Source organism: Sus scrofa, chromosome 6 (genome assembly GCF_054392235.1).
Source record: "Sus scrofa isolate SSC_HxYL_T2T_F1_AM1 chromosome 6, Sscrofa_HxYL_maternal_Yorkshire_Landrace_v2.0, whole genome shotgun sequence".
Lineage (NCBI taxonomy): Eukaryota > Metazoa > Chordata > Mammalia > Artiodactyla > Suidae > Sus > Sus scrofa.
In genome coordinates this window covers 151,703,537-152,139,519 of record NC_139388.1, presented here as the reverse complement: position 1 = coordinate 152,139,519, position 435,983 = coordinate 151,703,537, and the positions used below count along the sequence as shown (strand labels likewise).

Sequence of the window (435,983 nt, the reverse complement as noted above, 5' to 3'; positions counted from 1 at the left end):
TAAGCAACCTGCCTTTATGTCTTCATGTGTAAAGTGAGGAAAATAAAACCTACCCAATTGAATTGTTGTAAAGAGTAGTTTAAACAGGAGTTCCTCTCATGGCTCAGTGGTTAAGGAACTAGTATCCATGAGGACGCAGGTTTGATCCCTGGCCCCGGTCAATGAGATAAGGATCTGATGCTGCCCTGAGCTGTGGTATAGGTCACAGACGCAGCTCAGATCCACTGTTGCTGTGGCTGTGGCGTAGGCCGGCAGCTACAGCTCCAATTCCACCCCTAGCCTGGGAACCTCCAGATGCCCCTGCACTCCCCCATGAGGCCCTAAAAAAACAAACAAACAAAAAAAGAAAAATAAAAAACTAAAAAAGAGTAGATAAAACATATGTAAAGTACTTAGAAGTCCGTGGGGGCACAAGATAAGTACTGAATACATAGTATTTTTTCTGTTTTTACTTTTTGGTTACATTTACTGAAAATATTTCCCCCAAGGAAGTAACTGTAAACAGGCTTTTGTCGGGGTGGGGTGGGGGAGAGGATTTGCATGCTACATGCTTCAGATGCACGTTTCTCTTTGCTGTTAGTCTTTTGGGCTGATGCCTGTCAACAAAGGCTCCCCAGTTGTTTGATCTGATGACATCACTTTTACTTAGTTCCACAATGCAACTCTCCCTCTAAACTTCAATTAAAATAATGTTCCAAGTAGCGTTTTCTCCAGCCCTCTGCTGCAGCTCCTCTGCCATTTCAGCCTTTGTTTCAGCATCGCTTTTTATGTAGCACATGCAACCATCCAGGTTTACATTTTAAGAAATTGGGCAGGTCAAGGGCACAGACTTTCTTGTAGACACAGCTAGGAAAATACTTTGCGACCAGGTTTCCCCAATCATATAAAACTGCCTCTGAAACAACTCTCTTTGAACTGCCCCCATAAAACCTCAGATTTTATTTTTTATTGCAAACTGAAACTTCTTTGCCAGACGTGCCCATCTTGAGCACAGTCCGGAGCCAGCAGTGCGCCTCCCTGGGTTTGGGGGGGGGTCTGAATTCGAGTCTGCAGCCTCGGAGCCATCCCAGCGCGGGAGTTTTGAGGGGAGCCCAGGGACAGCTGCGGTATCATGTGGCACCGCTGGGGCTGGCGTCCAGCTCACCCCCTGCCCCGGGGGTGGGGGGAAGCCCGTGCCAAAGGGCTGCAACCCCAGAGCCCAAACCTGCGCGTTCACTAGGGCCTTGCAGGGAAGGGAGCTCGCCCGCCCGCGCGGGCACAGGTGTCCGGGTGGCGGCGCCGCGGCCCCTGCGGGCGGGAGAGGAGGACGCGCCGGTGCGCGGGGGCCGGGGGCCCGGGGGGAGGTTCCCGCGAGGTGGTTCTGGGCTCCTCCTCGGCGCTCAGGTTTCCTCTTCCCGCCCGCCGGCTGCTGGCTCCGGCGCCGCCTCCTTCTCCCTCCCTCCCCACTGCTGGGGCCGCTCTGCGCCCTCGGCCCGCCTCGCCCCCGCCCGGGCCTCCTCCCGCTCGCTCTCTCCCTTCCCCTCGAGCCTCCGAGGAGCCCGCAGCCGCGGGGCACCCGGGAAGATGGCGGCGGCGGGAGGCGGCGGCGGCGGCGGCGAGGGGGGCGCCGGCCTGGGCGGCGCGGCGGGGCCCCAGCCGGGGTCTGGGCGGCCCGGGCCCGGCCCGTCCGCCGAGGCGCGCGACGACGTCCGGGGCCCCGCGCCCGCCCCGCTGCAGCCGGAGGAGGTCGCGGCGCGGCTGCAGCGGATGCGCCGGGAGCTGAGCAACCGCAGGAAAATCCTGGTGAAAAACCTGCCCCAGGACAGCAACTGCCAGGTACGGGAAGGGGCTGCGAGGCGCAGCGTCCTGGGGCTACGGGGCAGGAGCTTCGGAGAGAAGCGGCCCCCGAGGTGTCCAGGTTGGTGCCCGGCGCTTGGGAGCGGTCCTGGGGAGGCGGGGGTCGTACAGAGTTAGGAGAATGGTCGGTCGGGTTTGCAGAGCCCCTGGGTTTCTGCGCCCGCCGTCACCCCGCGAGGGTGGCACCTTAGGAAACAGGCTTGAAAAGGCGAAGTGGCTTCTCCAAGGTCACGGGAATCGCGGCGCTGTCTCTAAGTCCGGCCGGCTCCTTCCTTCTCCTCTAGTCCAGGGGCGTGTATGGGGGGAAGGGGCCCGAGGAGGAGTCGGGGAGGAAGTAGGTGAAGGAGAGTGGAGGTGAGCTGCGGGGCTCAGCTTTGCGGGGCAGGTTCGGGAACACCTGGAGATGGGCGCAGGGTCCCGCCGGGGTCGTTGGAACTCGGGTGTGCCGTGGGGGGCGGGGTCACGGGGCAGCTGGTAGTGAGTTTTGCTGTTGCAGGAGCACTTGACCGAGTTTGTCTGAGGCAACTCTGTCCCCTCAGTTTGCTAAGGCCCTGGAATGGAGAGGTTATCACTGCGCTTTGGGGAGCCTTGCAGAGGTGTCTGCCTTGCCAAGTACTGGAGTATTTGTTACTCAGTGACTCCAGGGAGGCTGAAAGATAGGCCACTCTGTGCCTTTGATCCAGATTAACTGTTGCTTTAAGATGAAAAGCTCTGCAGCTATTTGACTTTTTTTTTCTCAGTTGCCCAAGTTAGATGCTTCTTTGTAGGAAAGCTGGAAAATACAAAGGGCAAAGGAGGGAAATAGAAATCACCTGCATGTCTGATACTTAAAGATAACCATTGTTAATGTGGGATATTATCTTTTTCTGTGCGCATGTATACATACATTTTTTTAAAACAGGGTTTCTTAATTGTTTAGATGCTCACGTATTTTCCACATAGAACTGGAATTTGTATATTTTGCGGAGATGCGGAGGGTGGTCTTTCCTAATGGTTGCAGATTTGGGGAAATTCGTGAATTTCCTCCTGTAGCAGGATACATGGAATTACAGGAGGGCTGCCTCTTGATAATTGCAGGTCTTCCATAAAATCCACAAAATGAGACCCGTGCCTCATTACCATATAATTAAACCTTACATAGTCACTCACAATGTGAGCATGTAACCTTATAACCCATATGCATGAGGGGCCGTTTTTCTTCTAAAAGCAATGTAAAAATGTCTCTGTCAGTATTTATACATCTCAAACCTCTTTCAACTCTTTCCATCATGGTCCACTTCCCATGAGGCGTGTAATGTTTCATGGTGATACCTAGAAGGACACCTGCAATGGGCTGATTTCATAGAAGCAACCTTCCGGTACCCACACAAATAATAAGCTCATCAAGTGAGCTCAGAGAGAGGGAGGCTTGGATAAGGCAGATGGCAGGGTTTTGTTTTGTTTTTTGTTTTTTAATTGAAGAAATAGCAGCTCTGTGTGTAGTCTAAAAGAGAGATGGAGAAGTGTCTTGATTTTCCTTTGTAGAATGTCAGCTCTATTTGTTATCACATTTCTTTGCATTAATTCTAAAAATATTTGGGCCAAGAATTTTAGACAGTTCTATCTCTGCTTGCTTTGCTGTTGGTATTTCTCTTCTCCCTTCTCAAGAGACTTGAAAAAATATATCAAAGTCTAATAAAAGGAACAGTTTTAATTACCTTTTGTCAGTGGTGGAGGGAGATTTTTTGAGAATTACTGACTTGTATGTTTAAGACATTCTTTCTCTATTCTGAATTTATGTTTAGCCTAAATTTTAGGATTTTCTGTAAGGTAGCAAGCATAAACTATCAAATGCAATTGAAATAAGATCTGTATGTCTAGATGATTGTCTTTTACTGTCAAGTATCTTAAATTTTTCTGTGACGTTAAATTCTCATGCCATGTTTTTGAGAGCTGAAGAGTTTCATCTATAAGCAAAAAATAATAAATAAATAAAGTTAGGATCTAGAAACTAGTTTCCAGACTTGTCTTAGCCTTTATTTTTTTCTATGATGATTTACACAATAATTTTTTTTTTTCTTTTCTTTTTAGGACTCCACCTGTGGCATATGGAAGTTCCCAGGCTAGGAGTCCAGTCAGAGCTGCAGCCACACCTGATCTGAGCTGCGTCTGTGACCTGCACCACAGCTCACAGCAACTCTGGATCCTTACCCACTGAGTGAAGCCAGGGATTGAACCCACATCCTCATAGATATTAACTGGATTCGTAGCCCGCAGGGCCACAACTCCATACCATAAATTATTTTAAATATTTCTGATAATGTAGCTTTAAAATCTAAACAAATCAATGTTTGATCACAAATAACTTTTGAGTAGTGTAGGTTTTTTTTTTTTTTCCTATTGTCTCTAATACTTAGACCTTTCCTAAATTTTCTGATCACAGTCCTACTATAACTATCAGTGGTCTATGTTGCATAAATAAATAGAATAGGCCAAAGTATGCTAATGTCCAAAGCACTTAAAAGACAGTCTTTTCTTTGGATTATTTAACTTGAGAATTGCTATTTTCCAATAAAATTAGCATTTACTTGATCTTCTCAAGTTGTAATATTTTCATGAATATGTTCTGCAAGGTAGTTTTTTTTTTTTTTGTATTGTGTCTTTTATTTCCCTCAGCAATTCTAAATCTGTTTTTTGCTAGTGACTGCATTATACTGTCATCTTCCTAGTGAAGGATTAACTTTAATTTTATTTTGTTTCTTTTAGTCAGCACCACTTGGATAAACTACATATTTACTCCTTATTAGATGACTCACATGGTATAAATAAAAGGTTACTACTTTTTGTTCAGTTTCTAAGTAATCATTTATTTTTTTAGTTTTTTATTACTTGAATGAATTTATCACATCTGTAGTTGTATAATGATCATAACAATCCAATATCAGATATTTTAAATACCCAAATTCTCTTCTTTTCTAGAAGAGGCTACATGTATTCATTCATTTATTCTGGAATATCACATTATGGATCAAAATCATTCCTAACTCTCATTCTCAAACTGCATAGTTATATTTCTAGAAAAGCTATGTGAGTAATTGATCAATAGGAGCCCAATAATTTTTTCTTTTTTTCTTTTTTTTTTTTTTTTTGTCTTTTGTTGCTGTTGTTGTTGTTGCTATTTCTTGGGCCGCTCCCGCGGCATATGGAGGTTCCCAGGCTAGGGGTCTGATCGGAGCTGTAGCCACCGGCCTACGCCAGAGCCACAGCAACGCAGGATCCGAGCCGCGTCTGCAACCTACACCACAGCTCACCGCAACGCCGGATCGTCGACCCACTGAGCAAGGGCAGGGATCGAACCCGCAACCTCATGGTTCCTAGTTGGATTCGTTAACCACTGCGCCACGATGGGAACTCCAATTTTTTCTTAACATTTTGAAAACATCTGTATTTTCTTCATTAACCATAGTTTTCCTAAGTCTTACTCATATTTTATTTAATTGTTGGTATAGCAGATTTAACAAGAGCATCCCACAACTTTATACTTGCTATGATTAGAAGGCACACTGAAAGTATCATTTTTGTGTGTGTGTGTCTTTTTGCCATTTCTAGGGTCGATACCGTGGCATATGGAGGTTCCCAGGCTAGTGGTCTGATTGGAGCTGTAGCCACTGGCCTACGCCAGAGCCACAGCAACGTGGGATCTAAGCCACGTCTGCAAGCTACACCACAGCTCACAGCAACGCCGGATCCTTAATCCACTGAGCAAGGCCAGATATCGAACCTGCAACCTCCTGGTTCCTAGTTGGATTCACTAACCATTGAGCCACGACAGGAACTCCTATGAAAGTATCTTTTTTTTTTTGTCTTTTGCCATTTTCTTGGGCCGCTCCCGTGGCATATGGAGGTTCCCAGGCTAGGGGTCTGATCGGAGCCGTAGCCACCGGCCTACGCCAGAGCCACAGCAACACAGGATCCAAGCCGAGTCTGCGACCTACAGCACAGCTCACGGCAACTCTGGATCCTTAACCCACTGAGCAAGGCCAGGGATCAAACCCGAAACCTCATGGTTTCTAGTCAGATTCGTTAACCACTGAGCCATGACGGGAACTCCTGAAAATATCATTTTTAAGTGGGAGTTTTTTTAAAAATTTTTTTTGGAGGTCGGTTGGGGACAGTGTGCAGTGCTTGATGTGGAATCTCAGTTCCCAGACCAGAGACTGAACCTGGGAAGCAGCAAAAGTGCCAAATCCTAACCACTAGACCACCAGGGAACTCCCTGGGTTTTTTTGTTTGTTTGTTTGTTTTTTTGGAGTGGGATCTTTTAAAGATACAAATAATCAAATACCTTAGAGTAGTAGAAATCCTAGCTCTGAAAAAATGAACGTCTCTACAATAGTAAGTTCTCATTGCTGTGTAGTCAGTCATGTGCTGTCTGGTGGGCTTCCTATGCTTTCCTGAATCCTCCCAGCCCTGTGTTCTCATAGCTTTAACTCTGGTTCATATCCCTTTCAACTCTTTTTTTTTTTTTTTTTTTTTGTCTTTTGCCCTTTTAGCGCTGCACCCGTGGCTTATGGTGGTTCCTAGGCTGGGGTCTGATCGGAGCTGTTGCTGCCGGCCTGCTCCAGAGCCACAGCAACACCAGATCCGAGCCTCGTCTGCAACCTACAGCACAGCTCAGGGCAACGTGGATCCTGGAGGGCAACGCCAGATCAACTGGAGGCCAGGGATCGAACCTGAAACCTCATGATTCCTAGCTGGATCCATTAACCACTGAGCCACGATGGGAACTGCCCCTTTCAACTCTTGCACAGATTATTACAACCTTTCTCTTTGTCACCTGTCCTTGGCTTTATTTGCTGCCTCTTATGTTTTAGCCTATCCTGTTTACTGCTTCCCTGGGAGAGCATCCCAAAGCACACATCTGATCATGTCGCCCTTCTGTTCCAGACAAGACAAAACAAACCAACAAGAAATCTTTGGCTCTATAGTTCTAGCAGTGCTTCTCAGACTTTTCCTCAAATCCCCCCTCCTTTGTCTCTTTTCCTCAAATTGTTAAGGAAGAATGAACCTGAATTAGCCTATTGCAAGAGTGAAATCTCTTTGAAGCTTCATGTTTTGTCTGAAAAATTCATATTAATTTTATGTCCTAGGGAAATTGGATTTAATAGAAAACCAGTGGCTTAAACTTGCTTAACCTCCCTCCAAATTTTTATGATAAACCTGACACTTACGGAAGCTGCATCACATTTATCCTGTGATTTACCACACTCCTCTGTTACCGGGGAGCACTCAGACCTCACTCTGAGAAGCATAACATAATAGGACAGAAATTTGAGACCAGGCTTTCAGTGACTTGACCTCTGCCTGCATTTCCAGTCTCATTTCTTCTTAGTTGTGCATTGGATTCTACTCTGATTTTTTAGAGCTGCCTAGATCTGAGTACTCCGTGCCACTATGATTTGGTATTTCTAGTTATGCCTTTGAATGTTAGTGTTTGGGAATGTAATTACAGTATTTAAAATAATTATTATAATTATTTATAGTGAACAATAATGATGCCGTGAACACTGACTGGTTCTTTTTCAGAATTGCCATTGTGTATATGTGTGTCTACATGTGTAAATAGTCTTTTCAGCTCTGAATTTAGCATTTTGATAAGGTAATGCCCTAATAGGTGTTTCTTATTGTATTTCTATACATTGTTTGTCTTTTATGGTCACCCTGATTTTGTTTCAGTAGCATTGTTACTGGGGTTTCAAAATGGAGAAAGTGTGACATTCACTTCCTATATCATTTGAGTTCACTCAGTTTTTTTCTTACATATTATATGTATGTGCGTGTAGTTTGCTTTTGTTACGTTTATTTTAAAATCTGAAAGAGATTTTAAGTATTTAAAAGGAAATGTGAAGTGCTTAGGGCTAACAGCCAGGACCAGTAAATAGAAGAAACAGTCTATTGTCTCACTTTGGGTGTTAGTAACTTTCATTTCAAAGTACTCTGTAATGGTAGTTAATTAAGAAGCTTGGTGGTTAATTCATAGAGGCCCATTTGAAAGCATAGTGTTATCAACTAGGCACTTTTTAGAATAACACATGACCAAATGCAGGAAACTATGGTTGATTTTCTTTTTAAAAGCTATTTATTTCCATTTTTCTTTTATGTCAGTCAAAAATTAATCGAATTTTCTCACATGCTTGGTGGTCTTTAACTGGGATTGAAAAATATGTATTTGTTTTCTCTAAAAATATATCAAGTAATTACTCGTTTTAAACTGGGGCTATTATTCACCACTTTTTCCTGACAGTACTGGGATGTGCTTGCATCATGAAATAACTCTTTTCTCATTGAGAGTGTTATTTTGCTTACTTCCAAGAGTTACTTTTCTCAGTGTAGTTTTTACTACCAAAAAGTTATCTCTCATGTGTTTTTACTGCAGCTAATCAGAATTGAATTACGGGTTCTGCCTCTTTTCTCTGTACTTTATTATCCTATTCCCAATATAACAGGGACACTGACAGCTGCTAAAGGAATGTAATATACTTCCACATTTCTGGGACACCCCTGGCTCAGTAAATTTCTAGTCTTGGCAGAAATTCTTGACAAGTGTTTCAGCAATGCTTGTTTTTGCTCTGAAAACACGTTTGAGAAGAGGAGTGCTTTATGGTTAGTGTCACAACACTGAGTGTTAAAAACCCACCCAAAGAAGTCTCAGATGATTTATAGACTATTTCCTAATTAATTAAGGGGTTTTTCTTACAACGTGTTTTTGGACTTGCAACGGTGTTTTCCCAGAGAAAGTATATGGTAGATGGTCATTTGTTTTGCCGATTAGCATCTTAACATTGATTTAAGCTATGCTACTTCTAAAATATAAGGTTCATCCAGGAGTTCCTTGGTGACACAGGAGGTTAAGGATCTGACGTTGCCACTGCTGTGATGTGGGTAGGATCCCTGGCCCAGGAACTTCTGCATGGCATGGGCGTGGCCAAAAACAATTACTCTACATGTGCAATAACATCTGATTAGCTTTGTGTAGGAGCAGAGACTCCCAGCTTCAAATCATTGATGGGTGTACCTGTGTCTTACCGTCCCACGCCCAAGAAGGAGCTCTATTTAAGGGAATTGCTCTTTAAATAAACAAGATGTAAGAGATTAGGGAAGCATTCAATGAGATCAACTCCGAAGTAAGGCTGTTGCCGCAAAAGGGGTCCCTAACACTAACCCCTTGAGTTTTGTCTCTCGATTCTTCTCTTTGTATTTATCTTCCTTATCTTAAAACCAGTGACCTTTAGAGGTTTCACGGGTTTTCCTGTCTTATCTATGGGCAGAAAGCGTTATGCTTAGCTCTTGTTTGCCCAGCTGAAACAGACAAATGAAAGAATGTTAAAACATAAATAACGACAACAAAGTCATCATAAATTTAAAGATGTATAATCGCTGACTAGACACCTGGCTCAGTTTTTATTTTGTTTGCCTAAGAGGCAGTTGCCTCACTCCAAGGGGATGGTGTGTACTGAGGGATAGTAAGTGAGACGTGGGAAGCTCAGACCACCTGGAACACTTGTCCGTCTTTATTTATTTTGGCTCATGATTATCTGCAGAGGATCGTCCTCGGTTATTGAACCTGATTGTCTTCTGTTTGTCCCTCTAGACCTGCCTCTGTTCTTCTCATCGGTTGTGTGTCCTTGGAGGCTGACTGCACTGTGGCTTGCACTAACAAGGCTCCCCCATTCTCTGGTTTCTGATTGTGTTTGGCCAGAGCCACTAGTGGGAGGTCAAAGGGCAGAGGAGAGAGAAATTGGAGCATTTATTCACCCAGGTCCTTACTGTGGCTCGGCTGTTTCCTCCTTCAAAGGTCACAGTTTCTTTCCAGTGGATCCCTCCATGCAATGACGATGTCTGGGTTGTTTAATGGTTCCCCTGGCATAATTAGGCTTAGCGATTGTAGGGGACTGTTGCTACCTATGGGCTTTCTTTAAGCCTTTGTAGATGGTCTCTTTAAAAACTTCTCTCCAATTACTTAGTTTTTAGTGTGCCATCTGTTTCTTGCTGAGGCCCTGATGCTGTTGCCTATTTAGTTTTTGTTCTTCCTCTTGTCTTTCCTAATAGCACCCAGATTTTCCTTTGGGTACCTGCCCCTCCATTATTTAGCAACTCTATGGTTTGAATGGTTTTGATCTGGGTCCCCATCTGTAGAAGTGATATAAACGAACAGAGTTCTTCCCTTTTGCCATTGGAATCAGTTAAAGATGGGCAGCAAGCTGGACCTAAGCCAGTCAGCACATGGTAGTCCTTGGCCATAGTGATAATAAAGAAGCTTACGACTTTTGGTTGTTAAGGTAACTCTTTCTTCCTAGAGGATATAAATGTAAAGACATATTTCTCTGATTCTGAGGACAGAGCAGACATCCAAAGGAGGATCCGGAAGGAAAGGAAAGAAGAAAAGAGACAAAAAAGTAGAGAAGTTGAGCTAGAGCCTTGATCAAACTATATCTGAAACTTGACCTACCTCTGTATTTCTTAGTTATCCAAGACACTAAATTCCCTTCATTTTTCATTTATTTCAAGTTGGGTCTTATGTTATTACCAACCAGTAGTATCCTAAATAACACAGAATTTTAATTAAAAAATAAAGTCTTAGTATTGGAAAGAATGGGAGAAGACATTTTATCCAACCCTTTGTGTATTTGTGTATTGGATAAAGACATTGTATCCAATACACAAATCCAATTTGCAGAGTCCTAAACATACGGTTTCTAGCACATTTTTAACATCTTTAGTTTCAAAGAAATCACTTCTTTGTAAGGTATCCTCCTTTATCCTCAGAGAGCTTTTGTTACAAAATGTCTTATTTATATTAAAGATATACAATTTATTTCCCTGGATTTTTGATTTCTTTTTTTTTTTTTTTTTTTTTTTTTGTCTTTTTGCCATTCCTTGGGCCGCTCCCGCAGCATATGGAGGTTCCCAGGCTAGGGGTCGAATCGGAGCTGTAACTGCCAGCCTACGCCAGAGCCACAGCAACGCGGGGTCTGAGCCGCGTCTGCAACCTACACCACAGCTCATGGCAACGCTGGATCGTTAACCCACTGAGCAAGGGCAGGGACTGAACCCGCAACCTCATGGTTCCTAGTCGGATTCGTTAACCACTGCGCCACGACGGGAAGTCCGGATTTTTGATTTCTTGATCCAACTTCTCCTCTCTAGCAATATAGAGAATTTACGGTATTCTCTTCTTAAACTTGTAACTTCACTTCCTTTAGACCACTAGTTTTAGGACATGAGTCTGAGTGTCCTCACCAGCTTATTTTTTTCTCTGAGGGCACGCCGCTATCACTTTGTCATTGCATCTCTTAAAATGTGGCACCCCAAATTGAGTCTGTGAGTCTAGTTGAGATCTTCCTGCAATCCCATAGCCAAAGTAGATTTCTCTTTCCTCTGGATTTCTATAATAACAGTAATAATCTTTGTTTATTGGATGCCTACTGTTGTGGGGTACCGTACATTATGCTTCATTTATAGTACATGTAATCCTTTTTTCAAGGCTGGAAGATCAGAATTTTTTATTCTCATTTTATTGGTAGGGAAATAGATGGAAAATTAATGTCAAGCAATTTGGCCAAAGCCATTCAGTTTATTGATGGTTAAGTGGAGAAAAACTGATGTCTCGTTGATTCCAAAGTTCATATTCTTATCCCACCCTGTATTATGATTGTAATTCCCCTTCACACACACTATATTTCAAAGGACAGGGATTGTATAATATTTACCTTTGTGTCACCAATGTTTAACCTAGAGCCTGACGAATTGTTCCGAGGGAAGTTTGAAACGGAAGGGTGCTACCCACCTATTTGTTCTAAAATGCTGTGCTTCTGTTAATGTGTCTGACACATGGCAGGCTTTCAGGATTAGTATGTTGTAAGATGAACAACTTTTGCATTGTTAAGACTATGTTAGCTTCTTTTGGCAGTGAACTCACTTGCTTTGCATATAATTATTCAATCAGTCAACAGTTAATGGTTTAGGAGTAAGTTGGAAGCTATAAACCCTCACTCCAAAAAAGTATTGATATTCATAGGCACACAGAAATTTGCGTGTAATTTCAAGGGGTAATGGGTCTCTTGTAGCTTAGCCCTTATCTCACCCTCGGGGATTTCAGACCTCAACTGAGAAGCACCTTTCCAGGCTAGTGTAATTTTGATCATGTGTTTGGGACTTCACCTGAGTATGGACCCCTTGAGCAGATACAAAGCTGTCTTTTTGTTTGTTTGTCTTTTTAGGGCCCATGAAAGGCACATACATGGAAGTTCCCAGGCTAGGGGTCGAATTGGAGCTGTAGCTGACGGCCCACACCACAGCTGACAGCAACACCAGATCCTCAACCCACTGAGCGAGGCCAGGGATTGAACTCAAGTCCTCATGGATATTAGTCGGGTACATTAACCACTGAACTCCCCAAAGCTGTTTCTTGAGAAGAGTTTTCATCAGAAACTTCTGTGGGCCATGTTTATGCCTTGGTGGGATGATTCCCCATCTGGACAAGAATGTCCCAAGTCAGGCTCCTTAGTTTTCTGTCTACAAATGTCACCCGTGTCACTTTAAGTTGGATGTAAGAGCCCATTGTTCTCTGATCACCTAGGAATTCTAACACTTAACATGTCGTGCCTGGTTCAGAGTGAATGTTCAGAATTTTTTTCCCCTGGAGTCCAAGATATTACAGTGTAATATTTCCCACCTAACATGTGTTGAAAGTCAAAGGTTGATCTAATGTATCTCTTTGAAACATATATATCAACACTTTCACAATAAGTATTGCTAAGAAAGATTTTGCTCTTTTTTGTTGTTGTTAGATTTGTCAGTCTCTACCTTGTGAGTCTCTAACTTATTTTGAGTCTCTGAACTTGTTTTCTAGGTCTTTGGTGCTTAATTTTGTGCTTATGTAATATCATTATCCTTTTTTTTTTTTTTTTTTCCTTTTAAGGGCTGCACCTGCAGCATCTATGGAGTTTCCCACGCTAGGGGTCGAATCAGAACTGTAGCCGCCAGCCTATGCCACAGCCACAGCAATGGGGGATCCGAGCTGCATCTGCCACCTACACCACAGTTCACGGCAGCGCTGGATCCTTAACCCACTGACCGAGGCCAGAGATCGAATCTGCATTCTCATGGACGCTAGCCGGATTCGTTTCCACTGAGCCAGGACGGGAACCCTGTCATTATCCTTATTTTTAAATTTTTTTTTTTTGACTGTGCCCACAGCATGCGGAAGTTCCCAGGCCAGGGATGAAACCTGAGCCGCAGCAGTGACAAAGCTGGATCCTAACCCACGGAGCCACCAGGGAACTCCTACTGTCATTATCTTTAGATTTCCTTCATCCCTATGCTTACACATTTTCTTCCTTTGTTTGAAGCTTTCTGTTAAACATTTATTACCACCTAAATGCCAAAGTAGCATTAGAATTCATCCACTTGTTTGAGCCCATATTCGTATGCATATCCTTTGCCTCTTTTCCTGCCATCCCCTTTCCCGCAGCCTCACCCTACCCCACCCTACCCCTTTTGCCCCAATGAATCAGTTTTTATATCTTTCCTCAACCCACTACAGTGGTTATCTGCTTCTAGTTCCCAGCTTGCCTTTATTTCCTGGACTTTGGATCTTCTGCTACCATCAAATTCAGCTGCATGCTTTAAGGTTCAGATTCGTCTCCATCTCTCTGGCTTTATAACTTGTGGATGTTTTGCATCCTGGTCTAGAGTAGAAGTGATGGCAATAAACAAGAATATGTGAATCTGGAAAATTTTACATTTTGAAATAATTGCAAACCTACAGAAAAGTTTTAAGTTCGGTGCAAAGAACTTTTTTTTTTTTCCCTGAATGGTTTGAGAGTGAGTTCTGAACTAGTGTCTCCTAACCTGAGACCTTTATTGGGTATTTCCTAGAGACATGGACTTTCTTCAGCACATGCACATCATTATCATCAAACTCAAAATACTGCCATCTGATCTTTCGATTGCGTTTAAGTTTTTTGAGTTGTCGCATTAATATTTTTTACAGTGAAAGAATCCAATTCAGAATCATGTATTGCACTTAATTGTGTCTCTTTAGTCTTCAGCCTAGAATAACTTGTCTTTTATAACCTTGACCCCTTTTGAAGATTACAAGCCAGTTACTTTACAGTGTTCTTCAGTTTAGACATTTTATATAATTAGATTAGTTTGGCATAATTAGATTCGAGCTATGTATGCTTGGCAGGATTATCAAGGGTGGTGTAAGTTTTACTTTTCTCTAAAAAAATTTTTAACTCAAATGAATTTTATTATATTTATCACTGTACAGCGATCATCACAACCCAGTTTTATAGCATTTCCATTCCAAACCCCCAGACCATCCTCCAGCCCCAACCTGTCTCCTTTGGAAACCATAAGTTTTTCAAAGTCTGTGAGTCAGTATCTGTTCTGCAAAGAAGTTGTATTCTTTTTTTAGATTCCACGTGTAAGTGATAGAATATGACGTTGGTGTCTCACTGTCTGACTAAACTTCACTTAGCATGATAATTTCTAGGTCTATCCATGTTGCTGCAAATGCCATTATTTCTTTCCTTTTAATGGCTTAGTAATATTCCATTGTGTGTATGTACCACATCTTGATCCACTCCTCTGTCGATGGACATTTAGGTTCTTTCCGTATCTTGGCTATTATATTTAGTGCTGCAATGAACATTGGCGTACATATATCTTTTTGAGTCATGGTTTTCTCTGGATAGATGCCCAGGAATAGGATTGCTGGATCAAATGGTAATTCTATTTTTAGTTTTCTGAGGGATTTCCATACTGTTTTCAATAGTGGTTGCACCAATTTACATTCCCACCAACAGTGTAATAGGGTTCCCTTTTCTCCACACCCTCTCCAGCATTTATTATTGTTTGTAGACTTTTTGATGACGGCCATTCTGGTGGGTGTAAAGTGGTAACTCATTGTAGTTTTGATTTGCATTTCTCTAATAATGAGTGATGTTGAACATCTTTTTATGTGGTTTTTTTTGCCATCTGTATGTCTTTGGAGAATTGTCTGTTTAGATCTTTTGCCCATTTTTTGATGGGTTTGCTTGTTTTTTTGGTATTGAGCTGCAGGAGGTGTTTATAAATTTTGGAGATGAATCCTTTGTGAGTTGCTTCATTTACAAATATTTTCTCCCATTCTGTGGGCTGTCTTTTCGTTTTGTTTAGGGTTCCCTTTGCTGTGCAGAAACTTTTAAGTCCTATTTGTTTATTTTTGTTTTTTATGGCCATTGCTGTCATTTGCTGTCATTTATTGTCCATTATTCTAGGAGGTAGATCTGAGAAGATATTTCTGAGGCTTATGTCAGAGAGTATTCAGCCTATGTTTTCCTCTAAGAGTTTTACAGTATCTGGTCTTATATTTAGGTGTTAATCCATGTTGAGTTTATTTTTGTGTGTGGTGTTAGGAAGTGTTCTAATTTCATTCTTATACATGTGGCTGTCCAGTTTTCCCAGCACCACTTATTGAAGGGACTGACTTTTCTGCATTGTATATTCTTGCCTCCTTTGTCATAGATTAGTTGATTGTAGGTGGCATGGGTTTAATTCTGGGCTCTCTGTCCTGTTCCACTGATCTGCATTTCTGTTTTTGTGCCAGTACCATACAGTTTTGATGACTGTAGCATAGTACAAGTTTTAGATTTGTCCCATATTGATAAAGGTATCATTCTGATTGACTTTTATTAAAGTGCTAGGTATCTGCTAGGCTTCTACATTTAAAGTTTTCCCCTTTGTAATTTATAAGGATTTTGAGAGAAGATGCTTTAATTAAGACCATGTCAATATTCTGCAGGCATACCTCATTTTATTTTGCTTTGATTTATTTGCGAAATTCATTTTTCCAACAGCATTTTCTCACTTCATGTCTCTGTATCACATTTCGGTAATTCTTATAATATTTCAAACTTGTTCATTTTTGCTATATTTTGGTGATCTGTGATTAGTAATCTTTGATGTTACTATTGCAAAAAAAAAGTATGATGTGCTGAAGGCTCAGATGATAACAGTTTTTTTTTTAGCAATAAAGTATTTTTAAATTAAGGTATGTACTTTATTATCTTTAGGGCCACACCTAGGGCATTTGGAGTTTCCCAGGCTAGGGGTCGAATTGGAGCTGTAGCCGCCAGCCTACACCACAGCCACAGCAATGCTAGATCCGAGCCATACTTGTGACCTACACCACAGCTCACGGCACTGCTGGATCCTTAACCCACTGAGTAAGGCCTGGGATCAAACCTGCATCCTCGTGGATGCTAGTCAGATTTGTTTCCATTGAGCCATGATGGGAGCTCCCATTTTTTAGGCATAATGCTATTGCATGCTTTATTTGGTATAAACATTACTTTTTTAGGAATGTGTTTATTCCAAAAAATAGTGTGTGACTCACTTTATTTAAATACTTGCTTTTAGGAGTGGTCTGGAACCAAACCCACTGTATCTTTGAGATACACTAGTATTGCCTTTCAGATATTCAATTTATCCATTTATTACTTTATAACAAAAATAAACTCTTGGTTAACTATGTCATTCAATGGATTATACTCCACTACCATCATTACTTACTTTGGTCCTTTCATTGTTTTACATTTGCGCAGTGGGAGCTTTTTCAAGCTGGCTCCTGTGTCCTCTTTTTAAATAAAAGTTTTTATTTTGGAATACTTCTTTTTTCTTTATTGGCTGCCCTGTGTCATATGCTGCTCTCAGGGATCAGATCCGAGTCGCACTTTTGACCTACTCTGCAGCTGTAGCAATGCTGAATCCTTTAAACCACTGTGCCAGGGCAGGGATTGAACCTGCATCCCAGCGCTCCATGGATACCACTGATACCATTACACCACAGCAGGAGCTCCAATTTTGGAATAATTTTAGATTTACTCCCAAAATACAAAGATAATGCATGGAGTTTACATAAACTCTTTACCCGTCTCCCCTAATGTTACATCTTACATAGCCAAAGGTACATCAGTCAAGACTAAGAAATTAACATTAGCACATTATTATTAACTGCACACTCCGGATTTATTTGTTTTTTTCACTTATGTCCTTTTTCCTGTTCCAGGGTCCAGTCCAGGGCACCACACTTCATTTAGTCATCAAGTCTCCTTAGTTTCTCTTCTGCACCAGTTTCTCAGTCTTTTCCTTGTCTTTCATGACCTTGACGGTTTTGTCAGAAATCTTTTAGAATGCCCCTCCATTTGGGTTTGTATGATGTTTTTCTCTTGAGAGATGAGGGTTATGGAATTGGGGGAGGTGTTCCATAGAAGTGAAACCTGCTGCTGATGACTTCATTTCAGGGGGTCCATGACATCATCACGACTTAGCACTGGTGATGCTAGCCTTGATCCTTTGCCTGAGATGCTGTCTACCCCATCACTCGGTAAAGATGCTATTTTTACCAGTCACTGTTCTTTAAAAACAAGTCACTAATTCTAGCAAACTCGTAAGGGAAGGGATGTATTTCCTTTTTTTTTTTTTTCAGTTAAAATACAGGTGATTTACAATTTTGTTAGTTTCAGGCACACAACCTAGTGATTCAGTATTTTTATAGATTGTACTCCATTTAAAGTTATGAAATATTGACAATATTCCTTGGGTTATATATTACGTCCTTGCATCTTATTTATTTTATAGCAGTTTATTTTATAGTGATTTGTACCTCTTAATCTCCTACTTCTGTTGTGCCCCTCCACACCTCCCTCTCCCCACTGGTAACCACTGGTTTTCTCTACATCTGTGAATCTGTTTCTTTTTTTGTGACATTCATTTGTTTGCTTTATTTTTTATATTCTGTGTGTAAGTGGTATATACAGTATTTGTCTTCCTCTGACTTAACTTCACTAAGAATGATACCCTTCAGGTCCAACCAGCTTTTTCTAAATGGCAATTTTTCATTATTTTTATGACTCATATTCCATTGTATATACATACCACATCTTCTTTAACCATTCATCTTTTGATGGACACTGAAGTTGCTTCTTTATCTTGGCTATCGGTCCCGTATTCTTTTGACATGTCCTCATCATTCACGGAGAACTTCCTCTGCTTTTGACATAATACGATGTCGCACTTTATTTTGTACTTTCTGTGCTTCAGCTCTTGAATCACCCATTTGATGAAGCCATCTGCTATGGACTGAACATTTGCGTTCTTCCAAATTCGTATATTGAAGCACCAGCCCCCAGTGTGGATGTATTTGGAGACTGAAGCTCTGTAGAAGTACTTCAATTTAAAGGAGGTCAGAAAACGGGACCAGGATCTGATAGGATTAATGTCATTAGGAAAAAAAAAGAAAAAACAGCAGAGAGCTCTCTTTCTCCTCTGCCCTTCACCCTCAGCCCTACCCCAGCATGTGCAAGCACCAAGGAAAAGCCGCATCAGGACCTAGTGAGGAGGTGGCCATCTGCTAGCCAGGAAAAGAGATCTCAGCAGAAACCAAATCAACAGAACCCTGATCTCAGAATTCTAGCTTCTAGAACTGTGAGGAAGTTAAGTGTCTGTTGTCTATGATGTTCTGTCATGGCAGCCCTAGATGCCTATTATAGAGCCTAGTTTCTTTTAGGGGAAAATACTATTAAGAGGCCAAGATCTGGAAGCTCGATGGACTCATTGGCATTGAGTTCCTCTTAGGGAGCAGAGCCAGAGAATATATGAGTGTATGGTATGGGTGTGTGTACACACATATATTCACACCTATATCTATCGGAAGTAATGGATTCACATGGATACATCAAATTGCAGGCTAATACCGTAGCGTTCTTTTTGGTTTTCTCCCATATTTGTTACTTCTTTTTCTGAAGGTGAGAAGCCTGGTGTTCATTGTCCTTAACATATCTGAACAATCCTCCTGTAAGTGACCATCTCCCGTCGCCACTGTAGGTGTCTTCTCTGTGCAGACAGCCACCTGACCCAGCATAGGCTCCTTCCTCCTGTACTGGGATGCTCCACTGGCCAGAAGGCCTCCTCACCTTGCCTGAGCTCTGAAACCTGCCATATCAGATAACATATTTTGGGTAAAGTATATGTAAGGATGCAGTAAGTGATAGTGATTACTAGTGGTAGCTGCCCTAGGTGGAATTTAGAAGCGCCCCTCCCCCTCAGATTTCTCATCCGTGGAATGGGTATCACATGTGTGATTGCTACAGGACCAAAGGGGATGTTTGCAGATATAATTAAGGTTACTACTCAACTGGCATTATCAAAAGGGAGATTACCCAGGTGAGCCATATCTAATCACACTAGCCCTTTAAAAGCAAAGAGCTTTCTCCAGCTAGTAGCAGAGGGAGAGATGGAAGGATTTGAAGCACAGCAGGGATTTGATGCACTGTTGCTGGGTTTGAAGATGAAGGGAACCCCGCACAAGGATTTTAAAGCAGTCCCCAGGAGTTGAGTGCTCTCTGGGGCCCTTGAGGAATGAGAACTTCAGTTTCTACAACCGAAGGAAACTAAATTTGCTAACTGCCTTAATGAGTAGAAGAGCGTTCTTCCTCAGAGTCTCCAGGTAAGAGCCCAGCCTGCCTTGTCTTATTTTGGCCTCGAGAGACCCCTAAGCAGGAAAGTCATTTGAGCCTTCCTGAGCTTTTGGCCGCCAGAACTGAGTGGTAATAAATGGATGTTGTTTTATGTTGTTTTAAGTAGTTTAATTTGTAATAATTTGTTGCACAGCAGGGGCAAATGAATACAGCAATACATTCAGGTGATATTTAAAAGAGAAAACATTTGTGTCAGAGAAGAGATTGTGATTTAGGTACTGTGATTCTTTGGGAGAGATGGATATCTAAATGTCTCTCCTGGGATAATGTGAGAAAAAGAATATATATTTATGTGTGTGTGTATGTATATGTAAAACTGGATCACTTTGCTATACAGCAAAAATTGCCAGAACATTGTAAATTGACTATAATAAAAAATTAAAACAAAAATAAATGTATCTCCTAGGGATATCTGCAAGGAAAAACTGCTCAAGGAGACCCTCTTGTTGCTAGAGGTATAATATTAATTGTTCTTTAAAGAGGAAGTGAGTTAGGTTAGTATAAGGAAGGTATTTTCAAATTTTTTTTTTCTTTTTGAGCACTTTAAACATATTGGTTTATGTTCAGATCGTAAAATAATCTCAGGGGAAAAATGCAGTATTGGAGTTGAAGAAGGTAATCTGTAGAAACAAATATTTGTGCCCTTAACAAATATTCAAAGTCTGCTTTTTGCTAGATGTTGGAGTCTTTTTTATGAGCAAGGCAGATACATGGTATTTGCTATTGCTAAGCCTACAGTCTCCTGAAGATATAGGTCTATAAGCAGTTAGAGTACGGATGATAGGTGCCGTAAGTGTTGTGATGGAGAAAGTAAAAAAGGCTATGGGAGGACAAAAGATAGATACCTGCTCCACACTTGAGAGATTCAGAAAGGCCTCTTAGAGAAACTCATTTAATCTGATATGGGAGCGGGGGTGGGGGGATGGGGGGAATTAACTAGGGGAAGGGAGAGAGTGAGAGAGGAGGCATATTCATAGCAGTAGTGACAAGATACACAAAGTCTTAAAGAAAAGGCATGGCCAAGAATTAGTGTGTTGTGGCTGAGACATAGAGTTTGAGCGAGCTAGTGGTTCAGTATAAGGCAAGCACACTAAGTAGAACCAGATGATTCGTCATCATTTAAGGGAGTTTGGATTTTATTTTTTTTTTATTTTTTATTTTTTTGGTCTTGTTTTTGCCATTTCTAGGGCCGCTCCTGCGGCATATGGAGGTTCCCAGGCTAGGGGTCTAATTGGAGCTGTAGCCACCGGCCTACACCAGAGCCACAGCAACTTGGGATCCGAGCCACGTCTGCAACCTACACCACAGCTCACAGCAACGCCGGATCCCCAACCCACTGAGCAAGGGCAGGGAACGAACCCACAACCTCATGGTTCCTAGTCGGATTCGTTAACCACTGCGCCACGATGGGAACGCCCTTGGATTTTATTTTAAGGGAAATGAGGATCCATTATACAAGGGAGTGCTGCATTCAGATATCTGGCTGTCAGAAAGTAAAATTAGGAGTTCCCGTCGTGGCTCAGTGGTTAACGAATCTGACTAGGAACCATGAGGTTGCCGGTTCGATCCCTGGCTTTGCTCAGTGGGTTAAGGATTCGGCATTGCCTTGAGCTGTGGTGTAGGTCGAAGACACGGCTCAGATCCCGTGATGCTGTGCCTCTGATGTAGGCCAGTGGCTACAGCTCTGAGTATACCCCTAGCCTGGGAATCTCCATATGCCGCAGGAGCGGCCCTAGAAAAGGCAAAAAGACAAAAAAAAAAAAAAAAGAAAAGAAAGAAAGTAAAATTATATGTATATATATATTTATATCTCTCAAATTTTGTTCTTACCTTGATCTCTGTCCTCAGGAGGACAATAAGGCAGTAAATGTTAGGAATATGATGGGAATGAGTAGCTTATAGTTTTTATTTTTGTATTGGTGATCCTTAGGATACAATATAGTATAGCAGTTCATTGTGTTCGCTCTAGAATCTATCAACCCGGGTTTGAATCCCAGATTCATGACATACTGTCCATAGAAGTCCCTTCAGTAGGTTTCAATATCCTCAGCTTTAAAATCTGGATAATAACATTCGACTTTAAAATCCAGAACATGGATTTGTTAGGGTTAAACAAGATTATTTTAATAAAGTGCCTGGGGTAAAGTAAGCATTTGGTAAATTATTATTATTATCCTGCTAATAAAAAAGCTGAAGTTTTATTAAGTTTGTTAGGCCAAGTCAAAATGTTCCCCTGGCAATAAGTTGGTATTCAAATGAACTTAAGAACAGCTGCATTGAAAGCTGTTAAAAATTTAGCCAAGTTAAAATTGACACTGCATTTACTCAGCCAATATCATGAAAGGTATCATATGATAGGCCTTGTGTTGAGCCAAAAAAAGTATTGTCTAACATTCAAACGCAGCGTTAAGCAAGCAATAGCATATGTAGGTGAGGAGCCTGGAAGAGAAATTTGAGATAGAAATAAAAATTGGGAGATCACTGGCATGAAGATGGGACTTAAGTTATCCTAATAGATACAGAAAAAGCATTTGATAACATTAAAACCTCTTCATAAGAAAAACTCAGCAAACAGGAACAGAGGTTCCTCAACCTTAAAGATAATCTAGAAAACCCAAAAGCCATCATATTCAATGGTGAACTATTGAAAAATTTCCCCTTAAGATTGGGAGCAATACCAGAGTCACTTCTGTTCAAAGTTGTACTGGAAATTATGGCTGGAATAAGATGGCTGACTCCAGCTGACTAAAAACTGACAAATGAAAGAAAAAAAAAAAAAAAATTAGGAGTTCCCGTCATGGCTCAGTGGTTGACAAATCCGACTAGGAACCACAAGGTTTCAGGTTTGATCCCTGGCCTTGCTCAGTGGGTTAAGGATCCAGAGTTGCCGTGAGCTGTGGTGGAGGTCACAGACGCAGCTTGGATCCCCAGTTGCTGTGGCTGTGGTGTAGGCCAACAGCTATAGCTCTGATTACACCCCTAGCCTGGGAACCTCCATATGCCGCGGGAGTGGCCCTAGAAAAGGCAAAAAGACAAGAAAAAAAGAAAAGAAAAAAAGGAAAAAAATTAAAAACTTGGGGAAGACAAAATATCTTTTTAAAAAATTATTTTATTGATGTATAGTTGATTTACAATACTGTGCTGATTTCTACTATACAGTGAAATGATTGTTATACATGTATACACACACACACACGCATGCTTATGTATATATACACACATTCTTTTTCATGTTCTTTCCATTATGGCTTATCACAGGATGTTGAATATAGTTCTTTGTGCCAGCCAGTAGGACCTTGTTGTTTAACCATTTTATATAAAATAGTTTGCATCTGCTAATCCCAAACTCCCAATCCATCCCTCCCCCTTAGCAGCCGTAAGTCTGTTCTCCATGTCTGTGAGTCTTTGTTTGCGTTATATTTTAGATTCCATGTGTAAGTGGCATGGTATTTATAGTTCTCTTTCTGACTTCATTTAGTATGATCATCTCTAGGCCCATCCATGTTGCTGCAAATGGCGTGATTTCATTCTTCTTTAGGGCTGAGTCATATTCCATCGTATATGTGAACCACATCTTTGTCCATTCATCTGGCGATGACCATTTAGGTTGCTTCCATGGCTTGGCTATTGTAAATAGTGCTGCTGTGTATCCTTTCAAATTGCAGTTTTCTCCAGATATATGCTCAGGAGTGGGATCACATGGTCAATCTATTTTCAGTCTTTTGAGGAACCTCCATACTGTTTTCCATAGTGGCCACACCATTTTACGCTCCCACCAACAGTGTAGGAGGGTTTCCTTTCCTCTGCACTCTTTCCAGCATTTGTTATTTGTAGATTTTTTGATGAAGGACATTCTGACCAGTGTGGGGTGAAACTTCATTATGGTTTTGACTTGCATTTCTCTAATATTCAGTGATGTTGAGCATCCTTTCATGTGCCTGTTGGCCATCTGGCTGTCTTCTTTGGAGAAATGTCTATTTGGGTCTTCTGCCCATTTTTCAGTTGAGTTGCTGTTTTTTTATCATTGAGTTGTATGTGCTGTTTGTATATTTTGAAAATGAATTCCTTCTTTGTTGCCTCATTTACAAATATTTTCTCCCAGTCCAAATGTTGTCTTTTCATTTTGTTTATGGTTTCCTTTCCAAAAGCTTCTAAGTTTGATTAGGTCCCACTGGTTTATTTTTATTTTTATTTCTGTTGCCTTGGGAGACTGACCTAAGAAAACATGGGTACAATTTATGTTAGAGAATGTCTTATCTATGTTTAGGACAAAATACGTTTATGACCTTGGTCAGAAAAGGATTTCTTAAGGCACAAAAAACATAAATTGTAAAGGAAAAAATTGGATAAACTTGGCTTCATTAAATGAAAAACTTCACTTTACCAACAATACCCACAAATAAACAAAATGACCGACCACTTAGTAGGGGAATACATATATGCTTCCCAACAAAGGATTTGTATCCAGAATATTAAAAAAATAATTACTATATGTCAATAAAAGAAAAGACAAACACAATAGAAAAATAAGTGATTGAGACAAGTAAATGTTTATCAGAAGAGGAAATAAATAAAAGGTAAAGAAATATGAAAAGTTATCTGTATCAAAGTTCTGAGAAACAGATTTATGTAATACTTAAGTTAATATGTATTTATATTATGTACATATGTATAGGGAGAAATTGCTTGATTGTGGGGGCTGGCTAGGCTAAAATCTGTAAGGTATACCAGCAAGCTAGAAACTCAGGCAGGTGGTGATGCAGGAGTTCTTCTTTTCTGGAATACCGCTGCTTTTTTCTCTTCAGGTCTTCAACTGATTATATGAAGACCACCCACATTATCTAAGAGGATCTCTTTCACTTAAACTGATTGTAGATCTTAATTCTATCTATACGATGTCTTTATAGCAACACTTAGATTAGTGTGTAAGTAAATAACTGGATTCTGTAGCCAGGTTCACACAAAACTAATCATCACAATGCCTTGCCTTAGGGGATACAAGCCAAAAGTGCAATGAGGTATGGTTTTATATCCACTAAATTGACACAATTTCAGTCTCTGATAGAACGAAGCTTTGTAAGGATTCTCCTCTGCTGTTGCTGGGAGTGTAAACTGTTACAATTATTCTGGTAAAAAAAAAAAAAAAGGCTCTTTCTGGTAAAGATGATCATTTGCATGTGTATAACCCAGGAATTTCACTGTATCCGAAATGTTTGCATATGAAGGCCAGGAAATACATACAGTTTTTAAGAAGAGGGTAGTTCGTTTTAAAAATGTATATAAATAGCAACAACCTGGGAACCAATCGTATATTCACTGATAGAAACGTATGTAAATAATACTAAAATCATAGAATGGAATATTAAACAGTAGTGAAAAAAATGAGCCGTAGCCTTGTGGATCCTGAGTGAATTTTAGAAACATAAGACTGAGTACAAAAAGCAAGGCACAGAAGAATAAAACTAGCATAATACCATTTTTTATCAAGCTCAGGTTCGTTTGGGGAGAGAAACCCCAGTGAGAACTCTAGCTATGGGGAATCTAGTGAAGGAAAGCAGAGTTCCATGGACGGATGTTGCCAGGGTTACAGGCTTTAAGTTTTATGTTGAGTCCCTGGGTGCTTATATTATTGGTATGCCTCAGAATATACATTACAGATAATCCTTTTGGATTATCAAATCACTTACAATGTTAAATAAAAATATTTGTTCCATTGCCAATAGAAGTAGAATTTAAAAGAAGAGTACTTGAATCTCTGAAAGAAGAGCTTAGAAGACACTGTGATTCAAGTTTAAACCTATGACTGGGTTTCATTCAGGAAGGAGGCCACATCAGCTAGAACAATGATTATGTAATTTTTAGGAGGGTTGTTGACGCACTGCTTTGAGTTGGAAGCTATTGAACCTCTCCTCAGAAAACATTTCATACGTGGAGAAGTTTTTGTTTAATTCCAGGGACTCATGGGGGAATCTGGTCTGGAAGTAGGTTACTAAAGCTATCTAATAATTAGCAATTTTGATGAATGCATTTTACCATAAGAAACTTGTCATTGATTATTACCAGTCAGAGGACAGAGTGTTTTCATCAAAGGTGCTGCTTCATTCCATAAACTAGCTTGTAAGTTAATGGAACTATTAGAAAGCTAGATTAGTACAGGGAGACATAATTGTAGTCCTTTCGGTTTTGTGTGGTGGAGCATAGTAGAATTTTGGCAAATGGTTGCTAGGACTCTCTTTCAGGTTTTAAGTTTTTAATTTGGCCAACTTGCTGAGGCTCAGATTGAGGGGTGACCCACTTTTGCATGGGTCGAAACAACCAGGGCATGGAAAAAACATTGTTTTTTTTTTCCTTTGCAGGAAACTTTGCAAAGTTTCCCAGTGCACAAAATCTGTATTCCACATCTGATACATAGAGAAGCTACGATTAGAAACATGGGTGTTTTAAAAACAAAATTTCCAACTTGCGAAATTTTTTTTGAAAACTCTGTCTCAGGTGGTTCCTTCAGCTAAGTGAGCTACATAGCATGTCATTTGTTTACGGATACTTAATAAAGCGAAGAGCAGTATCCTGTTTTCTTTATCTGGCATTTGACAGCTGTTAACTAGTGAAATGAGAGATTAGAGACTGTGCAACTAAAAGCATACAGCAGTAGATCCCTTCAAACAAAACCGTGTCACCTTCTATACAAAGTATTAAGTTAACCCTCTGGCAAGATGTGTATGGTGTGCAGCTGAGAGAGTTGTGTTTTCCTAACGAGTGTTCTCCAAGGAAACATTGACCTTTACAAGATAAAAAAAAATTGCTCTAGCGATAGGGATGGAGTAGGCACAGGTCGTTGTAGAAGTCCCAGTAGAGGATCATAGATAGGGAAATCTCTGTAAGTTGGGACATCACTGTAAGTTAATAAAGGGCTCAAAAAAGCCATCGGAACAAGGCAGGCTTGCTTGACGAGTGGAAGTGCGAGAATTGCCTCAAGTTGGGTGAGGGGGTGGAATGAAGCCTGCATTCAGGTTCAGACCAAGGGCTGGAGTTTGGGGACTGCCCTTCTGCTGATTTCAATGCCCGCCTTACCAGCTACCAAGGAGAAGCTGCTACGCCCAGAAAGGAAGAGGCGGTCTTTTCCAACCACCACTCTCCTTGGATGATAAACCTGTAGCCCACGGATCTTCCGGGACAGAGCCTCCTTGCCTGCCCGCTTGCATCTCTCACAAGCGTCCTATCCTAATAAATCTATTTCTTGCCTATCACCTTGTCTCTCGCTGAATTCCTTCTGTGTGGAGACATGAAGAACCTGAACCTCAGTGAGTGCAGACACAGGGTGAGTGATTCTAATTTAAAACCTTGCGTTTAGTAGTTCCCGTCATGGCGCAGTGGTTAACGAATCAGACTAGGAACCATGAGGTTGCAGGTTCAGTCCCCGGCCTCACTCAGTGGGTTAAGGATCTGGCGTTGCTCTGAGCTGTGGTGTAGGTCACAGACACAGCTCGGATCCCGCATTGCCTTGGCTATAGCATAGGCTGGCAGTTACAGCTCTGATTAGACCCCTAGCCTGGGAACCTCCATATGCCATGGGTGTGGCCCTAAAAAGACAAAAAGAAAGAAAAAAACAAACAAAAAACAAACAAAAATAAAACCTTGGGTTCAAGTCCCAATCTGTGTTCTGGCTAGGTTCAGGCTGTTGACACTGTCAGTTTCAATAGTAATATATAAACAAGTCCATGTCCAATATATATATTGTCTTTTATCTTTTTAGGACCTCATCTGCAGCATATGGAGGTTCCCAGGCTAGGGGTTGAATTGGAGCTGCAGCTGCAAGCCTACGCCACAGCAACTTGGGATCTGAGTTGCAGCTGTGACCTACACCACAGCTCATGGCAATGCCAGATCCTTAACCCACTGAGTGAGGCCAGGGGTTGAACCCACTTCCTCGTGGATGCTAGTCGTATTTGTTAACCACTGAGTCATGACAGGAACTCCCCAGTATGTGTATATATATTTTTAAACATTTCTAATATTGAGTTAACTAGGAAAGAATACTAAATTATCAAATTTACCTTTCTTTCTTATGTCAAAGATGACTGTCTTTTTTTCACCCAGCACCGTTTTTATATTTTGCCTTTTATATCCGTCCTTCCCCCACCTTGCACTGGGTTGAAAGGGAAAATATTTCTCAACTTGTAATTGCCCTCTTATTTATTCTCCATTTCTGTATGATCATGTATTGTGGCACTAGCGGTGTTTTTTTGGTAACTGTTAGTGATAGTGTACTGTTTTCAGTTAATCCTGGAAGGAACAAGACAGTAAAGCATACAAGTTAAGAGTGTGGTCCCTGGAACCACACCAATTGGTGAATCTACACTCAACAAACTACTAAGTGTAAGATTGGCAAGTTCCTTGAATTTGCACTGCTCTTGTTTCCTGGTTTTTAATAAGCAGGCTGAGGTCAGTGCTCTGGTAGCCAGTAAAAGTTCAATGAATGTTAACTATAAAAATGTCATTGAATTAATTTAGATTGCAAACTGAACATACTAGCACTTAATGTCAGTTTAGCTGATTCATTGGCAATTAGAACAGGTTGCCTGTTCCTCTCTAATCTGAGGTCCACATGTCCACTTATGTGATAGTCCAATTCCTTTAAAAAATAATAGCTACATCTGTCGTATATTATGAGTAAAATTTTCAAGGCTAATGTCAAGTCAATGACAAAATAAAGTATATTCACTTTAATGAGTATTTGAGTGCTTAGCATATTCAAAGCAATATAAGTAATATAAAAAAATATAGTTTCTCTACATAGGTATTATCAATGTAACAGAAAGGATTAGGGCAAAATAGAGGAAATATACTTTATTTTTCCAGGTGGATGGACGTTATGATAGCAGAATTTAAAAGTTCAGACTGGGTTAGTAATAGAAGCTGAACAAACAAAGTCAGTTTAAACATCTTAGAGAGCCAAGAGGAAATAAACTGGACCATATACCACATCTTGGTGGTTATTACTTGTTTTCATACCCAGGGATCTATAAATTAGGTTTACAATTTATATTCATTTTTTCTACATGCTGGTAGTACAGCTATCTACAGGTGTAATACTTGTTAAAAACCTAGTATATAGTATACAAATAGAAATGTTTAGTATTATTTCTGTAAGAGAGGCTTAAAGTATGACCATTGCTAGCATAGAGGTGGGAGAGGTGACGTTCTATGGAAAAGAACTGGAAAGAGCCTCATGGTGAAAGAACATTTGAGCTAGGCTTTCAAAGGATGCATGTGATTTCAGGTAACGATTGGGAGCTGTAGGGGTGTGTCGGGCCCATGCGAGGTCAGGGTGTCAGTATAAATTCAGAGTGAAGAATGTGCATAGTCATCTCCTGAGATAATAAGTGTTCATCTGAGCAGGAACATGGGCTGTAGAGGGATATTTTGGGAGGTGTGTTTGAGGAGGTAGGTTAGTACCAATATCTGCTGCTTGAATGTCTTTCATTTAAATAAGTGATGGAGGGGGAGAGGGAGGGAGTGGGATGGACTGGGAGTTTAGTGTTAGTAGACGCAAACTATTACATTTAGAATGGATAAAGCAATGACATCCTACTGTACAGCACAGGGAACTATATCCAGTCTCTTGGGATAGACCATGATGGAAGATAATATAAGAAGGGGAATATGAATATATATATATATATATATATATATATGACTGAGTAACTTTGCTGTACAGAATAATTTGGCACAACTTTGTGGATCAGCTATACTCTAATAAGAAATTAAAAATAAATAAGTCAGTCAGTAAGTGATGGAGACCCATGGAAGATTTTTTACATGGAGGGGTGGTGGTGGCAGTGATGATGATAGGCAAATACAGCTGGATTACCCACTAAATGTCATTCGTGTGTTTATTAGGTTCCTGTTTTGTCTCTTTCAGGAAGTTCACGATTTATTACAAGACTATGAGTTAAAGTATTGTTATGTAGACAGAAATAAGCGAACAGGTAAGATTTCCATTCTAAGCATCTGAATTTATTTTAATTCTGCCTGTTGTCATTATCGATCAAAAAAGCTTAGTGTCTTTTTATTCTTAAGCTAATCTATGAAATTCTTAAGCATTAAGCAATATAAATGTCACATCCTTTATTTTCTGAAGATAATATTATTATTCTAAATTTTAATCACATAAATTCATATGGTATTGGTGACAGCCGTTGGGGAGCTCCTTTTACCAATGGACACTGGTGCTGGCAAGCAGCATTTTGAAATACTTCTTCTAGCTTATTAGTGCCTGACCTGACCCTGCCCACCAGCCATTCTGGGATGCATCAGGCCACACAACTAACAGGGTAGGGACACAGCTTCCTCACCAACAGGCAGGCTGCCTTACAACCTCTTGAGCCCACAGCCACCCTAGCACCTGGCTCTGTCTACCAGAGGGGCGAGGACCAGCCCACATATCAGTCCGTAAGTAGGAGCCAGGACCCCCAGGGCCCTGTAGCCAGAGACCACAGGATCCAACCTGAACCACCAGGGGGCAGGCACCAGCCCCAAGACCCTGTGGCCCTGCCCACCAGGGAGCTGGCTCTAGCTTCTCAACCAGACTCACACTCAAGTGGCAGACACAAGCCCCAGGATATCACGAGTATCAGCCATACACACCATTAGGCAGGCACCAGCCCCAAGACTACCACAACCTTGAAGCTCGCTATGGCAGGAGCCAGCCCACTTACCAGCAGGCCTGCACCAGCTCTAAAACACTTTGAGCCTCTCAGACCAGCTGCCCCAGGAACCAGCACCACCTGCCTGGAGGCAAACACCAGCTTTAGGACACTCAGGACTCCGCAGCCACCAGATTCAGGAACCAGCCCCATGCACCAATGGGCAAAAACCAGCTCAAGGATATCCAGAGTCCTGCAGCCAGAGATCCTGGGACCTGGCTCCACCCATCAGTGAGCCAGCAGGAGTCTTGATGGCCCCTGGCCCTCAGCTTCACCCACCAGTGGTCTGACACCAGCTCTGGGATCCCTGGTCCCTGACGTCAGAGGCCCCAGGACCCAATTCTGCCTGCCAGTGGGGTGGCACAGGCCCCAGACCCTGATTTTACCCACCAGTGGGCAGGCACCAGTCTCCTGGACCCCAACCCGACACACCAGTGGGTAGACACAGCTTCAGGACTACCATAGCACCACAGTGTGCCCTGCAGGATCTAGCCAACACAACAGCAGGATGAAACCAGCCCTGGGCCCCCCAGGCCCTGGCCCTGCCCACCAGCAGGCCAATACCATATCTAAGGCATCTTAGACCCTGTAGTCCATGGTACCTGGGATCCAGCACCACTTACTCATGGAGAGACACCAGCTTTGTGAACCCCAGGGCCCTGTAATTAGAAAACCTGGGGCCTGTCTTTGCCTACCAGTGAGCTGGCACTAGCCCTGGGACACCCTGGGCCCCAACCCTGCGCACCAGCAGGCCAACACCAGCTCCAAGATTCTTTGGGCTTCTTAGCCAGCTGACCCAGAATCCAGCCAGTGGGATAGCAGTAGCTTTAGGACACCAGAACTTGCAGCCAGACATATCAGGAAGCAGCCTCATCCAGCAGCAGGCTGAAACTAGATTAGGAACCTTAGCCCTGCAACCACCCTACCCCCTAGAATGCATCTCTGCCAACGAGAGAGGCAGAACTAGTTCCTGAATCTCCTGGGGCTCTTCAGCTTGAGACACGGTCCCACCAACCAACCACTGGCAGCCGCCTTAGAAGGCAGGGCCTGGCAACCAACCAGAGCAGGTAGCCACACCTACCACACTTCCCACAATAGTCAACCCCCAACAATAGAAGGACTCATGCAGCCCACATAGAGGGTACCCCCCCCCAGAGCCTGGAACTCTAATGACCGGAAAGGCATGTGCTGTTGGCATACATAGGACGTCTTCAAAATACCATTTCTTCAAGGTTGGGACGTGTAACCAACCTACCAGGTACACAGAGGAAGAAACAGCAAGTTAGGAAAAGTGAGGTGACAAAGGAACATGTTCCAAATGAAAGAATAAGATAAAACTCCAGAAGCACTAAAGGAAGTGGAAATAGGCAATATACCTGCGAAATAGTTAAAGGTAGTGATTGTTAGGATGATCAGAGAACTTTGGAGAAGAAAGGAGGAACAGGGTGAGACGTTAATGTTTTTAACAAGGAGTTCGAAGATATAAGGAACCAGAGATGAAAAATACAATATCTGAAATGAAAAATACACTAGACGGCATCAAGAGTAGATTAAATGGTACAGAGCATCAAGTCAGTGAGCTGGAAGACAGTAGTAGAAATTATCGAAGCTGAACAGAAGAAAAAATGAAAAGAAATGACAATTTAAGAGACTTTAGAAACAACATCAGGCATACTACTATTCGCAACTATATGCCAATAAAATGGATGACCTAGAAGAAATGGATGAACTGCTAGAAATGTATAACCACCCAGATTGGAACCAGGAAAAAATAGAAAATGTGAAGAGACCAGTTACCTGAGCATTTAAATTGAATGAGTAACAAAAACTCACAACAAACAGAAGTCTAGCACCAGATGGGTTCACAGGTGAATTCAACTAAATATTTAAAGTATAGTTAGCACTTGTCCTCAAACTATTTGAAAAAAATTGCAGAGGAAGAAATACTTCTGAACTCACTTTACAAGGCCAGCATCACCCTGATACCGAAACCAAAGACACCACAAAAAGAAAAGCACAGGACAGTATCACTGATGAACATAGATGTAAAAATCCTGAACAAATTATTAGCAACCTGAAATCAACAATACATTGAAAGCGTCATATACTATGGTAGAGCAGGCTTTATCCCAGTGATGCAAGGATAGTTCAGTATCTACAAATCAATCAGTATGATACACCATATTAAACTGAAGCATAAAAATCATGACCATCTCAATAGATGCAGAAGACGCTTTTGACAAAATTCAACATCTGTTTATGATTGAAACTTTCAACAAAGGCCGTATGATAAGCACATAGCTAATATCATACTCAATGGTGAGAAGCTGAAAACATTTCCTCTAAGATTAGCACCAAGACAAGGATGCCCACTCTTGCCACTTTTATTCTTCATAGTTTTGGAAGTCCTAGCCACAGCGTACAGATAATAAAAAGAAAAAGAATCCAGATTGGAAAGGGAGAAGTAAAACTGTCGCTGTATGCAGATGACACAACACTATACATAGAAAATTCTAAAGATGCCACCAAAAATTCATCAATGAATTCAATGCAATTGCAGAGTACAACATTAATACGCAGAAATCTGTTGCATTTCTATGCACTAATAATGCACTACCAAAAATTAAGAAAGGCAGTTCCATTCACCATCACATAAAAAAAGCAGAAACCAAACCTAGGAATAAATCTAAGGTGGTAATAGATCTGTACTCAGAAAACTGTAAGACTCTGATGAAAGAAATTGAAGATGCTATAAACAGATGGAAAGATATACTGTTTTTCACAGAGTGAATGGATGAAGTGATATTGCTAAAACAACCATACTACCCAAGGCAATCTACATATCCAGTACCATTTGGATAGCATTAGTCACAGAAGTAGAACAAATATATGTATGGAAACTCAGAAGACCCCAAATAGCCAAAGCAATCTTGAAAAAGAACAGAGCTGGATGTATCATGTGCCCTGTCTTCAGACTATACACAAAAGCTACAGTGATCAAAACAGTATGATACTGGTATAAAACCAGATGAATAGATCAATGGAACAGAATAGAAAGGCTAGAAATAAACCCAGACACTTATGATCAATTATTCTAAGACAAGGAAGGTAAGAACATGCAATGGGGAAAAGACAGTCTCTCAAGAAATGGTGCTGAGAAAATTGGACAGCTCTTGTAAATGAATGCAATTGGAACATTTTCTCATACCATATACAAAATTAAATTCACTGGATTAAAGACCTAAATATAAGGCTGAAAATCATAAAAATCCAAGAAGAAAACAATGGCAGAACACTCTTTGACATAAATCATACCATTTTTTTATATCCTTCCTAAGGCAAAGGAAACAAATGCAAAAATTAATGGGTCCTAATTAAATGAAAAAGCTTTTGCCCAATGGAGAAATCTGTTGACAAAATGAAAAAACCTACTGAATGGGGGAAATATTTGTAAATGACATGACCGATAAGTGGTTGATATCTAAAATAGATCATTACATTGAGCTCATTACAACTCAAGATCAAAAAACCAAACAACCTGATTAAAAAATGGGCAGAAGACCTGAATTTTTCCCAAAGAAAACAGGCACAGGAAAAGATGTTCAGCATCACTAGTCATCAGAGAACTATAAATCACAACCACAGGAGTGTCACTTCACACCTGTCACTATGACTGTTACCAAAAAGAGCACAAGTCACAAATGTTGTGAAGAATGCAGAGAAAGGGGACTGTTGATGGGAATGTAAATTGTGTAGCCCCTGGGGAAAACAGTACTGAGCTTCCTCACAACTAAAAATAGAACTACCGTGGGATCAGTAACTCCACTCCTGGGTAAATATCTGAAGAAAGTGAAAACACTAATTCAGAAAGACACTTGTGGAATTCCCGTCGTGGCTCAGTGGTTAACGAATCTGACTGGGAACCATGAAGTTGCAGGTTCAATCCCTGGCCTTGCTCAGTGGGTTAAGGATCTGGCGTTGCCATGAGCTGTGGTGTAGGTCGCAGATGAGGCTCGGATGCCGCGTTGCTGTGGCTGCGGTGTAGGCCGGCGGCTACATCTCCGATTAGACCCCTAGCCTGGGAACCTCCATATGCCGCGGGAGCAGCCCTAGAAAATACAAAAAAAAAAAAAAAAGGATACTTGTACCCCAGTGTTCATAGCAGCATTATTTATAGTTGCCAAGATATGGGAGTAATCTGAGTGTCTATCAACAGATGAATAAAGAAGAGTTTATGTGTATACACACACACACACACTCACACAGAGAATGGAATACCATTCAGCCATAAAAAAAAAAATGAAATTTTTGCCTTTTGCAACAGTATGAATAGACCTGGAGAGTCTTTTGCTTAATGAAGTAAGTCAGACAGAGAAAGACAAATACTGTATTTTATCACTTATATATGGAATCTGAAAAATAAAACGAATGAAACAGAAACATTCACAGATCCAGACAACAAAGTAGTGGCTATCTGTGGGAGAGGAAGCAGGTAATGGCAAGATAAGGGTAGGGGACTAAGAGGTACAAATTATTATGTATAAAATAAGCTACAAGAACATATTGTACAGTGCAGGGAATGTAACCAATATTTTGTAAAAATTTAAATGGAGTATAACCCATAAGCATTTGGAATCACTAGGTTGTACACACAAAACTAATGTAATATTATAAATCAATTAAAAATAGGCAAAAAATGGAGTTCCCGTCATGGCGCAGTGGTTAACGAATCCGACTAGGAACCATGAGGTTGCGGGTTCGGTCCCTGCCCTTGCTCAGTGGGTTAACGATCCGGCGTTGCCGTGAGCTGTGGTGTAGGTCGCAGATGCAGCTCGGATCCCGCGTTGCTGTGGCTCTGGCGTAGGCCAGTGGCTACAGCTCCGATTCAACCCCTAGCCTGGGAATCTCCATATGCCTCGGGAGCGGCCCAAGAAATAGCAGCAACAACAACAACAACAACAACAACAAAAAAAAAAGACAAAAAAAAAAAATAAATAGGCAAAAAGGAGTTCCCGTCATGATGCAGTGGAAATGAATCTGACTGGGAACCATGAGGTTGAGGTTTCAATGCCTGGTCTCACTCAGTGGGTTAAGGATCCGGCATTGCCATGAGATTTGGTGTAGGTCGCAGATGCAGCTCAGATCTGGCATTGCTGTGGCTGTGGTGTAGGCCAGCAGCTGTAGCTCGCAGCTGTAGCTCCAATTGGACCGCTAGTCTGGGAACCTCCCAATAGCCTGGGAACCTCCATATGCCACAAGTGCGGCCCTAAAAAAGCAAAAAAAAAAAAAAAAAGGCAAAAGATTGAATTTGCATTGGTTTTAAAGATATAAATTATATAATATTGCTAGAGCTTTATGAATTTTTATAATGAACATTCTAATGTTATATAACAATGAATTTTCTTGATATGCATAGTATCCTTCAGTTTTAGTAATATATTATTGAACTTAGTGAATAGATTATGATTTGACTGTTATACAAATTGGGAAAAACGTTTAATAGTTCTGTGTATTTGTTCTATATCTGAGATTAAAGTCTAAACTAGATTTATTTTCTTTGTGTACATAAGGTATATAAATGTTTAAAAACATCTCTCTGAGATGAAAAAAATAAGTGAAAGGATGATATAACCATTATGTCATTATGTATATACCAACTCCCAAATTAGCAAATATTTTATTGAAATATTTTGTGTTTTTAAAATGTTTTTTGTAAGGGTTTGATGAAATGGGCAAAGAGTGCCAGAAGGTACAAACTGCCAGTTATAAAATAAGTACTGAGAGTGTAATGTACAGGAATGATTATTATAGTTAATAATACTGTGTTTCACTTTTGATAGTTGCTAAGAGAGTAGATCCCAAAAGTTCTTATCCCAAGAAAAAATCGTAACTATGTATGGTAATAGATGTTAACTAGACTAACTGTAGTGATTATTTCACAGTACATACAGATATCAAGTCATTATGTTGTATACTTGAAACTGTAATGTTATATGTTGATTATACCTCAATAAAAAGTCTTTTTTTAAGTTTCGTTTTTTTGGCTGCACCAGCAGCCTGTGGAATTCCCCAGGCCAGGGATCGAACCCATGCCCACAGCAGTGACCCAAGCTGCTGCAGTGATGATGGTGGATCCTTAATGCACTGCACCACAAGAGAACTTTTTAAAAGTATTTTTTGTCCTTAAAAATATCATACAGATGATAGAGCCCTAATGGAGATCTAGAATAAATACCTCTAATACTATGGTCAGGAATTCTGCATTTTTTTTAAACTTATAAAGACAATTATTAAAAAAATGAATATTACAGTTAAAGATGAAATCCAATTCCTGTCCCTCTCTGATTCCATTCCCTCCCTCACTCCTTACAAAAGGGCAAGAATTTATGAATTTGACGCATGTTTTCCAGTCTGTGCCATTCTATTGTGATAGTCCTTAAAGCTGTTCACAGATTCTTTTTCTTTTTTATCTGGGCATGAGATAAGATAGTGCTGCTCTCTCCCTCTTTGAAGTTACCAGTGGACATGTGATTTGCTTTTTTCGATGAATGAAGTGCAGTATGAATGAGATATATTCCCTCTAGGTGGAAGATTATGGAGCTAGTAGGATCCATTGCTCACCCTTCCACTTGCTAAAGTGATTGAGGAAGGTTGTAGAACCTTTTTAAACACAGGTTCCAGAGTGACTGTAATGGGCGAAGCTTTCACCTTCCCTCCCTTCCGTCCTTACAGCATGGGATGTGCAGCATGAAAAACAAGAGGAAAAAACACCTTTGTTTTGTGAAGCTATTGAAATTGTGGAGCTGTTTCTTGTCAAAGCATCCCAACTAAAATTTTACTGTATAGTGTTTTTAAAACCTTAACCTCAATAGTATTCTAATGTATTTTTCATTTGGAAACTTGTTTCTTTTTTCTTTTTTTACCTCTGCCTTGTATTTTGGATCTTTTCACACTGATACATGTAGCTCTAGTTCATTGATTTAAACTCCCACATATTAGTCTGTCCTGTGAACTTATCATCATTGATAAATCTATTCTTTTTTTTTTTTTTTGCTTTTTAGGGCTGCACTAGTGGCATGTGCAGGTTCCCAGGCTATAGGCTGAATTGGAGCTACAGCTTCTGGCCTACATCACAGTCACAGCAATGTGGGATCCGAGCCATGTCTGCGACCTACACCACAGCTCACAGCAACACCCGATCCTTAACCCACTGAGAAAGGCCAGGGATTGAACCCACAACCTCATAGTTCCTAGTTGAATTCATTTCCACTGTGCCATGATGGTAACTCCAATCTATTCATTATTGATAGGCCTTTAGGAAACTTTAACTTTTCCAGTATTTCAAGTAATACTGCCATGAATATACTTTTACTTGTGTTCTAGTATACATCGCAGCTCTTTCACCACAAGCGGATTACTGGTTTGTAGGTTATGTACAATTTCAATGTTATGAATATTGACAAAGGCACTGCAGCTCATGCAGGGCCAGGAATGGTGCTATTCCTACCAACTAGGATGATAGACACCATAATTCATGATTGATCAGGAATTTGGGTTTTTTTCTTAAGAGTGGAGAAAATTAAGCCTAGACTAATGATGCTAGAAATTTAAAAGCAAGACCAGAAAGGATCTAGTTCATTCCTGATATCTTTACCACAACCTAAAACGAAATTTAAGAATATATAAATACAAAAACACTCAATACCCAGTAAGGTAAAAATTTACAGTGTCTGGTATCCAGTTTAAAATTACCAGACATGGGATGGGATTAAGATGGCAGAATAGAAGGACTAGGGCTCACCTTCTCTGATAAAAACAACAAAATTAGGAGTTCCCGTCGTGGCGCAGTGGTTAACGAATCCGACTAGGAACCATGAGGTTGCAGGTTCCATCCCTGCCCTTGCTCAGTTGATTAAGAACCCAGCATTGCCGTGAGCTGTGGTGTAGGTCGCAGACGGGGCTCGGGTCCAGCGTTGTTGTGGCTCTGGCATAGGCCAGTGGCTACAGCTCCCATTAGACCCCTATCCTGGGAACCTCCATATGCCGTAGGAGCGGCCCAAGAAGTGGCAAAAAGACAAAACAAAAAACAAAAAAACAAAATTACAACCAAGTGGTATGGGCCTGCAGCTGCAGCTCTGATTTGACCCCTGGCTCTGGAACTTCCATATGCCACAGGTGCAGCTCTAAACAGGGAAATAAAAAAGGAGTATCTTAAAAACAGCCCCTAAAAAAGGACATATTATGTTTAAATGGAAAAAGACAAAGATGACTGTGTATTTCTTGGAAACAGTTCAGGTGAGAAGACTGTGGGGCAGAATCTTTTCTTTCTTTGCTGAAAAGGAGGAAAAAATTCACCATAGAATTATTAAGACACTAATTAAGGCAACTGAAGACACAAATAAATGGAAGATATTCCAGCTCATGAACTGAAAGAATATTGTTAAAATGTCCACACCACGGAAAGCAATCTACAGATTCAGTGCAATCACTATCAAAATTCCATTGACATTTTTCACAAAAATAGAATATTCTTAAAATTGGTATGCAAAATACCCTGAATCCCCCAGGCAGTCTTGAGAAAGAAGAACAAAGCTGGAAGCCTCAGACTTTCTGATTTCAGACTATATTATTACAAAGCTATAGTGATTAAAACAGTATTGACATTAAAAACAGAAACGTTTATCAATGGAGCAGAATACAGAGCCTAGAAATAAGCCCCTGCTTTTATGGTCAATTAATTTAGGACAAATGAGCCAAGAACACACAATGGGGAAAGGACAGTCTCTTCAATAAATGGTGTTGGGAGGAGTTCCCATCATGGCTCACTGGCTAACAAATCCAACTAGGAACCATGAGGTTGTAGGTTCGATCCCTGGCCTTGCTCAATGGGTTAAGGATCCGGCGCTGCTGTGCGCTGTGGTGTAGTTGCAGACTCGGCTCAGATCCCATGTTGCTGTGGCTGTGGTGTAGGCTGGTGGCTGCAGCTCTGATTCGACCCCTAGCCTGGGAATCTCCATATGCCACAGGAGCGGCCCTAGAAAAGGCAAAAAGACAAAAAAAAAAAAGGTGTTGGGAAAACTGGACAACCATAGGCAAAATAATGAGTTTGGACCACTATCTTATGCCTTATACAAAAATTAACTCAGAATGGATTAAAGACTTCAACTTTAAAATCTGAAATCTTAAAACTCCTAGAAGAAGACATATGCAGTATGTTTCTTCATACTAGTTTTGGCAATGATTTTTTGGATTTGACACTAAAACAAAGGCAACAGTAGTAAAAATATACAAGTGAGACTACATCAAACTAAAAGTCTTCTGCACAGCAAAGGAAACCATTAAAATGAAAAAGCAACCTACTTAGTGGGAGAAAATATTTCAAATCATATATCTGATAGGGGGCTAATATCCATAATATATAAAGAACTCATACTACTCAGCAGAAGAATAAATGATTTGATTAAAAACTTGACACAGGATCTGAATAGACATTTTTCCAAAGTAGGCATACAGGAGGTGGCCAACAGATTAATGGTAAGGTACTCAATATCACTAATCATCAGTGAAATGCAAATCAAAACCGCAATGATACATCACCTCCTACTGTTAGATTAGCTATTATCAAAACAAGGCATAAGGGTTGGAGAGGATGTGAAGAAAAAGGAACCCTTGTGCATTATTGGTGGGAATGGAAGGTGGTATAACCATTGTGGGAAACAGGATGGAGTTTCCTTAAAAATTAAAAAATGAGAGTTCCCTTCATGGCACAGTGGAAACGACTCTGACTTGGAACCATGAGGTTGCAGGTTCTATCCCTGGCCTCGCTTGGTGGGTTAAGGATCAGGTGTTACCATGAGCTGTGGTGTAGGTTGCAGATGCAGCTCAGATCCCCCAGTGCTGTGACTTTGGTATAGGCCGGCAGCTGTAGCTCCGATTAGACCCCTATGCCACAGGTGCAGCCCTAAAAAGACAAAAGACCAAAAAAAAAAAAAAAAAAAAGAAATGGAACTACCATGTTGTGTGGTAATTCCACTTCAAGGTATTAATCTGAAGAAAACAAAAACAAAAAAAAATGCACCCCCATGTTCATTGCAGTGTTATTTACCATAGTCAAGACATGGAAAGAACCTAGGTGGTTACCAATGGCTGAATGGATAAAGATGTGATACATGTAAACAATGGGCTATTAGCCTAAAAAAAGAATGAAATCTGGAGTTCCTGTCCAGGCTCAGTGATTAACAAGTCTGACTACAACCATGAGGTTTCAGGTTCGCTCCCTGGCCTTGCTCAGTGGGTTAAGGATCCAGCGGTGCTGTGAGCTGTGGTGCAAGTCGCAGACGTGGCTCAGATCCTGAGTTGCTGTGGCTGTGATGTAGGCCGGAGGCTACAGCTCCGATTAGACCCCTAGCCTGGGAACCTCCAATTGCCTCGGGTGCTGCCCTAGAAAAGGCAAAAAGATTAAAAAAAAAAAAAAAATCTTGCCATTTGTGACAAGATGGTTGGGCCTTGAGAGCATTATTCTAAGGAATAAGTCAGATAGAGAAAGACAAATACTGTATGATCTCACTTATAGGTGAAATCTTAAAACAAACAAACAAAACATGAACTCATAGATACAGAGAACATACTGGTGTTGCCAGGGGTACAGATAGCAGGAAAATGGGTGAAGGGAGTCCTAAGGTAAAAACTTCCATATAAAATAATTGTCATGGCATGTAATGTATACATGGCTACTGTAGTTAATAGTACTGTAGCGCCTTTTTTTTTTTTTTTTTGTCTTTTTACCTTTTCTAGGGCTGCTCCTGCGGCACATGGAGGTTCCCAGGCCAGGGGTTGAATCGCAGCTGTAGCCACCGGCCTACACCAGAGCCTCAGCAACGCTGGATCCGAGCCTTGTCCGCGACCTACACCACAGCTCATGGCAACACCGGATCCTTAACCCACTGAGCAAGGCCAGGGATCGAACCCTCAACCTCATGGTTCCTAGTCTGATGCATTAGTCCAATTCATTAACCACTGAGGGACGGGAACTCAAGTACTGTAATGCTTTTGAAAGTTGTTAAGAAAGTAGATCTTAGAAGTTCTCATCTCCACCCCTCCCTAAATTTTTGTAACTATGTATGATGATGAATGTTAACTAGACTTATTAGGACAGTTATTTCACCGTGTGTGTATATATATATTGAATTGTTACTTGTGAACTGAAACTAATGTAATGTTATGTGTCTTTTTTTTTTTTTTTTTTTGTCTTTTTAGGGTCGCTCCTGCGGCATATGGAAGTTCCCAGTCTGGGGGTCTAATCGGAGCTGTTGCCGCTGGCCCACACCACAGCCACAGCAATGCCAGATTCAAGCTACGTCTGCGACCTACACCACAGCTCACAGCACCGCTGGATCCTTAACCCACTGAGCAAGGCCAGAGGTTGAACCCGCAATCTCATGGTTCCTAGTCGGGTTCGTTTCCGCTGCGCCTCGTCGGAAATTCCTTGTGTGTCATTTTAACACAAAAAATCCCACAGAATTATTTACTCACCAAAAATATCTTTTAAAAGTGAGGGTGAAGAAAGATGTTTTTTATTTATATAAAAGCTGAAAGAATTCATTACCATCAAATTTGCATTATAAGAAGTATTTAAAATGTACCCCCAAGTTCCCCTGGTAGTGCAGCAGGTTGAGGATCCAGCATTGTCACTGCCGAGGCTTTGGGTCAGTAGCTGGCCTAGGAAACTCTACATTCTGTGGGTGCAGCCAAAAAATAAAATGTACCCCAAGTTCATAGCACTATTCACAATAATCAAGACATGGCGTTCCTGTTGTGGCTCAGTGGTAACGAACCCCACTAGTATCCATGAGGATTGCAGGTTCTATCCCTGGCCTCGAAAAGTGGGTTAAGGATCTGGCATTGCCATGAGCTGTGGTGTAGGTCACCGACGCGTCTCGGGTCCCATGTTGCTGTGACTGTGGTGTAGGCTGGCAGCTGTAGCTCTGATTCGACCTCTCGCCTGGGAACCTCCATATGCCACGGGAACAGCCCTAAAAAGCAAAATAAATAACTAAAGGAATCTAGTGGCTTCACAAAGTCTGGAGAGTAAACGGTAAGAAGCACACTGTAGCTGTGCCAGAAAGAACTGCTGTCCAGATGTCACATGGGCTGCTCTCAGGGGTATTGATCTGTACCTTGATCTGTAGAGATGGGAAGGTAGACGGGGAAACAGTATCCCACTGCTTGAATAGGGATACTGTTCAAGTATCCTATTGAACAGGATACTGGTGTTACTGTATGTGACTCTGCCAGGAAGCAGCCTTAAGTGTTACCACCTTACAGGGGTGAGTGGAGCAGAAAAATATAGCAAAGGAAATGGGGAAGGAGTGCTTGGGCAGGTGTGAAAGAAAATCAGGAAGAACTTTATCAAGGAAGTGAAGGCATGGTTAAAAGTTTCCAATATCCTGAGAATTCAAATCAAATATGAACTGATGAGCTTATGGGCTGATACAGGAATATAACTAGTCCTACAAATTGTTGTTGGCTTGTCTGCTAGTTTTAGCAGAATATCATTAAGTGGCATTCTGTGTCAGCATAAGGAGAGAAAAGCACAGAATCAAAATAACTCAGGTTCTTGAGTAACGGATGTTGGAAACCTAGGGATAGTCTCTCAATAAGTGCAGCAAACCTATTTTACCCCTAGTGTTGGAAGAGTTAGCTGTCCCTTTGTAAGTCGTTCCCTTGTATGTGGTGGTCCCGTTAAATGAAAACCGTATTTCTTTAAATGTTAGCATCACGCTCAGGGTGGTGAGATGCTCACAGTCTGAGAACCGCATGGGCTCTGAGACCAACTGAGGGAAGAGCAGATTGAGTGAAAGGACAGGCAGGATTGTCCACACTATTTAAAGCTTTCTTTCTCCCTCGCTATGGATAGATTTGCCATGTTGTTATCACTGAATTTTAGTAAGTTAGATGCTCAGATGGAGCAACTCCACCGAATATTCCAGAGAGGCAGGAACGTTGAGGGAGCAGTGTCTTGTAATTTACAGTTTGCCCTGTGTTGTTTCTTTTAATTAGCGTTTTAAACTTTTCTTATATTGCCAGAAACCTTTTTTTTTTTTTTTTTTTTTTTTAAAGCTGCACCCACAGCATGCAGAAGTTTCCAGGCCAGGAACTGAACCTGAACCACAGCAATGACCCAAGCTGCTGCAGTGACAATGCCAAATCCTTAACCTGTTGTGCCACAGGAAACTCCTTAAAATCTTTATATTCTTTGTTTTTATGACAATAGATAAACAGTTTGATAAGACTACTTTTTTTTTTTTTTTTTTTTTTTTTGTCTTTTGGTCTGTTGTTGTTGTTGCTGTTGTTGCTATTTCTTGGGCCGCTCCCGCGGCATATGGAGGTTCCCAGGCTAGGGGTTGAATCGGAGCTGTAGCCACCGGCCTACGCCAGAGCCACAGCAACGCGGGATCCGAGCCGCGTCTGCGACCTACACCACAGCTCACGGCAACGCCGGATCGTTAACCCACTGAGCAAGGGCAGGGACTGAACCCGCAACCTCATGGTTCCTAGTCGGATTCGTTAACCACTGCGCCACGACGGGAACTCCTAAGACTACATTTTAATTTTACTAGATGTGTGCATGATATTTCATTGATTTCGAACTTCATATTTGTATCATGTTTTAGATTTTATAAATTGCCATGTGTATTTATTGCTTGATGCCGGAACAACTTAATTAGGTAGACAGGATTTTTTGTTTGTTTGTTTCACAAATTTCAAAGTTAATCTACTTGTCTAATATCATAATCCTGTGATCTTTTCATACCATCTTGTTCATCCAAAGAGCATACCAGATTGTGTGTGTGTGTACTTTGTTTCAGTATGTTTGATTTTAAGGACACATATATGTAAATTGGAGAAAGAATTGGCTTCTTCTGGGCATTTTGCTATCTTTTTGCTATGCTTTTGGTTTTTTAAGTTGTTGTTATCACACAGGGTCTTTTAGAACTTGCTGAGAAGAAAGGTTTGTAAATTTTTACAGCATGTGATATTGGAGGAAAAATATCAAATTTGTATGTAGTTTGAAAAGATTACCCCCCAATTCCCATAGAATATAGTGGAGCTCCTAATATACTTTCTATACTTTACTGGTTTTGAAATTAGTTAAGTGGAGATGTCAGCATTTAAAAATAGTGAAAAAAGGAGTTCCCGTTGTGGCTCAGTGGTTAACAAATCCGACTAGGAACCATGAGGTTGAGGGTTCGATCCCTGGCCTTGCTCAGTGGGTTAAGGATCCAGCGTTGCTGTGAGCTGTGGTGTAGGTCGCAGACGTGGCTTGGATCCCGCATTGCTATGGCTCTGGCGTAGGCTGGCAGCTACAGCCCTGATTCAACCCCTAGCCTGGGAACCTCCATATGCCAGCAGCAGCCCAAGAAATGGAAAAAAGATAAATAAATAAATAAATAAAAATAGTGAAATAGAATAGAAAATATCAGCGTGCATCACACATGGAATGGTGTTCCAGAAATTTCAATCTGTATTGTACTGAGGCACAGGTATAAACCATGTATTTCTTACCATGGATCATGGTCCAAAATGTTTGAAAACACTGGCTCAGAAAACTCTCATACATTCTTCTTCCAGCTTTTGTTACCTTATTGAATGGTGAACAAGCCCAGAAAGCAATTCAGACGTTTCATCAATATTCTTTTCGAGGAAAAGACTTAATAGTCCAGCTCCAGCCAACAGATGCTTTGCTGTGTATTACCAACTTACCCACTTCTTTTACATTAGAAGAGTTTGAAGAACTCGTTCGTGCTTATGGAAATATCGAGAGATGTTTTCTGGTCTACAGTGAAGTCACTGGCTGTTCCAAAGGCTATGGATTTGTGGAATACATGAAGAAGGACTTTGCTGCAAAGGCTCGGTTAGAGCTATTGGGTAAACAGTTGGGAGCATCAGCTCTCTTTGCACAGTGGATGGATGTTAATCTATTGGCTGCAGAGCTCATTCATTCTAAGTGCCTTTGTGTAGATAAACTCCCTAGTGACTACAGGGATTCAGAGGAGCTGTTGCAATTTTTTTCCAGTATCCATAAACCTGTGTTTTGCCAGGTATGTATTTTTAAAGTATCATTTGAAATATTTTAAAATATCTGTATATGTACCTATACTACATGCACTCACAAATTTATTATACCTATGTGACTATCATGATAGATGATCTAATTCTCCTTTAGTCTGTAGGGAACCCTTTAATGTCATGGTAAATTTTACATCAGTTCCTATTGTCGACGGGCCAAAGTATATTGTTCTTGTATAATTAAGTATATCTTAGAAAATCCATCGCTTACTCATCTTCTTCTCATTGCATCCATTCTTTTTTTTTTTTTTTTTTATCTTTTTAGGGCCACACCCATGGCATATGGAAGTTCCCAGGCTAGGGGTTGAATTGGAGTTGTAGCCGCCGGCCTATGCCACAGCCACACCAGACCCAAGCTGTGTCTGCAACCTACACCACAGCTCATGGCAACACCAGATCCTTAACCCACTGAGCAAGGGCCAGGGATCGAACCTGCGTCTTCATGGATGCTAGTCAGATTCGTTTGCACTGAGCCACGATGGGACCTCCCCATTCTTTTTTTTTTTTTTTTTTTTTTTGTCTTTTTAGGGCCGCACTGGCAGCATATGGAAGTTCTCAGGCTAGGGGTTGAATCAGCCACAGCTGCCAGCCTATACTGCGACCACAGCAATGCCAGATCTGAGCCATCTGCGACCTACACCACAGCTCACAGCAACACCAGATCCTTTAACCCACCGAGCAAGGCCAGGGATCGAACCCACATCTTCATGGGTACTAGTCAGGCTCATTATCACTGAGTTACCATGGGAACCACCCCCTCTTTTTTTTTTAGGGCCACATATGGAAGTTCCCAGGAAGCTAGGGGTCCAGTCAGAGCTGAGACTGCCAGCCACAAACAACCACAGCAACACTGGATCTGAGCCACATCTGCAACCTCCAACACAGCTTGTGGCAATGCCAGATCCTTAATCCACTGAATGAGGCCAGGATGGAACCTGCACCCTCATGGATACTAGTCTGTTTCTTAACCTGCTGAGTCACAACAGGAACTGCTGATGTTATCCATTCTGGAACATTCGTGCATTGATCCATTCATCCATCCACATTTTATTGATCACCTTCTTTGTGCCAGACACTATATTGCTAAAGTGTCAGAAATACAGAGAATAGAAAGCTATTTTCTCAATACCTCACAGTTTTGTGTAAGAGACTGACATGTAAGCAAATAATTGTAAATCCTGTATGGAGAATGATACAATGGATAATAGAGGTGTAAAAATGCATTATTTTGTCTTAATGGCGTCATAGTAAGTGACATGTTTAGAGAAGATCCTGAAAACTGACCACACTGGCAAGAATTTTCTTTTTTTTTTTTTTGTCTTTTTGCCTTTTCTTGGGCTGCTCCCATGGCATATGGAGGTTCCCAGGCTAGGGGTCTAATCGGAGCTGTAGCTGCCGACCTATACCAGAGCCACAGCAACTCGGGATCCGAGCCGCATCTGTGACCTACACCACAGCTCATGGCAACGCTGGATCCTTAACCTGCTGAGCAAGGCCAGGGATCGAACCCTCAACCTCATGGCTCCTAGTCAGATTCGTTAACCACTGTGCCACAACGGGAACTCCGCAAGAATTTTTAAGCACTTTCTTAGAGTAAAATGAAATACATTCTACTAAATAGACAAAAATATATACTATGTATAGCTCCTTTCCCTACACGTTTTTTTGCCCATGCCCACTACATGTGGACATTCCCAGGCCAGGGGGTCAAATTCATGCCACAGTAACAACCTGAGCCACTGGAGTGACAACATCAGATCCTTAACCCACTGGGACACAAGGGAACACCCCCTTACAGATATTTTATAGCACCTGCTGAACTCTTTCTCTTTTGCTTTCCTTTGCTTCTTCCTTCTCTCTCTTTTCTCCTGCTATCCTCTTTCTTCTCTTACCTCCCATCTTTCCTTCCCTGCCACCCTTTTTTTCTGTAATCAAACATTCATTGAATTTCTACTGTGGCAGTAGAAATTCTGGAATTTGTGTATAATTTGTTTATATCTAATTAATTAAAATTAATGCTACCGTCTTACTTTTTCTTATATTCCCACTCCTCCAATCCCAACATACTAAACATCAAAGAACTCATGCAAGAAACTTCAAAAAATGAGAGTATTTCGAAACATCTTTGTCAAGTTATTGAAAGTTGATTATCTTATTAATATGCTGTCTTGGATACTAAGAATTATATAGTGATATCCTGTGGCCGAGAATTATTCTTTGTGACTTTAGTTGAGGCCTTCGAAGCAAACATGAGGGGAGAAACTACTTATAACAACTTGTAATTGAATTACAAATCTGAGTTGGAAGGAACCTGAGAGGTTATCTAGTCTAGTCACCCATATGGTTAAAAAAAAAAAAAATTGTTACAGTATTTCTGAGTCATCATTTAGCTTTTGTTAAAATATGTCAAAATAATGGAAAATGAACCAGATCCCATGTCACCCAGGTACACGTTTGACTGGCTCTCATATGGAATGGGATGCTCCTCTTTAAAACTGCTGATGCTGCGGAATTAAAATGATTCTGTCTTTTGAAAGACTTAAAATGGTAGTATAACTCGTTCGGCATGAAGGTTATAATGACTCAGGAATAATAAAAATGTTTTAGAAGTTCTCAAAAGATTAGTAAAACCACTTTATGATGCTTTTATCACCAGATCTGTTAAACTTAGGCTTTCTCGCTTGGTAGGTTGCCATAGACCACATTGAAGACACGGTCTTCTTTGTGGTCAGAAGAGACCAAAGGAACTAATGGCTTTAAATGTTTGCTTTTGAGATTGGGTTTGGCTTAGACAAGGGATGGGATTGTAGGAGAAATGTTTGGAAGAGGTAGATATTTTCCCTTCTTCGTGAATGGAAAGAACTTTTATGGAGGAACAGACATCTGAAGACAGTTTTAAAAAAGGAAGGAAGAGGAATTCCCTTTGTGGCTCATCAGGTAACAAACCTGACTAGGATCCATGAGGGTGCCGTGGTGTAGGTTGGCAGCTGTAGCTCTGACTCAACCGCTAGCCTGGGAACCTCCATGTACCATTTGTGGGGCCCTAAAATGACAGACAGACAGACATGCATACAGAAAGAGAGAGAGAGAGAGAGAGGGAGGAAGGAAGGGAGGGAGAGAGAGAGAGAAAGAAAGAAAGGAAAAGAAGAAAGGAAAGAAGGAAGGAAAAATGTGAAGAAGAAATAGAAATTTGGTCTACTACACAAGAAAGTAGAAAAAAGTTCCTGTGTGGTGTTGAAGGCTAAAGATCTGCTGTTTCTGCAGCTGTGGTAGGTTGTTGCATTTGTGCCCTCAATTTGATCCTTGGCCCGGGAGTTTCCATATGCCACAGGCACAGCCAAAAAATAACTAAGAGAAAAGAAACTAAAAAGGACTAAGAAATGAGCTAATTGTAGTATCAATTTGTGAAAAGCCAGGTCCAACTAGAAGTGTTGAAGCTGCACCTTCTCAGAGATACACCCAGATGAATTTCATCACATGCACCGCTTTGTAGCATGAATGCATGCAACACTTAGACACTTTTTAGTGTCTTATTTTGTTCTATCTTTTGCTCTTTGTACCAGTCTTTACAGATCCAAGACTTTAGTGTCTTTTTTTTTTTTTAAACAATCTTACAGGTAGGTAACTGAAGATGAATTGAGTTCTACGTTGCACGAGTTTATTTAGGGCACATTCAGAAAATGTTTGTGTCTCGCATATAGTATTTTAAACAAACCTAGGGCACAATTTTCCTAAGTAAGGTTTGCTTTGGTGTACTTGACCAAATTCCTGGGACCTGCCTAAAATATTGAAATACAAATTGAATAGGATTCCTCCTACCTTTCTTTTTTTGCTAATGCAAACTTTACATAGATGTGATCCAATAATTGTTTAGCATGTTTCATTGTCTTTGAATTAATTTTAATTTAACATAGTTTAATTGAATTTTTTCTTTTGTTTTTTAGGGCCGAATGTGTGGCATATGGAAGTTCCCAGGCTAGTGGTTGAATCAGAGCTGTATCTTCTGTCCTACACCACAACCACAGCAATGTAGGATCTGAGCCGCATCTGTGACCTACACCACGGCAACACCGGATCCTTAACCCACTGAGCAAGGCCAGGGATTGAACCTGCATCCTCATGGATACTAGTTGAGTTCATTTCTCCTGAGCCATGATGGGAACCCCTGAATTTATTTTAAAGTTTTCATTATTGTGTCCGCATATTTTTCTGTAAATTATCAGTCATATACATGTTATTATTTGAACATTGGCTTTTAAAATAAATTGGAGATTCAAAGAAATAAAAAGGAAATTTGACAGAATCTTTCTTACCTTCTGGAAGGACTGCATCTACCTAACTAGTAAACTTTTATTTTCAGAAAGGAAGAATAGGGAGTTCCCGTCATGGCTCAGTGGTTAACAAACCGGACTAGTATCCATGAGGACACGGGTTCGACCCCTGGCCTCACTCAGTGGGTTAAGGATCTGGCGTTGCCATGAGCTGTGGTGTAGGATGCAGACATGGCTCGGATCCCACATTGCTGTGGCTGTGGTGTAGGCCAGCAGCTATAGCTCCTATTCAATCCCTAGCCTCAGAACCTACACAGGGCTCGGGTGCAGTCTTAAAAAGACAAAAAAAAAAAAAAAAAACCCAAAAAGGGAAGAATACATTACTTTCTCCAGGCTCATGCTCTGAGACATTGTCCTTGAATTCATAGATGATATACTTTTAAATAAATTTTTCTAAGTCAATACTGGAGTTCCCCTTCTCATAAGTATATTCCATCAGCTTGCACAGGATGAAGGTAGTTATGTTGGTGGCTTTGCGGTGGTTGAATATAGCACTGCGGAGCACGCCGAAGAGGTTCAACAAGCAGCTGATGGTCTGACCATCAAGGGAAGCAAAGTTCAAGTTTCCTTCTGTGCCCCAGGAGCGCCCGGGCGAAGTACATTAGCAGCACTAATAGCAGCTCAGCGTGTGGTAAGTTGTTCTTACTTTTAGGATATGGAAAAGTTCAAGTGGTGTTTTCAGCTGTCCAGACTAGTGGAGTATTGATGGGACCTTCATTATATTTTCATTACATAAAGATGTCCTTTTTAAAAAAAAAAAAAAATTGCCTAAGTGGTACCTCTGCCAAATCAAGCCAGGAGTCAATACAAAAGAAGAAATTGTGTTTTGTAAAATATATTCACCTCAAGAAAAAATTTTGAGGAAATTTCATTTATTCAGTAAATGTTTGAGTTCTTGTTCTGTAAGTTTCGAGTGCAGCATGCCCCCCTTTGCAAAGAGTGTTCGTAAGCATCCATAGTAGAAGTCGAGGAAGGTGTGGGCCTCACTTTTGCACACACAGCACGCTGGCTGGTCGGCTTACTCCTCTCTCTTCTTCTCTGGTTTAGAAGTTCCTTGCAGATAGAGACTATTCTTCTTTCACAGTTTTTACTCCTTACACTTAGCATAGAAAATACCTATTGATCAAATGAAGGAAGGAATACACTCCTGCGAGATCCAGGAAAGATTTCATGACAAAGGTGACATTTGAATGTGACGTTAAAGCATGATTTCAAAATGTGTTGATGCAGGTGGAGGATAGGATTGCCAATAAATGCAGATTTTGCATGAGATGCCCTTACATTAAAATTATTCATTGTTTATCTGAAACCCACATACATAACTAGGCACCCTGCATTTTTACTTGCTAAACCGAGCAGCTCTAAGGAGGGAGAGTGAGTGGTCAGACTCTGGCTGCGATAAAACCTTTTAAGCAGTAATTCAAGGTGAATTTTCATGCTCCAAGAGTGGTAGGGGTCTAGTAGGCTGAGTGTATAGGAATGTGTGGTGAGAGGGTAGGTGGATCCCAGCAGAGGGAGGGCTGTTGAGCCCTCATAGTTTAGATTGCATTTGGTAAGCAAGTTCAAGTTGATAAATTCCATAGAGAACTTTTAAAGCATGTAAGCAAGGTATTGAAAGAATTAGAGTGAAGATATCAAGATCACCTCATCTGGAAATGGTGTGTAGATAAACTAGAGAGAGAGCCAAACCAGGGAGGATTGTCAGTAGTCTCCTGCTCACATTTCATTCGTCCCTTCCTCTTCTTTGACCTCACCCCTGGTCTGGGGTGTCTTTTCCTCTCTTTCTCCATTTGCCCTTCCCTTCTTAGTTCTTCTGTCATTCTCATTTCCTTGCTTGGATACGTCATGACTTTAGCCATTCTTTCTCCTTTACTTGCATTGACCCTAGTTAATTTTTCTCTTTGTTGGACTGGATTTGCTGAGTTTCCAATTCTGAATCCATCCACTTCTGCAGGCAGTGCACTCTGTCCTGTTGGAAAAAAACCAAACAAGTAGGGGTCTTGGTGCCCCTATACATGTCTGACATTTGTTTCTAGCTGGTCCCCCAGCAAAACTTTAGCTCATCTCTCATTGACCACTCTTTTCTATTTCCTACAGGAGCTCTCTCAAACCATTCTTTTCCTACCTTGTCCTTCTTTCATTTCTATCAGATGGCCATGGCTCCTACTTTATAGAAATATAAAGGCCATGCGCTGGATTCATTCAACTTTCCTCATATTCTCCCAGCAAAAGTGCCCCCATTTTTAACCTATTTTCCTCCTTAATAGCATTCATTCCATAAATACTTATTGGGTGCATTATATGTAGGTGTGTTGGAGATGTTTAGGATTCTTTAGTGAACAAAACAGACAAAGACCCCTGCTGTTTGGAAGGCAAGGCTGTGCTTCCTCCCACCAAAGCAGGGACTCATGACCATGCCCCCCATCCTCAACGAGCTTGAGCCTCACCTTTGGACTTATTTTCACGTATTGCTCACTAGTTCCATCTGTCTGCTTATAAACATGCTCAATTTTTTTTCCTTTAAAAATCCTCTCTAGGGAAGAGTTCCCGTCGTGGCGCAGTGGTTAACGACTCTGGCTAGGAACCATGAGGTTGCAGGTTCGGTCCCTGGCCTTGCTCAGTGGGTTAAGGATCTGGCATTGCCGTGAGCTGTGGTGTAGGTTGCAGATGTGGCTTGGACCCCACGTTGCTGTGGCTCTGGCGTAGGCCAGTGGCTACAGCTCCAATTGGACCCCTAGCCTGGGAACCTCCATATGCTGTGGGAGCGGCCCTAGAAAAGGCAAAAAAAAAAAAAAAATCCTCTCTAGGAGTTCCCATCATGGCTCAGTGGTTAACGAATCCGACTAGGAACCATGAGATTGCAGATTTGATCCCTGGCCTTGCTCAGTGGGTTAGGGATCCGGCTTTGCCGTGAGCTGTGGCGTAGGTTGCAGACAAGGCTCAGATCTGGCGTTGCTGTGGCTCTGGCATAGGCCGGTGGCTACAGCTCTGATTCAACCCCTAGCCTGGGAACCTCCATATGCTGCAGGAGTGGCCCAAGAAATTGCAAAAAGAAAAAAAAAATAAAAAATAAAAAATAAAATAAAAATCCTCTGTAGGAGTTCCCATTGTGGTGCAGTGGAAACAAATCTGACTAGGAACCATGACGTTGTAGGTTCAATCCCTGGCCTTGCTGCATAGAACAAGGATCTGGCGTTGCCGTGAGCTTCGGTGTAGGTCACAGACATGGCTCGGATCCTGCGTTGCTGTGGAATAGGCCAATGGCTGTAGCTCTGATTTGACTCCTAGCCTGGGAATCTCAATATGCTGTGGGTATGACCCTAAAAAGCAAAAAAAAAAAAAAAAAAAAAAAAAAAAAATCCTCTCTAGTCAGTTGCATCATTTGCAAATATTTTCTCTCATTCTGTGGTCATCTTTTTGTTTTGTTTATGGTTTTCTTTGCTGTGCAAAGGCTTTTGAATTTAATTATTTTTGTTTTTATTTTCATTACTCTAGGAGGTGGATCAAAAAGATATTGCTGTGGTTTATGCCAGAGAGTTTTGTGCCTATGTTTTCCTCTGAGAGTTTTATAGTATCTGGTCTTACATTTAGGACTTTAATCCATTTTGAGTTTATTTTTCTGTATGATGTTAGAGAATGTTCTAATTTCATTCTTTCCATATAGCTTCCAGTTTTCTCAGCACTGCTTATTGAAGAGACGGTCTTTTCTCCATTGTATATTCTTGCCTCCCTTGTCATAGATTAGTTGATCATAGGTCATGGGTTTATTTCTGGGCTTTCTATCCTATTTCGTTGATCTGTATGTCTTTTTTTGGTGCCAATACCATACTGTTTTTATGACGGTAGTTGTGTAGTATAGTCTGAAGACAGGGAGCCTGATTCCTCCAGATCTGTTTTTCTTTCACAGGATTGCTTTGGCTATTTGGGGTCTTTGTGTCTCCATAGAAATTTTAAACTTTTTTATGCTAGTTCTGTGAAAAGTGTCATTTGTAATTTGATAGGGGTTGTGTTAACTCTATAGATTGCCTGGGGAAGTATAGCCATTTTGATAATATTGATTCCTCCAGTCCAAGAACATGGTATATCTTACCATTTGTTTGAGTCATCTCTGATTTCTTTCATCAGCATCTTATAGTTTTCAGAGTACAGGTTTTTTGCCTCCTTAGGCAAACAGTAAATGCTAGAGAGGGTGTGGAGGAAAGGGAATGTATATTGATATGATCACTATGGAGAACAGTATGTAGGTTCCCTAAAAAACTTAATATAGAACTACCATATGATCCAGCAATCCTACTTCTGGGCATATTTCCAGAGAAAGCCATAATTTGAAATGATACATGCACCCTAATGTTCATTGCAGCACTGTTTGCAATAGCCAAGGTGAAGGCAAACCTAACTGTCCAATGACAGAGGAATGGATGAAGAAGCTATGGTACAATGGAATATTACTCAGCAATAAAAAAGAATGAAATAATGTCATTTGCAGCAACATGGGTGAACTTAGAGAATATCATACTAAGTGAAGTAAGTCAGAAAGACAAATATCATATGATATCACTGTGGAATCTAATAAAAAAATGGTATAGATGAACTTATTTACAAAACAGGAACAGTCTCATAGGTCTCAAAATCCAACATGTGGTTACCAAAGGAAAAATGTAGGGGGAAGGGATAAATTAGGAGTTTGGCATTAACATATATACATCACTACATATAAAATAGACACTCTCTAATGACCTTCTGTATAGCACAGGGAACTCTACTTGATATTATATAATAACATATATGGGAAAAGAATCTGAAAAAGAATGGATATTTATCTACCTATATACATAGAAAAAGTTGATTCACTTTGCTATACACCTGAAACTAACACAACAGTGTAAATAAACTATACCCCAATAAATTTTAATGAATAAATAATTATCCTCTCTACATACGGGCCTTTCTCATACTTTCACAATGGGAGCTTCCTGAACTGTTAGGCCCCACTAGCCATCTTTCCTTCATTTCCCATTTCCCTCTCAGCCAAGTGCAATGTAGTTTCTGTTCCATACTATTCCATTGTATCTGTTCTTTTTAAGATTAACAGAATTTCTTAGTATTCAAGTTGAATAGGTGCTTTTCAGTCTTTCATTGTCAGATTTCTTTGCAACATTTAAAACCACCTACTTGAATTCTGCCACACCATTCTTTTCCTACCTAACTCTTCCTTCCCTTTCTTCTTTCCCCCTAAGCAGTGCTATCAGTAGACCTCTGTCTGTATTTGGCCTCTCACTTTCTTCTTCAGCCCTCCAGTGGCTTAAGTTATTGCCTATCAGTGATTATTTCCAAGCATATATTTTTGGACCAAATGACCAAGCATTAAATCTATATTTCCAAATGATTATTAGATATTAGATATCTCATCTTCATGTTATATAAATCATTCAGTTTCAGCATTTCCAAAAGAAAACTTTTTCTTTGGGACTTGGTACCAGTGTTCTTTAATATCTATGTATGGCATTAGTTCATTCAAACTAAAACTGTCTGAACCAAAAACTCAGTTAATCATGAATGGTCTTCTTCACCTACTCCCCAAATCAGGATGTCAGGAATTTTAGCAGTTTCCCAGTGGCCCAGTGGGTCAAGGATCCAGCTTTGTCACTACTGTGGGTTCATTCCTTGGCCTGAGAACTTGTGCATGCTGCAGTGTGGGCCCCCCAAAGTATATATAAGTTAGCAGATCCTTTCAGTTCCACCTCCCGATATCTATTAAATCCTTGAAACGTGTCAGCATCTTTGTTACTTTACTCAGGACACCATAGTTTCTCACCTTGATCATTAGAGTAACCTGCTATGTGCTTACCATGTCATGAGTCTTTTCCTCCTAATCCATCTTCCACAAGGGCATCTTAGTCATCCTCCATCAGATGATGTCATTCTCTTGCTTAATATTCTTTAGTGTGTGCAGAAATTCCTTAGCATGGCATACAGGGCCCTTCATGATTGGATATTAGTAATTGGGAGAAATTTTAGATTTTTCTCAGTCTTAAAAGTAATGTGCTGGAGTTCCTGTTGTGGCTCAGCGGTTAATGAACCCAACTAGGATCAATGAGGATGAGGGTTCGATCCCTGGCCTCGCTCAGTAGGTTAAGAATCCAGTGTGGCCATGAGCTGTGGTGTATGTAGGTCGCAGACGTGCCTTGGATATGGCATTGCTGCGGCTGTGACATAGGCTGGCAGCCCTAGCTCTGGTTGGACTCCTAGCCTGTGAACCTTCATATACCATGGGTGCGGCCCTAAAAAGAAAAAAAAAAGTAATGTGCTGCACTGATCTTTTTTTTTTTCTATGGCTTCCTGGTACATATCCTTTATCAAGTTTTCTAACAGTTAAAAAAAAATCATAAGTAGCCATTGAATTTTATCAGAATATTTATTTCTACAACTGTTGCTTTATGTGATTTTTTTTTCCCGAAGTTCATTAACTTGCTGAATCACATTGTAGTTTTTTCTAGTGTTTCGCTTTGTGTTGTAAATCCTAATTGATAGTGGGTTTTGTTGTTTTTTTTTTCCTATTCCTTGTTTGACTTTACAGGATAATGTTTATGTGCAAATGTCCTCATAAGTGAAAATGTTTAAATTTGGGTTATCATATTTACTTAATTTGTAAATGTACTCATAAGTGAAAATGCTCACATTTTTGAGTACTATTTTTACTTAATTTTGGAATCAAGAGAACACTGATCTCATTATGTATTTTTTTCTCTCCCCTCCTCTTTTCTTTCTGTTTCATAGATCAACTCATATAAAATAGAGATTGTTTTTGAAAGTTTGAGAGATTTCATCTATGAAACCGTGTAGACATACCTCTTAAGCCTCTTGCAGAGGGAAATCATTGGTTACTACTTAAATTTCTCCTATGGATATTAAATACACTAGTAGTATTTTTCTTTGTATGCCATGTGTAGCATTTGATTATATTCTACACATTTATACACTTTGTCTAAGTTTGTAAATTTCTAGGCACATAGCTATTTATTTATTTATTTATTTTTTGTCTTTTCAGGGCCCTTCCTGCAGCGTATGGAGGTTCCCAGGCTAAGGGTCTAATTGGAGCTGTAGCCACCGGCCTACGCCAGAGCCACAGCAACACTGAATCCAAGCTGCATCTGCGACCTACACCACAGCTCACGGCAATGCCAGATCCTTAACCCATTGAGCAAGGCCAACTTGGGGATACTAGTCAGGTTCTTAACCCACTGAGACACAATGGGAACTCCTGTAGATTGTTTTCTGCTGAATGTATTTAAAGTAAGTTTACTTCCATAACTAGTTCTATATATCTGTGTATCATAAATTTTACATTATGAGTGTTTCAATTTTTGTTATGATTTCCTTTTAGCTGAATTTTTTCAGTTTATAACCACTTAGGATTTTTTTTTTTTTTTTTTTTTTTTGTCTTTTTGTATTTTGTTGTTGTTGTTGCTATTTCTTGGGCCGCTCCCGCGGCATATGGAGGTTCCCAGGCTAGGGATTGAATCAGAGCTGTAGCCACCGGCCTACACCAGAGCCACAGCAACTCGGGATCCGAGCCGCGTCTGCAACCTACACCACAGCTCACGGCAACGGCAACGCCGGATCGTTAACCCACTGAGCAAGGGCAGGGACCAAACCCGCAACCTCATGGTTCCTAGTCGGATTCGTTAGCCACTGCGCCATGACGGGAACTCCTCATGTTTCCTTTTAACTGTACTTTTCCCCTTTATTTTCATTTCCCATCTACTGTTGAATAAATTAGATTTTTCTCCTTCCGCTTTGAGAGTGGTGTGCTCGTTTTACTCTATTGGTGACTGTGCCTAACTGATTTAGGAGGATCAGGGTCTCATTCTTCCCACGTAACTCATTCCAAACTCCATCCTGCTTCCTCCTTCTACCTCATCTACCACCATATTGGAGTCTATATTTTTTCTTTAAGAGTGCCTTAAATATTTTTGTTTTTATGGTCCTGGCTTATGTACACAAGATTAAAATTAACTATGATATAACAGACCTTAATTTCCATGTATCAGGTAATATCATCATGCATTTATTTCCCTTTCTTATTTTCAGAAAGGGTATTCATGTAGTAAAGACTTTTGAGACTGTGTGTGGCTGGGAATATTTATTTCTTTTCCACATTTAAGTAATAGCTAGCTGTAAAATCTAGATTCAAAGTTTTTTGGCTGCAGCACTTTGAAAATAGTGATTTATTGTCTTCTTAAATCCAGTGTTGTTGCTTTGAGGGTGAGGATAGCATTAATCTACTTCTTGTTTGTGTTTTTTTGTTTGTTTGTTCTTTTAGGGTTTGTTTATTATTATTATTATTATTTTTGGGGGGATATGTTCTTCCTCACTGGATGCTTTTAGTATCTCTCTCTCTCTCTTTTTTTTTTTTTTTGGCTTTCATGTTCTTAAATTTCACATCAAAAAATTGTGACTAGGTGTGTTTCTTTTTTTTTTTTTTTGGAAGTTCCTGGGCCAGGCATTGAATCTGAGCCACAGCTGCTTCAGCTGTGACAATGTCAGATCCTTAACCCATTGCACCACAGCAGGAACTCCAGATGTGTTTTTTTTTTTTTTTTTCCTCTACATCATATTTGTGGTCCTCAGTTTTTCTTTAATGCCGGGAAATTCTCATCCATTATTACTTAAAGAGTCCCTTCTCCTTTTCGAATCCTTCAGAGGTAACTGGCCTTCTCTTTCTGTCTTTTCCTTGCCTTAGCCTTTCTCTTTTGTTTGCATCTTTCGTTTCCATGTTTTGTTTGCATTCCCCATTTCTTTATCCTTTGCTCATGTATTCTGGGATCTTTCTTTGGCCTGACCTTGCAGATCACTGTTTTGTTTCTCAGTCATGTATATTCTGCTATTTAACCTAGAGGTTAAGAATTATGCTTTATGGGTTTCTTCAGTTTCCTCATCTGTAGAATGGGGTCATGATACCATCCGCTGTAGAGTTGTTTTGGAACAGGAAGTGATCTAATCCATGTAACATGCTTAGAACTCTGTCAAGTATGTAGTAAGTGATGGCTGCTATTTTTCTCAAGCAGTTGTATTTTTCATGCTTCGTATTTCGAATTGGTGTTCTTTATGACCGCTTGTCCTTGCTTCACGTTACCAATAAAAATCTTATGTTTTTTTACGATGTCTATTATGCTGATCTAATATCGTTATTATTTCCTGTCCTTTAATTCTGCAAAGGTGCTTCACTTTGGTGCCTTTAGTTTTTGTGGCTACATTCTCCAGATATCTAGTTTTTTTGTCCTGTGAATACCTGTTTCCTTTCGTAAAGGCTTCCTTGTATGTGAGTGTTTAGTGGTTAAACGGGTGGCGGGTGGACAAGGAGAGCCAAAGCCTGGCCTCAGCTAGCATGTAGGGAAGGCAGGCAAGGACCTGGGGCCAAGGACCTCTGCCTTGATCATCAGGCCTTGACCATAGCCCTTTTCCCACCCCAGCCAGGCTACCCTGCCCCTTAGAGAGCCTATCGCAGTCTCTGCCCCCAACTCTGCTCTTTTCCACATTCTGCCTACCTCAGTTTCCTTCCTCTTCTACCCTGCCTAGTGGGAGGAAGGAACTGGGGATGCTTCAAGGATGTGTTACTTGGTCCTCATTGTCTCTGAGTTTGCCTGCCACCCTCCTGTTAATTCACTGGTCCTGGGCAGTTACTGGACTGGGGCTGCTCTTTCCTTGCCCTGTTGTGCTGGTCAGGAGAGCCACGATCCCTAGGGAGTGATGTGAGGAGGAAACAGAGTTACACAATTAAAAGGCCCTTCTCCAGACTGTACTGTCTGAGGACCCAGGCTTTCTCACCCTCTCGTTGCACTACCTGCTGTCTGCCCAAGGGTTTCTTACAGGCTTGGGGTCAGGTTCTCAGATCCATCACCCTCAATGTCCCAGTCAGAGTTGAGAGAGAGAGTCCAGTTGTCTTTGTCAGTTCTCCATTTTCTTTTGGCTGGAAGTTTATAGTTTTCCTTTTAAATCATTGCATAAATATTCTCATCCATCAGGCTATTTATTTATTTATTTGTTTTGTTTTTTTGTTTTTGTCTTTTTTCTTCTAGGGCCACACTCATGGCACATGGAGATTCCCAGGCTAGGGGTCTAATCAGAGCTGTAGCCACCGGCCTACGCCAGAGCCACAGCAACGCGGGATCTGAGCCGCGTCTGTGACCTACGCCACAGCTCACGGCAACGCCGGATCCTTAACCCACTGAGCGAGGCCAGGGCTCGAACCCCCAACCTCATGGTTCCTAGTCGGATTTGTTAACCACTGAGCCACAACAGGAACTCCCAAGTTTTTTAAAACTTAAAACAATTGTGTATTTTCAGGAAGCTATCCAATTACATGTACGTAAGGCCAGTTCGTCTTTGTCTCACATTAGAGGATTAAGTTAATGAAATAAAGACATTATAAGAAAATGCTGATTTGTAAGACATTCCATATTACTAAACTTTAGATTGACGTATAGTAAAGTTCTTCTGTAATATCAAAGTATTCATTACTTTGTCAGCAAGTTACCTCCCTGTTAATAAATTCAGATTCCCTTGGTGTCTTTGTACTTGTGTGAAGAGGTTTATCTTACTAAATTGCTAGTCCTCTGAAAGCCAATTTCTATTTAACTGACACATTCTATGAGGATTTCCGTTTGTGTCATATGGTAGAATATCTTATTATAATTAGGAATTGTGGTAGAGTGTATATGCAACAAGTATATGATATAAAGCAAGTTGTGTTTATCATAATGATAATTTATCAGATGAATGAGAATTTCTAAAAAAAAAAAATAAAGGCCTTTGCAGTCATCTTTGTGCTTATCCTCGTTCTCATGTTTTCTATTTCTTTATTCATCGAAGATGCACAGTAACCAAAAGGGCTTACTTCCAGAGCCAAATCCAGTGCAAATTATGAAAAGTTTAAACAACCCAGCCATGTTACAAGTTCTCCTACAGCCCCAGCTCTGCGGACGAACTGTTAAACCAGGTAAACATCATGTGTGCTGGTTAAAATGGAATGTTGGCATGAAGTTGATTTTGCTGGTGCAGAACATTTAAATTAGTCAAGAATGTTTGTTTTTTTCTAGAATTTGATCAATGAATTTTAATTAATGATCTGAAGCGATAATAGATTTTGGCTATTTTTGATACGTTCAAACTGCTTGTGGATTTCTTGATTTTTTTTAGATATTCTTTTTTATATCTAAATATCTATGGAGTATTAGATATAAAACCTTCAGAGCTCCCATTGTGGCTTAGTGGGTTAAGAACTCAACATAGTGTCCATGAGGATGCGGGTTCAATCCCTGGCTTCGCTCAGTGGATTAAGGATCTGGCATTGCTGTAAGCCACAGATGCAGCTCGGATCTGGTGTTGCCATGGCTGTGGCATAGGCTGGGAACTTCCATATGTCCCAGATGTGGCCTTAAAAAGAAAAAAAAAAATTAAAACTTCAGTTTAATTACTGGTTGACATGCATTTGTAGACCAGGTTACACATAGCTTAAGCAGGTAATAATTAATATGCTGCATTGTTATGGCCTGTATTAACAAAGAATATGATACTTTTCCATGTACTGTTTTTAGCAGAATTACTTTGTTGGAAAGTGCTAAAGGTCTGGTTCCTCTCTGCTCTTTTCTTTTTTCATTGCTTTACTTTATAGAAAATGTCAAAAATATTATTTTCTAAGTACTATGGAAATATTTGCAGTATTGGCATACATTAAATATATATTTAGTATTCTTTCTCTGGGAAGAATTTATTTACCTTCCGAAGTGCACAGCTGTACATACACAAAATGTGTATTTTATCATTATGAGGAAATGAGTGCCTATATCCAACACTAAGCTTTAGGTGACAAATGTTTAGCATAAATATATTTATTCTTTCAGCTCCAGCTGGTCTAATACCACCTAGTGTTCTGCAGTTCAATTCTAACACCGACCACCTGGAGTTAGCATAGATCCTACAAGTAAGGGCTTAATCCCCAACAGGTCTGCCCCGACTTCAGGCACCAGCCACAATTCCCAGATCCCTTGGCCACCTAAAATTCTCACTAACTGGCTTAAAATTGAGCGGGGGGGGGGGGTTCCTCCGACCTCCCCATCTGAGGTTCAATAATTTACTAGAAAGGCTCACAGAACTTAGGAAAGCACCATGCTTATGATCACAGTTTTGTGTACAAGATGTAATTCAGAAATGGCCTAATCAGGAGACTTAGGGCTGGGTCTGGGAGGTCCTGAGTGCAGAGTTTGTATGCTCTTGCCCCATTGGAATCCCGGCCCATCTGCCTCCCAGCAGGCCAGTGTGTATCCGCTAACCAGGCATCTCTACTGAGCTAACTTTGGTGTCTAGAATTTTTATTAGGGTTTTGAGGAAATGTAGGCATGATAGGCCATGTTATTGAACTCAATCTCAGTTCCCCCTCCTCCCTCGGGAGGTGTGGTTCACACCACTGTCTCTCAAAGCCCCAGCCCACCAATCACATGGTAGGTCTCTTTGGTGTGACCAGCCCCCGTCCTGAAGTTATCTGGGGGCCCACCCTGCGTCACCTCATTATTATAACAGAGACTCCCATCGTAGGGGAAGTTCCCAGGATTTACTTTTCCTTCCAGGAACCAAAGACAAAGACCAGTTAAACTTTTTCTTATATAGCAATGTTCATATTAAGTACTTCATATAATCATCAATTATTTATGTGTAAGAAGTAGCTTTAGAGGTGTTCCAGCCCAGCCTGTTCAGCAATCAGATATCCCTTCTATAGTTTTAATGGTATAAAGATATCCTTTATATGTCTTGACTACTCAAAGCATAGGAAGCTTGTTATGGAGTTCCTGTTTTGGCTCAGCAGCTTAAGAACCTGACATTGTCTCCATGAGGATGCGGGTTTGATCCCTGGCCTTGCTCAGTGAGTTAAGGATCTGGCGTTGCTGCAAGCTGCCGTATAGGTCATAAATGTGGCTCAGATCCCATGTAGGCCAGCAGCTGCAGCTCCAATTTGACCACTAGCCCAGGAACTTCCATATACCACAGGTGTGGCCTTAAAAAAGAAAAAATAAATAAATAAATAAGCAAGCAAGCTTGTTATTTCCCAAGGCAGCTATTCTGTGGTTTGACAAATTTAATCACTGGAAGGTTTTTTCCTCCTAGTAATTGTATTAGATGTAATTCCCATAACTTTTAGCCACTTACTCTAGTTCTCCCTATGAAGAAACACAGAATAAATCTATTCCTTCTTCCTAAAGAAAAGCCTTCTAATATTTGAAGACAACTATCATGAAACCCTTCTTTGTCTTTTGTTCTCCAGACCAGCAGCTTCCTTTTTTATTTATTTAGTTTTTGACTATGCAACTGTATCAGTAAGATGTATTTTTCGCAGAGCCCCAACATAAGCGGACTTACATGTCAATTACGTGAATGTGCATTTGTCAGCCCATTTATTGAGAAATGATAAAGCTTCATATTTGTATTTTTTAACATGAAAGTACATATAAGTAACAGTTCGAGTATTTGCTTTATACACATCCTCTTCCTCTTTGTAAACTATAGTGCTGTACTCGACTTTCCGTAACATGTCATAAGACATGCTCTCTGGAGCAGCCCCCTCCGCCGGCCAGCGTTGTCCTCTTGTAGATGTACTTAGGTTGTCTGAATTGTCCTGAAATATGGTATACAGAGACATGACTTTATCCTTGGATAGGTTCGAAAAAGCACAGAAGGCACTGGGATTTCCTGCCAGTGATCATTAGGTTTCTATTAATGCAGTTCAAGATTGTATCAGTGTTTAAAGAAGTATATTACACTCCTGGGTCTTTTAGAAAGTATAGTCCGCATCTGGGCTATTTTTAGTAACTTCTCCCCCAAGTTATTTTTGTCTCTTTTTTTTCAATCTAAGGTATGTATTCTCCATTCTGCTTTTCTACTCAGATTGATGTATGCCCGTGTGAGATTATGCTTTTCTATTGTAATGCTACTTTTATGATTTAGAGAAAGATGTGTCAGTATTACACTGCTGGCTTTTTCTTTGCATGGAATGGCAAGGGGAGAGGATTAAATATCTCACTTGAATTCATGCAAAGCATCTGGAGAATGTATGGAAAGTTTCTTGGTGTTCAGGAAAGACAAAATGTCTTGTTAATCAGTTGCATTTGTTTTTCCTTTACTGCGTTCTTTATTATAGCTTAACTGTATCCCTTATTGTATCCTGAACTCTTCACAGCGGCCTCTGTGCAAACTAAAATAATTACACAGAATCGTAATTCTCTATATAATTATGTTTATAATATGTGCATACAAGCATGCCCATTTTATGCTTCACAGATACTTTTGTTTAGTTTTACAAATTGAAAGTTTGTGGCAACACCAGATGATGGTTAGCATTTGTTAGCATTTTAAAATTAAGGTATATACATTGTTTTTTAGACCTAATGCTATTACACACTTAATAGACTATATAGTATAGTATAAACATAACTTTATATGCACGGGGAAACGAAACAGATTGTGTGACTTGCTTTATTGTGATAATCACTTTATTGGAGTGGATTGGTACCAAACCTGCAATATCTCTGAAGTATGCCTATATAATATATTTGCATTTAAACCCCTGCCCTACTGTCTCCTTGTATCGTTTTGTTCAAGTAACTCACACAAATTTACTTGTTTATTGTCTCTCTCTCCCACTAGAATGGAGGAGGCTCCATAATGGCATATTTATCTGTTTAAATCATCTCAGGTGCCTTGAGCAGAACTGCTATTTATGCTGAAGAGTACTTAAATATCGTGTACTGGTTAAACTCCTTCCTTTATTCCTCTGTGGCATAGCTTATACCTACCTTGTTATAACCCTAACCCTAACCAACCCTAACCCTCTTCTGAACATTTCTAAACTCTTTTTAAAAAAATTTTAAATTGAGATGTACTTGATTTACAGTGTTGTGTTGGTTTCTGGTGTACAGCAGAGTAATTCACTTACGCATATATATACATATCCTTTTCCACTATGGTTTATTACAGTATATTGAATATAGATCCCTGTAATAATACAGTAGGACTTTCTTGTTTATTTTATATATAGTAGTTTGTATCTCCTTACCCCAAACTCCTAATATACCTCCTTCCTCTTCCCCTTTGTTAACCACAAGTTTTTTTTCTATGTCTATGAGTCTGTTTCTGTTTTGTAAATAAGTTCATATGTATCATATTTTAGATTCCACATAAAAGTGATATCATAGTGTTTGTCTTTCTCCCTCGTACTTTCTTCACTTAGTGTAATGTTCTCCAAACATGTTGTTGCAAATGGCATTATTTCATTCCTTTTTATAGCTGAGTAGTATTCCATTGCATGTGTGTATGTATACATACAGTGGATGTGTGTGTGTGTGTGTGTATTCCATGTTTTGGCTATTGTGAATAGTGTTTCAGTGAACATAGGGGCGCTTATCTCTAATTGAATTAGAGTTTTCTTCAGGTATTTTCCCCAGAGTGGGATTGCTGGATCACATGTTAGCTCTGTTTTTAGTTTTTTAAGGACCCTTTGTGCTGCTTTCCATAGCTGCACCAATTTTTATTCCCACCAACAGCGTAGGAGGGTTTCCTTTTCTCCACACTCTCTCTACCATTTGTTATTTGTAGACTTTCTGAGGATGGCATGAGGTGATACCTTATTGTTGTTTTGCTTTGCATTTTTCTAACAATTAGCAATATTGAGCATCTTTTCATGTGTCTCTTGGCCATCTGGATGTCTTCTTTGGAGAAATGTTTCTTTAGCTTTTCTGACCATTTTTTGACTGGGTTGTTTTTCATTACTGAGTCATATGACCTGTTTGTATATTTTGGAAGTCAGCGCCTTATCAGTCACTTCATTAGAAAATATTTTTCTCCCATTCTGTGGGTTGTATTTTTGTCTTGTTTATGGTTTCCTTTGCTGTGCAAAAAAGCCTATAAGTTTGATTAGGTCCCATTCATTTATTTTTGCTTTTATTTCTATTGCTTTGAGAGAATGGCCTAAAAAATATTTTTTATCTATTTCTTTTGTCTTTTTTTTTTTTTTCTCCCAGGGCTGCACCCATGGCGTAGAGGGATTCCCAGGCTAGGAGTCACATTGGAGCTGTAGCCACTGGCCTATGCCACAGCCACAGCCACAGCCACACCAGATTTGAACCACTTCTGTGATCTACACCATGGCTCATGGCAACTCCACGTCCTTAACCCACTGAGTGAAGCCAGGGATCAAACCCCTGTCCTCATGTATACTAGTCAGATTCATTTCCACTGAGCCACTCCTGAAAAAGTATTTCTGTGATTTATGTCAGAGAATGTTTTGCCTATGTTCTTTCATAGGAATTTTATGGTGTCACGTCTTATATTTAAGTCTTTAAGCCATTTTGAGTTTATTTGTGTGTATGGTGGTGTGAGGGTGTGTTCTGCTTTCATTGATTTTCTTGTGGCTGTCCACCTTTCCCAAAGTCACTTGCTAAAGAAACTGTCTTTTCTCCAGTGTATATTCTTGCCTCCTTGGTTGACGATTAATTGTTGATAGGTTTGTAGGTCTATTTCTGTGCTCTCTTTTCTGTTCCATTAATCCATATATGTTTTTTTTGTGTGCCAATATTATGCTGTTTTGAATTCTGTAGCTTTGTAGTTTGTCCGGAGCCTGGGAGAATTATGCCTCCACTTTTGTTCTTTTTCTTTAGGATTGCTTTGGTAATTCTGAATCTTTTCTGGTTCTATATGAATTTTAGGATTATTTGTTCTATTTGTATGAAAAATGTCTTAGGTAATTTGATAGGGATTGCATTAAATCTGTATGCTTTGGGTAGTAGGGCTGTTTTAACAGCATTGATTGTTCCAATCCAAGGGCATGAGATATCGTCCCACTTCTTTGAATTATCTTCAGTTGCCTTTATCAATGTTTTGTATTTTCCAGGGTATAAGTCTTTCACCACTTTCATCAGGTTTATTCCTAAGTAATTTTTTATGTGATTTTATTTTATTTTTGTTTTTTTCCTTTTTAAAAATTTTGTTGAAGTATAGTTGATTTACATTGTTTTGATAATTTCTGCTATACAGCAAAGTGATTCAGTTATACACACATCCATTCTTTTTCAGATTCTTGTCCCATATATGTTATCATAGAATATTGAGTAGAATTCCCTGTGCTATATATAGCAGGTCCCCGTTGGCCAGTTATCCCATATACCACAGTGTGCGTCTACTGATACTAAACCTCCAGGGCATCCTTTTCGCCCCACCTGTCCCCTCTGGGGACAGTTTGTTTCAAAGTCTGTGAGTCTGTTTTCAAAGTCTATGAGTCTGTTTCTGTTCTGCAGATAAGTTCATTTGCATCCTTTTTTAAGATTCCACGTAGAAGCGATATCATATGATGTTTGTGTTTCACTAACTTCACTTAGAATGATAATCTCTAGGTTCATCCATGTTGCTATTATTCCATTCTTTTTTATGGCTAATATTCCATTATATATATGTACCATATCTTCCTTATCTATTCCTCTGTTGATGGACATTTAAATTGATTCCATGTCTTAGCTACTGTGAATAGTGCTGCAGTGAACACTGGGGTGCATGTTATCTTTTCGAATTATGTTTTTTTCTGAATAGATGCACAGGATTCTGGATTGCTGGATCATATGGTAGTTCTTTTTTAGTTTTTTAAGGAATCTCCATACTGTTTTTCATAGTGGTTGTACCAGTGTACATTCCTACCAGTGTGAGAGGTTTCCCTTTTCTCTACACCCTATCCAGCATTTATTGCTTGTAGACATTTTTTGGGGGGGGGGGGCTTTTTGGCTTTTTGCTATTTCTTGGGCCGCTGCCGCAGCATATGGAGGTTCCCAGGCTAGGGGTCGAATCGGAGCTGTAGCCACCGGCCCACGCCAGAGCCACAGCAACGCAGGATCCGAGCCGCGTCTGCAACCTACACCACAGCTCACGGCAACGCCGGATCGTTAACCCACTGAGCAAGGCCAGGGACCGAACCCGCAACCTCATGGTTCCTAGTCGGATTCGTTAACCACTGCACCACGACGGGAATTCCATTGCTTGTAGACATTTTGACGATGGCCCTTCCGGCTGCTGTAAGGTGGCACCTCATAGTACTTTTGATTTGCATTTCTCTAATAATTCACAATGTTGTACATCTCTTCATGTATTTTTTGGCTATCTGTATGTCTTTGGAGAAATGTTTATTTTGATCTTTTGGCCATTTTTCCATTGGGCTCTTTGTTTTTTTGATATGGAGCTGCGTGAGTTGTTTGTGAATTTGGGAATTAATCCCTTGTAGGTCTCTTTGTTGTAAATATTTTCTCCCATTCTGTGGGTTGTCTTTTTGTTTTGTTTATGGTTTCCTTTGCTGTGCAAAACTTTTAAGTTTAATTAGGTCCTACTGGTTTATTTCAGTTTTTATTTTCATTACTCTAGGAGGTGGATCTGATAAATATTGTTGCACTTTATGTTGAGGAGTGTTCTGCCTGTGTTTTCCTCTAAGAGTTTTATAATATCCAGTATTGTATTTAGGTCTTTAATCCATTTTGAGTTTATTTTTGTGAATGGTATTAGAGAGTGTTCTAATTTCACCCTTACATGTAGCTCTCCAATTTTCCCAGCACCACGTATTAAAAAGACAGTGTTTTCTCCATTGTATATTCTTTTCTCCTTTATCATAGATTAGTTGACCACAGGTGCTTGGGTCTATTTCTGGGCTTTCTATCCTATTCCATAGATCTAGATCTCTGTTTTTGTGCCAGCACCATACTGTTTTGATAACTCTAGCTTTGTAGTATAGTCTGAGGTCAGGGAGCCTGATTCCTCCAGCTCCATTTTTCTTTCTCAGGGTTTCTTTGGCTATTCAAGATATTTTGTATTTTCACACAAATTTAAAAATTTTTTGTTCTAGTCATGTGAAAAATGCCATTGGTAATTTGATAGATTGCATTGAACCTATAGATTGCCTTGGGTAATATAGTCATTTTGATCTAAATGTGTGTCTTTATACCAATACTACATTGTCTTAATAAATGTAACTTTAAATCCTGAAATCAGTTAGTGTAAATCATCCAACTGTTCTTTTTCTGTTTGTTTTGCCTATTCCAAGTCCTTTGCATTTTCATAGAAATGTTAGAATCAGCCCTCCATTTCTATGAACTGCTGGGAATTTGATTGGAATTGTGTTGAACCTATATAATAATTTGCTCAGAATTGACAACTATTTGTCATAAATATGGTACATATCTCCATTTATTTAGATTTTAATTTTTCTCAGCAATACTTTGTAATTTTCAGAGTGTAAGTATTACACATATTTTTCAGATTTATCCATACCATTTCATATTACTTTATACTGTTTTTTTCATTGTAATAATTTTTGTGAGGCAAAATTCACATAATATGAATTTAACCATTTTAAAGTCAATAATTCAGTGGTGTTTAGTACATTCACAATGTTGTGCAGTCTCCAACTTTGTATAGTTTCAAAACATTTTCATTACCTCAAAATAAAATTCATACCCCATAAACAGCTACTTCATATTTCCCCCTCTGCTCAGGTGCTAGAAACAACCAATCTGCCTTCTCTCTTTATGCTTTTCCCTATTCTGAATGTTACATATAAATGGGATCATACACTATGTGATTTTTGGTGTCTGGCTTTAATTAGCAGGATGTTTTGGAGTACTTTAACATGTATCAGTACTTCATTCCACTTTATGGCTGAATAATATTCCATTGTATGCATATACCAGAATTTGTTTATTCATTTAGCCATTGGTAGACATTGAGTTGTTTTCACCTTTTGACTATTGTGAAGGGTGCTCTTATAATTATTCGTATACAAGTATTTGAACACCCAGTTTCAATTCTCTTGGGGTATGTATCTAGGACTAGAATTGGTAGGTAATATGGTTATTCTATGTTTAACTTGTTGAGGAACTGCCAAGCTCTCTTCCACAGTGGCTGTGCTATTTTACATTCCCATAGCAATGTACAAGGATTCTCATTGCTCCAAATCTTCATAGACTCTTTTTTTTTTAAAATTATAGCTATTCAAATAGGAATAAACTGGCATTTCATCATGGTTTGTTGTTGTTGTTGTTTGGTCTTTTGCCTTTTTCTTTTTTTAGGGCCACACTGGCGGCATATGGAGGGTCCCAGGCTAGGGGTCCAATTGGAGCTACAGCTGCTGGCCACAGCCACAGCCACAGCCGCGCCAGATCCAAGCTGCGTCTGTGACCTACATCACAGCTCATGGCAATGCTGGAATCCTTAACCCACTGAGCAAGGCCAGGGATCAAACCTGCAACCTCATGGTTCCTGGTCGGATTCCTTTCCACTACGCCACGACAGGAACTCCTCATCATGGTTTTGATTTGAATTTCACTGATGACTTTTATGATTTTTGAGCATCTTTTCATGTGCTTTTTGTCTGTTTTTATATCTTCTTAGGAGATATACTTAATCAAGTTCTCTGTCTGTTTTTAAACAGGGTTATTGACTTTTGTTGCTAAATTCTTTATGTATTTTTGATACTATTTTATTTTATCTCATTAGTCTTTTTGACCTCACTCAGGGACATGTGGAAGTTCCTAGGCCAGGGGTAGAACCTGTGCCACAGCAGTGTCAATGCTGGATCCTTAATCCTACTGATCTAATTATTCCATCACCGATAGTGAAACTTGGTCATTCTGAAGACAGTACTTTCTAGTGGTCAGTTTTCCAAAGATGTAATGGACTGCCTCAGCAAGTAACAAAAACTTGAAACAGAGTTTTTATTTTTTTATTTTTTCCTTCTTTGGGTATACCTGTGGGATATGGAAATTCCCGGGCCAGCTGTGACCCACGCTGCAGCTGTGGCAATGCCAGATCCTTGATCCACTGCTCTGGGCCAGGAATCAAACCCACATCTCCTCAGTCACCCAAACGACTGCAATCAGATTCATACATAACCCATTATGCCGTGGCAGGAACTCTAAAAGAGTTTTTAAAGCATGGAATGAACTTTTAGGGATGTTATGTATAAATTCCAAATATGTTTGATCATTAGATTACATGCTTTTTGAAGTACTTTCTAAGCCTCAACTTCTGTGATCCTAATTAACTATTGTATTGCTAGAGAATTTTGTATGCCTGTTTCCATCTAATACCTAAATGAAATGGCTTCTTATATTTTTTTCTTAAATTTCTTTTTGTAAATTTCCTCTTAAAATATCTCTTCTGATGTGCACTCTAGTATTTGCACTCTTGGACAAACTTGATAAAGTATATCATTATCAAAATATGTATAGTTTTGTTGTTTCTCTTGTTTTTGTTCTGTAAATATTTTTAAATGTACATATATTCTCTTCTTAATTAGAGTGGACTTTAGGGACAAGGATTGTATCTTGTCCTTCCCTGCCCCCCACAACCTCCTGCCAAAAGATCACAAATACCTAACAAAAATACTGAGCAAATAACATGGGTTCAATTAGTATTACACTTATTAAGAGATGGAATTAATTTTCTTGCACTATGTGCTAGAGATGAGAAAGGCTTAGGTTTGGTATTTTACCGTAACAACAGAAGTGGGAATTTTAAATCAAATTCTAGGGTTGAATCACAAGGAAATGAACCTGTCACTTTTTGCACAATGACAAGGTCAGTGGATCATTAGAATTCCAATGAGTTTGTTAAAAGTTTAAAGAAATATTCATTTACCCTTTTGGGGGTTTGTTTTATTTATTTTTTAATTCCATATATATCATAAATTTTTACTTTTATTTTCTTAAAGCAGTTCTTGGAACACCTCACAGCTTGCCACCTCTGATGAATCCATCCATCTCCCCTGCATTTTTACATTTGAATAAAGCGCATCAGGTATATAAATACCATTAAGCATCAAAAATTTGGAGTGAATGTTTTGTTTGTTCTTAACACTTAAAGTTCTCAAGGAATGAAATGAGTATTTTGTTTTTTAAAAAGATCCTTAGTAATAAATATAGCTACATAAAAACAACTTAAGGAGGAAATCAAATTAAGGTAATCAAATTATCATAGTTATATAGATTTATGGATTCCTATTTTTAGGGCCTTAAGAAGGGAAGAGGTATATTTTGTGGCATATTTTTCTAGAAATAAGTAGCTCAAAACAAATATTCTTATGTGGCCTTTATTATTATTATTATTATTATTATTATTATTTTTATTTTTATTTTTAGCTATTTCTTGGGCCGCTCCCACGGCATATGGAGGTTCCCAGGCTAGGGGTTGAATCAGAGCTGTAGCCACCGGCCTATGCCAGAGCCACAGCAACGTGGGATCCGAGCCGCGTCTGCAACCTACACCACAGCTCACGGCAACGCCAGATCGTTAACTCACTGAGCAAGGGCAGGGATCGAACCCACCACCTCATGGTTCCTAGTTGGATTCGTTAACTACTGTGCCACGACGGGAATTCCCTCTTACCTGGTTTTTAAAAAGTATAAGAAAGAAAAAATAAATGAGCAATAACTCCATTCTTAAAATTTTGGGTTTTTTTAAAAATTTTTTTATTTTTAGGGCCACACCCGCAGCATATGGAGGTTCCTGGGCTAGGGTCCGGTTGGAGCTACAGCTGCTGACCTATGCCACAGCCACGGCAACACAGGATCCAAACTGCATCTGTGACCTACGTCACAGCTTACAGCAATGCTGGATCCTTAACCCACTGAGCAAGGCCAGGAATCAAACCTGCAACCTCATGGTTCCTAGTCAGATTCGTTTCCTCTGTGCCATGATGGGAACTCCAAAATTTAACCAATGTTATGAAAAATAACATATATATTTCTGAGAGTAAAAATATTTTCTTGGAGTTTCCTGGTGACTCAGTGGGTTAAGGATCTGACATTGTCACTGCTGTGGCTAGGGTCACTGTTGTGGCACTTGTTCAGTCCCTGGGCTGGTATTTCTGCATGCTGTGGGCATGACCAAGAAATATGTGTTTTGTTTTACCTTTTTCAGATAAGTAATTTAAAACATGTTTCTGTATATAAATATTCATAATATTGGAGATAAACATTACATACTAATTTCAAGTACTGTTTAAGTCTGTATCTACCTAAAAATGTAATTATGAATCAAACCTAATATATAATAGGTGGTTGTTGAGGGTTGAATGAATGAATGTCTATTCCTAAACTGAGCTTTTTAAGGAAAAGGCCTATTGTTGTTTATTTATTTTTCATTCTTAGAATCTAACCTAGGACCTTGTAGCGTCTTTATGCCTTCATTTACTCAACATATCTTATGGAATATCTAACATGTACTAGACACTGTGCTGGTCATTTAGACCATAGCACTGAACAAAATATTCATAGTCCCTCTTCTTAGAGAATTTCAGCAAATCGAGAAAACTAACATGAAACAATTAATTACAGTAAGGTTTAAATTGATATGAAAGGGGCATCCAGAGCATTGACTATAATCCTTTTATTTTAAAATAAAGACCAAACTGCTTAATTTTGCCTTCAGGGCCTATGCAAGCTGGCCTCTCCTGCCTCTCATGTTCCTTGGGTGTCATTGTCCCTGCTGTGGGGAACTGCCTTGGTCCTTGAAGCACTTTCTTCTCTTCTTCTTCGGTCTTTGGTCATGCTGTCACTTCTGCCTGGAATGCTCCCACCCAACACCAGCTAGTTCCCCCAGGCCCTCACCTAGTTATTTCTCAGCAGCCGTAGCTCGCTGTGCAAGAGTTAGCTCCTCAGGGAAACCTTTCTTAAATTTACCACCCTACATCAGGTTCCACCACTGTTTGTTCTCATAGCTCCTTGCATTTTTCCTTCATACACTCATCACCATTTGTAATTATATGTTTTTTATAATTAATTAACACCTCCTTTCCTCAGGGGACTATAAGATCCAGGAGGGCAAACCATACGGTGGTATTTCTCCCTATGTAGCACAGTGCCTGGGACATAGAAGTGCTCAATAAATCTTTGTTGAATGACTAAGCGAATAAATAAATGGTTGAATGACACTCACATCAAAGCCAGAAAGGGGTAAGGAGAGGGAAAGAAGGATGAAAGAAAAGCGGGAGGCCATATGGAATTAGTTTCACGACTGTAGGTCACATTTTTGTCTTATTGAAAGAATTAATTAATGTTGCCTATAGTTGGAAAGTAGGATATTAAGAAGATGTTGGTTTTGCTCAGATCAACTGGGGACTTGAACTGGGGACTTTTGAAGGTAGTTCTTCAAAATTAAACTAACAATGTTTTATCATTTTTACAGAGCTCACTTATGGGTAATACTTCTAATTTATTTCTTCAGAATCTTTCTACTGTACCATTGGCACAGCAACAGTTAATGAAGTTTGAGAAAATTCATACTAATAATGTAAGTATGGAGTTATTTTTTTCTTTTAAGATGTGTTTGTGCCTTTTCTATAGTGAGGCTGTGGATCAGATTGTTGATGAATTTTCACCTGGGTAGCTTTTTTTAAATTAGGGTCTGTTTTGCTACCATGAGCCAAAGTCTTCTTTTCTTCTTTTGCAGAAACCGGGCTTACTTGGCGACCCCCCAGCTATGGTTCTTCATACTGCCGTAGGGATAGGGTCACCGCTCCCGTTGAAAACAGAGTTGGGCCATCTTGGAGAAGCACATAAAAGTAAATGATATGTGTTTGCTTAGAAGTCAGTAAACAATTAAATTGGAGATTTAAAGATAGTTTATCTGTAATCTGTATCTGCTTTCATTTAAAGGAAGATCAGATGTGAGTTTTATTCAGTCATTTAAAATTTCAAGAGCCCCCTTGGCTTTTCTGTTTTTAGTATTAGAATACTATTGATAAGCTATTGATAGATTTGCTTACACACCAAGATAAGACTTTCCCTGTTGGATACGCTTTAATATTTGATGAAGGTTTGGAGTTCCCGTCGTGGCGCAGTGGTTAACGAATCCGACTAGGAACCATGAGGTGGTAGGTTCGATCCCTGCCCTTGCTCAGTGGGTTAACGATCCGGCGTTGCTGTGAGCTGTGGTGTAGGTTGCAGACGCGGCTCGGATCCCGAGTTGCTGTGGCTCTGGCGTAGGCCAGTGGCTACAGCTCCAATTTGACCCCTAGCCTGGGAACCTCCATATGCCGCGGGGGCGGCCCAAGAAATAGCAAAAAGACAAAAAAAAAAAAAAAAAAAAAAAAAAAATTTGATGAAAGTTCACAGCAGCATGAGGCAGAGACGTAGATCCATTTGAGACTGACCTGCTGCCCACTGGGCTTATAATGCGGTACATAGGGATCTATTTAATTTTTGTCTGGATAAGAAACCCTTAGTCGGAGTTCCCGTCGTGGCGCAGTGGTTAATGAATCCGACTAGGAACCATGAGGTTGCGGGTTCGGTCCCTGCCCTTGCTCAGTGGGTTGACGATCTGGCGTTGCCGTGAGCTGTGGTGTAGGTTGCAGACGCGGCTCGGATCCCGAGTTGCTGTGGCTCTGGTGTAGGCCGGTGGCTACAGCTCTGATTCAACCCCTAGCCTGGGAACCTCCATATGCCGCGGGAGCGGCCCAAGAAATAGCAACAACAACAACAACAACAACAACAAAAAAAAAAAAAAAAAAAAAAAAAAAGAAACCCTTAGTCTTTATTGAGAAATACCTGGTAATTGTAAATCTAAGGTTGGATTATTTATTTGCATTGTTTTTTAATATGTGAGCTCTATATTAGTGATAGAAGAAAAATAGTAAATGTGTACTATGTACTTCTAAAAACATGACAAATTTAAACAAAAACAGAATCACTGTTTTTCTTTTTAGAACAATAGAAGCAAGGTGGTTTACCAAGATTTCTTATTTGAATGTGATTTTGAAAGACACGTTCAGTTTGAAGTTTAATTGAAATTTGTTTGAAGTGAGCATGTTGCGGGAAAAAAAAAGAGAAAGGCCACCAGTGATTTAAAAAAAAAAAAATGTGGAGTTCCTGTCGTGGCGCAGTGGTTAACGAATCCGACTAGGAACCATGAGGTTGCGGGTTCGGTCCCTGCCTTTGCTCAGTGGGTTAACGATCCGGCGTTGCCGTGAGCTGTGGTGTAGGTTGCAGACGCGGCTCGGATCCCACGTTGCGGTGGCTCTGGTGTAGGCCGGTGGCTACAGCTCCGATTCAACCCCTAGCCTGGGAACCTCCATATGCCGTGGGAGCGGCCCAAGAAATAGCAACAACAACAACAACAACAAAAAGACAAAAAAAAAAATGTCAGGAGTTCCCGTCATGGCTCAATGGTTAATGAATCCGACTAGGAACCGTGAGGTTGCGGGTTCGATCCCTGGCCTTGCTCAGTGGGTTAAGGATCCGGCATTGCCATGAGCTGTGGTGTAGGTCGCAGATGTGGCTCGGATCCCTTATTGCGGTGGCTCTGGTGTAGACTGGTGGCTACAGCTCTGATTAGACCCCTAGCCTGGGAACCTCCAGATGCCGAGGGAGTGGCCCTAGAAAAGGCAAAAAGACAAAAAAAAAAAAAAAAAGAAGTCAATTAAATATGGGTAGCATTTTTAGTCTCTTGTACATAAAACCAACTAGTGAAATCATCAAATAATCAATTCAAATTATGGGAGTTGACTGGGCACAAGTTAAACCAGAATATAGAATAGTATAGAAATCTTTATGGTGTGATGAGATCTGCCCTAAAAATTAAATTTTGTATGCCTAAAAGCTTATGCAGATATTTATTATTTGTTTTGGATTAAATAGCCATTTGCTTTATCATTGCTGCCTTAAGAACACTGAAAATTTAGTGTCCAAATAAATATATCACGAAAGGACAGAACTGAGAATCTATCTCTAAATATTTAGTACTAAAAATAATTTAAGAAGCTTGTTTAGTGAATTTTAAAGTATAACTTTGATTTAATGAAAAAGTAGTTATCAAAACTAGTTTTCTTCGCTTAATTTTGACCTGTAGATTTTTTTAAAAAGGGAATGATTTAGAATTTTCCTATTAAAACTTTATTTCTTGTTATTCCGTGTAAATAAAAATATAAAACTTTCATGTGTTAAACTTTCAGTTGGTGTTTGTCTATTCACAAATATTGATGTTTATTTATTTATTTTTTCTTTTTTGTCTTTCCCAGGGCCACATCCACGGCATATAGAGGTTCCCAGGCTAGGGGTCTAATCCGAGCTCTAGCTGCCAGCCTACACCACAGCCACAACAACACAGGATCCGAGCTGCATTTGCAGCCTACACCACAACTCATGGCAACGCCGGATCCTTAACCCACTGAGCGAGGCCTGGGATGGAACCCGCAACCTCTTGGTTCCCAGTCAGATTCGTTAACCACTGAGCCACGATAGGAACTCCTTGATGTTTTTTTAAACCAGCAGTGTGCTGATGTTTCTGTGGGTTAAAAGGAAAAAGTCTTGTAGAATTTGTGTGTTTCCATGGGTAAACATGGCTGATTTCAGGTTACCCCTGTGAAGACATTAAAACTTAAGAGCTAGGAAGAGATAGTACAATTGACTCATGAGCTGGTACAAGCTGGCTGACTAAATTTATCATTGGGTTTAATCTACCTTTATTAATTTTTGAGTGTCAGAGACTTATTTAAACACTTGACTCACTTAATTGTTCCTTCCAAATATGGAAGCAGGCAAATGACAATGATTGGGCATTTAAAGAAAGGCACTGATATAACTTAAATGCCAAAAAAATTTTGCTCTGAACTTCTAAGATATACAATTAAAACTTGGAACTATAAACTCTAATATCCTTGAGATTATCCTAGAAGTTATTGAAAATAGTAAAAGCATGAACACTATTAGAGGTTTTCATTTTTCCTACTAACTTACAACCTCTAACCTCACCTTTTAAATTTAACTATTCTCTGGTAGGTAAAAAATAGATTCCTGCACACTTTCCCTGTAACATACCTAATCAAGAGGACTGTTGTGAATAAGCCTTGTCTAACCAATACTTCTTGCGTTTGTGGTTCTACAGCATCTAATCTGATTCCAACCCAAACAACTGTAACACCTGGCATGGGCTTGTTACCCTTCCTTCCAAATCAGCACGTGGCTGGACAGACTGGGCCAGGCCCTGGGAACACTCAGGACAAACAACCAGCCGTGGTGGGGTTGGCAGAAGGAAGTCTCTCAGGATCACAGGCTTATCTTCAGAACTTTCCAAACCTTACTGCTGGAGGCTTGCTCATGGGACATCATAAGCAACAACAAAGTCAGACACAAAGCACAGAGGTAAGTTCAGGGGTAAGAAAACTCTGTGTGCGTGTGTGTGAGAGAGAGTGTGTGAGTGTGTGTGCATGCATACACATGCATATATATATGCACACGTAATATATGTGTATACTACATGTATGTATATGCTGCAGGGAAATATATATTTCTTTTAAACTATATCTTAAATGAAATTATTCTAATTCTAGAGTAATCTAATTTTTGGTTATTTTACAGGTGGTATAATTTATAAAGTATTGAACAATCTTTATTTTTAAATTTCTTTTTTTCTTCTTCTTTTTGTTTTGCTTTTTCATTTTTTAGGGCCTCACGTGTAGCCTATGGAAGTTCCTGGACTAGGGCTCAAATCAGAGCTACAGCTGCCAGCTGATGCTGCAGCCATAGCAACATGGGATCCGAGCCATATCTGTGACCTACACTACAGCTCATGGCAATACCAGATCCTTAACCCACTGAGCGAGGCCAGGGATCGAACCTGCTTCCTGATGGATACTAGTCGGGCTCGTTACTGCTGAGCCACAACGGCAAACTCCTGTTTTTAAATTTCAAAGGACGTTGATAATATACTTAAAGTATATAAATATGGATTACAAAATAGATAATCCCTACAATATGTTGATGGCATGATGAATTTCTCAGAAGGAAATATTGGACTCTAAAAAAATCTATTATAAACAAAAATCCATCCTTTAGTAAGTTGTGCCAAATGATGTTTGAGATTATTAATTACTTGAAAGTTTGTCTGTAAATAATTTGTATAAAATGAGTTTTTAAACTCTTATAAAATATTTAAATATGAATTCTTTATTCCTATGTATTTGCTTTTATAAAAATTTTGAGATGTACATAGTTTTCATATATAATTTTTTTTAGGGTGGCACCTGTGGCATATGGAAGTTCCCACCCAGGCTAGGGGTCAAATCAGAGCAGCAGCTGCTGGCCTACACCACAGGAATGCGAGATTCTTAACTCCCTGAGCAGGGCCAGCGATTAAACCCACGTCTCATGGATACTACCCAGGTTTTTACCACTCTGAGCCACAATGGGAACTCGCTCAAATATAAAGTAATTTAAATTCAAAATTTTGTGGTTTGGAAAAGCATGAATGTACCATTTAATACCCAATTTTACAATGATATTATTTAGAAGGCTTTCTCAGTAAATAATAATAATGTTCTTTAAAATAGACTAATTTTTTCCTATCTTAAATGTATATTCTATAGGTAATTAAGGTATTATTTCAACATTTAAATAAGGTAGAACAAATTCGATTTTATCTGAAAAATTTCAAAGCCAGTTATTAATCTCTGGTCTTTTCAAAAGAATCTAATCTCAAATTTAATTCTGGAGGTTTTTACCCAATATTTTATTGGTTCATAAACTGCTAATATTTGTAAATGCTATAAGTGGTAGGTAAAATAAAGTATATTTAGTTTTTTTATCTGTACCCCAAAATGCCCTTTGGGGAATTTCCACTGTGGCTCAGCAGGTTACACACCTGACCAGTATCCATGAAGATGCAGGTTGGATCCCTGTCCCCGCTCAGTGGGTTGAGGATCCTGTGCTGCTGTGGCTGTGGTGTAGGCTGGCAGCTGCAGCTCTGATGCAACCCGTAGCCTGGGAACTTCCATATGCCCCACCTGTCCTTTGGTTTATAAGGGGCATGTGAGGGGAACAATTCTTATAGTTGGCCATATTCAAATGGCCAAATAATAATATTGGCTTTATAAGAAGTTTTGGTGTCACCTGGCCAATAGCAGGAGGTATGAATAGAATGCCTTACACGTGTACATTGTAAGGCCTTGTAATGTAAGTGGAATGATACTTGTACATTGAGAAAGCTAAGGTGGTTCTTCATAGAATGAATTTTAAAAACTTATCTGTACTATTAATTGCTTGAGTTAATTGACAGAAGTTCAAACTCACGTGAATAGTCTTTGCACAGACTCATCGAAAGCACTAGTCTTTTGAAAAACTGAACTTGAGGTGATTCACAAAATGGGCAAATGAGAATGTATTTGGAAGAAGACAGCTGAAGTGGGGCCAGACCTGGAAAACAAGTCCTTTGAAGAAGAATTGAAGGAAATAGATAAATAGAACTTGGCAAAAGTTGACTAGCTGACATTTAATTTGACTTTTTTTTTTTTTTTTTGTCTTTTCTAGGGCCCCTCCCGTGGCATATGGAGGTTCCCAGGTTTGGGGTTGAATCGGAGCTGTAGCCATCGGCCTACACCAGAGCCACATCAACGCGGAATCTGAGCCGCGTCTGCGACCTACACCACAGCTCACGGCAACGCCAGATCCTTAACCCACTGAGCAAGGCCATGGATCGAACCCGCAACCTCATGGTTCCTAGTCGGATTCGTTAACCACTGAGCCACAATAGGAACTCCCTTAATTTGACGTGAAAAAAAAAAAATTTACAGACTAATCTAGTGAGGTGGTATTTTATGTTTCTCTGGTGAGCAGAACTAGTCCAATAAGTATGACTATACAATAAAGAAGATTTAAGCTTAATATAATGAAGAATAATTAAAGTTTTCAAACAAAGAAAACGTTTGACACTATTACAAATATGCGATTATATGGGAGTTCTCGTTGTGGCTCAATGGTAATAAACCCAACTAGTATCCATGAGGATGCAGGTTCGATCCCTGGCCTCCCTCAGTGGGTTAAGGATCCGGCATTGCCATGACCTGTGGTGTAGTGGCAGATGTGGCTCGGATCCTGCATTGCTGTGACTGTGGTGTAGGCCACCAGCTGTATCTCCATTTCAACCCCTAGCCCTAAGAACCTCCACATGCAGCAGGTGTGACCCTTAAAAGACACCCCCCCCACACACACAAATATGTGATTGTCATATCTCTGAAAACAGTTAAGCAGATTCCAGGTGAACAGCTGTACTGATTGTTGTACAGATTGTTGTAGAAGTGATTCTTCATTCCTGACAATAGGGGTTTGGACCAAATAACTTTCCAAGTATATTTTGCAGGTATACAGCAAGATTGAGAACTTTGTCAAACAGCTGGTTAAACTTGGCTTTAGATTTTTAGACCTTTATCTTTGATATTAGGTTGACCAGCGATTCAAGGTTCTGTCTTTTTTTGTCAGAATCACCAACGGAGTTTAAAAAAAAAAAAAAGAAGAAGAGAGCTGGGCTCTTAACTCCCTCTGCCCTGAAAATTTGATTCATAGAGATAGGAGTGAGATCTGAGTTTTAAGTGTAAAATGCTGTGGCCTTAAGTGCATCGTTTTTCACCGATCACTACTGTCCATCTCTGGGACTTTGTCACCATCCGTCACTGCAGCATTATACCCCTTCAGCAGCTCTCTATTTTCCCTTCTCCCAAGCCCCCAATAAATGCTCTTTACTTTCTGTCTCTAGAATTTGACTATTATAGGTGGAAGGATACAATTTTTGTCCTTTGTATCTTATTCCTGTCATGATAATGTCTTCAAGGATCAGCCATGTTGTTGTAATGTGTAGTGTATTGGAACATCCTCTTTTTTTTAATGCTGAATAATATTCTATTGATTTATATACCACATTTCATTTATTTATTAATGATAGACATTTGGGTTGTTTCCATCTTTGGGGTCTTGTAAATAATTCTGCTGTGAACATTGATACATTGACATCTGTTTGAATCCCCGCTTTCAGTTCTTTTGGATATTTACCCAGAAGTGGAACAGCTGGATCATACGGTAAATCTGTATTTTATTTTTTAAGGAGCTGCCATTCTATTTTCTACAGCAGCTGTACTCTTTACATTCCCACCAGCAAAGCATGAAGGTTTCAGTTTCTCCACATCCTCACAAACGTCATGTCTCATTGTGGTTTGGGATTTGCATTTCCCTGTTGATGAGTGATGTTAAGCACCTTTTCATTTATCTGTTGGTCACCTAGTGTCTTTGTAAAAACGTCTATTCAGAGTCTTTGCCCATTTTTTTAATTGGGTTATTTTCTTTATTATTGAGTCATATGAGCTCCTTAATTATTTTGGGTATTAACTTCTCAGATATACAGTTTGCAATATATTCTTCCATTCCCTAGATTGCCTTTAATTTTGTTTATTAATGATTTCCTTTGCTGTAGAGAAGCTGTTTAGTTTCACCTTCTTTTTTTAGCACTTGATTATTTTGGCTTTTGTTGTCTGTGTTTTTGATGTCATATCCAAAAAATGATTAATAAGACCAATGTCAGGTAACTTTTCCCCTATATTTTTTCCTAGTTGTATGGTTTCAGGTTTCTTATATTTAAATCTTTAATCCAATTTGAATATATTTTTGTGTATGGTGTAAAGTCATAACCCAATCTCTTTTTTCCCCATGTGGACATATAATTTTCTTAGCACCATTTATTAAAGATACTATCCTTTACTCATTGTGTATTCTTGGTACCCTTTTCAAATACTAGTTGGCCACCTATATATGGCTTTACTTCTGGATTCTCTGTTCTTTTCATTGGTCATTATGTCTGGGTTTTGTCAGTACCATACTGTTTTGGTTACTATAGCTTTGTAATATAGCTTGGAACCAAGAAGTGTGATGCCTCCAGCTTTGTACTTTTCCTCAAGATTGCTTTTGGCTATTATGTGGATTTGGTTCCACATAAATTTTAAGATTGTTTGTTCTATTTTTGTGAAGAGTGCCATTGAAATCTTAACAGGGATTGCATTTAATCTGTAAATTGCTTTGGGCCATATGGGCATTTTAACAATACTAATTCTTCACATCCATGAACTCAGCATGTCTTTCCAACTATTTGTGTTAATTTTCAGTTTCTTTTATCACTGTCTTACAGATTTTCAGTATACAGAGCTTTCATCTTCTTGGCTAAATGTATGCCTAAATATTTTATTTTTGGTGGTATTATAACTGGGACTAGTTTCTTACCTTTTTTTGAATAGTTCATTGTTACTATATAGAAGTGCAACAAACAGATGATTTAATTTCTTCTTTTATGATTTAGATGCCTTTTATTTCTTTTTGTTACCTAATTGCTCTGGCTAGGACTTCCACAACTGTGCTGAATAGAAGTGATGAGAGTGGGCATCCTTATCTTGTTCTTAATCATAGAGGAAAAGCTTATGATGTTAGCTATGGTTATGTCCTTTGTATATGATTTTTATTATGTTGAGGTACATAGGTTCCCTCTGCACCCAGTTTATTAAGAGTTTTCATTGTAAGATGGTGTTGAATTTTGTTCAGTGTTTTTCTACATCTGTCGAAACAACTATATGGTTTTCATCCTTTATTCTGTTAAAGTGGTGTATCACTTTTATTAATTTGCTTGTGTTGAGCCACCCTTGCATCCCAAAGATAAATCCCACTTGATTGTGGTATACAGTCCTTTTAATGTGTTGTTTAATTCAGACTGGTAGTATTTCATTTAGGGTTGCTAGGATTTTGTTGAGGATTTTTGAATCTATGTTCAAGGGGGATATTGGCCTGTAGCTTTCTGGTCATATTTTTGTCTGGCTTTGGTAGGAGGGAAAAATGCTGGCCTTGTAAAATAGGTTAGAAAGTATTCCTTCCTCTTCAATTTTTGGGAAAACTTTCAGAAGAATTGATGTTAATTCTTCTTTGAATATTTGGTGGACTTCGCCAGTGAAGCCAACCTGATCCTGGGGTTTTCATTGTTGTCAGCTGTTTGATTACTCCTCACTCATTCTTGGTTTGTTCATATTTTCTGTTTCTTCTTATTCCTCTTCTTCTCTTCCTCCTTCCCCCTCCTCCCCGCTTCTTCTCTTCTCCTCCTACTCCCCCTCTTCTTTCTCTCCTCTTCTTCTCTTCCCCCTCCTCCTCCTCCTTCTCCTTTTTTTTTTTTTTAAACATGTGGACACACCTGCAGCATATGGAAGTCCTGGACCAGGGATCAAACCAGATCAAACTCCTGTTAGGAGTACGGAAATCATTTCAGAGATTGTTCTCGCTACAGTGGTATGAAACTAGAAAACAACACTGTCACTGCAGAGACAATGCCAAGTAGTTATGATGTGAGCCACAGGAGAAGCTCTTCTGTTTCTTCTTGATTCAGCCTTGGCAGGCTGTACATTTCTAGGAATTTATCCATTTCTTTCTAGGTTATGCAATTTGTTGGCATACATTTGTTGATAATAGTCTTTTATGATTCTTTGTATTTCTGTGGTATCAGTTATAATGTCTCCCCTTTCATTTATAAATGCATTTGACCCTTAAATAAAAGAGTTTAGGGACACTGACCCCTGAGCAGTCAAAAATTCACATATTGGAGTTCCCATCATGGCTCAGTGGAAACGAATCCCTGAGGCCACAGTTCTATCCCTGGCCTCGCTCAGTGGGTAAGGATCTGGCACTGCTGTGGCTGTGGTGTAGGCCAGCAGCTGTAACTCCCATTCGACCCCTAGTTGGGGACCTCCATATTGCCGCAAGTACGGCCCTAAAAGACAAAAAAAAAAACAAAAAAAAAAACTGTGTCTCAAAAACAAAGAAATTGACAAACGACTGACTCAAGGGCAGGAAGCTGAAATAGTTTGCATAGAATCAAGACCCTTATTCTTTTGATTCTACAAGTTATGATCTTTAATTGAAAATAAACTTTTCCCCATACTTAATTTAAATATCTGTAAAATTAAAATACAGGTACTATGTTTATTGAAAAAAAATCCATGTATGAGTAGACTTGCACAGTTCAAAATCTTGTTCAGGGGTCAATTGTATTTACTTGAGTCCTTTCTTTTTCTTTTGGTTAGTGTAGCTAAACTTCTCCACTTTATCTTTTCAAAACACCTACACTTAATTTCATTGATCTGTCTTTATAATGTTATTTCATTGATTTCTGCTCTAATCTTTAGTATTTCCTTTCTTCTGCTAATTTTTGGCTTAGTTCTTTTTCTAAGAACTTAGTTAATTCCTAATTCTTTCTAAATTTAAGGTGTAAATTTAGATTGTTTCTTTGAGATCTTTCTTTTTCCTTCATGTAGCTATTTATTGCTATAAACTTCTCTCTTAAACTGCTTTTACTACATCCCATAAGTTTTGCTATGTTATGTTTCTATCTTCATTTGTCTCTAGGTACTTTAGATGTCTCTTTTGATTTCTTCTATAGTTGTTCAAGAGTGTGTTGTTTAATTTATACATATCTACGAATTTTCCTATTTTCCTTCTAGTGTTGATTTCTAGTTTCATACCACTGTAGTGAGAACAATCCCTGAAATAATTCCAGTACTCCTAAATTTGTTAAGACTTGTTTTGTGGCCCAACAAATGATTTTTTTATCTTCTGCTTTTGGTATAATCCAATGACAAGAAATCATTGTCATGTCTGGTGTCACCCAAGCTCTTCTTTTAAGACTTTTATGGTTTTAGCTCTTAAATTTAGATCTTTGATCCATTTTGATTTAATTTTTGTACATGATGTTAGGTAAGGATCTACTTCATCCTTTTACGTGGCTATCTAATATTCCCATCACTTTTGTTGAAAAGACTTCCTATCCTCACTGTATAGTCTTGACACTCATTGAAAATCATTTAACCGTGTATGTAAGAATTCGTTTCTGGGCTCTCTGTCCTATTGCATTGGTCTATATGTTTGTTTTTATGTCAGTACCATACTGTTAAGATGACTGTAGCTTTGTAGTAAGTTTGAAAATCAGGAAGTGTGAGCCCTCCATTCTTGTTCATCTTTTTCAGTAATACTTTGACTATTTTGGGGTCTCTTGATATTTCATATCAAGGGTGGAGTTTTCTATTTCTGCTCAAAAAAGTTGGGATTTTGATAGTGATTGTATTGAATTTGTAGATCACTTTTGGTAGAATTGACATTTTAACAATATTAAGTCTTCCAATACATGAAGATGATATGTCTTTCCATTTATTTATGTCTTTACTTTTTTTTTCAGTGGTTTTAAGTATGTAAATATTTCTCCTCTTGGGTTCAATTAATTCCCAATTATTCTTCTTGAAAAGAAAATGGAAAATTTTTTAAATTTTCTTTTTGGATTCTTCATTCTTAGCATATAGAACCATAACTGATTTTTGCATGTTGATTTATATCCTGCAACTTTGATGAATTATTCTAGTAGTTCTTACAGTGTTATGATTTGTGTGTGTGTGTGTGTGTGTGTGTAATCTTTAGGTTTTCATGTCAGCTGCAAAGGGAGCTAATTTTACTTCTTCCTTTCCAATTCGAAAGCTTTTTATTTCTACATTTTTCCTGCCTAATTGCTCTGGCTAGAACTTTCAGTACTGTGTTGAACAGAATTTGTGACAGCAGGTGTATTTGTCTTGTTCTTAATCTCAGAAGAAAGGGTGTCAGTCTCTCACCATTAAGCACAGCATTGGCTTTTTGTGTATGACTTTTGTTATGTTAAGGTAGTTTCCTTCTATTGATAATTTGTTGAAGGTGTTGAATTTTGTCAGATGTTTTTTTTTCTGCATCAATTGAGATGATCATGCTCTTTTTTTCTCCATTCTGTTAATGGGGTCTATTACTTTGAATAATTTTTGTATGTTGAATCATCCTTGCGTTCTCCGAAGAAATCCTAGCTGGTTATGGTGTATAATACTTTTAATAATGTGCCAAGTTTGGTATGCTAGTGTTTTGTTGATGGTTTTTGCATTAGGATTCTTAAGGGATATAGTTCTGTAGTTTTCTTTGCTTGCAGTTTCTGTCTGGCTTTGGAACCATTGTAATATTGGTCTCATAGAATGAGTTTGGAGGCATTCAGTCTTCTTCAATGTTGTGGAAGAATTTGAGAATGGTTGATGTTAATTCCTTGCAGGACTTAGAATTCTCCTGTGAAGACATTTGGTTCTTGGCTTTTCTTTGTTAAGAGACTCTGTATTTATTTATTTTTTTCAAGTTTTTAAAGTGGTTCTCATGCATAGTTAGAGTTATGGATATAATCTGATTACTTTAGCAAACTGAATACTTTAGAAACAAAATTTGAAACTTGTTTGCTGGCTAAATTTGGATGTTCCTCAACCATTGGATTTTCTCCAGGATTCTATCTCTTCTCATGCTATATGTTTTCCTTTGGCACATATATAATGGTTTTAGCTCCCATTTATAAGCTTAGAGTTTTGAGGTTTTTTTTTGCTTTTTCGGGGGGGTGCACAAATGGGGCATAGGGAAGTTCCCAGGCTACGGGTCAAATCACAGCTGCAGCTCTGGCCTGTGCCACAGCCACAGTAGTGTGGGATCCAAGCCATGTCTGTGACCTATAGCACAGCTCACAGCAATGTCATATACTTAACCCACTGAGCGAGGCCAGAGATTGAACCTGAATCTTTATGTTTACTAGTCAGGTTTCATTACTGCTGAGCCACAACAGAACTCCCTACAACATTATACTTTTATCTTAGACCTCTCTTGAGCTATCTTATCTATTAGACCGAATTTCTTAAGGATAGTAACCCTGTCTTACTCATTTTAGTATTATCAATGCTTCCTACAGTGCCTAAAGCATAGTAAGTATTCAGTATACATAATGAATGAATGAATGCATCTGTATCTGTGATTTACATGTCACAAGCAAATGTGGACTTCTTTGGGGCTTATGAGGATATGCAAGACAGCTTCCTCTGTCTAAATACAACAGTATTGGCCAGATACGGAAAAAATGTTAGGAGCTCTGACTCTCAAACATGCAAATAAGCACTGGAGATTATGCTTTCTTCATTCTGTTCAGTGAACAAAATAAAAAATTAAAAGAAGACATAGCAGTGTTCCTGCTGTGGCACGATGGATTAAGAGTCCAACTCCAGTGGCTTAGGTCACTATGGAGATATGGGTTCGATCCCCAGCCTGGCAGAGTGGGTAAAGTGTCCAGTGTTGTCTCAGTTGTGGTGTAGTTGCAGCTGTGGCTCAGATTCAGTCTCTGGCCCAGAAACTTCCATATGCTGCAGGTATGGCCATAAAAAAAAAAAAGAAAACATAGGTATTAGTGTTCACTAAACTGAATTGTTTCTTATTTTAATTAGTGACTGTGAATATACTAAAAACCATTGAATTACACATTTTAAATAAATGGTTTTGGGTATGTGAATTTAAAAAAATGAAGAAGAAAAAATTTTTCAAAACTCTTTACCATATGAGAGTGAAAAAAATTCTGTCAGAATATGAAACATACTGAAGAATCAGCCCATGATTCTCTTTTTTCTGTTAATGAAATACTAGAATCCTTACACTTAGATAAAAATATACTGATATTATATACATTTTTAAACAAATATGAATCTCTGGGTTGATCTTCTAAATGTTGAATTGGGTTTTGTTAAATCCATTTATTTTGTTTTACTTTATTATTTTTTAATGGCCACACCTGCAGCATATGGAAATTCCTGGGCCAGGGATTGAATCCAAACCACATCTGTGACTTACACTGCAGCTGCAGCAATGCTGGATCCTTTAACCCACTGTGCTGGTCCAGGGATTGAACTTGCACCTCCACAGCAGCTTGAGCCACAGTAGTCGGATTCTTAACCCACTGTGTCACAGTGGCAACTCCTGGTATTAGTTTTAATACCAGAGATAAATAAGCTTTGCCTTTGTCATATAGCTGCTGCCATACAACATTAAGTAAAAGTCTTAATAAGAAAATGTTGATAATAGTATTTCTGAAAATAAGGTATGAGATTTGTTTTTTTGCAAACGAATTCTCTCAGTTTTCGAACGAGAAGGTTGTACGAGATGGCCTTTAATTCTCTTTCAGTTCTAAAGTTCTCTGGTTCTAGAATAGTTTTAAAAAACTAATTGGGGAGTTCCCATTGTGGCACAGTGGAAACGAATCCGACTAGGAACTATAAGGTTGCAGGTTCGATCCCTGGGTTAAGGATCTGACGTTGCTGTGGCTGTGGTGTAGGCCAGCAGCTGCAGCTCTGATTAGACCCCTAGCCTGGGAACCTTCATATGCTGCGGGTGCGGTCCTAAAAAGACAAAAACAAAACAAAACAAAGCCAAAAAAAAACAACTAATTGGAAAAAAAAAAAACAGCAGGTGAAATGTGATCATTTTAATCAATATCCAGAAACATCTCATAACTTTATAACTTCAAACATAAATTTGACAAATGTTCATCATACTAAAATAGATTTATTGAAGAATATTTTTCTGTGTTTTTATTTTCTTGTACCTCTTATTAAGTACCCACTCTCTTGTTTTTGATAAATAGGCTGCCTCTAAGAATCAGACTTCACTCTTGGGAGAACCACCAAAAGAAATTCGGCTCAGTAAAAATCCATACTTGAACTTGGCAAGTGTGTTGCCCAGTGTGTGCTTATCATGTAAGTGAGAGCTCAGCATTAATATTTTGGAGTTTTATTGAATACTTTTCACAATGAGTTCTACTTTAATTTATAACTTAATGGAAACAAAAGTGCGTACTGACCAATTAAAGCCTAAATGATGATCCTAGTCTTTAAATTGAGAGAATAATTAAAATTAAAGTTTTTAAAATGCAGTCTATTTTATTTAAGGAAAACACATTTTTAATATTTTATTGAGTCTAATCAATTTATTAGGAGTTCCCACTCTGGTGCAGCAGGTTAAAGATTCAGCATTGTCTCTGTGGTGGTATGAGTTCAATCCCCAGCTGGGTACAGTAGGTTAGTGATCCTGCATTATCTCAGCTGTGGTTTGGGTCACAGCTGTGGCTCAGATTTGATCCCTGGCTGGGGGAACTTCTGTATGCTGTAGGTGAGGCCATAAAAAAAAAGAAAAAGAATATAAATACATTTATTGAAATATTTATGGAATCATGATTAAAAACAATTAGATAAAGGAATTATTTGGCAATCCTGGAATTCTTTACAATACATCTAGAATCGTATTTCTAAAATATGTAGTTTAAATCTCTGTGTAATCTAATATATCGAGAGTATTTGTAAATACCATAAAATATATTAGTTACTAATAATTGATAAAAGCGGTATTCTCCTTTACTTTTGGAGGCCCTCCTTAGTCCTTTAATTAGTGAACTAAAACCATTAAATCAAATAAAACAGTGTTTAGAGAACATTACAATTGAGACATGCTCTAGGCACTAAGATATTCACTACACATTGGTTTTCCATAGTGAAAAACTGGAAAATGCCTTAATGGTCATCAACAAAAGAGTGGTTAGATAATTTGTCATAAAATGGAATATATAGTTGAGAGAGAACTACATGTACAAATATGAAATGATCTCTAAAACAAACTGTTACGTGGAAGAAGCAAATGTGTGCATAAAATGATTCATTCATGTTTATTTAAAGCTGTGCATTCTTACATGCAAGAATTCAAATACATTACACATATATTTGAATGTGTAAATGAATAAAGTAAATCCGGGCAAAATAAATTCTAAACCATTATCTCTGGGGGAAAGAATAGGATTGAATGAAAAGAGATGGAAGAAGAATTTTGTTATTAATATACATTCTTTGTATTTTATGAAAATATCTAAATATGAATTTGTAATTTTTTTAAAGCCAAAAGAAATTAATGTGCCTTTGTATACCTACAGTATTTTTATATGGTCCAAAAATAGATGGTTACAATGACTGCGTTAATAAGAATGGTTAATTTACAAATTGTATGCCTTGTTTGAGAGGTTAGACACACACACACACACACACATATATATATATATATTTTTTTTTTTTTTTGTCTTTTTGCTATTTCTTGGGCCTCTCCTGCAGCATATGGAGGTTCCCAGGCTAGGGGTCGAATCAGAGCCACAGCAACGCAGGATCCGAGCCGCGTCTGCAACCTACACCACAGCTCACAGCAACGCCGGATCGTTAACCCACTGAGCAAGGGCAGGGATCGAACCCGCAACCTCATGGTTCCCAGTCAGATTCGTTAACCACTGCGCCATGACGGGAACTCCAATTTTTTAATGTTTCCATTAAGATTATTTACCAATAGGGCAGGCTTCTGTTTTCAGTTGTTTTAAATAAATGAGGCAATATCATATACTATATATTTTCCCCTAGGGATAATACATGTAGATATTTACTGGCAAACTAAAATGTGTTCTGTTTGAGAATATGCTGAATTAATGACTTTTGTACTCTTTGTAATTTATAATAAAACCACTTAACTAAAATAGATGTGTTGATTTTGCCTTAAGCCCCTGCAAGTAAAACCACCCTACAGAAGACTGGAATTGCAGGCAACATTCTGGAGGCAATCTCTCAGGGAAATGAATCACAACACACATTGGAAAAGTGCATCGTTTATTCTCCACCTTTTGGTGATTATGCACAGGTACGTGATTCTCAGGTTTCAATGATATATAGAAAAATTGCTTCAACTATAATATATACTGAGGTCCCTGGAGTGATTCCTGTAATATCAAAGGAAAGTAAAACTGTGCTATTCTATACAGTATTTCTTATTCACCATTTGGAATTTTAGGATATGTTCTAGAGATTGCTAAGTATCATTTTGCACTAGATATTTACCTCACATTGTTTACACTAGTGTTGTGCAAACTACAGACCAAATCCAGCCCACAGCCTGTTTCAGAAGTAAAGTTTTATTGGGATATGGCCACGTCCATTTATTTGCATATTGTCTATGGTGCTATGGTGCTGCAGTGGCAGAGTTGGGCAGATAGAATTGAGACTGTATTGCTCACAAGATTAGATAATTACCATCTAGCTTTTCAGGGAAAAACTCTGCTGACCTCTGGTTTACACCAGTATGAACCTGTCTAAGAAACCTAAGGAAATGCCTCTGCTCTTCACCACTGTTTGTGAATATAGAGACATGGTCATAATTAGCACTATTACGCTAATTCTTAAAAGTCAATCAGTAACATTAAAAGTATTATATTCAGTGGAGTTACCTCTGTGACGCCATGGGTTAATGACCCATCTTGTCCCTGCGGCATTGCCAGTTTGATCCCTGCCCTGCCACAGTGGGTTAAGAATCTGGTGTTGCTGCAGCTGAGGCGTAGGTCACAGCTCTGGCTCAGATTCTGTCCCTGGCTTGGGAATTTCCATATGCTTAAAGTGCAGCCAAAAAAGGAAGAAAAAATCATTATATTCAAAAGCCATACTTGGTCGTTAAATGTGTCAGTTTTGCTTTGCCCTTTTTTTCCTTCAGCTTATTCTTAGAGGCTTAAGCTGAGAGTGTACATCATGTTGGTAGTATATGATTATGTAATCATAACAGTCTTATGATGAGCAGTTCAGACTCTTTCTTATTTCTCAGAGCAGTCGCCTTCTCAGCTCCCTCCTGTCTGTGAGAGCAGTAACTCCACTTTGCTTTCCTTAGAGCAGCTACAGCTCCAATTGGACCCCTAGCCTGGGAACCTCCATATGCCACAAGTGCAGCCCTAAAATAAAGGGGGGGAGAGAAAAAAAAAAACATACAGCAGTAAGAACAAATTTTAAAGGAAGAGTACAAACTGATTTCCAGAGTTGCCACATTATATCCTTTTTCAACAAAAAATCATGAGACATGCAAAGAAAAGAAGTATGGACCATAAATGGAAAAAAGCAATTAAATAGAAACTGTCCCTAAGGACGCCCAAATATTGGACTTATTGGACAAAGATTTAAATCACCTATTTTAAATATGTTCAAAGAATGGGAGAAAACCACATCTAAGGAAGGAACTGTAAGTGTGACAACGGTGTCTCACCAAATAGAAAATAATATGGAGACAAAACTTATAAAAAAGGACTAAATAGAAATTCTGGATTTGAAAAGTGTAACAATAACAATTTTTTATAACAATCATATTTGAAATGAAAAATTCAGAGTTCCCATCGTGGCTCAGTGATTAACGAATCTGACTAGGAACCATGAGGTTGCGGGTTCGGTCCCTGGCCTCGTTCAGTGGGTTAAGGATCCATCTGGCATTGCTGTGAGCTGTGGTGTAGGTTGAAGACTTGGCTCGGATCCCGCGTCGCTGTGGCTCTGGCGTAGGCCAGTGGCTATAGCTCCAATCCAACCCCTAGCCTGGGAACCTCCATATGCCACAGATGGAGCCCTAGAAAAAACAAAAATGACAAAAAAGACCAAAAAAAGACAAGAAATGAAAAATGGACTAAGGCAGAGTAGCAGATTTGAATAGGCAGAAGAAATAACCAACAGGTTTGGAAGATAGGTTTATTGAGATTTCCCAGTCTTGAGAAGAGAAAGAAGGAAGAGGAAGAAAAGTGAACCATAACCAATGTTGGGGAGAAGGCAGAGAAACTGGCACCATCCTGCACTGCTGGGGCGAGGGGAGTGTAAAATGGTGCAGTTGCTTTGGAAAACAGTTCAGCAGTTCCTCAAGATATTAAACGCAAGTTACCGTATGATCTAGGGTATATACCAAAGAGGATTTAAGTAGATGTCTACTGCAGAGTAGTACATGAATTTTCATGGCAGTGTTATTTATTCATAATAGCCAAAAAGGGAAGCAACCTAAATGTCCATCAATTCACGAATGAATAAACATCCATACAATGGCATATTATTCAGCCATAAAAGGAACAGTATTGATCCTGCCACAGAATGGATGAGCCTTGAAAACACTATGCTACATGAAATAAGCCAGATACAAAAAGTCTCATATCATGTGATGCCATTTATGTGAAATGTCCAGAATAGGCCAATCCTTAATAGTAAACAGATACTGGTTCCTAGGGGCCAGGAGCAGTAGGACTTATGGGATGCCTTTTTGGAGTGATGAAAATGCTCTGAAATTAGATTGTGGTTATTACTGTACAACCTTATGAATATCAACAAATATTGGACTCTAATTTTATTTTGTTTTATTTTTATTTTATTTTTTTGTCTTTTCTAGGGCTGCACCTGCACCATATGGAGGTTCCCAGGCTAGGGGTCCAATCGGAGCTGTAGCCACTGGCCTATGCCAGAGCCACAGCAACGTGGGATCTGAGCCGCGTCTGCGACCTACACCACAGCTCACGGCAACGCCGGATCCTTAACTCACTGAGCAAGGCCAGGGATTGAACCCGCAACCTCATGGTTCCTAGTCGGATTCGTTAATCACTGCGCCACGACAGGAACTCCCGGACTCTAATTTTAAAACATAAGCCTTAACTAAATAGCATTTCCATTCAGTGTTTTAATGATCTTAAAAGTATCTAATGATAAGCAATCAAGTTAAATCAATTATTCCAGATCTTGTTTTAGTTAGACACCAATTTAAAACGGGCTGCCCCTCCCATTTCTCTAGTTGATTACAGCAATTAATGAGAATTGCCATTGCGCTGCAGTTATTTTCTCAGCAACTTCATTTCTTAAATGTTTTAGCTGGTACTGAGAAACATGAAATCAGAAATAGATTTAGTTGTTTAAAAATTTGTCGTGCACCTTCTTGTAGCACTCATAGCATTATGGTCAACTGTATTATCCTATTTGAAAGTGTGGGTGGGGTTTGACACGTCAGGTTCTAAGGTGGAGAGAAATCGGTACTTCGGTGTTAGACGGTTGGGAAAAGCCCACCTTAAGGGAGGTTTGACATAGTCATTAGTTTTAATAACTTAAAGAGTTCCGTGAGAACTATGTCAGCTCTCCTATGAGTGCTGAGGTTGTGGTTTGGGGTTTACATTTACACTTGCCAGACTGGTTAACTAGCATCCCCTACTTGAGGAAGAAGCGCCATCTACTTGCCTATTGTGTTGTGCTTGGTTCCTCGGATCATCCCTGCCAGGAAGCTGACTACCTGTTCCAGAAAATCAACCACAGAATATATGACGAAATCGTGTGATGAGGGAAGAGAAAAAAACAAAAAAAACCCAAATGAACAAAAAGTGATACTAGCGATACTTAGTCCTGTCTTATGGAGCCTCATGCTGCCACCTAATGGGCAAATAATGCAGAGAAACTTGCCAGAGAGTTTTGTGTGGACTGTGCTGTGTAGAATCTTGTGACTGACACTAACTCTATGAAATATTTCTTGAAACCTAAACTTAGTTTAAACAATAATTGTGGAATGACAGGTTATATTCGTCCTAGATAATAACTTAAGATGTACATTAAAAATGATTTTCACTAAAAACTGGAATTAAGGAAAGCAAGTTTTTGAAATGTATTTAAAGTTACTTTAAAACTTTTGTTTATAAACCAAATTCGTCTTATAAGTGTTTGAAAAAATCTACAAAGGCATAATGCACAATATGAATAAATCTGAAGATAGTTTTGAATTGCTATTCTAACATGTTTGTCTAATTTTTCAAGGGATTTTGATGTTTTGATTTTTTTAATGCTCATTAAACATACTTAAATCTAATATATAATTTGTACACCAAAATTTGTAAAGAGATGATCAAATTTTCCTTTTTTTTTTGAATTTTTTAAGGGCCACATCCGCAGCATATGGAAATTCCCAGGCTAGGGGTTGAATTGGAGCTACAGCTGCCAACCTATGCCACAGCAACGTGGGATCCGAGCCGCAACTGGGACCTACACCATAGCTTGTGGCAATGCCAGATCCTTAACCCACTGAGCAAGGCCAGGGATCAAATTCACATCCTCATGGTTACTAGTTGGATTCGTTTCCTCTGTGCCACCATGGGAACTCTGCAAATTTTCCTTTTTTTTAAAAAAAAAAAAAACATAGTACAATACCTTTTGAAGGATCAGTCCTTTAAAAATATATATTGGCTCAAACACTTTATTTATTTGGTTTGTTTGTTTATCATATATTTATTGGCTGCTACGTGCATCAGCTTGATGTGGAATCTCAGTTCCCAGACCAGGGATTATACCTGGGCTGCAACAGTGAAAGTGCCAAGTCCTAACCATTAGGCTACCTAAGAACTCCCTTATTTTTTTTTTAAACTGAAGTATTGTTTTGCTTTTTTTTTTTTATTTTCCCACTGTACAGCAAGGGGGTTGAAGTATTGTTAATTTACAGGGTTGTATTAATTTCCTCTATACATCAAATTGATTTTTTTATACACACACACACACACACATATATACACACACACACACATTATTTTTAAAAATTTTCCATCACAGTATCACAGGATATTGAATATAGTTCCATGTGCTATATACAGTAGGACCCTGTTGTTTGTCCATTTTATATATATTTGTTTGCATCTGCTAACCCAACCCCTGATCCGTTTCCCAACCACCCTCCCCCTTGGCAACCACAAATCTCTTCTCTATGTTTGCATTTCTGTTTCGGTTTCATAGATAAATTCATTTGTCGTACTTTAGATTCCCCATATAAGTAATATCATATGGTATTTATATTTCTCTTTCTGGCTTTTATCACTCTTAGTATGATAATCTTTAGTTCCATCCTGTTGCTGCAAATGGCATTGTTTTGTTCTTCTTTATGGCTGAGTAATATTCCATTGTATATACATACCACATTTTCTTTATTCATTCATCTGTTGGTGGACATTAGGTTGTTTCCATGTCTTAGCTGTTTTGAATAGTGCTGCAATGAGCATAGGGGTGCATATATCTTTTTAAATTATAGTCAAACACTTTAATTTTTATTAAATCCAAGAACTTTTTAGTGCCTCACTAGAGGTTTCCTCACAACTGAACAATCATTAGTAGAAGGAAAGTAGCCACGACTTCAGGCACATGATTGAAGTTTGGCCATGTCCCATCATAAATGCTCCAGCATCACCAGAGACCGAAGGCTCAGTGTGAGGACTTTTGCAAGGATCGCAGGTTTGATCCCTGGCCCCACTCATTGGGTTAAGAACCAGCATTGCTGTGAGCTGTGGTGTAGGTCACAGATGCAGCTTGGATCTGGTGTTGCTGTGGCTGCTCCGATTCGACCCCTAGCCTGGGAACCTCCATATGCCACGAATGTGGCCCTAAAAAGACAAAATTTAAAAAAAAAGAAATATTACTCATATGAAGAAAGGCGAGTAGCTGAGAGGCAAAAATGAAATTGAAAATTTAAAACATCTATGCATATATAAATGAGAAAAAGACATTTTATTGTCATTTGTATTATTAACGTCACAAAATGAAACATGTTGGTTTTAAAATTTTTTTTAACAACCGAGAAAAAAAAGAAAATTTGTGTTCTTTAAATAAAATGTTAGAAATTAACTGTTTAGGCTTAGTAGAAATGAACCTAACTAGTATCCAGGCAGATGTGTGTTTGATCCCTGGCCTCACTCAGTGGGTTAAGGATCTGGCATTACTGTGAGCTGTGGTATAGCTTGCAGATGTGGCTCAGCACTGGTGTTGCTTTGGCTGTGGTGTAGGCCGGCAGCTGCAGCTCTGATTCAACTCCTAGCCTGGGAACTTCCATATGTTGCATATGTGGCCCTAATAAAAAAAAAGAAAGAAAGAAATGAACTGTTTAATGTGGAAAAGATAATCAAATTAATTCTGATTTCTTTAGGTATGAAGTCTAAAAGCTGGACTTGAAACTATAAGAAAGGGAGTTCCCTGGTGGCTCGGTGGGGTAAGGATCCAGTGTTGTCACTGGTGTGGCACAGGTCCAGGAACTTCCACATGACACAGGCAAGGCGAAAGAAAGGAAAGCAGGCAGGCAGGAAGGGAGGAAGGAAGGGAGGGAAAAGAAAAAAGAAACTGTAAGGAAGGGTATTAATGGTTTGAGTCAGATTGTGGATGAACTAGTACAGTTGGTCATTTTAGGTTTTCCATCCCATCGAACTGCACTCATATTGCTAAGACTAAGGTCAAAGAGCATACTGCCTGTGTTTGCTTCTAGGGATGCTATGGTTTCAGTCTTACATTCAAATCTTTTAATCTCTTTTGAGTTGATTTTTATGTATGGCGTGAGATACTGGTCTAGTTTCTTTTTCGTTTGCATGTGGCTGTTCAGTTTTCACACCATTTATTGAAGAGCCTGTCTTTTCTCCATTATATGCTCTTTGTTCCTTTGTTATAAATTAATTATCCATATATGTGTAGGTTTATTTATGAGGTCTCTATTCTGTTCCATTGACCCGTGTATCTGTTTATTTCTTTTTTTCCGCCAATACCATGTTTTTCTGATTACTGCAACTTTGTAACACAGTTTGAAATGATGGTGTGTGATACCTCTAGCTTTGTTCTTATCTCTCAGGATTGCTTTGGTTAAACAGGGTCCTCTGTGGTTCCATACAAATTTTAGAATTTTTTGTTCTATTTCTGTGAAAAGTGTCCTTGGAATTTTGATAGGGATTGCATTGCATCTGTAGATTACTTTAGGTAATATGGATATTTTAACAATGTTAACCTTTCCAGTCCACAAGCATGGAATATCTTTCCATTTTTTGTGTCTTCTTCAGTTTCTTTCAACAATGTCTTAATGTTTTTCAGCTTAGAGGGCTTTCACCTCAGTGGTATTTTATTCCTTTTGTTGTGAGAATAAATGAGATTTTTTCTTAATTTTCCCTCCTGCTAGCTCATTGTTAGCATGTAGAAACACAGCAGATTTTTGTATGTGGACTTTGTAGCCTGCAGCTTCACTGTATTCCCTTATTATTTCTAATAGTTTTTTTTTTTTTTTTAGTGAAATCTTTAGAGTTTTCTGTATACAAAGTCATATCATATGTAAATAATGACAGTTTAACTTCCTCCTTTCTGATTGGGATGCCTTCATTTTTCTTGCCTAATTGCTTTTTACTAAGAACTTCTAATGCTATTATGAAATAAAAATGGTGATGGTGGGCATCCTTGTCCTATTCCCGAGGAATAGATTAGCTGTGAATTTTTCATACTTGGCCTGTATTATAAATAAAATTTCTATTTTATTGAGAGCTTTTATCTTAAATTGGGTATTAAATCTTGTGAGATGCTGTTTCTGCATCTATCGAGATAATCATATGGCTTTTATCCTTCATTTCATTAATGTGGTGTATCACATTGATTTATGGCTACTGAACCATCCTTATATCTTTGAAATAAATTCCACTTGATCATGGTGTATGATTCTTTTTTTTTTTTTTTTTTTTTTTTTGTCTTTTTGCTATTTCTTTGGGCCACTTCCGCGGCATGTGGAGGTTCCCAGGCTAGGGGTCTAATTGGAGCTGTAGCCACCGGCCTACGCCAGAGCCACAGCAATGCAGGATCCGAGCCACATCTGCAACCTACACCACAGCTCACGGCAATGCCGGATCATCAACCCACTGAGCAAGGGCAGGGACCGAACCCGCAACCTCATGGTTCCTAGTCGGATTCGTTAACCACTGCGCCATGACGGGAACTCCATGATTCTTTAACTATACTGTTGTATTTGGTTTGCTAATATCTTGTTAACTATTTTTGCATATGTGTTCATCAGAGATTCTGACTCTTTTTTTGTCTTTTTTTTTAGGCCCGCACCCAGGGCATATGGAGGTTCCCAGGGTAGGGGTCAAATTGGAGCCGTAGCCTCTGGCCTACACCACAGCCACAGCAATGCCAGATCCAAGCCACATCTGTGGCCTGCAACACCAGATTCTTAATCCACTGAGCAAGGCCAGGGATTGAACCTGTGTCCTCATGGATACTAGTCAGATTCTTTTCTGCTGAGCCATGATGGGAACTCCAGGAGATACTGACTTTTAATTTTCTTTGTGTGTGTGGTCCTTGTGTGGTTTTGGTGACAAGGTAACGTTGGCCTTGTAAAAAATGTTAGGAAGAATTCCTTTCTCTTCAGCTTTTTGGAAGAGTTTGAGAAGGATAAGTATTAATTCTTTGTGTGTTCGGCAGAATTTACCTGTTGAGCAATCTAGTCCTAGACCTTTGTTTTTCAGGAGGGTTTTGATTACTGTTTCATTCTCTTTATTAATGATCGGTCTATTCAGAGTCTCCTGGAGTCAGCATATAGTTGGGTCCTGTTTTTTAATCCATCCAACCACTCTCTTTCGATTGGTGAATTCAATGCATTTACGTTTAGGTTAGTTATTTTTTGTTTTTTATTTTTTTGTATTTTTGTGTTTTCTAGGGCCCCTCTCGTGGCATATGGAGGTTCCCAGGCTAGGGGTCGAATCGGAGCCGTAGCCGCCAGCCTACGCCAGAGCCACAGCAACGCGGCATCCGAGCCAGGTCTGCGACCTACACCACAGCTCACGGCAACGCTGGATCCTTGACCCACTGATCAAGGCCAGGGATCGAACCCGCACCCTCATGGTTCCTAGTCAGATTCGTTAACCCCTGCGCCACGACGGGAACTCCTTTAGGTTGATTATTGATAAACGAGGACTTAGTACTGCCATTTTATTATTCTCTGGTGGCTGTATATGTCCATTATTTCTTTTTCCTTGTATTTCTGCCATTTTGGTTTGGTGGTTTTCTGTGATGTTTTTCTCAGTTTCATCTTTTTATGTGTCTTGCCTCTGCTCTCGATTTGTTTTGTGGTTACCAGAAGGTTTGTATAAATTATCTCATAGAAAAGTCAGTCTGATCTTCTGCTAATAACATATTCACCTGCCTATGTAAGTCTCATTTTTTGTTCTTCCCTCTTATGCTCTGTGTTTTTGTTGTCTCACATCATCCTCCCCTTTATGCTGAGTTCAACAAGTTGAAGTAGTTATGGGGTTTTTTTATACTGCTTTTCCCGCCTTTAACCTCTACTTTTTAAATTTTGCATTCCCCTCTCAGAACATTTAATGTACCAGTTCATGATGTTACTGTTTAAAAAGCCCACCAACTGCTTGAAAGGGCTGCAGTTTTCTTCTCCCGTGTTCTAGTATCACGCTAGAGTGTTTAAAAACCTATTCTGATAGAGAGTTGCAGTCTTCTGGTTCTTTCCGTGTCTTTAGCACTTTACTCCAAGTTTTGTGTCCTTTTGCCCTTTCTGTTTCTGCTTGAAGAGCTCCTTTCAACATCTCTTACAGGGCCAATCCAGTGTTGATGAACTCCCTTGGCTTTTGTTTGTCTGGGAAAGCTTTTACTTCTCCTTCGTTTCTGAATGATAACTTGCTGGATGGAATATTCTCGCCTGATGGTTTTTATCTTCCAGTTTTTTGAGAATGACCCCTCTCTCTTGGCCTGTAGAGTTTCTGCCAAGAAATCTGCTGATAGTCTAATGGGAGTTCTTTCGTGAGTTACCATCCTTTTTTGCCCTTGGCTGCCTTTAAAATGATTTGTCATTGACTTTTGACAGTTGTAATATAATGCATCTTACTTAGGGAAGCTCTTTTTTTTTGTGCTGAGGTAATCAGACATTCTCTTAGCTACATGTATATCCAGTTCCTTCCCCAGGTTTGGGAAGTTCTCAGCTATTATTTGTTTAAATAAACTCTCTGTTCACTTCTCCCTCTTTCCTCCTGGGATACCCATTATCCTAATGTTGCCCTTTCTGGAAGAGTTGGATAGGATTCTTAGAGGTTCCTCATTTACCCCTAGATTTTAATCCTCTTTATTCTTTTGCCTGGATCATTTCTATATTTTTGTCTTCAAGCTTACTGATTTTCTCTCCCATAAGGTTCTTCTATATCCAATGCTTTCTAAGGCATTCTTCATCTTATTTATTGAGTTCTTTAGCTCCAGAATTTGGTTCTTCTTTAAAGTTTGTCTCTATAGTAAAGTATTCCTTGTGTTCATTAATTTTATTCTTGAGCTCATTGAATTGCCTTGAATTTCTTCATGGCAGCTATTTTTGAGATCTCTCTTGTTAGATCACAGTATTCCATGACTTTAAGTTTGGTTTATAGAGAATTTTCATTTTCTTTTTTGAATACAATGTTACAGAGGGTTTTCACGATGCTTGTTGAGTTGTTCCTCTGCTGGTGCATTTGAAGTAATAAACACCTTTCTTCTTAAGGTATAACTTTTTTTACTTGATTCTAAGGATTCAACAATTTATCACTAATTCTCAGAGAAATGCAAATCAAAACCTCTATGAAGTACCACCTAACACCTGTCAGAATGGCTACCATTAGTAAGTCTACAAACAACAAATGCTGGAGAGGGTGTGGAGAAAAGGGAACCCTCCTACACTGTTGGTGGGAATGTAAATTGGTACAACCACTATGGAAAACAGTATGAGGTACCTCAGAAAACTAAATATAGAACTTCCATATGATCCAGCTGTCCCACTCTTGGGCATATATCTGGACAAAACTTTTCTTGAAAAAGATAACATGCACCCGTATGTTCACCGCAGCACTATTCACAGTAGCCAAGACACGGAAGCAACCTAAATGTCCATCAACAAATGATTGGATTAAGAAGATGTGGTACATATAAACAATGGAATACTCCTCAGCCATAAGAAAGAACAAAATTATGCCATTTGCAGCACCATGGATGGAACTAGAGACTTTTACACTAACTGAAGTAAGTCAGAAAGAGAAAGACAAATAGCATATGATATCACTTATATCTGAAATCTAAAATATGGCACAAAGGAACCTTTCCACAGAAAAGAAACTCATGGACATGGAGAACATACTTGTGGTTGCCAAGGGGGAAGGGGAGAGATTGGGATGGACTGGGAGTCTGAGGTTAATAGATGCAAACTATTGCATTTGCAGTGGATAGGCAATGAGATCCTGCTGTACAGCTCCGGGAGCTATATCTAGTCACTTATGATAGAACATGATGGAGGATAATGTGAGAAAAAGAATATATGTGTGTGTGTGTGTGTGTGTGTGTGTGTGTGTGTGTGTATGTATGTGTATGACTGGGTCCCTTTGCTGTACAGTAGAAATTGACAGAACTCTGTAAATCAACATATAATGGAAAAAATAAGAATCATAAAATAATTTTTTTTTGTCTCTTTAGGGCCTCACCCACAGCATATGGAGGTTCCCAGGCTAGGGGTCAAATCCGAGCTGTAGCCACTGGCCTACGCCAGAGCCACAGCAATGCAGGATTCGAGCAACATCTGCAACCTGCACCACAGCTCATGGTAATGCCAGATCCTTAACCCACTGAGTGAGGCCAGGGATCGAACCCTCATCTTCATGGATGCTAGGTGGCTTTGTTAACTGCTGAGCCACAACGGGAACCTCTTTTTTTTTTTTTTTTTAATTTTATTTTAGGAGTTCCCGTCGTGGCCCAGTGGTTAACGAACCCACCTAGCATCCATGAAGACACGGGTTTGATCCTGGCCTCGCTCGGTGGGTTAAGAATCTGGCATTGCCGTGAGCTGTGGTGCAGGTCGCAGATGGGGCTCGGATCCTGCGTTGCTGTGGCTCTGGCGTAGGCCAGAAGCTGTAGCTCTGACTGAACCCCTAGCCTGGAAACTTACATGTGCCAAGGTGCGGCCCTAAAAAAACAGCCAAAAAAAAAAAATCACAGGGCTCTCCTTTGTTTTCCAGTAGGTGGCACTGTAGCACAAGTATTTAGTTTTCTTACCTGCGCTGCTTCTGGTTGTTTGTGAGAGTTGGTGCTTTAAGGTCTGTCAGGGGAGTTGCCCACTTTCTGCTGGTGCCTCTAAAGTCTTGGTGTTGATGGTGTCACCCTCCTGAGGCACTGGGATGGGAGATGCTTCTGCTATGTCCCAAATCTCTTGAATTGCAGACTCTGCTACTGTTGGGGAGGTGAGTGGTCAGCTGGGGTCACAGGCACCTGTACAATGTCAGAGGTTGTAGAGTTCCAAGGTGCCACCACTGTGGGCAGGTGGTAGGGAGCTGGAGGCTGCCTGTGTGGCTGAAGAGATAGGACACAGCCCCCACTGCTGTTGCTGCCAGGTTACCTCTGGCTGTGAACACCACCATGCTGGGGAGGCTGGAGTTTGTATGCTGCTTTCCCTGCTGCTCCTGGGTTCTTTGGGCCTGCAGGCTCAGCTGCTGTGGCTGGAGGGCAGGTACTGCTTCTGCTGTTCCCATTTTCACCTCCTCTTTGTGTTCCAGTCCACCCGCTTTGGGATGCACAGATGTGTGGAATGTGGACTTCTCTAGCATCCTAGTGTGTTGGGCAGAGGTGCCTTTGTTGAGTTGTGGATGTTTAGCTGGTTGTAGATTGACCGGGAAAGGCAAAGGGAATGCCTCACCCTGGCACAGTGCTGACATCACTCAAGTTTTGATTTTTTTTTTTTTTTTTTTCTTTTAGGGCCCCACCCTCGGCACATGGAGGTTCCCAGGCTATGGGCTGAATCGGAGCTGTAGCCGCCAGCCTACACCACAGCCACAGCAACACCAGATCCGAACCACATCTGCAACCCTCACCACAGCTCACGGCAGTGCCCCCAGATCCTTAACCCACTGAGCCAGGCCAGGGATTGACCTGCATCCTTGTGAATTCTAGTCGGGTTCATTAACCACCGAGCCATGAAGGGAGCTCCAAGTTTTGATTTTGATGTCCCAGTTTATATCTCTTTATCTTATGTGTCCTTTACCAATGGTTTGAGTTATTTTTACAACTTTTCATGCTAGCTTTATCAGTGATTACTTCTCTACAATATTATATTACTCTGAATTTTACCATATATTTATCATTACCAATGAGATTTATACTTTCATATTTCTTTGTTTTTTAATATATATATAGCTTATATACACACATATATATATATATATATTTTTTTTTTTTTTTGGTCTTTTTGCCTTTTCTAAGGCCACTCCCATGGCATATGGAGGTTCCCAGGCTAGGGGTCTAATCAGAGTTGTAGCCACCAGCCTACACCAGAACCACAACAACGTGGGATCCGAGCCGTGTCTGCGACGTATACCACAGCTCACACCAACGCCAGATCCTTAACCCACTGAGTAAGGCCAGGGACCGAACCCATAACCTCATGGTTCCTAGTCAGATTCGTTAACCACTGCGCCACGACGGGAACTCCTCTTTGTGTCATTAAATGGTACCCTTTCTTTCAGTTGAAAGAATTCCCTTTAACATTTCTTGTAAGATCTGTTTAGTGGTGATGAAATCCTTTTGGTTTTGCTTGTCTGGAAAGCTCTTCATCTTTCCTTCAATTTTGAAGGACAGCTTTGCCAGATAGAAAATTCTTGGTTGGCAGCTTTTTCTTTCAGCGTTTTGAAAGTATTGTTCTGGTCTGAAATGTTTTTGCTGAAAAATCTGCTGATGTCTCATGAGTCCTTGTACGTAACAAAGTTGTTTTTTTTTTTTTTTTTTTCTTGCTGTTTTTAAGTTTCTCTCCTTGTCTAACTTTTTTAAAAATCATCGTGTGTCTTGGTATGAGTGTCTTTGGGCTTATCTTAGTTGGAACTCTCTGGATTCCTAGATCTTTACATCTGTTTCTTTCTCCAGGTTAGGGAAGGTTTCAACCATCATTTCTATTATTTTTTTTTTTTTTTTTGTCTTTTGTCTTTTGCCTTTTTAGGGCCGCACCTGCAGCATATGGAGGCTCCCAGGCTAGGGGTCTAGTCAGAGTAGCCTCCGGCCTACGCCAGAGCCACAGCAACGTGGGATCCAAGCCACACCTGTGACCTACACCACAGCTCACAGCAATGCGAGATCCTTAACCCACTGAGCAAGGCTAGGGATCAAACCCGCAACCTCATGATTCCTAGTCGGATTCGCTTCTGCTGTGCCATGATGGAAACTCCCATCATTTCTTTAATAACTTTTCTTTCTTTTTTCCTTTTGGGACTTTTATCATGTAAATGGTGGTCTGCTGGATAGTGTCCTATAAGTCCCTTTAAGCTATCTTTACCTTTTTTTCATTCTTTTTCTTTTTTTTTTATTATTATTATTATTTTTTTTAATTTTTCGGCCTGTTGACATCCATCCCCATTTCCTTTTTTTTTTCTTTTTTTTTTTGTCTTTTTTTTGCTATTTCTTGGGCCGCTCCTGCGGCATATGGAGGTTCCCAGGCTAGGGGTCGAATCGGAGCTGTAGCCACCGGCCTACGCCAGAGCCACAGCAACGTGGGATCCGAGCCGTGTCTGCAACCTACACCACAGCTTACGGCAATGCCTGATCGTTAACCCACTGAGCAAGGGCAGGGACCGAACCCGCAACCTCATGGTTCCTAGTCGGATTCGTTAACCACTGCGCCACGACGGGAACTCCTCATTCTTTTTCTTTTTGCTGCTCTGATTGGATGATTTCCATTGCCCTGTTTGAGTTCACTGATCATTTCTTCTGCTTCCTGTAGTCCGATGTTGAGTATTGTATTTTCTTGTATTGTGTTTTTCAGTAGTAGTACTATTTTTCAGTTTAGCTTATCTTCTTTAGGTCAGTGGTTCTGAACCTTCACCTGCTGCACTACCAGGGACCTCTGGTACTTTCTTGTATTTTCTATCTCTGTTTACATTCTCAGTTTGTTCATCCATTGTTTTCCTGAGCTTAGTCAGCATCTTTATTGCCATTATTTTGACTTCTTTATAAAGTAAACCACAGATCTCAATTTCATTAAATTTTTTTTCGGAGGTTTTATCTTGTTCTTTCATTTGGAACATATTCCTCTGTTATGTCCCTTTCTTTGATTGTCTGTGTTGGTTTCTAAGCATTAGATAAAATACATGCCTCTCCCAATCTCGGAGCCATGGCCTCCTGTAGGAGATGAACCTTACCATTCACTCCTGCCCTAGCTCCTGGTTGTCTTTCTAACCTATGGCTGTCCAAGCAGCCTACTTTATACTTAGTGGCTCCCAGGAGTTGCGGGTGTGCCAAGACCTGTCAGTGGTCCAGCGGGAGGATCTCACTCAGCACCTAGATTCAGGCTGACTGGAAGCAGACCTTGAGGCAGCAGCTTTTAAAATATGAAAAATTTAAAAAAAACCTATTTCAGTAGCATCGAGAACTATGTCTAGATACTTACATCACAACTATGTCTAGATACTTACATACGTAGATACCACGACAATGGGAGGAAAAAGCATGTATACATGTATGTGTAACTTGGTCCCCATGCTGTACTGCTGAAAAAAATAAAATAATACATTAAAAAAATAAAATCTAAAAAATAAATAAACCTAGTGGCTTGAGTATAGCTAAAAACAAACAAACAAACAAAAAAACCTATTTCAGGGGAAGACCAGGAGATGGCCATGTGTCTGCTTCCTCTGCAATGAGCCCTGTGGTGATAGCTGTTAAGAACTGTTTCTTTGTTTGCCACCATCCCACTGAACCTCTGAACAGAAGTCTTGCCAGCCACCATAGCCAGGCAATCAGAGTGTCCCCTAGGCAGCAGCTACAAAACCCAGGGCATCAGACATGTTCACAAGCTCCTTCCTCAGAGACAGAGGTAACCTCAAGGGAGGCACAGGAGAAGCTGAAGGTGGCACCTGCTAGGCCCCCCCCCCCCGTTGGAGAGTATTTTAGTAGCCCCCTTAAATGTAGTTATTAGATGTCTGCCCCTCAAGTTGAAGCTTAAGATAAGGAAATACTGGACGTTCTTCCTTTGACTGCCTCTGCCCTGGGCCCAGGGGTGGATGATCTGTGTGAGCCCTTGAGGAAGTGTTTCTCTGCCCGCGATAGCCTTGCAGGTCTTGTGGATGCAAGCCCTCTTGGATTTCCAAGCTGGATATTTTGGGGGCTCATCTCAGGTACAGGTCTTAAAAACTGAAGCGCCACCCAATGTTCATAGTGGCACATTTGACAATGGTATTATTCTACTGCAATATACATATATGCAGTAGAATACTACTCAGCTATTAAAAACAAATTAATGCCATTTGCAGCAGCCTGGATGGAACTAGAGATTATCATATTAAGTGAAGGAAGCCAGAAAGAGAAAAACAAATACCATACAATATAGCTTCTCTGTGGAATCTAAAATATGACACACATGAATCTACCTATAAAAGAGAAACAGACTCATAGACATAGAGAACAGACTTGTGGTTGCCAAGGGAGAGAAGGGGTGGAGGAGGGAAGGATTGGGAGTCTGGGATTAGCAGATGCTAACTATTAGATGTAGAATGGACAAACAACAAGGTCCTACTGTATAGCTCAGGAGCTATATTTAACATCTTGTAATGAACCATATGGAAAATAATATGAAAAAGAATATGTGTATACAGGTACTATAACTGAATCACTTTGCTATACAGCAGAAACAAATACAACACTGTAAATAATCTGTACTTCAGTAAAAAATGTATTTTAAAAAAAGTTGAAATGCCAGATTGGGGTTCAGACCTTTCACTTCTTGGGGAGATATTCAGGGTTGTGAATTCCCTCCAAATTGTGGGTTGCTGCTCTGAGGGTGGGGTTTATGATGAGATATTGTCTCGGCCTCTCCTCTTCATTGTGATGTAGTTTTTTTTTTTTTTTTTCTCTCATTTGCTCATTGTGTAGGAGTTACTTATCTAGTTTTTGGGTTTCTCTCAGAGGAAATTGCTCCATATTTAGCTGTAGATCCACTGTGTCCGTGGGTGGAAATGAGTTTAGGATCCACCTACATCACCACCTTGACCTGAAACTGGGTGGAGTTTCTTGTACCCATCAACTCAGTTTTAACAATTTATCATCTCACAGCGAGGCTTCTTTCATCTTTACTCCCACCTTTTCCCTTTCTCATTATTTCAGAGCAAACATCACATATATTTATATACTTTACTACCAGGAAAAATTTTGACACAAGAGTTAAAACCAAAATCTTTGCTAATCTGTTTCACTCTGTGAAACATTTCTTTAAATATTTATGTGAAGAAGCATTTTACTGGATTGTCATAACAGTAAACCACATCAAAATAAAGTACCACGATAGATATATTTCTTTCTTTATTTTTTATTTTTTTTCTTTGCCACCCTGTGGCATTTAGAGTTCCCAGGTCAGGAATCAGATCCAAGCCATAGTCTTGACCTAAGCCGCAGCTGCAGCAGTGCCAATTCCTTAACCCACTGTACCAGACCAGGAATTAAACCCATGCCCCAGGGCTCCCAAGACGCCACTGACCCAGTTGTGCCACAGCAGGAACTCCTATCTCTCTCTATCTCTCTTTTGTTTTTGGCATGGAAAATAGATTAATTTTGTAATTTTTAATTTTACTGTAGTTGATTTACAGTACTCAGACCCAGTTATACATATATTCACAACCTTTTTCTCACATCCTATCGTGTTCTGTAACCAATGACTGGGTATAGTTCCCTGCGCTCTACAGCAGGACCTCATTGCTTATCCACTCCAAATGCAGTAGTTTACATCTACTCACCCCACACTCCCAGTTCATCCTACTCCCTCCCTCTCCCCCTCAGCAGCCACTAGTCTGTTCTCCATGTCCATGAGTTTTTTTCTGTTCTATAGATAGGTTCATTTTTGTCACATTTTAGATTCCATGTATAAATGATGTCATATGGTATTTGTCTTTCTCTTTTGGCTTATTTCACTTAGAGATGGAACAGTATCTCTAGTTCCATCCATGTTGCTGCAAATGGCATTATTTTGTTCTTTCTTATGGCTGAGGACTATTCCATTGTGTATATGCACCACATCTTAATCCATTCATCTGTCAGTGGACATTTAGGTTGTTTCCATGTCTTGGCTGTTGTGAACAGTGTTGCAGTGAACATATGGATGCATGTACCTTTTTGAAGTGTGGTTTTTTCCAGATATCTGCCCAGGAGAGGGATTGCTGAATCGTGCGGTAGTTCTATAGTTAGTTTTCTGAGGTACCTCATACTGTTTTCCATAGTGGTTGTACCAATTTACATTCCCACCAACAGTGTAGGAGGGTTCCCTTTTCTCCACAACCTCTCCAGCATTTGTTGCTTGTAGACTTACTAATGGTAGCCATTCTGACAGGTGTTAGGTGGTACTTCATAGAGGTTTTGATTTGCATTTCTCTAATAATTAGTGACGTTGAGCATTTTTTCATGTGTCTCTTGGCTATATACATGTCTTCTTTGAAGAAGTGTCTATTAGGTCTTCTGCCCATTTTTCAGTTGGATTATTTGTTTTTTTGTTGTTGTTGTTGAGTTGTATGAGTTGTTTGTATATTGGAGATTAAGCCTTTGTTGGTTGCATCATTTGCAACTATTTTCTCCCATTCTATAGGTTGTCTTCTTTTTAAAGGTTTCCTTTGCTGTGCAAAAGCTTGTAAGTTTGATTAGGTCCCATTAGTTTATTTTTGTTTTAATATTTATTGCCTTGGGAGACCGACCTAAGAAAACATTTATATGGTTGATGTCAGGGAATGTTTTGCCTATGTTTTCTTCTAGAAGTTTCATGGCATCTTGTTTTATGTTTAAGTACTTAAGCCATTTTGAGTTTATTTTTGTGCATGGTGTGAGAGTGTGTTCTAGTTTCATTAATTTACGTACAGCTCTCCAGTTTTCCCAGAATCACTTGCTGAAGAGACTTTTTCCCAATTTGTATTCTTGCCTCCTTTGTTGAAGATTAATTGACCATAGATGTCTGGGTTTATTGTGGGTTCTCTATTCTGTTCCATTGGTATGTCTTGTTTTCATACAAGTACCAAATCATCTTGATTACTGTAGCCTCATAATATATTCTGAAGTCTGGGAGAGTTGTGCCTCCTACTTGTTTTGTTTTGTTTTTTTCCACAGCATTGCTTTGGCAATTCTGGGTCTCTTATGATTCCATATAAATTTTTGGATAGTTTGTTCTAGTTCTGTGAAAACTGTCATGGGTAATTTGATAGGGACTGCATTAAATCTGTAGATTGCTTTGGGTAGTATGGCCATTTTAACAATAATAATTCTTCCTTTTTTTTTTTTTTTTTTGTCTTTTTGCTATTTCTTTGGGCTGCTCCTGCGGCATATGGAGGTTCCCAGGCTAGGGGTCGAATCAGAGCTGTAGCCACTGGCCTACGCCAGAGCCACAGCCACGCAGGATCCGAGCCGCATCTGCAACCTACACCACAGCTCATGGCAATGCCGGATCATTAACCCACTGAGCAAGGGCAGGGACCGAACCCACAACCTCATGGTTCCTAGTCGGATTTGTTAACCACTGCACCACGACGGGAACTCCAATTCTTCCCTTTTTACAATATTAATTTTTCCAACCCAGGAGCATGGAATATCTTTCCATTTATTTCAATCCTCTTTCATTTCCTTGATTAATGTTTTATAGTTCTCAGCCTATAAGTCTTTCTCCTCCTTGGTCAGGTTTATTCCTAGGTATTTAATTTTTGTGTGTGTGATTTTAAAAGGCAGTGTATCTTTATATTCCTTTTCTAACATTTCATGTTAGTATACAGAAATGCAACTGATTTCTGGACATTAATGTTGTATCCTGCTGCCTTGAATTCATTGATCAGTTTGAGTAGTTTTTGTGTGGAATCCTTAGGGTTTTTTATATATAGTATCATGTCATCTGCATACAGTGACAATTTTACCTCTTCCAATTTGGATGCCTTTTATTTCTTTTGTTTGTCTGATTGCGTGGCTAGGATTTCCAATACTGTATTGAATAAAACTGGTGAGAGTGGGCATCCTTGTCTTGTTCCAGATTTTAGGGGGAAGGCTTTCAGCTTTTCTCCATTGAGTATTATATTGGCTGTGGGTTTGTCATAAGTGGCTTTTATTATGTTAAGGTATGTTCCTTCTAGACCCACTTTGGTAAGAGTTTTTATCATGAATGGATGTTGGATTTTGTCAAATGCTTTTTCTGCATATGTCAAGATGACCATGTGGTCTTTGACTTTTCTTTTGTTACTGTGGTGTATGATGTTGATTGATTTGTGTATGTTGAACCATCCTTGTGAACTTGGGATGAATCACTCTTGGTTATGGCATATGATCTTTTTTATGTATTGTTGGATTGGGTTGGCTTAAAACTTTGTTGACAGTTTTTGCGTTTATATTCATCAAAGATATTGGCCTATAGTTTTCTCCCCCCCCCCCCACAGTATCTTTGTCTGCTTTTGGTGTTCGGGTGATGGTGGCTTTAGAGGAGGTCTTTGGGAGTGTTCCTTCTTCAGTCTGTTGAAAAAGTTTAAGAAGGATGGGTACATATTCTTCTTTGGATGATTGGTAGAATTCACCTGTGAATTCTACTCGATTTCATTTCTAGTGATCAGTCTGTTCAATTGATCTTCTTGATTCAGTTTTGGCAGGCTGTGTATCTCTAGAAAGCTGTCCATTTCTTCTAGATTATTGAATTTGTTGGCATATAATCATTCATAGTATTCTCTTGTGGTTTTTTGTATTTCTTTAGTATCAATTGAGATTTCTCCTTTTTCATTTCTTCTATTTGGATTCTTTCTCTCTTCCTGGTAAGTCTGGCTGGAGGTTTGTCACTTTTGTTTACTCTTTCAAAAAACCAGCTCTTGGAGTTCCCATTGTGGCTCAGCAGTAATGAACGTGACTAATTTCCATGAGGATGCAGGTTTGATCCCTGGCCTCAAGTCAGTGGATTAAGGATCCGGCATTGCCATGAGCTGTGGTGTAAATCGCAGATGCAGCTCAGATCCCTCCTTGCTGTGGCTGTGGTGTAGGCCAGCAGCTGCAGCTTTGACTCGACCCCTGGTCTGGGAACCTCCATATGCTGCAGGTGTGGGCCCCCACACCCCACCAAAAAAAAAAAAAAAAAAAAAACAAAACTCTCTTGGTTTTTATTGATTTTTTTTCTTTTGTTTTTGAATCTCTATTTTATTGAGTTCCTTTTTGATCTTTATGATTTCCTTCCTTCTGCTGACTTTAGGTTTTGTTTGTTCTTCTAATTCTTTTAGGTGGTAGTTTATTGATTTGAGATTTTTCTTTCTTTCTTTTTTTTTTTTTTTTGGCTTTTTTTGTTTGTTTTGCTTTTTAGGGTCACTTCCACAGCACATGGAATTTCCCAGGCTAGGGGGTCAAATCAGAGCTACAGCTGCTGGCCTACATCACATCAAATCCGAGCCACATCTGCAACCTACACCACAGCTCATGGCAACACCAAATCCTTAATCTACTGAGTGGAGCCAGGGATCAAACCCACATCCTCATGGATACCAGTCAGGTTTGTTTCTGCTGAGCCACAACAAGAACTCCTTGGCTATTGTAAATAGTGCTGCAGTGAACATTGGGGTGCATGTATCTTTTCGACTTATGGCTCTCTCTAGATAGATGCCCAGGAGTGGGATTGCTAGACCATATGGTACTTGTATTTTTAGTTTTTTGGGGAATCTCCATACTTCTTTCCATAGTGGTTATACCAATTTATATTCCCACCAGTAGTGCAAGAGGGTTTCCTTTTCTTCACACCCTCACCAGCATTTATGTTTGTAGACTTTTTTGCTTTTTAGGGCCACACCCACAGCATATGGAGGTTCCTGGGTCTAGAGATCGAATTAGAGCTACAGTTGCCAGTCTTCACCACAGCCATAGCCACGCAGGATCTGAGTTACATCTGTGACCTACACTACAGCTCATGGCAACACCAGGTCCTTAACCCACTGAGTGAGGCCAGGGACCGAAACTGCAACCTCATGGTTCCTAGTTGGATTCATTTCCACAGCGTCACAATGGGAACTCCTTTTTGTAGACTTTTTGATGGTAGCAATTCTGGCTGGTGGAAAGTGGTACCTCATAGTTATTTTGAATTGCATTTCTCTAGTAATTAGGGATGTTGGCATCTTTTCATGGCTTTTTTGTTTGTTTGTTTGTTTTGGCCATCTATATGTCTTCTTTAGAGAAATGTCTTTTTAGATCTTCTGCCCATTTTTTGATTAGATTGTTTTGTTGATACTGAGCTGCAGGAGGTGTTTGTATATTTTGGAGATTTAATCCCCTGTTGGTAGCATCATTTGCAAATATTTTCTCCCATTCTATGGGTTGTCTTTTCATTTTGTTTATGGTTTCCTTTGCTTTGCAAAAATTTAAGTATAATTATGTCTCATTGGTATATTTTTATTTTCACTACTCTAGGAGGTGGATCTAATAAGATATTGTTATGTTTATTATCAGAGAGTGTTCTGCCTGTGTTTTCCTCTAGGAGTTTTATAGTATCTGGTCTTATATTTAAGTCTTTAATCCATTTTGAGTTTATTTTTATATATGGTATTAGAAAGTGTTCTAATTTCATTCTCTTACGTATACCTATCCAGCTTTCCCAGCACCACTTACTGAAGAGACTTTCTTTTCTCCATTATACATTCTCACCTCTTTTGTCATAAATTAGTTGATCATGCACAGGGGTTTATTTCTGGGGTTTCAATCCCATTTCATTGATCTATATTTCTGGGGTTTTTTTGTGCCAGCATAATACTGTTTTGATAACTGCAGCTTTGTACTATAGTTTGAAGTCAGGGAGCCTGATTCCTCCAGCTCCATTTTTCTTTCCCATGATTGCTTTGGCTATTCAGGATCTTTTGTGTTTTCATACAAATTTTAAAATATTTTGTTCTAGTTCTGTGAAAAATGCCATTGGTAATTTGATAGGGATTGCATTGAATCTATAGACTGCCTTGATAGTATAGTCATTTTGACAATATTGAGTCTTCCAATCCAAGAGCATGGTATATCTTTCCGTCTCATTGTGCCATCTTTGATTTCTTTCATCAACATCTTAACAGTTTTCAGAGTACAGATCTTTGTCTCTTTAGGGTAGGTTTATTCCTAGATATTTTATTCTTTTTGATGTGATGGTAAATGGGGTTGTTTCCCTAATTCATTGATGAGCTCTAATAGTTTCTAGTAGTATCTTTAGGATTTTCTCAGCTTAGTATCATGTCATCTGCAAACAATGATCATTTTATCTCTCTTTTCCAATTTGGATCCCATTTATTTCTTTTTCTTCCCTGATTGCCATGGCTAGGCCTTTCAAAACTAGGTTGAATAAAAGTGTCGAGAGTGGACATCCTTGTCTTGTTCCTGTCTTAGCAAGAATTCTTTCAGCTTTTTACCATTGAAAATGATGTTAGCTGTGGGTTTGTCATAAAAGGCCTTTATTATGTTAAGGTAGGTTCCCTCTGTGCCTACTTTCTGGAAGGCTTTTATCAGAAATCAGTGGTAGATTTTGTCAAAAGCTTTTTCTGCATCTATTGAGAGGATCGTATGGTTTTTATTCTTCAGTGTATAAATGTAGTGTATCAAACTGATTGTATTGCATATATTGATCAAATCAATATATTTGATCTTGGGATAAATCCCACTTGATCATGGCATATGATCCTTTTAATGTATTATTGGATTCAGTTTGCTAGTATTTTGTTGAGGATTTTTGCATCTATGTTTATCAGTGACACTGGCCTGTATTTTCTTTCTTTGTGGTACCTTTGGCTGGTTTTGGTAACAGGGTGATGGTGGACTTACATAATGAGTTTGGGAGTGTTCCAGCAGTTTTTTGGAACAGTTACAGAAGGATAGGCCTTAACTCTTCTCTACATGTTTGATAGAATTTGCCTGTGAAGCCATCTGGTCCTGGACTTTGGTTTGTTGGAAGTTTTTTAATCACAGTTTCCATTTCAGTACTTGTGACTGGTCCATTCATCTTTTCTCTTTCTTCCTGGTTCAGTTTTAGAAAATTGTACCTAAGAATTTGCCCATTTCTTCTAGGTTGTCCATTTTATTGGCATATAGTTGCTTGTAGTAGTCTCTTGTGATCCTTTGTATTTCTGTGATGTCTGTTTTAACTTCTCATTTTTCGTTTCTAATTTTATTGATTTGAGTCCCCTCTCTTTTTTTCTTGGTGAGTCTGGCTAAGGGTTTATTAGTTTTGGTGAACATATCTAAGGACCAGCTTTTAGTCTCATTGATTTTTTTCTATTGTTTTCTTCATTTCTATTTCATTTATTTCTGCTCTGATCTTTATGATTTCTTTCCTTCTATTTACTTTGGGTTTTGTTCTTCTTTCTCTAGTTGCTTTAGGTATAAGGTTAGGTTGTTTATTTGAGAATGTTCTCATTTCCTGAGGTAGGTTTGTATTGCTATAAACTTCCCTCTTAAAACTACTTTTGCTGCATCCCATATGTTTAGGATCATTGTGTTTTTGTTTCCATTCGTCTCTAGACATTATTTCCTTTTGACTTATTCAATGATCCATTGGTTATTTAGTAGCATATTGTTTAGTCTCCACTTGTTTGTGTTTTTTGCAGTTTTTTTCTTGTCGATTTCATAGTCGTGTTTGGAAAAGATGCTTGATATCATTTCAGTTTTCTTAAATTTACCAAGCCTTGATTTGTGGCCCACAATGTGATCTGTCCTGGAGAATGTTTCATGTGTGCTTGAGAAGAATGTGTATTCTGCTGCTTTTGGGTGGAATGTTCTGTGAATATCTCTTAAGTGTATCTAGTCTAATGCATCACTTAAGGCCTACGTTTCTTTGTTTTTTTTTTGTCTAAATGACTTGTCCATTGCTGGAAGTGGGGTGTTAATGTCCCCCACTATTATTGTGTTATTGTCAATTTTTCCTTATACAGCCATAAGCATTCACCTTATATAGCAGTGCTTCTATGGTGAGTGCATATGTTTACAATTGCTGTATTTTCATCTTAGGTTGATCCCTTGATCATTATGTAGTGTCCTTATTTGTCTCTATTAACCATCTTTATTTTAAAGTCTGTTTTGGAGTTCCTCTTGTAGCTTAGCAGAAACAAATCTGACTAGTAACCATGAGGATGCAGTTTTGATCCCTGGCCTCACTCAGTAGGTTAAGGGATCTGGCATTGCCATGAGCTGTGGTGTGGGTTGCAGATGTGGCTCGGATCCCATGTTGCAGTGGTTGTGGCATAGGCCAATGGCTACAGTTCCGATATGACCCCTAGCCTGGGAACCTCCATATGCCATGGGTGCAACCCTAAAAAAACAACAACAACAAAAATTTTAAAAAAGTGAGAAAAAAAGTCTATTTTGTCTGATATGAGTATTGCTACTCCACCTTTCTTCTGATTTCCATTTGCATGGAATATCTTCTTCCATCCTCTCATTTTTGGTTTGTATGTGTCACTAGAACTGAAGAGGGTCTCTTGTAGACAGCATATATGTGTCTTGTTTATGTATCCATTCAGCTAATCTTTGTGTTTTGGTTGACACATTTAGTCCATTTGACATTTAAGGACTTCTCCTTTTATTCTCTTGTGTTTTAATGACTATCTGTAGTGTTCTGTTTGAATTGCTTTTCTTCTGAGTTTATCTATTACAGATTTTTGGTTTGTGGTTACCATGGGGTTTTGAAATAGGAGTGAGTGTAAGTGTGTGTGTGTGTGTGTGTGTGTGTGTGTGTGTGTGCATGTATACACACATAAGATTGTTTTAAGTCACTGGTCTCTTAATTGCAAATCCATCTCCAGTGTGCTGCATTTGTATCCTTATTCTCACGATTGCTGATTTTGATATCATATTTGTGTTTGGATGATTTCCTACCTTTACTATATGTTTGCCTTTACCAGTGAGCCTTCTCATTTGTAATTTTCTTGTTTCTGGTTGTGACCTTTTCTCTTCTACCTAGAGAAGTTCCTTTAGTGTCAGTGTAAAGCCTTTTCAGTGGTGCTGAATTCTCTTAGCTTTTGCTTGATGTAAAGCTTTTGATTTCTCCTTCTAGTCTGAATGACAGCCTTCATGGGTAAAGCATTCTTGGTTGTAGGTTTTTTCCTTTCATCATTACCTTCATGTCACTCCCTTCTGTCATGCAGAGTTTCTGCTGAAAAATTAGCTGATAACCTTATCTGGGTTCCTTTATGTGTTTTCTGTTGCTTTTCCCTAGTTGCTTTCAATATTTTCTCTTTGTCCTTAATTTGATCAGTTTATTATGTATCTTGGGGGTGTTCATCTTTTGGTTTATTCTATATTGCATGCGTTGTGCTTCCTAGATTTTAGTAAGTGATTCCTTTCCTATCTTAAAGAAATTTTGGGCTATTATCTGTTCAAATATTTTCTCCGGTCCTTTCTCTCTTTTCTCCTTCTGGCACCCCTAAAATGCAAATGTTGGTACATTTAATATTGTCCCAGAGTTCTCTTAGACTGTCCTAATTTCATTGTTTTTATTCTGCTCTGCATTGGTGATTTCCCTCAGTCTGTCTTCCACCTCATTCGTTCTGCTTCCTGTATTCTGCTATTGGTTCCTTCAGTGAATTTTTCCTTTTAGTTATTGTGTTGTGCATCTCTGCTTATCTATTCTTTAAATCTTCTATTTCTTTGTTAAACATGTCTTGTAATTTAATGATCTTTGCCTTCAATTTTTTGCCAAGATCTCGGATCATCCTTACTATTATTATTCTGAAGTCCTTTTCATGTAGGTTGCTTATTTCCTTACTATTATTATTCTGAAGTCCTTTTCATGTAGGTTGCTTATTTCCACTAGCTGTTCTTCTGGGGTTTTGTCTTATTCCTTCATCTGGCTTATGTTTTTTGCCATTTCATTTTGTCTAGCTTTCTGTGTGGTCTCCTTTTTGCAGGCAATAGGGTTATGGCCTTTCTTCTGATGTCTGCCCCCTTGTGGGTGAAACTGATACAGGGGCTTGTGGCAGTTTTCCTGATTTCATCCATTTATCCATGCCTGCCCACTGGTAGGGGGAGGTGATTCTTGTCCCTCTTATGGGAGGGGCTTTGTCTCTGGGTGTGATTAGAGGTGGCAGGACTTTAGGTAGCCTGTTTGCCGATGGGCAGGGCTGTGTTCCCACCCTGTTTGTTGTCTGGCCGGAGCATCTCAGCCCTGATGTGTGGGGCCAGATTTTTCTAAATTGGCAGCCTCCGGGGGAGCCTATGATTATTTCCTGGGACCTCTGACTCCAATGTTCTGCCCCCACATTGAGGCACAGCCAACCACTTCTTTCTCAGGAGACCCTCCAAGGCCTGCAGGTAGGTCTGACCCAAATTCTTATGGAGTCCCCGCTTTGCCTTGGGACCCAGTGCACATGAAACCCTGTGTGCACCCTCAAGAGTGGAGTCTATTTCCCCCCATCATGTGGAGCTCCTGCACTCAAGCCCTGCTGGCCCTTGATGCTAAGTGCTCCAGGGGTCCTCCTTCCAATGCCAAACCCCAGACTGGGGAACCTGATGTGGGCTTCAGAACTCTTACTCTGTGGGAATAGCCTCTGCAATATAGTTATTCTCCACTCTGTAGGTTGTCTGCTCAGTGGGTATGGGATTCCTTATATCCTGAAAGTGCCCCCCCCACCATCCTGATGTGGCTGCTTCTTTGTCTGGGTGTAGGATACCTATTTTGATAGCTTACATTCTGTTTTGTTGATGGTTGGTCAGCAGTTGTAATTTTGGTATTTTTGCAAGAAGACGAGAGCTTGAGTCCTTCTATTCCACCATCTTTTCTGAATCAAGCTGTCACCTCCTTCCTTTCTTTCGTCTTTCTTCCTCTTTCTTTCTTTTCTTTCTGTCTTTCTATCTGAACATCCAAGTTTTACTGTTTCAGCAAGTTTCAATTATACAACAGTTATCAACTCTAGTTATTGTATTATAAACTAGATCTTTAGATATTATTCATCTTATAAGTTTATATTGTTTTACTAACCTCTCCCTTCCCCCCCCCCCCCACAGTCTAGTAGCCACTGGCAACCACTTTTCTACTCTATTTCCATGAGGTTGACTTTTTCATTTTTCATTACCTTTAAAAAGTTTTTTCATTAACATAATACACTCCAGCTTCATCCATGTTGTTGCAAGTGACAAGATTTCCTTCTTTAAGGCTGAATAATATTCCACTGTGTGTGTATATAGGTATACACAGGGAAATGCAAATTAAAACAAACACACGTTTTCTTTATTTTCATCCATTTATCCATTGACACTGGGTGTTCTACCTTGTCTCTTGTAAATAATACTGCTGTGAATGTGAGAGTACAAATAGCTCTTCAAGTTAATGATTTTGTTTCCAAAAAAAAAAAAAAAATCAGGATATGCTCAGAAGAGGGATTACTGGATCATATAGTTCTGTTTTTAGTTTTCATATTGCTTTCCATAGTAGCTGTACAAGTTTACATTCCAACAGTGTGTAGGGATTTCCTTTTCTCCACATACTCGCTGACATTTGTTATCTCATCTTTTTTATATTGACTTCCTACCAGGTGCGAGGTGTTTTTGATTTGCATCTCCCTGGTAATTAGTGAAATGGAATACTTTTTATGTATATCTTGGCCATTTTTATTTCTTTTTAGAATAGTGTTTACTTAGGTCCTTTGTCCATTTTTAAATTGGAGCTTTTTTGGCTATTGAGTTGTATATGTTCTAAGAATATTTTAGGTATTCATTCCCTAATGGATATGTAGTTACACATATATTCTCCTATTCTATAGACTGAGTTTTCATTTTATTGATCGTTTCTTTTGCTTGAAAGTGTAGAAGCTTTTTAGTTTGATTTAATCACAGTTTATTTTTGCTTTTGGTGTTAAATGCACAAGATAACTGCCAAGACCAATGTCAAGTAGCTCATTACCTGCTGTGTTGTTGTTTTTTGTTTTTTTTTAGTTTATAATTGATTTACAGTGCTCTGTCAATTTCTGCTGTGTAGCAGAGTGATCCAGCTACACATATACATAGTTTTTCTCACATCATGTTCCATCACAAGTGATTAGATATAGTTCCTTGTGCTCTACACTAGACCTCACTGCTTATCCACTCCAAATTCAAGTTTACGTCTACTAACCCAAAAGTCCCAGTCCCTCCTACTCCCTCCTTCTCCCCCTTAGCAACCACAAGTCTGTTCTCCATGTCCATAAGTTTCTTTCTGTTCTGTAGATAGGTATATTTGTGCCATATATTAGATTCCAGATATAAGAGATATATGGCAGTTGTCCTTCTCTTTATGGCTTACTTCACTTAGTATGATAATCTCTAGTTCCATGCATGTTGCTGCAAATGGCATTATTTTGTTCTTTTTTCTGGCTGAGTAGTATTCCATTGTGTATATAAACCACATCTTCTTAATCCATTCATCTGTCAGTGGACATTTAGGTTGTTTCCATGTATTGGCTATTATGAATAGTGCCACAGTGAACATAGGAGCAAATGTATCTTTTTGAATGAAAATTCTGTCCAGATATATGCTCAGGAGTGCGATAGCTGGGTCATATGGTAGTTCTGTATTGTTTTCTGAGGTACCTCATACTGTTTTCCATAGTGGTAGTACCAATTTACATTCCCACCAACAGTGTAGGAGGGTTCTCTTTTCTCCACACCCTCTCCAGCATTTGTCATTTGTAGACTTATTAATGATGGTCATTCTGACCAGTGTGAGGTGGTACCTTATTGTAGTTTTGATTAGCATTTCTTTGATAGTGATAGTGAGCATTTTTTCATGTGCCTGTTGGCCATACACATGTCTTCTTTGGAGAAATGTCTATTTAGGTCTTATGCCCATTTTTCACTTGGGTTGTTTTTTTGCTGTTGAGTTGCATGCTATGTTTTCTTACAGGAGTTTTATGGTTTCAGTTCTTATATTCAGGTCTTTAATCCATTTTTAGTCAATTTTTGTGTTTGGTTTGAGATACTGGTCTAGTTTCATTTTTGTTTGAATGTGCTTGTCCAGGTTTCACACCGTTTATTGAAAAGACTTATCTTTTCTCCATTGTATTTTCTTTGTTCCTTTGTTATAAATTAATTGTCCATATATGCGTAGGTTTATTTATGAGGTCTCTATTCTGTCCCAATGATCTATGTATCTGTTTTTATAACCATATCTATACTGTTTTGATTATAATAGCTCTGCAATATAGTTTGAAATCAGGAAAAGTAATGCCTCTAGCTTTATTTCTCAAGATTGTTTTGGCTATTTGGGGTCTTTTCAGGTTCAAAACTTTAGGATTGTTCTATTTCTATGAAAAATGTCATTGAAATTTTGATAGGGATTGCATTGAATCTGTAGATTGCTTTCGATAGTGTGGACATTTTAATAATATTAATTCCTCCAATCCATGAATACATTGTATCTATTTATTTGTCATCTCTTATAGTTTCCAGTGTATAATTTCTCACCTTGGTAAAATTTATTCCTAAGTATTCTTAATTTCTTTTTTGGATAGTTCATTGTTAGTGTATAGAGAAGCAACTGATTTTTATATATTGATTTTGTATCCTGCAACTTTATTGAAATTGTTATTATTTATAACCTTTTTTAGGGGAGTGGAGTCTTTAGGGTTTCTAAATATGTCATCTACTAACAGTGACAGTTTCACTTCTTCCTAATTTTGATGCCTTTTCTTTCTCTTGCCTAATTACTCTGGCTAATACTTTCAGTATTATATTGAATAAAAGTGGTGACAGTAGGCCTTTTTGTCTTGTTCTTGATCTTAGAGGAAAAGCTTTTAGCATTTCACCATTGAGTATGGTATCTGTGGGCTTGTAACATATGGCCCTTATTGTGTTGCGGTACAGTCCCTTAATACCCAGTTTGAGTTTTTTATCATGAATGGATATTCAGTTTTGTCACATGCTTTTTCTGCATCTGATAAGATTTGTATCCTTTATTTTGTTAATGTGTATATCATGTTTGATCTGTGGGTATTGAATCATCCATGTGCCACTGGAGTAAATCCCATTCAATCATGGTATTTGATCCTTTAAAGCTACTGTTGAATTCAGTTTGCTAATGTTTTGTGAGGATTTTTACATATGTGTTCATAAGAAATACAGGCTTGTAATTTTTTTTTTTTTTTTTTTTGTAATGTCTTTGTGTGACGTTGGCAAAGCTGGCCTTGTAAAATGAATTTGGAAGTGGTCGGGAATGTTTTGGAAGAGGTTGAGAAGGATTGGTATTAATTATTCTTTAAATGTTTTGTGGAATTCACCAGTGAAGCCATCTACCCCTGGCCTTATTTTTGTTGGGAGGTTTTGGTTTAATCTCCTTACTAGTAATCTGTTTAGATTTTGTTCCCTCATGATTCATTCTTGGTAGGTTTATGTTTCTAGGAATTTACCCATTTAAGTTATCCAACATGTTGACATACAGGTATTCATAGTGGTCTCTGATTTTTTATATTTCTGTAGTTTCAGGTGTATTATCTCCTTTCATTTATACCTTCATGCCAGTCCTCTTTTTTTTTTTTTTTTTTTTTTTTTGGAAAATCTAGTTAAAAGTTTGTCTAGTGTATCTTTTTTTTAAAAAAAATCTTAGTTTCATTAGCCTATTGTCTTTTTAGTCTCTATTTCATTCATTCCCACTCTTTGTTACCTCCTTCCTTTTGCTACCTTGGAGCTTAGTTTGTTCTTCTCCAGTTTTTTAAGGTGTTAAGGTAGTTGTTCGAGATCTTTTTTCTTCATGTAGATGTTTTATCGCTTATATGCTTTCCTTGTAGAACTGCTTTTGCTGTATCCTATTAAGTTTTGCCATGTTTAATTTCCATATCTTTTTGATTTCTTTGACCCATTGGTTGATCAATTTCTATATATTTATTAATTTTCCAGTTTTCTTATTGTAATTGATTTCTAGTTTCATACAATAGTTGGAAAAGATGCTAGATATCATTTCAATTTTTAAAAATTCATTAATATCCTGAAGGATATTCCATGTGCACGTGAGAAGAGTATATTCAATTACTGTTGGATGGAATGTTATGTCTTTTAGGTCCATCTTGTCTAACATATGGTTTAAGGCCAGTGTTTCCTTATTGATTTTCTGGCCAAGTGATCCATTGTTGAAAGTAAAGTACTGAAGTCCTTGATATTGTATTGTTGTCTTTTTCTACCTTCACAATATTACATATATATAGTATTACATATATGAGCATATATAGAGGTACATATTATATGTTCCTATTGAGGGTTCATATTTACGGTTGTTAGATCCTTTTGATTAACTGACCTTTCATTATGACCTTGTCTCTTGTTATATTTTTTGGCTTAAATTTTGTCTGATAAATACAGCTACCTTTGCTTCACTTTCTTATTTGCAGAGTTATCTTTTTGCATCTCTTCACTTTCAGTCTGTGTGTGTCTTTTAAACTAGGTGAAACTTTTTTTTTTTGTCTTTTTGCCATTTCTTGGGCCGCTCCTGCGGCATATGGAGGTTCCCAGGCTAGGGGTCGAATCGGAGCTGTAGCCACCAGCCTACGCCAGAGCCACAGCAACACAGGATCCGAGCCGCATCTGCAACCTACACCAGAGCTCACAGCAACGCCGGATCGTTAACCCACAGAGCAAGGGCAGGGACCGAACCCACAACCCCATGGTTCCTAGTCAGATTCGTTAACCACTGCGCCACGACTGGAACTCCAGGTGAAACTTTCTTTTGCCATGCCTCTGGCATGTGGAAATTCGTAGGCCAGGGATCAAACCCATGCCACAACAGCAGCTCAAGCCACTGCAATGACAACACTGGTTCCTTAACCTGCTGTGCCACGGAAGATTTTCTAGGTGAGACTTTTTTAGTCAACATATAGCTTGGTTTTGATTTTTATCCATTCTGCCACTGTCTTTTGATTATTTAATCCATTTACATTTAATTTTTTATTGACATATGGTTGACTTACAATATTATGTTAGTTTCAGGTGTATAGCATTTGTGATTGTTTTTTCAGATTATACTCCATTATGGGTTATTATGAGATGATGGCTGTAATTCCCTGTTCTGTACAATATATCCTTGTTACTTATTTTATACATAGTAGTTTTTAATCTGGTAATCCCTTACCCCTAATTTGTCTCCAGTCCCTTTATCTCCCCTTTAGTAACCATAATTTGTTTTCTATATATAGTTTGTTTTGCATATACATGCATTTGTATTATATTTTTAGATTTTTCACTTGTGATACAATATTTGTCTTTCTTTGACTTATTTCACTAATCCTAATCCACATTGCTGCAAATGGCAATACTTTATTCTTTTTATGGATGAATAATATTCCATTGTGTGTGTGTATACATACATATGTATATATATATATATTAAAAAAAACACATCTTAATCTAATCACCTGTAGACGGGCCCTTTGGCCAATCCATGTCTTGGCTATTGTAAATAATGCTGCCATGAACACTGAGATATATAACTTTTTGAATTTTCTTTCCTAATATATACCCAGGAGTGAAATTGGTGGATCATATGGTAGTTCTTTTTTAGTTTTTTGAAGCCCTCCATACCATTTTCCATGGTGGCCACACCAACTTACATTCCCATCAGCAGTGTACAAAGGTTCCCTTTTTCCTACATCCTGACATCATTTGCAGACTTTGATGATAGTCATTCTGACAGGTGTGAGGTGATAACTCATTTTTTTGATTTTGCAGTTCTCTAATAATGAGCAATGTTGAACATCTTTACATGTGCCTGTTTCCTATATTTGTCTTCTTCAGAAAAATGTCTGCTCAGGTCTTCTGCCCATTTTTTGATTAGGTTGCAGCTGTAAAAGTATGTAGTTAAGCCTTGTCCAAGGAAAAAGGAAATGGGCTTTTTAAAAATTTTTTCCATTATAGCAGGTTTACTCTTGGGCATATAACCAGACAAAACTTTCCTTGAAAAAGACACATGCATCCACATGTTCACTGCAGCCTGGAAACAACCTAACAACCTAAATATCCATCAACAGATGATTGGATTAAGAAGATGTGGTGTATATGTATATATATACACAGTGGAATACTACTCAGCCATGAAAAAGAACAAAATGGGCTTTTTTTTTTTTTTTAACACTCTGTTCCTTCTATGCTGAGCACAGGTATATAGTCACTAGGGGATTGGGGTGGGTGTGCTCCTGCACACACTTAAGAATTATATTTTTGTTTGCTACAGGGCTGTGGAATTCATTGATGCAAGCCCCACTGGCTATCAGAGCCAGAAAACCCAAAGACTGTTCCTTGGGTGTCAGACATAAAAGCTAGGGTACAGATGTGTACAAGCTCCTTCCAGGGAGATACTAGTGATTGGCGTGGACTGGAATGAGGTGAGAGAGGTGTCCTACAGCTTCCCCAGTCTCTGGGGAAGATTGCAGCTGTCTCTAGTGCCTAATCAATTAGGAGCCTGGCCCTAAGTATGAAGATAAACCCCTTTCAGGGGAAGACTGGGAGATGCATGATTTTGCCTGTTGCCTCTGCCCTGGCTCTGAGGGGATAGCCACAGTGGGTGCTGGAGGCCCGTTAAGAATGGTTATTTCCTATAGTCTTGTGGAGTTCATGAACACAAGCCCTGTTAGCTTTCAGAGCTACATGTTGGGAGAACCTCCCTCCAGTGGGAGTCTGAAAAGTTGCACTACTAGGTGTAGAGCTCAAACCCTTCATTCCTCAGGAAGAAGCTGTGAGTTGGGAGTTTTCCCCTGGTGTGTGGTGCTGTGCCGGGGTTGGGGTGTATGTTGAATGCATCTCAGCCTTTCTTACCCATCACGATGCGGACATTTTCTCATTTGTTTAATGTGTAGAAGCTGCTCAGCTAGTTTCTGGATCTCTTTTAGAGGGACCTGCTGCGCATGTAGCTGTATGTCTGGCGCATCCATGGGAGGAGGAGAGCTCTGGTGCCTCCTTGGTCATCTCCACCGTATCCCGCTTCTGCTTTATCAACAAGGACAGACTCATTATCTGTCGCCTTTGAAACTGAACCCCGTTTTTACACCTGTGGCCATTGTTGGTTCAAAAGTAATTGTAATTTTAATTGCAACATGAGAAGGCTCTTCAGCATTGCTGGAAGCTTTCCTTATGAGTCATTTCTACATTCTTGCATATTGCTATATTCTTCAGTAAGTTTGTCACCCATAACATTTATAAAAACTAAAACTAAGCAGGATGAGGTGATCACAGATTTACTGTACTGCTTACTGTGACCACTTATGAGGAACATTTTAGCCCTCATCGTAAACACTTCTGGATTAGACTATGAGATGGAGCCTGGAAATACGCATTTTAACAAGCTTTCCAGGTAACGATTCTGTGGACTGATGCTTGAGTTCACATTGCTCTCTGGAATGTATCGTTTTTTGCACCTACCATTCTCTTGCTGTACCTTTTTTTTTTTTTTTTTACTAGATGGACTTAGCATCTAATTTGCTGTGCACTTCAATTCTTTCGACATGCTCCTTCCTCAGAGGCATACTGGTATCTGGTATTCTGATTGAGGGAGGTCTAGCCAGGTACAAACAGTAGAGGCAACTACAATGTCCCTTTCTTTCCCAAAAATGTGAGGAGAGAGGGCATTCAGAGGCTGGACTGTATTTTTCAAAAGTTCCACAAGTGACTTTGATGTTTTGCGTAGTTTTTGTTATTTACCCTGGCATTGTTTTTATACAAAATCGCATGTAGAATGGCTTTTTGATAAACCAATTTTTAGATGTTTAATTGAGATTTTAGCATTAGTTATGGTTTCTTTTTCTAACAGGTGTCATCTTTAAGAAATGAAAAGCGAGGCTCATCGTATCTCGTCTCTGCCCCAGAAAGCGGTTCAGTGGAATTTGTTGACCAGCATTCTCAGGGCACAGGAGCATATTACATGGAAACCTACTTAAAAAAGAAGAGAGTGTACTGAGTTAAGTTCTCTCTTTCTTAAACTCATAAGGTTCTTTGCAGTATCTCTGCTGTTCATTGCTGCCTTAACTATACATTCAGACTAGCCATATCCTTTAAATACGGGTTCATAACTTCCCAGAGGAACTGTGTTGTGCAGCAGGCAGAATTGCCAAATAAAAAAATAAGTAGCAATAAGAAGAGCCATCAATTGAGGACATTTTCCACTAAAAGTAGATGCATCTTAATCAACGTGATACTAACGTACAGTCAGTCCATTGGAGAAATTAACATGTTACAACACTCCCTGTTTATTTTAGGACTGGGAATCATTTTGACACCATCTATAAAGATTTTGAGCAATAAATGAAGGAAACAGTCTTTTTTCCTGAGCCTTAGAATGAATTTGATAAGCCAATGTGCATTTCAATTTACTTTCCCTAGACGTAATCTCATTTACGGATTTTTAGCACTCTTCCTAGAACTATAAGCGTGCAAGTACAAAATTCAGTGATGATAACGTTATAAAGATGCTCTACATGCAACCTGAATTATTATCCCCAACCAGTCATGCAATATAAAACTCAGAGAGTGATAGTGACCTCCAAGGTATATGTACTATACTGCTACAGAGGCTTCACTCTTCAGTATGTTATTTACATTTATACCCCTTGTGAAAAACACAAGGTATTTTTTTTAAAGTAGTTTTGGGTGATCTAATTTCAGGGGTTGGCCAACTACTCCCTGTGGTCAAATTCAGCCTGCCACCTGTTTTTCTACTGCCTGCAAGCTAAGAATGATGTTTATACATTTTTAAAAATTTGGAGGGGGAGAAAAAACGTGACTTGAAAAATCATATGAAATTCACATTTCAGTGTCCATACATGAAATCTGATCAGAGCACACCTCGCTCATTCACTTACATATCACCTGTGGCTACCTTTCATGCTACAACGGCACAGCTGAGTCACTGTGACACAGACCATAGGACCTGCAAAGCTAGCTGGCCCTTTACAAAGCTCACAGATTCCTGATCTGATGTCCTTGATTCTCTGATCCTTTTATTTCACACCTAAAAAGCATGCCCTGGAAGTGGCAAGGAATATAGGTTTCTGTGTCTCAATTCATAGCATAGTGATGATCAGTTTACTAGAAGAAGGCGTATTTTGGTCATCAAGTGATCTACTTCCACAACAATATATTAAGTAAGTCAGTCAGTTCTGCCCTTTCTGAAGGAGTCTTATGGAGTAACAGTATTTATAACCATTTTGCGATTCTATGTGCTTTGTCTCATTCTTTTGCAGTCTGTTTCAGCTGAAATAGTCTCAGCTATTGAACCCAATTTACTTTTGAAAGAACTGTGTTTACTGCACATAACTTTTGACATCACCACTTCCTGAAGACCTTGGTATGAAATGCATGAGAAGCCCTTTTGCTATCTAAAAATCTTTGAGATTGTCCCTTGTTATGAGACACTAATTGATGATGTGGAGTTCAGGGGATCTCGTGATTCCTGGTCTTTTTGCAATCAGATCGTTGACTATCTTGTATCTGGGGGACTGAGAAGGTATTGCTCCTGTTTTAATTATGACTTTTAAAATTGGTACATATGTCGTATGATTTGTAAAGAATTTTACTTGGTCTAATTTATTGCATATATTAACTTCTCCTGGCAAATGACAGCTAGAAAGTTAAACTAAGATCATTTCTAAAAAGTATACTACCTATAAATAACTGACCAGGATAGGCATCATTCAGTTCTGACTCAGCAGATGACTAATGGACTCTCCACACTCCGCACTTTCTCCCATTTTCCTGTTGCATTAATAAGCCTCTTCAGTGCTTTGGCACACCTCTGTGTCAGTACAAATACAAGAAAGGGAAGATGGTGAATTGAAAAAATGAAAGCAGAACTAGGTCTAAAGAATAAAAAGGTATCTCGGCTTAGCACACACAGGTCTGCCAGTCCACACTGGCCTGTGCCTCGTCGTCCCTGGACATTAACAGATCAGTACAAACCAAGTGGTGTTTATTAATAAGGACCATTACCAAGCCCCCCCCCCATAACTGTTATTTTTCTATGTAAATGAATTGTTTGAACTGCTTTGAAAATGAACTCTTAATATTAAAAGGCATATGCATGTGAAGTCTCTAGTACATTTATTTGTATAAAGAGTAAACAAAGTGCATATAGAGTGGCCACAGGTTTGACAGACAGAGACCGTGGTGATGGAGGGTTATTGGACAGATTTGAATGGCAAGTTTGTTGTTGCCATTGAATCAGTACATCACTTTTTCAGGCTCAAAGGTGGAAAAGTAACGGTATCAAACAAATGCTAGCCAGCATCAACGAAAAATGTTTTTCAGACTCGTGGTCAGAAAGCTCTTACGGTTCACATTGAATCAGAGATTTGACATTTTTTGATTACGCAGTTACCTCCCAGCACACTGAAAACTGCCTAGTGGATCCTGAACTCCATGGTGCTCCAAGCTGGGTCTTTCAAGTTTTGCGCCGCAGGGTCATGGTCACAATAGTGCTCGACTCTTGTAGGCGGAGGGATGGTAGGTACGGAAACACTCTAACAACAGTGCGGTGTACGTGGTATATATGCATTCAGCATCCAAAACCAATGCTGGAACAGCTCGCCCCAAAGTGGTAGTTATAAGAGGATACATTGACATTTCAGAAAAGCATGTGTAAGAGCATCCACGTTCTCAGAATCAATTCGGATTAAAGGTATACTGTTGAGGAAAAGCACTGGCACAGGCTTAGTTCTCAAGAGTTAACATGCAGCAAAGTATCCCACAGCTGCCCCCCTACGTGTGACCAGTTTTCTCAAAAATGGGTACCGCCGGTCACCCAAGGGGGCAGGAGCTAAGCCACTGCAGAAACAACTCAAAGTTTATGTCCTACTGTTGACAGGAATACACTCATCTTTGTATAGAAACAATAGTACACTAACGGGTATCTAATATTTCAAGAATGCTTCCTCTAGCACTGTATAGATATTGAAATTTAAGTCCATCAATCTTTATCTTTGATATGTGCCAGACAAACATTTCACATGAACTGGCAGCTAAGAAAAAGCAATCATCTTGAGAGATTTATTTTGGTCAGCTCCTCTTGCTTTGAAAGATACCACTCTGGCGCTCAACTGTGATGGTAAACTAACCAGAGGAAACAGTGGTATATTCTTTCCAAAAGGAGGAGTGCTTAAGTGCTTTCTAATATGTGGGCTGTCATCATTTGTCACTGTGTTACTGGTGCCAAATTTAAAGAGGAAGTACTTACACATATTAAGCACCAGGATGTGCTTCACACATGGATGGCTACTCCAGTATCTTTTTAGACAGAATATAAACACTTCCCACTGAAAATATTTTTAAATGGCTTGGGTACTGTTGGGGAGGAGGACTTGAAACATAGTAGAATTTAAATGTTATCCATGCTTATTTTAAAAGTGCTTCAAATCCTTCAATAAGGTTCTGAAAGGTTGTCCGATTAGATGGTTGGAATTCCCAGCATTTTCTCATCAGTTGATAAACCTGTAAAAAGAAAACATGGCCGTCAAAAAAAAAAAAAAAAGTTAGATGTGGACGTTTTTAAATTACAGACACATCAAGAGGAAGAAAATAATTTTGAGAATGAATAATTTTAGAAATGTAAATGACTTTCCTTAATAAGTAATACTAAAAACCAAGAGTATTTGAGTAACTTAAAACATTATTTATGAACTACAAGTGTGTCACATGTTATATATTTTAACATTTAAGAAGCTCCTGAGTTACATGACCTTCCAAAAAACCCAGGTCATTATTTATCATCGGCCGGTTTAAGGGTGAAGTTACAGCTCAGTTTACACTCCCAACTGCCTCGCTGGCCGCTTCATTCTTTGGTTCGTACACGTAAGTCCAGTCCTCCTCTCTGTTGGGAAAGGGGGGTGTGCATGGCCTGTGGAAGTCCCAGGCCAGAGATCCACCCAAGCCGCTGATGTGATAATGCCGGATCCTTAACCCACGGCACCACAAGAGAACTCTGCCTCGGGACACCTTAAATGGTCTCAAGAGTTAGTCCTGAAGGCTCAATTCACTTAGAAATACAGAAAACAGGAGTTCCCGTCGTGGCGCAGTGGTTAACGAATCCGACTAGGAACCATGAGGTTGCGGGTTTGGTCCCTGCCCTTGCTCAGTGGGTTAACGATTCGGCGTTGCCGTGAGCTGTGGTGTAGGTTGCAGACACAGCTCGGATCCCGCGTTGCTGTGGCTCTGGCGTAGGCCGGTGGCTACAGCTCCGATTCAACCCCTAGCCTGGGAACCTCCATATGCCGCGGAAGCGGCCCAAGAGATAGCAACAACAACAACAACAAAAGACAAAAGATAAAAAAAAAAAAAAAAAAGAAATACAGAAAACAAAATGGCATAGATGCTGTTGGTAAGTGGGATAAACTTACAAAAATGTAATTACACGTATTTGTCACAATAAGGCTACATTTTGCAAATATTTCAAAAACCTTTTCAAAATGTAGCCTTATTGTGACAAATACATAAAATTACAGCTATCTATAATTACATGTATAGGTATGAGGTGAGCCTACCTTTGAAGGGAATCTCTTGCTTTGAACATAACTGTGGCTATTACCTGCCCCAAAGATAATTCTCTTAGCTGTCTTAGCTGAGATAAGCTTCAGAAACGTGCTTAAAAGGAGTCTTCTAGTCATTCCTGCTCCCCAACTCCAGTCTCATGCTGGGTAACTCAAGCAGTGAAAAACAGTACGAACTGAGTTTTATTACTACGAAAAGGCCCATAAATACCTCTTCTGGACAGTTAGGTGGACAAGGCAAACGTTTTCCTTCTTTTAATGTATTCACAAGTCTTGTTACCGTCATCTGGCCATGAGTTGGGCCTATCATTTTCAGGAACAACTACATAAAATAAAATCAAACAAAATATTTCACTTTGCACGTATGTATATAAACACCAGATAAAGTAAAATTTCTAGAATTAACTGGAAATAAAGTAATAAAAAGGCTTTTCTCCTTAGTAACCTTAAATCAAAGTCCGAGACGGTTTTCCTTTCCATTATAACACCCTGACCGCATTCCATTTAAGAACAAAATGTACAAAGCAGCGAGATGGACACGTTTTAACTGGGTGCTAGATTCAAACAAAGGAGCTGCTTAAGTCTTACCGCCATGGGACTGGAATCCGAATCACAGTAAGTGAGCAGCTCATGCAGAGTCACCCCGAAAGACCAGACATCGGAGGCGATGTAAAATTTACACTGAATTAAACACTCCGGAGCATACCTGAAAGGAAGTGCAACACCAAATGTTACTGCCTAGCAAGGCTATTCCAAAAAACATGACAGAGTTCACTCAGAAACATCAGCTCATTTTTCCTGGAATTTAATATTCTCAGACATGCAAGCGTGTACTACGTGCTAGTCACACATGTGCACCGTGATGCACATGTGACATGTGGAACAGCACCCCGTGGGCTCTCTGTAGGACACTCAATTCAAAGAGCACATGCTCTCCCAGGGGAGGAGGCGGCGGCGACGACAGGCCTGACTGGCCTGCAAGCTCAGATCCAGTCAGCAGTGACCTTATGCCCAGGCCTCTTTCAAGATCAACTGTCTTGGTGAATGATACCAAGACAGAGCCACAAAGAGGCATTCCCACGTCTGTCCCCTAAACACTTCTCAAGTCTACTCGCTTCTAAACCCGCCGTCACTATGCTAATCATGGTCCCGGTTCACCCCATCACTGGCTCTGACCCAGCCAGACTCCCTGGCTCCAACCCTACTCCTCTCCTTTCCGCAGGGATCTTTTAAAATAAAAGGCCCCGTCCTTAATTCCCCCAACGGCTTCCTAAAGCTCTCGGGATGGAGTCCCAGCGCTCTGCTTTCAACCCCCGAGACCTCCCTCCGTGACCCAGCCACACTGAGCTGACTGCAGTTCCTGGGACAGCCACCGCTGCATCTCATTCTTGCTGTCACACGTGCCTTCTTCTAACCACCTTTACAAACCCCCAGCAAGCTTTCAGGTCTCAACAGAGCGTCCAGAAAACCAAGCCTGAACCCCATATGGCTACGAAACTGGTTGCTTCGCCCATTAAACTCTACACTCGGTCAGCTTGTTCACCATCATATCGCCAGCGCCTGGCACAAAGCAGGGCCTTGATGCGTGTTTACTGTGTAAGCGAAGGTTTGGGCTCCATGGATGGGCAAGACCGTGTCTGTGTCCAGAGGCTGCACTGTGGCAGTGCCAGTCAGGCTAGGGGACCTCGGAGAGGGGAGACTGCGGCCGCTTGTCCCGGGACAGTGTTCCAGGCTGAGAGGGACGGAAGTCAGGGGGTGGCTCTAACCAGGGCGCCCCGGTGATTCAGGAGAAGACGGCCACGCTTCTCAGGGATCGTGCTCTGCTCTGTCCACATCTCCCTGAATCTGCCAGTACCTGTCACCTCACTCCTGTCCCTCCCTCCTACCTGCCCTCTAGGCTTCCTCTGCACAGATGTGACTACTCCAGCTGCTAACAGGGATGGTGTCAGAAGGATGCCCTCTCCAGGGAAGACAGGGGCTGAGCTGGAGGACAGACTTCAGCCCCTTGGAGGAGGTCCTATGAAGCTGGGCCATTTCTGTGTGTGTTGCTTTCAGTGAAACAGCTTAAAAGGTGTTTCTCGTAGGCAAAGATCTGTCAATTCTACGTTTTTTCAAGTCTTGACTAATAAGAGACACTGACATAGCTAGAAAGCACCTATCAAAGCAGTGGAAACCCTATGAAGCACTGATGAAATCTGATTCAGTTACCAAAACACAGGGCTGTCCCGATCGTCCTTGACTGTGTAGTACTCCTTATCGGTTTCGATGGCTTTGGTGAGACCGAAGTCTCCAATTTTCACTTGGTGTTCACTCTCGACAAGAACATTTCTTGCTGCCAAGTCCCGGTGAACGTATTGCCGAGAACCCAAATAGTCCATCCCCTGGGAGAGACGGAAAGTGAGAGCATGTCACGGAAGCAGCTCAGTTCAGAGTGGGTTTTGTAGCTACCACTTGCTAACAAAGAAACACCAATGTCATTTCATCACATGTCACTGACTTTTTCCCCCCTGCTTTTGACTTTAGGCAAAAATAGTAAGACCAACCTAATTCAAAGAAATGCACTTTAAAGCAGCCCCATTGACAAACCAGTTCACTTTCTTAGTAGAGGCTAATTTTTCATCCAAATCAGGCAGAGCAAAATAAACTACAATTAATTATTGGGAAGTTTCCCACTTGCAGCCTAATTACAAATCAATTAGGACAAAGTGCCTCATTTTTTAAATCTACTATGCTTTTTTTTTTCTTTTTACCTTACAAATCTGAACGGCGTATTTTAACTGCTGTTTGAGGTTGATTTTGTTTTTATTCTTTGGAAGATACTCCTTAAGGCTTCCCGAAGGCAGGAATTCCATGATAAGCTTAATACCATTTCCTCCTGTTTAGGAAAAAAAACACCCATCAGTACGAGGATGTCAAAGGAAGGAGCTGTGGGAGAGTAAAGGGCACGGCATCTGGAGATAGAGAACCTGAACTGATTTCAGCATCACTCCTGAGTCACAGGCCCAGGGTCTCGGGATCCTCAGCAGTGAACAGCGAGAGCAACACTCATGTACCTACCCCAGCATTAGCACTCAGTGAAAAAGTATGGAGTTCTTAAAACCACCAGGGAATGATGATTTTTAAAAATCATGAGCCACATCATTTTACTACCAGTTTTGAAGTACCAAACATGAGTGTTCTAGTGGCTTGTTGTTAAAAAAAAAGACATACTTATTAGTAAGTACTACTTCCTCCTTGATTGAGACAACAATTGAAATACCCTGCCTAGTGCTGGATTAGAGGAACAGGGAAAGGGGAGGAGTTTGCACCCATTTCATCTAGCCAGTGTGTCCTACTGTGCAAGAATTAGGACAGGGGAGACCAGTCCCCAGTGTGGGTGCAGCAACAGCCTGGACAGACGATGCTGGGTGGAAGGCTGGCTAGCTTTCCTGGGAGCTCTGCAGCTATGGACAGATCTGACAGTGCATGTGGCTTCCAGCCCCAGAGTGATGGGGGCCATTGGCTAGCACGGTCAGGAGGTCCAGATAAGGTGCAGGCACTGCTGCTCAGCACTGGCTTTTATGACCCCAGACAGTCGCTTGTCTTTAAACCAACCCCGCTCTGCACAACATACCGTCCTCTGTGCAAATGCCTTTATACTTGACAATGTTCTCGTGATAAAGGTTTCTCAAGATTTCAATCTCCTTCTTCAGATCAGCTATGTGGTTTCCTCCGCTCTCAGGCTTCAGGGACTTGACAGCCACCTGCTCCCCTGTGTTGTCCCCCTCGGGGTCATACCTACAAAGCTCGACCTTCCCAAAGTGGCCCTGGAGGAAAAGATACACATGCCTGATCAGAGAAGCCCCAGCCTGAGCCAGCGGAAGCTCACTTCAGAGAGGAGATCTGCCCCTCGTGCTGTTCCCTGAAGGCCGGGGTGCACGGCACAGCCGGGCCTGGCAGGTAGCTGGCTCCCACCTGGCCTCCTCCCACTCACCACAGCCCTGCCCCACTTGGCTCACATGCCATCCCTTCTTCTATTACTGAGCTAAGATAAGAAGAGGATCAAGGAGTTCCTGCATGGCTCAGTGGTGAACAAATCTGACTAGCATCCATGAGGACGCAGGTTCGATCCCTGGCATTGCCGTGGGCTGTGGTGTAGGTCTCAGACACGGATCCTGCATGTCTGTGGTTGTGGTGTACACCAGCAGCTACAGCTCTGATTCGACCCCTACCCTGGGAGCCTCCATATGCTGTGGGTGCGGCCCTAAAAAGACAAAAGACAAAAAAAAAAAAGGATCAAGTGATGAACCAAACATTAATCCCAATTTCCATGAAAATATAGCCCAAAGGGAAATGGAGGTTCCTTTTGGACATGCAGGACAACCATGGCATTTTGACAGCCCTGGGCCCCCAACTCCAGGAGGGGACCACAATGTGGCTGCAAAGAGCGTGGCATGAGGAATCTTCAGAAGACATGGATTAGATTCCAGCTAAGCCACCTGACAGTGATGCGGGCCCTGTCACCCGATCTTCCACGCGGGCTCCAGAGGTGTTCAGTGTACACAGTGGCAAAGCCTCGGGGTGCCGTGAGGGAGCTGGAATGCCGTGCCTGCGGAATGCCAGCACGGGCTTTGGTGCATGGCAGGCACTCCAGACGGGACAGTCTTTGTTTATTAACTGCAGATGCAAATCCCAGTAGCTTCTCTGGTTGCATTTACTGTTGGGAAACTGCCATTCACGGCCCGGGGCAAGCTGGCATTCTATTTTGGCATTCTGTGTAGTGAACCCACCCCTCATTTAAGGAGCCTCACAGGATATGCACTCCCAGAAAAGTCAGGGAAGGGGGTTTTCGATTTCTACCATATCCACACCTGTCCCCCCATAAACTCCCTTTTCATTCTCTTCTGTTCCTTAAAGAAAACCCGTCTCCCAAGGGAACTGACCAATGTCCTCTGTGCACATACAGCCACACGTATAGGCAGGTATGTGCACTGTCACTATGCGAATGTCACAGGCAGAAACAGACACACCCCTGCGACGCAAGTGGCCCCCCAAAAACAGTGAGGTGCTTTCTTTTTATAAACTTTGACCCCAAATGAGAGAGAATGGAGTGCAGCTTGAGATGCCCAGAGAGGTGCAGTGGTCAGGAGGGACTCGAGTGTAACTTACCTCTCCCAGGTCACGGATCCTCTTTAAGAACCGCTTTTCAAAATGTGTGGGATCCACCTCAGTTGCTGGCTTTTTTTCTGATACAATGTCTGGATCTAACAAGAGAGAAGTAGACAAGTTAGAAAGGAGAGACTGCCTCTGGCAGGCTCCCCAAGGCACTGGCCGTTCTCGATGAAGCAGCACAAGGCACTGGCTTACTCTGTTCCTCCAGCTTATTGATGTCTCTCATGATGGCTCGGAAGAAGGGTCTCTGGTTGGGGTCGTAGTTCATGCAGCGGGTCATAAGGTCAGCCAGCTCCTTACAAGATGGGGTCACCGGCCTACATCGGCTTTCATAGAATCTTTCTTTCTGTAAAGAAAAGGATCACGTGGAAGAAACCAAAGGAACCTCCCACGAGCCTTTAGCCCCAGGTCAGAAGGAGTTACCTAACGATCCCTAATGTAAGTCCCAATGCCTCTGTTTAAAGCTCAAGTTCATAACGTGTGTGCTACTGTTACCTTTTTCCATCTGGGGGAAATCTCAGTCCTGACACTAAAATAACCCAAATTTAAGGGAGATGGACAGCATATTCCACCCAGCTCCAAACAAGCCATGTTCCAGCAAAGTCGTGCAGCTTTCTGGAATGAGGTTTGGCAACGACTGTAGATGTTCTCAGATTCTTCAAACCCTGACTCTTTAACAGCAATTATTGGAATGACTCAAAAATAAGTCACTTATAAACAAAGCTTTATGTTTAAAGACATCCTCTGCGGAATTACATAGAGCATTACATATATGAAAACAATCTAAACGCCAAATATAAAACTGGTCAAATAAATCAGAGTTTAACAAAACAATGACCTCTTAAATCAAGTTGGTAAAAACTGTTAAGACTAACTTCATCATTAGGAAAGTACTCACGACATTAAATGAAAAAATAGCCGTATCTAGCATGATCCCAATTTTGTTTAAAAAAGAGACAGACTGGAAGACAACATGCCCAAGTATTACATAGTAATCAGAAGTGACTGGAATATGGTGCTGAATATTTTCCTTCTGTAAAATAGTTTTCTTGGGAGTTCCCTTGTGGCACAGTAGGTTAAGCATCTGGCATTGTCACTTCAGCAGCTCAAGTGGTGCAGGTTCAATCCCTGGCCTGGGAACTTCCATGGGCTGTGGCCAAACAAAAAAAAAAAAGGTTTCTCTATTTTCCCAAATTACATCAACTGGTTGTATTTTTAAATCCTTCAACAAATAACTGGTGCCACTTTTAAAAATTAAGGGCTGCTACACTCCAGGCTCTGGTCTGCAGCCGAACCCCAAGTGTACTCGTTTCTCTTCTGGCTCCTGCAGGTCTGGGCTCAGGTGGGGGTGGGGGCATGGCAGGCCCCAGAGACAAGGATGAAGAGGAACTGGAATGAAGGAGCTCAGAGCCGCCCCCACTTGGGGGTGTCTCTCCCCTATCCCCCAAGGGAAAGGCCGCTCCACCCACCCAAGGGTACCTAGGAGGAGAGACCAGACCCTCTTTTATCAGAAGGCCAGACCCCTTCCTTGGGCCATCTTTCTATTCTGCTCAGCCCCGGATACACAGAGGGTACTCGGTATACACTGACTGACAGCAAAGGGTATGCGCTTTCGTTTCCAAGGAAGTTAAAGTGAAACGACTCCCCAGAGCCCAGGCTGAAAATCCCACATAGCAGATTTACAGATGTGATGGGCTTCCTGTTGGTTTTAGCTTAATTTCTTCTTCCCAAGCCCTGCACCATCTTACCTGGCAAAGGGTTAACTCGGTTAAAGGTTCTTGAACCTCTGCAGGACCTCCTACACGGGGCCCCTCACTCTGGATCCCACTGCCACTTCCTGGTCAGGCTTTCATCACCGAGGACCTCAGAGCATGAGGTCTCTCCTCCACCCAAACCAGTCCATGTCCCGCATCACCCCCGCAAAATTCTGCAGCCCAGCATTGGGGCCTGTGCACAATCTGTCCCCGAATGACCCTTCCCACCTTATCACCGGTCCCTCTTCTCCACACTCGAGACAAACGAGACCCCTCATGGCTTCCCGTAGACAACTGAGATGCCACCTTCCGACTCTGGCCACACCCTCCCAGCTAAAAGTGATGCCTGCCCTCCAGACACACAGGGCACATCCCAATAATCAAATCACTGCGCCGGGATCGGTGGTCCTTCCTCATCGCTTTTACGACTTAACTCCTCTGGAGTTAGAGCCTCCACTCTTCCTGCAAGGGCATGTCTGACAGAGAGGTCTCTAGCTGTGTATTCTGCTGGAGGAACTCAGGCCTTGGGCCACCTGCGCCTGTTCCCTGACCTGTAAAACGAGGGTCGTGACTCTGTCGTGCTCAACGTCAGGGCTCTTCAGGTGATGGTTTCAGAGAGTAGGTGTGGAGTCCTTAGCATCGCTATTAGACCCTGAGGTCCTCGAGGGAAGGCGAGGCCTGAGTGCATTTCATTGTGAACTGTCAACTTTAACTCAGGACAATGCCTGCGACACGGGAGGAACTCAACACATACCTGTATGTTAATTTTGTGGAATAACAGGCATTTAAAATGGCAAATACATGCTGCTGTGGCCCTCCACAAAAAAGAGCATTATTTGATCCTCAAAACAATTCTGCAAAGTAGGTATTATTATCCCCCTTTTACAGATGATGCAATCTGAGGAAATTAAGTAACATCCGCAAGGTCGCAGAGCCAGTGAGCCTGTGGAGGAGATTCAAATCCACACCCACCCCTCCCCCAACACGAGGCTTCCTCGTGGCTCCCGAGATGTTCACGAGCGGCCCAGGGGCCCTCACTCGGCTCACACCCTGGAAGGCACCTGCTCACCTCAATGAGTGTCTTGTCTTTCAAGGGGATCTCGCCATTGTAGCAGATCTCCCAGAGCGTGGTTCCAAAGCTCCATTTGTCCGCAGCCACACTCAGGTTCTTGGAGTCCTCAACACATTCGGGAGCGATCCACGGGATTCGTTCTATGCACTCTGGAAAGGACGAGAGACTTTTACTGATCGGTTTCTGGAATCACCCGGGGAGGAGTCCACTGTCACTGCAGCACGAACTGGGAGCTAACAAGGAAACGCTTTCCGGTGGTGTCTTCCAAACGGGGCCCCTGGCTGCACGGGTCCTGTGAGGAGCCTGTTAAAGAGGTGGTTTTCCAGGCTCCTCTCCCTGGTCCTTCAGATGCCACCGTCTCAGGCAGGAGCTGCAGATGCGTCTGTTTCTCACGAGCTCCCCAGGAGGGTCGTGTGAACGAGTCTGCTGAAACTCTGGCCTCAGAAACAGCAAAGCACCCCAGGGTGGAGGCCAACAGCCTGGGGAGGGACCACAGAGGGTCATGTGCACAGAGGCTTAAGGAAGAGAAGGCGGGGGAAAGTGGCCGGCACCTGCAGAGCTGGCGCAGGCTAACCTCACATACTCCGCGCAATCATGCTGCAAATGTCACATTCCTTTTCTCTGGATTTTTTCATTTGGGAAACGACAAGAGAGGGGAAGACAGAAAGAAGTCACATATCTCTTGCAGCGGGCTGCTAACCAAGGCCAGTGATCTGAGCAGAAACCCCTGCTTCGTCCATGGAAATGGCCCGCAACAAGCTCAGTGGCCTCCACGAGCAGCCGCCCGGCTCCTGAAACAGGCGGGAGGGCCATTCCTGAGCTGAGCATCCACAGTCAGGCCCTTCCTTCCCCACCTTCTCACGCCCGTCCTCCTGACACAGACTTGTACGGGCCGGGCCCGAGAATCACACGCCTGCTGTCACCCCACTGCAGGCCCCCCTCAAGAACCTGTCGGGCCCAGATGAGACTCCCCTCCTCCCTGAATGGCCCTCCGCCCCTCATTGGATGACGTCTCTCTCCTCTGACTTCCCATGGGCTTTTACTGGCTCCTCTCTTGGGGTCCCTAGGCTGCCCTACTTGTTCTAGAATCACCCATGACTGTGTCTCAGACCCTTGCTGAGGACAGGACCCCCGACAGATTCAGGGCCCAATCTGTATCCAATGGCTGGATGGTGCCAGACAGTACAAGTCACACAGGGATGAAGGATGCTTCCCATTCCCCTTCCAAAGAGCGGCTGATTTGGGTCTTATTTCTGAGGCTCGGTTTTCATCCTGGTTCCCTTCCAGACTCAGTCCATTCCTCGACTGAATGATTGAGCAAAACTCCAGGTGTCAGGCACTGTGCTCAATGCTAGGCCAATGGCACCAGCCCATGGGCGCACTGCAGTCCCACGCATGGCCTACGGGCAGCACACGACCTGTGCAGTGTCTTCAATGTCTCAGCTCCCACACTGTCCTTTCCTCTGAATGACCTCAAAGAGAGGACGCAGGACCACAGCAACCACTCTGAGGCCTCCCCCACACTGCTAATTACAGCAGGCCTAAAAGGAACACAGGAGGGCCCAGGTCTCAATGCCCCCACACCTCTCTGACCACCCGGGGACCCAGAGGCCTCCTTTTGGGCTGCCCCAGTGCCTGAAGTAAGTTCCTTCCTCACAAGGACCAGACGTGCCGGCCTCGGGTGAGTTATGCTTCTCCCATTGCACAGCCAGCTCCTTGAGGGCAGAGACCGCCCCCCACCCCCACGCCATCTCCCCTGCTCCCAGGGCTCGGCAGGAGCACTTCTGCAGAAGTGTGCTTTCTAAAAGGAGACACAACAGCAACCCCAGGGCCCTTCCCTGTTGGCCTGACCCTGCCTCGGGGCGGGCGGGGGGTGGGGGTGGAGGGTGCGGAAGGGGACGGGGAGGGAGGGGAGACACACCTTGCCTGGACAGCACCGTGATGGGGATGCCGGGGTCACTGAGCTTGATGAACGGGCCGCACTCGCTGTCGATGCCCTCACGGGCCAGAAGGAGGTTTTTAGTGCACACATTTCCATGGACCAGGTCTTTATCCTCCTGCAGAGCGAAAAGGCTGAGCTCAGCAAAGTTGCTCATGGGCTGCCCACCTTCCCTGCTTCCAACCCCCAGCTGTATCTCCGCGTTCCCCGGCCACAGCCAGACAGGGCGGCCCAGCTCTCCCAGCACTGACACGAGCACACTTTATAGGGTTCCTCTGCTCCAGCTCCCGCATCAGTGGAGCAGGCTCCACAAGGCTTTGGTGAGAACTAAACTGATGAGAGCCTGTAAAGCACCTGAAGAGCTGAGCCCTGTAAGCACTCAATACATGCACGCTACCACTGATGCTAACAGTTTCGCCCCCTCGCTCAACACGTGTATGGCACCACGGCTACTTGTACCACGCCCTGCAGGACGAGTCAGTCCTCTGACGCGACAGAATCTCCCTCTGAGCGGGATTCACACGCAAGCACACAGAACAGCCCGAGACAACCATTTTCACTAAGCACAGAGCCTGGGCCCCGCCAGCCTGCCGGGCTGGCACCTCCTTCCTGCCTTCCCTACTAGGACATTCTGGTCCTCGGTGGCGACCACCCCGGACATCGGAATGTACTTACCAGGTAACTCAGGGCGCTGGCCAGCTGTTTGGCAACTTTGAACTTCCAGGGTGTGGTGAGGACGTCGCTTTTCCGGTGCATGAAGAGATCCAGGGGTCCCCCCTCCACAAACTCCTCCACCATGATGTCTGTAACCACAAAAACAGCCACGTCTGCAACCTTCTGTCCACGTGGCACGGCGCCCTCCCTCAATCCCCCTTCGAGAGCCTGCTTTAATGGCCAGTGCAAGTGGTAGGTACTTCAGAGCTGGAGAGGCCTGAGTTCAAGCCCTGCCCCGAGCTCCTTCTACTCTGGACTCTCAAGATAACAAACTTGGCTCACTCATCCCCACCTGCCAGTTGAGCACAGGGTGGTGCCCAGAGATGCCAAGAAGTAAACATTCAAGAAATGAGTGAGCAACATGGAGTTCCTGTCGTGGCGCAGTGGAAGCGAATCTGACTAGGAACCATGAGGTTGTGGGTTCGATCCCTGGCCTTGCTCAGTGGGTTAAGTATCCGGCATTGCCGTGAGCTGTGGTGCGGGTTGCAGATGCTGCTCGGATCTGGTGTTGTGTGTGGCTGTGGTGTAGGCCGGCAGCCATAGCTCCGATTAGACCCCGAGACTGGGAACCTCCATATACTGCAGGTGCAGCCCTAAAAGAAAAACAAAAAAAAAAACAAAAGACAAAAAAAAAAAAAAAAAAAGAAATGAGTGAGCAGCAAATGGGGTTTAGTTCCATGTCCACTCTTAACTCAGGCAAGTGACTGCTCAGTACCTGAAGTCCTTGACTGCCAAAAGGAAGGTGAGAAGCTGGGCAGCACAAGGAGGTATCAGCCCCACTGTTCCTGGCAGCCCCACTCCCCAGCCAGGGCCCACCGCCCCTTCCAAAGAGACCGCACTTACTCTCCACGTCCCGGACACAGACGCCGTAGAGGTACACGATGTGCTTATGGGAGACCTGCCTCATCATGCTGGCTGCCTCGAAGAAGGCCTGTGGGAGGAGAGGATAAAGCAATGGCAAAGGCCAGTCTTAATCCTAAAGGGGCTGAGCTGAGAGGAAGGTCAGTGGATCCCAGGAAAGCTCACCAGTCTTCATTCCAAGCCCCAAAACTACCCCTCTGGCCTCGACTTGCTGGAGCCCCTGCCAAGCCCTCACCACAAGGGCTGGCCAGCTGGGACAGGTGACTGATTTAGAAACTCTAGGAGTTCCTACTGTGGCTCAGCGGAAATGAATCTGACTAGTATCCATGAGGATGCAGGTTCGATCCCTGGCCTCAGTCAGTGGGTTAAGGATCTGGCGTTGTGGTAAGCTGTGACGTAGGCCAGCAGCTGCAGCTCTGATTTGACCCCTAGCCTGAGAACCTCCACATGCTGGTGTGGCCCTAAAAAGACAATCAATCAATCAATCAATCAATAAAAAGGAACTCTAAAAGGATGCGGAGTCCTGGAGGGATAGGCTGGCTGACACCTGCCCCACTGGATATGCACACCCACCACTTCCTCTTACACCAAATGGTGGGAAAAAACAACGTTTGACATTTTATTAAAATAAATGGAAAAGCAAGGCGGCAGGTGTCTGTCAAGACTTGGTCTTATCACTTTCTAGGAGTCTGTGGGGTCCTGGCTAAGTCATTTTACTCCTCTGAGCTTTAACTTTTCCAGACTGGAAGGGACAGCCCTGAACTGCCTCCAGGACTTGAGACCATTCAGCTGGAGCCCTGGGGCTCCATGGCACTGCCCCGCGGGCCTCGAGGAGGGAAATGGGAGGGAGTGGGCTGGACAGGGAGGGACGGGCCGAGCCGAGGGCCGGGCTGGCTCAACTCGCCTCATCTTTAAGCCTCCCTGGTCTGTTTTATATACCGTGTTTAAGACTATTTGAAGAAAGGAATCCTGATAAAAGCCAAGACCAAAATCAGGGCGAAGGCGCTTCTCAGCCCACCGTGGCTACCGGCTCCCGAGTCGGGGAGGGCACAGGGGAGTCATGAGGAAGACACTTGCCAGAGAGATGTCCCTGTGGCTGGGGTCTAAGACTTTGAGGATCACTTTTATTTTTCTCTTCTCTTCGGAAGTCCCTTCGTCGTCCTTGTAGTCCATGAGGGTGCCGGAGTAGATGTGCGTCCGAGTGCCTCTCCCAAGGTGCTCGCCCTGAAGGAGGAAGCAAGGGGTTAGGGTGACCTCCCTCTGGGGCTGCCGTGATGCCAGAGCCCGGAACGGTCCTTCAGGGGACCACACAAGACAGGCGGGGGTGGGGTAACGGCAAAAGGGCCCCAACAGCTCACGCCGCTCCAGTGCCTGGTCTTGTCGGGCCTCCAGATGAAACAAAAAGCTACTTGGCCAAACGCAGCTGTGGCACCGTGCCAGGCCCCAGGAGACGGTCTCATAGTCTCTAAACGGCAACCTGCTTGCTACCTCGAGGAACGGCCTGGGGCCAAACATGATCCTGACCCTTCACCAAACCTCAACCTTCAGTATCAGCCTCACCCTAGGCCTCCAGAGGAGACTCAGCGAGGAGCCCACAGAAGGCTCCCCCTCACACAGGCTGGGGTACAAAGACAGCCGGCTCGTGAGGGCCAGCACTGCTGCTTGCTCTGGCCTTTTAACCTGGAGACCTTCTCTCATCCCACTCGGTCTGCGCCCACTTTCTGAAAATGGGTTAACAATGTACCGGCCTCAGAGGACTGCTGTAAGAGTCAAAGGAGGAACCAGGCAGAAAAGCTCCTGGGACCAATCCAGGCACACAGCGTTTGGTAAAAGCCAATCTGTTTTGTCTGGGCACCCTCTCCTACCCAACTATTCATTTTCCACCCATCTCTCGGATGCATGGATGCAGGAGTGCACGGTTTAAACCTAGGGAAGCTATTTACACATGCATTTGCCCGAGCGAGCCCACAGGGGAAGGTGATGTGGAGACAGGCAGAGACTGGAGGGCGAGGCCTCCGTTTCCCCACATATGAAAAACGATAATAAAACCAAATGAGCAGTATGAGGACAAGGGAGATCATCTGCTTGAGGCCCTGAACGTTTCCTGATCCGTCTCTAAGGCCCTTCCAGCTTAAGCTTTAATAATTCTGATTTAAACAACTCTCAATGTTTGGAAATCAAAATGCGATTCATGAAACTGAGGCATGGTCAAGCTGTTGACATTAACGCATGTCAACTTACAAATTGGAGTTCTACTATTCTATTATCCCAGGACCCCCTACAAATGCAGAAAAATGCATTGTGGCTGCCTCCGCAGGCTGATTCCTGTCCCCTGCAGGAATGTACACAATTATTAATCAGGGCTATTAATGTGCACAAACACCACCATGTGTCATCTGTCACAGCAGAAACTGGTGAGACATCCACCCTGCCTACTGTATCCTGGCAAAGTCTTATAACTATTCATTAAAGCTGCATCTGTCATGAAGCGATTCGTCAAGGTTATGGGACGTTGTGTTCCCAGAACATCATGTAAAAGTCATATGCTTTCAGAATAATGACTCGTCCCCCAAAGGGTGGCTTGATCCAGGGGCCAAGTCATGGCATCAGGCTGTTAGAATTCCACGGCAACCCAGAGGCCCCCGCATGTCCCACTTCGGCCTAGCTCCACGCATCTGCCTGCGCCCGTGCTGGTTCACCCACTGGGACTCTGCTTTGAGGCCACTCCCCCCAGGAAGCCACCTCTGTCCTCCCAAGGCTAAACCGGCTCTGACAGGCCCACATCCTGCCCTACTTCCTCCTTAGGACGCATCTCTTGGTTACGTAAGACAGACGAGAGCCGGCCAGGACTGGCAGTCGTGCCTGGCACGGGGAAGTGCTCAATCACGTTGGCCCATGAACACGGGGAGCGCAGAGGATGGTGATCCACCCCGACGCTCGAGAGGAGGAACAGAGGAAGACCCTAAGCACACGGCAAGTTGCAGGCAGAAAAGAGGCTGGGGTACGGCCCACCCGGCGATTTTCCTCTCCAGATACAGCTCCGACACCCCCGAGGGATGGGACCGGAAGATGGGCCTCAGAGAAGCATTTACAGAAGCGAAGTGAGCCGTGGACTCACGCTCCCTCAGAGCTCTCCAACAACTTCAGGGACCAACTACAAAAAGTAAACCAACCAGCCTGATGCCTGCCACCTTCCCCCAAGCTCCTTGAGGCCGGTGAGCCCACGATTCACCTCGCCCCCACGTGGTTCTGTGGAAGGGGGCGCAGAGTGGAAAGTGGGGCTTCCCTGGGCCTCACGCCCTGGCCAAGGCCCGAGGCAGCTCCAAGGGAAATGGGACCTGCCTCAGGCTGCACATTCTGGGCCAAAGCCTCCCAAGGCTGGGACAATGATCTGCAGGATGTGTGTCTCGAGACGCTTCTCCAGAAGGTCTAAAGCATACAACAACTGCTCCCTCACTGTGCTCTGTGTGCTCCCAGCTGTGCACGTCAGCAGAAAGCCCAGGACGGAAATTCAGAAGTGCTTTTCACACAGTACATTTTGGGGCACTGAGGGTCGAAAGCCCACACTCCCCTGTGGAGACCTGTCAGCATTCCCAGCAAGTCCTCCAACTTCTACCTGCAGAAGACCTGGAATAGCGGCCCCTCTAACCCGAGGTGTCCCACAAAGCTCGGAGTCCAGCTCCTTCACGGAGGGAGTTTCTAGGGTGTGTCAGCAAGGCCAGGCTGGACAGCAGGGCACTGGCTGACCGGCTTTACCTATGAAAGGGAGGACTTCTTGCTCCCTTCCCACCAGGATCTTCCCAAACCCGCCTTCCCCCTCCCCACATCCCCCAGGCTGCTCTGCTGGGTGTGGGGAGGCAAAACCAGGGCTGGACCCAGGAACTGCAGAGACGACTCACTTGCATAATGTCATTCTTAAGGATCCGATCGAAACTCAGCTGGCTCATGGTGTAGACGGGCTGCCACTCCTGGGCTTTCTTGGTGGCCACCAGCAAATTGGAGATTTCTGTGGAAGAGAGTGGAGAAGTCTGAGCAGAAGAGCAAAGGTCTAAGGTCGCAGTCCCCTGTGGGGCTTGCTGAATACGTACCTGGGCATTCAACAAATATTTAATAAGTACTTGACTCCTGCCCTCCAGGCGCTCACAGGCTAATAATGGAGCCAAAATGGATCAAAGAATCAATCAATCAAAGGGAAAACTACAATTTGTGCGGCTACTCCGGGGTTGACACAGTAGGTTATGTCCTGGTAAGAGAAGATGGGGAGGAAATGAATACAAGCTAAGAATGGACACTCCAAGAAGGCAGGGCCTGTGTCTGTCATATTTCCGACTCCTCTTCTACAGCCTGGTACACAGGAGATGCTCAGTAAGTGCTTGGTGAATGTATCAATGAGTAATCAGAGTGTGGACTGAAGGATGAGCGCTAAGGACGGAGAACGCATGTTGGAAGTAATGGTAATGAAAATAGAAGGGTGAAGAAAATACAGGTTTTGTGCAGAAGAACAGGGCGGGTGACCCAAGAAGAAGGCTGTGACTGAGCCTGTCTGGGCTCCCAGCAGCTCGTGACACCAAGGAGGCACACACTAAATGCTGACTAAATGGAAAGATTCTGAGCAGACCATCCCCTCAAATTCTTCTGACTCAAACAGCAAATCAAACCCATCACAAAATCTGCCCGGCTGGGCTCAGCACAAATGGCTAACTGGGAATTCACAACCCACAGGAAGTCGCCTTCCCACCACGGAGCCACTGCGAGCTACAAGGTTATCGTGGGCAAGAAAGCACCTTCCAGGTCGGACCTAGCGGTAAGAGGTCCACTAGGACCCCTGAAGGTTTCTGTTCACATAGTGGCTGCTGAGTACCAGGGTCCCCATAGCAGTAACTGGAACACGGTCCCTCAAATCCTCACCACAGGGTCCGTCAGGCGTTTTTTCTTTGTTTTCAGCTCACACTTCTGACTGCTGTCTCTGTGCCAGCCACTGTCCTCAAACGCTTTACACACTAGCTTCTTTGTCCTAATGATAATCCATGAGATACGTAGTATTCTTATCCCTTTTTACACATCAGAAAACAGATTCCGAGCCATTGAACCATTTGCCCAAGGTCAGGCTTAGGACTCACGCTGCAGTCAGGGCTGGCTCCAGCCTCTCACCTCCCACAGCACACCTGGCCCTGGTGGGGGGTGCAAATCTGAGAGCCAAAAACTGGGTTCAGATACAGGCTCCCTTTGTTATCACTTCCTGGGTACTCCCTTTTCCAGAGCCTCCTCTCCTCTATTCTGTTACCTTGACTCCTTGTTACCCGGCTAAAATCAGGTTCGAACAGGCAACTCGGGACTGTCCTGATGGAGAAAAAACATCAAGAAAGGGCCTCTCACTCAGTGGGTAAAGGATCCGGTATTGCCATGAGCTGGGGTGTAGTTCACAGACGCAGCTCAGACCTGGCATTGCTGTGGCTGTGGCTACTGGCGGCAGCTGCAGTTCTGGTTCAACCCCTAGCCTGACAACTTCTGTATGCCACAGGTGCAGCCCTAAAAAGAAAAAAGAGAAGAAAAGGTGTTGACTAATGCCCCCAGGGAAGGGTCTGGAGGGCAGAGCCATGGAGGAACTCAGAGGAGGATGGGAACAGGGCCATTTATGGGCTGATTATTTGCAAGGCTGCTCTAGAGCCGGCAGCACTAGGGTCAACTGTGGGAGTGGGGGTAGCTGTTAAACCCCCAGAACCTGTCTTCTCATTAGAAAGATGGGGTCACTGTCATGCCCCCCCACTAGGCCGCCATGAGAGACAACCGAGATGACGCATGTGAAGGGCTTACCTCAGCGCCCGGTGTGTAGTGAGGGCACCCTACCCGGTAGCCACTGTGATTCTGACCAGGGTTACAGCTGGTCAGCGTCATCCCTGTATCAGCTGCTTCCTGGAGCCCTGGCAAGAATTTGTGGAAGTCCTCGCGTTAGAGCTTAACAGTGGAGGAGTCAAGCCTGAGCCTGACGCCACGTAAGAGGACATGGGAGAACTGGGGTGCCTGGCTGGTGGGCCCTCAACATCCTCAGAGCAGAGGAGGGGCAGTGGGCATGGACAGCACACCAGAGACGTGGACTGTCTTGACTCACACCCACTCTGCACTGCCACCTGCTATTTATTTATTCCAAAAGGCGTTTCTTGGTTGCATTTTCAAAGGTGAAGCCCAGGTTGGGGTCTGGCTCTCAGAAGCCTGTGGTCAGAAGAGTCAAGGAAATGAAGGTGGAACCGGGACGGCATTCTCTTTAGTTTTCATGATTCCACCACTTCTCTAATTTGCAGGTGGCAGAGGGAAAACAGGTCTTCGGAGGGCCTGTGTGAAAAAGCCACATACACAGGGCTTGGTCTTACCCTCCCTTCCACAGCAGCCCCGCCCCAGGGGCTGTATTTATGCAGACTGTATTTACACAGACTGTAACGTAGGAGAAAGATCCCGGGCGTCAGGGTCAGGAGACGTTAAGTCAAATCCCTGCGCCTCCACTAAGATCACCCAAGTGAGCTTGGGTAAGTATAATGGAGATAACAACACACCTCAGATTGTTCTGAGGATGAGATAATTAAAACATGAGGAGTTCCCGTCGTGGCCCAGTGGTTAACGAATCCGACTAGGAACCATGAGGTTGCAGGTTCGATCCCTGGACTTGCTCAGTGGGTTGAGGATCCGGCGTTGCCGTGAGCTGTGGTGTAGGTTGCAGATGCGGCTCGGATCCCGTGTTGCTGTGGCTCTGGCTGGTGTAGGCCGGTGCCTATGGCTCCGATTAGACCCCTAGCCTGGGAATCTCCATATGCTGTGGGAGTGGCCCTAGAGAAAGGCAAAAAAAAAAAAAAAAAAAAAAAAAAACCCACCCAAAACATGAAAGACCTTCAAATAGTGCCTGGCAAAGTTATGAATCGCATATAATAGCCATTATCATCATCCTCATTATTTACTGCCACTGTAATTGGAACTACTACTAATACTACTAGCTGTGTGGCCTTGAGCAAGTCAGTGAACATCTCTGATCCTCAATTTCCTCATCTTTATAATAGCTACAAAGAGCCATCATGCAGATTTTTTAAAATGCAAATACACACAAAAACTGCTTAGGACTACTAGGTACCCACCGATACAGCAGCTACTGCTGTAATTACTCCCTCCACAGATATTTGTTAGCACTGATTCTATGCTGGGTGCTGTGTTTCCCATTAATCAGTGATGAGACCCAGGTCCTGCCTTAAGAGCTTATAATCAAGTGGAGAGACAAGCTCTGAACACATTCAGCGCAGGTTCCAGGAGCCTCAACAGAAACCGTGACAGAGGGGTTCAATTCCGACCCTGTGCTTCTCCCACCACAGCCACTGGCTGCCAGGCCTGGGCCAGCAGGGATGGCAGCTACACCAGAAACATCCCCAGCTAATCCCAGCAAAGAAATTACGTCCCAGCCTCCAACCTGCCGCCACCTTCTCACTTGCTACGGCTACTGCTCTCCATTTTCTCAGCCTCACCCAGAGCCCGCTAATCCCTAGAAAAAGTGAAATCACTTCTAATACCTGGAAGGAGAGACTATGTGAATAAATAGGGTTGCTGGGCTCTAAGGTTCTAATTCACTCCAAGGTCTCACAGACAAGGGGCAGATATGTTTTCACCTTTGCAGAACATCTTCGAGCACAAAAACAAAGGCTGCAGTTACTCCCCAAGGCTGGCAGGAAACCCTATCTGATCAACAAGAACACATGTCCTTCCTCTTTCACCAAGTTCAGTGACAGTGCCTTGCTGGGAGATAAAAAATGATTCACACATCAAGAACCCAGGCCCCCTTTTGTCCCGGTGCTGCTTCCTCTGCCCACCCCTGATGTAGGTACACACAAATGCATCCTGTTAAAAACAGACTACTCAGAGCATCTCTGACCATACCTGCTGGGCCTCCGGAAGAGCTGTGCGGCCCTTTCCCTGAGACCTGACTCCTTCTAAGGGAAGGATCTGACACATGCAGGGCAGCACCTTGTGGTAGAGAAACATCAAAAAACCAGTACTCAAGGGATCTGGCATTGAGGATAGACTTGGCACTCAAACTCCTTTGGCCCTGACCTTCAACGAGACCTACTTCACTTCTCTAGGCCTCAGTTTTCTCTTCTATAAAATGGGACAGGTGATCCCTAAGTGTCCTTTCGGTTCTCACACTCTGAGAAGTGAGGAATCCACCTACGAAGACATCAGTGACACTGTTCACGGGGCTTAAAAAATGGCAGCTGATAGGAATTCTACCAAACATACGACGAAGAACTTAAACGGATCCTTTTGAAACTATTCCAAAAGACTGAAGAGGGAACACTCCCAGAGACACTTTATGAAGCCACCATACCCTGATACCAAAACCAGACAAAAACACTACCAAAAAAGAAAATTATAGGCCAATATCTCTAATGAATATAGATACAAAAATCCTCAACAAAATACTAGCAAACCTAATCCAGGAAGACTTGAAATGGATCACACACTAAGATCAAGCTGGATTCATCCTAGGGTCACAGGGATGGTTCAACATACACAGATCAATCAATGTCATACACCACATCAACAACAAAAAGAAAAAATACATGATATCGACAGATGCAGAAAAAACATCTGATAAAACTCAACATGTATTCATTATAAAAACTCTTACCAAAGTGGGTATGGAGAGGACATATGACAGCATGATAAAAGCTATTTATTACAAACCCACAGCCAACATAACACTCAATGGTGAAAAGCTGAAAGCCTTCCCACTAAAATCTGGAACAAGACAAGGATGTCCACTCTAACCACTTCTATTCAACACAGTACTGGAAGTCCTAACCATAGCAATCAGACAAACAAAAGAAATAAAAGGTATCCAAATCGGAAGGGAAGAGGTAAAATTGTTGCTATATGCAGATGACATGATACTATATAGTATCGTATAGAGTATGAGATATATACACATACATATATACCCACACACATATATATATAACTATATAGTTTTTTACTATATAGAAAACTTTAAGGACTCCAGACAATGACTATTGGATCTAATAAGCAAATTTAGCAAAGTAGTAGGATAAAAGATTAACATTCAGAAGTAGGGAGTTCCCGTCGTGGCGCAGTGGTTAACAAATCCGACTAGGAACCTTGAGGTTGCGGGTTCGGTCCCTGCCCTTGCTCAGTGGGTTAACGATCCGGCGTTGCCGTGAGCTGTGGTGTAGGTTGCAAATGCGGCTCGGATCCCGCGTTGCTGTGGCTCTGGCATAGGCCAGTGGCTACAGCTCCGATTCGACCCCAGCCTGGGAACCTCCATATGCCGCGGGAGCAGCCCAAAGAAATCACAAAAAGACAAAAAACAAACATTCAGAAGTAGGCTGCATTTTTTTTGTTTGTTTTTTGTTTTGTACTAACAATGAAATATTAGAAAGGGAAAGTTTAAAAAATCCCTTTTAAAATCATATTAAAATAATTTTAAGGAGTTCCTGTCATGGCTCAGTGGTTAACGAACCCAACTAGCATCCATGAGGATGCTGGTTTGATCCCTGGCCTTGCTCGGTGGGTTGGGGATCCAGCATTGCTGTCGGATGTGGTGTAGATCACAGACACAGCTGGGATGCTGCGTTGCTGTGGCTGTGGTGTAGGCTGGCAGCTATAGCTCCAATTTCACGCCTAGCCTGGGGACCTCCATATGCTGTGGATGCAGCCCTAACAGACAAATAAATAAATATATATTTAGGAATAAACCTGACTGAGGAGGTGAAAGACTTGTATACTGAGAACTATAAAACAGTAATAAAGGAAACTGAAAATGATTTAAAGAAATGGAAAGATATTCCATGCTCTTGGATTGGAAGAATTAATATTGTTAAAATGGCCATACTACCCAAGTTATCTATAGATTTAATGCAATCCCTATCAAATTACCCATGACATTTTTCACAGAACTAGAATAATCCAAAAATTTACATGGACCCATAAAAGACCCAGAATTGCCAAAGCCATCCTGGGGCGGGGGGAGCAGGAGGCATAACTCTCCCAGACTTCAGGCAATATTACAAAGCTACAATAATCAAAACAGTGTGGTACTGGTATCAAAACAGACATGTGGATCAATGGAACAGAACAGAGTCCAAAAATAAACCCATACAACTACAATCAATTAATCTTTGACCAAGGAGGCAAGAATACACAATAGAGAGAAGACAGCCTCTTTAGCAAATGATGTTGGGAAAGTTGGACATGCACATCAATGAAGTTAGAATATTCACTCCACACACAAAAATAGACTCCAGATGGCTTAAAGACTTACATATAAGACATGTCACCATAAAACTTCTAGAAGATAGGCAAAATATTCTCTGACATTAACTGTCCCATTGTTTTCTTAGGTCAGTCCCTTAAGACAGTAGAAATAAGAGCAAGAATAAACAAATGGGATCTATTCAAATTTTAGGTTTGCACAACAAAGGAAACCATAAACAAAATGAAAAGACACCTTGTAGACTGGGAGAACATACTTGCAAATAATGTGACTGACAAGGGCTTAATTTCCAAAATATACAAACAGCACACAACTCAATAATAAAAAAACAAACAATCAAAAGATGGGCAGAAAACCAAAACAGACATTTTTCCAAAGAAGACATCCAGATGGCCAGGCACATGGAAAGATATTTAACATTGTCAACTACTAGAGAAGTGCAAATCAAAACTACAATGAGGTATTGCTTCACACCAGTCAGAATGGCCCTCATCAAAAAGTCTACAAATAAAAAATGCTGAAGAGGGTGTGGAGAAAAGGGAACCCTCCTACACTGCTGGCGGGAATGTAAACTGGTGCAGCCACTATGGAAAATAGTACGGATATTCCTCAAAAAACTAAAAATGGAATTACATATGATCCAGCAATCCCATCCCTGGGCATATATCTGGAAAAGATTCTAATTTGAAAAGATACATGCACCCCAATGTTCACAGAAGCACTACTCACAATAGCGAAGACATGGAAGTAACCTAAATGTCTATCAACAGATGCACAAATAAGATGTGGTACATATATGCAATGGAATATTACTCAGCTATTAAAAAAATGAAACAATGGCATATGCAGCAACATGGATGGACCTAGAGATTATCATACTAAGTGAAGTCGGTCAGAGAAAAAAATCATACGGTATCACTTAAATGTGGAATCTAAAAAAAATGATACAGGGAGTTCCTGTCGTGGCACAGTGGAAATGAATCTGACTAGGAACCATGAGGTTGCAGGTTCAATCCCTGGCCTTGTTCAGTGGGTTAAAGATCTGGCGTTGCCGTGAGCTGTGGTGTAGGTTGCAGACACAGCTCAGATCTGGTGTTGCTGTGGCTGTGGCGCAGACCAGCAGCTGTAGCTCCAATTGGACCCCCTAGCCTGGGAACCTCCATATGCTGTGGGTGCGACCCTAAAAAGACCAAAAAAAAAAAATGATACAAATGAACTTATTTATAAAACAGTAACAGACTCCACACATAGAAAACAAATTTAGGGGAGTTCCCGTCGTGGCACAGTGGTTAACGAATCCGACTAGGAACCCTGAGGTTGCGGGTTCGGTCCCTGCCCTTGCTCAGTGGGTTAACGATCTGGTGTTGCCGTGAGCTGTGGTGTAGGTTGCAGACACGGCTCGGATCCCGCGTTGCTGTGGCTCTGGCATAGGCTGGTGGCTACAGCTTCGATTCGACCCCTAGCCTGGGAACCTCCATGTGCCGCGGGAGCGGCCCAAGAAATAGCAACAACAACAACAACAACAAAAGACAAAAAAAAAAAAAAGAAAGAAAGAAAAAAAAAAAAGAAAACAAATTTAGGGGAAAAGAGGATAAATTAGGAGTTAGGATTAGCAGATACAAACTACTATATATAAAATAGACAAACAAGGTCAGTTACACACATAACTGGATCACTCTGCGGGACACTAGGAACAAATGTAACACTATAAATCAACTATACTTCCATTTAAAAAGAAAAAAGGCAGCCGAGTTCCTCTCCTCTCTTATCCATTTTATTCCCTCATCCACCCATGGCTCCCTACTGCCTGAACGTAAAGCCCCAGCTCCGAGGCGTCCTGCTGATCCCAAATCTGTTCTCCCAGTCTCGCCTCCCCCTCCTCCTACCTTCATGTAACACATTAGTCCTCGGGACCTTTCTGCAGCCCCTGCTTTTACCTGCTGCTTTGCCCTGCCAGTGTCTGCTGGGAAGGCCCTTGGCTAACTGGCAACCTCGTGCTCACTGTCCAACTCCTGGCTCAAGACCCACCTCCTCGTGTAGCCTTCCAGGCCATGTGACTCAGGGATCTTGACCCTCTCCTCCTCTGCAACCCCAGGTTGTGTGTCTGTGTGTGTGTGTGTGTGTGTGTGTGTGTTGATTAAAACACCCATCACAGGCTGCAATGGCCTCATTTACCTGTAACATTTTCTGCATTAGGCTGGAAACGCTCAGGGCACAGGGACTGGGTCTCAAGTATTTCTGACTCTGTGCATCTAACATAGTTCCTGGCCCACAGAAGACATGCCAGAATCATTTCTTAAATAAACCACTGACAGGCGAGCTCTCAAGTCATGCTATCTAAAGGAAGAAAGAAGCAAATGTCTGCTTACTAGTCCTAAACATGCCTTTTTCTGCAGCCTAATTGAGACGGCGAGAAGAGGTGTATGTCTTTTCTAAAGAAAATGCTGACACCTGAGGAAGGGGATTGGCCCAGGGACAGACATGCAACAAAACTCGATGGAAAACACCTGGGAAGTGCGGCGGAAGGACACCTTGCTCAGAGCACCCAGCATCTCGGTTGCCGGGTTTGGGAGCATCACAGGGGACGCGGCCTGGATCCGGCCTGGGAACCGACCTCGGGGCTTGGGCTGGCAGCAGCGCTTCAGCACGAAGCTGATGTTGTCCGTGCGCAGGATCTGCTTCTTCAGGTGGCTCATGAGGTCCCCGAGGCTGGGAAAGCTGCGGTCCGAGCCATGCAGGCTGTAGCGGCCCTTCTGCACCTCAATCTGGAAGTTCTTGAACTGCTTCTGGCCACCTAGCACCTGCCATTCAGGAAAAGGGTCAGAAAGGACTTGTTTTAAAAGGGGTCAGGCAAATCTCTGTACAATGTTCACAGGGGAAGCGAGGTGGAGGGCATATATGGAAACGCTGGACCATCTCCGTCATATTTCAGTACACCTTAAAATTATTCAGAAATGAAAAGCTTATTATAAATAAGCAAATGAAATAATAACTAAATAACTAATAAAAGGAGATCCAGGAGAAGGCACTGATAAAAGGGAGTTAACACCAGGGAGACAGCACAACAGAGCAGCGCGACTCCTGTGTGAGCATCACTTCATTTGGGCCCTTACGATGAACTTGATGACAATGCCAGCCTCGCAGGATTGCTGCTACGATTACACCACACGGTGCATGTGAAGAAGTCAGTAAGCACTTTACAAAAGCTGGCAAATACCACTACACAGGAAACAATAAGGACTATGGCAAAATTCATCCAGGAACTCCCTCCAACTGAGCTTTTCCAAGAAGCTCCTGGGAGGTGGCAGACAGCTGTCTGGTCTGGTTTCCAGGTTGTATGGTGCCCCAGAGAGGAAGGATTAGCAGAAGTTTTCCCTCATGAGAACTCCCGTACAAAAGAAACTATTTTAGCAGGTAAGATCTACTTATGTGCAAAGTGGAATAAAATATTTAAAATCTCCATGCCTCAGTTTCTTCATCTGTTCAATGGGGATAATACAACCTATCTCAGATGGCTAATGTAATGTAATGAGAACACGTAGGTCAAGTGCTTAGCACAGTGTCTAGTCAGCTAAAATAAACAGGATGAGTCATCTCATCTATGATTCCTGCTCGCCCCAGGTAGTCTGACACCAGACAGGCCATGTTACTCAATCACTGACATTCTTGGTACAGCACCGGTTGATTCCACCTCAAAAGGTGGTCGGACTGTCTCATGCTCCCATCGTGATAAAAATCTTGAACTTCCTCCAAAGACTGGCTGAATGCAGAAGAAAGGGGTCCTGCCAAGGCCACAGGCCTGCCGAGTGCTGGGCCACTGCCCCTGTGTCAGCCACGAGGCCGAGCTATACCAAACACCCCAGGCGGGCAGGGGCCCTTAGAGACGACGCCAGGACTCCCGGCAGCCCTGGGCTCCTCCTGCCATTTCCTCTTCTGCTCTTGGCTACGTCCAGCCCCAGGAATTCTCCAGGGCTTTTCCTTCCGGCGCCTGAGGTCTACAATGAGCCAGTGAGCTGCCTTTCATCCCGCAGGCCCCTCCCCTGGCCCAGTTGTCTCGGTTTTCGGGGAACCCAATCAACACTAGTGTATTCACCTGGACCAATTCTGTAAAACCTTGTCTTTTAAAATAGTCCATTTCTTGTACTTTTTTTTTTTTTTTTTTTTGGCTTCTCTAAGGCCCTACCCGCGGCATATGGAGGTTCCCAGGCTAGGGGTCGAATCGGACCCGTAGGCACCAGCCTACACCAGAGCCATAGCAACGCAGGATCCGAGCCGCGTCCGCGACCTACACCACAGCTAACGGCAACGCCGGATCCTTAACCCACTGAGCAAGGGCAGGGACCGAACCCGCAACCTCATGGTTCCTAGTCGGATTCGTTAACCACTGCGCCACGATGGGAACGCCCACATTTCTTGTATTTTAAAAAATTACATGAATAACAAAGCACTGTGGTCTAGTGAGGTCAGCTCAGCAATTCTGGCTTCTGCCTTAGCCTTCGGGATTCCTCTCACATCATTCCCAGCTTCCAGCCGCACCTGAGACACTAACAGACATCTTGTCAAAACACAGGACAGGGATCTGTCTGTTAAAATGTTGCAGCTACCATCTGGGGAAAGTGCAGCAGGCCTAGCTGCCGAAAGGCCTTCTTGGTACCGGTTTGTAAAACCAGTGAACCGCAGACATAGCTCTGGGTTTCTGTTGATCAGGGTTCCGAGAGTTTTTTGGTGTGAGCTGGTTCCCTGGTCGTGTCTCACCTTCCACAGCATAGGACGCCCCTGCCATGGGTTCCCTGAAGGAAGAAAGGAAGGGCCATGGGAAAGACAGGGTACCAGGTCTGGCTGCCTGGGAGCAGGCTCCTTTTGGAGAGCTGGCTGCCCTGTCAGAGCTGCCAGGGAGTCTTCTCAGACCCCAGGCTTTTCCTCCTCCATCCCCCAAAGGTGGTCCCTCGCTGCAGCACCTCCTGGACGAGGCGGCGCTGGACACGCCACGGCCACATGGCCGGGCCCCAGCCAGGGTCCTGACTGACCTCGGACTTCTCAAAGCAGGTGACGGTCATGAGGATGTTGTCAAAGTCAGTGCAGCTCCACCGCAGCACGTACATCCCCTCCTCGCTGCCCTCTTGCCGCAGTTTATTGATGGCGTACTCTGTGCTGCGGGGAGAGAGCGGCAGGGGGAGAAAGCTCACACCAGACACAAGCATCCTGAGCCCGTGCCACGTCCACGTCCCGGAGCTGCCTCTAGTCTGACGGTCCACCACGTTACCTGCCCCGGGTCCGAGAGTCCTCTCCCGTAGGAGATACGAGGCAAGCTGAGATGCTGAGGAGCCTGGGAACACATCAGTCTCCAAGGTCTCAAAGAGGACTCAGCCGGCTGCCCGGGGCGCTGAGTCCGCTCATGTCCACTCCCCAGCCACGTCCCCTCCACTCTAGTCAGAAGCACTCCCCCAAGGCTGGGGTGCAGAGCTGCCCCACACGTGGCAGGGACCCCTCCCCGCCATCCCAGGCCGAGGGACGAAAACATGAGCCTCAGGACAGTGTGAATTTGGGGGCGTTCTGTTCATTGCTGTATGAGCACGCCTGGCTCAGAGGAGCTCTCCAGAAGCAAGTGAGTAAGGGAGGAACAGACACTAATAAAGAAATGCATGAGGATCAGAAAGCTGTGAGCAGAGAGCATGCCAGTCCCACACCCCTGTGCCCCAGGACCAAGGAGTCCTGCACACAGGGGGCAGTGAACAGTTACTGTACAAATCCACACGTGAGGTCCCCACAGCCAGTGCATTCTGCTCCCTAAGCATTGGTGAGAGAGGGCTGTGGGGTAAACATGTGTTCGAAGGGCAGAGACCAGTGGCTCCACGGTCGCTGGGAGCAAGGACAGGCAGGCAGGAAACAAACAGATATGTACAAAAACTTACTGTGTCACTGAAGAAAAGTAAAGCAGAGTGAAGGACCCAGGGAATGTGGGGTGCAGAGGGGGCACAGGTGATGCTCCTGTATGTAAGGTGACTGAGGAAGGGATATCTGAGTGACACCTGGAGGAAGTGTGGAGATGCTGGAGGGAGGGCTTTCCAGGCCAAGGGGAAAAGCAAGCGCCCCGATGGGCCTGAAGCCTCCCAATAGTTGGGAGATGCAAGGAACATGTTTTAAGGCTCAATGCTTGCTCTGCAATTCTTTGTGTGTCTGTCTCTTTGCGAGTCCGTGAGCCTCTCCAGACCAGGGGCCACACCACTGTCGGAGGCAACCAGGACAGGGCAGGAGGTGGGAACCGCTTCATGTGAAAGGCGACTGAAGAGATGCTTCTGCAGATATATTGTGGTCTGAGAAAAGAGACTCAGAAGAAATACAGCAGCTGTCTTCCTTTGCCTAAGGACAGCAGTGCAGAAGAGGAAGTATGCTGAAGCCATGTTGCTTCAAATGGCAGAACTCAGATAAGCAGACAGAAGTTACATCACACATGTGAGAAAGGTATGCGTGTCTGTGATCAAAGCTCTAACCTACTCACTGCCTCATAGAGTACCAAGCACCCATCACCAGAGGTCCCAGATCTGAGATGCCGCAGGCATGGCCTCCCTGTTACATCTCTGCCGCTGGAGGACAGCTGGTTCAGGAGTCCATTTCTTACTACACCATCTGCTGTTGAGACGTGTGTCCTAGCTTTCTTGAGTCACGCAACGTGTTTGGCACGGCGAGGGGTTAGAAAGGGTAGCACTTTTTGGTCAGCTGTGGCGAGGTGAGGGGCTCAGCCCTGGAGACAGCCAAGGAAAGGAGAAGAGGTGCTGCTGCAAGGACCGCGGTGAGGCCTGGCAGGAAGGCCTGGCCAGGACAGCAGGAATGGCAAAGGGCGCCGGGCAAGCACTAAGCTAATACCTGAGGACCCCTGTGCCAGGGGAGGCAAGCGCCCCGCCAGCTCACACATTCCCTTCACACTCAAGGCACCTGAGAGTATTTCGGGACTAACCAGATTGGACCGTGACAACCATTCTGTATGTTGTGGACAATCAACGGGGGAGCCACGTCGGTGCAGAGGTAATGATGGGCATCTGCTGTGAGCCGGAAGTAGCCGTCTATCAGGGACACGAAGGACAAGGCCTCCTCGTGGGAAGAGAGCTTCAGTTCCTGGCGAGAGAGAAGAAAGGCCCAGGGTTACATCACACACCTGCCGTCTTTAGCAGCTGACTCTGGGTGGGGTGGTGCAGACTGAGGAGAGCGCACGACCCAGAGGGAAGCTCGTTTTGTTGATAATAACTGTGCCCCTTACATTTATATAGGACTCTGACGGTTCACACTCTTTCACTATTGCTTCAAAACTGTATCAGATGGAGTTCCTATCACAGCGCAGTGGTTAACGAACCCGACTAGGAACCATGAAGTTGCGGGTTCCATCCCTTGGCCTTGCTCAGTGGGTTGAGGATCCGGTGTTGCCGTGAGCTGTGGTGTAGGTTGCAGACGCGGCTCGGATCCCGCGTTGCTGTGGCTCTGGCATAGGCCGGTAGCTACAGCTCCGATTAGACCCCTAGCCTGGGAACCTCCATATGCCGCGGGAGCAGCCCAAGAAATAGCAAAAAGACAAAAAAAAAAAAAAAAAAAAAAAAACTGTATCAGATGAAGAACAGAGAGTTTTGTATGTTGGGAAGGGGAAACGGGCATCTATGACAGGCAGGAGACCTGGGTCCAGATGGAAGAGGAAGCCTGAATCAGGTGGCAGAGGTATAAAAGTGCAGGTGTGAGGAGTTCCCATTGTGGCACAGCGGAAATGAATCAGACTCATATCCATGAGGATGTGAGTTCAATCCCTGGTCTCGCTCAGTGGGTTAAGGATCTGGCATTGCTGTGAGCTGTGGTGTAGATCGCAGATGCAGCTCGGATTCCGTGTTGCTGTAGCTGAGGTGTAGGCCAGCAGCTGTAGCTCCGATTTGACCCCTAGCCTGGGAACCTCTTATGCCGCAGGTGCCCTAAAAGAAAAAAAACAAAAGTGCAGATGCGAGGAGCAGACAGTGTGCAGGTGGTACTCTGGGCTTGGCAACACACGTTATTCCTGTTTCCTAGAAAAGGAAACTCAGTCACAGGTGTTTCATCTTATACGGAGCTGGTCTAGAAGGTGAAACTCCTGGATTTCAGTCCAGGAATGGTCCCAGACATAACAATGAGGCTGCTAGATTAAATCCAAGGACCTCTGAAGGTCTGGAGGAGGAAGAAAGTCTTATTCAAAGAGGTGGAGTTCCCGTCATGGCACAGCAGAAACAAATCCGACTAGGAACCATGAGGTTGCAGGTTCGATTCCTGGCCCCACTCAGTGGGTTAAGGATCTGGCATTGCCATGAGCTGTGGTGTAGGTCACAGACACAGCTCAAGTCTGGCGTTTGCTGTAGCTCTGGTGTAGGCCGGTAGCAACAGCTCCAATTAGACCCCCAGCCTGGGAACCTCCGTATGCCATGGGTGAGGCCCTAAAAAGACAAAAGACAAAAAACAAACAAACAAACAAAAAAACCAACCAACTAACCAACCAAAAAGTAGGAGAGGCAAAGGCAAAAGGGAAGAGGAGGGAGAGAATTTCCCTGGAAGGAAGAAACACATTCAGAGGTGAAGACAGGTGAGGGTGTTGTGTGATCTGATAACCCTAAGCAGAGATGACCATGGGAGAGGAGCTGTGGGGTCAACTAGGAGCATCTGATGAAAGAAAGAACACAAGCCAGGATTAAGACATTTAACAAGCACCTGAGACTTCAGAGAAGGGTAAGATGACACTTGATTATAAGACTCTTAATGGAGAAAGAAGAGGCTGGTGGCAAAGAAAAGTAGACAGAGACGAGAAGACCAGTGCATGAGGATGGAAGCAAGCAGAGAATGAAGGTAAGGGGCTTCACGACAGGCAGCGAGGATGCCAAGGGAAGGGTGCTTTGGGGCTGTGAGCCAAGGGGGCCGAGAGGGGGCAGGGCTCCCACAGGGGCGGCGATTCAGGAAGGGTTCTGTGCTAAGGGAGCTTCCTTGCCAGTGTGAGCTGGTGTCTCTCTGCAGAGCCCCAAACATCAAATTCGACACAGTCTGGCTTTGGGCAGACTTTCACCCAGTCACATAAAAGGGAAACCATGTTAGCACTTAAGTCCTCTGAAAGCAGAAGCCTGAACAGAACGGGGAGATGTCAGGAAGATGCAGAGAGAACAGGTGAATCAAGCTATGATTTGATAACATGGTAGCACCATGCCTTCCCGAAAGAGCAGCAACCAAAGGACTGCTTGGAAGGCCCATGGCTGGGAAGGCACAGGGCAGTGAGATAAACAAGCGAAAGCATCACATGTTGTTAACCCACAGCTTCAGGGGTCAGCTTATTGAGGTTCAAATCTCAGTATCTCCAATTTCTATTACATTTAAGCATATGTCATCATTTTATACATGAAAAAGTGTTAAATATTATTAACACAATAGCAATGTGACCTCGGACAAACTGCTTAACTTCTTAACTAGAGTTTCCTCCTCCGTAAAATGGGGAATATATACCCACCTCATAGGGTTGACATGAAAATGAAAAAAAAAAAAAAAAAGAGTTGGTATTTGTAAAGTCTTTGGAATAAGAAGTGCCTGGCACATAGGAGGACGACTATTTGTAAAGAAAAATAAAGTTACAAGGAGACTGAGTATTTACTTCTTCCTGCCTTCCTGCTGCTCTCTACAGAGCACAGACCGCCAGCCCCTGTGGCCAAAAGGAGCCCTGACTCAGATGACAGGTGCACCATCTGGTGCCAGACGTGACTCTGTCAGCCAGGACAGGATGGGGCAGGCTCACAAAACTTCCAGCAGCTGGTGGCTGTTCCACCTCTGCCAAGCATCTTCAGGGTTTGACCATACTGAAAGCCAGGTCACAGATGTCCCAACCTCTCCCCTACTAAAAGGTCCCTGGGGAAGAGAACAACCAAAGCAGCCCAGGCTGCAGGGCCATATCCTCGGGGTGCAACCCGGTGCAACTTTCTACACCCCTCCCCGTAAGTCTCAGCTTCCCCATCACCGGAAGCGGAGCCCAAGTTTTGACACCTTAAGGTCCTTGTCCTAAGATAATGTAGAAACATCATATAAAATGACCTAGTAGCTATAATATGCAGAATGGACAGCACTTATTTTCACTTCCTCTCTGCCTCCACTGTCCATCTCTCCACTAACGTCTATATGGGCTCCTCCACGTCTTGCTCCACGTTTTTACCACAGTTGTCTAATAAAATCAATGCGTATTTATTATTTACAAAAAGGAGGGAGGGTGGGGAGAATGAGAAAATTTCTATCACTCATAATCCCATCAAAAACAAATAGTTGTTAGAGTTCTCACTGTGGTGCAGTGGGTTAAAGACTCCAACTGCAGCAGCTGGGTCTCTGTGGAGGCATGGGTTCGATCCCCAGCCTAGCACAGTGAGTTAAAGGATCCAGTATTGCTGCAGCTGTGGTGTAGGTCAAAGCTGCAGCCATAAGAATTTAAAAAAACAAGCAAGAAACAAATAGCTGCTAATATCTCACATGTGTATGTGAGAGTAGGCATACTTTAATGTTTTTTCTTTTTATGGCCACCTCTGAAGCATATGGAAGTTCCTGTGCCAGGGGTCAGGTCAGACCTGCAGCTGCAGGTGACAGCCATAGCCACAGCAACACCAGATCCGAGCCGCATCCACGACCTACACCACAGCTTTGAGCAATGCCGGATCCTTAACTCACTGAACAAGGCCAGGGAATGAACTCACAGACTCTATGTCAGGTTCTGCAGGGCCACAACAAGAACTCCCATGCTTCAAAATGTGTTAACAAAATTGCTTCCGTTCTACCAACAGTTTCATACTCTGCTTTTTTCCTTTTACAAAGCATTGTTTTCAGACTTTTTAAAATTCAGCAATAATATTCTCCTCCTCAGATGAGTTGTGTTTTGTTTTCCCATTCTCCTACTCTCACGTGTGCAGGTCAGTTTCCGTATCTGGCACTGTAAGTGCTCTTGGGATAAACACTCCCATTCACAGATCACTGCCCGCATCTCTCGTTGTTTCTGGAAGACAGAGCCTAGTTTCCTGAACAGAGGAGTATACAGATGTTTTCGAGGCTTTTAGCATATGTTACCAAACTACTTTCCCAAAAGGAACACCAAAAAAGACGAGTTACTTTAGGTGCAAAAGGATGAGCACCTGTCCTAAGCCCTCTCACCACATTCTTTCCCAGCACTGAGTGTTAGGATTTTGACACAGTATTTGCCAAATGGTAGGCAAAACACGGTATTTCCCTAGAAGACTACCTTTGTTTCATGGAGCGCCCTGTCTCAGCAGCCTGTCTTCTCTACGTGCTGTCAGCTGTGACTTCCCAACACAAACATGTTTATCTTGGCAGGGCTCCCACTTCCCCTGCCAAGCCGGCCTGCCTGTCTAGATCATGTCCTCAAGTGATACCAAGAAGAGGAAGTGGGGCTGAACACCCCTTCCTCTGTCCGAGAGTCACTTGGGTGTGCCTGACAGCATCATGAGGACTGTCACTGTGGCCATGGCTCAGGTGTAGAGTGGGGCTTCCCACTGACCTCATCCCAGATGACCCACCCAACTCTGCAGAGAGGCTGGGTAGTGCAGGAGCCCTTGGGGGAAATTGCTAACACTCACCAGGCTCTTCCTTCAAATCCAATAACCTTTGTGAACTAAATACTGATGCTAAAACATCTTTGAGAGGAAAGCAAATACGCTTTCTGAAGCAGATACGTATCTGAAGACCAAAGAAGGGTGTGGAGAAAAGGGAACCTCTTACGCTGCTAGTGGGAATGTAAATTGGTGCAACCACTACGGAAAACAGTATGGAGAGTCCTCAGAAACCTAAAACTTGAATTACCATGCAATGTAGCAATCCCACTCCTGGGCATCCAGAGAAAACTATGTCTCAAAAACATACCTGTACCCGACATGGCTCAGTGGTTAACAAATCCAACTAGAAGCCATGAGGTTGCAGGTTCGATCCCTGGCCTCGCTCAGTGGGTTAAGGATCCGGCATTGCCGTGAGCTGTGGTGTATGTCACAGACATGGCTCGTTGCTGTGTCTCTGGAGTAGGCCGGTGGCTACAGCTCAGATTTAACCCCTAGCCTAGGAACCTCCATATGCCATGGATGCGGCCCTAGAAAAGGCAAAAAGAAAAAAAAAAAAGACACCTGTACCCAATGTTCACTGCAGCACTATATACAACAGACAAGACATGGAAGCAACCTAAATGTTCATCAACAGAGGAGTAGCTAAAGAAGATGTGGTATGTACACACAATGGAATATTACTCAGCCATAAAAAAGAATGAGGGGAGTTCCTGTCATGGCTCAGAGGCAACGAATCTCACTAGGATCCATGAGGATGCAGATTCAATCCCTGGCCTCGTTTAGTGGGTTAAGAATCCAGCGCTGCCGCGAGCTAATGGTGTAGGTTGCAGACGCGGCTTGGATCTGACATTGCTGTGGCTGTGGTGTAGGGCAGCGGCTACAGCTCTGATTCAAACCATAGCCTGGAAACCTCCATATGCCATGGGTTCGGCCCTAAAAAGACAAAAATAAATAAAGGAGTTCCCGTTGTGGCACAGCGGAAGCGAATCTGACTAGGAACCATGAGGAGGCGGGTTCAATCCCTGGCCTTGCTCAGTGGGTTAACGATCCAGGGTTGACATGAGCTGTGGTGTAGGTCACAGACGTGGCTCAGATCCTGCGTTGTTGTGGCTCTCGCATAGGCAGGCGGCTACAGCTCCGATTAAACCCCTAGCCTGGGAACCTCCATATGCCGCAGGTGTGGCCCTAAAAAGACAAAAGGCAAATAAATAAATAAATAGGAATGAAATAATGTAATCTGTAGCAACATGGACGGACTAGAAATTGTCGTGCTAAATGAAACTAGTCAGACTAGTGAGACACCAAGGTCATATGCTACCACTTACATGTGGAATCTAAAAAAAGGATACAATGAACTGATCTGCAGAACAGAAACTGACTCGCAGACTTTGAAAAACCTGCGGTTACCAAAGGAGACAGGTTGGAGGGGAGGGATGGCCTGGGGTTTGGGATGGAAATGTTCTAAAGTTAGATCGGGATGATGGTTGTACAACTCCAAATATAACAGAATTCACTGAATTAAAAAAAAAAAAAAAAAAAAAAAAGACCAAAGGAAGGCACTACGATATACCTGTGTGACTTAAAACTGACAGAGATAATGTTAAGGTCAGCAACAGGAACGTTCCGGCTTAAATAAGACATAGTGAGATTCTCTATGTGACAGGAACCGTCGAGCACCTGTGCTGCCTAACTGTCCCCGGCAGAGGCTCCCTCGCGGCCCCAGATCCAGGCCAAGTCGCTTCTGGAGCAAACCTACCATTTTTTTGTTGTCCTGCTTGTTAATGCTGACCACAGACTCCTTGATGACAATGTGAGTGATCTCAGGGAAGTACGAAAAATTGTTCCACTCTTCCCGGATTTTGTTTTTTTCCTCATCCTTCTTGTGTTTACTTTCCAGTTTTTTTCGTTTCAGTTTATTTTTTTCCTTTTCAATGGGAACAACCTGATAAGATGCATAAAAGTGACAGAGTGAGGTCAGCTTTCTCATTTTCTATTGGTCAAAGGTCAATGCTCCTAGCAAACCAACCTAGGGCCTGCAGCCAAGGAAGGGAAAGCCCGAGTGCCTGTGTTTACAGAGGAACCGGGAGAGTCGGCCCATGGGCTTATTCGGGCCCCATCAGGGATCTTACGCCTGGAAGAGACCTTGATCAACACGCCGACTAAGCTCTTTACTGTACATGCCCTATAACGTGCAAGTCAGCTCAGGAAGGGAATAACCGCCCACTGGACATGCATCTACCATCAGGTCCCCCCACTTCTGGACCAATACCTGTGTTAAACATCAGCTTTTGGCTTGGAGCATCTATTACTGACTGTCCTGACATTAGAGCCATATTCAGGTCGGAATTTTCAAGAGAAGGCATGAACCCCATGCTTGGACATCCTAAAGGATTGTACCTGTCTGCATAAGTTGACGTATGTTGTGCAGCACGAGTCTTGGAGACTAGAGATCTGGGATAAGATCCTGCCTCTGCCCGTTACTTAACCAGTTAGGTCATCTCTCCGACCCTCCACTGCCCCATCCCGAAACCAGTGGTCTTACAGCTCCACAAGGTTCTTCGAGGAGATAATTTTCTCATTAATGCAGTACCCACACTACACAGAAAGTACTCGGTAAGTGTTTGGCATTGTGATTTCAGCATGAGAATAAAACAGGAGTAGAAAATGAATCCCTCCTTGACTTCAATATTATTTACAGTAATAACAATGACAACAGCAGCTATAATAACTTTTTGAACATCTGTTATATGCCAAGCTCTGTGCTAAATGACATTCAGTTCTCTAAACAACACGATGAGACAGGTACAGTAAGTATCTCCATTTTACAGATGAATAATATGGGGCTGATGTGCATGAAGGAACTCTCCCAAGGCCATGGAAGTATCAACAGAGGAGCTAGGATTTGAACCAAATCTCTAGATTTAAAACCCATGCTTTTAAACCACTCTTCTCTATTGCTTCATCAATAAACACTTCAAAAAGAAGCTTCAAATTGCAAGAAAAATTACCCCATTTCATGGAGCCCGAAGCCTAAGTTCAACTCTTCACATATTAATTAGTTATGACTCTGGACAAGTTTCTTAACGTCTCTGTCTCTCTCTGTGTTCATCTCTATGACAGGGAAAATGGTCGTATCCCCTCGTGGGATTGTTTTAAGGAATAAATGAGTTAATACATGCAAAATGCTTAGAAAAGTACTTGGTAGGTGGTAAGCACAATGCCTGCTATTAATACTATACTGTTACATATTGTATATGTTGTTACATTTCTCTATTTCCCTACAAAACTCAATAAATACTTATTTCAGATGCACTGCTACAAGGATGCAGTAAAGGATGAATGATACATAGTCTCCAGGCCTTAAAATAAACTCAGCCAACCAGGGATGATGAACACGCAGAGAGGAAATCCCAGCAGTTTAAATAATAGACCGTATGACACAGGACGTTCTGTTCTGACCAGCTACCCACCACCACTTACATTGGGTTTCTGCCTCCACTGGATCCCGAGATTTCCAGTCACCATCACCTCATAGAGAACATTTCCACCGTCATTTGGATGAAACCGACTCATCTCATTTTCCGATGAAATCAGTAACATAGACGTCTCAAATATTTCAGCACCATAATGTTTGGTCAAAGTTTCCAAGGTAGCCAGGTATTTCACCTTCAGGTCATGCGTAGACACGCTACTGTCACAAATGGTCTTGTTGTTAAACTCCTTTAGGAAATCCTTGAAAACATTATTTATCCGCATCCTCGTAAGAAGATTCCTCTGTCTGATGGACTTATTCAATGTTTCTGGAATATATCGCTTGTAGCTAAAAGCAAGTAGAAAAAGACATTTCTTTCTCATGTATGGGTTAGCAGAGAGCCGCTCAGAAAGGAACCTAAGGCTATAAACCTTCCTTCCATGTGCTGCCAACTGAGAAAGAGGGTCTCAGGTGGAGTAAACCACTGAGGACGACAATCCTAAGAGGCTCGGGGTGACGAGGGACTGAAAGAAAACAGAAAAGCACATATTCCACAGAATTTGCTAAAATGGGAATTCGTACAAGTATCATCAGATTTTCTGGGGCATGAAGGCGGACAGCAAAACTGACATATCTATGGTATTGTTTGCTGGGGTCACTGTTCCAGCACACGTCTGTACTCACATAACCCTACTAAGAGTCAGTACCGTTAGAAAGCGGTCTGAAAGGTGTTAAGAGGGATCACAGATGTTTTGTACATTCTACTTGCATGTATATTTTACAGTTTTACCATAAAAACACATTGTTTTCATAAAAAATGCGAAAAACACATAAGGGCTAATCAAGAACAGAAGACTTAAGCGTTCGACGTGGGAAAATGTCCCAGATGTATTAAACAGATCCCCAAGTAAACTGAAAGGTAAGTTACCCATCCAGGTGCTAACGAGGGAGAATCAATGACTGACAGAACCCCAGCAAACGGACACACTGCTGCAACAGGAGCCAGCTTTACGAAGAGGGTGAACACGCAAGAAAGAGAGAACAAGCCCACTGAGGGTCAAACAAGTGGGGAGACCTGCCAGCTGATTACTCCCAGGCCTGAGAAAGCTCCTGGCACAGGGTGAGCCTGTGGCATGGATGGTTTCACATCCGTGGGAAAACGGTGGAGCTCGGAATGTATCCCCAACAAATATCATAATTTTTTTCAGATGAATGTCATTAAGAGGAAGATCAGAGAAGAACTGTCATTTTTTTACTTTAGCCTCATAAAAAAATAAAGGGGAGATGCCCTGAGCCAAAGCACAGTAAGCAGAGAATGTAGCAGGACAGCATGTATCTAATAGGTCCCTGCACTTGTGAGAGCAGCTTGAGACCTGCTCCAGTCTCTGGTCCAGGGCAAGGAGACCCAAGAAGTAACCTTACGAGAAGATGCGTGCTGCCCATCAGAAATAACACAGCTATCCCTGGTTCCTTCTTCAATATGGGACTGTCTTGACTTGTGACAATCACAACTTCCTGATTAAAAATATGTATCCTATTTCATAAGATGGGTGGAAGTTACACACAGTGAATATTTCTTCACAAAGACTTGATGGCAAATGATATCTTGAAGTAAATACAATTTTCTTAAGGTAACAGTTGATCCTACTTGAACACCTCTCCAGGGAACTGCAGTCAGGCTGGGGACGATCCTAGCTGCCTAGAGAGCTCGACTGAGAAGGATTTTAGGACAGATCCAGCACAAAAGAAGAAAAGGTAGTGACAAATGGCAATGAACACCAGGGCAGAGAGGGAAGAGGAGGGCGTGTGGGCCACCGATTTGATTGGCATCCCCAGCCCACAACTTTCACCCTTGTACAAATTTCTGAAGTCATCAGCCAACACTCAAAATCGGGACACAATTATAATTGTGCTACCTTTCATAAAGAATCTAAAAAAAGATCTGGATTCTGCAGAGAGCAGTAGTCAGCCAAAAGGTGACAGTGGTTAAACTGAAATGTACAAGAATGTATAAAAATAAACACAATCAATTCTTTAGCCAGGAGGAAGGCTCACCTGATGTCCTTGGGAAGTTCTGGCAACTGCATCTTCTTCATCATGGCATAGTGGGAGATGGCCAACACAGCCATGCCCAGACACTCGTTCTCAATATCATGCCCGTCCTGCTCCGTCTTGGGGTCTCGAATGGGAGCCAGGCATTTGACCAAATCGTACTGCCCCTGTGGGGTAGAGGTGAGAAGTAACGAGCCACCACTTGAGTTTCAAGAGTCCACCCATGTTTATGATCTTGAGAGGAAGGTTCCCCACAGGGAGATGCTACCCGAAAAGCAGTAGAGCAATGAGACTAATGAGATTTTTACTTTCTCTAGCACCAAGGCTCCTTCTCAAGAGTGGGGCATGACGAGGCTCAGGAAATGTTCTCCCCAGGTTCATTTAACAGACATTCACTGAGCACTATGCTGCGTGCTCATGAAAAGCATGAAGACATGAAGCCCCACCGTGGGGCTTCCCAGGTAAGTGGTGGGGAAAAGCAGCACGTACTAGGTTTACACTTCACCAGGGCAAGAGAGGGTGACAGCTGGCTAGGGTCTGATCCTTTATGAATGCCAGAAACACATACTGAGCATAGGAAACAGGGTATAAATGACAGGCACCACATCCCCTTCTGATACAGAAAGGAGAAGGAATCCAATTTCTACACTGCGGCATTACCACACATTTTTTCAACATCTGTACAAGTTTCCAATAGGGAAATCTAACACCAAAATACACTCCTCATTCATGGAAGTGCAGAGCATTCCAAGAGCCAATGAGGGCCTCAAAAATGCAAAAAATACAACAAAAACGCAGTAGCCGGTATCTGCCTCATACAGAGAAAGGATGACCATGTCAATGCTAGGTCCTTTTTCACTATTTCATTTAACCTGCACAACAGCCCTGTAAGGGATCCTCTAGCCACACAGATGGGGAATCTAAGGCACCAAAGACGAAAGAGCTTCATCCATTCACTTGGTAGTTACTGAGTAAGGAGAACCAATGACGGGCCAGATGCCATCTGAGGTGCGAGGGATACAGCAGTACACTGAACCTCACCCTGACCTCATGGAGATTCCATGAAAGAAACAAGAAACAAACAGATATATAAAACCTCAGGTATTTACCAAAACCAAAGTCATGTCCAAAGACAGAGTATGGCAGGGCGGAGGGTCAGACCCAATGTGACCACAGGGCTACAGCCCAGAGCTCTGAGGACCAGGGCCGAGGTAGCCTTTCTCCAGCTCAAGCACAGGTGGACGATGAAGTCTGGGGGTGCTGTTCCTACGTAAGGAAGACGATCCCTTTCCCTGAGGGGGCTTGAGATTAGTGGGTTTTGGATGGAGAGTGCTCACTGCTGCAATTCCCCTTTTTCCAAGATAAGACTTCTCGGTTTTCTTCGGCAAGAGAAGGACCACTTCTACAAACTACCGAGGACCAATAACAATCATCTCCGCCAGCAATGAGAGAAGAGCCGAACAAAGTCTGAAATCATTCTGTCTGGCTGTGATCTTCTGTAAACAGCACTGTACAACTACCTCAAGTAACTCATTCCTGAAGCTCTGCAGGGTGGGATTCTAATGTAATACTTACTCTTGAAGCGCGGTGCACTCCTCTCCCAAAAGAGGAGCAGAATCAATCTCAGATGTGAACACCCTAAAACCAAGAGGCTGAATTCAAAAACAACAGCCTGGCCTATTCATTTTATTTGTTCCACACAGTATCTGGCCATGGTCATAGCCTGGCTCATTTCTCTGCTGTCTCTGAGGCCAGTCCTCAGACACGTGATGGAAGGCAGCTAGTGTGCAACAATGACGAGAGCTGTGCAGTGGAATACAACTGTGACACAAGCCCACAGGAGTAAAAGTGTATCCTAAGGAAATAACAATGATCAGAACACATTTAGACGGATGTGGGAGACTGTTTTAATAACTGTGTTAGCACAAGACAGGAAAATCAAGAACCAAAAATGTTCAGAAACAAGGATTAGTTAAATAAAGGATGGCTTTTCCTCTGGACTCCAGCTTCACACTCAACTCGCTACCTGAAATCTCCACTGGTGCATCTCACAAGTATCTCCAAAGAGAGCTCCGAATTTCCACCCCTCTCCAACCTCTTGCTCCCTAGGCTTCCCTATGCAGAGACTGACTCCATTAGCTACCAAACGCCGCCCCAAACAGAAATCTCAGCATCATCTCCAGTTCTTCAAATACCCTCACCTTCCACGTCCAACTCATCAGCAAATCCTAAAAAGTCCATCTCCAAAATTCATCACAGATCCATTCATTTTTCTCTAATTCTACTGCCACTACATTGGTGCCACGGGCCTCTGCGGGACGGAGGCCACAAGTGTGTAAAGAGATCACAGTGCACAGTCCCTTACAACAAAGCATTATCCAGTGCAAAGTGTCAGGGGTGCTGCTTTTGAAAAACTTTGTTCTACTCAGAGTAAACACTTTCCCCACTCCTCCCTTGGCATTGCAGACACACTTTTTTTCTTTAAGATTCAGTACAGGAGTTCTCCGGTGGCCTAGCAGGTTAAGGATGTGCTGTGACACAGGTTCGATCCCTGGCCCAGGAACTTGTACATGCCATGGGTATAAAACAGATGCAGTATAAAAAAATCACCTCTTCAGAAAGACATTCTCTGATCACACTGTTTAAATTAGGTCTCCTCAGGGAGCTCTCCCTCCCCAAATTCTCTATCCCAAAAACATTCCCCTTCATAACAGTTCTCAAAATTTCTTGTGTATTACCTATGTATCACTTTATCTGCCTTTTTTTTTTTTTTAGGGCTGCACCTGCAGGCAGCATATGGAAGCTCCCAGACTAGAGGTCAAATCAGAGCTGCAGCTGGAGCCTACACCACAGCCATAGCCAACGCCAGATCTGAGCTGCATTTGTGACCTACACCACAGCTTGTGGCAACCCTGGAACCTTAACCCGCTGATCAAGGCCAGGGATCAAACCCGCATCCTCATGGATACTATGTCTGTCTTATTCACCAGAGCATCTGCAGCACCTTAGCAAAAAGTACATACACAGACATTCAGAAAAATAAGATACTTTCAAAAACTACATAGTGCATAATATTTGCTTGCATGGTAAAATGAGGATTCACATAAACAAAAATGTGATCTCAGGGTAATATAATTTAGGTGACTTTAACTTCTCTTTCTGGCTTTCTTCCAGCACCTGATCGTTCCACCCTACCACCACGGTGACACAGAGTAGCCACCTCCTTCCTCTCTAACCCTGCGGTGACTGCTAAAAAGAAGGACCTTCGCTGGCCTCGGTGAACTACACTTTCCCTCACTTACAGCTTTCCTCTGCCCCCTGCATAGGAGGCATTGCAGACAGGAAGTCAAACGGTAGCAGGTGGCAGGGAGTGGGGAGGTGCAGAGAAAGGAATAGGGAAGAAGTAAAGCTTGGAAAACCCACAAGTGGGATCACCAGCCCCTTGGGATGCTGAGTGGCCTTCCCCCGTCCGCCCCCACATGTGGGACAAGTCCAGGGTTGGCAAGAACTACCCACAGAACAGGCCGTAAAGCGTCTCAGCTATCACCAGGGAATGGTCAGCTGCACCAGGGAATCTGAACAACGTCTTACCCACCCCTACAAGTTCCAGATCCTCCTGCGCCCAAACATCTTACCTGAGCAAAGAGATATTCCAATGAGCTGGCATCAAGGAGAGGGGTTGCATCTGGAACTTTTTTTTTCTCGTAGCCATTTTTCTGTTTCTTTGGAGAATGCCGCCATACCGACTGCTCATTATCATTGGTCCCATGCCAGTTGGTGAAATAGAACCTGGAAGGCAGGCAGATGAATGTCAACTGTGAGACAGGGGACCTCAGCCTGCGTGGGAGAGGTATCCTGGTTCTACTCAGAGCCATCGGTGCTGGAGGCGAAACTTCCCTAGAAGTAAAGCCAACAGACCGCTCCTCTGGGCCGCACTGCTCTGTTTATAAAGTCCTTTTCATTCTTACAAGCACTCTGAAGAGCATCCTGTCAAAACCTCATCTATGACTCAGGGAGATAAAGTGAATTCCTTAGGATCACAAAGATAGTGCCCTGACTTTCCACTGCGTCTTCCTAAATAGGAGAACACTGCTGACTGGAGCTAGGTGCTATGCCAGCAACTCCCTTCACTTTCAGTAGTGCCATCCTTCCTTGAGTCCTAGACCTATTTTATCCACAGTTTAACATTTCTGAAATCAGTTTCAAAATACAGTCAAGATGTACAGTTAATATGGCAGTGTTTCCCATTTCCCAGATTGCTGGGTTTTTGTTTTTTTTGGTCTTTTCTAGGGCCGCACCTGCGGCATAGGGAGGTTCCTAGGCTAGGGGTCGAATCGGAGCTGTAGCCACTGGCCTACACCACAGGCACAGCAACAGGGATCCGAGCCGTGTCTGTGACCTACACCACAGCTCATGGCAATGCCGGATCCTCAACCCATTGAGCAAGGCCAGGGATCGAACCCACAACCTCATGGTTCCTAGTCGGATTCGTTAACCACTGAGCCATGACAGGAACTCCCAGACTGCTGTTATTAAATTAATACTTTATCTTACAATACCACACAAAGTTTTAAAAACAGAAGAAATACACAAATACTTCTACAATCATCAGCTGCAGTGTCCAAAATTAATAAACACTTTATATACTTGATAGTATTTAATGCTTACAGCAACTGTGCAAGGTATGTTTCATTGTTTCCATTTTATAGATGAGGAAATCTGAGGTTCTAAGAGGCTAGGTGACCTAAGACCAGAAGCCTGTTCTCTCAACTACGACTTTCCTCTGCCATCTGTAAGAGAAACACAACGAGTTCTGGAATGTGCTAAAGTGACTAAGCCAAGCTGATCCAGGACAGCCCTAGGCTCCAGGACAGACTCGGCTAGTGCCTGAGTCTCCCTCCCTTGCTATGCCCATGAGAGGGTGAAAAACCACCAGGGCATGGAGAAGGAACAAATAAAACTTCCCCCTAAAAAAGAACTGCCAATCAACTCAGACATCTGCCACTGAGGTCTATCTGCAGAGCCTAAGACACACCAGGCCCTGTGCCAGGCTCTAGCATGTAAGTGGTTCTTGGGCACAGTTCCTGCCTGTTGTGAATTCCCGGTCTACAAGCAATATTCATATCCTGCAATAACAATAAAGCAACAGCAAAAGGGGCGCATCATATAAATAGGACTACAACGCGGATTTTATGGACCCCCCCCCCCAATTTTCTCTTCCTCCATAAAAAAAAAAAAAATTAAAGTTATCCTTTTTGACATATTAGTATAAAGATGAATACAATCCAGGCTGAATGGGGTTATTTTTCCTGATCTTAAATGAAATTAAAACACTTCCGTGGGCCCCTAATAACATCATGAGCCCTAGGCACTGTGCCTCACAGTTAAGTTTTTCCTGAACATGAGAGTCTCAGAAAAGGTGCCAGAGGAGGACCAAACAGGAAAAGCTGCCCAATGCCAGGGGAGGTGGCAGGGAAGGAAAAAGCCTGGGGAAGGGGCCTGGGATGAAAATAAATAGAGGCAAGGCTCCAGAGTGTGGGCCACATGCAGAAGGCAGAGACTGGCCAGGCTGATGTGAGAGAGGATCCCCAGGAAGGAAGTCCCACGGAAGAGGGACTGAAATGAGAGGGGCCGAGAGAAGCAGGTGCCTATGGCAACAGCCTGAGCAGCATCGGGAGCTCTGTGGGGGCAGAGGCCTCAGCTGCCTTGCTCACCACTAATCCCCAGCGCCTGGCATACAACAGGTGCTTAATCCACGCTCGCTGGATGCATAAACAACAAATGAACGAGCAAACTGAAGAAGCGGCAATTAAAATGGAAAGGACGGATAGGACAGTTACTTTAAAGGCAAACCAACATTTTACAACTTTCAAGCAATTCAAAATATAGCCCATCTTCCATCTAACTTTAAAAAACTGACTGATAATTTGACTGCGGCCTCTAGCGTCTCTCTCCCACACAGAAAGAACCACACATCCAGAGTCCACACGCTGCATAAACCACAGCTGCAGGGCTGTCCTGGCACATCCCACGTGCGAGGGGATCAGGCACTGGTAACAGTAGAAGCCTGAGGAGATCAGCTGATGAAGAGGCTGGCATTTGCGATGCCCCCAGGCCTGCGCTTCAGGGCAGAAAAGAGCCCAGGCCAGGAGGACTCTGCCAGGAGCAGCTCTCCCTGGGTAGGCAGACACAGGAAATCTAACCCTGGGGCAGAGGAGAATGGGCCAGGACACAGCCTTCTCCTCTGACTGCTGGGGGAAATCCAAAGCGCGGAGTCCGCATCATTCATTCAATAATCCCGCCATCAGCTCTAAGTTGCCCGGCGGGGGTGGGGGGGGTAATGTGCCTGGAAGGAGACAGGTGAGAGGGTCTCACCGTGATGATGTCGAGAGTACCTCAGCGCTTCTGAGCGCTAACCATGTGCCAGGGGCTCCACAGACAAAGGTTCAAAGCAGGGCTCTGACGGAAGGGCACACAGGGCAGGTACGTTCTGTTTGACAGCGGAAGAAGGTGGTGATGAGGGAGGAAGAACTGTGCACAGTACGGAAGGTTCCCTAGGAAAGGGGGGCAAAGGGTGTCAAGGATGGAGGAAGTTGCCTCAAAGAGCAGCAAGAAGACATTTATTTTCCCTGAACGAGTGGCAGCCACGGGCCTCCCGCATCCCACTGAGTCTCCAGGATAAAGCGCCAAGGCCCAGCACACTCCCTCGGGGCTGAACAAGGACACTTTCTGAGACTGCTGTCTGAGCCCTGAGAGACCAGCTTGGGCTCAGAAGCCCTCTGGTAAGACGTTCAGGCAGGATAAGGCCACGTGTGAGCAGCTTCTCCACTACAGTAAAGACTGAAGGCCGGAGTTCCTGTCGTGGCACAGTGGTTAACGAATCCGACTAGGAACCATGAGGTTGCAGGTTCGATCCCTGCCCTTGCTCAGTGGGTTAACGATCCGGCGTTGCCGTGAGCTGTGGTGTAGGTTGCAGACGAGGCTCGGATCTCGCGTTGCTGTGGCTCTGGCGTAGGCTGGCAGCTACAGCTCCGATTCAACCCCTAGCCTGGGAACCTCCATGTGCCGCGGGAGCGGCCCAAAGAAATAGCAAAAAGACCAAAAAAAAAAAAAAAAAAAAAAAAAAAGACTGAAGGCAGCCTAAAACAAGGCTGCATCGCTAAAAAGCACCTATAGTCAAAGGCTGACAGCACTCTATTTAATAAGCCAACAAAAGAGAAAACCTTTAGATCAGTGACTACCACATTCCACACGTTCCCTCAGCGACAAGGATATATTGCACAGCACCATAGGTCGAGAAAAATAAATGATTGTAACAACAGGGAATGTTTCAAAGAAAAAAAAAAATCAACATCTTCCTAATCGCTAATAACACAAAACTAGCAAGTACACTGGAGAGAGAAATTGTATACTCCTTTCAAAAGTAATTACTGAACTTGGATCACAGATTCCTGATATTACAACAAGCTAATGGAGAAAAATAAAGAATGACCTAAATAAATGCAGTACGACAGCTGTCTAGATTCCTTTGCAGAAGGAGGTAGAAGAAGCATGCAGGAAAGACAGCGGGAGGGAGAGGTGCTCACGTAGACACGTCAATGAGAAATTCTCAGACGCGTCAATGCCTTCCTTGCAAGTTTTTGAGAAAATTATATTACAAGTAACTATATATTCTAAGTTTACCAACAGATATTATACACAACGAATTCTCTTTAGGTTTTTATAGAAATTTACTAACGGAGAGTAAAATTCATTGATGAAGATCCAAGAAAAGATTTTTTTTTTTAGAAAGGAGTAAAGAATGTGCTTGTCTTATGTGAAGATATATTACAAAATAATAACTATCAAAATCATTCTCTAAAAACAGAAAACTGAAGTATAAGAGTATTTCCCAAAATAAAGCTGGGATTCCACTGAAATAGTCACCAACATTTATTTCCATATTACAGCTTCTTTAGTGGTGAGATGATGAGGTTTCAAAATTTTTGTAGTTTGATGTAATGCAAATGTTTTAGCTTAGGGTGGGATCTTTTTTTCCAAGTTCAAAGAGCCTGTGGTAACAAAGCAATATCCTGTTGAAGTGCAATGTCAGGTACGAAGTCAAAGTGCCAAAACTGAGGCGGCTGTACACTTCCTGGCAGCTAACAGAAACGGGGAGCTGGCAAAGACAGCTTTTAATGGTGAGGCATTCACACCATCGACAAAGACAAAAGCCTCAGAGAGGATTCTAGTGCTAACAAGACGATGCACTAGGTGTGTCACTTTGAATAACTCATGACTCTTTCTGCGACATCACTTTTCCCCTAAAAAAGAAAAATGGGGAGTTCCCGTTGTGGCTCAGTGGTTAACGAATCCGACTAGGAACCATGAGGTTGCGGGTTCAATCCCTGGCTTTGCTCAGTGGGTTAAGGATCCGGCGTTGCCATGAGCTGTGCTGTAGGTTGCAGTCGCTGCTCGGATCCCGTGTTGCTGTGGCTCTGACATAGGCCAGTGGCTACAGCTCCGATTGGACCCCTAGCCTGGGAACTTCCATATGCTGCGGGAGCGGCCCAAGAAATGGCAGAAAAACAAAACAAAAACCAAAAAAAAAAAAAAAAAAGGAAGAGTTCAATCAGGCACACGTAGATCTCTTCCAAGTCCCAAATTCTACCATTCTAGATTCCAAGTCAAGTGTAAAAACCTAGAGGAAAAGAACTAGAACTCGATGACATGCCCCCCTCCTAAACATTGCACTGACAACCTGTTTCAATGCTGGGTCGCAAAGCCAACTCCCAGACCACAGAAAGCAAGATTACACTCTGAAAAACAAATCCAAATATAGTCAGAAGGCTCAGATGGGTGGGGTGAACGTCTCCCTAAATCTGGGGCGTGAAATCTCACAAGACACACACCTCCCTTCTTAAGGTGAGGCCGTGAGTGAGTACAGAGAGAGGAGAAAAAGTCAGCCCCAGGATGCTTATCAAAGAACATAGACGTGGTTCAGCTTCCGCTGAGAAAAACACCCAGGCCATTCTGGAATGGTGACAATTCTACCGACTTCCCAGAGAAAACAGCAGCCAGCACACTGAAGGGCCTGTGTCTGAGATCCCCAAGGACTTTGCCAGCATGACCTTGCATTCCATTAGCACCTGAGCTAACCTACTGACGTAATCACATCTACGTATGCGGCTAAGATCCTTTTCAAAAAGGATTTGCCCTATTTATAAGCTCCTTTGCTAAATAAACATGTTAAACTTGTGCTTAACCCTAGTATCTAAAAAGTCTAGGTACAAAACACACATGTTTATAAACTCAAGCGACTACAGCTATGAAGAACTGACGATGCCACCATGGAAGACCATCTGACATTGAACCAAGTCCACGATACGGGAGAAGAGGCAGGTAAGCACCCATCAGAAGAAACGTTACCGCCTCACTGGTCAAAAATCCTCAGGTAGTGAAGGAAAACATCCACGTCCTTCGAAGAAGACCAAGCTAGGATTTCTAGGTTTCCACTTCAGGCAGTATTTCTCAAGCTCTCTAGCTGCAACGTTCAGTAAGAAACATTTTATTTTATGATGACCTAGTTTACACAGACAGATATCTCAAGCTAAAGTTCTAAAAAACAATACTCTTAGGATATGTATGTATGTATCTGATAGTATCTATTCTCATTGGCTTTTTCTCTTTTGAAAAAAATTCCAGTCTAACTCACTAAAAGAAATTCGTAACTGTGATTCACCATATGAAAAACTCTGCTGTAGGATATTACTTCTGTTCCAAAATACCCTCTGCAACATACTGATTTCTCTTCTAAAATGTGGCAGACAAAGGGGATCAAACTCATCCTGACTTGTATTCCAAGTGCTGAAGAAGTCCTTTCTCGTGCCAAGCAAACACAAAACTTACAAATTACAAAAATGACTACAATCCTTCTTGGTAAGTGACTCAGGGCTCCAGGCTAACCGTTCTCCGCCCCTGAAGGAGGGAGCCCGGCAGGCACCCATACCTCATCCGGTAGTGGAGCCGAACTGACGTCTTGTCATCGACGGTGATGGTGCGATTTGGAGCGTACCAGAGCTTGGTGCTCTCATCATACAGGGCAAAGAGGTTGTGACACAGAGGAGAGATACCTGGGGAAAAGTAAAGCACACACCAGCAAATTAAAGATAGATACATCTGGCCCTCGGTTTCCAAACAAAGCACAACTTAGGTAAAGAGCAGGAATTCTCTCATCCCAAAAGAACTTAGGTCATATTTGCATCCTCTTAGGGCCAACCACGTTTAGTCAGACAGTTTTAAACATAATAACCAAGAATGATGGCTCCCCAGGAATAGGTACTATGGCTCCTGGCAAATCGGGTTAAAACCATTTAAAAATAAAAATCTAATAACAGTACTTCGCATTACAGGGTTTATGACAGCATCTTTGCAAGTCCTCCTTCCAAAAAAATAAAGGCCACCTGAGAGGTTCCCAGATCCCATCTGATGTTCGCCTTGCTAATCACAGTCAGAAACATTCTTGCTGTTTGAGAAATCCCCAAACTGTCTCCTACAGAAAAGGTTTAAACAATTCAAACACACTGTGATTATATATTAAGCATTCAAAGAAGTTCCTGGCAGCAGCACATGAAGTATGTGTTAGAAGAAATAACCAAAGTGATCTTTATCACTAATTAAAATCTATTATCATGAATAATAAATACACTTAAGTGCTCTGTATTGTTACCAAAAATATTTTTTATTAGTAGCCAACTGACAACATGTATGCTTGGTTGTACAAGGGTAGCCCAGCAGTGCTCCCTGGCCTCCCTACCCAACTTACTGCCTCCTTTGGTACAAGAATATTTGAAAAGTTAAGGGAGATGATGAAACCAGGCAAGTTAACTATCCACTCACTGAGGAGCCCATGATTAAAAGGACACAGACCTGTCATCTAGAAGTGCAGGGGCAGGTAGGAGAGTGACTACAAATAATCAATTGCTGCTGATACTTTCATGTGTGGTCAGGCCTCGAACTAACATACAGTGAACTTGAATGACCAAAAAACATGGGCGAACAGGAGGTAGCTGGTACTTGCTGCTCACTCAGACATCTGAAGTGAGACCAGCACTGACTGGGACCCCTGCTGGCCTTGCCCACCTAGGCAGACACTCTTTCCCATGCACCTATTGAGAAGTAACAGGCACCGTGGCATCTCCATGCCTCTGCTGAATGCCTCAATTCCTGCTTCTCACGGTATTTGGGAGTTACCCCTTCAGAAGTTATACTCCTCCGTGTAACAGAGAAGATAGAGCTGAACTTCAAAGAGCATTTTCACCTGGAAACAGTGATAAATGACTTTCGGACCCTGATTACTTGGACTAATGTTTTCAGGTTAAACAATATATTTTTGTTCATAAATTGGCTTCTGTAGACTCGCCTGGAAATCTAGCCTTTCTTTCTCCATATTCTTATTTGAATGTGATACATTCGTATTTGAAGAATAATTTGTTAATCATGCATCTGTCTGTATGTAATCCTATGACAGGTCTGATTCAAACAACATTACTACTTGAAAATACCAAGATCAAAGATACTTTTCAAATAAAAATACTGAATAACAATAACACTAATATTTATAGCAAGGGTTTAGTATCAGACATCAGGCTAACACACTCTATGCCTAATACCTTTTAATTCTCCTAATAGCTAATGAGGTTAAGAATTATTTTTGCTGTGTCTGTCTTCAGGCTCACAGGTTCTGCCCTCTTATCTCCTTTAGCAGCAATTCCTCAATCTCTCATTAAGTACAGCTCAAAAATTTTGCACAAATGATCCTTGCTAACAAACTGAGGTTTATACCAACTTATGCGGATGGTGAGAAGCTTGGCTAAGTGAATAAACACTATAAACCAATCTAAAGAGAAAAGAAAAAACATACCTTAAAAAAGTACTTTAGAAACACATCAATTTACATCTAATTGTTTTGCTAATTACAAATATTTTTAAAGCTGCTGTCCAAAGCTGGTTCCTTAATACTGTGCTATCTAGTCAAAATAACTTTAAAATATTAATACATTGTCCCCATAATAATCTATAACTCGGCCAATTTTATCTAGTGTTATGTTCTGACCCACAGACCAACCCTCTCATCTTTTATTGGAATTCTGTATTTAAAGCATTTTAAGCAGAAAGACATATATCAGGAAGAAAATGGGTTTTTCCAAACAAGCTGCATTACAAACAAGGTAGGTGATTCTTGAAATAACCATACTATCCCCAGAGAGGTGGTCTGAGGGCTAATGGTAACATGAGTAAAGCCTGGATCAGATTATCTCCCATGATAGCTAGTTAATTCATCATCATGAAATGAGTTTATTTTTTAAAAACCACTTTATTGAGATCAATTTACATCCCACAAAGTCCACTCGTTTTAAATGTACAATTCAATGAATTCTGGTCTCTTTACAAAGTTGTGTAACCATCCCCATGACCGAGGTGGATTAGATCTCTCGGTTTCTTTGAATTCACTCTACCTGTCACTTAAAAATGAGTAGGCAAAAACTGCCAATGACCTCAAATTTAAAGGATAATTATTGTTACTTAGTTTGGTTTCCCACTTCTGACAGCAATAGGCTAACTTCACTAAAACAAGCCTCACTCTCAAAAAAAAAAAAAAAACAACAAAACCAGAGGACTGCATTGTTCACAGCCTCACTGTCCTTCCTTTTCACAGCTTGGCAATCTGACCAAGCCACAAAGTGACACTGGCTTCTCACCTCCATTTAGCATCACATACTCAACGTTGGGGGGTGGGGGTGGGGGGGACAGAAGCAGGCCTGTCATGGTGGCAGAAGGATAGGTCACACTTTTCACAAGTTTTAAGCAATTAAGATACTGAGAGATGGCACTTGTTGGGCTTGTAACTTTGTGCCAGGTGCTTTACTCAGGACGGCTATTTTTCGATTTCTCAAGTGTGGAGGAAATGACTCCCTGTCTCCTGCAGCTCATTAGCGATAGAGTAGATAGAAGCCACTCTGCGACGGAGAAAGTGAAGAGTGACACTCTCAGAACTGACTGCACTGGCCTAGTCTGGGGCAGAGGCAGCACGGAACCGCTGACTCCCAGAGCCCCCGCCTCCTTGCACTCGGAGCCGCCCGGGCCAAGACGGGGGTCCGGGGCGGCCGCCCCGCCGGTACTCACAGCATTCCTGCGCCGCCTTGATGCACACCTCCTCGGCCGTGTACTCCCCGCCGCCCAGCCGGAGGGGCTCCCTATCCGACAGATAGAAGAGCACTTCCACCCCCGGCTCAGGGGCCTCCAGATTCACCTCGGTCTTCTTGGAGCTCCTCATTTTAGCACAAAAAGCCATGGCATTGCAGTCCTCTTTTATATTTAGATACTATGGTGGAAGGAAAATGAGACCACGTGGTCACTGGAAGCGTGTTTTGAAGGGAAGCAAGCAGGAAGACAGGGCATTGGATAAGTACCTCCCTCGCCCCTTCCCTCCCTGAAAATCAAATGCCTCAGAGCTTACTGCAGGTGAAAGCATGGAAAATAATCAATTACGTACTCTAATTAATTAGGGTCAGACCATATTCTCAAAAACTGAAGTGATTTTAGACATGGCCTGAATTTATTTTCTCTACACACAAATTATACCTGAAAAATGTGCCTCTTTCCAGAGCCACTAATGTTTATGTTACTAATACTCCTTCTGTCTCTACTTGGAATCACTTACCTTTTGAATAGACCTATTGGCACAAATCACATTGTCTTTTTGTTTACTATTAATGATTTTCATTTTTCCATTATAGCTGAATTACAGTGTTCTGTCAATTTCTACTGTACAGCAAAGTGAACCAGTCACACATACATACATACATTCTTTTTCTCACATTATTCTCCATCATGTTCCATCACAAGTGACTGGACACATTGTCTTTTAATTTTATGTCTATCTCCCACTAAACAGCAGGCTCAGTGAGGGCATTAACCATGCCTTACCTGTCTTCAAGCCCCCAGAGTCTAGCCCAGGGCTGGCTCTAGGTGCACACAAAAGGATGACCTATTCATGTTCACAAGCCACAAAAGAAGATCATGAAAATTAGTGAGTTGAACCAGGTCCTTCACCCCACAGACAGGCAGGGTGATGGGCAGCACTTCGTAGCTCCAGAATGAGAGCAGAAAGCCTTGCTTTGAAAAAGTCAGAACCCCCTGCTGAGAAGCTGGCAAATAAGTTACTCACACTAAACCTTTTCCCTAAGAGGGTGGGCAACTTGGATCAAAGAGCCAAACTCAGCAACTTAGCCCTGGGCAAGGTCAGACAAGAGGGAAGAACTAGAGAAAGCCCCACAGGTTCTTTCTTCCCCTCATCCCCTCAAGGCCAATGGCCTCAAACTAATTCCTCTGACCCCAGGTTCCTACTTGCCGGCTGACTGCCAGGCCAACCTTCACTCAGTCCTCAAAGTAATGTCCCTGTGGCACACGTCACATTCTCCCAAGGCCCTCCATCAACCTACAGACCAGTCCCAAGCCCTAACAGAGGCCCTCCGTCACCTGCTTCACGAGCCCCTCATCCTGTCTCACTCTCAGCCCTATTTCACGCTCGAAACCCAGAAAGCTGCCATCTTCTTGTGCCCCAACCCTCTAGCCAATGCCATTTTCCTCATTTTCCTACCTTTCCTCAATTCCTCTACCTTCCCACTTCAATCCTTTGATGGCAAGTTTCAATTTTCTTTAGAACTCAGTTTGGTCATTACTCCTCCAGGAAGCTTCTTCTGAACCTCTAGCCCACCCTCTGAGTTAGACGCCCTCTCTCGAACTCACCACACTGCACTAACCACTATGTCATGATCATTTTACACAGGGGTCTGTCTCTCGCCCCCTCATACCATGAGTTCCTTGAAGACAAGGACTATGTCACTCATCTTTGTATCACCAGTGCCTAGCGCAGAGCCTACACGATGACCCGAGACAAGTCAGAGGGGGTGGACAGCCGTCACAGGTCCCTTCACCAAATTCATGTGCTTGGTCTATTAGCTGCCCTGGCGAGGTGAGATACTTACAGGAAGGACACGAACCAGACAGGCCTCGATGCTACAAACTGAGAGGGATTCAATTTTACTGGTTTCATCTCCAAAATAAATCTGAAAATCAGCAGTTTCCAAAGACCAGGCTGAAAGACTAGCTCATAACTTACCTTGAGGTTCAGATCAATTGTCAATCAAGAAAGTTTTAAAACTCAACACTGGGCCTCCAGCTCTCCCCCCACAATGAAAAATAGAGACGGAAAGTGAAGCAGCTAAAGTCTGCCTCATAATGTAAGAAAAACCTTTGTCCTTGAGAATCTATACAGACATGGCAGGGAAGAATTCAGAGTCTGGCAAGTACACATAATCGTACATAATTATAATCAAGCTGTGGCACCGACTGAAACAGAAATCAAAAACACAACATCCCGCAGGAGAGGATTTACTCAGCAAAGTTAAGAAATAGCCAACACAAAGGACTACTATGTAGTTGTTAGGGTGACGCAAGGCTATCTGAACCAACACTGAAAGATGTATAAGACACATTGCAAAGGGAAAAAAGCATAATATGTATAACCAAAAGAATCACCATATATACATAAGTATAATCTGAAAAAAACAAATTGTTAACATTGGTGAATATCTACTAAAAAGTGACTTTGACTTTGTACTTTCTATATTTTTGTACTCTGAAGATTTTTTTTTAAACTAGAACACTCAACATTTGGAAATAATGATATTGAAAAATAAAAAGATATATTACAGGTAGTCCTACATGTTTAAGATCAGTTTCATCATTCTTTATAAAAGCTATTTTCCTTTTTATCTTTCTTTTAAATATGCAGATGTACATACCTGCATTTATTCGGCTGCTCAATGTCCCCCAAAAAGCAGACTGGATTTTCTTCTCTACTTTTCAAAGCCTGTTCAGAGCTGAGCTAAAAGACAAATAAATAAATCATAAATCAGCTGCAGAGGTAATTGCATCAGAAAATAAGAGGACACTTTCATTAAGGAAGGAGCCCAAACCTTATGCAAGCAGGAAAAAGCATTTGGGAGGAAGAAGGAAAAACAAACACTGATGAAGACACAGAGAGGACAGAGAGGTACCTCAGGGTGTAAACATCCAAGAAGGTATTATTTTCATAGCTTCAAGAAAGGAAGCCAAGGGAGTTCCTGTTGTGGCTCAGTGGGTTAAGAACCCAACTAGCATCCCTGAGGGTATGGGTTTGATCCCCGGCCCCGCTCAGTGGGTTAAGGATCTGGCATTGCCACAAGCTGCAGCATAGGTCACAGATGTGGCTCAGACCTGGTGGTGCTGTGGCTGTGGAGTAGGCTGGCAGCTGTAGCTCTGATTCGACTGCTAGCCTGGGAACTTCCATATGCTGCAGGTGTAGCCTTAAAAAGGAAAGAAAGGAAGGAAGAGAGAGAAAGAAAGAGAGAAGGAAGGGAGGAAGGAAAAAGAAGAAAGGGAAAAAGGAAAGGAAACCAGGGCCTTGTTTCCTGGCGTTTGAGTCCCCTGTCTGGGGTAAGTAAGGACCACGCGCCTTTTCCATCGACAACCCTTCTCTCTCCAAGGCTGTGCACCACAGTTTAGGGACCCCCAAAGAGAAGCACTTTTATTTCCCATTTCTAGTTCCTTCAGAATCACCCTCCTCCCAGCCCAGTCTACCCTTGGTTTCATTTTAATGGCGAAAAAGAGGACGGTAGGGCAAAAGGAGGAGGGCCTAGGAACAAATCTCTACCACTATGCTTTCAGTTCACCAAAATATTTTTTGAGTCACTCTTACTTGAAAATTTAGGCAGCAAATAACGGCCCTCACAACTCCCCAACCTCCCCTCAGAGCCTTATTCATTGTAAACAAAAATACCAGCTTGATTCTGCAGAATTAAGGTACCTGGGTCCCATCCTCACCACCACCACACACACACACAGTTGTGTATTATTTTAACAACTTTCCTTTGTGCTTCTCACAAATTCTCTTTTCAAAGAGTAGAATCAAACTATTTTTGCAAATAGGGAGCAACAACTCTTAGTGATCTGGAAGCGGTTTCCAAGTTAATGGCAATTATTATCTCAGTTTTCTGTTGGTGATTCAACATACTCTATCAGAATCCAGCTTTAGGAAGAGCACAGTCCCAGGCATCACATGGCAGAAGCAGAAGGGTGCCTAGGGTGAGGGAGCGGAGTTACTTCTAAGACTGCAAGGCCAGCATTCCCACAGGACCTGACAGCCGAAGTGTCAGACAGCACAAATGAAAACACAAAAGCAATCTCTTATCAGTACAGTGCGTGTGTCATGATGTCAATCGTCTACGCCCCTTGCTCACCCCGGTGACTGACTACGCTGGGGAGGGCTGGTTTGGGAAGGCCATGATAAGACCTAGGCAAGACTGATGAGAGCAGACCCAGGTGGGGATACAAGGATGAATTTTGATGTGACAAATCTGAATTGACTATTTTGTCACAGACTTTTTTTTTTTTTAATGGCTGCACCTGCAGCATATGGAAGATCAATCCAGGGATTGAATCTGAGCTGCAGCAACATCAGATCCTTAACCCACTGTGCCAGGAATCAAACCCATGCCCCAGCAGTGACCTAAGCTGCTGCAGAGACAACACCAGGTCCTTAACCTGCTGTGGCCACAGCAGGAACTCCTGTCATGGACAAGTTTTTAAAGATTCAACTAACAAATCATTATAGTTTCAGCTTTAAACATATAATGTTCCAATCACTTTAATTACATAAATAGTTACCCAGCCCTGCAACAAGACAGCAATCTGAAATTAGCTACATGCTAATAACTTACTTCAGCCCAGAAGCAGGGGTTCAAATGCCACATTTAGGAGACTCACTCAGTAAGTATTTCTGAGCAGTTCTTCATGCCAGAAGCTGAGCTATGTCAGGAGGTCTCGATGAAGAGCGACAGCAACAGGCCCCTGCTCATGCGGAGCTTACAATCCACGGACTAACAGAATCAAAGATGCACAGAAAGAAGTAATTACAAAGAGCTTAAAATGCCATGCGGAAAAAAGAGCATTTAATAAGAGGAATGTGAGCCAGCATGGGACTGAAGAAGGAACTGAGCAGAGATGTAACGGCTATCCTGGGAGGTGGAGAAAGCAGTCTGGGTAAAGGATGAGCAGGCACAAGTGCCCTTTTTTTTTTTATATAATGATTTTTATTTTTTCCATTATAGCTGATTTACAGTGTTCTGTCAATTTTCTACTGCACAGCAAGGTGAGCCAGTCACACATACATGTGTACATTCTTTTTTCTCACATTGTCATGCTCCGTCACAAGTGACTAGACATGGTTTCCAGTGCTATACGGCAGGATCCCATTGCTTATCCATTCCAAAGGCATGGCATCTATTAACCCCATCTATTAACCCCAAATTCCCAGTCCCTCCCACTCCCTTCCCCTCCCCCTCTTAGCAACCACAAGTCTGTTCTCCATGTCCATGATTTTCTTTTCTGTGCAAAGGTTCATTTGTGCCATATATTAGATACTACGCAACCATAAAAAGCAACAAAATCATGCCATTTGCAGCAACATGGATGGAACTAGAGACTCTCACACAACTGAAGTCAGTCAGAAAGAGAAAGACAAATACCATATGATTTCACGTATATCTGGAATCTAATATAGGGCACAAATGCCCTTTAAATGTAAAGAGCCAGTCTGGTCTCTCTGGGGAAATTCCTTCAATATGCCTGTTTACACTGGGGTAAAGAATAGCACCAGCCCATTCACACTCGCTAACGATGCGTCTGCAGCCTTGCTCCGCCAGGTTTCCCGCAGCACGCTGCCAAGGAGGAAGAGAAATTGGCCGATAGGCTCCACGCTTCAAAGCAGTAAGACGCCCGCTCCAAACCAGGACACGGACACACACTCAGAACCTTTTTGAGCAGGAAGAGACCTGAAATTCCACCAGGCCCAGGCTCCTTAAAAAGGGCTACTGTGTAAATCTTTTTAAAGCCACAAAGCATTTTAATATGCACCATCGGATCACATGTTGCTTGAACACAGGCGTCATGGGGTTGCTCTGGGCCTCATGTAAGATTGAGGATCAGACTAAAAGTACTAGGATTTGGGGGTTCCTGTCGTGGCTCAGTGGAAACGAAATCTGACTAGCATCCATGAGGACGTAGGTTCAATCCCTGGCCTCGCTCAGTGGGTTACGGATCCTGTATTGCTATGGCTGTGGTGCAGGCTCCAATCAGACCCCTAGGCCTAGGAACTGCCATATGCCGTGGGTGTGGCCCTAAAAAAAAGACAAATAAATAAATAAATAATCGCTAGGGTTTTATCAAAACCTGTAAGCAAGAAGAGTTTGGTTTCTCAATTATTCTTTTCCTACTACAAGCAATACTACACTGAAGTCATACTGCACCTAATTTTCAAAGTGACCTTCACTATTACTGGACAGAACTATCAATTTTAAAATGGCATCAATGGCGATGCTTAGCCTAAGAGATTACACTCTGAGAAATCAAGATCGCCAACAAGATTTCTCGACAATATGCATTTACTATGATTTTTTATAGGCTGATTTAATAACGACGAAATTCTTGCTCTCAGAAAATTGACTTTCTAATAATAAACATTTTAAAACATCCATAGAGCACTTAAAAGCATGCTAGGCACCATTCTCAGCACTTAAACCTAAGACTGGTGATCCACTTTATATGACATGACAACTCATTCAGGATGACAAGTGTTTTTTGGTGCTACAGCATTTGTGCAATGGCTTCACTCAAATAACATTTCTTTCCAAACAAACTGAACAATATGCTCTAAGTACTTATTTTTAGAACAGGTAGGAAAAGAGCAAGAACAGCTTATAAGTACTTTGGATTATCCCAAAAAATCAGGTTTCTTGCTACAAAAAACAACAAATATTTAATGCTAAAAAACTGATCAGTAGGAATCACAATTCCCTTTAAACATAACATGATTCACTAGGTTCCATTACCAGCTTAAATAAATACAATGAAGCGCAGAAAACAGGAAGGATAAAAGAGAGTAATCAAAAGCTTTTTGATAATAGCAGTGAATTCTTCCACCCTAATCTACTTATAAATTTTCAAGGATTTGAAAGAAAACGCCTTCCTTTTAATGATAAAGGATTACTTTAATGGCTCAATCTTGGAGATGCTACTTTACATGAAAAAAAAAATTCGGAACATTTTTTAGATTCTCAAATGTCTGTGACATGTACATCTAATTCACTCATTCTTTCTTTTTTCTTCCTTCCTTCCTCCCTCCCTTCCCTTTCTTTCTTTTTGTTGCACCTGTGGCATGCAGGAGCTCCCAGGCCAGGGATCAAACTCGAGCCCCAGCAGTCACCAGAGCCACTGCAGTTGCAGTGACAACACGGGACCCTTAACCACTAGACCACTAGGAAACTCCACTTTCTCAATGAGGGACAAGCAAAAGAAACAAAACACAATTCTCTGGGTCTGAAAAGGACTAAATGCAACAGATGGGATAGTACAACTATTTTCTGATGCAAGATTCCAAAAATCTATGTTTGAAGATACTGAAAGCCTCTTAAATTTTCAAGGACATGTTTTGCAAGATAGGTATCCATTAGGAGAAGAACACAAAATCATATTTTGCATAGTGGAGAGACATAAAGATAGGTCATATTAATCAAAAATCTGATGATCAGAATATGACTGCTTTTGGCCAAAGGCCATGGCCAGATTTATATGAAAATAGACTGGATAGTGGTTAAAATCAATGACAAGAATCTAAATAAAATACTTTGGGTATTTGACTTTTACTAGAGAAACCATCACACCTCCAGTGAGTTTATGGCTGGATGCCTTAAAGGAATGAAAGCTTTTGATTTCTGAGCAGAAAATACAAATTAAAAAGTTGACGAATTAAGGTATGAACCCAGAAAAACTGAAAAAAATATGTAATTTTTTTAAACTGTCCTGAAATCAGCTGCTTAATATCTTAAGAAATGTTACAACTAAAGATCTTAAACCTTAAAAACCATTTCAGCCGGCACAGTCTAAGGCTGGTGAGGAAGCCTGATGTAACAAACAAGCTCCAAGCACTATTTTGATCAGTGCTTTACTGTATTAAGTGATCAATAAGTAGCCAAATGGTTAAATGGAAGATGACGATAACAAAGCAAGCAACATGGCCCAACGGAAATATCACCATAATCCAGGGTGTGTGGGTTTTATTACCTCTACACACAACTGGGAAGCAGACCTTGAGCAAATCATTTTAATCTAAGCCCATCCATTACCCTGAAAGGAAACATCTTGCCCAGGATCAAAAAGATCTCTCAAAAGTCTTCCTCAAGCTCCTACAATGCCTTTTTCAAATGAGGCTGTAGCTGTGAAAAAGGTGTTTGTGCTAAAGCAATATAATGCAGGCTTTATGGCAAAGGGCTGAAGTGGGCTGACACCTTACTTAGAAGAACAAAGAATTAATGGGGATTCTGAGCAAAAGCCTAGTCATAAATCAAAGTTCCATCTCATAAGTCTCAGGTGACACAGCAGAGCAGTTAAGAGCATGATCTGGAGTCAGAAGGATCTGGGTGTGAATCCTGCCTGCCCCCCGCTGACTAGCTATTGCAACCTGAGGCAGGTTATTTAACATCCCCAAACCTCAGTGTTCTCAGTTGGGGTGGGGGGGGATAAAAAATAGCATTTGTCTCCTAGAGCTGTTAAGAGTTACATTCGTTAAGGTATAGAAAGTGTCTAACACAGAGGGCAGCACGCAATAAGTAAGCACTCCTATTTTGGTGGTAATTTCTGTTAAACTGATTACAGCTTGATGGAATACAGTTCAGCCAAGCAGTGGGAACTCCAACAGACCCTGAGCACCTGCAACACCTCCTGCACGGAGCTAGGCACCTGCACCTAATTCTCAAAAAAGCTGGAAAGGTTAGGTCAATCAGCGCGGGTGCCAGATGTCAAACACACAACTGATTCCAAAGACCTGGCTCTTTCCACACAGGGATAAACCGCTTTAAAGTGACTCCCAGCACCAACATCACTGTCTGCTCCTTGGTACTTTCCATAGTCTAACATCCACGTAGGAGACCAAGCTCATTCCGGGCCCTCCCTCCCGAGACTGAAAGAACTGTTTGTTATTCAAAAAATCATTAAAGTGACCCGGCCCAGCATGCGTTCCAGCCCACAGCTAATGCACTGCTCTGGTACCACTATACTAGAGCAGGGGTGGAAGGAGTGGGAAGTTCTGGTGGTCCTAGCACAGTGTCTAGTGGACACGGAAGCTCCTTGAGGCCTAATACACACACCAGGGAGAGCATCTTGCCTCCCTCACGTCTCATCACCTGAGGCTTTGCACAGAGAGTAGTATCTCTGCTTCCCTTTCAGTCTCATCACCTGGAGTTTTGCACCCACCAGAGCCTTGGAAGTGACTGCGTCTGTTGCTCTCAGTGCCCCTGCTTTGCCAAGACCCAAATAACTGTTCTGATGAGGACATTACAAAATTCTATGCAAAGCTGATGGATTCTGGCCAAAAAGACAACATAAATACAAAATCTGCTACTTTTTTTTTTCCTGTCAGCAAGTCAGAATTATGGCTTTTCTATATGCCTCTCCTGCCACACAGAATAACTCACTTCTAACTATAACAGCAATTCCAGGAATACCCTAGAACCGTAAGTGCTGCTTCATTTACAATAAACTTCTAGGGATGATCAAACAATCAATGCCAACTCGATGGGCTGGGGCTCTCTGCACTGCTCCCAGCGAGCCTGCTCTCCCCGAGAGGCTGCTTCTGAGCAAAGTAAATACAGTATTTTGCTTAATTAAAGTCAATACGCGTTTTCCTAAAAGCCACATGGTATCAAGACGCTTTGCTATTTTTTGTCCATTTTCTTCTTTTACCACTAATACATCCATAATGTTATTAAAGAGCACAGAATATAGTGGTCAAAATATGATAGCAGAAATGGACACTCCAACCACCGAAGGTGGGGAGAAGGCTTGTTTTCATCTTCTGTGCTTTCCCATCGTTCACGACTAAAATGCCCAGTAAGCACTTGCACCATCACAATAAAACCTTGCACTTTATGGCACTTTACAGCTTAAAAACAGCTTTCACATCTATAACCACATTCAAGCCTCACAGCCCCTTTCACAGATGAGAAGACACAACTTCAAATATTCCCACGGTCAAGTGGCCAGTGAGTGGCGAGTCTGGGCTGAGACATTTCTCAGCCTCCAACTTCACTGTCCTTTCAGTTTGCCACACGTCCTTGGGCAAGGTGCAGGCACTGGGGACCCTAAAGAAGCACCATGCTTAAAATCCGAGCCCACCGAAACCTTCCGTCTATTAACAGAAGCAGCTCAAGAAATCAGACGTGGAGGGGATGCTGACCGACAGGCGTTAAGAACTACAGGAGTCGAGAAGAGAGGGCTGGGAAGTGATCGGGAAGAGTAAACTCTGCTCCCAGCCGTGAGGAATTAAAAAAAATTTTTTAAGTTCAGCTGTTCTGGAAAAGAGCTGGAGGGAGGAAAATCGAGAGAATGGAGGTGCAGGAAGGACTCTGCAGACGAGGAGGGATCAAGCAGGAAAGAGGCAGACAGAACAGAAAGACAGGCAGGGCTGGACTGAGGACAAAGAGGGGGTTGTGCACGCGTGTGTGTGCACATGCGTGTGTGCACCCACGTGGACCGGCTTCTGCCTGTAGGCAGTAAGAGAAACTGCCCATCACAAAGAGACCTGGGTTCCAGCCCAGTTCTGCCAGGACCTGTCTGGTACTGAAAAAGCCTCTAAAGCTCTCAAGAGTTCAAATCCTATATAAGAAAAATATTAGATGACTTCCATGGTTCCTTACAAAACAGAAGCAGTTAGAAGCCTGTGCCTGGAGTCACTCTAACCTGGGTTTAGATTCCAGCTCTAATGTCTATGCGACCTTAGACAACTTTCTCAACCTCTACCAGTTTTGTTTCTTCTGGGATTAAGAATGTATCTACTTTCCGGGGCTGCTTTGAAGATTCAAGATTTCTCTAAATCTCTTCCTCTAAAGTAAGTTTTTTAGTGGCTCATACTCAAAAAACTAACAGTTCATTAGTTAATCCGTTTTCTGTGAGTATACTCAATGCTTTAAAAAAAAAAAAAACTTTAAATTTAAAAAAAACAAGTCACAAAGCAAACAAAACTTACCTTACAAATTTTTAAGCCATATTATGCTGTACCCCAACACAACTCATTCTTCATCAATTTGTATTTCCCAAGTGTCATGATGCAAAGACACAGAACCTCTATGCCATCTGATGAACCTTGAAGGTAACTGTAATTCAAAGGAATATGCAGGAAACAACCTTGAAGGGGATTGTTTCCACCCTTTGGAGGGGATTTATTTGTGTATTACAAATACACAAAATTTTACAAATTTATTATCACGGCACATTCCCTTACTCCCTCTCTGTTAAGTACTAAGTTCTTTACAGGCAGAAACCCATCTAACATGTTCCCTATAATTCTTTAACCACTTAGGGTTCCGGACACAAACAACAGAAACCAGCTCTGTCTGTCTTCGGATGGAATTGAATTACAGGAGAGCTGTAAGAACACAGGAACTGTCTGACAGGGACATCATCCTAGCACAGCCACCACTGGTCACCAGCTCTCACTACAACTGGACTCCTGACTCTGCTGCTTCCGCAAATGACCTCAAGCCACTTCTATGTATCTGCACCATTCCCTCCCCATTCAGAGTCCTGCAACAGAGGAATCCAAGAGGCTGAACCTAGGTCTTCCTCCATCATGTGTCTGTATCTCCTTCAGCTTCCACAGCCACGACAGAAGATCCGTCCAGAAAGGAAGGGGGTGCAGATGCTCGACAGTGTCAGTTCGTGTCATTGCTATCAAATGGCCATGTCTACTCTAGCCTCTACCCCAAAGGATCTCAGCTCTTGCCTCAAAATATAAGTAAGGTAGGGAGAAAAATAAAAGGAAATCTCAAGAAAAGATTTCCCTACATGGTCCCCTACATCTCTCCTCAACCAAGACACTGTAATCGGTTATGTTTAGACTTGAAATAGCCTGCCAACAGTCTCCAAGGCTGCACCGCAGACACAGCTCTGCCGTGGTCTGTATTTGCTCAATAAATAACCACTGGCCTTCACCACGGCAGCAGACTTGATCACCAGGCCAACACCGCTCCTCCCCATCTGGCCTGGTTGTCTCTGGCACCAGCCGAGAGTCTCAGGTACTCGCCACTCTCTGACATCCTGGGAATCTGTGCTGATAGCCATGCTTTACAACAGCTGTTCAAACCTTTCTGACCATAAGCTATGGTAAGAAAAGTATTGTACGGCATGTGTGAGTAGGACAAAAAATGAGTTTCACAGAAAAATATCCTTACTACAAGCAATTCACTCTGTTTTCTATCCCATGCTATTTTCTTCTACCGAATAATAGGTTTTAAATGCTAAAAAGAGCCAGAAAATCAATTTCACAGCCCACTAATGAATAATAAATCACAGTTTGAGAAATACTAGTTTAAAGGACTCAACAAGATTAGCAAAATAAAATTCACTTTAAAATCACTGTTTATCGGAGGTCCCGTCATGGCGCAGCAGAAACGAATCCGACTAGCAACCATGACGTTGTGGGTTCAATCCCTGGCGTCACTCGGTGGGTTAAGGATCTGGCGTTGCCGTGAGCTATGGTGTAGGTCACAGACGCGGCTCGGATCTGGTGTTGCTGTGGCTATGGTGTAGGCCAGTGGCTAGAGCTCCGATAGACCCCCAGCCTGGGAACCCCCATATGCCACGGGTGCAGCCCTAATAAGACAAAAAAGACCAAAAAAATAAATTAATTAAATAAATTCACTGTTTATGTTCAATGCACATACCTTCCTCAGCTGAACGTAAAACAGTGCAATGTATTTCATCTATAGCTCTTTTATCAGAGAACCCTTGCCTAATAGACAACAGCTGAAACCAGCATCCCGACGTGTTGCACCAAAATACTCAGTGGCAACGCCTGGTCTTCATTCAATTTTCCTGCTAATATTTTTTGCGGGGAGGAGGGAAATGGTACAGACTCCAGCCATGGAGCTTTTTGGCCTCTCCTTTCAAGGGAACAAAAAAAAAAAAAAAATGCAGAAAGAGAGAAGGGGAGGATAATTTCCTAAAAGCACTGCAGGGATAAATATTATGATAGGATGTTAATGAGTACTTAGAATAAAAAGAAAAACATAAGCATAATAACTAGAAGTAATAACTCCCTTGCTCCTGGACAGCATCCATTAAGTAAAACAACCAACCAACCAAAAATTCATCATGAAAAGCCTATGAAGCACAGCTTGGTGGGAATAAAAGAATACAAGAAAAGCTGTATCATCAAAGAAGAGTTAGTAACCCAAGAAGGTAACAAGGTAATAATACATGATTGATTGCCAAACACAAGAAACACCTAAAAGCAAGGCAAAAGAGCAGGCTCCGAGAAGAACATGCTGAGGTAGAGACTGAGGTAGTTCATCCAAACCAGAAGAACTCAGGGAAAACCAGCATGGTAGAGGTAAGCATTCTGGTCAAGACCCGAGCCAGACACTGGCCCTGCCACTTAGCAGCTGGAATCAAGCCACTTTTTAACTTTGTGTGATTCTTTTGTCATTTGCAAAGAAGGACAGCAGTAATTCTTTTATAGGATTGTCTTAAACGCTGGGAGAATTACACACATACATCAAACACCTGGCCCACAGCAGCTATACAATAGTATGACCCTTATGAAGCAGGTGGGCCTTAAACTGGACCTTTAGGAATGGGGAAGGTACAAATTGGAAGAGCTGAGCGAGAGGAACATTCCAAATAACGGAAACATGAAGGAAAGGGGGAACTCTTGGAGACGGAACAGGAGGTTTGTACCACAGAAGGAAGTGAGGAAAGGGAGGGAGCTGAGACCAGTTTACAGACGACCACAAAGGCCTAGCTCACGCGCGCGGACTTTCCTTTGAGGAGACAGCCCCAGAGCAGAACTCCAATCCCCACATTCACAGGAATTCCTCAGAAGCAGGAAAGTCCCCGTGTGTGACCATGTGTTGGGCTGGGGTGGGGGAACTCAGACATAGGAGATGAGGGGCGAAGGCATGGGGACATTTAAAATTCATCGGGGCGGGAGTTCCCGTCGTGGCGCAGTGGTTAACGAATCTGACTAGGAACCATGAGGTCGCGGGTTCGGTCCCTGCCCTTGCTCAGTGGGTTAACGATCCGGCGTTGCCGTGAGCTGTGGTGTAGGTTGCGGCTCGGATCTCACGTTGCTGTGGCTCTGGCGTAGGCCGGTGGCTACAGCTCCGATTGGACCCCTAGCCTGGGAACCTCCATATGCCGCGGGAGTGGCCCAAGAAATAGCAAAAAAAAAAAAAAGACAAAAAAAAAAAAATAAATAAAATAAAATTCATCGGGGGAAAAGAATATCTTCTGTTAAAGTATTTTAAATGAACCGACTAGTCCTTGATGTATTCACCGGCAGGGTAGATGACACTGCCCCCCACCCTCTCCCCAGGGCCAACATCCCCGGACAATAAAAGTGAAAAGAGCAAACAGCCCCCAATATTGCGACTGGTAAGAGCCAATTTCAACATTCACATGGGGGATCCATCCGCTAACCTCAGCTTACTATACACATGTTAACTGCCACAAAGAAGCAACATTTTTCCCTAAAAAACACAACGAGAAGCTAGAGGTTTTCTTCTGCAAATTACACTGTGAATGAGTCAGAAAAAACTTTCCCAAAGCTTTCGTCCGCATGGCTCAAGAGCCAGGCCAGCTGGGACATTTACTAACAGCAGTGGGGGGATGAACATTCTGCTGCTGTTGATTCATCATCCGCTGCAATGCAGGCTCAGGGAGGAGTTCATGGGGCTACCCTGGGGAGTCACTCTGAATTATTTTTGTAACATCTTGTCCTTGGATAAAAGGGAACACAGAGTCAGAAATAGGAGGTCAGGAGGTCACCTATTACTCATTCGAGTTGTTTATGTGGCCTTGCTTCCCTCTCATCCAGATGCAATGCCCTGGATAATTGATAGACATAAGATAGTCATGTTTCCAGGGATCTATATATGACACAATTCACAAAAATCATGTTGATTGGAAACTTATCTGCCTTTGATGAGTCAGAAGAACACATCAGACTTTCTCAGGCTTTCGACTCGTAATTTTGACCAAAATTTCATTTCAGGAAACTGAGATGGGTGGAATTGGGGTGGGGGGGGATCCGATTAGTGGAAGGTGCATAAGCAGGTTCCCTTGTACTATCATTCATGTAAACAGTCTCTATGAGCTTACATGAATGTTTGTTCAGCCTATGGAATTCTCTGGTGTGTGTCCAATCAGGTATTCCCTGAACAGTTCTGTCTCGGACAAAAGAACTGTTTGTCCAGTGCATCACACCTGTACACACAGCTGATAAATAGCAGGAATGGAGCACAAACCAGGTCCTCAGATGCCACATCTCACGGATCCCACATCGCAACAAAATAAGTATTAATGAAGGAAACTCTGCCTTTCTAGACTTCCTCCAAATGAATGCAAAAAAGCAAAGTCGGCTTTACTATCCATAACCATTAACTAATCAAAACCAATAAAGTCAATAAATACAATTATATACTTTTTAAAGCTTACAAAGCACTTTCAATACATGCTCTCCATTAACCCTTACAGTAACTTTAAGCATCATTCCCCTTAGTTTTAATCATAAGCAAACTACAGCCTAGAAAGACGAAGTGACTTATGAAAGGTCATATGTATTTATTAACTGGGACTCAAATCCAAGTCATCAGGAGGCAAAGGAAATGGGAACAACTGAAGAAAAAATGACAAGTGATCATGGTGAAAAGGTCAAATTTCACTAACAGTCTAATTTAGAATAACAATGCTATTTTTTTATCTAAAAGTGTAGTTATTTTTAAATTGTAGCTACAATCCTGCATTAGCTGGAACTATAAATTACTATCATCTTCAAACTATAAAAATTATTTAGACCCATGATAATAAAAAATATACATTCAACAATATAGAAATCTATCACTGAAAAGCAAACGTTCCTCTCCCTACTTCCCAGAGATTATTCAATTTTTTGGTACAACTTTTCTTGAGGATGATTTGGACTTAAAAATCCTAACATTTTGATTCAGCAACCCCACAATATATTAATGAAAAAAAGCAGGTTACATGCATAGGATGAGCCAGCTATGTTTCACGGACACAGATATAATCCTAGAAAGAGAAATAAGGTGGAAGATGGAGAGCACACCCCAAGAAAAATTACCCATTTAAAGTGTTTATCTCAGAGTTCCCTTGTGGGGCAGCAGAAATGAATCTAACATCCACGAGGACGCAGGTTTGATCTCTGGCCTCTCTCAGCAGGTTAAGGATCTGTGGTATAGGTCACAGATGCAGCTTGGATCTAGTATTGCTGTGGCTGTGGCACAGGCCAGCAGCTGCAACTCTGATTCAACCCTAGCCTAGGAACTTCCATACGTCATAGGTGTGGCCCTAAAAAAAAAAAGACAAAAAAAAAAAAAAAAAAAACGATTACCTCAGGTGTCTATGGGATTCATGATAACTTCATGTTGCACGCTTTTTAAGAGTTTTCAAGTATTCTACTACAACTATGTGCTATTCTAATCGGGGGGGGGGGGGGAAAGTAACTCACTAAAGTTACATAAGGAGTTAGGGCTGGGACCAGGGGTTCAGGAGACTGACTGCTAGTGCACAATCTAAGCCATTATATCAATAATATCAATTTGCCTACTATACTTCTGAAACAGCTCAAGAGTAATCAACAACCCAAAGCAATTAAGAGATGTGACAAGGCAAAAAGTAATTATTTGTTAATAAGTAACAGAGATATTAAGTGCTATGACTTCAGAGGAGAAAGAGAGCATTGATGCACAGAAGGATTCCAAAGGTTTCATAAGCCAGAGATTTAGAAAGGTAAAGAGAAGAGCGCTTCATTCCAGGTGAAGATAAAGGTGTGACCAAAGGCAGCAGGAAGGAAACCAGCCTGCCTATTTGGCAGACAGGAAGCACACCCAAGCATATCCATAAAGAGAAGCAGAAAACAAAGACCAAGGAGGTAGGCTGGGGTCAGACCAACATGGAAGAGACGATGGTGCAGTGGATATAGGTCCTAGGCATAACAGACTGCTTACACATCCAACTGGGAATAAGTCCCAATCATTCTAACTTCTTTGTCTCCAGCATATGATTTTTCTCTCAAATCAGGGCAACAGTATCCTGAAAAGTGCCTGCCTTACTTTCACCTGCCTCTATTCCAGTCTCCACAATGCAGCCTATTTCTAAACTGCAATCTGAAAATCGCATGCTTTCTCTAAATTCCTTTACTTTCTACTCTCTTAGGAAAGACGGCTTTTTAAGCTACTTGTGATCTAATCTCCCATGGCTTTTCAACATTTGTACCCCAAACTCCAATGTACTATTTGCAGGTCCTGGAATGCAGGACACCCTTGCCCTCCAAGCCTTTGCCATCCCCACTCATTCTCCAGTTCACAGCTCAGAAATCACAGCCATCACCCCAGGCTTCCCTGACTTGACCCACCTGCCAAGTTGAGGCATCCAGATCATCCTGTGCTTGGCTTTACAGAAGCACTTATAATCCTGCTCGGTGACTGTCTATAGAATTGTGTCTTCTCCGCTGTCTTTGAGCCCTGAGGTCAGGGACTGAAGCTATTAACTGACAATATGCCACAACCCAACAACAGTGCCAAGGGTACAGCGGATATTCAATAAATGCTCGTGGAAGACCATGTGCTTCCACATTTCCCTGTCCAGGACGCCTTCCCTGACCAGCCCCACCTCCCTCTAGAAGTACTCGCCTAATCCATGTGAATACTGTGTCCCAGTTTGCACTTCAGAAACTGTTTCGTAATATCAAATGCGCCCTTCTAGGCCTTTCTGAATTTTGTAAAACAATTTAACTTTGTGTTTTTATATCTCCCCCCACCCCCTGCCACCTCAGATTTCTCCGTGTGTTAGGAGGTGTCTAGGTGAAATGATAAAGTCTAATATAGATTATCAAATCAATTCATTTGGGCCAGCAAGTGAAAAAAACCCTCAGGGTCATAGTAAGTACGGACCAAATGTTGATTTCTGCTAAAAGAAAAAAAAAAAAAAATCAATGATCAACTGTGGACCAAATTTGCAGACACCATTTTAAAACATTCTCTTACAATTATATTGCTCTGTGAAGGCATTTAAAATCTTTTAAGCTAAGACGCACGTGCACCCGCATGTTCACTGCAGCACTATTCACAATAGCCAGGACATGGAAACAACCCAAATGTCCATCGACAGATGATTGGATTCGGAAGAGGTAGTATATATACAGAATGGAATACTACTCAGCCATAAAAAAAATGCCATAATGCCATTTGCAGCAACATGGATGGAACGAGAGAATCTCATCCTAAGTGAAATGAGCCAGAAAGACAAAGGCAAATACCATATGATATCACTTATAACTGGAATCTAATATCCAGCACAAATGAACATCTCCTCAGAAAAGAAAATCATGGACTTGGAGAAGAGACTTGTGGCTGCCTGATGGGAGGGGGAGGGAGTGGGAGGGATGGGGAGCTTGGGCTTATCAGACACAATTTAGAATAGATTTACAAGGAGATCCCGCTGAATAGCATTGAGAACTTTGTCTAGATACTCATGTTGCAACAGAAGAAAGGGTGGGGAAAAAAATGTAATTGTAATGTATACATGTAAGGATAACCTGACCCCCTTGCTGTACAGTGGGAAAATAAAAAAAATTAATAAATAAAATAAAAATCTTTTAAGCTATTTTTTAAAGTGTACAATTCAGTGGCTTTTAGTATCCTCATGAAGTTGTACTATCATTATCACTATCTAATTCCAGAACATTATCATCACCTCAAAAAGAAACCCCATGCCCATTAGCTGTCACCCTCCTTTCTTCCCAACTATACCTCCTGGCAGTTATTAATCTATTTGCCCATTCTGGACATTTTCATATAAATGGAATCATACATGCTGCGGTCTTTGCAGCTGGCCTATTGCACCTCACACAATAATGTTTTCAAGGTTCACCCATGCTGTAGCAGGTGTTAGTATTTCATTCCTCTTTATGGCTAAATATTATTTCAGGATATGAAGGTACTTACTTTTTAAAAATCATTTTCAAGAGATAAAATAGAAGCAAAAATACTCCTTGATCTCAAAGGAGTTCCCTGGTGACCCAGTGGGTTAAAAATACAGCATTATTACTGCCATGGCTCAAGTCACTGCTGTGGTGAGGGTTTGCTCCCTGGCCTGGGAACTTCCACATGCTGAGGATGCGGCCAAAAAAAAAAAAAAAAAAAAAAATCACCATAAAAAGTGAAAACGGTATTATCAGTGATATAGTCTTTACCATAGTTTTCCCATTTAATCACGATAACAACCTTGTGAGGTCAGTGGAGCCTTCACCTCCTCAGATGAGGAAACTGGGGCTCAGAGAGAGTACATTATCTGCCAAATATCAGTGTAGTTAGGACGTGATCAAACCAAAGTAGTCAATAAATGTTTCTTTAGTACTCTTCAACAGTAAGATGAATCTAACTATTTTCGTCAGAGGTAAAACTGAGCAGCATGTCCCTGTCAACAAGCTGATAAAAGCTAAAGGACAATGTTTCAACCCTTCACTCATTCACGTGCTCTCTCCACGAAGAGTTAATGAAAAACTCCTATGCACTATGCCCTGTCCAAGGATCTAAGGATATAACATGAATACTGGGGATACACAGCATCTTTATTCATAGATTTTTTTTCTTTTGTTGTGTAATATCCTGTTAAGATAAGACAGACTTGACACATTTAAATGATGATGGGAAGAAGAGAGTCAAAAGGACAAAGGTGAAGGTAAAGAGGGAAAAGGGATGATACACTAACCGAGGGCTGGAAGATGGGAGTGGATGGACAGCAGACTCCGCAGGCAAGAGGGGGTGGCAGGTGGTGTATGCCATTATCCTTCCTCCTCCTCCTCGAGAGTTCTCTTTATCTGTGTACATGGATGATCACAATAAAGACCACAACTGCCAGCCTCCTTTAAAGCATGATGAAACCATGGGAGTAAGTTCTGGCCAGCTGGATATAAACAAAGCTGTGTGACAGCTTCTTTCCAAGAGGCTAGCATATGGCCTTGCCCCTTTCTCCTAATCCCTTCTGGAAGTGTGAACAGCCTCTGAACCTATTGAAGGTGAGTTTCTAACATGAATGGGAGAATTAAATACACAAGGACTGAGTGGGAGGGTGGAAAACCTGGTAGTTAAGTCACAAAGTTTAAAGACACACACCTGGGTCCTAAATCTGGCTTTTCATACAGGAGGTAAGATGATTTAGACACACTGCTCAATCTCTGAGCCTCAATTAATTTATAAAACAGACTTCAATAAATGGTGTTGGGAAAAACTGTGCAGTCACATGCAAAGGAATGAAACTGGACCTCTATCTTACACCATACACAAAAATCAACTCAACATGGATTATAGACCTAAACATAAGACCTGAAACCATCAAACTCCTAGACAAAAACACAGACAGTAAGTTCCTTGACACTGGGATGGCGGTGATTTTTTTGACACCAAAAGCAAAGGCAACAAAGCAAAAATAAACATGGGGAACTATATCAAACTAAAATGCTTCTGCACAGCAAAGGAAACTATCAACAGAATGAAAAGTCAACCTGCTGAATGAGAGAAAATATTTTCAAATGATATATCTGATAAGGGGTTAATATGAAGAATATATAAGGGGAGCTCCCACTGTGACACAGTGGAAATGAATCTGACTTGGAACCATGAGGTTGTGGGTTCTACCCCTGGCCTCACTCAGTGGGTTAAGGATTTGGCATTGCCATGAGCTGTGGTGTAGGTGGCAGATGCGGCTCAGATTCCACGTTACTGTGGCTGCGGTGAAGGCTGGCAGCTGCAGCTCTGATTAGACCCCTAGCCTGGGAACTCCACATGCTGCAGTGAGGCCCTCAAAAGCAAAAAAAAAAAAAAAAAAAAACCACACATACATACACACACATATGGAACTCATAACTCAATAGCAAACAAACAAACAAACAAAACCCTAACTTCACAATCAAAATAAAAAAAAAAAAAAAAGGGCAGCGATCTGAATAGACATTTTTCCAAAGAAGACACACAGATGGCCAACAGGTACATAAAAAAAAAACACTCAAGGGAGTTTCTGTCATGGCTCAGCAGAAAAACAAATCTGAGCAGTATCCATGAGGATGCAGGTTCAATCCCCAGCCTTGCTCAGTGGGCTAAGGGGATCTGATGTTGCTGTGAGCAGTGGTGTAGGTCGCAGCTGTGGCTCAGACTCTGAGTTGCTGTGACTGTGGTGTAGGCCATCAGCTGCAGCTCTGATTCTACCCCCAGCCTGGGAACTTCCATATGCTGTGGGTACGACCATAAAAAGCAAAAAAAAAAAAAAAAAAACACTCAATATCACTAATCATCAGAAATGTAAATCAAGGAGTTCCCACAGTGGCACAGCAGGTTAAGGATCCAGTGTGGCCACAGCTGTGGCATAGGCCACAGCTGCAACTCTGATTCAACCCCTGGCCCAGGAAATTCCACATGCCACATGCAGTGGGAAAAGAAAAGAAGGAGTTCCTATCACGGCATGGCGGAAAAGAATCTGACTAGGAACCATGAGGTTGTGGATTCGATCCCTGGCCTCACTCCGAGGGTTCAAGGATCTGGCATTGCTGTGAGCTGTGGTGTAGGTCACAGACATGGCACAGATCCCGAGGTGCTATGGCTGTGGTGTAGACTGGCAGCTGTAGTTCCAGTTCAACCCCTAGCCTGGAACTTCCATGTGCCACGGGTGTGACCCTGAAACAAAACAAAACAAAACAAAAAAAAAGAATGACAAGTGTTTGAAAGGATGTGGACAAAAGGGAACTCTTGTGCAGTATTGATATAAATGTACGTTGGGGCAGCCACTATGGAAAACAGTAGGGAGGTTCTTCAAAAAATTAAAATCAAATTACCATGTGATTCAGCTATTCATCTGAAGGAAACAAAAACACTAACTCAAAAAGCTATCTGCACCCCCTGTTTACTGCAATATTATTTACAATAGCCAAGACGTGGAAACAATGTGTCTATACACACACAATGGGATATTATTCAGCCATAAAATAGAAGGAAATTCTGCCATTTGCGATGATACAGATGGACCTTGAAGGCATTCCACTAAGTGAAATAAGTCAGAGCGAGACATACTGTATGATCTCACTTACACTTAGAATCTTAAAAAAAAAAACAAATAAATAAAAACTGAACTCATAGATCCTGAGAATAATAGCGTTTGCCAGAGGTTGGGGGTAGAGGGTGGGCAAAATGGGTAAAAGGGGTCAAAAGGTGCAAACTTCCAGTTACAAAATAAATAAGCCCTGGGGACATAGTGTACAGCATGCTGACTATAGCTAACAATACTGTACTGTGTATGTGTAAGTTACTACAAGAGTAAATCTTAAAAGTTCTCATTATAAGGAAAGAAAAAAACCTACGTGTGGTGATGGACATTAACTAAACTGATACCGTATTAATCATTTCACAGTATAAACATATCAAGTTACTTTGTATACCTAAAATTAATGTTATATATCAATTACATCTAAATGAATGAATGAATAACCTATACTGACTGGATTGAAATCAGAAAGGCTAAAGTAAACATATTAAAAATGTATTAAAAGAAAAAAAGTTGGTGACCTGGCAAAGTCACCAACTTGACCACAAGTTCTTAGAAGACATGAACACAAGATCTTTTCTTTTCTACAGCCTCAAGGCATAGGTGGCCCAGTGCTCTGAAATTAGCTACTATGTATTTGGTCAATAACACTTACTGAGATGCTACTATGTGCCAGGCACTGTACCAGGTGCTCTGGCTATACTGAGAAAACAAGAAAGACAAGATTCTTTATAGAAACATATAATTTTCTGCCTTTTTTTTTTTTTAAGGGCCGTACCCGCAGTCTAGGAGGTTCCCAGGCTAGAGGCAGAATAGGAACTGTAGCTGCCGGCCTATGCCACGGCTACAGCAATGCCAGATCCTTAACCCACTGAGCAAGGCCAGGCATCAAACCTGCACCCCCAAGGATCCTAGTCAGGCTTGTTTCTGCTGTGCCCTGACAGGAACTCCAAGAAACATATAACTTTTTAAACACTGGCTGGGTTAATAAATCTGAACCACAAAATGTCATAGCTAGGAGTGACATTAGTAATTAATTCATACAATTTACTCATAAATGTGGACAAAGACCTAGAAAAGTTCATTGGCAAGCTCAAAATAAATGTAAGGATTAGATTAAATCAGCATTCCCAAACCAAATTTTCTAGAACCTTGTATTTCTGTGCAATGATCACTGTTCCATATACATATAGCTGAGAAAGTGGGGAGAAGGAAAAAGGAGGTATTATAGTGAAATAAATAAATTGAAAACACTAGTGAAACAATCTTTTTAACAAAAATGCTCAGCCTTTAAAAAAACTTTTTATTGACATATATGTGCTGTAGAGTATTACATAAATTGGTATACAATATACTGATTCACAATTTTTAAAGATTATACTCCATTTATAGTTATTCTAAAACAGCGGTATATTTCTTGTGTTGTACAATATATCCTCATCGCTTATTTTATATCTGTTTGTACCTCTTAATCCCCTACCCCTATACTGCCCCTCCTCCCTGCCCTTTCCTCACCAATTAACCACTGGTTTGAAGAACACTTAGCCTTCAATATGGTAAGAAGGGTAGTGAGTCTCCTGCTTTTGCAAAATTATTTTGACTTCTTTTTTAATGGAACACATACTTAGTCAAGAATCAGATGATCTCTACGGTCTCTGTCACCTCCAAAATTCTATAAAGTGATCTAAGAATAGCAGTCTCAGAAAGTCTTTATTTCTGGGAAGATGGGTTAATAGGCCAATGCCTTCCAAAAAAATATTCATTCATCATTTATCCACCCATTCATTAAATCACTTACATTTATAGTCTCTCTTTCCCACAGCCTCACATGCACACACATGTCCTCAAATTGGATAGACACAAGCACAGGAATAAAATTTTAACTTTCAGTTGAATCAGATCAAACTAAAAAGGTACTCATAAAAAAGGGAGGGTGAGAACACGGTCTTTCTACAATGCCACCTTAAGCAGGTGTTCTGGAAAGTAATGCCTGGGAAAAGTTACAAATCCCTACTATTCAATAACCCAAACAGCTGGAGAAAAGTCTTTGCAATTCTGAGAATAGCAGCTGGGCGCAAAGAAAATGCTGCAGAGAGAGAGAGAGAGAGAGGAGCAGTCACAGAGGACACAGCAGAGGCGCCCTTCCCCAGCTCCGTCCCGAGTGATCCTCAGCCTTTATGTGCCTCAGCCTTCTTGCTTCCTTCCCCTTCAACCCACTTGATTTTCCTGTTTTCATCTCTGACCTTTTTGCAAGTCTTCTCTTTCCACCATGTGATTGGATAAGTTGTATGACACACTGGCAGCTGGCCAGAGAGTCTTCCCAGAAGAGAGCCCACTTTTCAGGAAACCCTCCCTTGTTTCCAGTGAAGGGAAGATGATAGAGAAGAGAGGGAGCAAAGAGTGAGAGGATGGTGAGTTCGAACAGCTTACTAAGATCTGACAACTCAAGCAGGTACCTGTTCACCAAAACAGATGCCAGCTGTGTCCAATTCATACTTAGTACACACACATAATTTTTTTTTTTTTGTCTTTTGTCTTTTGAGGGCTGCACCCACAACATATGAGGTTCCCAGGCTAGGGGTCTAATCAGAGCTGTTGCTGCCAGCCTACAGCACAGCCACAGCAACGCGGGATCCAAACTGTGTCTGCAACCTACCACAGCTCACGGCAACGCCGGATCCTTAACCCACTGAGCGAGGCCAGGGATCGAACTTGAAACCTCATGGTTCCTAGTTGGATTCGTTAACCACTGAGCCACGACAGGAACTCCAGCACACACATAATTTTTAAGCTTGTATATATCTCTTTGTATGTCAAACATCAATGTTAAATGTCTTTAATATGAGAACACCATTGACAGTAATGGCTCATGTTCCCTCAGATACATATTTTCTTGAAGTGATAAAAACAGAAATAAAAGTATATTTAAAGCATATATCATGTGGTAGCCCTCTTGTTAAATTTCCCAAACATCCTCCCCACCTCCTCTCCCCGAGTCACAGAACCTACACATTGGGAACCCCTGATACACACCAAATTTACATACACCTTATCTAATCTCATACAAACAGATTTTCAGAAGAAAGATCAAGTGGGCAAACGATTTTCCTAAGGAATTTCCCATATATATATATGAAATAATAATTTAATAATTATTTAATAATAATCTCCCATATATTATATATCTATTTTTGGCCATGCTAGTGGCAAACAGAAGGTCCTGGGCCAGGGATCAAACCCATAGCTGTAGCCTGAGCCACAGCAGTGACAATGCCGGATCTTTAACCCACTGAGCCGCCAGAGAACTTGGCCCTAATTTCCATATTTATTTATACAGTTAAGCACTAAATAATTTTCAGTATGTGCCCATGTGTAATATCTTACACAATACCTATAACAATTTGGGGGATCAGGTTCTAGCATCTTTATTTTCAGAGGGGGGATCCTCCTCCACTTCCCAATCTCCAAATGCTAATGAGCCCCAGGAATCAGACCTGGATCTTCACCTCTTGTCTATCCACACTCACTTCCAAAACACTCACACCCAGGTGCATGATTTAATGGCACTTAGATGCAGACAATTTCTAAACTTTTATCTTAGAACTCCCATCTCAAATATCCAATTATGTCTTCAACATCTCCACTTGAGAGTTAATAAGCATCTAAAGCCAATATAAAAACACTTGATTCCTGCAATAACAACACACACCACACCTCTCTTCTCCCCCACGTTCAACATCTCACTAAATGCCACAATTATTCACCACATTGTTTGAGCAAAAAATTCAGAGGTCAGTCTTGACATCTCTCTTTTTCTCACATCCAAACCATCACTGATTCTATCAACTTAGCTTCAAAAAATCACACATCTAACAATTTCTCACTACCCCATTTTCAGTCACTATTTTCTTCTTGGCATGAGCATCAAGAAGGCTGAATTGTGTCAGTTTTATACTCTCTTATATCTGCAATGTCTGACACACAATAAATGCTCAATCAATAGGTAATGAATAAATGACTACTGGCTCAGAGAGGTGATAGGACGCAGAAAAGAAGATAATGACAAAAGCCATGTCTGTAAACAACAGCAGCATCTTCTCAGATCCACCTCTTAAGAGTATTGACAATAAAAACAAAACTAAACAAATGGGACCTAATCAAACTTCAGAGTTTCTGCACACCAAAGGAAACCCTAAATAACACAAAAAGACAACCCACAGAATGGGAGAAAATCTTTGCAAGTGAATCGACTGACAAGGGATTCATCTCCAAAATTTATAAACTTCTGCAGCTCAATACCAAAAAAACAAATAACCCCATCAAAAAATGGGCAGAATATCTAAACAGACAGTTCTCCAAAGAAGACATACAGATGGCCAAAAAACACATGAAAAGATGTTCAACGTCACTCATTATCAAAGAAATGCAAATCAAAACCACTCTGAGGTACCACCTTACACCAGCCAGAATGGCCATCACCCAAAAGTCTACAAACAATAAGTGCTGGAGAGGGGGTGGAGAAAAAGGAACCCTAGTACACTGTTGGTGGAACTGTAAATTGGTGCAACCACTGTGGAAAGCAGTATGGAGATGCCTCAGAAAACTAAACATAGAACTACCATTTGACCCAGCAATCCCACTCCTGGGCATCTACCCAGAGAAAACCACGACTCGCAAAGACACATGTACTCCGATGTTCATTGCAGCACTATTTACAATAGCCAAGACATGCAAACAACCTAAATGTCCATTGACAGAGGAGTGGATCCAGAAGATGTGGTACTTATACACAATGGAATATTACTCAGCCATTAAAAGGAATGAAATACCGCCATTTTTAGCAACATGGATGGACCTAGAAATTATCATGCTAAGTGAAGTCAGCCATACAATGAGACACCAACATCCAATGCTTTCACTGACATGTGGAATCTGAAAAAAGGACAGACTGAACTTCTTTGCAGAACAGATGCTAACTCACAGACATTGAAAAACTTATGGTCTCCGGAGGAGACAGTTTGGGGTGGGGGGATGTGCTTGGGCTGTGGGATGGAAATCCTATGAATTCAGATTGTTATGATCATTATACAACTACAGATGTGATAAATCCATTTGAGTAATAAAAAAATAAAATTACAAATTCTAAAAAAAAAAAATAAAGTTACTCCAGAGAAATTGAAAAAAAAAAAAAAAAGCCATGTCTGGAACCCAGATCTCCACATACATAATGCAGGATTGTTCCCACTATTCCATATTATCTTTGGAAATTTTAAAAGAAAAAAGAGAAGGGGGCTAAAGAGCACCACCCTTCATTCTTACACTTGTTTTTCTTTTTACCTTTTATACTCCTCTCTCAAATGCACATACTCAAAACTTCTCTTCCAATAAACGTCTATTCTTAGGAGTGAGGAGATGCATACAAAGAAGAGAAACATTCATGGATCCAAAGACAGTAAACTTTTCAGTAGCACCTTTCGTCTGTCTGCTTTGGTAAAAAATTTTCAAGATGAATAAGGATGATGAATAAGGGGAGGGAACCAGTTCAGATGCTTCTACAGCCTGATGCTGTAGAATTCTCAACTGATGCCAACTCTCAACTGAAACTATCAGGACACAAGTTTGGCTGCAGGGGTGCTTCTATGAAGTAAACCAGTATATGCATACATTTTATCTAAGGGCACTTATACATTCCTCCTGGCATCCTTGCAGAATAACTATTAGAAAATAAAAGGCTGGGTTCTGAAGGAAAGAGGAACACTTTTCTAGCTTAATAAACCTCTTTGGACCTTTCTCAGACCGGCAGCGAACTGGAATCTATAAAGAGTGACAGAACCATTATACAGCGAGTCCCCTGATCTTGAGCACGTCACTTCTCTGAGGCTCAATCCCCCACCTATCAAATTAAACAGCTGGAGTCAAAACAAAAACAAAAACAAGGAAGGGCCTGGACCCTTAATTCTGAGCCTCAGCTTCCTCAGGTACAACAAGAGCATACACATAAGATGCCTTAGTCCTGACATGCCAGGACTACCCTGATTTTATGGGACCAGGCTCCTGAGAAGACACAGGCACTACCTCCAAGTGCAATAATACACACTAAGGAAATGCACCATGTTCCTTTACTATCTAGGAGTGAAGACTACAAAAAAGGCAGGGAGACTCAGCACACACCAAACTACATGCTGACTGGAGTATAATTAAGACCTTTACCCTCCATTCACATCTGCCTAAATCCTTCCAAATCAGATTTTCTGTCTGGAGCTAGAGACATGTTCAAAGGTGTTTAGCACTTTACTTTCTGTCCAAAATGAAACTATTAAGAAAATAATGACAAAGTAAAGGATACTATAGATCTCCTTAAGAGCATATTTTTGACTTTTAAAATGTCCACTTCTCTCTAAGCAGTACTGGTGATATAAAGTCAAATCAGCACTGCTCAAGCGAAAATATTACGCCCTGTGATCACGAAGAGTTTTTATCAAGTCCTAGAGTTCCCGTCGTGGCGCAGTGGTTAACGAATCCGACTAGGAACCATGAGGTTGCGGGTTCGGTCCCTGGCCTTGCTCAGTGGGTTAACAATCCGGCGTTGCCGTGAGCTGTGGTGTAGGTTGCAAATGCGGCTCGGATCCCGAGTTGCTGTGGCTCTGGCGTAGGCCAGTGGCTACAGCTCCAATTAGACCCTTAGCCTCCATATGCCATGGGAGTGGCCCAAGAAAGAGCAAAAAAAAAAAAGAGTTTTTATCAGGTCCTTAAACATAAACCTAAAATCATACTATGCCAGAAGCAGCCACTTGCAAGGCTAGCTTCTTGGTCCTTATTCTCACGGTGGTGATGCTCTCAAAATGACATGCACGTGGAGCTTGTATCCCTATTAATTTGAACTTGATAGAGGTTTTTCTACTGAGCTACCACCACTTCCAGGTACTCTTTATTCCTTTTTATGTATTCTACAGTTCCAGCTTCAGGCAAGTCTTCTTTCTCACTTCTCCCAATGAGAAAAAGTTTTACTATGCAGATTTTTCAAATTAATTGTGTTTTGCTTGAATTAGCGCCTGTGGGAGAAGGTCCCAAAGACCCCAGAGCAGAAGCAGATGGCTAACGTGCCTATCTTTTCCAGTCTTTATGTTTTTACTCCTTTTACTAGCAAAATGCCATCTGAATAATCCTAATCAGATATTCAAATTACTGCATTTCACTCCAAGCCCGCTAAAATGGAAGCATATGCCTACGGTCTTTAGGAAATAAAATACTGTGTGTTTATGGCATACCTACACACATACCTTTCAGTGCATACGGTATTTGTAAGTATAACCTCGCTAGGTCTGAATGTTTGTGTCTCCCCAGAATCCACATGTTGGAATCCTAACACACAATGTGATTTTGCCAGAAAGTGGAGCCCCTGGGAGGTGATTAAGCAAAGAGGGTGTAGCCCCCATAAATGGCATTAGTGCTCTTACAAGAGGATCCCTCAGAACTCCCCAGGCCCTTCTGCAATGTGAGGTTACAACAAATAGTCTGTAACCCAGAAGAGGCCCCTTACCCAACCATTGTGGACTTCCCCTCTCCAGAACTGTGAGAAATAAATTTCTGTTATTTATAAACTACCCAGTCTCTGGTATTTTGCTAGAATGGACTAAGCAGTCAGAATGGACTAAGACAAACCTTTATGCACAGATGAAGCTGGGTCATTAGAGGTGGCCTTTCTCCAGCTCAAAAATCGAGCAAGTTTTAAATTCCCAAAGTCATGGACTTCAGCAAGCTCTATTCATCAAAAGCCCAGACCACTGAAACTTTAGAACATAAAATGTATGGAATAAGTGGCTGCTGAACGAATGAATGAATGAACCAATGAATGAATGAACCAAGGACACAAGAGCTTAGCTGCTGTTGTTACTGCTGTCCAACATGCTAGTAGCAACTGCTATGTTTGATTGCTCATTCCTACCATTAAACCACTGTGATACAATAGAAGGCATTCCAATCAAATCTGATGTTTTATTTTGGGTTTTTTTCCAAGTTGAAGTTTGGTTTTTTGTTTTTCTTATGTTTGCTTTGGCCACAACCACGGCACGTGGAAGTTCCCTGGGCCAGGTATCAAACTCATGCCACAGCTGCTGCCTGCACCACAGCTGTGGCAACACCTCATCCTTAACCGGCTGCACCACACGGCAACTTCTAGAACTTGCTAGTTCTTTTCCTGGTTTGAGGGTATCTGGTTAGCATGGGTTGCTTCACACAGGAGCTGCTGACATGTAAGCTGGCACATGCATACCACCTGGTCTGAGATGATTAGGAAGAGAGGATGAGGGTTAGGAGCAGAAGTGGCTGAAATCAGGTAGGGGTGAAGCGGTATTTATGAGAGGGGAGAAGATGACGTGGAAGGGAAACTAACTGGTGATCAAATACAAAGGCTTTAGGCTGGAAGGAAAGGAAAGGATAAGACCAGGAAGAAAAGGAAGACAGGAACAGTGAAGTTGAGAAAACTGAAAGGAAAAGGAGAGACAGTACTATGAGAAGCATTTAGAGATAAGAAAAAGGATGTTCTAGCCCAGATCCAATTTCTAAAGTTTTAGCCCTTATCTTCATGTTCGTGCTTCCATACCAGTTTTATTGATTCTTTGTTCAAGACCTTTAACAGGCAACATGGCGAGTAATTTGTTTTATTTAGCTCTTATTCTCATGGGGAGGTGCCTTCTTCAATGAGATGGTACAGCAATGTACACTCACTCTAATTCTTAGGTAATACAGGTCTCCACCACAAAAGCTTTTGCCTTTTAAACTCCAAGCAGTTGCATGAAAATCATGTTGAAACTGTAACGGTATCTTTATGTTTGTTACTTATTTACTCTTGACTTGACCTAAGGCAGTTTATAAGAATATATTTAATAAAACAGAAATATATTTTTAAAAAATAACAAGTATCCCCGACCAAGGAAATTTTAATATAGGATTAAAAAGTCAAGACAAAGGGAAAATTATCTGCAAGCTACACCTCTCCAGACAGATGAGCCACAAGCTGAGTTTCCTAGGGGTCAAAAAGAAAGGGGAAACATGATCAAATACATTATTTTCATTGTCAAAAGGAGCAAAGAAAATGGACTAGTTCTTTTGGAAATGGAAATTTTCCTTCTGGCTTCAGTTCTAAAACAAATTTCTCCTGGGGTAGGAAGAAGCATTTGAAATTTGATCTCCTAAAGCTTCTGTAGCTCTCCCAATTACTTAAGAGATTTATGCTACACTTGGGAATATCAACATAGGGCATTTATATTCCAAAAAATCAAGTCAGGCCACCAGTCTAAAACCTGAATTTCTCTTTGTTTTTTAGTATTTTCCCACAAAGCCACTCCCCCCCCCATGATTCCTATGTCTTCGTCTTGCATTTAGAAAGTTACTTCCTTAGGAGAGTCAAAATGGGCAATTAAAGTGCGTAAACTGCTAAAACCGTAACAAATCTAGAAAATTATTCAGCAGTGGAGAAGCAAACAAACAAAAAAATTCTTAACCAATAATCAATCTCGTTAAAGATGAGATCCACATAAAATGGAAGAGAAATACCAGAAAGCATGTAAGAAACCCTAGATTATTTGGGATCTGGAAGATTTGCAGCTGCAAGGATAAGGCCATAAAACCTTCCTACTGCAACAGGTTAAAGGTGAACAATGGATGGGTGTTATGAGTACAGCATGACCAAATAATTTATCATCCAAAGTGGGACACCTGAGCGTTAAAGACGGTGCTGTTAGTAATTATGCCCAACAACAGGTGTCAACCAGGCCCTCCCAAGCAAACAGGAACATATGGTCACCCCGTGAGCTCATCATGACTTCCTATTCCTATCAGATATATATTCATTCTACCCCCAACAACATCATGTAGGATAGAGAAGGCCAAGACTATCGCCTCCATTTTACAGATAAAGAAAGCACACGCCAAAGAGATTGGTTAAGTGACTAACTCAAGTTTGCAAAGAGTAATATTATAGCAGAGGCTCTACCCAAGTCTATCAACTCCAAACCCAATACCCTTCCACGAAATACTCTAAGTCATGATCCAATGAACCAAATGTTACAGAGGTGGACCGACCAAAGTTCTTTTCTTTTCCAATAACAGGGATAAAGTTGAAGACATTTTCAAACATAGGAAGAAAATATCTTCATGTATTAAATGCAAACATACCTGGGTTTATTATGTGTTGAATATTTTACTTTTTTTTCAGCCATGCCCATGGCATGTGAAGTTCCCAGGCCAGGGATGGAACCTATGCCACAGGAGTGACAATGCCAGGTCTTTAATCTGCTGAGCCACCAAGCAACTCCAATTATTTTACATTTCTAACAGGATTTTTAAGTTAAAGCATGCCAGGCTTAAACTCACAACTCTCATAAAATTTAATTCAGTTTAACTCAGTTAATTTAGGCTCTCCATTTAAATATATTAACTATAATCTGTCTCTGTTTTCTGACCCTAAAATGAGTACTACTATGTCATCACCTGCCATACATTAAGAAGCAAATTAGAAAATGCTTTGCAGAATTACTGGGTAATAGGCACCTAACCTAGTAATCCTCAAACCCAGCTGTACATCAAAATCACCTCGGAGCTTTGAAAAACTATCGTCCCACACCATACCCTGGACCTACTGAATCGGGAATGAGAATGGTTTTTTAAATTCTTCTGAGGTGATTCTGAGGTCCAGCCCTTCTAATCCCAATCCATATCTGGCCAACCCAAGACTACCAACACAGCCAAGGTAACACTCGGCTCCCCAGCAACCAGTTACATCAGTCTACTCCCTCCTCTACAACCCACATGATTTTTTTTTTCTATTAACTTTTTTTTCCACCCTGCAACACAGTACTGACAGGCAGCTGAGGGCCCGCACATTGCAATCAGAAAACTATGAGGTAGCCTGTTCACTCTTCCCCCAACACCCTCATAAACATCTTGTGAATGAGCCTGCCTCAAAACAGAATTATTGTGATCACAGTAAGAACAATAAAAGCTGATATTTGCTAGGCACTTACTCCTGAGCCACTAGCTGTGCTGAGTGCTCTGTATGCATGCTCTCTTATCTCCACATTACCCTGGAGAGGGAACTATTCTCCATGTCACGTTAAGAGAGAGGTTAATCTCTCCCCCATAAACCCACCAACCAACCTGAAACTACCGTGAATCCCTTGGCCATCAGGTCACCTAGCTTCCAGTCAGGCTTCGCACCATAGCCCAAGACTCCACTGGAGTCTCGACGGAAAAAAGAATCCAAGACGCTCTTGGATCTTCTCTTAGACTGAAACTGAAATCTAAACATTAGCATCAGGAAAGGGAAGCAAAGGTTAATTTCTGAAATATAAACTGCTCCTTATAAAGGTCCTTCTGAAAGGAATCAATAGTCCTTCTGGAAAATAAAACATTTAGACTTTGAAGGTGCATCAAACGTGATTCTGCAATTTGGGACTTTCCTCCCTGGCTGTTGGAGAGAAACAGGATTCAATATTTCAAATGCAGTATCATACCCCAAGAATTTCTCTTTAGTTGCTCCACTGGATAATGAAAAGTAGGCCTCTACCTGGATGTGTGTGGTGGGTGGCCATATATGATTTATTGTCCAAACTGGGAGACCTTAAAGAGTGAAAGCAGGCTGCTATTCCTAATTATGCTGGGGAGACAGAAATAGAAAAGAGAAAAGTGGAATTTATGGTTACACTATGAATGACATAATTCAAAGACAACAAAGCAAAAATCAATTACCATGGGCTCACTGAGTTGAAAAAGCCAATTGCAAGAGTTCCTTCCCACTGTGGCACAGTGACTTAAGGATTTGGCATTGTCTCTGCAGTGGCTCAGGTCACTGCTGAGGCATGAGTTCAATCCCTGGCCTGGGGAACTTCCATACGCGGTGGGTGTGGCAAAAAAAAAGAAAGAAAAAGCCAACTACAAAATAATATGTATGGCAGGATCCCATTTGGATGGATGGATGAAGCATACTGAAATGCAGCGGTGTGGGAGCAGAAAGAGGAATCCTCTAACGCTACACAAGGGTGAATCACGCAGTTTCACAGGGAAGAGTATCCTGGTGCTGAGATTTGTGAAAAATAGTAGATATCAAATGGGAGAAACAGGTGAGAATGAAGACAGCACAGTTCACACAGAAATAAAGGCATGTGTAAAGGTCACAAATTCAAGAGCATGTAGAGAACCTTCCATAAAACGCAGGGTGGGAGTTCCCGTCGTGGCGAAGTGGTTGATAAATCCGACTAGGAACCATGAGGTTGCAGGTTCGATCCATGGCCTTGCTCAGTGGGTTAAGGATCCGGCATTGCCGTGAGCTGTGGTGTGGGTCGCAGACGCAGCTCGGATCCCGCACTGCTGTGGCTCTGGGGTAGGCCGGCGGCTACAGCTGTGATTCGACCTCTAGAGCCTGGGAACCTCCATATGCCAAGAATGTGGCCCTAGAAAAGGCAAAAAGACAAAACAAAACAAAAAACAACGCAGGGTGATGCAGTACATGTGGCGGTGCATGGCCAGAAATGGGGCTAAAGCAGTGAGGACAGGCAGACCACAGTCGGCCCTCTATGCCAGGCTGAGGAGCCAGGCATTTATATGAAGGTCAGAGAAAGCCAATGAATGTTGAGTTTGAGAAGGACCAATTTGCTCTGGTCATCTTGGGCAAGCAAGAGGTAGAAGGCAGAGAAGTCAGGGGCTAGGAAGCAGTGCAATGGTCCAAAGAAGAAATAATATCCAACTAAAGCGTGACAAACATTTATGAATCCCCTCCCCCAGACAAGGCGCCAGGCACTAGGAATCCAAAGATAAACAGGATTACTCATTGACTCAGAGAGTGGGGTCCAACTTAAAAGACAGATATATGGACAATTTTAATATGAGAAAATGACCATAGACAAGACAGTTTGAATAAAAGGCTGAACAATAAAGTTTTTGACTCTAAACCCTTCAAGAACTGCTGAAGAGAATGCTAACACAAAGTTTAGAAGTCATGAAGCCCTGATGGAACACGTAATGTGAGAAAAAAGAATGTATACATGTATGTGTAACTGGGTCACCATGCTGTGCAGTAGAAATTTTTTTAAAAGGAAAAAAAAAAAAAAGTCATGAAGCCCTGAAACAAAGTAGAAATGAACAGCTGGGAAGAAAAGAACCTTTCTAAGACAATTATTCAAAGTGGACCTTGTAAGTGTGTTTAAGGATAAATGAGAAATATCTGAGCTAATGTATTTAAAACATAACTATAATTAAAGTACTGCAACTTGAAGTATGTATGTGGGGCAGTACTTCCTGGATATGAAGTGGAGCACAATGAAAAAGACATCAGATTTTAAAGCCTGACCCAAGTTCAAATCCCACTCACTGGCTAGGCTATGTGATCTTAAGCCAATTATTTACCTACCACTCTTCACGGTAAAAGAGGAATAACCACTGCAAAAGGAAAGTTATGCTTTCCATACCTATACTTCACACCCCATGGGATTGTGAAGAGTAAATGAATCAGGATTTCTGGGTAAAACTGCAAGCTGAACACAAGTTTTCAATTTTGTTCCCTCTTGAAACCCCATAAAGCATGTGTGTACGTGTATAAAACAGTAAATACAGTAAGACTTTTTTTGTCTTAAGACAGAAACTACAAATACAGGAGGGGACAGGGGAAAGAGAAAAACTACACCTAAAATTTTCAGAAACTGGTAATTAGATGGATGTATAGAAAACGGACTTTGATGAGCCATGACAACTGACTCCCCAAGCTGACAGGGGCGAAAGCTGAGAACCAAATAAATGTACACCCCAGAAGGTTCAAATGTCATCAGAATTGAAAGCTCCAGGAAGCGGAGTAAAAGAGGACTGGGGGAAGGTGTCTGAGAAACAGAATTCCTTTCCCGCTCCTCCACCCTAGCAAAAGTCGAGACTAACACTGTCCGGTAAAAATTTCCACAATAATGGAAACTTCTCTATCAGGTTCTCTACCTGCTCTGCCCAGTCCTGCAGTCACATGCGGCTACTGAGAGCTTAAAAATGTAACTAGAGCAAAGGAGGAACTGATGTCTTAATTTTATTTAACGTTTATTAACTTAAATGGCTACATGTAGCTAGTGGCTACTGCATCTTAGGGCAGTACAGATCTAGAGGCTTATTTTCTGGAAAGGATAAGACAGGGAGGGGGATCCTAGGTCTAGAGAAGCCAGGCAATGGAGACACTGTGTCACATAGGCAAGGGGCAGGGGGCTGGGACATGACTGTGTCTCAACACATGCTAAGGGCCTGGATGCTGCAACCTCCACCCTCTTTCCCACATGGCTCCAGGAATGCTGGCAGCCAGTCCCTGGCCCTCCAGCCAAGAGACTGAAATATTCTTTTCTGAAAAATGTTGCCATCTCTTAAGAACAAATCAAAAGATACTGACATTGGGGGTTCCCCAATTAAGGGCCAATTCAAGTCACCCTTCAGCAAAGTTCAAAGTTCACAAGCCCTATGGACGCGCTCAGCTTTCCCCTCACATGTAATCCTGAACCGTCAAGACAAACCAAGGTCTGAGGAGAGTCTCTAATGCAGAGACAAATCAGAAAAAACAAAGCTAATTTACACACGGAGGGAAAAACTTTGTCTTCAGAGATAAAGGAAAACATTTTATCTATGAAACAAGAATAAGGTTTTTTTAAAGTAACATTTCAGAGAAGAAGGAGCTCTTGAATATTAAAAAGATGACAGCAGAAATGAAACACTGGACAGAAAAGGGTCCTACAGAACTTTCTCGGTTGATGGAAATGTCCTGTATTTTCTTTTGGGTGGTGGTGCACAAGTGTATACAACTGTCAAAACTAAGTGAAATAAAGAGGATTAATGGGCTTTACTGCATGCAAATTATACCTTTATTTTTAAAATATCAATAGAAGGGTTTGAGAATAACTTTTGGGAAATTGCTCAACAAGAATGGTTTGAAAATAAGAGAAAACATAAAATCAAAATTAAAAAGTCACACACCTGAGTAAAAGGAGTTCCTATAGAAGAGAGAAAATGGAGAGAAAAAAAAATCAATAGAAAAATCATTTAAGAAAGGTTTTCCAGCACTAAAGGCAACCAGTTGCCAGACTGAAATGGCACCAAAGTAGAAAGAAGGAAAAGGAGTTCCTGTTGTGGCGCAGTGGTTAATGAATCCGACTAGGAACCATGAGGTTGCGGGTTCAATCCCCGACCTCGCTCAGTGGGTTAAGAATCCGGCGTTGCTGTGAGCTGTGGGGTAGGTCGCAGATCTGGTGTTGGCTGTGGCTCGGGTGTAGGCCAGTAGCAACAACTACGATTCGACCCCTAGCCTGGGAACCTCGATATGCCGTGGGTGCAGCCCTAAAAAGAAAAGACCAAAAAAAGAAAGAAGGAAAAGACCTGCTCTGGGTATTACTGGGACACTGGAAACAATCTTCCTTTCTTTCAAAACTGGCTTTTTAGCAGTCGCATTTATGAAGCAAGGAGGCAATCAATCAATGTCTTCAAAATTCCGAAAGGAAATATTTCTAACCCAGAAGTCTATAACCAGCCAAATTATGAATAAAGTATGAAGAAGGAATAAAGGCATATTTAGATATTCAAGATCTTAAAAAATTTACCTGTTATGTACACTCAGGCTAGAAGAGGAGACACTCCAATACAAGAAATACAGATTAAATACAGGTGAGGCTACAGAACAGACCTGTCATTGCCGAGAGGAAGGGAGTAGGATGGACTGGTAGTCTGGGGTTAGGAGATACAAACTACTACATTTAGAATGGATAAGCAATGAGCTCCTACTGTATATCCAATCTCTTGGGACAGACCATGATGGAAGATAATATAAGAAAAAGAATGTCCATGCTCCTGGGTTGGAAAAATTAATATTGCAAAAATGGCCATACTAGCCAAAGCAATCTACAGATTCAATGCAATCCCTATCAAATTACCCATGACATTTTTCACAGAATTACAACCAACGATTCAAGAATTTATATGGAACCACAAAGGATTCATTGCCAAAGCAATCCTGAGGAACAAAAACCAAGCAGGAGGCATAACTCTCCAACTTCAGGCAATATTACAAAGCCACAATCATCAAGACAGTGTGGTAAGGCACGAAAAAATAAACTCAAAATGGCTTAAAAACTTAAATACAAAGACAAACTCCTGGAAGAGAACATAGGTAAAACATTCTCTGACATCAACCTTACCAATGTTTTCTCAGCTCAGTCTCCCAAGGCAACAGAAATAAAAGCAAAAATAAAGAAATGGGACCTAATCAACTGACGAGCTCTTGCACAGCAAAAGAAATCAAAAAGAAAACAAAAAGACAACTTAAAAAATGGGAGAAAATAATTTCAAACAATGCAACTGACGAACAACTTAAGAGCAAAAAAAAAAAAAAAAAAAAAAAAAAAAAAAAAAAGCCAATAACCCAATGGAAAAATGCGCAAAAGACCTGAATAGACACTTCTCCAAGGAAGATATACAGATGGCCAACGAGAACATGAAAAAATGCTCAACATCACTGATTATTAGAGAAATGTGAATCAAAAGTACCATGAGATACCACCTCACACCGGTCAGAATGGCCATCATTAATAAGTCTGCAAATAACAAATGCTGGAGAGGGTGTGGAGAAAAGAGAACCCTCCTGCACTGTTGGTGGGAATGTAAGCTGGTACAACCCCTATGGAAAACAGTATGGAGGTACCTTAGAAAACTATACATGGAACTACCATATGCCCCAGCAATCCCACCCTTGGGCATCTATCCAGACAAAACATTCCTTGAAAAAGACACAGGCACCCACATGTTCACTGCAGCACTAGTCACAAGAGCCAAGACATGGAAACAACCTAAATGTCCATTGACAGATGAATGGATTAGGAAGATGTAGGATGTATACACAATGAAATACTACTCAGCCATAAAAAAGAACGCCATAATGCCATTTGCAGCAACATGGATGGAACTAGAGACTCTCATACTGAGTGAAGTAAGTCAGAAAGAGAAAGACAAATACCATATGATATCATTTATATCTGGAATCTAATATATGGCACAAGTGAACCTTTCCACAGAAAAGAAAAAATCATGGACTTGGAGAGCAGATCTGTGGTTGCCAAGGGGGAAGGGAAGGGAGTGGGATGGACTGGGAATTTGGGGTTAACAGATGCAAACTATTGCCTTTGGAATAGATTAGCAATGATATTCTCCTGTGTAGCACTGGCAACTAGGTCTGGTCACTTGTGATGGAGCATGATAATGTGAGAAAAAAGAATCTACACATGTATGTGTAACTGGGTCACCATGCTGTACAGTAGAAAATTGACAGAACACTGTAAACCAGCTATAATGAAAAATAATTTAAAAACACTACATTAAAAAAAAAGAATGTGTGTATGTATATATATATGACTGGATCACTTTGCTATATAGCAGAAATTGGCAGAACACTAAGTCAACTGTACTTACATTTTTTTTTTAATTTTCCCACTGTACAGCAAGGGGGTCAGGTTATCCTTACATGTATACATTACAATTACAGTTTTTCCCCCACCCTTTCTTCTGTTGCAACATGAGTATCTAGACAAAGTTCTCAATGCTACTCAGCAGGATCTCCTTGTAAATCTATTCTAAGTTGTGTCTGATAAGCCCAAGCTCCCAATCCCTCCCACTCCCTCCCCCTCCCATCAGGCAGCCACAAGTCTCTTCTCCAAGTCCATGATTTTCTTTTCTAAGGAGATGTTCATTTGTGCTGGATATTAGATTCCAGTTATAAGTGATATCATATGGTATTTTGTACTTACATTTTAAAAATGTAAAACAAATAAAATAAAAAATATAGGTGAGGCAAAGGGAATTCCTAGGGCACAGAACAGACAGATTGAGGAGGAGTGCTACAGGCAGTCTTAAGGGATGAACAGTCCACACTTTTGGGCAGCAAGGCTCAAAGGAGAGGATATTTAGGGCTGTCATCAACAAAATCCCCACAGGCTGCATCAAGCGGCAGAATATCAGATTCCTCACTGAATCTGGCTTTCCTTAATCTTGCACTGATAAAGTTCCTTTCCATCCTTCCCTCCATACCCTGATGCCTGAATCAGTAAAAGGCCATTTCACCCCACAGAAGTATATATTTTGCTTTGGCCTACACTTGAGGGCTACATTTACAAGCCAAAGTGAGCTGAGAAGCAAAAATAAAACACAGAACAGCCACTCTCCTGGATTATACTACTTCCAGGCTTCCAAAAGCTAGACCCACTGCAGTCTTCCAGATCACCCAACTGCAAGGAGCCCCATTTCCCACAACTTTCTCTCAACCTCTTCCACTGACTTCCCCCAAAACAGTCCTGCCATTTCTCAGGTCCAAATGCAGCCTGACCCAGAGCTTCTGTTCAGACCCAGGAGTACTCAATTCAAACTAGGACCACGAAGCCCTTTCTCCTGAGAAGAGTGATGCCAACACTGCCCTCTCCTTATTCACCTAGGTTTGTGCTTGCTTCAGCGACCCGACACTGAAAGGAAGAGAATGATGGCTCCAAAACTCAGGGTGGCTGTTCCCTCGGAGGGAAGTGCAGTAGGAAGGGGCACCTGGCAAGTTCAAAATTCTGGGAATGTTCTATTTCTTAACCTGAATGGTGACTACACGGGTATTTTTCTCCAACTATACAAACATGTTTTATGTACTCTTCCACATGTCTGATAACATTTTTCAGTTTAAAAAAGATTAAATGAATATATTTAGAGCCTCTAATACAATGAGAGCCTTATTAAACACTCATTAATGATCAATTACCTTATCCTCGTCCGTTATTCCAATCCAGTACTTCTCTAAAGACCATCTCAAACGGTACCAACGGTCTGAAGCCTTGACTGTACAATAATCCCCTGCACTTTTATTTGTTGGTCTGTGTCATTATTTATTGATATGTCTCCTTAGCTAGGTTTAGAATAAAAATTTTTCTTGGTAACCGTTTCCTTCCTTCAGCCATCCATTATCTACTATAAAACACAAATAGGGATGGGGTGGGGCCTGAGCAGCAATCTCGATCTCTCAGGAGAAAGTCAAGTTCTTACATGAGGTCCTTCTGTCACTGACTGCCTTCCTATTCCCAGCACGTACCTAGCACAGGGCCTGGCACAGATTTAGAATCCAGATGTTTGTTGATAAAGAGTGGATTAAGTCAGAAGAAATAAGTTCTAAGAAGAATGGCAAAGATGACTAAAGTGATTAATAAAAAAGTAGCGCCATACAGAAACGTAAAAGTCACTGTGTTTGTAGCTGGTTCTAGGAAATCAAGTGCACTTTTAACCACAAAGAGGTGGTGTGGTGGAAAGGATAATCCTTGAAAGTTATTTCCAAGTCTGAAAAGGACTAAACTAGAAGACAGTGGCTTCAACTAACTGAACTATGATTTTAAATGGAATAAACCGGTGATGGAGGAGGAGCCCTTCGTAGCCACACAGGGATTAAATCTTGGTGGAGTCCTCTTCCTGCTGGCAGTGTGACACAGACTGGGTGAGTTCGAATCCTGCTTCTACCATAATCTACCTCCGGGCCTTAGACAAACCAGGAAACCCCTCTGGGCCCAGTTTTCCCCACCGTGAAACAAACGGGCAGAATGAACCATCACGAGTCTTCTGAAGGTCAACAGGATTGTTGAGGTATGTTCCTGCTTTCTGATTCACTAAGAGAGCAGCCACCAAGGGGATCCACCCAAGGCATACACACATCCAATACTGGCTACTATGTATCCTAGTATCCTACTGGTAGGAGAATTAAAAGAGTTTCAATTTCAGGGGCTTTCACACAAGTTCTAAAAGCTTTTTATAAATGCTAAGCTTTAAGACAGTTAAATGCAATGACTTTTAACCTGCAAACGGCTGAAGTCAAGAAAAATAAGTTGAACCATTCCCATTTCTATTATGATTCAATTTTTTAAAGTAACTCATAAATGTGTATGACTCACACATCAGAATATAATGAGATGTTCCTTTATCATTTCGTCTTCCGGTGCCAGTAATTCCACATTACAGGGTGCCGAAGCCCTTTAATAAGCGTGGCATGTGTTTCTGGCCACACTCCAAAACCCAGAACAGGAGCACTAGGGAAAAACCCAGTGAGGATTTCTGGGCTTTGGATTACAGAACATCTAGTCAGTTGCCCAAAATATGGCTCTCCTCACCTGTCCATGTACAGCCACCTAGACTTTTGACAACTGACACCATAACAACAATTATCCTTCAGGCTTATACAGCCCTTAGAAGTTTACAAACCACTTTCACATCCATTAATTTAGCTGATTCCCAGGGACCCATTCAGTGCTTAGTGCAGACATCGCTGTACTCATATCACAAAAGAAACGGGTTCAGAGAACGTAAACGACTTGCCAAGGGGTATCCAGCTAGCAAATGGTAAAGCGAGGATTGCAAACCTGGGATCTTCTCCCCAAACTGCTTTGTGATCTGGAGATAAGAAAATAACTGAAAAAGGAAAAAAAAAAAACAAAAACACCTTTTGGACCAAAAAAATGATTCTTGAACTTGCTTCTCCCTTTCTTATTTGTCCCCTTGGTAGTAGGTTGCTAGAGTTACCACTTCCGCCTATGGAAGTGTCAGCTAAAGAAAGCCAGTATGTTAAAATAAAATAATGCTGCCAGAGTTTGTGGCACAGCAGGTAAAAGTCCCACTGCAGTGGCTTGGGTCGCTGCTATGGCCCAAGTTCAGTCCCGGGCCCAGGAACTTTCACATGCTGTTGAGCTTTAAAAAAAAAAAAAAAAAAAAACACACAGCTACTAGCCATCACTTGTCCCTATCCCAACATCACCAATGAGTGGATCCTTCTATTTCCAAAAGGAACAAGAGGTGATGGAGCCAAAATTAGAACCAGGCCTAGTGACAGTTCTACAGCTAAATCCAATTCAGCCTGTTCCCATCACCTTTCCTTCCTGTCCCTTACAAAGTGGATCAGGAAAACCTTAGATGCCTAGACAGGCAGCAGAAGGGAAGGCCAGGATAGAAATCTCAGCAGTGAGAAGAAGGGCCACTGGATAGGAACTGAGACTGCCTACCCTCATGGGCTTGATACCAGATGTGCTCCCTCTTACATTCCCAGCTGGAAAAGACAATTGTTGAAATTTGCCCTCAGAACAGAAATTACCAGTTACCACAGAGCTGGAATCAACAGAGGCAAAGAGAGACTGAGAAACTGGCCTCAAATCACAGAGCTGCATAGGCAACATGGTGAAGCCTGGGACCTCCCATTTTCTCTCCACGTGTACACATTCAGACATTCGGCCGTCCTTCCTGAGAAACAGGGCTTAGAGTCCCTTCAGTGATAAAAATTCCCTCAGCATCCAAATGTGTTGCTGGCTTCCTTATTTGATTGTCTTTAAGAAGAAGAAAAAAATCCACTATTAAATTCCTCGCTAGTTAGCCAGACCATTCATATTTAAAAACAAGATTTTTTTCATTGACCTGACAGTTTCATTGGCAGCTAGAACTAACTTTACAATAGCTGGGGACATACAAATCCACTGTGTCTTTACCTTTAATTATACAATAAGAGCTGGAATCCCCTGTCAATTTATTCAGCCAAGCTTACAAGAAATCATAGTGAGGGAATTTCCAAAGCCAGACTAACATCAGCAGTAAAAATACACTCACCTAGGTCTCTCAGTTTACAAACACATTTTTAAAAGCAGACTAGTAACAATATAAACATCTCCCCTACCGTTTACCACTTCAAACATTTAATGATTTAGGTTTTTGGTTAACCATACTTGTCAAATGCTTTAAAGTTGCTAAATTACTAACTGGGCTAGACCTTTCTAACCATATTTCATTTAAATACAGTCATAGATTGCATGTCCAAAATGTAAAACAAATCTCCAAGTCTTGGACCAAATGAGATCTGCCTTATAATCTGGGTGAAAAATTTAATCGTGATCACCATCTCTAGAACAAAGATACAGAAGGGCATTAAGGAGTGGTTTGGGCATCTCTCAAATCCTGGGCACTTATGTCTGAGCTCAAGTTTCTGCATCTGTAATTCTAATTCCCTCTCATCTAATTGTTACCAAGGACCACGCACAGAGGAAATCATAAGAAGGTATTACATAAAAGATATTTATTAATTACAATGAATACAAATTTGACTACAAGCCAAGGCAACTGCTTGGGTGACAGTAGCATGGAGTTTCAGGGTAAGAAACAGCAACAGCTTTTTTATATTCTCCTCTCCCCCCTTTGAGGTCCACCCCAATCTAACCTCCTCCCCCTCCACCCACCTCCATCAACTCCAGCCTACAATGACTGACACTTTATTAAACGTTTTATAATGAGCACTTTATTAAACGTTTTATTATGTTTCCAGGATCACTACTCAGCTGGTCCTAACATCTATCTGTTAAAGACCTTAGGGGAAGAGTTCTGTTTCTCTAACTTCCCTAACTTTCAAAGTCTCATTACTCCTTCATTACTCAGGCTGATTATAAACTACAGAGACCACAAGTGATTACTCAATGCCATTTAACTAGAATTGAGGAAGCTTGAAAATGCAAAACTCACTCTTGAACAGTAACAGATAACTTTAACATTGTAAAAAAAAAAAAAAAAAAAAAAAAAAAACCATGTTTGACACTGCTCTGAAACTGCTTTAGTTCAGATCACATGGGGACACTCCCATTGGTTGGCTGTGGTGAATATGGTAAGAATTAGAGTCCCTTGGGCTACAATTCTCAGGCACAGAGTGCTGTAGACTAAACCACTATAACCACTTCACATCCACTCAGATACACCCATTTTCTAGAACTTCAAACCATCAGCTAAAAACAACTCTTCATTCAAACGAGCTTGGAATCAAAGCTACACATATCATGACTTAATACAGAGTCTGAACTCTCCCTATAGATTTCTCTGTACTAATTGATATGAAACCAATGCATCAGTCCAATGGTGCACAATGTCCTCCTCCCCACCCGCTTTTTTTTTGTTGTTGCTGTTGTCTTTTTAGGGCCACAACCACCGCATATGGAGGTTCCCAGGCTAGGGGTCTAATCGGAGCTGTTGCCACCAGCCTACGCCAGAGCCACAGCAATGCCAGATCCGAGCTGCGTCTGTGACCGACACCACAGCTCACGGCAACGCCAGATCCTTAACCCACTGAGCGAGGCCCAGGATCGAACTCGCAACCTCATAGTTCCTAGTTGGATTCGCTTCTGCTGTGCCACAAGGGGAACTCCCCCCTTTTTTAAATAAATACTTTGTATTGCTCCCTATACTTCCCTGAAATGAAAACCAAAAATACAAACTATTCACATGCAAAATTTTAAAATAATCAATATAATGTCCAAATTATAAATAAAGGAGAACTTAAAGAGATTTATAAGAATCTCTATTTTAATATGTAATTGCTCTGTCATGAGCACACCAGCAGATCTAATGAAGTAATCTAATACTTAGAGCAACAGTAGAAGAACCATGAAATAACTACAAATGCAGACAGATACTGGCACATTCTTCTTGGCTACACAAATACAAGCATACCAATACTAGTAACATGGTTTTTTGTAATGGTGGCCAGTTGATGATAAAGTTCCAAACAAAATAAAATAGTACACTATTTATATAGTGTAGTGTATCAATTTATTTAGTAACTGCATTCCTACAAAATTCAGGGTTTATCAAAATGATGCATAAGGAACTCCATGTAAAATGAAATTAAGTTCTAGGCTCATAAAGTTACAAACAGGTTTTTTCCCCCACAAGACTATCTGAATAGCGATTTGAAAGTCATGTAGGCTACAGAAAAATTCTTTGTTGCACAGTACTGTCCCTGTGCACATGAGAGGATTCTTAGTACTCCTGGCCATATCCTTTAAGTGCCAAAGATACCCACTCCACCACTATCAACAAAGCCCCACAGAAATCACTGAGCCAGCTATGTGCTGCTGCGAGACCAAGTGAAGGCTTACCATCTTTGTGTTTCATGTACTGACCATAGTAGAACTATCTTTAGCTCCTAAGTAAGTGCTCAGTAAGTCTGAGAAACTGGGTGGTAGTTCTTCTAAAACTCCTCCTCTATTCATTCTTAGGTAGCAGAAAAGCAGTCACTACTTTCAGGAAATAGAAAAGATGGCATCTATTGGACTGCAGTGTAAAACTGCAGACATTTCACTCACAATCAGAAACACTTTAAAGGATGCTATTGTTCCTGCCCCATAAGGACAGCCTAAGACTAGGACGGCAAGTACACATCATGGTATGATGTCCCTCTGAGCCTGGCAATGGCTTTAAAATCCATCTCAACATGGCTCCAATGAGTCCTGCCAACTATTTAGGCTTCCTAACCCCAGAAATATGGGAGAAGGCAATTAGCAGGCTCAAGCAGACTTCCTGGGGGTATTAGAGCCTTGCACAGCACGCAATCTCACAACATCCACTACTGTCATCTGAGCACTTACTATGTGCTTCAGGCACACAGTGCTACCTGCTTAGTTGACCCTCACATAACAACATGAGATGCTAAAATCTCTGCTTCACAGGAAGCTAAATGAGGCCCAAACCCAAGGCCCCAGATCAAAAGCCGGTAACTAATGGAGCCCGAATTCCAGCCCAGACCTATCTAGCTTCAAAGTCTGTGCTAGTTATTTGCTTGCAACCACCTATAAAACAAGCCGTCTAAAAGAGTCAGGTGATAAAGCTTCATACTTGAGTGGTACCTCTCTGCGTGGACCCAGGAGTGAGCAGGACCTCTAGGTGGAGAGCCAGACAGCATGTCAAATAAAAGCCAACACAAAAAATTCCTCTCTCACTTACTCAGCCAAAAGCCAGTATGAGACATGGGAGGAATCCCTAATTAGATCTGCAAACTAAGCTTCAGACACCAGGCCACCACATTCCCTGACACATAAAGAGCCAGACTTGGGGATGGCACTGAACCCTGCTGAATCCAAACTATCATCACTCTGCCTATACCTGTTCCTCCCTCCCTTCTCGGAGCAGCCAGTGCTGCTGCCTGCTACCCTACCTTTCAGCCTCTGAGCAGAGACGAGATCTCTGCTCCGCCAGCGGCTTGGAGGAAATGTCCCTCTTACCTGCGCTGCCTGTGCAGAGTTCTGTCCATCTTTCAAGGTCTACAGTAATGTCCTCTCCTCCTACCCCAAGCCTCCTCGCATTCTGCAGCTGGAAGGGACTGACTCACTTGAGAGCACTTTCTTCAGAGCGCTTACCACACTCCTCCTTGCATCAGAGCAGTCATCAGGATGCACGTCCCTTCCCTAGAGCCTTAGGTCCTTATTTGCTCCTACCTCCTCCCGCAATACTGACGACAACTCTCACCGCCACGAGACACAAGGTCCACTTAATGAACGCCTACTGCTATGCCACTCTATACGCATTATCTAGTTTAGTCCACCTATTTGTTCCATTTCACTGAAACGGAGGCCTAACATGATCTACCTTCCCTCAGCGCTGTGCCATCACAAATCTGATCATAGTCTAAAATTAGACTGCCGTGGAATTCCCATCGTGGCTCAGTGGTTAACAAGTCCGACTAGGAATCATGAGGTTGTGGGTTCGATCCCGGGCCTCGCTCAGTGGGTTGGGCATCCAGTGTTGCCATGAGCTGTGGTGTAGGTCACAGACACGGCTCAGTTCTGGCATTGCTGGGGCTGTGGCGTAGGCCAGCAGCTGTAGCTCCAATTTGACCCCTAGCCTGGGAACCTCCATATGTCACAGGTGTGGCCCTAGAAAAGACAAAAAGACAAAAATAAAATAAAATAAAATTAGACTGCCCATGTTGGAATCCCCGCTCTACCATTTGCCAGCTGTGAAATCTTGGGTAAGTTATTCAGTCCTCTGTGCCTCAGGTGCCTCATCTGTAAAATGAGAATAATAATAAATACATCATAGGACTGTTACCAGCCTTAATATATGGGGAGGCCCTCGGCATGTAGTATAGACTAAAGAAGTATTTGCTACTGTTATTGTCAGTGCTGCCTCCAACCCTGCCTCCCATTAACTCCAAGCCCATATTCTGAGGTGCTCAAACACATCGAGCTATTTCCCGCCTTCATCCAAGCTGCCTTGACTGCTCTTTGTACACCAGCTCCTTACCATTCTTTGGGTTTGACCGTGTGCTTATCTCAGAAGGACATTCCCTGACAACACTATTTAAGAAGATCCTTGTCATCCAGGTCCAGTCTTCAGTGCCCTCCCCCCACCTCTGCTCCCCAAATCCTATTTGAACCTTATCACACTCCCATTTATTTTCCTTACAGTACTTATCAACCTAGAATTCCATTACTTTTTGGTCTGTGTATTTGTTGGCAGTCCATCCCCTTCACTAGAGATGAGAGAAAAGAACCAAGTCTACCTTTCTCATCATTCTATCTTGTTCACCCAGCCCAGAACCTGCCATATAATCAATGCTAAATAAGTAGTTCTTGCTGCCCTGCCTTCTGTTGAATTAATAAATGAGTGACCCATGGAATTCTTAAGGTAATGCATGGATGGCCACTGCTGCAATGAGGACAGGTACCACAGCATAAAATACCATTTCCTGTATTAGGTCAACTCAGATTTATTAGTCAGCCAAACATTTAGTAAGCACTTACAATGACCAAAATCTGTATGTTTCCTCTACAATGCAAAACAATAAATTCACTGTATTTAGTGGAAGATAACAGACAGGATAAGGATTAGAGTGTAAGGTTGGGCAGGGTGGGCACTGCCAAAATTGCCCAAATAAAGTGAGGGAGTGATGGCTGAAATTCCACCTGCCTTCTACTAGCCAGGCCATGCACCCCGGTGCAGAACTGTCCTTTCCACACAAGGCACCGTTTTCTCATTCTCACGACGGGGACATACAGATCAGCAGCAGCCCAGAGGAGGAGCAGCCTTTTTCTCAAGGCTAGGCCTCTATGCCATGGGATTATAAGGGCACGAAAGACACCCCCTCCCACTCTCCCAGTGTCCCTGAAACACTCACTTGGCGTGAAAGCATTCTACACAAGATGCTAATTGATAATAAAAAAACAGGGAGGGGGAGCCAGTCAGCTCACTCCCACCTTTTAACTCAGACTTAGTTATCGGATTAGCCACCATTACTTGTCAGAGCAGAGAAGCCTGAAAGTTGAATCCTGAGAAGGTCCAGTTTTCATGCAGCAAAAGGTGGTAAGGAAGAGGCAGAACAAGAAGTATGGACAGGGAAGGCAGGCTCAGGCTGCGGATCCCAAACTTCACCCTCGGACCTGAAGCCACTGCCTCTCATGCTGTCTGCAGTGAGAGTCAGGGCACAGGAGTGCATGTGTGTGTCTACATACATGCACACGCCAAACTAGCGGCAGCAGCCACTTGCATTTCCCTGCTTCTGATACCTCAGAAGGCCCAACTGTTCAGCAGAGGAAAACAGGGTAGGGAAGAAAGAGTAGAGACCCATGTATTCTCCTTCTCAGCTCTCCCCATAACTTGCAGAGTCACTTCCTCGCAATAGGACGAACTAAATTTCACCATTTATAAAATAAGTGAAGCTGTAATATGTAACAGATAAGAATTTTCAAGTTATAGTCTAAGGAAGCAAAAAGTTCTAAGTGCTATAAATTACTGGGATGGGGGGGACAATATTCAGATTTCATCTTTCGGATATATTTTAACAATTTTTGAAATTAAAATAAACCCCCAAAAATTCAAATTTTATACCTAAGAATAAAACTTTTCTCATCAATTCTGAGCTTTTAGTTGAACATTTTGTAAATACGTCACTGATTCTGAAGGAGGCTGAAATCTACTTTTTAAATTCAGGCCTACACTTGTCTGCTCTCTCAAAATTGCTCAAGCAGAGTTCCCTGTCGTGCCTCAGTGGTAACAAACCCGACTAGGATCCATGAGGATGCGGCTTCCATTCCTGGCTTTGCTCACCGGGTTAAGGTTCTGGCGTGGCTGTGGCTGTGGTGTAGGTCACAGATGTGACTCAGATCTGGCGTGGCTGTGGCTGTGGTGTAGGCTGATTCGACTCCTCACCTGGGAACTTCCATATGCTGCAGGTGCAGCCCTAAAAAGCAAAAAAAATCGCCCAAGCAAGTATGCTACTAAGCACACTTGCAGCATGCTCGATTAATTAATTCCAGGTACATCTGCTAGGACCACACTCTTATCACAAGGGAAGTCAGTTATGCAGTAACAAAATCCTTAACAGGTTGCCCTGGAATAAAAAGGGTGAGCACACATTATCATCTGTCCTGTGTTGTATCACAGAGAACAAGAGCATTTGTCAAATACTGTGATTCTACCTTGTGATAAAAGTGCCCTCTATTCTTCTTTCAGGTTTCTGGGTCAATTGAACTGAAGAGTATCCTCAACTACAAGGTACTAAACTACCTGCAATTATTTATCCACATGAATTAGGTTTTTACACACTGCAACAAAAACTAAATTCAGAAGCAAACTGGGTAGTAAAATTCACAGATGATTGGGACTGCCGCTCTGAACGTAACTCAAAATTCAGTGCTCATTAAATCAGCTTCATTGTTCTCTTGCTTTTATCATTAAGTCTATATTATGAAACTTATGAGATATATTGTGAGTCTGAATCTGAAAATTTTGTCTCTTTAGTACACTGAGATTCCAAGTAGGATTGGACTTTTTTTTTTTTTTTTTTTTTTTTTGTCTTTTTACTTTTTCTAGGGCCGCACCCACAGCATATGGAGGTTCCCAGGCTAGGGGTCTAATCGGAGCTGTAGCTGCCGGCCTAAGCCACAGCCACAGCAACGAGGGAGCCAAGCCGAGTCTGCAATCTACACCACAGCTCACAGCAACGCTGGATCCTTAACCCACTGAGCGAGGCCAGGGATCGAACCCACAACTTCATGGCTCCTAGTCACATTCGTTAACCACTGAGCCATGACAGGAACTCCTTTCCCCCCACCTCAATTTTTCAAAACTTTTTATTTTGAAATAATTTTAGATTTACAGAAGATCAGCATGGGCAGTTCAGAGAGTTCTCATACGCCTTGGTTCAACTTCTCCTAATACTAACACTATAGCATTTTTTTAATTGGCAAAATGGAATAATCATTGAGTCCACCACCAAATAATCCCAAAAGCCCAGCCACGCTGGTGCCTCTGCCTGTGACTACACATCCCTGGTCCCCACTGACTTCTGTACCACTCCAAGGGCAAGGGGAGGAAATGAAGAAAAAACTCCCCAAACGAAAGTTTCTTCCTCCTAGTAAGAATTCTTAAGCCACTGCTGATGGAGCCTAAAGCCACAGAAAGAGTTGTGTTTTCTAAATGAGTACAGAACCTCAGAGAAATCCCAAATAACAAAGAATAATCATGAGGAAAATAAATAAAGATAAGAAAACATTGCATCAGTGTGAGCTACATATACAGGCATCAGGCCAAGCCTTTTACCTATATGAACTCATTTAATCCTGAACCATCCCATAAGGAGGGTACCACTATTAATCCCCATTTTACAGACAGGTAAACCCAGGGGCAGAGAAGTTCAGTTTTACGGCGTTCCATAGCTAGGAAAGCATTTCCCTTGCCTGGGAAGAGGGAGAACTTAGGACTCCCACCCCTCTGCTTTGAACTTCTAAATTCCTAGATTTTCAGACTCAAAAAGCTGTGGGAGGGGGTGTTTGCTTGCTTGCTTTTTAGGGCCACAAGTGCGGCACATGGAAGTTCCCAAGCTAGGAGTCAAACTGGAGCTACAGCTGCCAGCCTACACCACAGCCACAGCAACACCAGACCTGAGCCGCGTCTGTGATCTACACGACAGTTCACAGCAACGCCGGATCCTTAACCTACTGAGTGAGGCCAGGGTCGAACCCACATCCTCATGGACACTAGTCAGGTTCATTGCTGCTGAACCACAACGGGAACTCCCTCAAGAAGCTATTTTTAATAACAATGGCCACCATCCAGACAGCAAATCCCACCAATCTCCAGCTCGACAAAAGTACTGGGATGTGCAACATCTCTCGGCCCCTAAGCAATCTTTGTAAAAGAGAGACATAGCCCACTCCTGCACGTTTCCAGGGGAAGTAAAATAAACTTCTGATGTAAAAGCCGAATTCCAGAAGGCCTTTCACGTATGTCTCCATGATGCCCCAGGGCATCAAGTACCTCCCGCCTGTAGCCCCCCTCATGATACGTACAGGCAACATGCTGACTGAAGCTCACTCTTCAAAAGAAATTCAAAGGACAGACTGGATGCCCTTCCTCCTCCTCAAGCTGCTCTATCGCAGTGACTCTCCACAAGATTATGGTGCCAGAACTCACCTGAAAGCATCCATACAGCTCCGACAACCCAGCAGGATGGAGAGTAGAGGGAGGCAACAGTGCAATTCTAGCACCACAAAATCAAACTATTTGCTTCATCAAACATGCAGCTCTAAGTTAAAGTTTTTGCTTTCAAAGAATCCTTGCTTTCCCTTTAGACTCACGTTGTTTCATACTGAAGTGACTAACTTTGAATCATTTAAATCTGGTCTTTAGAATTTTCAGGCACCAGAGTGTACAATTACTATATAAATACAGATAACACTCTCAAGTAATACAAACACACTAAGAAGACACAGCCAAGAGCCTAACTCTGGCCCACCTCTGAAATTAGGGAGCTGGCAGAAAGTGACCCAGATACTATTAGGAGCCCTAAACGAGAAGAAAGAAAAAACACTGACCAAAACCCAGGAAGGACAGAGTATCTTAGGAAGCCAGAAAACATACTGAAAAATGGGAAAGGACCAAAAGCAGCCTCTGTTCCTGGTCACCAATTGACATCAGTGAGGAAGGGTTTCAGTGGCATCTACAGAGGCACTGCTCAAATGTCCTCTGGTCTGGTCCTAAAAAAATCTGCTCAATAAATGACACAAATGCAAAACTTATGATGATGTTTTTGAGAAGAGGAAAGCAAAGGGTGGAGACAGCCACAACCAGGGATACCAGGCAGTAAAGAGCTGGGGTTTCTCATCAGCAGTACCTGGCGTCACCGCAAAGAGAAGCTGCAGTGACTCATGATGATGAATCCATGGAACAACGAAGAAAAAAACAGTAAAGGGAGAGCCTGGCATTCTGGTCACAAAACAAGAGGGGTAGGGACCTCTGGCCATGGACCCCCATGAGTTCCCCTCTGTCCTCCTGAGAGTTTTCTGAAAGTTTTCCCATCACTTGGACCAGAAGAAACCTGGTTCCTTCTCTAAAGGTCCAGCTCAAATGCCTCCCCTGCTCTGTGAAGTCTTCCTGACTTCCTCACAAAAGTAGTCACTCCATTCTCTGAGCCCCCACCTTACTTTGTTCAACATGTTAATTACAACCTTTGCTTGCTTTTTGCATGTAAATTTCACCCTCCGCACCACACTAGGGGCTAAGACTGTGTTTTATTCATTCTTATTTCTCAGTCAATGCTTAGAACACAGTAGGCATGCAATAGATGAATGAAATGTCCAGAGCAGTACCATCCAAAGTCCCCAAGGCCATGGCATTTCACAAGGAAGAGTCGTGATCAATTTATGAAAACCAACTTGAGGACCAATCAGATCCTGGCCATGGGGATGTGCACCTGTTCCTTCCTTATTCCCCCTTCAACAGGACTGAGGACGTTTCTTCTCTCCGGACTGCCTTCTAGAAATGGGGATGAGAAGGCAGATGCAGTTGACATCTGGGGGGAAGACACCACCAGACAAATTAAACTAGTTTTCAATCTCATAACCACTGTGAACAAACTAAAACACCAGACTTGGAAGGTGTTGAAAAATACAAATACTCACAAAACAGATTTATGATCTTTTCCTTCCTCTGCCCATCAGAGAATGAAATAAAGACGACTGATCATAATCCATTTTAAACCAAATCTCCAACAACTGGGCTCTCTCCCCTACTCAGACTGAAAGGGAAGTCATCCGGGTCCCAGTCACTCACTGTCCAGCCTCTCTTGCCGTAACAGAATACCTTAGATGCTGGTGACCGAATTGCCTACAACCATCTCTGATGAGCTAAGGGAGAAGAAGGAAAGTCCCTGAAAACCACTGTATGAGCCTTTACAATTTTGTCCAATAGATGTCAGGGCCATAACTTGTGTACCAATAACTCAGGAAAGGTCGGAGTGTCACTTGACAGGATCCAGTAGGACTGTCCTAGAACAGAGCGAGTAGAACAGGTGTGTGTCTCAACAACTGGGACAGCTGCCCCAGAAAAAAAGATGGCCCAAGGACACACCCCTCCCCTCCCCACTTCACACAGCTCCCATGGGGCCTGGTCTCCTAGCCCCCAGCCTTATTTCTGCACCCATATCAATAGGGGACACAGCAAGGAAGAGACCAATGAGCAATTCCTAAATTGAACTCTCTCGTGGGCTGAGTCACATCTTTTCCTTCCATGCTTAAAATCAAAGACGTTAAGCAACATAGAGCAAGAAACAGGGGTTTTATTAGGGAAGCACAGGATTTCAAGGCTGTAATGAACTTTATTAAACATTTACCCTCCTCTTCTAAGACAGTAACCATTCTACACCTGCATTATTAGACCCACAAGTCTCTTGTCTATGCTTACCCTCAACTCCAGGGGCCTAAAGACTGCAAGAGTATCCTTGTTAAGTCTTGTATTGCCAGGAAGTCAAAGAGGCACCCAGGTACTTGCCTGTCAGGTGCCCAAACACCCAGGACTTTCACAAGTATGTCTGGGGAGGTGGGGCCAAAAAGAAGTGCTGAGAAGCAGTACAACTTCATACCAAACTGCCTGAGTATGAATCCGGCTCCACCCCTCAGTAGATGATTTTTTTTAATGATTTTTATTTTTTCCATTATAGTTGATCTACAGTGTTCTCTCAACCTCTACTGCACAGCAAAGAGACCCAGTCATACATACATATATACTTCTTTTTCTCACACTATCCTCTACCATGCTCCAGCACAAGTGACTGGATATTGGATATGATCTTAAAATGAGGGAAAATACTAGGACCTACCTTGTGATTGTTAAGAGGACAAAGTTAATCTTCTTATCAACAGTAAGTGCCCTATTTCCTCCATAAAGAGGTAGAGCCAATGTTTCCATGAAAACATGTTATTTCCACATCCAAAAGAATTCTCAGTGTGACAGCACAAAACATTAGGTTGGACTGTATGAAACTTCCAACATTTGACCATTTTTCTAACCTACAAGAATAGCAATTTCATATAGTTAAATCAAATAGGTATGAATAAGAATGCAAACCTGTGCAGTTTAAAGTCATCCCAAGTGCCTAAAGAAGCTCAGGCCTTTTACAGAAAATCCTTCAAAAGACTATCTTTAAAAGGTGGAGGGGGGGGGGTGTCAACTACCTGTTGGGGGCTGATCCTCCTTACCCACAGTCTGGTTTGCAGGACCTGGTGAAGGCTGAGCAACCCTTGGCTATTTGGGGAGCTTACAAGCTGCCAAGCTGGCTCCCAGACATCACGTGTTACTTTGACAACTGTAGCTCCAGGACTACTACGAGTGTCTGGAAAATCCCAAGCACCGACAAGAAGTTTAAAGGTTCAAGAGGCTCAAGGTGTAGTTACCGGAGAACCCCACATTATTTTTCTCCTTCTAATGGTGCTTCTGGCTTCCAGGGAACCACTTCATGCTTCTGACAGAGTCCTGACCAGCACCATCTGGACGTCAGCCAACATTTTATTTATACCTCAAGTTATTCAGAAAATTTCAAAAGTGTCAGAGACTAAACACTGAGCACCTTTCACCTTAGAAAAGTTTCTCCATAAGCCTAAAACTGTTAAAAATTAACAAGAAAAGTATTATCACTTACGTTAAAATTCAACTAAACAACATGGCCTCTCTCTGTACTAAATCTGCAACTCCCTGTCAATCTACAATTATTTCAATTTTTTAAAATTCAAGTTCAATGATACAAAGACACAGAAATGGCCCTTTAGTAAAGAACAACTTTAATCATAAAGTTGAGATGCACGATGTGACTTTACATGTTTTTCCATCAAAAACAGAAAGGCTCTTTTCAATTATTGGCTCAGTCAGTAATGGGGATAGCAACACAATCTTTCTCTGGCCTATAAACGAAGCCTAGTTAGAAAAACTTAATGAAGCACTTGTACTTGTTTGAACCCTTGATTCCATGTTATTACATGAACCAAGTGAAGGCCTGGATCAAGACCATCAAACAGCTTTATATGAAGGCACACAGATGATCTGATTACTTTGGGCTTATGGCCAGGTTTCAGCTTGATTTTACTACTCTGCTTCTCTCAGCATCAGAACTACTGATCTTCTCTACTTCTCTCAACACCAGAACCACTAATAAAGTCTGAAAAAGTATTAGTTCTAAATGAAACTAGTAGTAAACTCTTTCTCAACCCCAGACCATATACTTTCAGGTTTCTCAGCTAAAATTAAGAGTTCACTGCAAAAGAAACTGAAAAACTAATGCTTCCTCATGAAATCTTTTTTCTTGATATTTTAGGTCTACACAAGGACGTGACGGAGCAGAGGTAGATGGCAGAACCGCACTGTCTCGGGACATGCTTCCCGGCACTCCAGAACAAAAGCATGGACATTTGCCCTCCTGTGGCATTCTTTCTTTCTTTCTTTCTTTTTTTTTTCTCCTGTCTTTTTAGGGCTGCACCCGCAGCACATGGAGGTTCCCAGGCTAGGGGTCTAATCAGAGCCACAGCTGCTGGCCTACACCACAGCCAGAGCAACACCGGATCCAAGCCGTGTCTGTGACCTACACCACAGCTCCCAGCAACGCTGGATCCTTAACCCCACTGGGCAAGGCCAGGGATAGAACCCACAACTTCATGGTTTGTAGCTGGATTCATTTCCGTTGCACCACGATGGGAACTCCACTGTGGCATTCTTATTTAATGTTATAATGAACTTAATATTTAATAATTAAAGAAATTAATTGAACTAAGCTAAGGATCCAGATAGCATTCTTTTTATAAGGACTCTGTTGGCTCCCATGTGTACAGAGCACTACCTGAAAGGTGCTAACATATTTTGCCCCAAAGATATCCTTGTTCCATGGCTCACTCCTCTGGCTCCCAACCACCCACGTTACCAGAAGCAGGAGGATGCCAGATGATTCTGGGAGCAATAGATCTCTGCATGAATGTATACATACAAGCACAGCACACACTATGGGTGACCATGCAGTTGGGTACAGCAGATAGCAGCTTACCGCTCACTACATAGGACAAGGAAATAAGTACAAATATATACTGCACCCCAAGTTCACAAGGGCCTCAGAGTTTACAGAAGTTTTGTTACGAATTTGAAGGTAACATACTGCATGGTTTAGTGGTTAAAAAAAAAAAAATGCATGAGCTTTGAAGTCAGACAAGAGTTACCTACATACTTACATATAAAATGTATAAGATAGTTAATTTCTCCAAATCTTGTTTTTCTCATCTTTAACGGGGTATAACACCATCCAACACACAGGGATGGGCAGGGCACCTAGGAGATGTGTAATCTATAAAGCCAAGGTCAGGAATCTAATCCCCACAGGAGGCTTTAAACAAAAGCTCACAGAAAACCACATAGTTTCAACCTGTACTCTGGAACTCAGACGTATTGTACCACTACTGTATGAACGCCACACAAGTCAATAAAAGGGGACAGGAAATAAAAGAAAAACAACTTAGGCTATTTGTCTTCCTACTGGGTGGCTCAATACTATGCCTTTCTAAATAAAAACCAGTATGTAAGTATACTCTTCATGCTTTAATGGTGCTAAGCTTCATTGTTTGGGAACACACAAAATATGAGTTCGACAAAAAGAAATGCTGCAGAAATTACACACAAATATTTATGAACATTACATGTCACCAGGCCTTTTCACTTAGAGCTATATGAAATACGAGTGACTAGATGACAAGCAGTCTGTAAATTCTGTAAAGAGGCCATATAGTCACACTGATCACTTCAAGATGTGCAAACAGGGAAGGTGACAGAAAACAATTTAGAAAGCATAATAAGAATTCTAGTCCAAAGCTAGTATGAAATACACTGTGTGTGTGCTGTGTATGTACATAACTCAATAGACCCTTAGAAGACATCCCTATCACAAAAATCCTGAGAGCCATTATTTATGGAAGATATGTTTTATGCCATGTTTTTCATTTTCAATTTCTTACAAAATTAGGAAAGTGAGGTTAAGAGGGATTTGCTGTTTAAAGGCAACAGAATCAATAACTGACAAAAATTAAATTTAAACCCAGATCTTTCTACTTTAAGCCATGCTCTGTCCCTATAAGCACCACGCTTAGTGTAACAATTTATGTTCTTAACTGAACCTGATTAACAAAGAAATTATATTCAGTTACGTCAGTGCAAAGGGATATAGCACATATATATTTTCAAACTTTTTCATCAAAGTTCTTAAAATATGATGATTATACCAATAAATTCTCACCAATCTAGAAAACCTGGTTATCCCAAAATGAATCATCCCTAAGAGTTCCAAAGACTCGAGAACTTACTGTAACTTGCATCCACATTTCAAAAAAAGGAAACCATTCCTTAACTCTATGGAAGCACTTTAAAATATAGACTACAATATTACTGGAAGTTTTTCCATTTGGGGCTTTCATTGAGGCCTATCTGCTTATTACTCTCTTAATAATCAGATATAAAAGGTAAGATAAAGATCATTTGTATTTTAGGGACAAAAAAAGTCAACAGTTTATTTCAAATTTCTCTTGACTGGAATGCAAAAACAAACAAAAAACTAGGCTTTCAGAGTCCTATGCTCCTCCTACCTGAGAAACTGGGGCTGGAAATAAGACCTCAGAGCTGGATATTACATTCAAACAAAGGAGCTTTATTTTACAGATGAAGAAATCAATGCTGAGAGACATGATATGACTTGATTATGGTCTCAAAAGTCAACGACTATCAGATCCCCAAGATGAATCCAGGCACTGACTCTCTAAGTTTGGTGACAATGTCTGAATCTGAAGACCAAATGAGGAGCCGTAGGTCGGCCGTGTTCCATTAGTGCTCCCCACCCCACCCCAGGATTAGTAGGCCCTCCTCCAAGCGAGGCCGGGAAGATGGTGGAGATGTGGCACATGGACCAGCAGAAGTTGCATCAATTGAAGTCCAGTCAGCCTGAACCACTGCATCAGCTTGGTGTCTTTTACTGGCAACAGGTTGCAGACAAATATGAGAATGATCCAGAATAAGATAAAGTCCAAAAAGAAACTATTTCTGGATGCACATAATAACTATATGCAAAGATAAACTACCAGATTAAAAGAAAAGATAAAGATGTTTTACGAGGAACATTTGAATAATAAAATTTGACATATCTGAGATGATAACAGATATTTGGATAGAAGAGATAAAGAGAACAAGAGGACATGATTTTCATAGAGAAAGAAGACATGCTAACACTTCCTGAAGGAATTTATCACAACTTCATCCTGGATGAAAAGAACTATGTCCTTTTTTTCCAGCTGTCTGCTGAAGAATAGGATGGACCATTTTGATGCTCAAGGAAATTCATGAAACTGTTGGCACTGGCAGCATAGTGATGCTCTCTAGAACTAAAATACTACTCGCAAAGGTCCTAAACATAGCTGAACAGAAAATTAATTACTTACTATTGTTAATGTTTTGCATGTTTATTGTAGACTCAAAGCTAGGTTATCTTCCCTTTGCAAGACTATTTCATCAGCATATTTTTCAGTGAAAGGAACAAAGAAACTGATGTTTACGTGGAAGGAACTGTAGAAGTGTGGACAAGGCACATTCGACTTGTTTAATTAATGAAGAACAGTGGTTCTTTGTTAGTACCCAGAATCAAATGTAACCCAAATGAAAGTTTCATTTCCCAAAATGTAACTGTTTAGCATGCTCTATCTGAATACGTTTCTTAGACATTAAGCTAGATATCAATGTCATGTCAGGTAATAACAAATAATATTATTAACCAAATCCAATATATTTTTTTCCTCTTAAAATGGTATCTCGGGGCTGGATCAGGATGAAGGAAGAACATACCATGGGGCAAACGTTCAGATGCTTATGCCATTTTCTTGTTCAAAGTAAAGGTCTTAATGTTTTAAAAAATCAAATGAAGAATATCATCGTGATGGAGTTCCCGTCATGGATCAGTGGTTAGTGAATCTGACTAGGAACCATGAGGTTGTGGGTTCGATCCCTGCCCTTGCTCAGTTGGTTAAGTATCCGGCATTGCCATGAGCTGTGGTGTGGGTTGCAGACGCGGCTCAGATCCCGCATTGCTGTGGTTCTGGCATAGGCTGGTGGCTACAGCTCCGATTCAACCCCTGGCCTGAGAACCTCCATATACCACAGGAGTGGCCCAAGGAATGGCAAAAAGACCAAAAAAAAAAAAAAAAAAAAATGAAAGAAAGAAAAAGTCGGCATTCATCTTGCACCATATACTAAAATAAATCGTGCATTTTAAAATATCAAATATGGAGTTCCTGTCATGGCTCAGCTGTAAGGAACCTGACTAGGATCCATGAGGACTCAGGTTTGATCCCTGGCCTTGCCCAGTGGGTTGAAGATCCAGTGTTGCTGTGTGCTCTGGTATAGGTGGCAGATGTGGCTCGGATCCCACATTGCTGTGCCTGTGGCGTAGGCTGGCACCTGCACTTCCAATTTGACCCCTAGCCTGGGAACCTCCATATGCCGCAGGTGCAGCCTTAAAAAAAAAAAAAAGAAAGAAAGAAAAATAAAATGACTAACAAAACAACTTTAAATATTCATCCAGGAACACTGAATCACAGTGAAGCCATCTGATAGAATTCTACACTGAAAATAATAACATATACACATTGTGTGCACATATGTATGTAATTATTGGAAGACGGCACAATATTCATGATTCACTAATAAATGATGGAAAGTTTATTAAATACCAGGCAGTATATAAACACAATTCATGTTGGGCCTGTTCACATAAGACTGACAGGATATTCATCAAAATATTGATTATGGTCATGGGATTCCAAGTGGTTTTCATTCTTTCCTCTGGATTTTAAATCTTCCATAAATAAGTATAACTTCTGCAAAAAAAAAAACAATGAATATAATTTCTTAAAAATAAATAACTTCCAAGAAAGGGAGAGAGCAGACAGCAGCCAATAATATTTTATGTACAGAGCAACTGACTGTCCTCCAGGCCTACTTGGTGCCTCAGGCACACAGTACAACAGGCCACTCCAACCTCAGATCCCTAAACAGGAACAAGAGGAGATAAGGATGGGCAGAATGCCTAGTCTCACATCACAGTATAACTCTGTGTCCTACTACTCAGGACGGAAAATAGCAAACTTGAACAGCCCCCTACCACTTAGGAAACATGAGAAGAGATGGCCTTCACCTGTACAACTCCCTCCACACGGACAGGACAGCAGCTCAAAAAAAGGTATTGACGGTGGTTTGAGAGCAGTCTGCAGTGCAGAAAAATACATGCCAATGTATGCGAAATGGTACAAAAACCCACTAGAAAGCAACTTACAATACTGATAAAAAAGGACTTTAAAAAATTATAAGTGCACTTATATTTTAACCTAACAACATTGGGAATTTACTCAATCCTGTCCAAATGATTACTGATTATACAAAGTACAGTTTGCAACAGCCAAAGCATGGAAACAAATCAAATGTCCATGAATATGAAGACTGGTTAAGTAAACCATGGTACATCCACACAACAGAACACCCTGGAGCTCTAATAAATACATATGTATGTGTACACATACAAACACGAATAAGGAAAATCTGCCCTAATAAGAGAGAAGGATATACCGTAAAGCGAAAAAAGCAAAGTGCAGAATAGTATATAGAGTATCCAACTTTTGTACAAAAATAGTGAAGAATGTATCCCTGTTTTTAAGTGCATCTGGACACAGGAAATGAATAAAAGAGGCTATTTAAGGGGCCAGGAAAGGAAGGTGACAGGGACAAAAATGAGAGCAAGCCTTCTCAATTTGTACCCAGTTATAATGGTTTGCTTTCTGAAGTATGTGAATAAAGTACCCATGTCAAACAAAATAACAAAAAAAAAGTTTAAAATGCTTGGAGTGAAGCCTTGGTAAGAGGGAAATATGCCATCTACAGAGTGAGGAGCATTAGAGCTGAACAGCCAATTACACAAGGATTCTATTTCTGTTGGGAGGAAAAAGATGAAACCATTTACAGACCACCAGTCACAGGCTTTGTTTTATGTAAATGTTATCTCATTAATATTCAAATTAACCCTAGTAGGTATAACCAGCCTCATTTCTACAAGTAAGTAAATGATGGTATACAGTAAATGGCAAGGCATCATTTAGGTCACTTGCCCAAAGTCACAAGACTATGACTGGAACTCATACTCTTATCTGCTGAAACTCTCAAAAAAATTACTTGAGTCTCAGTGAAATAAAAATCCTCCAAGTCAGTCACTCACCCATAACCACACTTCCTTCCAGTGTTTTCTCTAATATTTTGTTTAAGTTTTGAGAATAAGCGTTTGCTAAATAAAGCAAACATTCTACACTAACAAAAAATGTTCTATATTTTCCACTTACTGAGCTCCGAAAAAGTTAATTACAGGAAATGTTATCAGATGCATTTTTTTCCTTCACTGAGGATTAACTACGGAAATGCATGCAAAATCTATGAATAATGAACTTGGCAGGAACCATAAATCATCTTTTGCAATAAGATGATGCTACCACAGAGGGTGGCAGTGGAGGGAGGGAGAAACAGCAACTAACATTTATTGGGCTCTTATATATGCCAGTCACTGTTCTAAGTGCTTTAAATATAAGGATTCACCTAATCCTCATAAAACCCTGTGAGGTAGGTACTATTATTACATTTGCTCTGCAGATGAGTAAACTGAGACAGAGAACGTTAAATAACCTGTCCACACAGACTGTCCAAACTCTACTGCCCATTCTATTTCTTACCATACATTACTGTCTTTCCACGTAACATTTCCAGGCTGAAGCAGTTGAAGATGAACCAGAGGACAGCTTTTCTCTAACAAATCGGTGAATGATTAGTAATCTTATGTATTTAATAGCATATGTTCTTTTATTCCAAGAGAAGGAGGCTTCAAGTGACTGCCAAATGAATCTATAAGGCAAAAAGGATTTAAATCCCGATTTCAGAGGTCTGGGCGATAGCTCAAGTCAGAGATGCAATCTAGAGAAAGGAAGTAAAGACTGGGGGTGAAAAGGCAAGGACAGATGAGAACTGTGTTTCTTTCTCAATTTCCTATCAGTAAGTGTTAAGTAAAAAAGCAACTCCATGGTCATGAATTTGGAAAACAGCTGACTGAATAACATTCAATAGTTTCTCTACTGTAAGATTTCTTGAGACTTTAGGATGTTAATAATATTTTGGGGAGTTCCCGTCACAACTCAGTGGTTAACGAATTCAACTAGGAACCAGGAGGCTGCAGGTTCAATCCCTGCAGTGGGTTAAGGACCTGGCATTGCCGTGAATTGCAGTGTAGGTGGAAGACACGGCTCGGATCCCGCATTGCTGTGACTCTGGCATAGGCCAGAGGCTACAGCTCCAATTAGACCCCTAGCCTGGGAAGCTCCATATGCCGCGGGTGTGGCCCTAAAAAGGACAAAAAAATAAAAAAACATTTTGGTTCTCTATGAAAAGGATACACTAAGCAACATCACACAATTCCCAAATATCTGACCATGAAATTCTTTATTCATAGAGAATATGAGAGAATCTTGAGAATAAACTATACTCAAGGAAGCTATCAGACTAAAAGGTATTTAGGAGCTACAAAACTATCAAAATTGGTGACTAACAATCCAGGAGAGATGAGTCAAAATGAGGCTGAGGATACACATGGCTTTGGTAACCAGTGAAGGTGACATGAGAGGGAGGTTAAGATAAAGGGCACTTTTCAGGGAAAAAGATTAACTTAGTTTTGCACCTGTTTTAAGAGTTGTGTAAAAAACTGCCAGTTCACCAAACAATTGAAACCAGGGTCTCAAAGAGATATTTGTACATCTGTATTCATAGCAGTATTATTCACAATAACCAAAAGGTGTAAATAGCCCAAGTATCCATCAATGGATGGAATGGATAAACAAAATGTTGTATATAATTTGATATGCTAATTAGTTTTGAAAATTCTCACACATGCTACAACATGAATAAACCCTGAGAACACTACTAAGTGACACTAAGTCAATCACAAAAGAATACTGTAAGATTCCCACTTAAATGAGGTACCTAAAGGAATCAAATTCATAGACACAGAAAGTAGAATGGTAGTTTGGGAAGAGGGGATGCTGAGAAGAAGGGAGAATGGAGTGGAAGAACATTTTTTAATAGATATAGAATTTCAGTTTTCCAAGATGAAAAGAGTCCTGGAAATACACTGCACAATAATGTAAATTTACCCAACACTACTGAACTTAAAAATGGTCAATTTTATGTTGCATATTTTACTACAATTTTTTTTTCAAACTTTTTAACTGTCAATTCAAGGCGTCATGATAGACATATGTTTTTGTTTTTGTTTTGTCTTTTTGCTATTTCTTGGGCCGCTCCCTCAGCATGTGGAGGTTCCCAGGCTAGGGGTCTAATCAGAGCTGTAGCCACCGGCCTACGCCAGAGCCACAGCAACACGGGATCCGAGCCACGTCTGCAACCTACACCACAGCTCACAGCAACACCGGACCCTTAACCTGCTGAGCAAGAGCAGGGACCGAACCCGCAACCTCATGGTTCCCAGTCGGATTTGTTAACCACTGCGCCACGATGGGAACTCCAACATATGTTGTTTTTATCTGTGTAGAAACCGCTGATGAAACCTTGGCATTCTGCTAGGACTATGGATCACAGGGTCCTGCCCTGATCCCTACAGATGACCCTGGTCTGACTAACCACTGTCCACCTATGAGACCAAGTGGTGACCCAAGCAAGGGTCTTTGGAGAGACTTGACGAATGGAAGCCAAATGAATATCATCTTGAGATAGCCAGTTGTTCTCTCTTGAGTCATTTGGAGAAAACCTTGCTATGGCAGGAAATGAGCCCAATGAAACAAAAGGAGAAACAAGTAGGACTCCTAACAAAAGGATCATGCCTTGACACTGCTGGAGCTCATGGCTTCTCACCTCCTCCCTTACAAAGTTCTAGTTATGTGGGCCAATAAATCCCAACACCTTCCACGTGTACCCACCCCACCCCCACTTGCCTGAGACACCAAAAGAGAACAGGGACATCCAAAAGAAAAGCAATTTGGCTGAGTGATAGGACCTTAAACAAGAATTTTCTCTCCATAGCTCGTTTTGAAATGTTATCTGCAGGATCACATACTAGAAAGTAGTACACAGTTCCATAATTTACTGAGTACAATTCCAAATTTAACACAATCTTTCCAGTTGGGAAATACATCATGTTACACCAGAGTACCACTGTATTTCTTAAGGAAAAAATTATTTAAAAAAGAAATCATTAGAGAGCCCAAATAAACAAAATAAGAAATGAAAAAGGCAGAGAGTTCCGGTCGTGGCTCAGTGGTTAACAAATCCGACTAGGAGCCATGAGGTTGCAGGTTTGATCCCTAGTCTCACTCAGTGGGTTAAGGATCCAGCGTTGCCGTGAGCTGTGGTGTAGGTCACAGACATGGCTCGGATCCCTGAGTTGCTGTGGCTATGGCATAGGCTGGCAGCTACAGTTCCGATTAGACCCCTAGTCTGGGAACCTCCACATGCCGTGGGTACAGCCCTAGGAAGACAAAAAGACCAAAAAAAAAAAAAAAAAAGAAAGAAAGAAATGAAAAAGAAGAAATCTCAACTAATACCAAAGAAATAGAAAAAGCCGTAAGAGAATACTGTGAACAACTGTATGCTAACAAATCTGACAACCTAGAAGAAATGGACAACTTTCTAGAAACATAGAGCCCACCAAAACTGAATCAAGAAAAAACAGATAATATGAACAGATCAATCACTAGAAGTGAAATAGAATATGTAATTAAAAAAAAAAAAAAAACTCCTACAAAAGTCTACAACCAGATGGCTTCACAGGTGAATTGATCAAACATGCAAAGAAGAATTTATACTAAAACTCTTCCAGTGACTGAGGAAGGAACACTCCCAAAGACATTCTATGAAGCCACCATCACTCTAATACCAAAACCAAAGGAAAAATTATAGGTCAATACCTCTGATGCATATAGATACAAAAATTCTCAACGAAATTTTAGCAAACTGAATCCAACAGTACCTTTTAAAATTGCACTAAAAAAAAAAAACCCAAAAAAACAAAAACCTGGAATAAACCTAAGGAGATTTATATCCTGAGAACTATAAAACATTAGTAAAGGAAATTAAAGAGGATTTAAAGAACTGGAAAGATAGGTCATGCTTCCAGATCGGAAAAATTAATATTGTTAAAATGGCCATACTATCCAAAGCAATCTATAGATTTAATGCAAACCCTATCAAATTACCCATGACATTTTTCACAGAACAAAAACAAATAATCCAAAAATTTATATGAAACCATAAAAGACCCAGAGTTGCCAGAGAAATCCAGAGGGAAAAAAAACAAGGCAAGAGGCATTAACTCTCCCAGATTTCAGACAGTACAACAAAGCTGCAGTTAAAAAACAAAAAACATACAGATCAATGGAACAAAATAGAGGGCCCAGAAATATACCCAGACACCTATGGTGAATTAATCTTCGACAAAGAAGTCAAGAATACAAAATTGGAAAAAGACACTGTCTTCAGCAAGCGCTGCTGGGAAAATTGGACCACTGCATGTAAATCAATGAAATTAGAACATACCCTCACACTATGCACAAAAATAAACTCAAAATGGCTTAAGACTTAAACGTAAGACATGACAACATAGAACTCCTAGAAGAGAACATAGGCAAAACATTCTCCAACATAAATGACACAAATGGTTTTTTTTTTATTAGCTCATTCTCCCCAGGCAATAGAAATAAAAATAAAAGTAAACAAATGGGACCATATCAAACTTATAAGCTTTTGCACAGCAAAGGAAACCAAAAAAAAGAAAAGACCACATACAGAACGGTAAAACTCAACAGAAAAGCAAATGACCCAACTGAAAAATGGGAAAAAGACCAACACAGACATTTCTCCAGAGAAGACATATGGATGGCCAATGGGCACATGAAAAAATCATCAACATCACTAATTATTAGAGAAATGCAAATCAAAAACACAATGACTTTACACCAGTCAGAAAAGCCATTGTTAAAGTCTACAAGGAACAAATGCTAGAGAGGGGGTGGAGAAAAGGGAACCATCCTATACTGTGGTGGGAATGTAAACTGGTACAACCACTATGGAAAACAGAAGGGAGATACCTCAAAAAACTAAAAATAGAATTATCATAGGATCCAGCAATCCCACTCCTGCGCATAAATCTGGGCAAAACTCTAATTCAAAAAGATATATGCACTCCTACTGTCACAGCAGCACCATTCACAATAGCCAAGGCATGGAAACAACCTAGATATCCGTAGACAGACGAACAGATTAAGAAGATATGGTGCATATATACAATGGAATACTACTCAGACAAAAAATATGAAATAATGCCATTTGAAGCAACATGGATGCAAATAGAGATTATCATACTAAGTGAAGTAAGTCAGAAAGAAAAAGACAGATACCATATGATATCACTTATATGTAGAATCTAAAATATGGCACAGATGAACCTATCTATAAAACGGAAACAGACTCAGACAATTGAGAACAGGCTTGTGGTTGCCGAGGGGGAGGGGGAGGGAGTGGGATGGACTGGGAGTTTGGGGTTAATATATGCGAACTATTACATTTAGAATGGATAAAGAACAAAGTCCCACTGCACAGCAGAGGGAATTATATCCAATCTCCTGGGACAGACGATTCATGAAACATATATACATATAACTGAGTCACTTTGCTCTACAGCAAAAATTGGCACAACACTGTAAATCAACCATACTTTCATAAAGAAAGAAATCAGTATCAATCTAAATCTGTATTAGATTACATAGAGGGAGAGATATACAATCATAAAATGTTTATATAGAAATAAATGGATTTAGAATTATAAATGTTTCTAAATAACCTGAAGTATAATATGAAAGAGACCACCTAAAGCATTACCCTGAACTTATCAAGGCTTTGGATGGAACATTCTAACTCTTAAGTCAAAGAATGGCAGGAGAATACATTGATAAGATCTTTTATCTGGGAGTTATTTGAAGAACTTTGCCCTTTCCCAGTTCTTCAACTCAATGCTCCCTTGGTTTGGTTTTCACTAATAATTGACAGGATTTAATTTTATTAAATACAAGTCTGATTAGATAATGTTTATAGTCATAAATATTGTTTATGACTGTCTAGGCATAATGACTCTCGTGTGTGAACCCGGAGGCACAGAGAAAGGAGCAAAAAAAAGCAGGAAGGAATGGTGCTGGCTCCACAGACTCCGTCTGACTTCTGCGAAGAGGACATCTAAAAAGCTGTTGGCTAGGCATTAACGTCAAACCAGTTTTCATATCTAGAACCTGAAAGGCTCACAGAATAAGGCTGCAGAGAAACGCCTGAAGCACAATCTTTTTTTTTTTTTTTTTTTTTTTTTTTTTTTTTGCTATTTCTTGGGCCACTCCCGAGGCATATGGAGGTTCCCAGGCTAGGGGTCTAATCGGAGCTGTAGCCGCCAGCCTACGCCAGAGCCACAGCAACGCGGGATCCAAGCCGCGTCTGCAACCTACACCACAGTTCACGGCAACGCCGGATCCTTAACCCACTGAGCAAGGGCAGGGATCAAACCCGCAACCTCATGGTTTCTAGTTGGATTCGTTAACCACTGCGCCACGACGGGAACTCCTAAAGCACAATCTTAAAAGTGAACTGCACTCCCCAGGGAGTGTAGTTAAGAACTTGTTGTCACAAGTCTTTGCAAAGATAAATTAGCCTTGTTCATTTCACTTAAGCAGACCTGACCAATAAAATACCCTCGCAACACTGGAAATACTATCCATGTGAAATCTTCATTGCCACTAATCAGGAAAAGATCCATCATCTGAAACCGCCTTGGGCTTCTCTCTTTATCATGAAAGATTAGCAGCCAGCATTTTAATCATAAGGGCAAAAAAAAAAGACTTTACTTGGAAGGGTTTTACAGGTTCACTGCAACACCTGGTAGACACAAAATGACAAAGCCTATCTCTGCCACAGGATTACCTTCCAGCTATTTAAGGTGGCTCCCATCTCATACTTCTAGAGCAAATCTTTGAATCTGGCAGCCCGGAACGTTTACGGTGCTCCGTGGAAAATCTAACCATTAGAAACGCTGCTTGGGCATCCCACTGTTCCCAGGACAAACATTTGCCAAAAAGCCAACAGAACTTACTCTCCTAAAAAAAAACACTGGGTAGATTTTTGATATTTCCATTGAAGTACAGTGTGTGCTTTTTAAATTATGGCATAAATAATATCCAAAATTTTTAAATGTGAAAAACTTTCAGATTACAATACCATTTACAATCACCTAGTGGAAATAATCAGAGAAGCACGTGCATACACACACAAAAAGGAGACACAAAGATGTTTATAACAGGAGTTCCCGATGTAGCACAGTGGAAACAAATCCAACTAGTAACCATGAGGTTGCGGGTTCCATCCCTGGCCTCGCTCAGTGGGTTAAGGCTCCAGCGTAGCCATGAGCTGTGGTGTAGGTCGCTGACAAGGCTTGGATCCCAAGTTGCTGTAGCACAGGCTGGCAGCTGTAGCTCCGATTCGACCCCTGGCCTGGGAACCTCCATATGCTGCGGATATGGCCATAAAAGGCAAAAAAAAAAAAAAAAAGATGTTTATAACAAGATTACTTACAGTGGGCAAAACAATATATATGTAACATATTAGAGCACTAGGTAAATAAACTTTCATTCATCCATACCACGTACCATAAAAAGTTTTCAACCTAACCAAAAGTTATTACATCATTGGGGTAAAATTGTGGAAGTCACTTGGTGAAAAAATGAGATTACACTACTACACTCTATGATCTCCTTGGAAAAATGTTTTCAACTCATAGGTCCATATCTGCATGACACAAAGTCTGAAAAATAAACACTAATATTAACAAAAATATTCATCTGAGTGACATCTTAGAATTATTTATTCTGATTTTTATAAAATGCAAACACATTATTTAACTTCTTTAAAATGCTGAAGAAATTTGTAAAGAATTTAGTAGCTATAGCAAATTTCAAATGACTGCTGAGGAAAAGCCAATATTAGATTTATATCCTGACACTCTGAAAGTCAATGCAAGAATGGCTAACCATTTTCTACATGAAACTGTAACTACTTTTTGAACATAGATTAAATAAATTATCTAAAATTAATTCAAATAACTTTTTAGAGGAGCAACTAAAACTGCAAGGTCTAATATCTATAGAAATAAATGAAACAAAATACAGATCAATGAAGATCCCATAAAATATGTATCTTTCTTATACAAAAAAGTTAGTTATTGTGAATTCACAGCTTGAAACTTTTTAATTACTAAAGAAAAAGGTAAAAAGAAAAGAAGAAATAAAAACTTTTCTCTCCTCCGAGGCCCAAGTCAGACCTTGTGCTTTAAGGCACCCTGCTTCAGCCATAAATAGTTCGAATGAATTACTTCCCAGTCTCTGTTCCCACAGTGAGAATATGCAAGAACAGCACAAGGCCAGGTCATTCTCACTCAGGTATGAGGACAGGGCCTTGGCCAGGACCAGAGGCAGTGGGTCTAAAGACCAAGCTTCTGGGAGGCTGTGTGGAACCCTGGGGCAGCACAAGGGCCCAGGAGCAGCTGGACTTGAGCCGACTGTAGCAGGGGAGGCATCACAGGCTGTGATGTTCCCCAAAACCAGACAAGAGCAGTGAGGCCCCTGAGCACAGCAGGTAAATGCACAGCTTGGGGCTAACTCAAAAGCAATTGTTTCAGCCCTCTGAATCTCAGTTGCCTTAAGGATACGATGGAAGTTATACAGGAGAGCACCTTTTTATCTATAATGACCTCTCAACGTTTTGTTTTTGCTGTTCTTAATATAAGGTTTCCTCCGTTAAGGTCTAATTAGATTACGGGTGCTTTGTAAAGTGACTTTTCTCTTGATAAAAGAAACAACATAAAAAATGCCAAACAATCAAACAGGCTTTCCATAAGATTAATCCATAGTTAGCTTCTCCTGACTGGCATTCATGCGATCGATAGTATTTTATTACTGCACAACAGCAGGCATGAGGCTGACCAGGACTAGAAGGATAAGCAAGAGTGACTTGGCCCCTTCTATCCTTTGCAACTTCCAGTGTGGCAAGGGCTAAAAACAACAGTTTTTACCTCTCCTCCCACAAGAAACTGACCTTCATAATGTCCAAAGTAGTGGCTGGACCCAACGTAATTTCTCTCAGATAATCTCTAAAACTCCTACCCACAAATACATCTTAGACTTCCTGGAACTATTTGAACAAATGGGTATATATTTAGTGACCTGAGCTCTATATGTGACCCCCTTCTGTATCATTCTGACTCGATCACAAATCGAGCCTGATGCTATATTAAAACAACAGTACAGGAGGGGTCCACAGAGGTCTTGGGCAAGTCATCTAAGTGCTCTGATTCTTAGTTTTCTCTGTTGTAAAATTGGGGAAGGAAATGTCCCTGGGTGGTTTTGCTTTTTTTCTTCAAACTCTTAAAGTTATTATAAGATGTAATGGCCATCGTGTAGCTACAAATCCTTGAACAGCACTTACTAGAAAATGTCTATAAACTTAGAACTAAATATGCTGGCATTTCATAGCAGACCTGTCTCCAGGATCTCTAAAAACCATTAGCTCTATTGGTTCTAACCCGAGAAGAGCAAACAAGACTCCAAGCCAAGAAAGAACTCGTTTGACTGCTTTCCTTGCTTCCCAATAATCGAAGCAATATTCTCTTAAGTGTCTGGCTCCCAAGTACCTTTAAATGTCTCACTTTGCCCTGGCATAAGCAGTATTTTCATCTGATTGGGAACTGCATGGCAATATTCCTCTCTCAATGTTGCCTGACATTCTATTGATTTTTCTTTACTGAAATATATCAAGCTAGAGAAAAGTATAAAAAACATTGATTTTTAAAGAGGACTAAATAGGTCTCCACACAGGGTTCCTACTATGTGACAAACACAATGGCAGTGGCTGGTGATACACAGGTCAACCGCAGATGAGGACAGACAACTAAGCAAATCAGTGCAATAACGTGTATACCATTCCAGAACGTGCCTGGTTCAGGCATGACACATAAGCATGCCTCTCGTTTATAAACCTTCTTAAAAATTCATTCCCAGTTGGTTGGTTGAAATTTGGAGCACATTTGCCTCGAGTACACAACTCCTATAAATGTGGTTAGGTTTCTGAGCCAACACACAAAAAACCAATTTAACACAAAGCATCTGAAACACTATACACAGCTGCCCTGCCAAAAGAGCAGAAAACATCACTGCGGCCAAAGAGAACCATGAGTGATCCTGTCATATTGAAAGCTGGAGTTTGAGGGAAAGCCCCAGCAGGTTAAAAAGGGGCGCAGATGGGGTGGAGGAGGAGCTCTGGGATTTTGAGACCAAGGGCAGGTAGTCTTGGTCTCCCTCAAACACAGGTTCCCCACCTAAAAGCAGGGTGCTTTTAAACATGTTATTCAACCACTCTAAGCCCCAGCTTACTAAACTGAATGACTGGTGCAGAATAAGCTGTCAATAAACAGTATTTTTTTTCATTTACTTGAGATTATATGAATAAAAGTATCCTTAACACACAGATGGCTTTATCAGTCATTATTAGATGTTCAGATTTTCACATAAAACAAATACAGATTTTTTAAGTATCAAAGCAAGAAATGCATAAGGAAGGGGACTGATGAAAGTGTATTACACATGAGAAAAGGATAGCATGAATTAAAATGAAGTTCAAACCCACAGATGCTGGTTCCAGATTCGGGAGTCTGAACCACTCTGTTATGCTGATGCTTCTGAAGGAGTGGGAAACCAGCTATTTGCATAAGGGGGTTTCCTGCATCAGAAGTTCATAACTCAGTGGAGTTCCCGCTGTGATGCAACAGGTTAGGAACCCAACTGCAGGCGCTCAGGCTGCCCAGGAGGTTCAGGTTTGATCCCCAGCCCAGCACAGTAGGCTAAAGGAGCCAGAGTTGCTGCTGCAGCTGCAGCTCAGATTCCATCCCTGGCCTGGGAACTTCCATTTGTCTCAGGAGCAGCCATTAAAAAAATTTTTTTTCAAGACATTCATAACTTGAGTAATACCTATCTATAAAGTTCCCGCTTTAACACATAAGACATTACACAAGCATTTACAGATGCACTGGCAATGTTCAGCATTTAGGTTTTAGGAGTGGGTAACATTTATTAAACGCTGTTGAACCCCAGGCAATGTCTGAAGCTATTTCCTAGGTTCTACCTCATTTAACCTTCACAAAACCACCTTGGTGATAGTTTCTATTAAATCCATTTTACAGCTAAGCAAAACTGAGGCTCAATTATGAGCTCTGAGTCACAGAGCTATAGTAAGTGTCAGTGGAAAATTTAAGATTGGCTCCTCCTGGTTCCAAGTCCAGCATGCTTCTTCAAAACAGGTCTAGCATACTCAGATCCAACCAATAATCACAGGACATATTATATAATAGCCAGGTAATATAAAATAACAGTAAATCGTTTGGTTTTAAAATGTCAAAAGTACCAAATTATCTTTAGCACAGCTAAATTAACCCAACTGCCCATTTCGACCCCTCTCTGTCAAAAAAAAAAAAAAAAAATCCTTTCATATCCTCTTTGTTACTTAGCATCTAACAATACCAAATACAACACAGGTCGCTAGAGGCACTTCTCCAAAAGCTTAAAACTGCTTCAAAAGCATTAGGTTAGAAAACAGGATAGGAACACATCCATGGGTTCTTGTTTATACACCCAAGCCAGAAACAAAAAGAAGGGGGAGGGAACAAGTGAGAAGACAAGAGAAAGGCGGCTTTTGTTTAAGAGACGAAAAGTTTTCCAATTAGATATCTGTAAAGCTAGGAGGACAAGGAAAGAGTAGAAAAGTTTTCGTTTCGTTTTTTTTTTTTAAATGAGAATACTGCAAATTTGACTTTCGGCTCTGCCATTTATTAGTTTGGTTTGTTCATCTGGAAAATGATGCCATTAAGATCCAACTCTGGCTATTAAAAGATTAAACATCAAATGCAAAGCATGCCAACAGCTGACACATAGTAAAAGCTTACTAACCTTGAGTCGCATCCTCTCCCTCTCTCTCCTCCCCTTTGAGAAGATGTGCTACTCACTCAGAGCCATGACCCACCCCAAGCACAAGTTAACCAAAAGATTACGAAGACATCTGGAAAGTGCTTTTCTCACTTTCCACCAACCCCACAGGATGAATCCCAAATTACCCCTAGAGTCTTCTGCCTGTTTCTTCCAAGATATTTATCTCTTTTACCATCTTGGTGTTACCTCAGGTTGGGATAAACCAGAGGCCTAATATTTATTATTCAAATTTCTCTACAAAAAGGAAAAAAAAAAAAAGTTGGGGCGTCACATATAAAAACGTAAGACCCATATAACAGAACCATTCTTTGAAGGGAGGACCTAATGTGACGAGTGACCTGGCAGGAGACGGAGGCAGGAAGACGATGGTAAGAAAAATGGACAGCAACCCAAAACACGCCAACAACTTGGCCTTGAGCTTTCAGGCAAGGAAACATTATGATTTACAGAGCCATCCTTCTCTTTTTCTGTTTTATAAAAGGAAACATATCAATGCCTGAAAACGAACATCACCAATAAGCCACCGACAGGACCAAGAAGCCCACCAAAGTCTTACAAAATGCTTCAGGATCTCTCACAAAGCTGGACCGCTTTGTATAAGAATCACAAATATACTCTGGGCAAACTCCTTTTAGTAAAATGTTCCCACTCTGAACCTCTACAAATGGCACATATCTACAGAGGATTTAGCATTTACTCCATCAACACCCATGTGCCTTCTGTGAAAGGCGATATTACAGTAAGTTCCTGTGCTCCAGAACCTTGGCACTGCAGAGGGGAGGGAGTCTACAAAGGAACTGAAGGCAGGACACGATGCCCTAGAAGAGGGATAACCCTCTCGAGTACCCTGTACACACATGCCTCTCGCTGGTGACTGGGGGAGAGGGTCAGGGACCTCTGAAGGGGTCTGGAAAGTTACAGAATGTTGACAGGTGGCAAGCATGAGCCTGGGCAAAGTCCATGGAGGAGGCAGAAAAATATGTGAAATGTTTGAGGCGCCAGTGAAAAATAATGAATTACCTGTTTTGGTACTGTGTAGAAGGAGAGAAATGGAGAATAAGCCGACAAGTTGAGATTTTGTTACAAGGAGCCCTGAATATGACACTAAGGTTGTGGTTGAGGGGGAGAAACCACGACATGCTAAGGCAGAGGTCCACAAACCTGGGCTCACTCGCCAAATCTGGCCTCTTGCCTGTGTACAACCAAGAAGCTGTATGTTTTTTACTTTTATATTTGTTTTTGGTTGTTTTTGTCTTTTGTCTCTTTAGGGCCACACCTGCAGAATAAGGAGGTTCCCAGGCTAGGGGTCGAATTGCAGTTGTAGCCACAGCCACAACAACATGGGATCTGAGCTGCATCTGCAACCTACACCACAGCTCACATTAACACCAGATCCTTAACCCACTGAGAGAGGGTTCATGGACGCTAATCAGATTTGCTTCCACTGAGCCATGCCGGTAACTCCTTATAAGATTTTAAGTTTCTACACAACTCTAAAAACACTATTTAACAGGTATGCTTGTGCCTCTGCCAATAGCTCACCACTTGCTAAGTAAGCTGAATCAATGAGGGCAACACAGCAGATTTACATCAACTTTCCCAGAAAGTCTTACACATTCCTAACAAATTATATTCCACAGATGGCATTTACAATTAAATTTTAAAAATAGTTAAATTAAAAGCACCTTCATTTCTCATTTTTTCTTAAAAATAAGAGTAAAAAACTGTATTTATCACCTCGGTGCTATCTACATACTAAATTCTAGATTTGAGAAAATGCTTTCTTTAGGCACTTAAACTTTTTTGATTTTTCCATTTCTTTTTTTTTTTTTTTTTTTTTTCTGTCTTTTTGGGCTGCGCCCAAGGCATATGGAGGTTACCATGCCAAGGGTCGAATTGGAGCTATAGCCTCGACCTACACAAAGCCACAGCCACAGCCACAGCAGATCCGAGTCGCATCTGCAACCTACACCACAGCTCATGGCAATGCCAGATCCTTAACCCACTGAGTAAGGCCAGGGATTGAACACGCAACCTCAAGGTTCCTAGTCGGATTCATTTCCACTGCGCCTGGACAGGAACTCCAGATTTTTCCATTTCTAACTTAAGCCTTTCTAATGTAGAATGTATCGGCTACTCTGTTCTGTATTTAGCAGGTTGCACTTCCCTACCATCTTAAAGCATTCTGAATATAATTTGAGCTCTGTTTTTAACACAAAGCATATTCAGCAATCCACAAAAAGGGGGAGGGGAACATGAGAGAAAGTGAGCACGCTAACAAGTGTTTAGCTCACATATGCCTGGCACCGTTCCAAAACCTTGAGGCGTAGTCACTCAACCCTCAAAACAACCTTAGAGGTAAGTACCATCTTATCTTCATCTTTTGGATGAGGAAACAGGTGTAACTTGCCCACGTACTCACAGGTAGGATCAAATCAAACAATTTGGCCCCCGAGTCTCCAAAAACACAGATTATGAAAAACAAGACTAAAATACAGTGAATCAGTAAACAAGGCTATCTAGAGGCTTAATTAAGTTGACCTGATTTAGTCTCCCCCAACTACTGAGCTCCAGCTATTCCAGCCTTCTCCCCAGACAGGCACGGCTCCCCTTCTTCCAATCTGCAGAGGCAGCCTCCTCTTTCGGATTACTCGTCACTTTCCATGAACAATTAAAGCACCTTCTGTGGATGGAGCAGATTCCTCACTGGGTTTTCCGCGAAGAAAACCTCTTCTTTGAGCCTGTCCTGCTGCTATCCTAACAGCAGATTCTTACTCCACCCCCACCTCCATTCACCACCTGCCCCTAAAGCTGCCCTTTTCTGCTGCAGACCAGAACCATCTGACCTCATTTCCATTATGCTCCACAACTTGACCTCTTCTCTTCTTAATGGCTTGGTCATTACCAATAACAATTACCATACTGTGTGCTGAGAGTGACACCTTCGATGCGCTAGGGTACTTACGATGGCATCTGCCCCTCCGCGAAACAGCCCCACCCAGACTGTTTCATTTTTTGAATTATGGCTCTGCTTTTCATAAACCTCTCCTCATTCACTTCCAAGATAAAAATTAACATTGCCTACCTCAGAGAATGTGCCTTCCTGCATTCACCCTCTTAACAACTCCCGTCTCTTAACGTTTGTAATATTTAATCTCCTATTGACTTGAAAACCAATTAGGCAGATTGTCAACAAATCCTTTATAAACTGAAAGGAGAACAAAGTTTTACTCCACTGTAAGGAAAGTATATGTGGACTTCATAACATCTGTTTCGGCTTTAAGCATTTCCTATTTCCTAGCAGTCTTCTGAACAATTGATAAGTGGTGATTAAGTACGGAATATTTTGTGATAGGGACCATAGAAAGAGTAACACAACAGTCAAATGAAGCTAACCCTTCATAGAACTGTCAGTGCTTCACAGCTGTTTCATGTCCCTCCTTTTTTTTTTTTTTTTTTTTTGCTTTTTAGCACCAAAATGGCAGCATAATGGAAGTTCCCAGGCTAGGGGTCGAATTAGAGCTGCAGCTGCCAGCCTATGCCACAGCCACAGCCATGCCATTTTCAAGTCGAGTGGGCTACCTGCACTGCAGCTCACGGCAACTCTGGATCCTTAACCCACTGAGCAAGGTCAGGGATCAAACCCATGCCACAATGGCAACTATTTCATGTTCTAATGATGTTGTTCTTGAGCTCAAAAACTATGAATGGCTTTCCATCTCCCCGATTCACTCATTCAACACAGGGAATTCACTCATTCCCCGACTTCACACTGCTCACACACTTGTGCCCCATCCTGCATGCCCAGCTCCACCTCCAGCAGTCTGCTCTGGTCACCATGGCCACCTCCAAGTTGCTTACCAACATCGTGCACATGCCGCCCACCTTTTTTTGCTCCTGCTCTATCTCTGCCTAAAATTCCTTCCCACTTCTAAGCAAAAGAACTCCTATTCACTCCTCAAGGACCAACTCAAATGAAACCTCTTCAAAAAAGCACTGGACAAGGACTCCACACAGAATTTAGCTCTCTTCAGGGGCCAAAGTGTTCTTAATTCTGACCCACACTGTGTTATATCTACATATAATAGGCCTGTTTCCATATAAACCATCTCATCCATCTGCCAGGAACTTAGTAGGTGTTTGTACATACAAAGAATGAAGAGATGTTTGTATATAAAAAGAATGAGTTAACGAATCTGTAACGTAAGAAAAGGGGGGTAACGGGGCGGGGTGGGGGATACCTCTGGTAGTACTTGGACTTTAAACGAGGGCCATAAAGATTTCGAGAAGACATTCTATAATCACAAAATAGGGTTTACATTTTTACGTGTATCATCTGCAACCGAAAAACTGTGAACAGACTCAAGGGTCTTCCACTAGACTGTAAACTCTATAAAAGTAGGATTTTTGCCTGTTTTGTTCGGTTTATTCACTCTCTGAGACTCACAGCAAGAGGTGCACAAGTATTTACTGAATGAATAAATGAATGAACAAAGTGCTGAGTGAATATTACTGGTAAGTAAATCCGGTTGCCACAGATTAAAAATATCTCCACAAAGACCAGCTCTGTCTTCTGGCTAGAGGAGACGTAAAGAAATGTTCATTTTGCTTCCAAAGAGGTCTTGCCTCGGGACTCAGCAATTTACTCACAGGACACCAAGGAAAAAAAAAAAATGTGTGCCCACTGCTAGCTGTTAAGAATCACAGATCATAAAACCTCAGAAGTAAATATACTACGGAAATGAACTTAATGGTCTATGCCTTCTTGTTGCCTCAAACGGCCAAAAAAGCTGGTGCACTTCAGAGGAAAGAATACTCACAGGAAGTAGTTTCCTGCCCCAGAAACCCGGTCATTTCAACATGGCAGCTGTTTAAACCCCGTAGGGTTACTGTAGGGTTTTCGAGACAGGAAGCAATAGTGGCACACCTAGCTGAGTTCAGGAGAGAGCAAGAAGCAGAGAGGAAAACAACATGTCCAACGAGAACATAGCTTGGAAATTAGCCCGCAAAGGAAAAAAAAAACACAAGGAACCAATTCCTCTAATGTCTCCTACAACCTAATTGCCTGTACATCATAACTCTTAAAAAAACGAAGGGCAGAGAAACAAATACCACCTTCCTTACACACTAGCTGCTGCTTTTTCCATCATTAACTCTTCTTCTAGTATTAATGAGGCTTAGAGAAAAGAAATTGGTTAAGAACTTGATATTCCTTAATACAAAGAGTTGTCTCTCTTGTTAACAATGAGAAAATGATCCTTTATGTTGAGAGAAATTATAGGAGTTCCCACGTGGCCCATCAGGTTAAGGATCTAGCATGGTCACTGCAGTAGCTCAGGTCGCTGCTATAGCATGGGTTGGATCCCTGGCCTGGGAACTTCCACATGCTATGGGGGCAGCAAAAAGAGAAATTATAGAGCTAAAAAATTTGTATTTTAAAAATAATAAAACTACATTAAATAAATCCTCTACCCTCAAAAAGAATTCAATAACACCTAACAATCCAATCCTGGCACTCAAGATACTGCCTTAACCCCCTTCCTCTGTGACTACCAGTATTTGTAATAACTCACTCATTTAAAAAAATCATGTCTTGGAGTTCCCGTTGTAGCTTAGCGGAAACGAATCCCACTAGGAACCATGAGGTGGCAGGTTTGATCCCTGGCGTTGCTCAGTGGGCTAAGGATCCTCCACTGCCATGAGCTGTGGGGTAGGTAGCAGATGCGGCTCAGATCCAGCGTTGCTGTGGCTGTGGTGTAGGCCAGCAGCTGTAGCTCCAATTTGACCCCTAGCCTGGGAACCTCCATATGCTGCAGGTGTGGCCCTAAAACACAAAATCAAGAAAAAAAAAAAAAAATCACATCTTCACAATAGCTATAATTTTCCTAGCACTTCAGTTTCCATCCCTTAGTTACCTGATTATCCCCAACGACTTTGTGAGATGGCCAAGGTGGATATTTTTTTTAATTAATGATTTTTATTTTTTCCATTATAGTTGGTTTCAAGGTGGATATTTTTATTTCCATTTTACAGATGAAGAAAATAGGGGCCTGAAGTGAAGCAACTTGCCATGACAGAAGCCTGAATCTTGTTACCCACCTGGCATTCCAAAACAGCATTTCTCAGCACCAGAACTACCAACATTTTGAGCCAAATAATTCTTTTCTATAGGGGCTGCACCAGGCATTGTAGGATGGTGAGCAGCATTCTTGGCTTCTACCCACTGGGTGCCAGTAACACTGCCTCCTTTCACCACCACCCCCACTACTCCTCCTGAAGTTGTAACAACCAAAAATGTCTCCAGAAACTGCAAATACCTCCTTGGGTGCAAAACCATGCCCAGCTGAGGAACACCGATCTAAAAGAATCTGCAAGATTCTTGCTGGCATCTCGATTCTATGCTAAGGCTCCACAGAACAATGGGCGATGATAATTCACAGATCATCAGATGCTGCTTGCTCAGCAAGATTCAGTTAATTAATCAATTCCCTTACCACTTAAAACATTTTTTTTTAATGGGGAAACGAATAAGAAAATTTTCCTCAAATAAATACTGATATCTCAGATGATAAATCTTCCATAAGTATGATATTATCTCATTAGAACAGAAAAGGTACGTACATCATAAAAATATATGAAATAATGTATGTTTAGAGGGGAGAAAACACCTAACAGAAGAGTTGGAAAACAGATTTTGGTCTTTGTTAATAAACCTTATTAATGCAGTAATACTTTAGTGTTCCCCCTATAAAAACGGAAATAAACCTACACATTCTCAATGCTTTCTTCAGCTGGGTTTCTGTCCAAATATATGCGTTCCTCTCCTCTCCTCAGAAGAAACTGAGTGAAAACTTTGAAACATTATTAGAATTTGTGGTCTGCAGTTGAAACCACTAGTATTTGTGAACCCAGAATCTCGACTGGCAGACCTCACAATCCCATTTAGAAGTACTCAGTTTAAATTTCTTATTTAATCTGAGACTCTTCTCCTACAAAAGCAACTCCGCCCTCAAAATTCCTTACTTTCACCAGCTTTTTAGCAAATGCCCGAATTGAAAACATGCAACCTAATTCCCCTTAACACCTTAAATCTGTAAAGAGTAGGTACCAATTGATCAGAGAGGTAATTACAAGTACACATAGAGCATTAGCCAAATTGATATTAAGGCAATCTAAATTACAGCCAATCGAAATGTAGTTATATTTGGAAAATGTCTGAATTAGTTTATCTGTGTATGCATAATTTCTTCACCCTCTATCATCATTTCCCAATAATAGTAAGTAATTAATACATTGTGGAATGGAGAAAGTATTTAAACTGGCCTTACTGGCTATTTAAACTGGCTTTTTATGGAGTGTCACACTGCAATACTAGTATTTAAAAAAAACATGTTTGTAGCTATTTAGAGAAACGATACGGCATTAGTGCTTAGTTAATATGATACGCAGGGTTAAGAGGCTGTGATTATTCCTACTCATAATGTCCACAATGACACAGGTATGATGCACTTACGTCTTTAAATGTGATCTGGATCTATACATAGGAGACATTTTCTCCATATCACAATGCATATTGTACCCAAAGTGTCTGGTACCCTCGCAGTCTCCATTAACCTTCACCACAAAGTACAAAAGAACACATTGATCCTTCAATAAAAACAACTCCCTGGTCTTGAAAAACATCAGTCACCCAAAGCAAAAGCCAGAAACGACACAAAATGGAGTTTTGGAAAGGGAGGAACAAAGATTTAATCAATATTAAATGCTCATCTTAACATTTTTTTCCACTGGGTATAGGCCTGTAACTGAATTTTCTAAAAAGGAAATTAAAATTTAAAAAAGCCAACATTCCATGACCACGGCTAATTGTTTCTGCATTATAATCATGCCTTAACAATGCCAGACTTTTAATGCTTTCCTCCTCCAAAAAAAACGACAATTTTATACAGCTATAAATTCCTGTCACTGAGAGAAAAACCCTGGACTCTTTAAAAAAAAAAAATATATATATATCTCCAACCAGGCAGAAGACAGCTCAGAACCAGGTACAAAGAGAAGTGGTACGGAGGACGGGATCCTTTTCCCCACGGCACACAGGAATTCAGAGAATATACAATTATACCAAAAAAAAAAAAAAAAAAATGGGCACCAACACCTGGCAATAATCATAGCCTTTATTTAGTCCCTTAAAGAAGTTCCTTTAGGGGAAACACACATCTAAGGAGCCCACATCCCTGGAACCTAGAGGAGTGACTTGAGAGGGGTGTTTATTAATCCTGCAAAAGCGACATCTCCCTTTCATGCTTGGCGACCGCACGCGGATGGGGTCTGAGGAGTTCGCCAAGGAACCAGAGATCAGCCCCAGTTCGGGCTAACCAGTCCCTTTACAGTCGGATTCACAATTCCCCGAGTGGCTCTGTTCCTCTTCCCTGGCGACACCCAGGGTGCGACTTTCGCACTTTTCGCTGGATGCCTAGGGCCAGAGTCCCAACGGAACCAACAAGGGGAGGGGGCGTTTCCTGAGTCCCTTACACGCCCCCTGCCCCAAATAGGGCCCCAAATCCCAGAAACTTTCCCTCGCCTAGATGGCAAGGAAGCCAAATGCCTAAGACCCCGAGCCTCGGTCCAGAGGCCTGAAAAATCCTCCTCCCGGCACCCCCCCCCCCCCCCGCTCCCCGGCAATTCTGCCAAAGGGCTGGCGGTCAAGTTCACCGCGCAACAGCGAGGGACGTCAAACCTCAAGCCAGCGCCTGTATCTCAGGGTGGTATAAACAGGATGTCAGCGCGTTTCAGGCTTGTTTATGAAAACTTGGCGTGCGCTCTGGAGGAGGGGGCGGCAAACCTTAACCTTTCCCCTTAGGGCCTGGTAGTCCTGGCCCCTAACCTCCCCGCCGCCGGACGGCTCCGTTTGGCTGGAAATCCCCCGCCTTCCCCGCCCGCCCCCGCTCGCCCCCACCCCTGCCGGGCCGGGCCCGGCCCCCGGATCCGGCGCCGCGCTCACAGAGCGACCCGGGGTGAGCGGCGCGCGAGGCCCGACAGCCGCGGCCGCGTCTCCCGCAAGCGCCGGGCTCCGCGCCCCTCTTCTTGTCGCCCGCGGCCGCCGCAGGCTCCTCCACCTCCACTCAGTGACACTCACCACTTCCGTGTGCGCCTGGGCTGGGAGAGCTCCGGGTCGCTGCGCCGGTCGGGGTCCGGCCGCCCGCTCCCTAAGTGGCCAGCCCCGCAGGGCCCCGGCGTGCACGCGCCGGGGGCTGAGAAGGGGGCGCGGGGCGCGTTATCAGATCTGGGACACGGGCCGGGGTAGTCCGCCGCAGCTCGCTACTCCGCGGCCGCCGCGGCCTGCGCAAGGCGACGCACCCGCCTCCCGCCCCGCCCCGCGGCTCGCCCCCGCCTACCCCGCGGCCAGTCCCGCCTCCTCGTGACGTCACACGCGGCAGCCCCGGAAAGAGGGGCGGGGACCGCGGAGGAGGCGGTGGCACAGCCACCAGCCCCGGTCCAGGAGCCAGCGCCTCCTGCCTTCCCGCCCCGCCCCCACCTGGCTTCGCTCACGCCCTCGCCCTTCAGTCGCTTGCTTCTTTTTAACACGGTCTCCTAGGAACACCCATATAGGGATGACGGGTCTGCGAGCCCAGAAGATGAAACGGTCAGGATGTGGCCATAGGTGGACCCCTCCCGAGTTTGGAGTGCCCTCCACCACATGTTAGTGCGCCGAGATTCATTTCTCACAGTTCTCTGACCCCTGTTCCCACCGAGTGAGAGGCCGAGCTTGTGGAGCACGAGACTAACATGAACTTAACGAGAAATAAATCTAACAATGTTGACAAGTCACTTTGGGTCCTACCCATTCTGTATTTAAAGGTCTCAAAATAAAAAAATTTTTCATACATAGTAATAAAAGCATTTGTTGATATTTAATGTGGGTCTAGCGATTTTCGGGTTTTTTTTTTTTACCAAATCCCTTAAAATGGGTTTTATCTTCATTTTATCCATGAGGAAACAAATTAAGTCTTCTTAGTCAACGTCACACCCCAGCCAGGATTCATACCCCATAGGCAGTCTACAGCTAAATCATGATTTTACTTCCTAAATAGGTCTCCAGTCCACTTGTTTCTCTTAAGTGTTTCAACAACATGAGCCTAGCTGCCACCATCTCTCATCTGAAAGAGCATAAACATCTCTTAAATTGTCACTCTGTATTTAATCCAGTCTCCAGTTAATTCTACACTGTGAGCTTTGAAAATTTCATGTGTTCCATTCACTCCCATGCTTAAAATACTCCAGTACCTTCTCTCCAGAAATCTTTGGATGAGAATCTGCCTAGGCAGATTCATTCAGATGCATGGTCAGACCTCTGCAGCTCAGCTCACTGCGCAGTTAGGCTTCCCCATATGCCCTGATTCCACTAACCCTGCAGGAGGATTCCTGCCTGAAGGCATGGGAGTTACTGCAGCTTACTTCATTCCGAGCAAGTGCTCATGTGGTGGTGCAGGTGCGTGAAAAGAGCATTTGACTGGAGTTCTGGGTTTTAGGTCTAGCTCCCTCCATTAACCACTTGTGTTACCCTAAACAACTCACAGTTTGCGGATAAGAGCTAAGGGGCAGACTACCCAATCTCCAGGGTGGCCTTCTAGAAGGGGATAGCAGAGCTAACAGAGAATACAAGAGAATCAGGTGGCAAGATGGGGCCAGCTGCCTACCTTGTAAGTAAGTGTTTGAGTGCAAGTCTGGCCTCACCTGCCACACGGGGCTCTTTGCATCATTTTCTTCACCTGTTCAATTGGGACAATACCTTCCTCACAGAGATTATGCTGAAAGTGAACTAAGATAAAGCAGGCCAGACACACATGGTAGGCTTGGTTATTCATCGAAATCTTTTTTTTCTTTTTCTCAAACTGGGCCTTAAAAGAACAGGTGGGAATGATATGAGTGGACAGAGAAACAGGAAAGAATCGTATTTCAGGGAAGGCAAAAAGCACAGAAAAAGGAAAGCCAGAAAAGCTGCCATGAACCCGTTGTGCTCATGAACAAATCTGGGAGTTCCTGTCGTGGCGCAGTGGTTAACGAATCCGACTAGAAACCATGAGGTGGCAGGTTCGATCCCTGGCCTCGCTCATTGGTTTCAAGATCCATTGTTGCCCTGAGCTGTGGTGTAGTTCGCAGAGGCGGTTCAGATCCCGTGTTGCTGTGGCTCTGGTGAAGGCCAGCGGCTACAGCTCCCATTAGACCCCTAGTCTGGGAACCTCCAGATGCCGTGGGTGTGGCCCTAGAAAAGACAAAAAGACAAAAAAAAAAAAAAAAAAAAAAAAAAAATCTGGTTGCTCTGCGGCATTCATGAAGTGAAGGAAAGCGGACATTGATTGAGTTCAGATTCATTCCCCATACCAGGCATTGCACTGGGTCCTGAGGATTCCAACCAACCAACCAACAAAAAACAATTCCTGATGTTACCAAACCAGGTCAGGTTCATTTGTGGGCAGCTCAGCAAGCCAGATGTTGAGGCACCAAGGTGTGCAACAGAGAAAGGGTTCATTCACAAGACAGCAGAGCAAGAAGATGGAAGAACAAATCTCATTTCGGCCTCCCAAAGGGGCGGTGCGGGGGAACTTTAAGGGCAAAAGAAGCAGGGTGGTTTTAGGAGTGAGGAAAGGTGATTGGAGGAAGGGAAAAGGTGACGAAATCAAGTTCTGCACAAAAACATGCTTCTTCATGGGATGCATGTTCAAAAAATTGAGGCACTTGGCATGATCGGAGGGTAGCGGTTTTGGCCCTCTGACGTCAAAAGGTCTTTTACTGGTCACTTGCAGAAGCCCAGATTTAAGCTGGTAGTCTCAGCCAGCAGGAGCTCAAACTAGACACAGCTGCCTCCAAGTTCCTGGAAAACAACCGCAAACATCTTATGGTTTATTTGCAACAAAATAATTAAAGCTTACTCAGTGAAGGCAAGCTACAAGAAACAGGTTTTTTAAGCCAACTGTAAAACAAGCGCAAGAATTTGTCAGTCAGTTTCTGGTGGCCCTCTGGGGCACAGTTTCACTGATCTCTAGATGCTCACAGTGGAGTGGAGGGGACAGATAGGCAACAATCCGGGATGATTCATGCTCTTCTAAAAGCAATCAGGAGAAGAACCATGTAGCTTAGCCTGAAGAAATCAAAAAGAAAAGAAGCCGATAAGTCACAGGAGCCAGGGAAAAAGTGGCACATTCAGGAAATAGGAAGTATGTGCTGTGTGACTGGAGAATAAGAAAAAAAGGAGTCTTGTGTGAAAACTTTTGCCTAAAAGAAAAAGTGTGTTTCTTGAGGTATTTAAGCAGGTTTTTATTTTAGAAGGATCACTTGAGGAGTTCCCGTCGTGGCTCAGTGGTTAACGAATCCGACTAGGAACCATGAAGTTGCGGGTTCGATTCCTGGCCTTGCTCAGTGGGTTAAGGATCCAGCATTGCCGTGAGCTGTGGTGTAGGTTGCAGACGCGGCTCGGTTCCCACGTTGCTGTGGCTCTGGTGTAGGCCGGTGGCTACAGCTCTGATTGGACCCCTAGCCTGGGAACCTCCATATGCCGCAGGTGCAGCCCTAGAAATACCAAAAAAAAAAAAAAAAAAGGATCCCTTGAGGGCAGGATTTCTCAACCTCAGCACTACTGACATTGGGGGCCATAAAATGGTTATGGGGGGCGCGAAGGTAGCGTTGCTGTAGGATATTTAGCAACATCATGTCTTCTAATCCCTAGATGCCAGCAGCAACCCCCCTGTTCCTCCTCCACTCTCCCCTACTCCTTTTTTTTTTTTTTTTTTTTTTTGTCTTTTTGCCTTTTCTAGGGCAGCTCCCGCGGCATATGGAGGTTCACAGGCTAGGGGTCGAATTGGAGCTGTAGCCACCAGCCTACGCCAGAGCCACAGCAACGTGGGATCCTTAACCCAACAAGCAAGGCCAGGGATCGAAACCTCAACCCTGTGGTTCCTAGTCAGATTTGTTAACCACTGCGCCACAACGGGAACTCCACTCTCCCCTACTCTTTAGTCCCCGTCTGGTCCAGCTGCAACAACCAAAATATCCTTAGACAATGCCAGATGTCCCTTGGAGGACAAAAAACATCCTCTTTGAGAACCATGAGTCTAAGGATTATGGGGACGATGGATTGCAGGGCAAGGAGATTGATCATATAACACGGTAGAGCTGTGGGCTACGAGTGGTGAGACCAATATCGTGGGCAGTGGACCAGAAAGGGAAACTGGGAAGCTGTGAAAAACCTGAAGAGATGGACTAGACAGTGAGTGGTGACTGATCGGATCTGGGTTCTGAGGCCGAGGAAGGAATCTCACATGATTCCCAAATCTCTAAATTAGTCAATCAGCTGACCAAGGATGCCACCAACTAAACTGGATGAGGAATTCAATTTTATGTCCTTAAAAAGTTTTTAAAAGTTACAGAGAACATACAGGAGGGAGAGAGAGAGAGAACAGTGTAAAAGGAGGAATAAAGCTGTTTCCTTCTGACATGTACTATGTAGCAAGAAACCTACAAACTGCTACAAATATTCATCTAAATTGAACGAAAGCAAATGTAATGAAGTAGAGGCCTCTTATTAGGAAATTCTCTTAAAAAAAAATATCCTGCCAGCAAATATACATCCCATAGGTTTCACACATAAATGTTCATCTAAAGAGCATTTGCAGAGTTCCCGTTGTGACTCAGCAATAACAAACCCAACTACCATCCATGAGGATGAGCGTTCAACCCCTGGCCTCACTCCGTGGATGAAGGATCTGGCCTGGCTGTGACCTGTGGCGTAGGCCTGCAGCTGCAGCTTCAATTAGACCCCTAGCCTGGGAACTTCCACATGCTGTGGGTGTGGCCCTAGAAAAGGCAAAAAGACAAAAAAAAAAAAAAGAGAAAAAACTAAAATACCATTGTACACATCATAAAACTCAATTATAAAAAGTTGAAAACCAAAAAAGAGAAGCAAAATCACCTCTAATCTTGCAACTCTAATATAAACAAGTTCATAAAATTATATATTTTCTTGTTATTTTGTCACTGTGTTAATAGAATCATGATGTACACATAATGTTATAAATGTTTCCTTAAGCTTAATTTATAAGCATTTCCTATTACTACAAAAGTTTTATAAGTAATGAATTTCTTCATGCAAATAACCTAAATAATAAATATATAATATTTAAATCTCTCTTAGGAGAGATTCACAAATATGGGGTTACTGAGTCAAATGGGCTGTATAATTTTTGGATTCCCGATTCACAGATTCATATTGGTAAGTCCCTTTCCGAGAAGTTTCCACAAACTTACATTGCCCTAACAAATTTGCACAATATTAGGTTTAAAAGTGGACATTATAACATTCTAAATGGTTTACACCTTTAATGTTTTTAAAATGTAACATTTTAATTTTACATTTCCATGAGTATTGTTAAAGAGATTAATAACTTTCCATAGGCTTTCTCACTAGTTTCTGTTTTTCATTTTTCTTTTAATTAATCAGTATGTATGCTGGGGCAGGTGGGGGAAATACTGTCTTTGTTCTTTGTCCACTATTGGGGTCATGGTATTTTCCATTGATTTATAATAAAAATACCTTTAATAAAGCTAGCAATAATTTTCCTATCATACCTTTGATATATATTTTTCCAGTATACTATTTGCTTTTTTAAAAAACTCTGCTTGTAAAAGTTTTCCATTTTCTTGTAATCAAGCATGTTGAATTGTTGTGGGTTTTTGGTTTGCTGTCTGTTTGCACTGTGATTTCATCTGTGATTTTTTTTTAGGAAATCATTCCCTCTTTTTAGGTTAGATAAATGAATACAACAAATATTTGGTGAGTACACTATGTACCAGGCACTATTCTGTACTGCAAATACAGCAGTGAAATGAGACAGAAATGAGTGAAATGAGTCATATAGTGATACATGCTAAGAGAAAAAAAACACATTTAAGGGATAGAAACAGGGAAAATGGCGTAAATATTCATTCTACATTACTTTAGGTCTTATGCAGCTAAATGTTTTAAATATCCAATACTTAAACCATCTAAAATTCCAATGGAGGCTCTGAAGTGTCTAAAGTACTATTTCTTATTTTACAATCAAGACTGTCATTTACAGGAGTTCCTGCTGTGGTGCAGTGGGTTAAGCTTCATTTGCTGCAGAGATACAGGTTCAATCCCCAGCCCTAGGCAGCAGGTTAACATATCCGGCACTGCCACAACTGTGGCATAGGTTGAAGCTACAGCTTAGATTTAATCCTTGGCTCAGGAATTTCCATATGCAGCAGGTGTGGCCAAAAAACAAACAAACAAAAAAACCCTGTAATTTACACTAAAAACGCAATATTCAATACATGTTCACTTTCAATCTCTCTCCCTCATCCCAATCTCCCAAAAAAGGAAAAGGAAAATTAAATGTTAAATCTTTAACCTCAAAACTAAACCCAGATGGTAACTGGACAGGTGTTTTTCTATATGGTCACTGATGCACTGAATTGGGCTCCATCTATGAGGGGGAAACGATTGCACTTATAAGAACGAGATCCTTTCCCATTGCTTGGTTCCGTGAAGACAGCAGGCCTTTGAAAATACTTACTCATGGGAGTTCCCATCGTGGCTCAGTGGAAACAAATCTGACTAAGAACCATGAGGTTGCAGGTTCAACCTCTGGCCTTGCTCAGTGGGTTCAGGATCTGGCGTGGCCGTGAGCTGTGGTGTAGTTCGCAGATGCAGCTCAGATTCCACCTTGCTGTGGCTCTGGTGTAGGCTGGTGGCTACAGCTCCGATTCAACCCTAGCCTGGGAACCTCCATATGCTGTGGATGCGGCCCTAGAAAAGACCAAAAAAAAAAAAAAAAAAAGAAAAGAAAAGAAAATACTCACAAGGACAGACTCAAAAGAAAAAAAGTCTGATTAAATATAATGAGAAGGACCCGTAAGCACTCTGATATCAGAGCATGGATTCTGAATCATAATTCTGAATATTGTGTCTTGATCAACAATCCAGGGACCCTGAATGTCCCGGTCACTGAAGAATCCCCAGCACCTAGTGTAATGCATGGCCTATAGTAAAAACGCAATGAGCATTTACTGAATAAATGGAAAAAAATGCAACAAGAAGGAAAAGAAAAGTGTATAATTTCTTACTTAGAAGGAATCATGCATAACATGAAGTAAAAGATTGATAGAAATTTGCTAAATGTATAATTTAACAAAAAAAGATGAAAGCAAATGAATCATGTATGTATGCTTATGACTACCACTTGAAAACTTTTTCAGACTAAAATTACTGACGGGAGTTCCTCCTGTGGCTCAGCAGGTTAAGAACTCAACATAAGGAGTTCCCGTCATGGCGCAGTGGTTAACGAATCCGACTAGGAACCATGAGGTTGCGGGTTCGATCCCTGCCCTTTCTCAGTGGGTTAATGATCCGGCGTTGCCGTGAGCTGTGGTATAGGTCGCAGACATGGCTCGGATCCCGCGTTGCTGTGGCTGTGATGTAGTCTGGCAGCTACAGCTCCAATTCGATCCCTAGCCTGGGAACCTCCATATGCCATGGGAGTGGCCCAAGAAAAGGCAAAAAGACAAAAAAAAAAAAAAAAAAAAAAAAAAAACTCAACATAAAATCTGTGAGGATGTGGGTTCGATCCCTGGCCTCCTTCAGTGGGTTAAGGATCTGGCGTTGCCATGAACCATGGCATAGGTCACAGTAGCTATGGCTGCGATGTAGGCTGGCAGCTGCAACCATGATTCAACCCCTAGCCTGGGAACTTCTATATGCTGCAGGTGTGACAGTAAAAAGGGGGAAAAAAAAAAAGAAAGAAAGAAAAGAAAATTACTGAGGGGAGACTGTCCAGAATAGAACTTGGATGCCTTAAGGCGTCTGATACAGTATTGGCTCTGCCCTCAAACTACTGCTTGAGATAAACCTTGATCTGATTTGAGCTCCCCCAGCCCACTGCTGTAAGACATGAGGTACTTCTTCCTCAGATACTTCAACTCTTGTAAGATGTCAACTCGGCCCAAATGTCCCGTGGCCTCATAATAAATTTGAGTTTGGAGTAACACGGCCCTAAATTTGAACTTCCGCTAAGCTCTGCCACATCCTAGCTGTGTGCCCCAGGCAAGTTCCTAAATTAATCCTTAGTTTCCTCACATGTAAAACTGGAATAATACTACCCAGCCCATTTGCCTCAATAAATGATTATGAAGATTAGGTAAGACGGTATATACAAACTCACTATTCCAACTATATTACAATGCATGGATTGCACTTAGCTAGTTACTAGCTGGGGAGCATACATTAGTTTATGTTCATCAACAGATGAATGGATAAAGATGTGGTATATCTATATCAATATACACAAATGGAATATTACTCATCCATTAACAAGAATGAAATAATGCCATTCTAGAGATTATCACAGTTAGTGAAGTAAGTCAGACAGAGAAAGACAACTACTACATGATATCACTTATATGTGGAATCTACAAAACAGTACAAATGAATTTATTCACAAAACAGAAAGATTCACAGACATAGAAAAAAAACTTATGGTTACCAAAGGGGAAGTCAGGGGAAAGATAAATTGGGAATAGTGGTTAACAGATGCAAACTATCACATATAAAATAAACAACCCCATCAAATTACCCATGACATTTTTCACAGAACTACAAGAAACAATCCAAAAATTTATATGGAACCATAAAAGACTCTGATTTGCCAAAGCAATCCCAATGAACAAAAACGAAGCAGGAGGCATAACTCTCTCAGACTTCAGGCAATATTACAAAGCCACAGTCATCAAGACAGTGTGGTACTGGTACCAAAACAGACATATAGACCAGTGGAACAGAATAGAGAACCCAGAAATAAACCCAGACACCTATGGTCAATTAATCTTCAACAAAGGAGGCAAGAATATAAAATAGGAGAAAGACAGTCCTTTCAGCAAGTGGTGCTGGGAAAACTGGACAGCTGCATGTAAATCAATGAAACGAGAACACACCTTTACACCATGCACACAAATAAACTCAAAATGGCTTAAAGACTTAAATATAAGACACCATCAAACTCCTGGAAAGAGAACATAGGCAAAGCATTCTCTGACATCAACCTTACAACCTTACAAATGTTTTCTCAGGTCAGTCTCCCAAGGCAACAGAAATAAAAGCAAAAATAAACCAATAGGACCTATCAAACTGACGAGCTTTTGCAAGGCAAAGGAAACCATAAAAAAAAAAAAAAAAAAAAGACAACCTACAGAATGGGAGAAAATTTCAAAAGATGCAACTGACAAGGACTTAATCTCTAAAATATATAAACAACTTATACAACTCAACAGCAAAAGAGCCAACAACCCAATGGAAAAATGCGCAAAAGACCTGAATAGACACTTCTCCAAGGAAAATATACAGATGGCCAACAAGAACACAAAAAAATGCTCAACATCACCAATTATTAGAAAAATGCAAATTAAAACTACTATGAGGTTCCACCTCACACCAGTCAGAATGGCCATCATTAGTAAGTCCACAAATAACAAATGCTGGAGGGGATGTGGGAAAAAGGGAACCCTCCTGCACTGTTGGTGGGAATGTAGGCTGATACAACCACTACTGAAAACAATATGGAGATACCTTAGAAAACTATACATGGAACTACTATATGCCCCAGCAATCCCACTCTTGGGCATATATCTGGACAAAATGTTCCTTGAAAAAGACACATGCACCCACATGTTCATTGCAGCACTATTCACAAGAGCCAAGACATGGAAACAACCTAAATGTCCATTGACAGATGAATGGATTAAGAAGACATGGTATATGCACAAAAATAAACTCAAAATGGCTGAAAGACTTAAATATACAACAGGACACCATCAAACTCCTAGAAGAAAACATAGGCAAAACACTCTCTGACATCAACATCATGAATATTTTCTCAGGGCAGTCTCCCAAAGCAATAGAAATTAGAGCAAAAATAAACCCATGGGACCTCATCAAACTGAAAAGCTTTTGCACAGCAAAGGAAACCCAAAAGAAAACAGAAAGACAACTTACAGAATGGGAGAAAACAGTTTCAAATGATGCAACTGACAAGGGCTTAATCTCTAGAATATATAAACAACTTATACAACCCAACAGCAAAAAAAGCAATCAATCAATGGAAAAATGGGCAAAAGACCTGAATAGACATTTCTCCAAAGAAGATATACAGATGGCCAACAAACACATGAAAAAATGCTCAACATCGCTGATTATAAGAGAAATGCAAATCAAAACTACCATGAGATATCACCTCACACCAGTCAGAATGGCCATCATTAATAAATCCACAAATAACAAGTGCTGGAGGGGCTGTGGAGAAAAGGGAACCCTCCTGCACTGCTGGTGGGAATGTAAACTGGTACAGCCACTATGGAGAACAATTTGGAGATACCTTAGAAATCTATACATAGAACTTCCATATGACCCCGCAATCCCACTCCTGGGCATCTATCCGGACAAAACTCTACTTAAAACAGACACGTGCACCCGCATGTTCATTGCAGCACTATTCACAATAGCCAGGACATGGAAACAACCCAAATGTCCATCGACAGATGATTGGATTCGGAAGCTGTGGTATATATACACAATGGAATACTACTCAGCCATAAAAAAGAATGACATAATGCCATTTGCAGCAACATGGATGGAACGAGAGAATCTCATACTGAGTGAAATGAGCCAGAAAGACAAAGACAAATACCATATGATATCACTCATAACTGGAATCTAATATCCAGCACAAATGAACATCTCCTCAGAAAAGAAAATCATGGACTTGGAGAAGAGACTTGTGGCTGCCTGATGGGAGGGGGAGGGAGTAGGAGGGATGGGGAGCTTGGGCTTATCAGACACAACTTAGAATAGATTCACAAGGAGATCCTGCTGAATAGCATTGAGAACTTTGTCTAGATACTCATGTTGCAACAGAAGAAAGGGTGGGGGAAAAATATAATTGTAATGTATACATGTAAGGATAACCTGATCCCCTTGCTGTACAGTGGGAAAATAAAAAAAAAAAAAAAAAAGAAGACATGGTATATATACACAGTGGAATACTACTCAGCCATAAAAAAGAACGTCATAATGCCATTTGCAGCAACATGGATGGAACTAGAGACTCTCATACTAAGTGAAGTAAGTCAGAAAGAGAAAGACAAATACCATATGATATCATATATCCAGAATAACATACGGCTCAAATGAACCTTTCCACAGAAAAGAAAACCATGGACGTGCAGAACAGACTTGTGGTAGCCAAGGGGGAGGGCGGGGGAGGGAGTGGGATGGATTGGGAGCTTGGGGTTAACAGATGCAAACTACTGCCTTTGGAATGGATTAGCAATGAGATCCTGCTATGTAGGACTGGGAACTAGGTCTGGTCACTTGTGATGGAGCATGATAATGTGAGAAAAAAGAATGTGTACATGTATGTGTAACTGGATCACCATGCTGTACAGTAGAAAAAAAAATTGTATTGGGGAAATAACAATAAAAAATAAAATAAAAAAATAAAAGGGAGTTTCCTGGTGGCTCAGTGGGTTAAGGATCTGGTGTTGTCACTGCTATGGCTTGGGTCAGTGCTGTGGCAGAGGTTTAATCCCCCCCAAAAGAATTTTTAAAAAGAATATAGATATTTACATATATATGTATATACCTGACACTAACACAACATTGTAAATGCTATACTTCAATTAAAAAAATACATATGTGTGTATATATATTCAAGAAATGTATTGGGAAGGGCTGTGAAGGATAAAGGGGGAGGTTGCACAAGAAGGCAAGATGCAGACCCTGAGGCAGATCCGACGTCTGTGGCAGAAGAGAGGAGGAAAGGAAGGATGGGGTAGAACAAGCACAGTTCCTGGAAAACTTCAGGTTGGCCAGTCTAAAGTCCTAAGCCAAAGCGGCCACTGCTCGCTGGAACAGGCCCGCATCGGTATGCTGGCCATGCTGTCACTGGCACGGGAAGCCTCGTCTTCGCACAAACACGGTGATGGATGCGCCTCACAGGAGATCTGAGTGGTGCACTTTCATGGATGCTGTATTCTACCCACCGTGCTGCTCAGATCTGCTTCTACGGGCAAGTGCAGCGAGCAGGACCTCCCCGGGTCTGCAGACCTCTCTGCCTTCAGGGAAACTTAGAAAAGGTGGCTCCTGAGACAAATTATGGCCAGGTCACTACAGCCGGTCTCAGAGACACACTAGTTCTCATCCTTTCTCACTTCTGTCCATTCTAAATTCCTCTTGTCCTTGGCTGTCGCTTTGGCAGGTCATGGTGAAGTGACCCAACTCTTCATTCCTGAAATGTCTGAGCCCTTTGCAGTCACATCCTTCTCAGTGGGTGCTTCACACATCCAATCACAGTTCAATGGGGCAACAGAATACCAGGAAAGGCCCAGGTGGATCTCCTGGTTCTGCACATGTTCCTTCCTACCCCCTGGGTAAAAGGAACTCCTCATCCTCCTGCTGATGAGGATGCACTCCCCCTGCCCAGCGGTGACTCCTTTCCCCTGCTTGTCCCTGGAGACAGGAATCCAAAGGGCCCTGGTAACAGCTATAATTATAGTTCAATAGATACTTCATTATATCCCCTGGCAAGAGCATACCTCATTTGCAGACCAAGATCTCTCACAATTGAAGAGTCCAGAACGCAGGGACAACAAAGACAAAGTCCCCCATGGGTCCTAGGGAATGATGGTAAGAAGCACCACTTAGACTTTTTTTTTCCTTTTTTACGGCTACACCTGCAGCATATGGAGGTTCCCAGGCCAGGGATCAAACCCATGCCACAGCAGCAGACCAAGCCACTGCAGTGAGAAAGCCCAATCCTTAACCTGTTGATCCACACAGGATCTCCATACCACTTCTGCTTTGACTTCTTTGTTCCTGGATCCATTCGTTCTTCTAGTTGTGGACACAGTGTCATATAGAGGTCTCCGATTTAAGGCATATCCTGCAGGATGACAGCCTAGACTTTCAGAAGGATGCCTCTGATCTGTCACTTCAGGTGTGCCTTTCCAAGGCCTTCCAGCACTCCGTGAGGTCAGCTGCTCCTGATGGTCTCTTGTGTGATATATGGGATCACAGGACCCCATGGTCATGGGCCCGCTCTGTTTTAGATGATATGTGGTACCTTTGTTGGTTGCATATTTACCCTAAGAACATAATCAGCTATTAATCCTCTCACAATTCCTACAGAGCAAGCCCCTTTGGTTGCTCCTCTGACCTTACTGGTAATTACGGTGATTGTGGTCCCTTGGCTTCTAGTAGTTAAGCACCTTGAATTGGGAAGAGACCCATCATACCCACGGCCATTAAGGAGCCCAGCTCTGGGACCACTCACCTATTTCAAGTCCTGGCTTTTAGAAGTAGCCTGCACTTTTTGTGATGCCGGTACCCTTCTCTGTAGTGCACACTTTTTTCCTTTTTTGGCTGAGCCTGCAGCATATAGAAGTTTCCCAGGCCAGGGATCAAACCCATGCCACAGCAGTGGCCTGAGCCATAGCAGGGACAACACCTGATCCTTTCACTGCTACGCCACTGGGGAACTCTCTCTGTAGTGAATTTTTTTTTTTCTTTTAAGGCTGCGCCCACAGCATTTGGAATCTCCCAGGCCAGAGATCAAATCTGAGCTGCGGCTACCACCTATGCCACAGCTGTGGCAATGCCAGATCCCTACCCACTTCACTGGGCCAGGGATCAAACCCAAACCTCAGCAGCAACCCGAGCCGCCTCAGAGACAACACCAGATCCTTAACCTGCTATGCCACAGCAGGAACTCCTGCAGTGCATTCTTTTTGTTTGTTCTTGTTTTGTTTTGTTTGCTTTTTGGGGGCCGCACCCGCGACACATGGAGATTCCCAGGCTAGGGATCAAATCGGAGCTGTAGCCACCAGCCTTCGCCAGAGCCACAGCAATGCAGGATCTGAGCCACATCTGTGACCTACACCGCAGCTCATGGCAATGTCAGATCCTTAACCCACTGAGTGAGGCCAAGGATCAAACTTGCAACCTCATGGTTACTAGTTCAAAGTAACACTGAATTTACTAACCCTCATGGGTTCATTTCTGCTGCGCCACAATGAGCACTCCCTGCAGTGCATTCTTAATGGTTTGGGTGAAGGTTGTGTCCTTTGGGCCTCCCATGGAACATAATCCTCTGGCGGGTCTTCCATAATATTTCCTTTCCAGCATGCCCCTTTCCAACGTCTTTCCTTTTTTTAAATTTGAAGAATAGTTGATTTACCATGTTGTGTTAGTTTCAGGTGTGCAGCAAAGTGATTCAGTTATATCTGTCTATCTCTATTTCAGATTCTTCACCCCAGTAGGTGATTACAAAATATTGCGTATAGTTCCCTGTGCTATACAGTAGATCCTAATTTACCCCTCCTCGCCCCTTTCCCCCTTGATAACCGTAAGTTTGTTTCCTATGTCTGCGGGTCTATTTCTGTTTTGCAAATAAGCTCATTTGTATTATTTTTTAAGATTTCACCTATAAGCAATATCATATGACATTTGTCTTCCTCTCTGTGGCTTACTTCACTTAGTATGATAACCTCTAGGTCCACGCATGTTGCTGCAAATGGCATGATTTCATTCTTTTTTATAGCTGAGTATATGTGTGTGTGTGTGTGTACATATACACATACATATATATATATATATATACCACATCCTCTTTATCTATTCATCTATCAATGGACATTTAGGTTGCTTCCGTGTCTTGGCTATTACAAATAGTGCTGCCATGAACACTGCAGTGCATGCATCTTTTCAAATTACATTTTTTGCCTTTTATGAATAAATGCCCAGGAGTGGGATTGCAGGATGATATGGTAGTTCTATTTTTAGTTTTTTAAGGAACCTCCATACGGTTCTCCATAGTGGCTGTAACCTTTTTCTCCAACTTCTTAATCCTTCCTCTGCCTTCTGCCAAGGCAACTCAGGCTTCTCCACTTCACCCAGGTTTGACCATCACTCTCTCCTGGCTTCTAACAGCCATCCCATAGTGACTCTGTCTCATCCTCTAAGGTCCCTGATGCTAAATTAAATCCTTTGTCTTGAAAAAAGGCCCCTGGGTCCGAGCTCCAGAAATATTTATACTTCTCTCTATCTCATTCTCTCTCTCTCTCTCTCTCTCTCTTTTTTTTTTTTTTTTTTTTTTTTTTTTTTTTGGTGTTTTTAGGGCTGCACCCACAGCATATGGAATTTCTCAGGCTAGGAGTCAAATTGGAGCTGCAGCTGCTGGTCTACACCACAGTCGTAGCAATGCCAGATCTAAGCTGCATCTGGATACTTAGCCCACTGAGCACGGCCAGGGATCAAATCTAGTCAGATTTGATACTGCTGAACCATAACAGGAACTCTAGAAATATTTACATTTCTCTTAAGCTAGATTACTTAGCACTTATGTAACAGATGTATTTCTCCCTTTGAGTGTTAGGGTGCTCAGAATCAAGTTTTAGTCATGTGTGTATTAGATAAAGGAACTTATATACTTTATATATTATCCTCACAACAGCTTCATCTTTCACTTATTTTCACTGCACACTGTCTCTTTCACTTGAGCAAATAATTCAATACATTATCTACTCAGCACTGGGCTAGGTACATACAGATAATTGCATTTAATCTTGGCTTCCCCTGTTGTGGGATCTTGGGAAAAATACTGAATTTCTGTGAGCTTTGCTTTCTTCCTCTGAAAGTGAAGATAATCCTAAGGTCCACCTTATGAGATTATCATAAGTATTAATAATGTCAGTTATGAGTTATTAACGATACTCAAATGTTTTGGCTTAAAAGAATCAAAGTATCTGACAGTTATAAGATGCCAATTCAGTAATGTCTGAAAAGAGAAACATCAGTTTATCATAAAAACACTCAATATACAGAGCAGAATAAGTATGACTAATCTTGTTTATTACGGCTTTAATCCAATTGAAGGTTTTTGTGGTTCCTGTAATTAACAGCACTATAACAGAATCAATAAACCTAAGTTATAATGAATGTCCATACGGAAGGGCTCATCTATAGATTTCTTAAAATATAGGTCAAATAAGATGATAGCCACCTCAGAAGGCAGTGAGCCCATGGATACTTTACTATAAAATTTATTCAGTTTTACAGGAATATCAGATTGCTTTGGACTGACTTACTAGCTATAATAATGAGGCTTATTCTACCCCAGGGACCTAGCAGCGGCATTAATAATGAATACACTTTGAAGAAAAGCTATTCTGACAACCGAGCTTAGTGCCCTGGAAAGACCACTGAACCAGAAAGCAGGAAACTTGAAAGCTAGGTAAGCTCGGCCACAGACTACAGAAGCCTAAGGCAGTCTGTGTACCCTCTGAACCCACATATCCCCGGGTTAGATCACATGATTTTATGATGTCTGCCAGCATCCCAATGCTGTGCTATCTTTCTTTTTTAAAATGTATTTTACTTCATTTTTTTTTTTACTTGCAATATAGTTAATTGACGATATTGTTAGTTTAGGGTGTACAATATAGTGATTCAGTATTTTTTTTTCAGATTATATTCCACTGTAAGTGATTATGAGATTAAAGGGTATAATTCCCTGTGCTACACAGTATATCCTTGTTGCTTATTTATTTTACATAGAGTAGTTTGTCTTTTTTTTTTTTTAAGGGCCTTACCTGTGGCATATGGAGTTTCCCTGTGGCATATGGAGTTTCCCAGGCTAAGGGTCTAATCAGAACTGTAGTTGCCAGCCTACACCACAGCCACAGCAACGCCAGATCCAAACTGCATCTGTGAACTACACCACATCTCACGGCAACGCTGGAGCCTTAACCCACTGAGCAAGGACGGGGATTGAACCCTCAACCTCCTGGTTCCTAGTCGAATTCATTTCGGCTGAGCCACGACAGGAACTCCTGTCTTTTTTTTTTTTTTTTTTTTTTTTTTTGCCATTTCTTGGGCCGCTCCCGTGGCACATGGAGGTTCCCAGGCTAGGGGTCGAATCGGAGCCGTAGCCGCCGGCCTACGCCAGAGCCACAGCAATGTGGGATCCAAGCCGCGTTTGCAACCTACACCACAGCTCACGGCAACGCCGGATCCTTAACCCACTGAGCAAGGGCAGGGACCGAACCCTCAACCCCACGGTTCCTAGTCGGATTCGTTAACCACTGAGCCATGACGGGAACTCCTCCTATCTTTTTTTCTTAACCTCATAGTATCCACATAAAATTTATTGGCCAACAAACTAGATTTGCATTTGAAGTGAAAAGCCTAAATGACATACCCCAAAGCAATAGGAAAATAAATTATAACTTAACAAGAATTCAATTTGATTCCTTCCCAAGTTCTCATTTTCTGGGTTTTGGGTAAGAGAGTGAATTATCTAGGAATCATCTATTCTCAGAGGTCTATGCCACCCAACAATTTATCACAATTCAACAAATATTTGTTCAGTACTATTGTTTGCAAAGCACACATTAAGTTCTTGAGTTTCTGAGAACACAAGCAGGACACATATGATCAGTAACTGTCAACTGAGCATCTATGTTTATAGGGTACGATACATACTCAGCCCTTAACCAGGGTGACCAGTCTTGTTAAGGGCTGAGTCCCTGAGGGACTGTAGGATGTAGTGGAAAAGGCAAGACATCCATCTGAAAAATAAATGATCAAGTGTCAAATTGCTGATAGAGGTAGGAAATGTCATAAGAATTCAGAAACAGGACACATCACTGAAAATTCAGGTAGACTTCCTGGAGGATGAAATGTGAGCTACATTTTAAAAGATCCTCAAAAAGTATTAGGCCTATTTAGTTGCTATTTATAATCTTCCCAGAATTGTTAAGATTAGGAGTTCCTGTAGTGGCTCAGCAGTAACGAACCCGACTAGTATCCTTGAAGATGCAGGTTTGATTCCTGACCCCTGCTCAGAGGGTTAAAAGGTCTGGTGTTGCTGTAAGCTGTGGTATAGATCACAGACGTGATTCAGATCTGGCGTGGCTGTGGCTGTGGCGTAGGCCGGCAGCTACAGCTCTGATTCAACACTTAGCCTGGGAACCTCCATATGCCACAGGTGCAGCCCTAAAAAGATGAAAAAAAAAAAAAAAGAATTGTTAAGATTAGGTTTATTTTTATGTATGAAACGCATGTGTGTTGTCTTCACTCAGTTTTAGGTATCATGACAACAAAAACCAAGTATAATATTTATGTGAATTCAGCACAACATATATTTATGGGGTGCGTACTCGATGTCAGATACTATAAGTCCAGAGAGGAGGAAAAGGCAAAGAAGAAAAGAGGAAAGAATCAGAGAGAGAACTCAGGAGTCTGCCTCTCAAAGATCTGGGTACCCTTGGTTTGCCCTCCCAGCCCAGCCCTCTACCTGGTCTGTAGAAGTACAGAGCCCTTCCAAGAGCTGGGTGGCTCCTCCCCACCTCTCATCTACTCTGTTCTGCACAACGTTGAAATGAAGCTCTGCCTCTTCCTGGACTCCCCATCAAAGGCACACACTAAGCTGCCTGGGCTTGGTAGCAGCCACTGCAGGAAGAGTCGTCACAACTCCACGGTGCTGCCAGCTGCTCTCTCCCTTGTCCCTCTACCCTCTCTCCTCCTTTTTTTTTTTTTTTTTTTTTTTTTGTCTTTACAGGGCTTCACCCATGGCATATGGAGGTTCCCAGGCTAGGGGTCAAATCAGAACTACAGCTGCCAGCCCACGCCATGGCCACAGCAATGTGAGTGAGATCTGAGTCGTGTCTGCGACCTACACCACAGCTCATGGCAACGCCAAATCCTTAACCCACTGAGCGAGGCCAGGGATCGAACCCGCATCCTCATGGATACTAGTCGGGTTCGTTACTGCTGAGCCACGACAAGAATTCCCCTCCCTCCCCTCATTTCCTCACTCCCCCATCCCCGACTGCCCCCCAAGCATCCCACATTCTCCCTGTAGTAGCACAGCAAGTTGCCCCTCCTCCAACCTCCAGGTCCTCAAGTCTCAACTTTCTGCCTCCAGCACTCTGCAACTTTTTCTATTACACCTAATTTTCCAAACCTAGATGCTTCTATTCCCAAGAGGAATCCTGGCGCCAGCTATTAAGAAAGAGTGAGACTTTCTCCACCTTGCTACAAAGAGCTAAGTGCACTGGTGACTCGAAGACAAACCCAAAGTGCTATGGAGGGGCGGAAGGAGGAGGGAGAGCAGGAGATGGGTCAGGAAGGGTTTCCTGGCTGCTTCTAAGTGGTCTGACTCTCTCTCTTCCAAATTCACACGACATTGATTGCCTGCCTCACTCCTTAGACACTTGTCTTCTGCTGCCTCCTGCTATTTCTCTTTCCACCTGTCCAAGCGTTTTGTCTCCCTGACCCGATTTTTTTGCAGCTTCAACACAGCAGCTTTTTCCATTCCTCCCCAGAACGCTCACGGGTGATGGGCCTCACCAGTGGGTCTGTTGAGTCTCAACCTGCGGGAGCTGTATGATTTGCCTAGTTTTGCAATACCATCCCTAAATTTCCCCCCAAAAGGCCACATGGCAGGAGTGTTCTAATTAAAAGAAGTTAAAATACCTCTAAGAATACACTGAGTATTTAACCAGTGTGCTGGATATCTGGAAATGCCTATTCGTGTTACACCAATCAGCGGCTGAAAAGGACTAACACGTATTGAAGTACCCATAGGGACCAGCCATCTGCTTCCATTCTCACAATCATCTTTTGAAGTGCGATGAGGGGATCCGCCAAAGATCACACCACTACAGAGCAGGACCTAGAATTTTAACCGAGGAACACCTCGCTTGAAAGCTCCCATTCTGATACCCCGTATCTTTACAATAATAATACTTCCTTAGAGACATTCAGATTCTCACAAGGTAAGAGAAGAATGATTATCCAGAATATAGACTAGGATACAGACTAAACAAGAACCACCCCAATAGTTAGGGTCCTGGAGTAGCAGAAAGAAAGGTGACTCTATGAACTTGAAAAGTGCTTTCACCTTTCTGAGCTTCAGGTTATTTATTTGCACACACGCAGCCTTACAGGGTTGATGTCAACCCTAAATTATGTGTTTGTGTGTGTGTGTGTATCTATCTAACACACACACACACACACACACACACACACACACACACACACACACACATAAATACCTGGTAAGTAGTGTTCAGTGGAACTGTTGCACACACGCAGCCTTACAGAGTTGATGTCAACCCTAAATTATGTGTTTGTGTGTGTGTGTATCTATCTAACACACACACACACACATATATATATATATATATAAATACCTGGTAAGTAGTGTTCAGTGGAACTGTTGCTTCCTTTTGCAGAATGTAAAGTGGGCATTGACACTCAGGTCCTGACATTCAGTTTAGTTGGGCATGTGTTTTTGTTTGTTTGTTTGTTTGTTTTGCTGTGTTGCATGCACTTGGGGCATGCAGAAGTTCCAGGGCCAGCAATCGAACCCATGCCACAGCAGTGACCTGAGCCATAGCAGTGATAATGCTTGATACTTAACCCACTAAGGCACCAGGGCACTCCAAGAGCATATGTTTTTTTAATTAACATATTGCATTAATGGGGGGGGATATTAGGTGAATCACACAAGAGCATATTAATCATTAACTTAATATCATCCAAAAACAACTACTGTTCTTGGAGGTAAATTGGCACCACCATCGATATCCTTCAAAGCCCTCCTGCACATGATCTCACACAGCTTCCTAAACAAGATGCTTTGAATTAGTTGCTCTCAGCCCTTGTACAAAGTAAGAGGGTTTCATGTATGAGCATTAGAAACTGTGAGGAAGTATTGGGGGGCTGGTGTAGGGAGATGAGAACACGCTTCCCAGTCCTTCAACTACACCAAGTCCTGCTGGATTGTGTTTCTATCAACACAGGCTTGGCAGTGAATTAGAGCTGGATTTTAGCTCATCCAATTCTCAGCTGTGTGACCCTGAGTTTTAAATTTCAGTTTTCTGGGAGTTCCCGTCGTGGCGCAGTGGTTAACGAATCCGACTAGGAACCATGAGGTTGTGGGTTCGGTCCCTGCCCTTGCTCAGTGGGTTAACGATCCGGCGTTGCTGTGAGCTCTGGTGTAGGTTGCAGATGCGGCTCGGATCCCGCGTTGCTGTGGCTCTGGCGTAGGCCGGTGGCTACAGCTCCAATTCGACCTCTGGCCTGGGAACCTCCATATGCCGCGGGAGTGGCCCAAGAAATAGCAAAAAGACAAAAAAAAAATAAAATAAAATAAATTTCAGTTTTCTCATCTATAAAACGGGGATGATATTTTCCATCTTCTAAGGCTGTTGTGAAGATTAAGTTAAATGATGAATTTAAAGCACTCAATACAGTATTTGATGCATTATAAGCCCTTTAAAAAGTTGGTTACTATTTTAGTATTAACAGGGACCATGGCCTTGAAGTTCTAAGATGCAAGGCAATGAAAGAAGGAAAGAAAGAAAGAAAGAAAGAAAGAAAGAAAGAAAGAAAGAAAGAAAGAAAAAAGAAAGGCTCCCTGTTGCTAGAGGGTCAAGTTCAATGCAATATTTGAGCATAGAGCATCTACCATAATCTGGCCCCAAGCCTCTATTTTACCCTATGGTTACCTGCACACACTCCGCAAAAACCTCCTTAGCTCCTCAGGGCAAGCAGAAGTCCTCCCTTTGTTTTCCAGAGTACTTTGCATACACTTTGGTATTTTCCCTAATCGCAACATATTCTCACGATTCGCACATCTACCTCCACTCTACCCTACTGTGTCCCGGGCTGTGAGTTTATGAATGGAAACCATACACCCTGTTTGTACTAGCAGCCATTCCGCATTCTGTAGGTCGTGGTTGGATGGATGGATGGTGGAGAGATGGATGGATAAGGACCATGGAACAACGTACTGACTTGATAAAGGAATTAGAACCAGGTACCTAGGGGACTGAGCAAGACAGTCTTGGTTTGCTTCATAAATTTTCCTAAGCCAGGTCTGAGCAAAAGTCTAGATGACATGACATTCGCAGAATTGTCTTGCTGATGAGGTGGCTGAGTAATCTGTGTGTGCCTTCTAGGGAATGCATGACTGGGTGGTGACTGTTGTCAGGGCCAATATCAGACAGAACACCTTAGGAACCAGGAAACCAAGCCAGAATGGTGCCTCTAAGAGTTCCTGAAGCCGTCAAGGTTATCAAGTTAAGCAGTTAGGAGCAACAAGTATTTCCAGGTGTGGTCAATTGCTAACAGGGCAGACAGACTCGTGGACACCAACCATTTTCCCCGTGATCACATCACTGTAAACAATGACACAAGATCTAGAAATAGAAAGGGGATATACCATGTGATTCCCACAGCGGATAAACTATCTGGAGTTAACAGTTCAAAGTACCTAGAATACAAAATATTTTAGAACACTGAGCACTATAATGCCATGGGTGTGGCCAAAAATGAAAAAATGAAAGTTTTTTAAAAAGCAATATAGAGGGAGATTTATATCTTGACTTTTCAGGAATCATTATTTTTCTTTTATTTTACCCTTTTTGTTAAAGGCAACTGAAAAAGATATTTAATTATTGATCATTTATGATGTACTTCATACTTTTTAAAAAAGGTGATATGCGGGAGTCAGCTCCAGACCAGCCCAGGAGAGCAAAATGTATGCATTTCTTCTCACTTCTACCTTAGATGATTTCACAAGGGCATCTTAAAATCAGCCATGGCAGGAGTATTTACACCACAGAAATAGGCAAACACTACAAATCTGGGTTTCCTACTCCCATTTCCTCTTACTGCTGATGGTTAAGCCTTCAGCCGTACACCACAGCATACACCACAGTGAATGATCCCAAGTAATCCTCTCAACACTCCTATTTTACAGATGGTAAACTGAAGTTCAGCGAGATTAAACAACAACAAAAAACTTACTACCAACTCTTTTGTGGTAAAGGCAGGATTAAAAGTGACACCATCTGCCTCCAAAGTTGATGCAATTAACCATGTTGAAGGGAACACTTCCTAACTCATTCTGTAAGGCCAGTAGGTATCACACTGATCCCAAAAGCAGAGATAAAAAAAATCACAAGAGGAGTTCCTGTTGGGGTTCAGGGGTTTATGAACCCGACTAGTATTCACGAGGATGCAGGTTCGATCCCTGGCCCCACTCAGTGAGTTAAAGATTCGGCATTGCCATGAGCTGTGGTGTAGGTAGCAGACACGGCTTGGATCCCATCTTGGTGTGGCTGTGATGTAGAGTGGCAGCTACAGCTCTCATTTGACCTGGGAACTTCCATATGCTGCAGGTGCAGCTCAAAACGAAAACAAAAACAAACAAGAAAACCAACTTCCTGAAGAAGGCAACATGTGGCTCAAAACCACGATGAGATATCACTCCATACCTATAAAGATGGCTATTAAACAAACAAGAAACAAAAATGGAAATGAGTGTTTACAAGGGTGTGGAGACACTGCAACTCTCCTATATTGCGGGGAGGGATGTAAAATCATACAGTCCCAGTAGAAAACAGTTTGGTCATTCCTCAGTAAGTGAAACATAGAACTACCATATGACACAGCAGTTCCACTCCTACTATATACTCCAAAGAATCGAAAAGAGGGATGCAAAGAGTGTGCCAGTGTTCATTGCAACACTATTCACAACAGCCAAAAGGTGGAAACGATCCAAGGGTCCCTCGACCGACGAAGGGAAAAAATATGGTCTAGACACACGATAGAGTAATATTCAGCCATTAAAAGGAATGAAGTTCGGAGACAAATTACAACACGCATGAACCTTGAAATAAGCCGGACACAAAAGAACAAATATTGTAGGAAGTACACAGAGACAGAAAATAAATTAGTGCTCATCAGGGGCCGGAGGGAGGAGTAATGGGAAGTTATTGCTTGATGGGTACAGTTTCTGTTTGGGGTAATGGGCAAGTTTTAGAAATAGACAGTGGTAGCGGTTGCATAACATTGTGAATAATTAATGCCACTAAATTATACACTTAAAACGGTTAAAATAGCATATTTGTGTTTATTTCCCCAGATTAAAAAAAAAAGTCCCTAATTGAACTGTTCTTGTTCGTCAACCTCCACCTAATTTTCCACCAGCTTCTTCTCCTCCTCCTTTGACCTCATGTTCAATGCTGCCCACTTCCCTTCCAACTGCTGGAAGGCTTTCTCCTTGGTGTTGTAAACTTGGCACCTTGGCAACAGGTTGTATGCTTGGCAACACCTGTGGGGAAGGGTGCACCAACCAGCACCAATGCTGGCCAACCACTAGTGTTGACCAAAACCGTTGCCACGGAGCATAAGGCATTAGGGGGAAAATCGTTTAAGGAATATGACGATGAAAACTAGTGTAAGGATGTATGTATAAAAAGTGCGCTGAAAGAAATTTCTAAATAAACCATATTTGATAGCTTTAGACACTTGTCCAGAGATGAGCTTTCTTAGAGGTCACCTCCTCGATGGTTTCAGGGCACAAAGCTGCGGCATCTTGATCTTCTGAAGCTGACTGTTCCCCACATATTAGACCACAAAGACTGGGTCTCTTTACAAGATTAGAGCAGCCCTTTCTGTGTGGATTCTCCAATGTCCTCTGTACTTACATTCTCTGTTGTTTTGTTTTCCTAAGTTTGGCAAAATGATTATGTGGCCTCTTCACAATTACCACTAAGCTGAAGGCTATTTTCTGTAGGCCAGGACTTTCTTTTATAAAGTGAGAGCGTGGAACATAATAAATTCCCCTCTCTCTGTTCTGTCCCATAGGACTGCCCATCGAGGGACAGGGGAACTCTGGTTTTTTTGCTTTGGGGGTTTATAGACAACTTTATGTACTTTTTTTTTTTTTTTTTTTTTTTGGTCTTTCTCTCTTTTTAGGGCTGCACCAGCGGCATATGGAGTTTCCCAGGCTAGGGTCCAATTGGAGCTATAGCCGCCAGCCTACGCCAGGGCCACAGCAACGCTGGACCCTAGCCACCTCTGTGACCTACACCACAGCTCACGGCCACGCCGGATCCTCAACCCACTGAGCAAGGCCAGGGATCGAACCTGCATCCTCATGGATGCCAGTCAGGTTCGTTAACCGCTGAGCCACGACGGGAACTCCATTTTAATGCACATTTTTAAAAGTCAGAATTTTGGCCTTGCCCACAGCATGCAGAAGTTCTCGGGCCAGGGACCCAAGCCACAGTAATGACAACACTGGATCCTTAACCAGATGAGCCACCAGGGAACTCCATAGAAGTCAGATTTCTAAATGAACTTAGTATAAAAGCAGGTATAGCCATTCGTTAAGAGTTGGGGCACTGGTGTCCTGTTTCAATGTTGGCTCCACCTCTACTGTGTGCCTGGGACAAGTCTGCCTTCCACCTCTCCGAGCATTGATTTTTCTCATGTGTCAAGTGGAGAGTCTGAGAAGACTAGGGTGAGATGTAAAGGAGAAGAGGTACACGAGGTACTCAGCACAGTGTCTGACACAGGGGCAGGAAGCGCCCTAGATTCCTCATTTGTTAGAGAACAGCCATGGACACGCCCAGGCCTCCTTCACCAGATGTTCCCATGAACCACCTGTAATGATTTCTCCTTGAACAAGAGACTTCAAGGCAACTCTGAGAATCAGTTTCTTTCTTTTTTCTTTTTGGTCTTTTTGTCTTTTCTAGGGCAGCACCCTCGGCATATGGAGGTTCCCAGACCAGGGTTCCAATCGGAGCTGTAGCTGCCAGCCTATGCCAGAGCCACAGCATCATGGAATCCATGGCAATGCAGGATCCTTGACCCACTGAGCAAGGCCAGGGATCGAACCCACAACCTCTTGGATCCTAGTCGGATTCATAAACCACTGAGCCACGATGGGAACTCCAAGAATCAGTTTCTAAACTGCTCTAAGAGGGAAGCCTCACTGCCACAGACTGTCTGCATCTCCTGCAAACTCAGATGCTGAAATCCTAATAATCCCAAGGAGGTGGGGCCTTTGGGAGGTAAATAGGTCATGACGGTGGAACCCTCAGGAATGGGTCTGGTGTCCTTATAAAAGGGACCCCAGAGAGCTCTCTCATGCTCATTCTACCACCTGAAATGAGAAGGTGATAGTCCACAGCCTGGAGGAAGGTTCTCACCAGAACCTGACCATGCTGACACCCTGACCTCAGACCCCTCCAGAACTGTGAGAAGTAACTTCTATATGCTGCATAGTTTTCAGGACTCTGGAGTTCCCGTTGCTGTGCAGTGGAAACGAATCTGACTAGGAACCATGAGGTTGTGGGTTCAAACCCTGGCCTCGCTCAGTGGGTTAAGGATCCAGCGTTGCCATGAGCTGTGGTATAGGCGGGCAGCTGTAGCTCCAATTGGACCCCTAACCTGGGAACCTCCATATGCCATGGGTGTGGCCCTAAAAAGAAAAAAAAAAAAAAGTTTTCAGGACTCTGCTATAGCCACCTGAACTAAGACACTAACCTACTTTTTGGACAGAAGTTCCATGAGATTCAAATGTGACACCAAGCATGTGAAAGTGCTCGGTACTTTCTAAACTGTCTTCTTTAGTCTAGGGTAGACTAAAAAGGAGCAGAAGGAGTTCCCGTCGTGGCGCAGTGGTTAACGAATCCGACTAGGAACCATGAGGTCGCGGGTTCGGTCCCTGCCCTTGCTCAGTGGGTTAACGATCCGGCGTTGCCGTGAGCTGTGGTGTAGGTTGCAGACGCGGCTCGGATCCCGCGTTGCTGTGGCTCTGGTGTAGGCTAGTGGCTACAGCTCTGATTGGACCCCTAGCCTGGGAACCTCCATATGCTGCGGAAGCGGCCCAAAGAAATAGCAAAAAGACAAAAAAAAAAAAAAAAAAAAAAAAAAAAAAAGAGCAGAAGAGGCCTTCCCTGGTGGCTCAGCGGGTTAAGGATATGGTGTTGTCACTGCTATGGCTCGAGTTTGATCCCTGACCCAGAAATTTTCGCATGCTGCAGGTGAGACTAAATTAATAAATAACAGGTGGGGGGCGGTGCTGGGTGTTAATCATTTACAATCAGGCCGTTGTCCTAACCAATTAATCAATTACACCTAAAGTTAAAGCCTTTTGCAAGCTACTGCAAGGATAAGGAGATGGACAGATTTTTAATGGTAAACTCTTAAGTACACAAAGGCTTATACTTAAAACTCCCATTAGCAATAATAAGAGTTATGCCGTCCAGGCCCACCGAGAGTTGAATGTGATCCATAATCTATCTTACTTAATGTCATCAGTTTCCCTATAGCCCCTTCAAGCAATCAGACGCCAGTGAAATGCCATAAGTGGAACTAATAGCATTGATTTAGGAGAATATTGACAGTCTATTTCAATGAAGCTTTCAAACCTTAGAAGCCTAGAGCTATTTCAAAATCTTGATGTGCCTGTGCACATTTATTTATTTTCATTTCTTAAAGGAGAAAGACAATCTTTTAATGTTGGAAGGTACTAGAAGGTGATAATACAGTATACACATCAGCCAAAATATTTTTCCCAATACTTGGATTTTTCCCTTTCTTATTATCATATTAAAAACTGATTACAGGAGTTCCCGTCGTGGTGCAGTGGTTAACGAATCCGACTAGGAACCATGAGGTTGCGGGTTCGGTCCCTGCCCTTGTGGGTTAATAATCCGGCCATGAGCTGTGGTGTAGGTTGCAGACGCAGCTCGGATCCCGCGTTGCTGTGGCTCTGGCATAGGCCAGAGGCTACAGCTCCGATTCGACCCCTAGCCTGGGAACCTCCATATGCCGCGGGAGCGGCCCAAGAAACAGCAAAAAGACAAAAAAAAAAAAAAAGAAAGAAAAAAAAGAAAATCTTTCTAATTGTCTTTGGCTTATAAGAAATGAGCAAACCAAAGAAAGTTTAGAATTTTACCAACCACATAAGCACCGATCATTTCTCCGCTCTTCTTATCCCACATTTATTCAGTTCTCAACTCCTATCACATCTTCCTTGAAATATCTGGAATCTGCCTCTTTCCTTCTCATACCACGACGCCCTTACTCTGGCTCTTTTGACGCAGACCCAGACTGAGATAGTGACCCTAGAGGGTTTCCCTTAAATCTCTCGGTACTTCAATCCACCTTGCACATGCTACTCGGCATAGAATATTACACTTAGAGGGCAGGGACAATGCTCTGCATTCCCTTATACTGTAGATAAGTGATCATATTTCCCACACAGAAAATCTAGACACATGACCTAACGAGTATAAAGAATAAGAAGCAGAAAGATGAAACTGGACTTTCCAAATCTGTGGTTATTGTATCTCATAGATATATTCTAACAGAAGTCTTTTTTTCCTTTTTTTCTTTTGGCTGCACCCTTGGCATGTGGAAGTTACCAGGCCAGGGACTGAAACCTCGACACAGAAGCAACCCAAGCCACAGCAGTGACAACACCAGATCCTTAACCCACTGAACCACCAGGGAATTCCCTAACAGAAGCTTAAATATGACCTGTGGTAATTTTTTTGGTCAGCACTTACAAACAAATTTAAGGAGTTCCCGTCCTGGCTCGGTGGTTAATGAATCCGCTAGGAACATGAGGTTTTGGGTTCGATCCCTAGCCTCGCTCAGTGGGTTAAGGATCTGGTGTTGCTGTGAGCTGTGGTGTGGGTCACAGACGTGGCTCAGATCTGGTGTTGCTGTGGCTCTGGCGTAGGCAGGCGGCTACAGCTCCGATTTGACCCCTAGCCTGGGAACCTCCATGTGCCGTGGGAGTGGCCCTAAAACACAAAACAAACAAACAAACAGACAAAACACCTCTTTTAAATAGATAAATAGGAGTTCCCGTCGTGGCGCAGTGGTTAACAAATCCGACTAGGAACCATGAGGTTGCGGGTTCGGTCCCTGCCCTTGCTCAGTGGGTTAAGGATCCGGCGTTGCCGTGAGCTGTGGCGTAGGTCGCAGACACGGCTCGGATCAGCGTTGCTGTGGCTCTGGCGTAGGCCGGTGGCTACAGCTCCGATTCGACCCCTAGCCTGGGAACCTCCATATGCCGCGGGAGTGGCCCAAGAAATAGCAAAAAGACAAAAAAAAAAAAAAAAAAGATAAATAAAATATATTTAAATTGATTGCCAACATTTAAAAATTGCTAATTTCACATAAAAATCTAGCTACTCTTGAGAAATCTGAAGATCTGAAAAGACTAGGTTTTTACAAATCAGTTCAACCTAAAATGGGGAAATCCAATAAAGTTGGAAAACTCAAAGGGTGATATACTTCCAGCGTAAGCAGCAACAACATAAAATCTGGAGTTCCCGTCGTGGTGCAGCGGAAATGAATCCGACTAGGAATCATGAGGTTGCGGGTTCAATCCCTGGCCTTGCTCAGTGGGTTAAGGAACCAGCGTTGCCCTGAGCTGTGGTGTAGGTTGCAGACGCGGCTTGGATCCTGCGTTGCTGTGGCTCTGGCGTAGGCCGGCAGCAACAACAGCCCTGATTAGACCCCTAGCCTGGGAAAACTCCATATGCTGTGGGTTCAGCCCTAAAAGGACAAAAGACAAAAAAAAGAAAAAGAAAAAAAAGATAAAATCTACTGCACAGAAATGGACAACAAGGAGTTCTCATGTGGTTAAGGATCCAGCATTGTTAATGTAGCGGCTTGGGTCACTGCTGTGGCACAGGTTCAATCCCTGGCCCAAGAACTTCCACATGCCACAGGCATGGCCAAAAAAAAAAATATATATATATATGTATATATATATATATATGTATATATATGGAAGAAAAGAAAGAAACAGACAACAAGGAAACTTGCCTGTCTGGACCTTGGCACTTGGGAGAAATATATATATGCATACTATAGCCAAGTTCCAAGGTTAGTGTGGTTATAAACAATCAAATTATAATAATACATACATACATTTTAACATATGTATCTTTTTTGGGGGGCTGCACCCACAGCATGCAGAAGTTTCCTGGCCAGGAATTGACACCACACCACAGCAGTGACAATGCAGGATCCTTAATCCTCTAGGCCACCAGGGAACTCCTGTATCTTTTGATAATTCACATCCACGAGCCGATAATCCCACACACAAATGTCTGTAGTCCAATTCACTCTACTTCTGTAGTTGGAAACAAGCAGTGATGTGAATTTGGTCCTGGATAAGTAGTCATCCCAGGGAACTAGTAAAATTAAACACAAATGATCTCTGAATGACTGTAACTTCAATCTATGTTTCAGAGAATTTCTACAGACAAAATCCAAAGAATATGAACTCAGAGTCAAAATCCATAACATACACAAGTAAACAAGGCACCGAGGGTAAAAGGCAATCGTAACAGATGACAGAAATCAGCCTTGCAAAATCCTCAGATGTAGAATGTGAAGACACAGAATATAAAATAAAAATTTTTCTTATTAATTCACTCAACACATATTTTTCGAATACCTTTTATTAGCTAGGTAATGCTTTTTTTTTTTTTTGTCTTTTTGCCTTTTCCAGGGCCACTCCCACAGCATATATGGAGGTTCCCAGGCTAGGGGTCGAATCAGAACTGTAGCTGCCAGCCTACGCCAGAGCCACAGCAATGTGGGATTCAAGCCACATCTGCAACCTACCCCACAGCTCACAGCAATGCTGGATCGTTAACCCACTGAGCAAGGTCGGGGATTGAACCCGCAACCTCATGGTTCCCAGTCGGATTCGTTAACCACTGAGCCACAACGGGAACTCTGGGGCTAGGTGATGATCTAAGGACAAAGCAGCTAACAAAATAAACATCCTGGCTCTCAAGAAGGTTACATTTTAGGAGAGGACAAACAAATAGGTTAATAAAATATGTAGCATGGCAGGTGGCAGGGAAAAAAAAAAAATAGAAGAGAGATATGGAGTACTACCGTAGAGGCTCTCTCACTGTCCTTAGAGCCACGTGGGGATTAGCTCTGGGTGTAAGGATGACCTGAGAGTCCTGAGCTTCTTGTGTGACTGACATAAACAGGGGATACAGACATAATTGGATAATTATGGTCTCAATGCAGATAGCAGTGATAAATAACCACACCGTGAGTGTGGTTGCTGTGGAGGGAAGAGTCTCTTCTCAAAATCATACAAAGTCCTAGGCCTCCCTCTTCAGTCGTGACAATGCTTATGGGAAGGATAGGGAAGAAATGTTCTTATGTGAAGCACAGGTTACTCTAGGGATCCTTCTTGCTTCCTGCTGATGGAGGTATACAGGCCAGGGGAGAGACTGGTTTTGTTTCGAAAAAAGAAACCCAGTAGCCATAAATAAGCAAGAAACTATACAGAATTCGGAATGAAAAATTGATAGAAATTAAAAACTCAAGTTCAAAAGGGGATTGGACATAGCTGAAGAAAGAATTACTAAACTGGAAATCAGATCCTAAAAACTTACCCAAATGTAAGATTGTCCAACTTGGACAATAAGGTCTAATATACATGTAATCAGAATTCTCTAAGGAGAGAGCAAAAATGTAGGAGAGCAAGCATTCAAAGAAATAATTGCTGATAATTTTTCTGAATTGTTGAAAGTCATTACCTACTTCGTCATAGACGGTAGTCCAGGTTGTGTCTACAAATAAAAGTTTTTCTTAAGCCACAATCGATGCAACATGTTTTTAGACTTACTGGAAGTCTTGGATTTGTTTTCCTAATAGGAAACTCAGGTAATCTCTGGGCATGTATCAGTATTGAGGCCATTCTCTTTAAGGAAGAGAAATTTTCTCATGATCAAACTTAGTAAAGGTAACAACAGCCTGCTCTTAACTGTGACTTACTAGCAATGAGTTTGGTTGATTCTCTGCAGTTTTCATTTGAACATTCTTTGAGGACATTTCCTTTGCAAATTTTCCTATCTTTTGTTTTCCCTCCCCATGAATGATTGGGGGGGGGGTCCCCTGAAGAGAGTGCCCTTCGGTGGATTCAGAGGTGGAATCCAATTTCATCATGACCTTAGAGGTTCCATTAAGCCCTTTCTCTGCTGGATTTGTGAACAAGATCCAAATCTTTTTAGCATAAGAGGTTACTTCTTTTGTCTTCTGTCCTGCCCTGCTCCCCAGATCTACTCTCAGTACACACACCCAAGACAACTCACAATTTCCCTAAATATATAAACACGTATATTATAAATATAAATTAAATACACATGCACAATGTCTGGGAAAACACTGGGGGAAAAAATCAAGATGAAAAGGTCACCGTAAAGTAATCTTTATCCCTAGTCCCAGAAATACCACTGGTAGGAAATTTACCTATGTAAATACTTGAGAGCATACTCAAAGATTTAGCTGTGAGATCATACTTCATTGCTGTTTCAATAGCAAATCCTGGACACCATTTTAAGTCCTTCAATTGGGCTTTGGCTAAATGAATGCAATGGAATTCTAAATAGTCATGTCATGATACTTTATTCAAGGAAAAAAGTTTGTTCAAGGAAAAAAAACAGCACGTTCAGTCCGATTACCTATCTTTGCTATACATCAAATTGTCAACAACAGTTTTCTGGACCTGGGGTTCCAATTCTTTTTCCTCTTTCTCTTTCTGAAAAAGAAAATCTACCTTTCCCACAACGAGTACAAATGATTTTTGTGATTTTGAAAAAGGAGAGTTTTGTTTTTAAAAGCCCTTTCATGGTCCTACTTCCCTTTGGAACTCCAACTCTACTAAGAGGCCATTCATGTTCCCAACATTCCAGGGGACCCAAGGGAAAGGGCTGTCCAGATATTTCAGCCTCATTTCACAAAATGGAGCAGTGGAAGAGAAAAACAGCCGCTCCAGTGAGTAGTGATTTTACAATCCAAGCAGAGTGCACAATTCCCAAGATTTTTACGATGTTAGAAAACTTCCATTCTGTTTCACTTTTCGAGATAAACTCACCTCAAAATTCTGTGCTGAACCTGAAATGATTTGCCATGGAAAGAGTCTGCCCCATTCCGGATAGAATCCTAAAGCCGACATATTCCTTTTTACTTTAACCTACTTGGGTTTGGACATTCCACAACCAGAAACGCCCCCCTTCCAGCGCGCACGCGCACACCCACCCACCCGCACACAGGAACTGTTCTCTTTTACTAGGCTGCAGCTGCTTCCCGAGTTACCAAAAAGGGCCCAGCCCTGGCCAGCAAAGAGGCCCAGGTGCAGCTGGGAGGGTTCCCCCTCTCTGGGGGAGGCGGGGGGGGGGGGGGGATGGCAGGCTGCAAGCTCCCTGACTACTTCCTCCTCTAGCCTTCCCGCTTCCTGGAGGTCCCTGCCCACCTCATCACCATCAGGTCACCGAGGAAGTCACGCTTTGGCCTCAGAGCTGTTCCAAAGCTTCTGGAGGAAAAAGGTGTGGGTGTGTGGGTGTGTGTGTGTGTGATGGAAAGAGCCCTTGCAGTAGCCAAGAGACAGAGCCCCTAGCTTGGTGATGGTGATGGGGAAAGTGATCTTCCATTGAATGGATTCAATCTATCATCTGTCAGAAAAGGTGTTGACCTTGAAAGACTGCACACCCCCTCTCCAGTGTTGGTGTTGAAGAGGGTGAATGCCCCGATGTTCCCAGGAACGCTGTAAAAATAAGAGAGAATTCACAGGGAGAGAATGAACAGGTGTTGAGGTCCTCCAGCTGCTAACACCCATGTAAATACTGTTTTATTTAATCTTCCAGTAATCCCGTATGATAAGTGTCCCTGATCCGAATACATAGCTTGAAAGTGGAGGCACAAGGGCTGAGAAATCGTTCCAACCTTTGCCACTTCATGGTGTGTGTGTGTGTGTGTGTGTACATACACACACATACACATGTAAAGTTTTTATTTTTCCAGCACATCTGGACATGTGTGTGAGCACCAACCAGAAGCAAACTGCCCCTGTTGCCCGGGGAAGAGGGGCTCCATTTCTCACTTTACCTGCGCACCTGTTACTTGCTCACGGGAATGAAAGCCATGTAGTGGCTGATCTAAGAGAATTATGATAGAGCTGAGTCAAGATTACCCTGGATTTGATTCGCAGCTCTGCCTTGATTTCAAGAAGAAACTTAAGTCAACTATATTCCAATTAAAAAAAAAAAACTAAGTAACAATTTTCTTCTAGCCTGTTTCCCCAACTCTAAGTGAAGCTAATAATAGTGCGTAAGTCCCACGCGTAGTGATATGAGTAAACCAATGTGTCTGAATGTTTATCACCGAGTCCGCATCCAGGGACTGCTCGGATGTTTAACCCTTGCAGCGCATCTCAAGGCCTCGCTCGGTGCGTGACACTCGGCGTGGGGCGCGAAGGAGCACCGCTGGGCTGGGGCTGCGCGGGGGCGGGAAGGCGGCGCCCGCGGCCGGGGAGGTTCCGGGTTTCCGCGTAGACTTCTGCGTACCCCGCCGACTGCGTCACCATCCGAAAGGGCAGCCGGGCCGGCGGGGGCGGGGACGCGGCGCTGCTGGAAGCCCCGGTGCTCTTACCGAAAGTGCGAGCCCGGAGTTCCCAGCCGCGATCGATGTGGCGAGGCTGCGTTCCCTCGCGTCGCCCGCGGCCGCCGTTCCCTCTAGCGCTCCGGGCACTCGCAGAGTCCAGGGCCGCGCGCGGCGGCGTACTCTGCCCGAGACGGGGGACGGCGTCCCCCCGATTCTCCATCCCCGACCCCTACAGCGAGGCGAGGCGCTCTTGGCCCGGATTTGGGGCCTCCCAGAGCCCCGCTGTCCTGGCCGCGCCTTAGTGCCTCGCAGCTCCCGGCGGGGGAGTTGGCACCGTGGAAGCCTTCCCCACGTTTTTCCAAGCCCGGACGCCCGCCCGACTCTCCCCATTGCACAATTCCTGCCGTGGAACTGCCTCGTGACTCGGACGGAGCCCAAAAAATGTTTCCCAGGTTTCCCCGGCCGAAAAAGGAGTGGCCGAGTGTCCGGTCCTGACCTCAGGCGCCCTTTCAATTGCATTTTTTGGGGTGACCGGGTTGCGCCCTTTAAAATGCAGAGGTTGCCCTTTACAAAGAAAACCTCACTAACCCGCTGGCGTGCCCGCTCTAGGCTGGTTCCGGGTGAATACAACTGACACGTTTCTTTTCCCCGTGTATATTTTCACACAGGAAACGTGTTTCGATCTCTCTGGGGGGGGGGGGGTTTCAGGAGTTAGTTTTAAAGCCGGGAGGGTAGTGATGCTTAAAAGCGTCGGAGACCAGCTTTCCAAGAATCACAGTGTTACTAGCCCTGATGGGGCGTGGTACGTCCTGAATAAATAAGAGAATGAATAAATATTTGGAGGAAGGATTTAAATGATTGTGAAACATTTTGCAAATGAGGAAATATGGAAGGCAAGAATACAAACTGTCTCAATGTTTCAACTCCAAATACTTGTAATTATGAGATGGGTGTATTTTTCCCTCTTTATGAAAATATAATGCCTTCTGCAGTAATCCCTGCAAAGCCTTACTCCACACCCTCTTACTACCCACCTAAAACAAATAAAACAACAATCTCCAAATTGAATACACACATGCAATAGGTTAAATTTGGCAATTCCAAAGCAAGATAATTTGAGAGGGGTTTTTGTCTTATTCCCATAAGATAGTAGCACTTCTTAATCACACAAACTATGTCAACAAACAAACAAGTAAACAAAACAGTGCTTTTTCAAGATGGTGTGGAAGATACCAGGTTCTCACTGCCCTGAGTATTCTAAGTACAGTGTTTTGATATTTTGCACAGGAATTGCTAGACCCCTGAGTGACCATCAGTGTTGCTCTGCGATGGGTCATTTGCTTTACTCGGGCTTGGAATAGATTTGTGCCTCATTTTTCACAAGAGACAAGCTGCAATCTGTGAAAACACAAGGGACTTCAATAACAGTCTGGCAGATGGCTGGACAGCTTGTGTCTTTGAAGTCTTGAGGCTGACCAAGTATACTAAATGTCTAATTTAGGGACCAGAATTGCCAAATAAGTAGATATGAAGATCAAAGAAATCAAAACTCTTAAGTGGCAATCATGAGCAAAACTTGATTCTTTTGTGGGTTGTCAAAAATGGTTTCCAAAATGATGATTATGATATAGTTATAGTAATACAATTGGTGGTTTTTGTTTTTGTTTTGGGGGTTTTGTTTTCTTTGGCCACCCCTAGCATGCAGAAGTTCCAGATCTAGGGATGAGTAATACAATTTGAATGCAAACTCTTTTTCAAGAAACTGCTGGGTTTTCTAGTGATAGATACAACAGCAGATCAAATTATAAAATGTCTCATTTTTTAGGTCAGCCAGACATAATCCGAAATGGGGCCATCTTCTCCACGCTTCTCTGCTTCTGATATCTTGAAGGAGAGAACAAATACAAATTGCTAGAAAAAATGTGAAATTCTAGACTGCTGGGTAGAATATATTCATTCTGGCTTGATAATCCTACAAAATGTTCATGAAATCAAAGCATCGCCTCCTAATGTTCTAATAAGAAGCCATTCTATTCTTCAGTAATAAAAATATTGAAACTTACAAAAAAAAGACCATCTCCTTTATTTTTACCATACTTCAATTTCCTTTTTTTTTTTCTCTTTTTTTCTTTCTTTCTTTAATTTTTTTTTTTTTTTTTTTTTTGCTGCACCCATGGCATGCAGAAGTTCCTTGGCCAGGGATCAAACCCACACACAGCAGTAACCTGAGCCACAGCAGTGACAACACTAGCTCCTTCACTCAATAGGCCACCCGGGAACTCCATCCCATACTGCAAGTTCTAATTTGCCTGGTAAAAAGCCAGGCTGTTAATAACCTGAACTCTAGAAACAAAAATTGTTGGCCTCTATTATTGCCCTGCTTTGCTGCTTGAGGAAAGTATCTGATCAAACAAAAACCATCTTTTCCAAGTTAGATATTATCAACAACAACTTATTTGAACATAAATGATACTTTTTTTTGTCTTTTTAGAGCTGGGAGCCGTACCTGCCGGCCTATATACCACAGCCACAGCAGCAAAGGATCCAAGCTTTGTCTGCAAGCTACACCTTGACCCACTGAGCAAAGCCAGGGATCGAACCTGCATCCTCATGGATGCTAGCCAGATTCATTTCTGCTGAGCCATGACAAGAACTCCAAATGATATGTCTTAACATATTACATATTTCATTCATTGACACGACATAACTGGTGTTGAATTTTTTCACAAAGAGAATATCTCAAGACAATTTTAATTGTTATCAGCATTAACTGTAAGATGATATTTATCAGTTACGGTATAGCATTTTGGAATTGGTTGGGTCATTAGAGAAAATGAAATTATATTCCTCCTTTTTACAGATGAGAAACTGAAGGCTTTTGAAATTAAGCAATATAGAGAGTTCCTGACACAGTCAAAAAGAGAACTGAGGATTCTGATTTATCATGTGTTTTACAAAATCATTACCATAGCCTTCATTTCATGAGTGTGTGGTGTTGTGTAAGGCATGGTGTTTGGAACTGGGGATATGGAAATGTATAAGAAGTTCTCAAAGATTTTATAATCTAATCAATGCTGTAGGCCAGTGCTTCCCAAACTTTAATTTCCATAGTTATCACCTAGGGATCTCGCTAAAATGCAGATTCTGATTCACTGGTTCTAGGGTAGAGCCTGAGATTCAGTTTCGCCACTAACATGCCCCAAGAAGATGCCACTTCTGTTGGTTCACGAACCACACTTTGATTAGCAAAGTGTAGGACATAGAAAAATAATCCAGTCTCATAATCCGAAAATTTCATAACAGAAACAAAGATAAAAGCTTAGCATGGAAAATGGATGTTAAGAAGCTCGTGTTTGGAGTTCCCTTCATGGTGCAGTGGAAACAAATCCAGCTAGGAACCATGAGGTTGCAGGTTCAATCCCTGGCCTCGCTCAGTGAATTAAGGATCTAGCGTTGCCCTGAACTGTGGTGTAGGTCACAGATGCAGCTCAGATCCTGTGGCTGTGGTGTAGGCCTGTAACTGTAGCTCCGATTTGACCCCTAACCTGGGAACCTCCATTTGCCAAGAGTGCAGCCCTAAAAAGCAAAAACAAAAACAACAACAACAAAAAAGGAAGCTAATGCTAGTCACTTCTAGGAATGGCGCTCAGACCCTCAGAGCATATCCACTGTTACAAAATTGTAACTTATGTTGTCTCTGAGAGCACATTTTAGAAATAACAAATTGTGGGGCAAAAAGAAAAAAAGTAAAAAAGTGATGGCAAGCAATAACATCAAAAGAGACAGAAGCGATATAAATTTTTTTCCAAAGAATTTAAAACCATGTCAGCCAACTATCAATACTTCCTGAGACCATCAATGTAAACGTGGTGCAATGGATTCAGAGCCAGGAAGTCTTGATTCAAGTTCTAGTCTGCCATTTAGTGGCTATATAATCTTTAGATTTATCTATAACCTGTTCAGCTTCATTTTCTCTACCAGAAAAAAAAGGAGAAGTTAATACCTCCAACCTCCCTGGATTGAATAATTAAAGGCATTAAATATGATGATGATGCACTTGACACAAAAGTCTGAAAAGTGTACAAACTTCCCAATGTATTTTTAAGTTTAGAAAAATATCAGCAATTTTATAAAAACCAATGCAGTAACAAAGAGTTCTAATCTTACACAAACTATTTCAGAGAACAGAAAAAGTCTGTACTCTCTGTGACTAATTTTATGAATCTGTTATAACCTAGGTATCATAACCTAATAAGGACAATGAATACAAGAAAGAAAAATAAAAAGTCCATATCCTTCATTAGAATAATTACTAAAACATGTGACCAAGTTTGGTTTTTCTCAGAAACAGAGGTTGGTTTCACATTAGAAAATCATTAATGCAATTAATGATATGAACAGGTTAAAGGGGAAAAACATATGGTCATCTCAATTTCAGGAGAAAAAAGTCTACAGCAAATATTACACACAATGATGGAATGCTAAAAGTGTTCTATTTGAGAACAGAAACCATAGAAGATTGACTGATATAACCCATCCTATTGAACATTATATTGGAGATCCTAACCAGTTTTAAATTTTTCCAGCCATTCTTTTTGTTGTACTTTGGCTTTAAAGGTAGGAAAAAAAAATTACACACAGAAGTACACACACACACACACACATCACTCATTGGAAAAGACAAAACAAATCTGTCACTATTTGCAAAAGATTTGATTGTATGATTGTATATGTAGAAAATCTAAAAGAATCTGTAGCTAAATGATAAGAATTCATAAGAGAAGTTAGTAAGATCACAAGATACAAAACCAGCAATACTATGGTGGGCAGAATGATGCCCTCTTCCCCACAAAGATGTCTAGGTAGTTATCCCTGAAATTTGAGGATATGTTGCCTTAATTGGCAAAAGTGACTTGACAGATATGATTAAATGAAGGATTTGAGGAGTTGCTTTCGTGGCTCAGCCGTTGAAGAGCCTGACTGGCATCCTTGAGCATGCGGATTCGATCCCTGGCCTCGCTCGATGGGTTAAGGATCCGGTGTTGCCGTGAGCTGTGGTGTAGGTCAAGTTGCTGTGGTTCTGGCGTAGGCTCGTGGCTACAGCTCTGATTTGATCCCTAGCCTGGGAACCTCCATATGCCATGGGTGGGGCCCGAAAGAAAGAAAGAAAGGAAGGAAGGAAGGAAGGAAGAGAAAAGAAAGGATTTGAGATGAGCGGATTATCCTGGATTATCTGAAAGTAATCACAAGTGTCCTTAAAAGTGAAAGAGGGCATCAGAAAAGTCAGAGCCATGCACTATAAGAAGAACTTGACCTGTTGTTGCTTGGCTTTGAAGATGGAGAAAGAGAGCCAAGACATGTGAGCAGCTCTAAAAACTGGAAAGGGCAGTGACAGACTCTCCCCTAGAGCCTCTGGAAAAGAACAGTCTTTCTAACACCGTGATTTTAGTGAGACCCATTTCAGTCTTCTGAACTACAGAAATGTGAGACAATAAGCTTGTTGTTGTATACCACTAAGTTTGCGGCAATTTTTCACAAAGCCTTATAAAATAATACAATTATAAAATAACTGATTTATAAATACCCCCTCATAAGTGAAAATTAAGATAATATCTATAACATTCGTGGTAGCATCTGAATTTATTTTCTAAAAATCTAGGAATAAATCTAACAAAATATATGCAAGAAAATTGTAAAACTTTACTGAATGTTGTTAGAGAGGACTTAAATAAATGGAGATATACCATGTTTATGGATTGAAAGATTTAACATTTGAAGATATGAATTCTCCCCAAACTGACCTATATATAGATTTAATTTCAATTCCAATCAAAATCCCAACAGACTTCCTTTTGGTGGAACATGACTACTTAATTCTAAAATTTATATGGAAGTGCAAAAGGCCAAAAATACTCTTGAAGAGGAAGAATAAGATAGAAGACTTGCCATCCAGATATTAAAATTTATAAAGTCGTAATAATTAAGATATTATGGTATTGGTCCAAGGATAGAAGAATACGTCAATGAATTTGTAGAGAGAGCCCAGACCTAGATCCATATGGACAAAGAGCCACTACAGAATAAAGGAGAAATGACGGACCTTTTCAGTAAATGATGTTGGAATGAAATTGGACACTTACATCATATTATACATATAAATAATTTCCAGGTGAATTAAAAATCTGTAAAAGGCAAAACTATAAAAATTTTAGAAAATCACATGAGAAAATATTCACGACCCTGGGGCAGGAAAACTTTTCTTGAGACATGAATGTACAGGAGTTCCGGTTGTGGCTCAGTGAGTTAAGAACCTGACTAGTATCCATGAGGATACAGGTTCAATCCCTGACCTCACTCAGTGGGTTAAGGATCCGGTATTGCCGTGAGCTGCTGTGTAGGTCACAGACATGGCTTGGATCTGGCGTTGCTGTGGCTGTGGTGCAGGCCAGCAGCTGCAGCTCCATTTCAACCTCTAGCCTGGGAACTTCCATATGCTGCAGGTGTAGCCCTAAAAAAAAAAAGAAAAAGACATAAAAGTACAAACCATAAAATAAAAGACTGGTAAATGGGACTGCATTAACATTGAGACTATCCATCAAAAGACTTCATAAAATACCTACCATCAACTGGGAAGAGATCCATATGTGCTGCACATTTAAGTGATAAAAGAGTAGTATAAAAATATACAAAGTACATTGATGAATTGGTAACCGACAAACACAAAATAGGAGAGTGGGCAAAAGATTAAAACAGATGCTTCTCAAAGGGGAAACTCAGAGAGTCCTTCAACATATGAAAAGATGCTCGATTTGATAAGTAAGGAGTAAAATGCAAAGTAAAACCCACACTGAAATATGTTTACATGTCCATTGGATTGATAAAAAAGTCCGACCCTTCCAAGTGTAGAACATACTGTGGAACAGTGGGAACTCTTCCCACTGCCGATAAGAGCAGACATTTTTTTCCTCTTTTAGGGCCGCACCTGAGGCATATGGAGGTTCCCAGGCTAGGGCCAGAGCCACAGCAACGCAGGATCCGAGCCATGTCTGCGACCTACACCACAGCTCACGGCAATGCTGGATCCTTAACCCGCTGAGTAAGGCCAGGGATCGAACCCACAACCTCATGGTTCCTAGCTGGATTCGTTAACCACTGCGCCATGATGAGAACTCCGATAAAAGCATACTTTTGAACAAGCACTCTGAAAACCAGTTTGGCATTACCTGCTAAGGCTGAACATGTATGGAGTACTGGCCGTGGCTCAGCGGAATTGAATCTGACTCGCATCCATGAGGACACAGGTTCCATCCCTGACCTTGCTCAGTGGGTTAAGGATCCGGTGTTGTCCTGAGCTGTGATGTACGTCGCAGACACGGCTCAGATCCCACGTTGCTGTGGCTGTGGTGCAGGCCAGTGCCTACAGCTCCGATTTCGCCCCTAGCCTGGGAACCTCCATATTCCCCAGAGGTGGCCCGAAAAAAAAAAGAGAGACTAAACGTGTACAATCCTATGATACTGCAATTCTGCTCCCAGTTATCTACCCTAGTCTAGAAACTCTGGCACTTAGGAAACACGTACATGAGTGTTTATCACAGCATTGTTCCTAATAATAAAAAACTGGAAGCAATCCAAATATCCACCAGATTATAATATATAATTTTTTTAAAATTTAATTTAAGTTTTTTTTGCCTTTTCTTGAGCCGCTCCCACAGCATATAGAGGTTGCCAGGCTAGGGGTCTAATCAGAGCTGTTGCCGCCGGCCTACGCCAGAGCTACAGCAACACGGGATCCGAGACAAGTCTGCAACCCACACTGCGGCTCATGGCAACGCCGGATCCTTAACCCACTGAGCAAGGCCAAGGATCAAACCCGCAACTTCATGGTTCCTAGTCAGATTCGTTAACCACTGCGCCATGGCAGGAACTCCTATAATTTTTATTGTATAGTCATAACAGAAACTGCTGCGCAGTGACGAAAACAATGAGCTAACAGCTGGACACACCGACATCGACAACACAAACACAATGTTGAAAGAAGCAAGCCCCAGAAGAAAACATACAATATGATTTTGTTTATACTAAACTCAAAACAGACAAAACTAAATACTGTTTGTTTAGGGATGCATGCAGGTCATAAAATGAAATAAAACCAAAATTATTTGGTTATCCTAAAATTCAGGACTGGTTCCCTCTGTGGAAGGGTAAGAGAAGCAACTGAAGAGGCCACACAGGGAGTTTCTTCCTGGTGGGGGAGGTTGGACAGAATGCTCACTTGACTTTTATTCCTCAAAATGTACATTTATGTCTTAAACATTCCCATATGAGTACGATTCATTTTAAAAACCTATTCAATTAAAAATAAAGCAAAAAAATTAACACTGGAATCTTTGAATGCGGAAACAAGGCTCTTAGCTTGAAACCAAAACAAACAAAATAAGATCATCCTCAGTTTAACAGTAAATAGAATTTACAACCTCTCTCTTTTTTTTTTAAGGGCCGCACCCAAGGCACATGGAGGTTCCCAGGCTAGGAGTTAAATCAGAGCTGGAGCTGCTCTGAGCCTCATCTGTGACCTACGCTGCAGCTCACGGCAACGCCAGATCCTTAACCCACTGAGTGAGGTCGGGGATGGAACCTGTGTCCTCATGGATGCGAGTCAGATTCGTTTCCGCTGCGCCCCAACAGGAAATCCTACAACCTCTCTTGATTGGACACCAGCTATAGCCATTTTAGGACATCCCACAGTTGAAAATTTCATGAGAGTTCCCGTTGTGGCACAGTGGTTAACGAATCCAACTAGGAACCATGAGGTTGCCAGTTCGATCCCTGGCCTTGCTCAGTGGGTTAAGGATCTGGCATTGCCCTGAGCTGTGGTGTTGGTCACAGACATGGCTCGGATCCTGCGTTGCTGTGGCTCTGTGTAGGCTGGCAGCTACGGCTCCGATTAGACCCCTAGCCTGGGAACCTTCACATGCCCTGGGAAGCGGCCCTAGAAAAGACAAAAAAAAAGTTTCACGAACCTTGATGTCCATGCTGACCCAGAGGTAAACAATGAGTCTGGGCTTTCTGGCAAAGAGAGATTTTATTTCTTCACACAAGTGTGAGGAAGCAACAGAGAAAAATCTATTTCTTACCATGGAGAGTTGAGCTTGATAACATTAAATCTTAGTTGGTAACTTAAGTGATAAATCATTAAGGCTCTGTGAGTGGTTCACTCAGTCATAAACTTAGCTTTCTCTTTTTCACAGACTGAAATATTTTACAGTCTAGCATCTGAATTTGAAAATGTCTTTAGGCCTAGGTGGTTTGCCTTAGAGCTTTTCTTTAATTAAAACGGCTTCCATTTTGGAATTCTCTAGCAGTGCAGCAGGTTAAGGATCCAGCATTGTCACTACTATGGCTTGGGTTTGATCCCTGGCCCTGGAGCTTCTGCATGCCACTGGTGTGTCCAAAAAGAAAAACAAAGACGAAAACAAAAAACCAGTTTCCATTTTGAAAGAATCATCTGAGTCTATTTTACTTGTCGAAGAAGAAGCTTATGTGGAGTTCCCACTGTGGTTCAGTGGGTTAGGAATCTGACTGCGGCACAGCTCGGGGTGCTGCGGAGATAAGGGTTTGGCTCAGCACAGCAGGTTAAAGAATATGGCACTGCCACAGCTGTGGCTCAGATTCAACCCCTGGCCATGAGAACTTTTAGATGCCAGGGATACCGCAAAAATAAATAAATTTAAAAAAATAAATAAATAAATGGCAAAATTTTTTAAAGGAGGGGACTTCTTTCTTTTCTTCTTCTTCTTTTTTTTTTTTTTTTTTTTTTTTTGCTGTTTAGGGCCATACAGTGGCCAGCCTACACCACAGCTACAGCAACTTGGGATCCAAGGCATGTCTGTGACCTACACCACAGCTCACAGCAACACCGGGTCCGTAACCCGCTGAGGGAGGCCAGAGATGGAAGCTACCACCTCATGGTTCCTGGTTGTTTCCACTGCCCCATGATGGGAACTCCGAGGGGGCTTCTTTTATTTTGGTTTTAGCAGCAGGTGTTCATCATTTTAGTTGAATCTCATTGAATTATGCCTTGTGTATAAAATGTTTGCTCTTTATAATGTTTACTTTGAATCATCCAGAAATGATGAAGTAGTAATGCATTCAATTGAATAAGATAAGCAATTTTTGTCATCGGCCTTAAAAAGATGCACCTAACATGATTAAAATTTTTAAAAAGAAAAAAAAAAATCTTGATCTTTACCTTCCATATCGAGAATTCCTCTTTGCACAGTAATACTGGATAATCATGATTTTTGAAACAAAAGGGCCAAAATAAGTGGTATAATTCCAAGTGGGTGGACCTAAGGGCCAGGGCCTCCAGGTTCAGGCCAAGGCTGGGGTGGTCAAGAAAGTTCTCTGACATCAGGATAACAGGGGCTCAGCCTTGAAGGAAAATACAATGGGTCCCACTTTTATGAATGTAAATAGGAAATACCAGCTTTAGCAAGGCCAGTATCAGACAGACTCCAAGGTAGGAGCGTAACGGGGTCCCAGGAAGGAAGAAAGTCCAGGTACTATCTTGGGAAAATATCCAAGCTCTGTCTCTGATCTCCTCTCTGCAGAGGTGTCTCATTCATTCGTCTCTGACAGCCAGCTTCAGCTGCACTGCTGGCCCCCATGAATCAGATAACCATCCCATCATTTCCAGAAGGACCCAAGTCTAGCTGCCTGGAAAGAGTCACTCTTGGAGTTCCCGTCGTGGCGCAGTGGTTAACGAATCCGACTAGGAACCATGAGGTTGCGGGTTCGGTCCCTGCCCTTGCTCAGTGGGTTAACGATCTGGCGTTGCGGTGAGCTGTGGTGTAGGTTGCAGACGCGGCTCAGATCCCGAGTTGCTGTGGCTCTGGCGTAGGCTACAGCTCCGATTCAACCCCTAGCCTGGGAACCTCCATATGCCGCGGGAGCGGCCCAAGAAATAGCAACAACAACAAAGGACAAAAAGACAAAAAAAAAAAAAAAAAAAAAAAAAGAGTCACTCTTGCTTGTGGTCCCAATTCCAAGTTCTAGGAGGAAAGACGAGGATTAGAGGCTGGTGCCAACTCCTGGTCCAAACAACTGGGGTCAAGGTAGGAAACTAGGAAGCTGCCCCTATGGGACCCACAGACCACTCAGTGGTCACCCACAGCTGTCTGGGCTCAATGAGTGTAGCGGGTCTTAATCAGAAACATATATTCACAGCCTTTGAAGGTTGGAAAGTCCACTTAAATGTTTATGCCTATTATACAGCTGATTATAACAATAAAAAATTGGAAACAATATGGATGCCCATCCATAGAAGAATCGTTAAAGAATTGATGGTATATCTATCCTACATTTACTATCATTATTAAAAAGAATGATGTAAAGCCACTCACATGACAAGATGTATTAAATTATTAACCATAAAAATATGAACAGAAAAAAGCCAGTACCAGATATGTAGGGGCCCATCTATTTTAAAGTATTTTAAAAATACCCAGCTTTTAAATAGAAAAATTTCTGAAAGAACATTCATGAAACTGTTAAAGTGGTTTCCTCTGGGGAAGGAAGTGGGATTGACGAGTGGGCGGGGGTGGAGGTGAAGAGTGATACTCACGTTTTACTGCACTTTGTATGCTTTAAAAAAGTACCAAGGTATCACCACACATTAAATCTTTAAAAAAAAAAAAAAAAAGTTCATTTTCAGGAAGATAGGTGTAAGGATATACACCTATCTCAGAAGTTAGAATAATAATTCCTTTCATTTCTGAGGCAGCTTGCAGTTCACAACCGTGGTAACTAAACCTTGCTATGTTCCAGGCACCTTCTAAGCCTTTTCCAAATGTTAACGCATTTAATCCTCACAAGGACCCAATGAATCAGGTACTGTTACTCTCCCATCTTACAGAGAAGGAAACTGAGGCACAGAGAAGATAACTTAATGACCTGTGGTCACCTGGCCAGTAAGTAGCAGGGCTGGGATGTGAATGTAGGCCTTCTGGCTCTTGACTCTCAGCTCTTGATCGCTTTTGCTCAACTACACTGACCCCAAAGCATTTTCACATGTATAGACTCCTGTGCCCCAAGCACCTATTTTCCCCCATGTCACATGGGAGAAGACGAGGGCCTGTGATGGCCTATTTCAGGTTCATGTATCCACTAGATGCTCAGCTCCATTATACAAGGAAAAAAAAATTTGTTTTGTTGATTTTTGCACCCTGGCCTAGGAAGTGGGCAATAAATGATTTTAATGCTGTGGTGGTTTATAATTTCCACACTGTCTTTGTCACTGCCTTTAAAAGGTGAAGCCTAATTCTTCTTCCCTTGGGTATGAGCTGGACGTAGTGACTCATTTCTAATGATTAGAATAGAGCAAAAGTGGCAGCGTGTGACTTCAGAGACGAAGACTTAATATGCATGATAACTTCCTGCTCTCCCTCTCCCTCTCTCTCTGATTACTCGCTCTGAGGCAACCAGCTGTCATGTCAAGAGGAAAAACCCATGGTGAGAAACAGAGGCCTCTGGCCAACAGCCAGCAAGGAACTGGGCCCTCCAGCTAATATCTATGCGAGTGAACTTGGAAGTGGATCCTCTGCCTCAGTCAAGCCTTCAGATGATTGCAGCTCTCATCTGGTTTGTAATCTCCTGAAAGGCCCTGAGCCAGAAACACGAAGTTAAGCTGCTTCCAAAATTCAGGACCTATAGAAACTGTAAAATAATAAGTATTCCTTGTTTTAAGCCACTAAACATTGGTGTCATTTATAACATGACCATAGATGATTAACACAAATGCTTTGTATTAAAAAATAGTATCTGTATATATGTGTAACTTGGATATTTATGGAACATATTAATATGCTTTTTTTCTCTTTTGCATTTTCATGAATGTGACCTATTCTGGGATTGGCCTGAAGCATCTATTTGCCTAAGGAATTAATTTTTAAAAGGGCCAAAAATCAGCTTTTGACATCAAAAGTAGTATTTTGATCAAAACAGTTATTTAGAGAAAAACAAACACATGCACGAGAGAGAAGAGATTTTTCCACATTCCTTTTCCTACCATTGACATATCAAGAGTTAAACCGGCAGCCTAGATCATAGAGTTTCTTTTATAGTGTAGGGAAATATGGGGAGTTCTCGTCGTGGTGCAGTGGTTAACGAATCTGACCAGGAACCATGAGGTTGCGGGTTTGGTTCCTGGCCTTGCTTAGTGGGTTAACCATCCGGCGTTGCTGTGAGCTGTGGTGTAGGTTGCAGACGTGGCTCGGATCCCGCGTTGCTGTGGCTCTGGTGTAGGCCGGTGGCTACAGCTCCGATTAGACCCCTGGCCTGGGAACCTCCATATGCCACGGAAGCAGCCCTAGAAAAGGCAAAAAAAGAAAGAAAGAAAGAAAAAGAAAAGAAAAGCAGAAAAGCAGAGAGAGCACCTGTGAGACCTCAGAGGACACGAGTCCAAGAGCCAGTCCACAGCGCAGCTCACCCTGGCCACTTGATTAGAGAAACGGACACCTGAGAATGCTGGATTGAATATAAAGAGTATCAAATACTAAAAAATCATTAAAATAATAAAGCTACATTAAAAGTATCAGAGCACTAATGAGATTGGTAAAAATCTAAGGTTTACGGAGTACTGAAGGGAATTTTTTAATCCAGCCACTGTGAGCATCTATCTTCCTAAAGAGTCAAGTAAAAAAGGAAATTCACCAGTAGATACTGGGAACTCAAAGCCTACATTTTCTACATTAGAAGTTTGGGATTAACATATACACACTACTAGATGTAAAACAGATAACCAACAAAGACCTCTGTAGAGCTCAAGGAACTATATTCAATATTTTGTGCCTCAGTGAACTTACATAAATAATTTTTTAAGGTCAATGAGCATCACATAATGAAAAACAATGAAGCACAGACAAGCCTGGAAATATTCTCAGGATACTGGAAATTATAAAAAGTGACCTGGAGGGAATTCCCATTATGACACAGCGGGTTAAGAACCTGACTACTATCCATGAGGATGTGGGTTTGATCCCTGAGCTCCCTCAGTGGGTTAAGGATTGGGCATTGCTGTGGCTGTGGCGTAGGCTGGCAGCTGCAGCTCCAATTCAACCCCTAGCCTGGGAACGTCCATATGCCACAGGTGTGGCTCTAAAAAGGAAAAAAAAAAAAAAAACCAAGAAATTTTTAAGAAGAGCCAAATAAAACTTCTAGAAATGAAAATCACAATTATTGAAATTAAAAACAAAACAAAAACCAGTGGTTTAAGAGCGTATTAGACATAAATGGAAAGAGAGTTAGAGAACAGGAAGTTTATGTCACAAAATTTTGCCGGATACAGCACAGAGATTCAGAGAAGTGAATGTATGAGATGTGAAGATTCATGGAAGAGAGAGTGAGTTAAAATATGTTTATTTTATTTTATTTTTAGAGCCGCACTCGCGGCATATGGAGGTTCCCAGGCATATAGGTCTAATTTGAGCTACAGCTGCCAGCCTACACCACAGCTCATGGCAGCGCCGGATCCTTAACCCACTGAATGACGCCAGGGATTGAACCTGCAACCTCATGGTTCCTAGTCAGATTTGTTTCCACTGCTTCACCACAGGAACTCCAAAATACGTTTAGTTAGAGTTCTAGAAGGAGAAGAGAGACATGATATGACAGAGATAATATCTAAAGAAATCAATGACCTATATGTTTACAGAACCAATGAATGATATCAAGTCACCCACTCAGAGAGTCTCACACACCCTAAACAGGAAAACAAACCAAGAGAACAAGAAAAGAAGATGATCATTTTACAACTACAGATGTGATAAATTCATTTGAGTAATAAAAAATTAAAATTAAAATTAAAAAAAACCTGTGGAATTGGGTTGTGATGATCATTTTACAACTACAGATGTGATAAATTCATTTGAGTAATAAAAAATTAAAATAAAAATTTAAAAAAAGAAAAGAAGGAGTGGGGGGAAGGACTAATGAGTGAACTTCACACCAGATTCATCAGAATTAAACCAATGAACATACACACAAACATATTGTAGGGTGTGTGTGGAGATCACTGCCAAAGGAAAAAGTTAGACTGACACCTGGCTTCCCAACAGCAGCAAATGTAGACCAGATGGCAGTACAGCGACATCCTCCACAATGGGGAAAAAAATAACTGTTCACCTATTATTCTATTCTGAGTGAAATGCACAATATAGAGACTAAAAAAAAAGAGAAGAACAGGAGTTCCCGTCATGGCTCAGCGGTTAAGAAACCCAACTAGTACCCATGAGGACGCAGATGCGAGCCCTCGCTAGTGGGTTAAGGATCTGGCATTGCTGTGAGCTGTGGTGTAGGTTGCAGACTTGGATCCCTCATTGCTGTGGCTGTGGTCTAGGCCAGCAGCTGTAGTTCCAATTCATTCCTAGCCTGGGAACGTCCACATGCCGCAGGTGCCACCCTAAAAAGAAAAAAAAAGGACTTACAGTAGATTATTAAAGCAAGCCTCAATACATTTTAAAGGACCAAGATACCAGAGGAGTCATCTCTGAGGCATTTTCTGACCATAACGTGATCAAAATATATGTCAGTAATAAAAAGGTAAATTGAAGATCCCCGTATGTTTGGAAAATTACTCATAATACAAATTTTTTTTAAGTTTTCAACTGAATGACTTAAAAATCCCACCTATCAAAAACATGTAGGCTATAGCTAAAAAAGTACTTAGAGAGTTGATTTTTATTTTTATTTTATTATTATTATTTTTTTTGGTCTTTTTGTCTTTTGTCGTTGCTATTTCTTGGGCCGCTCCCGCGGCATATGGAGGTTCCCAGGCTAGGGGTTGAATCGGAGCTGTAGCCACCGGCCTACGCCAGAGCCACAGCAACGCAGGATCCGAGCCGCGTCTGCAACCTACACCACAGCTCACGGCAACGCCGGATCGTTAACCCACTGAGCAAGGGCAGGGACCAAACCCGCAACCTCATGGTTCCTAGTCGGATTCGTTAACCACTGCGCCACGACGGGAACTCCCGAGAGTTGATTTTTAGACTTAAATGTTATGTTAGAAAATTTAGGAGTTCCCTTTGTGGCTCAGTGGTTAATGAATCTGACTAGGAACCATGAGGTTGCAGGTTTGATCCCTGGCCTCGATCAGTGGGTTAAGGACCCGTCGTTGCCGTGAGCTGTGGTGTGGGTCAGTGGCTACAGCTCCGATTAGACCCCCAGCCTGGGGACCTCCATATGCCACAAGTGTGGCCCAAAAAAGAAAAAGAAAAAAAAGAAAGTTTAAAAGTCTAAAAATTAATAACCCATTCATCTACCTCAGGATATTAGGGAAAAGAACAGTAAAACAGAAAGAGTAGAAAAGATATTGTAAATAAGAACAAGAATACATGAAATAGAAAAAAAAAAGAGGAACAATAAAGCAAATAATTGGTTCTTTGAGAATATTAAGAATGGTGTCAAGTGTCTGGTGAGAGAAAGAGAGAGAAATACTGCCCAACACACAACCATTAGGAATGAAAAGGGACGTGTTACTCAAGAAGTTGCAGACACTAGAAGAATCAAGACGATGATCAAATGTAGTCTATATGGACGAATTTCCTGGGGAAAAATTAGCAAAGCCTACAGTAATATAAAAAACCCTGAAAATTCCTATAGCCATTAAATAAAGTGAATCATTCCTAGGAGATCCATAAAGAAAATTCTTTATGGCTTTAATGTGAGTTCTACCAATTTTTTAAAGAAACAAAGTACTCTAATAAAATACCTAGGAGTAAACCTACCTAAAGAGACAAAAGACCTGTACTCTGAAAATTATAAGCCACTGATGAAAGAAATCAAAGATGACATAAATAGATGGAAAGATATACCATGCTTGTGGATCGGAAGAGTTAATATTATCAAAATGACTATACTACCTAAGGTAATCTACAGATTCAATGCAATCCCTATCAAAATACCAAGGACATTTTTCACAGAACTTGAACAAAATATTTTAAAGTTTGTTTGGAAGCACAAAAGACCCAGAATAGCCAAAGACATTCTGAAAAAGAAAAATGGAGCTGGAGGAATCAGGCTCCTGGACTTCAGACTATACTACAAAGGAACAGTCATCAAAACCGCATGGTACTGGCACAAAGACAGAAATATAGATCAGTGGAACAGGATAGAAAGCCCAGAATTAAACCCACGCACCTACAGCCAACTCATCTATGACAAAGGAGGCAAGAATATACAATGGAGAAAGGACGGCTTGTTCAATAAGTGGTGCTGGGAAAACTGGACGGCCACATGGAAAAGAACGAAATTAGAACACTCCCTAACACCATACACAAAAATAAACTCCAAATGGATTAAAGACCTAAATATAAGACCAGACACTATCAAACTCTTAGAGGAAAACATAGGCCAAACACTCTCTGACATAAACGACAGCAACATCTTCTCAGATCCACCTCTTAAGAGTACTGACAATAAAAACAAAACTAAACAAATGGGACCTAATCAAACTTCAGAGTTTCTGCACACCAAAGGAAACCCTAAATAACACAAAAAGACAACCCACAGAATGGGAGAAAATCTTTGCAAGTGAATCAACTGACAAGGGATTCATCTCCAAAATTTATAAACTTCTGCAGCTCCATACCAAAAAAACAAACCACCCCATCAAAAAATGGGCAGAAGATCTAAACAGACACTTCTCCAAAGAAGACATACAGATGGCCAAAAAACACATGAAAAGATGTTCAACGTCACTCATTATCAGAGAAATGCAAATCCAAACCACTCTGAGGTACCACCTTACACCAGCCAGAATGGCCATCACCCAAAAGTCTACAAACAATAAGTGCTGGAGAGGGGGTGGAGAAAAAGGAACACTAGTACACTGTTGGTGGAACTGTAAATTGATGCAACCACTGTGGAAAGCAGTATGGAGATGCCTCAGAAAACTAAACATAGAACTACCATTTGACCCAGCAATCCCACTCCTGGGCATCTACCCAGAGAAAACCACGACTCGCAAAGACACATGTACTCCGATGTTCATTGCAGCACTATTTACAATAGCCAAGACATGCAAACAACCTAAATGTCCATTGACAGAGGAGTGGATCCAGAAGATGTGGTACTTATACACAATGGAATATTACTCAGCCATTAAAAGGAATGAAATACCGCCATTTTTAGCAACATGGATGGACCTAGAAATTATCATGCTAAGTGAAGTCAGCCATACAATGAGACACCAACATCCAATGCTTTCACTGACATGTGGAATCTGAAAGAAGGACAGACTGAACTTCTTTGCAGAACAGATGCTAACTCATAGACATTGAAAAACTTATGGTCTCCGGAGGAGACAGTTTGGGGGGTCGGGAGATGTGCTGGGCTGTGGGATGGAAATCCTGTGAAATCAGATTGTTATGATCATTATACAACTACAGATGTGATAAATTCATTTGAGTAATAAAAAAATAAAAATATTAAAAAAAGAAACAAAGTACTCTAATATCACATAAATATAAAAGAAAAAAAGAAACAACTCCCAAACTCATTATAAGATACTAAAATCTATGGACAACATCCTAAAATATAATTATAAATTGATCTGATCTACAGACATATTTAAAAATCTGAAACAAAACATCAGCAAACTGAATCCAGCAATACAAAAGGATAATATATAACCAAGTTGGATTGACCCTATGAATACAAAGTCAGTTTAACATTAAAAAATGAATTAGGAGTTCCCGCTGTGGCGCAACAGGGTAGACAGCGTCTCTGCAGCACCAGGACCCAGGTTTGATCCCTGGCTTGACACAGTAGGATAAAGGATCTATCTAGCATTGTTGCAGCTCCACGCACCTGCAGCTCAGATCTGATCCCTAGCCTGGGAACTCCACAGGCCTCCAGGCGGCCATTAAAAAAAAAAGAAAAAAAGAAAGAAAAGGAAAAAAATGAATCAATGTAATTTGTCTTTAATAGAATAAAGGTGGAAAACCATACAACCACTTCAATATATTTAGAAGAAGCAAATGGTTAAAAAAAAAATCAGTAAGATTCTTAATTTTGAAATCAGCCAACTTGGAGTTCCCGTCGTGGCGCAGCGGAAACGAATCTGACTAGGAACCATGAGGTTGTGGGTTCGATCCCTGCCCTTGCTCAGTGGGTTAAGGATCCGGCGTTGCCGTGAGCTTCGGTGTGGGTCACAGACAAGGCCCTCGGATCCTGTGTTGCTGTGGCTCTGGCATAGGCCGGGGCTACAGCTTTGATCAGACCCCTGGCCTGGGAACCTCCATATGCCGACGGAGCGGCTCAAGAAAAGGCAAAAAGACAAAAAAAAAAAAAAAAAATTCAGCCAACTTGCAATAAAGGGGACCTTTAAAGTCAGTTAGTACAGATAATCTACAGCAAACATCATACTAAATAGTGAAACACTGGAAGCTTTCCTTGAAAGAAGGAAAAACAGAAAATGCCTACTATCATCTCTTCTAATTGACATTATACTAGTAGTTTCTTAAAGGTTAGTTGCCCTGCAGAATCCGAAAATACCAATGCACTATATATTCTATTATATTAAAATCCTTTGCCCTCTCTTTTGACTTTGAATGAAACATAACATAAATCAAGGTTTTTACGCATCATACATTGGTCATTTGGAAAGTATTAGTGGAATTCCTTGGTGGCTTAGTGCATTAGGCTCTGGCATTGTCACTACTGTGGCATGGGCTCAGTCCCTGGCCCAGGAACTTCCACATGCCATGGGCACAGCCAAAAAATATATATATTATATATACTAATACATATATTAGTAAAATGTATATATATATTAGTAACTGAGTTATGCAGCGTTCCCAAATGTTAGCACATTTCCTTATATAATATTGAAAATCTCACATGTTAATACAACCACAGATCTCATCAGAAAAAATGTACTCTATGTACAGTGTACTTTAAATTTAATAAAATTAATTTTTACTGCCTCATTAATGATATTCTCAAGTGAAACTGGCATTTTCTTTAGTAAATGGTACTTAAGAATACAATGACCACCAAAACAGTTTGGTAGCATTGCCTTGATTTGAGCTAAACTCCCAGAAGTTTTCCCCACCATTGCTTTTTAAAAAAAAATTTTTTTTGGCTGCACCCATGGCATGTGGCAGTTCCCAGGCCAGGGATCAATCCTGTACCACAGCAGCAACCCGAGTCACTGCAGTGATAATACCAGATCCTTAACCCACTGAGCAAGGCCAGGGATTGAACCTGCATCCTCATAGAGACAACCTCAGGTTCTTAACCCACTGAGCCACAATGGGAACTCCTAATAGTTTGTTTTTAAATGAAATAATAAATATCTTAATTTTTTCAGTTTTAATTTCTAATACAATTTCTATTGATAGATATCACTCTGTCAGAAAAAGCTGTATGGGGTCCTTAATAATTTTTAGGACTGTAAAGGAGTCTTGAAACCAGAAAGTTCAAGAACTACTGTCCTAGAAAAACTTTTGCATTGTGCCCTAGAGGTCAGCACAAGAATTTTCACAGTAGCATTGTTCTGAATAGCCTGAAACTGGAAACATTCATCAAATGCAGGATAAATTAAGGGTTGAATATTGTTACAGTGGAACAGTATACAGCAGAGAAAGTGAACAAAGTACACCATAAGACATGGATGCTGTACACAATATGGATGAATTTAACATAAAATGAGCAAGAGAAGCAAGACACAAAATAACGTCTACTGTATGACTCTATATACCCAAGTTCTGTAACAGGCAGAATGAAACTGTAGATTTAAAGGGATGCTGACATAGCTGATAAAATACACATTCCTTGGTAAGACGCAGAAAAGCAATAAAGCAATTCCCACAAAATGTAGAATAAAGGCGATTTTAGCTGGGGTGGGGTAAGGAGGCTGTGCTTTTGGGGAACCAGTACTGTTCTACATCTGGATCACAGTCCTGTTTACAAAAGCGTTCATTTTATAAATTATTAAAACTATACATATATGTTTTATGCATTTTCCTTTTTTGTCTTTTGTCTTTTTAGAGCCGCACTGGTAGGATATGGAGGTTCCCAGACCAGGGATCCAATCGGAGCTGTAGCCGCCGGACCACGCCACAGCCACAGCCATGCCAGATCCGAGCCGTGTCTGCGACCTACACCACAGCTCATGGCAATGCCGGATCCTTAACCCACTGAGCGAGGCCAGGGATCAAACCCGCAACCTTATGGTTCCTAGTCGGATTCGTTTCCACTGCGCCACGACAGGAACTCCGTGTCTATATGCATCACACCAGCTTCAGCTGTACAAAGTCATTCTATTCTTCAAAGAAATTCCAGACATTTTAAATAAAGGTCATTTGATCTTTCAATTACCCCTTGTGGTTCCTGTGGGGGCGGGGGAGGGAACACCTGTCTCTATCAGTCAGGTTCCCACAAACAAAATCATTTAGTTGTGCAAATTTGGTAATTTGAGGAGAGTTTAATAAAGGGACACTTTACAAAGTGTGGGCAGGATTTAAGGAACCCACAAGTGCTAATAAAATACCCTGGTTTGGTAACTTAGCATCATTACCACACACTGGCCTGAAGGAGCAAGGGGAAAAAGCCCCTGAGCATGGGAAGCAGGAAGTGGCGCTGTGTGAAGAGCTGCTGGACCGGAGCGAGGACCTCTAGTGGAAGGACGCTGCAGCGCACTCACAGCTCAGTGGCTAAATATGCAGACCGTCCTCTCCTCCCTTCTGCCCTCTGATTACCGTGCTCCCTTGTGGTTGAACCTCCATAGAAACCAGAAGGAAGAGAGGCTATGCATTTAGGTCAACCTCCCAGGGAATGGAAGAAGCCTGGGGAGTAGAACTGGAGGGATGAGAAGATGGCCACATGTCCACCTGAACCTAAAATGTTAGCCATCTCTGTTATTTTTCTTTTTTTTTTTTAACTTTTATTTTTGTCTTTTTGCCATTTCTTGGGCTGCTCTCACAGCATATGAAGGTTCCCAGGCTAGGGGTTGAATCAGAGCTGTAGCTGCCGGCCTACGCCAGAGCCACAGCAACGCGGGATCCGAGACAAGTCTGCAACCTACACCACAGCTCACGACAATGCTGGATCCTTAACCCACTGAGCAAGGCCAGGGATCGAACCCGCAACCTCATGGTTCCAATCGGATTCATTAACCACTGTGCCACGACGGGAACTCTGTTGTTTTTCTTTTAAAGCACGGGGTACAGAGAAAAGGGAAATGTGACTAAGTGACATAAAACAGCTTGTACAGTCCCTGTTCCCGCAGCAGGTCACAAGGCCCACGCTGGGACTCATGGCTACCTCCTCTCTCTCACTGCTCTTCTTGTTATTTTTCCATCCGCACTTTGGCTGAATGTTTTATTTGTTTGGTTTGGTTTGGTTTTTACCCTCTCCTTGTTCTGGGCTGCAGTAACAGATAATTTTGCCTCATTTCTTTCTTTTCTTTTTCTCTTTTTTCAGCCAGACTTGCAGCATTTGAAAATTCCCAGGCTAGGGGTCAAATCAGAGGCAGGCCTACGTCACAGCCACAGTCAGGCTCTGCAACCTATGCCACGACTTGCAACAATGCCAGATCCTTAAATCACTAAGCGAGGCCAGGAATCAAACCTGAATCTTAACCCACTGAGCCACAATGGGATCTCTTTGCCTGCTTTTTCGAAAGCACGTTTGGAAAGACCTAAAATTCATGCATATGGGATAAGAAGCATTGTAGTCTTGTCTTCATTAGGCGAATGCAGTTTTCCAGTGACTGTACTTGGCCCCTGGGCCAAAGAGGGCTAAGAGGTCGTCCATTGAATCCCTGAGTGCTAAACATAGTCTTGCCTATGCAATCCCCACCATGCAGCAGCAAGCCAATTACTGCTAATTAAGATACCTCACCCCTTCTCTACATATTGGTTCTGTGGCCTGAAGAACCCCTAATGACCAGGGGTAAGTCAGTTTCCATTTCATTTGAACCAAATCTATTATACTTCCTATTTTTCTTTTTTTGTTTTTATAGGGCATATACAGATTCCTAGGCTAGGGGTCAAATTGGAGCTACAGCTGCCAGCCTACACCACAGCCACAGCAACACCAGATCTGAGCCACGTCTGCAATCTACTCCACAGCTCACAGCAACATAGGATCCCTAGCCCCCTGATGGAGGCCAGGGATTGAACCCACAACCTCATGGTTCCTAGCCAGATTCATTTCCGCTGTACCACGATGGGAACTCCTATACTTCCTATTTTTCATATGAAGGCACTGAGGCCAAGAGAATTTTAGAAATTGGCCTGAGACTGCACAATTAATACAGGAGCCGAGACTAAAAACTCAGCCTCCTGACTTGAGATTAATTTGTTTCCCACACACTGGAGGAGTACATCTGTGTCTCATCACTGGAACAGGTGGACATGGGCCATAACAGTAACATAATGTTAGACTGGAATAAAGGTGGCTCATGGGAGGAAGCATCTCATAGTAGCAGATGTCCTCTAAGTATTAAAGCACCCTAGAGAATAACAAGACATTTGTCATCCTGCCGTCTCACTGTGCCAAGCCACAGCACTGAAGATGTTTTTGCGCTGTTTTTCCAAAGCAGGGCCTTTTCCAAAACAATTCAGTGTGATGACTACTCAAGTGCATTTTAATGTGTTTGTTAGTGAATTTCCTTGGTATTGGAAAATAATACCACTTTTCTTTTGTAATGCCTCCTCTCCATTCCCCCAAAGGAACTCACATTGCTTTTGTTTGTTTGTTTGTTTGTTACAGAGAGTCCACACCAGTGAAGCAACAGGGCTCTTTCTAGTCCATAAAACACCATCAAAATAGATTTTTCAACAAAGCCATTGGGGTTTCAGGGATCATGCTTGGGAAGCTGGTAAGTGACTCTGCATTTTAGGATTGCCATAGGCTTTCTGGGGTTAAACTGGTCAGTAGTTGGTCAGTGACGTCGGATAAGGCTGGAAGGTGGGGTAAGGTAAAGAAAGAATTAAAGAAGTGAGACTGAGTTGCCCAAAGTGGAAACTTAGTTTGTATGGGTTGGTAGCTCTTTGCCCTTGTGATCTGAAGATGGTAATCACTATTTTATTGCTTCCCTTATTTTATTATTAATTAATTTATCCATTGTCCTTTTTGTCTTTTTAGGGCTGCACTTGTGGCATACGGAGGTTCCCAGGCTAGGGGTCTAATGGGAGCTATAGCTGCCAGCCTACGCCAGAGCCACAGCCAACGCCAGATCCGAGCCACATCTACGACCTACACCACAGCTCACAGCAACGCCAGATCCTCAACCCACTGGGTGAGGCCAAGGATCGAACCCACAGCCTCATGGTTCCCAGTCGGATTTTTTTCTGCTGCGCCACGATGGGAACTCCTGCTTCCCTTATTTTAATTTCTGAATTTCTAGCTAGACATCACTTGTTCTCTTGAGCTAACTCAGGTGAAATAAAGAACTCTGCCACAAAACTTGCTAAGAAAGGAGTGGAAAATCAATGGTTTATACATGTTCTCCATGATCATCTTGGTCATTTAATCAGAAGTGGGTTGAGATGCTTCACTAAGAAGAAGGAACAGTCATTCGGGGAAATGTACTGTAGCATTAAAGCACTGCAAGGCTTTATAGCAAAGGAGAAATAAATGGGGGGTGGGGGGGAGCCCATTCTTAAGTTGGTGGGAAAATATGTTTTCGGATAGGTGAGTTTTTCACACATAACAGGTCATGTTAACTCAGTAGATGTTTTATTTTCTTCATCCGAAATAAAAAAGCATCAGCACAGATGAATGGATAAAGAAAATGTTACATATATATATATATATAAAACAAAAATATATATTTACTATATTATATATGAATATATATATTTAAGATATACATATATATTTATTTATATATAAAACAAAATATACTTAAAAGGAAGGCTATCCTGCATATGCAACAATATGGATGAACCTACAGGACATAAGCAGTCACAGAAAAACAAATACTGTGTGATTCCACTTATATAAGATACTTAAAATTACAGGACAGGTAGTAGAACGGGAGTGCCAGGGCTGGGGAAGGAGGAAATTGGGAATCACTGTTCGAGGGGTATAAATTTTCAGTTATGCAGGATGAGTGAGTTCCAGAGCTCAGAGCTCTGCTGTACAACATAGAGCCTAGAGTTGGCAGACTGTACAACACAGAGCCTACAGTTTAAGACTGGCTGCTTAAAAACTGTAGATAGAGATAGTCAGTTGTCTCATATGATCTGTCCTTATCACAATAAAGAATACAAGATGGTTTTTAAAAAGCAGTCAACATTTTAAAAAAGGGCATTCATCTGATCTTAAGGTTCAGTTCAATAATTTTTACGACTGTACACACTCATGTAACTAGCACTTAAAGTTCCAGAAAGGGTCCGTACCCTTTTGTCCCTTTCTATTTTGTCACTTCCTGATTTCCATCACCATAGATTAATTTTGCTTGTTCTTGGATTTCACATAAATGGAGTCATCCCATATACTGTATTATTTTAGGTCTGGTTTTTTTTCATTCAACACATTTCCAGATTCACTCATATTTTTCCATGTATCAGTAGCTCATTCCTTTTATTGCTGAGTAATATTCCTTTGTATGACAATATCACAATTTGTTTTTCCATTTCCTGTTGCTGGATGTTTGAGCTGTTCTCCATTTCTAGCTATTATGAATACAACTATTATAAACATTCTTTTTTTTTTTTTTTTTGTCTTTTGTCTTTTTGTCTTTTGTTGTTGTTGTTGCTATTTCTTGGGCTGCTCCTGCGGCATATGGAGGTTCCCAGGCTAGGGGTTGAATCAGAGCCGTAGCCACCAGCCTACGCCAGAGCCACAGCAACACAGGATCTGAGCCACGTCTGCAACCTACACCACAGCTCATGGCAACGCCGGATCGTTAACCCACTGAGCAAGGGCAGGGACCGAACCCGCAACCTCATGGTTCCTTGTCGGATTCGTTAACCACTGTGCCACGACGGGAACTCCTAAACATTCTTATATAAGGCTTTTTGTAGACATATCTTTGCATTTCTCTGGGGTATAAACAGAGGAGCTGAATTGCTGGTCACATGGTAACTTTGTTTAAGTGTTTGGAAACTGTCAGACAGTTTTTCATAGCAGCTGCATCATTTTACATTCCAGTTTCTCCACATCCCCATCAACAGTTGCTAGTGTCTGCATTTTTGATTAAAGTCATCCTAGGAGATGTGAAGTTGTATCTCACTGTGGCTTTGGTTTGCAATTACCTAATGACCAAGGATGTTGAGCATCTTTTCAAGAGCTTATTGGCCAACTGTAATTCTAGTTTGGAGAAACACCTATTGTCTGAGACAAAAAACTCGTAGAAAGAGCAGTCAGATTTGTGGTTACCAGAGGTAGGGAGTGGGCGAGGGGCAACTGGATGAAATTAGAAAGTACAAACTTCCAGTTATAAGAGAAATAAGGATTCTAGGGATATAAAATAGAACATGATAAGTATAATTAACACTGCTGCACATTGTGTATGAAAGTTGATAAGAGGGTAAATCCTAAGAGTTCTCATCACAAGGAAAACAATTTTTTTCTAAATTTCTTTAATTTTGCATCTATGTGAGATGACAGTTGTTCACTGAACTTACTGTGGTAATCATTTCATGATGTGTGTAAGTTAAATAATCATGCTGTATACCTTAGACTTATGCAGTGCTATATGTTAATTATATCTCAATAACAACTCAAAGGAAAAAAAAAGAGACAATGGCTTAAGGGGGTAAAAAATAAGCATATAACCACACAACATCAGAAACTGTCTTAGGAGAGGGAGTTCCCATCGTGGATCAGCAGAACCTGACTCATATCCATAAGGACGCAGGTTCAATCCCTGGCCTCACTCAGTGGGTTAAGGATCTGGTGTTGCCATGAGCTGTGGTGTAGGCTGCAGATGAGACTTGGATCTGGCATTGCTGTTGCTGTGCCTGTGGTGTAGGCCAGCAGCTACAGCTCCAATTCGACCCTTAGGCTAGGAAGCTCCATATGCTGCGGGTGCGACCCTAAAAAGACAAAAAGAAAAAGAAAAAAAAAAAAAAGAAACTCAAGAAACCTGTTCTCACAGTAAAATGGCAACTCATGAAAATAGAACGAATAATGGGATCTGTGAATCATGAGTGGATGTTGCTAAAACTAGCAGATGAATGTTGGATAAGGAAGAAAATATTTACACAGTCCCTAAAAATTTCCTACCAATCATGTATTAATTACAAAAGGAAAACAGTATCTTTACAATGGAGAAATCTGGCAGATGGCCATTTATCCAGCAAGCCAAGTCAATGTCAGTGGTGTTATTAAGACACACCAACATCATGTGCCTCCTCATATGACGCTCTGAGAAGAATCCAGTTCCACTGCTGCGGAATTCCTGCCAACAAGGTGTAACCTGAATGTAATCAATCATGAGGCAAGTCAGACAAACCCAAGTTGAAAGACATTCTATCAAATGGCTGTCCTGTATTCTTTAAAAATGCTAAATTAAAGCCAAAGAAAGCCTGAGAAACTGTTCCAGATTTCAGACATGATAACCAAATGCAATGCATGATGTAGGGTTGGATGTTGGCCTGGGAAAATCAAATAGCTAGAAAGGACATTACTGGGGCAATGAATGGAATTTACCTATGGACCATGTATTAGATAATAGTACTGCATCAATGTTAAATTCCGTGTTTTGATCACTTTGTTGTGGTTGTATAAGAGGATATCCTTCTCTCAGCAAATATTCTTAAGTGTTTAGAGGCTCCTAACATATGATATCTCCCTTTCCTCTCAAATGTTGCAGGAAAAAAAAACAAAACATACCATAGAAAAATGGAGGGTGGGGGTGGGGAGAGAGGGAGGAATTTTATCAAAATTAAAAATGACAAAAACATGCTTTTAATCTCCAAGACCCTCTCTGGATATTAATCTGGGGGCTGGTGAAACACTTCAGGTAATTACCATAGATTTTTCTCTAAAGCATTTGAATTACTTTGCAAGTGAAAATAAGAAACTCAGGAGAATTGCAGAAATGCATAGCACTAATTTCTATTGGAAATGTAATCTACTCTTTTTCTCTAAGTGCTCATCAGATATGCCAAGTACTGGTCATTTTGTCAGAAGTGGTTCTCTGCCATGAGTCCCTTTGCAAAATAGAACATTTTATGACTCCAATTTTGTAAATGGAAATAAAATGTATGCAAAGAATAAAGGCTAAAAGAAACAACAGTAAATCTACTCAAAATAATTTCAAATGACCTGGCCTCACTTTCTTCATCTTTTGGGGGCGGGAGGGGAAGGGGCCATGCCTACAGCACGTGGAAATTCTCAGGTGTGGATCATACCCGAGCCACAGCAGTAACATAAGCCACAGCAGTGACAACACCAAGTCCCCCAACAGTTAGGCCACTAGGGAACTCCCATTTTCCTAATCTTGATGTTAATTTTTTAAGTATTCCATAGAGGAAGCCTGAGTAACGGCAAGACTGTTTTTTTTTTTTTTTTTTTTTGCTTTTTTAGGGCCCCACCTTTGGCATATGGAGGTTCCCAGGCTAGGGGTCCAATCAGAGTTACAGCTGCCTATGCCAGAGCCACAGCAACGCAGGATCTGAGCCGCGTCTGTGATATACACCACAGCTCACAGCAACACCGGATCCCCAAGCCCCTGAGCAAGTCCAGGGATCGAACCTGCATCCTCATGGATACCAGTCGGATTCGTTTCTGCTGCGCGATGGAGGGAACTCCCCAACAGGACTGTTTAGAAAGAAGATGGTCTGTATTTTTTTTTAATAAAGTACTTACAAATTAGAAATTGCATGTGGCTACTCTTCAGTTTCTTCATTCATCAGTTTTCTAAAGTAACTTTTCCAACTTCAGTCTAATGTAGAGACATAGAAATCTCTCTGCATTAGACTGTCTACCAGTGTTTACTGAGCACCTTCTAGGTGCTACACAAATGTAAAAGATTGGGACATGGGTCTCTGGCAGAGACGTCTAGTTGTCTGTTCAACATCCATTTCTTTCTCGGAAAGGGACTACCTTCACGGTTTGGTGAATCCCTGTGCTCGGCTATAAAACATTTCCCAACGTTCCTTGCAGATGTGATGACCAATGAGATAGAAACAGAAGCTGAAAGGTGAGAGTTCTGGAAAAGGTCTTTAACATTCAGCTGGGAAGCCTACCCTTTCCTATTCATCTTTTCCTCTGCCTTTCCTGGAACATAAATATGATGGCTGGACTTGCAGAAGCCATCCTGTAAACACAAGGCTAAGGCTCACCACCACCCCCCGCAACACACACACACACCCCCCGCAGATGGCAGAGAGAAGAGCCAAAAGGGGCTAGGACCATGCTGCCCTCTTGGGGTCCTCATCATTAGTCCCGGCCAGCTTTCTCTGGAGTCCTTTTACACGACAAAAAAGTCAACTTCTATCTTTCTGAAGCCATCATTGTTCTGGCTCTTGGCAACTAGCAGCTGAATACAACTTTTAAATTATATAGCCTCTGATTTTAAGAGCCCAGTGAGGAGAAAAGACAAGCACACATAAAACACGTAGCACCTCTAGCTGGTGGTAGGTGGTTAAGAGACTGCAGTGGTGGAAAGAGTAAGAGCTGTAATATCAGTTACCCCCGCAGCTCTGTCCTCAGTTTAGCAGTTTTAGGATGTGTGACTCTGGGCAAACAGTTATCTTTGTGAAGCTGTTTCTTCTTTTATAAAATGAGGATGACACTAATTACCTCATGGAGTTGTAATGGGGAGTAGAGATAATGGGACTGGCCCTTAATAGGTGCTCAATAAATGCTGGCAGTAATTTATAAGCTATACAGACTCATAGCAGGATAAAATCTATATGGATTGAAATCGTTAAGAAAGTCTTGGAGAGTAAATTGCATTTGTGGGCAGTGGGGGATTAAAATGCTCAGGATGAAGTTCCCTTGTGGTGCCGTGGGTTAAGGATCAGGCATTGTCATTGCAGCAGCTAGGGTGGTGTGGGTTCGTTCCCTGGCCCAGGAACTTCCACATGCTGTAGGTGCAGCCAAAACAACAACAACAACAAAGAAATTGTTCAGGGAGTTCCCGTCGTGGCGCAGTGGTTAACAAATCCGACTAGGAACCATGAGGTTGCGGGTTCGATCCCTGCCCTTGCTCAGTGGGTTAAGGATCCGGCATTGCTGTGAGCTGTGGTGTAGCTCGCAGACGTGGCTTGGATCCCGCGTTGCTGTGGCTCTGGCGTAGGCCGGCGGCTACGACCCCGGTTCGACCCCTAGCCTGGGAACCTCCATATGCCGCGGGAGCGGCCCAAGAAATGGCAAAAAAAAAAAAGAAAAAGAAATTGTTCAGGATGGATAAGGGGAAGGTATTCCAAGAGAGTAAAGGAAAGGAAAGGCATGGGTAACGACACAGGGATTGGGAGAATAAAACATATTTGAGAGCTCCAAGGGGATCGATTTAACTGGAATTGTAGAATTAAGGAAAACGGAGCAGCGTGGGTAGGGTGAGATCAGGATGGCACAGATGCGGTGGGATCCAAAAAGACAGGACTTGACATGAAAGGGCACAGGAGAATCCATAAGTTTCATACAAAAGAGACTGATAAAAACACACATAATAAAAGCTCGTCACACTAAGGTGTTCTGTTATCCCAAGTGATTTCCTCTTGGAACAAGTGACAAGGAAATGAGCCTGAGTGCCAGATAAGAGGTAAGTATCTAATCCAAAAAAGTGGCCATTAATTTAATGGAAAGATTGCCTAACAGCAAACATTAATCTAGTCATTAGAAAGGTGCTATGGGGTAGCTGGAGTCCACACAAGCTTTTTTCCTGTGGTTTTTGTATAAAATGAAGACTTTTTATAAAACTTTCAGTATTTGGCAAAGGTATTTTTCACTAAAAAATTTAATCAGCCCCATCAGACAAAATGTTTTTCTGCACAAGGCACAGACACCAGGTGACACTCACCCATTTCAATTCTAATGGTGCCTTTTTCTCTATCGCATTTTCAAAATCCACCAAGTAATGGCACCTGTTTCCAGCATATATTTTAGAACTTCGCTAAGGTAAAAGTTAGGGGATCCATTAACCAGTCCCTCCACTCCTGGTTTTTTACAGAATCATCACATTACACAATAAAGTTAAATTATTGTTGTTTTTCCTATATGTTAGTATGGCAAGTGATAAGCCAGACCAGCTGTCAGATTTCTTGCATTCCTGTATGTCCCAGATAGAACCACTCCCAAGTTCCAATCTGAAATTCTTCTCTTCCTTCTTAGAACCTGAAACAGAGTATGTAACAGGAACTATAAAGAAACAGGTGTGAAGCTTGGCTGAGTAATCACAGCTCTGAGATGTCATGGAAACAGCAGGAACACACAGTAAGAAGACTTGACCTCGAGTTCTGACTCTATGAGTCAGAAGATGGGAGAAGTTGGACAAACTGGACTTCCTGAATCTCAGATGTGTCTCATAAAATAAGGATTATAGAAAGTTTCTGTTGTGGCTCAGTGGGCTACGAACCCAACTAGTATCCATAAGGATGCGGGTTCGATCCCTGGCCTTGCTCAGTGGGTTAAGGATCTGGCATTGCTGTGGCTGTGGTGTAGTCTGGCAGCTACAGCTCCAATTTGACCCCTAGGCTGGGAACGTCCATGTGCTGCAGGTGTGGCCCCAAAAAACAAAAAAAATAAAATAATTAAAAAAATAGAGATTATAAACCCTTCCTACCTCAAGAAGTCCTTCCTTGGGAGGACTGCATAAAATAACATGTAAAAGTGCCCTATGAGGCTTAAAGAATTCTAGAAGTGTGATAATTTTCATAGACACGAGGGTCCTTTGTGTAGTGTCCCCATCAAACCCTCCTCAAGGGTGGACCCATGGAGTTCCTGTTGTGGCTCAGTGGAAACGAATCCAACTAGCATCCATGGCCCTGCTCAGTGGGTTAAGGATCCAGTGTTGCCATGAACTGTGGTATAGGTTTGGATCCCATGTTGCCGTAGCTGTGGTATAGGCTCAGATCCCATGCTGCTGTGGCTGTGGTGCCGGCCAGAAGCTGTAGCTCCCATTAGATCCTATCCTGGGAACTTCCATACGCCAACGGTGCGGCCCCCCCCCAAAAAAGCAAAGAATAAATTAAAATTTTTTAAAAAGGGTAGACCCAGGTGGTCATATTTGAAATAATCATAATGATGATAATTTAAAAGCAGGAGCTACAGGTTAGAATGAGGAAAGATTCCAGGGATGGATAGTGGTAATGGCTAAATAACCACTAAATGCCACTGAGGTGAACTGTACACTTAAAAATGATTAAAATGGTAAATTTTTTTGGCCTTGCCCATGGCATGTGCAAGTTTCCAGGCCAGGGACTGAACCTGTGCCACAGCAGTAACTCCAGCCACAGCAGTGACGAGGCCAGATCCTCAACCTGCTGAGCCACTAGGGAACTCCTAAATGGCAAATGTTATGTTATGTGTATTTTTCCGAAAAACAAAAATTTAACTAAAAGCTAACATAGGAGTTCCTGTCGTGGCGCAGCAGAAATGAATCCGACCAGGAACCATGAGGTTGCAGGTTTGATCCCTGGCCTCAATCAGTGGGTTAAGGAACCTGCATTGCCATGAGCTGTGGTGTAGGTCACAGACGCAGCTCGGATCCAGCTTGCTGTGGCTGTGGTGTAGGCCAGCGGCTGTAGCTCCGATCAGACTCCTAGCCTGAGAACCTCCATATGCCATGGGTGCGGCCCTAGAAAGACAAAAGACAAAAAAAAAAAAAAAGAAAAGTAACATATATTGAGGACTTACATGCCTTTCTTACAGTCTTTGACAAGGATTATTTTATTTCATCCTCACAACAACTTCATGCAGTAGGTGCCAGTGTTATTCTCATTTTACAGATGAACAAACAAGATACAGAAAAGCTAAATAATGAACAGAAAGCTACATGGTTAGTACGTGGGAGACCTCCATTAGAATCTGGACAGACTCCCCACTACCAATCCCCCCCCCACAATCAGAGGAGAACTCAGGTCCAAGTCCCAGCAGCTTGGTTTATTAGACTGGCTCAGGAATCTGATATACGAGATACTATAGTTTTCTTTTTTTCGGCCACACCCACATCATGCAGAAATTCCTGAGCCAGAGATCAAACCCATGCCACAGCAGTAACCAGAGCCACAGCGCTGACACCACCAGATCCTTAACCTGCTGAGGCGCCAGGGAACTGCAAGAGATACTGAAATTCTGATCAGATGGTAGTTGGCTCTGGACTCATCTGATAAAAGCCTGAGGTTTCTGACTTCAAAGCAAGTCAAAGGCTCCTGGGAGTCAGAGTTATAATGGAAGAGGAAACCAGGAGCAGACAAAGAAAGACAGCCTAAAGAAAACTAGAAGAGTTTCCTTGTAGCTCTGAGGGTTAAGGATCTAGCATTGTCACTACTGGGGTGTGGGTTCAGTTCCTGGCTGGGGAACTTTTGCATGCTGCCGGCATGGCCAAAAAGTTTTCAAAATAAAAATACAGAAAACAAGAGGCCAGGGAGGCGAAATGGGTGTCTGGACATCTTTCCAGTTCCTATGTGTGCCTTGAACTTTGCATCTTTGTGATTGTTCCGTATGCTTATCAACGAACCTCTTTTACTTAGGCTGCTCCAGTGAGCTGTGTAATTTGCAACCTAATGAGCTCTAATTATTCTAATAAAGTATTTCAAGAGGGAAAAGAAGCCACGTATGCAAAAATATCTAGAGCATTGCTCCTTATAATAAACACTGGAAAGAATGGAGCCACCGGATAACTAGGGAATAATAAATTATACTATATCCTTTCGACAGAATATTATGGAATCATGAAAATGCATCAACAGAAAAACTGTATATAAAGGGAATAATTACAATAGGGAAATATATCAAAAGCTGTAAGTGCAGGAAAGAGTGGTGTGTGTGTGTGTGTGAGTGTGTGAATGAGTGTGTATATATGTTCTATATTGTTCAAGAATTGCATCACATTTTTGAAAAGCTTGAGGGCTCTTAAAACCCCCTTTCTTAGAACACTTCATAGAATTATCAAGTCTCAGAACTGGAGATACTTTTAGCAGTCATCTAATATAGTATTCCATGTTTTCAGATTCTGAACACCTTTAGTGATGGGTTCTCTGCCCTCCAGCATAGAGGCTGCCCATCTTCTGTTCGAACACCTCTGAGGACAGAAGTGCCAAAGTTTCTCGTCTCTTTGGTTGGCTGATAAGGAAGTTCTCCCTTACGTAATGTCTGCCATTTCTTGCCCTTAGGTCTCATTCTCTCTGTTGGGGTCAAAACTATTGCTTCTGTTTTTCTCCTTGATATTTCCTTTATCACTCACTATAGTAGACGCTGCTCCGAAAGCACAGTCGCTCTGATCACAGCCTCTGCTTCCTCTCACTGGCAAATACTTGGAAATTTCTTCTTGGAGCACTATCGACCCACAAGCTTCTCTCTGGGTAGAACATTGTTACCAACGTCCCAGGGGAACAAAGCAGGCACACATACACAGAGGAGAAAAGGGAAGAGCCCTGGAGGGGAAACATGTGCAAATGCAAAACACAGCAAGAGGGTCATGGGGAAAACAGCCAAAGTGGAGACTGACCTCCTGTCCTCCAGCAGAACTTCTCCCCTTGGTGTCTAGAACAGGTGATGCCACGCCCAAAGCTGGGCCAGGAGTTCCCGTCGTGGCTCAGCAGTTCATGGATCTGATTAGCATCCATGAGGACGCAAGATGGATCCCTGGCCTCGCTCAGTGGGTTAAGGATCCGGCGTTGTGGCAGCTGTGGTGTAGGCCAGCAGCAACAACTCCGATTCAACCCCTAGCCTGGGAATCTCCATATGCCTTGGAAGGGGCCCTAAAAAGCAAAAAAAAAAAAAAGCTGTGCCACATGCCAATATATCAGAGCCCCATGGAGTCAAAATAAATGGGAAAAAACTCTCAAGCTAGTTTGGAAAAAAACTGGTGATTTGAATATATTGACTATTTAACCCCACCCCCACCCCCTTTAAAGCTGTTAGGCAGAATAGCTGCGAGAACACTGGGAATAAGATGCTGACGAAAAGGAATAACCCCTTGCTGTACCTGGCGGAGTCAACATGCTTTTTTTTTTTTTTTTTTTTTAATGATTTTTATTTTTTTCCCTTACAGCGGTTTACAGTGTTCTGTCAATTTTCTACTGTACAGCAAGGTGACCCAATCACACATACACATATACATTCCTTTTTCTCCCATTATGCTCCATCACAAGTGACCAGACCTAGTTGCCAGTGCTACACAGCAGGATCTCATTGCTAATCTATTCCAAAGGCAATAGTTTGCATCTGTTAACCCCAAATTCCCAGTCCATCCCACTCCCTTCCCTTCCCCCTTGGCAACCACAGATCTGCTCTCCAAGTCCATGATTTTTTCTTTTCTGTGGAAAGGTTCACTTGTGCCATATATTAGATTCCAGATATAAATGATATCATACGGTATTTGTCTTTCTCTTTCTGACTTACTTCACTTAGTATGAGAGTCTCTAGTTCCATCCATGTTGCTGCAAATGGCATTATGGCGTTCTTTTTTATGGCTGAGTAGTATTTCGTTGTGTATACATCCTACATCTTCCTAATCCATTCATCTGTCGATGGACATTTAGGTTCTTTCCATGTCTTGGCTCTTGTGATTAGTGCTGCAATGAACATGTGGGTGCCTGTGTCTTTTTCAAGGAACGTTTTGTCTGGATATATGCCCAAGAGTGGGATTGTTGGGGCATATGGTAGTTCCATGTATAGTTTTCTAAGGTACCTCCATACTGTTTTCCACAGTGGTTGTACCAATTTACATTCCTACCAACAGTGTAGGAGGGTTTCCTTTTCTCCACATCCTCTCCAGCATTTGTTATTTGTGGACTTACTAATGATGGCCATTCTGACCGGTGTGAGGTGGTACCTCATAGTAGTTTTGATTTGCATTTCTCAAATAATCAGTGATGTTGAGCATTTTTTTCATGTAGCTTTTTTTTTTTTTTTTTTTTTTGTCTTTTTGCCATTTCTTAGGCCGCTGCCATGGCATATGGAGGTTCCTGGGCTAGGGATCGAATCGGAGCTGTAGCCACCAGCCTACGCCAGAGCCACAGCAACACGGGATCCGAGCCGCGTCTTCGACCTACACCACAGCTCACGGCAACGCCGGATCCTTAACCCACTGAGCAAGGCCTGGGATTGAACCCGCAACCTCATGGTTTCTAGTCGGATTCATTAACCACTGAGCCACGATGGGAACTCCAACTTTTTTTTTTAAATTATGCCCATGGGAGTTCCCGTCGTGGCGCAGTGGTTAACGAATCCGACTAGGAACCATGAGGTTGCAGGTTCGGTCCCTGCCCTTGTTCAGTGGGTTAACGATCCGGCGTTGCCGTGAGCTGTGGTGTAGGTCGCAGACGCGGCTCGGATCCCGCGTTGCTGTGGCTCTGGCGTAGGCCGGTGGCTACAGCTCCGATTCAACCCCTAGCCTGGGAACCTCCATATGCCGCGGGAGCGGCCCAAGAAATAGCAACAACAACAACAACAAAAGACAAAAAGACAAAAAAAAAAAAAATTATGCCTATGGCATGTGGAAATTCCCAGGCCAGGGATCGAACCTGTGCCACAGAAATGAACTAAGCCACTACAGTGACAACACCAGCAGGTCCTTAACCCACTGTGGCACAAGAAAATTCCCAGAGTCAGCCTATTTTTGATGGGAAAATATAATTTCCAAATACTTCAGTGACAAAGAGGAAGGAGAAACAGCAGCAGCTCTAGTAAACATTGGATATTTGATGGATAAACAACAAGGTCCTATTTGGTGTAGAAATGTTCTAAATTAGGTTGTGATGATGGTTGTGCAACTATAAATATAAAATTCATTGAATTAAAAAAACAAGATCCTACTGTATAGTGCAGGGAATTATATTCAATATCAACAACATCAATAAACCATAATTAAAGAATATAAAGAAGGTACATATATGTATAACTGTACAATGGAAATGAAAAAAAATCACTGTAAATCAACTATAGTTCAATACATTTTAAACAACAAAAGAGACCCAAAAATTTTGAATAGGAATTCTCATCGTGGCTCAGTGGTTAATGAACACAACTAGCATCCATGAGGATGAGGGTTCGATCACTGGCCTCGCTCAGTAGGTTAAGGATCTGGCATTGCCGTGAGCTGTGGTGTAGATCAAAGATGCAGCTAGGATCCCACATTGCTGTGGCTCTGGCATAGGCTGGTGGCTACAGCTCTGTTTCGACCCCTAGCCTGGGAACAGCCACATGACATGGGTGCGGCCCTAAAAAGACAAAAGACAAAAAAAGTATTTTGAACAAATGAAACAAAAAATTAAAAAGCAAAAATATGGACAATGTACCCAACCACTGGGTCTCACACAAAAGACCCTCACTCATGAATCCATTATACACAGGCACACCCATCCCCAAACACACAATAGGAGGCCAAACCCAGATGTCTGCTCTCTTTGGAACGATCATGATAAATCTGGGTTTAGGTAAAAATGAAGACCTCCCTGAGATCTAAACAAATCTCAGGAAGCAGCCTTTGTGTCCCATCTTAGCCAATGTCACCTGCGTCCGCCATGCCCCCCCGCCACAGGTGTCTGGACACCAGAATTCATTCTTCAGGTTCCTAGAGTGTATACCGCTGCCTTATCTGTTTATCCAAACATTGTGTGTAATGGAAGCACCTCTATTTGGTCCTGTCCTTCTACATCTTTCGAGGAAAAAGCCTCCCCCAAGAGTTGGTAGTTAGAGGGTGTTCAGAAGTTAGAAAGTAGGAAGACAGGAGTCTATTCACAATAGGAAATGCCTGTTGCTCTCAGTTCTTTCTCTGAGACCAGGTGGCTGAGGATCCTCCTAGCCTTCGAGGGTATGTTTTAAAGAAAGGCTTAATCGAAGGAACTGCAACCTTCACTCCAAGAATCAAATAAGCTGCTTGGAGGCTGCTGTAGGACTCTTAATCATTACTTATTTGAAACCTAGGTGCTCTTGATGAGTGGCCATTTTAAAAGCATGCCTGGGAGTTCCCCTCGTGGCACAGTGGTTAACGAATACGACTAGGGACCAGGAGGTTGTGGGTTCGATCCCTGGCCTCACTCAGTGGGTTAAGGATCTGGCGTTGCCGTGAGCTGTGGTGTAGGTCGCAGACACGGCTCGGATCCTGCATTGCTGTGGCCCTAGCATAGGCTGGCGGCTACGGCTTTGATTGGACCCATAGCCTGGGAACCTCCATACGCCACAGGTACGGCCCTAGAAAAGACAAAAGACCAAAAAAATTAAAATAAAAAGTAAATAAATAAAAGCATGCCTGCATCAACCTTTAAGAGGTTTCTGTCTGGGCCTCCTGGATCATCCTGGTTTTTAATCCTGGATTTACCAGGTGATGGGGACTGAAGGTAGATTTCTCCAGTCACTACAGAGACACACAACCACTTAAGCGAAGCCATCGATCAAGGCCACCTTTTCTTAGACGTCCCACCTTCAGGATCACAGCGTTTCCCACATTAAATGTTAACATCAGCAACGAGTAGCTTCCGGCTTCCCTTCCCCAAAGAGAGGCATGCCGGAACCCACAGAAATCATCTCAGCCACTGTCTTCAGCTCCACTTGCTGCATTTGGAACATACATTATAATCTAGCTCCTCATCAAACTGGATTCTGCTCCCACTTAACTGACCCAGGCATCGGACCTTCCAAGCCAGCTCAGTGCAACCCGAGCAGCGCACTGGATGAAATGCTAAGGGCGGCTGTGCCACAGAAGGAAAGAAAGCACCACAGCAGCAAGTTGGGGAGGGAATACGCCGAGACTACACAAAATTGTGAACACATTTTTAGAAGGTGATGGGCTTAGGGGAAAGGGAAAGACATTCACAAAATGTCCCAGTAATTTTATGGCAGATCCAGAAGAGAGCATTTACAGCTATTCCGGGACTCTCCGACAGAAAGCTTTTCCCGGACGCACAGATGTTCATAGCGCTGACAACTGTCAGGTGACATTTCTGGCTCATACATGTGGTCGCAATGCCTTTCGCGTAGCATGCGAGGAACACAACGGAGTGCCCCAGAGGCATCTGGACAGCGCAGAGCAAAACAAAACGCTAAACTCTCCTCCACAGAATCCCATTAAAAAATAAGCCCTCCCCCCCAAAAAAACACCCATGAAAACCAAAGTCCCATTTCCCAGTTTTCCTGCTTTATAAAGTCAGCAGTGCTGGAGGGTGTCTAGCACAATCCGTCCCCCGTGAATGAGTGCAAAAGGGGAGCATGAAGCACTGGGATGTCCCTTCAGTGAGCAGATGGAAGGGCTGGCTGCAGACCGCCTACCCCTTCCAGGACAAATGTACACGTGTCTAGATTCGGGCTGTGGTCTCTAGGTCACTTCCAGTCTTATTCTGTTTTGTTTTGTTTTTTAAATTTTTATTTTTTGGCCACTCCCAGGGCACATGGAAGTTTCTGGGTGAGGGATCAAAGCTGTACCACAGCTGTGACCCAAGCCACTGCAGCGACAATGCCGGATCCTTAACCTGCTGGGCCAATAGGGAACCCCTTCCAGTCTTATTCTATAGTGAAATAATGTCTTTCTGAAACCACAGAGACCACAGGCCCACAGATCTCCACCCCAGTTATGAAATGTTCCCCCAACATGGCAGGATGAGCTTCTCTGAGCAACAGGATGCCAAGTGCTTCCATAGCAAAATAATTCACTTGCCACCATTTATACTTGCATCAACCTCCCAGATTAAATCCATCTCTCTCTCTCTCTCTCTCTCTCTCTCTCTCTCGCCTTTTTTTTTGTCTTTTTTGTCTTTTCAGGGCCGCACCCACGGCATATAGACATTCCCAGGCTAGGGGTCGAAATGGAGCTGTAGCTGCTGGCCTACACCACAGCCTCAGCAACACTGGATCCCCAACCCACCGAACAAGGCCAGGGATTGAACCCGAAACCTCATGGTCACCAGTCAGGTTCGTTAACCACTGAGCCACAACAGGAACTTCCTCTCCTTTTTTTTTTTTTTTTTTTTTGGCTGCAACTGTGACATATACAAGCTCCCAGGCCAGGGATCAAACCCATGCCACAGCAGCCACCTGAGCCATGGCAGTGAAAATAGCAGATCCTGAAACAATGAGGCCACTAGGGAACTCTTTTTTTTTTTTAGGGCTACACCCATGGCATATGGAAGTTCTCAGGCTAGGGGTCAAATTGGAGCTGCAGCTGCAGGCCAGCACCACAGCCATAGACAGCCACACCAGATTTGAGCCACATCTGCAACCTATCCTCAGCTTGCGGGAATGCCAGATCCTTAATCCACTGAGCCAGGCCAGGGATGGACCACTAGTCAGGTTCTTAACATGCTGAGCCATAACAGGAGCTCTGTAACTCCCTTTAAAAAAAAAAATTTTTTTTTTGGAGTTCCCGTTGTGGCACAGTGGTTAACGAATCCGACTAGGAACCATGAGGTCTCGGGTTCGATCCCTGCCCTTGCTCAGTGGGTTAAGGATCTGGCGTTGCCGTGAGCTGTGGTGTAGGTTGCAGACACAGCTCGGATCCCACGTTGCTGTGGCTCTGGTGTAGGCCGGTGGCTACAGCTCCGACTGGACCCCTAGCCTGGAAATCTCCATATGCCGCGGAAGCAGCCCAAGAAATAGCAAAAAGACAAAAAAAAAAAAAAAAAAAAAATTTTTTTTTAATAAATAAATGATTAATCCCTTATTTGAAGAGACAGAAGTCTCTGTGGCCCGTCAGATACAAGGGACATGTTACTGCCTGACCTCCAGGACTGCTCCATACAGACAAAGGTACCAATCTGGTTAATATTCTGTTCAAGCTCTGAGAGAGGGTGGGATGCCCTGGGGTCTCCGGGGGTACAAGACAGTGTAGATGTCCTGCAAGGGATGCTCTGGCCCAGAGACTACAGCCTTCCTCTTGCTGCTGCTCTGACTCTTGACCCATTCCGATGTTTCCTGCTCACCCCCCTTCCAAACGCTGCCTTCTTCATCCTGATAATGGCCCCCAATGTCATCACCTCTCGGTCACCTCGAACTTGTTCACCTTGCTGCTGCCATCACCACAGTCTCAGAGCAAGTCTGTCGCTTTTACATGACGATACTCACGGCTGCTCCATGGGTTAGTGGTCTGTGCTCAGAAGGGTCCCACATTTGTTCATGGCTCTGTCATCATCCTCTTGAAATTCTTAATAACTTTTATAACAAAGGAGCCCACTCTTTCATCTTGTATTGGCTCTCACAAATCACCTAACCGGTCCTGAAAATATTTCAAATAGCTTCCTGTCAAACCTCGCCATTCATTGGACTATTCTTTTTGTAGGACCTGATTGAGGGTTTTTCTGTTTTGTTTTGTTTGTTTTTTTGTCTTTTTGCCTTTTCTTGGGCCGCTCCCGAGGCATATGGAGGTTCCCAGGCTAGGGGTTGAATCAGAGCTGTAGCCACTGGCCTACACCACAGCCACAGCAACACCGGATCCAAGCTGCGTCTGTGACCTACACCACAGCTCACAGCAACGCCGGATCCTTAACCCACTGAGCAAGGCCAGGGATCGAACCTGCAACCTCATGGTTCCTAGTCGGATTCATTAACCACTGTGCCAGGACAGGAACTCCCTGACTGAGGTCTATTTAACCATCCTGGATGATCTTCCCTGAGTTTTATTCCCAGAACTCACCACAGACTCTACATATGACCTAGTCAGTGAGGAGTATAGGATACCTTGTTATAAGCAAGTTTGTACATATATTTGTAGTAATAGAAAGCAGTTATGTTTACGAGGTGAAAGGCATTATGTTAAGCACATTACATGTGTTATCTTCTGTAATCCTCATAACCACCCTTCTAATTAAGAGACAGACTTATCCTCTCTTTGCAGGTAAGAAAACTGTGGCTGAGGAGTTCCCATGTGGCACATCCAGTTCAGGATCCAGCATTGTCACTGCAGGGGCTCAAGTCACTGCTGTGGTGTGGATTTGATCCCTGGCTTAGGCTGTGGGTGTCTCCTAAGAAAACTGTGGCTGAGAGAGGTGGCATAACTTGCTTAAGACCATCCAGTTATAGGTGGCAGAGAACTTGAACCCAGGTCAGACAGGCTCTTTTACAGTGTGCTCTCCCGGGGCTTCTCCCCCCAAGTTTATTAGAGGCACTCACTGCTTAGGGGGCTATAGGCAGCCCACAGTGAGCTATATGATCGTATTGTCAACTGATTTTGCTCAGGGTGACTCGGCTGCAAAAGTCTTTGGATCTGACTGAGCTGCTCCCACATGGCTGTTTTCTTTTTTGGGTTCACACCCTCTGTCACATCCTTTCCACTAAGCTTAGCTCCTGTAGTAATCTCCAAAGGCTGCTGTAACAAATGATCACAAACTTAGTGCACTTAAGACAATACAAACTTATTATTCTACAGTTCTGGAAGTCAGATGTCTAAAATGGGCCTCACAGGGCTGTGACGAAGGAGTCGGCAGAGATGCATTTCTTCCGGAGGATCTGTTCCTTGCCTTTCCCTTTTCTAAAGGCTGCCTGCATTCCTTGGCTTGTGGCCACAACACTCCATCTTCTTCTGTCATCATGTCTCCTGCTCTGACCATGACCCTTCTGTCTCCCTCTTATAAGAGCCCTCTGAGGAGTTCCCTGGTGGTGCAGCAGGTTCAGTTTGTTTGTTTGCTTTTTAGGGCTGCACCTGCAGCATATAGGCTAGGGGTCAAACTGGAGCTGCAGCTGCCAGCCTAGGCCACAGCCACAGCAATGCGGGATCTGAGTCTCATCTGCCACCTACATTGCAGCGCACAGCAATGCTGGAAGGATCCTTAACCCACTGAGTGAGGCCAAGGATCGAACCCACGTCCTCATGGGTCCTAGTCTGGTTTGTTACTGCTGAGCCACGACAGGTCAACTCCTGTGACACAGGTTTGATCCCTGGCCCTGGAACTTCTGCATGCCTCGGGTGTGGCCAAAAAGAAAGAACCCTGTGAAATTATCATAGCATTTTTAATCAATTATAATTCAAGAAAACTTAAAAAAAAAAAAAAGAACCCTCTGTTACACTGACCACCTGGATAATCCACAACAACCTCCTGATTTTATTTTATTTTTTATTTATTTATTTTTGTCTTTTTGCCATTTCTTGGGCCACTCCAGTAGCAATATGGAGATTCCCAGGCCAGGGGTCTAATCGGAGCTGTAGCCACCAGCCTATGCCAGAGCCACAGCAACATGGGATGCAAGCAGCGTCTCCAACCTACACCACAGTTCACGGCAACGCTGGATCCTTAACCCATGGACCAAGGCCAGGAATCAAACCCGCAACCTCATGGTTCCTAGACGGATTCCTTAACCACTGCACCACAACAGGAACTCCCAATCTCCTGATTTTAAGGTCAAGAGATTAATAGCCTTAGCCTCCCTTGCCATGTAACCTGACATAGTCACAGGTTCTAGGGATTAAGACATGGGGGATCTGGGTGGGGGGGAGTTGTTTCATCCACCACAGCCTCCCAATACACCACATAAACACACACACACACACACACCTGGTTTCTCATGTGACCTGGATTCCAGGTCCTTCCCCTTCCTGTGGATCCTGCTCATTTTCCTATGGATGCATTCTGGTTCTCTGTTCAGTTAATAACCATTTATAGAGCACCTATTGTGTGCCAGGCATTTTGCCAGGGGCAGGGGAGACCAAGATAAAAAGACATCATCCCTGCCCTGAAGGTGCTCACATTTTAGTGAAGCTGACAGAAAAATCATGAAAGACCAGCAAATATGCCAATTCTTGGGATGAAAGGGAGCACAGGTGGTGAAGGGGGCACTCAGAACTTGGGGTCTGGGGTAGGAAAGTTTATGCACAGATACAGCTTACTGCTCCTATTCCTTTCAAGATCCACAAAATCAAAACAGTAGGATTCATTAGGGAAAATGAGGATCTGGGGTCTGGTCTCAGGCATCGCTAACTTGTTGATGCCCAGTGAGTCCAGGCAGAGCTGTGTGGCCCAGAAGCCGAGACGCACAAGGGCACACAGAGCTGCCTCTGTGCTCCTGAGGGCCTTGCTTCAGTCTGGGAGCAGCGGCGGCCAGCAGGAATTACTCAGTACCGAGGTACGGGGGACCCCTGCCAAGTGGAACAAGCGCTCTACTGTCTCCCAGCGGGATGGGCTCTCCCAGAGGGGTGATCCTCTCACTTCCCCAGGAGCAGCCTGACTTAAGAGAAGGTCTTACTTTGAAAGGTGGAAAAGGAAAAAAATTGTTAGATAAAATATACAAAGACAGAGTTGAGTGCCTCTCTGCATCTCAAATGTGGAGTCTGAAGGAGGAGCCAGAACTTGTAAGCTTTTGATGATTTAATGTGTGTTTTAGATACCAGACCACCGCCCAGGACCCTGGATGTGCCTGGTGATTGACCTTTGTTCCGGCCTGATGGCCAATTTGTAACTGTTACCACTGGACACCTGAAGCTGTATGTTCCTGCCCATGGATGTTTCATAGGAACCAGCTGGCCTTGTTTCTAGCTCTATACTGAACCCTACTGTCTTCTTGCAGAAACACAAATATATGCGTACGTGTGTAAGTGTATTTTTTTCTCGTGTTCCTGTTTAACCTGCCTCACTATGACAAACCAGGGTTTCTTTCTTTTTTAAAAAAATTATTTATTTTTTTTGTCTTTTTGTCTTTTCTAGGGCCCCTCCCGCAGCCTATGGAGGTTCCCAGGCTAAGGGTCTAATCAGAGCTGTAGCCACCAGCAACACAGGATCCAAGCCGCGTCTGCCACCGACACCACAGCTCACGGCAACGCCGGATCCTTAACCCACTGAGTGAGGCTAGGGATCAAACCCTTAACCTCATGGTTCCTAGTTGGATTCATTAACCACTGAGCCACGACGGGAACTCTGGCAAACCAGGGTTTCTTATTTTAAAAAATAAGACACACACACACACACACACACACGAGGAAATTTCCTATTGGCACATGACCAGCATGTTTAGGTAAGACTGATTTCATGTTCAATCAGGCAACTTTGTGAAATCACTAGTATTTGTACAGAGCTTTATAGTTGGTCAAAGGTGTTCGTGGTCACTGAATTTTTTACAAAACACTGTCCTCGATGGGGATGGGGGTCCATTAAGCCTTAAGAACCTCTCATATCCAGAGTCCCTTCTGAATACATTGACTCAATGTGGACTTTTCATGTTTTCCTCTATTGAATAAAATACATTCTGTACTTCATCTACAAAGGACTAAACCCGGGACAAATGTACTCTTAGTCCTACCTGATTGTGGCCATCAGGCTCAGCCTGAATGTCTCCTGCAACATAAGCATCACTTCCCAAGGCATCTTTGCTTGGTTCTGCCAATGGCAGAAAGATATTTGTAGATTCCCCTAGCATGTCCACAAGAGGGCCTTGAGAGACACCGTCAAGGGGTTTGGTGTGGGCCCAGCACAGGTTTTCTATATTAGAAATAACCAGCCTTATATGTATGACCAGGTCACTTTGCTGCATAGCAGAAACTGACAGAACATTGGAGTTTCCTTCGTGGCTCAAGGGTTAACAAATGTGACTAGTACCCAGGAGGATGCGGGTTCAATCCCTGGCCTTGCTGGATGGGTTAACGACTCAGCATTGCCATGAGCTGTGGCGTAGGTCACAGACACGGCTTGGACCTGGCATTGCTGTGGCTGTGGCCGGCAGGTGCAGCACCAATTCGACCCCTAGCCTGGGCACCTCCACATGCCTTGAGTGCAGCCTTAAAAAGCAAAAAAAAAAAAAAAGAATAACAAGGGATCACACAGAAAATATGGCCTTTCCCCTCTAAACAATGCACAAGGCCTGCTATTTATCCCAGTCCTTGAAGTACTGGGACTAGGAGTTACCCTGTGGCTAAAGAAAATGTCTTGCTTCTTTATAATAAGCCTTCATTAATGAGAGGGCTATGGAGGCTTTTCCTCCTTAAAAAAAAATTTTTTTTTTTGGCCAAGTCCATGGCATGCAAAAGTTCTTCAGCTGAAAACTGAACCCATGACACAGTGGTAACCAGAGCCACAGCAGTGACAATGCTGGATCCTTAACCTGCTGAGTCATGAGGGAACTCTTCCTCTTGAAACTTTAAAAAAATCAAACTAGGAGTTCTCTGATGGCCTAGCGAATGTTGTCACTGCTGTGGTTCAGGTTTGATCCCTGGCCAGGGAACTTCCACAGGACATAGGCTCGGACAAAAAAAAAAAAAAAAAGAGTCAAACCAACCATTTGCAAATATTTTCTCCAAGTCCACAGACTGCCTTTTTTTTTTTGATTGAAGTTGATTTTAAAAGCTTTATAGCTGATTGACAAGACTGCGATAATTTCTGCTATACAGCAAAGTGATTCAGTTACACATGTACACACAGCCATTCTCTTTCAGGTTCTTTTTCCACACAGATTATCACAGAATATTGGGTAGAGTTCTCTGTGCTGTACAGCAGCAAAGGTTGTCTTTTCATCATTTTTTGTTTTTTAGGGTTTCCTTTGCTGTACAAACGCTTCTAAGTTTGATTAGGTTCCACTTGCTTATTTTTGCTTTTATTTCTATTGCCTCAGGAGTCTGATCTAAGAGAACACTGCTACGATTTATGACAGATAATGTTTTGCCTATGTTCTCTTCTAAGAGTTTTATGGTGTCTTGTCTTGTTTCAGTCTTTAAGCCATTTTGAGTTTATTTTTGAGCAGGGTGTGAGGGTGTGTTCAAACTTAAATGATTTACACGACACTGTTCAACTTTCCTAGCACCACTTGCTAAAGAGACTTTTTCTGCTTTATATATTCTTGGTAATTGTCCATAGGTATGTGAGTTTACTTTTACTCTCTATTTTGTTCCACTGATCTGTACATCTATTTTGAGGGGCCAATACCACATTGTTTTGATTGCTGTAGCTTTGTAGTATTGTCTAAAGCCAGGAGGGTTATGCCTCCTGCTTTGTTCTTTTTCCTCAAAATTGCTTTGGCAATTCTGGGGCTTTCATGGTTCCATGTAAGTTTTAGGAACATTTGTACTACTGCTGTGAAAACTGTCATGGGTAATTTGATAGAGATAACTTTAAATCTATAGATTGCTTGGCCATGGATAGTACGGCCATTTTATTTATTTATTTATTTATTTATTTATTTATTGTCTTTTTAGGGCCACACCCAAGGCATATGGAGGTTCCCAGGCTAGGGGGTCTAGTCAGAGCTATAACCGGCAGCCTATACCATGGTCACAGCAACACAGGATCCAAACTGCTCCTGCAACCTATACCACACGCCACAGCAACACCAGATCCTTAACCCACTGAGCAAGGCCAGGGATCAAACTCACGTTCTCACAGATGCTAGTCAGGTTTGCTAATGGCTCAGCCACGACGGGAACTCCGAGTATGACCATTTTAACAATATTAATTCTTCCAATCCAGGAGCATGGGATATCCTTCCATTTCTTTGAATGATCTTCAGTTTCTTTTATTAATGTTTTGTAGTTCTTAGCAGATAAGTCTTTCACCTCCTTGGTGAGGATTATTTCTCAGTATTTTATTTTTTGATGTGATTTTATTTTTCTTTTTTTTCTTTTTTGTTTTGTTTTAGGACTGCACCTGCGGCATATGGAAGTTCCCAGGTCAGACTGGAGCTACAGCTGCTGGCCTATGCGATAGCCACAGCAATGCCAGATCCAAGCCGTGTCTTCAACCTACACTACAGCTCACAGTAATGCTGGATCCTTAACCCACTGATCAGGGCCAGGGATCAAACCCGCATCTTCGTGGATACTAGTCGGGTTCTTAACTGGCTGATCCACAATGAGAAGTGCCTTTTTGATATGTTTTTAAAAGGGACTGTTCGTTTCCATTCCCCTTCTGATACTTCGTATTTGCAAACAATGCAACCAATGTAATTTCCAAAATACACAAACAGCATAGTAACAAATATACAAACAGATCAGTAACAAATACACAAACAGCTCAGTAACAAAATAACAAACACCCCAATAGAAAAATAGGCAGAAGACCTAAATAGACATTTCACCAAAAGAAGACATCCAGATGGCCAAGAGGCACATGACAAGACGCTCATCATTGCTAATTATTAGAGAAATGCAAATCAAAACTACAACGAGGTATCACCTCACACCAGTCAGAATGGCCCTCATCAAAAAGTCTACAAAGAAATTCTGGAGAGGGTGTGAAGAAAAGGGAGCCCTCTGATGGGAATGTAAATTAGTGCAGCCACTGTAGAAAACAGGATGAAGGTTCTTCAAAAAACTAAAAAGAGTTGCCATATGATCCTGCAATCCCACTCCTGGGCACATACCCAGAAAAAAACTGTAATTCAAAAAGATACATGCACCCCCTATTTAGAGCAGCACTATTTACAATAGTCAAGACATGGAGGCAACCTGAATGTCCACTGACAGGTGAATGGATCAAGTGGATGTGCTACATACATACAATAGAATATTACCCAACCATTAAAAAGAATGAAGCAACCTGGAGTTCCCACCATGGCACAGTGGTTAACGAATCCGACTAGGAACCATGAGGTTGCGGGTTCGGTCCCTGCCCTTGCTCAGTGGGTTAAGGATCTGGAGTTGTCGTGAGCTGTGGTGTAGGTCAAAGACACATCTCGGATCCCGCATTGCTGTGGCTCTGGCGTAGGCCGGTGGCTACAGCTCCGACTGGACCCCCTAGCCTGGGAACCTCCATATGCCACGAGAGGGGCCCAAGAAATGGCAAAAAGACCAAAAAAAAAAAAAAAAAAAAAAAAGAATGAAGCAACAACATGGATAAACCTAAAGATTATCATAGGAAGTGATGTAAGCCAGAGAAAGATAAATACCATTTATCACTTGTATGTGAAATCTCAAATATGATTCAAATTAAGGTAATTATGGAACAAAAACAGATTCACAGACATTGAGAACTAACGTGTGGTTGCCAACAGGAGGGGTGGAGGGAATTGGGAGTTTGGGACTAGCAGATGCCAACTATTACACAGAAGATAAACTCCAAGGTCTTACTGTGTAGCACAGGGAACTATATTCAACATGCTATGATAAAACATAATGGAAAAGAATATGAAAAAGAATGTATATATATGTATAACTGAGTCACTTTGCTGTACAGCAGATATAATGCAATATGGGAGATCAACTATATTTCAATAAAATTTTTCAAAAACCAAACTAATGTAAAGTTCTAATGATTACGCTCATTCTAAAAGTGAGGACATGGAGGATCAAGCAATGCACAAGGTCTCCAGGAGACGAGGTGGCGCAGATCGCTTCTGTAACTTCAAGTACAGATTTTAGTTAATTAAAAACATACACGGGAGTTCCTGCCATGACTCAGCAGTTAATGAACCCAACTAGTAACCATGAGGATGCAGGTTTGATCCCTGGCCTTGCTCAGTGGGTTAAGGATTCCAGTGCTGCCCTGAACTGTGGGGGAAGTTGAAGATGCGGCTCGGATCTGGCGTTGCCATGGCTGTGGTATAGGCCAGCAGCTGTAGCTCCCATTCGACCCCTAGCCTGGGAACCTCTGTATGCTGTGGGTGTGGCCCTAGGAAAGACAAAAATAAATAAATAAACCAAAACCATACACAATACTCACACCCAAACCCCAAAAATCAAAGTGAAATTTTTTAAATTACTTAAACCTAAACGTTAAAAAAATTAAGTTTAGGAGTTCCCGTGGTGGCGCAGTGGTTAACGAATCCGACTAGGAACCATGAGGTTTCGGGTTCGATCCCTGCCCTTGCTCAGTGGGTTAAAGATCCGGCGTTGCCGTGAGCTGTGGTGTAGGTCGCAGACGCGGCTCGGATCCCGCGTTGCTGTGGCTCTGGCGTAGGCTGGTGGCTATGGCTCCGATTAGACCCCTAGCCTGGGAACCTCCATATGCCGCGGGAGCGGCCCAAGAAATGGCAAAAAGACAAAAAATAAAATAAATAAAAATAAATTAAAAAAATCAAGTTTAACGTATGGATTTAGAAAATAAACAAAAATAAAAATCAGTTATCATGACTTGGATGAATCTCCAGGGAATTAGGCTGAGTAGAAAAAAGCCACTTCCAAAAGGTTACGTATGATATAATTCTAACCATATAAGGCATTTAGATGGCAACATTTGCAAAGGGAGGCTAGACTAGAGAGAGAGGACCGGGTGGGGGTGGTCGACAGGCTTTGAACCCTGAGCTGGGGGCTGTGGAGGTTGCTGCTTCTGCCCCTTCACCCAGGGCAGAGCAAGCTCTAAGTAAGATGCTCTTCCCTGAGCCAATCCACAGGAAAGCCTTGGCTTCCAGGGCCATTTCTCAGCTGACTGTCCATGCTAGAGAAATCAAGGGAAGCTGCAAGTTTTTCAGGTGGTTCGTGTGACGTTAAGGTTAATACACAGGTACTTGCTGAGGAAAAAGAACATTTATGGCAGCTTGGCGCTGTGGGGTCAGCTGGACTTCCAAGCGACAGCCAAGATTGATGACAACCTGCAAACTCTCGCATCTGTTTTGGGGAAAGTCCGGGGGACCAGATGGCTTGGGAAGTGAAGCCTGAGAAAGAGCAGTCTCCGCTGGGTTTAGCACAGTTTTTGCTGAGCGAGTGACGATTCAGTTAATGGGCCACAGGCAAGGGCAGAAGTGTAGGAGCTGTTTGGTGGACGGTACAAGAGAGGAGGGAAGGAAGAAGGGGCAAGAGAGCACGAGAGCAGGACTCAGAGCTTGACCGATTTTGTGCGGGCTCTGCCCTCGGGACTGGGAGACTCTGAGTGAGTCTCGGACTCCCCACTTGCAAAACGGCCACGAACCCTTCCCTGCTTCCGGTTCCCCGGCTGGTGGGAGGAACAACCGGAAGAACATAAGTAAAAAAGCATTTTGTGGACACAAATTCTATGCAAACACAAAGATTAGGCACGTGATTTGGCCAGTCTTGCTAATGGTCTCTCAATTTCTGGACCTATGATTTGGCAAGGAAGTTAATTCAGTCCGAAGGCCAGGGGAAGAAGGGGTGGCCCGTGGCCCTCAAGTGAGCATCATTATATGATCAGGTCTTGACAGCAGCCACTGAACTCACCATGAGACTACTGCACGACTCACCATAAGGGGGCGTATGACGGGAGAAGGAAGCATGATGGGCCACATCTGAGCTGAGTTCTAGCAGCTTCAGCTGGCTCCTTACTTTGCTTCCATGGCTGATCATAGCCCAAAGGTATGTGTATAAGAAGCCTTTAATGCTCAGCTCATTTGGTGAGGGTATTTCCCTCCATTTCCACTTAGGTAATTTGGTTAGTCAGTAAGTCCATAAATGCTGGCCAGGAGAGCAGAGACTGTCGCAGTGGATCACAGTCTAGTCAGAGACCCCGTGGGGGGTGCAGGCAGGCGGGAGTTGAAAACCTTCTCTGGGAAGCGTGGCGGAAGCACACGCGCTCTGGATTCAGGCCGCTGCAGGAGTAACCTAGCTTTATCCTCTCTGAACCACGGTTTCCTCACCTGTCATGTGATAATGCCAACAGTGCCTTCCCCATGGAATTGTCCTGAGGACAAACTGAGATAAACAGATATGGAACAGCTGGCACAGAGCAGGAACACAACAATTTGCATCCTTTCCTTCTTCGAAGGACAGGAAGAAAAAAAACACCACTCTTTAACACATCTTCCTGTGCATGTTTTTCAGAGAGAATGTGCAGAGCTAAGCCTAGCCTCTTTGTAGCTCCTGAGAGTGCATCTTATCAGGATTAGGACTGGGAGGCAGACAGACTCCTATCCATCACCAAGAACAAGCCATGTGATCTTAAGCACACTAGTTAATCTCTCATCTCTGTCTCCTCAAGGGTAACAGTTTTGTGATAGCCATGAGCACAGTCGTTTGGAAAGTTAAATAGGGGAGTTCCCACCATGGTGCAGTGGTTCGATCCCTGGCCTTGCTCAGTGGGTTAAGGATCTGGCGTTGCCCTGAGCTGTGGTGTAGTTTGCAGAGGCGGCTTGGATCCTGCGTTGCTGTGGTTCTGGTGTAGGTTGGCAGCTGCAGCTCCGATTCGACCCCTAGCCTGGGAACCTCCCTATGCCACTGGAGCGGCCCTAGAAATGGCAAAAAAAAAAAAAAAGAAAGAAACGTTAAATAGGGAGGCTATGTACAGTGGCTAGGACAGTCAGTATCTTACACACAGTCCCAATGCAATAGGTGTGCTTATCCAAACTGTCTTGGGTATGGCGGCCAACGAGCCCAGAGAAATGGAGGACGGAGTGTCCAGGGACATCGCTATTACTTTTCATCATCACCAGCACCCCTCAGCTCCATCTGTGCAGCACTCGCTTCCCACTTGAGTTCGACAACAGTTCATGGTCTTCGAGGGCTTCGGGAGTGTGGATGAGTCAACAGGGTGGCGTGGCTGCCAAAAAACAGTGGATGTCATCCCAGGGCCACACCTGGCAGGCTGGAGGACACAACTGCATTGGACGTGAACAAGCTGGAAGCATGCCAGGAGGAGCAAGCAGGAGGGAAACGGCTGGAAAGATGCTGTGAGGAATCCAGGCTGAGGCACTGAGAAGAAGAGACCCCTAAGATGAAGCACAAACGGACCAAATATCTAAAGGGCGGGTATGTGAAAGGATGGTTTCATTTATTCCGTCATTCCCTGGGGAGCATGTGCAGAGCCATGGGTAGAAGTTACCTGCACACACATTTTAGCTCAATGCAAAGAATTTTCTGACGAAGTAGCCATTCAATGACCATGCACCTGTCCATCCGTGGAACAGGCTGTCCAGTGAGGAAGGACCCGAGTCTTTGCTCTGGCACTGGAGGGGGAGAGGTGGGGAAGTAGAGGCTGGCCTCGACCTCTTCCAGGCCCTTCACTGCGCTGCAATTCTTTCCCATCAAGCCCACGACGCCTTCAACAGAAGCAGGCGTGTGTTAGCGCATCGTTAGCTTGTCCTTTACTGTGTTAAAAAATTGGAGGCACCATAATAGGACAGAGAAAAAACCTATTTGACCTTAATACCAGCTACAGTTACTACGGCAGACGAGAGGCCCAGTGCATGTATTCAACAAATACAGGCGTTTCTATGTGGCTCAGTGGGTTAACGATCTAGCATTGTCACTGCAGTGGCTTGGGTTGCTGTTATGGCTTAGGTTCGGTCCCTGGCCCAGAACTTCCATGTGCTGCAGGCATGGCAAAAACCAAACAAGCAAACCAAAAAAAGGACAAATACCACTGTTTATGTGCTCTAAAAATGGTGCCAAACTGACCTCTTTTTGTGTGTGAAAATGTTCATTCCAACCATGTACTGAAGAAAGGAAGCTATTACCACTAACATTAAAAACTGATTTTGGGAGTTCCCATCATAGCTCAGCAGAAACGAATCTGACTAGCATCCATGAGGACACGAGTTCAATCCCCGGCCTCATTCAGTGGGTTAAGGATCCGGCATTATCATGAGCTGTGGTGTAGGTCGAAGATGCAGCTCAGAACTCACACTGCAGTGGCTGTGGTGTAGGCTGGCGGCTACAACTCCAAATGTACCTGTAGCCTGGGAACCTCCATATGCCGCAGGTGAGGCCCTGAAAGACAAAAAGACAAATAATAATAATAACAATGATAACTCTTCCAACTTGAGCACATTATTTAATACCACAAACCTCAGTTTGTGATGATAGTGATATTTAACCTATAAGGACTGCTCATTCATTCATTCGACAAACATGTGAGCACCTATTATATACCAAGCCTGGCCCTAATTGCTGGGGAATTCCATCACTGAGCTAAAGAGACATACAACAGCCCTCATGGTGCTTACCTTCTAGTGAGAGCGAGGCAGCAAAAAATACAGTTAAATAAACTGAAGCATGCTAGTGTGAACATACGATGCAAAAGTCCTATGAGAAAATAATCGCAGTAGGGATAGGGAGGAGAAGGTGGTTTTCGTGAAAGAATTAAGATAATACAGGTAAAAAAAAAAAATACTGCATGGAAAGGATATGCGGCAAGTCTTCAATCAGCATTTGCTATAATTACCATGGGGACTTCTGAGTCTGCAGGACCTACAGTTAAATGCATCATTCCACTCCTGAATTACTCAACAGGACGTATGTATTCAAAATCAAAACCAAAAGGAAGCAGGTCCCAGTGTTATTTTTCAGGCAGAAGGAAGGAGTCAATGAAAACGTCAAGACTATGGGGTTTGGGTATTGTCTCACCTGTACAAAGACTCAGGTAAGAATCTGCAGGAAACATAGAAATGCAGAAGCTGAAGTTTGAACCGAGTTCCATCAGGTAAGTGATCTAATTTTCCTAAGCCTTCTTTCCCACCCCCCCAACTGACCAGGGCTGTTGGGACATTTCGGATGTAAACACTAAATAAATACATATAAACTATAATACACACATAAAAAACTGGGCACACAGCAGGTACAGTTAGCTTACATTATTATCACTGTCCAAACAAACGCATCTGAATTTTCAGAGATTTTTCGATGTGTTCAGAATGAAAAAACAAGGCAGTATTCCTCAAGAGGGAACATTCCACAATCATGTGTTGCTAAGAGTTGGACTTAAGGTCACTTGTTATGAGAACAAACCAGGAGAACATAAGGAAGCGTTCAACTGATTAAATGCTCAGTCCAGTGCTTAGCCTCGCTAACTCCTTGGCTGCAGTCGTCAGAATTCCAGAAAACGCAAACAAAGACACACTGATTCACTCAAAAGAGTTCTTGGTACAAATCTTGAGGATTTCACCAAAAAGCAGCCTAGCAGGATTTATGAAGTGTGCTCCCCTCCACAGAGCCTGCACATCGAGGAGATACACAGGCCCCCTTTAATTAGCCCTATTTTCCCAGAGACCTCTGCAGCACTGTCCTCTGCTCTTACTACTTTGGGAAACGAGAACTGAATTTGTCCTGTTGGACTTCTTCTCATGAGGGAACACTACAAGGAAGGAGATCTCTCCGCTTTCCCAGAGGGGCAGGCATCCCCATCTGTCTCACATCCTCAAGTTCTGAAGCCAGTGAAAGCTTGGGATATTCACTGTCTGCAACCTACACCTCAGCTCATGCCAATGCCGGATCCTTAACCCACTGAGCAAGGCCAGGGATCGAACCTGTGTCCTCATGGATGCTAGTGTCAGATTCGTTTCTGCTGAGCCACAACGGGAACTGTGGCATCAATGCCTTTTCTACTACTCATCCCCAAGACCAGGGCAGCTAGTTCTAGAACTGGAGGTACCTCATTCGCTCCAGAAAGCAGAGTAACCCTTTCTCTGCTGTCAGGGGGCTTGCATCCAGCAATCTCCCCCTCCCAATGGTCGCTATGATGACTTCAGAGGCCTCCAGGGACAAAGGTGTTGGCCTTGCTCAGTCTAAGTCAGTGCTTCTCAAATGGTCTGCGGTGAAGAAGCAGTTTGTTCTCATTTCTAATCCATCATGGACCGACACTTTCACAAAACACAATGAAAATGAACTGATAGAAAACTGTTTATTAAAGACACAAAATGGGAGTTCCCGTCGTGGCGCAGTGGTTAACGAATCCGACTAGGAACCATGAGGTTGCGGGTTTGGTCCCTGCCCTTGCTCAGTGGGTTAACGATCCGGCATTGCCGTGAGCTGTGGTGTAGGTTGCAGGCGCGGCTTGGGTCCCGCGTTGCTGTGGCTCTGGCGTAGGCCGGTGGCTACAGCTGTGATTCAACCCCTGGCCTGGGAACCTCCATATGCCGCGGGAGCGGCCCAAGAAATAGCAACAACAACAACAAAAGACAAAAAAAAAAGAATGTCAAAAAAAAAAAAAAAAGACACAAAATGAAAGCCAATGTTTTCACTACTAGAGTCAACAGACATAAAGCTACTGTCAGATTGCTATAAAACTTTTAAATGTTTACTCACAACTTCTGCATCTCTCCACAGGTTGCAGCACTAAGTCACTGTTTAGCCATGAACATTTACTTAAAACAAAACACAAAGCCAACCTCACCCCCTTTCCCTAGTACATAAGATGATGTATGCAGGGCAGTGGTTGGCACACAGTCATCACCCACTGAATATCACCTACGACTATTGCCGTTTCCAGGCTGGTGAAAGAAGAGGAAACATTCCAAGAGTCTGAGATGCACGTCTGAATTCCTACTCTTTTCTTACTGATGTTGGACAAGTGTCTTCACCATTCTGGGCTTTAGTTTCCAAAATTTGCATTCATGGTGAGATGATTTGGAATCTAACATCCAGGAAGTACCCTCCATGGCTCAGTGGTTAATGAACCCGACTAGGATCCATGAGGATGCTGGTTTGATCCCTGGCCTTGCTCGGTGGATTGGGGATCTGGTGTTGCTATGGTGTAGGCCAGGAGCTAGGTATCCAATTCCATACCTAGCCTGGTAACTTCCAAATGCCACAGGTGTGGCCCTAAAATACAACAACAACAACAACAAAAGAATCTAACATCCAGATCAATAACTCACGAATTTAACTGAAACCCAGAGTGAAAAAAAAAAAAAGACACCTGTGTGTTCCAGTACTCAAACTCACACACACACACACACACACACACACACTCAAACAGGCAACTGCAAAGTTTCAAGAAGAAATATTACCTTCCTCTACGCTATGCACTCAGAAATGTTCTCATTTTTTAAAAATTATTTATTTATTTTTTGTCTTTTCTAGGGCCGCACCCATGGCACATGGAGGTTCCCAGGCTAGGGGTCTAATCAGAGCTGTAGCCACCGGCCTGCACCAGAGCCACAGCAACACCAGATCCGAGCCGCCTCTGTGACCTACACCACAGCTCATGGCAACGCCGGATCCTTAACCTACTGAGCAAGGCCAGGGATCGAACCCGGAACCTCACGGTTCCTAATCGGATTCGTTAACCACTGAACCACGACGGGAGCTCTGGAAATGTTCTCATTTTTTAAAGTGCTGGTGTGAAAAATGCTGGAGCAAGTGAGCTCTGGGGTTCCCGCCCTTGACAGTACACTTCGGGGGCTCGCGACGAGGAAACAGGTCCCTGTCGACAACTTGGTTCCAGATAGGACTGACGCTGTCAAAGGCAGGTGTGTCTACAGGTTTTTAGTTTTCTTACTGTTGTTTTTTACCCATGGCATATGGAGGTTCCCAGGCTAGCGGTTGAATCGAAGCTACAGCTGCCAGCCTACACCACAGCCACAGCCACTCAGGAGCTGAGCTGCATCTGCGACCTATGCCACAGCTCTTGGCAACACCAGATCCTTAACCCGCTGAGTGAGGCCAGGGATCAAACTGCAACCTCATGGTCCTAGTCGGATCCGCTTCGGCCGCGCCACGATGGGAACTCCTATTTTTGTTTTTTAAGCCAGCTGGCTGTGCATGGGGATGATCTCAGGGAGTCTACCCATCCCAAAGAAGTACAATCGAAGCTGTGGGACTCGCCCCCCTGGGAATTACTTCCAGGAAACATCAACTCCCACCTACCCCCACCCGCGGTGCCTTCAGGCAAACATGCCAGGCCCTGGGTGGCTGGGAAATGTCCTGGCTGGATTCTGCTTTCTCAGATTGCCTTCTGCTCTGGAGAAAAGGGAGGGGACGTCAGTGGGAGATGACAGGCTGCTGGAAGCGCCAGGATGGAACCAGCATCTCTACTCCTTCACATGGTAGAAGCAGCGGGTGAGAGGCCTTGCGAGGGAAATAGCGACACGCAACCTTCTACCTGAAGGGATCTCTTACAGTCCTTTCTTCCTTTTAATGAGTAATTTTAACTGTTTTGATTTTCAACTCAGTGAAGAACAAAACATTAAATTATTTTATGCCCAGTAACAATTTTTTGGTTTTTTGTTCTTTTTCTCTTTTTAGGGCCGCACCCACCGCATAGGGAAGTTTCCAGGCTAGGCGTCGAATCAGAGCTACAGCTGCTGGCCACAGCCACAACCACAGCCACAGCCACGTGGGATCGGAGCCACATCTGCGACCCACACTACGGAGCGAGGCGAGGGATCAAACCTGAGTCCTCCTGGACGCCAGTTGGAGTCTTTTTTTTTTTTTGTCTTTTGTCTTTTGTCTTTTTTTGTTGTTGTTGTTGTTGTTGCTATTTCTTGGGCCGCTCCCGCGGCATATGGGTTCCCAGGCTAGGGGTTGAATCACAGCTGTAGCCACCGGCCTACGCCAGAGCCACAGCAACGCGGGATCCGAGCCGCGTCTGCAACCTACACCACAGCTCATGGCAACACCGGATTGTTAACCCACTGAGCAAGGGCAGGGATCGAACCCGCAACCTCATGGTTCCTAGTTGGATTCGTTAACCACTGCGCCACGATGGGAACTCCGCCAGTTGGAGTCTTTATCCGCTGAGCCACAGCAGGAACGCCCCGCATGCTCAGTAACTTCTACTCTTGTGCTCTAACGCCCCTTTCCTCTTGAGTGGTAAGGGCCACAAAGGACCCCTAACCAAGCTGAGTTGCTAAGTGTTTCATTTTGACGAGGACATAAATCCCACGTTCACTGTCAGCACTCTCCAGCCGGGCGAGGCCCCAGGCTCCAGGGCTGGGCTGGAGGAGTGGGGTGGTCTCTCTCACCCCGCCCCTCCCCTTCTCCCTGAGCCCACTCTCTTGGTTGGTCCCCTTCATAGCTACTCACAGTGAACCTGAGAGCTGGTTCTGCTGAAATGAGATCGTGCCAAAAGCTCTGCACAAAATGGGGCTCAGCTCTTCAGAAGCTCCATAGCGGGTTACCGGGTGAGCCACCCCTCTGGATGGAGATGAGTTTTCTGCCTGACCAGAGAGAGGCTTGTCCTTTGAGATACCACCCAGATGCCGGCTCACTCCTGGGGTCCACTCGTGGGTTGTGGGGCTGCCCTTCTGAGGGGGTACTGGCCAGGTTAATTTAAGTCCCAAGCCACCTTCCACAGATTCATCCCCCTTGACAACAGTGTCCAAGAAACACATCCTCGTCCACCGAATCTGGCATCTCACCTTCTTTCCTCTCTCTTCCTGGCTCCTTCTCTTAGTTTTGCAGAGGCCGGACATGGGGAGCTCTTTCTGGGACAGCCAGTGACCCACCAATTTTCAGACAGAAGGTGAGCTCTGGGGAATGCTCCTGAGAAAACTTCTCTCCCACCGCCACCCCTCTTTCACTTGGGTGGGCGTCAGGGACCAGGGCAATCTGAGAGTTGGTTCTGCTGAAATGGCAGCTTTTGAAAAAGTTTGGCAAAAAAATACTAGCCACAGAGCTATAGTTCTCTGATCATAGAAAAGCAGAGATTTTTTTTTTTTTTTTTTTGCCTTACCTGTAGCATGCAGAGGTTCCTGGGCCAGAGATCAAATCAGCCCCACAACAGTGACCCGAGCCATAGCAGTGATAACACTGGAACCCTAACCCAATAGGCCACCAGGGAACTCTGAAAAGTGGGTAGTTAAAATACCTTTTTAGGAGTTCCCTAAATTGTGGCTTGGTGGGTTAAGAACCTGACACAGTGTCTGTGAGGATGTAGGTTCCATCCCTGGCCTCACTCAGTGGGTTCAGAATCCAGCATTGTTGCAAGCTGCGGTGTGGGCCGAGGATGAGGCTTGGATTCAGTGTTGCTGTGGCTGTGGTGTGGGCCGGCAGCTGCAGCTCCAATCAGCCCCCTAGCCTGGGGTGTGGCCAAAAAAAAAGAAGAAACAAACCAACCAACCACCTTTTTAGCTGTGGATTTGGCTAACCCATTGTTAGAAGAGAGGAAAGACTCCATTCAGCGTCTCACACATTCAATTTCTACTGCAAACCACATGCCAAGATCTGTGCCAAGCACATAGCAATGGATACAGCCATGGTCCCTGCCCTCAAAGAACTCACCATCTAAGAAGACATTAAACATACACACCCTCCAAACATGTACATCTATGTAGTTCAACTGTGACAAGTACACCGCAAGAAAAGCCAAGTGCCAGGGGACTGGACACAGTCGGTAGAAAACTGCTTGGGATCCAGCAGCGTGGTGCCTACGACCAAAATCTGCTTTCCAGAGCGTGACCTCTAATGAGAGCTTCATGATGAAGGAGACACAGCCCAGAGATGCTTTCAACTCACAGCTAACAACATGTGATTCTGCAGAGAAAGCTGTTGCTGATTCTCGTCTCTGTTTTTACTTTCCTCATGTTCAAATTTCAACGTATAATAGGAAAAAAAAAACTTTTATGATTGACAGCAAGCTATAGAATGTTTTTAATGAGGCTGAGAGTACTTGAGTTCCAAGTCCATTTAGGATGCGTTTTAAAACTTTATTTTAAAGTACTAATGCTATTCTTTTCAGACATTGTATGTCTACATTTTGAGAACATGAAATACACCACTTGAATGTTGCTTTAGTCACCAAATGGTCTACATACATACACACACATATATATATAATTCATAGGATACAAACATACAGTAAACATTGTTTTTGGCCGTGCTCAAGGCATGCCTGAGTTCCCAGGCTAGGGACTGAACATGCACCACAGCTGTAACCAGAACTACAGCAGTAACAAAGCCAGATCTTTAACCCACTGAGCCACCAGGGAATTCTGTATAATATACAGTTTACACACACACACACACACACACACACACACACACATCTTTATCAGGACTCCAAAGAGGTAGGCAAAGGAGGCAGGTGGAGCATGGAATGCATGAAATGGTCCAGTGCATTGCCCAATTTCACCAGAAAAGGCATACGGCCAGCATCAAATGCCCCATCACCTGCCTTCTTGTTGAGGCCGTTGTCTCATTCTGCCTTTGGTACTCTCACTGCTATTATGGTTTTATCTTTTACAGAATTTTAAAGTGATGTTAAGCTATGTCAGAAACCCTGGAAATATGTCTAACAGTCTACAGATTAGAGAACTTTAAATGCATAAAGACATGGGGAATTATACTTTAATTGCTTATTTGAAATAGCAATTATCTTCACACTGGACTGTCTAAAGAAGAGAGCAATCAACTCAGTCCTGTTGTTAGCTGCAACACAACAGTGCTATTACCCCGAAATGCTTTTTTTTTTTTTTTGAGAGAAGTGGTAAAACAGACATGAAATTTACCATCTTAGCCACTTTTAAGTGTATGGTCTGTGGTACTGAGTACATCCACAATGTAACACCACCACCATCTAGCTCCAGAATTTTTTCTTCCTCAATAAATCTGTTCTTGTTAAACATAAGTTTCCCCGTTTCCCCCTTCCTCCAGCCCCAGGCAATCACTGTTTCTCTTTGTGGTTCTATGAATCTGACTACCCTAGGAATGCCACATAAGAAAACTCATACAGTATTTGTCCTTTTACGTCTGGGTCATTTCAATTAGCCAGGGTCAAGGTTTATCCACTTTGTTGCATGTGTCAGAATGTTCTTACTAATGCCAATTAACATTTCCTTGTATGAATATGCACTTTATTTATCCACACATCCATCAACAGACACTTGGGTTGCTCCTACCTTTTGTCTATTGCGAATGATGCTGCTGTAAACACAGGTGCACAAATATTCGAGTCCATTCGTTTGGGTACATAACTGGCAAAGTGGAAATACCGGACCGTATGGTAATTCTATGTTTAATTCATCTTCCCAGTCCAAAAAATACACCAATCACACACCGTACCTTTTTTTTTTTCTTTTGTCATTTTTTTTTTTAGGGCCCCATCCGCACAGCACATGCTGGTTTCCAGGCTAGGTGTCCAATTGGAGCTGTAGCCACCGGCCTACACCACAGTCACAGCAACTCGGGATCCAAGCCACACCTGCAATCTACACCACAGCTCACAACAACGCCAGATCCTTAACCCAATGAGCAAGGCCAGGGATTGAACCTGTGTCCTCATGGATACTAGTCATGTTTGTAAACCACTGAGCCGTGACAGCAACTCCCATACCTACGTGTGTTTTAAACCAAGGAGCGGAAAAACCTTGTCAGATTTCTCTTGCATCACTTCTCACTCAACCTGCTGGAACACCTTACATGCACAAACTCCCCAAACTGCCAGGGACCTCCAGGCCTAGGCAAGCCTCCCAGAGCTCCTGCTGCAGGCTGAGACCCAGGCTTTCCTGTTGACAGGAAACGGGACCCAGGATGGCTTGGTCTGTAGAAATGCCCTGAGTGATTCCAAACTACACCCAATACTCAGCTCTGCAACAGCTCTCAGGCTCCGGTGTGGACCCTGGGGTCAAGGTCTGGCAAGTGAAAAACCTGAATTTTTATAAAACTGGTCATGGGAAAACAGGAAGATCACAGAAGGTGGTGAAATCCTCACCAAGGCCAACGATTGCACAACACATCACTCCCTGGAGCACATTTTTCCACCTGCTCTAACACTAAAAATTTGGGAGTGTTTCGAGTTACTTGAGAATTTACCCACCCCAGCCATTTTCCCTCTTAGAAGCTCTTCCAGGGTTTCTGTCAGAAATTCCTTTTCTGTTTAAGGAAGTGGGAAACTCCAAGGAATCGGAGGACGAGCAGTGTAAGACACAACTGGGCAGAGCCATCCCTCCTTGTAATTAAAACCATCGTGTGGCCTGCAGTCTAGAGAAATCCCGTGTATACGTGGACACGTGAAGGTCCTGGGCCATAACGTGGTCAACGCTACGTGGAAAGCAATTCAGGGCCAAACAGGTGTGGCTCGAGGCGTTCCTTCAGGACCGGCCCTGTCTGGGTGGAGACGGGGGAAGAAAGAGGTCAGGGAGCTGTGACCAGCAAAGGAGCACAAAGACCAGGACTGTCAGACTGTGTGAGACAGACGCCACCTCCCTAACCTGCCCCCAGGTCCCTTTCTGCGCTCTGCCCCAGTGAGGACTTGAGAATAAAACTGGCTTATGACATGGACTGGCCTGTGTTGATGAGAGGATAAGGTCTCTGTCCATTAAAGGGTCACACATGAGATTTTTTCTTCCCTGGCTCTTCTGAGCTCTGCGGCAGGGGGGCCTGGCCTCAGCAGGCTCTGTTCTCTCTGCTCACTGCTTTGGCTTCCTCCACCGGTCAGCTCTCCACAGCTTGGGAAGGTTCCCACATACAGACGTGAGCCTGAGACAAGGTTAAGAGGTCTGTTTAGGGCAAGAGGCTGAACTCCATGAAATTACCTGAGCCCTGCCACAGGCTATGCGTGACCACAAAATAAGGCCATGCACTGATTCTTGTCTGAGGCTGCTGTTCCATGTGTACGGCTTCTGTGGGAGTCCTGGGGGAGGAGGGCTGTGGGGAACCCTGGGTTCTTCAATAACCCCACCCCAACCCCGAAAGCACTCTCAAGGACATAGGATGTAGAGCATGCTGTCAAATTTCCTGGTCTTTTCTGTGCACCTAATGCTGGGCTGGTATTTATAGCTTCATATCCTTGAAACTGATTTGTTCTAGATGTTACTGCAGAGCACTCCTTAAAGGATAAAAGTAAAATCATCTGCATTTTACTTTCATGCAAAGATGACAGTGGCAATAACGTGAGCATTCAACAAACATTTTCTTGCGTTAGATTGGATTTGAAACATCTTCGGTTGCTAAAGAAACAAAACATGTCCCTATCCACTCCTTCAACACCAAGACGTAATTTTATTTGCGCAGTAACACGAATACATGAATACCGTTCAACGTGCGGGGCTTTTTTTTTCTGTGCAAGATAGGTAAGCATCAGGCTGTTGTAATCAGGTGACTTTTTAGGTTTCTCAAAGCGGCACAAATTTCTCTGAATGACAAACATTCCAGAAATACGAATCCACACTTAGCGCTTATCTGATACCAGTCTCTTCAAAGTTCCAAAGCTCTCAACAGCACATCTGCTCCGCACACGAGGGAAAACCACTACCCAACCCCTCGTTGCACCGCGCATCCCCGAACGAGGCGAAGACGGAAGCAGGAGCAACGCCCTGCGCGCGCGCGCGGGAGCGAGGGGCGGTGCGGCACAGGGCCAGAGGCTTCCCGGGTCCCTGGCACCGTTACGCAGGCCGAGCCGGTCCTCCGTCTTCCTTCCCGGGCAGGATGGGGGCTCCTCGGCTGGAAGGCAAGATGGCTGCCATCCTTCAGTTATCACAGTACTGTACCTTTAGAATGGACAGCATCAGCACTGTGATAACTGAGCCAGGGCAGCCTGTCAGTCACTGGGTCGGCCGGCAGCTTCCTTTCCGGCGGGGAGGGGCCGTGTGACTCCCTCCGAAGGCTCCCCAGGGAGTGAAGGACCAAGAGGTCCCCTGCGGCTTCGAGATGTGGCCAAGCAGAAGAGAAAGGAGGGTCCCAGCCCAGTAACCGGTGAGGCTGAAACAGGAAAAGGCCCAGGTGAAATACAGGTAAGACGGAAACACCCACACGTGACTTCCAGACAGGAATGATGAGCCACCGCTTAGGCGGCAGAGGTGCTCCGTGGCATGCCATGCGGGGACTCACCGATTCCACCTCCCTGACCTCAATCATGCACCCGATAAATATTTACTGAGGGACTACTACGTGCCCAGACCTCTTCGAGATGCCCAGGAAATGAAGAGAAACAAGACATGGTCCCTCTCCTCAAAGAGCTCAGAAGCAAATCTGGCAGTAATTTTCACACGTGCCTAACATTCAATAATTTTCTATGTGCTTTCTGCTTTGGTTTTCACAAGACCCCTACGGGATTAATTACTCACTAATTCATCACAGAAGGATTCTGGAACCAGGTTAGGTACTGTTAGCCCACTGTACCGAAAGAAAACAAAGAATCGTTGTACAACCATAAATGTAATAAAATTCACTGAGCAATGAAAATAATAGTAATAATAATAGTAACTATCAAAAAAAAAAAAAAAAAAGAAAAGAAAACAAAAAAACCTAAGACAGGTTAGGTGATTTGCCTGATCATACCACTAAGATGCCTGACCCTGGGTTCAAATCCATGTCTAATGATTGAGCCTAGAGCTTTTCTCTACCCCAACCTAGCCATTCAATTCCATCAACTGGATAGTCAGCTTACACGATTTATGCCAACAAAAAGATTTCTGAAAACATCTACTTTTGGCCAAAAATTTTTAGTTTTCTCAGTATCTCAGATCATGAAGCAGAAGCCCATGGAGGTTTTATGATTTAAGAAGAAATACACAATAGCAAAAAAAACCAAAAAAACAAAACTTTTATTGTTCTTGCTCTGAGTGCTGAGAATGTATTCCAATTTGTGACACTGATGATAACGTATTTACAGCACACTTGTGGGGTGTTTTTTTCACTACAGTTAATGTAAGTCTACTGTTACGGTGAAGGATCTCTAACAACCTTTGGAATGCCTTTTTAAAAATCAACACAGGGAGTTCCTGCTGTGAAACTGGATTAAGAATTCGACTCCAGCAGCTTGGGTTGCTGTGGAGGTGCAGGTTCAATCCCCAGCCCAGCACAGTGGGTTAAAAAATCTGGCATTGACACAGCTGCAGTATAGGTCTCAGCTGTGGCCTGGATTTGATCCCTGCCCCAGGAACTTTCGAGTACTGTGGGCACAGCCCAAAAATTATAAATACAAAAATCAACACATTACTTGCTTTGAAATTATCTATAACTTTGAGGTGTACCCTAAAGTCATTCAGGGATGATTCTTCCTTTCAATAAAAAGTACAAAAAGATCCTGAAACTGGAATTCATGCTTCAGCATACCAATTTATTAAAGCCATGATTCACTCTTTTCCCATGTCAGTCATAAGTTCTCAAGTTATTTCAACATGAGTGGAACTTGAGAGATATTTGAAAAATAACGATGTTTCCAATTAGGCATTTGCTCGGTTTCAAAGACTCATTATATGCAAATTAAACATTAGCATTGTACTTCAAATACGTTAGACAGATGCATCAAAATCTTCAAGTCAGCAGAGGTCAGAAAATAGGAGAGGACAGTGAGTCTAGCTCAACCGTCACATTTAAGCACTGTGAAACTGACCTTATCTTCAGAAAAGCTATGTCCAGTGAAATAATCCAACTACACACAAATTAAGACAGCATCTCTAAAGTGAAAAAATATCTCCAAGTTAAAGAGGTCACTGCCTAGGTCTTAGCCAACTGATGTAATACAGAGTTGAAACACGAGAGGGCAACGAAGATTTAAAAAAAAAAAAAAAAAAAAATTGGATCCCTTAACCTTAGGTTCCTGGAAACAGTTGCACATTTTCACCAAAATTATAAACATCTGCTACATGAACAAAGACACTGTGGTTATCTGAGAATAAAATTTTAGATAGGTGATCCACCAAAAAGGATAAAAAGATTACCACCTAACATTTCCTGGCCGTAAGTTCTGTCAGCTATGGAAATGAATACTTAACTCTGAGACCCTTGAAGGTAGCTAAGGATGGAAACAAATAAAACTCTAATATACTCAGCAGTTCTTAGACTTCTTCACAAAGACGGAGTACCGATGCACCTGAATGTCTAAATAAGAGGTTGACAAATAGGAACTTAATGTTTATAACGTGCTGCAAAGCTGAAACTCATTCTATAAGCCATGACCTCAAATCAGACAACCAAAGATTTTCCATACAAAAAGTAAAGAGTATTTCCCTATTTTTCTCTCACCTCTTTTTCTACTGAAACTGGGGGAGGCGGAGAATCCGAGAGCCAAGAAGACAGGTCATAATAAAAAGCAAAGTGCCGTTATTCTGTCAATAGCTGAATTAATATTTTCTCAGAAAAATTCTAAGTCAAAGAAGAAAAATATATGGGTTTTCAGAATTGCATTTTATAAATACTAATAAACACTTAAAAATGCAAACTTTATTTCTTCTTAGAAACTATTCCCTATAAATGTGCATTAAAAAAAACTAAACAGAAACGTTCTTCAATAGATTTTACTTTAAAAATTGAATTTTTTTTTTTTTTTTGCCTTTTTAGGGCTGCACCTGCAGCATATGGAAGTTCCCAGGCTAGGGGTCAAATCGGAGCTGTAGCTAACAGCCTACACCACAGCCACAGCAATACAGGATCTCAGCCCTGTCTGCAACCTACACTGTAGTTCATGGCAATGCCAGATCCTCAACCCACTGAACAAGGCCAGGGTTGGAATCCGAGTCTTCATGGATACTAGTCAGGTTCATTACCACTAAGGCACAACAGGAACTCCAAAAACTGAATTATTTTAATTAAAAAAAAAAAAAGATGACTGCAGGTGCTCAGGCTACAGTAGGGAACGTTACTGCACAGTAAGAAGAGGAGAAAAAAACAGTGATGCAAAATGTTTTTCTCCAGAGATCAAACTGACTTTAAATTCAGTTATTCTACGATGAAAATGATACAACTGAGAACAATTTCTTCATGATGCATGCACCAAATATATACCATCTAGAAAATCAAGTACTACTGGCAAACTGACATACTAAAAACGTGCTTTTAGAACTTGCGGAATATAAATGCACAAAAAAAAAACATGTCACGATCTCTCTTGTCAAAAGAATACAATGAAAACATGATGATTTTGAACTTCTAGGTATCTGATTATACATTAAATAAGTGGAGTTACCATGAAATGAGCTGCTGGCATTGTAAAATATTTGACACTACTTTAAAACTGTTTACGTAGGTTAAATTTTTTTTTCTTTTTTTTTTTTTTTTGGCTTCACCTGTGGCAGGTGAAAGTTCCCAGGCACGGGGTCGATCACGCTGCTGCAGTGACACCACCAAATCCTTAACCTACCATGCCACGAGAACTCCATAAGTAGGTTGTTTAATTAATCCACTGGTCTTTTACTAAAGTGTGATTTTTTTTTTCTTTCCCAACCTGAAAACCATAGTCCAATTCAGTGACATTGTAAAATGCGCAAATTTGACCAAATTGTCATGTTATAAAAATGTACTGTCAACAGAAGATGGCAAATGTCAACTACTACTTTGTTGGAAGTACAGAGAAGGTATACTTGCATTTTACTGCAAAGTTTTGCTGTTAAACGTATTTAAAAACTGAAGTACCCACTGTGACCCAGCAAGTTACAAACCCGCCAATATCCGTGAGAATGAGAGTTCAATCCCTGGCCTCGCTCGGTGGTTAAGGATCTGGCGTTGCTGTGGCTGTGGGGTAGGTCAGCGGCTATTCGACAGCTCCAATTTGATCCCTAGCCTCGGAACATCCATATGCCACAGGTGTGGCCCTAGAGAAAGAAAAAAAGAGTATTTAACAACTGGAATTCCCACTGTGGCACAGTGGGTTAAGAATCCCACTATAGTTAAAGGATCCGGCATTGCCGTGAGCTGTGGTGTAGGTCACAGACGCAGCTCGAATCTGGTGTTGCTGTGGCTGTGGCGTAGGCTGGCAGCAACAGCTCTGATTAGACCCCTAGCATGGGAACCTCCATATGCGGTGGGTGCAGTCCTCAAAAGACAAAAGACAAAAAAAAAAAGAATACCACTGTAGCAGCTCAGGTTGCTTCATAGGCATGAGTTCCATCCCTGGCCCGGTGCAGTGGGTTAAAAGGATGCTGCATTGCTGCAAATGAGGTACAGGTCGCAGCTGCTGCTTGGATTCAGTCCCCGGTCTAGGAACTTTTTTATGGTGCAACCATAAAAAATTTTTAAAAAAATGAAAAAAACCCTTTTTTTTTTCAAGTTCCCAGGCTAGGGATGGGAGTTGCAGCTACTGGCCTACGCCACAGCAATGCCAGAGCTGAGCCACATCTTACACCGCAGCTTGCAGCAACACCAGGTCTTAAGCCAGTGAATGAGGCTGGGGATTGAATCTGCTTCCTCACGGATACTAGTTGGATTCTTAACCCACCGAGCCACAAGAGGAACTCCAAAAAATAAAAATAAATAAAAAAATTAAAATTAAAGAAAAAAAAGGGTTCAGAAACTAACTCGTGCCAAGGTTAGTGGGAAACCTGGAGTAAAGAGGTTACTCATTTTTTTCTTTCTTTAGGAGAAATAAATTGGCCAAAAGGGCAAGGAAAAGCCAAGGACAACTGCTTTGTGCCAAGTCAGCCCCAATTCTCAGAGAGAAGCACTAACTGGGAGGAACTGCAAGGCGGTGACCTTGTTTTACCCACTCCAAGCACTCACATCGCAACAGTCACACTGCGTAACCTTGGTAGGTCCGCACAGAAGAGAAAAACTAACGCAGAAGCTATGTGTACAAGCAAAGACATGTCTTAGTCCTCGGTTGTTGGGGATTTTAGTCCAAAAAGGCTTCAAGAGACTAAAAACTTACAAGGAAATGGACCCCCCCACACTTCATATTTCACAGATATTAAATTTAAATAGATCTTCTCTTACATGGGCCTTCCCCTTTACCCACGGACTCAGCATTCATAGTTTTAGTCCACCCGTCTATACTTTCAGATGTTGCGCGAGATTTAACTTTTCCCCCCCGATTTTCAGAGTCTGCTTACAAGTCAATGTTATTCTGTTTTCACCTCTGCTACTGTACCCTTTAGAATAACTAGTCGAAAATACATCAGCTGACTTCAAAAATGATCTACCCCTAGCTAACCATCTCCTGGCCGTCTCCAATTAATCTAGGATTTCCTCATTACCGGCAACACTGCCATTTCAAAATGCGGGGTCTGGGTTCTCAAATTCCCTCTTCCTGGACAGCTAAGAGGGGGCAGCACCAAAGACTAGCACTGACCTCCACCTCTAGAGCCCTGGGCTGTTCCAGAAACACAATCACACTCCTCTTTTCTGCAGAGTCCACCATTCTCAGAGCTTCTATTCCTACATCTGGAAAAGGAACACAGTTCTACTTCCAACACGTGGAAAAAAGCACTTTTCTTTCTCCTTGTAACACAGAGGTCCTGCGCTCGGTATGAAGGGTGGTATCTTAAACTGTGACTGAATTTGGCACCGTTCACATCTTATTTCCTCACATCAACAGGCGCGGTCCTGACATCAGAGACTGTTTTCTTCCTGTCCCTTCACAGCATTAATCCCAGGCCTTTCCACAAAATGCAAGCTCTACAAATACGTGACTGATCACTGATCAACTTCTTGATTTCCCAGGGAGTCTCTAAATAGGTCATCCACAAAAAATACAGGTAATGCCTCTGTCTGTGAGTCTACAGGCAAAGCAATCAACAGTTTGTCCTCTATAAAAATGAGCCGACAGTACTAAATGCCCCCCAAGTTCCTGCCAGTGCCATCACTGAATCTAATTAGATCAAACCAAACCCCAAAGACATCTCCGTTCAGGTCAGCAGGATAATTTTTTGGAGGAGAGGGGTCAGTAACCCTGTGGGCCCAATCACCACCAGAGGAACTAGGAGGTGGAGCAGAAAGCGAATGCAGAGAAAGGGAAAATAAAAGTGAGTGGTACCGCTAAAATGCCAGCAGGTGTCACGAGTATTACCATGCCACACACTGTTCTCTGATATATTCTGGCATGCCCAGGAGCCTTATACAACAGCAGCTCTTGCCAGACACACTCTTGCCCTATATTTTCCCAGGACACCCCTAGGAGCCCTTCCAGGACCCTGGACTTCTCTATGGACCTTCCCGAGCGGGGCACGCCTCCGGCAGAGAAATCTGGGAAGAAGTCACCATTAGTCTCATGTACTACAATTGTCACTCTGTGGGCCCCCGAACGTCCACATGGAAAAGAGCAGGTGAAAGTAAAGGGCTGACAGACATGAAGTAACTGTTTCAGGCAGTCACCTCTTTTGAAATTAATCCAGGGAGAAAAAAGGAACAAAGATATAGATCAGCGCTGTCCCGGCAGTAAAAAGCAAGCCACGTACGTAACTGTAGATACTCCAGCAGTCACACTGTTTAAAAGCTAAAAAATAAATAGGTTCAGGTGGCATAACAATGTATTTCATTTCTTGCACCATACCCAAAATATTTTCAGTAGAACGTGTTATCAAAACCAAAATTATTACTGAGGTTTGTTTGTACTAAATCTTTGAAATCCTGAGTGTATCTTACGGTGATAACATCTCAATTCAAACACTACATTTTCATCAGAAATATTCAATCTGTATTTAGATTTCACAAAATTTACAGCTTACAAAGGAGATGCATATGCTCGAGTTGTTTCCTAACCAAATGAAGTTTTCCAATAATCGAATGCATCACCAGTTTTTAAAATTAAAGTTAAAAAAAAAAATAAGGAGTTCCCGTTGTGGCGCAGTGGTTAACGAATCCGACTAGGAACCATAAGGTTGCGGGTTCGGTCCCTGCCCTTGCTCAGTGGGTTAAGGATCCGGCGCTGCCGTGAGCTGTGGTGTAGGTTGCAGACGGGGCTCGGATCCTGCGTTGCTGTGGCTCTGGCATAGGCCGGTGGCTCCAGCTCCGATTCAACCCCTAGCCTGGGAACCTCCATATGCCGCAGGAGTGGCCCAAGAAATAGCAAAAAAAAAAAAAAATTCACTTCTTCATCATCCTCGCCAGACTTCAGGTGCCTGTCAGCCACCTGTGACTAGTGGCTGCCGTTTTAATGCAGGTAGAGACAGTCCTATCACCTGCAGTCTTTGATGCCATCATCCTTCATGCAGCACGTCATTCTACAGCCCCCACCAAGTACTCAAATTATGCCAGGTGTTTTCTGCCCTACTTCTAATCCTTAAAGTTTGTTAATACTTTAGTGATGATCATTTATGAAGCAGCCCTTCCTGAAGGCTGAACTCTTTCAGCTGAGAGAATCCGGGGGAAAAAATGGAGACATCCTGATTCAGACATGGGGTTCGTTTTCGAGGTAAAGGTGGAGGATCCTGACATTGCTACGTTTTGGCCAGGATATTAGTCACTCTGCAAAAGTGGCAGGCGTTGTTTATAGTAAGCCTCTCAACTTCCACACTCACAGCAGCTGTCACTGCATCCTCAGATTCCTCGCCTGCAAGTGCTCCCTCCCACGCCCTCCTCTACCTCTAGCAGACTCTCCAGAGCACATTCTTGCAGCCCCTCTTTAATTCATTCTGAAAAGTGCCTGTTATTGTTGACATACCAAAACATACGAAGAATTCAATACACGAATCTCACACCATCCTATGAATCATTCATTGATCTAGGTACCCAACTGATATTGAGAAAAGCTTTTCTGAATCTACGTGGAAAGTACCCCTCTCCCCTGCCCCAAAGGAACCAATTACACAAACTACAGTTTTCTCTCCCCATGTTCAAGTGCAGGGCTCCTCCTGCAGCTGACTTAAGAATTATCTTCTAAATGGAGCTGGATTCTGAAGATAGTACTATTTTGAGCGGTCTTCCTGTTCTGAAGCTCAAGTCGGAAGGGCTGAGGTGGTGATATTATGGAAGGGAGACTGCTGGCTTTCCCAGAAGGGTCTTCTCCAGCAGCTCTGGAAATGCCATGGGGGACACTAGGGGGAACGTGCTCTTCTCATCGCTATCCCCTCCCCTCCCTTTTGAGTCCCAGCTCTTCATTAGCTGGCAAGAAAGCAAGTTCAAATAAGCGTGCACACATATCTACATGTTTTGCTTGTTAAGCAACTCCAAAATGAAAAGACTACGGAGAAGGAAAATGCCTCACATTAGGGAAAAGGGATGACAACCCCCCCATCCTCACTTCCATAAACATCTATCATAGGACTAAGGGCAAGGCGGGGGGCAGCTGATAAGAATAAAGGGATTATAAACTCAGGAAGCTTGAAGGGAAAATGCTGTTGGGCATACTCAGGACAAAAAAGAGACCCCTGGGTCCCTTCTCTTCCACTGTCTTCTCCTCCCTTTTGGACTGGTTAGATTTAGGGCAGGGTGTGCCTTCAGCTTGGGAGGCGTGTTTGGCTCTGGAGAACCAAGAGGGGCCAGGGTGGAGCCCACGGAATAACAGCCAGAGACTGGCTGCTTAGGCCAGATTCTAGGCTAAACTCTCAGGGGAAGAATGAAAGGGGCTGTGGGGGGAGAAGAGATGACTCCACTGGAAGACCCGGTGGGGAATAAAGAACGAACGCTAAGCTGAAGGGGGGTCACATCGCTCTCAATCTAAACGTAGCAATTAGCTGCTGGTTGCTGGCATGTAGGTCCAGAGGCGAGAAAAAATGCCAACACATCTATGGACCACAACTTGCCGGGGCACGGGGTTGGATGTACCCAGTGCCATCAGCAGGTGAAAGCAGCACTTTCTGGCCAATGCTGGGATGGGAAGCTTGGCTAGGAGCTTTGGGGAACAGAGGATTCCCCGCTTTCTCAGCTCACCTCTCCTCCAAAGGGAGGAATAGGAATAGATGTGGTCCTTCTCCAAGAAGGCGGCAGCTGGCCTGCGGGTAGTTGTGCGAGGAAAAAGCTTCCTCGGCCGACCAGGAAGGCAGGGAGAAGCCCGAGGGTCAGCTACCGGGCGGTCTCCGGCCAAGTCCCCTCCCCCTTCTTGAAAACCGACCGGGACCGTCATAAATTACAGGCGGACACCCCCTTCCCCAATAACGTTTCTAATAAAAGAAAGAGCTTCTCTTGCCTACCGGAAAAAAAAACAAACAAACTGCAAGCTCTGGCTGAAGGAAATAAACAGGTGAGCCTCAAGAGGAAGCGGGAAGAGACTGGGGATGGGAAAAGGAACGTGTAGGGAAATCAGGATTCCCCGCCCTCCTCGCACACCCCTCCCCTCTCGCCCCGGAGAATCTGCGTGGCAGGTAGGAAGCTAAAAATGCCTCTCTGACAGCCCCCCCCTTCTCCCAGCCCGGCGCCCATTCTCCCTCCTACCCCAGGTCCAGCGTCCCGGCCTCGCGGTAGCCCCCGGTGCCCTACGCGCGCGGGGCTCACCCTCACCCCGGACCGCCGCCGCGGGGACTCTGGTCTTCCTCTCTCCTCCCTCCTCCTCCTCCTCCGCCTCCTCCTCGCAGACTCCTCCCGCCGGATCCTTCATGTAAACAACATCCAGGCTCTATTTACAGTCGCCGCCGGACGGCGAGGGACCCACGCCAGCACCCTGGAAGAAGGCGGGGGTGGGGGAAAAGCGAGTGCGCAACATTTACACACACCCGCCCCGCCCCTCTGCGCCGCTGCCCCGCTAGGGGGCCGGAGCGGGGGTGCCGGGGGGCTCCCCGCGCCCCCGTCCAACCTGCGCCGCTGCTGACACCCAAGCCAGGGCCAGAGGTAAACCGCGGAAGCGCCCATGGGCGAGGTCGCCCCCCCCACAGCCCCGCAGGAAAAAAACACAGCCCAGCCACCGCAAGCCCAGCCCAGCAACACCCTCTAAGTCCGTGCGGGAGTGCGGCGCCCCGGCTCTCTCCGTGTCGTCGCCCCAGCGCCTACCCCAAGGTGGCGAGCTGCGTGCAGTCCCCCACAGCGGCTGCAGGCGGGCGCCCAACGCCGGGCTGCGATGCACCCTCAGCCCCCGCCGCCACCACCGCCCGGCCCGCCCCGCCGGCCGAGCCCGGCGGCGGCGTGTGCGTGTGCGCGCGCCGCGGCTGGCCTCGCTGGAACGGCTCTCCTCGCCCCTTCAGCGTCCCGCGCCCCGGGGCGGGCGGTGTCCGGCTCCAGCGCGCCGCGAGATCCGGACGGCAGCGACCCGGCTGGCGCTCACCGCGCCGCACCGGCGCGCACACGGACGTAGACACTAGGCGCACTAAGCCCCGCACGGCCGCACGCCTTCCGCCGGCGCCCGACTCAGCGCGCACCCCGCCGCCCCCGCGCCCGGCACGCCGCCCCCACACCCACCTGCGCCCCCGGGGGTCCCGGGCCCCCCTTCCTTTGTTCTTCCCGCTATTTGCATGAGGATTATCTAATGACGCAGCAAGGATACAACGTGCTCGCCACAACGTGACCGTCGCCATTTTTCTGTTTTTATTCTGTCTCTGCCATGTGATAGATTGGGGGGGTGGGGTTGGAAAAGGGAGAGAGACTGGATTAAAAAAAAAAAAAAAAAAAAAACTTCCGGGTCTCATGACCGGGAATGGAGAAAAACAAAAGGGAGACGAGACACAACTCCGAAGGAAGGAGATGTGTGTGTGTGTGTGTGTGTGTGTGTGTGTGTGTGTGTCTGGGTCTGGGTGTGCGCGCGCACTTGCTCGCCCTTCCCTCCTAAGCTCGGAGAAGGGAGGCTCCCGCAGCGAGCTGGCAGCATCTTCCCACCTAGGGAACCCCGTGACCCGGGTGGGTCCAGACTGAACCTCCTAGCCGCGGCGGTCGCGGGTCCGGGTCTCACACTCGGGTCCAACGCTCAGCGAAGCTGTCAGCTTGGTCCTTTCCTCTGGCCGCCTCCACTTGCCCGTCCACCCCAGAGGTCGCGCTTTCCCGGCGGGTGTACGGTTCTGGGTTACGTGTAGAGAAATCTCACTAACACCATGAAGGAGGAAATGGTAAAGTTTAAAGGCTACTGTATTTCTCAAGGTTTAAAATAGTTTGCTTCGGCGCTGTTATGCTTGACAACCGCGTGAAAACACTATGCAAAATCTAATATTGGTTCGAATCCTTTTTTCCTCTCTTTTTCTACTCCCTTTTCTCTCTCTTCCGAAAGCTGGACACACCCTTGTGTTCTGTTGCGTGGGGTGTGTTATGTGGCGACGGACCATCCATCGCGGATTGACTTACTTAGGAAGAAATTTTTACTAAATGGTTGTTTAGGGTCCGGGAGCCTTGTTTAAGAAAACAGTTGCATGGAGCAAGGTGGATTTGTGTTACCCTCATCTCATTCACATTCAGAGGGCGTGATCGACATTGCATTCTCTCCTGTGTCTCGTGTTCGGGGGTTGCTGGAGAAAAAAAAAAAAGTTATTTGGGAACTCTGCCACATTTTTCAATGAGATACAGAATTTTGTGCTTTTGTTTACTACTGTATTTCCTCTGGCCACTTTCACTTTTGTTTCTCTTTAGTTTCCTTTCTGGTTTCTTGTCCTTTTTCGAAATTCAGCAGAAATGGACTTTTGAGTTAACTAGAGTTCCTCACTTTACAGGCGAAGAAACCGAAGCCCTGAGGAGTGACAGAATTGCTCCAAGTCACACATTTAATTCGAGTAAGCCCTGCTCACCTGATACTTGTTAGAGGAGTGGCGATAGAGAGTGAGAGAGGGGGAAGCTAACTGAGCGACCTAGAGCAGCAGTTCTGCTCTGAAATTCGTATCCTAGACATTAAAGATGGAGCGTGCTCACCAGCTCATTCACGTCCTGGGAATGGGGTAAACTGATGACTTCTTCAAAATCTCCCCTCTTGTGATTTGACACCACAGATTTTGACATCTGTTAATGCAGGTTCTGCATCACCTTTCCCGGGAATGTTTGCCATCTCACTGAACAACCCTCCATGATTGCTATGAATGATTTTTCCTAGACTCACAGAGGTGACCACTCCCCCTTTGTACACCCACTGTGTCCGTTCTATATTAGTTTCATGGTGCCTTTCACACTTCACTGTTCAGGACAGTTGATGCATCTCCCTGAGCTCCAGAGTGGGCTGTGAGGATCAGGGCCATGTTCATGCTATATTTTCTATGTTTAGTACCCTGCCTGGCAACGAATGAGCCAATGAAGGTCTGAAGAGGATTTTTTTTTTTTTTCTATAATGCCTTCCCAACCAATTATCTTTAGGAAATTCCAGCCATGTCTTTGGTGAAAGCAGAAAGCCGGAGATGCTTACTGATTTTTACACCTTTACAGACCATTTTTGGCAGGCTTCTTATTTACAGAGCCAAGCAAAACATAATTAGCTTTCTTAATTTTTTTTTTCTTTTTAGGGCCGTACCCTTGGCATATGAAAGTTCCCAGGCTAGGGGTGGAATGGAGCTGCTGGCCTACATCACAACCACACAGGATCTAAGCAGCATCTTGGACCTACACCACAGCTCACAGCAAGGCTGGATCCTTAACCCACTAAGCGATGCCAGGGTTTGAACCGGCATTCTCACGGATAGTAGTTGGGTTCGTTACTGCTGAGCCATGACGGAAACTCTGCTTTCTTGATTTTTTTTTTTAAACCAACTGTCATCTCCCCTCTTTTTACAATAATTGCTTTTCCCTCTTCAAATAACATATAATTCATAGAATTAGTTATGCCAACACTTGCCCTTTGACTTTTGCTCTCATAGACTCCAAAAGATTGGTGAAGTTTAAACTGATTTTACCCCGCTCAGCCTGGAAATAAATGATCAGAGGCAGCATTCTTTTTTTTTTTTTTTTTTTTTTGCTATTTCTTTGGGCCGCTTCCGCGGCATATGAAGGTTCCCAGGCTAGGGGTCCAATCAGAGCTGTAGCCGCCAGCCTACGCCAGAGCCACAGCAACTTGGGATCCAAGCCGCGTCTGCAACCTACACCACAGCTCACAGCACCACAGCTCACAGCAACGCCGGATCGTTAACCCACTGAGCAAGGGCAGGGACCAAACCCGCAAGCTCATGGTTCCTAGTCGGATTCATTAACCACTGCGCCACGACGGGAACTCCAGAGGCAGCATTCTTTATGAGACTCTGATTCTTCCTGGAACCCAGTGAAGTAAGTGAGGAGGCTGACAGTTGAACAAGCTGAAGAGGGCTGCTGGAAAGACGTCAGTGTCTGGACAAAAAGTGCACATTTGCACCTTTGAAAGACTGGAGAATAGCTGACATATGTTAATTATATTTACAGCTGGGAGGGGGGTCTGGACTATCGCAAATGAGCGCATAAACGTCCAGTTCAATGAGGTTCCATTACATATCTGAACATGAACTGCATGTATTCCTTTGGATGGGGCAGAGTAGTTGGTGTTACTGATCATAATATCTAAAAGCCATGTGTTTCATCCCAGGTAATGAATGCGAGAGTAATTTTAAGAGCAATAATACCAACTTTCAGCAAGGTGGGCATGAAGCCTAGTTGTATGTAAAGTCACGTGCTCCCTTAAATGTAAAGCTAAACACAGAAAACAAGATTCGCAGTTCAAAAATACAGGCAGTACCTCCATATCGCTTGTCTTCCACACTGAAGCACTCACATGGTTTTAAAGATCAGACTTTAGGAGTTCCCATTGTGGCACAGCGGAAACGAATCTGACTAGGAACCATGAGGTTGCAGGTGCAATCCCTGGTCTTGCTCAGTGGGTTAAGGATCCGGCGTTGCCATGAGCTGTGGTGTAGATCACAGACAGCTTGGATCTGGCGTTGTTGTGGCTGTGGCGTAGGCCAGCAGCTGTAGCTCCAATTAGACGAACCTCTGTATGCTGCAGGTGCAGGCCTCAAAAGCAAAGTAAAATAAAGATCAAACTTTAGTCTTCTGGGGAACTACAGAGCTACTGATTAGAGAGAGCTCTTATAGGCACAGTCATCTTTCATCTTTCCAACATCCACTTGAAAAAATGACAATTCTCGGTGTGTGAGACGGACTATGGAATCAGGTCCTGATCTCAGCTCTGCTGATCTATTAGCTGTGTCATCCTAAGTAAGTTATTCATCCGTTCTGATTCTGTTTCTTTACACATAAAATAAGGATGACAACGCCTAGCTCAAAGAGGAGTTTTTAGAATTGAAATTTAGCCAAAACTTCATAAAATAGGTGTCAAGACATGGCATGATACTTGGAACATGATTTTTAATAACAAGTAGCTGTAATAATGTTATTATATTTTTATTTACCCTATGCACTTTCTAGAATTATTCTATCCATCTTGGCTTCCTGCTCTTGACCTTTCAACAAACCTGCCATGGGTGAAAGTTCTGTGACTATGAAGATAAATAATAAGTCTGCCTCCAAGTTCATACGGCTTGGAAAAGACACATATGTCAATAACTATACTGATGCTGGTGGACTGAAGACACGTACTTGGTTCATACTACTTTATGATGAGCTACCTGAGAAATATTTAATTAAGATCTAGATTTAATAATATGTAGGCAATAAGATATATACACCTCAATGTTCATTGCAGCACTATTCACAATAGCCAAGACATGGAAGCAACCTCATATTCATCAACAGAGGAATGGATAAAGAAAATGTGATAAATACACATACATACATATACCATTGTGTGTGTGTATACTTAGCCATAAAAAAAAAAATGAAATAATGCCATTTGCAGCAACATGGACGGACTTAAGAGTTAGCACACTAAGTGAAGTGAGCCAGAGAAAGACCAATATCATATGATAGTGCTTACATGTGGAATCTTTAAAAAAAAGATACAACTGAACTTACAAAACGGAAATAGACCCATAGACATAGAAAACAAACTTGTAGTTTGAAAGCAGGATGGGGATGGATAAATTGGGAATTTGGGATTAACATATATACATTACTATATATATATATAAAATAGATAACCAAAAAGGACCTAGTGTGTAGCACAGGGAACTATGCTCAACATTTTATAATAACCTATAAGGGAAAAGAATAAGAAAAAGAACATACATGTAGGGTTATGTATGTATTATATATACATTTGTGTATATATATACATATGACTGACTTTGTTGTGTACCTAAAACTAACAGAACATTGTAAATCAACAATACTTCAACTCAAAAAAATTAATAAAAGGGAATTCCCGTAGTGGTACAGGGGAAAAAATTAATCTTACTAGTATCCGTGAGGATGCGGGTTCGATCCCTGGCCTCGCTCAGTGGGTTAAAGATCCGACATTGCCATGAGCTATGGTGTAGATAGCAGACAAGGTTGGGATCCTGAATTGCTGTGGCTGTGGTAGGCCGGCAGCTGCAGCTCCAATTTGACCCCTAGCCTGGGAACTTCCATATGCCATGGGTTCGGCCCTAAAAAGCAAATAAATAAATAAATAAAGTAAAAGGAGAGAGGCAATGACAAAACTTGCGTAAGTATTTAGGAAAATGCAAAAAAAAAAAACAAAAACAAAAACAAAAAACTTCACATTTTTACATAAATAAGGAAGGTTACCTTAACAACTCCATCTAATGAGCATTATGCTGCAGCTTTTGAAAACAGTTTTCTGGTCCCATGGGCCATTGAAGAGGCAGGTTTCTTTGGCATTTGTGTGAAAAATATGCCAGGCTGTACCTCTAAAGTCATGCTGGACAGGAGCCCCTGCTGTGGTGTAATGGGATCGGCAGCATCTTGGGAGTGCTGGGACATGGGTTAGTTCCTGAAACTGGCACAGTGGGTTAAGGATCTGGCGTCACCATAGCTGCTCACGGCTCGGCCCAGATCTGATCCCTGGCCCTGGGCTGCCCCCCCCCCATAAAAAAGTAATGTTGGACAAATGTAGTTAATAGGAAGCCCTTCTGGTTGTTAATTAATCACACCGCCTTAATCAAGACCTGTTTTCTGAGCAACTTATTCCCAGCCCTGGGTCAGATGCTAAAGAAACAAAGATGATGAAGATAGGCTTTGCCCTTAAGGAACTCATTCAACACGTATTTATTGATTACCTACCAGGGATATGATAGTGAACAAGATCTTGAGGTTACCAGTGGGAGACTGATAAACACATATCTTTCCAGCTTCCTCAAGAAGCATGGGACAGCACAGGGTTTGAGCAAGACAATAGGTATACATATGTGTGTGTGTGGCGTGGGTGTATATATATGTATATATAGTCCCTGGCCCATCCTCAAAAGATCTTTTTTCTTTGAAATAAAGAGCAACTCTTGAAAGAATAGTTTGGTCTCTACAGCCCCAGTGGACCTGGGAATCTCACTAGCGCGAGGCGGAATTGTGGAGTGAGCGAAGTTCTTTTTAATTCTCCTCCAGTCAGGGCTATTTAAGCAGCGTTCTGGTCTCTCAGTTCCTGTCTTTCTGAACTATTTTGGTTTTCAAAGGACTTCTACAATGATCATTCTAAAATACCAACCCAATTATATGATTCCCCGGGTTAAAATTTTTCATAGTGCCCCATTACCTCCCAAACATGGCACACAAGATTCCTTATGATCTTGCTCTGCCAAGCCTTCTAGCCTCATCCTCCATAAGACCCACATGTAGGGGTACCAGGCATAGTAAATAAAAACGTAGGCTGCCCAGCTAAATTTAAATTTTGGGTGAACAACAATTTTTTATAAAGTATACAGGACATACTTATACTAAAATATTGAGGCATTCCCTTGCAGCTCAGTGGGTTAAGGATCCAGCATTGCCACTGCTTTGACTCTGGTTACAGCCGTGGCTAAGGTTTGATCCCTGGCCTGGGAACTTCCGCATGCTGCAGGTGCAGCAAAGAAAGAAAAAACAAATACATGTTTTAAATAAATAAAAATAAGGTATTCATTGCTTATCTGAATTCCAGACATAAGTAAGCATCCTGTATTCCATCTGGCAGCCCTCCCTATCATGCCAGCCTGATTAGTTTACTTACCATTCCCCACGAGGCTCTTTATACCTTTGTTGGTGCTTGGTTATCCTCTCTGTCCTGTTCCTTATCCAAATGATACTCTTCTGCTGCTTTTTCACATTTTTTTTTCTTTTTCTTTTTTTTTTTTTAGGGCCACACCGGCAGAATATGGAGGTTCCCAGGCTAGGGGTCGAATCAGAGCTACATCTACTGGTCTATGCCACAGTAACACAGGATCCTTAACCCACTAAGCAAGGCCAGGGATTGAACCTGCATCCTCATGGATGCTAGTCAGATTCATTAACCGCTGAGCCATGACGGCAACTCCTGCTGCTTCTTCAAAAGCCACTGATGGGATCTGGAACTCTGCAGGTGTGAGCTTAGGCTCCAGTGTGCTGGAGACGGGCCTGGCCACCTGTGTGCTTTGTTTCATATCTGGACTTCTGCCCCGGTTCCTGTTCATCTTTTCCATTCTCCCTCCTGCAACTGCAGCTCTGCCCTGAACCCCAATTTACTTGGCTGGGACGCACACATGGTTTTTCATTCTTGCCAACTCTCCCTGAGGCTGTGGGGCTAATGTCTTTCTCCCGGCTCCTGGCTGGGCTCCTGACTGAACTAGATGGATCGTTGAAACCTGTCTCAGATACTGCCTCCTTCCTGTCTTGGGTGCTACAGAGGCTAAACAAGAGACTCAAGAGGAAGTTTGTGAAAGTGGTTCGTAAATTATGAAGTCTTTATGGTGGTAATTTAGGATGGAGACTAATTACAAGCTCTTTCATCTGGTCCTGTACATGAAAACCTCTCTCTGATATGCTCTGGGAGTTCCCATTGTGCTCAGCTGAAACAAATCTGACTAGGATCCATGAGGACGCAGGTTCAATATGTGGCCTTACTCAGTGGGTTAAGGATCCGGTATTGCCAGCAATGCCGTGAGCTGCTGTGTAGGTCACAGACATGGCTTGGATCCTGCATTGCTGTGGCTGTGGCATAGGCCAGCAGCTGCAGTTCCGATTCGACCCCTAGCCTGGGAACCTCCATATGCCACAGGTGTGGCCCTAAAAGACAGAACAGACTAGAACAGAACAAAACAAAATAAAATAAAATGCTCTGGATCTCTCTGTATCTGCTCATATCTGGTGATAGATGATGCTGAAAATCATGTGGAAATTTTTCCAAATGTCCTCTAAATTTCATTAGTGCACTCAACCACCCTAGCTATTGCATTATGAATGGATCTGGACCAGCGGCTTTAATTTTTAAAATTTTAATTTTATGATCCAGGACGCACCCCTTCATGACCGAAACCAAAGTCTCATGAACTACATCACTCTCTGTGTGTGTAATAAACTCTGATATTTTCTCTTCTCTTTCATCTCTTAACAATTGGTCAACCCATCAAGTTAATTTCATCACTTTGTGCAACCTCCACCAGGAACCACCTTGCCCACAGAAGGAGTTGAGCCACCTCAGCTGAGGCAAGTCACAGTTGTCCATTTTGATAAAATCAGTAAGCCGAATACTGCAGCCAGACTTTCTAACCTGCCTGAGGGTAGTATACAAAGTTCCTGGCAAGGCCTTTTATAAAAAGGGTTAGCTGCAGAATTATCACAAATGGCAACTATAGTCAGAATAGAGGGATATGTGCAGGGAGAGGGGTAATTTTTTCTCAAACTTAAAAAAAAAAAAATTAAGAGTTCCCGTCGTGGCGCAGTGGTTAACGAACCCAACTAGGAACCATGAGGTTGTGGGTTCGATCCCTGGCCTCGCTCAGTGGATTAAGGATCTGGCATTGCCCTGAGCTGTGGTGTGGGTCACAGATGTGGCTCAGATCCCGAGTTGCTGTGGCTCTGGCGTAGGCCGGCGGCTACAGCTCCAATTAGACCCCTAGCCTGGGAACCTCCATATGCTGCAGGAGTGGCTCAAGAAACGGCAAAAAGACAAAAAAAAAAAAAAAAAAAAAATTCCTGGCTGGGTTAAAAAGACATTTTAGGTTTCTGAGATTCCACTTTGGTTTCACAGTTAAAGGTAAATGAAAGTTTTCTCACTTACTGCTGTGATTTTGTTTGACTCTCCTTTCCCGTAAATGGTGAACAGGTTAATCTGATATTCAGAAGCTGGGCAATATTAGATCCCAGAGAAAACAGGGAAAGTATATGGAAAGGAAGTATTGTTCAGCTGGAGTGGAAAGAAGACGAGCAACCTAAGCACTTCTGTTACAGGTAGTCAGTCCAGCTACTAGAATGCACAATTTTCTCCCCCTAACCCCGCTTCTTTCACTCAGGGCTGCCTCGTTCATTTTTCCTTATGGTGGGTTTTATTTTTGTCTGTTTTGCTGGCCTTGAAAAGACCAGTGTCAGATTAGTGATGGCCCAAAAACTGGATTGGAGAGAATTTAAATTCTCTTAAGAGGGACTTCCCACCATGGCTCAGTGGTTAATGAACCCAGCTAAGAACCATGAGGTTGTGGGTTTGATCCCTGGCCTTGCTCAATGGGTTAAGGATCCGGTGTTGCCATGAGCTGTGGTGTAGGTCACAGACTCAGCTCAGATCCACCATTGCTATGGCTCTGGCATAGGCTGGCAGCTACAGCTCTGATTAGACCCTTAGCCTGGGAACCTCCATATGCTGCGGGTGCAGCCCTGGAAAAGACCAAAAAAAAAGACCCAAAAAAAAAAATTCTCTTAAGATAGCAAGCCAAGAGGAATTAGAGCAGCTAGTGTAGACCACCGTTTGGGTACAAAGACTTACAGAGAAATAACGTGGTGATCAAATAAGGGAAATCAAGTCAAGGGGAGATTTTGTTTGTTTATTTGTCTTTGAAGTGCTTGAAAAAAATTCATACACTGATGGAAATGATCCAAGAGAGGAAAAGTTGATGATGTAGGATGGAGGGAGGATTTGCAGGTCCCGTGTCCTGACTGTGCTGGGGGAGGGGGAGAATGCATAAGCGGAAGATTTATGTAGGATCACTACGTGTGCAGGGAGCACAGGGTATGGACACGTGGACGTGGTAAGAGTGAGCGGAAGTTCTCTTCTGATTCTTCAGTTTTCTCCATGAGGGAAGAAGCACAGTCCTCAGCTGAGAGCGAAGGTGGGGGTCAAGAGAGGCACAAGGGTAAAACGGCCCCTGAACAGACAGTGACCCTATGCGCGTAGAATGCAGGGAATTGAATAGATCAGGAAGATGTAGGATGTTAGCTGGGCAACAGTGATGCCGAGACCAGCTCAGGAGGATGGGGCCAAAGAACGGGTGCTGTGAAACTTAAGGAAAAAAAGTTAACATAAAACAAGGCACAGAGACATTTACCTTAAGTAAAGGTGGGAACCGGGGGACTCAAGGTCTCAGGGACCAAGAGCCCTGCCGCAAGAATCCACACCGCTTTTATTGTGCTCTTTAGATGAGCTCAAGGGAGGAGTGGCTATGGGTGGATGATACAGGATTTGTTTACTATTATATAAGTTCTTTTACTATTTAAAAAGCCACTTAGGTGGTAAAAGGTTAAGCTCTTACTCTGACCTCTAGGCATATAACAGTTCTTTTTTTTTTTTTTTTTTTTTTTTTTTTTTTTTGTCTTTTGTCTTTTTGTTGTTGTTGTTATTGCTATTTCTTGGGCCGCTCCCGGGGCATATGGAGGTTCCCAGGCTAGGGGTCAAATCGGAGCTGTAGCCACTGGCCTACGCCAGAGCCACAGCAACGCAGGATCCAAGCCGCGTCTGCAACCTACACCACAGCTCACGGCAACGCAACGCCGGATTGTTAACCCACTGAGCAAGGGCAGGGACCGAACCCGCAACCTCATGGTTCCCAGTCGGATTCGTTAACCACTGCGCCACGACGGGAACTCCTATAACAGTTCTTAAGCTTAAATCACTTATGTCTTTAGGTCTTTGTTCTTAAGCTTAAGTCATTTACCAGCACTGTGACTGTTTTTCCAAGCAGGAAGATGGGATAAAGTAAGACAAGAAGATGGGATAAAGTAAAGAAGGACAAGATGGAGTTTTCAAAGAAACATGTCTTGCGACACAGTGAGGCCCTCTTTAAGTTCCTGGCGACAAGCTTAAAATGAGAGCAGTATAGGCAGAAAGTTGAATTTACGGGGTTGTGATTTTGCAACCAGCAGGATAGAATTAAGATGACCAAGGGAGTTTAGGGAGTGATTAGATTATTGATTTTTTTTTTTTTTTTGCCTTTTTAGGGCCACACCCAAGGCATATGGAGGTTTCCAGACTAGGGGTCGAATCGGAGCTATAGCTGCTGGCCTACGCCACAGCCACAGCAACATGGGATCCAAGCTGCATCTTCAACCTACACAGCAGCTCATGGCAACAGCGGATTCTTAACCCACTGAGAGAGGCCAGGGATGGAACCTGTGTCCTCATGGATGCCAGTCAGATTTGTTTCTGCTGAGCCACGACAGGAACTCCTATTCTGAATTTTAAGTTGAATTAGAGGGAATGCAGGGCCACCAGGGGTGAAGGACAATATAAAAAAAGGTGCCTAAGATGCTCTTCCCTCTGGTCTTTGCATGACTGGCTCCCTCTTGTGGTTCAGCTGTTCTCTGATGTTACCCTTGTCATTCTCTTCCGAGTACTTTCCGTATCTTCTTTTTACCCATACTTTGGTGACATTATGAGTTAGGTTTCAGACCACCTCAATAAAGTGAATATTGCAAAAAAGCGAGTCACACGCATTCTTTTGGTGTCTCAGTGACTCTAAAAGTTATGGTTACACTGTACTGTAGCCTAGTAAGTATGCCATAGCATTATGTCCAAACAAATGTACACACCTTAATTTTAAAATATTTTATTGCTAAAAAATGCTAACCATCATCTGAGCCTTCAGAGAGTCCTAATCTTTTTGCTGGTAGAGCACCTTGCCCTGACGTTGAGCGCTGCTGACTGATCAGGGTGGTGGTTGCTGAAGGCTGGGCTGCAGCAATTTCTTAAAACATAGCAGTGAAATTTGCCATGTTGACTTTTGCTTGCTCTTTGCCCACTCCTGCAGCTTATGGAAGGTCCCATAAGGGAACTGAATTCAGGGACTGAATCGAGCTGCAGCTGGGACCTACATCACAGCTGCAACAACACCTGATTGTTGACCAGCTGTGCCGCAGAGGAAACTCCTGCCATACTGACCGACTCTTCCTTTCACGAAAGATTTCTCTGTGAGCATGAAATGCTGTTTGATAACTTCTTTCAAAATTGGAGTCAAAGGAGTCCCCTGTGTCTCACTGGTTTCAGGATCTGGCATTGTCACCGCTGTGGTTCGTTGTTGCTGCTGTGGCCTGGGTTTGATCCCCGGCCAAGGAACTTCAACATGCCACATGCGCAGATTAAAAAAAAAAAAAAATTGGAATTAATTCTCTCAAACCCTGCCACTCCTTGATCAACTAAGTAAGTTTACCTAATATTCTAAATCTTTTGTTGTCATTTCAACAATCCTCCCAATATCTTTACCGGGAACAGATTCCATCTCAAGAAACCACTTTCTTGGTAATTTAGGATTCAGCACTTTTACCACTTCAGCCCTGGTTCAATTCCTTATCTAGGAATTGAGATCCCATATCATTCCATGGCCAAAACAACCCCACCAAAAAACCCAAAAAACCTCTCTCTTTCCTCACCCATAAGAAGCAACTCTTCATCCACTAAAATTTTATCATGAGATTGTAGCAATTCAGTTATATCTTTAGGCTCCACTTTTTTTTTTTTTTTTTTAGCCTTGCCCAAGGTATATGGAAGTTCCCAGGCCAGAGATCAAACCTGTTTGATCGATCGGTCTGTCTGTCTGTCTACCTATCTATCTGTCTATCATCTATCTAGATATCTATCTTTGCCTTTTCTAGGACAGCACCCGTGGCATATGGAGGTTCCCAGGCTAGGGATTTAATCAGAGCTGTAGCCGCCAGCCTACACCAAAGCCACAGCAACGCAGGATCCAAGGCACGTCCACGACCTACACCACAGCTCATGGCAACGCCAGATCCTTAACCCACTGTGCTAGGCCAGGGATTGAACCGCAACCTCATGGTTCCTAGTCTGATTTGTAAACCACTGAACCACAACAGGAACTCCTTTATCTCTATACTTATCTGCATCTTTATCTCTTAGCTGTCATCTATTTATCTTTTTTATCCATTCATCCATCTATTTATTTATATGTATCTATCATCTATCCATCTACCTGTCTCTCTGTCTGTCTGACTATCTATCTATCTATCTATCTATCTATCTATCTATCTATCTATCTATCTATCTATTTCTGGTATATTTCACACTGCTAGACTACAAGCCCCCTACGAACAAGGACTTTGCTCATTCATTTTCATCCTTTGATGCCACAGCACTTCTCTGGCGTAGAAAAGACCAAAAGCATATGAATAGAAGAACAATGAATGACTAGACTAGGATTTGAAGGTCTTTATTGTTCCTTTCCTGCTCTTCTGCCTATGCTCCTGTTTGTCGGTTTTCTCCTTCTAATCTCTACCGAGAAAAAGGAGGTCCACCCCTGACCGACATCAGAACTCTCTGCTAACCTGTCCACTTCAGGCCTTCTACAAGGCGTTCTGAGGGCGAGGAGAGGCACACTCAAGGAGAATTTTACCACAGTTATGCAGGCCTTGGATATTTCAGAGGTGAACCGGAAAGGGTGCCAGAAAGACACATTAGCTTTCCATTTCGTTTTCTTTAAAACATGTTAATTAGCGTTGCGGCTGTGGTGCAACAGGATCAGTGGCATCTCTGAAGCACCAGGATGCAGGTTTGATCCCTGGCCGGGCACAGTGGGTTAAAGGATCTAGTGTTGCCGAAACTCGGGCCTAGGTCGCAACTGTGGCTTGGATCTGATCCCTGGCCTGGGAACTCCATCTGCCACGGGGTGTCCAAAAAAGAAAGAAAAAAAATCATGTATTGAGGTTTAATTTACATGCCATAAAATTCATCCATTTTAAGTGTAAACTTTGTTAAATTGCGGTGAGTTCATACAATTATAGAACCATAATAACCACAATTCAGTTTTAGAACACTCACACCACCAGAAAAAAAAAATCCCTGTGGCCTATTTTCAATCCATCTCTGCTCCCACCCCCAGCCCTAGGCAACTGTCTCTACAGTTTTGCATTTCCTGGAATTTTCATGGAAGTGCAATCATACCATAGGTAGTCTTTTGTGACTGCCTCCTTCCATTTAGCATGACACTTTTATTATGTGTAATAGCTCTATACATGTGTAACATTTTGTTTATTGATTTACCAGTTGATAAACACTGCTTCCAGTTGGAGGACTATTATGAATAATAGCCATATGACTATGTGTATACGGAGTTCCCACTGTGGCTCAGTGGTAACGAACGACTGGTACCCATGAGGATGCGGGTTTGATCTCTGGCCTTGCTCAGTCGGTTAAGGATCTGCTGTTGCCATGCGCTGTGGTGTAGGTTGCAGATGTGGCTCAGGTCCAGCGTTGCTGTGGCTGTGGTGTAGGCTGGCAGCTACAGCTCTAATTTGACCTGGGAACTTCCATATGCCACAGGTGTGGCCATAAAAAGACAAAGGAAAAAAAAAAAAAAAAAGACTATTTGTATAGGAGTTCCCGTCGTGGCGCAGTGGTTAACGAATCCGACTAGGAACCATGAGGTTGCAGGTTCGGTCCCTGCCTTTGCTCAGTGGGTTAACGATCTGGCGTTGCCGTGAGCTGTGGTGTAGGTTGCAGATGCGGCTCAGATCCTGCGTTGCTGTGGCTCTGGCGTAGGCCGGTGGCTAAAGCTCCGATTCAACCCCTAGCCTGGGAACCTCCATATGCCGTGGGAGCGGCCCAAAGAAATAGCAAAAAGACAAAAAAAAAAAAAGAAAAAAAAAAGAGTATTTGTATAGAAGTGTTTTGGTGGGCATTTTCATTTCTCCTGGGTAGATATCTAGAAATTTAATTGCTACGTCAAATGATTAGTATATGTTTAACTTTTTAAAAAGTGTGCCAACAAGTCTTCCAAAGTGTCCATCCCATCTTACATTTCCACTAGCAAAATATGTGTTTCTCCATATCCTCACCAATTCTTAGTCTTTTTTGTTTTAGCCATCCTAGGAAGTATGTAGTGGTATTTCATTTTGGTTTTCATTTGCCTTTCTCTGAGCAAGCATCTTTTCATGGACTTATTTGCCATTTGTATATCTTCATGGTGAGGTGATAATTAAAATATTTTGATCACTTTTTATTGGGTAGTTTGTCTTCTTGCTGAATTACCAAAGTTTTTTCCATATTCTGGACTTAAGTCCTTTATCAAATACATGTTTTGCAAATATTTTCACTTTCTTAGTGATTTTTTTTTTTCTTTTACAGTCATCCCCCTAGCATTTGGAAGTTCCCAGGCCAGGGATCAAATCTGAGCAGGAGCTGGGATCTATGCCACAGCTGGGGCAACACTGGATCTTTAATCCCCTGTGTCTGGCTGAGGATTGAGGATCGAACTGGTGCCTCCACAGAGACAAGCCAGATCATTAACCCACTGTACCATAGGGGAACTCCAATGATGTTTCTTAAAGAGCAAAAGTTTTAATTTTGATGAAGTTCAATGTGTTGATTTTGTCTTTGATGGTTCATGCTTTTTGTATCACATATAAGAACTCTTTGGAGTTCCTTCGAGGCTCAGTGGCTTAAGGATCTGGCATTGTTACTGCTATGGCCTCGGTTATAGCTGTAGTTCAGGTTTGATCACTGGGCCAGGAACTTCTGCATATTGCAGGCATAGAAAAGAAAAGAAAAAAAAAAAGAAATAAGAATTAATTTTTGAGTGTTGCTGTTGTATCTTGTGAACTTATTAAACACACTATTAATTTTAGTCATTTTTTTCATGGATTCTTTGTAATTAAAAGAAAAACTTTTTTCAGCTCTATTAAGGTATGTATAATTGGGAGTTCCTGTCATGGCTCAGCGAAAACGAATCTGACTAGCATCCATGAGGATGCAGGTTCGATCCCTGGCCTTGCTCAGTGGGTTAAGGATCTGGCATTGCCGGAGCTGTGGTGTAGGTCACAGATGAGGCTCGGATCCCACGTTGCTGTGGCTGTGGCGTAGGCCAGCATCTGTAGCTCTGATTCAACCCCTAGCCTGAGAACCACCATATGCTTCGGGTACAGCCCTAAGAAGACAAAAAAAAAAAAAAAAAAGAGGTATAATTGACAAAAATTTAATATAGTTAAAGTGTATGACATGATGATTTGATATACATTGTGAAAAGATTCCCATCATCAAGTTAACATATCCATCACCTCATGCCTTTACATTTTTCTTTTGTGTTGTAGACACAAGTTTTACTCTCAGCAAATTGCAATTTTACAATATAGTATACAACGCAACACAATACAGTATCACCATGTTATGTATTAGATTCTAAGACCTTATTCATTTTATAACTGAAAGTTTGTACCTTTTTACCAGCATCTCCCTATTTCCCCCACCCTCCAAGCCCCTGACAGCCACTATTCTTCTCTTTGTTTCTATGAGGTTGACTTTTTTTGGCAGCACCCACACCATGTCGAAGTTTCCAGTCCAAGGATCAAACCCGAGCCACTGTTGCAACCTGCACCACAGCTGCATCCGCACCAGATGCTTAACTGCTGTGCTACAAGGAACTTCCCATCCTGTGTAATTTATCCCACCAAATTCATGCATTCCCATATTTGCACAGTAGATCACAGTCTTTTGGGGGGAGGGAGGAGGTGTGCCCACAGCATGTTTAAGTTTCCAGGCCAGATTGAACCCAAACCACAGCAGCGATTCACACCACAACAGTGACAACTCCAGATTCTAAACCTCTAGGCCACCAGGGAACTCCAATCATAGTCTTTATCCAAGTAAGTTGTGAACAAAAGCTTAGGGCAGGGACAGCTCACTGTGGCATGCCCTTGGAGACCTTTCCTCTGGTCGCCTGTGGTCAGCAATGAGCACTCTCTAGGAAGGGTTGCTCAGTCCAGTATGTATTGACTTACTTAACCTGTGCTTCCCTTTCTTCTGCTATTAAATGCAGATAATTATACCTAATGCAGAGGACTGCTGTAAGGATTATACGATGAAACACCTACCATGCAGTTAGAACAAGGTATGTGCTCAAAAATTTGAGTCAGGGAGTTCCCGTCGTGGCGCAGTGGTTAACGAATCCAACTAGGAACCATGAGGTTGCGGGTTCGATCCCTGCCCTTGCTCAGTGGGTTAACGATCTGGCGTTGCTGTGGCTCTGGCGTAGGCTGGCAGCTATAGCTCCGATTCGACCCCTAGCCTGGGAACCTCCATATGCCGCAAGAGCGGCCCACGAAATAGCAAAAGACCAAAAAAAAAATTGAGTCATTGTTACTTGGGAAGGCAAGAGTTTTATAGTCAACAGCTTGGCCTTTATCTTTTTCTTTTTTTTTTTTTTTTTTTGTCTTTTTGGGGCCACACCCAAGACATATGAAGGTTCCCAGACTAGGGGTCGAATCAGAGCTGTAGTTGCTGGCCTATATCACAGCCACAGCAATGTGGGATCTGAGCCACGTCTGCAACCCACACCACAGCTCACAGCAACGTGGGATCCTTAACCCCCGGAGAAAGACCAGGGTTCGAACCTGCATCCTCATGGATACTAATCAGATTCATTTCTGCTGAGCCATGCAGGAACTCCTATCTTTTTTCTTTCTTTTTTTTTTTTTTGGCGTTACCATGGCATATGGAGGTTTCTGGGGCCAGGGATCGAACCCAAGACACAGCAGCAACCCAAGTTGCTGCAGTGACAATTCAGATCCTTAATCCAGTGCACCACAGGGAACTCCAGCTTGGCCTTTATCTTCATCTTGTAAATTCCTACTGTACCTCCTTAGACAAGTTGTTTAACTTCTCTAAACTTCAATTTTTCATTTTAAAATAATTGTAAGAGCAGAGCCTTTGTTACAAAGTTGTTGTGATGGTTGAATGAAATAATATAAAGTGTTTCACATGTTGCATTACATTCAGTAAGTGTTTGTTGCCATGATTCTTCATGACATTTATCTTGTACACATTTTAATCTCCTCCCTCCACTCTCTAGGCAAGATACTTTGAAAAGCTTGATGATACCAGATTATATCTATAGCATTTCCCTGATCAACCTGTTTGGTAACTGAATTGCTAGTTTGCAGCATTAAGGTTCATTTACTTTTTTTTTTATTTGTCTTTTTAGGGCCACATCCATGGGATATGGAAGTTCCTAGGCTAGGGTTCTAATCGGAGCTACAGCTGCTGGGCTACACCACAGCCACATCAACATGGGATTCAAGCCACATCTGCGACCTACACCACAGCTCCTTCCAATGCCAGATCCCCAACCCACTGAGCGAGGTCACGATTGAAACCGCATCCTCACAGATACTGGTCTGATTCTGTTTTCACAGCACCCCAGCGGAATTCCTGGAGAAGTTCTTTAGCTGATTCCTGTTTGGGCTTCCCTGTGCCTGCTTTTATTATTCTTATACAGTTACTAAGAGTTTGTAACTTCTAACAGCCCCATGTGGGTGCTGCTGTGGAAAATGAAGGAGAAAGAGAATGTTGGGGTGGAGGGGTGCAGAGGGGCAGAAAGGAGAGCACTCTCTGGGGGCTCGAGACTATACAGGGTGGTCAAGAGGAATCAAGCTGCTGGCAGGGAGGCTGAGTGAGCCATGGAAGGAAACTTCCAGCCACCATCTCGGGAGGAGCCCTCTGAAATCTTGGGGAGGTGCTGGACTTCCACAAGCCCTGAGATCAGGGACCCAGCTTAAACATATACACATCTAATATATATGTGTGTGTGTGTGTGTGTGCATATACACATATATGTATGTATGTATATATTACATATGTGTATTCATGTATTATACACATTTTTTTTTTTGTCTTTTTAGGGCCGCACCCGCAGTATATGGACGTTCCCAGGCTAGGGGTCCAATCGGAGCTGTAGCTGCCAGCCTGCACCAGAGCCACAGCAACTCGGGATCCAAGCTGCATCTGCAACCTACACCACGGCTCTTGGCAACACCGGATCCTTAACCCACTAAGTGAGGCCAGGGATCAAACCCGCAACCTCATGGTTCCTAGTCGGATTCGTTTCCACTGCGCCATGACGGGAATGCTGTCGCGTGTTACATATACCTATACATTGTGTGTATGTATATATTTATATTATACATATAAATATAGCCAAAAGGCTAGTGTACTTGAATGCTTCTGTGTCCAAAACACAATTCAGGCCCTTTTATAAGCATCCAGAAAACTAATAATGTGACCCAACTTCTACCTTGCTGTGAATTCCCCGAGGGTGGAAACAAATCCTTTTAGAGTTTCTTAGAACAGAGAAAATCCAACTGTGACGCTACAGAATATTGGCTCCTCTGTCCTGCTCTTGGTTTTCCTCTCAGCAGTCATTTGCTTAGGTTACAGGTACGATTAGCGAGCTAAGGCTTTAATGTGTGGGTTGAGGCTTGTTATTACTCCCGGCTTTACTGTGACTGTGGCTTAAGTCTTATTATTCTTGGATTTCAGTCATTACTGCCATTATTAGATCTGCTGATCATCAGTCATTTCAGAGCCAAAACCAATAAAATCCCAGCAACTGGAATACAGAGGACAATATAATCAACTCTGTTATTCAGGGGTTCATTAATTCAAATCCCCAATTTAGAATTTATTAGAATTTCCCCCTTGGATATGCATTTGAGTTTAACTCTGTTCTGTCAGTAGCAAAAGACTTTGCAAAGTGATAAGCAAGATTGCCAGAGGAATGATTGTCCCACTAAAGAAAACAGTAGGCTGAGGACATTGGGCCCTCATTAGAGGTTTCCATGTACTTAAACAATTAGAAGCATGCGTGTATACACAAAGATATCACAGTGTATTTTGCTGATTTATTTTCCTCTCTGTCTCCCTCATGACACAGGGCTTTGTTAAGGGCAGGAGCAATACTCTTGCACAAAGTAGTACTTAGCACACGTGAGCTAAATGAAGGGATCTTTCCGTGGTGTCTGGATGGCTCAGGTGTTAGACTCACAGATCTTTCACTCGTGTGTGTGTGTGTGTGTGTGTGTGTGTGTGTGTGTGTGTGTTAAACTCTCAGTCCACTGAGCTGGAGTTGAGAGTATAAGAGATTTGTTGGAGATAATTGGAGATAATGTCTATACAAGATAAAAAAAAGGGGGGAAGAGGCAGGACTGTGCAGAAAGAACCTCAGACCATGAGCTGAGAACGTCTTGGATGATCCACTGTGAAGCGCCGGAACAAAGTTTGCCCAATAGAAGAGGGCTGAACTGGGCAAAGACAACCAGGCCCTAGAATCCCATCAGGCTTAGCTCTTGGCTAGGGGCTGCAGAAAAAGAGCATGCCTTCAGCTCACAAGCTGATCCTGAGGCAGATCCTGAAGACACTGACAACTGGAAGCTGTCAGCTCACAGCACTCCATGCCGCTGGCAGCAACTGCTTTCTTTCTTTTTTTTTTTTTTTTCTTTTTCTTTTTCTTTTTCTTTTTCTTTTTTTTTTTTTTTTTTTTTTGGTCTTTTAGGGCCGCACTCGTGGCATATGGAGGTTCCCAGGCTAGGGGTCTAATCAGAGATGTTGCTGCAGCCTATGCCAGAGCCACAGCAATGCCAGATCCAAGCTGTGTCTGCAACCCACACCACAGCTCACAGCAACGCTGGATCCTTAACCCACTGAGCGAGGCCAGGGATCGAACCCACAACCTCATGTGTGCTGCGCCACAATGGGAACTCCAGCAACTGCTTTCTTAGAGGGAGATCTGTGTAGGCTGCACTTCTGTGATTGCCATAGCTTCCCAAGGTCATGGCTCTTCCCCATGACCCAGATACAGTTATGAGGAGCTCCCATTGTGGCTCAGGGGAAGCTAATCTGACTAGCATCCTTGAGGACACAGGATTGATCCCTGGCCTTGCTCAGTGGGTTGAGAATCCAGCGTTGCTGAGAGCTGTAGTTTAAGTTGCAGAGTCAGCTCGGATCCCGCATTGCTGTAGCTGCCATAGGCCAGCAGCTATAGCTCCGATTTGACCCCTAGCCTGGGAACCTCCATATGGATGCGGCCCTAAAAAAAAAAAAAAAAAAAAAAAAAAAAAAAAAAAAAAAGGCAAACAGAGGCAACTGACTCTGCCTTAGGCTTCCACAAACATCTCTCCCCCCTCCCTTCTCTGATGAGTTGTGAATGGAGAGAGAGAAAGCTCCATTTTGCAAGGGTGCCCAGTGTCCCCAGTATTGGGTTGACATTATGAGGGTCAGACAGCCAATTGGAAAAGTCTGGGAATTGCTGCTGTTGTCCACCACCAGTAGGAAGTGCTGGGAGTTCCCGTCGTGGCTCAGTGGTTAACGAATCCAACTAAGAACCATGAGGTTGCAGGTTCAATCCCTGGCCTTGCTCAGTGGGTTAAGGATCCGGCGTTGCTGTGAGCTGTGGTGTAGGTTGTAGATGCGGCTCAGATCCTGCACTGCTGTGGCTCTGGCGTAGGCCAGCGGCTACAGCTCCGATTCGACCCCTAGCCTGGGAACTTCCACATGCCGCGGGAGCGGCCAAAAAAATGGCAAAAAGACACACACACAAAAAAAGGAAGTGCCAAACCCCAGCCAGGGCAGGGACAGATTTGGATGGCTCCCAGTTACCCTGAGTGACTGATAGTTTTGCCCTGGTCATTTCAGTAACCTTACAATACCGAGGCCCCTCATTTTATAGAAATGAATTTTGTGGTTCCACCTAGGATGCTATGGTGGGGTTTTATTGTATCTTTATTTTCTTTTTCTTTTTTTTTTCTTTCGTCTGCACCCACGGTATATGGAAGTTCTCAGGCCAGGGATGGTACCCACACCACAGCACTAACCAGAGTCACAGCAGTGACAACACCAGATCCTTAAATTGCTAGACCACCAGGGAACTCCTGTGCCTTTATTTTCAATTATACAAGTCAAACCTGGTCTGTGCAGAAAATCTAGACAATGTAAACTGTTCTGGGGAATAAAGTAAAAATCATTCATAATATTGGAGTTCCCATTGTGGCTCAGTGGGTTTTGAACCAAACTAGTATCCATGAGGATGCGGGTTCAATCCCTGGCCTCGATCAGTGGGTTAAAGATCCGGCATTGCCATGAGCTGTAGTCTAGGTCACAGATGTGGCTCAGATCCTGAGTTGCTGTGGCTGTGGTGTAGGCTGGCAGCTCTAGCTCCAATTCAACCCCTAGTCTGGGAATTTCCATTTGCCTAAGGTGCAGCCCTAAAAAAAAAAAAAAAAAAAAAAAAGCCATTCTTAATATCACCTCCCTAAGACAATTAGCAATTTGCATTTTCTCTTCCGGTCACATTTATGACAAAGTAAACCCCTCCCCCATTTGTCAAATGTCATGTACATTTCTCAAAGATAGACCATTCTTGGAGTTCCCTTCATGGCTCAGTGGTTAGCACATCTGACTAGGAACCGTGAGGTTGTGGGTTCGATCCCTGGCCTTGCTTGGAGGGTTAAGGATCCGGCGTTGCTGTGAGCTGTGGTGTAGGTCACAGGCGAGGCTTGGATCCCGAGTTGCTGTAGCTCTGGTGTAGGCCAGTGGCTACAGCTCCGACTGGACCCCTAGCCTGGGAACCTCCATATGCCTTGGGAGCGGCCCTAGAAATGGCAAAAAGACAAAAAAAAAAAAAAAAAAAAAAAAAAAAAAAAAGATAGACCATTCTTGTTCATTCTTTCATGCAGCTGAGACTGGTCTGAGGTTCCTAGTGCTGTGGTCAGATAGCAGTGGCTTAGAGGAAGGCAGGCGGGCTGAGAGAATTGGAGCCACCAGCTTCCAAAGCTGTATTTTGCTTCAGGCCCTCTTTGAGGGTAGATCTAAGAATCCTGGGACCTTATCGCAAACAGACCTCCTTCCTCTCTTTGGCTTGGAGTCAGGCTAGGCTTGTGGTTGTTCATGGGTCTGGGAAAAACACGGGGCTAAGGCAAATTCATGCTTTGGGCCCATACATGCGTGTGACGGCTGTGCGTGTCACCACGCAGAACGGCAGGCTGACTCATCTAGCTGGCATTTACTGAGTGCCTGCTGTGTGATGGAACCCTTTTTATGCCCTCAAGGAGTAGAAAGTCTAATGAGGGTGATAGGAAAACTGACCTTTAAAATACATTTTGGGGGAGTTCCCATTGCAGCGCAGCAGACTAAGAACCTGATTAATATCCATGAAGATGCAGGTTTGATCCCTGGTCTCAGTGGGTTAAGGATCTGGCGGTGCTGCAAGTTGCAGGGTAGCTCACAGAGGTAGCTGGAATCTGGCATTGCTGTGGCTGTGGCTGTGGGGTAGGCCAGAAGCTGCAGCTCTGATTTGTCCCCTAGCCTGGGAACCTCCATATGCTGCAGGTGCGGCCATAACGTTTAAAAATAAATAAATAAATACATACATACATTCTGATATCCACTGAGCAGTAAGAGGTACTTGGTGCAACATGAGAATAAAGGAGGGAGTATTTATCTGTAGCATATATGCCAGGTCTCCATGGCTGTGGTGGCTTTCTGGGGAAAAGGGCAGTCAAGTGTGAGACAGCACCATGTATAAAATACAAGAGTGGGAGTTCCTGTCGTGGCTCAGTGGTTAATGAACCCGACTAGCAACCATGAGGTTGCTGGTTCCATCCCTGGCCTCAGTCAGTGGGTTAAGGTCCCGGTTTTACCGTGAGAGGTGGTGTAGGTGGCAGACACAGCTCGGATCCCATGCTGCTGCGGCTCCGGCGTAGGCCAGCAGCAACAGCTCCGATTTGACCCCTAGCCTGAGAACCTCCATATGCCACAGGAGCGGCCCTAGAAAAGGCAAAAAGACAAAAAAAATAAATAAATACTTTTTAAAAATTAAAAAAAAGTCTCACAGTCTATGTCACTTTGTTATGGCAGCCTCAAAAACTATCATACATATGATCTGGTCAGTTGTGCACACACATTTTAACCTATATTCTAATATATTTCGCATATATTCATAAAGACAAAATCAAATCTGTGTTCTTCTAGAAAACCCTGGGAGTTCCCTAGCGGCTCAGCAGGTTAAGGATCTGGTATGGTCCTGGCTATGGCTTGGGTCACTGTTGTGGCGCAGGTTTGATCTGTGGCCAGGGAACTTCTGCAGGCAAAAAAAAAAAAAGAAAACAGAAAAGAAAAGATAAGGGTTCAAACCCTGGCTTGTTTTAAGGGCTTGTGATTTGATATTGCTCTAGGCTTTTTACTTCTCTGGCCTTTGATCTGCCCATCTGTAGAATGGAGAGAAGAAGAATACTAACAGTTATCAGTCCTCTTATGTCCAAGACACTGTATATTCATTATCTTATTCTATACTCAGAATAAATCTATGACATATTACTCTATGTTTGACAGATGAAAAAAATCTTAGTTTGCCCAAGAAGGCAGAATTTCAGCTCAGGTCTAAATAAAGCTCCATTGTGGGAGTTCCCTGGTGGTTAAGTGGTTAGGACTTGGTGCTTTCACCACAGCAGTCCTGGTTCAAGCCCTGGTCTGGGAACTGACGTCCTACATCAAGACGCTGCACACCGCAGACAAGAAAAAAAATTAAAATAAATAAATGAATAAATAAATAAATAAACCATAAAAAATAAAGCTCCACAGTGGAATCTAAAAAAAGGACAAAATGAACTTCTTTGCAGAACAGACACTGACTCACAGACTTTGCAAAACGTATGGTTTCCAAAGGAAACAGGTTGGGGGGGTGGGGGGATGCGCTGGGGGTGTGGGATGGAAATGCTGTAAAATTTGGTTGTGATGATTGTTGCACACCTATAAATGTAATGAAAGTCATTAAGGATTAAAAAAAAAAATAAAGCTCCATAGCCCTTTCCTTCCAAGGCCAAAATGCTAGAATTCACATGTGCCTGAAATATTTAGGCTGAATAAACACTAATGACTAATCAAGCTGCACTAGTAAACACAATAGATTCTCCAGTGATTACTAAGTGGCTACGGAAGAACCACTAACTCTGCAGGGAAATGTGGTTTCTCAATGGAAGAGAATGTAGCAGATAAAGGGTGGCCCACAATAAATTTTCTAGCAGCAAGTGGCATTTTCTTAGGTTGAAATTGTAGGAGCGTGAAATTTGGCAAGTGCTCCAGGCATTGTGAAGAATAAATGCCCTGAATCTCTGATGGCTTTAGGAGAGGATCAGGCATGTTAGATCCAGATAAAGAGGTAGCTTACAGCCACAGCAACACCAGACCTGGGCCAAGTCTGTGACCCGCACCTCAGCTCACAGCAACGTTGGATCATTAACCCACTGAGCAAGGCCAGGGATCAAACCCCATATCCTCATGGATACGAGTCGATTCTTAACCTGCTGAGCCACAATGGGAACTCCAAAGGGCATCTTTTTTCTTTCTAATTTATTTTATTAAAGTCTAGTTGATTTACAATGTTGTGTTAATTTCTACTCTACAGCAAAGTGATTCAGTTATATGTATGCTTTTTCATAGTCTTTTCTGTTATGGTTTATCCATTATGGTTTATGCCATGGCGTATGGAGGTTCCCAGGCTAGGGGTCCAAGCAGAGTTATAGCCACTGGCCTACACCACAGCCATAGCCACACCAGATCTTTAACCCACTGAGCGAGGCCAGGAATCGAACCTGTGTCCTCATGGATACTAGTCAGATTCATTTCTGCTGAGCCGCAATGGGAACTCCTATCACAGGATATTGAATATAACTCCCTGTTCTATACAGTAGGACCTTTTTTTTTTTTTTTTTTTTTTTTGGCTTTTTGGGGCTGCACCCATGGCGTATGGATGTTCCCAGGCTAGGGGTCCAATAGAAGCTACAGCTGCCAGCCTACACCACAACCACAGCAACATCAGATCCAACTTACACCACAGCTCTCGGCAACGCCAGATCCTTAACCCACTGAGCAAGGCCAAGGATCAAACCTGCAACCTCATGGTTTCTACTCGGATTGGTTTCCTCTGTGCTATGATGGGAACTCCTCCAAGGGATGTCTTTTAATGCTGCTGCTAAAAAGATCTCCTCCTATACTGACACGAAACAAGGAATTATCCAGATCCTGCTATTCCAAGGCAAATACCATATGATATTGCTTATATCTGATATATAATATACAGCACAAATGAACCTTTCTACAGAAAAGAAACTCATGAACTTAGAGAATAGACTTGTGGTTGATAAGGTAACCGGGAGTCTATGAGAGCAGAGGGGACCTCTGAAGACAGAAAGGAACAGGCACCTGCAGGGAACAGCAAGTCATTTGAAATGCACAGATGGGGGGAAACAAAGTGTGATTGTGGGAGTCTTTTTTATGTTTTAAGTTTTATTGCAGTATAGTTAATTTACAAGTTTGTGATTATTTCTGATGCATGACAGAGGGATTCAGTTATATATGTACACACGTCCATTCTCTTTCAGATTCTTTTTTTTTTTTTTAGGGCCGCACCCATGGCATATGGAAGTTCTCCATACGAATTGGAGCTGCAGCTGCCCCCCTATGCCACAGCCACAGCAACGCCAGATCCAAGCTGCGTCCGCGACCTACGCCACAGCTCACGGCAATGCCGGATCCCAGATCCACTGAGCAAGGCCAGGGGTCGAACCTGCATCTTCATGGATACTAGTCAGGTTTGTTACCATTGAGCCATAATGGGAGCTCCCGTTCAGATTATTTTCCCACATAGATGAAGACAGAAATATTGGGTAGAATTCCCTCTGTGACAGCAGTTCCTCGTTGGCCAATCATTCCATATACCTCAGTGTACCAATCCCAAACCCCTCATTGTGTGATTCTGACACAAGCACACTCAGAGACAGGAGATGTTGGGAGTTTCCTTGTGACACAGTGAGTTAAGGATCTGATGTAGTCACTACAGCAGCTTGAGTGGCTGCTGTGGCTTGGGTTCAGTCCCTGGCTTGGGAACTTCCATATACCACGGGTACGGCAAAAAAGAGAGAGAGAGAGACAGGAGACATTGTTAACAGCAACAATGATAATACCTTATATTTTTACAGCACTTTACCGTCTGTGAAGTGCTTTCTCAGGTCTTATCTCTCAGTGTCAACAGGAGTTGAACGATTTCATATCCTTGGCAGGTAAGAGTCAAGAGGCTAAATGGCTTGGCTGCAGCCTTACGGGAAGTTAGTGGAAGAGTTGGGTCTAAAGCTCAGGGCACTTTCCTCCCAATTATGAGTGGGATGGAGGGTCAGAGGGACTTTTGCCAAGCTCAGCCATGTTTCCTTGCCTCTGACCTTGCTCTTTGAGCTGCCCACAAGGCAGCCTGGGGATAGGAGCGGCTCAGGTTCTGTGGGTCCTCCTGGACAGGAAGGAGCTGGGGTAGAGCCCAGGACATCCTAAACGCACCACCTCCTAGGGTAGGAAAAAGATCTCTGGCCTCTGCTTATCATCTCATTCATTCTGTCCCTGACTTTTTTTTTTTTTTTTTTTTGGTCTTTTTTGCCATTTCTTGGGCCCCTCCCACGGCATATGGAGGTTCCCAGGCTGGGGGGGGGCCAATCGGAGCTGTAGCCACCGGCCTACACCAGAGCCACAGCAATGCAGGATCCGAGCCGAGTCTGCAACTTAAACCACAGCTCACGGCAACGCCGGATCCTTAACCCACTGAGCAAGGCCAGGGATCAAACCCACAACCTCATGGTTCCTAATCAGATTCATTAACCACTGAGCCATGACGGGAACTCCTCATTCTGTCCCTAACTTAGGGGTGTTTAAGGTCAGAGGGAAACCAGGGTAATGACACCTCTTTTCCACAGCAGCTCTCCTGCCTGGCCTGGCTCTCAGGCAGGGTATTTTGTAACTCCAGGAACCCCATCCAGGGATGGACATTGTGCAACATGCCAGGGGAATACCCTCAGGGTTGATGTGCTGGAAACGTAAAAGAGGAAATGCTAGGTGTTTTACAAATGTCAGAGAGTACTTTTACCTAAAATGCTAGGTGTTTTACAAGTGCAAAAGAGTCCTTTTACCTAAAATTCAAGGTGTTTTTGCAAATATCAGAGAGTACTTTTACCTAAAATGCTAGGTATTTTACACATGCAAAAGTGTCCTTTATCTGTTTGGAAGAGATTGTGGTCCTTTCTCCCTCCCTCTGCCTGCATCCCTACAGCAGATGCTCTGGGGCCCGTCCCTCCTCCCACCCCCATCCCTTGGGCCGTAACCACTTCCAGGGTCTCTGGGCTGAAGGTCAACCGCTGGTGCCTGGGTGTTTGGCAGAGGACATTTGCCAGATGCCAGTGACCACTGTGCCCTGTCCTGCTGCAGGCTGCAGCTTCCGGAGTTCATGCCTCCTGGGAACAGCGTTCCATTAATGGGATTTGGTGGATAAATACGCCAGCTCCTTCCCCTCTTGTGGGGTAACTGCACTGACTCCCGGAGTGCTCCAGTTGAAAGGATTTCTGGTGGTCCATAGCGGTGACTTGCTTAGCGTTACAGCTGTTATTGGCATCTGGTCCCTCCATCTCTCACTTTCCCACTCCTCTACCAGTGTCTTCCGGAGTCACCTTCCAAATATACGACTCATGATTTGCTCCTAGCAAAACCCAAACCAGGACAGCCCTCCCTGTCCAGTGAACTTTTTGTTGCTTTGGACATTGTGAAAGCAGATGGGGAGGAGGAAGGGCAGAGACACAGACAAATCATTCAGATGTTCCCCACTCAGCACGCACGTGCTTATTAAGTGTAGCTCTCATGCCAGGCAGTTGGGTCAGTTGGAAATCTCATCTCTTAGGGCTCTGAAGAACCATCTGGGAATTCCTGTTATGGCTCCTTGGTAACGAGCCGGGCTAATATGCATGACGATGCGGGTTCGATTCCTGGCCTTGGTCAGTGGGTTAAGGATCTGGCATTGTCGTGAGCTGTGGTGTAGGTTGCAGATGTGTGGCTCAGATTTGGCATTGCTGTGGCTGCAGTGTAGGCCAGCAGCTGCTGCTCGGATTCAACCCCTAGCCTGGGAACTTCCATATGCCTCAGGTGCGGCCCTAAAAAGCAAAAAAAAAAGAGAGAGAGAAAGAAAAAGAAAGAAAGAAAGAAAGAAAGAAAGAAAGAAAGAAAGAAAGAAAGAAAGAAAGAAAGAAAGAAAGAAAGGAAACTATCCAACACTCAAATCCTAGCTCATACATCCAGGCCAGCACTACCTGGATTGGAGGTGGGAGTGGTACTGGGGGAGGCTAAGGGTGAAGGAGGTGGGGCTTCAAAAAGCGGAGGGGAAGGAGTTCCCTGTTAGCCTGGTGGTTAAGGATTCGGAGTTGTCACTGCTGTGGCTCAGATTCCACCCCTGCAGCAGACAGAGGTCGTGGGAGTGGGGGACGGGTGACAAGCATAAACAGGGCCAGTGGATGGGCAAAGGCTCTGGGCAAGTTGAGTGCATCCCTGTGGGCCTGTTGAGCACCCAGTTCTTGAGGGCATCAGCTGTCAGGGCTGAGGTCACAGGCAGAGCTCCCTCATTTTCCTGTCCTGGAAACTGAGGACCAAAGAAGAGAAAATGATTCCTGTGACCCTTTATGCTGAAGTGTTCTTTGTCTTCCTTAAACTTTTTGTCATTGTAGCCCAGGAACCTTTTCAGACATTTTTCCTAATTGCCCCCTCTCCAGAGAAATCTTAATAACACAGGAGTTCCCATAGTGGCACAGCGGAAACGGATCTGACTAGGAACCATGAGGTTGCAGGTTCGATCCCTGGCCTCGCTCAGTGGGTTAAGGATCCGGCATTGTTGAGAGCTGTGGTGTAGGTTGCAGACACGGCTTGGATCTGGCATTGCTCTGGCTGTGGTGTAGGCCAGCAGCTGTAGCTCTGATTGGACCCCTAGCGTGGCAACCTCCATATGCCACGGGTTCCACCCGAAAAAAGCAAAAAAGCAAAAAGAAATCTTAATAACACAGATATTTGTATATTTCTTCTGTACTATGGATCTCTTTATGTGCTATATATATTTAAAAAAAGAGTAAGATTTTTTCAGCCCCCAAGAACCAATATTTGCCCCGTTGGGGGTGATATTGCGCTTGTTGAGGATGCATAGGACAGAGAGACCCAGTGTGGCCAGGTTACCAAGGCCTTGAAATTCAGGCAAAGAAACTGAACTTGGTGCAGTAAGCGACAGGGAGCCATAGTAGGTTCTTGAGCAAGAGAGGTGTAGGGAGGACAGAGTTGAAAAGCCTACCCTATTGTAATAGTATCCATCAAACACTGTGTGCCAGCTGCTCTGCCAGCACAGAAGTTATCAAAGGCCAGGGAGTTCTCGTCGTGGCGCAGCAGAAGCAAATCCGACTAGGAACCATGAGGTTATGGGTTCGATCCCTGGCCTCACTCAGTGGAGTGAGGATCTGGTGTTGCTGTGAGCTGTGGTTTAGGTTGCAGATGTGGCTTGGATCCCGCGTTGCTGTGGCTCTGGTATAGGCTGGCAGCTACAGCTCCGATTGGACTCCTAGCCAGGGAACCTCCATATGGCGCGGGAGCGGCCCAAGAAATGGTAAAAAGACAAAAAAAAAAAAAAAGGCCAACATGGCCCTCCTGTGCCCTTACAAGCTAGGGAGAGACGGTGTTAAATATATGCACCATAATTATTTATTAGAGTTGTAATGAATGCTACAACCAGCTTTATTTTTGTTTTATTTAACCAACATTTATTTAGTCCTTGTTATGTTCCAGAGACTATACTAGGCATTATATAAGTATTAGCTCATTTAATCCTACGAGAGAGGATAGACAGCTATTACATCCATTTTACAGATGGGGAACCTGAGTCGTGGAAAGTGGCTTGTATAAGTGGAGCTGAGATTCAAACCCGGGCAGTCTGGCTCCAGAGTCGGTGTTCTAAACCACTCTACTAGGATCTGGAAAATATAGTACACGTGTGTGCACACGTGTAACTGTAATTTGGGCTGCACAGGGCAGGGGGCCAAGAGAGATTTGCAGAACTCTTGCAATAACGCTAATGGAGCCAAGGGCTGAAAGGTAGAGACTGGTGAACTACTTGACTCTAAAATTCATAATCCCTGGAGTTCCCGTCATGGCTCAGTGGTTAACGAATCCGACTAGGAACCATGAGCTTGTGGGTTCGATCCCTGGCCTCACTCAGTGGATTAAGGATCCAGCGTTGCTGTGAGCTGTGGTTTAGGTTGCAGACGTGGCTCGGATCCTGAGTTGCTGTGGCTCTGGCGTAGGCCGGTGGCTACAGCTCTGTTTCGACCCCTAGCCTGGGAACCTCCATATGCCTCGGGTACGGCCCTAGAAAAGACAAAAAATTAAAAATAAAAATTAAAAAAATAAAATAAAATTTATAATCCCTGTAGAATTAAAAAACAAAACAAAACACACCCCGGTGAGCATTAAGGTTCTCTCAGCTTCAGCTCGTGTAACCAGAACAAGCCAACTGACCTCTGGCTCCCTTCTCAGCAGAGAGTGAGCAGAAGAGGCCCCCCTCTCTGTGCTATAGGCAGAGAAAATGTAATACAGGGACTGTAATTAAGTCACATACGTGAGTACGCAGTGAAGGACGTATGTGCCCCTGCCCTTGAAACTGGAGAGGCAATGAAACCCAAATCATGTGCTCAGGCTTTGACCTTTTAAGCCACCTTGGATCTTTTCCCTCCCCCACCCTTTCAACTGTTCCCAATGAATGAAATTATTGACTTTTTTTTATGATAATTTTAGCTTACACAAGACTCGTATACTTGCCATAATTCTGCAGTTTTTTTTCCTTGGTTAAAAAGAAAATCTGTTTCCCGGAGTTCCCATCATGGCTCAGTGGTTAACGAATCCAACTAGGACTCATGAGGTTGCGGGTTTCTCAGTGGGTTAAGGACCAGGTGTTGCCGTGAGATATGACATAGGTTGCAGACTCCGCTCAGATCCTGTGTTGCTGTGGCTGTAGTGTAGGCCGGCACCTACAGCTCCAATTCGACCCCTAGCCTGGGAACCTTCAGGTGCCGTGGGAGTGGCCTAAGAAAAGGCAAAAAGACAAACAAACAAACAAACAAACAAAGCTGTTTCCCTAATGGTCTTATTCTATTGCTCTAGAAGGGTGTCCAAGATACTGGTTTGAAGGACCATGAGCTAAACCCAGAAGAAATCCCTCTCCGAACCTATCTTCTTGTTACTGTCCTGTCTGTTTACTTACTGACCTCCGACTAAAAGCCAGGCACTGTGCTGGGGGTGGGAAATAGAGATCAAGTCATAGTCCTGCCTCTTGGGCATCACAGATGAGGAGGGGAAGCAGATAGGCACAGTGATCATTACAAGACAGGGATGTATTCACATATACACACCATCTGCTCCCTGATGTCTTTACCTTGTAGACGTTTGCATGTATTGTTTCTAAGGCTGGGAATGTGTTTCCTTGGCATTTCAGCAGGCTGATTCCTGTGACATAAAGCATCAAACAGGAGCCCCTAACCTGGTAGAGGGACATCAGAGAAGGGGGAGGAATGTCTAGGCTGAGACGGAAAAGATTAGCATTCAACTTGGATGTCAATATCTCTGGTTAGTCTTCCCCTCCTTGGCTGAGGGAGGTGTGCCACTTTGATACTCCTTAGCCTCTGGCTTAAACCCTTATTCCACAAACATATTTGTGATTGCCAAATAAATGGCACTTAGCAATATCTTGGACTTGTCTCTCAACTAGATGTCTCCTCCCTAGCACTCTGATCTCTCTGAGAAAGGAATGTGCAGAATTTACTTTTTATCTTCATCAGTGAGGAGAGGTCTTACCAAAACAAGCTCTCACTAAGTGTCTGCAGATTCTGGGCTGGATGGAGGCATGGACCGATGGATAGATGGATGGATGAGTGCAGATAGATGACAGCAGGGAGGAGACAGTAAATAACAGTGCCCACACGGAGGTAAATGGGCCCTGGATGGGAGCATCAATGACACTTCCATAGGAGTGGTGACCTTGAGTGAAGCCCTAAAGAACAGGAATCCTCTTGCTGCTCAGCAGTAACCAACCCAGCTAGTATCTATGAGGGTGTAGGTTCTACCCCTGGCCTTGTGCAGTGGGTGAAGGATCCCGTGTTGCTGTGAGCTGTAGTGTAGGTCGCAGAGGCAGCTTGGATGCTGCGTGGTTGTGGCTGTAGTGTAGGCTGGCAGCTGCAGCTCTGATTCAACCCCTAGCCTGGGAACGTCCAAGCTTTAGTTGATTGAGGTCAAGAAGGGTCAATATCATTTAGGTGGGGCCCTAAAAAGAAAAACAAGAAAATAAATAATGTAGTGCAGTGCTTTTCAAACCTTAGTGCATTTATGAGTCACCCGGAGATCTTCTTAAAATGCCGTAGCTGGAGTTCCCTGGTGGCCTAGTGCTTAAGGACTTAGCATTGACACTGCTGTGGCTTGGGTTACTGCTATAGCTTGGGTTCATTTCCTGGCCCAGGAACTTCTGAAGGCATCAGGAGGGAGCCAAAAAAAAAAAAAGGTAGTAGCTAATTCCGAAGGTCTGGGGAGGGGCACCGTGCTCCCCATTTCCTAACAAGCTGCTGCTGCTGGCCCTCAGGCCGAACTCTGAGTACCAAGGATGCTTGGGAGTGTGGGGAGAGGGAAGAAGTCAAGAAGAAGGAAAGGCAATCCAGGTAGGGGTCAGTGTTGGGGTCAGTGCTGGCTCCACTAGGGTACCAGCAGAGACCTCAGGGGCACAGGCGGGGGAGGAAGATGAGGGAGAGGAGATGCCCTGTCTTCAAGGGTGTTGTTGCCCAAAAACTGGGTTTGCCTCTTGGTGGGTGTGGAGCCAATAGACACAACCAAGCCAGAGACAGGGAGTCGGAAGGATTTATTATGCTTGTAGCGAGTAAAGAGAACACAGAGGATCTTTCCCAAAGCCATGTCTCCCCAGCCTCAAAATTGGCGAAGCTTTAAGCTAAGGATACATGCATATTCATGAGGGGGCTGAGCAGAGGAAAATTCACCACAGAATTGGGGCAAAAGGTCAACAGAGTCCAAGATTTAGTTGATTGAAGGCAAGGAAGGTCAATATCATTCTGTCCTCCCACTGGGTGGGGGCCTTAGTTTCTGCTGAACTCAAGGATACATTATTATGTATGTTCTTCAAGAACTAGGACCTTGCCCCAAGGCTGCACTATTGTTTCTTTCTTTTTTTTTTTTTTTTTTTTTTTTTTGGTCTTTTTGCTATTTCTTGGGCCGCTCCCGAGGCATATGGAGGTTCCCAGGCTAGGGGTCTAATCAGAGCTGTAGCTGCCGGCCTACGCCAGAGCCACAGCAACACGGGATCTGAGCCGAGTCTGCAACCTACACCACAGCTCACGGCAACGCCGGATCGTTAACCCACTGAGCAAGGCCAGGGATGGAACCTGCAACCTCATGGTTCCCAGTCAGATTCGTTAACCACTGCGCCACCACGGGAACTCCTCTTTCTCTTTTTTTGGGCAGGGGACCTGCTGCACTGGAGCATCTGGACATTCCCAGGATAGGGGTTGAATAGGGAGCTGCAGCTGCTGACCTCACACAGCAACGCCAGATCCCAGCCGCATGTGCGACCTACAGCACAGCTCACAGCCACGCTGGATCCTTAATCCACTGAGCTGGGCCAGGGATTGAAACTACATCCTCATGGATGCTAGTTGTGTTCATAACCCCCAGAGCCACAAAGGGAACTCTTCTATTGTTTCTTTGTTTGCTTGTTTGTTTTTGTTTTGTCCTAGTCCAGGGCATGCAGAAGTTCCTGGGCCAGGGATCAAACCACACCACAGCAGCTACCCAAGTCCTGGCAGTGACAACACCAGATCCTTAACCAGCTGCACCCCCAAGGAACTCCTGTAGTATTGTCTTTTGACTGCTCTTTTTTTTAAAGAGCATTAATTACTGAGACCTGTTCAAGGGCCAGCATTGTGGCCAGGCTTAGATCACAAGATGGCTTAAGCCAAAATGGGTTCTCTCAGCCATTTCTTAAAAAAAAAAGAAAAAAAAAGAAAGCCATTCCTGGTTTTCTTTCTCCAGGGACCCCCTGACCTAACTGATTACCAGATATATGAAAATAAGATTGAAGTGAAAAAAGAAAAGAAAATGGAGATTCAGAAAGCTTAGGTTACTTGTCCCAGGTTTCACAACTAGTGGGAAGTGAGATTCCAGCAAGGGCTGAGCAGGGTGTGAAGACCCAAACCAGCAGAGAGAGGTTCAGAGAAGAATTCTCAGCCCGGTGGGAGAATTCAAGTATAAATGAGAAATTTGCAGCCCTCATACAGCTGCTGCAGAGGTGAGGTCAATAGATGGGGAGTTTGAAAGGCTACAGTCCAGGCGTCCCTTCCCAATAAAGTCTTTTGCTTTGTCAGCACACGTGTCTCCTTGGACAATTCATTTCCTAGTGTTAGGCAAGAGCCTGCTCTCGGGCCCTGGAAGGGGTCCCCCTTCCTGCAGCAGCTGGGGGAGTCACTTGGTCCAGATGGCTAGAGGACACCATGGTGAAAACTGCAGAAGGCTCCACGATGGAGAGTTAGGAGGCCTGGAAAAGACGAGAGAGAGGGAGTGAGGAGCATTTTGTTAACTTGGAAAACAAAAGGATGGGAGAATCTGGAAGAGAAGAGACTTACTTGGCTTATAACAGTGTTCCTGTCTCTTGTCATAATAAAATCACAACCTTCTTGAGATGTACATAGATCGTTTCCTAGCTGCACAATGCACAGGCTCTCTCTAACCCCATCCATTCATTTCATGTTAAATAGACCACCTGTTGGGAGTTCCTCTGGGACTCTGTGGACTAAGGACCTGGTGTCACTGCTGCTGCTCCGGTTGCTGCTATGACGTGGGTTCAGTCCCTGGCTAGGGAAATTCCACATGCAGCCAAAAAAAAAAAAAAGAGAGAGAGAGAGATTACCTATTTAATCTTCAAGAACTGCAACATTCATCTAAGAAACATCCAGAATATGTTTATCTAGGAACAGAATTGAGTCACTTCATTTATAATGAGCTCTGTTCTTCCAGCCCACTATGTGATGACTCATTTAGTCCCTTTATCAGAAAAACTGAAAACAGATTCAGAAATCAAAGTTTGTGGCACAAAGAATCTGTCTGTAGTGGCTCGGGTGGCAGTGGAGGTGTGGGTTTGATCTCCAGTCCAATAGGGTGGGTTAAAGGATCTGGCGTTGCTTCAGCTGCAGCAACAGCTCGGGTTCAGTCTCTGGCCCAGGAAGTTGCATGTGCCTCAGGTACTGCCATGAAAGAAGGAAAAAGGGAAGGAAGCAAGGGATCAAAGTTTTGGAGTTCCCATCGTGGCGCAGTGGAAACGAATCCAACTAGGAACCATGAGGTTACGGGTTCCATCCCTGGCCTCGCTCAGTGGGTTAAGGATCTGGTGTTGCCATGAGCTGTGGTGTAGGTTGCAGATGCGGCTCGGATCTGGCGTTGCTATGGCTCTGGTGTAGGCCAGCAGCTGCAGCTCCAATTAGACCCCTAGCCTAGGAACCTCCATATGCTGCGGGTGCAGCCCTAGAAAGAGTCAAAAAGACACACACACACACACACACACACACACACACACACACAAAAGTCTTATACATAGCACTGTACTAACTAGGAATACGTAGGAACTCCCTAAGTCAACATAGGAATAAACTGCATTCTGTCAAAAATCAAAATGACAAAATAGCATTTAGAATGTGACCCATGCATATGAGCCCCTCGGGTAGGATAGAGAGAAGGGTGAGAAGTCCCGGATGAAGAGACAGGGACACCAGAAGAATCATCTATGTGGATAAAGAAATCACAAGAATAGCAGTGGGAGTAGTGTTGGGAAGAGTCGTAGAGAACCAGGAGCTAAACCAGGTACCCAGCATTGGAGGATGTCTGCAGCTAGCAGGGTCCTGGGCAGTGTGGTCTGATGATAGGTTCACTGCTGAGGTTTGTAAGGTCTTTGAAAAGCCCTTTAATTCCCTTCACTAAGAAGTTGAAAATAGGACTTGGTGAAAAACAATTAGGATAGTTACATTTTATCTATCTATCTATCTATCTATCTATCTATCTATCTATCTATCACGTCTTTTCTAGTGTATATGGAGGTTTCCAGGCTAGGGGTCTAATCGGAGCTGTTGTTGCCAGCCTACACCACAGCCACAGCAACGCCAGATCTGAGCCACGTCTGCGACCTACACCACAGCTCACGGCAATGCCGGATCCTTAACCCACTGAGCAAGGCCAGGGATCGAACCGGCAACCTCATGGTTCCTAGTCGGATTCCTTAACCATTGAGCCACCATGGGAACTCCTAGTTACATTTCATTTAACAGACGCACAGTGCTTATTATGAATCTTGTATTGTTTGGAATACTGTAACAAATATTGAGCCCTTGAATCCTATGAAACAGGTATAGGAGACAGGCCTTTCTTTTTAAGGTCACACCTGTGGCCTGTGGAAGTTCCCAGGCTAGGGATCAAATCAGAGCTGCAGCTGCCAGCCTATCCTACAGCCATGGCAACACCAGATGCCAGCCACATCTACCACCTATGCAGCAGCTTATGACAATGCTGGATCCTTAACCCACTGAGCAAAGCCAGAGATCGAACCTGCATTCTCACGGACACCCTGTCAGGTTCTTAACCTGCTGAGCCACAACAGGAACTCCTGAGACAGGAATTATTACTATTCCAATTTTACAGGAAACTTAGCTTAGGTCACTGCTTGAACCTTAAGAAATATATACAGCATTCAACTGAGACGCTAAGGCCCAAAGAGGTGAAACTATTTGCGCAAAAGCAAAGAGTAAGCAGGAAGGGATTGGAATGCCTTTCTTTTGAGACTCAGCTCACTGCCTTTTTTTTTTTTTTTTTTTTTTTGCCACACCCACAGCCTGTGGAAGTTCCCAGGGCAGAGATCCAACTCCTGCCACTGCAGTGACAACACCAGATCCTTAACCCACTGCACCACAAGGGAACTCCCAGCTCCCTGCTTTTCATGCATAACATCTTGCCTGTTGCTCACACATAAGCTCTTAGAACCAATTGGGTCATTCTTTGATGTCCCTTGCAGTCTTTTGTCTCCACTAGAATGCAAATTCCGTTTGTGCACTTACCCTATTGCCCTGTGAATATTTGTGTTCTGGTGTTCCCTAAAATGTCGAACTGCCGGTGGATAGCAATTAATTCTTTTTCCTTTCCATCTGGACAGCACTGAACACAGAACCCCCCCCCCCATACATGAGGCACTCTATAATATTTATTAAGTGAATTGATTAAATCCCGGAAAACCCACCCTGATTCTTGCTTGACTTCTGGTGCTTTACAGGCTCGGATTTATTGTTCTGGCATCGAGGAAGCCTGGAGGGATCACCTGTCTCACCCGACGGTCCTCTGTGCCATCCGTGTTTCATTACTGCAGGATGTGTGTGGCTCGTTCTGGGCCTGAAGCTATGCCAGAGAGGTATCTCACCGATAGCTGATCTTCTGCAGAGCAGCCTTGATTGTCTGTTTTTCCAGGTGTTTTAGTTCCTAGGTCTTGTTTTCTTCACAGAAGCACCAGGAGATTCAGACACCCTTCTTTGTCTCTGCTTTGCAGACTGAATGCAATGTCCTTGAGTCATTAAGTTGTGTAAGAATTTAAGATAGAGGAGTTCCCGTCGTGGCACAGTGGTTAACAAATCTGACTAGGAACCATGAGGCTGCGGGTTCACTCCCTGCCCTTGCTCAGTGGGTTAATGAACCGGCGTTGCCGTGAGCTGTGATGTAGGTTGCAGACGCGGCTCGGATCCCGCGTTGCTGTGGCTCTGGTGTAGGCCTGTGGCTACAGCTCTGATTCAACCCCTAGCCTGGGAACCTCCATATGCTGTGGGAGCGGCCAAAGAAATAGCGGAAAAAAAAAAAAAAAAAAAAAGAATTTAAGATAGAAATTTGTCTTGAGTAAATTGACAATCTATCAGACATTTCTTATATGTTGGGTATCTTGCATCTGTTATCTCATTTAATCCACAGAAAATTTCTGTGAGTGAGGTGGTGTTGTTCTCATTTTACAGATGTTGAAAATAGAGGAGTTCCCATCGTGGCTCAGTGGAAATCTGACTAGCATCCATGAGAATGCAGGTTCGATCCCTGGCCTTGCTCAGTGGGTTAGGCATTGCCCGGAGCCGTGGTCTAGGCTGCAGACATGGCTCGGATCTGGTGTGGCTGTGGCTGTGGTGTAGGCCGGCAGCTACAACTCCGATTTGACCCCTAGACTGGGAACCTCCATATGCCGCGGGAGCGGCCCAAGAAATAGCAACAACAACAACAACAACAACAACAAAAAGACGAAAGACAAAAAAAAAAAAAAAAAAAAAAAAAAATACTGGCACATAGCCAAGCACATCTTACTCAAACAGTTCTTATGAAATAGATTTTAATTTTTTGCCTCTAGATACAATGTGCTATAGTGGAAGGAACATACTTTTGGGCCACATACTTACATATGTTTACCGGCTTCGTAATCTTGGATCCATCATTTAGCTGTTTGGCACCTCTATTTTCTTGTTCTTTTTAGGGCCACGCCTGTTTCTTAATCCACGGAGCAAGGCCATGGATGGAACCCATGTCCTCATGGACCCTAGTCGGGTTCGTTAACTGCTGAACCACAACAGGAACTCCTAGCCATGGCAATTAAGTTGGGAAGCTAACAATAAGAGAGTGTACAGAGAAATAAAACCAGGATAGTAAGAAACAGGAAGGAACAGTTGAAAGAACTAAACAGAGTCTAGGGCTATAACACCCTGAACATACCTGATCGCATCTGATCTCTGAAGCTAAGCAGGGTCAGGCCTGGTTAGTACATGGATGGGAGTACATAGAAAGAACTACGAAGAGAAAACAGAAGCTCTAGAGATTAGATAAATGCTGGCTTATCCTTGAAGGTATAAACATGAACAGTATAAACAGTAGACAACCAGCATTCTAAAAAAAGAGAAGTCGGGAGTTCCCATCAGGGCTCTGTGGTTAAGGAACCCAGCTAGTATCCATGAGGATGCAGATTCAATCCTTGGCCATGCTTAGTGGGTTAAAGATCCAGCATTGCTGTGAGCTGTGGTGTAGGTCCAGACACGGCTTGGATCCTGCGTGGCTGTGGCTGTGGCTGTGACTGTGGCTGCAGTGTAGCCCGGAAGTTGTAGCTCCGATTCGACCCCTAGCCTGGGAACTTCCATATGACATTGGTGTGGTCCCAAAAAGACAAAATAAATAAATGAATAAAAATTAAAGCCAAAGTCCTCATAATTAGCAAAGGATTGCCTCTGAAAATAGGGAGCCTCTCGTGACCGGAGGTGTCCAAGCAGAGACGGTGCTCGTGTTTCAGTGACATCATAGAGAGAGGCCGTGTACCTGGGGCAGGTACAAAGACCATGGGCAAAGAGCGTGGAATCTGGTGGTCGGCTGCCTGTTCATAATAATGTATTGCCAGAGTGACTCTGGAAAGTTCCTTAGCTTGTTTCTTCACCTGTAAAGCTGGGAAGATGAAGCCCCTTCTGGCCAGGGATGCTGTGGGGATGGTGTCCAGTGACAGAGCACGGAGCTGACAGTAATCCCTCAGAAAATGTTGTCAGGCAGCAGCCATGTAGAGGGGGGTGTGTACGCTTCTGTGTCTCCACATTCACCACAGACTTTTTCTCCCAAGTGAAATTTTATGATGGTTTCTGAAGGTCGATGGTTTCTGAAGGTCCATGGTTCCTCTCCAAATACCCTGGTTGGGAGAGAGTGAGAGAAGATGTAGGGTCAGGAGCCCCCCCCACCCCTTGGGGACCCTCAAGTCCCCCACAGCAGCTGCTGTCCTTAGTGAGGACGAGTTTAGTGAGGTAACAAATGTCTGCTTCTTCGAGAGGATGGAGCTTTCCTTGTGGAACCAATGATCCTCCATATTGGTTGTCTTTTTTTTTTAATTGGTGGCCTGACTCTCTTTTGCGTTTCCATTAATAATGATCAGGGAGTTCCCATCGTGGCGCAGTGGTTAACGAATCCGACTAGGAACCATGAGGTTGCGGGTTCGGTCCCTGCCCTTGCTCAGTGGGTTAAGGATCCGGCGTTGCCATGAGCTGTGGTGTAGGTTGCAGACATGGCTCAGATCCTGCGTTGCTATGGCTCTGGCCTCGGCCGGGGGCTACGGCTCCGATTAGACTCCTAGCCTGGGAACCTCCATATGCCACGGGAGCGGCCCTAGAAAAGGCAAAAAAAACAAAAACAAAAAAAACAAACGATCAGGAATGCCACGTTTCTAGGGCATTTGCATTTTAGGGAGAAACACCTTCACACTTGAAGGCAAAAAAGGAAAGAGAGAGAGAGAGAAAGGAGGCAAGAGAAGATTCCTAATAGTGAAAATCAAGGCATGACCCCGCGAGCATGCTCCTGTTATGAACAGCAAGGGCCCTGAGATCTTCCTGAATAAATAGGGCTCTCCGTGTAGGAAATGTGATCTGATTTTTCCTCTTCCTTTGCCATGGAAAAATTCCACTCCCACCACGAGCAACTTTGGCTGAGAGCCAAGAAGCAATCAGGCTGCGTTTTTCTACTTTTCTCCTTTCCTAGAACACAGAGTTCCGAGGGACCATTCCGGAGCTTGGGCTTCCAGAGCCCTCAATGCTGCCACTCAGCAGGCGGGTCCATTTAAAAAGAGATTTATGCGGCCCAGCCAGAGGGTGTTAGCCTCTTTTTTCTCCAGGTGTACTACATAACAAGCTAACCAAAGCGCCTTTAGGAGACGTCAAAGGGATCCTGCTTGTTGAAATGTTTTTTAGATTTAAAGCACCCGTTGGTGACTTAAAAGGGTGCGTGCGTGTGTGCGCGCGTGCGCATGCGCGTTTGCTTTGAAATTTTAGATCATCGTTTCAAAATACAGAAATAACGCCAGCTTGAAGCAACCAATCAAACAATATCCCCTTCTGCTTAATCTGCCTGTCCTCTAACTCCCATCATAACAAATGTGAACATTTTGGTACATATCTTTTCACACCCTTATCTATGCATATATATACATGCATTCTTGTATATGCATATACACTGTGTATATATATGTATATGCACATATAGTCACATATTTAGAGAGTTTTGTCATATTCTTTTACAATGGAACTTATAAACGCATAAAAATAACTTGCTGTTTTCACCTATATTTCATTCCAACCCTTCCAGGTAAATACAGATTGAACATTATTTTTATGCATAATGTCTATAGCTTGGATATATCATATTTAATTTCTATATTCCCCTATAATAAATGTCCAAGCAATTTCTAGTGTTCTTATCTCTTGCTGCTTCAAAGAACAGTTTGCATAAAACAGTCCCGTCTCTATCCTCTTATTTTCTCAGACTTTTAGTTTAGTAGGAGAGGTTTTGAATTTCCGGGTTCACCTGAGGATTTTCGCTGTTACCAGAGGGAAGGATTCAATGCCTAGCAAAACACACAGCCCTTTGGCGACAGCTTTTTCCTCTTTGTTGGGGAAAGAGGCCTGGAAAAATAATGTCCCTTTCTCTTTCTTCCCCACACCATTATTCTCCTGCAGTAGAATGGGCAGGGATAATATATCCTTTGTAATTCAGCATGGAATAAGAATTATTAGTTTGCTGGGTGACTGGAGGATACAAGAGAGGCCCAAATTAAACAACCACATATTCCTCCAGTAAGCCTTTTGTTCCTTTTTTCTCCTTTATGAAAAGGCAGATAATAAGAAAGAGGAGGCACGGAAAGATTGTGCATTGCTGGGCTTTAATAGGCAAAGAGCAAAATGATGGCACCTGCAAAAGCATTGGCTTCTTCCTCGTTCAGGGTCTGAATATATCTTTCTTCTCTTTGCAGATAAGAGAAGAGAGGGAGTGAGATGAATGAGATGAATCACAGTGAAAGTTCCCTTTCATTATTATGCGTTTTCTCACCCCAGAAACTCATCAGAGCTCAAGGTTGGAAGGGGTCTTAGGTTCATCTGCTCTGTTCTTCCCATTGTACCTGGCTTCATCTTGTTCCTAGTTTCTATATTTCTCCTGAATGCAGTTGTGTTGCGTTACTTCTTTCTTCCTCCCTCGGCCTTTCAAAAGCACACTTATTGAGAAGTTCACTTGTGGCACAGCTGGTTAAGGATCCAGAGTTGTCACTGCAGTGGTGCTGGTCAATGCTGTAGCATGGGTTCGATCCTTAGCCCCAGGAATTTTCACATGCTGCCAGGGCAGACCCCCAAAAATAAATAAATAAAAAATAAAAGTAATGATAACTAGGTGTTATAGCGTGTCTACTTTACGCATTAAACATCTATTATTTCTTTTTTCTTTTTTCTTTTTTTTGTGGCATATGGAGGTTCTGTGGCATATGGAGGTTCAGAGGCTAGGGGTCTGATCAGAGCTGTGGCCACCGGCCCATGCCAGAGCCACAGCAACTCCAGATCCAAGCCACATCTGCGACCTACACCACAGCTCACGGCAACGCCAGATCCTTAACCCCCTGAGCAAGGCCAGGGATCCAATCTGCAACCTCACGGTCCCTAGCTGGATTCGCCTGTGCTGCGCCACGATGCGAACGCCCAACATCTACTATTTCTAACTGTGACAACTCCAGAAAGGGTAGAGATAACGGTCCTCAAATCGGGGGTATGTTTACCTCTGCAAGTCAGGAAGATTTTCAAGGACAACACAATCATGGATAGTTTTTTTTTAAAAAGTCAATTTTCTGGAGTTCCTGCCATGACGCAGTGGGTTAAGGATCTGACTGCAGTGTCTTGGGTTGCCGCTGAAATGTGGGTTTGATCTCTGGCCCAATGCAGTGAGTTAAGAATCTGGCATTGCTACAGCTGTGGTGTAGGTCATAGCTGCAGCTTGGATTTGATTCCTGGCCTGGGAACGTCCATGGGCCACAGGTCCAGCCAAAAAGAAGAAAAAGAAAATCAGTTTTCATATCCTGATGTTTCGTGTGTTCTGGTCCCAAACTGATCTTCCTGCAAAGTGACCTGAAGATCCTCTTTCCTTACATCCACTTCCACAGTCAGCCCTCTTTCCATTTCAAGAAAAGAAAAATAAGCACCCCTCCCACCTCAGTTTGCTTTGGTGCATGACAGTGGAGTGTAGAAATATCCAGAGAAGCAACTCCAAGTATTGGTAACAGTGATTCTAATGACTGGGTGTTAATTCCTTTTCAAGTCAGATGGTTTCCAATATTTTATTTTTAACAAAATTGGGGAGTTCCCGTCGTGGCGCAGTGGTTAGCGAATCCGACTAGGAACCATGAGGTTGCGGGTTCGGTCCCTGCCCTTGCTCAGTGGATTAACGACCCGGCGTTGCCATGAGCTGTGGTGTAGATTGCAGACACGGCTCGGATCCCGCGTTGCTGTGGCTCTGGCGTAGGCTGGTGGCTACAGCTCTGATTCGCCCCCTAGCCTGGGAACCTCCATATGCCGCGGGAGCGGCCCAAGAAATAGCAAAAAAAAGAATTAAAAAAAAAAAAATTGAAGAATGACCTGATCAAGTCGATAGCCAACAGGTTATTAATGTTTTCTGATGACATGTAATTATGTGATTCTCTTTTTTTTGGTCTCACCAGTGGTGTTTGGATGTTCCTGGGCCAGGAATCCAACCCACACTACAGCAGTGACCCAAGCAGCTGCAGTGACAACACCAGATCCTTAACCCGCTGCTCCACGAGAAAATTCCAACTATATGAAATGAGCAGGACCCTGTGGAGCCCTCCCAGGTACAAATCCTTTCCACGTCCCCATTTCTTGTTGTAGGAAATAGGCTACATTCAGCCTCCTAGATCTTCTCCAAGTTCCAAAAGGCAGATTCACATAGTTGCTAATCAGGGAAGGAAGAGAATGCAGAAATAAAGGAAAAGTCAGATACAAGTCTGCCTTCTCCCCAGGTAAAGAGGTTTACAGGAAAAGATGGGCCTCCTCAATAAAGCAAAGCTTCCTTTCAAACCAGTAATTAATTGTCTCTTGAGTATTGGCTTTTGAGCTGTGAGCAGCCAATCCTGAATTCCATAACAGATATACTACTCAGGAGTTCAAAGAATGAAGTGACATACGGTCATAAAACTCCTTCCATTTCTGTCTATTTATTTATATGAACAGGTTTCTTAGCTCTTATATCCATAAAATAGGGATAGAACTGAAAGGCAATCTTCTCTATTCTAGCAATAGTTTATATTAATCCATGAATTTATGAATTAATTAAAAACAAAAATGCAACTAGGTCAATGAAAGATGGATTTCCAGGAGTTCCTGTGCGACGTGGCAGGTTAAGTATCTGGTGTTGTTACTGCTGTGGCACAGGTTCAATCCCTGGCCCTGGAACTTCAGCATGCCATGTGTGTGACCAAAAAAAAAAAAGAGAGAGAGAGAGAGAGAAAGAGATTTCAATATAATTTTCTTTAAATATGTAATAATTGACCAATTTTCAATACACATTGCAAGAAGGAAAATTAATGATTAATGCAATGTAGTGACAATTAGATGTGCATTATTGAAGTCTTCTAACGGTTATAGCTTTTTCCTTTTCCTTTTGTTGCATTAGGCATAGTGCCCTGATTTGCAAATTGTGGGAGTACCAGCAATTTTAAATATTAAGACATTTTTAACTACCCCCTCCCACCCAGCCAAAGAAAGGTGACGCAATGATTTTAAAATGTCAATATTTATAATACCCAGGAAATTATAGCCTTTACAATTACTGAAACTAATGATCAAAAATTCTAGATGTCAGGATTCCCACTCTATCTCAGCAGGTTAAGAATCTGACCAGTGTCCATGAGGATGTGGGTTCGATCCCTGGCCTTGCTCAGTGGGTTAAGGATCCAGCATTGTCATAAGCTGTGGCACAGGTTGCAGATGCGGCTCAGATCTGTCATTGCTGTGGCTGTGGTGTAGGCCGGCAGCTGCAGCTCTGATTCCACCCCTAGCCTGGGAACTTCCATGTGTTGCAGGTGTGGCCCTTAAAGAAAAAAAAAGAAAATTCTGGATGTCAACATAAAGAGGTACAAGGTGAGCAAAAATGTCTAAAGACCGCAGGTATAGAGAAAAGAACATGGGTTTTGACGTGAGGCGTCGTGGAGGCGGTTTGTCGGTGTGAATCACTGGGCGAGTTCTTTTACCTGGGTTTCCTGCTTCTGTGTATGCTAGCATTAACATGGATTTGATAACAGCACGTACTTCATAGGAGGATCAAGTGAGATAAGACACAAAAGAGCATGAAACATGGTAGGGTCATAAATAGGATTTTCTCCTTAGCACAGGGATGCAAGAAAAAGTATTGATTGATTCATTCAACTGTTATTTTTAGCACCCCCGTGTCAGCCACTATTCTACCCCCTGAAGATACAGGCTGAATAAGATAAACAAGGTCTCTAGGTCATGGATAAGAGTGGACTCTTGGAGCCAGATTGTCTGGATTTGAATCCACTCTTTACTAGCTGTATAATCATTGACAACCTAATTTGTCTCGGTTTCATGACCTGCAAAACAAGATCATAACGGTACCTTGAAGGGTCCGTGGGTTGACTTGTAAAGGAGCCAGGCACATGGTAAACACTCAGTAAATGTTAGCTATTAATTAACATTATTGTTCACGAAGCTGCCGTCTGATATGGAGAAAACAAGGGTGAGGATATTTATCTGCATTTTACAGGTAAAGAAACGGAGGTTCAGAGAGGTTAAGTAAACGGTCGAAGTCAAACAGATAGTAGTGGGGAGGTCAGACTTCATCCTCTGTTCCATCGGACCTCAAAGCTTATGTACAAAAAAATAAATAAATAAATAAAGCTTATGTGCACAACTATTTCTATGTCAATGAGTAGACTCTTTCATGATCTGTCTTCCCTAGGACAGTCCCCTCTATAGATTCTGTTGGTGGGGCCAGGAGTTTTAACGAGTTTTCACTGCAGGACATAGAAACATCTAAGAATACAATTTGTAAACCTCCAGAGCGCTTCATTATCAGATCAGGTCTATCGCCTGTAAAGTCTAGCTTCTGTCCCTTTGGAGGAAAAAGAGCATCAAACAAGAGCTCCCATTGTGGCTCAGTGGAAAGGAACCCAACTAGTATCTATGAGGATGGGGGTTCAGTCCTTGTCTTTGCTCAGTGGGTTAAGGATCAGGCATTGCCGTGAGCTGGGTTGAAGGTTGCAGATGCAGCTCAGATCCCGAGTTGCTGTAGCTGTGGTGTAGACTGGCAGCTGTAGCTCATATTCCACCCCTAGCCTGGGAACTTCCACATGCCCCACCTGTGGCCCTAAAAAAAGCAAAATAAAGAGCATCAAAGAAATCATCAAAGAAATTCTGAGTCTCTGGAAACATGCCATGCATGGAGGTTGTGATTGCTTAGATTCAGTGTATTATCAACTGGCATTTTTTTGCTTGTTTTAAATTTTGGCAGTGCCAGGTTCCAGGCACTTTCCTACACAATGAGGCTATCAGGTCAAATCCAAGAGTCTCGGCCTCTTTCCAGTACCCAGAGTCCCACACATAAAACCAGAAATCTCTGCACCAGTGGCCTCTATCTTATGATAATGATAATACAGAAAAGCAGCAGTAGGACTCTTGAGAAGGAAGCATCAATCTATAGGGCCAGGCGAGATTCCAGAGGAGTCGACATGCAAGCTGGACCTGGGGCAGGAGTAGGCTCTGGGTGGAGAAGGGGAAGCGGAATATTCTGGGGCCTGAACAAAGATGAGGCAGTCTGAGAAGGAAGGAGAGTTGGATGGAAGGGGCTGAGACCCCCCATGCAGGGAGGAAGTAAGGGCGAGGCAAGAGGATGCAGCTCCATGAAGGCAGGGACATTCCTTCTTAACCACCATGTCTGAGACGCCCCTGACCATGGTTGGCACTCATTAGTTCCCTGCTGGCTAATTGATTGCTCAGATACTGTACCTACTTCCAGAGATTCTGACTTACTTGATCAGGAATAGAACCAGGGCATGGGTATGTTGAAAAGACTCCCCAGATGGAATTTCCGTATTAGCTCAGTGGTAATAAACCCGACCAATATCCATGAGGCCTCTGGTTCTATCCCTGGCCCCACTCAGTGGGTTAAGGATCTGGCATTGCCGTGAGCTGGGGTATAGGTCACAGATTTGGCTCAGGTCCAGCATTGGTGTGGTGTGGTGTAGGCTGGCAGCTGTGGCCATTTCAGCCCTTCACCAGGGAACTTCCATATGCCTAGGGTGCAGCCCCAAAAAGGCAAAAAAATAGAAGAGGGTACAGTGGTATTTTCCTGTTTTATGGAAAGGGTACATGTAAGCTGCCAAAGATTTGTTTAAAAATAAGCTTCGGAGTTCCCATTGTGGCTCAGTGGAAACATCCGACTAGGACCCATGTGGTTGTGGGTTTGATCCCTGGCCTTGCTCAGTGGGTTGAGGATCCAGCATTGCCATGAGCTGTGGTGTAGGTCTCAGATGAAACTCGGATCCCATGTTGCTGTGGCTGTGGCCTAGGCCGATTAGACCCCTAGCCTGGGAACCTCCATGAGTGAGGCTCTAAAAAGTAAAATAAAATAAAATAAAATAAAATAAAATAAAATAAAATAAAATAAAATATACTAGGGTAGAAGTTTCCTTGTGTCTCATTGGGTTAAGGATCTGGCGTTAGCACTGCCGCAGCCCAGGTTGCTGCTGTGGCTCAGGTTTGATCCCTGGCCTGGGAATTTCCACATGCTGCAGGCACAGCAAAAAAAAAACTTAAAAAATAACAAAAAAATAAAATACTAAGGTAGGCTAAGCCTCTTTTAATTTAGGCTGCATGTACCCAAAGTAAGGCTTGTGTTCTTTCCTGATTTATGCACATCCTGTGAAGAAGGAAAGGTGGCATCTGGAATGGACTATGTTGGCCCCTGTTGGGATGTTTTGAATTCAGTTCATTACACTGTAGCGTAGGGACATGATGGCAATTTTTATTTAACAACCACAGCCTTGGAGTTTCCTTATGACTCAGCAGGAATGAACCCAACTAGTATCCATGAAGACGTGGTTTTGATCCCTGGCCTCTCTCAGTGGGTTAAGGATCCGGCCAGCATTGCCTCGAGCTATGGTGGAAGTTGCTCCTGGAGCTTGGATCTGGCATTGCTGTGGCTGTGGTGTAGGCCTCAGCTGCAGCTCTGATTCGACTCCTAGCCCAAGGTGTGGCCATAAAAAGAAAAAAAATGATTAAGCAGGATGGCACTCTTTGTACTTTATTTCATTCAGGAACAAATTCTCAGCAAGATCCTCTCTCTCTTTTTGAATTCAGAAGTGAGATGGTTGTCATGGGGATGTGTCTTAACATGTTTATTTGGATAGAAAAATGTAGTCAGATCTTTTCTGACAGAAAAAAACCTGATTTGGCTGGTTGTTTTGACAGTGAGGGCTGACTTTGCAGTTAGGTATTAGGTGGATATTTTCATAAATTAAATGTGCTAGAAATACAGCACCAAGTTTTTTTTTTTTTTTTTTTTTTCTGTTTTTGGCCACGCCACTGGCATGTGGAAGTTCCCAGGCCAGGGATCAAACCCGTACCACAGCAGCAACCTAAGCCACAGCAATGACAACCTGAATCCTTAACCTGCTGCTCCACAAGAGAACTCTAGCACTAAGATTTTTTAATACAATTTATTTATTTATTTATTTTTATTTTTTAAGGGCCGCACCCACAGCATATGGAGGTTCCCAAGCTAGGGGTTGAATCGGAGCTGCAGCCACCTGCCTACACCAGAGCCACAGCAATGCCGGATCTAAGCCTCATCTTCGACCTACACCACAGCTCATGGCAACGCCGGACCCTTAACCCACTGAGTGAGGCCAGGGATCGAACCCACAACCTTATGGTTACTCGTTGGGTTTGTTAACCACTGAGACATGACAGGAACTCCTGAAATTTATAGTATTTGCATTTCCTAAACATTTCTGAACATACCAAGTTAATCCAAATGCCTGTAGGTGGAAAAGTAACAGTTCTGATTTAATAATTCTTTGATAATTCTTGAGAAAAACCTTTTTGATAAACTTCCCAGAAATCCAGAAAGTGAATGGCTGTCCTGACTATATAACAAATGCTTTTGCAAGAGAGTTTCTTTCTAGTTCTTCGCTTGCAACAGAATTGAGGGAAGAATCAAGTTTCAGCTAACACATGACTAAAAAATGCATTTTTAAAAAATTTTATAATGATTTTTATTTTTTCCATGATAGCTGGTTTACAGTGTCATGTCAATTTTCTACTGTACAGCAAGGTGACCCAGTCACACATACATGCATACATTCTTTTTCTCACATTATCCTCCTCCATCATAAAAAATGCATTTTAATGATAGATCATTCTGTAGTTTTTGGAATTTGGAAGGACTTCAAAGAACTGACTGATAACTGCTGAAACAAATCTTCTATTCCCAGAGTTCCCGTTGTGGTGCAATGGGATTGGCAGCATCTTGAATGTGCCTGGACTCGGGTTCGATCCCCAGCCCAGCACAGTGGTTTAAGGACCCAGTGTTACTGCAACTGCGGCTTAGGTCGAGACTCCTGATGCCTAGCTGGGGAGCTCCATGTGCTTAAGGCGGCGAAAAATGAAAAAAACAAAAAGCAAAAAACGTCTATCCTCTGATTTGTGTGGAAATTTCCTTAATACCTAATGTATCAGAATGGAAAATAGTGTGGTATTACTGCTGAATATTATCTCAACCTAGCAATAATACTTACACGAATTCATATTTAAAATTATAATTTCTCTTAGTAAGAGAGGTATTTATAATAAAATATTAATTTTATTAGTAGAGCAGAGCTGTCGTTTCCTCACCCGTATCCCTTTAACCCTCCTGTGAGATCGCCTGCAGTTAATTCCTATGCTCATAGATGGCTTCCTGTGTTTTCCTGATTGAGCTTCAGAAATGACCTTCTACCAATGAAAACAAGTTGGCAACTAACAACCCAGGACAGTTCTGAGGTGTGTTTGACACAGTCATTCAAAAAGTCCCTGTTCGGAGTTCCTGTGGTGGCTCAGTGGTTAACGAATCCGACTAAGAGCCATAAGGTTGCAGATTCGATCCCTGGCCTTGCTCCGTGGGTTAAGGATCCGGCATTGCCATGAGCTGTGGTGTGGGTTGCAGACGAGGCTCGGCTCCCATGTTGCTGTGGCTCTGGCATAGGCTTGGCAGGTACAACTCCGATTGGACCCCTAGCCTGGGAACCTCCATATGCCGCGGGTGCGGCCCTAGGAAAGGCAAAAAGCCAAAAGAAACAAACAAAAGCAAACAAACAAACAAAAAAACCCACAAAAAGTTCCTGTGAGGGAGGTCCCATCGTGGCTCAGCAAACGAACCTGACTAGGATCCAAGAGGACACAGGTTCGATCCCTGGCCTCGCTCAGTGGGTTAAGGATCTGGTGTTGCCCTGAGCTGTGGTGTAGATCACAGACATGGCTTGGATCCCCTGTCACTGTGGCTGTGGTCTAAGCCAGTGGCTACAGCTCCGACTTGACCCCTAGGCTAGGAACTTCCATATGCAGCCATTTCGGCCCTAAAAAAATAAAATAAAGCCCCTGTGAGAATGAGCTCAGTTGCTCAGTTGCTCCTTGAGGTGACCCAGTAATTCATGTGTAAGGAACTGACTTTTCTCTTTTTCCCTTTTTCACATCTTTCCCTCACCATGGTTTCAAAAAAAAATAAAAAATAAAAAATAACTTACACTATATTTCTTTGTTCAGGATCTGGGAGAATCCCAAGTTAAGAAAGCCAAATTCTAGGAGTTTCCTGGTGGCTCAGCAGGTTAAGTATCTAGTGTTGTCACTGCTGTGTGGTGGGGGCTGGATCCCTGGCCCGAGAATTTCTGCATGCCACAGGCCTGGCGAAAAAAAAAAAAGAAAGATAGATTCTAAGAATGTAACGGTGAGCTTTCATTTCATTGTATTATTATTATCATCATCATCTCCTTTTTAGGGCTGCACCCTTGGCATATGCAAGTTCCCAGGCTAGAGGGGGAATTAGAGCTACAGCTGCTGGCCTACACCATAGCCACAGCAACGTGGGATCCCAGCTGGGTCTGCGATCTACCCCACAGTTCACGGCAACACCAAACCTTAACCCACTGAGCGAGGCCAGGGATTGAACCTGGGTCCTCATGGATCCTAGTCAGGTTTGTTAACCACTGAGCCACAAAGAGAACTCCTTCATTGTATGTATTATAATGCATGAAAATAGTAAGGTAAGGTACCCAAGGATGGAGATTCTGTTTTATTCACTGACGTATCATAAATATTTAACACAGTGCTTGAATCATAGTGCTTAGTGAATAATAGTAATAGCTAATATTTATTGCGTGCTGATTATATGTTTGATACATGATTTTTTCAGAAAGCACTTAATCCTCAAAAAAACCCTTATGAAATAGGTACTATGACTGTTATTCCCCTTTTAGATATAAAGGAATTGAGGTGAATCAGGGGATGCAAATCACCCAGCCTCTAAATGATGGATCTCGGTTTCTTTTTTTTTTTTTTGCCATTTCTTGGGCCACTCCCGCGGCATATGGAGATTCCCAGGCTAGGGGTCAAATCGGAGCTGTAGCCACCGGCCTATGCCAGAGCCACAGCAACGCGGGATCCGAGCCATGTCTGCAACCTACACCACAGCTCACGGCAACGCCAGATCGTTAACCCACTGAGCAAGGGCAGGGACGGAACCCGCAACCTCATGGTTCCTAGTCGGATTCGTTAACCACTGTGCCGCGACGGGAACTCCATGGATCTCGGTTTCTAATTAAGGTCCCTTTGACACTGGAGCCCATTCTTTCAAACTTTTTGTTTTTGTTGTTCTATGTCTGGCTCCTCAATTAACCTTAAACTTTATTAAAGACAGGGACTCTAGTCAATTCTGTATCCCTAACATCTCGCCTAGAGTTGGAATAAAGTAGAAATTCGGTACTGTTTGTTAAATGAATAAAGTGAATAGTGGCTTATTTGTACATACTTAAGTTGAGAAAGAAAAGAAAACAATATTTTCTGGATCCAGTTGGAGAAAAGTCTTGAATATAAACTGAGATATGGTCTACTTTACGATAAGGAATTTTTTTTTTTCTTTTCAGGGCTGTACCTGGAGCATAAGGAAGGTCCCAGGCTAGGGTGTGAATCGGAGCTGCAGCTGCCAGTCTACACCACAGCCACAGCAATGTGGGAGCCGAGCAGTATCTGTGACCTACACCACAGCTTGTGGAAATACCTGCTCTTTAATCCACTGAGTAAGGCCAGGGATTAAATCCGAATCCTCATGGATACTATGTTGGGTTCTTTATTTTTTTTGCGTTTTAGGGCCACACCCACAACATATGGAAGCTCCCAGGCTAGGGCCCAAATTGGAGCTGAAGCTGCTGGCCTACACCACAGCCACAGCAACGCAGAATCCTCAACCCCCTGAGTGAGGCCAGGGATCGAACCCATGTCCTCATGGATACTAGTTGGGTTCATTACCACTGAGCCACAACGGGAACTCCAAGATGAGGCATTCTTAGGATGCTCCCATTTAAAACTCTGCTAGATTTTTGACTTCACCACAAATTCAACCTGCTCTCCATTTGGCTAGTGTTTGGGTCTGTCTTCCTTGCTCAGTTTTCCTTCATCTAAGAATTTAATTGATATTACTTTCTTTCATTTAGAGATTTCCTGGCAGAGTATTTAAGCCACTTCTGCACCTGAATTCCTTGAATCTGATAATCTGTAAGTCAACGAAAACAGGGGACTCTTTTGACCATTATTGTATCCTCAGAGCTGATGCAGTGCCTGACATGCAGGAGGCACTTGATAAAAGCTGTTAAATGAATGAATGAGGCAGCAGTAGAGGGTGGAAATCATCTAGTTCGCAGTAATTATCCACAAACAATTGAAAAAATGGGGAGTTCCCGCTGTGGCTCAGCAGTAAGGAACCCGACGAGTATCCATGAGGATGTGGGTACCATCCCTGGCCTTGCTCAATGGGTTAAGGACCCTGCAAGCTGCAGTGTAGATCAAAGATGTGGCTTGGATCTGGTGTACCTGTGGCTGTGACATAGGTTGGCAGCTGCAGCTCAGATTCCACCCCTTGCCTGGGAACCTCCATAGCCCTCAGGTGCAGCCCTGAAAAAGCTGAAGAAAAAAAAAACTGGACACACAATAATAGGCCACCTATGGCACAGGGCTGCTGTAAGAATTAAGATTATATATAACATGTAATAATATACTTATGATGCTACTTGTATATATTATCACTGAGAGAGAGAGAACATAGGCGCAGAGCAAATACTCAATAAATGTTAGTCTTTACTGCCCGTTTCAGAAGACCAAACTTAGAAGGCTCCCAACAAGCGGGATCCCCTTCACCCATTCAGTCTTGATAAGCTAGACTTGGGTAGAATAAACTCAGTATTCAGTTCCAGTTCCTTCATGCAGTTGGAGCAGGAAGAAAGTTGCACTCCTCCTAAGCCGTTAACTTTGCACAGAGGCAACACACCTAAAGGCAACCAAAGAAGAGACTTGCCTCCTAACCCCAAGGCAACTTGGAGAAGGGCTGCTATTGACTGTGTTTAGAAAGGTGGGGTGGAGTTCCCGTTGTGGCACAGTGGTTAACGAATCCGACTAGGAACTATGAGGTTGCGGGTTCCATTCCTGGACTTGCTCAGTGGATTGAGGATCCGGCGTTGCTGTGAGCTGTGGTGCAGGTCGCAGACACGGCTCGGATCCTGCCTTGCTGTGGCTCTGGCATAGGCCGGTGACTATAGCTCCGATTGGACTCTTAGCCTGGGAACCTCCATATGCCGCAGGAGCAGCCCTAGAAATGGCAAAAAGACAAAAAAAAAAAAAAAAAAAAGAAGAAGAAGAAAGGTGGGGTGAAGAGTGGAAATGACACAGTCTTGTCCATCCCCACAATCAAAGTTCTAAACAAGACGTCACCGTTATATTGTCGAATTGGGAGGGTGGAGCCTAAGACATTGTTACTTTTTTTAGTGTTTCACAGTGAAAAGACCAAGGGTGGGAGTTCAACTTCTTCATCTCCAGAAGGAGCACCTTGGTCACAGACTGCTATTCCAGAAGCAATTTGTAAGCTGTGCTCAAGGACCATATGGGTTGTATGCCAGGTACAAATGAAGAATGTTGACTTCTTTCCTCCCAGTTCTTGTTTTTATTTTTTTTAAAGGGCTGAACCCAGGGTATATGGAAGTTCCCAGGCTAGGGGTCGAATCAGAGCTGTAGCCTCCAAACTACACCACAGCCACAGCAATGCCAGATCCGACCCTCATTCTGTGACTTATACCACAGCTCTCGGCAATGCCGGGTCCTTAACCCACTGAGCAGGACCAAAGATGGAACCCATGTCCTCATGGATATTAGTCAGGTTCATTATTGCTGAGCCACAATGGGAACTCCTCCTCCCAGTTCTTTATTTAACTGCTTGGGAAGCTTTTTTTTTTTTTTGGTCTGAGATGCAAGCTTGTAAAATAAATATTGCTGCTGCTTTTCAATAACTCTTAAGATGTTAGAGGTTAATAACCATGTGGACTAGTAAAATTTAGAGATAAGATGATTCTTTCACCTATTAATAATGTACTATTGCAACACATACTGCCATGTTAGTCCTTAAGCCACCATTTATTCTTCTCTCAGTATAACCTTTTGGCTTCTTAAGTATTTCACGAGTGCCCACAGGGAGAAAGAAGCCAGACATCTTGGGCTGATATCTTGTGTCTTCTTCCCATTATATTAATTATATCATTCTTTTCTAATTTGTCATTTCCAAGTCACTAGTCTTTCTTCTGTCCAGAGAAGCCACACAAAAGGCGAAAAGCGAAATAACTTTATCCACTCTTCATTCGGCTGTGAATGTCAGTCATTGAATAATGTTTGCTCTCCACTGCTGGACTCTGTACCTAGCTTTGTGGAGGCCATGATGAACAGGATGAAGCCACTGGAGTTCCCATCGTGTGGCTCAGCAGAAATGAATCTGACTGGTACCCATGAGGACACAGGTTCGATCCCTGACCTCGATCAGTGAGTTAAGGATCCAACATTGCTGTGAGCTGTGGTATAGGTCACAAACATGGCTCAGATCTGGCACTGTGGCTGTGGCATAGGCCAGCGACTACAGCTCTGATTTGACTCCTAGCCTGGGAACTCTCATATGTCACGGATGTGGCCCTAAGAAGACTAAAAAAAAAAAAAAAAGTTGAAGCCACCATGTAAGCAGATAGTTGGGGGGGTCCCCAGAGAAAGAGAGCCAGGAATGGTTTTCTTTTTTCTTTTTCTTTTTTTTTTTTTTTTTGCTTATTTAGGGCTGCACCCATGGCATATGGAGTTTCCCAGGCTGCCAGCCACAGCCACAGCCACAGCCATGCCAGATCTGAGCCGCATCTGCAACCTACACAACCAACACCGGATCCTTAACCCACTGAGTGAGACCAGGGATCAAACCCGCAACCTCATGGTTCCTAGTTAGATTTGTTTCCACTGCGCCACAATAGGAACTCCAGGAATGGTTTTCTTGACATGACAGAAACCAGTTTGGCTTAAGCCATTTCATGACCTAAGCCTGGCCTCAATGCTTGCCCTTGAATGGATCTTAGTAATTAATGATCTTAAGGGAACAAAGGAATGCAAGAACAGAGAAAAGGCAAACAATAGCGCAGTGCTAAAGCAGATCCAACTTCCTCCTCAAGGGATATACATAATAATATATCTTTTATTTTTAAATTTTTGGTCATGCACAGGCATGTGGAAGTTCCCAGGGCAGGGATCAAACCTGCACCACAGCAATGATAACACCAGATCCTTAACCAGCTGAGCCACCAGGGAACTCCACATCATAATATATCTTTGAGGAGTTCCCATGGTGACTCAGTGCTAAGGAACCCCACTGGTATCCATAGAGATGTGGGTTTGGTCCATGGCCTTGCTCAGTGGGTTAAGGATCTGGTGTTGCCGTGAGCTGTGGTGTAGGTCACAGAAGCGGCTCGGGTCCCGTGTTGCTGTGGCTGTGGTGTAGGCTGGCAGCTACAGCTGCCTATTCAACCCCTAGGCTGGGAACTCCCATATGCCACAGGTGTGGCCCTAAAAAAGACCTAAATAAATAAATAAATAAATAATAAAAAGATACCTATATATGTATATGTGTGTGTGTGTGTATGAAATCATCTTTGAGTTCTGCAGGAATTAAGGCCCCCACCCAAGTGGAGAACAGAATGATGATGACCCTCCTGACTTCAATCAACTGAGATATGGACTTTGTCCGCCTTTTGCCCAATTCTATGATGAATTTTCTGCTCAAGCCCCTTCTTCAATAAGCATGTACCTTTAGAGGTTCCCGTCATGGCTCAGTGCTTAATGAATCGGACTAGGAACCAGGAGGTTCCGGGTTCGATCCCTGGCCTCGCTCAGTGGGTTAGGGATCCGGCGTTGCCATGAGCTGTGGTGTAGGTTGCAGATGTAGCTTGGATCCCAAGTTGCTGTGGCTCTGGCGTAGGCCGGTGGCTACAGCTCTGATTAGACTCCTAGCCTGGGAAACTCCATATGCTTTGGGAGCAGCCCTAGAAAAGGCAAAAAGACAAAAAAAAAAAAAAAAAGCATGTACCTTTAGCTTAAGACTTCCCCAAAAGACAAACAAAACAAAACAAAACAAAACAACTACAACAACAACACCAAAAACCTTCCCCAATTTTGCTGTCTGGGGAGACAGAGCTTTGGGAATGATACCCAGTGTTCTCCTTATTTGCTGCAACTAATTATAAATCCTTACTTCTCCCTGTCTTTGGCTTGGTTGTGTCTATTGGCTCCACACCCACCAAGAAGCAAACCCAGTGTTTGGGTGAGGACTTTGTTCAAGGAGCTTACCATCTACATCAAATACAACAGATGGAAGTTTGAAATGCGGATAAAAAGAGAGCAATGGAGAGTGACAGCTCTTAGAACCACAGGGAGGGGTGGGTGGGGTGGTGTCCAGCTGTGCGTGTGTTAGTATTTGAAGTGGGATAGGCATAATATCTGCCACATCTTTAAAGAAAATCCTGGTGAGATATATGAAACGACATTTCAAGAGTGCGCTCTTAAGTACATTTGAGTATGTAAAAGCATCTCTGATGATGCAAGAGATAATTTAAAGTGCAGCTAGAGCCGATTCTAAGTGGTACATGGATCTGGCTTTAGATAATAATAAGCTAACTGTTAAGAAAGTATTCTCTTTCTAATTCCATTCTAAGTTGTGTGTTTATAGACAAACAGAAAGTCTTATTACACGCTGCATGTCCTAAACACCTCTGACATTTGGTAAACAAACCGCCCTTACCTTTTTTGTTGTTGTTGTTTACAAAGATTAGGCTCAGAAACTCAACAGGCAGATTTCAGCTGGAATTTGGTAGCTTTATTTTGTCTTTCTTGCATTTATTCTAGCGTTATCATTTTATTTATGGTTAGTGAGTTATATACAGTTTCTTTTTCAAATAAATTATTTAAACAAATTGAGTCAATATAAGAAACATGATAAGCAGGTTAGAGCCAAGGTGGTACAAGGTTATGGCGAAACTGTGAAAGTAGTACGGAAATGACTAAAGTTGGGTAAACAAGAGCATTATGCATGGAATGAGAAAATCTGAGATTGAACTCCTGCTGCACCACCAAATAGCTCTTCGACCTTGCTCACCTAACATCTCAGCACCTTGGTTTTTCTCATCTGTAAAATGGGGACAAGAGTCTCTACATGACCCTCTTTGCAAGCTGGTGAGACTACGATGCAGGAAATGCAGGAATGTGTAAAGTATGAACAAATGTAGACCTTATATTACCATCTAGTAAAGCTGCTGAGAGGCACCAGGGTTTGATGGTGAGTCTGGATGGGGAGGGAGATTTGCCAACATTAACAGAGTACTTGCTATGGGCAAAGTGGTATATATATATATATATTCTTTTTTTTTTTTTTTTTTATGGAAGACATATGGAAGTTCCCAGGCTAGGGGTCGAATTGGAGCTGCATCGCTGCCCACCTACACCACAGCTCACAACAACACCAGATCCTTAACCCACTGCGCAAGGCCAGGGATCGAACTGGCATTCTCATGGATACTAGTCATGTTCTTAACCTGCTGAGCCACAAAAGGAACGCCCCAAAATGGTGTATATTTTTGAAAATAGAAAAATGAATACAGGAGTTCCCATCATGGCACAGCAGAAATGGATCCGACTAGGAACCATGAGGTTGTGGGTTCGATCTCTGGCCTCGCTCAGTGGGTTAAGGATCCAACGTTGTCCTGAGCTGTGGTGTAGGTCACAGATGCCGCATGGATCCAGCATGGCTGTGGCTGTGGCATAGGCTGGCAGCTATAGCTGTGATTTGACCCCTAGCCTGGGAACCTCCATATGCCTCGGGTGTGGCCCTAAAAAGCCAAAAAAAAAAGATGTGTTTTCTTTTGTAGACTGTGATGCTTAGTATAAATGGGTTTAAAACCCTAGGCAAAGAACACAGGAAGAAGCCTGATTACATGAGTCTTTGGGATAAACTATCCCATTATGGGATATCTTCCAAGGGCTGGGGAGCCTGCTCAGTGCTTTATCTCCCAGTTTGGGAACTGAGATCAGAGAGGCTACGTAATTGTCCCATGGTTAGTCGTGGTGATGATGCTCAGGAATAAAGACTTATTATATGCCCAGCACTGTGCTAAATCCTCATAGACATTATCTCATTTAAACCTTACCCCAAGCCTATGAGATAAGTGTTATCAGCCTTTAATAGATAAGCAAACCAAGGCTCCAGAGGCTCACAGAGTTTGTGAATGGTGTGTTGTTTGACTCTAAAACCCATTTCTTCCAGTTCTACTGCTTCCAATCAGCAGCTGAGTCATGGGACCATGAGGAAGGCTGTGCACAGGAGGGTCCATTCAGGGCTCTTGTGAAATGTTAGGTTCCAATCTCAGCTGGGCTTCTCTAGGGTCATTGATGTCACAACTCCTCTTTCCATTTCAAAATGCATGTTCCTCAGCTCCTAAAGCACCACTTCCTAGGGCTGTGTGAGTGGCTCCTACAGCTGCCTGACACCATAAGGTGATGTCGGTCAAGACATTTCAAAAGTAAGCAAAAGCACTGGGGGAGAGGGCAAGGGAAGATGTCCACATCTAATTTGTGGGGGCTAGAAGCTTTAGTTCCTGTGGGAACTTAAAGAATCAATTCTCAGGAGTTCCCGTCGTGGCACAGTGGTTAACGAATCCGACTAGGAACCATGAGGTTTCGGGTTCGGTCCCTGCCCTTGCTCAGTGGGTTAACGATCCGGCATTGCTGTGAGCTGTGGTGTAGGTTGCAGACGTGGCTTGGATCCCTCGTTGCTGTGGCTCTGGCGTAGCCGGCGGCTACAGCTCCAATTCGACCCCTAGCCTGGGAACCTCCATATGCCGTGGGAGCGGCCCTAGAAATGGCAAAAAGACAAAAAAAAAAAAAAAAAAAAAAAAAAAAGAAAAAAGAAAAAGAATCAATTCTCAGTAAATACAAAGGGAACTTTGGCTTGTGCTAAATCCAATCTCATTTTAGAAAGAGAACAGGTTAAGGGCCAAAGGCCTATAAGCAGGCAGAGGAATCAATAGACTGCATACCTCCCGGGTCTCAATGCTTATTTCCCAAGAGCATTGGTTTTCAAAGAGGGCTCCCATGTCAGGAGTCCTAGAACTACCTGGGAATTTGTTAGAAATGCCCACTTCAGGGTTAGGGATCTGGTGTTGCTGTGAGCTGCGGTGCACGGCTGCAGATCCCATGTTGCTGTGGCTCTGGCGCAGGCT

The 435,983-nt window shown here is 42.8% G+C and overlaps 3 protein-coding genes, 2 long non-coding RNA genes and 1 other non-coding gene across 30 annotated transcripts; 3 read left to right on the top strand and 3 right to left on the bottom strand.

The window, feature by feature from the left end:
* Positions 1–1,340: 1,340 nt before the first annotated feature.
* Positions 1,341–128,955, top strand: RAVER2 (ribonucleoprotein, PTB binding 2). 17 transcript variants are annotated; one of them, XM_084964808.1, is made up of 12 exons: positions 1,341–1,815; positions 29,326–29,392; positions 44,741–45,210; positions 50,009–50,200; positions 60,442–60,568; positions 71,363–71,445; positions 73,873–73,938; positions 74,098–74,209; positions 77,530–77,786; positions 88,942–89,053; positions 90,886–91,022; positions 126,684–128,955. In XM_084964808.1, exons 1-12 carry the CDS (start codon positions 1,564–1,566, stop codon positions 126,828–126,830), a joined length of 2,022 nt encoding a protein of 673 aa, XP_084820934.1. In that variant the 5' UTR covers positions 1,341–1,563; the 3' UTR covers positions 126,831–128,955. The 17 variants fall into 17 exon arrangements, with proteins under 17 accessions (XP_084820934.1, XP_084820933.1, XP_020952198.2 ...); XM_084964807.1 differs by having other exon boundaries at positions 73,834–73,938; XM_021096539.2 differs by having other exon boundaries at positions 71,360–71,445.
* JAK1 (Janus kinase 1) lies at positions 128,952–374,975 on the bottom strand. 8 transcript variants are annotated; one of them, XM_084958632.1, is made up of 27 exons: positions 266,991–267,223; positions 188,127–188,239; positions 187,375–187,497; positions 186,125–186,207; positions 183,441–183,639; positions 180,265–180,388; positions 173,912–174,065; positions 170,280–170,443; positions 168,233–168,572; positions 166,509–166,694; positions 160,120–160,277; positions 158,192–158,315; positions 155,779–155,965; positions 146,800–146,906; positions 143,978–144,124; positions 142,883–142,970; positions 142,001–142,128; positions 141,308–141,443; positions 139,384–139,535; positions 136,756–136,906; positions 136,558–136,652; positions 135,023–135,215; positions 134,160–134,284; positions 133,618–133,790; positions 131,998–132,115; positions 131,621–131,731; positions 128,952–130,354 (listed from the first exon to the last, which is right to left on the bottom strand). In XM_084958632.1, exons 4-27 carry the CDS (start codon positions 186,128–186,130, stop codon positions 130,259–130,261), a joined length of 3,462 nt encoding a protein of 1,153 aa, XP_084814758.1. In that variant the 5' UTR covers positions 186,131–186,207; positions 187,375–187,497; positions 188,127–188,239; positions 266,991–267,223; the 3' UTR covers positions 128,952–130,258.
* LOC146402890 (uncharacterized) lies at positions 344,370–348,484 on the top strand. Its single transcript, XR_014808080.1, has 2 exons — positions 344,370–344,542; positions 346,942–348,484. It is a non-coding gene; the product is annotated as an uncharacterized LOC146402890 (long non-coding RNA).
* On the bottom strand, positions 364,772–375,887 carry LOC146402889 (uncharacterized). The gene is made up of 3 exons (XM_084965717.1): positions 375,367–375,887; positions 374,881–375,040; positions 364,772–365,490 (listed from the first exon to the last, which is right to left on the bottom strand). The coding sequence occupies exons 1-2, from the start codon at positions 375,885–375,887 to the stop codon at positions 374,974–374,976; spliced, it is 588 nt and encodes a 195-aa protein (XP_084821843.1). The 3' UTR covers positions 364,772–365,490; positions 374,881–374,973.
* On the bottom strand, positions 365,247–365,327 carry MIR101-2 (microRNA mir-101-2). The gene has a single exon (NR_038515.1). It is a non-coding gene; the product is annotated as a microRNA mir-101-2 (primary transcript).
* Positions 375,888–376,119: 232 nt separating the features above from the next.
* LOC146402888 (uncharacterized) lies at positions 376,120–392,412 on the top strand. Of its 2 annotated transcripts, XR_014808077.1 has the most exons (3): positions 376,120–376,412; positions 377,007–377,066; positions 392,340–392,412. It is a non-coding gene; the product is annotated as an uncharacterized LOC146402888 (long non-coding RNA). The 2 variants fall into 2 exon arrangements; XR_014808076.1 differs by lacking the exon at positions 392,340–392,412 and having other exon boundaries at positions 376,173–376,412; positions 377,007–378,750.
* The last annotated feature ends 43,571 nt before the right edge of the window (positions 392,413–435,983 follow it).

Bases quoted from the DNA above. Each gene is read 5' to 3' on its own strand.
- LOC146402889 (XM_084965717.1), bottom strand. From the start codon at position 375,887: ATGGCGACGGTCACGTTGTGGCGAGCACGTTGTATCCTTGCTGCGTCA. The intron at 375,041-375,366 runs GTAGGCGCTGGG...GCCTTCTTCCAG, and splicing joins ACGCAGCTCGCCACCTTGGG to GGTGCTGGCGTGGGTCCCTC.
- RAVER2 (XM_084964806.1), top strand. From the start codon at position 1,564: ATGGCGGCGGCGGGAGGCGGCGGCGGCGGCGGCGAGGGGGGCGCCGGC. The intron at 45,211-50,008 runs GTATGTATTTTT...ATATTCCATCAG, and splicing joins ATAAACCTGTGTTTTGCCAG to CTTGCACAGGATGAAGGTAG. The intron at 77,787-88,941 runs GTAAGTTCAGGG...TTTGATAAATAG, and splicing joins GTCAGACACAAAGCACAGAG to GCTGCCTCTAAGAATCAGAC.
- JAK1 (XM_084958634.1), bottom strand. The intron at 142,129-142,882 runs GTAAGTGCGGTC...TTGTGGTTACAG, and splicing joins CTGTGTCCGGGACGTGGAGA to ACATCATGGTGGAGGAGTTT. The intron at 134,285-135,022 runs GTATGTTGTGCA...TTTCCTAAACAG, and splicing joins AGGCATTTGCACAGAGGACG to GAGGAAATGGTATTAAGCTT.